Source organism: Heterodontus francisci, chromosome 4 (genome assembly GCF_036365525.1).
Source record: "Heterodontus francisci isolate sHetFra1 chromosome 4, sHetFra1.hap1, whole genome shotgun sequence".
NCBI lineage: Eukaryota > Metazoa > Chordata > Chondrichthyes > Heterodontiformes > Heterodontidae > Heterodontus > Heterodontus francisci.
The window spans coordinates 3,361,979-3,814,478 of NC_090374.1; the positions used below are offsets into that span (position 1 = coordinate 3,361,979).

The following is a 452,500-nucleotide window of genomic DNA, read 5'->3' on the forward strand; positions in this document are numbered from 1 at the left end:
TCACAAAACCATGCTGTCTCTCGCTAATAAATTCGTTTGTTTCCAAATGGGAGTAAATCCTGTCCCGAAGAATCCTCTCTAATAATTTCCCAACCACTGATGTAAGGCTCACCAGCCTATAATTTCCTGGATTATCCTTGCTACCCTTCTTAAACAAAGGAACAACATTGGCTATTCTCCAGTCCTCTGGGACCTCACCTGTAGCCAATGAGGATGCAAAGATTTCTGTCAAGGCCCCAGCAATTTCTTCCCTTGCCTCCCTCAGTATTCTGGGGTAGATCCCATCAGGCCCTGGGGACTTATCTACCTTAATGCTTTGCAAGACACCAGGGAGTCCTGGGAGTGTTTGATAAGGACAGTGCAGAGGGAGCTTTACTCTGTATCTAACCCCCCGTTTTTTTTTCCAAGGTGGGCTTTATACCTCAGGCCCCTTTTTTATATTTTATGTCGAGGGTGCCTTTATTCCTCAGGCTCCCTTTATACACACACTTATATTTTTTAAAATAAGTTTATTAATAACAGAAATAAACAAAAACTCAAATTAAAATGCCATTCTCGGCGTCGACGATGCACTCCAGTCCCTGCGGTGCCCACCGGTCGCGGAAGGCCTCAAGCGTACCGGGGGACACCGCATGCTCCTTTTCCAGGGACACCCGGGCGCGAACGTAACCGCGGAAGAGGGGCAGGTAATCGGGGAGGACGGACCCCCCGACGGCCCGCAACCTGGACCTGTGAATTGCCACCTTGGCCAGGCCCAGGAGAAGACCGACGAGGAGATCCTCCTCCCGGCCCAAGCCCCTCCGCTCCGAGTGCCCAAAGATCAGGAGCGTGGGTCTGAAGTGCAGCCAGAATTTGAGGAGCAGCCCCTTCAGATACTCAAAGAGGGGCGGCAACCTCGCACACTCCATATAAATGTGGAACACGGACTCGTCCAGGCCGCAGAAAGTACAGCTGGCCTGGGAGTCCGTGAACCTACTTAAAAGTCTATTGCACGGGACTGCTCTGTGCAGCACCCTCCACCCCAGGTCCCCGATGTAAAGGGGGAAGACTCCCGCGTAGAGAGACCTCCATCGGGGTTTCCCCTCGCCGCCAGATGGCAACGCGGACCGCCAGGGCGTGTCCAGCCGGCTGACGAGGGCGAGGAAGTGGAGAGTGTGCAGGAGCAGCCCGTACAGGAAACCCCCCCGCGCCGATTGGAATGGCACGGAGGGCATTCCCGAGAGGCGGCTCGGGTTGTGCGGGACCGGCTCCCGAGGAGGGTTTCGGGGCCTGGGTTCGATGAGCAGTTCTGGCCGAGCGGGGGTCAGCTCCGCCGGGATCGCTCCACACTCCCGAGCCCCCTCGCCACCCGCAGTGAGGGGCGTCCCGGGGGTTTCGGCTACTCCTCCGCCCGCCGGACTGTCCCCGGAGTCGGCCGCCCGGACAGTCGAGGCGCTCTCCTCCGCCGGCGGGGGAGCGCCCTGACTGGAGGCGACCATGTTCCAGACTTGGAATAGATCCCGGTAAAAGACAGGCAACTCCCTCAGAGAGGCGCGGCTAAAGGACTCCACCCGGAGCTGCGTGTCGTCTTGAAGGCAGTGACACTGGCGGAAAAAATACGTCGCCAGCGCACACCATCTGGGAGGACGCTCGATGTACAGGTATCTCTGCAGGGTCCGAAGGCGGAGAGTCGCAGCCTGGGTGCGGACGCACACCAGCGACTGACCGCCCTCCTCGATCGGGAGACTCAGGACCGCGGCAGAGACCCAGTGTTTCCTCTTGCCCCAGAAGAAATCGACGAGTTTTTTCTGGATCTTGTTGGCAAATACAGGGGGCGGGGCCAAAGTGACCAACTGGTACCACAACATGGAGGCCACCAGTTGGTTTATGACCAACGCTCGGCCCCTGTAGGAAAGCACTCGGAGCAGTCCTGTCCAGCGCCCCAGCGAGCGGTGACTTTCGCCTCCAACTCCTGCCAGTTTGCCGGCCAGGCTTCCTCAGCGGGGCTAAGGTGGACTCCCAGATAGAGGAGGTGCGTGGTGCTCCACGCAAAAGGTGTCATCTCCTCCGGCAGGGAGTCCACCCGGCACTGACCAACCAGGAGTCCGGAACATTTCTCCCAATTGATCCTCGCGGAGGATGCGGCAGAAAAGGTCTGCTGGTAGTCGCGCATCCTCCGCAAGTCAACGGGATCTGTGATTGCGAGGAGCACGTCGTCGGCGTAAGCCGAGAGGACGACCCGCATGGCCGGCTCGCGCAGAGCCAATCCCGTCAACCTCCTGCGAAGCAGGCACAGGAAGGGCTCCACGCAGATGGTATACAATTGGCCGGACATGGGGCACCCCTGACGCACTCCTCTCCCAAATCGAAGGGGCGCCGTCAAGGACCCGTTAACTTTGACTAGACACTCTGCGGCGGCGTATAAAAGTTGGACCCGGGCCACAAAATGCGGCCCGAGTCCGAAAGCGCGCAGAGTCCCGAAAAGGTAATCGTGATCCACCCTGTCGAACGCCTTCTCCTGATCGAGGGAGAGAAAGGCGACCGACTGACCAGTCCTCTGGGAAAGATGGATCAGGTCCCGGACCAGGTGGATGTTGTCCTGGATGGACCGGCCCGGGACCGTGTAGGACTGGTCGGGGTGGATCATGTGGGCCAGCACGGAGCCCAGGCGGGTAGACATAGCCCGGGCAAAGATCTTATAATCCGTGCTGAGGAGGGAGACCGGACGCCAGTTTTTAAGCAGGCGGAGATCGCCCCTCTTCGGCAGCAGGACGATGACTGCCCTGCGCCACGAGAGGGGCATCTCCCCGGTCGCCAGGCTTTCCCCCAGGACTCGCGCGTAATCTTCCCCCAAGACGTCCCAGAACGCTCTGAGGAACTCCACGGTCAACCTATCCAGCCCTGGGGATTTGCCCCTCGAGAGCTGGTGGAGGGCGCCAGTCAGCTCCGCCAACGTGAGCGGAGCCTCCAATCCTTCGGTGCCCTCCGGGCTGACCTGCGGCAGGTCCTCCCACAAAACTCTGCGCGCATCCTCGCTGGACGGATCCGGAGCGAACAACGCACTGTAATACGTCCGGACCAGGAGGCCCATTCCCTCCGGATCCGTGATGGAGGATCCGTCGTCGGCCAGCAGCTCGACGAGCTGCTTACGGACCACCCGCCATTTTTCCAGCGAGTAGAAGAAGGGTGAGGCGCGGTCCAAAGCTTCCAGGATCTGGATCCGCGACCTCACGTACGCGCCTCGGGACCCTATGAGCTGCAGGTCCCTCAGCGCGCCCTTCTTCTCTTTGTACGCCTGCCACAGGGCCGGGTCCGCGACGGCATGACCGAGGCGGGACTCCAAGTCGAGCACCTCCCTCTCAAGGCGCCCGATCTCGGCTTCCCGCCTCTTGGTCGACCCCTTCGCGTACTCCTGACAGAAGACGCGGATGTGAGTCTTGCCCACATCCCACCATAGCCTCAAGGAGGGGAAGCCCCCCTGCTTCCTTCTCCAGTCGGCCCAGAATCGACAGAACGAGTCCCGAAATCGCACGTCCTCCAGCAGCCGGTTGTTAAAGTGCCAGTATGCGGACCCCGCCCGCGTGCGGAGCGGAGTGAACTCCACCCACACCAGGCGGTGGTCCGAGCACGGCACCAGCCGCATGGAGGCCGCCGAGACGCGGGAGACGTACGCCTGCGAAATGTGGAGGCGGTCGATTCGCGACCCCCCTCCTCCAGACCTCCACGTGAAGGCGCTGGAGTCGGGATGGAGATTCCGCCAGACGTCCACCAAGTTAAGGGAGCTGATCAGTCCCCTCAACTTCTCCACTGACGCTTGGCCGCGCTGGGGACCGGAGCGATCCCCCACCTCGAGGGTGCTGTTAAAATCCCCCCCGAGGATGATGCACTCGCCGCTATCGATGGAGCTCAAGAGAGTGGACACTTCTTCAAAGAAGCGCGCTTGCAACGCGCCGGGCCTGGGCGCGTACACGTTCACAAAGTGGAGCGGCACGCTACCCAGGCGAACGGCGAGGTGGAGCAAGCGGCCCGGCACTAGCTCCTTGACCCCCAAGATCTCCGGCTGAAAAGTCGGGGCCAACAAGATAGCCACCCCACTAGAAATAGGGGTGAGGTGACTCATGTAGACCCCACCCTGCCACTCCAGGAGCCAGGTGGCTTCGTCTCCCGGAACGGTGTGGGTTTCCTGCAGAAAGCTCACCGCGTATCTCCCTTCCCTAAGGACCGAGAGATTGTGAAATCTCTGTGAGACCCCCTGCTGCCGTTGATGTTGAGGCTGGCTATGGTTATCTTCATGTCAAAGGTACTTAAAAACCGTCACAAACACCTCACTGTGAGGAGGGAGTGGAAGTGCACCTGGCCCTCCACTCCCCCAGCAACCCATTGAGGAACACATTAAAACGGCGCCTCTCAACCAGTTTCACGTCCGCGCGCTTGCCCGCTATCTTAAGGGCGGCACGGACGGACTGTATGATCAGCGCCAGATTCGACCAACGGTCGAGGGCCAGCTGAATTTTATTGCGGCAACCCCTGCAAGCCGCGAGGAAATCCCTGAGTTCCGCCGTGGGGATGAGAGGAGATTCGGTGGGAGGCACGAGGGACTCCACCACCTCACTGGCGATGGAATCAAGATCATCCTCCGTGCCCCACTCTGAATCCCCATCCTCCTCCGGGTCGTCACCGCCAGCGGCCAACACATCCACCACACACTGTGGGGCGGACGTCCCGGCCGCGCCAGCTGGTCCCGCCTCCGTCACGATCCCACCCCCAGGATCGATGGCGGAGGAGTCCTCTCTGGGTTCTATTGTGAAACTGGAGCCTGTAGGCACCAGCGGTTCAGGACCCCACTCCACCTCCGTCCCCAGGCCAATGAGTGGTCCAGGGGAGACAGAAGTTCCGGACTCCGGGAAACCAGCCGGAGCCGAGACTGGAGGCGGAGAGAGGAGGCCATCTCCCGCTCCGCCAGCACCCACAGGACCAGCAGATGGGGCAGCATTCTCAGTTATAACTGGGTCGGGTGTCTCCTGGTTGGTGGTGGACTCCGGCTGGGAGGCCCGACCCTCTGGGGCCTCGCCCTCCCCTTCATTCAGGGCACCCGACCCAGTAGCAGTGGCAGAATGGGCGGCGTCCCCAGGCTCCCCCACCACAAGCAGGGCCCCACTTACTCCTTCAGGAGGGGCCTCAAGTACCGGGGCCTTCCCCTCCCCTCCATCCTGAGGAATAGAGTGCTCCTGCCCGGACTTTGCAGCCTTGGTGGTGGCAGTAGGGGAAACCTGGGGACCCGAAACAGGAGACAGCTCCCCTCCAACAGATGGGCCCTGCGCCTCAGGGCCCCTTGTTACCTCTGTGGAGGGGTGCCTTCTCCTCTTTTTCCCACTCGGGCGCAGAGGCTCAGAGACCTCCATATCATCAGAGGCCTCCACCTCCACACTCTCCTTTTTTTTATTCACCCTGGGCCTGAGCCCAGCCCTGGGGCAAGTTGACTTCCCGAGATCGGGCTTTGTGCTGAACTCAGACTCGGGTAGTGTCACGGTGTCCAGGGGACGCGCCTCTCGATGTTTATTTCTCCTCCGCGCCTTCCTTCCACTTGGACGGTCACCCCCCTCCCTGCCGGAGGCCGTGAAAACCACAGCCTCCGGTACCGACTGAATGGTATCTGGTGGAGGTGTAGGGGGCGTGGGAGGAGGTGCAGCGTCGCCACCCTGGGCCGCCGAGTTGGAGTTGGCAGCCGGGAGGTCGGGGCAGTTCTTACGAACATGCCCCACCCCTTTACAGACATGGCACCGCACCCCGTCCAAGGTCCAGAAGACGCGGTAGGCCGTCCCCTGGAATTCTACATTAAAGTGGCCCTCTGTCACCTCCTCCCGTGCCAGCTGCATGAATAACTGGCGGCGGAAGGAGTACACGTGTCGGAGGCTGTTCTCCCGAAGACCGAGCGGGACTGGAGTGAGCCCCGTCTTTACCTCCCCCAGATGGTGCAGGTGGGGAAGGAGGAGCTCACCAGGGATGAAGGGTGGGACATTGGATAGAATGAGCCTTTGCGCAGTGGCCTCCAGGGGGTCCACTGGCAGAAAGGTCCCGCCCACGGTGAGCCCCTTGCTCAGAGCCAGGGACACCGCCCGCTCGGTCTTCAGGAATAACACTGCCTTCCCGTACATTTTAGAGGCTGCAACAATGACCGAAGGGCCGACAACCTCGGCCATTGCTTTCACGCATGCCTCTATAGTCATGTTCGGGTGGATGTAGCTCTTGACCCCATGCTTCGTTGTTAATAAAGCAAACGGTGACGGGGCAACAGGTGCAGTTGCAGCAGCTGCAGCAGCATATGTACGGGAAGGCCCCGCCACTGGTGAAGGAGGGCTTGCCATGGGGTCTAAGAGCCACGTCCACCCCCAAGAAACAAAACAAATTTACACAATTTTTTAAAAAGCAAACTTTAAACAAGGTGGAGTGGGAGTAGAGGAGGATGGGGTAGGATGGTAAAGGAAAAGGGGAGGATAGGTGACTGAGGCGACTAAGTGGAGGAAGGGAGAGAAAGGCTGAAAAGGATGTTTGATCCAGCTGCCAGTTGGAGCACCTTTATAACAATTAGTCCAAAACTGTTTGTTGTCTTCCAGTTGGGGGAGGCTTCTTCGCCCGGGACGGCTGGAGCCGCCTGGTACTCTCCTCTTCTGATTTTAACAAGACAGTCTTCACCCGGGCAACTCCAGCTGTCCCGAGCAGGCAGTTGGGGTGGGGAGGGAGCTCCCTGTGTGCAAACACCAATACAAATACAGGGGCCCCTACTGGATTTGGCTGCCCCACCCCTGAGTCTTCAGGCCTCTTCTCCCTCCCCCAAACAGTTTAAACTTAAGAGTCTTTCAGGTGCCCTGACACCCACCTCTCCAAAAAAATTGCAGCCTTCCTTGATGGTTTCCCTCCACTCTGTATTCACCTTTCTCCAGTCTCTCTCTCCAGTTGCTGCAGTTTCCACTCTCCACTCTGTATTCACCTTTCTCCACTCTCCACTCTGTATTCACCTTTCTCCACTCTCCACTCTGCAGTTGCTGCAACACAGGTACAGCTGCTCCCCCTGATTGCTGGCAGGAAGTGCTCCAAATTGCCCAGCCAATCCCCGTGCTGTACCTGTCCTGGGAGTGTTTGATGGGGACAGTGTAGAGGGAGCTTTACTCTGTATCTAACCCCGTACTGTACCTGTCCTGGGAGTGTTTGATGGGGACAGTGTAGAGGGAGCTTTACTCTGTATCTAACCCCGTACTGTACCTGTCCTGGGAGTGTTTGATGGGGACAGTGTAGAGGGAGCTTTACTCTGTATCTAACCCCAGTGATGTACCTGTCCTGGGAGTATTTGATGGGGACAGTGTAGAGGGAGCTTTACTCTGTATCTAACCCCCGTACTGTACCTGTCCTGGGAGTGTTTGATGGGGACAGTGTAGAGGGAGCTTTACTCTGTATCTAACCCCGTGCTGTACCTGTCCTGGGAGTGTTTGATGGGGACAGTGTAGAGGGAGCTTTACTCTGTATCTAACCCCATGCTGTACCTGTCCTGGGAGTATTTGATGGGGACAGTGTAGAGGGAGCTTTACTCTGTATCTAACCCCATGCTGTACCTGTCCTGGGAGTATTTGATGGGGACAGTGTAGAGGGAGCTTTACTCTGTATCTAACCCCATGCTGTACCTGTCCTGGGAGTATTTGATGGGGACAGTGTAGAGGGAGCTTTACTCTGTATCTAACCCTGACTTGGGTATTTCCACATCCCGATACTCCTCATTTCTCTAAGCACGCTCACTTTTTCTATGTTTCTCCAATGTGTAGATGTTCTAAGCCTCCAAAGAGAAGTGAGCAGGAACAGAAGGAAATTAGGGAATGGATGAAACGCAAGAGGCAGCAGAGAGTTGAAACATATCGGCAACATCGTGAAGAACTGAGGAGAAATGAGCGAGCACCTTACCTTCCCAAGGAGAAGCAGGTGAGCTGGTGGGAGCTTTACTGTTCTGCTCTTGTGGATACCCAGGTCCAGAGGTTACTTCGTAGTCAATTTGCTGATTTTTGTTTTCTCTAGTAACCATGTTTTCCTTTCGTCACAGAAAAAATTCACCAACAAAGAAATTAAAGAAACACAGAAGCAAAGTGAAATGAAGAAAAGGTACTTTTAAAATGTTTAAATCTTGCAGCTGCCACCTGTGGCCAGCTCACTAGGTGTATCGTAACCGAGTAACTATGTACCGTAACCGAGTGTATTGCAGCTATCACCAATTCACCATATACCTTAACCAAGTGACCAATTCACAGTGCGCTTTTTTTCATTCTTTCATCAGATGTGGGCATCACTGGCAAGGCCAGCATTTGTTGCCCATCGCTAAATGCCCTTGACAACTAAACACAAGAAATAGGAGAAGGAATAGACCATATGGCCCATCGAGTCAGCTCCACCATTCAATACGATCATGGCTGATCTTGGGATTCAATTCCACTTTCCTGCCCACTAGCAGCATAGCATTTCCCAATAGCTGTGTGTTTTAACCTGTCTTCTGTCCCTCCGAGCTGGCCCTCAGGGTCATGCTGTGCAAACTGGTGGTGTGTGTACGCTGTGGTTCAGCAAATAAGATTGTGATCGTGACAAACAAAAGCTGTAATGTTTGACTTTCCTAAGGCACTCGGTTGATATGGAATTGCTCAGATTGCAGGCACCTTCCCCATGCTGCTCAGTGTCTCACACAGTGTAGACGTTAGAACTAAGCCCCTGTTGATTGATTTCCAATACTCAGATAGTAACCTCAATGCACGGGACTGACACTTAACACCCATTCTCCTCACTCTCTCACACTCACATCATTGCACAGCATCAATAGGCTAAGCTTTACACTGTCACAAACAGGCTTCTCACTCTAAGTGAACCTGGGTGAATTTGCAGTTCCTGTATATACGGAACCAAAGGAAGTTGAGATAAAAGAAACTGACAGTAAAATGAAAGCAAAGTACTGCAGATGCTGTAAATCTGAAATAAAAGCAGAAAGTGCTGGAAATACCCAGCAGGTTAGGTAGCATCTGTGGAGGGAAAATCATTTCTGTAGCACCTGTTTTTCTTTCAATGGATGCTGCCAGATATGCTAGTATTTCCAGCACCTTCTGTTTATATTTCAGATTTCCAGCATCTGTAGTATTTTGCCTTTGCTTTTTTAACAGCTGCCTTAACTTGTCCTGCCCAATGGATTTTTCTGTGTGATGTAGGGTGTTCCGTATCATGGATGATGACAACAATCGGTCACTCGACTTTAAAGAGTTTGCAAAGGGTCTGAATGATTACGGTGTGCTGATGGAGAAGGAGGATGTGGAAGCATGTTTCAAATGTTTTGACAAGGATGCAAGTGGAACCATTGACTTTGATGAGTTCCTCATGGCACTGCGGGTGAGTGACGAGTATTGGCAGTGGTATTCCTTGAGTGGCCTGTAATGTTTGTGACTCTTGCAGGCAACTGAGTCCCTTTGACTTGTTGCACTGAGACAGTGGGTGGAATTTTATGCGCTCCCTCGCGGCGGGTTTGGAGGCGGTGAGAACATAAAATCGGGTGGGATGGTGGTGGGGGGGGGAATCCCGCCACCATCCAGCCTCCATCAAAATTTAGTCTCCACCCTGCAAGACCCCTCCTGCTTTGACCTACCTTAAGCCCTGTTCCAGCGCCAATCCTCGGTGTCTGGTCGCTACAGCTACAGAAGCAGCCACTGCCTGTAAATGGCCGACAGCTCTGCAAGGCCAGGGCTTCCGGCAGCAGGGTCCTAAATTGTACTGAAGCCACTGCTGTCCAGTTAAGTGATGGATTGGCACTAAATTTGGCGGACCTTCTGTAGAAGAGGGTCGCGGGGATCTCGGAATTGGTTTCCCTCGACGTTGAGACCCCCGCAGCTAGCACAAAATTCCACCAGTGTCTCAACTTGCATTTCTGTAGCACCTTTAATGTTGTAAAACAGCAACAACTTGTACAAAAACACAAGAAATAGGAGCAGAAGTAGACCATATAGCCCATCGAGCCTGCTCCGCCATTCAGTACGATCATGGCTGATCTTGGGCTTCAATTCCACTTTCCTGCCTGCTCCCATATGCCTTGATTCCCTGCAAGACCAAAAATCTATCTATCCCAGCCTTAAATGTATTCAGTGATGGAGGATCCACAACCCTCTGGGATAGAGAATTCCAAAGATTCACAACCCTTTGAGTGAAGTAATTTCTCCTCATCTCAGTCCTGAATGATTGACCCCTTATCCTGAGACTGTGTCCCCATGTTCTAGATCCCCTGACCAGTGGGAACAATCTCTCAGCTTCTAAGCCCTGTCAGAATCTTGTATGTCTCAATTAGATCACCTCTGATTCTTCTAAACTCCAGAGAATATAGGCCCAATTTACTCAGCCTCTCATCATAGGACAACCCCCTCACCACAGGGACCAATTTAGTAAATCTTTGCTGCACTGCCTCCAGTGCAAGTATATCCTTTCTTAAATGTGGAGACCAAAACTGCACACAGTATTCCAGGTGCGGTCTCAGCAAAGCCCTGTATATAATTTTAGTAAGACTTCTTTATCCCTGTACTCCAATCTCCTTGCAATAAAGGCCAACATGCCATTTGCCTTCCGAATAGCCTGCTGCACCTGCATGTTAACTTTGTGCGTTCCTTGTACGAGTACTCCCAACACTTAGCAGTTTCACACCTTTTAAAAAATATTCTGCTTTTCTATTTTTACAACCAAAGTGAACAACTTCACACTTCCCTAAATTATACTCCATTTACCATCTTGTTGCCGACTCACGTAACCTGTCTATATCTCTTTGCAGCCTCTCTACATCCTCCCCGCAGCTTACCTTTCCACCAAACTTTGTATCATCAGCAACCTTAGATACATCATTAATATAGAGTGTAAATAGCTGAGCCCCCAGCACTGATCCTTGTGGCACCCCACTATTCACTGCCTGCCAACTTGAAAATGCCCCATTTATGCCCACTCACTGCTTCCTGTCTGTTAACCAATCCTCTATCCATGCTAATATATTACCCCTAGCACCATGAGCCCTTATCTTGCCTATTAATCTTTTGTGTGGCACCTTATCGAATGCCTTTTGAAAATCCGGGTATACTACATCTACTGGTTCCCCTTTATCTACCCCACTCGCTACATCCTCAAAAAACTCTAATAAATTTGTCAAACAGGATCTCCCTTTAGTAAAACCATGCTGACTTGTTCTAAACATACTATGCTTTTCCAAGTGCAATGTTAAAACTTCTTTCATAATGGTTTCCAGCATCTTTCCAATGACTGATGATAGGCTAACTGGCCTGCAGTTCCCTGTTTTCTCTATACCTCCTTTCTTGAAAAGTATTTATATAAGCACTTTTAATGCAGTAAGATGTCCCAAAGCACTTAACTGGCGTGTTATCAAATAAAATTCAACGCCGAGCCACAAAAGGAGCTATTAGGGCAGATGACTGAAAGCTTAGTCAAAGAGGTAGCTTTTAACAGGTGTCTTAAAGGAGGGGAGAAGTGTACAGAGGGAATTCGAAAGCTGAGGACTCGGGCAGCTGAAGGCACGGCCACCAGTGGTGGAGCAATTAAATTGGGGAAACTCAAAATGCCAGAATTAAATGAGCACAGGTATAGAATCATAGAATGATTGCAGCACAGAAGGAGGCCATTTGGCCTGTCAAGTCTGTGCTACCTCTGTTAGAGAAACTCAGCTCGTCCCTTTCTCTGTATCCCTGCAATTTTTTCTGTTCAGGTGCTTATCCAACTCGCTGTTGAAAGGCTTGATTGAATCTGTCTCCAGCACCCTCTGAGGCAGTGCATTCCAGATCCTAACCACGCTGTATAAAAATGTTTTTCCTCATGTTGCCATTGGTTCTTTTACCAATCACTTTAAATCGGTGTCCTCTGGTTCTCGACCCTTCCACCAATGGAAACGCATTCTCTTCAACTACCCTGGCTAGGCCACTCACAATTTTGAACACATTTATCAAATCTCCTCGCAACCTTTTTAAAGAGAGTAACCCAATTCTCCAATCTACCCATGACTGAAGTCCATCATCCCTGGATCCATTCTCCTAAATCTTTTCTGCAACCTCTCTAAGGCCTTCACATCCTTCTTAAAGCATGGTGGCCAGAATTGGACAGACTATTCCAGTTGAGGCCAAACTAGTGTTTTGTAAAGGTTCATCATAACTTTCTTGCTTTTGTACTCTTATGCCTCTGTTTATAAAGCCCAGGATCCCATATACCTTTTTAACCACATTCTCAACCTGCTCTACCACCACCAATGATTTGTGCACATATACCCCCAGGTCGCTCTGCTCCTGCACCCCCTTTAGAATTGTACCCTTTATTTTATATTGCCTCCCCTCGTGCTTCCTACCCAAATAAATCGCTTCACACTTCTCTGCATTAAATTTCATCTGCTACATCTCCATTCATTCCACCACCTGTCTATGTCCTCTTGAGGTTTATCACTATCAAGAACGAACAAAGAACAGTACAGCACAGGAACAGGCCATCCGGCCCTCCAAGCCTGCGCTGATCTTGATGCCTGCCTAAACTAACACCTTCTGCACTTCCGGGGCCCATATCCCTCTATTCCCTATCCTCCTCATGGTTCACAATACTTCCAAGTTTTCTCTCATCTGCAAATTTTGAAAATGTGCCCTGCACACCCAAGTCTAGGTTATTAATCTTTCTTTCTTTCTTTCTTTGGCCTCCTTATCTCGAGAGACAATGGGTAAGTGCCTGGAGGTGGTCAGTGGTGTGTGAAGCAGTGCCTGGAGTGACTATAAAGGCCAATTCTAGAGTGACAGACTCTTCCACAGGTGCTGCAGAAAAATTTGTTTGTCGGGGCTGTTACACAGTTGGCTCTCCCCTTGCGCCTCTGTCTTTTTTCCTGCCAACTACTAAGTCTCTTCGACTCGCCACACTTTAGCCCCGCCTTTATGGCTGCCCGCCAGCTCTGGCGAACGCTGGCAACTGACTCCCACAACTTGTGATCAATGTCACGGGACTTCATGTCGCGTTTGCAGACGTCTTTAAAACGGAGACATGGACGGCCGGTGGGTCTGATACCAGTGGCGAGCTCGCTGTACAATGTGTCTTTGGGGATCCTGCCATCTTCCATGCGGCTCACATGGCCAAGCCATCTCAAGCGCCGCTGACTCAGTAGTGTGTATAAGCTGGGGATGTTGGCCGCCTCGAGGACTTCTGTGTTGGAGATACGGTCCTGCCACCTGATGCCAAGTATTCTCCGGAGGCAGCGAAGATGGAATGAATTGAGACTCCGCTCTTGGCTGACATACGTTGTCCAGGCCTCGCTGCCATAGAGCAAGGTACTGAGGACACAGGCTTGATACACTCGGACTTTTGTGTTCCGTGTCAGTGCGCCATTTTCCCACACTCTCTTGGCCAGTCTGGACATAGCAGTGGAAGCCTTTCCCATGCGCTTGTTGATTTCTGCATCTCAGGACAGGTTACTGGTGATAGTTGAGCTTAGGTAGGTGAACTCTTGAACCACTTCCAGAGTGTGGTCACCAATATTGATGGATGGAGCATTTCTGACGTCCTGCCCCATGATGTTCGTTTTCTTGAGGCTGATGGTTAGGCCAAATTCATTGCAGGCAACCGCAAACCTGTCGATGAGACTCTACAGACACTCTTCAGTGTGGGATGTTAAAGCAGCATTGTCAGCAAAGAGGAGTTCTCTGATGAGGACTTTCCGTACTTTGGACTTCGCTCTTAGATGGGCAAGGTTGAACAACCTGCCCCCTGATCTTGTGTGGAGGAAAATTCCTTCTTCTGAAGCCTTGAACGCATGTGAGAGCAGCAGGGAGAAAAAAATCCCAAACAGTGTGGGTGCGAGAACACAGCCCTGTTTCACGCCACTCAGGATAGGAAAGGGGTCTGATGAGGTGCCGCTATGCTGAATTGTGCCTTTCATATTGTCATGGAATGAGGTGATGATACTTAGTAGTTTTGGTGGGCATCCAATCTTTTCTAGTAGTCTGAAGAGACCACGTCTGCTGACGAGGTCAAAGGCTTTGGTGAGATCAATGAAAGCAAAGTAGAGGGGCATCTGTTGTATAATATATATTAAGAAAAGCAGTGGTTCTAATACTGACCTCTTGGGAACCCCACAATATGACCATCAGTCCAAAAAACAACCATTCACCACTAATATAAAAACAAAAAGTGCTGGAAATACTCAGATCTGGCAACATCTGTGGAGAGAGAAGCAAAGTTAAGGTTTCAGGTCTGTGACTTTTCATCAGAACTAGGTGAAACAGATTAAATGGAGAGAGATTGCAGAACCTGGTGGTACAGAGGGACTAAGGTGTCCTCGTATATGAATCACAAAAAAGTTAGCATGCAAGTACAGCAAGTACTTAGGATGGCAAATGGAATATTGGCATTAATTGCAAGGGAGATGGCGTATAAAAGTGGAGAAGTCTTGCTAGAACTGTCCAGGGCACTGGTGAGACCACCTCTACAGTCTTGTGTACAGTTTTGGTCTCCTCACTTGCATTGGAAGCAGTTCAGAGAACATATGAACATACTAATTAGGAGAAGTAGTAAGCCACTTGGCTCCGCCATTCAATAAGCTCCTGGCTGAACTGATTACTCCACATTTCCACCTACCCCCGATAACCTTCCACCCCCTTGCTTATCAAGAATCTATCTAACTCTGCCTTAATATTCAAAGACTCTGCTTCCACTGCCTTTTGAGGAAGAGAATTCCAAAGACTCACGACCCTCTGAGAGAAAACAATTTCTCCTCATCTCTGTCTTAAATGGGCAACCCCTTATTTTTAAACAGTGACCCCTAGATTCTCCCACAAGGGGAAACATCCTTTCCACATCCACCCTGTTAAGACTCCTCAGGATCTTACATGTTTCAATCAAGTCCCCTTACTCTTCTAAACTCCAGCGGATACAAGCCTAGCCTGTCCAATCTTTCCTCATAAGACAGTCCGCCCGTTCCAGGTATTAGTCTGGTAAACCTTCTCTGTACTGCCTCCAACACACTTACATCATTCCTTAAATAAGGAGACCAGTACACAGTACTCCAGATGTGGTCTCACCAATGCCCTGTATAGCTGAAGCATAACCTCCCTACTTTTGTATTCAATTCCCCTCACAATAAACAATAACATTCTGTTAGCTTTCCTAATTACTTGCTGCACCTGCATACTAACCTTTTGTGATTCATGCACTGGGACACCCAGATCCCTCTGCATCTCAGAGCTCTGCAATCTCTCACCATTTAGATAATATGCTTTTTTATTCTTCCTGCCAAAGTGGACAATTTCACATTTTCCCACATGATACTCCATTTGCCAGATCTTTGCCCACTCACTTAACCTATCTATAACCCTTTGTAGCCCCCTTATGTCCTCTTCACAACTTACTTTCCTACCTATCTTTGTGTCATCAGTAAATTTAGCAACCATACCTTTGGTCTCTTCATCCCAGTCATTTATATAAATTGTAAAAAAGTTGAGGCCCCAGCACAGATCCCTGTGACACACCACTCGTTACATCTTGCCAACCAGAAAATGACCCATTTATGCCGACTCTCTGTTTCCTGTTAGCTAACCAATCTTTTATCCATGTCAATATGTTACCCCCCCTACACCATGAGCTTTTATTTTCCGCAAAGATTTTTGATGTGGCACCTTATCAGATGTCTTCTGGAAATCTAAGTACAGTACATCCACTGGTTCCCCTTTATCCACAGCACATGTAACTCCCACAAAGAACTCCAATAAATTGGTTAAAAGTTATTTCCCGCTCACAAATCCATGTTGACTGCCTGATTACCTTGAATTGTTCTAAATGCCCTGCTGGAATGTATTTAATAATAGCTTCTAGCATTTTCTCTAAGACAGATGTTAAGCTAACTAGCCTGTAGTTTCCTGCTTTCTGTCTCCCTCCCTTTTTGAATAAAGGAGTTGGATTCGCAACTTTCCAATCTAACGGAACCTTGTATTACTTGTGTTACTTGTATCCTCAATAGTGAAGATCAGTGCAAAATATCTGTTCAATTCATCTGCCATCTCCTTATTATCCATTATTAATTTGCCGACTCACTTTCTATAGGACCAGCGCTCACTTTGTTAACTAGTGAAGATTCACTAGTTTGATTCCTGGGATGAAGGGGTTGTCTTATGAGGAAAGGTTCAGCAGGTTGGGCCTATACTCATTGCAGTTTAGAAGAATGAGAGGTGATCTTATTGAAACATATAAGATTCTGAAGGGGCTTGACAGAGTAGATGCTGAGAGGATGTTTCCCCCATGGGGGAGTTTAGAACTGGGAGCACAGTTTCAAAATAAGGGGTCACCCTTTTAAGATGGAGATGAGGAGGAATTTCTTCTCTCAGGGTCATTAATCTTTGGACTTCTCTTCCCCAGAGAGCAGTGGAGGCTGGGTCATTAAATATATTCAGGACTGAGTTAGACAGATTTTTGATCTACGAGGGAGTCAAGGGTTGTGGGGGCGGTGGGGGGAGGTGTGGTGCAGACAGGAAAGTGGAGATAAGGCCATAATCAGATAAGCCATGATATTAAATGATGGAGCAGGCTCGAGGGCCCGAATGGCCGACTCCTGCTCCTGTTTCTACGTATCCTGCAAAAAGGCAGGCATAGTTAAGACCCATGGGGACCCGTAGCAACCCAAATACACCTTTTATTTGGATTTAAAGGAGAAGTTGTTCAATGTGAGAACAGTTGAGCCAGGTAGAGGGGGGTGGTGGTGGATGGAGGCTGATTGGGTTTTCATTCAAGGAAGAAGTGGAGAGCCCTCAGTCCGTCCTGGTGAAGGATAGAGGTGTAGAAAGATTAGGCATCCATGTTGGATAGGAGACAGTTAGGCCAGAGAACTGGAAATTATTAAAGTGACAGAGGGCATCGGAAGAGTCACAGATGTAGGGCGGAAGAGACTGGACAGGGAGAAAAAATCAGTTCAGTGGGGCAGGGACTGGCTGAAATGTTAGATCTACCATCGAAATTCTATTTGTGGATCTTGGGAAGGAGTAGAAGCAAGGTGTTCGGGGTTGGGGGAGCTATGAGGTTGAAGGCTGTGGAGGGAAAATCCCCAGAGGAGATGAGGTCAGTCTTGGAAACAATGGCTTGATGTTCGCTGGTGAGGTCCTGGTCTAGGGGGAGGTAGGAGGAAGTGTTGGAGAGTTAGCATTTGACCTCTACAAGGTAGAGGTAATTTTGCCAGACAACAGCAGCACCACCGTTGTCAGAGGTTTGATGATGATAGGATTGGACCTGAGAGAGCGGAGTGCAGCAAGTTCAAAGGGAGACAGGTTAGAACGAGTGAGTGAGGGGGGCAGATGGCCAATGAAAAGATCGAGAGAGTAAGAGGCCAGAGGGAGGGGTCCAGGTGGAGGGAGAATACTGGAGACGAGTAAAAGGGTTTGCTGTATGGGGGAAAACTTCTGGCCAAAGAAGTTGGTGTGGAGGGGGAGGCGACAGAAGGAGAACTTGAAATTCATTGGGGTGGGGGTGTAAGGGGATGAAGCTGAAGCTTTGGCTAAGGGCAGATTGTTCAGTGTCAGAAGGGGGAAAACCCCTTTTACCCATCTCCGGTGAGTCCCACAGCTACCTCGACTACAGATCCTCACACCTTGCTTTCTGTAAGGACTCCATTCCGTTCTCCCAGTTTCTCTGTCTCTGTCGCATCTGTTCTGATGATGCAGTGCTCCATACCGGTGCTTCTGATTTGTCTTCCATTTTCCTTAACTGAAGACTTCCCCACCATGGTTGACAGGGCCCTAGACTGTGTCCGTCCCATTTTCCGCACTTCTGCTCTCATCCCTTCCCCTCCCTCTCAGAACCACAATAAGGTTCTCCTTGACCTCACCTTCCACCCAACCAGCATCGGTGTTCAACAAATCCTCTGCTGCCATTTCTGCCACCTCCAGTGTGATGCCACCACCAAACACATCTTCCCCTCCTCTTTCAGTATTCCAAAGGGATTATTCCATTCCTCAGTAGCACCCAACACCCCCTCTCCTTCCCATGGCACCTTTACATGCAAGCACAGGAGAAGCAACACTTGCCCTTTTACTTCTCTGACTGTCCAAGGCTTCAAACACACTTTCCAGGTGAAACAGTGATTTATGTGTACTTCTCTCAAGTTAGTATATTGTATTCACTGCTGACAATATGATCCATTTTACACTGGTCCAAATGCTGGTTGGGTGACTGCTTTGTGGAACACCTCCGTTCAGTCTGCAAGCATGACCCCAAGCATCCGGTTTTCTGTCATTTTAATTCTTCACCCTGCTCTAACACTGACCTCTTTGTCCTCGGTTTCCTGCAGTGTTCTAAAGAAGCTCAACATAAGCTCGAGGAACAGCACCTCGTCTTTCAATTAGGCACGTTACAGCCTTCCAGACTCAACATTGAGTTCAACAATGTGGGTTTGTTTTTCTGTATCTTCAAACTCTTTCCCTTGGAGAATAGTGTGGAGCATTGGAAGGATTCACACACTGATTAACAACCTGATAGGCTGTGTTGTGAACTCTCCTTCTGTGGCCATCAGGTCCTAGAGTTGGACTCGTGCCTGGAGCCTTCTGGCTCAGAGGCAGAGCTGGTACCAAGTAAGCCACAAAACACAGAGCTCAAGCTGCTCCACCTGATGGCACTTCCTGCGCATGTAGCTGTCCAGGGCATGAAAAGCAGCCTGGAGTTCAGATGTGCATCTGAAGGAACTGAGGTGCCCTGCCATGCCTTTATTTATTGGTCTACTAATTAAATTTATTTGAAATAAAACTTAAGACTTTAAAAACAAACAAGATTTAAGACCCCTAATAAATTATTCTAGTTCCTTATCTTAGATCCTTACCTCAATACTTACCCTCAATAGTGATCTTTGTTCCCTTAGGTTTTGCCGCACCTTCCTCTCTGCACTGGCTCTGACTTCACTCTTTACCTCACTCTTCCAATTTTTACCTGTGCTCCTTCTGGCCACAAGCCTGCTCTGCTGCTGTGCCTTTTATCCTGCTCTGCTCTTGCTGAGCTCCAACTCCTTCTGGTCTCCTTATGGGGTTGTAGGGCTAGAGGAGATTACAGAGATAGGGAGGCCATGGAGGGATTTGAAAACAAGGATAAGATTTTCAAAATCGAGGCATTACTTAACTGGGAGTCAGTGTAGGTCATTTAGCACAGGGGTGACGGGTGAATGGGTCTTGTTGTGAGTTCTGGATAAGATCAAGTTTACACAGTCGAGTGAGGAGGTTACAAAGATTTATGTAAAAGCAAAATACTGCGGATGCTGGAAGTCTGAAACAAAAACAAGAAATGCTGGAATCACTCAGCAGGTCTGGCAGCATCTGTGGAAAGAGAAGCAGAATTAACGTTTCGGGTCAGTGACCCTTCTTCGGAACCCGATGAAGGGTCACTGACCCGAAACGTTAACTCTGCTTCTCTTTCCACAGATGCTGCCAGACCTGCTGAGTGATTCCAGCATTTCTTGTTTTTGTGACAAAGATTTAGGTGATGGTTTCAGCAGCATGTAGCTGAGGTGGGGTATATTACAGGTGGAAGTAGGTGATTTTGGTAATGGTGCAGATATGTAGTCATTCACAACAACCGTGAGTATGCTGTCCCAAGGATTTGGGGATTGGGTACACATGTGTCCTGAAAGAGGCATAGAGTAATTTACAGCATAGGAGGAGGCCATTTGGCCCATTAAGTCCACGTGGGCTCTCCACATCTACGCAGTCAGTCCAACTCCCCGGCTCGATCCCCTGTAGCCTTGCAAGTCTGTGTTACTTGGTATTACACAGAGTGCAGGAGTCACACTGTTCCAGAACAAGTGATGCGGATTCATCTATCTTCCTTGTGTCCCTCTCTGTCTCTTTGCCTGCTCAGCCTCCAATGTCCAACGCAAGGAAAGAGATCATTGCACAGGCCTTCCGTAAACTGGACAAGACAGGGGATGGTGTGATAACCATTGAGGATCTACGAGGAGTGTACAATGTCCAGCACCACCCCAAATATCAAAATGGGGAGTGGACGGAGGAGCAGGTCTTCAGGATCTTCCTGGATAACTTTGACTCGCCCAATGATAAGGATGGAATTGTGAGTGAGTGAGGGAGAGAGGGAGCTGGTCGCTCAATAGCTGGAGCCCGTTTTGTCAGGGGATTACAGGCTGTGCGATCTTACTGTGGTGTGTTGGTAGTTGCTGTGCATAGTCTAGGAAATTGGTCCTGCTCCCACCACCCAGCCCCCCATGCCTGTGACGACGTGTATTTCCACCCATTGCTGGGAGACAGCGACCGAAGCCCAATGATGGCGGCACACTCATCCCCCAGCCCCGGTCTCCATCTATCCCTCCCCCACCCTCTCACTAATGGTAGGCTGGAGGTCAGATACCCAACCCAGTGGTGGTGACTGTTGCTTCAACAGTCTAGCATTAATATTTACATTAACGGTATTAATGTATAAATTGATGTGAGCTGACAAATACTTCTTTAACAGAGACGTTAACCCGTTTAACTGTTAACCTTTTCTTACAAATTTAGCTGTGCAATATTATCAAAGCTTCAGCTAACACTGCAAAGTTATAAAACTGGGTGCCTCTAATGGAGGAGAGTGTGTGAACATGCAAGGGTGTGTAGATCTGTCATAGCATTGTTCACAGTGAAATGTGACAAAGCACCGGCTGTACACACGACCTTAAGCATCTTACTAGACGGTGACTGCTGCTGGTGTTATTGGGGCCAAGTGTTGTCATCAGCTGAAGCGGGGGATAATTGGCAGTCGCGATATGCAATGCCACCACTGGTGGGAAAGTGTAATTACAACATGACACATTTACATGGGAAGTTACCATTATAAATCAACACAGGAATATTAATGTAAGAACATAAATAGGAGCAGGAGACAACCATTTGAGCCCTGGAGTCTGCTCCACCATTTGATAAGATCATGGCTGATCTGATTGTGGCCTTAACTCCACTTTCCTGCTGCCCTCCAATAACCCTCGACTCTCTTGTTGATCAAAAATCAGTCTAACTAAGCCTTGAATATATTCAATAACCCAGCCTCCACTACTCTCTGGGAAGCGAATTCCAAAGATTAATGGCCCTCTGAGAGAAGAAATTACTCCTCATCTCCGTCTTGACTGTGCTCCCTAGTTCTCGATTTCACCAAGAGGGGGGGCAACATCCTCTCAGCATCTACCCTGTCATGTCCTCTCAGAATCTTAGAGTCATAGAGAGATACAGCACTGAAATAGGCCCTTCAGCTCACCGAGTCTGTGCTGACCAACAACCACCCATTTATACTAATTCTACATTAATCCCACATTCCCCACCATTCTCCTACCACCTACCTATACTAGGGGCAATTTACAATGGCCAATTTACCTATCAACCTGTAAGTCTTTGGCTGTGGGAGGAAACCAGAGCACCCAGGGGAAACCCACGCGGTCACAGGGAGGACTGGAGAATTGCTAATGTTGTCCCCTTGTTTAAGAAGGGTAGCAGGGATAATCCAGGTAATTATAGACCGGTGAGCCTGACGTCAGTGGTAGGGAAGCTGCTGGAGAAGATACTGAGGGATAGGATCTATTCCCATTTGGAAGAAAATGGGCTTATCAGTGATAGGCAACATGGTTTTGTGCAGGGAAGGTCATGTCTTACCAACTTAATAGAATTCTTTGAGGAAGTGACAAAGTTGATTGATGAGGGAAGGGCTGTCGATGTCATATACATGGACTTCAGTAAGGCGTTTGATAAGGTTCCCCATGGCAGGCTGATGGGGAAAGTGAAGGCGCATGGGGTCCAAGGTGTACTAGCTAGATGGATAAAGAACTGGCTGGGCAACAGGAGACAGAGAGTAGCAGGAGAAGGGAGTTTCTCAAAATGGAGACGTGTGACCAGTGGTGTTCCACAGGGATCCGTGCTGGGACCACTGTTGTTTGTGATATACATTAATGATTTGGAGGAAAGTATAGGTGGACTGATTAGCAAGTTTGCAGACGACACTAAGATTGGTGGAGTAGCAGATAGTGAAAGGGACTGTCAGAGAATACAGCAGAATATAGATAGACTGGAGAGTTGGGCAGAGAAATGGCAGATGGAGTTCAATCAGGGCAAATGCGAGGTGATGCATTTTGGAAGATCCAATTCAAGAGTGAATTATACAGTAAATGGAAAAGTCCTGGGGAAAATTGATGTCCAGAGAGATTTGGGTGTTCAGGTCCACTGTTCCCTGAAGGTGGCAACGCAGGTCAATAGAGTGGTCAAGAAGGCATACGGCATGCTTTCCTTCATCGGACGGGGTATTGAGTACAAGAGTTGGCAGGTCATGTTACAGTTGTATAGGACTTTGGTTCGGCCACATTTGGAATACTGCGTGCAGTTCTGGTCGCCACATTACCAAAAGGATGTGGATGCTTTGGAGAGGGTGCAGAGGAGGTTCAAAGGGATGTTGCCTGGTATGGAGGGCGCTAGCTATGAAGAGAGGTTGAGCAGATTAGGATTATTTTCATTAGAAAGACGGAAGTTGAGGGGGGACCTGATTGAGGTGTACAAAATCATGAGAGGTACAGACAGGGTGGATAGCAAGAGGCTTTTTCCCAGAGTGGGGGATTCAATTACAGGAGGACACGAGTTCAAAGTGAAAGGGGAAAAGTTTAGGGGGGATTTGCGTGGAAAGTTCTTTACGCAGAGGGTGGTGGGTGCCTGGAACACGTTGCCAGCGGAGGTGGTAGATGCGGGCACGATGGCGTCTTTTAAGATGTATCTAGACAGATACATGAATGGGCAGGAAGAAATGAGATACAGACCCTTAGAAAATAGGCGACATGTTTAGATAGAGGATCTGGATCGGCGCAGGCTTGGAGGGCCGAAGGGCCTGTTCCTGTGCTGTAATTTTCTTTGTTCTTTGTTCTTCTTTGATAGTGAGATGCAGGAGGGAGAATCAGTCCCAGACAGATAGCGAGATGGAGGAGGGAGAATCAGTCCCAGACACACATAGTGAGATGGAGGAGGGAGAATCAGTCCCAGACACACATCGTGAGATGGAGGAGGGTGAATCAGTCCCAGACAGATAGTGAGATGGAGGATGGAGAATCTGTCCCAGACACACAAAGTGAGATGGAGGAGGGAGAATCTGTCCCAGACAGATAGTGAGATGGAGGAGGGAGAATCAGTCCCAGACAGAAATTGAGATGGAGGAGGGAGAGTCAGTCCCAGACAGATAGTGAGATGGAGGAGGGAGAATCAATCCCAGACAGATAGTGAGATGGAGGAGGGAGAATTCGTCCCAGACAGATAGTGAGATGGAGGAGGGAGAATCAGTCCCAGACACACATAGTGAGATGGAGGAGGGAGAATCAGTCCCAGACAGACAGTGAGATGGAGGAGGGAGAATCAGTCCCAGACAGATAGTGAGATGGAGGAGGGAGAATCAGTCCCAGACAGATAGTGAGATGGAGGAGGGGGAATCATTCCCAGACAGATAGTGAGACGGAGGATGGAGAATCAGACCCAGACACACATAGTGAGATGGAGGAGGGAGAATCAGTCCCAGACAGACAGTGAGATGGAGGAGGGAGAATCAGACCCAGACACACATAGTGAGATGGAGGAGGGAGAATCAGTCCCAGACAGACAGTGAGGAGGGAGAATCAATCCCAGACAGATAGTGAGATGGAGGAGGGGGAATCATTCCCAGACAGATAGTGAGACGGAGGATGGAGAATCAGACCCAGACACACATAGTGAGATGGAGGAGGGAGAATCAGTCCCAGACAGACAGTGAGATGGAGGAGGGAGAATCAGTCCCAGACAGACAGTGAGATGGAGGAGGGAGAATCAGACCCAGACACACATAGTGAGATGGAGGAGGGAGAATCAGTCCCAGACAGACAGTGAGATGGAGGAGGGAGAATCAATCCCAGACAGATAGTGAGATGGAGGAGGGAGAATTCGTCCCAGACAGATAGTGAGATGGAGGAGGGAGAATCAGTCCCAGACAGATAGTGAGATGGAGGAGGGAGAATCAGTCCCAGACAGATAGTGAGATGGAGGAGGGAGAATCAGTCCCAGACAGATCGTGAGACGGAGGATGGAGAATCAGACCCAGACACACATAGTGAGATGGAGGATGGAGAATCTGTCCCAGACACACAAAGTGAGATGGAGGAGGGAGAATCTGTCCCAGACAGATAGTGAGATGGAGGAGGGAGAATCAGTCCCAGACAGAAATTGAGATGGAGGAGGGAGAGTCAGTCCCAGACAGATAGTGAGATGGAGGAGGGAGAATCAATCCCAGACAGATAGTGAGATGGAGGAGGGAGAATTCGTCCCAGACAGATATTGAGATGGAGGAGGGAGAATCAGTCCCAGACAGATAGTGAGATGGAGGAGGGAGAATCAGTCCCAGACAGATAGTGAGATGGAGGAGGGGGAATCATTCCCAGACAGATAGTGAGACGGAGGATGGAGAATCAGACCCAGACACACATAGTGAGATGGAGGAGGGAGAATCAGTCCCAGACAGACAGTGAGATGGAGGAGGGAGAATCAGACCCAGACACACATAGTGAGATGGAGGAGGGAGAATCAGTCCCAGACAGACAGTGAGATGGAGGAGGGAGAATCAGTCCCAGACAGATAGTGAGATGGAGGAGGGAGAATCAGTCCCAGACAGATAGTGAGATGGAGGAGGGGGAATCATTCCCAGACAGATAGTGAGACGGAGGATGGAGAATCAGACCCAGACACACATAGTGAGATGGAGGAGGGAGAATCAGTCCCAGACAGACAGTGAGATGGAGGAGGGAGAATCAGACCCAGACACACATAGTGAGATGGAGGAGGGAGAATCAGTCCCAGACAGACAGTGAGATGGAGGAGGGAGAATCAATCCCAGACAGATAGTGAGATGGAGGAGGGGGAATCATTCCCAGACAGATAGTGAGACGGAGGATGGAGAATCAGACCCAGACACACATAGTGAGATGGAGGAGGGAGAATCAGTCCCAGACAGACAGTGAGATGGAGGAGGGAGAATCAGTCCCAGACAGACAGTGAGATGGAGGAGGGAGAATCAGACCCAGACACACATAGTGAGATGGAGGAGGGAGAATCAGTCCCAGACAGACAGTGAGATGGAGGAGGGAGAATCAATCCCAGACAGATAGTGAGATGGAGGAGGGAGAATTCGTCCCAGACAGATAGTGAGATGGAGGAGGGAGAATCAGTCCCAGACAGATAGTGAGATGGAGGAGGGAGAATCAGTCCCAGACAGATAGTGAGATGGAGGAGGGAGAATCAGTCCCAGACAGATCGTGAGACGGAGGATGGAGAATCAGACCCAGACACACATAGTGAGATGGAGGAGGGAGAATCAGTCCCAGACAGACAGTGAGATGGAGGAGGGAGAATCAGACCCAGACACACATAGTGAGATGGAGGAGGGAGAATCAGTCCCAGACAGACAGTGAGATGGAGGAGGGAGAATCAATCCCAGACAGATAGTGAGATGGAGGAGGGAGAATTCGTCCCAGACAGATAGTGAGATGGAGGAGGGAGAATCAGTCCCAGACAGATAGTGAGATGGAGGAGGGGGAATCATTCCCAGACAGATAGTGAGACGGAGGATGGAGAATCAGACCCAGACACACATAGTGAGATGGAGGAGGGAGAATCAGTCCCAGACAGACAGTGAGATGGAGGAGGGAGAATCAGACCCAGACACACATAGTGAGATGGAGGAGGGAGAATCAGTCCCAGACAGACAGTGAGATGGAGGAGGGAGAATCAGTCCCAGACAGACAGTGAGATGGAGGAGGGAGAATCAGTCCCAGACAGATAGTGAGATGGAGGATGGAGAATCAGTCCCAGACAGATAGTGAGATGGAGGAGGGAGAATCAGTCCCAGACAGATAGTGAGATGGAGGATGGAGAATCTGTCCCAGACACACAAAGTGAGATGGAGGAGGGAGAATCAGTCCCAGACAGATAGTGAGAAGGAGGAGGGGGAATCATTCCCAGACAGATAGTGAGATGGAGGATGGAGAATCAGTCCCAGACAGATAGTGAGATGGAGGAGGGAGAATCAGTCCCAGACAGATAGTGAGATGGAGGAGGGAGAATCAGTCCCAGACACACATTGTGAGATGGAGGATGGAGAATCAGTCCCAGACAGATAGTGAGATGGAGGAGGGAGAATCAGTCCCAGACAGATAGTGAGAAGGAGGAGGGGGAATCATTCCCAGACAGATAGTGAGATGGAGGATGGAGAATCAGTCCCAGACAGATAGTGAGATGGAGGAGGGAGAATCAGTCCCAGACAGATAGTGAGATGGAGGAGGGAGAATCAGTCCCAGACACACATTGTGAGATGGAGGATGGAGAATCAGTCCCAGACAGACAGTGAGATGGAGGAGGGAGAATCAGTCCCAGACAGATAGTGAGATGGAGGAGGGAGAATCAGTCCCAGACAGATAGTGAGATGGAGGAGGGAGAATCAGTCCCAGACAGACAGTGAGATGGAGGAGGGAGAATCAGTCCCAGACAGATAGTGAGATGGAGGAGGGAGAATCAGTCCCAGACAGATAGTGAGATGGAGGAGGGAGAATCAGTCCCAGACAGATCGTGAGATGGAGGAGGGAGAATCTGTCCCAGACAGATAGTGAGATGGAGGAGGGAGAATCAGTCCCAGACAGATAGTGAGATGGAGGAGGGAGAATCAGTCCCAGACAGATAGTGAGATGGAGGAGGGAGAATCAGTCCCAGACAGATAGTGAGAAGGAGGAGGGAGAATCAGTCCCAGACAGATAGTGAGATGGAGGAGGGAGAATCAGTCCCAGACAGATCGTGAGAAGGAGGAGGGAGAATCAGACCCAGACACACATTGTGAGATGGAGGATGGAGAATCAGTCCCAGACAGATAGTGAGATGGAGGAGGGAGAATCAGTCCCAGACAGATCGTGAGATGGAGGAGGGAGAATCAGTCCCAGACAGATCGTGAGAAGGAGGAGGGAGAATCTGTCCCAGACAGATAGTGAGATGGAGGATGGAGAATCTGTCCCAGACAGATAGTGAGAAGGAGGAGGGAGAATCAGTCCCAGACAGATCGTGAGATGGAGGAGGGAGAATCAGTCCCAGACAGATCGTGAGAAGGAGGATGGAGAATCAGTCCCAGACAGATAGTGAGATGGAGGAGGGAGAATCAGTCCCAGACAGATAGTGAGATGGAGGAGGGAGAATCAGTCCCAGACAGATAGTGAGATGGAGGAGGGAGAATCAGTCCCAGACAGATAGTGAGATGGAGGATGGAGAATCAGTCCCAGACAGATAGTGAGATGGAGGAGGGAGAATCAGTCCCAGACAGATAGTGAGAAGGAGGAGGGAGAATCAGTCCCAGACAGATAGTGAGAAGGAGGAGGGAGAATCAGTCCCAGACACACATAGTGAGATGGAGGAGGGAGAATCAGTCCCAGACAGATAGTGAGAAGGAGGAGGGAGAATCAGTCCCAGACAGATCGTGAGATGGAGGATGGAGAATCAGTCCCAGACACACATTGTGAGATGGAGGATGGAGAATCAGTCCCAGACAGACAGTGAGATGGAGGAGGGAGAATCAGTCCCAGACAGATAGTGAGATGGAGGAGGGAGAATCAGTCCCAGACAGACAGTGAGATGGAGGATGGAGAATCAGTCCCAGACAGATAGTGAGAAGGAGGAGGGAGAATCAGTCCCAGACAGAGAGTGAGATGGAGGATGGAGAATCAGTCCCAGACACACATTGTGAGATGGAGGATGGAGAATCAGTCCCAGACAGATAGTGAGATGGAGGAGGGAGAATCAGTCCCAGACAGATAGTGAGATGGAGGATGGAGAATCTGTCCCAGACAGATAGTGAGAAGGAGGAGGGAGAATCAGTCCCAGACAGATCGTGAGATGGAGGAGGGAGAATCAGTCCCAGACAGATAGTGAGATGGAGGATGGAGAATCAGTCCCAGACAGATAGTGAGATGGAGGAGGGAGAATCAGTCCCAGACAGACAGTGAGATGGAGGAGGGAGAATCAGTCCCAGACAGATAGTGAGATGGAGGAGGGAGAATCAGTCCCAGACAGATAGTGAGATGGAGGATGGAGAATCAGTCCCAGACAGATCGTGAGATGGAGGAGGGAGAATCAGTCCCAGACAGATAGTGAGATGGAGGATGGAGAATCAGTCCCAGACAGATAGTGAGATGGAGGAGGGAGAATCAGTCCCAGACAGATCGTGAGATGGAGGAGGGAGAATCAGTCCCAGACAGATCGTGAGATGGAGGAGGGAGAATCAGTCCCAGACAGATAGTGAGATGGAGGAGGGAGAATCAGTCCCAGACAGATAGTGAGATGGAGGAGGGAGAATCAGTCCCAGACAGATAGTGAGATGGAGGAGGGAGAATCAGTCCCAGACAGATAGTGAGATGGAGGAGGGAGAATCAGTCCCAGACAGATCGTGAGATGGAGGAGGGAGAATCAGTCCCAGACAGATAGTGAGATGGAGGAGGGAGAATCAGTCCCAGACAGATCGTGAGATGGAGGAGGGAGAATCAGTCCCAGACAGATAGTGAGATGGAGGATGGAGAATCAGTCCCAGACAGATCGTGAGATGGAGGATGGAGAATCAGTCCCAGACAGATCGTGAGATGGAGGAGGGAGAATCAGTCCCAGACAGATAGTGAGATGGAGGAGGGAGAATCAGTCCCAGACAGACAGTGAGATGGAGGAGGGAGAATCAGTCCCAGACAGATAGTGAGATGGAGGAGGGAGAATCAGTCCCAGACAGATAGTGAGATGGAGGAGGGAGAATCAGTCCCAGACAGATAGTGAGATGGAGGAGGGAGAATCAGCCCCAGACAGATCGTGAGATGGAGGTGGGGGAATCAGCCCCAGACAGATAGTGAGATGGAGGATGGAGAATCAGTCCCAGACAGATAGTGAGATGGAGGAGGGAGAATCAGTCCCAGACAGATAGTGAGAAGGAGGATGGAGAATCAGCCCCAGACAGATAGTGAGATGGAGGAGGGAGAATCAGTCCCAGACAGATAGTGAGATGGAGGAGGGAGAATCAGTCCCAGACAGATCGTGAGATGGAGGTGGGGGAATCAGCCCCAGACAGATAGTGAGATGGAGGAGGGAGAATCAGTCCCAGACAGATCGTGAGATGGAGGTGGGGGAATCAGCCCCAGACAGATAGTGAGATGGAGGATGGAGAATCAGTCCCAGACAGATAGTGAGATGGAGGAGGGAGAATCAGTCCCAGACAGAGTGAGATGGAGGAGGGAGAATCAGTCCCAGACAGATAGTGAGATGGAGGAGGGAGAATCAATCCCAGACAGATAGTGAGATGGAGGAGGGAGAATCAGTCCCAGACAGATAGTGAGATGGAGGAGGGAGAATCAGTCCCAGACAGAGTGAGATGGAGGAGGGAGATTCAGTCCCAGACAGATAGTGAGATGGAGGAGGGAGAATCAATCCCAGACAGATAGTGAGATGGAGGAGGGAGAATCAGCCCCAGACAGATAGTGAGATGGAGGAGGGAGATTCAGTCCCAGACAGATAGTGAGATGGAGGAGGGAGAATCAGTCCCAGACAGAGTGAGATGGAGGAGGGAGATTCAGTCCCAGACAGATAGTGAGATGGAGGAGGGAGAATCAATCCCAGACAGATAGTGAGATGGAGGAGGGAGAATCAGTCCCAGACAGATAGTGAGATGGAGGAGGGAGATTCAGTCCCAGACAGATAGTGAGATGGAGGAGGGAGAATCAGTCCCAGACAGAGTGAGATGGAGGAGGGAGATTCAGTCCCAGACAGATAGTGAGATGGAGGAGGGAGAATCAATCCCAGACAGATAGTGAGATGGAGGATGGAGAATCAGTCCCAGACAGAGTGAGATGGAGGAGGGAGATTCAGTCCCAGACAGATAGTGAGATGGAGGAGGGAGAATCAGTCCCAGACAGAGTGAGATGGAGGAGGGAGATTCAGTCCCAGACAGATAGTGAGATGGAGGAGGGAGAATCAATCCCAGACAGATAGTGAGATGGAGGAGGGAGAATCAGTCCCAGACAGATAGTGAGATGGAGGAGGGAGAATCAGTCCCAGACAGATAGTGAGATGGAGGAGGGAGAATCAGTCCCAGACAGACAGTGAGATGGAGGAGGGAGAATCAATCCCAGACAGACAGAGAGACGGAGGAGGGATAATCAGTCCCAGACAGAGTGAGATGGAGGAGGGAGAATCAGTCCCAGACAGACAGTGAAACAGAGGAGGGGGAGTCAGTCCCAGACGGGTAGAGGGAGATGGGAGAATCAGTCCCAGACAGGCAGAGTGAGATGGAGGAGGGAGAATCAGTCCCGGACGGGCAGTGAAACGGAGGAGGAGCAATCAGTCCCAGACAGGCAGTGAGACGGAGGAGGGAGAACCAGTCCCAAACGGACAGAGGGAGGAGGGAGGATTAGTCCCAGACGGGTAGAGGGAGATGGAAGAATCAGTCCCAGACAGACAGTGAGACAGAGGAGGGGGAATCAGTCCCAGACGGGTAGGGGGAGATGTAAGAATCAGTCCCAGACAGACAGTGAGACGGAGGAGGGGGAATCAGTCCCAGACGGGTAGGGGGAGATGTAAGAATCAGTCCCAGACAGACAGTGAGACGGAGGAGGGGGCATCAGTCCCAGAGGGGTAGAGGGAGATGGGAGAATCAGTCCCAGACAGACAGAGAAACAGAGGAGGGAGAATCAGTCCCAGACAGAGTGAGATGGAGGAGGGAGATTCAGTCCCAGACAGATAGTGAGATGGAGGAGGGAGAATCAATCCCAGACAGATAGTGAGATGGAGGATGGAGAATCAGTCCCAGACAGAGTGAGATGGAGGAGGGAGATTCAGTCCCAGACAGATAGTGAGATGGAGGAGGGAGAATCAGTCCCAGACAGAGTGAGATGGAGGAGGGAGATTCAGTCCCAGACAGATAGTGAGATGGAGGAGGGAGAATCAATCCCAGACAGATAGTGAGATGGAGGAGGGAGAATCAGTCCCAGACAGATAGTGAGATGGAGGAGGGAGAATCAGTCCCAGACAGATAGTGAGATGGAGGAGGGAGAATCAGTCCCAGACAGACAGTGAGATGGAGGAGGGAGAATCAATCCCAGACAGACAGAGAGACGGAGGAGGGATAATCAGTCCCAGACAGAGTGAGATGGAGGAGGGAGAATCAGTCCCAGACAGACAGTGAAACAGAGGAGGGGGAGTCAGTCCCAGACGGGTAGAGGGAGATGGGAGAATCAGTCCCAGACAGGCAGAGTGAGATGGAGGAGGGAGAATCAGTCCCGGACGGGCAGTGAAACGGAGGAGGAGCAATCAGTCCCAGACAGGCAGTGAGACGGAGGAGGGAGAACCAGTCCCAAACGGACAGAGGGAGGAGGGAGGATTAGTCCCAGACGGGTAGAGGGAGATGGAAGAATCAGTCCCAGACAGACAGTGAGACAGAGGAGGGGGAATCAGTCCCAGACGGGTAGGGGGAGATGTAAGAATCAGTCCCAGACAGACAGTGAGACGGAGGAGGGGGAATCAGTCCCAGACGGGTAGGGGGAGATGTAAGAATCAGTCCCAGACAGACAGTGAGACGGAGGAGGGGGCATCAGTCCCAGAGGGGTAGAGGGAGATGGGAGAATCAGTCCCAGACAGACAGAGAAACAGAGGAGGGGGAATCAGTCCCAGACGGGTAGAGGGAGATGGGAGAATCAGTCCCAGACAGACAGTGAGACGGAGGAGGGGGAATCAGTCCCAGACGGGTAGAGGGAGATGGGAGAATCAGTCCCAGACAGACAGTGAAACAGAGGAGGGGGAGTCAGTCCCAGACGGGTAGAGGGAGATGGGAGAATCAGTCCCAGACAGACAGTGAGACGGAGGAGGGGGAATCAGTCCCAGACAGAAAGTCTGCAAGCCTTCCAATCATCTGATCTCCCTCAGCCTCTGGAAACAGCTGTACTGAACTGGGTCAGTGGGTGTTCTTCTTCTTTTGGGCCTCCTTATCTCGAGAGACAATGGATACGCGCCTGGAGGTGGTCAGTGGTTTGTGAAGCAGCGCCTGGAGTGGCTATAAAGGCCAATTCTGGAGTGACAGGCTCTTCCACAGGTGCTGCAGAGAAATTTGTTTGTTGGGGCTGTTGCACAGTTGGCTCTCCCCTTGCGCCTCTGTCTTTTTTCCTGCCAACTACTAAGTCTCTTCGACTCGCCACAATTTAGCCCTGTCTTTATGGCTGCCCGCCAGCTCTGGCGAATGCTGGCAACTGACTCCCACGACTTGTGATCAATGTCACACGATTTCATGTCGCGTTTGCAGACGTCTTTATAACGGAGACATGGACGGCCGGTGGGTCTGATACCAGTGGCGAGTTCGCTGTACAATGTGTCTTTGGGGATCCTGCCATCTTCCATGCGGCTCACATGGCCAAGCCATCTCAAGCGCCGCTGACTCAGTAGTGTGTATAAGCTGGGGGTGTTGGCCGCTTCAAGGACTTCTGTGTTGGAGATATAGTCCTGCCACCTGATGCCAAGTATTCTCCGAAGGCAGCGAAGATGGAATGAATTGAGACGTCGCTCTTGGCTGGCATACGTTGTCCAGGCCTCGCTGCCATAGAGCAAGGTACTGAGGACACAGGCCTGATACACTCGGACTTTTGTGTTCCGTGTCAGTGCGCCATTTTCCCACACTCTCTTGGCCAGTCTGGACATAGCAGTGGAAGCCTTACCCATGCGCTTGTTGATTTCTGCATCTAGAGACAGGTTACTGGTGATAGTTGAGCCTAGGTAGGTGAACTCTTGAACCACTTCCAGAGCGTGGTCGCCAATATTGATGGATGGAGCATTTCTGACATCCTGCCCCATGATGTTCGTTTTCTTGAGGCTGATGGTTAGGCCAAATTCATTGCAGGCAGACGCAAACCTGTCGATGAGACTCTGCAGGCATTCTTCAGTGTGAGATGTTAAAGCAGCATCGTCAGCAAAGAGGAGTTCTCTGATGAGGACTTTCCATACTTTGGACTTCGCTCTTAGACGGGCAAGGTTGAACAACCTGCCCCCTGATCTTGTGTGGAGGAAAATTCCTTCTTCAGAGGATTTGAACGCATGTGAAAGCAGCAGGGAGAAGAAAATCCCAAAAAGTGTGGGTGCGAGAACACAGCCCTGTTTCACACCACTCAGGATAGGAAAGGGCTCTGATGAGGAGCCACCATGTTGAATTGTGCCTTTCATATTGTCATGGAATGAGGTGATGATACTTCGTAGCTTTGGTGGACATCCGATCTTTTCTAGTAGTCTGAAGAGACCACGTCTGCTGACGAGATCAAAGGCTTTGGTGAGATCAATGAAAGCAATGTAGAGGGGCATCTGTTGTTCACGGCATTTCTCCTGTATCTGACGAAGGGAGAACAGCATGTCAATAGTCGATCTCTCTGCACGAAAGCCACACTGTGCCTCAGGGTAGACGCACTCGGCCAGCTTCTGGAGCCTGTTCAGAGCGACTCGAGCAAAGACTTTCCCCACTATGCTGAGCAGGGAGATTCCACGGTAGTTGTTGCAGTCACCGCGGTCACCTTTGTTTTTATAGAGGGTGATGATGTTGGCATCGCGCATGTCCTGGGGTACTGCTCCCTCGTCCCAGCACAGGCATAGCAGTTCATGTAGTGCTGAGAGTATAGCAGGCTTGGCACTCTTGATTATTTCAGGGGTAATGCTGTCCTTCCCAGGGACTTTTCCGCTGGCTAGGGAATCAATGGCATCACTGAGTTCCGATTTGGTTGGCTGTATGTCCAGCTCATCCATGACTGGTAGAGGCTGGGCTGCATTGAGGGCAGTCTCAGTGACAGCATTCTCCCTGGAGTACAGTTCTAGGTAGTGCTCAACCCAGCGGTCCATCTGTTTGCGTTGGTCAGTGATTATGTCCCCCGATTTAGATTTGAGGGGGGTGATCTTCTTGATGGTTGGCCCAAGAGCTCTCTTCATGCCATCATACATTCCTCTGATGTTTCCGGTGTCTGAGGCCAGCTGAATATGACTGCATAGGTGTTGCCAGTAGTCGTTTGCGCAACGCCTAGCTGTTCTTTGTGCAGTACTTCTGGCTGCTTTAAGTGCTGCGGATGTTAAATCGCTGGGGGCTTTCTTGTAGTTCAAAAGTGCAATGCGCTTAGCGGCTATGACAGGTTCCAGCTCTTCATTATGAGATTGAAACCAGTCTGCATTTCTCTTCGCACTTTTGCCGTAGGTGGTCAAAGCTGACTCATAGATGGCGTCTCTGATGTGGGCCCACTTGGTCTCAGCATCCCCTGTGGGAGTGTTTTGAAGGGCTGTTACAAGTGAATTTAGAAATTTTTGTAACAGCTGTGGGTGAGAAATTCTGCTCGTGTTGATGCGCGGGTGGCCCTTCTGCTTGGAATGATGCAACTTCTTTGGTCTGAGTCTAACCTTGCTGCACACCAGGGAGTGGTCGGTGTCGCAGTCCGCACTGTGGAAGCTGCGTGTGATTTGAACACTGTTTAAGGCGGCTCGCCTTGTGACAATGAGGTCTAGCTGGTGCCAACGACGTGATCTTGGGCGCCTCCATGAAACCTGGTGACAGGGTTTAGTGTGAAAGAACGAGTTGGTGATGCAGAGGTTATGATAGGTACACAACTCAAGCAGTCTCTGCCCATTCTCATTCATCCTTCCAACGCCATAGCGCCCAAGGCAGGAGGGCCATGAGTCATGGTCGGCCCCAACCCTGGCATTAAAGTCCCCCAGCAGGAATAGGTGTTCGGTGTTGGGGATGCTACTAATGATGTTATGGAGTTGTTCATAGAACTGGTCTTTAGCTTCAGGTGCGGAGCAGAGTGTTGGAGCATAGATGCTGAGTAGGTGTACTGGACCAGAGGTGGTGAGCAGTCGGATGGACAGTATGCGTTCTGAGCCATTTGAGGGAGGCTCTATCATGCTGAGCAAAGAGTTTCTGATGGCGAAGCCCGCTCCATGCTGTCTTGGTTCTTCAGGATCCCTGCCCTGCCAGAAGAAGGTGTAGTCTTGCTCTGCTAGAGAGCCACTCGCGGGGAGGCGAGTCTCCTGAAGTGCTGCAATGTCCACATTGAATCTACTGAGCTCGTTGTTAATGATGGCGGTCTTCCGAGAATCGTTGATTTGTGTAAGGTCTTCCGACAGGCCAGGACACATAGTTCTGACGTTCCAGCTTGCAAAGCGAAGGGCTGGTACCTTCTTTCCTTTTTTCATGTTGTTTGGTGCGGTGTATCAGTCCACCTTTCGGGCAATGACCCTGAGCTCCAAGCACCCATTGAAGCAGGCAGACTGTGGCGGGACAGAACCTTATTGACCGGGGGCTGCCCGGTTTGAGGTGGGCGGTAGCTGTCCAGTGAGGTGCAATGACCTCTCCCACCGACAAAGGCAACCCGTGGCGCCCAGTTTCTACGCCAATTTATCTGGACTTATAACCCGTAACTGCTGCCTTCCGTGTTGTTTTAGTCGCTGTGAGGCAACTATGGAGTGACCTCTCCATGGCGCATGCCTGGGCAAATTTATGGAGGTTGAGAGTTGCCCAGTCGTCAAAACCCCCCTCTCGGCCTTTCTGGTGGGGTCCAAAGGAGTGCAGGACACAACGTTTGGCACCAGTATGGCTGCAGGAACTGCCGGAAACATGCCAAAGGTGACACATGACCGCCTACGGGGTTCCGCTCCGGATTTTCTGTTAGGGTTTACTCCCTTAGCCTTGGTCTCTCCCGAGACGCCCACAAGGCAGTAGGGTTGTTGGGGTCCCTACACAGGTGTAGGATGGTGCCGGTGGGAGGAGGGGATGCAAGGGGGAGGGGTAGAGGGAGGGGGTGGGGGGGGGTGCAGGGGAAGGGGGTGCGGGGTGAAGATGGTGCGGGGGGGGGCGGGCTGGGACGGGGTTGTGAGGGGGTGAGCTGAGAGGGTGGAGCAGGGAAGGGGACGGGGGTGGGGGGGGTGGAAGGGGGGTAAAGGGGGGTAGGGGGGGGTGGAATCTGGTGCAGGTAATAAGCCATTTCCTCAGTGCCCACCATCGACGTCCGGAAAGCTCATCTACGTCCTTCGGGAGGTGAAGCATCATTTGGCAGACTTAGAGGTGATTACATTTGCTAAGGGTTTTTTTTTTTCTGCAGTGGTTTAAATAAAGGCATGCAGCATTGCCGACAGTGCGCTGCAGATGCTCTCCGAGCCATCTCCCGCGGGCGCTTTGAAGTTTCGGCCGGGGGGGCCGTTCGTGGATGTTTTGGGTGTTCGGGGCACCTTTTCACAGGACTTCTCTCGGGTCCCGCAGCTCCTTCTTCACCTCAATGGACTTACCGCATGCCGTGGCTGCAGACACTCTGGACTGTGAAGACAGCAGGATCGGAGATTGAAGTATCGGCAGCTGTGCTCGTCAGTTTCATCCGGATCAATTTCATTGAGAAAACAAAGAGCAGGTGTGGCTGGGGGAGGGCAGTGGGCCCAGGTAACATACACTAAACTAACTGTTAACTTTTAGATAGGGCTAAAATGAACTGATTTAAAGAGCCAGGGGAATTTAAACAGTTTAAGAGGGCAGATTGGGGGAGAAAACGTTAGGGATGGGAGCAGATGGCCATGGATAGAGTTGAACAGCAAGGGAGCTTCCTAGGGAGCTTCCAGCCCAGGAGACATCTTGAATTGTCTGTTGGATTATTTTCACCAGAATGCTGCCTCCGCTGCAGCTCCTTTAAATCTGCTCCTGTGTCTGCTGCTCTGTGTTTTGTGCATTTATGTCTGTGTTTCGGCAGTCTCTGCATTTGTATCTATGTCTATGTTGAACAGGTAAGTTTCTGCAAAGTAAATCCTCTGTAATTGGGTTCTCAGCTCATGGTGTCTCTGTCATAGATTGCTCAGTGCCGTCCCCAAGATACAGTGCAGACTGTACAAAGCCAGTCAGGAGGAGGGACAATCAGCGAGTGTTAATTTGCCAAGAGCAACCAGGAGCACACCGCTTCATTATTCTCGTGGTCCCTCCCTTGTGGCCCCCATTGCAGCTCTCCCTTCTCCTGGCCTCCTCCCTCATAGCCTCCGCCTTGTGACCTACCCCCCTTGTGGTCCTTTGCCCTCGCAGCCCCCCACTTTGCGGAGGGCCACCTTTGCTGTCATACCTTTCGCAGCCCCCTCACTGCCAGCACCCTCCCTCTTCCCCCTCACCGTGCTCCCCCCCCACTCTGCGATTGTCCTTCCCCAGTCACTGGTGGTGTTGAATGAGAATTGTGTGTCTTTCTGAGCCTCTCTCCCTCTGCTCTGTAATTTCCACTAACCCATGTGTTTACAGAAAAAAATTACTTGCACGGTATGTGATTTGTTAAAGGTGCTTTGCCATCCCAGCACGCTGACCCACCCTGCACTGAGGCCAATTCTGATCTGGAGTTGATCTCTGTGAGCCTCTCACTGGAATTATACATATAGTTTATGTAAAATGATGCATCATTAAACCAAGCTGACATCCTGTGCCCATGTCCAGCACTCAAAGCAGCCACACCCTGTAGATTCCTAATCATTTCCTGATCTTTGTACCTGTCGTTCATGAAATAAAACCATGCTAGGTCGCCTTATAGGGTTCAAGGGGCATCGACCACCCATGATGCTGATCAACCCCAGGAGCTCTTTCCAAGTGACAGCTCAGCACCTTTAACATTGTAACGGAAGAGTGAATGATGCCAATGATGGATTGCAGGGACCTCACACTGATTCATGGGGTGATGTGTTGAACTTGACTTCACGTGTAGTGTCTCCCACCCACCCTCCTCCTCTAACCAAAAAAAGGACTCTGTTGTGTTGATAAGGTAAGCTTTTTATTTAAGAAGTTCTGTCCTTTGGATTGCTAACCTAACAAGTTCTGACATTTTTTTTTTGGTTTTTCAGTAGATTTGTTGGGAATTTAGAATAGTGGGAATGGAGGTAAAGGCAGTTGTATGTTCCTCCTGCAGAATGTGGGAGGTAGGGGTCGACAAGAGTGTCCCTGCTGACTGCATCTGCGGGAAGTTCACCCAACTCCAGCTCCTCGAGAACCGCGTTAGGGAACTGGAGCTGGAGCTGGATGAACTTCGGATCATTCGGGAGGCGGAGGGGATTATTGACAGGAGTTATAGGGAAGCAGTCACACCTCAGGTAAAAGAAGTAGGTAGATGGGTTACCGTCAGGGGAAGGAGAGGGAACCAGCAGGCAGTGCAGGGATCCCCTGTGGCCGTTTCCCTCAACAACAGGTATACCGTTTTGGATACTGTTGCGGGGGACGACTTACCAGGGGTAAGCAATGGGGTACAGATATCTGGCACAGAGTCTGTCCCTGTTGCTCAGAAGGGAAGGGGGAAGAGGAGTAGAACATTAGTCATTGGGGACTCCATAGTTAGGGGAACAGATAGGAGGTTCTGTGGGAACGAGAGAGACTCACGGTTGGTGTGTTGCCTCCCAGGTGCCAGGGTTCGTGATGTCTCGGATCGTGTTTTTGGGATCCTTAAGGGGGAGGGGGAGCAGCCACAAGTCGTGGTCCACATAGGCACCAACGACATAGGTAGGAAGAGAGATGGGGATTTAAGACAGAAATTCAGGGAGCGAGGGTGGAAGCTTAGAGCGAGAACAAACAGAGTTGTTATCTCTGGGTTGTTGCCCGTGCCACGTGATAGCGAAGCGAGGAATAGGGAGAGAGAGGAGTTGAACACGTGGCTGCAGGGATGGTGCAGGAGGGAGGGTTTTGGTTTCCTGGATAATTGGGGCTCTTTCTGGGGTAGGTGGGACCTCTACAAACAGGATGGTCTTCACCTGAACCAGAGGGGTACCAATATCCTGGGGGGGAGATTTGTTAGTGCTCTTCGGGGGGGTTTAAACTAAATCAGCAGGGGAATGGGAACCTAAATTGTAGTGCCAGTGTACAGGCTGTTGAGAGTAGTGAGGTCAGGGATAAGGTTACAAGGATGCAAGAGGGCACTGGCAAGCAAGAACCTGGTATAAAGTGTGTCTACTTCAACGCCAGGAGCATCCGGAATAAGGTGGGTGAGCTTGCAGCATGGGTTGGTACCTGGGATCCTGATGTTGTGGCCATTTCAGAGACATGGGTAGAGCAGGGACAGGAATGGATGTTGCAGGTTCCAGGATTTAGATGTTTCAGTAAGAACAGGGAAGATGGTAAAAGAGGGGGGTGTGGCAGTGTTAATCAAGGAGAGTATTACAGCGGCAGAAAGGATATTTGAGGACTCGTCTACTGAGGTAGTCTGGGCCGAGGTTAGAAACAGGAGAGGTGAGGTCACCCTGTTGGGAGTCTTTTATAGACCTCCGAATAGTTCCAGAGATGTAGAGGAAAGGATAGCGCAGATGATTCTGGACAGGGGCGAGAGTAACAGGGTAGTTGTTATGGGGGACTTTAACTTTCCAAATATTGACTGGAAATACCATAGTTCGAGTACTTTAGATGGGTCAGTTTTTGTCCAGTGTGTGCAGGAGGGTTTTCTGACACAGTATGTAGACAGGCCAACCAGGGGCGATGCCACATTGGATTTGGCACTGGGTAATGAACCCGGCCAGGTGTTAGATTTAGATGTAGGTGAGCACTTTGGTGATAGTGATCACAATTCGGTTAGGTTTACCTTAGCAATGGGCAGGGACAGGTATATACAGCAGTGCAAGAATTATAGCTGGGGGAAAGGAAATTATGATGCGATTAGGCAAGATTTAGGATGCGTAGGATGGGGAAGGAAACTGCAGGGGATGGGAACAATCGAAATGTGGAGCTTATTCAAGGAGCAGCTATTGCGTGTCCTTGATAAGTATGTACCTGTCAGGCAGGGAGGAAGTTGTCGAGCGAGGGAGCCGTGGTTTACTAAAGAAGTTGAAGCGCTTGTCAAAAGGAAGGAGGAGGCTTTTGTTAGGATGAGACGTGAAGGCTCAGTTAGGGCGCTTGAGAGTTACAAGCTAGCCAGGAAGGATCTAAAGGGAGAGCTAAGAAAAGCAAGGAGAGGACACGAGAAGTCATTGGCGGATAGGATCAGGGAAAACCCTAAGGCTTTCTATAGGTATATCAGGAATAAAAGAATGACTAGAGTTAGATTAGGGCCAATCAAGGATAGTAGTGGGAAGTTGTGTGTGGAATCAGAGGAGGTAGGGGAAGCGTTAAATGAATATTTTGCATCAGTATTTACAGTAGAGAAAGAAAATGTTGTCGAGGAGAATACTGAGATTCAGGCTTCTTGGCTAGATGGGATTGAGGTTCACAAGGAGGAGGTGTTAGCAATTTTGGAAAGTGTGAAAATAGATAAGTCCCCTGGGCCAGATGGGATTTATCCTAGGATTCTCTGGGAAGCCAGGGAGGAGATTGCAGAGCCTTTGTCCTTGATTTTTATGTCGTCATTGTCGACAGGAATAGTGCCGGAAGACTGGAGGATAGCAAATGTTGTCCCCTTGTTCAAGAAGGGGAGCAGAGACAGCCCTGGTAATTATAGACCTGTGAGCCTTACTTCGGTTGTGGGTAAAATGTTGGAAAAGGTTATAAGAGACAGGATTTATAATCATCTTGAAAAGAATAAGTTCATTAGAGATAGTCAGCACAGTTTTGTGACGGGTAGGTCGTGCCTCACAAACCTTATTGAGTTTTTCGAGAAGGTGACCAAACAGGTGGATGAGGGTAAAGCAGTGGATGTGGTGTATATGGATTTCAGTAAGGCATTTGATAAGGTTCCCCATGGTAGGCTATTGCAGAAAATACAGAAGTATGGGGTTGAAGGTGATTTAGAGCTTTGGATCAGAAATTGGCTAGCTGAAAGAAGACAGAGGGTGGTGGTTGATGGCAAATGTTCATCCTGGAGTTTAGTTACTAGTGGTGTACCACAAGGATCTGTTTTGGAGCCACTGCTGTTTGTCATTTTTATAAATGACCTGGAAGAGGGTGTGGAAGGGTGGGTTAGTAAATTTGCGGATGACACTAAGGTCGGTGGAGTTGTGGATAGTGCCGAAGGATGTTGTAGGGTACAGAGGGACATAGATAGGCTGCAGAGCTGGGCTGAGAGATGGCAAATGGAGTTTAATGCAGAAAAGTGTGAGGTGATTCACTTTGGAAGGAGTAACAGCAATGCAGAGTACTGGGCTAATGGGAAGATTCTTGGTAGTGTAGATGAGCAGAGAGATCTTGGTGTCCAGGTACATAAATCCCTGAAAGTTGCTACCCAGGTTAATAGGGCTGTTAAGAAGGCATATGGTGTGTTAGCTTTTATTAGTAGGGGGATCGAGTTTCGGAGCCACGAAGTCATGCTGCAGCTGTACAAAACTCTGGTGAGACCGCACCTGGAGTATTGCGTGCAGTTCTGGTCACCGCATTATAGGAAGGATGTGGAAGCTTTGGAAAGGGTGCAGAGGAAATTTACTAGGATGTTGCCTGGTATGGAGGGAAGGTCTTACGAGGAAAGGCTGAGGGACTTGAGGTTGTTTTCGTTGGAGAGAAGGAGGAGGAGAGGTGACTTAATAGAGACATATAAGATAATCAGAGGGTTGGATAGGGTGGATAGTGAGAGCCTTTTTCCTCGGATGGTGATGACAAACACGAGGGGACATAGCTTTAAGTTGAGGGGTGATAGATATAGGACAGATGTCAGAGGTAGTTTCTTTACTCAGAGAGTAGTAGGGGCGTGGAACGCCCTGCCTGCAACAGTAGTAGACTCGCCAACTTTAAGGGCATTTAAGTGATCATTGGATAGACATATAGATGAAAATGGAAGAGTGTAGGACAGATGGTTTCACAGGTCGGCGCAACATCGAGGGCCGAAGGGCCTGTACTGCGCTGTAATGTTCTAATTCTAATTCTAATTCTGAATCCATCATTGTGATTCACTGATACCTCAGCATGTCTCCTTTCAATTCTCAGCCAATCAGGGTGCATCCCCTTATGAGGTATCATTGAATGTTTTGTTTCAATGCCAATGATTGGCGTTTGAAATTATTCCTAACCCAGGATTAACTGTCATAGTTCTGTCTGATTCTTCCTAACTGCACTGTTACACATGCATGTACCAGCACCAGACAGATACTCAACACCAGCACTGAGAGATACTAATGCACATATTCCCTCAGAAACACTATACCATTGAGACCAACGCACTCACACACTCTCGCACACAGGCATTCACACGTACAAATACTCAATACCGGCATCAAGGGACACACGTTGTCTCCCCCTCTCACTCTCACTCTCACTCGCTCTCATGCTCTTGCTCTCTCTCTCTCTTTCTCTTGCTCTCTCTCTTTCTCTTGCTTTCTCTCTTTCTCTTGCTCTCTCTCATTCTCTCTTTCGCTCTCACTTTCTCTGTCTCTCTCACTTTTTCTCTCACTCACTGTTTCTTTTGCACTTGCCCGCGTGCGCTCTCTTGCTCTCTCTCCCTCTTTTGCGCACTCTCTCACATGCTCTTGCTCTCTCTCACTCACTGAGTGTGTGTTCTCTAATGGTGTTGATGAGTGTGTGTGTGTTTTCCAATTGATGCCAGCTCCTTTTGTCTCTCTTGTCTGCAGGTCACCAAAGTTGAATTTTTAAATTACTACTCAGGAGTAAGTGCCTCTATTGACAATGATGCCTATTTCATCCTAATGATGAAGAGCTCTTGGCGATTATGATGAACCCTAATTTTTAGATTTTACTATTCGGAGAAGTGCTGACTGTGAACAAAGCAGATAAAGATTGGATAACCTCATCCAGTTTCCGAGATTCTGACTGGGAATGACTTGTATTTACTGTCATTAATTTGAGGCTAATTTTTTTCCCTCTTTTTGTAATCACTGATGTGTAATGTTTGTGTGTTCCTGCATTCAGTGACTCTATTGCTTATGCGACTGCAGATTCTAGTCCCGGAAACAATCTGGTGCTGGTGGTTTGCAGACCTCAGGATGGATGGAATCTTAATTAATCTGTTCTGAATAACTTCTCCTGCCCCAGTGTTCCGTGGCTGAAAGGTGAAGTGAGCGTTTTGCATTACCACGTCTGTAGGAGACTGAGGGGAAAAGCTCAGCTCCCTCCCTTTGATAAGTGTCCTGTGGCAGAGAGTCCCAGTTCAGCCGAGAGACTGTGTCCTATCACTCTGACAGTGCCAATTCCTGGAGTTGCAGCTGAAGTAACCAACCTGTGCTGGTGTCTCCAGTCCAAGCGTCAGAGCTGAAGCCTGGCTTCACTGCGTATCAGCACATCAAGTCCCTCAGTGGACAATGATGCAGATTAGCTTACTGGCAAGAGAGTAAATGGAATCTACAAGATCAGCCAGTACAGTGCATTGCAACAATGGCCTGTCCCTCAATGTGCCCCACAGGAGTTATGCTAAAGTCTCACTAATCACTGGTTGGGTCTCAGTGGGAGTATTCTGTCCAATTCCGGGCATAACATTTTAGGAATGCTGCCAAAACTTCAGAGAGAGTGCAGAAGAGATTTAGGAGAATGTACTAGGGATGAGGGACCAATTTTGTGGAGAGACTGGAGAAGTTGGGATTGTTCTCCTTGGAGCAGAGAAGGTTAAGGGGAGATTTAATTGACGTTCAAAATTATGAGGGGTTTTGATTGCACAAATAATGAGAAACTGCTTCCACTAGTAAGAAGGTCGGTAATCCGGTGGACACAGATTTAAGGTAGAGAGATTTACTCTGTATCTAACTTGTGCTGTACCTGCCCTGGGAGTGTTTGATGGGACACCTTTTTGAGCATCTTCCTGGTTTTTTTGGTCAGAAGGCACTCAAAGTCCCAGGTTTAACTTTTTAATACATTAGATACTGATCCTGTTTTCACTCTGGGTTCACTGCTGAACTTGTATCTTTCTTTAGTTTCTCTCCTCTCTCCCCTCATGCGCTCTCCCAGCTCATCTTACCCATGAGACCCATATCCTATTCCCTCGACCCTATTTCCACCAAACCTCTGACCACCCAATTCCTTTCCTGCTCACCATGTTAGCTGATATTGGTAATGGTTCTCTCTCCTCAGGTGCTGTCCCCCTCCTTCAAATCTGCCATCTTCACCCCTCTCTTCAAAAAAACAATCCTTGTGCCCTCTGTCCTTGCAAACTACAGCCCCATCTCCAACCTCCCTTTCCTTTCCAAAGAAATTGAACGTGTTGTTGCCTCCCAAATCTGCGCCCACCTTTCCTGGAACTTCATGTTTGAATCCCTCCAATCAGGTTTCCACCCTTGCCACTGTACCAAAACGGCTCTTATCAAAGTCACAAATGATGTCCTATGTGACTGTGACAATGGTAAACTATCCCTCCTCATCCTTCTCAACCTGTCTGTAGCCTTTGACACGGTTGACCACACCATCCTCCTCCAGCACCTCTCTATTGTCATCCATCTGGGTGGGCAGATGTCATCTGGTTCCATTCTTCCTTATCCAGTCATAGCCAGAGAATCACTTCCAGTGTCTTCTCTTCCTGCTCCTGCATGCTTACCTCTGGTGTCCCTAAGGATCATTCCTTGGCTGTGTCCGATTTCTCATCCTTGTTTTCACATCCCTGTATGTCTTCGACCCTCCCTATCTCTGTCATATCCTCCAGCCCTACAACCTTGCAAGAACTCTTTGCTCTCCTAACCTCTTGAGCATCCCCAATTTTAATCTCTCCACCATTGGCGACCATGCATTCAGCTGTCTGGGCCCTAAGCTCTGGGATTCCCTCCCTAAATCTCTTGACCTCTCTCTCCTCCTTTAAGACACTCCTTAAAACCTACCTCTTTGATCAAGCTTTTAGTCACCTGCCCTAATATCATCTTATGTGGCTTGGTGTCAAATTTGTTTTAAGAAATATTCCAAAATTTTCAATGTTCACCATTGTTCATTTACTGTCATCCTTCTAATGTCCCAATCTACTATGTACGCCACTCCCAAATTCAGTGAAGTTCTATCATATTATGATGATCATTCTTTCCCAGAGGATCACTTACTCTGACGTTACACATTTGCCCTGTCTCATTACTCAAAACATGATCTAAAATAGCCCCTTCCCTGGTTGGATCACGACATATTGTTCTAAGAAACTCCCAAATGCATTCCTTGAACTCTTCCTCCAAACTACTTTTGTCAATTTGATTTGTCCCGTCTGTAATGAAAATTACATCCCTCCACGAATATTGCATAGCCATTGTTACAAGCTCCTCTTTCTTGATTAGCTATACTCTTGGACGGAGTTTTATTAAGAGAGGCTATGAACTACTTCCACCAGTATTTTCTGACCTTTGTTATTTCTTTTCTCCACCCATACAGGTTCTACTTTCTGCTATTCCGAGGCAAAATCTTTTCTCACTACTATCCTTATGTCAACGTTTATTATCAGGGCTATTTGATAAAATAGGAAGATAGGGAATAGGAGCAGGAGTAGGCCATTCGACCCCTTGAGCCTGCTCTGCCTTTTAACTGCATCATGGCTGATCTACCTCAACATCATTTTCCTGCACTATCCCCATATCCCTTTAATATCTAAAAATCTATCAATCTTTGTCTTGAACATACTCAATGACTAAGGGTCAACAGCTGTCTGGGGTAGAGAATTTCAAAGATTCACCATCCTCTGAGTGAAGAAATTCCTCCTTATCTCAGTCCTAAATGGCCAACCCTTTATTCTGAGACTGTGTCCCCTGGTTCTACACACCCCAGCCAGGGGAAACATCCTTTCTGTATCAACCCTGTCGAGCCCTATAAGAATTTTGTATGTTTCAATGAGATCACCTCTCATTCTTCTAAACTGCAGAGAAAACAGGCCCAGCCTCCTGAATCTCTCGGAATCAGAATTGTTACAGCGCAGAAGGCGGTCATTCGGCCCATCGTGTTGGCACCGGCTCTCCGAAAGAGCAATTCATCTAATGCCATTCCCCTCCGTTCACCCCGTAACTCTGCACATTCTTCCTTTTCAGATAACATTCTAATGTCCTTTTGAATACTTCAATTGAATCTGCCTCCACCACACTCTTAGGCAGTGCATTTCAGATCCTAACCACTCGCAGTCTGAAAATGTTTTTCCTCATGTCGCTTTTGCTTCTTTTGCCAATCACTTTAAATCTGTGCCCTCTCGTTCTCGATCTTTCACAAGTGGGAACTCTCTGTCTACTCCTGTCCAGACCCCCTCATGATTTTGAATTCCTCTATCGAATCTTCTCTCAGCTTTCTCTTTTCCAAGGAAAACAGTCCTAACATCTTCAAATATCTTCATAACTGAGGTTCCCTATCACAGAATCACAGAATAATACAGCGCAGGAGAGGCCCTTTGGCCCTTATCGCTGGAACCATTCTCGTGAATCTTTTCTGTACTCTCTCCAATGCCATCACATCTTTGCTAAAGTGCGGCGCCCAGAACTGGACGCAATACACCAGCTGAGACCAAACTAGTGTCTTATGCAAATTCAACATAATCTCCTTGCTCTTGTACGCTATGCCCATATTAATAAAGCCTAGGATACTGTATGCTTTATTAACTGCTCTCTCAAGCTGTCCTGCCACCTTCAATGACTTATGCACATATACCCCCATCCGCGATGCTGAGAAGTCGTGGATAGCACATTTAGTGAGGTGGTCACACTGCAGGTAATGGCTGCACAGGCAGAAAAGGGATGGGTGACCACCAGGCGGAGTAGTAGCCGCAGGCAGGTAGTGCAGGAGTCTCCTGTGGCCATCCCCCTCTCAAACAGATATACCGCTTTGGGTACTGTTGCGAGGAGATGGCCTCCCAGGGGAAGCAGCAACAGCCAAGTTTGTGACACCACGGATGGCTCTGCTGCACAGCAGGGAAGGGAAAGGAGTGGAAGAGCTATAGTGATAGGGGATTCTATTGTAAAGCTTACAGATAGGCGTTTCTGTGGCCGCAAATGTGACTCCAGGATGGTACGTTGCCTCCCTGGTGCTAGGGTCAAGGATGTCATGGAGCAATGAAGAGTGCAGGAGGGCATGCCAGGAGCAGCACCAGACATACCTCAAAATGAGGTGTCACCCTGCTGAAGCTACAACACAGGACTATCTGCGTGCCAAACTGCGTAAGCAGCATGTGATAGAGCTAAGCAATCCCATAACCAACGGATCAGATCTAAGCTCCGCAGTCCTGCCACATCCAGCCGTGAATGATGGTGGACAATTAAACAACTAACTGGAGAAGGTGGCTCCACAGATATCCCCATCCTCAATGATGGGGGAGCCCAGCACGTCAGTGCAAAAGATAAGGCTGAAGCATTTGCAACAATCTTCAGCCAGAAGTTGATGATCTTTCTCGGCCTCCTCTTGAAGTCCCCAGCATCACAGATGCCAGACGTCAGCCAATTCGATTCACTCCGCGTGATATCAAGAAACGACTGAAGGCACTGGACACTGCAAAAGCTATGGGCCCTGACAATATGCCGGCAATAGTACTGAAGACCTGTTCTCCAGAACTTGCCTCACCCCGAGCCAAGCTGTTCCAGTACAGCGACAACACTGGCATCCACCCTGCAATGTGGAAAATTGCCCAGGTATGTCCTGTACACAAAAAGCAGGACAAGTCCAGCCCGGCCAATTACCGTCCCATCAGCCTACTCTCAATCATCAGTAAAGTGATGGAAGGTGTCATCAACAGTGCTATCAAGCGGCACTTGCTTAGCAATAACCTGCTCAGTGACGCTTAGTTTGGGTTCCGCCAGGGCCACTCAGCTCCAGACCTCATTACAGTCTTGGTTCAAACATGGACAAAAGAGCTGAACTCAGAGGTGAGGTGAGAGTGACTGCCCTTGACATCAAGGCAGCATTGACTGAGTATGGCATCAAGGGGCCCTAGCAAAACTGAGGTCAATGGGAATCAGGGGGAAAACACTCCGCTGGCTGGAGTCATACCTCGCGCAAAGGAAGATAGTTGTGGTTGTTGGAGGTCAATCATCTGAGCTCCAGGACATCACTGCAGGAGTTCCTCAGGGTAGTGTCCTAGGCCCAACCATCTTCAGCTGCTTCATCAACGACCTTCCTTCAATCATAAGGTCAGAAGTGGGGATGTTTGCTGATGATTGCACAATGTTCAGCACCATTCGTGACTCCTCAGATACTGAAGCAGTCCAAATTGAACTGCAGCAAGACCTGGACAATATCCAGGCTTGGGCTGAGAAGTGGCAAGTAACATTCACGCCACACAAGTGCCAGGCAATGACCATCTCCAACAAGAGAGAATCTAACCATCTCCCCTGACATTCAACGACATTACCATCGCTGAATCCCCCACTATCAACATGCTAGGGGCTACTATTGACCAGAAACTGAACTGGAATAGCCATATAAATACCGTGGCTACAAGAGCAGGTCAGAGGCTAGGAATCCTGCAGCGAGTAACTCACCTCCTGACTTCCCAAAGCCTGTCCACCATCTACAAGGCACAAGTCAGGAGTGTGATGGAATACTCTCCACTTGCCTGGATGTGTGCAGCTCCAACAGCACTCAAGAAGCTCGACACCATCCAGGACAAAGTAGCCCGCTTGATTGGCACCCCATCTACAAACATTCACTCCCTCCATCACCGACGCACAGTGGCAGCAGTGTGTACCATCTGCAAGATGCAATGCACCAAGGTTCCTTAGACAGCACCTTCCAAATCCACGACCTCTACCAACAAGAAGGACAAGGGCAGCAAATACATGGGAACACCCCCACCTGCAAGTTCCCCTCCAAGTCACACACCATCCTGATTTCGAACTATATCACCGTTCCTTCACTGTCGCTGGGTCAAAATCCTGGAACTCCCTTCCTAATAGCACTGTGGGTGTACCTACCCCAAATGGACTGCAGCGGTTCAAGAAGGCAGCTCACCACCTTCTCAAGGGCAATTAGGGATGGGCAATAAATGCTGGCCTGGCCAGTGACGCCCACATCCCATGAATGAATAAAAAAAAGAGGATTGGATCAGGAAAAAAACGAGGCTCATGGCAGATCCGGAGTGCTGAAAACAGCGGAGGCACTGGAGGGGTGTAGAAAGTGTAGGGGGTACTTAAAACTGGAATTAGGAGAGCGAAGAGGGGACACGAAAAAACATTGGAGGGCAAGATAAAGGAAAATCTTAAGGCGTTTAATAAGTATGTTACGGGCAAGAGCAAAACCAGGGAAAGAGTGGGGCCCATTTGGGACCAAAGTGGCAATCTGTGTCTGGAGCCGGAGGATATAGGTGAGGTTTTAAATGATTACTTTGCATCTGTGTTCACTATGGAGAAGGACGATGTAGGTGTAGAGATCAGGGAGGGGGATTGTGATATATTTGAACATATTAGCATTGAAAGGGAGGAAGTATTAGCTCTTTTAGTGGGCTTAAAAGTGGATAAATCCCCAGGCCCAGATGAGATGTATCCCAGGCTGTTACATGAGACAAGGTTGGAGATAGCAGGGGCTTTGACACAAATTTTTAAATCCTCTCTGGCCACAGGAGAGGACTGGAGGACAGCAAATGTGGTACCATTATTCAAGAAGGGTAGCGGGGATAAGCCAGGTAATTACAGGCTGGTGAGTCTAACATCAGTGGTTGGGAAAATATTGGAAAAAGTTCTGAGGGACGGGATTAATCTCCACTTGGAGAGGCAGGGATTAATCAAGGATAATCAGCATGGCTTTGTCAGGGAGAGATCATGTCTAACTAACTTGATTGAATTTTTTGAGGAGGTGACTAGATGTGTAGATGAGGGTAAAGCAGTTGATGTAGTCTACATGGGATTCAGTAAGACTTTTGATAAGGTCCTGCATGGGAGATTGGTTAAGAACATGGGATCCAGGGCAATTTGGCAAAGTGGATCCAAAATTGGCTTAGTGGCAGGAGGCAGAGGGTGATGGTCGAGGGGTGTTTTTGCAAGTGGAAGCCTGTGACCAGTGGTGTACCGCAGGGATCGATGCTGGGACCCTTGCTGTTTGTAGTGTACATTAATGATTTAGATTTGAATATAGAAGGTATGATGAGTAAGTTTGCAGATGACACGAAAATTGGTAGTGTTGTAAATAGTGAAGAGGAAAGCCTTAGATTACAGGATGATATAGATGTGTGAGGTGATGCATTTTGGGAGGACTAACAAGGCAAGGCAATATACAATGGATGGTAGGACCTGAGGAAGTACAGAAGGTCAGAGAGATCTTGGTGTACTTGTCCATAGATCACTGAAGGCAGCAACACAGGCAGATAAGGTGTTTAGGAAGGCATGTGGGATACTTGCCTTTATCAGCCGAGGCATAGAATATAGGAGCAGGGAGGTTATGATGGAGCTGTATAAAACGCTAGTTAGGCCACAGCTGGAGTACTGTGTACAGTTCTGGGCACCACACTATAGGAAGGATGTGATTGCACTGGAGAGGGTGCAGAGGAGATTCACCAGGATGTTGCCTGGGCTGCAGCATTTCAGCTATGAAGAGAGTCTGGATAGGCTAGGGTTGTTCTCCTTAGAGCAGAGAAGGCTGAGGGGGGACATGATTGAGGTATACAAAATTATGAGGGGCATTGATAGGTGAGATAGGAAGAAACTTTTTCCCTGAGGAAATAACCAGGGGGCATAGATTTAAGGTAAGGGGCAGGAGGTTTAGAGGGGTTTTGAGGAAAATTATTTTCACCCAGAGGCTGGTTGTAATCTGGAACGCACTGCCTGAAGAGGTGGTAGAGGCAGGAACCCTCACAACATTTAAGAAGCATTTAGATGAGCACTTGAACCGCCATAGCATACAAGGCTATGGGCCAAGTGCTGGAAAATGGGATTAGAATAGTTAGGTGCTTGATGGCTGGCACGGACACAATGGGCCGAAGGGCCTGTTTCTATGCTGTATAACTCTGACTCTATGACCCTCTGCTCCTGCACCCCCTTTAGAATTGTACTCTTTATTTTATATTCTCTCTCCATGTTCTTCCTACCAAAATGAATCACTTCACATTTCTCCGTATTGAACTTCATCTGCTCCTTGTCCATCCATTCCATCAACTTGTCTATGTCCTTTTGAAGTTCTACACTATCCTCCTCAGAGTTCACATTGCTTCCAGGTTTTGTTCGCAGATTTTGAAATTGTGCCCTGTACACCAAGGTCTAGGTTATTAAGATATATCAGGCAGAGCAAGGGTCCCAACACTGATCCTGGGGAACTCCACTATAAACCTTCCTCCAGCCTGAAAACATCCATTAACCACTACTCTCTGTTTCCTGTCACTCAGCTAATTCCATATCCATGTTGCTACTGTCCCTTTTATTCCATGAGCTATAATTTTGCTTACAAATCTGTTGTGTGGCAATTTATCAAATGCCTTTTGGAAGTCCCTCCTCATAGGACAATCACGCCCTATCAGGAATTAGTCTGGTGAACCTTTGTCGCACTCCCTCTATGGCAAGTATATCCTTCCTTTGGTAAGGAGACCAAAACTGTACACAACACTCCAGGTGCAGTCTAACTAAGGTTCTGTACATTTGCAGCAAGACATCTTTACTCCTGTGTTCAATCCTCTTGCAATAAAGTCCAAGATACCAATTACTTGCTGCACCTGCATGTTAGCTTACAGTAACTCATGAACAAGGACACCCAGGTCCCTTTGGATATCAACACTTCCCAATCTCTCACCATTTAAGAAATTCCATCTGCCATGTTCTTGCTTACTCACTTAGTCTGTCTAAATCCCCTTGAAGTCTCTTTGCATCATCCTCACAATTCACGTTCCCACCTAGTTTTGTGTCATCAGCGACTTGAGTGAAGTGTCTTGGGATATTTTATTACATTAAAGTGCTATATAAATGCAGGTTGTTTTTGTAACCTGGGGTCCTGCTACAGAGTGACACGTTCCCCAGTAGAGAATGAGTCTGTCGTGTAGGCTATGAATGGGAGCTAGGTAATTCTGGCAGTACAGTACGTGACCTGGACATGTGGATATCATCATGCAGAAACCCCTACAGCTCTCATTCTCTGGAGTGCAGACAGTGAAAGAGAGAGCCTGTGCGGGGAGGGAGCAGCTGCATAAATAACAAAGTTCACTCAGCAACTCAGTCTCAGGCTCACTGAGTGTTTGTAGCCTTTGCCCCAGTTATCTGCCTCAGTGAGCCTGGACTGTCCCATTTAACAGAAATCCCTGGTTCCTGAAATTTCTTGGTGTTTCCTTCCCATTGTTGGATGTGAGGCTGGAGCAGGGAGATCGGCCACACACACACACATTGCCCTGTACAGAAAGCAAAACACTGTGGATGCTGAAAGTCTGAAATAAAAACAGAAAATGTTAAAAATACTCAGCAGATCTGGGATCATCTGTGGAGAAAGAAACAGTTAATGTTTCAGATCTGTGACCTTTCATCAGAACTGAAAATATTTAGAGATGTAACAAGTTTTAAGCAAGTGCAGAGGTGGGTGAAGGGGGAAAGAACAAAAGGGAAGGTCTGTGATGAGGTGGGAGGCAAGAGAGGTGAAATGATGAAATGCGAAGCAAAAGGAGACAGTAATGGGACAAGTGAAGAAACAAACATAGGTGTGAAGAGATGCAAATAACATCAGCCGAAGCATTAGCAGCACATGTCAGAGTACTGAGTTTAACTATTACCATCTCTTTACGTCTTGTGTCATTATCCCTTTTGTCATTTATCTCTCCTGCCTCCCACCTTATCTGGACCTTCCCTTATGTTCTTCCCCTCCCCCTTTCCCTGCCTCCATAAGAGCATCAAACCTATTACTTCTAACTTTTCCAGTTGTGATGAAAGGCCATCGAACTGAAAGTTAATTCAGTTTCTTCCTGCATAACTGCTGCCTGACCTGCTGAGTATTTCTAGAATTCTCTACTCACCCCTGTACTGGTACATGTGCCTCACATTACAAGTTCAAATTGATGGATTTAAGGCAGTCTGAGAAATGGTATGGTATGCAGCACCAAACTGACTCAGGAAACAGCGATATCAGACCTCTGGTCAAAATGTCATTGGATGCCAGAATTAATGTTATGTGTAACACACTGGGTGTTGTGACTCAGCTTTCTTCCAGCACTTTCTACCAGGGAGAGGCAGTGTCAGAGTGGTAATGTCACTGAATTAGTAATCCAGAGGCCCAGGCTACTGTTCTGGCCGCTGGTGGAATTTTAATTTAATCGACTAATAAAAATCTGCAATTGAAAGCTAGTCTCAGTGATGGTGTCATGAAACTATCATCGATTGTTGTAAAAACCCATCTAGTTCACTTATGTCCTTTAGGGAAGGAAATCTGCTGTCCTTACCTGGTTTGGTCAACTTGTGACTCCAGATCCAGAGCAATGTTGTTGACTCTTAACTGCCCTCTGAAATGGCCACTCAGTTTTCAAGGGCAATTAGGGATGAGCAACAAGTGCTGGCCTTGCCAGAAACACCCACATCCTATGAAAAAAATTAAAAATAAATTTCTAGAGGCACCAAAACACAGGGGGGCTAAGCCAGGACTAATTTCATCATTCAGCCTTTGCTACAGACTCAGCCACTGTGGAGATTCAGAATTCGTGTCATCCTTTGCTTTGCACAAATCTTCTCTTCCTTCAATTGTTATAGGCTACGGTAAAATGAACATTAAAGTGCCTTTTGATTACATGCTATGCCAACTGTGTTCTGTCACTATCAAATTTTATTTGGTAATGACCTTATGTGGGGTGATAATGGGATTTGACTCTTAATGAGATTTAGAGATCATGAAATGATACAGCACGGAAGGAAGCAATTCAGTCCATTGTGTCTGTGCTGGCTCTTTGAAGAAGCTAACCAATTAATCCCATTTCCTTACTCTTTCTCCATAGCCCTGTGAATTTTTCCACTTCAAGGAACTTAAGTAACAGAAAGGGCAGATGAGGCTAATTTAGTGGACGTAATATATTTGGATTTCTGAAAAACCCTTCGGTAAGGTGCTGCGTGGTAGACTCAAGATTGAGATCAGAACATGTGGAGTTCGAGAGCAAGGAGCACAATGGATAGCAAGCTGTCTACAAATAGAAGACAAAGTATGAGGTTGAATGTAGTTACTCAGATTGGCAAAAGGTAGGAAGTGGTTTTCTTCAGGAATCAGTGCAAGGATAACTTGTTCACCATTCACATAAACAATTTGGAATCGGAAATACAATTTCAAAATTTCTGGAGAATGCCAAATTGCGGATATAGTTAATACAGAGGAGGACTGCAACAAAACACAGGAATACATTAATAAACTTACAGAAAGGGAGTGTAATCGGCAAATAAACTTCAATATAGAAAAATGTGAACAAGTCCAGGTGGGAAAAATAAGAAGACCACATGCTGCTTGGAAAATACGAGTCTTAAGGGTGGCACAGTGGTTAGCAGCGCAGCCTCACAGCTCCAATGACCTGGGTTCAGTTCTGGGTACTGCCTGTGTGGAGTTTGCAAGTTCTCCCTGTGTCTGCGTGGGTTTTCTCCGGGTGCTCCGGTTTCCTCCCACAGCCAAAGACTTGCAGGTTGATAGGTAAATTGGCCATTATGAATTGTCCCTAGTGTAGGTAGGTGGTAGGAGAATGGTGGGGATGTGGTAGAGAATATGGGGTTCATGTAGGATTAGTATAAATGGGTGGTTGTTGGTCGGCACAGACTCAGTGGGCCGAAGGGACTGTTTCAGTGCTGTATCTCTAAATAAATAAATAATTTAAGTGGGATAGAGGAGCAAAGGGATCTGCACAAATCACTAAATGTAGCAACACAGGTTAATAACATAAAAAAGCAAACAGGTGTTCATTTTAGAAAGGTAGAATTGAAAAGTAGCGAAGTTGTGGATTAAAGATAGGCAGCAAAGGCAACTCAACATTCCTGGTTGCAGGGTTTTCAGACAGGATAGAGAGGAGGATAATAAAAGGAGTGGGGGGAGGTGTTGCAATATTGATTAAACAATCACAGCCGTGAGGAGGATCCTGGATATGTCGGAAGGAGCATCAAATAAGGCCATATGGGTTGAACTGAGGCACCAAAAAGGGGCAATCATACTGCCGGGAGTATACTTTAGACCCCCAAACAATCAGAGGGAGATCGAAAAGCAAATACGTAGGCAATTGCAGAGGCAGAAACAATAGGGCAGTAATAGTAGGGGATTTCAAATACTCTGCTGGGATAAAATCAGTGTAAAGTGTATAGAAGACGCAGAATTCTTAAAATACATTCAGGAGAACGTTCTTAGCCAGTACGTAGCAAGCCTGGAATGCAGAGATTAAAACCCATCGCCTTCTGTTCTCTAACCATCTTCAAACCATCTTCTTAAACCCCTCTCCCTTGTCTCCTCACCTCCAACAAGTTCGAGGAGCTCATGGACTTGTCACTTAGCTTCAAACATCCTCCAAGGGTCCCCCTGCTCTTGCTTTGAACTAGCATGTTTCTCTAGTTTCTCTCCTATCTCCCCTCATGCCGTCTCCAAGCTCAGATTGCTCATGACACAAACCTCCTGCTCTCTTGACACTAATCCAGCTAAACCGCTGATCACCCAACTTCTGTTCCTGGCTCTCATGTTAGCTGATATTGGTAATGGGTCTATTTCCTCAGGTACTTTCCCCCTCTCCAAATCTGCTGTCGTCACCCCCACTTCTCAAACAAATAACAAATCATGACCCCTCCGTCCTCGTAAACTATTACCCAATGAGACAGGTGGCAGGGATAAGAAAGCAGTGGCAGAGAGCGAGAGCACAGTGAGACCAGCAGCAGGGATAAGAAAGCAGCGACAGAGAGTGAGAGCACAGTGAGACCAGCAGCAGGGATAAGAAAGCAGCGACAGAGAGTAAGAGCACAGTGAGACCAGCAGCAGGGATAAGAAAGCAGCGACAGACAGCATAGCGGGACAAGCGGCAGGGATAAAAGAGCTCGGGGGTTCAGAGCAAACTGGCTTGCTGAAAAAAAATCAAAGTGTGATATCACAGAAAAGCAGGTAAGTGATTTAGTTGATGAGTATTCCTCTTTTCCTCGCAAAACAAGGGCATTCGTTCAAATTTTGAGCTGGGAAATTAAACATTTTAATCTAGATAAGTATAACAGTAATTATTAACACAGAACAGGTCTAGAGGCATTAATTAAATTAATGGTTACAACAAGCCACTAGCTAGATTATAAAAGAGGGAATAGAGATTATTTTTTAGATCAGGATGGGCACTGTGACCTGTTGCTTGCAATTCCTGTGCATTTGGGAACTCCAGGACACTTCACGTGTCTTGGGCGACCATGTGTGTAGGAAGTGTCTCCAGCTGCTTCAGCTTGAGCTCAGGATTTCTGAGTTTGAGGGGCAGCTGGAGTCACTGCAGAGCATCAGGGAGCAGGAGACTTTCCTTGACCATACTTTCCAGGAGGTGGTCAATCCACAGGCAGTGAGAGTTCAGGATAGTAGATGGGTAGCCATCTAGAAGAGTAGGAAGAGGCAGGAGGTACAGGAGTCTACGGGGTGTGTGCCACTCTCAACAGTTACTCAGCTTTGGAAAATGCTGGGAGTGACAACACCTTGAAGGAGTGCAATCCAGACCATGGCATCAATGAGCAAGGGACTGTACAGGAGGGAGCAGCAAAAAATAGAATACAGTTATCCATAGTCAGTGGGTCAGACAGGCATTTCTGTAACCGTCATTGTGAGTCCCGCATGGTGTGTTGCCTCCCTGGTGCCACGGTAAAGGACATCACAGAGAGGGTGCAGAATATTCTGCAGGGGGAAGGGAGTGAGCCAGAAGTTGTGGTACACAATGGTACCAACACATAGCAAGGGCAGGTATTGAAGTCCTACTGTTAGATTTTCAGGAGCTAGGGAAGAAGTTAAAAAGTAGGACCTCAAAGGTTGTAATCTCTGGATTAATCCCAATGCCACACCCTAACAAGAGTAGAAATAAGAATATAGGAAGGATCAATGCATGGCTTGAAGCATGGTGCAGGAGGGAGAGCTTCAGATTCTCGGGGCATTGGGACAAGTTCTGGGGCAGAAGGTACCTATTCAAAAGGGACAGGACGCACCTCAACAGGACTGGGACTAATATCCTCACGGGGAGGTTCACTAGTGTGGTTGGGTAGGATTTAAACCAAATTGGCAAGGGAATGGGCACCAGCATACAGAAGTAGAAAAGAGGAATACATTGCATAATGTGAGAGTGTTGGATAGTACCAGAGAAGGGTTTAGTACCATAATGGAGAGGAACAGGTTAAGATGGACTACATGGAAGACAAAGACAGGTTTACAATGCATATATGTATGATAGAATGGTTACACAACTGAAGGAGGCTATTCAGCCCATCATGTCTGTGCCGGCTCTCTACAAGAGCAACTCACCTCGTTCCATTCCCCAGCCTGTTCCCCATAGCCCTGCAAATTCTTTTGAAGGCCTCGATTTTTGAGACCACTCGCTGCGTAAAAAAGCTTTTCCTCATGTCACCTCTGGTTCTTTTGCCAATTACCTTAAATTGGTGTCCTCTGGTTCTGGATCCTTCAGCCAATGGGAACAGTTTCTCCCTATCTACTCTGTCCAGACCCCTCATGATTATGAATACCTCTATCAAATTCCCTCCGTAATATTACCTGTTTCTTTGATATGTGAACTATTGTAAGATTCACAGGACTACAAGCAATATTCAAAGAATATGTGGGTTTTTATTTTATATATATGTTTAACACTCTCTAAAACGTAGTGGGGGGTTTGCTTATTCATCCTGATCTGGTTATTGTAAACCTCTTCCCAGAGCTGAGCTCATCTTGATGACTCCTCTGAGACTCCAGTAACTCAGAACTCTGGTCAGCATGTTCTTCCTCTCTGCTCGTAGCCTTTGTACATTCATCTTCGCACTTTGTCTTTGAATGGGTCCACAATGCCACAGGGTGTTCACATGTAATGTTCACATGTACATCTCTCTAAGTTGACATCGGTTCTGTCTGAAAATCTGGATCCCGTGTGATCTGGGCTGTTCGCATATAGGAACACAGGAGCAGGAGTATCAAGCCCATCAAGCTTGCTCCGCATTCAATACGATGATGGCCGATCACCCACTTCAATGCCTTTTTCTCACACCATCCTCATATCCCTTTATGTCATTGGTATTTAGAAATCTGTCAATCTCTGCTTTAAACATACTCAATGACTGAGCTTCCACCGCCCTCTGGGGTAGAGAATTCCAAAGATTCACAACCCTCTGAGTAAAGACATTTCTCCTCATCTCTGTCCTAAGTGGCTTCTCCCTTATTTTGAAACTGCATTCCCTGATTCTAGACTCCCAACCAGGGGAAACATCTTAGCTGCATCTACCCTGTCTATCCCTTTAAGTATTTTGTAGGTTTCAATGAGATCACCTCTCATTCTTTGAAACACTAGAGAAAATTGGCACAGTTACCCCAATCTCTCTTCATAGGATAGTCCCGCCATCCCGGGAACAAGTCTGGTGAACCTTCATTGCACTTCCTCTATGGCAAGGTAAGGAGACCAAAACTGCACACAGTACTCCAGGTGCTGTCTAAGCAAGGTTCTGTACAATTGAAACAAGACTTCACTACTCCTGTACTCAAATCCTCTTGCAATAAAGGTGAACATACCATTAGCCTTCTTAATTGCTTGCTGCACCTGCATGTCAGCTTTCAGTGACTTATTGACAAGGACACACAGGTCCCTTTGTACATTTACACTTTCTAAACTCTTAGCATTTAAGAAATACTCTGCACATCTATTCCTCCTACCAAAGTGGATAACCTCACATTTTTCCACATTATATTCCATCTGCCACGTTCTTGCCCACTCACTAAGTCTGTCCAAATCCCCTTGAAGCCACTTTGCATTTTCCTCACAACATACATTCCCACCTAGTTTTGTGTCATCTGCAAACTTGGAAATACTACATTTGGTCCCCACATCCAAATCATTGATACATATGTGAACATCTGGGGCCCAAGCACTGATCCGTGCAGTACCCCACTAGTCACAACCTGAAAACGCGAGAATGACACGTTTATTCCTACTCTCTGCTTTCTGTCTGTTAACCAATCCTTAATCCACGCCAGTATATTACCTCCTATCCCATGTGCTTTAATTTTGCTAACCAACCTCCTGTGGGGGACTTTATCAAAAGCCTTCTGAAAATCCAAGTATACCACATCCACCGACTCCCCTTTGTCAATTCTGTTAGTAACATCCTCAAAAAACTCCAACAGGTTCATCAAACATGATTTCCCATTCATAAATCCATGTTGACTATACCCAATCAGATCATTATTATCCAAGTGTCCACTTATCACATCCTTTAGAATAGATTCTAGCATTTTCAAAACGACTGATATAAGGCTAACAGGTCTGTAATTCCCTGTTTTCTCTCTCCCTCCCTTCATAAATGGTATGACATTTGTGACCTTCTAATCTGCAGGAACCATTCCAGAATCTATAGAATTTTGGAAGATGATCACCAATGCATCCACTATCTCTATAGCTACCTCTTTCAACGCTCTGGGATGTAGAATATCAGGTCCCGGGGACTTATCAACATTCAGCCCCATTAATTTCACCAATACTTCTTACTAATACTAATTTCCTTCAATTCCTCATGCTCTCTAATCCCTTAGATCTCTAATCCTGGAGATTTCTTGTATCTTCCTCAGTGAAGACAGCTGCAAAGTAATCATTCAGCTTTTCTACCATTTCTCTATTCCCCATTATAAATTCTCCTGACTTTGCCTGTAATGGACCCACATTTGTCTTAGCCAAACATTTTCTTTTTACATACCTATAGAAGCTTTTACAGGCCGTTTTTATATTTTTTGCTAGCTTATATTCATATTCTATTCTCCCTTTCTTTATCAGTTTCTTCATCCTCCTTTGCTGTATTCGAAAATCCTCCCAATCCTCAGGTTGTTTACTACTTCTGGCAACTTTGTAGGCCTTTTCTTTCAATCTTATACAATCTTTAACTTCTTTGTTATCCACGGTTGACTGCCTTTACTTTGGGGGGTTTTGTGCATTGAAGGATTGTATATTTGCTGTAAATTATGTAATACTTCTTTAAAGACTATCCATTGCCTATGTACTGTCATACTTTTAAATGTATTTTCCCAATCTACCTCAATGAATTTGGCGCTCATAATTTAGATTAGATTAGAGATACAGCACTGAAACAGGCCCTTCGGCCCACCGAGTCTGTGCCGAACATCAACCACCCATTTATACTAATCCTACATTAATCCGGACGTCGATGGTGGGCACTGAGGAAATGGCTTATTACCTGCACCAGATTCCACCCCCCCTCCCCCCCCCTTTACCCCCCTTCCACCCCCCCCCCACCCCCGTCCCCTTCCCTGCTCCACCCTCTCAGCTCACCCCCTCACAACCCCGTCCCAGCCCGCCCCCCCCTCGCACCATCTTCACCCCGCACCCCCTTCCCCTGCACCGCCCCCCCACCCCCTCCCTCTACCCCTCCCCCTTGCATCCCCTCCTCCCACCGGCACCATCCTACACCTGTGTAGGGGCCCCAACAACCCCACTGCCTTGTGGGCGTCTCGGGAGAGACCAAGGCTAAGGGAGTAAACCCTAACAGAAAATCCGGAGCGGAACCCCGTAGGCGGTCATGTGTCACCTTTGGCATGTTTCCGGCAGTTCCTGCAGCCATACTGGTGCCAAACGTCGTGTCCTGCACTCCTTTGGACCCCACCAGAAAGGCCGAGAGGGGGGTTTTGACGACTGGGCAACTCTCAACCTCCATAAATTTGCCCAGGCATGCGCCATGGAGAGGTCACTCCATAGTTGCCTCACAGCGACTGAAACAACACGGAAGGCAGCAATTACGGGTTATAAGTCCAGATAAATTGGCGTAGAAACTGGGCGCCACGGGTTGCCTTTGTCGGTGGGAGAGGTCATTGCACCTCACTGGACAGCTACCGCCCGCCTCAAACCGGGCAGCCCCCGGTCAATAAGGTTCTGTCCCGCCACAGTCTGCCTGCTTCAATGGGTGCTTGGAGCTCAGGGTCATTGCCCGAAAGGTGGACTGATACACCGCACCAAACAACATGAAAAAAGGAAAGAAGGTACCAGCCCTTCGCTTTGCAAGCTGGAACGTCAGAACTATGTGTCCTGGCCTGTCGGAAGACCTTACACAAATCAACGATTCTCGGAAGACCGCCATCATTAACAACGAGCTCAGTAGACTCAATGTGGACATTGCAGCACTTCAGGAGACTCGCCTCCCCGCGAGTGGCTCTCTAGCAGAGCAAGACTACACCTTCTTCTGGCAGGGCAGGGATCCTGAAGAACCAAGACAGCATGGAGTGGGCTTCGCCATCAGAAACTCCTTGCTCAGCATGATACAGCCTCCCTCAAATGGCTCGGAACGCATACTGTCCATCCGACTGCTCACCACCTCTGGTCCAGTACACCTACTCAGCATCTATGCTCCAACACTCTGTTCCGCACCTGAAGCTAAAGACCAGTTCTATGAACAACTCCATAACATCATTAGCAGCATCCCCAACACCGAACACCTATTCCTGCTGGGGGACTTTAATGCCAGGGTTGGGGCCGACCATGACTCATGGCCCTCCTGCCTTGGGCGCTATGGCGTTGGAAGGATGAATGAGAACGGGCAGAGACTGCTTGAGTTGTGTACCTATCATAACCTCTGCATCACCAACTCGTTCTTTCACACTAAACCCTGTCACCAGGTTTCATGGAGGCACCCAAGATCACGTCGTTGGCACCAGCTAGACCTCATTGTGACAAGGCGAGCCGCCTTAAACAGTGTTCAAATCACACGCAGCTTCCACAGTGCGGACTGCGACACCGACCACTCCCTGGTGTGCAGCAAGGTTAGACTCAGACCAAAGAAGTTGCATCATTCCAAGCAGAAGGGCCACCCGCGCATCAACACGAGCAGAATTTCTCACCCACAGCTGTTACAAAAATTTCTAAATTCACTTGTAACAGCCCTTCAAAACACTCCCACAGGGGATGCTGAGACCAAGTGGGCCCACATCAGAGACGCCATCTATGAGTCAGCTTTGACCACCTACGGCAAAAGTGCGAAGAGAAATGCAGACTGGTTTCAATCTCATAATGAAGAGCTGGAACCTGTCATAGCCGCTAAGCGCATTGCACTTTTGAACTACAAGAAAGCCCCCAGCGATTTAACATCCGCAGCACTTAAAGCAGCCAGAAGTACTGCACAAAGAACAGCTAGGCGTTGCGCAAACGACTACTGGCAACACCTATGCAGTCATATTCAGCTGGCCTCAGACACCGGAAACATCAGAGGAATGTATGATGGCATGAAGAGAGCTCTTGGGCCAACCATCAAGAAGATCACCCCCCTCAAATCTAAATCGGGGGACATAATCACTGACCAACGCAAACAGATGGACCGCTGGCTTGAGCACTACCTAGAACTGTACTCCAGGGAGAATGCTGTCACTGAGACTGCCCTCAATGCAGCCCAGCCTCTACCAGTCATGGATGAGCTGGACATACAGCCAACCAAATCGGAACTCAGTGATGCCATTGATTCCCTAGCCAGCGGAAAAGCCCCTGGAAAGGACAGCATTACCCCTGAAATAATCAAGAGTGCCAAGCCTGCTATACTCTCAGCACTACATGAACTGCTATGCCTGTGCTGGGACGAGGGAGCAGTACCCCAGGACATGCGCGATGCCAACATCATCACCCTCTATAAAAACAAAGGTGACCGCGGTGACTGCAACAACTACCGTGGAATCTCCCTGCTCAGCATAGTGGGGAAAGTCTTTGCTCGAGTCGCTCTGAACAGGCTCCAGAAGCTGGCCGAGCGCGTCTACCCTGAGGCACAGTGTGGCTTTCGTGCAGAGAGATCGACTATTGACATGCTGTTCTCCCTTCGTCAGATACAGGAGAAATGCCGTGAACAACAGATGCCCCTCTACATTGCTTTCATTGATCTCACCAAAGCCTTTGACCTCGTCAGCAGACGTGGTCTCTTCAGACTACTAGAAAAGATCGGATGTCCACCAAAGCTACTAAGTATCATCACCTCATTCCATGACAATATGAAAGGCACAATTCAACATGGTGGCTCCTCATCAGAGCCCTTTCCTATCCTGAGTGGTGTGAAACAGGGCTGTGTTCTCGCACCCACACTTTTTGGGATTTTCTTCTCCCTGCTGCTTTCACATGCGTTCAAATCCTCTGAAGAAGGAATTTTCCTCCACACAAGATCAGGGGGCAGGTTGTTCAACCTTGCCCGTCTAAGAGCGAAGTCCAAAGTACGGAAAGTCCTCATCAGAGAACTCCTCTTTGCTGACGATGCTGCTTTAACATCTCACACTGAAGAATGCCTGCAGAGTCTCATCGACGGGTTTGCGTCTGCCTGCAATGAATTTGGCCTAACCATCAGCCTCAAGAAAACGAACATCATGGGGCAGGATGTCAGAAATGCTCCATCCATCAATATTGGCGACCACGCTCTGGAAGTGGTTCAAGAGTTCACCTACCTAGGCTCAACTATCACCAGTAACCTGTCTCTAGATGCAGAAATCAACAAGCGCATGGGTAAGGCTTCCACTGCTATGTTCAGACTGGCCAAGAGAGTGTGGGAAAATGGCGCACTGACACGGAACACAAAAGTCCAAGTGTATCAGGCCTGTGTCCTCAGTACCTTGCTCTACGGCAGCGAGGCCTGGACAACGTATGCCAGCCAAGAGCGACGTCTCAATTCATTCCATCTTCGCTGCCTTCGGAGAATACTTGGCATCAGGTGGCAGGACTATATCTCCAACACAGAAGTCCTTGAAGCGGCCAACATCCCCAGCTTATACACACTACTGAGTCAGCGGCGCTTGAGATGGCTTGGCCATGTGAGCCGCATGGAAGATGGCAGGATCCCCAAAGACACATTGTACAGCGAGCTCGCCACTGGTATCAGACCCACCGGCCATCCATGTCTCCGTTATAAAGACGTCTGCAAACGCGACATGAAATCGTGTGACATTGATCACAAGTCGTGGGAGTCAGTTGCCAGCATTCGCCAGAGCTGGCGGGCAGCCATAAAGACAGGGCTAAATTGTGGCGAGTCGAAGAGACTTAGTAGTTGGCAGGAAAAAAGACAGAGGCGCAAGGGGAGAGCCAACTGTCCAACAGCCCCAACAAACAAATTTCTCTGCAGCACCTGTGGAAGAGCCTGTCACTCCAGAATTGGCCTTTATAGCCACTCCAGGCGCTGCTTCACAAACCACTGACCACCTCCAGGCGCGTATCCATTGTCTCTCGAGATAAGGAGGCCCAAAAGAAAGAACATTAATCCCATATTCCTACCAAACATCCCCACCTATCCCTATATTTCCCTACCACCTACCTATACTAGTGACAATTTATAATGGCCAATTTACCTATCAACCTGCAAGTCTTTTGGCTTGTGGGAGGAAACCGGAGCACCCGGAGAAAACCCACGCAGACACAGGGAGAACTTGCAAACTCCACACAGGCAGTACCCGGAATCGAACCCGGGTCCCTGGAGCTGTGAGGCTGCGGTGCTAACCACTGCACCACTGTGCCGCCCTCCTTAGCTTCTCTGCCATTTCTCTATTCCCATTATAAATTCTCCTGACTATGCCTGTAATAGCCAAATGCTAATTTCCTTTGTTCAAATTTAACACCCTGATTGAACTACCTCACTTTCAAACACAATGTAAAATTCTATCATATTTTGGCTACCCATCCCTAAAGGTTCTTTTACAACAAGATTATTAATTTGCCCTTTCTCATTACATAATATTAGATCTAAAATAGCCTGTTCTCTAGTCGGCTCCTCAACATACTGCTCTAGAAAACCATCCCTCACACATTCCAGAAACTCGTCCTCCACAACATTCGTGCTGATTAGGTTTACCCAGTCTATATGCAGATTGAATCACCCATAATTACTGTATTACCCAGGCTACATGCTTCTTTAATTGCCTGATTAATACCATGCCCCACACTCCCACTACTGTTTGGTGGCCTATAAACAATTCCTACCAATGTTTGCTGCCCCTTGCTGTTTCTTAGCTCCACCCAAACAGATTCCACATTTTGTTCTTCCATTCTGAGATCCTCCCTTACTAATGTATTGATCCCATCCCTTATTATCAGCTCAACACCACCTCCTTTTCCTTTTTGCCTGTCCTTCCTAAATCTTGAATATCCTTGAATATTCAGTTCCCAGTCTTGGTCCCCCTGTAGCCACGTTTCTGTTATGGCAATTAGATCATACCCATTTACCTCTATTTGGGCCTTAAATCATCTACCTTGTTGCAAATGCTGCGTGCATTCAGGTAGGGTGCCCTTAACCTTGTCTTCTTGACATTCTGCATTCTAAGCCTAGTTGATGCTCACCTTTGTTTCACCTGCCTTCTAATGTCACTTGCTACTTTTCTACCTCCTGTTATCAGTTTTACTTCCTTCCAATTTGAGCTACCCCTCAGGTTCCCATCCCCCTGACAAGCTAGTTTAAAACCTCCCCAACAGCATTAGCAAATCTCCTTGTGAGGTCCTGTTAAGGTGTAGCCCATCTATCTTGTACAGGTCTCACCTGCCCCAGAACCAGTATCAATGCCTCAGAAATCTGATGCCCTCCCTTCTGCACCAATTCTCCAGGCATGTGTTCAATCGATCAATCCTCCTATTCCTCTGCTCACTAGCACGTGGCATTGGGAGTAATCCTGAGATTACTGCTTTGGAGATCCTTTCTGCTTTTTAATATCCTTCCTAACTCCCTAAAATCTGCTTTCAGGACGTCATCCCTCTATGTCATTGGTACCAATGTGGGCCATGACCTCTGGCTGTTCACCCTCCCCAAGAAGGATGTCCTGCAGCTGCTCCATGACATCCTCGACCCTGGCACCAGGGAGGCAACATACCATGCTAGAGTCACGTTTACTGCCGCAGAAATGCCTGTCTGATTCCCTGACTATCGAATCCCCTATCAATATTGCTGTTCCACTCTTCTTCCTCTCTTCCTTTGCAGCTGAGCCACCCGTGGTGCCATGGACTTTGCTCTGGCTGCACTCCCCCAAGGAACCATCGCTCTCACCAGTATCCAAAATGGAAAACCGATTTGCAAGCAAGATAGACTCAAGGGTCTCCTGCACTGACTGGGATTCACTTAGTGTTAGAGGTCTAGATGGAGCAGAATTTGTAAGGAGCATCCAGGAGGGTTTTCTAGAGCAGTATGTAAATAGTCCAACTCGGGAAGGGGCCATACTGGACCTGGTGTTGGGGAATGAGCCCGGCCAGGTGGTTGACGTTTCAGTAGGGGACTACTTTGGGAATAGTGATCACAATTCCGTAAGTTTTAGAATACTCATGGACAAAGACGAGAGTGGTCCCAAAGGAAGAGTGCTAAATTGGGGGAAGGCCAACTATACCAAAATTCGGCAGGAGCTGGGGAATGTAGATTGGGAGCAGCTGTTTGAAGATAAATCCACATTTGATATGTGGGAGGCTTTTAAAGAGAGGTTGATTAGCGTGCAGGAGAGACATGTTCCTGTGAAAATGAGGGATAGAAATGGCAAGATTAGGGAACCATGGATGACAGGTGAAATTGTGAAACTAGCTAAGAGGAAAAAGGAAGCATACATAAGGTTTAGGCAGCTGAAGAAAGACAAAGCTTTGGAAGAATATCGGGAATGTAGGACCAATCTGAAACGAGGAATTAAGAGGGCTAAAAGGGGTCATGAAATATCTTTAGCAAACAGGGTTAAGGAAAATCCCAAAGCCTTTTATTCATATATAAGGAGAAAGAGGGTAACTAGAGAAAGGATTGGCCCACTCAAGGACAAAGGAGGAATGTTATGCATGGAGTCAGAGAAAATGGGTGAGATTCTAAACGAGTACTTTGCATCGGTATTCACCGAGGAGAGGGACATGACGGATGTTGAGGTTAGGGACAGATGTTTGATTACTCTAGGTCAAGTCGGCAGAAGGAGGGAGGAAGTGTTGGGTATTCTAAAAGGCATTAAGGTGGACAAGTCCCCAGGTCCGGATGGGATCTATCCCAGGTTACTGAGGGAAGCGAGAGAGGAAATAGCTGGGGCCTTAACAGATATCTTTGCAACATCCTTAAACACGGGTGAGGTCCCGGAGGACTGGAGAATTGCTAATGTTGTCCCCTTGTTTAAGAAGGGTAGCAGGGATAATCCAGGTAATTATAGACCGGTGAGCCTGACGTCAGTGGTAGGGAAGCTGCTGGAGAAGATACTGAGGGATTGGATCTATTCCCATTTGGAAGAAAATGGGCTTATCAGTGATAGGCAACATGGTTTTGTGCAGGGAAGGTCATGTCTTACCAACTTAATAGAATTCTTTGAGGAAGTGACAAAGTTGATTGATGAGGGAAGGGCTGTAGATCTCATATACATGGACTTCAGTAAGGCGTTTGATAAGGTTCCCCATGGTAGGTTGATGGAGAAAGTGAAGTTGCATGGGGTCCAGGGTGTACTAGCTAGATGGATAAAGAACTGGCTGAGCAACAGGAGACAGAGAGTAGTAGTGGAAGGGAGTTTCTCAAAATGGAGACGTGTGACCAGTGGTGTTCCACAGGGATCCGTGCTGGGACCACTGTTGTTTGTGATATACATTAATGATTTGGAGGAAAGTATAGGTGGACTGATTAGCAAGTTTGCAGACGACACTAAGATTGGTGGAGTAGCAGATAGTGAAGGGGACTGTCAGAGAATACAGCAGAATATAGATAGATTGGAGAGTTGGGCAGAGAAATGGCAGATGGAGTTCAATCCGGGCAAATGCGAGGTGATGCATTTTGGAAGATCCAATTCAAGAGTGAACTATACAGTAAATGGAAAAGTCCTGGGGAAAATTGATGTCCAGAGAGATTTGGGTGTTCAGGTCCACTGTTCCCTGATCGTGGCAACGCAGGTCAATAGAGTGGTCAAGAAGGCATACGGCATGCTTTCCTTCATCGGACGGGGCATTGAGTACAAGGGTTGGCAGGTCATGTTACAGTTGTATAAGACTTTGGTTCGGCCACCTTTGGAATACTGCGTGCAGTTCTGGTCGCCACATTACCAAAAGGATGTGGATGCTTTGGAGAGGGTGCAGAGGAGGTTCACCAGGATGTTGCCTGGTATGGAGGGCGCTAGCTATGAAGAGAGGTTGAGTAGATTAGGATTATTTTCATTAGAAAGACGGAGGTTGAGGGGGGACCTGATTGAGGTGTACAAAATCATGAGAGGTATAGACAGGGTGGATAGCAAGAAGCTTTTTCCCAGATTCAATTACTAGGGGTCATGAGTTCAACGTGAGAGGGGCAAAGTTTAGGGGGGATATGCGTGGAAAGTTCTTTACGCAGAGGGTGGTGGGTGCCTGGAACGCGTTGCCAGCGGAGGTGGTCGACGCGGGCACGATAGCGTCTTTTAAGATGTATCTAGACAGATACATGAATGGGCAGGAAGCAAAGAGATACAGACCCTTAGAAAATAGGCTACAGGTTTAGATAGAGGATCTGGATCGGCGCAGGTTTGGAGGGCCGAAGGGCCTGTTCCTGTGCTGTAATTTTCTTTGTTCTTTGTTCTTCTTTGTTCTTGTTCTTGAGTTTTTTCTTGGCACCTCGCAACAAAATGGTCAATGGACTCATCTTGCCTTTGCTGGTAGGTCATAAGCTCAAGTCTATGTACTCGGAAATTGACCTTTACCTTGAGTTGCAGCTCCAGGAATATCCATTGCTTTCCCGGGTCCTTCTGATCCTCAGCTAATAATCCTGATGCGTTGGTCTGTTGCAGGCCCTTGATTATTATAGCTTGTTTCGCTGGTTCACTGTGTAAAAAAGTTGTTCCTCATATTCCCCCTGCATCTCTCACCCAAAGCATTCAATCTGAGTCCCCTAGCCTTTGTACCATTAGTTAACGGAAACAGTTTTTCCTTGACTAATTTATCTAAGCCTGTCATATCTTGTACACCTCTATCAAATCTCCCCTCAACCTGCTTTATTCTAAGGACAACAACTCCAGCTTTTCCAACTTAACCTTGTAACTAAAATCCTCCATCCCTGGAACCATTCTGGTAAATCTCCTGTGCACCCTCACTTCCTTCCTAAAGTGTGGTGAACAGAACTGGACGCAATACTCCAGTTGGGGCCTAACGAGAACTTAAGAAAGGTTCAGCATAACTTCCCTGCTTTTGTACTCAATGCCTCTATTTATGAATCCCAAGATCCCATATGCTTTACTGATCACTCTCCCAACATGTCCTGCCACCTTCAAAGATCAATGCACATGCGCTCTGTCACAGTCACAAGAAGTGCAGCGATGAAAATACAAAAAATAAACTGAACAGTTAAAAAATTTAAACTATTTTAAACGGCTGGTACATTTGCTTTCAATAAGATGGAGGACATAGTCACATGACAAATACCAGCTCCTGCACTAAAATACACATCCATGTCTACCAGCAACAAAACCAATTAATCCTGTCTACATGGAAATAAAACAGTTTATTACACATGGATGTGAGCTGTATACAAAACAAGCTAAAACAAAGACACTCCCAGACTCTACATCTCCTCTTTCACTTTACCACCAGAGAGTGTGAACAGCCCTCATATTATCAACATGGGGCCATCAAAAGCTATTGTAATAAAAGCAAAATACGGCAGATGCTGGAATAAAAACAAGAAACGCTGGAAATACACAACAGGTCTGGCAGCATCTGTGGAGAGAGAAGCAAAGTTAATGTTTCAGGTCAGTGACCCTTCATCAGAACAGTCCATTAGGAACTGAAGCCTAAAGTCACATGACAAAACTAACATTTAATGAGTCTACCATTAAAGTTAATCATTTTGAACTGTTATGAACAGGTAGTTAATTTTTTTTTCTGAACAAATTTCCCTGTTTTCCAACCATCTGTCCGTAAAGAGCTTAGTGATTGAATTTCTTTCCCTCCCTTAAACCCTGATAATAATTGATTGCAATAACAAAACGGTTGTTAGATTTAAAACAAAGAATTAGGGTTTATGTACACACTCTTAAACTCAGGAAATGGTTTAACTTTGACACGCATGCTTACAAACATACAAGGAAAGGTTGAAAGGCATAAAAAGGCAAAGGCATTTACTGAATAGAACAGTGGTGCAGTGGTTGGCACTGCAGCCTCACAGCTCCAGGGACCCGGGTTTGATTCTGGGTACTGCCACTGCGGAGTTTGCAAGTTCTCCCTGTGTCTGCGTGGGTTTTTGCCAGGTGCTGTGGTTTCCTCCCACATCCAAAAGCCTTGCAGATGATAGGTAAATTGGCTGTGGTAAATTGCCCCTAGTATAGATAGGGAATATGGGATTACTGTAGGGTTAGTTGAGAGTTTGACCTCGTCAGCAGACATGGTCACTTCAGACTACTAGAAAAGATCGGATGTCCACCAAAGCTACTAAGTCTCATCACCTCATTCCATGACAATATGAAAGGCACAATTCAACATGGTGGCTCCTCATCAGAGCCCTTTCCTATCCTGAGTGGTGTGAAACAGGGCTGTGTTCTCGCACCCACACTTTTTGGGATTTTCTTCTCCCTGCTGCTTTCACATGCGTTCAAATCCTCTGAAGAAGGAATTTTCCTCCACACAAGATCAGGGGGCAGGTTGTTCAACCTTGCCCGTCTAAGAGCGAAGTCCAAAGTACGGAAAGTCCTCATCAGAGAACTCCTCTTTGCTGACGATGCTGCTTTAACATCTCACACTGAAGAATGCCTGCAGAGTCTCATCGACAGGTTTGCGGCTGCCTGCAATGAATTTGGCCGAACCATCAGCCTCAAGAAAACGAACATCATGGGGCAGGACGTCAGAAATGCTCCATCCATCAATATTGGCGACCACGCTCTGGAAGTGGTTCAAGAGTTCACCTACCTAGGCTCAACTATCACCAGTAACTTGTCTCTAGATGCAGAAATCAACAAGCGCATGGGTAAGGCTTCCACTGCTATGTCCAGACTGGCCAAGAGAGTGTGGGAAAATGGCGCACTGACACGGAACACAAAAGTTCGAGTGTATCAGGCCTGTGTCCTCAGTACCTTGCTCTATGGCAGCGAGGCCTGGACAACGTATGCCAGCCAAGAGCGACGTCTCAATTCATTCCATCTTCGCTGCCTTTGGAGAATACTTGGCATCAGGTGGCAGGACTATATCTCCAACACAGAAGTCCTTGAAGCGGCCAACACCCCCAGCTTAAACACACTACTGAGTCAGCGGCGCTTGAGATGGCTTGGCCATGTGAGCCGCATGGAAGATGGCAGGATCCCCAAAGACACATTGTACAGCGAGCTCGCCACTGGTATCAGACCCACCGGCCGTCCATGTCTCCGCTATAAAGACGTCTGCAAACGCGACATGAAATCGTGTGACATTGATCACAAGTCGTGGGAGTCAGTTGCCAGCATTCGCCAGAGCTGGCGGGCAGTCATAAAGACAGGGCTAAAATGTGGCGAGTCAAAGAGACATAGCAGTTGGCAGGAAAAAAGACAGAGGCGCAAGGGGAGAGCCAACTGTGTAACAGCCCCAACAAACAAATTTCTCTGCAGCACCTGTGGAAGAGCCTGTCACTCCAGAATTGGCCTTTATAGCCACTCCAGGCGCTGCTTCACAAACCACTGACCACCTCCAGGCGCGTATCCATTGCCTCTCGAGATAAGGAGGCCAAAGAAGTAGGGTTAGTATAAATGGGTGGTTGTTGGTCGGCACAGACTCGGTGGGCCGAAGGGCCTGTTTCAGTGCTGTATCTCTAAATAAAATAAAATAAACTAATACGAATTTCAGTTAAAACTAATGTCCGTTTCAATAGTCAAAAATTGTAAATCACTGACCGTAAATGCTGAATTGGTGGAGGAGCTGTTGGAAATATCTCCCTTTACAAATTTCTTCTTCTTTTCACTCTCAAAGGTAAATGGAGGTAGCTTGATTTGGCTGAAGTCACCTTTTTCTTAGATGGAGAGGAAGTGAGCAGAAAGCAGGTTTTCTTGCTGTTTTTGCAGTTTGTGTCTTTAATTTTGTTTGCTGTTTGCAGTCTGTATCTTTCTTAACTGTCTGGCTTCTTGCAGGCTGTGCCTTATAGAGAGGTGTGTAGCTTCAGGCAGCTGTGGCTAATCTGACCCAAAGGCAACTGTGGAAATGAAGGCAGGCTTACTCTCAAACTGTTACAGTTACAAGTCCAGGCAGGTTCAATAGGGGTTTCATGGGTTCTAAAACTAGACCCTTTTCAAGTTGCTGTTCCACCTGACCTCTCACCTCCATTTTGACAATCAGAACATAGAAGTAAAAACTTAAATATGATGTGCAAAAAATGGCGGTTGACATTAATACTCAAAACACAATTTACAGGGGGTTCTCATCTATTCGTGACAGAACAACAAAGGAGTCTTTCCAGCTCAGCCATCAAATCATTAATATTCAGTCTCTCTCTAAGCACATGATCAACATCGAAGGCTATCTTGAATTTCAGCACACTGTGAGAGATATAGAGAGACCAGTTCCAGCTAACATTTGAACCCTGCTGAGACAAGTTGAAAGTCAACTACAGCAGAAAACAGAGTGCCTTTGGAACAACACCTCAACCTATGAAAACTGAACTAAGAACATCAGCACCATCTTCACACTGAAATGAACCACTAGAAGTCTTCAGCAACTCAACAAATACAAGACAACCAGCAAACAGGCCTGAAACTTTAAAACTCACCTTCCGAGAGGATCCCACAAGTTTTTCTGAAACAACAGATTTTTACGCCTTGAGCTCTTAACACCTCTTACCCTTTACCTTTTATCTGCTCTTGTGTGTGCCTGAGAGAGTGAATGTGTGTGTGGGTGGTGTTGCAAACATTTCAAGTGATGAATATTGTTTAGTAAATATTTAATCTTCTGTTTCAATCTTCAAGAAAACCTTTTGCTGTCTGTTTATTTGGCATACAAAACACAGGGGTGAAACATTAATTTAAACAAAAACACTGTGTTCAGTTGGGAGGTGAACAGTGGAAACCAACCACGCCATCATTCACCTGGCCATAACAATTTCCAGGTCCCTCTGTTCCTGCACACTCTTTAGAACTGTGTCATAAGTTGTCCCTATTCCTTCTGCCAAAATGCATCATCTCACACTCGTTAGTATTAAATCCCATCTGCCGCTGTCTGCCCATTCTGCTAGCCTATCTACGTCCTGTTGCCGGTAACTCACATCATCCTCACTGTTTGCCACAACTCTACGTTTGGTGTCACTGGCAAATTGTACTCCATTCCAAGATCCAAGTCATTTACATAGTCATTTAGAGTCATAGAATTATTTGCGGCACAGAAGGAGGCCATTCAGCCCATTGAGTCCATGCATACATAGCCAAAACAAAAGTGGTCCCAGCACTGCCACTTTGGGAAAAACCATGATCAGCCATCCTCCAGTCTGAAAAACAACCAGTTATTACGACTTGCTGTTTTCTGACCTTAAGACAGTTCTTTATCCAATTGGACACTGGCCCTACTCCATGAGCCTCAATTTTATTTACCACCTTTTGTGTGGCACTTTATCAAATGCTTTATTGAAATCCATAAAAACAACATCCACTGCATTCCCTTCATCAACCTTCTCTGTTACTTCATCAAAAAATTCAATTAGATTAGTCAAGCATGATCTGCCTTTTACAAATCTGTGCTGGCGATCCTTAATTAACTCAAAGCACTCAAAGGGTCTGTTGATTTTTCCCTGATTATCGTTTCTAAAACCTTACCCATCATAGAAGCATCGAAAAGTTACGGCACAGAAAGAGGCCATTCAGCCCATCGTGTCTGTGCCGGCTGAAAAAACTAGCTGCCCAATCTAATCCCACCTTCCAGCATCTGGTCCATAGCCTTGCAGGTTCCAGCACTTCAGGTGCATGTCCAGGTACCTTTTAAAAGAATTGAGGGTTTCTGCCTCCACCATTGATCCGGGCAGTGAATGCCAGGCACCCACACCCTCTGAGTGAAAACGTTTTTCCTCATGACCCCTCTCATCTTTCTACCAATCACCTTAAATCTGTGCCCCTTGATAATTGACCACTCCACTAGAGGAAACAGGTCCTTCCTGCCTACTCTATCTAGGCCCTCCATAATTTTGTCCATCTCAATTAACTCACCCCTCATCCTCCTCTGTTCTGTAAGAAAAACAACCTCAGCCAATCCAATCTCTCCTCGTAGCTGCAACTTTCAAGCCCTGGCAACATTCTTGTAAATCTCCTCTGTCCTCTCTCCAGAGCAATTATGTCCTTCCTGTAATGTGGTGACCAGAACTGTACACAATACTCCAGCTGTGGCCTAACCAGCATTTTATACAGTTCCAGCATTACACCCCTACTTTTGTATTCTATACCTTGGCAATAAAGGAAAGCATTCCATATGCCTTCTTCACCACTCTACCTACCTGTCCTGCCACCTACAGGGACCTGTGGACATGCACTCCAAGGTCTCTCACTACTTCTACCCCTCTCAATGTCCTCCCATTTATTGTGTATTCCTTTGCTTTATTTGCCGTCCCCAAATGCATTACCTCACACTTCTCTGGATTGAATTCCATTTGCCACTTTCCTGCCCACTCAACCAAACCATTGATATCATTCTGCAGTCTACAGCTATCCTCTTCACTATCAACTACACAGTCAATTTTTGTGTCATCAGCAGATTTCCCATTCATCCCTCCCACATTTAAGTCCAAATCATTTATATATACCACAAACAGAAAGGGACCCAATACTGAGCCCTGTGAAATGCCACTGGAAACTGCCTTTCATTCACAAAAACATCCCTTACCCTTTGTTTGCTGTCACTGAGCCAATTTTTGATCCAACTTGCCACATTCCCCTGTATCCCATCGGCTTTTATTTTTCTGACCAGTCTGCCATATGGGACCTTGTCAAATGCCTTACTAAAATCAATGTAGACCACATCCAATACGCTACCCTCATCAATCCTCTTTGTTACTTCCTCAAAAAATTCAATTAAGTTAGTAAGATACTACTTTCCCTTAACAAATCCATGCTGACTATCCCTGATTAATCTGTGCTTTCCTAAGTGGCAGTTTATCCTATCTCTCAGAATTGATTCTAACAATTTTCCCACCACCAAGGTCAGACTGACTGGCCTATAATTATTTGGCCTATCCCTCACACCCTTTTTAAACAATGGTACAACGTTCGCTGACCTCCAATCCTCTGATACCTCACCTGTATCTAGTGAGGAGTTGAAGATGATCCTCAGAGCATCTGATATTTCCTCCCTGGCTTCCTTTAACAACCTGGGATAGAATCCATCTGGCCCTGGTGACTTATCCACTTTCAAGGATGTCAGACCCTCTAATACTTCCTCTCTCATTATGCTAATCATATCTAATATTTCACTCTCCTCTTTAACTACAATGTCTACATCAACCCTCTCCTTTGTGCTGACAGAGACAAAAAACTCATTAAGAACCCTGCCCACATCTTCTGCATCCATGCATAAGTTCCCTGGTACATTTCTGATAGTTCCTGCCCTTTCCTTCATTATCCTCTTGCTTTTAATGTACTGATAAAACATCTTTGGGTTTTCCTTGATATTGCTTGCCAATAATTTTTCATGTCCTCTCTTTGCTTTTCTAATTGCCTTTTTTTCTTCGCCACTGCACTTTCTATACGCCTCTAGGCTTTCTAAAGTATTAAGTTTTTTTGTGACCATCATAGGCTTTCCTTTTCTGCTTTATCTTACCTCTGTATGCTTCTAGATAACCAGGGGCCTCTAGATTTGGCTGTACCACCTTTTTGTTTTGGGGGGGTGGGGGAACATGTCTACACTGTGCCTGTAGAATCTCGCTTTTAAATGCCTCCCAATGGTTTGCCACTGATTTTCCTTCAAGTAGCCGTATTCTCCCAATTTAGGACTATTGCTCCTGTTCTTTGCCCTTTTCCATGATTATGCTAATATTGTTATGCACTGATATTAAATTAACTGGCCTGTAGTTGCTAGGACTGTCCTTACACCCTTTCTTGAATAAGGGTGTCATATTTGCCACTCTTCAATCCTCTGACAGCTCCTCCATATCCAGCAAAGATTTGATCCAGGAAACACAGTTCCATCCACTGGTGAAGCAGTTTAAATTCAGATGTTATGTCTGACCCCTTCTGATCCATAGTTGGATACTTGAAAGCTATTGCTGGATGTGCCTTTTTTGAAATATAAATTTAGGACTTCTCACAGGCACTCTTCTTTCACAGGCTCTCCGCTTTACATTTCTTCTGATTTACAGCTTTTTTGTGTGTTTCGACAGGTTCGTTTTCTGCAGGCCTGCCCCTTTAAGAGTGAGAGGACAGCTGCTTTGTTCATTTACACAGCTTGCCTTTTTTAACTATGAAATGACAGCTTTCTTTATTTTCACAGGCTTTTTATTTATACTGAGAGAAGAGCATTTTTCTCTCTCTGCAGAGCTGCAGCTTGCAGTATCAGCAGCTGCCCAGCCAGCCTTTTATTTATACTGAGAGAAGAGCATTTTTCTCTCTCTGCAGAGCTGCAGCTTGCAGTATCAGCAGCTGCCCAGCCAGCCTTTTATTTATACTGAGAGAAGAGCATTTTTCTCTCTCTGCAGAGCTGCAGCTTGCAGTATCAGCAGCTGCCCAGCCAGCCTTTTATTTATACTGAGAGAAGAGCATTTTTCTCTCTCTGCAGAGCTGCAGCTTGCAGTATCAGCAGCTGCCCAGCCAGCCTTTTATTTATACTGAGAGAAGAGCATTTTTCTCTCTCTGCAGAGCTGCAGCTTGCAGTATCAGCAGCTGCCCAGCCAGCCTTTTATTTATACTGAGAGAAGAGCATTTTTCTCTCTCTGCAGAGCTGCAGCTTGCAGTATCAGCAGCTGCCCAGCCAGCCTTTTATTTATACTGAGAGAAGAGCATTTTTCTCTCTCTGCAGAGCTGCAGCTTGCAGTATCAGCAGCTGCCCAGCCAGCCTTTTATTTATACTGAGAGAAGAGCATTTTTCTCTCTCTGCAGAGCTGCAGCTTGCAGTATCAGCAGCTGCCCAGCCAGCCTTTTATTTATACTGAGAGAAGAGCATTTTTCTCTCTCTGCAGAGCTGCAGCTTGCAGTATCAGCAGCTGCCCAGCCAGCCTTTTATTTATACTGAGAGAAGAGCATTTTTCTCTCTCTGCAGAGCTGCAGCTTGCAGTATCAGCAGCTGCCCAGCCAGCCTTTTACTTTGTGCCAGACATCCAGTGGCACTGTTGACCTCTTCCTGCTCTTTTTGGCTTAGGCCCCGCCCATGAAGCAAAAACCAAGGAACACTGAAGCAGTAATGGCTTCAGATAGGCTACTTCTTTTTTGACCCACTGCCAGATTAGGTGACAGCTCCAATCTCCCGGCAAATTGCCAACTGTACTCGCAGAGTTTCAACATCTCCCGGGCTCCTGTCTGCAGTCCTAGTTCACTGCACTATTGTGGGATCTTCTGCCAACTGCACTCCTGAAGGATCTTCAGCCACTCCAGGTAAACATTCGGCTGCTCCACGTTCTCACTTGATGTGTTCTTCAGAAAAGATCAAACTTTGCTGCGATGTAATATTTGGTGCTTTTCTGAAAAATATATCTCACCACTGCCGCCATATCATATTACCTGCTCGTCTGGTATGTGAACGACTGTAAGATTCACAGAACCACAAAGATTAAGTGTGTTTTTAGTATAACTTAAACGTGAACATATATATTTATATATACAGAAACATAGCAACACTCGTCTCACTCTGTCAGACTACGCCCACAACTCTCTGGTGATATGTGATGTGACATCACTTCCTCCTGTCATGCAAACCACACCTGCAAAAATGAGACATTTTAATTTCATCATATGGAACATTAATTTTAAACTGTTACCGGACTGAAAAAAATAACTTTTTTAAAGAGACCACAGCAGTGGCTGGAAACATGGCTGCACATTTGCATTCTAAAAGGACAATGGCTGGAAACATGGATGCACATTTGCATTCTAAAAGGACAATGGCTGGAAACATGGCTGCTCATTTGCATTCTAAAAGATGGTCGAAAGAGAGAGACAATGGAACTGCTCACTGATTCAATTAACAAAGATTGGTCTGGGGAACAGTGATGATCCACATCTTGTCTGTGTAAAAGACAGCACTACACCGCCCCCCCACCCCCACCCACACTGAGAGCTTTGAAATCAACAGACCACAGGAAAGGCTATTCCAAATAAGGAACTAGTCACATGACTAACCTGCTGACCAACTTGGAGTTGTTTGAATTGTGCTCACAGAACAGTTAGAGAAAAGACTGCAGTTTGAAGATAACAGAGAAGGAAGGTCTCTCCCTGGCTCCCTCTCTCTCTTTCATGAAGTTCTAGGGATCCACGGAAGCCACTAAAACCTCAAAATGAGAAGACTGCAGCTAAACAAGTTTGAAAGTGTGCACTGGGCCCTAATGAGAACTGCGAGACAACTGCAATCAAAGACTTTACATCAAACCCAAAAGCCAGTAACTGAACTCCAGTTATTATTTTAAACCTTTCCCTTTCTTTCTCCTCCTCCTCTGTCTCTATTTGCGTGTGTGTTTATCGCAGATGAGAAAGAGGGTAACTAGAGAAAGGATTGGCCCACTAAAGGACAAAGGAGGAATGTTATGCTTGGACTCAGAGAAAATGGGTGAGATTCTAAACGAGTACTTTGCATCGGTATTCACCGAGGAGAGGGACATGACGGATGTTGAGGTTAGGAACAGATGTTTGATTACTCTAGGTCAAGTCGGCATAAGGAGGGAGGAAGTGTTGGGTATTCTAAAGGGCATTAAGGTGGACAAGCCCCAGGTCCGGATGGGATCTATCCCAGGTTACTGAGGGAAGCGAGAGAGGAAATAGCTGGGGCCTTAACAGATATCTTTGCAACATCCTTAAACACGGGTGAGGTCCCGGAGGACTGGAGAATTGCTAATGTTGTCCCCTTGTTTAAGAAGGGTAGCAGGGATAATCCAGGTAATTATAGACCGGTGAGCCTGACGTCAGTGGTAGGGAAGCTGCTGGAGAAGATACTGAGGGATAGGATCTATTCCCATTTGGAAGAAAATGGGCTCATCAGTGATAGGCAACATGGTTTTGTGCAGGGAAGGTCATGTCTTACCAACTTAATAGAATTCTTTGAGGAAGTGACAAAGTTGATTGATGAGGGAAGGGCTGTCGATGTCATATACATGGACTTCAGTAAGGCGTTTGATAAGGTTCCCCATGGCAGGCTGATGGAGAAAGTGAAGGCGCTTGGGGTCCAAGGTGTACTAGCTAGATGGATAAAGAACTGGCTGGGCAACAGGAGACAGAGAGTAGCAGTAGAAGGGAGTTTCTCAAAATGGAGACGTGTGACCAGTGGTGTTCCACAGGGATCCGTGCTGGGACCACTGTTGTTTGTGATATACATTAATGATTTGGAGGAAAGTATAGGTGGACTGATTAGCAAATTTGCAGACGACACTAAGATTGGTGGAGTAGCAGATAGTGAAGGGGACTGTCAGAGAATACAGCAGAATATAGATAGATTGGAGAGTTGGGCAGAGAAATGGCAGATGGAGTTCAATCAGGGCAAATGCGAGGTGATGCATTTTGGAAGATCCAATTCAAGAGTGAACTATACAGTAAATGGAAAAGTCCTGGGGAAAATTGATGTCCAGAGAGATTTGGGTGTTCAGGTCCACTGTTCCCTGAAGGTGGCAACGCAGGTAAATAGAGTGGTCAAGAAGGCATACGGCATGCTTTCCTTCATCGGACGGGGCATTGAGTACAAGAGTTGGCAGGTCATGTTACAGTTGTATAGGACTTTGGTTCGGCCACATTTGGAATACTGCGTACAGTTCTGGTCGCCACATTACCAAAAGGATGTGGATGCTTTGGAGAGGGTGCAGAGGAGGTTCACAAGGATGTTGCCTGGTATGGAGGGCGCTAGCTATGAAGAGAGGTTGAGCAGATTAGGATTATTTTCATTAGAAAGACGGAGGTTGAGGGGGGACCTGATTGAGGTGTACAAAATCATGAGAGGTATAGACAGGGTGGATAGCAAGAGGCTTTTTCCCAGAGTGGGGGTTTCAATTACTAGAGGACACGAGTTCAAAGTGAAAGGGGAAAAGTTTAGGGGGGATATGCGTGGAAAGTTCTTTACGCAGAGGGTGGTGGGCACCTGGAACGCATTGCCAGCGGAGGTGGTAGATGCGGGCACGATGGATTCTTTTAAGATGTATCTAGACAGATACATGAATGGGCAGGAAGAAAAGAGATACAGAACCTTAGAAAATAGGCGACATGTTTAGAGAGAGGATCTGGATCGGCGCAGGCTTGGAGGGCCGAAGGGCCTGTTCCTGTGCTGTAATTATCTTTGTTCTTTGTTTGGCAAAAAATACTATCCTCTGGGCATATGAGCGAGTACCGGAAGCATAGCTCCAGAAGTTCCGAATCCTCAGGAAGCAGGCTGATCAAACTTATTTGGAGTTTGAGAGAAGTAAGCAGATGGCATTTGACCAGGGGTTGAGGACTCTTAAAGTGCAGCCCAGCTATGAAAACCTCAGAAAGGTAATTCTCCTCGAAGAATTTAAAAACTCTCTCTTACTCTCCATAAAGACCCATGTGGAGGAACAAAAAGTACACAGAATGAGGCAAGCTGCAGTTCTGGCTGAGTTTGCTCTAATATACAAGTTCATTCCCCAGGGGAAAACCTTTCCTAGTCACCTCCACAAATCTGAAAATGACAAAGGGTGGGAAAGGTGATAGGACCCCAAGCGGTCCTAGGAGAGAAAGAAAAGCAGAAGACACAGGGGGTCCTCCTGCAGCCAAAAAGGATAGTGCTGTAAGTAGGAGTGAGAGCTGGAGACCTGTGTGCTTGTGGACAGGGTTGGCCTGCTCCTAGGTAATGATCTGGCAGGAGCAAAGCTGGTAGCTTCCCCAGTAATGAAAGAGAGACCGCAGGAGGTCAGAGAGACAGGGCAGTGGCAGGAGACGGTCCTCTGCAGTTTCCATGAATGTGTAGTGAATGAGGCCATGATCAAACCAGCTCCCCAGAGGAGACTGAATTGGCACTGCAGGAAGATGACCATGAGGTCTGCCTGTCTGAAACTTTCTTTGAGAAGTTAGAGGACCCAGGGAATGGATTAAATGGATCTTCCCTAGCTGAGGGTTCAGCAAGCCGACCCAGGACTGAGAGAGTTAGCACAGGCTGGCCAGACTGAAATTGAAGTAATTTTTACTATTTGAAGAATGAGGTACTGATGAGGAAGTGGAGTTCTCCTCACAGACCTGAGGACAAAGAGTGGACAGTAGTTCACCAGGTAGTGGTGCCGCAGAGGTACCAGAGAGAAATATTAAGAATGGCCCATGTGTTTACAGTGGCTGGACATGTCGGTATTCGAAAAACCAATGCCCGCATAAGACAGCAGTTTGTCTGGCCAAAACTCCACAGAGATGTGGTGGAGCCACATGTGCCAGGTTGAGGGGAAACCACAACGTGCAGTGAAATCTGCACCCCTAATTACTGTATCGGCATTTGGAGGACCCTCCAGCAGAGGGCTGGTGAACTGTAAGGCACCCCCACCCCCCCATCGAGAAGAAAAGGGGACAGACAGTCACAAGACTGGCAAAAGGTTAGAAAGGAAAGGAGAAAAAGGGACAAAGGGGACAGGTTAAAGGAGCTCCGAGAGGATTCCCAAATGAAAACCCCTACTGTCCGGTCAGCCAACCCTGAAATGTTGGAAAAATTAGACCCTACATTCTCCCATGTAAATGCAGACACCAGAAGCACCCACCAGGGTTGCTAACAGCATTTACAGAAACCTGCAGAGACAAAGAAAGTCCTCAAGAGGGCAGAGAAACTGTGAGGGTGATGCCTCACCTAGTCGAAGTACCACAGGGAAATGCAGTAGAATCTGGACAAATACCTGCAAACAGGAGTGTCCCAGAGGACAAAGAGAAGATTAGCAAAGAATCCACCCCCACAATCAGGAGAAAAGAGAACCAACCATCCCCTGAAGTAAGCAGCACTTAGATGACTCACCAGAACACTGTAGGCGACGTTAGAATGCATCCCCCACTGCCGATTCCCATAATCAGAGCTCCAACCCTGAGCTAATGAAATCTAACCATTGCCCTGCAGACTCCAACAGGAACAAAGGAACAGACAATCATGGAAATGTGTAAACTTTAAACCTCCCTAAAAACCACATGTTTATTGGGATGCCATTCCCAATCTATTGCAGGCTGATAGTGAAGAAACTTTAAACCCCTTGGGCAACATATAACTTCCTCAGATCCACTCAAGGACAATGGGGCAGTCTAAAGCAGCACTGCTACAAGGGAAAGACAGTCTGTAACAATTTTAAGGTTTCAGAATAAATGAGAGAAATGCATGTGTGTTTTCCTGAACTTTCTCTTCTTACTAATTTATAATGAAATGCTCTCCTAACATTGCATTTCATTTGGCCAGAGGTGGAGGTATGGCATAAACCACACCTGCCAAATGGAAACATATTAATTTTGTCACATGGAACACTATTTGAACTTTTACTGGACATTGAACATAACTTGTTTAAAAAGACCACAGAGCTTTATGGCTGAAAACAAGGCTGCACATTTGCATTCTGAAAGACAGTTGCATAGAGAGACAATGGGAGTGCTCCCTGATTCAATTCGTCAAATGGGTTTCATCAATAGTGATGACCAGAAGACATTGAGAGTTATTGGCTGTAAAAGAACCAGCACTCCACCCCCCTTCCCACTGACTATGTCTAATAAGCTTTGAAGAATCAACAACTCTCGCAACTGATGCTGTCTCAAAGAGCTGGTCACATGACTAACATGCTGGCCAACCTGGAAATTGATTGAATTGTGCATCACAGTAAAGTTTTGAGACAGACTGCAATTTTGAAGAGCAAAGAGAAACAAGGTCTCTCTCTCTCTCCCCCTCTCTGTCTCTGTCTGTCTCTCTCTCACGCAAAGTTTCAAGGACCCACGGAAGGAACTTAAGCCTCAAGACAGAAGACCCTGCAGCCTTCTGTTCCCAGCGAAACAAGTTGAAAGTGTGCACTGGGCCCCAATGAGAACGGCAAGACTTAACTCCAATCAAGGTGTTTACATCCAAACTAAAAACAGTAACTGAATTCCATCTACTACTCCAAACCTCCCCCTTTAATTCTTTCTCCTCCTTTGTATCTATTTATGTGTGTGTTTATCGCGTATGCATGCTAGCATGGTTGCCTTGCATATTTTTAGTAATTTTAACTGAGTTAGAGTGTTAAGGTTAATAAACTTATACCTTTCCTGTTTAAACCTGAGAAAGCCTGTCTGATTGGTTCGTGTACAATTACAATTAGAAAGCAGTGAGCAAGGACTCACTAATCTGAAGCTAAAGACACTGTGTTTTTCAAAAGTTAAACCTTGTTATGGCCAAACCAGGAAAGGGGCGAGAGGGGAGCCTGAGACCCCTTCCTCAGCTGGCCGTAACAATTCTCTTTGCCAAGGAGAACAGGCCCAGCCTCTCCAACCTATCTGTGTCAGTGAAGTTCCTCATCCCTAGAACCATTCTCATTAAAATTTTCTGCACCCTCTGTAATGCCTTCACATCTTTCCTAAAGTGTGATGCCCAGAACTGAACACAATACTCTAGTAGGACACGTGGCAGATGATATTTAATGCAGAATCATGTGAAGTGATTCATTTTGGTAAGGAAACAAGGAGAGAGAATATAAATTAAAGGATACAATTCGAAAGGAGATGCAGGAGCAGATGGACCTAGGGCTATACGTGAACACAAGAAATAGGAGCAGGACCATATAGCCCATTGAGCCTGTCCCGCCATTCAAAACAATCATGGCTGATCTTAAGATTCAATTCCACTTTCCCCCCCTGCTCGCCATATCCCTCGATTCCCTGAGACCAAAAATCTGTCAATCCCAGCTTTAAACATATTCAGCGATGGAGCATCCACAACCCTCTGGGGTAGAGAATTCCAAAGATTCACAACCCTCTGGGGTAGAGAATTCCAAAGATTCACAACCCTCTGGGGTAGAGAATTCCAAAGATTCACAACCCTCTGGGGTAGAGAATTCCAAAGATCCACAACCCTCTGGGGTAGAGAATTCCAAAGATTCACAACCCTCTGGGGTAGAGAATTCCAAAGATTCACAACCCTTTAAGTGAAGTAATTTCTCCTCATCTCAGTCCTAAATGATTGGCCCCTTATCCTGAGACTGTGCCTCCGTGTTTTAGATTCCCGGACCAGTGAAAATAATTTGTCAGTGTCTACCCTATACAGCCGCTTCAGAATCTTATATGTTTCAATGAGTATAAATAATTGAAAGTAGCAGGGCAGGTTGAGAAAGTGGTTAATAAAGCATACGGGATACTGAGATATATAAATAGGGGCATAGAGTACAAGAACAAGAACTGTTGAACTACAAGAAAGCCCCCAGCGAGTTAACATCCATAGCACAGAAAGTAGCCAGAAGCGCTGCACAAAGAACAGCCAAGCGCTGCGCAAATGACTTCTGGCAACACCTATGCACTTGTATTCAGCTGGCCTCCGACACCGGAAACATCAGAGGAATGTATGATGGCATTAAGAGAGCTTTTGGGCCAACCATCAAGAAGATTGCCCCCCTCAAGTCTAAATCAGGGGAAACTATAACTGACCAACGCAAGCAAATGGACCGTTGGGTGGAGCACTACCTAGAACTGTACTCCAGGGAGAATGCTGTCACTGATACCGCCCTCAATACAGCCCAGTCTCTGCCAGTCATGGACGAGCTGGATGAACAGCCAACAAAATCGGAACTCAATGATGCCATTGATTCTCTAGCCAGTGGGAAAGCCCCTGGAAAGGACGGCATTATCCCTGAAATAATCAAGAGTGCCAAGCCCGCTATACTCTCAGCACTCCATGAACTGCTTTGCCTGTGCTGGGACGAGGGAGCAGTACCTCAGGACATGCTCGATGCCAATATCATCACCCTCTTTAAGAACAACGGTGACCGCGGTGACTGCAACAACTACCGTGGAATCTCCCTGCTCAGCATAGTGGGGAAAGTCTTCGCTTGAGTCGTTTTAAACAGACTCCAGAAGCTGGCTGAGTGTGTCTACCCTGAGGCACAGCGTGGCTTTCGTGCAGAGAGATCGACCATTGACATGCTGTTCTCCCTTCGTCAGATACATGAGAAATGCCGTGAACAACAGATGCCCCTCTACATTGCTTTCATAGATCTCACCAAAGCCTTTGACCTCGTCAGCAGACGTGGTCTCTTCAGACTACTAGAAAAGATCGGATGTCCAGCAAAGGGTTCGAATCCCACTATGGCAGATGATGAATCATAGAAAGTTTAAGGCACATAAAGAGGCCACTTGGCCCATCATGCCGGCCGAAAAACTATCCACTTATTCTAATCCCACCTTCGAGCATTTGGTCCGTAGCCCTGCAGATTACGGCACTTGAGGTGCATATCCAGACTCCTTTTGAATGATGAGTTGAGGGTCTCTGCCTCACCTACCCTTTCAGGCAGCGAGTTCCAGATCTTCACCACCCTCTGGGCGAAAAATGTTTTCCTCATATCCCCTCTAATTTTTCTACCAATCAATTTAAATCTATGCCCCCTCATCACTGACCCTTCTGCTAAGGTGAATATACCCTTCACCTCCACTCTATCCAGACCCCTCAACATTTTGTACAATTCAATCAAATCTCCCCTCAGCCTTCTCTGTTCCAAGGAGAACAACCCCAGCCAATCCAATCTTTCCTCATAGCTGCATTTTTCCAATCCTGGCAACATCCTCGTAAATCTCCTCTGTACCCTCTCTAGTGCAATTACATCCTTTCTGTAATGAGGTGACCAGAACTGCACACAGTACTCAAGTTGTGGCCTAACCAATGAGTTATACAGTTCCAGCATAACCTCCCTGCTCTTATATTCTATACCTCGGCTAATAAAGGAAAGGATTCCATATGCCTTCTTAACCACCTTATCGACCTGACCTGCTACCTTCAGGATCTGTGGACATTCACTCCAAGGTCCCTCACTTCCTGTACACTTCTCAGTATTTTCCCATTAATTGTGTATTACTTTGCTGTTTTTGACCTCCCCAAATGCATCACCTCACACTTCTCCAAGTTGAATTCCATTTGCCACTTTTCTGCGCATCTGACCAGACCATCAATATCTTCCTGCAGCCTACAGCTATCCTTCTCGCTATCTACCACACGGCCAATCTTTGTGTCATCTGCAAACCTCTTGATCATACCCCTTCATTTACGTCCAAATCATTAATATATATCACAAAAAGCAGGGGACCCAGTACTGAGCCCTGCGGAACACCACTGGAAACAACCCTCCAGTCGCTAAAATACCCGTCAACAATTACCCTTTGTTTCCTGCAACTGAGTCAATTTTGTATCCACCTTGCTGCATTTCCCTGGATCCCATGAGATTTTATTTTTTTAACCAGTCTGCCATGTGGGACCTTGTCAAAGCCTTGCTAAAATCCATGTAGACCACAACAACTGCACTATCCTCATCTATCTTCCTTGTTTAGTCTTCAAAATATTCGATCAAGTTGGTCAAATGAGATGTTTAGTTTAGTTTAGAGATGCAGCACTGAAACAGGCCCTTCGGCCCATCGAGTCTGTGCCGACCATCAACCACCCATTTATACTAATCCTACACTAATCCCATATTCCTACCACATCCCCACCTGTCCCTATATTTCCCTACCACCTACCTATACTGGTGGCAATTTATAATGGCCAATTTACCTACCAACCTGCAAGTTTAGATAGAGGATTTGGATCGGCGTAGGCTTGGAGGGCCGAAGGGCCTGTTCCTGTGCTGTAATTTTCTTTGTTCTTTGTTCTTCTTTTGGTCAAATGAGATCTTCCCTTAACAAATTCATGCTGACTATCCTTGATTAGCCCGTGCCTTTCTAATTGACAGTTTATCCTGTCTCTCAGAATAGATTCCAATAATTTTCCCACTACTGAGGTTAGACTGACTGGCCTGTAATTATTCAGTCTACCCCTTGCTTCCTTTTTAAACAGAGGTACAATGTTAGCAGTTTTCCAATCCTCCGGCACCACACCTGTATCCAGTGAGGACTGGAAAATGATGGTCAGACCTTCTGCTATTTCCTCTCTTGCTTCTTTTAACAGCCTGGGGTACATTTCATCCGGCCCTGGTGATTTATCAACTTTCAAGGATGCTAATCCCATTAATACTTCCTCTCTTGCTATGTTTATCACATCCAATACTTCACACTCTTCCTCCTTAACTACAATATCTGCATCGTCCCCCTCTTTTGTGAAGACAGACGCAAAATATTCATTAAGAACCATAGCAATATCTTCCGCCTCTACACATAGGATACCTTTTTGGTATTTTATGGGCCCTACTCTCTCCTTAGCTATCCTCTTCCTCTTCCTCTTAATGTATTGATAAGACATCTTTGGGTTCACCTTGATTTTGTTTGCCAATATTCTTTCATGCCCTCCCTTTACTTTCCTAATTTCCTTTTCACCCCTCCTCTTTCTATACTCCTCTCTGCTTTCTGTAGTATTGAGTTCTTGGTGTCGGACATAAGCTTTCCTTTTCTGCCTGATCTTACTCCGTAAGCTCCTTGGCATCCATGGGGCTCTAGATTTGGCTGCCTCACCCATTTGCTTTGTGGGAATATTTTTACTCTGAACCCCTTGAATCTCCCCTTTGAATGCCTTCCACTGTTCTGAAACTGATTTACCTTCAAGTAGCTGTTTCCAGTCCCCTTTCGCTCATCAGTTTAGTAAAATTGGCCTTGCCCCAATTGAGAACTCTAACTCCTGTTTTATCTCTGTCCTTTTCCATAATTATGTTAAAACTGACTGAATTATGATCACTACCACCAAAATGCTCTCCCACTGCCACTCCTTCCACCTGTCCATCTTCATTTCCTAAAACTAAGTCTACAACTGCACCCTCTCTTGTTGGACTTGCTACATACTGGGCAAAAAAGGTCTCCTGAATGCACCTCAAGAATTCTGCCCCCTCAATTTCTTTCACACTAAAACTATAAAACAATAGTTAAAATCCCCTAGTACTGCCCTATTGTTTTTGCATTTCTCAGAGATTTGTCTACATATCTGCTCTTCTATCTCCCTCTGACTGTTTGGGGGTCTATAATACACTCCCAGCAGTGTGATTGCCCCTCTTTTATTCCTTAGCTCAATCCATATGGCCTCATTTGATGAACCTTCCAACATATCATCCCTCCTCACAGCTGTAATAGTTTCCTTAACCAAAATTGCCACTCCCACTCCTTTCTTATTCCCCTCCCTATCGCGTCTGAAAATCCTGTAACCAGGAACTTTGAGCTGCCATTTCTGTCCCTCCTTAAGCCATGTTTCTGTAATAGCTATGATATCATACTGCCATGTGTCTCTGTTCCCTCAGCTCATCTGCTTTATTTGCTATACTCCTTGCATTGAAATAGATACACTTGAGCACTGCCAAACTTTTTTATTTTCTAACTTTTGTTTCCTCTGTCTTCCAGACTCATCCATTAATTTTCTGCCTTCCGTTTTCATTTCTGATTTTGTTCCAACTGAGTCTACCCTCGGGTCCCCATTCCCCTGCCAAACTAGTTCAGATTTTCACCTACAGCACAAGCAAAACATCTTGCAAAGGAACTCAGTCCTGGCTCTGTTCAGGTGCAACCCGTCCAGCCTGTACAGGTCCCATATCCCCCAGAGCAGGTTCCAATGTCCCAGGAATCTAAAGCTCTCCTTCCTGCACCATCTTTCCAGCCATGCATTCATCTGTATTATCCTTCTCTTTCTACACTCACTTGCGCGTGTCGCTGGCAGTAATCCGGAGATGACTACTTTTGAGGTCCTGCTTGCTAATTTCTTACCTAGCTCCTAAATTCTGAGTGCAGGACCACATCCCTCTTTCTACCTATGTCTTTGGTTCCGATGTGGACCATGATTGCTGGCTGTTCACCCTCGCCCTTCAGGATGCCCTGCAGCCGCTCAGTGACACCCTTGACCCTGGCACCAGGGAGGCAACGCACCACCCTGAATTCACATCTGCGGCCACAGAAACGCCTGTCTGTTCCCCTGACTATCACTATGACTCTTCCAGTCTTCCCTGTACCCTGCATTTGAGCCATAAATGAAATTTGAATTCAATTAATAAAAATCTGGATTTAAAAGCTAGTTAATGATGACCATGAAACCATTGTCGATTGTTGTTCAAAACGCATCTGATTCACGAACGGCCTTGAGGGAAGGAAATCTGCTGTCCTTACCTGGTCTGGCCTACATGTGACTCCAGACCCACAGCAAAGCGCTTGACTCTTAAATGGCCTGGGAAATTAGGGATGGGCAATAAATGCTGGCCTAGCCTGCGATGCGCACAACCCATGAACGAATAATAAAAAAGTTTTGTGTCATCTGCAAACTTTGAAATTGTGCCCTGTACACCCAAGTCTATGTCATTAATAGACATCAAGAAAAGCAGGTGTCCGAGCACAGACCCCTGAGGAACCCCACTGTATCCCTTCCTCCAGTCTGAAAATCGACAATTCATCACTATTCTCTGTTTGTTGTCACTTAGCAATTTCATAGAAACATAGAAAATAGGAGCAAAAGTAGGCCATTCGGCCCTTCGAGCCTGCTCCGCCATTCATTATGATCATGGTTGATCATCCAACTCAGTAACCTGTTACTGCTTTCATGGTGCCATTGTCCCTTTTATTCCATGGACTTCAACTTTGTTCACAAGCCTGTTATGTGGCACTTTATCAAACATTTTTGGAAGTCCATGTAAACCACATTACCCTCATCAACCCTCTCTGTTACCACATCAAAAGATTCAAGCAAATTAGTTAAACTTGTAAACAGAAAAAGTGTGGTAAATAAGGTTGGTGGAGCTACAAGCACAAATAGTCATGTAGGAATATGATGTAGTGGCAATAATGGAAAGGTATGGTGAGGATTTAATATTCAAGAATACAAAGTGTTGAGAAAAGATACGGAAGGAAAAAAGGGAGGTGGGGGTGGCAGTACTGATTAGCGAAGACATTGTCGTGTTAGAAAGGGAGGATGTTCTTGAGATGGAAAAGAAAGAATCAATTTGGTTAGAGTTGAGAAGCAAATAGGGTATGATCACACTATTGGGGGCATTCTATAAGCCTCCAAAAGTAACATAAAGCCTGAAAAAGTAAAACGGGAAAGGTAGACAAACCATGGCTTACAAGGGAAATTTGAGATAGCATTAGATCCAAGGAAGAGGCATATAAATTTGTCAGGAAAAACAACAGACCTGAGGATTGGGAGCAGTTTAGAATTCAGCAAAGGAGGACCATGGGATTGATTAAGAAGGAGAAAATAGAGTCTAGAGCAAGCTTGCAGGGAACATAAAAACTGACTGTAAAAGTTTCTATAGGTATGTGAAGAGAAAAAGATTGGTGAAGACAAATGTAGGTCCGTTAAAGTCAAAAACGGGAATTTATTATGGGGAATAAAGAAATGGCTGACCAACTAAATGCATACTTTGGTTCTGTCTTCACAAAGGAGGACACAAATATCATAACAGAAATGTTGGGGAACACAGGGCTTAGTGAGAGAGAGGAACTGAAAGAAATCAGTATTAGTAGAGAAATGGTGTTGGGGAAATTGATGGGATTGAAGGCCGATAAATCCCCAGGGCCTGATAATCTACATCCCAGAGTACTTAAGTAAGTGGCCCTAGAAATAGTGGATGCATTGGTGGTCATCTTCCAAGATTCTATAGACTTTGGAACAGTTCTAACAGATTGAGGTAGCTAATGTAACCCCACTATTTAAAAAGGGAGGTAGAGAGAAAACAGGGATTTATAGACCAGTCAGCCTGATGTCGGTAGTGGGGAAAATTCTAGAGTCCATTATCAAAGATTTTATAGCAGAGCACTTAGAGAACAGTGGTAGAATCAGGCAGAGTCAGCATGGATTTATGAAAGGGAAATCATGCTTGACAAATCGACTCGAATTCTTCGAGGATGTAACTAGTAGAGTTGATGAGGGGGATTCTGTGGATGTGGTTTATTTGGACTTTCAGAAGGCTTTCGACAAAGTCCCACATAAGAGATTAGCGTGTAAAATTAAAGTGCATGGGATTGGGGGTAGTGTATTGCAATGGTTAGAAAATTGGTTGGCAGACGGGAAACAAAGAATAGGGATAAATGGGTCTTTTTCCAAATGGCAGGCAGTGTCTAGTGGGGTACCGCAGGGATCGGTGCTAGGACCCCAGCTGTTCACAATATATATTAATGATTTAGACGAGGGAACTAAATGTTAAATCTCCAAATTTGCAGATGACACAAAACTGGGTGGGAGGGTGAGTTGTGAGGAGGATGCAGAGAGGCTTCAGGGTGATTTGGACAAGTTGAGTGAGTGGGCTAATGCATGGCAGATGCAGTATAATGTGGATAAATGTGAGGTTATCCACTTTGGTAGCAAAAACAGGAAGGCAGATTATTATCTGAATGGCTATAAACTGAGAGAGGGGAATATGTAACGAGACCTGGGTGTTCTCGTACACCAGTCACTGAAGGTAAGCATGCAGGTGCAACAGGCGGTAAAAAAGGCAAATGGTATGTTGGCCTTCATAGCGAGAGGATTCGAGTACAGGAGCAGGGATGTCTTGCTGCAATTATACAGGGCCTTGGTGAGGCTACACCTGGAATATTGTGTGCAGTTTTGGTCTCCTTATCTGAGGAAGGATGTTCTTGCTGTAGAGGGAGTGCAGCGAAGGTTTACCAGACTGATTCCTGGGATGGTGGGACTGACGTATGAGGAGAGATTGAGTTGGTTAGGATTATATTCGCTGGAGTTCAGAAGAGTGAGGGGGGATCTCATAGAAACCTATAAAATTCTAACAGGACTTGACAGGGTAGATGCAGGAAGGATGTTCCCGATGGTGGGGGAGTCCAGAACCAGGGGTCATAGTCTAAGGATACAGGGTAAACCTTTCAGGACTGATATGAGGAGAAATTTCTTCACCCAGAGTGTGGTGAGCCTGTGGAAATTGCTACCACAGAAAGCAGTTGAGGCCAAAACATTGTATGTTTTCAAGAAGGAGTTAGATATAGCTCTTGGGTCTAAAGGGATCAAAGGGTACGGGGCGAAAGCGGGAACAGGTTACTGAGTTGGATGATCAGCCTTGATCATAATGAATGGCGGAGCAGGATTGAAGGGCCGAATGGCCTACTCCTGCTCCTATTTTCTATGTCTTTGTTTCTATGTTTCTAGATACTGTGAGAGAGAGATAGAGGAGCACATCTGCAGGGAAATGACAGAGAAGTGCAGAACTATAGAGTAGTGATATTGGGGGATTTTAATGATCTAAATATTGATTTGTATAATTTTAGAGTAAAGGACAAGTTGTTGCGATCCCGTTAGAGAGCAGTAACTTTTTAAAAAGAAATTCAAACTCCCAATTATAACTGAAGGAATTACGCCACAAGATTTCACTTTTTTTAAACAAAAAGCTTTACTGTACAAGAGTTAAACAAAGTTTGCATTACTAACAATGCTACAATTTGAAATCACTTTTTCTTTAAACTTAAAAGCTAATAGAACATGAAGACGTATATTTTAAACTCTAAATCTTTACAGAATGCTCCCCATTTGACTTTTACTTCCACCCAAGAGTTCCCCCATACTTTACAGGCTCTTGGTAGTTTATTCACTTCTCCTGGGACCAATCCAAAGTGAACCACAGCTCTTAGGAATTCACTTCGATTTTCTTTAGTTTCTCAGCTATCTTCTGAGATTTGAGATTTCCTGGGGATTCCCATAGAAACATAGAAAATAGGAGCAGGAGTAGGCCATTCGGCCCTTCGAGCCTGCTCTGCCATTCATTATGATCATGGCTGATCATTCAACTCAGTAACCTGTTCCCGCTTTCTCCCCATACCCTTTGATCCCTTTAGACCCAAGAGCTATATCTAACTCCTTCTTGAAAACATACAATGTTTTGGCCTCAACTGCTTTCTGTGATAGTGAATTCCACAGGTTCACCACACTCTGGGTGAAGAAATTTCTCCTCATCTCAGTCCTGAAAGGTTTACCCTGTATCCTTTGACTATGACCCCTGGTTCTGGATTCCCCCACCATCGGGAACATCCTTCCTGCATCTACCCTGTCAAGTCCTGTTAGAATTTTATAGGTTTCTATGAGATCCCCCCTCACTCTTCTGAACTCCAGCAAATATAATCCTAAATGACTCAATCTCTCCTCATACGTCAGTCCGACCATCCCAGGAATCAGTCTGGTAAACCTTCGCTGCACTCACTCTAGTATTCGGCTATACAAACCCTCCATCTCCTTCGATGCCTCATGAACCTGGATATCCCCAGCATGAGCATGGATCTCACTCAAATCAGAAACACCCCAGTCCCTGATGGCCTCTCTGCTCCTGAGCCCAGTTGCCTTTCTGTGAGCAAACCAAAGAGATAAAAACACCTGACCAACAGGCCTCTCCCTGCATCATCTATCTCCAAAGCAAATGGTACATCTGGGGTGTCCCAGATGGCAATTTAAACGAATTATCTCCAACTCCAAATCATCTCTGATTTCAAATACCCATATGAATAATTTATACTCCAACAAAGACAGGGCAATTCTTGATAGACAGACTGGCTTCTGTCCCCTAACCAAATGAGCCCACCTACTGTTTTATGGTTCTCACCTCTCTCTAAATCTGTCTCTGTAAGTACACATGGGAAGATCTTTGAAAGTTAAATCTCTAGGGTGATCCTGCAACCTTTAGAATTCCAGAATTTCAATTATCTTACATCTATACATTAAATTTCCTGAAAACTAAAAGTGACCTCTAAAATATTAATACAAACTATGAACTAGATAATCGTAACAGTAAGGAGAGGGAGGAATTTCTGAAATGTATTCAAGGGAACTTCCTTGACTAGTATGTTCTCAGTCCAACTAGGAAGGAGGTATTGCTGGATCTGGTGCCGGGAAATGAGGTGGGCCAAGTGGACTAAGTGTCTGTGGGGAGCACTTGGTTAAAAGTGATCATAAGGTTTAGACTAGAGCAAAGAACAATCTGAAGTAGAAAACCTAAATTGGAAGAGGCTAACTTCAATGGGATGAGAAGGGATCTAACCAGGATAAAATGGGACCAAAAGATCTCAGGAAAATCTGTTATGGAATCAATGAGTGTCCTTTTTTGGAAAGATGTAAAGGTAACAGGGTTGTGGTGGTGGGTGATTTTAACTTCCCCTATATTGACTGGGACTCACTTAGTGCAAGGGGCTTAGATGGGGCAGAATTTGTAAGGAGCATCCAGGAGGGCTTCTTGAAACAATATGTAGATAGTCCAACTAGGGATGGGGCCGTACTAGACCTGGTATTGGGGAATGAGCCCGGCCAGGTGGTCGAAGTTTCAGTAAGGGAGCATTTCGGGAGCAGTGACCATAATTCCGTAAGTTTTAAGGTACTTGTGGATAAGGATAAGAGTAGTCCTCGGGTGAAGGTGCTAAATTGGGGGAAGGCTAATTCTAACAATATTAGGCAGGAACTGAAGAATTTAGATTGGGGGCAGCTGTTTGAGGGTAAATCAACATCTGACATGTGGGAGTCTTTCAAACGTCAGTTGATTAGAATCCAGGACCAGCATGTTCCTGTGAGGAAGAAGGATAAATTTGGGAAGTTTCAGGAACCTTGGATAACGCGGGATATTGTGAGCCTAGTCAAAAAGTAAAAGGAAGCATTTGTAAGGGCTGGAAGGCTAGGAATAGATGAATCCCTTGAGGAATATAAAGACAGTAGGAAGGAACTTAAGCAAGGAGTCAGGAGGGCTAAAAGGGGTCATGAAAAGTCATTGGCAAACAGGATTAATGAAAATCCCAAGGCTTTTTACACATATATAAAGAGCAAGAGGGTAACCAGGGAAAGGGTTGCCCACTCAAGGACAGAGAAGTGAATCTATGTGTGGAGCCAGAGGAAATGGGCGAGGTACTAAATGAATACTTTGCATCAGTATTCACCAAAGAGAAGGACTTGGTGGATGATGAGTCGAGGGAAGGGAGTGTAGATAGTCTCGGTCATCTCATTATCAAGAAGGAGGAGGTGTTGGGCGTCTTGCAAAGCATTAAGGTAGATATGTCCCCAGGTCCTGATGGGATCTACCCCAGAATACTGAGGGAGGCAAGGGAAGAAATTGCTGGGGCCTTGACAGAAATCTTTGCATCCTCATTGGCTACAGGTGAGGTCCCAGAGGACTGGAGAATAGCCAATGTTGTTCCTTTGTTTAAGAAGGGTAGCAAGGATAATCCAGGAAATTATAGGCTGGTGAGCCTTACGTCAGTTGTAGGGAAATTATTAGAGAGGATTCTTCGGGACAGGATTTACTCCCATTTGGAAACAAACAAACTTATTAGCGAGAGGCAGCATGGTTTTGTGAAGGGGAGGTCGTGTCTCACTAATTTGATTGAGTTTTTTGAGGAAGTGACAAAGATGATTGATGAAGGAAGGGCAGTGGATGTTATCTACATGGACTTCAGTAAAGCCTTTGACAAGGTCCCTCATGACAGACTGGTACAAAAAGTGAAGTCACACAGGATCAGAGGTGAGCTGGCAAGATGGATACAGAACTGGCTCGGTCATAGAAGACAGAGGGTAACAGTGGATGGGTGTTTTTCTGAATGGAGGGATGTGACTAGTGGTGTTCTGCAGGGATCAGTGCTGGGACCTTTGCTGTTTGTAGTATATATAAATGATTTGGAGGAAAATGTAGCTGGTCTGATTAGTAAGTTTGCGGACGACACAAAGGTTGGTGGAGTTGCGGATAGTGATGAGGATTGTCAGAGGATACAGCAGGATATAGATCGGTTGGAGACTTGGGCGGAGAAATGGCAGATGGAGTTTAATCCGGACAAATGTGAGGTAATGCATTTTGGAAGGTCTAATGCAGGTGGGAAGTATACAGTAAATGGCAGAACCCTTAGGAGTATTGACAGGCAGAGAGATCTGGGTGTACAGGTCCACAGGTCACTGAAAGTGGCAATGCAGGTGGATAAGGTAGTCAAGAAGGCATACGGCATGCTTGCCTTCATTGGTCGGGGCATAGAGTATAAAAATTGGCAAGTCATGTACAGAACTTTAGTTAGGCCACACTTAGAATATTGTATGCAATTCTGGTCGCCACATTACCAGAAGGACGTGGATGCTTTGGAGAGGGTACAGAAGAGGTTTACCAGGATGTTGCCTGGTCTGGAGGGCATTAGCTATGAGGAGAGGTTGGATAAACTCGGATTGTTTTCACTGGAATGACGGAGGTGGAGGGGCGACATGATAGAGGTTTACAAAGTTATGAGCGGCATGGACAGAGTGGATAGTCAGAAGCTTTTTCCCAGGGTGTAAGAGTCAGTTACTAGGGGACATAGGTTTAATGTGAGAGGGGCAAAGTTTAGAGGGGATGTGCGAGGCAGGTTCTTTACACAGAGGGTGGTGAGTGCCTGGAACTTGCTGCCGGGGGAGGTGGTGGAAGCAGGTACGATAGCGACGTTTAAGAGGCATCTTGACAAATACATGAATAGGAAGGGAATAGAGGGATACGGTCCCCGGAAGTGCAGAAGGTTTTAGTTTAGGCAGGCATCAAGTCGGCGCAGGCTTGGACGGCCGAATGGCCTGTTCCTGTGCTGTACTGTTCTTTGTTCTTTTAAGGAGGAGATGTTTCAGGTACAGGCTATGTATATTCCAACAGGGGTGAAAGGTATGGGAACCAAAGCCAGGGCTCCTTGGTTGATGATGGAATAGAGAATATGATGCAACGAGAAGAGGGTGTATGATGCATGTCAGGTGAATTCTTCAAGTGAGAACCAGGTCAAATGCAATACATACGAATATACGAACTAGGAGCAGGAGGAGGCCACTCAGCCCTTCGAGCCTGCTCTGCCATTCAATAAGTTCATGGCTGAACTGATTATTCCACATTTCCACCTACCCCCGATAACCATCCACCCCCTTTCTTATCAAGAATCTATCTCCCTCTGCCTTAAAAATATTCAAAGACTCTGCTTCCACCACCTTTTGAGGAGGAGAATTCCAAAGACTCACGACCCTCTGTGAGAAGAAATTTTTCCTCATCTCTGTCTTAAATGGGCAACTCCTTATTTTTAAACAGTGACCCCTAGTTCTAGATTCTCCCACAAGGGGAAACACCCTTTCCACATCCACCCTATCAAGACCCCTCAGGATCTTATATGTTTCAATCAAGTCATCTCTTACTCTTCTAAATTCCAACGGATACAAGCCTAGTCTGTCCAATCTTTCCTCATAAGACAACCCGCCCATTCCAGGTATTAGTCTAGTAAACCTTCTCTGTACTGCCTCCAACGAATTTACATAAGTTGAGAGGGGAAATGAAGAGGAAAATAAGACTGACAAAGAGAAAATAGGAGAATAGCAGTCAACACAAAAGGGAACCCAAAAATCTTCTACCAGCACTTACCTTCCGGGACAGCAACAGAGAGGAGTCGGCCTATGGGAGGTACACGGAGAGGGGAGCAGTTAAATAAAGCCCAAAGATCGCAGCCTACATCACTTACCTTCCAGGAGAGCAGTGGAGCAGAGTCGAGCTGCGCCTGAGTTTGAAAAAAACACGTGAACAGTGACATTACAGGAAAGCTGCAAGGTGATTGGTTGGTGAGTAACTGCTGTTAGGGAATATCTATAAATAGCTGGGTTTGTACACTACTGTTACGGTGCTTGTGTAAATAGCTGAATTACTGTTTTTCAACAACTGGCAAAGTAAAAACTAGTAAAAAATTAAATATGAATAATAAGAAACAAGTGAGGAGCTGGTGAGTATTACGTTTTTTGAGTAAGGTTTATTTTAACGAGTGAACTGTATTGATTATTCGTAAGATTTATCAGGACTAGTAAGGTTTTACTAATAAATTCTATGGTGTTGTAGTATGAGTAAGCTCTCTTTTTTTTAGCAGTAGCAAAGGGGCAACTAATAAATAAAGGAATGGCAGGGGTGCTTCAACCTCGAAAGTGCATCTCTGTGCTATGTGGGAGCTCCTGGATGCTTCCCGTATCCTGGAGAACCATTTGTGCAGAAAGTGTTGTCAATTGCAGCAGCTTGAGCTCCAGGTTTTGGAACTTGAGCGGCAGCTGGTGACACTGCAGTACATTCGTGAGGATGAGAGCTAGGTGGATAGCACGTTTATAGATGTGGTCACCCCACAGCTTAAGAGTATACAGGAAGAGAGGGCATGGGTGACCACCAGGCAGTCAAAAAGGATCAGGCAGGTAGTGGAGGAGACCCCTGGGGGCGCGGGCCAGGGTGGGAGGGAGGGAGGGGGGGCGCAGGCCGGGGAGGGAGGGAGGGAGGGGGGGCACGGGCCGGGGAGGGGGAGCGCGGGCCAGGGAGGGAGGGAGGGAGGCGTGGGCCGGGGAGGGAGGGGGGCGCGGGCCGGGGAGGGAGGGAGGGAGGGAGAGGGGGCGCGGGATGGGGAGGGGTGGGGTCACGGGCCAGGGAGGGAGGGAGGGAGAGGGGGCACGGACCGGGGAGGGAGGGAGGCAGGGGGGCGTGGGCCGGGGAGGGTGGGGGGAGCGGAGCGGGCCTGGTAGGAGCGGAGCGGTCGGCGAGTGGGCGAGCGAACGGCCCAGTGACGGAGGGAAGCGGAGCGGCCGGAGACAACAGCGTGAGGGGGAGGGGGTGCGTTTTTCTACACATGTGCCATAAATTTGCAACGGCAAAAGACTTCGCAAACTTACCTGCACCCGGCGACACCAAGGTCTTCGGCCACTTGCTCCCCGCGGCTCTCTACGGCCTCTTGCTTCCGGCCCTCTTCATCCAGCCGTTCTCTCCAGCTGCAGATCCCCCATCCAGCCGCTTTCTCCCCTACATCTCAACTGTACTTCAGGCATTGCAGCTCTCTGGTCCCTGCCTTTTGCATCCCTCTCTTCAGGAGCTTCTGAATTTAACTCCCTCCCACGACCCCCCCACCCCCCCTCTCTACCTCCCCCCACCTCCCCACCCTTCCCCCCCCTCCCCCCCACTCCTTCACAACCCCCTCCCTCTTCCCCCTCACAACGCCCCCCCCCCCACCCGCCCCAAGGACCACACCACAGTTGAATATCTGGTGCAGTTGCAAAGTCGGGAAAATAACATCAAAAACCTCAACAATTCCAGGTTTAATTATTGAGAAATTTTATTAAGTACATTAAACATTCGAGACACTGCTGTGCATGGATACATGAATGTTGTGTCCAGCATTCCCGTTAGACAGACAGGCTGAGTCTCTGCTATGCACAGCTAAAGAGATTGTTCCTGGAGAGCCATGTGGTGAATGAATGCTTGGCTCTCTATTCCACTACTGTATTGTCCATGTGAAGAAGGCAAAGTCACAAGATTCTGAGCTCAGTCTATTCTTGGTGAATGTTCCCCAAACGCATCCCAATGTGCATTCCCAATTCATCCATAAATGCAATGTTCCTTTCCACATCGTGACGAGCTCCGCAGCATGATCTAGTTGCCTTCATTGCTTGAATGCTGACCTTAAGTCTCAAGGATTGTTTTCTCGACAGCATGTTTTACATGAAAAGAAATAAGGAAAGAACATGAGTGTCAGAGCTTCCCTCCAATGAAATTACTGTTGAGAATGCTTTATGTTCTGCGGTAAAGGCATGTACTGATAACACAGCCAATGAATCACTTAGTACCCACCTCAGCTGTCGGAGTCAGGATGATGTAACTGCCCCTATCTCGTGATGGTTCAATGCTGCTCTCAGGGAAAACATGAATGATGTGAGGGTGCTGGAAAAGAAGCACATTTCTTTTGGACTATGAACATAAAGCTGGCCATTTAGCCCAGCTGTTCCCTGCTAGCGGTTATGTTACTCGTGCGCATAAAGTCAGAAACAGGAAAGGAGCAGTCACTTTATTGGGAGTTTTCTATAGACCCCCCAATAGCAACAGAGACACGGAGGAACAGATTGGGAGGAAGATTTTGGAAAGGTGCAGAAGTAACAGGGGTGTTGTCATGGGTGACTTCAACTTCCCTAATATTGATTTGGAACCTCCTTAGTGCAAATAGTTTGGATGGAGCAGATTTTGTCAGGTGTGTCCAGGAAGGTTTCCTGACTCAATATGTAGATAGGCCGACTAGAGCGGAGGCTATGTTGGATTTGGTGCTTGGCAACGAACCAGGCCAGGTGGCAGATCTATCGATGGGAGAGCATTTTGGTGATAGTGATCACAACTCCCTGACCTTTACTATAGTCATGGAGAGGGATAGGAGCAGACGGGATGGGAAAATATTTAATTGGGGGAGGGGAAATTACAATGCTATTAGGCAGGAACTGGGGAGCATAAATTGGGAACAGATGTTCTCAGGGAAATGCACGACAGAAATGTGGAGGTTGTTTAGGGAGCACTTGCTGCGACTGCTGGATAGGTTTGTCCCGATGAGGCAAGGAAGGGATGGTAGGGTGAAGGAACCTTGGATGACAAGAGATGTGAAACAGCTAGTCAAGAGGAAGAAGGAAGCTTACCGAAGGTTGAGGAAGCAAGGATCAGACAGGGCTCTAGAGGGTTACAAGGTAGCCAGGAAGGAACTGAAGAATGGACTTAGGAGAGCTGGAAGGGGACATGAAAAAGTCTTGGTGGGTAGGATTAAGGAAAATCCTAAGGCGTTCTACACTTATGTGAGGAACAAGAGGATGGCCAGAGTGAGAGTAGGGCCGATCAGGGATAGTGGAGGGAACTTGTGCCTGGAGTCGGAGGAGGTAGGGGAGGTCCTAAATGAATACTTTGCTTCAGTATTCACTAGTGAGAGGGACCTGGTCGTTTGTGAGGACAGTGTGAAACAGGCTGATATGCTCGAACAGGTTGATGTTAAGAAGGAGGATGTGCTGGAAATTTTGAAAGACATGAGGATAGATAAGTCCCCGGGGCCAGATGGGATATACCAAAGGATATTATGGGAAGGGAGGGAAGAGATTGCCGTGCCTTTGGCAATGATCTTTGCGCCCTCACTGTCCACTGCAGTAGTACCAGATGATTGGAGGGTGGCAAATGTTATTCCCTTGTTCAAGAAAGGGAATAGGGATAACCCTGGGAATTATAGACCAGTCGAGTCTTATGTCGGTAGCGGGCAAACTATTGGAGAGGATTCTGAGAGACAGGATTTATGATTATTTGGAAAAGCATAGTTTAATTAGAGATAGTCAGCATGGCTTTGTGAGGGGCAGGTCATGCCTCACAAGCCTTATTGAATTCTTTGAAGATATGACAAAACACATTGATGAAGGAAGAGCAGTGGATGTGGTGTATATGGATTTTAGCAAGGCGCTTGATAAGGTTCCCCATGGTAGGCTCATTCAGAAAGTAAGGAGGTGTGGTTTACAGGGAAAGTTGGCTGTCTGGATACAGAATTGGCTGGCCCATAGAAGACAGAGGGTGGTAGTAGATGGAAAGTATTCAGCCTGGAGCTCGGTGACCAGTGGTGTTCCGCAGGGATCTGTTCTGGGACCTCTGCTCTTTGTGATTTTTATAAATGACTTGGATGAGGAAGTGGAAGGCTGGGTTAGCAAGTTTGCCGATGACACGAAGGTTGCTGGAGTTGTGGATAGTGTGGAAGGCTGTTGTAGGTTGCAACGGGACATTGACAGGATGCAGAGCTGGGCTGAGAAGTGGCAGATGGATTTCAACCTGGAAAAGTGTGAAGTGATTCATTTTGGAAGGTCGAATTTGAATGCAGAATACAGGCTTAAAGACAGGATTCTTGGTAGTGTGGAGGAACAGAGGGATCCTGGGGTCCATGTCCATAGATCGCTCAAAGTTGCCACCCAAGTTGATAGGGTTGTTAAGAAGGCGTATGGTGTGTTGGTTTTCATTAACAGGGGGATTGAGTTTAAGAGCCGCGAGGTTATGCTGCAGCTCTATAAGGCCCTGGTTCGACCACACTTGGAATATTGTGTTCAGTTCTGGTCGCCTCATTATAGGAAGGATGTGGAAGCTTTAGAGAGGGTGCAGAGGAGATTTACCAGGATGCTGCCTGGACTGGAGGGCATGTCCTACGAAGAAAGGTTGAGGGAGCTGGGGCTTTTCTCATTGGAGCGAAGAAAGATGAGAGGTGACTTGATAGAGGGGTACAAGATGATGAGAGGCATAGATAGAGTGGATAGTCAGAGACTTTTTCCCAGGGTGGAAAGGGCTATCACCAGGGGGCATAATTTTAAGGTGATTGGAGGAAGGTTTCGGGGAGATGTCAGAGGTAGGTTCTTTACACAGAGAGTGGTGGGTGTGTGGAATGCACTGCCAGCGGTGGTAGTAGAAGCAGCTACATTCGGGACATTTAAGCGACTCTTGGATAGGTACATGCATGATAGTAGAATGAAGGGTATGTAGGTAGTTTGATCCTAGAGTAGGTTAAAGGTTCGGCACAACATCGTGGGCCGAAGGGCCTGTACTGTGCTGTACTGTTCTCTGTTCTATGCTCTATGTTCCCACCCACTCCCATTTAATCCTGGCTACTACTATCAGCATCACCTTCCATTTCTTTCGCTCTTATCTACCTTTGCCTTCAAGAAACACTGAGGATGGAGAACGGTGTGGCTGCACTCCCACCTCACCAGTTGTGTACTCAGCAAGAGCATTCACACGGCATGCTTGTTTCTTTCTGTGCTCAGTTTCTTCTTTCTGAATGTTCCCCAAGTGCTTGACCGCTTTGGATGCCCTCTCTGCTTGACAGGCAGCAGCTGGCAATTGCGGAGTCTCACAAGGCTCTGCATGGTTGTTTCAAGGGCGGATGGGGAAACATGTGGCTGTGTGTCCATGTGCACAGCTCTGATGGGTGCAGGAACAGAGCAACTTACAACAGGGACTGAAGCACATGTACTGCCTGCACACAGTCCCAGACAATGGAAAGGGTTTTAGTGCAGTGCAGTGGACTGGAGCACATGCCGTGTCCCAGACAATGGAAATGTTTTCAGAGCAACTTACAATAGCAGAGCAACTTACCTTGGAGCAATCTCCTCTGTCTTATAAAAATGAAGCAGACTGAAATCTCCAAAAGGACTAAATAATTGCGATAAAATGCCCAACGAAACCTCTTCTCCTTCCACTTTCAGAAACTTGCGCCGAAGCTTTGACGCATGTGTGAATACCCGTTGGCGTTGCAGAAAGTGCATGCGCAGAGGCCGACCAGGCGCGTTGCCCGAAGAAGCACACGTCACGCAATGACGTCATCGGCACATGCGCTAACCAGTCCTGGCAAGCTGGAACGCAGCGCGTGCGCAGAGAGCAGGAGACCGTCTGTGCATGTGCGCACCGCGGCGCAGCCTGATGACGTCAGTGGCAGGCAGCGTTGTCAGGAATCACTGTTAATTCAGTACCCTGTTCCCACTTTCTCCCCATATCCCTTGATCCCTTTGGCATTAAGAAATATATCTGTCTCCTTCTTGAATATATTTAATGACTTGGCCTCCACTGCCTTCTGCGGTGGAGAATTCCACAGGTTCACCACCCTCTGAGTGAAGAAATTTCTCCTCATCTCGGTTCTAAATGGCATACCCCGTATCCTGAGACAGTGACTGCTGGTTCTGGTCTCCCCCGCCATCGGGAACATCCTTCCTGCATCTAGCCTGTCTAGTCCTGTTAGAATTGTATAGGTTTCTATGAGATCCCCTCTCATTCTTCTAAACTCTGGTGGATATAGGCCTAGTCGACCCAATCTCTCCTCGTACGTCAATCCTGCCATCCCAGGAATCAGCCTAGTAAATCTTCTTTGCACTCCCTCCATGGCAAGAACATCCTTCCTCAGATAAGGAGACCAAAATTACACACAATATTCCAGATGTGGTCTCACCAAGGCCCTGTATAGCTGCAGTAAGGCATCCTTGCTCCTGTACTCAAATCCTCTTGCAATGAAGGCCAACATACCATTCGCCTTCCTAACTGTTTGCTGCACCTGAATGCTTGCTTTCAGCTACTGGTGTACAAGGACACCCAGGTCTCGTTGCACCTCCACCTTTCCCAATCTATCACCATTCAGATAATCTGCCTTCCTGTTTTTGCTACCAAAGTGGATAACCTCACATTTATCCACATTATACTGCATCTGCCATGCATTTGCCCACTCACTCAACTTGTCCAAATCACATTGGAGCCTCTTTGCATCCTCCTCACAGCTCACATTCCGCCCCAGCTTTGTGTCGTCTGCAAACTTGGAAATGAAATATTTAGTTCCCTCACCCAAGTCATTAATATATATTGTGAATAGCTGGAGCCCAAGCACTGATCCCTGTGGTACCCCACTAGTCGCTGCCTGCCACCCAGAAAAAGACACGTTAATTCCTAACAGCACAGAAACAGGCCCTTTGGCCCATCATGTCTATGCTGGCCATCAAGTACCTAACTATTCTAATCCCATTTTCCAGCACTTGGCCCATAGCCTTGTATGCTATGGCGTTTCAAGTGCTCATCTAAATACTGCTTAAATGTTGTGAGGGTTCCTGCCTCTACCACCCCTTCAGGCAGTGTTTTCCAGATTCCAACCACCCTCTGGGTGAACATTTTTTTCTTCAAATCCCCTCTAAACCTCCTGCCCCTTGCCTTAAATCTATGCCCCTTGGTTATTGACCCCTCCGCTAAGGGAAAAAGTTTCTTCCTATCTAACCTATCAATGCCCCTCATAATTTTGTATACCTCAATCAGGTCCCCCCTCAGCCTTCTCTGTTCTAAGGAAAACAACCCCAGCCTTTTCAGTCTCTCTTCACAACTGAAATGCTCCAGCCCAGGCAACATCCTGGTGAATCTCCTCTGCATTCTCTCTAGTGCAATCACATCCTTCCTATAGTGTGGAGCCCAGAACTGTACACAGTACTCCAGCTGTGGTCTAACTAGCATTTTGTACAGCTCCATCATAACCTCCCTGCTCTTATATTCTATGCCTCGGCTAATAAAGGCAAGTATCCCATATGCCTTCCTAACCACCTTATCTACCTGTGCTGCTGCCTTCAGTGATCTATGGACAAATACACCAAGGTCCCTCTGTCCTTCTGTACTTCCTAGGGTCCTACCATCCATTGTATATTTCCTTGCTTTGTTAGTCCTCCAACCTCACAATTCTCAGGATTAAACTCCATTTGCCACTGCTCTGCCCATCTTACCAGCCCATCTATATTGTTCTGTAATCTTAGGCTTTCCTCTTCACTATTTACGACACCACCAATTTTTGTGTCATCTGTGAACTTACTGATCATACCTCCTATATTCACGTCTAAATTATTAAAGTACACTACAAACAGCAAGGGTCCCAGCACCGATCCCTGTGGTACACCACTGGTCACAGGCTTCCAATCGCGAAAACAACCCACGAACATCACCCTCTGCCTCCTGCCACTGAGCCAATTTTGGATCCAATTTGTCAAATTGCCCTGGATCCCATGGGCTCTTACCTTCTTAACCAACCTCCCATGCGGGACCTTATGAAAAGCCTGACTGAAGTCCATGTAGATTACATCAACTTTACCCTCATCTACACATCTAGTCACCTCGAATAATTCAATCAAGGTTGTGAGACATGATGTCCCTCTGGCAAAGCCATGCTGACTATCCTTGGTTAATCCCTGCCTCTCCAAGTGTCCCTCAGAATTCTTTCCAAATAGTTTCCCTACCACTAATGTTAGACTCACCGGCCTGTAATTACCTGGCTTATCCCTACTACCCTTTTTGAATAATGGTACCATATTTGCTGTCCTCCAATCCTCTGGTACCTCTCCTGTGGCCACAGAGGATTTGAAATTTTTTTTTTTATTCATTCAGGGATGTGGGCGTCGCTGGCTAGGCCAGCTTTATTGCCCATCCCTAATTGCCCTTGAGAAGGTAGCAGTGAGCTGCCTTCTTGAACCGCTGCAGTCTATTTGGGGTAGGTACACCCACAGTGCTGTTAGGAAGGGAGTTCCAGGATTTTGACCCAGCGACAGTGAAGGAACGGCGATATAGTTCCAAGTCAGGATGGTGTGTGACTTGGAGGGGAACTTGCAGGTGGTGGAGTTCCCACACGTCTGCTGCCCTTGTCCTTCTAGTTGGTAGAGGTCGCAGGTTTGGAAGGTGCTGTCGAAGGAGCCTTGGTGCATTGCTGCAGTGCATCTTGTAGATGGTACACACTGCTGCCACTGTGCGTCGGTGGTGGAGGGAGTGAATGTTTGTAGATGGGGTGCCAATCAAGCGGGCTGCTTTGTCCTGGATGGTGTCGAGCTTCTTGAGTGTTGTTGGAGCTGCACCCATCCAGGCAAGTGGAGAGTATTCCATCACACTCCTGACTTGTGCCTTGTAGATGGTGGACAGGCTTTGGGGAGTCAGGAGGTGAGTTACTCGCTGCAGGATTCCCAGCCTCTGACCTGCTCTTGTAGCCAAGGTATTTATATAGCTACTCCAGTTAGTTTCTGGTCAATGATAGCCCCTAGGATGTTGATAGTGGGGGATTCAGCGATGGTAATGCCATTGAATGTCAAGGGGAGATGGTTAGATTCTCTCTTGTTGGAGATGGTCATTGCCTGGCACTTGTGTGGCGCGAATGTTACTTGCCACTTATCAGCCCAAGCCTGGATATTGTCCAGGTCTTGCTGCATTTCTACATGGACTGCTTCAGTATCTGAGGAGTCACGAATGGTGCTAAACATTGTGCAATCATCAGCGAACATCCCCACTTCTGACCTTATGATTGAAGGAAGATCATTGATGAAGCAGCTGAAGATGGTTGGGCCTAGAACACTACCCTGAGGAACACCTGCAGTGATGTCCTGGAGCTCAGATGATTGACCTCCAACAACCACAACCATCTTCCTTTGCGCTAGGTATGACTCCAGCCAGGGGAGGGTTTTCCCCCTGATTCCCATTGACCTCAGTTTTGCTAGGGCTCCTTGATGCCATACTCGGTCAAATGCTGCCTTGATGTCAAGGGCAGTCACTTGCACTCACCTCTTGAGTTCAGCTCTTTTGTCCATGTTTGAACCAAGGCTATAATGAGGTCAGGAGCTGAGTGGCCCTGGCGGAACCCAAACTGAGCGTCACTGAGCAGGTTATTGCGAAGCAAGTGCCACTTGATGGCACTGTTGATGACACCTTCCATCACTTTACTGATGATTGAGAGTAGACTGATAGGGCGGTAATTGGCTGGGTTGGATTTGTCCTGCTCTTTTGTGTACAGGACATACCTGGGCAATTTTCCACATTGTAGGGTAGATGCCAGTGTTGTAGCTGTACTGGAACAGCTTGGCTAGGGGCGCGGCAGGTTCTGGAGAACAGGTCTTCAGTACTATTGCCGGAATATTGTCAGGGCCCATAGCTTTTGCAGTGTCCAGTGCCTTCAGTCGTTTCTTGATATCACGCAGAGTGAATCAAATTGGCTGAAGTCTGGCATCTGTGATGCTGGGGACTTCAGGAGGAGGCCGAGATGGATCATCAACTCGGCACTTCTGGCTGAAGATTGTTGCAAATGCTTCAGCCTTATCTTTCACACTGATGTGCTGGGCTCCCCCATCATTGAGGATGGGGATATTTGTGGAGCCACCTCCTCCAGTTAGTTGTTTAATTGTCCACTACCATTCACGGCTGGATGTGGCAGGACTGCAGAGCTTAGATCTGATCCGTTGGTTATGGGATCGCTTAGCTCTGTCTGTCGCATGCTGTTTACCCAGTTTGGCACGCAGATAGTCCTGTGTTGTAGCTTCACCAGGTTGACACCTCATTTTGAGGTATGACTGGTGCTGCTCCTGGCATGCCCTCCTGCACTCTTCATTGAACCAGGGTTGGTCTCCTGGCTTGATGGTAATGGTAGAGTGGGGGATATGCCGGGCCATGAGGTTACAGATTGTGGTTGAGTACAATTCTGCTGCTGCTGATGGCCCACAGCGCCTCATGGATGCCCAGTTTTGCATTGCTAGATCCGTTCGAAATCTATCCCATTTAGCACGGTGGTAGTGCCACACAACACGATGGACGGTATCCTCAGTGTGAAGGTGGGACTTCGTCTCCACAAGGACTGTGCGGTGGTCACAACTACCAATACAGTCATGGACAGAAGCATCTGCGACAGGCAGATTGGTGAGGACGAGGTCAAGTGTGCTTTTCCCTCGTGTTGGTTCCCCCAACACCTGCTGCAGACCCAGTCTAGCAGATATGTCCTTTTGGACTCGGCCAGCTCGGTCAGTAGTGGTGCTACCGAGCCACTCTTGGTGATGGACATTGAAGTCCCCCACCCAGAGTACATTTTGTGCCCTTGCCACCCTCAGTGCTTCCTCCAAGTTGTGTTCAACATGGAGGTGTACTGACTCATCAGCTGAGGGAGGGCGGTAGGTTGTAATCAGTAGGAGGTTACCATGCCCATGTTTGACCTGATGCCATGAGACTTCATGGGGTCCAGAGTCGATGTTGAGGGCTCCCAGGGCAACTCCCTCACTGTCAGAACCCCTGCTATCTCCTCCCTTGCGTCACATAGCAGCCAAGGATACATCTCATCTGGGTCTGGGGATTTATCCACTTTTAAGCCCGCTAAAACAGCTAATACCTCCTCCTTGTCAATGCTAATTTGTTCACGCATATCACAATACCCCTCCCTGATCTCTACACCTACATTGTCCTTCTCCATAGTGAACACAGATGCAAAGTAATCATTTAAAACCTCACCTATGTCCTCCGGCTCCACACACACACATTGCCACTTTGGTCCCTAATGGGCCCCACTCTTTCCCTGGTTATCCTCTTGCCCTTAATATACTTATAAAACGCCTGAGGATTTTCCTTTATCTTGCCTGCCAGTGTTTTTCCATGTCCCCTCTTCGCTCTCCTAATTACTTTTTTAAGTACCCCCCTACACTTTCTATACTCCTCTCGTGCCTCCACTGTATTCAATGTTCCGAATCTGCCATAAGCCTTCATTTTTTCCCCTTATCCAATCCTCTATATCCTTTGAAATCCAGGGTTCCCTGGACTTGTTGATCCTACCCTTCACCTTAATGGGTACATGTTGGCTCTGAATTCTCACTATTTCCTTTTTGAATGACTCCCACTGGACAGATGTCGACTTTTCTACAAGTAGCTGCTCCCAGTCCACTTTGGCCAGATTCTGTTTTATCATATTGAAATCGGCCTTCCCCCAATTCAGTACCTTTATTTCTGGTCCATCTTTATCCTTTTTCATAACCTTAAATCTTACAGAGTTATGATCACTATCCCCAAAATGCTTCCCCCACTAACACTTCTACCACTTGTCCAGCTTCATTCCCTGGGATTAGGTCCAGTACTGCCCCTTCTCTTGTAGGACTTTCTACGTACTGGCTCAAAAAGCTCTCCTGATACACTTTAAGAATTCCACCCCCTTTAAGCCTTTTGCACTAAGACTATCCCAGTTGATATTGGGGAAGTTGAAATCCCCTACTATTATTACCCGATTATATTTACACCTCTCTGAGATTTTCCTGCATATCTGCTCCTCTATCTCTCCCTGACTGTTTGGAGGCCTGTAGTACACTCCCAGCCAAGTGATTGCCCCCCTTTTGTTTTTAAGCTCTACCCATATGGCCTCATTTGAGGAACCTTCTAAGCTATCATCCCTCCTTACTGCATTAATTGACTCCTTGATCAACAGTGCAATGCCACCTCCCTCCACCCCCGTCACACCTGAAGATTCTATACCCTGGAATATTGAGCTGCCAGTCCTGTCCCTTCCCTCAACCATGTCTCTGTGATAGTAATAATATCATAATCCCATGTGCTAATCAATGCCCTCAATTCATCTGCCTTACTAGTAAGACTCCTTGCATTAAAATAGATGCAATCCAACCTTGCATTTTTCACTTGTGCCTTAACAGGTCTTAGAATTTAGAATTTAGAACATTACAGCGCAGTACAGGCCCTTCGGCCCTCGATGTTGCGCCGACCTGTGAAACCATCTGACCTACACTATTCCATTTTCATCCATATGTCTATCCAATGTCCACTTAAATGCCCTTAAAGTTGGCGAATCTACTACTGCTGCAGGCAGGGCGTTCCACGCCCTTACTACTCTCTGAGTAAAGAAACTACCTCTCACATCTGTCCGATATCTATCACCCCTCAACTTGAAGCTATGTCCCCTCGTGTTTGCCATCACCATCCGAGGAAAAAGACTCTCACTATCCACCCTATCTATCCCTTTGATTATCTTATATGTCTCTATTAAGTCACCTCTCCTCCTCCTTCTCTCCAACGAAAACAACCTCAAGTCCCTCAGCCTTTCCTCGTAAGACCTTCCCTCCATACCAGGCAACATCCTAGTAAATCACCTCTGCACCCTTTCCATAGCTTCCACATCCTTCCTATAATGCGGTGACCAGAACTGCACGCAATACTCCAGGTGCGGTCTCACCAGAGTTTTGTACAGCTGCAGCATGACCTCGTGGCTCCGAAACTCGACCCCCGTACTAATAAAAGCTAACACACCATATGCCTTCTTAACAGCCCTATTAACCTGGTTAGCAACCTTCAGGGATTTATGCACCTGGACACCAAGATCTCTCTGTTCATCTACAGTACCAAGAATCCTCCCATTAGCCCAGTACTCTGCATTCCTGTTACTCCTTCCAAAGTGAATCACCTCACACTTTTCCGCATTAAACTCCATTTGCCATCTCTCAGCCCAGCTCTGCAGCCTATCTATGTCTCTCTGTACCCGACAACATCCTTCGGCACTATCCACAACTCCACCGACCTTAGTGTCATCTGCAAATTTACTAACCCACCCTTCTACACCCTCTTCCAGGTCATTTATAAAAATGACAAACAGCAGTGGCCCCAAAACAGATCCTTGCGGTACACCACTAGTAACTAAACTCCAGGATGAACATTTGCCATCAACCACCACCCTCTGTCTTCTTTCAGCTAGCCAATTTCTGATCCAAAGCTCTAAATCACCTTCAACCCCATACTTGCGTATTTTCTGCAATAGCCTACTGTGGGGAACCTTATCAAACGCCTTACTGAAATCCATATACACCACATCCACTGCTTTACCCTCATCCACCTGTTTGGTCACCTTCTCGAAAAACTCAATAAGGTTTGTGAGGCACGACCTACCCGTCACAAAACCGTGCTGACTATCTCTAATGTACTTATTCTTTTCAAGATGATTATAAATCCTGTCTCTCATAACCTTTTCCAACATTTTACCCACAACCGAAGTAAGGCTCACAGGTCTATAATTACCAGGGCTGTCTCTACTCCCCTTCTTGAACAAGGGGACAACATTTGCAATCCTCCAGTCTTCCGGCACTATTCCTGTCGACAATGACGACATAAAGATCAAGGACAAAGGCTCTGCAATCTCCTCCCTAGCTTCCCAGAGAATCCTAGGATAAATCCCATCTGGCCCAGGGGACTTATCTATTTTCACACTTTCCAAAATTGCTAACACCTCCTCCTTGTGAACCTCAATCCCATCTAGCCTCGTAGCCTGAATCTCAGTATTCTCCTCGACAACATTTTCTTTCTCTACTGTAAATACTGACGCAAAATATTCATTGAACACTTCCCCTATCTCCTCTGATTCCACACACAACTTCCCACTACTATCCTTGATTGGCCCTAATCTAACTCTAGTCATTCTTTTATTCCTGATATACCTATAGAAAGCCTTAGGGTTTTCCCTGATCCGATCCACCAATGACTTCTCGTGTCCTCTCCTTGCTTTTCTTAGCTCTCCCTTTAGATCCTTCCTGGCTAGCTTGTAACTCTCAAGCGCCCTAACTGAGCCTTCACGTCTCATCCTAACATAAGCCTTCTTCTTCCTCTTGACAAGCGCTTCAACTTCTTTAGTAAACCACGGCTCCCTCGCTCGACAACTTCCTCCCTGTCCGACAGGTACATACTTATCAAGGACACGCAGTAGCTGCTCCTTGAATAAGCTCCACATTTCGATTGTGCCCATCCCCTGCAGTTTCCTTCCCCATCCTACGCATCCTAAATCTTGCCTAATCGCATCATAATTTCCTTTCCCCCAGTTATAATTCTTGCCCTGCGGTATATACCTGTCCCTGCCCATCGCTAAGGTAAACCTAACCGAATTGTGATCACTATCGCCAAAGTGCTCACCTACATCTAAATCTAACACCTGGCCGGGTTCATTACCCAGTACCAAATCCAATGTGGCATCGTCCCTGGTTGGCCTGTCTACATACTGTGTCAGAAAACCCTCCTGCACACACTTGACAAAAACTGACCCATCTAAAGTACTCGAACTATAGTATTTCCAGTCGATATTTGGAAAGTTAAAGTCCCCCATAACAACTACCCTGTTACTCTCACCCCTGTCGAGAATCATCTTCACTATCCTTTCCTCTACATCTCTGGAACTATTCGGAGGTCTATAAAAGACTCCCAACAGGGTAACCTCACCTCTCCTGTTTCTAACCTCAGCCCATACTACCTCAGTAGCCGAGTCCTCAAACGTCCTTTCTGTCGCTGTAATACTCTCCTTGATTAACAATGCCACACCCCCCCTCTTTTACCATCTTCTCTGTTCTTACTGAAACATCTAAATCCCGGAATCTGCAACATCCATTCCTGCCCCTGCTCTACCCATGTCTCCGAAATGGCCACTTACATCGAGATTCCAGGTACCAACCCATGCTGCAAGCTCACCCACCTTATTCCGGATGCTCCTGGCGTTGAAATAGACACACTTTAAACCAGGTTCTTGCTTGCCAGTGCCCTCTTGCGTCCTTGTAACCATATCCCTGACCTCACTACTCTCAACATCCTGTACACTGGCACTACAATTTAGGTTCCCATTCCCCTGCTGAATTAGTTTAAACCCCCCCGAAGAGCACTAGCAAACCTCCCCCCCAGGATATTGGTACCCCTCTGGTTCAGGTGAAGACCATCCTGTTTGTAGAGGTCCCACCTACCCCAGAAAGAGCCCCAATTATCCAGGAAACCAAAACCCTCCCTCCTACACCATCCCTGCAGCCACGTGTTCAACTCCTCTCTCTCCCTATTCCTCGCTTCGCTAGCACGTGGCACGGGCAACAACCCAGAGATAACAACTCTGTTTGTTCTCGCTCTAAGCTTCCACCCTAGCTCCCTGAATTTCTGTCTTAAATCCCCATCTCTCTTCCTACCTATGTCGTTGGTGCCTATGTGGACCACGACTTGGGGCTGCTCCCCCTCCCCATTAAGATCCCAAAAACACGATCCGAGACATCACGAACCCTGGCACCTGGGAGGCAACACACCAACCGTGAGTGTCTCTCGTTCCCACAGAACCTCCTATCTGTTCCCCTAACTATGGAGTCCCCAATGACTAATGTTCTACTCCTCTTCCCCCTTCCCTTCTGAGCAACAGGGACAGACTCTGTGCCAGAGACCTGTACCCCATTGCTTACCCCTGGTAAGTCGTCCCCCGCAACAGTATCCAAAACGGTATACCTGTTGTTGAGGGAAACGGCCACAGGGGATCCCTGCACTGCCTGCTGGTTCCCTCTCCTTCCTCTGACGGTAACCCATCTACCTACTTATTTTACCTGAGGTGTGACTACCTCCCTATAACTCCTCTCAATAACCTCCTCCGCCTCCCGAATGATCCGAAGTTCATCCAGCTCCAGCTCCAGTTCCCTAATGCGGTTCTCGAGGAGCTGGAGTTGGGTGCACTTCCCACAGATGCAGTCAGCAGGGACACTCTTGGCGACCCTTACCTCCCACATTCTGCAGGAGGAACATGCAACTGCCTTAACCTCCATTCCCACTATTCTAAATTCCCAACAAATCTACTGAAAAACCAAAAAAAACAAAAAGTCAAAACTTGTTAGGTTAGCAATCCAACGGACAGAACTTCCTAAATAAAAAGCTTACCTTATCAACACACCAGAGTCCTTTTTTTATGGTTAGAGGAGGAGGGTGGGTGGGAGACACTACACGTGTAGTGTCTCGGGTACAGCCACCACACAAATATATACCCTTTTACTTACCCAGCAGTCCCCTGGTCCTCCGAAAACAAAAGGGAATTCACTTTTAAACTTACGCTGAAATTGACTTCACAGCTGTAAGCCCGTTCACGCACCTCCGTTGCTATCCAAGCTGCAGTCACCGAAACTAAAAGCTCTGTCTTCCAGACTGATTTAGTTTGTCTTCTAAATTTGGCTGTGCATCACCCCCTACTGTACCTCCATTCTTTATCCCATCCCCCTGCCAAATTAGCTTAGTCCACACCCCCCCACCCCCCCATCCCCTTCAACAGTACGAGCAAACCTCCCTGCAAGGATGTTGGTCCATGTTGAAAGGTGTGTTGCCTCCCTGGTGCCAGGGTCAAGGATGTCACTGATCGGCTGCAGAGCATCCTGAAGCGGGAGGGTGAACAGCCAGCAGTCGTGGTCCACATTGGAACCAACGATATAGGTAGAAAGAGGGATGTGGCCCTGCAATCAAAATTTAGGGAGCTAGGGAAGAAATTAGCAAGCAGGACCTCAAAAGTAGCCATCTCCGGATTACTCCCAGTGCCACGCACAAGTGAGTATAGAAATGGAAGGATAAAACAGACGAATGCATGGCTGGAAAGATGGTGCAGGAGGGAGGGCTTTAGATTCCTGGGACATTGGGACGGCTCTGGGGGATATGGGACCTGTACAGGCTGGGCGGGATGCACCTGAACAGAGCCAGGACTGAGTTCCTTGTGGGACGTTTTGCTAGTGCTATTGAGGAGGGTTTAAACTAGTTTGGAAGGGGGATGGGGACCTGAGGGTAGACTCAGCTGGGACAAAATCAGAAGTTAATGGATGAGTCTGGAAGACAGAGGAAACAAAGTTTAGAAAATAAAAGAGAGAGTTTGGTAGTGCTCAAGTGTATCTATTTCAATGCAAGGAGTACAGCAAATAAAGCAGATGAGCTGAGGGCACAGATAGACACATGGCAGGATGATATCATAGCTATTACAGAAACATGGCTTAAGGAGGGACAGGAATGGCAGCTCAATTCCTGGTTACAGGATTTTCAGACGCGATAGGGAGGGGGATAAGAAAGGAGTGGGAGTGGCAATTTTGGTTAAGGAAACTATTACAGCTGTGAGGAGGGATGATATGTTGGAAGGTTCATCAAATGAGGCCGTATGGATTGAGCCAAGGAACAAAAAAGGGGTAATCACACTGCTGGGAGTGTATTATAGACCCCCAAACAGTCAGAGGGAGATAGAAGAGCAGATATGCAGGAAAATCTCTGAGAAGTGCAAAAACAATAGGGCAGTAATAGGGGATTTTAACTACCACAATATTAACTGGGATAGTTTTAGTGTGAAATGAATTGAGGAAGCAGAATTCTTGAGGTGCATTCAGGAGAACCATTTCATAAAATCATAAGAACTAGGAGCAGGAGTAGGCCGTCCGGCCCCTCGAGCCTGCTCCGCCATTCAATAAGATCATGGCTGATCTTTTCGTGGACTCAGATCCACTTACCCGCGCTCCCACAGTCTCCCTTAATTCCTTTATTGTTCAAAAAGATATCTACCTTAGCTTTAAAAACGTTTACTGAAGAAGCGTCAACTACTTCACTGGGCAAGGAATTCCATAGATTAACAACCCTCTGGGTGAAGAAGTTCCTTCTTAATTCAGTCCTAAATCTGCTCCCTCTAATCTTGAGGCTATGCCCTCTTGTCCTCGCTTCACCTGCCAGTGGAAACATCCTCTCTACTTGTATCTTATCTATTCCCTTCATGATTTTATATGTTTCTATAAGATCCCCCCTCATTCTTCTGAACTCCAATGAATATAATCCCAATCTACTCAGTCTCTCCTCATAAGCCAACCCCCTCAACTCCGGAATCAACCTAGTGAACCTCCTCTGCACCCTCTCCAGTGCCAGTATATCCTTTCTCAAGTGAGGAGACCAAAACTGCACACAGTACTCCAGGTGCGGCCTCACCAGTACCTTATACAGCTGCAACATAACCTCTCTTTTAAACTCAATCCCTTTAGCAATGAAGGACAAAATTCCATTTGCCTTCCTAATTACTTGCTGTACCTGCAGACCAACCTTCTGCGATTCATGCACAAGGACACCTAGGTCCCTCTGCATAGCAGCATGCTGCAACTTTTTACCATTCAAGTAATAATCCTTTTTCCTGTTACTCCTACCGAAATGAATGACTTCACATTTATTAACATTGTATTCCATCTGCCAGACCTTTGCCCACTCACTCAATGTATCTATGTTCCTCTGCAAAGTTTCACAGTCATCTGCACACTTTGCTCTGCCACTCATCTTAGTGTCATCTGCAAACTTTGACACCCTACACGTGGTCCCCAACTCCAAATCATCTATATAAATTGTAAATAATTGCGGTCCCAACACCGATCCCTGAGGCACACCACTAGTGACTGATTGCCACCAGTAGGGCGGCACAGTGGCGCAGTGGTTAGCACCGCAGCCTTACAGCTCCAGTGACCCGGGTTCAATTCCGGGTACTGCCTGTGTGGAGTTTGCAAGTTCTCCCTGTGTCTGCGTGGGTTTCCTCCCACAAGACAAAAGACTTGCAGGTTGATAGGTAAATTGGCCATTATAAATTGTCACTAGTCTAGGTAGGTGATAGGGACAGGTGGGGATGTTTGGTAGGAATATGGGATTAGTGTAGGATTAGTATAAATGGGTGGTTGATGTTCGGCACAGACTCGGTGGGCCGAAGGGCCTGTTTCAGTGCTGTATCTCTAATCTAATCTAATAGCACTCATTTATCCCCACTCTCTGCTTCCTGTTAGTCAACCAATCCTCTATCCATGCTAATATTTTACCCCTAACGCCATGCCTCCTTATTTTATGCAGCAGCCTCTTGTGCGGCACCTTGTCAAAGGCCTTTTGGAAATCTAGGTACACCACATCCACTGGGTCCCCATTGTCCACCTTGCTCGTAATGTCATCATAGAATTCCAAAAGATTTGTCAAGCATGACCTGCCCTTCATGAACCCATGCTGCGTCTGCCCAATGGGCCAATTTCTATCGAGATGCCCTGCTATTTCTTCCTTGATAATAGACTCAAGCATCTTCCCCACTACAGAGGTTCAGCTAACTGGTTTATAATTCCCATCTTTTGTCTACCTCCCTTTTTAAACAGTGGCGTCACATCTGCTGTTTTCCAATCTGCTGGGACTACCCCAGAGTCCAGTGAATTTTGGAAAATTACCGCCAGTGCACCTGCTATTTCACCCGCCATCTCTTTTAGAACTCTGGGATGCATTCCATCAGGGCCAGGAGACTTATCAATCCTTAGCTCCATTAGCTTGCCCAACACTACCTCTTCCGTAATAATGATTGTGCCCAGGTCCTCACCTACGTTCGTCTCTTTGTCAATTACTGGCATGTTATTAATGTCCTCCACTGTGAAGACCGATACAAAATACCTGTTCAATGCCTCGGCCATTTCATCATATCCCATAACTAAATTCCCCTTCTCATCCTCTAAAGGACCAACGTTTACTTTAGCCACTCTTTTTCGTTTTATATATTTATAGAAACTTTTGCTATCTGTCTTTATATTCTGTGCTAGTTTTTTCTCATGTTCTATCTTACTTTTCTTTATAGCTCTTTTTGTAGCTTTCTGTTGACCTTTAAAGTTTTCCCAATCTTCTAGTTTCATGCTGTTTTTGGCCACTTTGTATGCCTTCTCTTTCAATTTGATAGCCTCCCTTATTTCCTTAGACACCCATGGCAGATTACCCCTTTTCTTCGAGTCCTTCCTTTTCACTGGAATATACTTTTGCTGAGCACTTTGAAAAATTGCTTTGAAAGTCCTCCACTGCTCGTCAACTGTCCCACCGTAAAATCTTTGTTTCCAGTTCACTTTAGCCAAGTCCTCCCTCATTCTATTGTAGTCCCCCTTGTTCAAGCACAGGACCCTGGTATTGGATTTTATCTTCACACTCTCCATCTGTATTCTAAATTCAACCATATTGTGATCACTCCTTCCAAGAGGATCCCTAACTATGAGGTCATTAATTATTCCTGTCTCATTACACAGTACTAGATCTAGGATAGCTTGCTCCCTCGTCGGTTCCATTACATACTGTTCAAGAAAACTATCACGGATACACTCAACGAATTCCTCCTCAAGGCTACCCTGACTGAGCTGGTTCGACCAATCTACATGTAGATTAAAATCCCCCATGATAATTGCTGTACCATTTTGCCCAGTAGGTAGCAAGTCCAGCAAGAGAGGGTGCAGTTTTAGTCTTAGTTTTCGGAAATGAAGATTGGCAGGTGGGAGAGTATTTTGGTGGTATTTATCATAATTCAGTCAGTTTTAACATAATTATGGAAAAGGACACAGATAGAACAGGAATTAGAGTTCTCAATTGGGGCAAGGCCAATTTTACTAAACTGATGAGCGAAAGGGGACTGGAAACAGCTACTTGAAGGTAAATCAGTTTCAGAACAGTGCGAGACATTCAAAGGGGAGATTCAAGGGGTTCAAAGTAAACATGTTCCCACAAAGAAAAAGGGTGAGGCAGCCAAATCCCGAGCCCCATGGATGTCAAAGAGCTCACAGGGTAAGATAAGGCAGAAAAGGAAAGCTTATGTCTGACACTGACAACTCAATACGACAGAAAGCCGAGAGGAGTATAGAAAGAGGAGGGGTGAAATCAAAAAGGAAATTAGGAAAGCAAAGAGAGGGCATGAAGGAATATTAGCAAGCAAAATCAAGGTGAACCCAAAGATGTTTTATCAACACATTAAGAGTAAGAGGATAACTAAGGAGAGAGTAGGGCCCATAAAAGACCAAGAAGGCAACCTATGTGCAGGGACGGAAGATGTTGGTATTGTTCTTAATGAATACTTTTGCCCACAGAGGGAGGCGATGCAGATATTGTAGTTAAGGAGGAAGAGTGTGAATTATTGGATGTGATAAACATAGGGAGAGAGGAAGTATGAATGGGATTAGCATCCTTGAAAGTTGATAAATCACCAGGGCCAGATAAAATGTACCCCGGGCTGTTAGAAGAAGCAAGAGATGAAATAGCAGAACATCTGACCATCATTTTCCAGTCCTCACTGGATACGGGTGTGGTTCCGGAGGATTGGAGAATTGCTAACGCTGTACCTCTGTTTAAAAAGGGAGCGAAGGATAGACCGAATAATTACAGGCCAGTCAGTCTAACCTCAGTAGTGCGCAAATTATTGGAATCTATTCCGAGAGACAGGATAAACTGTCACTTAGAAAGTCACAGATTAATCAAGGATCGTCAGCATGGACTTGTTAAGGGAAGATCTTGTTTGACCAACTTGATCAAATTTTTTGAGGAAGTAACAAGGAAGATTGATGAGGGTAGTGCAGTTGATGTGGTCTACATGGATTTTAGCAAGGCTTTTGGCAAGGTCCCACATGGCAGACTGGTTAAAAAAAATCCCATGGGATCCAGGGAAATGCAGCAAGGTGGATACAAAATTGGCTCAGTGGCAGAAAACAAAGGGTAATTGTTGATGAGTGTTTTTGTGACTGGAGGGCTGTTTCCAGTGGCGTTCCGCAGGGCTCAGCACTGGGTCCCCTGCTTTTTGTGGTATATATTAACGATTTGGACGTAAATGAAGGGGGCATGATCAAGAAGTTTGTAGACGACAGTAAGATTGACCATCTGGTGGATCATGAGGAGGATACCTGCAGGCTGCAGGAAGATATTAATGGTCTGGTCAGATCAGATGGGCAGAAAAGTGGCAAATGGAATTCAACTTGGAGAAGTGTGAGGTGATGCATTTGGGGAGGTCAAACAAGGCAAAGGAATACACAATTAATGGGAAAATACTGAGAAGTGTAGGGGAAGTGAGGGACCTTGGAGTGAATGTCCACAGATCCCTGAAGGTAGCAGGACAGGTTGATAAGGTGGTTAAGAAGGCATATGGAATCCTTTCCTTTATTAGCCGAGGTATAGAATAAAAGAGCAGGGAGGTTATGCTGGAACTGTATAACTGATTGGTTAGGCCACAACTTGAGTACTGTGTGCAGTTCTGGTCACCTCATTACAGAAAGGATGTAATTGCACTAGAGAGGATACAGAGGAGATTTACGAGGATGTTGCCAGGACTGGAAAAATGCAGCTATGAGGAAAGATTGGATAGGCTGGGGTTGTTCTCCTTGGAACAGAGAAGGCTGAGGGGAGATTTTATTGAATTGTACAAAATTTTGAGGGGCCTGGATAGAGTGGAGGTGAAGGGTCTATTCACCTTAGCAGAGAGATCACTGACTAGGAGGCATAGATTTAAAGTGATTGGTAGAAAAATTAGAGGGGAGATGAGGAAAATGTTTTCAACCAGAGGGTGGTGATGGTCTGGAACTCATTGCCTGAAAGGGTAGTCGAGGCAGAAACCCTCAACCCATTCAAATGGGGTCTGGATTTGCACCTCAAATGCTGTAATCTGCAGGGGTACGGACCAAATGCTGAAAGGTGGGATTAGAATGGGTGGATCGTTTTTCGGGCAGCAGAGACATGATGGGCCAAGTGGCCTCTTTCTGTGCCTTAAACTTTCTATGATTCTTTTCTTTGAAATAGGAAAGTGGGTAGTAAGAGTTGGAGGGCTTATCAGCGTCAAAGAGGGCGATTTATACTTAAAGACACAAGAGTTAATGAGTACTTTGTTTTGATGTTTACTAAGGAAGAGGATACTAACAAAACATCAGTCGAAATGGAGATGGTAGAGGTAATGGTTGGGGTGAAAATTGAGAGGCAGGAGATACTGGAAAGACTGTCTATGCTTAGAGTGAATAAGTCACCTGGCCCAGCTGGTTTGCATCCCAGGTTGCTAAAGGAAGTGGGGCTGGAGATAGCAGAACGACATACCATAATTTTTCAATCTTCCCTACATATGGGGGAGGTGCCAGAGGATTGGTGAGTGGTTAATTTACCATTAGTGGTGGGTAAGGTTTTAGAAAGAACAATCATGGAAAAAATCAACACACACTTGGAGAGGTTTGAGTTAATTAAGGAGAGCCAGCATGGATTTGTAAAATGCAGATCATGCTTGACAAATCGAATTGAATTTTTTGTTGAAGTAACAGGGAAGGTTGATGAAGGGAAAGCAATGGATGTTGTTTATTTAGGTTTTAAGAAAGCATTTGCCAAAGTACCACATAAAAGGCTGGTTACCAAAATTGAGACTCATGGAATAGGAGGGTCAGTGTCAGCTTGGATAGAAAATTGGCTTAAGGACAGAAAACAGTGAATCATGGTAAATGGTTATTTTTCATACTGGAGGATGGTAGATGGTGGTGTTCCCCAGGGATCAGTGCCAGGAGCGCTGCTTTTTTTGATCTATATAAATGACTTGGATATTGGAATGGAGAGTAACATTTCAATATTTTCAGATGATACCAAACTTGGAGGAGTGGCAAACAGTGAGGATGATACCAATCGCTTACAACAAGACATAGATAGACTAACAGAATGGACCAGAGTGGCAATAGAATTTAATAAGGAGCAGTATGTGGGGGTTGGTTAGCTCAGTTGGCTTGAGTGTGATGCAGAAATTGCCAACAACACAGGTTCAATCCCTGTACTGACTGTGGTAGTTCACGGAGACCTGCTTCCTTGCCTTGCTCCACACTTGTGGAGTGGTGTCCCTCAAACTATATATTACCAACAGTCTTTCTCCAATAGAGAGATGGCTGTGGTCCTTTGAGACTATGGCTACAACAACAAGAGAAGTGTGAGGTGATGCATTTTGCAGAAGGAATAGGAAGAGGCAATATAGACTTAATGGCACAGTTCTAAAGTGTGTGCAGGAACAGAGAGACCTGGGGGGTGCATGTGCATCGATCGTTGAAGGTGGCAGGACATATTGAGAGAGCAGTTAGCAAAGCGTATAGGATCTTGGGCTTCATAAATGGAAGTATTGAGTACAAAAGCAGGGAGGTTATGCTGAACCTTTATAAAGTTCTGGTTAGGTCTCAACTAGAGTATTGCATCCAGTTCTGGTCACCACACTTTAGGAAGGATGTGAGGGTCCTTGAGAGGGTGCAGAAGAAATTTACTAGAATGATTCCAGGGATGAGGGATTTTAGTTAGAAGGTTAGATTAGAGAATCTGGGGTTGTTCTACTTGGAGCAAAGGAGATTGAGGGGAGATTTGATAGAAGTGTACAAGAGTATGACAGATTTAGATAAGGTAGACAAAGAAAAACTGTTCCCATTAGATAATGGTACAATGAATAGAGGACACAAACTAAAGGTTTTGGCAAGTGATGCGGGGGGCGTGGGGAATAAGAGGAAGAACATTTTTACAGAGTGATAATGATTTCAAAAGGAAGTTGGGCTGACTGGATTCCTCTAGAGAGCTGGCAGGGACTTGATGGGCAGAATGGCCTCCTCTGTGCTGTACTCACTGTATGACTTCCTCCTCATCCTGACTGCAGCCTTTGACAGGATTTACCACACCATCCTCCTGTAACGCCTCTCCACCATTGTCTGCTCTCACCTAGTTCCATTCTTATTCCTCTTATGGTAGCCATGGTATCATCTGCAATAGTTTATCTTCCCATTTCTGCACCATTATCTCTGGTGTCACCGAGGATCTATCTTTGGCCCTCTCATATTTTTCATCTACATGCTGACCCTCAGTGACATCATCTGAAAGCAGTTAGTTTTCACATGGAGATTGATGACACCCACCTCGAACTTACCACCTCCTCACTCAGCCCCTCCATGGTCTCGAAGACTGGATGAGCAGAAATTTCCTCCAATTAAATATTGGGAAGACCAAAGCCATTTTCTTTGGTCTCTGTGATGAATTCCGTTCCCTAGCCACCACCTCCATCCTGCTCCCTGACAACTAAGGCTAAACCAGACTGTTCACAACCTTGGTGTCTTATTTGACCGAGATGAGCTTCCAACCACATATCTGCGGTATCACCAAGCCTGTCCATTTCCACCTCAATAACATTGCCCAACTCTGCCCCTGTCTTAGCTCAACTGTTGCTGAAACCCCCACCTCTGTTTTTGTTGCCTCTTGACTTAATTATTCCAGCACACTCCTGGTCGGTCTCCCATATTCTACTCTCTGCAAACTTCAGTTCATCCAAAACTCTGCTGCCCATGTCTTTCATCTGTTCATCTTACACCCCTGTGCTTGTTGACATACATTGGCTTCCAGTTATGTAATGCCTCAATTTTAAAATTTTGCTCTTTGTTTTCAAGTCCTTCCTTAGCCTCACCACTCCCCATCTCTAACCTTCTCCAGCCCCACAACGCTCCAAGAGATCGGTGCTCATATAATTCTGGCCTCTTGAGCATCCCCGATTTTAATCAATGCACTGTTGGTGGCTGCACCTTCAGTTGCCTAAGCCCTGAGCTCAGGAATTCCCTCCCTTGACCTTTTCGCCTCACTCTCCTCAAAGAATCACAGAATAATACAGCGCAGAAGAGGCCCTTCGGCCCATCGAGTCTGCACCAATGCATTAAAGACACCTGACCTGTCTACCTAATCCCATTTGCCAGCACTTGGCCCATAGCCTTGAATGTTATGATGTGCCAAGTGCTCATCCAGGTACTTTTTAAAGGATGTGAGGCAACCCGCCTCAACCACCCTCCCGGGCAGTGCATTCCAGACCATCACCACCCTCTGGGTAAAAGAGTTCTTCCTCAAATCCCCCTTAAACCTCCTGCTCCTCACCTTAAACTTGTGTCCCCTCGTAACTGACCCTTCAACTAAGGGGAACAGCTGCTCCCTATCCACCCTGTCCATGCCCCTCATAATCTTGTACACCTCGATCAGATCAACCCTCAGTCTTCTCTGCTCCAGCGAAAACAACCCAAGCCTATCTAACCTCTCTTCATAGCTTAAATGTTCCATCCCAGGCACTATCCTGGTGAATCGCCTCTGCACCCCCTCCAGTGCAATCACATCCTTCCTATTATGTGGCGACCAGAATTGCACACAGTACTCCAGCTGTGGCCTTACCAAAGTTCCACACAACTCCAACATGACCTCCCTGCTTTTGTAATCTGGGCCTCGATTGATAAAGGCAAGTGTCCCATATGCCTTTTTCACCACCCTATTAACCTGCCCTTCTGCCTTCAGAGATTTAGACACTCTGTATAACCTATCTTTTTTGACCAAGCTTTTGGTCATCTGCCCCAATAGCTCATGTGGCTCAATGTTAAGGTGTGTTTGATAATCCTCCTGTAAAGTTAAAGGTGCTATATAAATACAAGTTGCTATTGCTAAAAAGATTGGATTGGCTGGGGTTGTTCTCCTTGGAACAGAGAGGCTGAGGGGAGATTTGATTGAAATGTACAAAATTTTGAGGGGCCTGGATAGAGTGGAGGTGAAGGGTCTATTCACCTTAGCAGAGAGATCACTGACTAGGAGGCATAGATTTAAAGTGATTGGTAGAAAAATTAGAGGGGAGATGAGGAAAATGTTTTCAACCAGAGGGTGGTGATGGTCTGGAACTGATTGCCTGAAAGGGTAGTCGAGGCAGAAACCCTCAACCCATTCAAATGGGGTCTGGATTTGCACCTCAAATGCTGTAATCTGCAGGGGTACGGACCAAATGCTGAAAGGTGGGATTAGAATGGGTGGATCGTTTTTCGGGCAGCAGAGACATGATGGGCCAAGTGGCCTCTTTCTGTGCCTTAAACTTTCTATGATTCTTTTCTTTGAAATAGGAAAGTGGGTAGTAAGAGTTGGAGGGCTTATCAGCGTCAAAGAGGGCGATTTATACTTAAAGACACAAGAGTTAATGAGTACTTTGTTTTGATGTTTACTAAGGAAGAGGATACTAACAAAACATCAGTCGAAATGGAGATGGTAGAGGTAATGGTTGGGGTGAAAATTGAGAGGCAGGAGATACTGGAAAGACTGTCTATGCTTAGAGTGAATAAGTCACCTGGCCCAGCTGGTTTGCATCCCAGGTTGCTAAAGGAAGTGGGGCTGGAGATAGCAGAACGACATACCATAATTTTTCAATCTTCCCTACATATGGGGGAGGTGCCAGAGGATTGGTGAGTGGTTAATTTACCATTAGTGGTGGGTAAGGTTTTAGAAAGAACAATCATGGAAAAAATCAACACACACTTGGAGAGGTTTGAGTTAATTAAGGAGAGCCAGCATGGATTTGTAAAATGCAGATCATGCTTGACAAATCGAATTGAATTTTTTGTTGAAGTAACAGGGAAGGTTGATGAAGGGAAAGCAATGGATGTTGTTTATTTAGGTTTTAAGAAAGCATTTGCCAAAGTACCACATAAAAGGCTGGTTACCAAAATTGAGACTCATGGAATAGGAGGGTCAGTGTCAGCTTGGATAGAAAATTGGCTTAAGGACAGAAAACAGTGAATCATGGTAAATGGTTATTTTTCATACTGGAGGATGGTAGACGGTGGTGTTCCCCAGGGATCAGTGCCAGGAGCGCTGCTTTTTTTGATCTATATAAATGACTTGGATATTGGAATGGAGAGTAACATTTCAATATTTTCAGATGATACCAAACTTGGAGGAGTGGCAAACAGTGAGGATGATACCAATCGCTTACAACAAGACATAGATAGACTAACAGAATGGACCAGAGTGGCAATAGAATTTAATAAGGAGCAGTATGTGGGGGTTGGTTAGCTCAGTTGGCTTGAGTGTGATGCAGAAATTGCCAACAACACAGGTTCAATCCCTGTACTGACTGTGGTAGTTCACGGAGACCTGCTTCCTTGCCTTGCTCCACACTTGTGGAGTGGTGTCCCTCAAACTATATATTACCAACAGTCTTTCTCCAATAGAGAGATGGCTGTGGTCCTTTGAGACTATGGCTACAACAACAAGAGAAGTGTGAGGTGATGCATTTTGCAGAAGGAATAGGAAGAGGCAATATAGACTTAATGGCACAGTTCTAAAGAGTGTGCAGGAACAGAGGGACCTGGGGGTGCATGTGCATCGATCTTTGAAGGTGGCAGGACATATTGAGAGAGCAGTTAGCAAAGCGTATAGGATCTTGGGCTTCATAAATGGAAGTATTGAGTACAAAAGCAGGGAGGTTATGCTGAACCTTTATAAAGTTCTGGTTAGGTCTCAACTAGAGTATTGCATCCAGTTCTGGTCACCACACTTTAGGAAGGATGTGAGGGTCCTTGAGAGGGTGCAGAAGAAATTTACTAGAATGATTCCAGGGATGAGGGATTTTAGTTAGAAGGTTAGATTAGAGAATCTGGGGTTGTTCTACTTGGAGCAAAGGAGATTGAGGGGAGATTTGATAGAAGTGTACAAGAGTATGACAGATTTAGATAAGGTAGACAAAGAAAAACTGTTCCCATTAGATAATGGTACAATGAATAGAGGACACAAACTAAAGGTTTTGGCAAGTGATGCGGGGGGCGTGGGGAATAAGAGGAAGAACATTTTTACAGAGTGATAATGATTTCAAAAGGAAGTTGGGCTGACTGGATTCCTCTAGAGAGCTGGCAGGGACTTGATGGGCAGAATGGCCTCCTCTGTGCTGTACTCACTGTATGACTTCCTCCTCATCCTGACTGCAGCCTTTGACAGGATTTACCACACCATCCTCCTGTAACGCCTCTCCACCATTGTCTGCTCTCACCTAGTTCCATTCTTATTCCTCTTATGGTAGCCATGGTATCATCTGCAATAGTTTATCTTCCCATTTCTGCACCATTATCTCTGGTGTCACCGAGGATCTATCTTTGGCCCTCTCATATTTTTCATCTACATGCTGACCCTCAGTGACATCATCTGAAAGCAGTTAGTTTTCACATGGAGATTGATGACACCCACCTCGAACTTACCACCTCCTCACTCAGCCCCTCCATGGTCTCGAAGACTGGATGAGCAGAAATTTCCTCCAATTAAATATTGGGAAGACCAAAGCCATTTTCTTTGGTCTCTGTGATGAATTCCGTTCCCTGGCCACCACCTCCATCCTGCTCCCTGACAACTAAGGCTAAACCAGACTGTTCACAACCTTGGTGTCTTATTTGACCGAGATGAGCTTCCAACCACATATCTGCGGTATCACCAAGCCTGTCCATTTCCACCTCAATAACATTGCCCAACTCTGCCCCTGTCTTAGCTCAACTGTTGCTGAAACCCCCACCTCTGTTTTTGTTGCCTCTTGACTTAATTATTCCAGCACACTCCTGGTCGGTCTCCCATATTCTACTCTCTGCAAACTTCAGTTCATCCAAAACTCTGCTGCCCATGTCTTTCATCTGTTCATCTTACACCCCTGTGCTTGTTGACATACATTGGCTTCCAGTTATGTAATGCCTCAATTTTAAAATTTTGCTCTTTGTTTTCAAGTCCTTCCTTAGCCTCACCACTCCCCATCTCTAACCTTCTCCAGCCCCACAACGCTCCAAGAGATCGGTGCTCATATAATTCTGGCCTCTTGAGCATCCCCGATTTTAATCAATGCACTGTTGGTGGCTGCACCTTCAGTTGCCTAAGCCCTGAGCTCAGGAATTCCCTCCCTTGACCTTTTCGCCTCACTCTCCTCAAAGAATCACAGAATAATACAGCGCAGAAGAGGCCCTTCGGCCCATCGAGTCTGCACCAATGCATTAAAGACACCTGACCTGTCTACCTAATCCCATTTGCCAGCACTTGGCCCATAGCCTTGAATGTTATGATGTGCCAAGTGCTCATCCAGGTACTTTTTAAAGGATGTGAGGCAACCCGCCTCAACCACCCTCCCGGGCAGTGCATTCCAGACCATCACCACCCTCTGGGTAAAAGAGTTCTTCCTCAAATCCCCCTTAAACCTCCTGCTCCTCACCTTAAACTTGTGTCCCCTCGTAACTGACCCTTCAACTAAGGGGAACAGCTGCTCCCTATCCACCCTGTCCATGCCCCTCATAATCTTGTACACCTCGATCAGATCAACCCTCAGTCTTCTCTGCTCCAGCGAAAACAACCCAAGCCTATCTAACCTCTCTTCATAGCTTAAATGTTCCATCCCAGGCACTATCCTGGTGAATCGCCTCTGCACCCCCTCCAGTGCAATCACATCCTTCCTATTATGTGGCGACCAGAATTGCACACAGTACTCCAGCTGTGGCCTTACCAAAGTTCCACACAACTCCAACATGACCTCCCTGCTTTTGTAATCTGGGCCTCGATTGATAAAGGCAAGTGTCCCATATGCCTTTTTCACCACCCTATTAACCTGCCCTTCTGCCTTCAGAGATTTAGACACTCTGTATAACCTATCTTTTTTGACCAAGCTTTTGGTCATCTGCCCCAATAGCTCATGTGGCTCAATGTTAAGGTGTGTTTGATAATCCTCCTGTAAAGTTAAAGGTGCTATATAAATACAAGTTGCTATTGCTAAAAAGATTGGATTGGCTGGGGTTGTTCTCCTTGGAACAGAGAGGCTGAGGGGAGATTTGATTGAAATGTACAAAATTTTGAGGGGCCTGGATAGAGTGGAGGTGAAGGGTCTATTCACCTTAGCAGAGAGATCACTGACTAGGAGGCATAGATTTAAAGTGATTGGTAGAAAAATTAGAGGGGAGATGAGGAAAATGTTTTCAACCAGAGGGTGGTGATGGTCTGGAACTGATTGCCTGAAAGGGTAGTCGAGGCAGAAACCCTCAACCCATTCAAATGGGGTCTGGATTTGCACCTCAAATGCTGTAATCTGCAGGGGTACGGACCAAATGCTGAAAGGTGGGATTAGAATGGGTGGATCGTTTTTCGGGCAGCAGAGACATGATGGGCCAAGTGGCCTCTTTCTGTGCCTTAAACTTTCTATGATTCTTTTCTTTGAAATAGGAAAGTGGGTAGTAAGAGTTGGAGGGCTTATCAGCGTCAAAGAGGGCGATTTATACTTAAAGACACAAGAGTTAATGAGTACTTTGTTTTGATGTTTACTAAGGAAGAGGATACTAACAAAACATCAGTCGAAATGGAGATGGTAGAGGTAATGGTTGGGGTGAAAATTGAGAGGCAGGAGATACTGGAAAGACTGTCTATGCTTAGAGTGAATAAGTCACCTGGCCCAGCTGGTTTGCATCCCAGGTTGCTAAAGGAAGTGGGGCTGGAGATAGCAGAACGACATACCATAATTTTTCAATCTTCCCTACATATGGGGGAGGTGCCAGAGGATTGGTGAGTGGTTAATTTACCATTAGTGGTGGGTAAGGTTTTAGAAAGAACAATCATGGAAAAAATCAACACACACTTGGAGAGGTTTGAGTTAATTAAGGAGAGCCAGCATGGATTTGTAAAATGCAGATCATGCTTGACAAATCGAATTGAATTTTTTGTTGAAGTAACAGGGAAGGTTGATGAAGGGAAAGCAATGGATGTTGTTTATTTAGGTTTTAAGAAAGCATTTGCCAAAGTACCACATAAAAGGCTGGTTACCAAAATTGAGACTCATGGAATAGGAGGGTCAGTGTCAGCTTGGATAGAAAATTGGCTTAAGGACAGAAAACAGTGAATCATGGTAAATGGTTATTTTTCATACTGGAGGATGGTAGACGGTGGTGTTCCCCAGGGATCAGTGCCAGGAGCGCTGCTTTTTTTGATCTATATAAATGACTTGGATATTGGAATGGAGAGTAACATTTCAATATTTTCAGATGATACCAAACTTGGAGGAGTGGCAAACAGTGAGGATGATACCAATCGCTTACAACAAGACATAGATAGACTAACAGAATGGACCAGAGTGGCAATAGAATTTAATAAGGAGCAGTATGTGGGGGTTGGTTAGCTCAGTTGGCTTGAGTGTGATGCAGAAATTGCCAACAACACAGGTTCAATCCCTGTACTGACTGTGGTAGTTCACGGAGACCTGCTTCCTTGCCTTGCTCCACACTTGTGGAGTGGTGTCCCTCAAACTATATATTACCAACAGTCTTTCTCCAATAGAGAGATGGCTGTGGTCCTTTGAGACTATGGCTACAACAACAAGAGAAGTGTGAGGTGATGCATTTTGCAGAAGGAATAGGAAGAGGCAATATAGACTTAATGGCACAGTTCTAAAGAGTGTGCAGGAACAGAGGGACCTGGGGGTGCATGTGCATCGATCGTTGAAGGTGGCAGGACATATTGAGAGAGCAGTTAGCAAAGCGTATAGGATCTTGGGCTTCATAAATGGAAGTATTGAGTACAAAAGCAGGGAGGTTATGCTGAACCTTTATAAAGTTCTGGTTAGGTCTCAACTAGAGTATTGCATCCAGTTCTGGTCACCACACTTTAGGAAGGATGTGAGGGTCCTTGAGAGGGTGCAGAAGAAATTTACTAGAATGATTCCAGGGATGAGGGATTTTAGTTAGAAGGTTAGATTAGAGAATCTGGGGTTGTTCTACTTGGAGCAAAGGAGATTGAGGGGAGATTTGATAGAAGTGTACAAGAGTATGACAGATTTAGATAAGGTAGACAAAGAAAAACTGTTCCCATTAGATAATGGTACAATGAATAGAGGACACAAACTAAAGGTTTTGGCAAGTGATGCGGGGGGCGTGGGGAATAAGAGGAAGAACATTTTTACAGAGTGATAATGATTTCAAAAGGAAGTTGGGCTGACTGGATTCCTCTAGAGAGCTGGCAGGGACTTGATGGGCGGAATGGCCTCCTCTGTGCTGTACTCACTGTATGACTTCCTCCTCATCCTGACTGCAGCCTTTGACAGGATTTACCACACCATCCTCCTGTAACGCCTCTCCACCATTGTCTGCTCTCACCTGGTTCCATTCTTATTCCTCTTATGGTAGCCATGGTATCATCTGCAATAGTTTATCTTCCCATTTCTGCACCATTATCTCTGGTGTCACCGAGGATCTATCTTTGGCCCTCTCATATTTTTCATCTACATGCTGACCCTCAGTGACATCATCTGAAAGCAGTTAGTTTTCACATGGAGATTGATGACACCCACCTCGAACTTACCACCTCCTCACTCAGCCCTCCATGGTCTCGAAGACTGGATGAGCAGAAATTTCCTCCAATTAAATATTGGGAAGACCAAAGCCATTTTCTTTGGTCTCTGTGATGAATTCCGTTCCCTAGCCACCACCTCCATCCTGCTCCCTGACAACTAAGGCTAAACCAGACTGTTCACAACCTTGGTGTCTTATTTGACCGAGATGAGCTTCCAACCACATATCTGTGGTATCACCAAGCCTGTCCATTTCCACCTCAATAACATTGCCCAACTCTGCCCCTGTCTTAGCTCAACTGTTGCTGAAACCCCCACCTCTGTTTTTGTTGCCTCTTGACTTAATTATTCCAGCACACTCCTGGTCGGTCTCCCATATTCTACTCTCTGCAAACTTCAGTTCATCCAAAACTCTGCTGCCCATGTCTTTCATCTGTTCATCTTACACCCCTGTGCTTGTTGACATACATTGGCTTCCAGTTATGTAATGCCTCAATTTTAAAATTTTGCTCTTTGTTTTCAAGTCCTTCCTTAGCCTCACCACTCCCCATCTCTAACCTTCTCCAGCCCCACAACGCTCCAAGAGATCGGTGCTCATATAATTCTGGCCTCTTGAGCATCCCCGATTTTAATCAATGCACTGTTGGTGGCTGCACCTTCAGTTGCCTAAGCCCTGAGCTCAGGAATTCCCTCCCTTGACCTTTTCGCCTCACTCTCCTCAAAGAATCACAGAATAATACAGCGCAGAAGAGGCCCTTCGGCCCATCGAGTCTGCACCAATGCATTAAAGACACCTGACCTGTCTACCTAATCCCATTTGCCAGCACTTGGCCCATAGCCTTGAACGTTATGATGTGCCAAGCGCTCATCCAGGTACTTTTTAAAGGATGTGAGGCAACCCGCCTCAACCACCCTCCCGGGCAGTGCATTCCAGACCATCACCACCCTCTGGGTAAAAGAGTTCTTCCTCAAATCCCCCTTAAACCTCCTGTTCCTCACCTTAAACTTGTGTCCCCTCGTAACTGACCCTTCAACTAAGGGGAACAGCTGCTCCCTATCCACCCTGTCCATGCCCCTCATAATCTTGTACACCTCGATCAGATCAACCCTCAGTCTTCTCTGCTCCAGCGAAAACAACCCAAGCCTATCTAACCTCTCTTCATAGCTTAAATGTTCCATCCCAGGCACTATCCTGGTGAATCGCCTCTGCACCCCCTCCAGTGCAATCACATCCTTCCTATTATGTGGCGACCAGAATTGCACACAGTACTCCAGCTGTGGCCTTACCAAAGTTCCACACAACTCCAACATGACCTCCCTGCTTTTGTAATCTGGGCCTCGATTGATAAAGGCAAGTGTCCCATATGCCTTTTTCACCACCCTATTAACCTGCCCTTCTGCCTTCAGAGATTTAGACACTCTGTATAACCTATCTTTTTTGACCAAGCTTTTGGTCATCTGCCCCAATAGCTCATGTGGCTCAATGTTAAGGTGTGTTTGATAATCCTCCTGTAAAGTTAAAGGTGCTATATAAATACAAGTTGCTATTGCTAAAAAGATTGGATTGGCTGGGGTTGTTCTCCTTGGAACAGAGAGGCTGAGGGGAGATTTGATTGAAATGTACAAAATTTTGAGGGGCCTGGATAGAGTGGAGGTGAAGGGTCTATTCACCTTAGCAGAGAGATCACTGACTAGGAGGCATAGATTTAAAGTGATTGGTAGAAAAATTAGAGGGGAGATGAGGAAAATGTTTTCAACCAGAGGGTGGTGATGGTCTGGAACTGATTGCCTGAAAGGGTAGTCGAGGCAGAAACCCTCAACCCATTCAAATGGGGTCTGGATTTGCACCTCAAATGCTGTAATCTGCAGGGGTACGGACCAAATGCTGAAAGGTGGGATTAGAATGGGTGGATCGTTTTTCGGGCAGCAGAGACATGATGGGCCAAGTGGCCTCTTTCTGTGCCTTAAACTTTCTATGATTCTTTTCTTTGAAATAGGAAAGTGGGTCGTAAGAGTTGGAGGGCTTATCAGCGTCAAAGAGGGCGATTTATACTTAAAGACACAAGAGTTAATGAGTACTTTGTTTTGATGTTTACTAAGGAAGAGGATACTAACAAAACATCAGTCGAAATGGAGATGGTAGAGGTAATGGTTGGGGTGAAAATTGAGAGGCAGGAGATACTGGAAAGACTGTCTATGCTTAGAGTGAATAAGTCACCTGGCCCAGCTGGTTTGCATCCCAGGTTGCTAAAGGAAGTGGGGCTGGAGATAGCAGAACGACATACCATAATTTTTCAATCTTCCCTACATATGGGGGAGGTGCCAGAGGATTGGTGAGTGGTTAGTTTACCATTAGTGGTGGGTAAGGTTTTAGAAAGAACAATCATGGAAAAAATCAACACACACTTGGAGAGGTTTGAGTTAATTAAGGAGAGCCAGCATGGATTTGTAAAATGCAGATCATGCTTGACAAATCAAATTGAATTTTTTGTTGAAGTAACAGGGAAGGTTGATGAAGGGAAAGCAATGGATGTTGTTTATTTAGGTTTTAAGAAAGCATTTGCCAAAGTACCACATAAAAGGCTGGTTACCAAAATTGAGACTCATGGAATAGGAGGGTCAGTGTCAGCTTGGATAGAAAATTGGCTTAAGGACAGAAAACAGTGAATCATGGTAAATGGTTATTTTTCATACTGGAGGATGGTAGACGGTGGTGTTCCCCAGGGATCAGTGCCAGGAGCTCTGCTTTTTTTGATCTATATAAATGACTTGGATATTGGAATGGAGAGTAACATTTCAATATTTTCAGATGATACCAAACTTGGAGGAGTGGCAAACAGTGAGGATGATACCAATCGCTTACAACAAGACATAGATAGACTAACAGAATGGACCAGAGTGGCAATAGAATTTAATAAGGAGCAGTATGTGGGGGTTGGTTAGCTCAGTTGGCTTGAGTGTGATGCAGAAATTGCCAACAACACAGGTTCAATCCCTGTACTGACTGTGGTAGTTCACGGAGACCTGCTTCCTTGCCTTGCTCCACACTTGTGGAGTGGTGTCCCTCAAACTATATATTACCAACAGTCTTTCTCCAATAGAGAGATGGCTGTGGTCCTTTGAGACTATGGCTACAACAACAAGAGAAGTGTGAGGTGATGCATTTTGCAGAAGGAATAGGAAGAGGCAATATAGACTTAATGGCACAGTTCTAAAGAGTGTGCAGGAACAGAGGGACCTGGGGGTGCATGTGCATCGATCTTTGAAGGTGGCAGGACATATTGAGAGAGCAGTTAGCAAAGCGTATAGGATCTTGGGCTTCATAAATGGAAGTATTGAGTACAAAAGCAGGGAGGTTATGCTGAACCTTTATAAAGTTCTGGTTAGGTCTCAACTAGAGTATTGCATCCAGTTCTGGTCACCACACTTTAGGAAGGATGTGAGGGTCCTTGAGAGGGTGCAGAAGAAATTTACTAGAATGATTCCAGGGATGAGGGATTTTAGTTAGAAGGTTAGATTGGAGAATCTGGGGTTGTTCTACTTGGAGCAAAGGAGATTGAGGGGAGATTTGATAGAAGTGTACAAGAGTATGACAGATTTAGATAAGGTAGACAAAGAAAAACTGTTCCCATTAGATAATGGTACAATGAATAGAGGACACAAACTAAAGGTTTTGGCAAGTGATGCGGGGGGCGTGGGGAATAAGAGGAAGAACATTTTTACAGAGTGATAATGATTTCAAAAGGAAGTTGGGCTGACTGGATTCCTCTAGAGAGCTGGCAGGGACTTGATGGGCAGAATGGCCTCCTCTGTGCTGTACTCACTGTATGACTTCCTCCTCATCCTGACTGCAGCCTTTGACAGGATTTACCACACCATCCTCCTGTAACGCCTCTCCACCATTGTCTGCTCTCACCTGGTTCCATTCTTATTCCTCTTATGGTAGCCATGGTATCATCTGCAATAGTTTATCTTCCCATTTCTGCACCATTATCTCTGGTGTCACCGAGGATCTATCTTTGGCCCTCTCATATTTTTCATCTACATGCTGACCCTCAGTGACATCATCTGAAAGCAGTTAGTTTTCACATGGAGATTGATGACACCCACCTCGAACTTACCACCTCCTCACTCAGCCCTCCATGGTCTCGAAGACTGGATGAGCAGAAATTTCCTCCAATTAAATATTGGGAAGACCAAAGCCATTTTCTTTGGTCTCTGTGATGAATTCCGTTCCCTAGCCACCACCTCCATCCTGCTCCCTGACAACTAAGGCTAAACCAGACTGTTCACAACCTTGGTGTCTTATTTGACCGAGATGAGCTTCCAACCACATATCTGTGGTATCACCAAGCCTGTCCATTTCCACCTCAATAACATTGCCCAACTCTGCCCCTGTCTTAGCTCAACTGTTGCTGAAACCCCCACCTCTGTTTTTGTTGCCTCTTGACTTAATTATTCCAGCACACTCCTGGTCGGTCTCCCATATTCTACTCTCTGCAAACTTCAGTTCATCCAAAACTCTGCTGCCCATGTCTTTCATCTGTTCATCTTACACCCCTGTGCTTGTTGACATACATTGGCTTCCAGTTATGTAATGCCTCAATTTTAAAATTTTGCTCTTTGTTTTCAAGTCCTTCCTTAGCCTCACCACTCCCCATCTCTAACCTTCTCCAGCCCCACAACGCTCCAAGAGATCGGTGCTCATATAATTCTGGCCTCTTGAGCATCCCCGATTTTAATCAATGCACTGTTGGTGGCTGCACCTTCAGTTGCCTAAGCCCTGAGCTCAGGAATTCCCTCCCTTGACCTTTTCGCCTCACTCTCCTCAAAGAATCACAGAATAATACAGCGCAGAAGAGGCCCTTCGGCCCATCGAGTCTGCACCAATGCATTAAAGACACCTGACCTGTCTACCTAATCCCATTTGCCAGCACTTGGCCCATAGCCTTGAACGTTATGATGTGCCAAGCGCTCATCCAGGTACTTTTTAAAGGATGTGAGGCAACCCGCCTCAACCACCCTCCCGGGCAGTGCATTCCAGACCATCACCACCCTCTGGGTAAAAGAGTTCTTCCTCAAATCCCCCTTAAACCTCCTGTTCCTCACCTTAAACTTGTGTCCCCTCGTAACTGACCCTTCAACTAAGGGGAACAGCTGCTCCCTATCCACCCTGTCCATGCCCCTCATAATCTTGTACACCTCGATCAGATCAACCCTCAGTCTTCTCTGCTCCAGCGAAAACAACCCAAGCCTATCTAACCTCTCTTCATAGCTTAAATGTTCCATCCCAGGCACTATCCTGGTGAATCGCCTCTGCACCCCCTCCAGTGCAATCACATCCTTCCTATTATGTGGCGACCAGAATTGCACACAGTACTCCAGCTGTGGCCTTACCAAAGTTCCACACAACTCCAACATGACCTCCCTGCTTTTGTAATCTGGGCCTCGATTGATAAAGGCAAGTGTCCCATATGCCTTTTTCACCACCCTATTAACCTGCCCTTCTGCCTTCAGAGATTTAGACACTCTGTATAACCTATCTTTTTTGACCAAGCTTTTGGTCATCTGCCCCAATAGCTCATGTGGCTCAATGTTAAGGTGTGTTTGATAATCCTCCTGTAAAGTTAAAGGTGCTATATAAATACAAGTTGCTATTGCTAAAAAGATTGGATTGGCTGGGGTTGTTCTCCTTGGAACAGAGAGGCTGAGGGGAGATTTGATTGAAATGTACAAAATTTTGAGGGGCCTGGATAGAGTGGAGGTGAAGGGTCTATTCACCTTAGCAGAGAGATCACTGACTAGGAGGCATAGATTTAAAGTGATTGGTAGAAAAATTAGAGGGGAGATGAGGAAAATGTTTTCAACCAGAGGGTGGTGATGGTCTGGAACTGATTGCCTGAAAGGGTAGTCGAGGCAGAAACCCTCAACCCATTCAAATGGGGTCTGGATTTGCACCTCAAATGCTGTAATCTGCAGGGGTACGGACCAAATGCTGAAAGGTGGGATTAGAATGGGTGGATCGTTTTTCGGGCAGCAGAGACATGATGGGCCAAGTGGCCTCTTTCTGTGCCTTAAACTTTCTATGATTCTTTTCTTTGAAATAGGAAAGTGGGTCGTAAGAGTTTGAGGGCTTATCAGCGTCAAAGAGGGCGATTTATACTTAAAGACACAAGAGTTAATGAGTACTTTGTTTTGATGTTTACTAAGGAAGAGGATACTAACAAAACATCAGTCGAAATGGAGATGGTAGAGGTAATGGTTGGGGTGAAAATTGAGAGGCAGGAGATACTGGAAAGACTGTCTATGCTTAGAGTGAATAAGTCACCTGGCCCAGCTGGTTTGCATCCCAGGTTGCTAAAGGAAGTGGGGCTGGAGATAGCAGAACGACATACCATAATTTTTCAATCTTCCCTACATATGGGGGAGGTGCCAGAGGATTGGTGAGTGGTTAGTTTACCATTAGTGGTGGGTAAGGTTTTAGAAAGAACAATCATGGAAAAAATCAACACACACTTGGAGAGGTTTGAGTTAATTAAGGAGAGCCAGCATGGATTTGTAAAATGCAGATCATGCTTGACAAATCAAATTGAATTTTTTGTTGAAGTAACAGGGAAGGTTGATGAAGGGAAAGCAATGGATGTTGTTTATTTAGGTTTTAAGAAAGCATTTGCCAAAGTACCACATAAAAGGCTGGTTACCAAAATTGAGACTCATGGAATAGGAGGGTCAGTGTCAGCTTGGATAGAAAATTGGCTTAAGGACAGAAAACAGTGAATCATGGTAAATGGTTATTTTTCATACTGGAGGATGGTAGACGGTGGTGTTCCCCAGGGATCAGTGCCAGGAGCGCTGCTTTTTTTGATCTATATAAATGACTTGGATATTGGAATGGAGAGTAACATTTCAATATTTTCAGATGATACCAAACTTGGAGGAGTGGCAAACAGTGAGGATGATACCAATCGCTTACAACAAGACATAGATAGACTAACAGAATGGACCAGAGTGGCAATAGAATTTAATAAGGAGCAGTATGTGGGGGTTGGTTAGCTCAGTTGGCTTGAGTGTGATGCAGAAATTGCCAACAACACAGGTTCAATCCCTGTACTGACTGTGGTAGTTCACGGAGACCTGCTTCCTTGCCTTGCTCCACACTTGTGGAGTGGTGTCCCTCAAACTATATATTACCAACAGTCTTTCTCCAATAGAGAGATGGCTGTGGTCCTTTGAGACTATGGCTACAACAACAAGAGAAGTGTGAGGTGATGCATTTTGCAGAAGGAATAGGAAGAGGCAATATAGACTTAATGGCACAGTTCTAAAGAGTGTGCAGGAACAGAGGGACCTGGGGGTGCATGTGCATCGATCTTTGAAGGTGGCAGGACATATTGAGAGAGCAGTTAGCAAAGCGTATAGGATCTTGGGCTTCATAAATGGAAGTATTGAGTACAAAAGCAGGGAGGTTATGCTGAACCTTTATAAAGTTCTGGTTAGGTCTCAACTAGAGTATTGCATCCAGTTCTGGTCACCACACTTTAGGAAGGATGTGAGGGTCCTTGAGAGGGTGCAGAAGAAATTTACTAGAATGATTCCAGGGATGAGGGATTTTAGTTAGAAGGTTAGATTGGAGAATCTGGGGTTGTTCTACTTGGAGCAAAGGAGATTGAGGGGAGATTTGATAGAAGTGTACAAGAGTATGACAGATTTAGATAAGGTAGACAAAGAAAAACTGTTCCCATTAGATAATGGTACAATGAATAGAGGACACAAACTAAAGGTTTTGGCAAGTGATGCGGGGGGCGTGGGGAATAAGAGGAAGAACATTTTTACAGAGTGATAATGATTTCAAAAGGAAGTTGGGCTGACTGGATTCCTCTAGAGAGCTGGCAGGGACTTGATGGGCGGAATGGCCTCCTCTGTGCTGTACTCACTGTATGACTTCCTCCTCATCCTGACTGCAGCCTTTGACAGGATTTACCACACCATCCTCCTGTAACGCCTCTCCACCATTGTCTGCTCTCACCTGGTTCCATTCTTATTCCTCTTATGGTAGCCATGGTATCATCTGCAATAGTTTATCTTCCCATTTCTGCACCATTATCTCTGGTGTCACCGAGGATCTATCTTTGGCCCTCTCATATTTTTCATCTACATGCTGACCCTCAGTGACATCATCTGAAAGCAGTTAGTTTTCACATGGAGATTGATGACACCCACCTCGAACTTACCACCTCCTCACTCAGCCCTCCATGGTCTCGAAGACTGGATGAGCAGAAATTTCCTCCAATTAAATATTGGGAAGACCAAAGCCATTTTCTTTGGTCTCTGTGATGAATTCCGTTCCCTAGCCACCACCTCCATCCTGCTCCCTGACAACTAAGGCTAAACCAGACTGTTCACAACCTTGGTGTCTTATTTGACCGAGATGAGCTTCCAACCACATATCTGTGGTATCACCAAGCCTGTCCATTTCCACCTCAATAACATTGCCCAACTCTGCCCCTGTCTTAGCTCAACTGTTGCTGAAACCCCCACCTCTGTTTTTGTTGCCTCTTGACTTAATTATTCCAGCACACTCCTGGTCGGTCTCCCATATTCTACTCTCTGCAAACTTCAGTTCATCCAAAACTCTGCTGCCCATGTCTTTCATCTGTTCATCTTACACCCCTGTGCTTGTTGACATACATTGGCTTCCAGTTATGTAATGCCTCAATTTTAAAATTTTGCTCTTTGTTTTCAAGTCCTTCCTTAGCCTCACCACTCCCCATCTCTAACCTTCTCCAGCCCCACAACGCTCCAAGAGATCGGTGCTCATATAATTCTGGCCTCTTGAGCATCCCCGATTTTAATCAATGCACTGTTGGTGGCTGCACCTTCAGTTGCCTAAGCCCTGAGCTCAGGAATTCCCTCCCTTGACCTTTTCGCCTCACTCTCCTCAAAGAATCACAGAATAATACAGCGCAGAAGAGGCCCTTCGGCCCATCGAGTCTGCACCAATGCATTAAAGACACCTGACCTGTCTACCTAATCCCATTTGCCAGCACTTGGCCCATAGCCTTGAACGTTATGATGTGCCAAACGCTCATCCAGGTACTTTTTAAAGGATGTGAGGCAACCCGCCTCAACCACCCTCCCGGGCAGTGCATTCCAGACCATCACCACCCTCTGGGTAAAAGAGTTCTTCCTCAAATCCCCCTTAAACCTCCTGCTCCTCACCTTAAACTTGTGTCCCCTCGTAACTGACCCTTCAACTAAGGGGAACAGCTGCTCCCTATCCACCCTGTCCATGCCCCTCATAATCTTGTACACCTCGATCAGATCACCCCTCAGTCTTCTCTGCTCCAGCGAAAACAACCCAAGCCTATCCAACCTCTCTTCATAGCTTAAATGTTCCATCCCAGGCACTATCCTGGTGAATCGCCTCTGCACCCCCTCCAGTGCAATCACATCCTTCCTATTATGTGGCGACCAGAATTGCACACAGTACTCCAGCTGTGGCCTTACCAAAGTTCCACACAACTCCAACATGACCTCCCTGCTTTTGTAATCTGGGCCTCGATTGATAAAGGCAAGTGTCCCATATGCCTTTTTCACCACCCTATTAACCTGCCCTTCTGCCTTCAGAGATTTAGACACTCTGTATAACCTATCTTTTTTGACCAAGCTTTTGGTCATCTGCCCCAATAGCTCATGTGGCTCAATGTTAAGGTGTGTTTGATAATCCTCCTGTAAAGTTAAAGGTGCTATATAAATACAAGTTGTTATTGCTAAATGTGTATCTATTTACATTGATATGTCTCATATGCTATATATGTATGATTTTAGGTTAGAATCCCACTATTGTTTTACTGTTTATGCACCAGATTTTAAAAATAGAATTCAGATCCTTTAAAAAAAGAGATGCTGGAAATACTCAGCAGGTCTGGCAGTATCTGTGGAGTGAGAAACAGAGTTAACGTTTCAGGTCAGTGACCCTTCATCAGAACTGGTAGATATTAGAAATGTAAAAGCTTTTAAGCAAATAAAGCCAGGGTGGGGCAAGAGATACCAAAAGAGGTGTTGATAGGACAAGGTCACAGAGAATAGACGTTCACTGAGGAAGATGTGGCTGTGAAAACGAGTTTTGGTAGACACTTTATCAAACACCAGGAGGGAAACAGAAAGCAATGAAGGTGAACAAGGTAAAAGAGACAAACGGAAATCCCATCGTAGAGAACAGCAGAACTTCTTCAAGGTAGGCATTCCTGGAAGAGAAGTGGTAGTGAATTAAACACAGAAGTAAAAGCAAAATACTGCAGATGCTGGAAATCTGAAATTTAAACAAGAAATGCTGGAAATACTCAGCAGGTCTGGTAGCACCTGTTTAGAGAGAAACAGAGTTAACATCTACCTTGAAGAGGTTCTGCTCTTCTTGCTGCCAGGTTTTTCATTTGCCTCTTTTACCTTGTTCACCTTCATTGCTTTCCATCTCCCTCCTGTTGTTTGATAAAGTGTCTACCAAAACTCCTTTTCACAGCCACATCTCCTTCCTCTGTGACCTTGTCCTATCAACACCTGGATGCATTTTGGGAGAACTAACAAGGCAAGGGAATATACAACAGATGGTAGGACCCTCGGAAGTACAGATGGTCAGAGGGACCTTGGTGTACTTGTCCATTGATCACTGAAGGCAGCACCACAGGTAGGAAAGTGGTTTGGAAGGCATATGGGATACTTGCCTTTATTAGCCGAGGCATAGAATATAAGAGCAGGGAGGTTATGATGGAGCTGAATAAAACACTAGTTAGGCCACAGCTGGAGTACTGTGTACAGTTCTGGTCACCACACTATAGGAAGGATGTGATTGCAATGGAGAGGGTGCAGAGGAGATTCACCAGGATGTTGCCTGGGCTGAAGCATTTCAGCTATGAAGAGAGACTGGATAGGCTAGGGTTGTTTTCCTTAGAGCAGAGAAGGTTGTGGGGGGGGGGGGGGGGGGGTGGTGGGGGGGCCCTGATTGAGGTATACAAAATTATGAGGGGCATTGATAGGATAGGTAGGAAGAAACTTTTCCCCTTAGAAGAGGGGTCAATAACCATGGGGCATAGATTTAAGGTAAGGGGCACAAGGTTTAGAGGGGATTTGAGGGAAAAAAAATTTCACCCAGAGGCTGGTTAGAATCTGGAACACACTGCCTGAAGGGGTGGTAGAGGAAGGAACCCTCACAACATTTAAGAAGTATTTAGATCAGCACTTGAAACGCCATAGCATACAAGGCTATGGGCCAAGTGCTGGAAAATGGGATTAGAATAGATAGGTGCTTGATGGCCAGCACAGATGAGATGGGCCAAAGGGCCTGTTTCTGTGCTGTATAACTCTATGACCTTCGCTTCGGTTATCTCTTGCCCCACCCCTGCTTTATTTACTTAAAACCTGTTACATTTCCTCATATTTGCGAGTTCTGATGAAGGGTCAGTGACCTGAAACGTTAACTCTGTTTCTCTCTCCCCAGATGCTGCCAGACCTGCTGAGGATTTCCAGCATTTCTTGTTTTTATTTCAGTATTTTATTTTTATTTCAGATCGTTTTAATGTTGGTATCCAGTTAGTTTTAATGTTATCCTCTTCGATTCATTTAATTATCCCTTTTTAAAAATATATTTACTTATTTACTGTCACACCTTGGTTTAAATTACTTAGTACCTCCTTGTCCTCCTCACCCAATTCCTGTTACCACTCTGTTCAGCAGATTTGCGACTCCTTAGGTACTGAAGCAGTCTGTGTAGAAATGCAGCAAGACCTGGACAACATCCAGGCATGGGCTGATAAGTGGCAAGTAACATTTGCGCCACACAAGTGTCAGGCAATGACCATCTCCAACAAGAGAGAATCTAAACATCTTGGCATAATGTTCAAAGGCATTACCATCGCTGAATCCCGCACAATCAACATCCTAGGGGCTACCATTGACCAGAAACTGAACTGGAGTAGCCATATAAATACCGTGGCTACAAGAGCAGGTCAGAGGCTAGAAATTCTGTGGTGAGTAACTCACCTCCTGACTCCCCAAAGCCTCTCCATCATCTACAAGGCACAAGTCAGGAGTGTGATGGAATACTCTCCACTTGCCTGGATGGGTGCAGCTCCAACAACACTCAAGAAGCTCAACACCATCCAGGACAAAGCAGCCTGCTTGATTGGCACTCCATCTACAAACATTCACTCCCTCCACCACTGATGCACAGTGGCAGCAGTGTGTACCATCTACAAGATGCACTGCAGCAACGCACCAAGGCTCCTTCTACAGCACCTTCCAAACCCACAACCTCTACCAACTAGGAGGGCAAAGGCAGAAAATGCATGGGAACACCACCAACTGCAAGTTCCCCTCCAAGTCACACACCATCCTGACTTGGAACTATATCACCGTTCCTTCACTGTCGCTGGGTCAAAATCCTGGAACTCCCTTCCTAACAGCACTGTGGGTGTACCTACCCCACAAGGACTGCAGCGGTTCAGGAAGGCAGCTCACCACCATCTTCTCAAGGGCAATTAGGGATGGGGAATCAATGCTGGTCTGGCCAGTGACGTCCACATTACATGAATGAATAATAAAAAAAATCACCCATCTCTCACCAAGCTCTGTGCTTTTACAGATATCCCTCTAATATTCAGAATCAAACACCCAGCCACAATAACTAATGCCCAAAGATAATGAGACTGAAGATAATGATGCACGGTGATAAAGAGAGTCATATGGGAGAGAATCAGCCTTGATGGGTTGAATGGCCTCTTCTCATGTTCTGTATTTGTACATCAGATGGGTAAGCTCATTGGATACTTCTTTGCTGGGAGAGATCTCAATGACCATGTAAACTCTCTTCTGCAACAGCAGTATCTCTGTGATTCACAGCCAAACAGGCACCAGTGCTGGTGATGGTAACAACGTGCAGTTACATACGGTGTTAAATGTGATTCCCAGTGGAATGTAAAACTTTATTTAAAAATGAAACAGTCACTTTATTCAGGGTAAGGGTCCCATACAAACAGAGTAAAAATTGTACAAATAAATATTTCTCAGGTTGCAGTCAAATTCAGATTAATAGTGCCCTAGATAGGAGTAATATCAGAAATAGAGATTGAAATTCCATTCATTTAAATGCCAGACCCCAAATATATATACAGTGGGCTGTAGAACCGGGACCTGGTCCTGTGGAGTGAACAGTACCCAACACCCAGCCCAAGTGACATTTGTGCTTATTCAGGTTCAGGATCACTCACTGTGGAACTGTACAGTCATTGTTTATTCAGGGTAAGAGTCACACACTGTAACTGTACACTGTTACTTTGACTGCTCCTTCACTGGAGCTTGCCCATACTCAGTCACACTAATATGAGACTGGGGTTTGGATGGTGTACAATGATGTTAAGGCTGAGTGTTTCCCTCTTCATGGATGCTCCAAACTGGCTATCATTTTGTTTACCGCATTCCAGTCCAGATTACTGAGGATACTGCTGGTGCTGTCAGACTGAATATCAGATAGCTCTGAATCTACCCCATCAGCCTTGGCCTGGGTGGAAAAAAAAATAGAAATGAGTGAGTGCAAACTACTGTATTCTGAAAGTGCTTCCCTTTTTTGTTAAATATGAGTTCTCAAAAATATTGAAAGTGTGGAAATGGATTCATTTTGGAAGACTGAAGATTTCATAGATGCTGGACTTTGCTTTTTTGTTGAAAGTTCACTGAAAGGACACAGAAGTCTTGTATGAAAACAACACTTACTGGATATCACATGCCTAAAGTTCAATAAACAACAGAAACCTTGGTGACTTGGGGGATGTTTACAGAGAAGTGACATGTCAAGATTTATGAGGGTCAGGAGGTGATTTTGCTTCTGAGATATTGTTTTGGTTCAGTTGCAGTGTGGACAGTGTTGAAAAACAGTTGGCTTTGTAGCCTGCTGAAAAGAAACCCCCAGCTCATGTTTCCTGCACCTCCAAGAGACCCTGACAAATCCAGTGTGTCAGCTACTCTTTCTTAGAATCACAGAACTGTTACAGTGCAGATGGAGGTCATTTGGCCCATTGTGTCTGCACTGGCTCTCCGGAAGAGCAATTCCCTCAGTTCCATTCCCCTGCCTTCTCCCCATAACCCTGCACATTCTTCCTTTTCATATAACTGTCTAATTTCCTTTTCAATGCTTCAATTGAACCTGCCTCCACCACGTTCTCAGGCAATGCATTCCAGACCTTAACCACTCGCTGTGTGAAAAAGTTTTTCCTCATGTCACTTTTGCTTCTCTTACCAAATACTTTAAATCTGTGCCCTCTCGTTCTCGATTCTCTCTCTCGAGTGGGAACAGTTTCTCTCTATCTACTCTGTCCAGACCCCTCATGATTTTGAATACCTCTATCAAATCACCTCTCAGCCTTCTCTTCTCCAAGGAAATCAGTCCTAACTTCTCCAATCTTTTAGTTTAGACATACAGCACTGAAACAGGCCCTTCGGCCCACCAAGTCTGTGCCGACCATCAACCACCCATTTATACTAATCCTACACTAATCCCATATTCCTACCACATCCCCACCTGTCCCTATATTTCCCTACCACCTACCTATACTGGGGGCAATTTATAATGGCCAATTTACCTACCAACCTGCAAGTCTTTTGGCTGTGGGAGGAAACCGGAGCACCCGGAGAAAACCCACGCAGACACAGGGAGAACTTGCAAACTCCACACAGGCAGTACCCAGAATTGAACCTGGGTCGCTGGAGCTGTGAGGCTGCGGTGCTAACCACTGCGCCGCCCCCATAACTGAAATTCCTCATCCCTGGAACCATTCTCGTGAATCTTTTCTGTACTCACTCCAATGGTCTCACCTCTTTCCTAAAGTGCGGTGCCCAGAACTAGACGCAATACTCCAGCTGAGGCCGAACTAGTGTCTTATACAAGTTCAACATAACTTCCTTGCTCTTCTACTCTACTCCCCTATTAATAAAGCCCAGGATACTGTATTCTTTATTGACTGTTCTCTCAACCTGTCCTGCTACCTTCAATGACTTATGCATATATACACCCAGGTACCTCTACTCCTGCACTCCCTGTAGAATTGTACCCTTTATTCTATATTGTCTCTCCATGTTCTTCCTACCAAAATGACTCACTTCACATTTTTCTGCATTGAACTTCATCTGCCACCTGTCTACCCATTCCACCAACTTGTCTATGTCCTTTTGAAGTTCTATACTATCCTCCTCACAGTTCACAATACCTCCAAGTTTCTCTACCTCTTTGAAAAAACACTACGAATCCAGAGTGTGATTACTGAAACCCGATACCACATTTCTCCTGGAAAGACTACCAGCCTAATTCTCAACATCTCCAGAACGAAACGCTTCTGTAAAGATCTTAGTGACCCGTCTCTGTATTACCCAGACGCCAGACCAAAAGGGACAACTGACATCCTTACATATCTTCTCATTTTTTTTTCAAGAATTAGCAAGTATTTGGCCAAAGTTTTTTTTTTGTTGTAAAAGGCCTTGCCGAGAGAATTTATTTTTTTCAGTGTGTGTGTGGGTTATTTAAAAAGGGAACATTCATATTTCATACTGTGTGTTTATGCTTTGCTTCATTACTGGTTAGTCTTGTTTTCTAATAAACTGATGATTTTATTGTTTATTAAAGAAACCTAGTTGGTGTATTTTAGTCTGGGATAAAGTGTAAAGTATATGATTGACCGCATCGGTAACTGGGTAAACACTGAAATATATGTTGTGACCTGTGGAGAAGTGGAATCAGAGAAGACATCGCTCTCCTCCCACCTTGGTCATAACAACAGTTACACAGTCTCACCTGTCAAGCATAGCCTGATCACAAGAACACAAGAAATAGGAGAAGTAGACCATTCGGCCCATCGAGCCTGCTCCGCCATTCAATACGATCATGGCTGACCTTGGGCTTCAATTCCACTTTCCTGCCCACTCCCCATATCCTTCGATTCCCTGAGAGACCAAAAATCTGTCTATCCCAGCCTTAAATATGGTCAATGATGGAAGATCCACAACCCTCTGGTGTAGAGAATTCCAAAGATTCACAACCCTTTGAGTGAAGTAATTTCTCCTCATCTCAGTCCTGAATGATTGACCCCTTATCCTGAGACTGTGTCCCCACATTCTAGATTCCCCGACCAGCGGAAACAATCTCTTGGCTTCTACCTCATCAAGCCCTTTCAGAATCTCAACTAGATCGCCTCTTATGCTTCTAAATTTCAGATCTAACCTACTCCTCTCCAGGCCCATGGCCTCCTACCCCTCCAGGCTCCCAACCTCGCCCCATCACAGCCAGCTCCATCCTCTCCTGGCCTTGCCCACATGACCCAGTCCCACTCACACTTCCAGAGCACGCCCACATGACCCAACTCCACCCACACCTCCAGAGCACGCCCACATGACAGCCCTACCCACACCTCCAGAGCACACCCACATGATCCAGCCCCACCCACACCTCCAGAGCACGCCCACATGACAGCCCTACCCACACCTCCAGAGCACACCCACATGACCCAGCCCCACCCACACCTCCAGAGCACGCCCACATGACAGCCCTACCCACACCTCCAGAGCACGCCCACATGACCCAGCCCCACCCACACCTCCAGAGCACACCCACATGACCCAACCTCACCCACACCTCCAGAGCACATCCACATGACACAACCCCACCCACACTTCCAGAGCAAACCCACATGATCCAGCCCCACCCACATTTCCAGAGCACACCCACATGACCCAACCACACCTACACTTCCAGAGCACACCCACGTGACCCAGCCTCACCCACACTTCCAGAGCACACCCACATGACCCAGTCATCATCCACACTTCCAGAGCATGCCCACGTGACCCAGCCTCACCCACACTTCCAGAGCACGCCCACGTGACCCAACCCCACCCACACCTCCAGAGCACACCCACGTGACCCAGCCCCACCCACACTTCCAGAGCACACCCACATGACCCAGCCCCACCCACACCTCCAGAGCACACCATGACCCAGCCCCACCCACACCTCCAGAGCACACCCACGTGACCCAGCCCCACCCACACCTCCAGAGCACACCCACGTGACCCAGCCCCACCCACACTTCCAGAGCACACCCACGTGACCCAGCCTCACCCACACTTCCAGAGCACACCCACATGACCCAGCCCCACCCACACCTCCAGAGCACGCCATGACCCAGCCCCACCCACACCTCCAGAGCACACCCACATGACCCAGCCCCACCCAAACCTCCAGAGCACACCCACATGGCCCAGCCCCACCCACACCTCCAGAGCACACCATGGCCCAGCCCCACCTACACCTGCAGAGCACACCCACATGACCCAGGCCCACCTACACCTCCAGAGCACGCCCACGTGACCCAGCCCCACCCACACCGCCACAGCACACTCACATGACCCAGCCCCACCCACACCTCCAGAGCACACCATGGCCCAGCCCCACCCACACCTCCAGAGCACACCCACATGGCCCAGCCCCACCCACACCTCCAGAGCACGCCCACATGACAGCCCCACCAACACCTCCAGAGCACACCATAACCCAACCCCACCCACACCTCCAGAGCACACCCACATGACCCAAACCCACCCACACTTCCAGAGCACACCCACACCTCCAGAGCACGCCCACATGATCCGGGCCCACCTACACCTGCACAGCACGCCCACGTGACCCAGCCCCACCCACACCTGCACAGCACACCCACATGACCCAGCCCCACCCACACCTCCACAGCACACCCACATGACCCAGCCCCACCCACACCTCCAGAGCACACCCACATGACCCAGCCCCACCCACACCTCCACAGCACACCCACATGACCCAGCCCCACCCACACCTCCAGAGCACACCCACATAACCCAGCCCCACCCACACCTCCAGAGCACACCCACATGACCCAGCCCCACCCACACCTCCAGAGCACACCCACATGGCCCAAACCCACCCACACGACCCAGCCCCACCCACACCTCCAGAGCACAACCACATGACCCAGCCCCACCCACACCTCCAGAGCACACCCACATGACCCAGCCCCACCCGCTCCTGCAGAGCATGCCATGACCCAGCCCCACCTACACCTGCACAGCACACCCACATGGCCCAGCCCCAACTGCACCTGCAGAGCACGCTATGAACCAGCTCCACCCACACCTCCAGAGCACGCCCACATGACCCAGCCCCACCCACACCTGCACCGCACACCCACATGACCAGCCCCACCCACATCTCTAGAGTCGCCCACAAGGCCCAGCTGCACCCACACTTCACCTGCACCGAGTGTGAAGAAGGGAGCTTGGTAAGTGACTGAATTTTAATGGTTAATCTCTAAAGACTAGTTTTTGTTTTGTTTTGATTACATCGAGCAAATAATTGAAATTCCTGTTTCAATTAAGAGGCAAGTTAGGTTTCTTGCAGTTTTAAGCTGCGGTATACAAACACTCAGAATAGCTGTAGTGAGTTAATTAGGTAGTTAGCTTAAACTAGTTTCTGAGCTGCAGCAGAGGTCTAGTAGAGCTGACACAGCATTGTTTTCAGAGTATAAATTCAGGGGACTCTCAGTGCTGCTTGTCTACATTGAGTGCTGCTGGACGGCACAGAGTTTGAAGGGGGAGTTTTGTAATGGAGGGAGTTCGGGAAGGAGGGGAACTATAAATTAAGAAAAAAAAATTTGAGTGCATAAAGTGAGAGTTTGGTGCGTGAGGGAGGGGCTCCTTTCTTGCTTTCTTCTACCTTCTTTCAGCCTCCAGTAGCTGTCTCATTCTTCAGTCAGGGGACGAAGTTGATTGGTGAGTAACTGGTAAGTTATTTTACTTCTCATTGTAATACAAAGTTTTTAAAGTTATGTTATGGCAGGTCAGCTTGGCCAAGTGGAATGTACGTCCTGCGGCATGTGGGAAGTCATGGACGCACCATGTGTCCGAGATGAACACAACTGCAGGAAGTGTCACTAACTGCAGAAGCTTGAGCTCTGGGTTTCAGAACTCGAGCAGTGGCTGGAGTCACTGTTGTGCATCTGTGAGGCAGATGACTATGTGGATAGCACGTTTAGGGAGCTGATCACACCACAGGTTAGGAGCATGCAGGCGGAGAGGGAATGGGTGACTGCCAGGCAGTCTAAGAGAACCAGGCAGGCAGTGTAGCTGTTCCCCGAGTCTAACTTGCTTGCTAATCGATTTTCCATTTTGGGGACTGGTGACAGCGATGGTTCCCCGGGGAAGTGCAGCCACAGCAAAGTCCATGGCACCATGGGCAGCTCAGCTGCACAAGAGGGGAAGAAGAAGAGTGGAAGAACAACTGAGATAGGGGATCGATAGTCAGTGGATCAGACAGGCATTTCTGTGGCAGTAAAGATAACTCCAGGATGGTGTGTTGTCTCCCTGGTGCCTGGGTAAAGAATGCCACAGAGCAGCTGCAGGACATCCTTCTGGGGGAGGATGACCAGCCAGAGGTCATGGTCCACATTGGTATCAATGACATAGGCATGAAGAGGGATGAGGTCCCGAAAGTAGATTTTAGGGAGTTAGGAAACAAATTAAAAAGCAGAACCTCCAAAGCAGTAATCTCAGGATTACTCCCACTGCCACGTGTGAGTGAGCATAGGAATAGGAGGATTGATCGACTGAACAAGTGGCTGAAAATTGGTGCAGGAGGGACTTGTACAAGATGAACGGGCTACACTTAACAGGACTGGAATGAACATCCTCGCAGGGAGATTTGTCTGTGCTTTTGGGGAGGGTTTAAACTGGCGTGTCAGGGGGATGGAACCTGAGGCGTAGCTCAAATTGGAAGGAAGTAAAGCTGGTAACAGGAAGTAGAAAAGTAACAAGTGACATTAGAAGGCGAGTATCAACTAGGCTTAGAATTTAGAACATTACAGCGCAGTACAGGCCCTTCGGCCCTCGATGTTGCGCCGACCTGTGAAACCATCTGACCTACACTATTCCATTTTCATCCATATGTCTATCCAATGACCACTTAAATGCCCTTAAAGTTGGTGAGTCTACTACTGTTGCAGGCAGGGCGTTCCACGCCCCTACTACTCTCTGAGTAAAGAAACTACCTCTGACATCTGTCCTATATCTATCACCCCTCAACTTAAAGCTCTGTCCCCTCGTGTTTGCCATCACCATCCGAGGAAAAAGACTCTCACTATCCACCCTATCTAACCCTCTGATTATCTTATATGTCTCTATTAAGTCACCTCTCCTCCTCCTTCTCTCTAACGAAAACAACCTCAAGTCCCTCAGCCTTTCCTCGTAAGACCTTCCCTCCATACCAGGCAACATCCTAGTAAATCTCCTCTGCACCCTTTCCAAAGCTTCCACATCCTTCCTATAATGCGGTGACCAGAACTGCACGCAATACTCAAGGTGCGGCCTCACCAGAGTTTTGTACAGCTGCAGCATGACCTCGTGGCTCCGAAACTCGATCCCCCTACTAATAAAAGCTAACACACCATATGCCTTCTTAACAGCCCTATTAACCTGGGTGGCAACTTTCAGGGATTTATGTACCTGGACACCAAGATCTCTCTGCTCATCTACACTACCAAGAATCTTCCCATTAGCCCAGTATTCTGCGTTCCTGTTACTCCTTCCAAAGTGAATCACCTCACACTTTTCCGCATTAAACTCCATTTGCCATCTCTCAGCCCAGCTCTGCAGCCTATCTATGTCCCTCTGTACCCTAAAACATCCTTCGGCACTATCTACAACTCCACCGACCTTAGTGTCATCCGCAAATTTACTAACCCACCCTTCTACACCCTCTTCCAGGTCATTTATAAAAATGACAAACAGCAGTGGCCCCAAAACAGATCCTTGCGGTACACCACTAGTAACTAAACTCCAGGATGAACATTTGCCATCAACCACCTCCCTCTGTCTTCTTTCAGCTAGCCAATTTCTGATCCAAAGCTCTAAATCACCTTCAACCTCATACTTCCGTATTTTCTGCAATAGCCTACCGTGGGGAACCTTATCAAACGCCTTACTGAAATCCATATACACCACATCCACTGCTTTACCCTCATCCATTCTGCTTAGAATGCAGAATGTCAAGACCACCAGGTTAAGGGCACTCTACCTGAATGCATGCAACATTCACAACAAGGCAGATGATTTAAAGGCCCAAATAGAGGTAAATGGGTATGATCTAATTGCCATAACGGAAACGTGGCTACAGGGTGACCAAGCCTGGGAACTGAATATTCAAGGATATTCAAGACTTAGGAAGGACAGGCAAAAAGGAAAAGAAGGTGGTGTTGTGCTGAGAATAAGGGACAGGATCAGTACATTAGTAAGGGAGGATCTCAGATCGGAAAAACAAACGTGGAATCTGTTTGGGAGGAGCAACGGAACAGCAAGAGGCAGCAAACATTGGTAGGAGCTGTTTATAGGCCACCAAATAGTAGTGGTAGTGTGGGGCATGGTATTAATCAGGAGATTAGAGAAGCATGTAGTATGGGTAATACAGTAATCATGGGTGACCTCAATCTGCATATAGACTGGGTAAACCTAATGAGCACTAATGCTGTGGAGGACGAGTTTCTGAAGTATGTTCAGGATGGTTTTCTAGAGCAGTATGTTGAGGAACCGACTGGAGAACATGCTATTTTAGATCTAGTTTTATGTAATGATAAGGGGTTAATTGATAATCTTGTTGTTAAAGAAATTTTCGGGGCGAGTGACCATAAAATGTTGAATTTGACATTATGTTTGAAAATGAGGTAGTTCAATCTGAAGCCAGGGTGTTAAATTTGAACAAAGGAAATTATGAAGGTATGAGGGGCAAATTGGCTGAGGTGGATTGGGAAAATACATTAAAAGGTTTGACAGTACATAGACAATGGATAGTCTTTAAAGAAATATTACATAGTTTACAGCAACTATACATTTCTTCATGGCACAAAAACCCCAAAATAAAGGCAGTCAACCATGGATAACAAAGAAAATTAAGGATTGTATAAGATTGAAAGAAAAGGCCTATAAAGTTGCCCAGAAATAGTTGTAAACCTGAGGATTGAGAGGATTTTAGAATACAGCAAAGGAGGATGAAGAAACTGATAAAGGAAGAATAGAATATAAATGTAAGCTCGCAAAAAATAAAAAGAAACTGTAAAAGTTTTTACATGTACATAAAAAGGAAACATTTGGCTAAGACAAATGTGGGTCCATTACAGGCAGAGTCAGGAGAATTTATAATGGGGAATAGAGAAATGGCAGAGAAGCTAAATGATTACTTTGTGTCTGTCTTCACTGAGGAAGATACAAGAAATCTCCCAGAATTAGAGATCCAAGGGATTACGGAGAATGAGGAATTGAAGGAAATTAGTATTCGTACGAAGGTTGTATTGGAGAAATTAATGGGGCTGAATGTTGATAAGTCCCCAGGACCTGATATTCTACATCCCAGAGTGTTGAAAGAGGTAGCTATGGAGATTGTGGATGCATTGATGATCATCTTCCAAAATTCTATAGATTCTGGAGCAGTTCCTGCAGATTGGAAGGTAGCAAATGTCACCTCCCTATTTAAGAAGGGAGGGAGAGAGAAAACAGGGAATTACAGACCTGTTAGCCTTACAACAGTAATAAAAACAAGAAATGCTGGAACCACTCAGCAGGTCAGGCAGCATCTGTGGAAAGAGAAGCAGAGTTAACGTTTCGGGTCTTCTGAAGAAGGGTCACTGACCCGAAACGTTAACTCTGCTTCTCTTTCCACAGATGCTGCCAGACCTGCTCAGTGCTTCCAACATTTCTTGTTTTTATTTCAGATTTCCAGCATCTGCAGTATTTTGCTTTTATTTTAGCCTTACAACAGTGTTGGGAAAATGCTAGAATCTATTCTAAAGGATGTGCTAAATGGACACTTGGATAATAATGATTTGATTGAGCATAGTCAACATGGATTTGACAAACCTGATGTAGTATTTTTGAGGATGTTACTCACAGAATTGATAAGAGGGAGTTGGTGGATGTGGTATACTTGGATTTTCAGAAGGCTTTTGATAAAGTCCCCCACAGGAGGTTGGTTAGCAAAACTGAAGTACATGATAGGAGGTAATATAGAGGCATGGATTAAGGATTGTTAACAGGCAGAAAGCGGAGAGTAGGAATAAACGGGTCTTTCATGCAGTGGCAGGCTGTGAGTCGTGGGGTACCGCAGGGATCAGTGCTTGGGCCCCTGCTGTTCACAATATTTATCAGTGATTTGGATGTGGGGACAAAATGTAGTATTTCCAAGTTCGCGGATGACACAAAACTAGTTGGGAATGTGTGTTGTGAGGAAGATGCAAAGTGGCTTCAAAGGGATTTGGACAGACTTAGTGAGTGGGCAAGAACGTGGCAGATGGAATGTCATATGGAAAAATGTGAGGTTATCCACTTTGGTATCCCAGGCTGTTAAAGGAAGCCAGGGAGGTATTAGCAGATGCTCTGAGAATGATCTTCAAATCGTCACGAGATACTGGCGAGGTACCAGATGATTGGAGATCTATGAACGTTGCACCATTGTTTAAAAAGGGTGCGAGGGATAGGGCACATAATTATAGGTCAGTCAGTCTGACCTCGGTGGTGGGTAAATTGTTTTTGTGAATGATGCGGGAACTAAATGTAATATCTCCAAATTTGCAGATGACACAAAACTGGGGGGGAGGGTGAGTTGTGAGGAGGATGCAGAGAGGCTTCAGGGTGATTTGGACAAGTTGAGTGAGTGGGCAAATGCATGGCAGATGCAGTATAATGTGGATAATTGTGAAGTTATCTACTTTGGTAGCAAAAACAGGAAGGCAGATTATCTGAACGGCTATAAACTGAGAGAGGGGAATGTGCAGTGAGACCTGGGTGTTCTCGTACACCAGTCACTGAAGTTAAGCATGCAGGAGCAACAGGCGGTAAAAAAGGCAAAGGGTATGTTGGCCTTCATAGCGAGGGATGTCTTGCTGCAATTATACAGGGCCTTGGTGAGGCCACACCTGGAATATTGTGTGCAGTTTTGGTCTCCTTATCTGAGGAAAGATGTTCTTGTTATAGAGGGAGTGCAGCGAAGGTTTACCAGACTGATTCCTGGGATGGTGGGACTGACGTATGAGGAGAGACTGAGTCAGTTAGGATTATATTCGCTGGAGTTCAGAAGAGTGAGGCAGGATCTCATAGAAACCTATAAAATTCTAATAGGACTTGACAGGGTAGAAGCAGGAAGGATCTTCCTGATGGTGGGGGAATCCAGAACCAGGGGTCATAGTCTAAGGATACGGGGTAAACCTTTCAGGACTGATATGAGGAGAAATTTTCTTCACCCAGAGAGTGGTGAGCCTGTGGAATTTGCTACCACGGAAAATAGTTGAGGCCAAAACATGGTATGTTTTCAAGAAGGAGTTAGATATAGCTCTTGGGTCTAAAGGGATCAAAGGGTATGGGGAGAAAGCGGGAACAGGTTACTGAGTTGGATGATCAGCCATGATCATAATGAATGCTGCAGCAGGCTCGAAGTGCTGAATGGCCTACTCCTGCTCCTATTTTCTATGTTGCTATGAATGGAAGACTGTTTCCAGTGGTGTTCCACAGGGCTCAGTGTTGGGTCCCTTGCTTTTTGTGGTATATATTAATGATTTGGACTTAAATGTGGGAGACATGATTGAGAAATTTGCTAATAACACAAAAATTGGCCGTGTAGTTGATAGTGAAGATTCCAGAATGATATCAATGGTTTGGTTGAGCGGGTGGAAAAGTAGCAAATGGAATTCAATCCTGAAAAGTGTGAGGTAAAGCATTTGGGGACGGCAAATAAAGCGAGAGAATACATAATAAATGGGAGGATATTGAGAGGCGTAGAATCGTGAGAGACCTTGGAGTGCATGTCCACAGGTCCCTGAAGGTGGCAGGACAGGTAGATGGAGTGGTGAAGAAGGCATATGGAATGCTTTCCTTTATTGCCAAGGTATAGAATACAAAAGCAGGGATGTAATGCTGGAACTGTATAAAACGCTGGTTAGGCCACAGCTGGAATATTGCGTACAGTTCTGGTCACCACATTACAGGAAGGACATAATTGCTCTGGAGAGAGTACAGAGGAGATTTACAAGAATGTTGCCAGGCTTGAAAGTTGCAGCCAAGAGGAAAGATTGGATTGACTAGGGTTATTTTCCTCAGAACAGAGGAGGCTGAGGGGTGACTTAATTGAGGTGTACAAAATTATGAGGGGCCGAGATAGAGTAGACAGGAAGGACCTGTTTCCCCTAGAGGAGAGGTCAGTTCCCAGGGGGCACAGATTTAAGATGATTGGTAGAAGGATTAGAGGGTGCATGAGGAGAAACCTTTTCACCCAGAGGGTGGTGGGTGTCTGGAATTCACTGCCAGCAATGGTGGTGTAGGCAGAAACCCTCAACTCATTTAAAAAGGTACCTGGACATGCACCTGAAGTGTTGTAACCGGCAAGGCTATGGACATGGTGCTGGAAGGTGGGATTAGATTGGGCGGCTAGTTTCTTCAGCCGACATGGACACGATGGGCTGAATGGCCTCCTTCTGTGCCATAATTGTTCTATGGTAGGAGGAATAGATGTGAAGAGTATTTCTTATATGATAAGAGATTAGAAAGTGTAGATGTACAAAAGGATCTGCGTGTCCTTGTCAATAAGTCACTGAAAGCTAACATGCAGGTGCAGCAAGCAATTAGGAAGGCTAATGATATGTTAGCCTTTATTGCAAGAGGATTTGAGTACAGGAGTAGTGAAGTCTTGTTTCAATTGTATAGAACTTTGGTTAGACCAAAGTGGTCTAACCAAAGTAGGGCGGCACAGTGGCGCAGTGGTTAGCACCGCAGCCTCACAGCTCCAGGGACCCGGGTTCGATTCCGGGTACTGCCTGTGTGGAGTTTGCAAGTTCTCCCTGTGTCTGCGTGGGTTTTCTCCGGGTGCTCCGGTTTCCTCCCACAAGCCAAAAGACTTGCAGGTTGATAGGTAAATTGGCCATTATAAATTGTCACTAGTATAGGTAGGTGGTAGGGAAATATAGGGACAGGTGGGGATGTTTGGTAGGAATATGGGATTAGTGTAGGATTAGTATAAATGGGTGGCTGATGTTCGGCACAGACTCGGTGGGCCGAAGGGCCTGTTTCAGTGCTGTATATCTAATCTAATCTAAAAAACCGCACCTGTGTGCAGTTTTGGTCTCCTTACCTTAGGAAGGATATTATTGCCAGAGAGGGAGTGCAACGAAGGTTCACCAGACTTGTTCCCAGGATGGCGGGACTGTCCAATGAAGAGAAAGTGGGCCTGTATTCTCTGGAGTTTTGAAGAATGAGAGGTGATCTCATTGAAACCTACAAAATACTTAAAGGGATAGACAGGGTAGATGCAGGTAAGATGTTTCCCCTGGTTGGGAGTCTAGAATCAGGGAATGCAGTTTCAAAATAAGGGAGAAGCCACTTAGGACAGAGATGAGGAGAAATGTCTTTACTCAGAGGGTTGTGAATCTTTGGAATTCTCTACCCCAGAGGGTGGTGGAAGCTCAGTCATTGAGTATGTTTAAAGCAGAGATTGACAGATTTCTAAATACCAATGACATAAAGGGATATGAGGATGGTGTGAGAAAAAGGCATTGAAGTGGATGATCGGCCATCATCGTATTGAATGGCGGAGCAAGCTTGATGGGCTGAATGGCCTACTCCTGCTCCTATATTCCTATGTTGCTACCTCCGGAGCATGCCCACATGACTCAGCCCAACTCATCATAGGGACTGACTCCCAGGTCTCCAGTTACCTGCAGGAAGGGGTCCTCCTTACAGCCCAGAATTTGCTGGATCTGTTCCGGGGGACTCCAGCGGGTCAGGGAATCAAATTCGGAGTCGGATCCATCTTCTGCCAGATGTGGGGTGTGGAGTCGGAAGGGAGGCCTGAGTGAGGACTGATGACAGGCTAGAGAAGGGGGAATGCAGCCAATTACAATCACATCATAGAGAACACTGAGACTCCAGGCCTGGGCTGGCCCCATGCCCCTTCGGGCCCCGAAGCTGGCCCCCCTCCCCCTCGGGCCCCGATGCTGGCCCTGTGCCCCCTCGGCCCCCAAGGCAGATGAAGCATTGGGAGCAGACACAGCATAGCAGACATACAAACTGAAGCCAGTGGACATTTCAATATAGACTTTTAGCTGTGGGCTTTGGAAGAATGAAAAGGACAGACTGAAAATACTGGAATTGGGTCCAAGTTGACAAATGTCAGACGACAATGATGCTCTTTGCCAGTTACCCATTATATTTGTTAGATGTGTTTGGGCAGCATTCAGCTACCATTCACTGTGCCTGGTCAGGCGTGCAAGAGTGAGCATGGGTGCATGCAGAGTGAGGGCGAGAGAGCGAGAGAGAGAGGCCGAGAGAGAGAGAAAAAGAGGGGAGGGCGGGGTGGGGGTGGCGCGAGAGAGGGGGGAGCGGCGCGACAGAGAGAGAGAGGGGGGCGGCGCGACAGAGAGAGAGAGGGGGGCGGCGCGACAGAGAGAGAGAGGGGGGCGGCGCGACAGAGAGAGAGAGGGGGGCGGCGCGACAGAGAGAGAGAGGGGGGCGGCGCGACAGAGAGAGAGAGGGGGGCGGCGCGACAGAGAGAGAGAGGGGGGCGGCGCGACAGAGAGAGAGAGGGGGGCCGCGCGACAGAGAGAGAGGGGGGGGCCGCGCGACAGAGAGAGAGGGGGGGGCCGCGCGACAGAGAGAGAGGGGGGGGCCGCGCGACAGAGAGAGAGGGGGGGGGGCCGCGCGACAGAGAGAGAGAGGGGGGCCGCGCGACAGAGAGAGAGAGGGGGGCCGCGCGACAGAGAGAGAGAGGGGGGCCGCGCAAGACAGTATATGAACGTATGTATTAGGAGCTGGAGTAGGCCCCTTGAGCCTTATCCGCCATTCTATGTTCATGGCTGAACTGATTATTCCACATTTACACCTACCCCCGATGACCTTCCAACCCCTTTCTTACCAAGAATCTATCTACCTCTGCCTTAAAAATATTCAAAGACTCTGCTTCCACTGCCTTTTGAGGAAGAGAATTCCAAAGACTCACGATCCTCTGAGAAAAAATTTCTCCTCATCTCTGTCTTAAATGGGCGACCCCTTATTTTTAAACAGTGACCCCTAGTTCTAGATTCTCCGACAAGGGGAAACATCCTTTCCACATTCACCCTGTCAAGACCCCTCAGGATCTTGTGTTTCAATCAAGTCGCTTCTTACTCTTCTAAATTCCAGCGGATACAAGACTAGCCTGTCCAATCTTTCCTCACAAGACAACCCGCCCATTCCAGGTATTAGTCTAGTAAACCTTCTCTGTACTACCTCCAACCCATTTACATCATTCCTTAAATAAAGAGACCAATACTGTACACTGTACTCCAGATGTGGTCTCACCAATGCCCTGTATAACTGAAGCATAACCTCCCTACTTTTGTATTCAATTCCCCTTGCAATAAACTATAACATTCTATTCGCTTTCCTAATTATGTGCTTTACCTGCATACTAACCTTTTGTGATTCATGCACTAGGACACCCAGATTCCTCTGCATCTCACAGCTCTGCAATCTCTCACCATTTAAATATGCTTCTTTTTTATTCTTCCTGCCAAAATGGACAATTTCACACTTTCCCACATTATACGCAATTTGCTAGGTCTTTGCCCACTCACTTAACCTATCTATATATATCCCTATCTCTATCCCTTTGTAGCCCCCTTATGTCCTCTTCACAACTTACTTTCCTACCTATCTTTGTGTCATCAGCAAATTTAGCAACAGAGGGGCGGAGAGGGAGAGTGTGAGAGGGAGAGTGTGTGAGAGAGAGCATGAGAGAGAGAGCGTCTGAGTGTGAGTGAGTGAGATAGAGCGTCTGAGAGAGAGAATGAAGGAGAGCAAGAGAGATTGTGGGAAACAGCAAAGTTACTGATCTGTGAAGTTACCGAGCTGTGCTGAATCTCCGAGACTGATCATGGCCCTTGATTGCCAGTTGTTCTCTGGGACAAGATGATGAAAATAAGTATCTGGCAAACTCTCAATATTGATGTAAAGAGAGTTATTTTAAAAGGTATTTCGGGCTCCTGTGATTTTTGCCTCTTGTTCCCGGAATAGTTGGAAAACTTTGTCAGTTTCTCTTCCAACACTCCCATCTTTTTTTAGCTTAGGATATGCCTATCCCCAACCTACACCATATGGACTGCAGTGGCTCATTCTCAAGGGCAATAAATGCTGGCCTGGACAGTGACACCCACATCCCCCAAACAAATAAAAAAAGTGCCAGTTTCAGGTTAAACTGGAAAGGGAACAGGATCGAGGCACATAGCACAAGGAAGGCCGAGCCTCCATCCTCAGCCTCTCCTGAGTTACTGATCTCACCCAGTGTGGTACTGAGCTCCATGGAGCAGGAAGGGCCGGGGATCTAAGAGATTGTGAAGTACTTACCAGCCCTGGCCTGCTTGTGCTGCACCACCTCATAGCGTGTGCTCCCAGTCACTGGGCAAGGTCTCCTCTGGGCTGCTTGTCTCAAGATTCCTAAACAGAAACACAACAGTGGTGCTGGATTATTAAGTGTGGGCAGCACAGTGATCCTGTACAGTTTGAGACAGAAGGTGAAGGTGAGAGACATTCAGACAGCTGCTGCTCAAACCATCAACAGTTTCACACAACGCCAACCAGATACATTAGACAAGGTGAAAAAGTGACTGCCCCCACCTGCTTGCAGAGTCCGCCCAGGAGAAGAGGAGACTGATCGCCCTCGCCTGACCATCGAGTCAGTGCTCGAGAGATTTCGCCCAGCCCGACAGGCAGAAAGACTTCGGGTTGCTGCACTCCTCCTGCAACACAACCAAGAATCATCACACGTACCTCGCTCACGCTCACCCAGAGCGCGCGCATCTCGCTCACGCTCACCCAGAGCGCGCGCATCTCGCTCACGCTCACCCAGAGCGCGCGCATCTCGCTCACACTCACCCAGAGCGCGCGCATCTCGCTCACCCAGAGCGCGCGCATCTCGCTCACGCTCACCCAGAGCGCGCGCATCTCGCTCACACTCACCCAGAGCGCGCGCATCTCGCTCACCCAGAGCGCGCGAATCTCGCTCACGCTCACCCAGAGCGCGCGCATCTCGCTCACACTCACCCAGAGCGCGTGCATCTCGCTCACCCAGAGCGCGCGCATCTCGCTCACCCAGAGCGCGCGCATCTCGCTCACGCTCACCCAGAGCGCGCGCATCTCGCTCACGCTCACCCAGAGCGTGCGCATCTTGCTCACGCTCACCCAGAGCGCGCGCATCTCGCTCACGCTCACCCAGAGCGCGTGCATCTCGCTCACACTCACCCAGAGCGCGCGCATCTCGCTCACCCAGAGCGCGCGCATCTCGCTCACGCTCACCCAGAGCGCGCGCATCTCGCTCACGCTCACCCAGAGCGCGCGCATCTCGCTCACGCTCACCCAGAGCGCGCGCATCTTGCTCACGCTCACCCAGAATGCGTGCAACTCGCTCACGCTCACCCAGAGCGCGCGCATCTCGCTCACGCTCACCCAGAGCGCGCGCATCTCGCTCACGCTCACCCAGAGCGCGCGCACCTTGCTCACGCTCACCCAGAGCGCGCGCATCTTGCTCACGCTCACCCAGAATGCGTGCAACTCGCTCACGCTCACCCAGAATGCGTGCAACTCGCTCACGCTCACCCAGAGCGCGCGCATCTCGCTCACGCTCACCCAGAGCGCGCGCATCTCGCTCACACTCACCCAGAGCGCGCGCACCTTGCTCACACTCACCCAGAGCGCGCGCACCTTGCTCACACTCACCCAGAGCGCGCGCATCTGGCTCACTCTCACCCAGAGCGTGCGCACCTCGCTCACGCTCACCCAGAGCGCGCGCATCTGGCTCACGCTCACCCAGAGCGTGCGCACCTCGCTCACGCTCACGCAGAGCGCGCGCATCTGGCTCACGCTCACCCAGAGCGCGCGCATCTGGCTCACGCTCACCCAGAGCGCGCGCATCTGGCTCACGCTCACCCAGAGCGCGCGCATCTCGCTCATGCTCACCCAGAGCGCGCGCGTCTGGCTCACGCTCACCCAGAGCGCGCGCATCTCGCTCATGCTCACCCAGAGCGCGCGCACCGCGCTCACGCTCACCCAGAGCGCGCGCATCTCGCTCAGGCTCACCCAGAGCGCGCGCATCTCGCTCACACTCACCCAGAGCGCGCGCACCTTGCTCACGCTCACCCAGAGCGCGCGCACCTTGCTCACGCTCACCCAGAGCGCGCGCATCTGGCTCACGCTCACCCAGAGCGCGCGCACCTCGCTCACGCTCACCCAGAGCGCGCGCATCTCGCTCACGCTCACCCAGAGCGCGCGCATCTCGCTCACGCTCACCCAGAGCGCGCGCATCTCGCTCACGCTCACCCAGAGCGCGCGCATCTCGCTCACGCTCACCCAGAGCGCGCGCATCTCGCTCAGGCCCACCCAGAGCGCGCGCATCTCGCTCACGCTCACCCAGAGCGCGCGCATCTCGCTCAGGCTCACCCAGAGCGCGCGCATCTCGCTCACGCTCACCCAGAGCGCGCGCGCGCCTCGCTCACGCTCACCCAGAGCGCGTGCATCTCGCTCACGCTCACCCAGAGCGCGCGCATCTCGCTCACACTCACCCAGAGCGCGCGCACCTTGCTCACACTCACCCAGAGCGCGCGCACCTTGCTCACGCTCACCCAGAGCGCGCGCATCTGGCTCACGCTCACCCAGAGCGCGCGCACCTTGCTCACGCTCACCCAGAGCGCGCGCACCTTGCTCACGCTCACCCAGAGCGCGCGCATCTGGCTCACGCTCACCCAGAGCGCGCGCGCGCCTCGCTCACGCTCACCCAGAGCGCGCGCATCTCGCTCACGCTCACCCAGAGCGCGCGCACCGCGCTCACGCTCACCCAGAGCGCGCGCATCTCGCTCAGGCTCACCCAGAGCGCGCGCATCTCGCTCAGGCTCACCCAGAGCGCGCGCATCTCGCTCAGGCTCACCCAGAGCGCGCGCATCTCGCTCACGCTCACCCAGAGCGCGCGCATCTCGCTCACGCTCACCCAGAGCGCGCGCACCTCGCTCACGCTCACCCAGAGCGCGCGCGCGCCTCGCTCACGCTCACCCAGAGCGCGCGCCTCGCTCACGCTCACCCAGAGCGCGCGCATCTCGCTCAGGCTCACCCAGAGCGTACGGACCTCGCTCACACTCAGAGCGCGCGCGCACACACAGACGGCACATATCTTCACATTGTAGAAACGGAACACAGCGGTGGGTAATTAGAATAGTGAGAAAGCATTAACCAGGCCGCACACCTTGATGGGAGCAGCAAAGTTAATGCCAGGGAGATGTAGGTTCGTATTGCTGTCAGTAACAGCTGGCATTAATACTGTGCTCGAGGATCAAGAGATGAGGGAGAAGTGACAGTTCATATTCATGGGCTTCAGATGGAGTCGGACTAATGAGCTGAATGGCCTTTCTCACCAAATTCTAAGAAAGCGCTTGACAAAGTATCACATAAAAGACTGGTTAACAAAATTGAGGTTCATGGAATACGAAGGTGCAACTAGATAAAATAAAATTGGCTTAAGGACAGAAAACAGCTAGTCGTAGTAAATGGTTGTTTTTCAGACTGGAGGATGGTAGACAATGGTGTTCCCCAGGGTTCAGTGCTGGGACCACTGCTTTTTTTTTGCTATATATACATAAAAATGACTTCCATATTGAAATAGAGTTGAAAATTTCAAAATTTTCCTATGATACCATACATTGAGAGAATGTTTAGCAAAGCATATAGGATCTTGGGCTTCATAAACAGAGGCACCGAATACAAAAGCAGGGAAGTTAGGCTGAGCCTTTATAAAGCTATGTTTTGGCCCCAGTTGAAATAGTGTGTCCAGTTCTGGTCGCCACACAATAGGAAGGACGTGAGAGTCCTTCACAGGGTGCAGAGAAGATTTACCAGAATGGTTACAGGGATGGGGGGTTTTAGCTACAAGGTTAGGTTGGAGAAACTGGGGTTGTCCTCCTTGGAGCAAAGGACATTAACAGGAGATTTGATAGAGGTGTACAAACATACGAGTTAGCAGCAGGAGTAGGTCACTCGGCCCCTCAAGCCTGCTCCGCCATTCAACAAGATCATGAATGATCGGATTGTAACCTCAACTCCACATTCCCACCTACCCCCGATAACCTTTCACCTCCTAGCTTAGCAAGAATCTATCTACTTCTGCCTTAAAAATATTTAAAGTAACTGCTTCCATTCATTGCCTTTTGAGGAACAGAGTTCCAAAGACTCATGACCCTCAGAGAAAAAAATTCTCATCTCTGTCTTAAATGGGTGACCCCTCGTTCCAGATTCTCCCACAAGAGGAAACATCCTTTCCACATCCTGTCAAGAATCCTCAGGATCTTATATGTTTCAATCAAGTTACCGCTTACTCTTCTAAACTCCAGCGGATACAATCCTAGCCTGTCCAACCTTTACTCATAAGACAACCCGCCTTTCCAAGTATTAGTCTAGTAAACCTTCTCTGAACTGCTTCCAATGCATTTGCATTCTTCCTTAAATAAGGAGACCAATACTGTACACAATACTCCAGATGTGGTCTCACCAATACCCTGTATAACTGAAGCATAACATCCCTACTTTTGTATTCAATTCCCCTTGCAATAAACTATAACATTCTATTCGCTTTCCTAATTATGTGCTTTACCTGCATACTACCCTTTTGCGATTCATGCACTAGGACACCCAGATCCCTCTGTATCTCAGAGCTCTGCAATCTCTCACCATTTAGATAATATGCTTCATTTTTATTCTTCCTGCCAAAATGGACAATTTCACATTTTCCCACATTATACTCCATTTGCCAGATCTTTGCCCACTCACTTAACCTATCTATATCCCTTTGTAACCTCATGTCCTCTTCACAATTTACTTTCCTACCTATCTTTGTGTCATCAGCATACCTTCAGACCCTTCATCCAAGTCATTTATATAAACTGTAAAAAGTTGAGGTCCCAGCACAGATCCCTGTGGCACACCACTCGTTACATCTTGCCAACCAGAAAATGACCCATTTATGCCTACTCTCTATTTCCTGTTAGCCAGCCAATATGTTACTCCTTACACCATGAGCTTTTATTTTCCGCAAGAAGCTTTGATGTGGCACCTTATCAAATCGAAGTACAGTACATCCACTGGTTCCCCTTTATCCACAGCACATGTTACTTCTTCAGAGAACTCCAATAAATTTGTTAAAAATGATTTCCCTTTCACAAAACCATGTTGACTCTGCCTGATTACCTTGAATTTTTCTAAGTGCCTTGCTATAATGTCTTTAATAATAGCTTCTAACATTTTCCCTAAGACAGATGTTAAGCTAACCCACCTGTAGTTTCCTGCTTTCTGTTTCCCTCTCTTTGTGAATAAAGGAGTTACATTGGCTATTTTCCAATCTAATGGAAGTTACCCCAAATCTAGGGAATTTTGGAAAATTAAAACCAACGCATCAACTATCTCACTAGCCACTTCTTTTAAGACCCCAGGATGAAGTCCATCAGGACCCGGGGACTTGTCAGCCTGCAGCTCCAACAATTTGTTCAGTACCACTTCCCTGGGATGATTGCAATTTTGTCAAGTTCCTCCCTCCTTCCATTTTCTGATTTACAGCTATTTCTGGAATGTTACTTGTTTCCTCTATAGTGAAGACCAATCCAAAATACCTATTCAATTCATCTGCCATCTCCTTATTTTCCATTATTAATTCCCCAGACTCACTTTCTATAGGACGAACGCTCACTTTGTTAACTTTTCTTTTTAAAATATCAATACTCTATCTGTTTTTATATTTCTAGCTGGCTTACTCTCGTATTCTAATGTTTCCCTCATTAATCTTTTAGTCATTCCTTTCTGCTTTTTATATTGTCAGCAAACCCCCACCTGCCAAGACTGATGCACACATTATTTCACCACATGAACATTAAAACTTAAAAATTGCAAGCCCCTGACCGGAAACACATTTTCATAGTAACAGATAGTGTTGAAACAATGGGAACCCAGTCGTTGCTTCCCCAATACATAGAAGAAGTGTTCAGACCAGTTTTAGTCACATGACTGTCTATTGCAGAGGTTTGAACTGAGAGTTTTAAATTGGAGAAAACAGTACTTGAAATCAGAAAGCACTTTTCTCCTGGATTCAGAAGACCTCTCTCCTGCCTGCTCATCTTCAGGGAACTGAATCTTGTGAAAACATGTGCACCTCAAAGAGAGAAAAGTCTCCTATGTGAACAAGGTTTAAACATATTACTGGGCACCAATGAAACGCAAGAATTACCTACAAAAGGGCTATACTGTGAGCTCGAAGCACAGTAACAAGATATTGCCTCAAACTGTTCCACTTTACCTTTTCTTCTCTTTTCTGTCCCAATCTGGTGTGTATATTGCATGTGCATGCTAGTGTGGGTGCATCGTATATCCGTAGACGTTAAATGCATTAGAGTTTAAGTTCAAGTTTTAATAAACTTCACTTTTCTCCTTTAAACCTGAGAAAACCTGGTGTGCTGGGTTCTTTGCCTTATAATTGGAAAGCTGTGAACAAGGATTCACCAAAAGGGTGAGCTCAAAACACTAAAATAAAAGCAAAATATTGCGGATGCTGGAAATCTGAAATAAAAACAAGGAAGTGCTGGAAATACTCAGCAGGTCTGGCAGCATCTGTGGAGAGAGAAGCAGAGTTAACGTTTCAGGTCAGTGACCCTTCTTCAGCTCAAAACACAGTGTGTTTAAAAATTAAACCCTGTTACAATAAGACCAGGTGAAGATAGTAACAGGGCGGCACAGTGGTTAGCACCGCAGCCTCACAGCTCCAGGGACCCGGGTTCGATTCTGGGTACTGCCTGTGCGGAGTTTGCAAGTTCTCCCTGTGTCTGCGTGGGTTTCCTCCGGGAGCTCCGGTTTCCTCCCACATGCCAAAGACTTGCAGGTTGATAGGTTAATTGGCCATTATAAATTGCCCCTAGTATAGGTAGGTGGTAGTGAAATATATAGGAACAGGTGGGGATGTGATAGGAATATGGGATTAGTGTAGGATTAGTATAAATGGGTGGTTGATGGTCGGCACAGACTCGGTGGGCCGAAGGGCCTGTTTCAGTGCTGTATCTCTAAACATCCCTAGAAAACTTTCTCACCTGGTCCTAACAATATTCTGTCCAATCTTCTAACCTGTCACCTATCTTTGCGCAATTATTTGCTTTTTCTTTAAGCTCGATACTATCTTTAACATTTTTAGTTAAATATTGCTGAAAATAGAGACATGTTTTCGAAGCTTTTCGTCTTGCACTCATCAGGACAATTGTAAGAATTACCAATGTAAGGGAAAACAACAACTTATACTGCATGAGAAGAGTGCTGATTGGTTGGCAAGTGAACACTGATTGGTAGAGGTATTGCCATGGAGAATGCACCAGTTTATAGTGACTGACAGTTAACTGCCAAGCTTTGTTTGAAATTTAAACTAGGCAGCTTGACTCTGATTGGTCAAGGCATTGCCCTGAGGAAGGAAGCAGGAAATGGCTAAAACAGGTGCAATGTTTGTACATATTTATTTATTTAGAGACACAGCACTGAAACAGGCCCTTCGGCCCACCGAATCTGTGCCGACCATCAACCACCCATTTATACTAATCCTACATTAATCCCATTGACCACTGACCACCTCCAGGCGCGTATCCATTGTCTCTCGAGATAAGGAGGCCCAAAAGAAAAAGAACATTAATCCCATTACCCTCTCACATCCCCACCTTCCCTCAATTCCCCTACCACCCACCTATACTAGGGGCAATTTATAATGGCCAATTTACCTATCAACCTGCAAGTCTTTGGCTGTGGGAGGAAACCGGAGCACGCGGAGGAAACCCACGCGGTCCCAGGGAGAACTTGCAAACTCTGCACAGGCAGTACCCAGAATCGAACCCGGGTCGCTGGAGCTCTGACGCTGCGGTGCTAACCACTGCGCCACCCATATTCTTTCTGTCTGCAAAGAACAGGGCCCTGTGTACTAACATATGTAGCTACCAGTACCCGCAGATGCGCCACAGTGAGAGCCCTACTGACAACCTTAAATTAGTTGTCACGGTAATTCTTAGCACACTGAGGATTATTTAGCAAATGTTGTCCAACCGCGGAATCACATCTAGTGTTGGACACTTTGTTTTGAGTTTTGCAAACACGGGCTGGTTGGGTACGGTCTGTATCTTGCCCATTGCCAATAGCGGAAGGGATATGTTGTTTGACACGATCCGTCAGTCTTTGGGACGTACGGCCTATATACCTAGCATCACACTGGCACTGAAATTCATATATCACATTACTCATTGTGTGATAGGCAGAACATCCTTTTGGCTCAACGGCAGCATCCTGTTAGTGGTGAACACCACACGTGATCCAACTGCATAGTAGCAGCGTGAAACAGCTAGCTTCACCTGTTGCTCATATTTTTGGGATACATTACCCTTCCAGAGTAATTTGAGGTAGAATGGGCACTTTTCAGCACCGAAAATGACGGCCTTAGGCCCGTTCATAAGTTTGCGCGATATAGAGCGAGAAATGATCTGATCAGGATAGTCATTGTCACGCAGGATGTCTTTGATTTGCCCTATTTCAGCATCAAGCTTGCATGGTGAGCAAATGCCTCAGACCCTACTTATGAGGTTGCCGATAAGACCAATCTTATAGAGCATGGAACTGTAAGAATCCCAACGCGTGTATTGACCAGTGAAGGTAGGATTGTGATAGACCATGGTAGAGAACCCCTTAACAGATTTCTCAACTATTACATCAAGGAAAGGGAGCTCATTTGACTGCTCCATTTCAAGGTGAATTTGAGTGCAGGATGGAGCCCATTAAGATGTGTAAGGAAATTATTACATGCAGCTGCGGATTCAAATATAGAAAACGTATCATCGACATATCGAAAATATGCAAGAGGTAGGAGGTTGGGTGTCATTCCCTCAAAGACAAGTTTCTCATGGAACCCAACAAAGATATTTGAGAGAGCTGGGCCTAGAGGGGATCCCATGGCAATGCCATCTATTTGGGCTACATAGTGTCGTGAAAACTGAACTCAACTGCGTGAGTTTCCGAATTCATAAGTTCAATGAATACTGATTCACGCAATGGTGGTGGGTCTAGATTGCCATGATATAGTGCTGCAGCGCATATATCTATGGCTTCCTTAAGTGGTACATTGGTGATTAGGCCAGCAATGTCAAATGAGCACATGGACACGGCATTGCTATTGAAATGCAAGACCTGTATGGTCTTCGCAAATGTGAAGGAATCCTTCACTGTGTATATGGAGAACTTGTTCAAAACTGGATATAACAATTCGCCCAACCATTTTGTCAATTCTTGTTGTACAAATAAGATAGGGTGTAGAGGGACATCACTTTTGTGTGTCTTGGGCAGCCCATACATACGCAGACTCAGCAAGCCATGAGGACAAACCCTGTCATATATATCACCCGGCAACTCATTGCTCTTACACAAGTCCAACGAGCGTTTTTTTTTAGCTTACTTTTGAGCAAGGCTGTCTGGTCATGTTGAGTGGCATCTCCAATGGATACAAATTTGGACCCGTCATTAAGAATGGCGTGCGTTTTGTTGATATAATCACGCTTGTTAAGGATGACAATTCCCATCCCTTTGTCAGGTTTACTGATGTCTATGTCTAGGTTGATCTTAAGGCCTCACAACGCTGTTAGGCATTCACGTTGCATGTGGAAATCAGTCCTGCTTTCGGACTGAGTGGAGGTGTTCCGCAAAGCGGTCACCCCACCAGCCTCCACAACCAAAGGATCATCCTCCGCCATTTCCAGTGTGATGCCACTACCAAATGCATCTTCCCCTCCCCTTCTGTCAGCATTCTGAAGGGATTGTTCCCTCCATGACACCCTGGACCACTCCTCCATTACCCCCAACACCTCATCCCCTTCCCACGGTACCTTCCCATGCAACCGCAGGAGGTGTACCACCTGCCCTTTTACCTCAACTCTCCTCACTATTCAAGGCCCCAAACACTCCTTTCAGGTGAAACAGTGATTTACTTGTACTTCTTTCAATGTAGTATACTGTATTCGCTGCTCACAATGTGATCTCCTCCACATTGGGGAGGCTAAACACAGATTGGGTGACCGCTTTGCGGAACACCTCCACTCAGTCCGATTTTATTTGTTTATTTCATTTAATTTGTTTCATCATTCATTTTTTTTTACCATGTGCCTACCCACTTTTTTTCATGTTTGTGCTTTGGGCCAGGGCTGTTCATTTTTCTGTCAATTAACACCCTCTCTGCATAAATGCGTTGTCTTTGACTACACCATTAACATACCGTTTGCCTTTGCCTCATGACCTTCTGGTCAGTTATTCTCTGTGACCCTCTGTCCCATCAACACCTTGCCCTTTGTTATCTCTTGCCCCACCCCCGCTTTATTTGCTGAAAACCGATTACATTTCTAACATTTGCCAGTTCTGATGAAGGGTCACTGACCTGAAACGTTATCTCTGCTTCTCTCTCCACAGATACTGCCAGACCTGCTGAGTAGTTCCAGCATTTCTTGTTTGTATTGCATCACCTCACACCTGTCTGTATAAAATTCCATCTGCCACTTGTCTGCTCATTCTGCTAGTCCATCTATGTCCTGTTCCAGGCAGTTTGTAACATCCTTACTGTTTGCCACTCCTCCAACTTTGGTATCATCAGTAAATTTTGAAATTCTACTCTGTATTCCGAGAGTCAAGGAACTTATGTATAGCAAAGAAATCAGTGTTCCCAGCACTAAGCCTTGGGGAATACCACTGTCTACTATCCTCCAGTCTGAAAAACAATAATTTACCACGACTCGCTGTTTTTGTTCTTAAGCCTATTCGTTTTATCCAATTGTACACTGACTGTTGTATTCCACGAGAACAATTTTGTTAACCAGTCTTTTCTGTGGTAATTTATCAAATACTTTTGTTAAATCCATAGACAACATCCACTGCATTCCCTTCATCAACCTTCTCTGTTAATTCAAAAATTTCAATTAGAGTAGGCAAGCATGATCTGCCTTTTGCAAATCCATGCTGACTATTCTTAATTAACTCAAACCTCTCCAAATGTCTGTTGATGTTTTTTCCTCCTGATTATTGTTTCCAAAATCTTACCCATCACTGATATTAAACCAACTGGCCTGTAGTTGCTAGGACTATCCTTACACCCTTTCTTGAATAAGGGTGTCACATTTGCCACTCTCCAATCGCCTGGCACCTGCCCCATATCGAGGGAAGATTGGAAGATTATGGCAAGCCCTTCCACTATCTCCACCCCCACTTCCTTTAGCAACCTGGGATGCAAGCCACCTGGACCAGGTAACTAACACCATAAGCACAACCAAATTTTCCAAGTACCCCCTCACTCTCAATTTTTACCCTATCCATTGCCTCTACTCTCTGCGCTTCTACTGATATTTTGTCAGATTCCTCTTCCTTCGTAAACACCGATACAATGTATTCATGAAGAATTCTAGCCTTGCCCTGTGTCTCCAAGCATATATTATCCTCTTCATTCCTACTAGGCCCCACTCCAACTCTTACTACTCACTTACTATTTACATGCTGGTAGAAGATCTTTGGGTTCCCTTTTATGTTGATCGCCATTCTAGTCTCATATTCTTTCTTTGCCAGTCTTATTTTCCTCTTCTACTCCTCTCTCAACTTATTGTATTTGGCCTGGTTCTCACTTGAAGAATTCATCTGACATGGATCATACACCCTCATTTTTGGTTCATCAGAATCTCTGTCCCCCTTGTCATCCAAGGAGCCCTGTTTTTGGTCCACCAACCTTTCACTCCTGTTGGAATGTACCTAGCCTGTACCTGAAGCATCTTTGCCTTAAAGATAACCCATTGTTCTGTTACAGTTTTCCTGTCAGTCTTTGGTTCCATTTTATCCTGGTTAGATCCCTTCTCATCCCATTAAAATGAGTCCTCTTCCAATCTAGCTGTTCTACCTTACATTGTTCCTTGCTCGTCTCCATTACTAATCTAAACCTTATGATACAATGACCACTCTTACCCAAGTGCTCCCCCACAGACACTTGGTCCACTCTTACCCACCTCATTTCCCAGCACCAGATCCAGCAATGTCTCCTTTCTAGTTGGGTCGAGAACATACTGGTCAAGGAAGTTCTCCTGAACACAATCCAGAATGGAGGAAGAACTTGTGAGGAAGAAGTTTTTAGGCAGCGAGTGGTAATGATCTGGAACTCACTGCCTACGAGGATGATTTCAAAAGGAAATTGGATGGGCATTTGAAGGAAATCAACTTGCAGAACTACAGGGATAGAGCAGGGGAATGGAACTGATTGGACTGCTCGACAGAGAGCTGGCATGGACTCAACTGACCGAATGGCCTCTTTCTGTGTCATAAATGACGCTAAATGGAGTAGGAACAGTCAGTATTGACCAGGAGTTTGTCACTTCACTACATAACCCTTGGTGGTGGTCAGTACTGACAGAGTGTCTCTCACTCCTCTATTTAATCCAAGGCAGTGGTTTGCATGCACTGTGTCGGTCACTCCTGTACTTACCCCCTGGGAGTGCTGCAGTGGTGATTGAGTGTCGGTCACTCCCATACTTACCCCCTGGGAGTGCTGCAGTATTGATTGAGTGTCGGTCACTCCCATACTTACCCCCTGGGAGTGCTGCAGTGGTGACGGAGTGCTGGTCACTCCCATACTTATCCCCTGGGAGTGCTGCAGTATTGATTGAGTGTCGGTCACTCCTGTACTTATCCCCTGGGAGTGCTGCAGTGGTGATTGAGTGTCGGTCACTCCTGTACTTACCCCCTGGGAGTGCTGCAGTGGCGACTGAGTGCTGGTCACTCCTGTACTTATCCCCTGGGAGTGCTGCAGTATTGATTGAGTGTCGGTCACTCCTGTACTTACCCCCTGGGAGTGCTGCAGTGGTGATTGAGTGTCGGTCACTCCTGTACTTATCCCCTGGGAGTGCTGCAGTGGTGATTGAGTGCTGGTCACTCCTGTACTTACCCCCTGGGAGTGCTGCAGTGGTGATTGAGTGTCGGTCACTCCTGTACTTACCCCCTGGGAGTGCTGCAGTATTGATTGAGTGTCGGTCACTCCTGTACTTACCCCCTGGGAGTGCTGCAGTATTGATTGAGTGTCGGTCACTCCTGTACTTACCCCCTGGGAGTGCTGCAGTATTGATTGAGTGTCGGTCACTCCTGTACTTACCCCCTGGGAGTGCTGCAGTATTGATTGAGTGTCGGTCACTCCTGTACTTACCCCTTGGGAGTGCTGCAGTGGTGATTGAGTGTCGGTCACTCCTGTACTTACCCCCTGGGAGTGCTGCAGTGGTGACGGAGTGCAGGTCACTCCCATACTTACCCCCTGGGAGTGCTGCAGTGGTGATTCTGAGTGTCGGTCACTCCCATACTTACCCCCTGGGAGTGCTGCAGTGGTGATTCTGAGTGTCGGTCACTCCCATACTTACCCCCTGGGAGTGCTGCAGTGGTGACGGAGTGCTGGTCACTCCCATACTTACCCCCTGGGAGTGCTGCAGTATTGACTGAGTGTCGGTCGCTCTTGTACTTACCCCATGGGAGTGCTGCAGTGGCGATTCTGAGTGCTGGTCACTCCTGTACTTACCCCCTGGGAGTGCTGCAGTGGCGATTCTGAGTGTCGGTCACTCCTGTACTTACCCCATGGGAGTGCTGCAGTGGCGATTCTGAGTGTCGGTCACTCCTGTACTTACCCCCTGGGAGTGCTGCAGTATTGATTGAGTGTCGGTCACTCCTGTACTTACCCCCTGGGAGTGCTGCAGTGGTGATTCTGAGTGTCGGTCACTCCTGTACTTACCCCCTGGGAGTGCTGCAGTATTGATTGAGTGTCGGTCACTCCTGTACTTACCCCCTGGGAGTGCTGCAGTGGTGATTCTGAGTGTCGGTCACTCCTGTACTTACCCCCGGGGAGTGCTGCAGTGGTGATTCTGAGAAGTCTGAGTTGATTTTCCTGGCCTTTCTCCTCGTGGTCCGAGCCGAGCGTTTGGCAGCTGGATGGTGTCACACAACATCTCGTTCATCAAGCTGAGGGCTGCCCGTGTTCGCTGTTCACGGTTCTCAGCCAAAGTTACCCTGGAAAGAGAAGGAAAAAATTAGAACAGAGAGAGTAAGGGCCAAAGAGAACACTGGAAACACACAACCTAAACTTAACCTAGGCATTGCTTTAGCACATAATTTACACACACAATAGTTTTCACCCATCACAGTTCATCCAGAAACAAACACTCAAGGTTACGGGGAGATGCTCACGTCCTGGTAATGTCACTTAACTAGTAATCCAGAGGCCCAGGCTAATATCATGCGAACACTGGTTCAAATCCCACTCCGGCAGCTGGGGAATTTAAATTCAATTAATTAATCAAAATCTGAAATTGAAAGCCAGTCTCAGTAATAAAACCATCATCGATTGTCATAAAAACCCATCTAGTTTACAGAAGGCAATCTGCCATCCTTACCTGGTCTGGCGTACATGTGACTCCAGACCCACAGCAATGTGGGCTGACTCTTAACTGCCCCCTGAAATGGCCTAGCAAGCCACTCAATTAGAACAAGTCAGCATGGTTTTACGAAATCGAGACCCTGTTTGACTATTAGAACTTTTTGAGGATATAACCCAGTAGGGTAGATAAAGGGGAACCAGTAGATGTAGTACACCTGGATTTCCAAAAGGCATTCGATAAGGTGCCACTTAAAAGATTGATAGGCAAGAAAAGAGCTCATGGTGTTGGGGGTAATATATTAGCATGGATAGAAGGATTGGTTAACAGACAGTGGACATAAATGGGGCATTTTCAAGTTGGCAGGCAGTGAATACTGGGGTGCCACAAGGATCAGTGCTGGGGCCTCAGCTATTTACACTCTATATTAATGACTTAGATGAAGAGAGAGAGTAATGTATCTAAGTTTGCGGATGACACAAAGCTCAGTAGAAAGGTAAGCTGTGGGAAGGACACAGAGAGGCTGCAAAGACATATAGACAGGTTAAGTGAGTGGGCAACAAGATGGCAAATGGAGTATAATGTAGGGAAGTGTGAAGTTGTTCATAATAATTAAAGCAAAATACTGCAGATGCTGGAAATCTGAAATAAAAACAAGAAATGCTGGAAATACTCAGCAGGTCTGGCAGCATCTGTGGAGAGAGAAGCAAAGTTAATGTTTCAGGTCAGTGAAATAATAAATAATAAAAAAGAAAAAATAACTGAAAATAAAAAGGGGGACCTGTCATGCTCTGAAATGACTGAACTTAGCGTTCAGTCTGGCAAGCTGTCATCTGCCTAATCGGTAAATGAGATGCTGTTCCTCGAGCTTGCGTTGATGTTCACTGGAACACCGCAGCAATCCCAGTGGGCATGAGAGCAGGGGGGGTGTGTTGAAATGGCAAGCAAACGGAAGCTCAGAGTCATGCTTTCAGACTGAGCGGAGATGTTCTGCGAAGCAGTCACCCAATCTGTGTTTAGTCTCCCCAATGTAGAGGAGATCACATTGTGAGCAGCGAATACAGTATACTACATTGAAAGAAGTATACCTGAAAGGGGTATTTGGGACCTTGGATAATGAGGAGAGAGGAAGTAAAAGGGCAGGTGTTACACCTCCTGCGATTTTTAAAAATTCATTCATGGGATGTGGGTGTCACTGGCTATGCCAGCATTTATTGCCCATCCCTAATTGCCCTCGAGAAGGTGGTGGTGATTGCATGGGAAGGGGACGAGGTGTTGATTGTAATGGAGGAGTGGACCAGAGTGTCGTGGAGGGAACGATCCCTTTGGAATGCTGACAGGGGAGGGGAAGGGAAGATGCGTTTGGTAGTGGCATCATGCTGGACGTGGCAGAAATAGCGCAGGATGATCCTTTGGATGTGAAGGCTGGTGGGGTGGAAAATGAGGACAAGGGGAACCCTGACGTGGTTCTTGGAGGGAGGGGAAGGGGTGAGGGTAGAGGTGCGGGAAATGGGGGGGGGAATCCTCGGTTGAGGAAAAAGGAAGACATATCAGAAGTACTGTCGTGGAAGGTTGCATCATCAGAGCAGATGCATCGGAGACGGAGAAAATGGGAGAATGGAATGGAGTCCTTACAGGAGGCAGGGTCTGAAGAAGTGTAGTCGAGGTAGCTGTGGGAGTTGGTGGGCTTATGATGAATATTAGTAAACAACCTATCCCCAGAGATGGAGACAGTGAAGTCGAGGAAGGGAAGGGAAGTGTCAGAGATGGACCATGTGAAGGTGAGAGAAGGGTGGAAATTAGAAGCAAAGTTGATAAAGTTTTCCAGTTCTGGGCAGGAGCAGGAAACGGCACCGATACAGTCATCAATGTACCGGAAAAAGAGTTGGGGGAGGGGGTCTGAGCAGGACTGGAACAAGGAATGTTCGACATATCCCACAAAAAGACAGGCATAACTAGGTCCCATGCAGGTACCCATAGCAACACCTTTTACTTAAAGGAAGTGTGTGGAGTTGAAGGAGAAGTTGTTCAATGTGAGAACAAGTTCAGCCAGGCGGAGGAGGGTGGTGGCGGATGGGGACTGGTTGGGCCTCTGTTCAAGGAAGAAGTGGAGAGCCCTCAAACCACCCTGGTCGGGGATGGAGGTGTAGAGAGATTGGACGTCCATAGTGAAGAGGAGATGGTTAGGGCCAGGAAACTGGAAATTGTCAAAATGACACAGGGCGTCAGAAGAGTCACGGATGTAGGTGGGAAGAGACTGGACCAGGTGAGAAAAGGTAGAGTCAAGATAGGAAGAAATAAGTTCAGTGGGGCAGGAACAGGCTGAAACTATGGGTCTGCCGGGACAGTCCTGTTTGTGTATTTTAGGAAGTAGCTAGAAGCGGGCTGTCCAGGGTTGCGGGACTATGAGGTTGGAAGGTTGTCGAGGGAAGTTCTCCAGAGTTGTTCACATTAATTGTAAAAATAGAAAAGCATAATTTTTTTTTTAAAAGGTGTGAAACTGGTAAGTGTTGATGTTGAGACCCTTTTTAGTTCATTCATGGGATGTGGGCATCGCTGGCCAGGCCAGCATTTATTGCCCATCTCTAATTGCCCTTGAGAAGGTGGTGGTGAGCTGCCTTCTTGAACCGCTGCAGTCCATGTGAGGTCGGTACACCCACAGTGCTGTTAGGAAGGGAGTTCCAGGATTGTGACCCAGCGACAGTGAAGGAACGGCGATATAGAGCCAAGTCAGGATGGTGTGTGACTTGGAGGGGAACTTGCAGGTGGTGGGGTTCCCATGCATCTGCTGCCCTTGTCCTTCTAGGTGGTAGAGGTCGCGGGTTTGGAAGGTGCTGTCTAAGGAGCCTTGGTGCGTTGCTGCAGTGCATCTTGTAGATGGTACACACTGCTGCCACTGTGCGTCGGTGGTGGAGGGAGTGAATGTCTGTGGATGGGGTGACAATCAAGCGGGTTGCTTTGTCCTGGATGGTGTCGAGCTTCTTGAGTGTTGTTGGAGCTGCACCCATCCAGGCAAGTGGAGAGTATTCCATCACACTCCTGACTTGTGCCTTGTAAATGCTGGACAGGCTTTGGGGAGTCAGAAGGTGAGTTACTCACCATAGGATTCCTAGCCTCTGACCTGCTCTTGTAGCCACAGTATTTATATGGCTACTCCAGTTCAGTTTCTGGTCAATGGTAGCCCCTAGGATGTTTACAGGAGCAGAAGTAGACTTGGGTGTACTCGTACGAGGAACGCACAAAGTTAACATGCAGGTACAGCAGGCTACTAGGAAGGCAAACAGCATGTTAGCCTTTATTGCAAGGGGTTTAAGAGTAGAGGAATAAAGAAGTCTAACTAAAGCTGAACAGGGCTTTGGTGAGACCACACCTGGAATACTGTGTGCGGTTTTGGTCTCTGCATTTAAGAAAGAATATACTTGCACTGGAGGCAGTGCAGCGAATATTTACTAAATTGGTCCCTGGGGTAAGGGGAGTGTCCTGCGATGAGAGGCTGAGTAAATTGGGCCGATATTCTCTGGAGTTTAGAAGAATGAGAGGCGATCTAATTGAGACATACAAGATTCTGAAAGGGCTTGATAGGGTAGAAGACCGGCGGCAGCAGCCATAAAACAGCGGGAGAGAGGAGGACCCAGAGACCGGCAGCACCGGACATAAAAGAGCGGGAGAGAGGAGGACCCAGAGACCGGCGGCACCGGACATAAAACAGCGGGAGAGAGGAGGACCCAGAGACCGGCGGCACCGGACATAAAAGAGCGGGAGAGAGGAGGACCCAGAGACCGGCGGCACCGGACATAAAAGAGCGGGAGAGAGGAGGACCCAGAGACCGGCGGCACCGGACATAAAAGAGCGGGAGAGAGGAGGACTCAGACGCGGAATTCCCAGTGACGTCAGGATTCAAAAAGTGACGTGGGGGCAGGGAAGCAGATGATTGGCAAGTCGATTCAGGTGGGTTTCTCTACTTTTTCTACTATTTATACTACTGCATTAGCTTCAAAAGTAAAGGGAAGGACTTTGGATTGTAGCGGGTAGTGTTTGGAGTAGAACAAGGTCCCTAGTGTAATTAGTATTTTTTAATTAAAGGGAGAACTAAGTAATCTAAAGCTAAGTCATGACAGGAGAGCTGAACCCCGTGATCTGATCCTCCTGCGCTATGTGGGAAATCAGGGATGTTTCCAGAGTCTCTGATGACCATGTGTGCAGGAAGTGTATCCACCTGCAGCTACTGGTTACCCGCATTACAGAGCTGGAGCTGCGGGTGGATTCACTGTGGAGCATATGCGATGCTGAGATCATCGTGAATAGCACGTTTAGCGAGGTGGTCACACTGCAGGCAAATGCTGCCAAGGCAGAAAGGGAATTGGTGACCACCACGCAGAGTACAGGAAGGCAGGTACTGCAGGAGTCATCTCCCTCTCTAACAGATATACCGCTTTGGATACTGTTGGGGGAGATGACTCAGGGGAAAGCAGCAAGAGCCAAGTTCATGGCACCATGGGTGGCTCTGCTGCACAGGAGGGGCGGAAAAAGAGTGGCAGGGCTATAATGATAGGGGATTCAATCGTAAGGGGAACAGAAGAGACTCCAGGATAGTGTGTTGCCTCCCTGATGCTTGGGTCAAGGATGTCTCTGAGCGGCTGCAGGGCATTCTGAGGCGGGAGGGCAAGCAGACAATTGTCGAGGTACATATCGGTACCAACGAAATAGGTTAAAAAAAAGGGATGAGGTCCTACAAACTGAATATAGGGAGTTAGGACGTAAATTAAAAAGTAGGACCTCAAAGGTAATAATCTCAGGATTACTACCAGTGCCACATGCTAGCGAGAGCAGATATAGCAGATGAATGAGTGTCTGGAGAAATGGTGTAGCGGGAAGGGATTCTGATTCCTGGGACATTGGGACCAGTTCTGGGGAAGGTGGGACCAGTACAAGCTGGACGGGTTGCATCTGGGCAGGACCAGAAACAGGACCAATTTCCTCAAGGGGGTAGGGGGGGGGGGGGGGTTTGGTTTGCTAATGCTGTTGGCGAGGGTTTAAACTGGAATGGCAGGGGGATGGGAAATTGAGCAGGGAGACAGAGAGGGAAACAAGGATAGCAATGAAAGACAGAAAGGTAAGAAGCAAAAGTGGAAGGCAGAGAAAACAAGGGCGAGAAACAAATGGGCCCATAGTGCAAAATAAAGGAAAGATGACTAACAATGTTAAAAAGACAAGTCGAAAGTCATTGTGTCTTAATGTGCAGAGCATTCGCAATAAGGTAGATGAATTAACAGCACAAATAGATATGAACGGTTATGATATAGTTGCGATTACAGACACATGGCTGCAGGGTGACCAAGGATGGGATCTGAACATCCAGGGGTATTCAATATTTAGGAAGGACAAGCAAAAAGGGACAGGAAGTGGGGTAACATTGCTAGTAAAGGAGGAAATCAATACAATAGTGAGGAAGGATATTGGCTCAGAAAATCATGATGTGGAATCTGTATGGGTGGAGCTAAGAAACACCAGGGGGCAGAAAACATTGGTGGGGGCTGTATATAGACCCCCAAACAGTAGTGGAGATGTAAGGGATGACACTGAACACAAAATTAGAGACACATGCAATAAGGGTACAACTGTAATCATGGGTTATTTTAATCTACATATAGATTGGTCAAACCAAATTAGCAATAATACTGTGGAGGAGGATTTCCTGGAGTGTGTACGTGATGGTTTTTTAGACCAATATGTTGAGGAACCAACTAGAGAACAGGTTTTCCTGGACTGGGTATTGTGCAATGAGAAAGGATTAATTAACAATCTTGTTGTGTGGGGTCACCTGGGGAGGAGACCATAACATGACAGAATTCTTCATTAAGATGGAGAGCGAAGTTGTTGAATCCGAAACTTAGGTCCTGAATCTAAATAAAGGAAACTGTGAAAGTATGAGGCGCGAGTTGACTGGTAGATTGGGGAACTTTACTAAAAGCATTGACAGCGGATAGGCAATGGATAATATTTGAAGAAAGTGTGCATGAATTACAAGAAGTATTCATTCCTGTCTGGCGCAAAAATAATACCGGAAAGGTGGCTCAACCGTGACTTACAAAAGAAATTAGTATTAGATCCAAAGAGGAGGCATATAAAATTGCCAGAAAAAGCAGCAAGTCTGAGGATTGGGAGCAGTTTAGAATTCAGCAAAGGAGGACAAAGAGGTTGATTAAGCAGGGGAGAATCGAATACGAGAGTAAAATTGCGGGGAACACAAAATCTGACTGTAAAAGCTTCTATAAATGTGTGAAGAGAAAAAGATTACTGAAGACAAATGTAGGTCCCTTACAGTCAGAAACGGGGGAAATTATAATGAGGAACCAAGAAATGGCAGAACAATTAAACACATACTTTTGTTCAGTCTTCACAAAGGAGGACACAAATAACCTCTCAGAAATGTTAGGGAACCAAGGATCTAATGAGAGGGAGGAACTGAAGGAAATCAGTGTTAGTAAAAAAAAAAAATGTGCTAGGGAAATTAGGTTAAAGGCTGTCAAAGAAGTGGCCCTGGGAATAGTGGATGCACTGGTGGTCATCTTCCAAAATTCGATAGACTCTGGAGCATTTCCTACTGATTGGAGGGTGGCAAATTTAACCCCACTATTTAAAAGAGGGAGAGAAAATACAGAGAATTACAGTCCAGTTAGCTGTACATCAATAGTGGGGAAAATGCTGGAGTCTATTATAAAGGATGTGATAGCAGAACATCTGGAAAGCATAAACATGATTGGCAAAGTCAGCATGGGTTTACGAAAGGGAAATCATGCTTAACAAATCTACTGGAGATTTTTGAGGATGTAACTAGTAGAATAGATCAGGGAGAACCAGTAAATGTGGTGTATTTGAATTTTCAGAAGGCTTTTGACAAGGTCCCACATGAGAGGTTAGTGTGCAAAATTAAAGCACATGGGATTGGGGGTAATATGCTGACATGGTTGAGAATTGATTGACAGACAGAAAACAGAGAGTAGGAATAAACAGGTCTTTTTCCGGGTGGTAGGCAGTGACTAGTGGGGTACCGCAGGGATCAGTGCTAGGGCCCCAGCTATTCACAATATATATTAATGACTTGGGTAAAGGAACTAAATGTAACATTTCCAAGTTTACAGATGACACAAAGCTGGGGGTGGGGAGGGGGGGGGGGAATGTAAGCTGTGAGGAGGATGCAAAGAGGCTCCAATGTGATTTGGACAAGTTGGGTGAGTGGGCAAATGCATGGCAGATGCAGTACAACATGGATAAATGTGAGGTTATCCACTTTGGTTGTAAAAACACAAAGGCAGATTATCTGAATGGTGATAGATTGGGAAAGGGGGAGGTGCAATGAGACCTGGGTGTCCTTGTACACCAGTCACTGAAAGCAAGCATTCAGGTGCAGCAAACAGTTAGGAAGGCGAATGGTATGTCGGCCTTCATTGCAAGAGGATTTCAGTACAGGAGCGAGGATGTCTTACTGCAGTTATACAGGGCCTTGGTGAGACCACATCTGGAGTATTGTGCACAGTTTTGGTCTCTTTATCTGAGAAAGGATATTCTTGCCATGGAGGGAGTGCAAAGAAGATTTTCTAGGCTGATTCCTGGGATGGCAGGATTGACGTACGAGGAGAGATTGGGTCAATTAGGCCTATATTCACTAGAGTTTAGAAGAATGAGAGGGGATCACATAGAAACCTATAAAATTCTAACAGGACTAGACAGGCTAGATGCAGGGAGGATGTTCCCGATAGTGGGGGAGTCCAGAACCAGCAGTCACAGTCTCAGGATACGGGGTATGCCATTTAGAACCGAGATGAGGAGAAATTTCTTCACTCAGAGGGTGGTAAACCTGTGGAATTCTCTACCGCAGAAGGCAGTGAAGGCCAAGTCATTAAATATATTCAAGAAGGAGATAGATATATTTCTTAATGCCAAAGGGATCAAGGGATATGGGGAGAAAGTGGGAACAGGGCACAGAATTAGACGATCAGTCATGATCTTTTTTGAATGGCAAAGCAGGCTCGAAGGGCCGAATGGCCTACTGCTCCTATTTTTCTTTGTTTCTAGAAGTTGAGAGATTGTTTCCGCTGGTCGGGGAATCTAGAACACGGGGACACAGTCTCAGAATAAGGGGTCAATCATTCAGGACTGAGATGAGTAGAAATTACTTCACTCAAAGGTTTGTGAATCTTTTGCATTCTCTATTCCAGAGGGTTGTGGATTATCCATCGTGGAAAACATTTAAGGCTGGGATAGATAGATTTTTGGTCTTGCAGGGAATCAAGGGATATGTTGAGCTGGCAGGAAAGTGGAATTGAATCCCAAGATCAGCCATGATCGTATTGAATGGTGGAGCTGACTCGATGGGGCATATGGTCTATTCCTTCTCCTATTTCTTGTGTTTAGTTGTCAAGGGCATTTAGCGATGGGCAACAAATGCTGGCCTTGCCAGTGATGCCCACATCTGATGAAAGAATGAAAAAAAGCGCACTGTGAATTGGTCACTTGGTTAAGGTATATGGTGAATTGGTGACTGCTGCGATACACTCGGTTACGGTACATAGTTACTCGGTTACGATACACCTAGTGAGCTGGCCACAGGTGGCAGCTGCAAGATTTAAACATTTTAAAAATACCTTTTCTTCATTTCACTTTGCTTCTGTGTTTCTTTAATTTCTTTGTTGGTGAATTTTTTCTGTGACGAAAGGAAAACATGGTTACTAGAGAAAACAAAAATCAGCAAATTGACTACGAAGTAACCTCTGGACCTGGGTATCCACAAGAGCAGAACAGTAAAGCTCCCACCAGCTCACCTGCTTCTCCTTGGGAAGGTAAGGTGCTCGCTCATTTCTCCTCAGTTCTTCACGATGTTGCCGATATGTTTCAACTCTCTGCTGCCTCTTGCGTTTCATCCATTCCCTAATTTCCTTCTGTTCCTGCTCACTTCTCTTTGGAGGCTTAGAACATCTACACATTGGAGAAACATAGAAAAAGTGAGCGTGCTTAGAGAAATGAGGAGTATCGGGATGTGGAAATACCCAAGTCAGGGTTAGATACAGAGTAAAGCTCCCTCTACACTGTCCCCATCAAATACTCCCAGGACAGGTACAGCATGGGGTTAGATACAGAGTAAAGCTCCCTCTACACTGTCCCCATCAAATACTCCCAGGACAGGTACAGCATGGGGTTAGATACAGAGTAAAGCTCCCTCTACACTGTCCCCATCAAACACTCCCAGGGCAGGTACAACACTGGGGTTAGATACAGAGTAAAGCTCCCTCTACACTGTCCCCATCAAATACTCCCAGGACAGGTACATCACTGGGGTTAGATACAGAGTAAAGCTCCCTCTACACTGTCCCCATCAAATACTCCCAGGACAGGTACAACACTGGGGTTAGATACAGAGTAAAGCTCCCTCTACACTGTCCCCATCAAACACTCCCAGGACAGGTACAGCACGGGGTTAGATACAGAGTAAAGCTCCTTCTACACTGTCCCATCAAACACTCCCAGGACAGGTACAGCACGGGGTTAGATAAAGAGTACTGTCCCATCAAACACTCCCAGGACAGGTACAGCACGGGGTTAGATAAAGAGTAAAGCTCCCTCTACACTGTCCCCATCAAACACTCTCACTGTGAACAGACCTAAAATGGCTGACTGATGGATATCCACAGATGTTCTGAGAGAGGAGGAAGAGAGAGACAGACAGAGAGACAAAGAGGGAGACACAGACCGAGAATGGTTTTAGACTATGTTAAAAAAAAAAACGGGGTTAGTTACAGAGTAAAGCTCCCTCTACACTGTCCCCATCAAACACTCCCAGGGTGGTACACCATGGTGAGGTACAGTAGAAAGCCCCACTGCACAAGTGGGGTGATTTGTTTGATAACCCACGTATCCCTCTGCCTCTGAGGGTGTCAATTTGAGGGTAGGATTTGAATTGCAGCACTGTTGGCCCCCATTACCTGGAGAGCTTCTTAATTTGTTCCTCCGACAGGCCTAAGCCTTTAGTGGACAATTTGCCCTCATTAAACAGGTCAGCGATGATATCACTGATGCCACTCAATCCGCTCAGGTGAAGGCACTCATCTGTGGAGCTGGAAAAATGGAAGTTAGAAACACACAAACAGGCAGCCTGGGACTTTGCTGACCGGTGCCTTGGCTGCATCAAAGGCAACAGTCATATTACTATCCTTCAGCCAGGGAAAATACAAAACTGACAAATGTGAGTCATGTCCCTGCGGGATAGACACACCCCGACCCGTGTCCCTGCGGGTTAGATGCGCCCCGTCCTGTGTCCCTGCGCGATAGACACGCCCCGACCCGTGTCCCTGCGGGTTAGACGCGCCCCGACCCGTGTCCCTGCGGGTTAGATGCGCCCTGCGGGATAGACGCGCCCCGTCCCGTGTCGCTGCGGGATAGACGCGCCCCGTCCCGTGTCCCTGCGGGATAGACGCGCCCCGACCCGTGTCCCTGCGGTATAGACGGACCCAGACCCGTGTCCCTGCGGGATAGACGGGCCCCGACCCGTGTCACTGTGGGATAGACGGACCCAGACCCGTGTCCCTGCGGGATAGACGGGCCCCGACCCGTGTCCCTGCGGGTTAGATGCGCCCCGTCCTGTGTCCCTGCGCGATAGACACGCCCCGACCCGTGTCCCTGCGGGTTAGACGCGCCCCGTCCCGTGTCCCTGCGGGTTAGATGCGCCCCGTCCTGTGTCCCTGCGCGATAGACACGCCCCGACCCGTGTCCCTGCGGGTTAGACGCGCCCCGACCCGTGTCCCTGCGGGTTAGATGCGCCCTGCGGGATAGACGCGCCCCGTCCCGTGTCGCTGCGGGATAGACGCGCCCCGTCCCGTGTCCCTGCGGGATAGACGCGCCCCGACCCGTGTCCCTGCGGTATAGACGGACCCAGACCCGTGTCCCTGCGGGATAGACGGGCCCCGACCCGTGTCACTGTGGGATAGACGGACCCAGACCCGTGTCCCTGCGGGATAGACGGGCCCCGACCCGTGTCCCTGCGGGATAGACGGACCCAGACCCGTGTCCCTGCGGGATAGACGGGCCCCGACCCGTGTCACTGTGGGATAGACGGACCCAGACCCGTGTCCCTGCGGGATAGACGGGCCCCGACCCGTGTCCCTGCGGGATAGACGGACCCAGACCCGTGTCCCTGCGGGATAGACGGGCCCCGACCCGTGTCACTGTGGGATAGACGGACCCAGACCCGTGTCCCTGCGGGATAGACGGGCCCCGACCCGTGTCACTGTGGGATAGACGGACCCCGACCCGTGTCCCTGCGGGATAGACGGGCCCCGACCCGTGTCCCTGCGGGATAGACGGACCCAGACCCGTGTCCCTGCGGGATAGACGGGCCCCGACCCGTGTCACTGTGGGATAGACGGACCCAGACCCGTGTCCCTGCGGGATAGACACACCCCGACCAGTGTCCCTGTGGTCGTTCTGTGATCCTGTGGGATAAACAGAGATATTGGATTAATACTAACCTTGCCATTTCTGAGCTCAGTTGATTGCGATCTGTGAAAGAAGGCAAAAACACATGAGGAACAGCATTCCACTAAGGATTCAGAAATAAAATCCATCAAACTGTCACAGTCTCTGGTCTAAAGCACGACAGCAATCGGTTTATAGCAATTAACTAACTTGCTGGAGTTTTTTGATGAGGTAACGGGAGAGGGTTGATGAGGGCAATGCTGTTGATGTGGTGTACATGGACTTTCTCAAGGCGTTTGATACAGTGCCACACAACAGACTTGTGAGCAAACTTGTAGCTCAAAGAATAAATGAGACAGTAGCAACGTGGATACGGAATTGGCTGAGTAGTGGTTAATGGATGTTTTTTGGGCTGGTTTGTAGTGGAGTTCCCCAGGGGTCAGTGTTGGGACCCTTACTTTTCCTGATATAGGACTGAATTTTACATGACTGGTCCACCTGCGTAGACTGCTCATCATGTGACATTAAACGCGGCGGCTCACTTAAATGAGTTCCGGGGCGAATCACGCACTTCCAATGGCGTGGAGGGGTGGGAGGTCCGTCCCCAGCAACGGTGTCAGAGGGTCTGAAAAATTCGCCCCTTAATGACCTAGACCTTGGTGTCCAGGGCACAATTCCAAAGTTTGTGGACAATACGAAACTTGGAAGCTTTGTGAACTGGGAGGAGAGTATAGAACTTCACAAGGACATAGACAAGTTGATGGAGTGGGTGGACAGGTGGCAGATGAAATTTAATGCCGTGAAGTGATACATTTTGGTAGGAAAAATATGGAGAGACAATATAAAATAAAGGGTACGATTCTAAAAGGGATGCAGGAGGAGAGGGACCTGGGTGTATATGTGCATAAATCATTGAAGGTGGCAGGACAGGTTGAGAGAGCGGTTAATAAAGCATACAAAGAACAAAGAACAGTACAGCACAGGAACAGGCCATTCGGCCCTCCAAGCCTGCGCCGATCTTGCTGCCTGCCTAAAATAACACCTTCTGCACTTCCGGGGCCCATATCCCTCTATTCCCATCCTATTCATGTATTTGTCAAGATGTCTCTTAAACATCGCTATCGTACGGGCTTCCACCACCTCCCCCGGCAGCAAGTTCCAGGCACTCACCACTCTCTGTGTAAAGAACTTGCCTCGCACATCCCCTCTAAACTTTGCCCCTCTCACCTTAAACCTATGTCCCCTAGTAACTGACTCTTCCACCCTGGGAAAAAGCTTCTGACTATCCACTCTGTCCATGCCGCTCATAACTTTGTAAACCTCTATCATGTCGCCCCTCCACCTCCGTCGTTCCAGTGAAAACAATCTGAGTTTTTCCAACCTCTCCTCATAGCTAATGCCCTCCAGACCAGGCAACATCCTGGTAAACCTCTTCTGTACCCTCTCCAAAGCTTCCACGTCCTTCTGGTAGTGTGGCGACCAGAATTGCACGCAATATTCTAAGTGTGGCCTAACTAAGGTTCTGTACAGCTGCAGCATGACTTGCCGATTTTTATACTCTATGCCCCGACCGATGAAGGTAAGCATGCCGTATGCCTTCTTGACTACCTTATCCACCTGCGTTGCCACATTCAGTGACCTGTGGACCTATACACCCAGATCTCTCTGCCTGTCAATACTCCTAAGGGTTCTGCCATTTACTGTATACCTCCCACCTGCATTAGACCTTCCAAAATGCATTACCTCACATTTGTCCGGATTAAACTCCATCTGCCTTTTCTTCTCCCAAGTCTCCAACTGATCTATATCCTGCTGTATCCTCTGACAATCCTCATCATTATCCGCAACTCCACCAACCTTTGTGTCGTCCGCAAACTTACTAATCAGACCAGCTACATTTTCCTCCAAATCATTTATATATACTACAAACAGCAAAGGTCCCAGCACTGATCCCTGCGGAACACCACTAGTCACATCCCTCCATTCAGAAAAATACCCATCCACTAATACCCTCTATCTTCTATGACCGAGCCAGTTCTGTATCCATCTTGCCAGCTCACCTCTGATCCCGCGTGACTTCACCTTTTGTACCAGTCTGCCATGCAGGACCTTGTCAAAGGCTTTACTAAAGTCCATATAGATAACATCCACTGCCCTTCCTTCATTAATCATCTTCATCACTTCCTTAAAAAACTCAAATCAAATTAGTAAGACACGACCTCCCCTTCACAAAACCATGCTGTCTCTCGCTAATAAGTTCGTTTATTTCCAAATGGGAGTAAATCCTGTCCCGAATAATCCTCTCTAATAGTTTCCCTACCACTGACGTAAGGCTCACCGGCCTATAATTTCCTGGATTATCCTTGCCACCCTTCTTAAACAAAGGAACAACATTGGCTATTCTCCAGTCCTCTGGGACCTCACCTGTAGCCAATGAGGATACAAAGATTTCTGTCAAGGCCCCAGCAATTTCTTCCCTTGCCTCCCTCAGTATTCTGGGGTAGATCCCATCAGGCCCTGGGGACTTATCTACCTTAATGCTTTGCAAGACACCCAACACCTCCTCCTTTTTGATAGTGAGATGACTGAGACTATCTTCACTCCCTTCCCTCGGCTCATCATCCACCAAGTCCTTCTCTTTGGTGAATACTGATGCAAAGTACTCATTTAGTACCTCGCCCATTTCCTCTGGCTCCACACATAGATTCCCTTCTCTGTCCTTGAGTGGGCCAACGCTTTCCCTGGTTACCCTCTTGCTCTTTATATACGTATAAAAAGCCTTGGGATTTTCCTTAATCCTGTTTGCCAATGACTTTTTATGACCCCTTTTAGCCCTCCTAACTCCTTGTTTAAGTTCCTTCCTACTGTCTTTATATTCCTCAAGTGCTTCGTCTGTTCCTAGCCTTCCAGCCCTTACAAATGCTTCCTTTTTCTTTTTGACTAGGCTCACAATATCCCGCGTTATCCAAGCTTCCCGAAACTTGCCAAACTTGTCTTTCTTCCTCACAGGAACATGCTGGTCCTGGATTCTAATCAGCTGACGTTTGAAAGACTCCCACATGTCAGATGTTGATTTACCCTCAAACAGCCGCCCCCAATCTAAATTCTTCAGTTCCTGCCTAATATTGTTATAATTAGCCTTCCCCCAATTTAGCACCTTCACCCGAGGACTACTCTTATCCTTATCCACAAGTACCTTAAAACTTACGGAATTATGGTCACTGTTCCCGAAATGCTCCCCCACTGAAACTTTGACCACCTGGCCGGGCTCATTCCCCAATACTAGGTCCAGAATGGCCCCATCCCTAGTTGGAATATCTACATATTGTTTCAAGAAGCCCTCCTGGATGCTCCTCACAAATTCTGCCCCATCCAAGCCCCTAGCACTAAGTGAGTCCCAGTCAATGTAGGGGAAGTTAAAATCACCCACCACTACAACCCTGTTACCTTTACATCTTTCCAAAATCTGTCAACATCTCTGCTCCTCTACCTCCCGCTGGCTGTTGGGAGGCCTGTAGTAAACCCCCAACATCGTGACTGCACCCTCCCTATTCCTGAGCTCCACCCATATTGCCTCGCTGCATGACCCCTCCGAGGTGTCCTCCCGCAGTACAGCTGTGATATTCTCCTTAACCAGTAATGCAACTCCCCCACCCCTTTTACATCCCCCTCTATCCCGCCTGAAGCTTCTAAAACCTGGAACATTTAGCTGCCAAACCTGCCCTTCCCTCAGCCAAGTCTCTGTAATACAGTATCCTGGGCTTTATTAATAAGGGAATAGAGTACAAGAGCAAGGAAGTTATGTTGAACTTGTATAAGACACTAGTTCGGCCTCAGCTGGAGTATTGTGTCCAGTTCTGAGCACCGCACTTTAGGAAAGATGTGAGGGCATTAGAGAGAGTACAGAAAACATTCACGAGAATGGTTCCAGGGATGAAGAATTTCAGTTATGAAGATAGATTGGAGAAGTTAGGACTGTTTTCCTTGGGGAAGAGAAGGCTGAGAGGTGATTTGATAGAGGTATTCAAAATCATGAGGGTTCTGGACAGAGTAGATAGAGAGAAACTGTTCCCACTCATGAAAGGATCAAGAACGAGAGGGCACAGATTTAAAGTGATTGGTAATAAAAGTACAAGGAAAATCTTTTTCACGGAGAGTGGTTAAGGTTTGAAATGCACTGCATGAGAGTGTGGTGAAGGCATGTTCAAATGAAGCATTCAATTGAGAATGCGGGAGAAGGCGGGGGAGGGGTACTGGGTGAAATGTTCATTAGGAGAGCCAGTGCAGACACAATGGACCAAATGGCCTCCTTCTGTGCTGTAACAATTCTGTGATTCTGAGTTTGCATACACCAAGCTAAGTGTACTGAGCAAAGTACAGGTTAGACACTCTGTCTGACCCTGTTAGGAGGGATTGTGGACTGTGTTCTCACAGCTGTTATCAGTGGAGCAATCGACAGGCAGGGCCTGGGAGCACACCTCTCCTTACTCTAACCCGAGACGTCACCAGTCGCTCCCTTTAATAGCTCAGTCGAGCCTGTGACTGGTTTGATGCAGATTAAAAGGGCTGAGAGTGCACGTTATCCTTGATGTCCTATGTGACTGTGATAAAGGGAAACTTTCCCTCGTTGTCCTTCTCGACCTGTCTGCAGCCTTTGATACAGTTGACCACACCATCCTCCTCCAATGCCTCGCCATCGTCGTCTACCTGTTGGAACTGCTCTCACCTGCTTCCATTCTGATCTATCTAATCGTAGTCGGAGAATGACTTGCAATGGCTTCTCTTCCTGCTCCTGCACCGTTACCTCTGGTGTCCTCTCCTATTTCTCATCTACGTTCTACCCCTCAGAGACATCATCTGAAAACACACCATTAGTTTTCACATGTATGCTGATGAAACCCAGCTCTACCTCACCACCACCTCTCTCGATTCCTCCACTATTGCTAAATTATCAGACTGCTTATCTGACATCCAGTACTGGATGAGCAGAAATTTACTCCATTAAATATTGGGAAGACAGAAGCCATTGTTTTCAGTCCCCACTCCAAACTCAATTCCTTAGCTATTGACTCCATCCCTCTCCTTAGAAACAGTCTGGGATTAAACCAGTCTGTTCCCAACAGTTGCATTTGACCCCAAGATGAACTTCTGACCACGTATTCGTATTATCACTAAAACTGCCTATTTCCACCCCTGACTTCATCCTGTATCAGCTCATCTGCTGCTGAAACCCTCATTCATGCCTTCATAACCTCTAGACTTGACTCTTCTAACGCATGTGGTCCCCCCACATTCTACTCTGGAAACTAGAGGTCATCCAAAACTCTGCTGCCCATGTCTTACCTTGCACCAAGTCCTGTTCACCTGTGCTCACTGACATACATTGGCTCCCAGTCAAGTGAGAGGGGAAGTGGTGGCATAGTGCTAATGTCACGGGACCGCTAATCCAGAGGCCCAGGCTAATGCAGTGGGGACATGAGTTTGAATCCCACCATGGTAGTTGTTGAAATGTGAATTCAATTAATAAATCTGGAATTAAAAAAGCTAGTCTAATGATGACCATGAAACCATTGTCAATTGTTGTAAAAACCCATCTGGTTCACTAATGTCCTTTTGGGAAGGAAATATGCTGTCCTTACCTGGTCTGACCTACATGTGACTCCAGACCCACAGCAATGTGGTTGACTTTTAAATGCCCTCTGAAATGGCCTAGCAAGCCACTCAGTTTCCCAAGGGCAATTAGGGATGGACAAAAAATGCCGGCCTAGTCAGCAACACCCACATCCCATGAACAAATAAAGTGATGTTTTGATTTTAAAATTCTCATCCTTGTTTTCTAATTGCTCCATGGCCTCACTTCTCCCCATCTCTAATCTCCTCCAACCCCATAACCCTCTGAGATATCTGCGCTCAGCTAATTCTGGCTTCTTGTGCATCTCTGACTTTAATCACTCCACCACTGATGGCTGCGCTTTCAGTTGCTGAGGCCCCAAGCTCTGGAATACCCTCCCTACACCTCTCCCCTTTAAGGCACTCCTTAAAACCTACCTCTTTGACCAAGCCTTTGGTCACCTATCTTAATATCGCCTTATGTGGCTTGGTGTCATAATTTATTTTATAATGCTCCTTGGGATGTTTTATTATGTTAAAGGAGCTATATAAATAAAACATTTTTAAAAAATTATTTGATGGGGTGTGGGTGACGCTGACAAGGCCAGCATTTATTGCCCATCCCTAATTTCCCTCGTCAGGCCATTTCAGAGGGCAGTTAAGAGTCAACCACATTGCTGTGGGTTTGAAGTCAGATGTCGGCCAGGTAAGGACGGCCGATTTCCTTCCCTATAGGACATTAGTGAACCAGACGAATTTTTACAATAATTGATGATAGTTTCAAGGCACCATTATTGAGACTAGCTTTCAATTCCAGATTTTCATTAATTAATTGAATTTAAATTCCACCACCTGATGTGATGGGATTTGAACCCCTGTGCCCCAAGACATTGGAGTGCACATCTGGACTACTCATTCAGCTGTGTGGCACTATCACCGTGCTAAAGGGGATAGATTTCGAACAGATCTAGCAATGCAAACCTGAGCATCCATGAGGCGCTGTGGGCCATCAGCAGCAGCAGAATTGTACTCAACCACAATCTGTAACCTCATAGTCCGGTATATCCCCCACTCTACCATTACCATCAAGATGGGGGATTAACCCTGGTTCAATGAAGAGTGCAGGAGGGCATGCCAGGAGCAGCACCAGGCATACCTCAAAATGAGGTGTCAACCTGGTGAAGCTACAACCCAGGACTATCTGCGTGCCAAACAGCCTAAGCAGCATGCGACAGACAGAGCTAAGCGATCCCATAACCAACGGATCAGATCTAGGCTCTGCAGTCCTGCCACATCCAGCCATAAATGGTGGTGGACAATAAAACATCTAACAGGAGGAGATGGCTCCACAAATATCCCGATCCAAAATGATGGGGGAGCCCAGCACATCAGTGCGAAAGATAAGGCTGAAGCATTTGAAACAATCTTCAGCCTGAAGTGCCGAGTGGATGATCCATCTCGGCCTCCTCCTGAAGTCCCCAGCATCACAGATGCCAGTCTTCAGCCAATTCGATTCACTCCACGTGATATCAAGAAACGACTGAAGGCACTGGATACTGCAAAAGCTATGGGCCCTGACAATATTCCAGCAATAGTACTGAAGACCTGTGCTCCAGAACTTGCCGCACCCCTAGCCAAACTGTTCCAGTACAGCTACAACACTGGCATCTACCCGTCAATGTGGAAAATTGCCCAGGTATGTCCTGTACACAAAAAGCAGGACAAATCCAACCCGGCCAATTACCGCCCCATCAGTCTACTCTCGATCATCAGTAAATTGATAGAAGTTGTCATTGACACTGCTCTCAAGTGGCACTTGCTTAGCAATAACCTGCTCAGTGACGCTCAGTTTGGGTTCCGCCAGGGCCACTCAGCTCCTGACCTCATTACAGCCTTGGTTCAAACATGAACAAAAGAGCTGAACTCAAGAGGTGAGGTGAGAGCCTGCCTTGTCAGTGCCAGTTGCAGACTCGCCTGTGGATCCTGATGGTCAGACTGTCAACACATCAGATCTTGTTAGAAACATGCTCCAAGATGAAATGTTTAAACTGGTTCAGGTAAAATGAATAATGGCTGCTTGCTCTGTCCGTTTGATAACCCAGTTATTTGCTCACAATTCCAGCTACTCCAAGTCTGTCTTTCCCTGGAGTTGTGGTTGGTCTCTGTCGGTCAGTCTATCTTTCTCGTGCTCTCTTTCTCATCTCTGTTTTTGTCCCTTTCTCAATATGACAGAACTCTTCATCAAGATGGAGAGTGATGTAGTTGAGACTGAGAAAAGGGTCCTGAATCTTAGTAAAGGAAACTACGGAGGTATGAGGTGCGAGTTGGCCATAACGGATTGGGAAACATTACTTAAAGGGATGACGGTGGATAGGCAATGGCAAACACTTAAAGAGCGCATGGATGAACTGCAACAATTGTTTATCCCTGTCTGGCGCAAAAGTAAAACGGGAAAGGGAGCCAAACCTTGGCTTACAAGGGAAATTAGAGATAGCATTAGACCCAAGGAAGAGACATATAAATTTGCCAGGAAAAACAACAGACCTGTGTATAGGGAGCAGTTTAGAATTCAGCAAAGGAGGACCAAGGGATTGATTAAGGAGGAGAAAATAGAGTACGAGAGAAAGCTTGTGGGGAACATAAAAACTGAATAGTTTCTATCGGTATGCGAAGAAAAAAAGATTAGTGAAGACAAATGTAGGTCCCTTACAGTCAGAAAATAGGGAATTTATTATGGGAACAAAGAAATGGCTGACCTCTCAACATTTAAGAAGTAATTAGATGAGCACGTGAAACGCCATAGCACACAAGGCTAGGGGCCAAGTGCTGGAAAATGGGATTAGAATAGTTAGGTGTTTGATGGCTGGCACAGACACGGTGGGCCGAAGGGCCTGTTTCTGTGCTGTATAACTCTATGACTATGACATCAAGGCAGCATTTGACAGAGTATGGCATCAAGGAGCTCCAGCAAAACTGGAGTCAATGGGAGTCAGGGGGAAATCTCTCCGCTGGTTAGAGTCATACCTAGCGCAAAGGAAGATGGCTGTGGTTGTTGGACGTCAATCTCCTCAGCTCCAGGACATCACTGCAGGAGTTCCTCAGGGTAGTGTCCTAGGCCCAACCATCTTCAGCTGCTTCATCAATGACTTCCTTCAATCATAAGGTCAGAAGTGGGGATGTTCGCTGATGATTGCACAATGTTCAGCACCATTTGCAACTCCTCAGATACTGAAGCAGTCCGTGTAGAAATGCAGCAAGACCTGGACAAAATTCAGGCTTCGGCTGATAAGTGGCAAGTTACATACATGCCACACAAGTGCCAGGCAATGACCATCTCCAACAAGAGGGAAACTAACCATCTCCCCTTGACATTCAATGGCATTACGATTGCTGAAACCCCACTATCGACATCATGGGGGCTACCATTGAACAAAGAACAGTACAGCACAGGAACAGGCCATTCGGCCCTCCAAACCTGCGCCGATCTTGATGTCTGTCTAAACTAAAACCTTCTGCCCTTCCGGGACCGTATCCCTCTATTCCCATCCTATTCATTGACCAGAAACTGAACTGGAGTAGCCAAATAAATACTGTGACAACAAGAGCAAATCAGAGGCAAGGAATCCTGCGGTGAGTAACTCACCTCTTGACTCACCAAAGCCTGACCGCTGTCTACAAGGCACAAGTCAGGAGTGTGATGGAATACTCTCCACTTGCCTGGATGAGTGCAGCTCCAACAACACTCAAGAAGCTCAACACCATCCAGGACAAAGCAGCCTGCTTGATTGGCACCCCATCTACAAACATTCACTCCCTCCACCACCGACGCACAGTGGCAGCAGTGTCTCCCATCTACAAGATGCACTGCAGCAATGCACCAAAGCTCCATAGACAGGACCTTCTAAACCCGTGACCTCTACCAACTAGAAGGACAAGGGCAGCAGATGCATGGGAACACCACCACCTGCAAGTTCCCCTCCAAGTCACACACCAAGCTGACTTGGAACTATATCGCCGTTCCTTCACCGTCGCTAGGTCACAATCCTGGAACTCCCTTCCAAACAGCACTGTGGGTGTATCTCCCCCATATGGACTGCAGTAGTTCAAGAAGACAGCTCACCAGCACCTTCTCAAGGGCAATTAGGGAAGGGCAATGATTGCTGGCCTGGCCAGTGACATCCACATCCCATGAATGAATAAAAAAAAATTACCACTCCATCACCGTCTCCATTCTTCTTGTTGGATGCAGTCTGTGCTTCCCTCAGTTGGTTAAAATTTGTCTCACTACACAGTAACTGAACACTCTATCTTGCCCAATCCATCGATAGTTTTAGAAAACTCCCCCTTTCCCTTACTATCATCTTTATTCCCCATTCAGAATTCATTATGAGTGACTGAAGGTCGAGGACCCACTGGGTGTTATCAGCCAGTCCCAAAGTCAAATTCCTTCTCCCTTAATATCCCATATGCCCGACATATTTTCCCACACTACCTGACCCCAGCACCTCCATTCCACATGTTCACCTTGCCCCTCTCACCACCACCCCACCCCTCTCGCTGCCCCTGCCTGGCTCACCCTTTCCCAGCCACTCTCACTGCTCCTGCCCAGCTCACACACATCACACACCGTGCCCTTCCTCAGGAGCTTTCCGCCCCCCCCACCCTGTGGGTTTGTGGAAATCTCAAACACTTTATCATGGTTCTACTCCTCCATTCACTTGAGAATGTTGAACTGTTGAACAGTACCTGAGCCTTCTCTCTATAGCCCCCTCCCAACATTCCCACAGACAACTCAGGTGTTGAGAACAGGTGTTGCAGCAGTTACCAGCAGACAGGTGGAAGTCCTCGGCAATGGCAGGGGAAGAGTGATGGTTACAGTTTGCACACACGGAAGATCCAGTCAGAGCCTCGGCCCTGAGGTAACTCCTGTCCTCAGCTCTCTCCTCAGCAATGGCAGGGGAAGAGTGATGGTTACAGTTTGCACACACGGAAGATCCAGTCAGAGCCTCGGCCCTGAGGTAACACCTGTCCTCAGCTCTCTCCTCAGCGGTGGCAGGGGAAGAGTGATGGTTACAGTTTGCACACACGGAAGATCCAGTCAGAGCCTCGGCCCTGAGGTAACTCCTGTCCTCAGCTCTCTCCTCAGCGGTGGCAGGGGAAGAGTGATGGTTACAGTTTGCACACACGGAAGATCCAGTCAGAGCCTCGGCCCTGAGGTAACTCCTGTCCTCAGCTCTCTTCTCAGCAGCGGCAGGGGAAGAGTGATGGCGACAGTCTACACACACGGAAGATCCAGTCGGAGCCTCTGCCTTGAGGTAACACCTGTCCTCAGCTCTCTCCTCGGCAATGGCAGGGGAAGAGTGATGGTTACAGTTTGCACACACGGAAGATCCAGTCAGAGCCTCGGCCCTGAGGTAACTCCTGTCCTCAGCTCTCTTCTCAGCAGCGGCAGGGGAAGAGTGATGGCGACAGTCTACACACACGGAAGATCCAGTCGGAGCCTCTGCCTTGAGGTAACACCTGTCCTCAGCTCTCTTCTCAGCAGCGGCAAGGGAAGAGTGATGGTGACAGTCTACACACACGGAAGATCCAGTCGGAGCCTCTGCCTTGAGGTAACTCCTGCCCTCAGCTCTCTTCTCAGCAGCGGCAGGGGAAGAGTGATGGCGACAGTCTACACACACGGAAGATCCAGTCGGAGCCTCTGCCTTCAGGTAACACCTGTCCTCAGCTCTCTCCTCAGCAGCGGCAGATGATAGGTGAAGAGCTGCTCCTACGTTAAAAAAGACAGAACGAAAAAGGAGATCATCAGTGAAGGCAGCTGAGCATAGGCTGGAGAGAGAGAGAAAGAGAGAGAGAGAGCAGTGACATGTGGGTCCAAGGCATTTCTTCGAGGATAGAGTGGCTGCTATGAATGTCCATTCCAATGTGCTGGGAGCCTGGACATCAGGAATCGAGTATGAGCTGAGTGAGTTCACCACAACCAACCAGTGCATTACAAATGTCAACCACCAAGGGTAGGAGACTGGAGGTGGCAAAGACCCATGGCACAGCAGAACTCGGCAAGCTTCCTAGCAACTGGGAGATTTGTTGACAGTATTCCATGCTACAAAATGAGCAAACAGAATGGAGAATAGCTGGGAAGGGATGGCTCAGTGGGTTAGGCACCAATCTTTCATCTCTGAAGTCTGATTCTTGATTTAGCCTTGATCATTGAGACAAAAGCTCCCTGTCTTCAGGCTAAATCCATCCAGTGAAGTAAAGAGCTGTAACCTCCATCCAGTCACTGATTGCCATGGACCGGCAAATTTCACAATAGAGGCTTAAAGACTGGGAAAATGTCACATAGGGACAGAGGGGCTGAGAGAGGAAGCTACCCTGGGAGTGTTTGTTGTGACAGTGCAGAGGGAGCTTTACTCTGTATCTAACCCCGTTTTTTTTTTTTCTTTGTGGCCTTTATACCCCAGGCCCCTTTTATATATTTTATGTCGAGGGGGCCTTTATTCCTCAGGCCCCCTTTATATACACACTTATATTTTTAAAATAACTTTATTAAAAACAGAAATAAACAAAAACTCAAATTAAAATGCCATTCTCGGCGTCAACGATGCACTCCAGTCCCTGCGGTGCCCACCGGTCGCGGAAGGCCTCAAGCGTACCAGCGGACATCGCATGCTCCTTCTCCAGGGCCACCCGGGTGAGAACGTAACCGCGGAAGAGGGGCAGGCAGTCGGGGAGGACGGAACCCCCGACGGCCCGCAACCTGGACCTGTGAATTGCCACCTTGGCCAGGCCCAGGAGCAGACCGACGAGGAGATCCTCCTCCCGGCCCAAGCCCCTCCGCACCGGGTGCCCAAAGATCAGGAGCGTGGGACTGAAGTGCAGCCAGAATTTGAGGAGCAGCCCCTTCAGATACTCAAAGAGGGGCTGCAACCTCGCACACTCCGTATAAATGTGGAACACGGACTCGTCCAGGCCGCAGAAAGTACAGGAGGCCTGGGAGTCCGTGAACCTACTTAAAAGTCTATTGCACGGGACTGCTCTGTGCAGCACCCTCCATCCCAGGTCCCCGATGTAAAGGGGGAAGACTCCCGCGCAGAGAGACCTCCATCGGGGTTTCCCCTCGCCGCCAGATGGCAACGCAGGCCGCCAGGGCGTGTCCGGCCGGCTGACGAGGGCGAGGAAGTGGAGAGTGTGCAGGAGCAGCCCGTACAGGAAACCCCTCCGCACCGATTGGAATGGCACGGAGGGCATTTCAGAGAGGCGGCTCGGGTTGTGCGGGACCGGCTCCCGAGGAGGGTTTCGGGGCTTGGGTCCGATGAGCAGTTCCGGCCGAGCGGTGGTCAGCTCGGCCGGGATCGCTTCGCACTCCCGAGCCCCCTCGCCACCCGCAGTGAGGGGCGTCCCGGGGGTTTCGGCTACTCCTCCGCCCGCCGGACCGTCCCCGGAGTCGGCCGCCCGGACAGCCGAGGCGCTCTCCTCCGCCGGCAGGGGAGCGCCCTGACTGGAGGCGACCATGTTACAGACTCGGAATAGATCCCGGTAAAAGACAGGCAACTCCCTCAGAGAGGCGCGGCTAACGGACTCCACCGGGAGCTGCGTGTCGTCTTGAAGGCAGTGACACTGGCGGAAAAAATACGTCGCCAGCGCACACCATCTGGGAGGACGCTCGACGTACAGGTATCTCTGCAGGGTCCGAAGGCGGAGAGTCGCAGCCTGGGTGCGGACGCACACCAGCGACTGACCGCCCTCCTCGATCGGGAGACTCAGGACCGCAGCAGAGACCCAGTGTTTCCTCTTGCCCCAGAAGAAATCGACGAGTTTTTTCTGGATCTTGGTGGCAAATACAGGGGGCGGGGTCAAAGTGACCAACCGGTACCACAACATGGAGGCCACCAGTTGGTTTATGACCAACGCTCGGCCCCTGTAGGAAAGCACTCGGAGCAGTCCTGTCCAGCGCCCCAGCCGAGCGGTGACTTTCGTCTCCAACTCCTGCCAGTTTGCCGGCCAGGCTTCCTCAGCGGGGCTAAGGTGGACTCCCAGATAGAGGAGGTGCGTGGTGCTCCACGCAAAAGGTGTCATCTCCTCCGGCAGGGAGTCCACCCGCCACTGACCAACCAGGAGTCCGGAACATTTCTCCCATTTGATCCTCGCGGAGGACGCGGCAGAAAAGGTCTGCTGGCAGTCGCGCATCCTCCGCAAGTCAACGGGATCTGTGATTGCGAGGAGCACGTCGTCGGCATAAGCCGAGAGCACGACCCGCATGGCCGGCTCGCGCAGAGCCAATCCCGTCAACCTCCTGCGAAGCAGGCACAGGAAGGGCTCCACGCAGATGGTATACAATTGGCCGGACATGGGGCATCTCTGACGCACTCCTCTCCCAAAGCGAAGGGGCGCCGTCAAGGACCCGTTAACTTTGACGAGACACTCTGCGGCGGGGTATAAAAGTCGGACCCGGGCCACGAAATGCAGCCCGAGACCGAAAGCGCGCAGAGTCCCGAAAAGGTATTCGTGATCCACCCTGTCGAACGCCTTCTCCTGATCGAGGGAGAGAAAGGCGACCGACTGACCAGTACTCTGGGAAAGATGAATCAGGTCCCGGACCAGGTGGATGTTGTCCTGGATGGACCGGCCAGGGACCGTGCAGGACTGGTCGGTGTGGATCATGTGGGCCAGCACGGAGCCCAGGCGGGTAGACATAGCCCGGGCAAAGAGCTTATAATCCGTGCTGAGGAGGGAGACCGGACACCAGTTTTAAGCAGGCGGAGATCGCCCCTCTTCGGCAGCAGGATGATGACCGCCCTGCGCCACGAGAGGGGCATCTGCCTGGTCGCCAGGCTTTCCCCCAGGACCCGCGCGTAATCATCCCCCAGGACGTCCCAGAACGCCCTGAGGAACTCCACGGTCACCCCATCCAGCCCTGGGGATTTGCCCCTTGAGAGCTGGTGGAGGGCGCCAGTCAGCTCCGCCAACGTGAGCGGAGCCTCCAAAACTGCGGCGCCCTCCGGCTGACCTGCGGCAAGTCCTCCCACAAAACTCTGCGCGCATCCTCGCTGGACGGATCCGGAGAGAACAAAGCACTGTAATAAGTATGGACCAGGAGGTCCATTCCCTACGGATCCGTGATGGAGGATCCATCGTCGGCCAGCAGCTCAACGAGCTGCTTACGGACCTCCCGCCATTTTTCCAGCGAGTAGAAGAAGGGTGAGGCGCGGTCGAAATCTTCCAGGATCTGGATCCGCGACCTCACGTACGTGCTTCGGGACCCTATGAGCTGCAGGTCCCTCAGCGCGCCCTTCTTCTCTTTGTACGCCTGCCACAGGGCTGGGTCCACGACGGCATGACCGAGGCGGGGCTCCAAGTCGAGCACCTCCCTCTCTAGGGTCCCGATCTCGGCCTCCCGGTCGACCCCTTCGCGCACTCCTGACAGAAGACACGGATGTGAGTCTTGCCCACATCCCACCATAGCCTCAAGGAGGGGAAGCCCCCCTGCTTCCTTCTCCAGTCGGCCCAGAATCGACAGAACGAGTCCCGAAATCGCTCGTCCTCCAGCAGCCGGTTGTTAAAGTGCCATAACGCGGACCCCACCCGCGTGCGGAGCGGAGTAAACTCCGCCCACACCAGGCGGTGGTCTGAGCACGGCACCAGCCGCATAGAGGCCGCCGAGACGCGGGAGACGTACGCCTGCGAAAAGTAGAGGCGGTCGATTCGCGACCCCCCTCCACCAGACCTCCACGTGAAGGCGCTGGAGTCGGGATGGAGATTCCGCCAGACGTCCACCAAGTTAAGGGAGCTGATCAGTCCCCTCAACTTCTCCACCGACGCTTGGACACGCTGGGGACCGGAACGATCCCCCACCTCGAGGGTGCAGTTAAAATCCCCCCCAAGGATGATGCACTCGCCGCTATCGATAGACCTCAAGAGAGCGGACACTTCTTCAAAGAAACGCGCTTGCAACGCGCCGGGCCTGGGCGCGTACACGTTCACAAAGTGGAGCGGCACGCTACCCAGGCGAACGGCGAGGTGGAGCAAGCGGCCCGGCACTAGCTCCTTGACCCCCAAGATCTCCGGCTGAAAAGTCGGGGCCAACAAGATAGCCACCCCACTAGAAATAGGGGTGAGGTGACTCATGTAGACCCCACCCTGCCACTCCAGGAGCCAGTGGCTTCGTCTCCCGGAACGGTGTGGGTTTCCTGCAGAAAGCTCACCGCGTATCTCCCTTCCCTAAGGACTGAGAGATTGTGAAATCTGCGGTGAGCCCCTCTGCTGCCGTTGATGTTGAGGCTGGCTATGGTTATCTTCATGTCAAAGGTACTTAAAAACCGTCACAAACACCTCACTGTGAGGAGGGAGTGGAAGTGCACCTGGCCCTCCACTCCCCCAGCAACCTATTGAGGAACACATTAAAACGGCGCCTCTCAACCAGTTTCACGCCCGCGCGCTTGCCCGCTTTCTTAAGGGCGGCACAGACGGACTGGATGATCAGCGCCAGATTCGACCAACGGTCGAGGGCCAGCTGAACTTTATTGCGGCAACCCCAGCAAACCGCGAGGAAATCCCGGAGTTCCACCGTGGGGATGAGGGGAGATTCGGTGGGAGGCATGAGGGACTCCACCACCTCACTGGCGATGAAATCAAGGTCATCCTCCGTGCCCCCCACTGAATCACCATCCTCCTCCGGTTTGTCACCGCCAGCGGCCGACACATCCACCACACACTGTGGGGCGGACGTCCTGGCCGCGCCAGCTGGTCCCGCCTCCGTCACGATCCCACCCCCAGGATCGATGGCGGAGGAGTCCTCTCTGGGTTCTATTGTGAAATTGGAGCCTGTGGGCGCCAGCAGTTCAGGACCCCCCTCCACTTCCGTCCCCAGGCCAATGAGTGGTCCAGGGGAGACAGAAGTTCCCGACTTTGGAAATCCAGCCGGAGCCGAGACCGGAGGCGGAGAGAGGAGGCCATCTCCCGCTCCGCCACCACCCACAGGCCCAGCAGATGGGGCAGCATTCTCAGTTATAACCGCGTCGGGTGTCGCCTGGTTGGTGGTGGACTCCGGCTGGGAGGGCCGACCCTCTGGGGCCTCACCCTCCCCTCTACTCAGGGCACCCGACCCAGTGGCAGTGGCAGAATGGGCGGCGTCCTCAGGCTCCCCCACCACAAGCAGGGCCCCACTTACTCCTTCAGGAGGGGCCTCATGTACCGGGGCCTTCCCCTCCCCTCCATCCGGAGGAATAGGGAGCTCCTGCCCGGACTTTGTAGCCTTGGTGGTGGCGGTAGGGGAAACCTGGGGACCCGAAACAGGAGACGGGGACCCGAAACAGGAGACAGCTCCCCTCCATCAGATGGGCCCTGCGCCTCAGGGCCCCTCATTACCTCTGTGGAGGGGTGCCTTCTCCTCTTTTTCCCACCAGGGCGCAGAGACCTCCATGTCATCAGAGGCCTCCACACCCTCCTTTTTTTTAAGTCACCCTGGGCCTGAGCCCAGCCCTGGGACAGGTGGATTCCGTGAGAACGGGCTTTGGGCTGAGCTCAGGCTCGGGTTGTTTCAATGTGTCCAGGGGATGCGCCTCTTGATGTTTCTTTTGCCTCCGCGTCTTCCTTCCACTTGGACGGGCACTCCCCTCCCCGTTGGAGGCTGTGAAAACCACAGCCTCCGGAACCGACTGAGCGGTGTCTGTTGGATGTGTGGACAGAGTGGGAGGAGGTGCTGTGGAACCAACCTGGGCCGCCGAGGTGGAGCTGGCGGCTGGGAGGTTGGGGCAGTTCTTACGAACATGCCCTACTCCCTTGCAGACGTGGCACCGCGCCCCGTCCGAGGTCCAAAAGACGCGGTAGGCCGTCCCCTGGAACTCCACATTAAATTGGCCATCCGAGTCCTCCTCCCGCGCCAGCTGCATAAATAACTGGCGGCGGAAGGAGTAGACATGTTGGAGGCTGTGCTCCCGAAGACCAAGCCGGACTGGGGTGATCCCCGACCTCACGTCCCCCAGATGGTGCAGGTGGGGAAGGAGGAGCTCACTGGGAATGAAGGGTGGGACGTTTGATGACATTATCCACTGCGCAGTGGCCCTTAGAGGGTCCACCGGCAGGAAAGTCCCACCCACAGTGAGCCCTTTATTCAGGGCCAGGGACACAGCCCGCTCGGTCTTCAGGAAGAACACAGCCTTCCCGTACATTTTTGAGGCTGCCACAATGGCCGAGGGGCCGAAAACCTCGGCCATTGCCTTTACACAGGCCTCTATAGACATATTGGGGTGGGGATAGCTCTTTACCCCATGGTTTGAAGTAATTAATTTAAAAGGTGACGGGGTCACACGGGCGGCCACAGAGGCTACAGCCGCATAGGTATGAGAAGGCCCCACCACCGGTGATGATGGGCTTGCCATGGCTCAAGAGCCAAACCCATCCCCAAATTGCATGCAAGCAAACAAACAAACAAACAAAAACAAACTGACAAACAAAGAAACCAACTCGGAGGTTTGGACAGAGGCTGAGGGTATACAGGAAAGGGGAAAGACAGGCTGCAAGCGATGACTTTGCTTTTTTTTCTCCTTAAAGTGTGGTAGTCAGTGCACTTTAAACACTCCTGGTCGTGGGAGGGGTCTTCTCCTGGGTCAGCTTCAGCTTCAGCTGACCCAGGCTGGGCAATTCGGGTGGGGAGGGAGCTTCCTTGTGTATTCAGTGCAATTGCACAGCTCCCTATAGAATTGTACAGCCCCCACCCCTTGTTGTTCCGGCCTCTTCCACCTCCCACAACAGTCCAAATGAAATGAAAGTTTGGTGCTCGACACCCACCAGCCTTTTTGTCAAAGTCTTTCCTCCTCTGCAGCAAAAGTTTTTCAGAGTTTTGCAGTCTGTCCTCAGCACTCCTTCTCCAGCAGCACCTCCAGCAACCGACTGCAGCATTGTCAGCTGCACCTTGTTGATGCACTCTGGAGTCCCAATTAGGAAGGAGCCAACCCCCGTGCTGTCCCTGTCCTGGGAGTGTTTGATGTGAACAGTGTAGAGGGAGCTTTACTCTGTATCTCACCCCGTTTTTTTTTTGTTTTGTTTTTATTTTTTTTTACTCTGCATCTAACCCCGTGTTGTACCTGCCCTGGGAGTGTTTGATGTGGACAGTGTAGAGGGAGCTTTACTCTGTATCTCACCCCGTTTTTTTTTTGTTTTGTTTTTCTTTTTTTTTTACTCTGCATCTAACCCCGTGTTGTACCTGCCCTGGGAGTGTTTGATGTGGACAGTGTAGAGGGAGCTTTATTCTCTATCTAACCTGTGCTTACTGCAACATATTTCAGTTCTGCTCAATGCTAACACTCTTATGTGACTCGATGGTTATGGGTTCAAGACCCTTTCTAGAATTTAAGCACACAAATAAATGCTTACACCTCAGTGCATGTACTGAGGAAGAGCTGCACTGCTTGAGATGCCGCGTTGTGGTGACATTTTAAACTAAAGCCTACCTGCCTGTTCAGGTGGCTGTTAAAGGTCTCATGTCACTATTGGAAGAGGAGCAGGGACAGCTACTGGTGCAGTGAGCAACAGTCATCGCTCAACCCACACATGAACTGCTTGTAAACTAAGCTGCTGTTTGTAGGATCTTGAAGTGCACCAATCTGCTGACAGAGGTAAATTAAACTTCAAAAGTAATGCTCAATTCGCAAAAACACAAAGTCATGGGATGATCTGGAAATAAAATGGTTTCCCTCCTCTGTCCATTCATTTATCAGATAGTAACACCAAGGAAAGGTTCTCTCTGATTTGCTTACATGCCAATACACAGCTGATTTTAAAAGTTGGTTGCTCAGCAGTTGATCTAAGAATAATGAAACCCCCATCATACCTGCATCCAGTGTAGAAAAGCCCCAGGTTCTGGAGCATTCCATTGACCCATGAGGATCGATGGCACAGTGCAAGTGTTCAATGGTGTTTAGTAGCTGTTGGAAAGACAGGTCCTGGGTTAGTCTGGGCAATGTGAAGGACTAAACAGTTCAGACTTATCTATGACTTGGGTATCAGACGAGCAATCATGGAGTCAGGAATGGAGGTGAAGGAGGAGTAGCGTTCAGGGTCATAATCATGGAATGGTTATAGCACAGAAGGAGGCCATTCAGCACATCATGCCCATGCCAGCTCTCTGCAAGATCAACTCACCTTGTCCCACTCCCCCACCTTTTCCCCGCAGCCCTACAAATGTTTTCTCTTCAAATAATTGTCCAATCCCTTTTGAAAGCCATGATAGACTTTGCCTCCACCACACTCTCGGGCAGTGCATTCCAGATCCAAACCACTCACTGCGCAAAAAAGTTTTCCCTCATGTCGCCTTTGCTTCTGTCTCATTGTGCTACAGCACTTTAAATTGGTGTCTTCTGGTTCTCGATCTTTCCGCCAACAGGAACAGTTTCTCCCCATCTACTCTATCCAGACCTCTCCTGATTTTGAACACCTCTATCAAGACAGCTCTCAATCTTCTCTTCTCCATGGAGAACTGCCCCAGTTTCTCCAATCTATCCATGGAACTGAACCTCCTCATCCCCGGAATCATTCTCATAAATCTTTTCTGCACCCTCTGAGGCCTTCACATCCTTCCTCAAGTGTGGTTCCCAGAATTGGACACAATACTCCAGTTGAGGCTGAACCAGTGTTTAATAAAGATTCACCATAAGTTTCTTGCTTTTGTACTGTTTGCCTTATAAAGCCCAGGATCCCGTATGCCTTGTTAACCACTTTCTCAACCTGCCCTGCCATCCTCACCGATTTGTGCACATATACCCCCAGGTCCCTCTGCTCCTGCACCCCCTTTAAATTGTACCCTTAATTTATATTGCCTTTCCTTGTTCTTATTACCAGAATGTATCACTTCACACTTCTCTGCAATAAATTTCATCTTCCACATGTCCACCTATTCCACCAGCCTGTCTATGACCTTTTGAAGTCTATCACTATCCTCCTCACAGTTCACAGTACTTCCAGTTTTGTTTCATCTGCAATTTTTGAAATTGTGCCCTGTACACCCAAGTCTAGGTCATTAATATATATCAAAAAAGCAGTGCTCCTAATACTGACCCCTGGGGGACCTCACTATATACCTTCCTCCAGTCCAAAAAACAACCGTTCACAACTACTCGGTTTCCTGTGACTTAGCCAACTTTGTATCCATGCTGCCGCTGTCCCTTTTTATTTCATGAGTTCAACTTTGCTGACAAGTCTGTTATGTGGCACTTTGTCAAAAGCCTTTTGGAAGTCCATGTACATCACATCAACCCTCTGTGTTACTTCATCAAAAAAATCAAATTAAACACGATTTGCCCTTTCCCTTAATTAATCCGCATTTGTTCCAAGTGACTGTTAATTTTGTCCTGGATTATTCTTTCTAAAAGCTTTCCTACCACCGAGGTTAATCTGACTGTCCTCTAGTTGCTGGGCTTATCCTGACACCTTTTTTTGAACAAGGATGTAACATTTGCAATTCTCCAGTCTTCTGGCTCCACCTCTGTATCGAAGGAGAAGTGGAAGATTATGGCCAATGATTCCGCAATTTCCACCCTTACTTCCATCATCCTCGGATGCATCTGGTCTGGTCCTGGTGGCTCATCAGCACATGGAAACACTCACTCCATGCTGACATAACTGAACAAGAGGGGGTTTACTATCTGACCCTGAGCTGTGTTTGATGCCATATCTTCTTCAGCACTAAGACCACCTACTTTCACCTCCATAATATCGCCCATCTCTGCCCCTGCCTCAGTCTATCGGCTGCTGAAACCCTCATCCATGCCTTTGTTACCTACAGATTGACTATTCCACTGCTCTCCTGGCTGACCACCCCCACCGCACCCCTCCCCCCCACCCTCCATCTGCCTGTAAGCCATCCCACAACAAGACTCACTCACTTTTCAGCCCTTTCCACACTGACCTACACTAAGCCCTGGTCCACAACATGCCAAAATGAAGATTTCCTACCTCCCTACCTATCTCTGCAAGCTCCTTCATCCCTAAAATGTGCCCCTCCCCCCATACTCTTTAAACTCTGGCCTCATGTCCAGCCCCCACCATCATTGGCAACTGCGCCTTCAGCCATCAACACCCTGGCTTTTGGTCATCACGTCAAATATCTCACTTGCAGTGTAAGTGAGGGGATTTTTATAAATGGTATCACTGCCTTTTGTTAATCTATTAATACAAGATTGAGAGGATGGGCTATTAATTGTCAGGCTGCACTGTGTTTACAGTCCCTTCTCCCCTGGTGCAGGGTTAGTTGAGATTATTGCGGTGATTTAGAAGGCTGTGAGCCCTTACCATCTTGCTGTTAGCGAAGTCCTGCTCCATGTTCACTGCCATGTCCTGCAGGGCACTGAGCTGGTGCTCCATTTCACTGAGCTGTGCCCTGACCTGCCTAGTGCCCACAGTGTGGGTGGAAGCTCGGGGAGGTATACATACAGGGCTACCATCCTGCTGCAACAGTCTTTGTGTTAGATCATCTCCGGCCAGCTGCTGCTCCCAATCTCTACTCCTGGGCTGGACTGGGCCGAAGGACGGGCTCTCTGAAAACAAAATGACATAAATTTGAAGTAGACAGAAAGCTCTGCTGCTTAGGCCTCGAGTCAACTCAATGCCTGCGAGGAACTGGCTGCAGTTCACAGTGGCTCAATTGTTAACAGAAATACACATAACTTCCAACACAATTCTGCAAACAGGCTATTCAGCCTCACCAGTCTGTGTTGGTACAACAGCAAATAGTTCCAATCAGATACTCCCACCCTGTTCCCAAAACCATTCATCACCTTTCCCTCCATCCGCCTCTCCAATCTAATCCTGAATATTGATGCAGTTTTTGCTGAAAACACTAATGCTGGTAGTGAATTCCACAACCTCAAGTCTGTGTTCAATGCTTTCTCCTGCTCTACTCTAAATCTTACATTTAATATCATATTTCTATTTTAACAGGGTTTCACAGTCCTTGGTCACGGAGACTAATCAGAGAAAGGTCAATACTGAGAAATGGATCACAATCTCACTTTCAGTTGAGGTCAGAATACAAACAAGTTTAATATTAAGGAAAAAGGAAAGTACAAAGGAAGATGGCTGAGGTTGTTGGAGGCCAATCGTCTCAGTCCAGATGACTGCAGGAGTTCCTCAGGGTAGGGTCCTAGGCCCAATCATCTTCAGCTGTTTCATCAATGACCTTCCCGCCATTAGAAGGTCAAAATTGGGGATGTTCGCTGATGATTGCACAATGTTCAGCACCATTCGACCCCTCAGATACTGAAGCAGTCTGTGTAGAAATGCAGCAAGACCTGGACAATATCTGGGCTTGGGCTGATAAGCGGCAAGTAACATTCGCACCACACAAGTGCCAGGCAATGACCATCTCCAACAAGAGAGAATTTAACTATCTCCCCTTGACATTCAATGGCATTACCATCGCTGAATCCCCCACCATCAACATCCTGGGGACTACCATTGACCAGAAACTGAACTGGAGTAGCCATGTAAATACCATGGCTACAACAGCAGGTCAGAGGCTGGGAATTCTGTGGCGCGTAACTCGCCTATCTCCCCAGTGCCTGTTCACCATCTACTAGGCACAAGTCAGGAGTGTGATGGAATACTCTCCACTTGCCTGGATGGGTGTAGCTCCAACAACACTTGAGAAGCTCGACACCATCCAGGACAAAGCAGCCGCCTTGACCAGCAACCCATCCACCACATTTAATATTCACTCCCTTCACCACTGACGCACAGTGGCAGCAGTGTGTACCATCTACACGAGAGTAGGGAACAGTACTTTATTAGGTGGGTTCAGAGTGAGGGTTAATGTGTATGTATGTGAATGCACGGAATGTAGTTAATAAGACTGGTGAGGTACATGCGCAGATTGCTATGGGGAAATATGATGCTGTGGCTATAACAGAGACCTGGTTCAAAGAATGACAGGACTGGGTGTTAAATATTCCTTGATAGTTGTTGTTCAGGAAAGGGGAAAAAACAGGGGGGGGGGGGCTGCGGAGTGGCGGTATTGATTAAGGAGAGCATTGCAGTGCTGGAGAAAAGGATCTCCGAGGGGTTGAGGACAGAATCTATTTGGCTAGAGCTAAGGAATTCAAAAAGTGCAGTTACATTGCTCAGTGTTGTCTATAGGCCACCAGCTAGTTGGAAGGAGTGGAGGAACAAATTTGCAAGGAAATTACAGAGAAGTGCAAAAATTATAGGGTAGTTTTAATGGGGGACTTTAATTATCCAAATATAGACTGGGATAATAATAGTGTAAAGGGCAGTGAAGGGCAAGATTTCCTAGAGTTTATTCAGGAAAATTTTCTGTAACAGTATGTTGCTAGTCCAACAAGAAAAGAGGCACTGCTGGACCTGGTTCTTGGGAATGAGGTGGGCCGAGTGGATCAAGTATCAGTAGGAGAGCATTTCGGGGATAGTGATCATTGTATCATAAGGTTTAGGCTGACTATGGGAAAGGACAAAGAGCAATCCAGGGTAAGAATAATTAACTGGGGGAAAGCCAACTTCAATGGGGTAAGAATGGAGCTGGGTGAATAAATTGGAGTCAAAACTGGTAGGAAAACCGGCTACCTTCAAAGAAGAGATAGTTCGGGCACAGTCGAGGTATGTTCCCGTGAAGGGGAAAAGTAAACAAATACAGAGCTCCCTGGATGACAAAAGAGTTAGAGATTAAGATAAAGAAGAAAAGGTGTGCTTATGACAGATGCCAGGTAGAAAATACTATTGAGAACCAGGCTGAATATAGACGGTCCAGAGGGGAAGTGAAAAAGCAAATAAGAGAGAGCATGAGAAGAGACTGGCAGCTAGCATTAAAGGAAATCCCAAAGTTTTCGATAGGCATATATAATTGTAAAAGGGTGGTAAAAGGAGGAGTGGGGCCAATTAGAGACCAGACACGGAGGCAGAGGGCATAGCTGAGGTATTAAATCAATACTTTGCATCTGTCTTTACCAAGGAAGATGATGCAACCCAGGTAATGTTGAAAGAGGAGGTATGTCAGACACAAGAGGGGTTTAAAATTGTAAAGAGGAAGTATTAGATAAGCTGTCTGAACTTAAAAGTGGATAAAGCAGATGAGATGCTGAGGGACGTGAGGGTGAAAATCGCAGAGGCGCTGGCCATAATTTTTCAGTCTTCCTTAGGCTTGGGGTGATGTCAGAGGACTGGAGAATTGCAAACGTTACACCCTTGTTCAAAAAAGGGTGTAATGATAAGCCCAGCAACTACAGGCCAGTCAGTTTAACTTCAGTGGTGGGAAAACTTCTAGAAAGAATAATTATGGAAAAATCAATAATCACATGGACAAATGAGTTAATTAAGGAAAGCCAGCATGGATTTCTTAAGGGAAAATCATATTTAACCAACTTCCTGCACTTTTTTGAGGAGGTAACAGAGAGGGTTGATGAGGGCAATGTTGTTGATGTGGTGTACATGGACTTTCAAAAGGCGTTTGATACAGTGCCACACAACAGATTTGTGAGCAAACCTGTAGCTCATGGAATAAAAGGGACAGTAGCAACATGGATATGAAACTGGCTGAGTGACAGGAAACAAAGAGTAGTGGTTAATGGATGTTTTTCGGGTTGGAGGAAGGTTTGTAGTGGAGTTTCCCAGGGATCAGTGTTGGGTCGCCTGCTTTTCCTGATATATATTAATGACCTAGACCTTGGTGTACAGGGCACAATTTCAAAGTTTGCAGACGATACAAAACTTGGAAGCATTGTGAACTGTGAGGAGGATCGTGTAGAATTTCAAAAGGACATAGTTGGTGGAATGGGCAGACAGGTGGCAGATGAAGTTCAATGCAGAGAAATGTGAGTTGATTAATTTTGATTCGAAGAACATGGAGCGACAATATAAAATAAAGGGCACAATTCTAAAGGGGGTGCAGGAGCAGAGGGACCTGGGCATATATGTGCATAAATCATTAAAGGTGGCAGGACAGGTTGAGAGAGCAGTTAATAAAGCATACAGTATCCTGGGCTTTATTAATAAGGGAATAGAGTACAAGAGCAAGGAAGTTATGTTGAACTTGTATAAGACACTATTTCAGCCTCAGCTGGAGTATTGCGTCCAGTTCTGGGCACCGCAATTTAGGAAAGATGTGACGGCATTAGAGAGAGTACAGAAAACATTCACGAGAATGGTTCCAGGGATAAGGAATTTCAGTTCTGAAGATAGATTGGAGAAGTTGGCACTGTTTTCCTTGGAGAAGAGAAGGCTGAGAGGTGATTTGATAGAGGTATTCAAAATCATGAGGGGTCTGGACAGAGTAGATAGAGAGAAACTGTTCCCACTCGTGAAAGGATCGAGACCGAGAGGGCACAGATTTAAAGTGATTGGTAAGAGAAGCAAAAGTGACATGAGGAAAAACTTTTTCACACAGTGAGTGGTTAAGGTCTGGAATGCGCTGCCTGAGAACGTGGTGGAGGCAGGTTCAATTGAAGCATTGAAAAGGGAATTAGACAGTTATATGAAAAGGAAGAATGTGCAGGGTTATGGGGAGAAGGCAGGGGAATGGAACCGAGGGAATTTCTCTTCCAGAGTGCCAGTGTGGACACGATGGGTTAACGGCCTTCTTCTGCATTGTAACAATTCTGTGATTGTGATCTGCAAGATGCACCGCAACAACTCACCAAGGCTCCTTCAACAGCAACTTTCCAACCCATAACCTCTACTACCTCGAAGAACAAGGGCAGCAGATATATGGGAACACCACCACGTGCAAGTTCTCCTCCAAGCTACACACCATCCTGACTTGGAACTATATCACCGTTCCCTCACTGTCGCTGGGTCAAAATCCTGTTACTCCCTCCCTAACAGCATTGTGGGTGTACCTACCCCACATGGACTGCAACGGTTCAAGAAGGCAGCTCACCACCACCATCTCAAAGGCAATTAGAGATGGGCAATAAATGCTGGCCTCGCCATCCCATGAACGAAGAAAAGAAAACAGCCACATCAATACTGTGGCTACAAGAGCAGGTCAGAGAGGGAATTCAGTGGAAAGTAACTCACTCCTGACGCCCCAGAGCCTGTCCATCATCTGCAAGACACAAGTCAGGAGTGTGATGGACTTGCCTGGATAAGTGCAGCTCCAACAAAAAGCTCGATACCATCCAAGACAAAGCAGCTGCTTCATCTGCACCCCATCCATCATGTTACGGCCAGGTGAAGAGGGGGTCTCAGGCTCCCCTCTCGCCCTCCCTCTTATTTGACCGTACAACCATTTATTCCTTTTTTCATCAGTGGTTGTGCTTAACACCTCAGTGAGTGTTTTACCTTTTTCCTTTAATCTGATTGTGAACCAATTGGACAGGTTTTCTTGAGTTTAAACAAGAGGTAAGTTTATTGTACTTAACACTCTAACCCAGATTTAATAATGCAAAACAATACGCACATTCACACAAGAATCACACACACAGGTAGATTACAGAGGGAAAATAGATTTGGTGGTTGGATTAAAGCCCAGAATAAATGGAACTCAAATACACAGTCTGTGAAGTGGATGATCCGGTAGTCCTCGGCTGAAGCAGTACTCTTGAAGTCCTCACTGGTCAAAGTGCACTTTGGCTGGCTTGCTTTGCTCAGGGTTTTCCTGAAGGCAGAATCTGTAGTTAGCTCTCTTCCCCTGGTCACTGGCTGTAGTAGTCTGTAGGCTTGGAGGGTCCCCCAGCCGCAGACAGTTTTGAAACTTGATGTTTTCTGGGGAGAGAGACAGAGAGAAAGGGAGGCCTGCAGCCTTCTCTGCTGCTGCCCACTCAGTCACTGCTTGTCTCTTTGTCTGTGTAAGAACTCCTCCGAGATGGACAGATTGTCACATAATTGCTTCAAGTTTTTCTGGAACCTTCTAATGAAATTCAAAGTTCCACAGGCCCCAGGATGTCAATTTACACCTGGGAGGGGGATTTGCTCTTTCAAAGTCAATATGTGAGATTGCCTTGACTGCCGTCATAATTAAGCCATTTTAGGTCATTCAATGACTTACAGCAAGCCATTGTCCTGGCTGGGATTCTTGTTAGAATTTTTGTCTCCTGTTCAATCTCCTGGTATTTCAGATGCAAATTGCAGAAACCATCTTGGCTGCTAGTTTTATTCACAAGTTACAGTAGGATTTTTCCCATTAAAAGTCTAATCTAAGTTTCCAACCGAAGAAATTAATATTTCTCATTTAGCATATAGGGTTTTCTTGACAACCACCTTAAACATTGACTCCCTGCAACACTGATGCAGTGGCAGCAGTGTGTACCATTTACAAGATGCACTGCAGCAACTCTCTAAAGCTCCTTTGACAACACCTTCCAAACCCGCTACCTCTACAACCTAGAAGATCAAGGGCAGCAGATGCATGGGAACACCACCACCTGCAAATTCCCCTCCAAGTCACACACCATCTTGACTTGGAATGTTATATTGCCCTAGCTGGACTGTCACTGGGTCAAAATCCTGTAACTACTTCTCTAACAGCACTGGGTGTACTGACACAATGTGGACTGCAGCAGTTGTGCATTACCTTCTCAAAGGCAACTAAGGGGAGGTGGTGGCATAGTGGTAATGTCACTGAACTAGTAATCCAGAAGCCAAGGCTAGTACCCTGGAGACAGGTTCAAATGCCACCACAGCAGCTGCTGGAATTTAAAGTTCAATTAATTAATAAAAATCTGGAATTGAAAACTAATCTCAGTAACTGCGTCATGAAATAATCATCAATTTCCGGAAATACCCATCTGGTTCACTAATGGCGTTTAGGAAAGGAAATCTGCTGTCCTTCCCTGGTCTGGCCTACACGTGACTCCAGACCCACAGCAATGTGGTTGGCTCTTAACTGCCCTCTGAAATGGTTTAGCATGCCACTTAGTTGTCAAGGGCATTAAGAATGTGCAACAAATGCTGGCCTTGTCAGCAACACCCACATTTCATTAAAGACTTAAAGAAGTACTCCCATAGTTCGATACAGAGTAAAGCTCCCTCAGTACTATTCCCATTAAACTCGTCCAGGACAGGCACAGCACGAGTTCGATACACAGTAAAGCGCCCTCTAAACTGCCCCATACCACTTGTGCTGAGTCTGACGAGAATGGGAAAAGTTATTTAAGGTGAGTCTGAACAGATCCCTGTACAGTTTGATCACCTCCTCTAAGTTCTGCAACACTTTATATTTGCATGCCTTAAGTTCCAACGCTCACAACTGCCCAACAACACCCCACCTACCCAAAACGGAAGAGAAATTGACCTCCAAGGAAATTCATTAGGTTTAGAGTCATAGAGTTATACAGCACAGAAACAGGCCCTTCGGCCCACTGTGTCTGTGCCAGCCATCAAGCACCTAACTATTCTAATCCCATTTTCCAGCACTTGGCCCCTAGCCTTGTATGTTATGGCATTTCACGTGCTCATCTAAATACTTCTTAAATGTTGTGAGGGTTCCTGCCTCTACCACCTCTTCAGACAGTGTGTTCCAGATTCCAACCACCCTCTGGGTGAAAAGTTTTTTCCTCAAATCCCCTTTAAACCTCCTGCCCCTTACCTTAAATCTATGCTCCCTGGTTATTGACCCCTCTGCTAAGGGAAAAAGTTTCTTCCTATCTAACCTATCAATGCCCCTCATAATTTTATATATCTCAATCAGGTCCCCCATCAGCCTTCTCTGCTCTAAGGAAAACAACCCTAGCCTTTTCAGACTCTCTTCATAGCTGAAATGCTCCAGCCCAGGAAACATCCTGGTGAATCTCCTCTGCACCCTCTCCAGTGCAATCACATCCTTCCTGTAGTGTGATGCCCAGAACTGTACACAGTACTCCAGCTGTGGCCTAACTAGCGTTTTATACAGCTCCATCATAACCTCCCTGCTCTTATATTCTATGCCTTGGCTAATAAAGGCAAGTATCCCGCATGCCTTCCTAACCACCTTATCTACCTGTGCTGCTGCCTTCAGTGATCTATGGACAAGTACACCAAGGTCCCTCTGACCCTCTGTACTTCCTAGGGTCCTACCATCCATTGTATATTCCCTTGCCTTGTTAATCCTCCCAAAATGCATCACCTCACACTTCTCGGGATTAAATTCCATTTGCCACTGCTCCGCCCAACTTACCAGCCCATCTATATCGTCCTGTAATCTAAGGCTTTCCTCCTCACTATTTACGACACCACCAATTTTTGTGTCATCTGCGAACTTACTGATCATACTTCCTATATTCACATCTAAATCATTAATGTACACTACAAATAGCAAGGGTCCCAGCACCGACCCCTGTGGTACACCCATGGTCACAGACTTCCACTCACAAAAACAACCCTCGACCATCACCCTCTCCCTCCTGCCACTAAGCCAATTTTAGATCCAATTTGCCAAATTGCCCTGGATCCCATGGGCTCTTACCTTTTTAACCAATCTCCCATGCGGGACCTGATCAAAAGCCTTACTGAAGTCCATGTAGACTACATCAACTGCTTTACCCTCATCTACACCTCCAGTCACCTCCTCGAAAAATTCAATCAAATTAATTAGACATAATCTCCCCCTGACAAAGCCATGCTGACTATCCCTGATTAATCCCTGCCTCTCCAAGTGGAGATTAATCCTGTCTCTCAGACTTTTTTCAATAGTTTCCCAACCACTGATATTAGACTCACCGGCCTGTAATTACCTGGTTAATCCCTGCTACCCTTCTTGAATAATGGTACCACATTTGCTGTCCTCCAATCCTCTGGCACCTCTCCTGTAGCCAGAGAGGATTTGAAAATTTGTGTCAGAGCCCCTGCTATCTCCTCTCTTGCCTCACATAACAGCCTAGGATGCATCGCATCTGGGGATTTATCCACTTTTAAGCCAGCTAAAACTGTTAATACTTCCTCCCTTTCAATGTTAATATGTTCAAGTATATCACAATCCCCCTCCCTGATCTCTACACCTACATTGTCCTTCTCCATAGTGAACACAGATGAAAAGTAATCATTTAAAACCTCAGCTGTGTCCTCTGGCACCACACGCAGATTGCCACTTTGGTCCCTAATGGGACCTACTCTTTCCCTGGTTATCCTCTTGCCCTTAATATACTTAGAAAACACCTTAGGATTTTCCTTTATCTTGCCCTCTAGTATTTTTTCATGTCCCCTCTTCATTCTCCTAATTACTTTTTTTAGTACCCCCCCTATACTTTCTATACTCCTCTAGTGCCTCCACTGTTTTCAGTGCTCTGAACCTTTCCTAAGCCTCCTTTGTTTTCCTTATCCAATCCTCTATATCCCTTGACATCCAGGGTTCTCTGGACTTGTTGGTCCTACCCTTCACCTTAACGGGTACATGTTGGCCCTGAATTCTCACTATTTCCTCTTTGAATGACTCCCACTGGACAGATGTAGACTTTTCGACAAGTAGCTGCTCCCAGTCCACTTTGGCCAGATCCTGTTTTATCAAATTGAAATCGGCCTTCCCCCAATTCAGTACCTTTATTTCCGGTCCATCTTTGTCCTTTTTCATAACTACCTTAAATCTTACAGAGTTATGGTCACTATCCCCGAAATGCTCCCCCACTGACACTTCTATCACTTGTCCGGCTTCATTCCCTAGGATTAGGTCCAGTACTGCCCCTTCTCTTGTGGGACTTTCTACATACTGGCTCAAAAAGCTCTCCTGTATGCATTTTAAGAATTCTGCCCCCTTCAAGCCTTTTGCACTAAGACTGTCCCAGTTGATATTGGGGAAGTTGAAATCCCCTACTATTATTACCCGATTTTTTTACACCTCTCTGAGATTTGCCAACATATCTGCTCTTCTATCTCTCCCTGACTGTTTGGAGGCCTGTAGTACCCTGAACCCCTACCTCACTTTAAACCACTTACCAATTTTCCTCTCTATCTGCCTCTTCATATGTGTGTATATACGTGCATGTGTGAGTGGGTGCGGTTGTAACAATTTCTGGATAAGGCATATTGCTCAATCATTAACTGATCTACTTTAAACCTACAAAAAAAACCTGTTTCTGTCTGTTTATTTGACAAACAAAACACAAAGGGGTTAAACTCCAATAACACAAACATTTGCTGTGGTCAGCTGGGAGTTTAACAGTGGGAACTTACCCACACCCCTCACCATGTGGCTACAACAAAGGTCTTACTGATCTTCGCCCATAACTGTTACAGCACTATTCATTGTTCCTTATCATGTACATTTGTCCGCACAGGAACACAAGAAATAGGAGCAGGAATAGACCATTCGGCCCATCGAGCCTGCTCCGCCGTTCAACACGATCATGGCTGATCTTGGACTAGACTCCACTTTCCCGCCCGCTCCTCGTATCCCTTGATTCTGAGAGACCAAAAATCTGTCTATCCCAGCCTTAAATATATTCAGTGATGCAGCATTCGCAAACCTCTGGGATAGAGAATTCCTAAGATGCACAATCCTTTGAGTGAGGAAATTTCACGTCCTCTCAGTCCTAAATGATCGGCCCCTTATGCTGAACGGACCCCCATGTTTTAGATTCCCTGACCAGCGGAAACAATCTGTGTGTCTACCCTATCTAGCCCCTTTAGAATCTTGTATATTTCAATTAGATTGCCTCTCATTCTTCTAAACTCCAGAGGATATATGCCCAATTTACTCAGCCTCTCATCATAAGACAACCCCCTCATCCCAGGGACCTATCGAGTGAACCGTCGCTGTACCGCCTCCAATGCAAATATATCCTTTCTTAAATGTGGAGACCAAAACTACACACAGTGTTCCAGATGTGGTCTCAGCAAAACCCTGTACAATTGTAGCAATACTTCCTTATTCCTGTACTCCAATCCCCTTGCAATAAAGGCCAACATGTCAGTTGCCTTCCTAATTGCGTGCTGTATTTGCATTCCTTGTACAAGCTCACCTTTTAAAAAAAATTCTGCTTTTCTATTCTTTGACCAAAGTGAATAACTTCACACTTCCCTACATTATACTCCATCTGCCATATAGTTGCCCAATCACTTAACCTGTCTATGTCTCTTTGCAGCCTCTGTGTCCTCCCCACAGCTTACCTTTTCAGCTATCTTTGTATCATCAGCAAACTTAGATAAGTTACTCTCTGTAATTAATTATTTACTCACAATTCTAGCTATTACTCTTGCGCTGCTTGTATTATTTCTATCACAAAGGGAGGGACCTGATTTATTACTTTGCAATAATTGCTGTCACCTCACAGAGATCCAGTACTCACCCTGCAGCCGGCAGACATCTGGAGGCACAGCATTAGTGACGGAGGCAGCCATGAGATGCAGTCCAGGTATGGACATGTGTTCTCTTTCTGGTGAAGGCATCAGCTCAGTAGCAGTTGTGCTGACTGGAAGGTCGTTCAGCAGTTCCCCAGCATCAATATCAATAACATTGAGGAACTTGTGACCAGACACAGCCTGTGAAGACCAAGGAACAAGGTAGGAGTTATTAGAAAAAGGGGACAGTACACAGAGACCTGCCACCTTTCCATACCCACCCGCCTGCCTCCCTCCCATACCCCTCCCCCCACCTTCCCTCCCATACCCCTCCCCCCACCTTCCCTCCCATACCCCTCCCCCCCCACCTTCCCTCCCATACCCCTCCCCCCCACCTTCCCTCCCATACCCCACCCCCCACCTTCCCTCCCATACCCCTCCCCCCCACCTTCCCTCCCATACCCCACCTTCCCTCCCATACCCCGCCTCCCTCCCATACCCCTCCCCCCGCCTCCCTCCCATACCCCTCTCCCCCATACCCCTCCCTCCCATACCCCTCCCCCCACCTTCCCTCCCATACCCCTCCCCCCACCTTCCCTCCCATACCCCGCCTCCCTCCCATACCCCTCCCCCCGCCTCCCTCCGATACCCCTCCCCCCACCTTCCCTCCCATACCCCTCCCCCCCACCTTCCCTCCCATACCCCGCCTCCCTCCCATACCCCTCCCCCCGCCTCCCTCCCATACCCCTCCCTCCCATACCCCTCCCCCCACCTCCCTCCCATACCCCTCCTCCTGCCCCCTCCGTCCCCCCCATCCCCCCACTCCATCCTCCTCCCCCATACCCCTCCAATCTTGCCCCGATTTTGCTGAACACTGCTTATGAAGAGTGACACATAATTGCATGTACACATTACAATTTCTTATGCGCACAAGTACAGGATGAGCTGGGACTTGAGGTTTTAATCTAACACTTGAAGCTTTAGTGAGTTTGAACCTGAATATAGGCTGTAATCCTGAGCACATATGACAGGATGACCCCACATTCAGACCCGTCCATTGTTCGCCAGTTCTTCCAATGCACTAAATTTATTCAACCGGCTGATCCAGGCTTTCTACATTGCTGATATCATGAACTACAAGAGGTCCTCTGTCAGGGCTTACTCATATCTCACTAGGGCTGCACACTTGCATTTGCTGTGGATCTTGCAGTGTGATGCAGCACTGAAATTCAAGGAGAGACATGGCACTGGGACAAGCGGGTGCTAAATGGCATGTTCCCCCCCATCCCGTGTATGAACATTGCACTGAAACTAAGCATTAATCAAAATTAAACTGTGCTTTACACTTACCTGGTTAGGTGCTACATGAGTTGTCGGTGTGAGGAGAGCCTTCTGACACACATCACTTGGGAACTGAAGGTTCATGAACACATCTGGAGGTACAACCTGAATCTGAGGGGCACTGACTGGTGTACTTTGTACTGTCAACAAGCACAGCAAATTATCAGACATTTATTAGAGTGCAGACAGTCCTATAGCAACTATCCACCAATGGTGACCAGTCTTACAGCTACTGCTCACCAACAGAAGATGGTTTTACAGGAATAGTCTACCAATGGTAGCCAGTCTTACATTATTTAATTTACCAATGGCCCACTGTTCACCAATGGGAGCCACCTTTTTAGTAATTGTCCACCAACTGGAGCCAGTTCTGCATCATTCAATCCACCAATGATATACTGCTCACCAACAGCAGCCAGTCCTAAAACAACCAGCGCACAGTAGCAGCGGTGTGTACCATCTACAAGATGAACTGTAGCAACTCACCAAGGCTCCTTCAACAGCACCTTCCAAACCCGCACCTCTACCACCACTCGGTCCGGCCCAGGGCCTGAGCTGCTACCGCTCTCCAACCAGTCCATGTTAATCGGAGGTCACTTACTTGCTGTCACAATGCAATGTCTCCCAAGCATTAGCTGAACACAAGCTTTTTCTGTCACAAACACTGCAAACGCAGCAAGAGACAGCAGAACAAGGTCTCCAGAGTCAAGTCTCACACAGGCCCTCCTCAGCAAGTCTGATTCAAAATGCACGTAAAATAACTCAGACTACAGGTGTATTTCACATCTGTGGGTCTGCTACAAAATGGGCAGTCTTTGAATTATTAATCCTCTGCATTATTTAAGGGAACAGGAGAGAGGAGGGAACAGAGAGGTAGAAAAGCTTAGAAAGACAGAGAGAATCACAGAATTGTTACAGCACAGGAGGCCGCCATTCGGCCCATCGTGTCCACACTGGCTCTCTGAAAGAGCAACTCCCTCAGTTCCATTCCCCAGCCTTCTCCCCATAACCCTGCACATTCTTCCTTTTCATATAACTGTCTAATTCCCTTTTGAATTCTTCAATTGAACCTGCCTCCACCACGTTCTCAGGCAGCGCATTCCAGACCTTAACCACTTGCTGCGTGAAAAAGTTTTTCCTCATGTCACTTTTGCTTCTCTTACCAAATACTTTAAATCTGTGCTCTCTCGTTCTCGATCCTTTCATGAGTGGGAACGGTTTCTCTCTATCTACTCTGTCCAGACCCCTCATGATTTTGAATACCTCTATCAAATCACCTCTCAGCCTTCTCTTCTCTAATGAAAACAGTCCCAACTTCTCCAATCTATCTTCAGAATTGAAATTCCTCATCCCTGGAACCATTCTTTTGCATATCTTCCGTACTCTCTCCAATGCCTCACGTCTTTCCGAAAGTACAGTGCCAGAACTGGACGTAATATTCCAGCTGAGGCCGAACTAGTGTCCTATATAAGTTCAACATAACTTCCTTGCTCTTGTACGCTATGCCCCTATTAATAAAGCCCAGGATACTGTATGCTTTATTAACTCCTCTCTCAACCTGTCCTGTCACCTTCAATGACTTATGCACAGTGGCGCAGTGGTTAGCACCGCAGCCTCACAGCTCCAGGGACCCGGGTTCGATTCTGGGTACTGCCTGTGTGGAGTTTGCAAGTTCTCCCTGTGTCTGCGTGGGTTTTCTCCGGGTGCTCCGGTTTCCTCCCACAAGCCAAAAGACTTGCAGGTTAATAGGTAAATTGTCCATTATAAATTGTCACTAGTATAGGTAGGTGGTAGAGAAATATAGGGACAGGTGGGGATATTTGGTAGGAATATGGGATTAGTGTAGGATTAGTATAAATGGGTGTTTGATGTTCGGCGCAGACTCGGTGGGCCGAAGGGCCTGTTTCAGTGCTGTATCTCTAAACTAATATATACACCCAGGTCCCTCTGCTCCTGTACCCCCTTTAGAATTGTGCCCTTTATTCTATATTGTGTCTTCATGTTCTTCCTACCTCATATTTCTCTGCATTGAACTTCATCTGCCACCTGTCTGCCCATTCCACCAATTTGTCTATGTCCCTTTGAAGTTCTGCACTATCCTCCTCACAATTCACAATGCTTCCAAGTTTCATGTCATCTGCAAACTTTGAAATTATGCCTTGTACACCAAGGTTCAGGTCATTAATATATATCAGGAAAAACAGCATCAAAAGAAAAAGAGTTAGACAGAGCAGAGAAGGAACAGGAAAAGAGATATAGAATTAGAGGGAGACATAGAGAGGAGAAAGAAAGGAGAAAGCTTGAGGGAGAGGAGAGTGTGCAAGCGAGGGTTGACATAGATACACACATCCCACTTCCAGAATACAGGGATAGAGCAGGCAGCCAAGTGAATCACACACTGGAAATACCAACAGTAGCCAGTCACCAGCCTCTGACTGATGCTAATATTGTCCTAATTTAGTGGTTCCATACACAAATGTATAATTAAATGAATGATAGTCATTGTCATTATTGTACAGAATGAGGCCATTCAGCCCATCAACTATGGGTGAGTATGTGCGTTTCTCTGATGGATTGCGACTCCACCTCTCCTTCCTGTCCCGGTGCAGAGTCAGTAGATTGTGTTAGTAAGGCCATGGTAGATGCACAGGCACCAGTTTTAGCTGCAAATGTCCTGGGTCATGGGCTATACTTGCTGAGGTATACTGTCTGCATGAGGTTTCACTCACCTATTGATAACTGAACCACAAATCAACACAAAGCAAGTGTAAAGGTCAGACCTGCAGCAGCAGCGATTGGCTGGTAGTTCTCGATCTCAGAGCAGGTGAGGCTCCCAGCGTCCGTATAGGATTTAGCAGCTTCAGAAAGGCAAAAAGGAAGCACAGCATCAGTGAAACAGCCATCACCATGGGAGGGAGAACAGAGAATCTCAATATCCAAACACCCAGACACTGTGAGTAAAAGCACCAGGGGCCAGATAGAGAGAGAGTGAGCAGCAAAGTGAGCTCCGTGAGGGGTGTGTCTAATGTGTGAAGCTGGAGAACCCAGGGAAGGCATTTCTGAAGTTTCTCAAGTGGGGGAGGGGCTTATTATCACAATCCGAGCACTTCTAATTTTCAATTTTTCTTTAAACTGAATTGAATGGTGGAATTTGAACTCTTGCTCTCTGGGTTTCTAGTCCAATAACAGAACCACAATACTCCTATAACAGTACTAAATCCTGAATGACTGTTTTCTATGTAACTTGGCTGACCAACAACCAGTGCCACTCAATGGAGCAGCAGAGCTGAGATTGCTTCTTGCTCCTGTGTGCAGTGACAACCTGCCCTTCAACTGCAGCATGAAACCAGATTAAGGCTTTTGTATTCTTTCACTGTGAATTAGAAATCGGCCTTTCAAACCCTCACCCACCACCTCATTAAATTTATCTAATTCAATTTCACCACAGGTTGTGGTGGGATTTGAACTTGTGGACCCTAGGTGGCTCATCCAATATCATAATCACTAGGCTTCTGTAACCTTCTCTCTATATTCCATCTTGTATCTATACCTTTTAGGACCCCTCCCACCAGAAGCAATCTGATTTATGTATTCTGTCCCATCCTTTGTAATTTTAAATCCCCTCCATGAAATCACCCATAATCTCCTCTGTTCTACGGAGGACAACTGTAACCTTTCCAATTGCAGAGTTTTTACCAGCTCCATACACGTCAGGGCTGATATCCGTCCCTGAAGGATGAGTCAGAGAAAGAGACCACTCAGCCCATCGACTGCATGCCAGCTCTCCGTGGAGCAAGCCAGTCAGTCCCAATTCTCCACTTGATCACCATAGCCCTGCAAGTTTAGGTAGTTCAAGTGTGCATCCAATTTCCTTTTGAAATCATTGTCGCCGTTTCTACTACTCTCATGGGCAGCGAGTTCCAGTTCATTACCAGTCGCTGCATAAAAAAGTTCTTCCTCATATTCCCCTTACATCTCTTGCCAAAAACCTTCAATCTGTGTCCTCAAGTCCTTGTACCATCAGTTAATGAGAACAGTTTTTCCTTGTCGACCTTATCTGGGTCTGTCAATCTCCTTTGCTCCAGGGAGAACACCATCGGTTTTTCCAACCTAACCTTGTAACTAAAATCCCCCATCCCTGGAACCATTCTGGTAAATCTCCTCTGCACCCTCTCACGGACCCTCACATCCTTCCTGAAGTGTGGTGACTAGAACTGGATGCAATACTCCAGTTGTGGCCTAACCAGAGTTTTACAAAGTTTCAGTATAATTTGCCGCTTTTGTACTCTATGCCTCTATTTATGAAGCCGAAGCTCCTATATGCTTTGCTAACCACTCTCTCAATATGTCCCGCCAGTTTCAAAGACCGATGCACATGCACGCCCCAGGACCCCCCTGTTCCTGCAGACTCTTTACAATTGTGCCATTAAGTCTATATTGCCTCACCCTAGCTCTTCTGCCAAAATGCATCACCTCCCACTTGTTGGTATTAAATTTCATCTGCAGTCAATTGATATCATCCTCACTTGTTTACCACACCTTCAAGTTTGATATCATCGGCAAATTTTGAAATTCTACTCCAATAGCAAAAAAGTCAGTGGTTCCAGCACTGAGCCTTGGGGAACACCACTGTCTACCATTCTCCGGTCTGAAAAACAATTATTTACCATGGATGAATAAGAGATCTCATAGTTAAGGATCCTTTAGGGGGAAGCGATCATAACATGGTAGAATTTCAAATTCAGTTTGAGGGCGGGCAACTCGGGTCTCAAACCAGTGTCTTCAAATTAAACAAGGGCAATTATAGAGGTATGACGGAAGAGTTGTCGAAAGCGAGCTGGGAAGAGAGACTACAGGAGAAGTCATTAGATGAGCAGTTGCAGACTTTTAAGCAGATATTTCATAACACTCAGCAAACGTTTATTCCAGTCAGAAGGAAGGACTTGAAGAGAACTATGAACCACCCGTGGATAACACGGGTGGCGGCGCAGTGGTTAGCACCGCAGCCTCACAGCTCCAGGGACCCGGGTTCGATTCCGGGTACTGCCTGTGCGGAGTTTGCAAGTTCTCCCTGTGACCGCGTGGATTTTCGCCGGGTGCTCCAGTTTCCTCCCACATGCCAAAGACTTGCAGGTTGATAGGTAAATTGGCCATTATAAATTGCCCCTAGTGTAGGTAGGTGGTAGGGGAATATAGGGACAGGTGGGGATGTGGTAGGAATATGGGATTAGTGTAGGATTAGTATAAATGGGTGGTTGATGGTTGGCACAGACTCAGTGGGCCGAAGGGCCTGTTTCAGTGCTGTATCTCTAAACTAAACTAAAAGGAAGAGAGTAGCTAAAGTAAGTATGGGCCCCTTAGAGGATGAGACTGGGGAATTAATAACAGAAAACAGGGAAATGGCAGATAATTTAAACCAATATTTTACATTGGTCTTCACGGTGGAGGACACTTTCAACATCCTAACAATAATAGATGAGTAAGGTGTAAATGGGGTGGGGGGGGGGGGGGTGGGGGGGGAGGACCTTGTAACAATCTCTATCATGAGGGAAAAGGTGCTGGACAAACTGATGGGACTAAAGGCAGACAAGTCACCAGGACCTGATGGCCTGCACCCAAGGGTTTTAAAGGAAGTGGTTGCAGAGATAGTGGAGGCATTGGTCATAATATACCAAAACTCACTGGATTCTGGTAGGGTACCAGCGGATTGGAAAACCGCTAATGTGACACCCCTATTCAAGAAAGGAGGGAGACAGAAAGCAGGAAACTATAAACCAGTTAGCTGAACATCAGTCACTGGGAAAATGTTAGAATCCATTATTAAGGAAGAAATAGCAGAACATTTAGAAAAACATAATGCAATCAAACAGAGTCAACATGGTTTTTATGAAAGGGAAATCATGTTTGACAAATTTGTTTGAGTTCTTTGAGGATATAACAAGCAGAGTGGATAAAGGGGAACCAAGATGTTGTGTATTTGGATTTTCAGAAGGTGTTTGATAAGGTGCCACATAAAAGGCTATTGCATAAAATAGGAGCTCAGGGTATTGGGGGTAATGTGTTGGCATGGATTGAGGATGGGCTAACACTCAGAAGGCAGTGAGTTGGGATCAATGGGTCTTTTTCAGGTTGGAAAGCCGTAACTAGTAGGGTGCCACAAGGATCAGTCCTAGGACCTCAACTATTTACTATCTATATTAATGACTCAGAGGAAGGGACAGAGTGTAGTGTATCCAAATTTGCTGACGATACAAAAATAGGTGGGATGGCATGTTGTGATGAGGACACAAAGAATCTGCAAAGGGATATAGATAGGTTAAGTAAGTGAGCAAAAACTTGGCAGATGGAGTTCAATGTGGGAAAGTGTGAGGTCATCCACTTTGGTAGGAAGAATAAAAAGGCAGATTATTATTTAGATGGAGAAAGACTATAAAATGCTGCAGTACAGAGGGATCTGGGTGTTCTTGTACATGAAACACAAAAAGTTAGCATGCAGGTGCAGCAAGTAATTAGGAAGGCAAATGGAATTTTGGCCTTTATTGCTAGGGGGTTGAGTTTAAAAATAGGGAAGTCTTGTTACAACTGTACAGGGTGTTGGTGAGGCCACACCTGGAGCACTGCGTACAGTTTTGATCCCCGTATTTAAAGAAGGATATACTGGCATTGGAGGCACTTCAGAAAAGATTCACTAGGCTGATTCCTGGATGAAGGGGTTGTCTTATCAAGAACGGCTAAACAAGTTAGGCCTTTATTCATTGGAGTTTAGAAGAATGAGAGGTGATCTTATAGAAACATATAAGATTTTAAGGGGGCTTGACAGGGTAGATGTTGAGAAGATGTTTCCACTAGTGGAAGAATCTCGAACTAGGGGACACAATTACAGAATAAGGGGGAACTCATTTAAAACTGAGATACGAAGGAATTTCTTCTCTCAGAGGGTGGTGAATCTCTGGAATTCTCTGCCTCAGAGAATTATGGAGGCTTGGTCCATAAATGTATTTAAGGAGGAGGTAGATAGATTTTTGAAATCTCGGGGAGTCGAGGGTTAGGCGGAGCAGGCCCGAAAGAGGAGTTGAGGCCTGGGACAGATCAGCCATGATCTTATTGAATGGCGGGGCAGGCTTGAGGGACTGAATGGCCTACTCCTGCTCCTATTTCTTATGTTCTTATGACTCACTGTTTTCAGTCCTTAAGCCAATTTTTTATTCAACTGGACACTGACCCTCCTATTCCACGAGCCTAAATTTTGTTAACCAGCCTTTTACATGGTACTTTATCAAACGCTTTCTTAAAATCCATATAGACAACATCTACCATATTCCCTTCATCAACCTTCTCCGTTACTTCATCAAAAAATACAATTAGATTAGTCAAGCATGATCTGCCTTTAACAAGTCCGTGCTAGCTATCCTTAATTAACCCAAACCTCTCTAAGTGCCTGTTGATTTCTTCGCCTTATCAGGCAACTCCCCACCTGCCAAGACTGAGGCACACATTATTTCACCACATGACCATTAAAACTTAAAAACTGCAAGCCCCTGACTGGAAAGAGATTTGCAAAGTAACAGACAATGTTCGAACAATGGGGACCCATCATTGCTTCCCCAATACACAGAAGTGGTGGTGAGGCCAGTTTTAGTCACATGACTAACTGGCTGTTGCAGAGGTTTGAACTGAGAGTTTTAAATTGGAGAAAACAGTGTTTGAGGTCGAAAAGCTGTTTTCTCCTGGACTGAGAACACCTCCCTTCTGTCTGCTCTCATATCGCTGTCACCAGCTTCAGAAACCATTGAAGACATATGAACATCAAGAAAGAAAAGTCTCCTACAATGAACAAGGTTTAAGAAGAATACTGGACCCCAACAAAAATTAAGAGCTGTCTACAAACAAGGATTCTACGGCAAGCTGGAACCACAGAAACAGTAACAAGAACCCCCCTTTAGATACTGCCTGAGACCTCTCCATTTTATTTTTCTTCTGTCCCTATTTGTATGTGTATATTGCGTGTGCATGCTCGTGTGGGCGCATCGTATATCAGGCGTTAACTGTATTAGAGTTTAAGTTTAAGGGTTAATAAATTTCACTTTTCTTCTTTAAACCCAAGAAGCCCTGTTTGTGCACATTTCTTCGCCTTATAATTGAAAAGCTGTGAACAAGGATTCAAACGGGGAGCTCAAAACACAGTGCGTTTAAAATTAAACCCTGTTAAACAATAAGACCAGGTGAAGATAGTAAAAAACCTAGATACGTTTCTCGCCTGGCGGTAACATCCTGATTATTGTTTCTAAAACGTTACCCATCACTAATGTTAAATTAATTGGCCTGTAGTTACTAGGACTGTATTTACACCCTTTCTTGAATAAGGGTGCCACATTTGCTACTCTCCAATCCTCTGGTACCTCCCCCGTATAAAAGGAAGATTGGAAGATTATGGCAAGCCCTTCAGCTATCTCCACCCCCACTTATTTTAGCAACCTGGGATGCAAGCTATCTGGATCAGATGACTTATCTACCCTAAGCATAGTCAACCTTTCCAGCAGCTTCTCACTCTCGATTTTCACCCTATCCATTGTCTCTACTCTCTGCTTCTACCAATATTTTGTCAGATTCCTCTTCCTTAGTAAACACCGATACAAAGTACTCATTAAGTATTCCGAACTTGCCCTGTGTCTCCAAGCATATATTACCTCCTTTGTCCCTAATAGGCCCCACTCCATCTCTGACTACCCGCTTACAGTTTAAATTTTTTTTTAAAATCTGTTTCATGGGATGTGGGTGTCGCTGGCCAGGCCAGCATTTATTGCCCATCCCTAATTGCTCTTGAGAAGGTGGTGGTGAGCTGCCTTCTTGAACCACTGCAGTCCATGTGGGGTAGTTACACCCACAGTGCTGTTAGGAAGGGAGTTCCAGGATCTTGACTCAGCGACAGTGAAGGAACGGCGGTGATATATTTCCAAATCAGGATGGTGTGTGACTTGGAGGGGAACTTGCAGGTGGTGGTGTTTCCATGTATTTGCTGCCCTTGTCCTTCTAGGCGGTAGAGGCCATGGGTTTGGAAGCTGCTGCCTGAGTAGCCTTGGTGTGTTGCTGCAGTGCATCTTGTAGATGGTACACACAAGCCGGTAGAAGATTTTTGAATTCCTTTTATGTTGACTGCCATTCTATTCTCATATTCTCTCTTTGCCAATCTTATTTACCTCTTCTCCTCCCCTCTCAATTTATTGTATTTGGCCTGGTTCTCACTTGAAGAATTCACCTGCCATGTATCATACACCCTCATTTTTCTGTTTCATCATAATCTTTATCTCCTTCATCATCCAAGGAGCCCTGTTTTTGGTTCTCCTACCTTTCGTACTTGTTGAAATGTACCCAGCCTGTGACCTGAAGCATCTTTTCGTTAAAGAGAACCCATTGTTCCATTACAGTTTTTCCCGCCAGTCTTTGGTTCCATTTTATCCTGGCTAGATCCTTCCTTATTGCGTTGAAATAGCCCTCTTGCAATCTAGCTTTTCTGACTTGTATCGTTCCTTGTTTTTCTGCATTACGGGTCTAAGTGTTATGATACGATGATCACTCTTACCCAAATGCACCCCACACTTGGTCCACCTCATTTTCCAGCACCAGATCCAGCAATGCCTCCTTTCTAGTTGGGCTGAGAATACATTGATCAAGGAAGTTCTCCTGAACACATTTCAGAAATTCCTCCCCCTCATTTCTCTTTACTCTAAAATTATTTCAATTGATATTTGGATAATTAAAGTCCCCCAATATCATCACTCTATAGTTCTTACATATCTCTGTAATTTCCTTGCAGATTTGCTCCTCTATCTCTCTCTCACTATTTGAAGGCCTATAGAATAGCCCTCGTCGCGGGACGATATCCTTCTCAACTCAATGGATTCTGTCTGCCCCCTCAAGGACATCCCCACTTTCCAACACTATAATGTCTTCCCTATTCAGTACTGCCATCCCGCCTCCCTTTTATCCTTCCCTATCTTTTTTGCACACTTCCTGTCCTTATATATTAAGCACCGAGTGTTCACCATTTTTAAGCCACGTTTCTGTTACTGCCACTATATCATATTGCCATACTGCTATTTGTGCTTGTAGCTCACCTAATTCCTCTACTTCTATATGCTGGTGCCCATCCCCTTGCCAATTTGGTTTAAATCCTACCCAACCACACTAGTGAACCTCCCCGTGAGGATATTGATCCAAGTCCTTTTGAGGTGTGTCCTGTCTCTTTTGAATAGGTACCTCCTGCCTCAGAAAGTGGTCCTTCTGCCAAGAATCTGAAAGCCCTCTCTCCTACACCATGCCTCAAGCTATGCATTGATCCTCTATATTTTCCTATTTCTACTCTTGCTAGCATGTGGCCCTGGGTGTAACGCAGAGATTACTACCCTCGAGGTCCTACTCTTTAACTTCCTCCCTAGCTCCTGAAAACCAGACCATAGGACCTCAATACCTGCCCTTGCTGTGTTATTGGTACCAACGTGTACCACAACTTCTGGCTCACTCCCTTCCCCTGCAGAATATCCTGCACCCTCTCCGTGATGTCCTCTACTCTGGCACCAAGAAGGCAACACACCATGCGGGACTCACGATGACAGTTACAGAAATGCCTGTCTGTCCCTCTGACTATGGAATCTATAATAACTGCATTTCGGCTCTTTGTTGCTCCCTCCTGTACAGTCCCATGTCCAGTGGTGCCAGGGTCTGGACTGCACCCCTTCAGGGTGCTGTCACTGCCAGCACTCTCCAAAGCTGAGTATCTATTTGAGAGTGGCACACACCACGAAGACTCCTGCACCTCCAGCCTCTTCCTAGTATCCTGAACTCTTACTTCCTGTGGAAAGTACGTCCCAAGAAACTCTCCTGTTCCCTGATGTTCTGCAGTGGCACTTGCTGCCCCTCAAGCTCGGAAATCCTGAGCTCGAGCTGATGCAGCTGGAGACATTTCCTACTCATGTAGTTGCCCAAGACACATGACGTGGTGCAGGAATTGCAAGTAACAGGTCGCAGCTGCCCATCCATGATCTTAGAAAAAAATCCCGATTCCTCTTTTAGAATCTAATTGGCATTTTGTTGAAACAATTAATTTGAGAGGAAGCCATTTCCCCCTCTTTGCCCTCCTGCTATCTCATACCTATAGTAATGCTGGGAGACTCTTGGTATCATCGAACCCCGCTCACCTTCTCTTCTCAATGTGAGCCTGGCTTTCTCCATTTAAACATGGGAGGAATGTTCTCCCGGGCTCAGCCAGCAGAGACAGGTCACAGCTGAACCACAAGGATGCAGATAGCTTCATCTCCATGTCTGTGGTAAGCCATCTGACCCAAGCCAGGCTAGCAGTGAAGGACCATTAGAATCAGTCTCTGATTCCTTGGGTTAGGGTGGGAGATTAATCAGGGATCCTGCTCCTGAAAACTCTGACGCACCAGATGAGGACAGAGTCAGGCTGAGCTGCGATGCCTCCCAAAGGAGAATAGCTTGCTAATAACCCACAGCCCAGGCTCACTTTTGTTTATTTGGGTGGGGATCTGGTGTACCTCAGAAAGGAGCCCATGGCTTCAGCACAGCAGGGTAGGGAATTCAGGGAGAAAAGAGAGAGGCGGTGGACTACCTGCAGGTGGCTGGAGGTGGGGCTCAGGACCCTGCTCCGTATTGGTGCTGGCATCCTTCCTTTCCTCAGCATTCTTCCTGGTGGAGGCCCAACAATGCAACTCTGCGGCTGTTGCAAACGAGCAAGTTTGATCTGCCAGTGGAGCACCACATGAACCTACACAGAATTCAAAGTGTTAGTCATATCTTCAGAAACAAGTAAAAGGCTGGGAAAGGGGGCAGGGGGAATACGGGAGAGGGGAGGGTTGGGAGTACAGCAGAGCAGAGGGGAATGTACAGCAGGGAGTTGGGAGAAAGGGGAAAGGAGGGGGTAGCGTGGACACGCCGCAGGGCCCAGTGCTGTGATGCAGTTATAGATGGAAGGGAGAAAGTAAACTAGATTGGCAGGGAGATGGGAACCTAAGCGTAGTCTTAGATAGGACAATTTCAGGGCAGGGAACAGGACACAGAAAATTAGCAAAATTGGCGAGTGACTCTAAAAGACAGAAGAAGAAAAGGTTAAAAAGTGTGCAACACAGGAATTTGGCAGCGTTAAAGGGTATTTATTTAAATGCAACCAATATAGTAAATAAAGCTGTTGACATCACAGATAGACACATGGCAACATGATATCGTTGCTGTAATGGAAACTTGGCTTAAGGAGGGGCAAGAATGACAGCTCAAGATCCCTGGATTTAGAGTATTCAGGCATGATATAGTGGGAGATAACAAAGGCAGGGGTGATGCAGCAGTATTAGTCAAGGAATCAATAATAGATTTGAGGAGGGATGATATGCTAAATTATTCATCAGACGAGACCATATGGGTGGAGCTCAGAAATAAAAAGAGGCATCCATATCACTGGGAGTGTATTCAGCATAGCGGTGCCTCATCAGACCCCTTTCCTATCCTGAGTGGCGTGAAACAGGGCTGTGTTCTCGCACCCACACTGTTTGGGATCTTCTTCTCACTGCTGCTCTCACATGCATTCAAGACTTCAGAGGAAGGAATTTTCCTCCACACAAGATCAGATGGCAGGTTGTTCAACTTTGCCCGTCTTAGAGCGAAGACCAAAGTGCGGAAGGTCCTCATCAGGGAACTCCTCTTTGCTGACGATGCTGCATTAACATCCCACACTGAAGAGTGTCTGCAGAGACTCATCGACAGGATAGCAGCTGCCTGCAACGAATTTGGCCTAACCATCAGCCTCAAGAAAACGATCATGGGACAGGATGTCAGAAATGCTCCATCCATCAATATCGGCGACCACGCTCTGGAAGTGGTTCAAGAGTTCACCTACCTAGGCTCAAATATCACCAGTAACCTGTCTCTCGATGCAGAAATGCAGAAATCAACAAGCGCATGGGAAAGGCATCCGCTGCTTTGTCCAGACTGGCCAAGAGAGTGTGGGAAAATGGCGCACTGACACGGAACACAAAAAATATGAGCGTATCAAGCCTGTGTCCTCAGTACCTTGCTCTACGGCAGCGAGGGCTGGACAGTGTATGTCAGCCAAGAGCAATGTCTCAACTCATTCCATCTTCGTTGCCTCCAGAGAATCCTTGGCACCAGGTGGCAGGACTGTATCTCCAACGCAGAAGTCCTCGAGGCGGCCAACATCCCCAGCATATACTCTACTGAGCCAGCGGCGCTTGAGATGGCTTACCCATGTGAGCCGCATGGAAGATGGCAGGATCCCCAAGGACGTATCGTACAGCGAGCTCGTCCCTGGTATCAGACCCACTGGCCGTCCATGTCTCCACTTTAAAGACATCAGCAAACGCGACATGAAGTCCTTTGACGTTGACCACAAGTCGTGGGAGTCAGTTGCCAGTGATCGCCAGAGCTGGCGGACAGCCATAAAGGTGGGGCTAAAGAGTGGCGAGTCGAAGAGTCTTAGCAGTTGGCAGGAAAAAAGAAAGTAGTGCAAGGAGAGAGCCAACTGTGTAACAGCCCCGACAACCAATTTTATCTGCAGTGCCTGTGGAAGAGTCTGTCACTCTAGAATTTACCTTTATAGCCACTCCAGGCGCTACTCCACAAACCACTGACCACCTATAGGCACTTACCCATTGTCTCTCAAGACAAGGAGGCCAAAGAAAGGGAAAGAAAGACTTATAGACCCCCAAATAATGAGAGGCAGATAGAGGAACAAATATGTAGGCAAATTTCTGAGTGCAGTAACTTTAAGGCGGTGATGATTGGGGATTTCTACTACCCCAATATTGACTGGGGTACAAACAGTGTGAAGGGCACAGAGGGGGCAAAATTCCTGAACTGCATTCAAGAGAACTTTTTTAGCCAGAACGTAACAAGCCCAACGAGAGGGGGCGCAATTCTTGATTTAGTTTTCAGTAATGAAGCTGGGCAAGTGGATGAAGTAACAGTGGGTGACCATTTTGGAGACAGTGACCATAATACAGTTAGTTTCAGCATAATCATGGAAAAGGACAAAGATAAAACAGGAGCAAAGGTTCTAAACTGGGGGAAGGCAAATTTTACGAAACTGAGAGGTGACCCAGCGGAGGTGGACTGGATACAGCTACTTGAAGGAAAATCAGTGGCAAACCAGTGGGAGGCATTCAACAGCAAGATACTACAGGCACAGTGTAGGCATGTCTCTACAAAGATAAAGGGTGGTATTGCCAAATTTAGAGCTCGCTGGTTAGCTGGAAGCTTACAGGGTAAGTTAAAGCAAAAAAAGAAATATTCTATGATCACAAATATCTTAATACTTTAAAAAGCTGAGAGGAGTATACAAAGTGCAGGAGTGAAGTAAAAAAGAAAATTAGAAAAGCAAAGAGAGGACATGAAAAATTATTGGCAGGTAAAATCAAGGAAAACCCGAAGATGTTTTATCAGTACATTAAGAGCAAGAGGATAACTAAGGAAAGTGTAGGGCCTATCAGAGATGTACAGGGAAACTTATGCTTGGATGCAGAAGATGTGGGCAGGGTTCTTAATGAGATTTTTGTCTCTGTCTTCACAAAGGAGAGGGTTGATGTAGACATTGTAGTTAAAGAGGAGTGTGAAATATTAGATATGATTAGCACAATGAGAGAGGAAGTATTAGAGGGTCTGACATCCTTGAAAGTGGATAAATTGCCAAGACCAGATGTTCTGCATCCCAGGCTGGTAAAGGAAGCCAGGGAGGAAATAGCGCATTTTCTGAGGATCATCTTCAAATCCTCACTAGATACAGGTGAGAAAGCAGATGATTGGAGGTGTGCGAATGTTGTACCATTGTTTAAAAAGGGTGCGATGGATAAGCTAGGTAATTATAGGCCTGTCAGTTTGACCTCGATGGTGGGTAAATTGTTTTAATCTATTCTGAGGGACAGGATAAACTGTCACCAAGAAAGGCACGGATTAATCTGGGATAGTCAGCATGAATTTCTTAAGGGACGGTCTTACTAACATAATTGAGTTTTTTGAGGAAGTAACAAGGGGGATTGATGAGGGTAATGCAGTGGATGTGGTCTACATGGATTTTAGTAAGGCATTTGACAAGGTCCCACATGGCAGACTGGTCAGAAAAATAAAAGCCCATGGGATATAGGGCAATGTAGCAGGTTGGATCCAAAATTGGCTCAGTGACAGGGAACAAAGGGTAGTAGTCGATGGATGTTTTTGTGAATGGAAAGCTGTTTCCAGTGGTGTTCCACAGGGCTCAGTGTTGGGTCCCTTGCTGTTTGTAACATATATTAATGATTGGGACTTAAATGTGGGAGGCATGATGGGATATTTGCTGATGACACAAAAATTGGCCATGTAGTTAATAGTGAGGGGGAGAGTCGTGGACTCCAGAACAATATCAATGGTTTTGTTGAGTGGGCAGAAAAGTAGCAAATGGAATTCAATCCTGAGAGGTGTGAGGTAATGCATTTGGGGAGGGCAGATAAAACGAGAGAATACACAATAAACGGGAGGATATTGAGAGAGGCAGAAGAAGTGAGAGACCTTGGAGTGCATGTCCACCAGGTCCCTGACGGTGGCAGGACAGGTAGGTAGAGTGGTGAAGAAGACATATGGATTGTTTTCCTTTATTGGCCAAGATACAGAATACAAAAGCAGGGATGTGACGCTGGAATTGTATAAAACGCTGGTTAAGCAGCAGCTGAAGTATTGCATGAAGTTCTGGTCACCACATTACACGAAGGACATAATTGCTCTGGAGAGAGTGCAGAGGGGCTTTACAAGAATGTTGCCAGGGCTTTAGGGTTGCAGTTATGAGGAAAGATTGGATAGGCTAGGGTCGTTTTCCCTGGAATTGAGGAGCTGAGGGGTGACTTGATTGAGGTTTACGAAATTATGAATGGCCTAGATAGAATAGACAGAAATGTCCTGTTTTCCCTGGCGGAGAGGTCAATTACCAGGGGGCACAGATTTAAGGTGATTGGGAGAGGGATTAGAGGGGACAAAAGGGGATAAGGCAAAAGCATTTGCAACAATCTTCAGCCAGAAATGCGAAGTTGAAGATCCATCTCGGCCTCCTCCCGAAGTCCCCAGCATCATAGATGCCAGTCTTCAGCCAATTCAATTCACTCCACGTGATATCAAGAAACGACTGAAGGCACTGGATACTGCAAAAGCTATGGGCCCTGACAATATTCTGACAATAGTACTGAAGACCTGTGCTCCAGAACTTGCCTCGCCCCTAGCCAAGCTGTGCCAGTACAGCTATAACACTGGCATCTACCCAGCAATGTGGAAAATTGCCCAGGTATCCCCTGCCCACAAAAAAGGACAAGTCCAACCGGCCAATTACTGCCCCATCAGTCTACTCTCAATCATCAGCAAAGTGATGGAAGGTGTCATCAACAGTGCCATCAAGCAGCACATGCTTAGCAATAACCTGCTCAGTGATACCCAGCTTGGGTTCTGCCAGGGCCACTCAGCTCCAGACCTCATTACAGCCTTGGTTCAAACATGGACAAAAGAGCTGAACTCAAGAGGTGAGGTGAGAGTGACTGCCCTTGACATCAAGGCAGCATTTAACCAAGTATGGCATCAAGGAGCCCTAGCAAAACTGGAGTCAACGGGAATCAGGGGGAAAACTCTCTGCTGGTTAGAGTCATACCTAGTGCAAAGGAAGATGGTTGTGGCTGTTGGAGGTCAATCATCTGAGCTCCAGGACATCACTGCAGGAGTTCCTCAGGGTAGTGGCCTAGGCCCAACCATCTTCAGCTACTTCATCAATGACCTTCCTTCTATCATAAGGTCAGAAGTGGGGATGTTCGCTGATGATTGCACAATGCTCAGCACCATTCGTGACTCCTCAGATACTGAAGCAGTCCATGTAGAAATGCAGCAAGACTGGACAATATCCAGGCTTGGGCTCATAAGTGGCAAGTAACATTCGCGCCACACAAGTGTCAGGCAATGACCATCTCCAACAAGAGAGAATCTAACCATCTCCCCTTGACATTCAATGGCGTTACTATCGCTGAATCCCCCACTATCAACATCCTAGGGGCTACCATTGACCAGAAACTGAACTGGAGTAGCCATATAAATACCGTGGCTACAAGAGCAGGTCAGAGGCTATGAATCCTGCAGTGTGCAACTCACCTCCTGACTCCCCAAAGCCTGTCCACCAGCTACAAGGCACAAGTCAGGAATGAAATGGAATATTCTCCACTTGCCTGGGTGGGTGCAGCTCCAACAACACTCAAGAAGCTCGACACCATCCAGGACAAAGCAGCCCGCTTGATTAGCACACCAACCACAAACATTCACTCCCTCCACCACCAACACACAGTGGCAGCAGTGTGTACCATCTACAAGATGCACTGCAGCAACGCACCAAGGCTCCTTAGACAGCACCTTCCAAACCCGCGACCTCTACCACCTCGAAGGACAAGAGCAACAAATGCATGGGAACACCACCACCTGCAAGTTCCCCTCCAAGTCACACACCATCCTGACTTGGAACTATATCGCCGTTCCTTCACTGTCGTTGGGTCAAAATCCTGGAACTCCCTTCCTAACAGCACTGTGGGTGTACCTACCTCACATGGACTGCAGCAGTTCAAGAAGTCAGCTCACCACCACCTTCTCAAGGGCAATTAGGGATGGACAATAAATGCTGGCCTGGCCAGTGACACCCACATCCCGTGAATGAATTTTAAAAAATGAGGAAAAACTTTTTCACCCAGGGGGTGGTGGGTGTCTGGAATCCACTGCCAGAATCGGTGGTGGAGGCAGAGACCCTCAATTTTATTAAAAGGTACCTGGACATGTACCTAAGGTGCTGTAGCCTGTGGGGCTTTGGACCAAGTGCTGGAAGATAGGATTAGTTTGGATGGATAGCTTAAGCGGCTGGTGTGGATACGATGGGCTGAATGGCTTCCTTCTGTGTTGTATTTTGTTCTATGTTCTAAAGAGTGATTAGTACTAGAACAACTACTTATATTTATGTGGCACCAGTAATAGAACATCCAAAGGTACTTCACAGGAGTATTATGACACTAAGTATGATACTGAGCTACAAAAGGAAATATTAGATCAGATGACCAACAGCTTGGTCAAAGGGTAGGTTTTAAGGAGTGTCTTAAAGGAGGAAGGCAGGGTGGAGAGGTGGAGAGATGTAGGGAGGGTGGTCCTGAGCTTGTGGCCGAGACAACTGAAGGCACGGCCACCAATGGTGGAGCGATTAAAATCAGGGATGCACAAAAGGCCCAAATTAGAGGAGCACAGATATCTCAGAGGGTTGTGAGGCTGGAGATTACAGAGATAGGGAGGGGTGAGGCCATGGAGGCATTTAAAAACAAGGATGAGAATTTTAAAATCAAGACGATGCTTGAACAGGAGCCAATGTAGGTCAGCCAGCACAGTGGTGATGGGGGAACGAGACTTGGTGAGAGTTAAGACACAAGCAGCAGAGTTTTGGATGACCTCAAGTTCACTGAGGATAGAATGTGGAAGATCAGCTAGGAGTGCACTGGAATAATCAAGTCTGGAGGTAATGAAGTAGATGGTGGTTCAGGTCGTCAGACAGAAGGATAGAGAAGCTGCAGTTTGATCGCTGGTTTTTTGATTTCTTACAACACACAAGTTACAACAGCAAACTTGGAGGAGCAGTTTCCTCATTCTCACTCACCCAGTGGGAGGGTAAAACATCCTGAGGTTTCGGGCACTGGTGGAACTTCTCTCGGCTCCTGGTATTAAACACAACTGTTACACACCCCGTATCTGCCAGACACCCATCATTTCCCCATATCCCCCAGCCCCACCTAATCACCTCCCCATACCCTAAACTCAACCTACACTACTGCCCATGTCTCCTGTAACGTTCAGCTGTCTGAAATAAGTACAGGCAGCCTAAAAGCTGCTGTACTGCTGGCTCTGCTTTCCCTTGGTCCTGGGGATTCTGTCCAGCACTAACGGACTGCTAACTGTGATAACGGATATTGATACTCATCCAATAACCCAGCTGTGACTACTTCCTCTCTCCCAGGGCTCTCAACACTCTTAATTAAAAGCAAAATAGTGCAGATGCTGGAAATCTGAAATAAAAACAAGAAATGCTGGAAACACTCAGCAGATCTGGCAGCATCTGTGGAGAGAGAAGCAGAGTTAACGTTTCAGGTCAGTGAGTTCTGATGAAGGGTCACTGACCTGAAACGTTAACTCTGCTTCTCTCTTCACAGATGCTGCCAGACCTGCTGAGTGCTTCCAGCATTTCTTGTTTTTATCTCTCAACACTCTTACTCCTTCAACAGCACCTTCCAAACTCGCAACCTCTACAACTTAGAAAGAAAAGGGCAGCAGATGCATGGGAACACCAGCACCTGCAAATTCCCCTCCAAGTCACACACCATCTTGACTTGGAACTATATCGCCGTCCCTTCACTGTGGCTGGGTCAACTCCCTTCCTAACAGCACTGTGGGTGTACCAACCCCACATGGACTGCAGGGGCTCACCACCACCTTCTCAAAGGTGGGCGAGTGGGACGAGCTGAGTTGCTGTTGCAGAGAACTGGCATGGACACAAGGGGCCAATTAGCTTCCTTCTATGCTGTAAATATTCTATGATTCTAATTAGGGATGGGCAATAAATGCTGATCCTGCCAGCGAAGCCCACAATGGAATAAAATAAGTGCCTCTGGGTTTTCATCACTAACACCCCCTGGCAGGACACTGCTGTTCCATCCGTTTTGGTCTTAAAATAAAAAGCTAAAGGCTTGTCACTGGGAGAGTATCCATTACAGCTGGTGAAAGGGCTCTGGTCAAACAGTTCTTCTCTCCATGCCTGGTCTCCCCCTGCAGTGCTAGACTAAAGTCAGAAGCAGGCTACCTGGGCTATGGAAGTTGCAGGGACCCTCCTGTCATTCCACAGGGCAGATATGGTGAGTTAGCACGTCAAGGGGTATGACCATCATGCGGAATATGGGAGGACTGTCCCTAGTTACAGCATACATTCCGACCCTACCCCATTTATTAGCTACCTCCTCTCAACCTCCCAGAAAGTGTAGGAGGACAGACCCAAGGATTTTACATACAGACTATGTGTCTAACCTCCTGAGTATCTGGTGGATCAGGGGGGCCCATTCGTTGGTCTGACTGGGGCAGTTTGCAGACTGTCCTCTCTGCTCTTCTTCTATCACAACGCCGCTTTAACCTGGGGAATGAAAAACAAATCAGGTCTCTGGAAAAAGCACGTCATAATATGACACATCATCCTTCAACCCCACCTCCACACCCAACATCCCTTCTCTATCTCCACCCCACATCCCGCCCCTCACCACATTCTCCCCACACCCCTCCGCTCCCCTCTCCACCTTCTCTCCACATGCCTCCCCTCCCCATCTCCACCCCACATCCCTCCCCTCCTCACATTATCCCCACTTCCTCCCCACATCCCTCCCCTCCCCATCTCCTTCCCATATCCCTCCCCTCATCACCTTCTCCCCACTTCCTCCCCTCTCCATCTCCTCACCAGCCCACATCCCTTCCCTCCCCACCCCACCCCACATCTCTCCCCACTCCACCTTCTTCCCACTTCCTCCTCACATCCCTCCCCTCTCCAACTTCTCCCCATCTCCGCCCTACATCCCTCCCCTCATCCCACCATCATCACGATTACTTTCAGTCCTAATCATGGGTTCAAATGATCTGTTTTCTAATTTATCTGGCTTAACAGCAACAAATTTTTTTTTTTTGAGTATTTCTTGCTTGAGCTGTGGGGTCAGTGGAGCTTAGTTGGGTCCAGTAACTGCAACTGGCCTGCTTGCCATTGACCACCCTCAACACCACCCTCTCACCCACCCACCTCCTGTCGCCACTTAACCCCACATTCTTCTCCTAGCCTACCCTAATCCCCACCGCACACATCCCAGCCCAGGTCCAACCCTCCCCAACCATTTCTCCACCCCATCCCCACAACCCGGTTAATACATCCCTGCTTGGATGGCCTAGCCCTGACCTGTCTGGTCTCAGGCCCAGTTTGTCTGTTCTGTTGATTTGCTGTCATTGATTGGGATGATGAAAACAGGCTCTAACTCAGAGACTAAATAAAGCCACCTTGCAGATTCCCACCTCTTCTTACTGTCACAACTGGTCCTGGGCTCAAATGCCTCGATGTTCACCTTCAGAAGGCGAAAGGCTTCAGCCTGTGGTTCTCTCGAAGGTTGGTGAGATTTACATAGCTGGCCTTGCTCAAAAGCAATGAGGTCCTGAGCTGGAATGAGTCTTGGAGGATGGACCACTGACACCTAGAATGAAGGATAACACCAAAGTAGTCTTTCAGGAAGGAGTAATGGTGGGCATGAGAGACGTTTAATTTGAACTGCGACCAACACCCAGCACTGGTCTTCTAAATTTGACCTGTGCCTGGAGACAGCATTTTGAGCTGCACAGCACTAAGGTAAACCATTATCAATGATAACTTAGGACCATCACTCAAACAGCATTATATAATTAAAGCCTGTTGGTTAAAATACAATTTATCTTGTAGCAAACCAGCACTGAATAATCTCAGCCCAGATACTCACAGTACCTATAAACAGGCTATCTGAGGGGTACACTGTTACTATGGAGTACTGGTAATAATGTGGTAGAGAACATGGAAAAGGAGACAGTCACAAGTATCTAGAAACAATAGTCTCTATTCCTCAAAGCGGCAGAACCACCCTTCCCTCCCTTGGCAAGGCTGAGACACCCCCTTGCCTCCTTCAGCAAGGCTGAGAATCCCTCCCCTCGACGCTGACTCCAAGCTTACCTGGGTTGCTGGACAGAAGATGCGATATTGCTGCTGGCCTCTGGGACACTGAACTGCGGCGGCTGAGAACATCCATGGCCGCCCAGGCTCTACCTGAGTGTTAGGCGGCTGCCTTGTACTCGGAGGAAAGACAGACATGGGGGTGGGCTGGGGGAGATGGAGGAGAGGCAACTCGAACACCTGGGAGCAGCCTCCATGTGAGGTGGGGCGCTGGAATTCCCTCTGGAATCTCTCACCAGAGGGGGGAGGGCCACTCGCTGGAGGGTCAGTGCAGTGAGAAGCTGACGGCTGCTGATACTGATCCAGGTTCAGGTGTTTGGGTGGACCTCTGCTCAACAATTCTTCCTTCCTCTCTTTTTCCTCAGCAGCTTTCCGGAGAGCCTCAGGATCATATGCTGATGAGATCATGTGGGCGGGGAAGCCAACATGTGGCCTGTGACTGGGCTCTAGGCAGGGTACCCAGGCCTCTCGTCGGGTGGGCTGCAGTAGAGGGATGGAGCATGGCGGCTTGATGCGAGCCACTGGAGGAGCCCTCAGCTCATACCGAGGCTGGAGTCGGAGCAGCGGGAGGCAGGGTGTTGCACTTCTCCCAGGAGTAACCTGGCAAAGCGTTACAGGAGGCTGAGCCCCAGGGCCCAGCAGGAGGTGAGGTCGGATAGGAACGCAGCCTGTGGTCAGCACACTCTGGGAATCAGGGATCCGTTGCAGTCTGCACACTTGATCAGCTTCAAGCGTTGGACGAAGATACAACTTCTCTGGGTTCTAAGAAATAAAAAAGAACATCAGTGCACGGTTCAAAGGGCCACTTGCATTTAAGTGCATCAAAGATTATTTCCAATATTAGGATATCATTTAAGGCAAACATAATTGAGGAAAATACTTTTATTTTAATATCTTGATGAGAAGACACTTAAAACTAAATGGAAGAGTTAATTTGAAAGTTTATGCAAATCTTTGGGGATAGAGTGGAACAGTGAGATTAGTTTGGGATTGATACAGGGCTATGAGAAGAGAGTGGGGCAGTGGGATTAGTTTGGGGAATGATACAGGGCTATGGGGGGAGAGTGGGGCAGTGGGATTAGTTTGGAGCTTGTTACTGATCTATGGGAGAGAGTGGGGCAGTGGGATTAGTTTGGAGCTTGTTACTGATCTATGGGAGACAGTGGGGCAGTGGGATTGGTTTGGGGATTGTAACAGGGCTGTGGGGAGAGAGTGGGGCAGTGGGAATAGTTTGGAGCTTGTTACTGATCTATAGGGAGAGAGTGGGGTAGTGGGATTAGTTTGGAGCTTGTTACTGATCTATGGGAGAGAGTGGGGTAGTGGGATTAGTTTGGAGCTTGTTACTGATCTATGGGAGAGAGTGGGGCAGTGGGATTAGTTTGGAGCTTGTTACTGATCTATGGGAGAGAGTGGGGCAGTGGGATTAGTTTGGAGCTTGTTACTGATCTATGGGAGAGAGTGGGGCAGTGGGATTAGTTTGGGGATTGTTACTGAATATGGGAGAGAGTGGGGCAGTGGGATTAGTTTGGGGATTGTTACTGATCTATGGGAGAGAGTGGGGCAGTGGGATTAGTTTGGGGATTGTTACTGATCTATGGGAGAGAGTGGGGCAGTGGGAATAGTTTGGAGCTTGTAACTGATCTATGGGAGAGAGTGGGGCAGTGGGATTAGTTTGGGGATTGTTACAGGGATATGGGGAAAGAGTGAGGCAGTGGGATTAGTTTGGAGCATGTTACTGATCTATGGGGGAGAGTGGGGCAGTGGGATTAGTTTGGGGATTGTTACTGATCTATGGGGGAGAGTGGGGCAGTGGGATTAGTTTGGAGCTTGTTACTGATCTATGGGAGAGAGTGGGGCAGTGGGATTAGTTTGGAGCTAGTTACTGATCTATGGGAGAGAGTGGGGCAGTGGGATTAGTTTGGAGCTTGTTACTGATCTATGGGAGAGAGTGGGGCAGTGGGATTAGTTTGGAGCTTGTTACTGATCTATGGGAGAGAGTGGGGCAGTGGGATTAGTTTGGAGCTTGTTACTGATCTATGGGAGAGAGTGGGGCAGTGGGATTAGTTTGGAGCTTGTTACTGATCTATGGGAGAGAGTGGGGCAGTGGGATTAGTTTGGAGCTTGTTACTGATCTATGGGAGAGAGTGGGGCAGTGGGATTAGTTTGGAGCTTGTTACTGATCTATGGGAGAGAGTGGGGCAGTGGGATTAGTTTGGAGCTTGTTACTGATCTATGGGAGAGAGTGGGGCAGTGGGAATAGTTTGGAGCTTGTTACTGATCTATGGGAGAGAGTGGGGCAGTGGGATTAGTTTGGGGATTGTTCCTGATCTATGGGAGAGAGTGGGGCAGTGGGATTAGTTTGGGGATTGTTACAGGGATATGGGGAAAGAGTGAGGCAGTGGGATTAGTTTGGAGCATGTTACTGATCCATGGGAGAGAGTGGGGCAGTGGGAATAGTTTGGAGCTTGTTACTGATCTATGGGAGAGAGTGGGGCAGTGGGATTAGTTTGGGGATTGTTACTGATCTATGGGGGAGAGTGGGGCAGTGGGATTAGTTTGGGGATTGTTACAGGGATATGGGGAAAGAGTGAGGCAGTGGGATTAGTTTGGAGCATGTTACTGATCCATGGGAGAGAGTGGGGCAGTGGGATTAGTTTGGAGCTTGTTACTGATCCATGGGAGAGAGTGGGGCAGTGGGATTAGTTTGGGATTGATGCAGGGCTATGGGGAGAGAGTGGGGCAGTGGGAATAGTTTGGAGCTTGTTACTGATCTATGGGAGAGAGTGGGGCAGTGGGAATAGTTTGGAGCTTGTTACAGATCTGTGGGAGAGAGTGGGGCAGTGGGATTAGTTTGGGGATTGTTACTGATCTGTGGGAGAGAGTGGGGCAGTGGGATTAGTTTGGAGCTTGTTACTGATCTGTGGGAGAGAGTGGGGCAGTGGGAATAGTTTGGGGATTGTTACTGATCTGTGGGAGAGAGTGGGGCAGTGGGATTAGTTTGGAGCTTGTTACTGATCTATGGGAGAGAGTGGGGCAGTGGGATTAGTTTGGAGCTTGTTACTGATCTATGGGAGAGAGTGGGGCAGTGGGATTAGTTTGGAGCTTGTTACTGATCTATGGGGGAGAGTGGGGCAGTGGGAATAGTTTGGAGCTTGTTACTGATCTATGGGGGAGAGTGGGGCAGTGGGATTAGTTTGGGGATTGTTACAGGTCTATGGGAGAGAGTGGGGCAGTGGGATTAGTTTGGAGCTTGTTACTGATCTATGGGAGAGAGTGGGGCAGTGGGAATAGTTTGGAGCTTGTTACTGATCTATGGGGGAGAGTGGGGCAGTGGAATTAGTTTGGGGATTGTTACAGGTCTATGGGAGAGAGTGGGGCAGTGGGATTAGTTTGGGATTGATGCAGGGCTATGGGGAGAGAGTGGGGCAGTGGGATTAGTTTGGAGCTTGTTACTGATCGATGGGAGAGAGTGGGGCAGTGGGATTAGTTTGCGGATTGTTACAGGGATATGGGGAAAGAGTGGGGCAGTGGAATTAGTTTGGGGATTGTTACAGGTCTATGGGAGAGAGTGGGGCAGTGGGATTAGTTTGGGATTGATGCAGGGCTATGGGGAGAGCGTGGGGCAGTGGGATTAGTTTTTGGATCACTCCAGCAAAGAGGCAGCCAAACAGCTTCCTCCTGTGCCTAAACCTGGTTAAGTGTTGAATGGTGATGGCCTGGATTAGGGGATGGATGCACAGAGTCCAGGAAACCGATGCTCCTTCACCACAGTGAACCACACCACCTTTCAACCTTGGCCTGCTCCAGGGTCATTGCTCCCATGGAGGCCAAACAGCAACAGGAAGCAAACTGGTAAACAAAAATAATCGTCTTGCTGCCCCAACCCTGCTAGTAACTCAAGTTGTGCAGATCAATGGAACAATTTGATGAGTATTTGATGCTCAGACTCCGACCTCACACCCTCCCACAATCCAGCTCCCTTTTCCCTTATATTAGCTTTACTCAGGATCCCCGTCCATGCCATTCGTGGTCACTTCCCTCCACTTTGTTCCCTTCTTCATTTAAATCCCATTGAACATAGGAGCAGGACTAGACCATTTAGCCCCTTGAGCCTGTTGCACCACTCAGTGAGATTATGCCTGACCTGGGACTTGACTCCATGTACCACTTTTGCACCATTCCCTTCATACCTGTGGTTAACAAAATCTATCAATCTCAAATTCAAAATGAACAATTCACTCCACTCTTTAGTGCTATTATTTTCTTTATTACTGTTAATTTGCTAATGTTAATTTTGGTGAGTTCCTGTCCGTATTTCAATATTGGGATGTCTAGCATGCTGACTTCTTCCTCTATTACAAAGACTGATGCAAAGAAATTATTCATCTCTACTTTTTAATTTGTTGAAAGTCTTTTTCTACACTCTAACTTCCACTAAGCACTAAAATACTGGACAAAAATTGTAAATACTTCCTGTCTCAAGTTTACACGAATGACTACAAATATTGAAGACAAAAATCAGCACCTCCTTCACCCTTGACACTGAATTCCCAACTTTCACACTGTTTGCAAAGCTCTCTGTTCTGTGATCATTCTATCGCAACCACAGCGCTGTATAAACCTTGACAGAAAACCCAGCCTCTGCCAGAACCTGTTACATTTGCTATCATTGAGCTACACTCCACTGTGCAAAGGAGGAGACAATCCACTATGTAGGTGCAAATCACCATCCAGTCACATCAATTGGATGGACTGGGCTCGCTGTGACGCTCCTGATGATTAAATTGCATCTGTTGGACAATATATCCCAGTCCCAGTACTGGGAGCTGGTGGCCTGGGAGATTCAGCACTTGCAGTGGACAAGAGGAGTAAGCTTGCTAAAACTAATCAACCACACTCACACAGTGACTGCCAGTTTTGTGGCTTGAATACTGCCCAACATGCATGATCGACAGCCTTCACTTCATCCCTTACCTGTGCTATGTTTTCATCTGGCACACTGCTTGACTTCTGAACCGGGAGGTTGCTTTCCATAACTGGGCTCTCGCACTCTGTCTCTCCAGGGGCAGGCACCTGACAGCTTGAATTTCGATTTGTGGTGAGGTTCGGTGTTGTAGGGGCCTGGTTTTGGCTGGGAGCGGGCCGCAGCTGCTGCTGAATGCTGGGAAGGCCCGTCAACGACGATCCAACCACCTGCATTAAACTCATGAAGTTGATTTGCTGGAGCTGTTGCGGGAGGAAGAGGAGGTGGAAAACAGGAAAGTGAGTTCCAGGGAGTGAGTGACAGAGCATGAGCGAGCGAGAGACAAGGGGAGTGCAATACAGAACATGTGTGCAGACGAGTGAAAACAGGGCAGTAAGAGTGAGAGATAGTGAACGCAAGAAAGAGAGCAAGAAACATAGAAAATAGGAGGAGGAGTAAGCCATTCGGCCTTTCGAGCCTGCTCCACCATTCATTATGATCATGGCTGATCATCCAACTCAGTAACCTGTTCCCCCTTTTGCCTCATACCCTTTGATCCCTTTGGACCCAAGAGCTATATCTAACTCCTTCTTGAAAACATACAATGTTTTGGCCTCAACTACTTTCTGTGGTAGCGAATTCCACAGGCTCACCACTCCCTGGGTGAAGAAATTTCTCCTCATCTCAGTCCTGAAAGATTTACCCTGGATCCTTAGACTATGATTCCTGGTTCTGGACTCCCGCACCATCGGGAACATCCTTCCGGCATCTACCCTGTCAAGTCCTGTCAGAATTTTATAGGTTTCTATGAGATACTCCCTCACTCTTCTGAACTCCAGTGAATATAATCCTAACAGACTCAATCTCTCATACATCAGTCCCACCATCCCAGGAATCAGTCTACTAAACCTTCGCTGCACTCTCTCTCCACAGCAAGAACATCCTCCCTCGGATAAGGAGACCAAAACTGCAAACAATATTCCAGGTGTGGCCTCACCAACGCCCTGTATAGCTGCAGCAAGACATCCCTGCTCCTGTACTCGAATCCTCTCGCTATGAAGGCCAACATACCATTTGCCTTTTTTACCGCCTGTTGCACCTGCATGCTTACCTTCAGCGACTGGTGTACGAGAACACCCAGGTTTCGTTGCATATTCCCATCTCTCAGTTTATAGCTGTTCAGATAATCTGCCTTCCTGTTTTTGCAAGCAAAGTGGATAACCTCACATTTAGTTTCGGTGACTGCAGCTTTGATAGTAACGGAGGTGCGGGAGCGGACTTACAGCTGTGAAGTCAATTTCAGTGTAAGTTTAAAAGTGAATTCCCTTTTGTTTTCGGAGGACCAGGGGACTGCTGGGTAAGTAAAAAGTATATATTTGTGTGGTGGCTGTACCCAAGACACTACACGTGTAGTGTCTCCCACCCACCCTCCTCCTCTAACCAAAAAAAAGGACTCTGGTGTGTTGATAAGGTAAGCTTTGTATTTAAGAAGTTCTGTCCGTTGGATTGCTAACCTAACAAGTTTTGACTTTTTGTTTTTGGTTTTTCAGTAGATTTGTTGGGAATTTAGAATAGTGGGAATGGAGGTAAAGGCAGTTGTATGTTCCTCCTGCAGAATGTGGGAGGTAAGGGTCGCCAAGAGTGTCCCTGCTGACTGCATCTGTGGGAAGTGCACCCAACTCCAGCTCCTCGCAGACCGCGTTAGGGAACTGGAGCTGGAGCTGGATGAACTTCGGATCATTCAGGAGGCGGAGGAGGTTATTGAGAGGAGTTATAGGGAGGTAGTCACACCTCAGGTAAAATAAGTAGGTAGATGGGTTACCGTCAGAGGAAGGAGAGGGAACCAGCAGGCAGTGCAGGGATCCCCTGTGGCCGTTTCCCTCAACAACAGGTATACCGTTTTGGATACTGTTGCGGGGGACGACTTACCAGGGGTAAGCAATGGGGTACAGGTCTCTGGCACAGAGTCTGTCCCTGTTGCTCAGAAGGGAAGGGGGAAGAGGAGTAGAACATTAGTCATTGGGGACTCCATAGTTAGGGGAACAGATAGGAGGTTCTGTGGGAACGAGAGACACTCACGGTTGGTGTGTTGCCTCCCAGGTGCCAGGGTTCGTGATGTCTCGGATCGTGTTTTTGGGATCCTTAAGGGGGAGGGGGAGCAGCCCCAAGTCGTGGTCCACATAGGCACCAACGACATAGGTAGGAAGAGAGATGGGGATTTAAGACAGAAATTCAGGGAGCTAGGGTGGAAGCTTAGAGCGAGAACAAACAGAGTTGTTATCTCTGGGTTGTTGCCCGTGCCACGTGATAGTGAAGCGAGGAATAGGGAGAGAGAGGAGTTGAACACGTGGCTGCAGGGATGGTGTAGGAGGGAGGGTTTTGGTTTCCTGGATAATTGGGGCTCTTTCTGGGGTAGGTGGGACCTCTACAAACAGGATGGTCTTCACCTGAACCAGAGAGGTACCAATATCCTGGGGGAGAGATTTGCTAGTGCTCTTCGGGGGGGTTTAAACTAATTCAGCAGGGGAATGGGAACCTAAACTGTAGTTCCAGTATACAGGATGTTGAGAGTAGTGAGGTCAGGGATATGGTTACAAGGACGCAAGAGGGCACTGGCAAGCAAGAACCTGGTATAAAGTGTGTCTATTTCAACGCCAGGAGCATCCGGAATAAGGTGGGTGAGCTTGCAGCATGGGTTGGTACCTGGGATCTCGATGTAGTAGCCATTTCGGAGACATGGGTAGAGCAGGGGCAGGAATGGATGTTGCAGATTCCGGGATTTAGATGTTTCAGTAAGAACAGAGAAGATGGTAAAAGGGGGGGGGGTGAGGCATTGTTAATCAAGGAGAGTATTACAGCGACAGAAAGGACGTTTGAGGACTCGTCTACTGAGGTAGTATGGGCCGAGGTTAGAAACAGGAGAGGTGAGGTTACCCTGTTGGGAGTCTTTTATAGACCTCCGAATAGTTCCAGAGATGTAGAGGAAAGGATAGCGAAGATGATTCTCGACAGGGGCGAGAGTAACAGGGTAGTTGTTATGGGGGACTTTAACTTTCCAAATATCGACTGGAAATACTATAGTTCGAGTACTTTAGATGGGTCAGTTTTTGTCCAGTGTGTGGAGGGTTTTCTGACACAGTATGTAGACAGGCCAACCAGGTGTGATGCCACATTGGATTTGGTACTGGGAAATGAACCCGGCCAGGTGTTAGATTCAGATGTAGGTGAGCACTTTGGTGATTGTGATCACAATTTGGTTAGGTTTACCTTAGCGATGGGCAGGGACAGGTATATACCGCAGGGCAAGAATTATGCTGGGGGAAAGGAAATTATGATGCGATTAGGCAAGATTTAGGATGCGTAGGATGGGGAAGGAAACTGCAGGGGATGGGAACAATCGAAATGTGGAGCTTATTCAAGGAGCAGCTACTGTGTGTCCTTGATAAGTATGTACCTGTGAGGCAGGGAGGAAGTTGTCGAGCGAGGGAGCCGTGGTTTACTAAAGAAGTTGAAGCGCTTGTCAAGAGGAAGAAGAAGGCTTATGTTCGGATGAGACGTGAAGGCTCAGTTAGGGCGCTTGAGAGCTACAAGCTAGCCAGGAAGGATCTAAAGGGAGAGCTAAGAAGAGCAAGGAGAGGACACGAGAAGTCATTGGCGGATAGGATCAGGGAAAACCCTAAGGCTTTCTATAGGTATATCAGGAATAAAAGAATGACTAGAGTTAGATTAGGGCCAATCAAGGATAGTAGTGGGAAGTTGTGTGTGGAATCAGAGGAGATAGGGGAAGCGTTAAATGAATATTTTGCGTCAGTATTTACAGTAGAGAAAGAAAATGTTGTTGAGAATACTGAGATTCAGGCTACTAGGCTAGATGGGATTGAGGTTCACAAGGAGGAGGTGTTATCAATTTTGGAAAGTGTGAAAATAGATAAGTCCCCTGGGCCAGATGGGATTTATCCTAGGATTCTCTGGGAAGCTAGGGAGGAGATTGCAGAGCCTTTGTCCTTGATCTTTATGGCGTCATTGTCGACAGGAATAGTGCCGGAAGACTGGAGGATAGCAAATGTTGTCCCCTTGTTCAAGAAGGGGAGTAGAGACAGCCCTGGTAATTATAGACCTGTGAGCCTTACTTCGGTTGTGGGTAAAATGTTGGAAAAGGTTACAAGAGACAGGATTTATAATCATCTTGAAAAGAATAAGTTCATTAGAGATAGTCAGCATGGTTTTGTGACGGGTAGGTCGTGCCTCACAAACCTTATTGAGTTTTTCGAGAAGGTGACCAAACAGGTGGATGAGGGTAAAGCAGTGGATGTGGTGTATATGGATTTCAGTAAGGCGTTTGATAAGGTTCCCCACGGTAGGCTATTGCAGAAAATACGGAAGTATGGGGTTGAAGGTGATTTAGAGCTTTGGATCAGAAATTGGCTAGCTGAAAGAAGACAGAGGGTGGTGGTTGATGGCAAATGTTCATCCTGGAGTTTAGTTACTAGTGGTGTACCGCAAGGATCTGTTTTGGGGCCACTGCTGTTTGTCATTTTTATAAATGACCTGGAAGAGGGTGTAGAAAGGTGGGTTAGTAAATTTGCAAATGACACTAAGGTCGGTGGAGTTGTGGATAGTGACGAAGGATGTTGTAGGATACAGAAGGACATAGATAGGCTGCAGAGCTGGGCTGAGAGATGGCAATTGCAGTTTAATGCGGAAAAGTGTGAGGTGATTCACTTTGGAAGGAGTAACAGGAATGCAGAGTACTGGGCTAATGGGAAGATTCTTGGTAGTGTAGATGAACAGAGAGATCTTGGTGTCCAGGTGCATAAATCCCTGAAGGTTGCTACCCAGGTTAATAGGGCTGTTAAGAAGGCATATGGTGTGTTCGCTTTTATTAGTAGGGGGATCGAGTTTCGGAGCCACGAGGTCATGCTGCAGCTGTACAAAACTCTGGTGAGACCGCACCTGGAGTATTGCGTGCAGTTCTGGTCACCGCATTATAGGAAGGATGTGGAAGCTATGGAAAGGGTGCAGAGGAGATTTACTAGGATGTTGCCTGGTATGGAGGGAAGGTCTTACGAGGAAAGGCTGAGGGACTTGAGGTTGTTTTCGTTGGAGAGAAGGAGGAGGAGAGGTGACTTAATAGAGACATATAAGATAATCAGAGGGTTAGATAGGGTGGATAGTGAGCGTCTTTTTCCTCGGATGGTGATGGCAAACACGAGGGGACATAGCTTCAAGTTGAGGGGCGATAGATATAGGACAGATGTGAGAGGTAGTTTCTTTACTCAGAGAGTAGTAAGGGCGTGGAATGCCCTGCCTGCAGCAGTAGTAGATTCGCCAACTTTAAGGGCATTTAAGTGGTCATTGGATAGACATATGGATGAAAATGGAATAGTGTAGGTCAGATGGTTTCACAGGTCGGCGCAACATCGAGGGCCGAAGGGCCTGTACTGCGCTGTAATGTTCTAGTTCTAATTTATCCACATTATACTGCATCTGCCATGCATTAGCCCACTCACTCAACTTGTCCAAATCATCCTGAAGCCTCTCTGCATCCTCCTCACAACTCACCCTCCCACCCAGTTTTGTGTCATCTGCAAATTTGGAGATTTGACATTTAGTTCCCTCATCGAAATCATTAATGTATATCGTGAATAGCTGGTGTCCCAGCACTGATCCCTGCTGTACCCCACTAGTCACTGCCTGTCATTCGGAAAAAGACCCAGTTATCCCTACTCTTTGTTGCCTGTCTGCCAACCAATTTTCTATCCATTGCAATACACTACCCCCAATCCCATGTGCTTTAATTTTACACTCAAATCTCTTATGTGGGACTTATGAAGGGTCACTGACCCGAAACGTTAACTCTGCTTCTCTTTTCACAGATGCTGCCAGACCTGCTGAGTGGTTCCAGCATTTCTTGTTTTTATTTCAGATTTCCAGCATCCGCAGTATTTTGCTTTTATTAAGATGGATACTGAACTGGCTCGGTCATAGAAGACAGAGGGTAGCAGTGGAAGAGTGCTTTTCTGAATGGAGGGATGTGACTAGTGGTGTTCCGCAGGGATCAGTGCTGGGACCTTTGCTGTTTATAGTGTATATAAATGATTTGGAGGAAAATGTAGCTGGTCTGATTAGTAAGTTTGCGGACGACACAAAGGTTGGTGGAGTTGCGGACAGTGATGAGGATCGTCAGAGGATACAGCAGGATATAGATCGGTTGGAGACTTGGGCGGAGAAATGGCAGATGGAGTTTAATTCAGACAAATGTGAGGTAATGCATTTTGGAAGGTCTAATGCAGGTGGGAAGTATACAGTAAATGGCAGAATCCTGAGGAGTATTGACAGGCAGAGAGATCTGGGCGTACAGGTCCACAGGTCACTGAAAGTGGCAATGCAGGTGGATAAGGTAGTCAAGAAGGCATACGGCATGCTTGCCTTCATCGGTCCGGGCATAGAGTATAAAAATTGGCAAGTCATGCTGCAGCTGTACAGAACCTTAGTTCGGCCACACTTAGAATATTGCGTGCAATTCTGGTCGCCACACTACCAGAAGGACGTGGAGGCTTTGGGGAGGGTACAGAAGAGGTTTACCAGGATGTTGCCTGGTCTGGAGGGCATTAGCTATGAGGAGAGGTTGGATAAACTCGGATTGTTTTCACTGGAACGACGGAGGTGGAGGGGCGACATGATAGAGGTTTACAAAGTTATAAGCGGCATGGACAGAGTGGATAGTCAGAAGCGTTTTCCCAGGGTGGAAGAGTCAGTTACTCGGGGACATAGGTTTAAGGTGAGAGGGGCAAAGTTTAGAGGGGATGTGCAAGGCAAGTTCTTTACACAGAGGGTGGTGAGTGCATGGAACTTGTTGCCGGGGGAGGTGGTGGAAGCAGATCCGATAGAGACGTTTAAGAGGCATTTTGACAAATACATGAATAGGATGTGAATAGAGAGATACGGACCCCGGAAGTGCAGAAGGTTTTAGTTTAGGCAGGCATCAAGATCGGCGCAGGCTTGGAGGGCTGAATGGCCTGTTCCTGTGCTGTACTGTTCTTTGTTCTCACTAAGTCCTGTGTTCCCAACATTTCTGTTATGATATTTGTGTCCTCCTTTGTGAAGACAGAACCAAAGTATGCATTTAGTTGAGTCATAGAGTCATAGAGTTATACAGCACAGAAACAGGCCCTTCGGCCCACCGTGTCTGTGCCAGCCATCAAACACCTAACTATTCTAATCCCATTTTCCAGCACTTGGCCCCTAGCCTTGTGTGCTATGGCGTTTCACGTGCTCATCTAATTACTTCTTAAATGTTGAGAGGTCAGCCATTTCTTTGTTCCCATAATAAATTCCCCCATTTCTGACTGTAAGTGACCTACATTTGTCTTCACCAATCTTTTTCTCTTCACATACCGATAGAAACTTTTACAGTCAGTTTTTATGTTCCCCGCAAGCTTTCTCTCGTACTCTATTTTCTCCTTCTTAATGAATCCCTTTGCTGAATTCTAAACTGCTCCCAATCCTCAGGTCTGTTGTTTTTCTTGGCAAATTTATATACCTCTTCCTTGGATCTAATGCTATCTCTAATTTCCCTTGCAAGCCAAGGTTTGGCTCCCTTTCCTGGTTTACTTTTGCGCCAGACAGGGATAAACAATTGTTGCAGTTCATCCATGTGCTCTTTAAATGTTTGCCATTGCCTATCCACCGTCATCCCTTTAAGTAATGTTTCCCAATCCGTCATTGCCAACTCGCGCCTCATACCTTCGTAGTTTCCTTTACTGAGATTCAGGAACCTTTTCTCAGTCTCAACTACATCACTCTCCATCTTGATGAAGAGTTCTATCATATTGAGAAAGGGACAAAAACAGAGATGAGAAAGCCAGTGTGCAAGAAAAAGAGCACGAGAAAGATAGACTGACCGACAGAGACCAACCACAACTCCAGGGAAAGACAGACTTGGAGTAGCTGGAATTGTGAGCAAATAACTGGGTTATCAAACGGACAGAGCAAGCAGCTATTATTCATTTTACCTGAACCAGTTTAAACATCTCATCTTGCAGCATGTTTCTAACAAGATCTGATGTGTTGACAGTCTGACCATCAGGATCCACAGGCGAGTCTGTAACTGGCACTGACAAGGCAGGTGCCGGGGGACTGGACACAGATTGACAATTCAGCACAGGCTGGGCTTGGGACGAAGGAGTCAGGTGAGAGTGTAGTCCAGGGCTGAGGAGGGAAAGAAAAGAAAACTAGACTGGTAAAGTAAACCCATTAGCTTCACGTCAAAGTCAGGTTCAGTCAGCGGGCACTCACAGCAGCCACACAGCAGAAATCACAGAGCTCAATCAGCAAAAAGAAAAAGAAAATTACAGACCAGAGTTCCAACCGACAAAGCAACGGAGCATGAAAAATAAATTATCCTGCTGGCAAACACCCATCAAAGACAACGGTGCAGGTAGCAGCCTCATACTGAATACCACTCCCTCAACCTGCAGTTACTGAATACTCACTCCCCAACCCAGTTACTGAATACTCACTCCCCAACCCAGTTACTGAATACTCACTCCCCAACCCAGTTACTGAATACTCACTCCCCAACCCAGTTACTGAATACTCACTCCCCAACCCAGTTACTGAATACTCACTCCCCAACCCAGTTACTGAATACCACTCCCTCAACCTGCAGTTACTGAATACTCACTCCCCAACCCAGTTACTGAATACTCACTCCCCAACCCAGTTACTGAATACTCACTCCCCAACCCAGTTACTGAATACCACTCCCTCAACCTGCAGTTACTGAATACTCACTCCCCAACCCAGTTACTGAATACTCACTCCCTCTACCTGCAGTTACTGAATACTCACTCCCCAACCCAGTTACTGAATACTCACTCCCCAACCCAGTTACTGAACACTCACTCCCCAACCCAGTTACTGAATACCACTCCCTCAACCTGCAGTTACTGAATACTCACTCCCCAACCCAGTTACTGAATACTCACTCCCTCTACCTGCAGTTACTGAATACTCACTCCCCAACCCAGTTACTGAATACTCACTCCCCAACCCAGTTACTGAATACCAATCCCTCAACCTGCAGTTACTGAATACTCACTTCCCAACCCAGTTACTGAATACTCACTCCCTCTACCTGCAGTTACTGAATACTCACTCCCCAACCCAGTTACTGAATACTCACTCCCCAACCCAGTTACTGAATACCACTCCCTCAACCTGCAGTTACTGAATACTCACTCCCCAACCCAGTTACTGAATACTCACTCCCTCTACCTGCAGTTACTGAATACTCACTCCCCAACCCAGTTACTGAATACTCACTCCCTCTACCTGCAGTTACTGAATACTCACTCCCCAACCCAGTTACTGAATACTCACTCCCCAACCCAGTTACTGAATACTCACTCCCCAACCCAGTTACTGAATACCACTCCCTCAACCTGCAGTTACTGAATACTCACTCCCCAACCCAGTTACTGAATACTCACTCCCTCTACCTGCAGTTACTGAATACTCACTCCCCAACCCAGTTACTGAATACCAATCCCTCAACCTGCAGTTACTGAATACTCACTCCCCAACCCAGTTACTGAATACTCACTCCCCAACCCAGTTACTGAATACTCACTCCCTCTACCTGCAGTTACTGAATACTCACTCCCCAACCCAGTTACTGAATACTCACTCCCCAACCCAGTTACTGAATACCACTCCCTCAACCTGCAGTTACTGAATACTCACTCCCCAACCCAGTTACTGAATACTCACTCCCTCTACCTGCAGTTACTGAATACTCACTCCCCAACCCAGTTACTGAATACTCACTCCCCAACCCAGTTACTGAATACTCACTCCCCAACCCAGTTACTGAATACTCACTCCCCAACCCAGTTACTGAATACTCACTCCCCAACCCAGTTACTGAGTACCACTCCCCAACCCAGTTACTGAATACTCACTCCCCAACCCAGTTACTGAATACTCACTCCCCAACCCAGTTACTGAGTACCACTCCCCAACCCAGTTACTGAATACCACTCCCTCAACCTGCAGTTACTGAATACTCACTCCCCAACCCAGTTACTGAATACCACTCCCTCAACCTGCAGTTACTGAATACTCACTCCCCAAACCAGTTACTGAATACTCACTCCCTCAACCTGCAGTTACTGAATACTCACTCCCCAAACCAGTTACTGAATACTCACTCCCCAACCCAGTTACTGAATACCACTCCCTCAACCTGCAGTTACTGAATACTCACTCCCCAACCCAGTTACTGAATACTCACTCCCCAACCCAGTTACTGAATACTCACTCCCCAACCCAGTTACTGAATACTCACTCCCTCAACCTGCAGTTACTGAATACTCACTCCCCAACCCAGTTACTGAATACTCACTCCCCAACCCAGTTACTGAATACTCACTCCCTCAACCTGCAGTTACTGAATACTCACTCCCCAACCCAGTTACTGAATACTCACTCCCCAACCCAGTTACTGAATACTCACTCCCTCTACCTGCAGTTACTGAATACTCACTCCCCAACCCAGTTACTGAATACTCACTCCCCAACCCAGTTACTGAATACTCACTCCCTCAACCTGCAGTTACTGAATACTCACTCCCCAACCCAGTTACTGAATACTCACTCCCCAACCCAGTTACTGAATACCACTCCCTCAACCTGCAGTTACTGAATACTCACTCCCCAACCCAGTTACTGAATACTCACTCCCCAACCCAGTTACTGAATACGCACTCCCCAACCCAGTTACTGAATACGCACTCCCCAACCCAGTTACTGAATACTCACTTCCCAACCCAGTTACTGAATACTCACTCCCTCAACCTGCAGTTACTGAATACTCACTCCCCAACCCAGTTACTGAATACTCACTCCCCAACCCAGTTACTGAATACCACTCCCTCAACCTGCAGTTACTGAATACTCACTCCCCAACCCAGTTACTGAATACTCACTCCCCAACCCAGTTACTGAATACGCACTCCCCAACCCAGTTACTGAATACTCACTCCCCAACCCAGTTACTGAATACTCACTCCCCAACCCAGTTACTGAATACTCACTCCCCAACCCAGTTACTGAATACTCACTCCCCAACCCAGTTACTGAATACTCACTCCCCAACCCAGTTACTGAATACGCACTCCCCAACCCAGTTACTGAATACTCACTCCCCAACCCAGTTACTGAATACTCACTCCCCAACCCAGTTACTGAATACGCACTCCCCAACCCAGTTACCGAATACTCACTCCCCAACCCAGTTACTGAATACTCACTCCCCAACCCAGTTACTGAATACTCACTCCCCAAACCAGTTACTGAATACTCACTCCCCAACCCAGTTACTGAATACTCACTCCCTCAACCTGCAGTTACTGAATACTCACTCCCCAACCCAGTTACTGAATACTCACTCCCTCAACCTGCAGTTACTGAATACGCACTCCCCAACCCAGTTACTGAATACTCACTCCCCAACCCAGTTACTGAATACTCACTCCCCAACCCAGTTACTGAATACTCACTCCCTCAACCTGCAGTTACTGAATACTCACTCCCCAACCCAGTTACTGAATACTCACTCCCTCAACCTGCAGTTACTGAATACTCACTCCCCAACCCAGTTACTGAATACTCACTCCCCAACCCAGTTACTGAATACTCACTCCCCAACCCAGTTACTGAATAGTCACTCCTTCAACCTGCAGTTACTGAATACTCACTCCCCAACCCAGTTACTGAATACTCACTCCCCAACCCTGTTACTGAATACTCACTCCTTCAACCTGCAGTTACTGAATACTCACTCCCCAACCCAGTTACTGAATACTCACTCCCCAACCCAGTTACTGAATACTCACTCCCTCAACCTGCAGTTACTGAATACCACTCCCCAACCCAGTTACTGAATACTCACTCCCCAACCCAGTTACTGAATACTCACTCCCCAACCCAGTTACTGAATACTCACTCCTTCAACCTGCAGTTACTGAATACTCACTCCCCAACCCAGTTACTGAATACTCACTCCTTCAACCTGCAGTTACTGAATACTCACTCCCCAACCCAGTTACTGAATACTCACTCCCCAACCCAGTTACTGAATACTCACTCCCTCAACCTGCAGTTACTGAATACTCACTCCCCAACCCAGTTACTGAATACTCACTCCCTCAACCTGCAGTTACTGAATACTCACTCCCTCAACCTGCAGTTACTGAATACTCACTCCCCAACCCAGTTACTGAATACTCACTCCCTCAACCTGCAGTTACTGAATACTCACTCCCCAACCCAGTTACTGAATACTCACTCCCCAACCCAGTTACTGAATACTCACTCCCTCAACCTGCAGTTACTAAATATCACACCCTCAACCTGAAGTTACTGAATACTCACTCCCCAACCCAGTTACTGAATACTCACTCCCCAACCCAGTTACTGAATACTCACTCCCCAACCCAGTTACTGAATACTCACTCCCTCAACCTGCAGTTACTCAATACTCACTCCCTCAACCTGCAGTTACTGAATACTCACTCCCCAACCCAGTTACTGAATACTCACTCCCTCAACCTGCAGTTACTGAATACTCACTCCCTCAACCTGCAGTTACTGAATACTCACTCCCCAACCCAGTTACTGAATACTCACTCCCTCAACCTGCAGTTACTGAATACCACTCCCCAACCCAGTTACTGAATACTCACTCCCCAACCCAGTTACTGAATACTCACTCCCTCAACCTGCAGTTACTGAATACTCACTCCCTCAACCTGCAGTTACTGAATACTCACTCCCCAACCCAGTTACTGAATACTCACTCCCTCAACCTGCAGTTACTGAATACCACTCCCCAACCCAGTTACTGAATACTCACTCCCCAACCCAGTTACTGAATACTCACTCCCTCAACCTGCAGTTACTGAATACTCACTCCCCAACCCAGTTACCGAATACTCACTCCCTCAACCTGCAGTTACTGAATACTCACTCCCCAACCCAGTTACCGAATACTCACTCCCCAACCCAGTTACTGAATACTCACTCCCTCAACCTGCAGTTACTGAATACCACTCCCTCAACCTGCAGTTACTGAATACTCACTCCCCAACCCAGTTACTGAATACTCACTCCCTCAACCTGCAGTTACTGAACACCACTCCCTCAACCTGCAGTTACTGAATACTCACTCCCCAACCCAGTTACTGAATACTCACTCCCTCAACCTGCAGTTACTGAATACTCACTCCCCAACCCAGTTACTGAATACTCACTCCCCAACCCAGTTACTGAATACTCACTCCCTCAACCTACAGTTACTGAATACTCACTCCCCAACCCAGTTACTGAATACTCACTCCCCAACCCAGTTACTGAATACTCACTCCCCAACCCAGTTACCGAATACTCACTCCCCAACCCAGTTACCGAATACTCACTCCCCAACCCAGTTACTGAATACTCACTCCCCAACCCAGTTACTGAATACTCACTCCCCAACCCAGTTACTGAATACTCACTCCCTCAACCTGCAGTTACTGAATACTCACTCCCCAACCCAGTTACTGAATACTCACTCCCTCAACCTGCAGTTACTGAATACTCACTCCCCAACCCAGTTACTGAATACTCACTCCCCAACCCAGTTACTGAATACTCACTCCCCAACCCAGTTACTGAATACTCACTCCCCAACCCAGTTACTGAATACTCACTCCCTCAACCTGCAGTTACTGAATACTCACTCCCTCAACCTGCAGTTACTGAATGCTCACTCCCCAACCCAGTTACTGAATACTCACTCCCCAACCCCGTTACTGAATACTCACTCCCCAACCCCGTTACTGAATACTCACTCCCCAACCCAGTTACTGAATACTCACTCCCCAACCCAGTTACTGAATACTCACTCCCCAACCCAGTTACTGAATAATCACTCCCCAACCCAGTTACTGAAACAAAAACAAGAAATGCTGGAATCACTCAGCAGGTCTGCCAGCATCTGTGGAAAGAGAAGCAGAGTTAACGTTTCGGGTCAGCGACCCTTCTTCGGAACTGACAAATATTAGAAAAGTCACAGATTATAAACAAGTGAGGTGGGGGTTGGGCAAGAGATAACAAAGGAGAAGGTGCAGATTGGACCAGGCCACATAGCTGACCAAAAGGTCACGGAGCAAAGGCAAACAATATTTTAATGGTGTGTTGAAAGACAAAGCATTAGTACAGATTAGGTGTGAATATACTGAATATTGAACAGCAGCAAGTGCAAACCTGAAGAAAAACAACCTGAAAAAAACAGTGGGTAAGCAAACTGAACAAACTAAGATGAAATGAAATAGATGCAAAAAAAGATTGTAAAAAATGTAAAAAGGAATGTAAAAAAAAAAGGAAGAAAAAATAACTAAAAATGACTAAAAATGAAAGTAAAGTGGGGGGCTGTCATGCTCTGAAATTATTGAACTCAATGTTCAGTCCGGCAGGCTGTAGTGTGCCTAATCGGTAGATGAGATGCTGTTCCTTGAGCTTGCGTTGATGTTCACTGGAACACTGCAGCAATCCCAGGACAGAGATGTGAGCATGAGAGCAGGGAGGAGTGTTGAAATGGCAAGCAACCGGAAGCTCAGGGTCCTGCTTGCGGACTGAGCGGAGATGTTCCACAAAGCGGTCACCCAGTCTGCGCTTGGTCTCCCCAATGTAGAGGAGACCACACTGTGAGCAGCGAATACAGTATACTACATTGAAAGAAGTACAAGTAAATCGCTGCTTCACCTGAAAGGAGTGTTTGGGGCCTGGGATAGTGAGGAGAGAGGAGGTAAATGGGCAGGTATTACACCTCCTGCAATTGCAAGGGAAGGTGCCCTGGGATGGGGACGAGGTGGTGGGGGTAATGGAGGAGTGGACCAGGGTGTCGCGGAGGGAACGATCCCTTCGGAATGCTGACAGGGGAAGGGAGGGGAAGATGTGACTGGTAGTGGCATCACACTGGAGGTGGCGAAAATGGCGGAGGATGATCCTTTGGATATGGAGGCTGGTGGGGTGAAAAGTGAGGACAAGGGGAACCCTGTCACGGTTCTGGGAGGGAGGGGAAGGGGTGAGGGTAGAGGTGCGGGGAATGGGTCGGACACGGTTGAGGGCCCTGTCAACAACAGTGGGGGTGAATCCTCGGTTGAGGAAAAAGGAGGTCATATCAGAAGCACCGTCATGGAAGGTAGCATCATCAGAGCAGATGCGTCGGAGACGGAGAAACTGGGAGAATGGAATGGAGTCCTTACAGGAGGTAGGGTGTGAAGAAGTGTAGTCGAGGTAGCTGTGGGAGTCAGTGGGCTTATAATGGATATTGGTAGACAACCTATCCCCAGAGATGGAGACAGAGAAGTCGAGGAAGGGAAGGGAAGTGTCAGAGATGGACCATGTAAAGGTGAGAGAAGGGAGAGAAGCAGTTACTGAATACTCACTCCCCAACCCAGTTACTGAATACCACTCCCTCAACCTGCAGTTACTGAATACTCACTCCCCAAACCTGCAGTTACTGAATGCTCACTCCCTCAACCTGCAGTTACTGAATAGTCACTCCCTCAACCTGCAGTTACTGAATGCTCACACCCTCAACCTGCAGTTACTGAATGCTCACTCCCCAACCCAGTTACTGAATACTCACTCCCCAACCCAGTTACTGAATATTCACTCCCTCAACCTGCAGTTACTGAATAGTCACTCCCCAACCCAGTTACTGAATACTCACTCCCCAACCCAGTTACTGAATACTCACTCCCCAACCCAGTTACTGAATACTCACTCCCCAACCCAGTTACTGAATACTCACTCCCCAACCCAGTTACTGAATACTCACTCCCTCTACCTGCTCCTTCCTCCCGGCTCCCTCATCCCCCCATGCTCCCTCTCCTCATTCCCTCCTCCCTCTCCAGGCTCCCTCCTACACCCATGCTCCCTCCTCCCTCTCCTCATTCCCTCCTCCCCCCATGCTCCCTCTCCTCATTCCCTCCTCCCCCCATGCTCCCTCCTCCCTCCATGCTCCCACTCCAGGTTCCCTCCTCCCCCCATGCTCTCTCTCCAGGCTCCGTCCTCCCTCTCCTCATTCCCACCTCCCCCCATGCTCTCTCTCCTCATTCCCTCCTCCCTCCATGCTCCCTTCTCCCGGCTCATACCTCCCCCCATGCTCCCTTCTCCCGGCTCCCTCCTCCTCCCATGCTCCCTCTCCTCATTCCCTCCTCCCCCCATGCTCTCTCTCCTCATTCCCTCCTCCCCCCATGCTCCCTCCTCCCTCCATGCTCCCTCTCCAGGCTCCGTCCTCCCTCTCCTCATTCCCTCCTCCCCCCATGCTCTCTCTCCTCATTCCCTCCTCCCCCCATGCTCCCTCCTCCCTCCATGCTCCCTTCTCCTGGCTCCCTCCTCCCTCCATGCTCCCTTCTCCCGGCTCCCACCTCCCCCCATGCTCCCTTCTCCCGGCTCCCTACTCCCCCCATGCACCCTCTCCTCATTCCCTCCTCCCCCCATGCTCTCTCTCTTCATTCCCTCCTCCCCCCATGCTCTCTCTCTTCATTCCCTCCTCCCCGCATGCTCCCTTCTCCCTCCTCCCCCCCATGCTCCCTTCTCCCGGCTCCCTCCTCCCCCCTCCCACCATGCTCCCTCCTCATTCCCTCCTCCCACCCATGCTCCCTTCTCCCGGCTCCCTCCTCCCCCGATGCTCCCTCTCCAGGCTCCCTCCTTGCTCCCTCTCCTCATTCCCTCCTCCCCCCATGCTCCCACTCCTCCCCCCATGCTCCCTTCTCCTGGCTCCCTCCACCCCCCATGCGCCCTCCTCCCTCCATACTCCCTCTCCAAGTTCCCTCCTCCCCCGATGCTCCCTCTCCAGGATCCCTCCTCCCCCCATGCTCCCTCTCCAGGCTCCATGCTCCCTCTCCTCATTCCCTCCTCCCCCCATGCTCCCTCTCCTCACTCCCTCCTCCCCCCATGCTCTCTCTCCTCATTCCCTCCTCCCCCCATGCTCCCATCTACCGGCTCCCTCCTTCCCCCATCCTCCCTCTCCTCATTCCCTCCTCCCCCCATGCTCCCTCTCCAAGTTCCCTCTCCAGGCTCCCTCCTCCCCCCATGCTCCCTCTCCAGGCTCCATGCTCCCTCTCCTCATTCCCTCCTCCCCCCATGCTCTCTCTCCTCATTCCCTCCTCCCCCCATGCTCCCTCTCCAGGCTCCCTCCTCCCTCTCCTCATTCCCTCCTCCCCCCATGCTCCCTCTCCGAGCTCCCTCCTCCCCCCATGCTCCCTCTCCAGGCTCCCTCCTACACCCATGCTCCCTCCTCCCTCTCCTCATTCCCTCCTCCCCACTGCTACCTCTCCTGGCTCCCTCCTCCCCCCAGGCTCCCTCTCCTCATTCCCTCCTCCCCCCATGCTCCCTCTCCTCATTCCCTCCTTCCCCCCATGCTCCCGCCTCCCTCCATGCTCCCTCTCCAGGTTCCCTCCTCCCCCCATGCTCCCTCTCCAAGTTCCCTCTGCAGGCTCCCTCCTCCCCCCATGCTCCCTCTCCAGGCTCCATGCTCCCTCTCCTCATTCCCTCCTCCCCCCATGCTCTCTCTCCTCATTCCCTCCTCCCCCCATGCTCCCTCTCCTCATTCCCTCCTCCCCCCATGCTCCCTCTCCAGGCTCCCTCCTCCCTCTCCTCATTCCCTCCTCCCCCCATGCTCCCTCTCCGAGCTCCCTCCTCCCCCCATGCTCCCTCTCCAGGCTCCCTCCTACACCCATGCTCCCTCCTCCCTCTCCTCATTCCCTCCTCCCCACTGCTACCTCTCCTGGCTCCCTCCTCCCCCCAGGCTCCCTCTCCTCATTCCCTCCTCCCCCCATGCTCCCTCTCCTCATTCCCTCCTTCCCCCCATGCTCCCGCCTCCCTCCATGCTCCCTCTCCAGGTTCCCTCCTCCCCCCATGCTCCCTCTCCAAGTTCCCTCTGCAGGCTCCCTCCTCCCCCCATGCTCCCTCTCCAGGCTCCATGCTCCCTCTCCTCATTCCCTCCTCCCCCCATGCTCTCTCTCCTCATTCCCTCCTCCCCCCATGCTCCCTCTCCTCATTCCCTCCTCCCCCCATGCTCCCTCTCCAGGCTCCCTCCTCCCTCTCCTCATTCCCTCCTCCCCCCATGCTCCCTCTCCGATCTCCCTCCTCCCCCCATGCTCCCTCTCCAGGCTCCCTCCTACACCCATGCTCCCTCCTCCCTCTCCTCATTCCCTCCTCCCCACTGCTACCTCTCCTGGCTCCCTCCTCCCCCCAGGCTCCCTCTCCTCATTCCCTCCTCCCCCCATGCTCCCTCTCCTCATTCCCTCCTTCCCCCCATGCTCCCGCCTCCCTCCATGCTCCCTCTCCAGGTTCCCTCCTCCCCCCATGCTCTCTCTCCTCATTCCCTCCTCCCCCCATGCTCCCTTCTGCTGGCTCCCTTCTCCCGGCTCCCACCTCCCCCCATGCTCCCTTCTCCCGGCTCCCTCCTCCCCCCATGCTCCCTCTCCTCATTCCCTCCTCCCCCCCATGCTCTCTCTCCTCATTCCCTCCTCCCTCCATGCTCCCTTCCCCCAGCTCCCACCTCCCCCCACCCCCCCATGTTCCCTTCTCCCGGCTCCCTCCTCCCCCCATGCTCCCTCTCCTCATTCCCTCCTCCCCCCATGCTCTCTCTCATCATTCCCTCCTCCCCCCATGCTCCCTCTCCTCCCCCCATGCACCCTTCTCCTGGCTCCCTCCTCCCTTCCTCTCCAGGCTCCCTCCTCCCTCTCCTCATTCCCTCCTCCCCCCATGCTCCCTCTCCTCAATCCCTCCTCCTCCCATGCTCTCTGTCCTCATTCCCTCCTCCCCCCATGCTCCCTTCTCCCGGCTCCCTCCTTCCCCCATCCTCCCTCTCCTCAATCCCTCCTTCCCCCATGCTCCCTTCTCCCTCCTCCCCCCATGCTCCCTTCTCCCGGCTCCCTCCTCCCCCCATGCTCCCTCTCCTCATTCCCTCCTCCCCCCATGCTCCCACTCCTCCCCCCATGCTCCCTTCTCCTGGCTCCCTCCTCCCCCCATGCTCCCTCCCACTCCATGCTCCCTCTCCAAGTTCCCTCCTCCCCCGATGCTCCCTCTCCAGGCTCCCTCCTCCCCCCATGCTCCCTCTCCAGGCTCCATACTCCCTCTCCTCATTATCTCCTCCCCCCATGCTCCCTCCCCTCACTCCCTCCTCCCCCCATGCTCTCTCTCCTCATTCCCTCCTCCCCCCATGCTCCCTTCCCCCTGCTCCCTCCTTCCCCCATCCTCCCATGCTCCCTTCTCCCTCCATGCTCCCTCTCCAAGTTCCCTCCTCCCCCGATGCTCCCTCTCCAGGCTCCCTCCTCCCCCCATGCTCCCTCTCCAGGCTCCATGCTCCCTCTCCTCATTCCCTCCTCCCCCCATGCTCTCTCTCCTCATTCCCTCCTCCCCCCATGCTCCCTCTCCTCATTCCCTCCTCCCCCCATGCTCCCTCTCCTCATTCCCTCCTCCCCCCATGCTCTCTCTCCTCATTCCCTCCTCCCCCCATGCTCCCTCTCCTCATTCCCTCCTCCCCCCATGCTCCCTCTCCTCATTCCCTCCTCCCCCCATGCTCCCTCTCCTCATTCCCTCCTCCCCCCATGCTCCCTCTCCTCATTCCCTCCTCCCCCCATGCTCCCTCTCCTCATTCCCTCCTCCCCCCATGCTCCCTCCTCCCTCTCCTCATTCCCTCCTCCCCCCATGCTCCCTTCTCCTGGCTCCCTCCTCCCTCTCCAGGTTTCCTCCTCCCCCCATGCTCCCTCTCCAGGTTTCCTCCTCCCCCCATGCTCCCTCTCCTGGCTCCCTCCTCCCCCCATGCTCCCTTCTCCTGGCTCCCTCCTCCCCCCATGCTCCATGCTCCCTCTCCAGGTTTCCTCCTCTCCCCATGTTCCCTCTCCTGACTCCCTCCTCCTCCCAGCTCCCTCTCCTGGCTCCCTCCTCCCCCCATGCTCCCTCTCTTGCTTCACCTCCCCACCCTGCCAAACTGTGCTCCCTCTCCCTGCGGGTTACGGCTTATAATTTCCTAGGGAATACTGTACATTCGCCAGAGCTGGCGGGCAGCCATAAAGACAGGGCTAAATTGTGGCGAGTCGAAGAGACTTAGTAGTTGGCAGGAAAAAAGACAGAGGCGCAAGGGGAGAGCCAACTGTGCAACAGCCCCAACAAACAAATTTCTCTGCAGCACCTGTGGAAGAGCCTGTCACTCCAGAATTGGCCTTTATAGCCACTCCAGGCGCTGCTTCACAAACCACTGACCACCTCCAGGCGCGTATCCATTGTCTCTCGAGATAAGGAGGCCCAAAAGAAGACTGTACTGATAAAGCTTCTTCTAAGAATCCTAGAAACTTACGGGTGATCATTCAGCTCATCTGCCTGTGCAACTCTTTGGTAGTGCTAGACTATTAATCTGACTCCCCTTCTCCCCTCCCCCATTCTCAGCAAAAGAGACAAAATGGAATCTACAGGAGAACATGATCAGATTGGTGCCACTCACCAGGTTCATGCAGGTGTTAACTGGTTGCTATTACACACACCTCCCTAACCATTCCAAGTGTTTATTCTCTTCAGGCTCCTCTTAGTCTCCATGTTGAAACTCAGCATGCTTGATTACAGGAAGACAATACTGCACCATAGCAACTGGCATTGCTCAGCTGCCTGCATCTCTGTGCCAACTATGTGAAGGTGTAATACATGTGGCAACTTGCCATTTATTTACGCATCATTAAGCTTGTTTACCGAGCCTGAAAACTGATCAGAGACCTGTGCAGTCTCAGAGGCCGAGATCCACGCAGTCCCAGAGATTAAGACCTGCACACACAGGGGCAGGGGCAGTAACCTGGACTAATAATCTGCAGATAAAAGCAAAATACTGCAGATGCTGGAAATCTGAAAAGAAACAAGAAATGCTGGCAATACTCAGCAGGTCTGGCAGCATCTGTGGCGAGAGAAGCAGAGTTAACGTTTCAGGTCAGTGACCCTTCATCAGAACTAATCTGGAGACATGAGTTCAAATCTCACCATGGCAGCTGGGGAATTTAAACTAGATTAACAGTTTATAAAAACTGGTATTGGTAACGGTGACCATGAAACTACTGATAGTGCAAAAAAAAAACATCTGGTTCACTTATCTCCTTTAGGGAAGGAAATCTACTGTCCTTAGCCAGTCTGGCCTATATAGAATCACACAAGGTTCATGGCACAGAAAGAGGCCACTTGGCCCATTGTGTCTGTGCCAGCCAAAAAACGATCCACTCGGTCTAATCCGACCTTCCAACATTTGGTCCGTAGCCCTGCAGATTACAGCACTTGAGGTGCATATCCAAACTCCTTTTAAATGTGTTGAGGGTTTCTGCCTCAACTAGCCTTTCAGACAGTGCGTTCCAGACCCCCACCACTCTCTGGGTGAAAAAATTATTCCTCAACTCCCCTCTAATCCTTCTACCAATCACTTTAAATCTATGCCTCCTAGTCACTGACCTCTCTGCTAAGGTGAACAGACCCTTCACCTCCACTCTATCCAGGCCCCTCAAAACTTTGTACATTTCAATCAGATCTCCCCTCAGCCTTCTCTGTTCCAAGAAGGACAACATCCAATAAAATAAAAGCAAAATACTGCGGATGCTGGAAATCTGAAATAAAAACAAGAAATGCTGGAACCACTCATCAGCAGGTCTGGCAGCATCTGTGAAAAGAGAAACAGAGTTAACGTTTCGGGTCAGTGACCCTTTCCGAAGAAGGGTCACTGACCCGAAACGTTAACTCTGTTTCTCTTTCCACAGATGCTGCCAGACCTGCTGAATGGTTCCAGCATTTCTTGTTTTTATACCAGCCTATCCAATCTTTCCTCATAGCTGCATTTTCCCAGTCCTGGCAACATCCTGGTAAATCTCCTCTGTACCCTCTCTAGTGCAATTACATCCTTTCTGTAATGAGGTGACCAGAACTGCACACAGTACTCGAGTTGTGGCCGAACCAATGAGTTATACAATTCCAGCATAACCTCCCTGCTCTTATATTCTATACCTTGGCTTCTTAACCACCTTATCGACCTGTCCTGCTACTTTCAGGGATTTGTGGATATTCACTCCAAGGTCTCTCACTGCCTCTACACTTCTCAGTATTTTCCCATTAATTGTGCATTCCTTTGCCTAGGTGGCACAGTGGTTAGCACCGCAGCCTCACAGCTCCAGCAACCCGGGTTCAGTTCTGGGTACAGCCTGTGCGGAGTTTGCAAGTTCTCCCTGTGACCTCCTGGGTTTCCTCCGGGTGCTCTGGTTTCCTCCCACAGCCAAAGACTTGCAGGTTGATAGGTAAATTGGCAATTGTAAATTGCCCCTAGTGTAGGTAGGTGGTAGGAGGGTTGAGGGAAGGTGGGGATGTGGTAGGGAATATGGGATTAACGTAGGATCAGTATAAATGGGTGGTTGATGGTTGGCACAGACTCGGTGGGCCGAAGGGCCTGTTTCAGTGCTGTATCTCTCTATGACCTCCCCAAATGCATCACCTAACACTTCTCTGAATTCCATTTGCCACTTTTCTGCTCATCTGACCAGACCATCAATATCTTCCTGCAGCCTACAACTATCCTCCTCGAAATCAAACACACAGCCAATCTTTGTGTTGTCTGCAAACTTCTTGATCATGTCCCTACATTTACGTCCAAATCATTAATATATACCACAAAAAGCAGGAGACCCACTACTGAGCTCTGTGGAACGCCACTGGAAACAGCCCTCCAGTTGCAAAAACAAATGTCAACAATTATCCTTTGTTCCCTGCCACTGAGCCAATTTTGAATCCACCTTGCTGTATTTCCCTGGATCCCATGAGCTTTTATTTTTTTTAACCAGTCTGCCATGTGGGACCTTGTCAAAAGCCTCGCTAAAAATCCTTGTAGACCACATCAACTGCACCACCCTCATCTATCTTCCTTGTTACGTCTTCATAAAATTCATTCAATTTGGTTAGACAAAATCTTCCTTTAACAAATCCATGCTGACTATCCTTGATTAACCTGTGCCTTTCTAAGTTACAGTTTATCCTGTCTCTCAGAATTGATTCCAATAATTTGCCCACGACTGAGGTTAGACTGACTGGTCTGTAATTATTCGGTCTATCCTTCACTCCCTTTTTAAACAGAGGTACAACATTAGCAATTCTCCAATCCTCTGGCACCACACCTGTATCCAGTGAGGACTGGGAAATGATGGTTAGACCTTCCACTATTTCCTCCCTGGCCTTTTTTAACAGCCTGGGTGCATTTCATCTGGCCCTGGTGATTTAACAATTTTCAATGATGCGAATCCCATTCACACTTCCTCTCTCCTTATGTTTATCACATCCAAAACGTCACACCTCTTCCTTAACTACAATATCTGCATTGTTCCCCTTTTATGAAGACAGACACCAAGTATTCATTAAAAACAATACCAATATCTTCCGCTCTTACACATAGGATAATGGTAGTACAGTGGTAATGTTACTGCACTAGTAAACCAGAGGCTTAGACTAATGCTCAAGAGGGTTGAGTTCAAATCCCACCACAGCAGCTGGGGACTTTAAATTCAATTTATTAAATGAAAAGCGAATTTTTTTAAAAAAGGTGTCAGTAATGGTGACCACAAATTTACCGGATTGTTATAAAAACCCATCAGGTTCACTAATGTCCTTTGGGAAAGGAAATCTGCCGTCCTTACCCAGTCCGGCCTACATGTGACACCAGATCCACAGCAATGTGGTTGACAATTATCTGTCCCATGAAATGGCCTAGCAAGCCACTCAGTTCTGATGAAAGATCACAGACCTGAAACGTTAACTCTGTTTCTCTCTCCACAGATGCTGCCCGACCTGCTGTGTATTTCCAGCACTTTCTGCTTTTATTGTAGCAAGCCACTCAGTTGTTTCAAACCACTCAGATAAGTTGAAGAATAAAACCAGACAGATCAGCTGGCAGTGACCTAGGCACCAGACATAACACAGTCACACCCTGCCCAGTCAACTCTACAAAGTCCTTTTCACTAACATTCGGGGAGAACTGTCCCACAGACTGGTCAAGCAACAGCCTGACAGTCATGGAATCATGGGAGAGGCAGTGGCAGATGGTGAAATCTGAATTCAATTAATCTGGGAATTAAAAAGCTAGTCTAATGGTGACTATGAAACCATTGTAAAAACCCATCTGGTTCACTAATGTCCTTTAGGGAAGGAACTCAGTTTAAGAGCAATTAGGCAATTAGCCACATCCCACAAAAAACATATTTAAAAAATCATACAATACAGCCAATATCCCAGACTCCTCATCACCATCCCTGGGTATGTCCTGTGTCACAAGCAGGACAGATACACCAGAGATGACAGCGCTATGATATACAGTCAGGAGGGAGTGACCCTGGGGGAGTTCTCAACATTGACTCTGGACCCATAAAGTCTCATGGCAGCAGGTTGTACATGGTTACCAGCTACTGACCTCCCACAATCAATGACGTCAAAAGGAAGTTGGATGGTCACTTGACGGAAATAGACTTGCAGGACTACGGGGATCGAGCGGGACTGACTGAACAGCTCCATGGAGAGCCGGCATGTACTCGATGGGCCGAATGGTCTCCTTCTGTGCCATAAATGACTCTATGACTCTCTATGATTCTACGTGCAGGAAATGTTTCCAGCTACAGGAGCTCGAGCAGCAGACAGAATCACTATAGGGCGCCCACGAGGCTGAGAGTTTCATGGATAGCACGTTTCTGGAGATGGTCACCCCACAGCTTCAAAATGTGCTGGCAGGAAGGCAACAGTAACAGCCAGAAGGACAAGGAGGACCAGGCAGACAGGACAGGGACCCCATGAGTGGATCGCCAACCGGTATTCAGCTCTAAATAAGAGAGAGAGTGATGGTTTCTCTGGGGAATGTGGGCAGAGCCAAATCCACGGCACCATGGGTGGCTCAGTTGCATGGGGTGTTGGGGCAGGGCAAGAGTGGAAGAGCAATTGCAGTTGAGCATTCGATAGTGAGGGGAACAGGCAGGCACTTCTGCGGCTGCAAACATGACTCCTGGATGGGATGTTGCCTCCCTGGTGCCAGGGTCAAGAATGTCACTGAGCGACTATAAGATATTCTGATGGGGGAGGGTGAACATCCAGAAATCGTGGTTCCTATCAACACCAATGACATACGCAGAAAGAGGGATGAGATCCTGCAGGCAGAGTTTTGGGAGCTAGGAGAAGCAGGCCCTCAAAAGGTAGTAATCTCCAGGTTACTCCCAGTGCTACGTGCGAGTGAGTATTGTGTTACGTGAGCACTTTTATTTTCTTTTACAATATGTTTTAAGAAATTATAGTTGGATTGTGGACACTGATTTATCTGGAATGTTGAAGAAGCTGAACTTTGTGATTGTTTTTTTTAAAAAAAGGAAGGTCAGTAGAAGCTTCCTGGTTTTGGCTAGTAAACAAGTACTGGAAAGCATCTGATTTCAAGTAAACACAGCAGGGGCTTCGGTTTTGACCTGAAGAGCCAGATGTTTACAAGGAAATGACAGACCACGATTTATAGATGTCACAGGATTGCTGAACAGTTTTAGTTTCATTTTGAACTGTTAAAAAGCCAGTTGGTGTTTGGCCTGAAAAATAAAAACAGAAAGGAGCCTGCCAGGAGAAGACAGCTGATATCTCTCTCTCTTTGAAGATTCCCTGCATCAAGTTGTACTGTTGCCTCTTGTATTTGAAGAAATCCTGGATGTTTGCAGAAACCTTGCATCTTTGAAGGAGCTTTGCATCGCATGTGTGAGAAATGAAACCTCTGTGGCTGCACACCTGATGTAAGACCTATGTGAAGCCTTCTGTAGCTGCATTTCTTTGAAAGCCTACCCAATCTGATCTTCAACATCGCCTGGAAAGAACTGTTCTAGAAAGATTCCGTTGACAGCCGCCTATTTGCGTTTGGGACACCTCGCCAAAACAAAGGACTAACTTCCATACCTTCTTTTCAGCCCAAATGTTTTTTTTATTCCTTCTATTTCTTTGTAACAACTGTGAATAAAAAATTCCTTTTTTTCTTTCCGGTTAACTGGTTTTGTGTGTATGTGTGTGTGCGTGAGGACGAGGATAAAAAAGGGGTTTTAATATTTCAATTCGCGTGTCTGTTTACTTTCTTATTGGTTAAGACTTGGTTTACAATAAATGGACAGTTCATTAAGTAAACCTGGTTGGTGTGCTTTATTCTGGGGAAAAGTAGAGTATTTGATTGATTGTTTAGGAAAATTTAAATATATGTTGTGACCCATGAGAAGTGGGACTGAATTAACAGTGCACTCCTTCTGCCTTGGTCATAACAATTGGAAGACAGACTGATGAGTGCGTGGTTGGAGAGATGGTGTAGGAGGGAGGGCTTTAGTTCCTGAGGCATTGGGACTGCTGCTAGGGGAGGTGGGACCTGTACAAGCTGGACGGGTTGCACCTCAACAGGCTGGAACCAATATCCCGCAGGGGGTTTTACTAGTGCTGTTGGGGAGGGCTTAAACTAATGTGGAAGGGGTGTGGGAACCACCAGGAGGTAATATTAGAGAGGAAAACCAAGGTGCACAGAGAATTGGGAGAGACAGATAGCACTAGAGTAGGAAATAGTAAGGCATTAGGTAGGGTCAGAGTAAGAGGGAATGTCATAAGATCCAAGTCAGATTTATTGTGAATATATGTGAACACATGGAGTGTGCTAAATAGGCTGCAGGTGCAGATAGCAACCTGGAGATATGTTGTTGTGGCCTGGCTCAAAAAAGGGCAGGACGGGGTACTCAATATTCCTGGATATAAGGTGCTCAGGAAAGATAGGCAAGGAAAGAAAGGAGGAGGGGTAGCAGTGTGGATTAACAACATTACAGTGCTGGAGAGAGAGGATATCCTAGAGGAGTCAAGGGCAGAATCTATTTGGTTAGAATGAAGAAACAATAGAGGTACTATTACATTGGGTGTATTCTATAGTCCACCAACTAGTAGGAAAGATATAGAGGAACAGATTTTCAAGGAAATTACAGACAGCTGCAAGAATTATAGTAAAAGCAAAATACTGCGGATGCTGGAAATCTGAAATAAAAACAAGAAATGCTGGAATCACTCAGCAGGTCTGGCAGCATCTGTGGAAAGAGAAGCAGAGGTAACGTTTCGGGTCAGTGACCCTTCTTCGGAACCCGATGAAGGGTCACTGACCCGAAACGTTAACTCTGCTTCTCTTTCCACAGATGCTGCCAGACCTGCTGAGTGATTCCAGCATTTCTTGTTTTTATTATGCAAGAATTATAGGGTAGTGATAATGGGGAACTTTAATTGTCTTAATAAAGACAATGTTATGAAAGTGCTTCAATTTTTTAATATTTTGTGAGGACTCGTGTTTGAAAATTGTGGAAATGGATTCCTTTGGAGAACTGAAATGATTCCATAGCTGCTGGACTTTGTTTTTGTTTTTAAAAAGGTCACTGGAAGGATTTCAGCTTTCTGTTTCAAGACAATCCTTACTGGATGTCACATGCCTTAAGCTAAATAGTCAACAGGAGCCTAGGTGACTACAGGGAGTCGTTTACAGAGAAATGACATGTAAAGGTGGTCAAGAGTTGGTTTCGTTTTGTATATTGCTTTGAGTCAGTTGGGAGTCAGTCTGCTGAGAGAAGCACCCAGCTCATCTTTTCTCTACTTCTGGAGATTCCAGTGTGAGATAGCTGAAACTCCTGATGAGGCATTTCGCCTGGAAAGCCTGTCAGACTAATCCTTGATGTCGCTTGAAGAGAACTGCTCCATAAAAAAGACCCTAGTGACAGCCGTCTATGCATACTTGGGATGCCAGAAAAGGAACAACTGATATAATTCAATATCTTATCCTTTTCCTTCAAAGATTAACAAGTATTTGGCCAAAGTTTATCTTTTTTGTCTTTTTTTTTATAAAGCGAACTCTGCAGAAAGTTCTGATGAAAGGTCACAGACCTAAAACTTGAACTCTGCTTCTTTCTCCGCAGATACTGCCTGACCTGCTGAGTATTTCCAGCACTGTCTGTTTTTATTTGTATATGGCACATGCCAGGTGGATAATACCAATTGAGAACCAGGCTGAATATAGAAGGTTCAGAGGGGAAGTGAAAAAATAAGTGAAAGAGTATGTGAAGAGACAGGTAGCCAAAGTACAGAACTGCAAAAGGACATAGGCAAGTTGGTGGAATGGGCAGACAGGTGGCAGATGAAATTTAATGCAGAGAAATGTGAAGTGATTCATTTTGATAGGAAGAACATGGAGAGACAATATAAAGAGTACAGTTCTAAAGGGGGTGCAGGAGCAGAGGGACCTGGGTGAATATGTTTATAAGTGATTGAAGGCGGCAGGACAGGTCGACAGCATGGTTAATAAAGCATACAGTATCCTGGGCTTTATTAATAGGGGCATAGAGTACAAGAGCAAGGAAATTATGATGAACTGATATAACACACTAGTTTGATCTCAGCTGCAGTGTTGCACTCAGTTCTTCTTTTTTATTCGTTCGGGGGATGTGGACGTCGCTGGCTGAGCCAGCATTTATTGCCCTCGAGAAGGTGGTAGTGAGCTGCCTACTCCTTGGGGTGCAGTTACACCAACAGTGCTGTTAGGAAGGGAGTTTCAGGATTTTGACCAAGCGACAGTGAAGGAACGGCGATATAGTTCCAAGTCAGGATGGTGTGTGGTTTGGAGGGGAACTTGCAGCTGATGGTGTTCCCATTCATCTGCTGCAATTGTCTTTCAAAGTGATGGAGAGCACGGGTTTGGAAGGTGCTGTCGAAGGATCCTTGGTGAGCTGCTGCAGCGCATCTTGTAGATGGTACACATGGCTGCCACTATGCGTTGGTGGTGCAGGGAGTGAGTGTTGAAGCTGGCGGATGGGGTGCCAATCAAGCCGGCTCCTTTGTCCTGGATGGTGTGGAGCTTCTTGAGTGTTGTTGGAGCTGCACCCATCCAGGCAAGTGGAGAGTATTCCATCACACTCCTGACTTGTGCCTTGTGGTGGACAGGCTTTGGGGAGTCAGGTGGTGAGTTACTCACCGCAGGATTCCTAGCCTCTGACATGCTCTTGCGGCCACGGTATTTATATGGCTACTCCAGTTCAGTTTCTGGTCAAGGTAGCCCCGAGGATGTTGATAGTGGGGGATTCAGCAATGGTAATGCCATTGCACGTCAAGGGGAGATGGTTAGATTCTCTCTTGTTGGAGATGGTCATTGCCTGGCACTTGTGTGGCACGAATGTTACTTGCCACTTATCAGCCCAAGCCTGGATATTGTCCAGGTCTTGCTGCATTTCTACACAGACTGCTTCAGTATCTGAGGAGTCACGAATGGTGCTGAACATTGTGCAATCATCAGTGAACATCCCCACTTCTGACCTTATGATTGAAGGAAGGTCATTGATGAAGCAGCTGAAGATGGTTGGGCCTAGGACACTACCCTGAGGAACTCCTGCAGCCATGTCCTGAAGCTCAGATGATTGACCTCCAACCACCACAACCATCTTCCTTCGCACAAGGTATGACTCCAGCCAGCGGAGGGTTTTCCCCCTGATTCTCATTGACCTCAGTTTTGCTAGGGCTCCTTGATGCCATACTTGGTCAAATGCTGCCTTGATGTCAAGGGCAGTCACTCTCACCTCACTTCTTCAGTTCAGCTCTTTTGTCCATGTTTGAACCAAGACTGTACTGAGGTCAGGAGCTGAGTGGCCCTGGCAGAACCCAAACTGAGCATCACTGAGCAGGTTATTCCTAAGCAAGTGCCGCTTGATGGCACTGTTGATGACAACTTCCATCACTTTACTGATGATTGAGAGTAGGCTAATGGGGCGGTAATTGGCCGGGTTGGATTTGTCCTGCTTTTTGTGTACAGGACATACCTGGGCAATTTTCCACATTGCAGGGTAGATGCCAGTGTTGGAGCTGTACTGGAACAGCTTGGCTAGGGGCGCGGCAAGTTCTGGAGCTGGAATATTGCTGGAATATTGTCAGGGCCCATAGCCTTTGCAGTATCCAGTGCCTTCAGTCATTTCTTGATATCACGCAGAGTGAATCGAATTGGCTGAAGTCTGGCATCTGTGATGCTGGGGACTTCAGGAGGAGGCCGAGACGGATCATGAACTCGGCACTTCTGGCTGAGGATTGTTGCAAATGCTTCAGCCTTCTCTTTCGCACTGAAGTGCTGGGCTCCCCCATCATTGAGGATGGGGATATTTGTGGAGCCACCTCCTCCAGTTAGTTGTTTAATTGTCCACCACCATTCACGGCTGGATGTAACAAAACTGCAGAGCTTAGGTCTGATCCGTTGGTTATGGGATCGCTTAGCTCTGTCTATTGCATGCTGCTTACGCAGTTTGGCACACAGATAGTTCTGTGTTGTGGCTTCACCAAGTTGACACCCGGTGCTGCTCCTGGCATGCCCTCCTGCACTCTTCATTGAACCAGGGTTGGTCTCCTGGCTCGATGGTAATGGTAGAGTGGGGCATATGCCGGGCCATGAGGTTACAGATTGTGGTTGAGTACAATTCTGCTGCTGTTGATGGCCCACAGCGCCTCATGGGTGCCCAGTTTTTCATTGCTAGATCTGTTTGAAATCTATCCCATTTAGCACGGTGGTAGTGCCACACAACACGATGGAGGGTATCCTCAATGTGAAGGCGGGACTTCGTCTCCACAACAACTGTGCGGTAGTTACTCCTACCAATACTGTCATGCACAGATGCATCTGCGGCAGGCAGATTGGTGAGGACGAGGTCAAGTATGTTTTCCCCTCTTGTTGGTTCCCTCACCACCTGCCGCATACCCAATCTAGCAGATATGTCCTTTAGGACTCGGTCAGCTCGGTCAGTAGTGGTGCTACCGAGCCACTCTTGGTGATGGACATTGAAGTCCCCCACCCAGAGAACATTTTGTGCCCTTGCCACCCTCAGTGCTTCCTCCAAGTGCTGTTCAACATGGAGGAATACTGACTCATCAGCTGAGCGAGGGCGGTAGGTGGTAATCAGCAGGAGGTTTCCTTGTCCATGTTTGTCCTGATGTCATGAGACTTCATGGGGTCCAGAGTTGGTGTTGAGGACTCCCAGGGCAACTCCTTCCCGACTGTATGCCACTGTGCCCCCACCTCTGCTGGGTCTGTCCTGCCGGTGGGACAGGACATACCCGGGGATGGTGATGGCAGTGTCTGGGACATTGTCAGGTATGATTCCGTGAGTATGACTATGTCAGGCTGTTGCTTGACTAGTCTGTGGGACAGCTCTCCCAACTTTGGCACAAGCCCCCAGATGTAAGTAAGGAGGACTTTGCAGGGTCGACAGGGCTGGGTTTGCCGTTGTTGCTTCCAGTGTTTAGGTCAATGCTGGGTGGCCCGTCCGGTTTCATTCCTTTTTATTGACTTTGTAGTGGTTTGGTACAACTGAGTGGCTTGCTAGGCCATTTCAGAGGGCATGTAAGAGTCAACCACATTGCTGTGGGTCTGGAGTCACATGCAGGCCAGACCAGGTAAAGACAGCAGATTTCCTTCCCTAAAGGACATTAGTGAACAGATGGGTTTTTACAACCATCGACAATGGTTTCATGGCCTTCATTAGATTACCTTTTTAATCCCAGATTTATGAATTGAATTCAAGTTCCACCTTCTGCTGTGGTGGGATTTGAACCCATGCCCCCAAAGAAATACCCTGGGTCTCTGGGTTACTAGTCCAGTGACAATGCTACTACGCCACCGCCTCCCTGGATGACACAAAACTAGGTGGGAATGTGTGTTGTGAGGAAAATGCAAAGCGGCTTCAAGGGGATTTGGACAGACCTAGTGAGTGAGCATGAACATGGCAGATGGATTATAATGTGGAAGCATTTGAAGTTATCCATTTTGGTAGGATGAATAGATGTGCAGAGTATTTCTTAAATGGCAAGAGATTAGAAAGTGTAGATGTACAAATGAACCTGGGTGTTATCATCAATAAGTCAATGAAAGCTAACATGCAAGTGCAGCAAGCAGTTAGGAAGGCTAATGGTATGTTAGCCTTTATCGCAAGAGGATTTGAGTACAGGAGTAGTGAAGTCTTGCTCCAAATGTATAGAACTTTGGTTAGACCGCACCTGGACAACTGAGTGCAGTTTTTGTCCCCTTGCCTTAGGAAGGATATTATTGCCATTGAGGGAGTGCAACAGAAGTTCACCAGACTTGTTCCCAGAATGGCGGGACTATCCTATGAAGAGAGATTGGGGAATCTGGGCCTGTATTCTCTGGAGTTTTGAAGAATGAGAGGTGATCTCATTGAAACCTACAAAATACTTAAAGGGATAGACAGGGTAGATGCAGCTAAGATGTTTCCCCTGGTTCGTGAGTCTAGAACCAAGATACACAATTTCAAAATAAGAGGGAAGCCACTTAGCACGGAGATGAGGAGTAATTTCTTTACTCAGAGGGTTGTGAATCTTTGGAATTCTCTCAGTCATTGAGTATGCTTAAAGCAGAGATTGACAGATTTATAAATACCAGTGATATAAAGACACAGAGTCAGAGAGTTATGACCGTGTCTGTGCCGGCCATCAAGCACCTATCTATTCTAATCCCATTTTCCAGCACTTGGCCCATAGCTTTGTATGCTATGGCATTTCAAGTGCTCATCTAAATACTTCTTAAATGTTGTGAGGGTTCCTGCCTCTACCACCTCTTCAGGCAGTGCATTCCAGATTTCAACCACCCTCTGGGTGAAAAATCTTGCCTCAAATCCACTCTAAACCTCCTGCCCCTTACCTTAAGTCTATGCCCCCAGGTTATTGACACTTTTTTTATTTTTTATTTTATTTAGAGATACAGCACTAAAACAGGCCCTTTGGCCCACCGAGTCTGTGCTGACCAACAACCACCCATTTATACTAATCCTACATTAACCCCATATTCTCTACCACATCCCCACCATTCTCCTACCACCTATCTACACTAGGGGCAATTTACAATGGCCAATTTACCTATCAACCTGCAAGTTTTTGGCTGTGGGAGGAAACTGGAGCAACCGGAGGAAACCCACGCAGACACAGGGAGAACTTGCAAACTCTGCACAGGCAGTACCCAGAATCGAACCCGGGTCCCTGGAGCTGTGAGGCTGTGGTGCTAACCAGTGCGCCACTCTGCTGCCCACTTCCGCCATGGGAAAAAGTTTCTTCCTATCTACCCCCCTCATAATTTAGTATACCTCAATCAGGTCCCCCCTCAGCCTTCTCTGCTCTAAGGAAAACGACCCTAGCCTATCCAGTCTCTCTTCATTGCTGAAATGCTCCAGCCCAGGCAACACCCTGGTGAATCTCCTCTGCACCCTCTCCAGTGCAATCACATCCTTCCTATAGTGTGGCGATGGGGATAATGTGGGAAAAAGGCATTGAAGTGGATGAACAGCCATGATTGTATTGAATGGCAGAGCAGGCTCAATTGGCTGAATGGCCTACTTCTGCTCCTATGTTCCTAAATCAGAGTTTTGCAGGGGTGGGGGGGTGGCCAAGCAAGCCAAGACAGAGGGGAGGGAGAGCGAAACAGAGCGAGAGCAGAACAGCGAATGAGCGAGAAAGTTTGAGACAGAGCGGGGAAGGTGAGGGAGCCACACAGCAGGACCCAGACACAGAGAGAGAAAGAGCGTGCCCAATGCGAGCACACTGCTGCCCTCCAGCACTGTTACTCACTGATACAGAAATCATTGCTCTTTCCTCAGCCTCTCCACCTCTAAAACACAGTGCCCTTCATAATCAGGATCCATCCCTCACACTCTCTTACCCTTCCGTCTGCTCTTCCCGATCTCCAGGTTCACTGCTGATGGGCTCATTCATCTGATCTCCAGGTTCCCTGCTGATTGGCTCATCCCGGGGACTCTCCACATCCAAGCTGCATTCCATCTGAAATCACAAAGCAGAGGCACGATTCAACAGGAGAGAAACTAAATGACTGAGTTTAAACTCAATCTGGTCAACGAGACATCATGTGTATGACCCCCTCCCGAAATTCTCAAAACTGCTCAAAGAGCCATCATCAGTCGACTCAGCTCAGGTCAGGCTCTGTCCTACCAAAACAATGGGACCCTTCTAGAATGTACTCTGCATTCCAGAGCACAGTGGGAAGCCAGCAAGAGACAGGATGCCAGGTCTGGGCTCACAACACCCCCTCAGCAGATGTAGTTAATTGCAGAGTGCTCACCAGGAATTTAACTGAAACTTCAAGAAGGTGGTTCTGGGTCATCATATTTCACTTGGACACAGTTACTTGACAAATCCTATCCTATAGCTCACTCTGAGAGATCTATTATTCTATGTATAAACCTCTTGAACTCTTCAATTAGATTGCCTGCACAAATGTTGGGCCAGTGTTGGGGGTGGTGGGTACAGTTCCCTGTATATAAATATCAGTGGGGGTATGGGTACAACTCCCAGTACATAAAAGTACTACTCCTGAAGTCCTCAGCATCACAGATGCCAGTCTTTAGCTAATCCGAATCACTCCACATATATCAAGAAACGGTTGAAAACACTGGATACTGCAAAGGCTACAGACCCTGACAATATTCCGGCAATAGCACTGAAGACTTGTGCTCCAGAACTTGCCGCACCCCTAGCCAAGCTGTTCAAGTACAGCAACAACACTGGCATTTACCCGGCAATGTAGAGATTGGCCCAGGTATGTCCTGTACACAAAAAGCAGGACAAATTCAACCTGGCCAATTACCGCCCCATCAGTCTACTCTCAATCATCAGTAAAGTGATGGAAGGGGTTGTCGACAGTGCCATCAAGCGACACATGCTCAGCAATAACCTGCTCAGTGATGCTCAGTTTGGGTTCCGCCAGGGCCACTCAGCTCCTGACCTCATTACAGCCTTGGTTCAAACATGGACAAAAGAGCTGAACTCAAGAAGTGAGGTGAGAGTGATTGCCCTTGACATCAAGGCAGCATTTGACCGAGTATGGCATCAAGGAGCATGAGCAAAACTGGAGTCAATGGGAATCAGGAGGAAAACTCTCTGCTGGTTGGAGTCATACCTAGCACAAAGGAAGACGGTTGTGGTTGGAGTCATACCTAGCACAATGGAAGACGGTTGTGGTTGTTGGAGGTGAATATTCTCAGTCCCAGGACATCATTGCAGGAGTACCTCATGGTAGTGTCCTAGGCCCAACCATCTTTAGCTGCTTCATTAATGACCTTCCCTCCATCATAAGGTCAGAAGTGGGGATGTTCACTGATGATTGCTCAATATTCAGCATGATTCGCGACTCCTCAGATACTGAAGCAGTCCGTGTAGAAATGCAGCAAGACTTGGACAATATCCAGGCTTGGGCTGATAAGTGGCAAGTAACATTCGTGCCACACAAGTGCCAGGCAATGACCATCTCCAACAAGAGAGAATCTAACCATCTCCCCTTGACGTGCAATGGCATTATCATCACTGAATCCCCCACTATCAACATCTTAGGGCTACCTTGACCAGAAACTGAACTGGAGTCGCCATATAAATACCGTGGCCGCAAGAGCAGGTCAGAGGCTAGGAATCCTGCGGCGAGTAACTCACCTCCTAACTCCCCAAAGCCTGTCCACCATCTACAAGGCACAAATCAGGAGTGTGATGGAATACTCTCCACTTGCCTGGATGGGACACCATCTAGAACAAAGCAGCCCGCTTGATTGGCACCCCATCTACAAACATTCACTCCCTCCATCACCAAAGCACAGCGGCAGCAGTGTGTACCATCTACAAGATGCATTGCAGCAATGCACCAAGGCTCTTTCGACAGCACCTTCCAAACCAGTGAGCTCTATCACCTAGAAGGACAAGGGCAGCAGATGCACAGGAACACCACCACCTGCAAGTTCCCCTCCAAGCCACACGCCATCCTGACTTGTAACTATATTGCCATTCCTTCACTGTCGCTGGGTCAAAATCTGTTCCTAACAGCACTGTGGGTGTACCTACACCCCAAGGACTGCAGCGGTTCAAGAAGGCAGCTCACCACCACCTTCTCAAGGGCAATTAGGGATGGGCAATAAATGCTGGTCTAGCCAATGATACCCTCATCCCATGAGTGAATTAAAAACAAATGTCATTTGTGGGGGGTTGTGGTAAAGTTCCCGTATATAAATGTAAATATAAACGGGGTGGGGGGGGGGGGGGCGCAGGGATTACAGTTCCCTGTACAAATCGTAAGAGTTCATGGTGAGAGATACAGCATGGACCAGAGAGGCCCTACAATGATTCAAAAACACAGCTCACCACGATCTGCTCAAGAGCAATTCGGGATGGGCAATAAATGCTGGCCTTTTCAGCGACGCTCGCATCCCAAGAACGATTAAACAAAACCAGTGAAACTCACTACTGAGAATGGGGACGGTAAGTTGGATATAAACATAGAACATTCTCCCCTTTGCCCCATCATCCACAGCCCCAGGCTGCAGCTCTGCTCACCATTACCTCCTGGTTTACTCACCTTTTCCCCAACTGAATCTGTCCTGAACCTTGGGCCTCTGCACTCCCACATTCTCAGGTATCTTATGCTTACCATTACTTTGTCTCTGATCCTTGTTCTGGGCTTGGGCTTGGGCTTGATGCTGATCGATATACAGGGGCTGATGGGTGTGCAGGGTTCAGCATCTTCCTCCACCTTGTATACACTCACACTTGCTTTACTGAGTTCTCCACTTGGATTACCTACAAAGTAACAAAGATTCCGAGTTAGTGCACTCTAGAGGCAACAATGGAAATTCCTTATGGGTACTGTGACACCCAGTTCGACTTCATTACCACCAGTCTCAATCCCCCAACCAACTCTGTCAGACTGCCAGACAAACAAAGGTTGTGATAGCTGTGTTGCCTGCCCACGGCTGGAGATGGACGGCTTGGAGTGTGAGGGGGAGGATTCCGTTTTCATGGTCCATGTAGGAACAAAGGACATAGGAATGATGTTCTGCTGAGAGAGTTTGAGGAGTTAAAGTCCAAATTAAAATGCAGTACCTCAATGGTAACACTCTCCCGATTGTTAGCTGAGTCACGTGCCAACTGGCATAGGGTCCAGCAGATTACAGAATTAGACACGTGGCTCAAAGAGTGGTGTTGGAAGAAGGGGTTTCAATTTATGGGGCATTGGCACCGGTACTGGGAAAAAAGGGAGCTGCTCGGTTTAGTTGGGCTCCATTTAAACAGGGCTGGAATTAGTGTCTTGGTGAATCGTATAACTAGGGCTGAAGATAGGGCTTTAAACTAAAAGAAAGAGTGGGGGGAGGGGTCAGATGAAGAAATCCATTGAGAAGTCAGGCAATGGAAGAGTGCAGAGATTTGGGCAAAGACAAGCAGAGTGGGTGAGGAAGGAAGAGAGAGATTAACAGTAATAGTGCATCAGCGACTAAGGTCCATACAAAGAATAGCGGTAAAAAAAATTAAAGGCTCTTTATCTGAAGGCACAATGCATTAGTAATGATGTCAGAGTCAGTATCATTTGGGCACTGATGGTGGCCATTCGGCCCACCGAGTCCATGCCGGCTCTCTGTAGAGCGATCCAATCAGTCCCATTTCCCTGGAGCCCCACAAGTTTATTTCCTTCAAGTGCCCATCCAATTTCCTTTTGAGATCATTCATCATCTCTACTTCCACCACTCTTGAGGGAAGCAAGTTCCAGGTCATTACCATTTGTTGTGTATTAAAGTTCTTCCTCATATCCCTGTGCATCTCTTGCCCAAAGCCATAAATTTGTGACCCCTGGTCTTTGTACCATTAGCTAATGGTATCAGCTTTTCTTGACTACCTTATCTAAACCCCCTTGGCACCCTCTCAAGGACCCTCACATCCTTCTTAAAGCATGGTGATCAGAATTGGACGCAATATTTTAGTTGTGGCCTAACTTCCCTGCTTTTGAACTCAATCCCTCCATTTATGAAGCCCAAGACCCCCAATAAGCTGCGCTAATTACTCTCTCAATATGTCCTGCCACTTGCAAATAACCATGCACATGAACCTCTGTCCCTGAAATAAAAACAAGAAATGCTGGAAATACTCAGCAGGTCTGTCGGAATCTGGTGAGAGAGAAGCAGAGTTAACGTTTCAGGTCAGTGACCTTTCATCAGAACTGGCAAAGGTTAGAAATGTAATAGGCTTTAAGCAAATAAAGTGGGGATGGGGCAAGAGATAACAAAAGGGAAGGTGTTGACATGTCAGGGTCATGGAGAATAACTGACCAGAAGATCATGGAGCAAAGGCAAACGCTATGTTAATGGTGTGCTGAGAGGGTGTTTAGTTTAGTTTAGTTTAGAGACACAGCACTGAAACAGGCCCTTCGGCCCACCGAGTCTGTGCCGACCGTCAACCACCCATTTATACTAATCCTACACTAATTCCATATTCCTACCACATCCCCACCTGTCCCTATATTTCCCTACCACCTACCTATACTAGGGGCAATTTATAATGGCCAATTTACCTACCAACCTGCAAGTCTTTTTGGCTGTGGGAGGAAACCGGAGCACCCGGAGGAAACCCACACCGACACAGGGAGAACTTGCAAACTCCACACAGGCAGTACCCAGAATTGAACCCGGGTTGCTGGAGCTGTGAGGCTGCGGTGCTAACCACTGCACCGCCCATTAATTGACAGAAAAATGAACAGCCGTGGCCCAAAGCACAAACGTGAAAAAAAGTGGGCAGACACATGTTAAAAAAAATGATGAAACAAACTAACATAAGATAAAAAATATGCTCTGAAATTATTGAACTCAATGTTCAGTCGAGCAGCCTGTAGCATGCCTAATCGGTAAATGAGATAGGTGAAGAGAAAAAGATTAGTGAAGACAAATGTCTTACAGTCAAAAATGGGGGAATTTATAATGGCAGACCAATTAAATACATACTTTGGTTCTGTCTTCACAAAGGAGGACACAAATTACCTCCCAGAAATGTTGGGGAACATAGGGTCTAGTGAGAAGGAGGAACTGTATGAAATCAGATTTGGTAGATTAGATTAGATTAGAGATACAGCACTGAAACAGGCCCTTCGGCCCACCGAGTCTGTGCCGAACATCAACCACCCTTTTATACTAATCCTACACTAATCCCATATTCCTACCAAACATCCCCACCTGTCCCTATCACCTACCTCTACTAGTGACAATTTATAATGTCCAATTTACCTATCAACCTGCAAGTCTTTTGGCTTGTGGGAGGAAACCGGAGCACCCGGAGAAAACCCACGCAGACACAGGGAGAACTTGCAAACTCCACACAGGCAGTACCCGGAATCGAACCCGGGTCCCTGGAGCTGTGAGGCTGCGGTGCTAACCACTGCGCCACTGGTGTTAGGGAAATTGATGGGATTAAAGGTCGATAAATCCCCAGGGCCTGATAATCTACATCCCAGAGTACTTAAGGAAGTGGCCCTAGAAATAGTGGATGCATTGGTGGTCATTTTTCAAAATTCTATAGACTCTGGAACAGTTCCAATGGATTGGAGGGTAGCTAATGTAACCCCACTATTTAAAAAAGGAGGTAGAGAGAAAACAGGGAATTATAGACCGGTTAGCCTGACATCAGTAGTGGGGAAATGCTACAGTCCATTATAAAAGATGCAATAGCAGAGCACTTGGAAAACAATGACATGATCGGACAAAGTCAACATGGATTTACGAAAGAGAAATCATGCTTGACCAATCTACTGGAATTCTTTGAGGATGTAACTAGTTGAATAGATAAGGGAGAACCAGTGGATGTGGTGTATTTAGACTTTCAGAAGGCTTTTGATAGTGTCCCACATAAGAGACTAGCGTGCAAAATTAAGGGGTAAGGTACTGACATAGATAGAGAACTGGTTGGCAGATAGGAAACAAAGAGTAGGAATAAACAGGTCTTTTTCCGAGTGGCAGGCAGCGACTAGTGGAGTACCGCAGGTTTCAGAGCTAGGACCCCAGTTATTCACAATAGATATTAATGATATAGATGAGGGAATTAAATGTAATATATGCAAGTTTGCAGATGACACAAAGCTGGGTGGGAGTGTGAGCTGTCAGGAGGATACAGAGAAGCTCCAGTGTGATTTGGACAGGTTGAGCGAGTGGGCAAATACATGGCAGATGCAGTATAATGTGGATAAATGTGAGGTTATCCACTTTGGTGGCAAAAACATAAAGGCAGATTATCTGAACGGTGATAGATTGGGAAAGGGGGAGGTGCAGTGAGACCTGGGTGCCCTTGTACACCAGTTGCTGAAAGTAAGCATGCAGGTGCAGTAGGCAGTTAAGAAGACAAATGGTATGTTGGCCTTCATAGCGAGAGGATTCAAGTACAGGAACAAGGATGTCTTGCTGCAATTATACAAGGCCTTGGTGAGACCACATCTGGAGTATTGTGTGCAGTTTTGGTCTTCTTATCTGAGGAAGGATGTTCTTGCTATGGAGGGAGTGCAGCGAAGGTTCACCAGACTGATTGCTGGGATGGCAGGACTGAAGTATGAAGAGAGATTGGGTTAGTTAGGCTTGTATTCACTAGAGTTTAGAAGAATGAGAGGGGATCTCATAGAAACCTATAAAATCCTAACAGGACTGGACAGACTAGATGCAGGAAGGATGTTCCCGATGGTGGGGGAGTCCAGGACCAGGGGTCACAGTCTAAGGATAAGGGGTAAGCCATTTAGGACGAAGATGAGGAGAGAGTTCTTCACCCAGAGAGTGGTGAACCTGTGGAATTCTCTACCACGGAAAGCAGTTGAGGCCGAATCATTAAATATATTCAAAAAGGAGTTAGATATAGTTCTGAGGGCTAATTGGATCAAGGAATACAGGGAGAAAGCAGGAACAGGGGACTGAGTTTGGACGATCAGTCATAATTGTATTGAACGGCGGAGCAGACTTGAAGGGTTGAATGGCCTACTCCTGCTCCTATTTTTATGTTTCTATGTTCCTCAAGCTTGCGTTAATGTTCTCTGCAGCATTGCAGCAAGCCCAGGACAGATATATGGGCATGAGAGCAGGGGGGTGTGTTGAAATGACCAGCAACCGGAAGCTCGGGGTCATGATTTCGGACTGAGCGAAGGTGTTCCGCACAGCAGTCAACCTAACCTGCGTTTGCTCTTCCCAATGTTGAGGAGACCACATTGTGAGCAGCGAATACAGTATACTACATTGAAAAAAGTACTAGTAAATTGCTGCTTCACCTGAAAGGAATGTTTGGGGCCTTGAATAGTGAGGAGAGAGGAGGTAAATGGGCAGGTATTACACCTCCTGCAATTGCGTGGGAAGGAGATGAGGTGCCGGGGTAATGGAGGAGTGGACCAGGGTGTCGCGGAGGGAACGATCCCTTTGGAATGCTGACAGGGGAGGGGAAGGGAAGATGCGACTGGTAGTGGCATCACGCTGGACGTGGCAGAAATGGCGGAGGATGATCCTTTGGATGTGGAGGCTGCTGGGGTGGAAAGTGAGGACAAGGGGAACCCTGTCGCAGTTCTGGGAGGGAGGGGAAGGGGTGAGGGAAGAGGTGCAGGAAATGGGCCGGACACGGTTGAGGGCCCAGTCAACCACAGTAGTAGGGAATCCTCGGTTGAGGAAAAAGGAAGACATACCAGAAGCACCGTCATGGAAGGTAGCATCATCAGAGCAGATGCATCGGAGACAGAGAAACTGGGAGAATGGAATGGAGTCCTTACAGGAGGCAGGGTGTGAAGAAGTGTAGTCGAGGTAGCTGTGGGAGTTGGTGGGCTTATAATGAATCTTAGTAGACAGCCTATCCCCAGAGATGGAGACAGAGAAGTCGAGGAAGGGAAGGGAAGTGTCGGAAATGGTCCATGTAAAGGTGAGAGAAGGGTGGAAATTAGAAGCAAAGTTGATAAAGTTTTCCCGTTCAGGGCGGGAGCAGGAAACGGCACCGATAGTCATCAATGTACTGGAAAAAAAGTTGGGGGCGGAGGCCTGAGTAGGACTGGAACAAGGAATGTACGACATATCCCACAAAAAGACAGGCATAACTAGGACCCATGTGGGCACCCATAACAACATCTTTTACTTGAAGGACATGAATGGGGTTGAATGAGAAGTTGTTCAATGTGAGAACAAGTTCAGCCAGGCGGAGGAGGGTGGTGGTGGATGGGGACTGGTTGGGCCTCTGTTCAAGGAAGAAGTGGAGAGCCCTCAAACCCTCCTGGTGGGGGATGGAGGTGTAGAGAGATTGGACGTCCATAGTGAAGAGGAGGCGGTTAGGGCCAGGAAACGGGAAATTGTCAAAATGACATAGGGTGTCGGAAGACTCACGGATGTAGGTGGGAAGAGACTGGACCAGGGGAAAAAAGATAGAGTCAAGATAGGAAGAAATAAGTTCAGTGGGGCAAGAGCAGGCTGAAACAATGGGACTGCCAGGACTTGTGGATTTTGGGAAGGAGGTAAAAACGGGCTGTCTGGGGTTGTGGGACTATGAGGTTGGAAGTTGTAGAGGGAAGATCTCCAGCAGAGATGAGGTCAGTGACAGTCCTGTGGACAGTAGCTTGATGTTTGGTGGTGGGGGTATGGTCCAGGGGGAGGTAGGAAGAAGTATCTGAGCCTCTGCAAGGTAAAGGTCGGTATGCCAGACAACAACAGCACCACCCTTTTCTGCAGGTTTGATGACCATGTCGGGGTTAGACCTGAGAGAACAGAGTGCGGCAAGTTCAGAGAGGGACAGGTTAGAGTGAGTGAGGGGGGGCAGAGAAATTGAGACGACCAATGTCTCGCCGACAGTTTTCAACGAAAAGATCAAGAGTGGGTAAGAGGCTAGAGGGAGGGGTCCAGGTAGAGGGAGAATGCTGGAGGGGGATGAATGGGTCTGCTGATCGGGGGGAGGACTCCTGGTCAAAGAAGTGAGCACGGAGGTGAAGTCGATGGAAGAAGAGCTCAACGTCATGCCGAGAGTGAAATTCATTGAGGTGGGGTCGTAACGGGATAAAACTGAGACCTTTGCTGAGTACAGAACGTTCAGCATCAGAGAAGGGAAGGTTGGAGGGTATAGTGAATACACGGCAAGGGGTCAGATCGTATCCTGGAGAACCATTTGTACAGGAAGCGTTATCAATTGTGGGATCTTGAGCTCCGGGTTTTGGAACTTGAATGGCAGCTGGCGACAATGCAGTGCATTCGTGAGGATGCACGTTTACAGATGTGGTCACCCCACAGCTAAAGAGTATGTAGGGAGAGAGGGAATGGGTGACTGTCAGGCAGTCAAAAAGAAACAGTCAGGTAGTGCAGGAGACCCCTGAATACATCTCACTCTCCAACGGTATAGAAAAATGATGCTTCACCTGGGGAATGTAGTCCGGGTCCATGGCACCACGGGTGGCTCAGCTGCACAGGGGGGTACAGGGAAGACTGGAAGAGCCATAATGATAGGTGATTCAACAGTCAGGGGATCAGACAGGCGTTTCTGTGGCCACAGACGTGAATCTAGGATGGTGTGTTGCCTCCCCAGTGCCAAGGTCAAGGATGTCACTGAGCAGTTGCAGAGCATCCTGAAGGGGGAGGGTGAACAGTCAGCAGTCGTGGTCCGCATTGCAATCAACGACATAGATAGAAAGAGTGATGTGGTCCTGCAGTCGCAATTTAGGGAGCTAGTTAAGAAGTTAGCAAGCAGGACCTCAAAAGTAGTCATCTCCAGATTACTCACAGTGCCACGTGTGAGTATAGAAATAGAAGGATAAGACAGATGAATGTGTGACTGGAAAGATGAGGCAGGAGGGAGGGCTTTAGATTCCTGGGACATTGGGACGGCTCTGGGGGATATGGGACCTGTACAGGCTGGGCGGGATGTACCTGAACAGAGCCAGGACTGAGTTCCTTGTGGGACGTTTTGCTTGTGCTGTTGGGCAGGGTTTAAACTAGTTTGGCAGGGGAATGGGAACCTGAGGGTAGACTCAGTTGGGACAAAATCAGAAATTAAAATGGAAGGCAGAAAACTATTGGATGAGTCTGGAAGACAGAGGAAACAGAGGTTAGAAAATTTAAGAAAAAAGTTTGGTAGTGCTCAAAGGTACCTATTTCAAAGCAAGGAGTATAGCAAATAAAGCAGATGAGCCGAGAGCAAAGATAGACACATGAAAGTATGATATCATAACTATTACAGAAACATGGCTTAAGGAGGGACAAGAATGGCAGCTCAATGTTCCTGGTTACAGGGTTTTCAGATGCGATAGGGAACGGGATAAGAAAGGAGGGGGAGTGGCAATTTTGGTCAAGGAAACTATTACAGCTGTCAGCAGGAATGAAATGTTGGAAGATTCATCAAATGAGGCCATATGGATTGAGCTAAGGAACAAAAAAGGGGCAATCACACTGCTGACAGTGTACTATAGACCCCCAAACAGTCAGAGATAGAAGAGCAGATATAGAAGCAAATCTCTGAGAAGTGCAAAAACAATAGGGCAGTAATAGTAGGGGATTTGAACTACTCCAATAGTAACTGGGATAGTTTTAGCGCGAAAGGAATTGAAGGAGCAGAATTCTTGAGGTGCATTCAGGAGAACCTTTTTGCCCAGTATGTAGCAAGTCCAACAAGAGAAGGAAGATAGGAGCAGGAGTAGCCCATCGAGCCTGCCCCACCATTCAGTACAATGATGGCTGATCACCCACTTCAATGCCTTTTTCCCACACTATCCCCATATCCCCTTATGTCATTGGTATTTAGAAATCTGTCAATCTCTGCTTTAAACATACTCAATGACTGAGCTTCCACAGCCCTCTGGGGTAGAGAATTCTAAAGATTCACAACCTTCTGAGTAAAGACATTTCTCCTCATTTCTGTCCTAAGTGGCTTCCTCCCTTATTTTGAAATTATGTTCCCTGGTTCGAGACTCCCAACCAGGGGAAACATCTTAGCTGCATCTACCCTGTCTATCCCTTTAAGTATTTTGTAGGTTTCAATTTGATCACCTCTCATTCTTCGAAACTCTAGAGAATACAGGCCCAGTTTCCCCAATCTCTCGTCATAGGACAGTCCCGCCATCCAGAGATCAAGTCTGGTGAACCTTCATTGCACTCCCTCTATGGCAATAATATCCTGCCTAAGGTAAGGGGACCAAAACTGCACACAGTACTCCAGGTGTGATCTAACCAAAGTTCTATACAATTAAAACAAGACTTTACTATTCCTGTACTCAAATCCTCTTGGGATAAAGGCTAACATACCATTAGCCTTCTTAATGCTGGCTCACCTGCACGTTAGCTTTCAGTGACCTATTGACAAGGACACCCAGGTCCCTTTGTACATCTACACTTTCTAATCTCTTACCATTTAAGAAATGCTCTGCACATCTATTTCTGCTAACAAAATGGATAACCGCACATTTTTCCACATTGTATTCCATCTGCCATGTTCTTGCCCACTCGCTAAGACTGTCCAAATCCCCTTGAAACTGCTTTTTTTTAAAAAAAGAGATACAGCACTGAAACAGGCCCTTCGGCCCACCGAGTCTGTGCCGACCAACAACCACCCATTTATACTAACCCTGCAGTAACCCCATATCACCTACCTATACTAGGGGCAATTTACAATGGCCAATTTACCTATCAACCTGCAAGTCTTTGGCTGTGGGAGGAAACAGGAGCACCCAGCGAAAACCCACGCGGTCACAGGGAGAACTTGCAAACTCCGCACAGGCAATACCCAGAATCGAACCTGGGTCCCTGGAGCTGTGAGGCTGCAGTGCTAACCACTGTGCCGCTTTGCATCTTCCTCACAACACACATTTCCACCTAGTTTTGTATCATCCGTGAACTTGGAAATATTACATTTGGTCCCATATCCAAATCATTGATATATATTGTGAACAGCTGGGGCCCAAGCACTGATCCCTGCGGTACCCCACTGGTCACAGCCTGCCAATGCGATAATGATCTGTTTATTCCTACTCTCTGCTTTCTGCCTGTTAACCAATTCTTAATCCATGTCAGTATATTACCTCCTATCCCATGTGCTTTAATTTTGCTAACCAACCTCCTATGGAGGACTTTATCAAAATCCTTCTGAAAATCCAAGCATACCACATCCACCAACTTCCCTTTATCAATTCTGTTAGTAAATCAAACATGATTTCCCATTCATAAATCCATGTTGACTATGCCCAATCAGATCATTATCATTCATGTGTCCATTTATCACATCCTTTACAATAGGTTCTAGCATTTTCCCATCGACTGGTGTGAGGCTAACAGGTCCTCGTTTTCTCTCTCCCCTCCTTCTCAAACAGTGGGATGACATTTGCGACCTTCCAATCTGCAGGAGCCGTTCCAGAATCTAGAATTTTGGAATATGATCACAAATGCATCCACTATCTCCATAACTAACTCTTTCAACACTCGTGGATATCGAACATCAGGTCCTGGGGACTTAATCAACCTTCAGCCCCATTAATTTCTCCAATACAACCTTATAACTAATTTCCTTCAATTCCTCATTCCCCTTAATCCCTTGGATCTCTAATTCTGGGAGATTTATTGTACCTTCCTCAGTTAAGACAGACACAAAGTAATCATTTAGCTCCTCTGCCATTTCTCTAATCCCATTATAAATTCTCCTGACTGCTTGTACTGGACCCACATTTGTCTTAGCCAAATATTTCCTTTTTACGTACCTGGATAAGCTTTTACAGTCCCTTTTCATATTTTTTGCTAGCTTACATTCACATTCTATTCTCTCTTTCTTTATCAGTTTCTTTGCTGTATTCTAAAATCCGCCCAATCCTCAGGTTTACTACTATTTCTGGTAACTTTATAGGCCTTTTCTTTTAATCTTACACAATCGTTAAATTCCTTTGTTATCCACGATTGATTGCCTTTACTTTTGGGGTTTTTGGGCCTTGAAGGAATGTAGTTGCTGTAAACTATGTAATATTTGTTTAAAGACTATCCATTCCCTTTGTACTGTCATACCTTTTAATATATTTTCCCAATCCATCTCAGCCAATTTGCCCCTTTGTTCAAATTTAACACCCTAGCTTCAGATTTGAACTACTTCACTTTCAAGCATAATGCAAAATTCAATCATATTATGGTCACTCATCCCTAAAGGTTCTTTTGCAACAAGATTATTAATTAGCCCTTTCTCATTACATAAAACTAGATCTAAAATAGCCTGTTGTCTAGTCAGTTCCTCAACATACTGTTCTAGAAAACCATCCCTAACTCACTCCAGAAACTCGTCCTCCACAGCATTAGTGCTCATCAGGTTTACCCAGTCTATATGCAGATTGAAGTCATCCATGATTACTGTATTACCCAGGCTACATGCTTCTCTAATCTCCTGATTAACACCATGCCCCACACTACCACTACTGTTTGGTGGCCTATAAACAACTCCTACCAATGTTTGCTGCCCCTTGCTGTTTCTTAGCTCCAACCAAACAGATTCACATTTTGTTTTCCGATCAAAGATCCTCCCTTACTAAAGGGAGAGTTAGACATAGTTCTTAGGGCTAAAGGGATCAAGGGATACGGGGAGAAAGCGGGAACAGGGTACTGAGTTTGATGATCAGCCATGATCGTATTGAATGGCGGTGCAGGCTCGAAGGGCCGAATGGCCTATTCCTGCTCCTATTTTCCTGTTTCTAATACTGTACTGATCCCATCCCTTATTATCAGCGCAACACCACCTCCTTTTCCTTTTTGCCTGTTCTTCCTAAATGTCTAATATCCTTGAATATTCAGTTCCCAGTCTTGGTCACCCTGTAGCCACGATTCTGTTATGGCAATTAGAGGGGCGGCACAGTGGCAAGCACTGCAGCCTCACAGCTCCAGCGACCCGGGTTTAATTCTGGGTACTGCCTGTGTGGAGTTTGCAAGTTCTCCCTGTGTCTGCGTGGGTTTCCTCCCACAGCCAAAAGACTTGCAGGTTGACAGGTAAATTGGCCATTATAAATTGCCCCTAGTATAGGTAGGTGGTAGGGGAATATAGGGACAGGTGGGGATGTGGTAGGAATATGGGATTACTGTAGGATTAGTATAAATGGGTGGTTAATGGTCGGCACAGACCGAAGGGCCTGTTTCAGTGCTGTATCTCTAAATCTAAATCTAAAATAGATCATACCCATTTACCTCTATTTGGGCCTTTGAATCATCTACCTTGTTGTGAATGCTGTGTGCATTCAGGTAGAGTGTCCTTAACCTTGTCTTCTTGACATTCTGCATTCTAAGCCTAGTTGATGCTCGCCTTGGTTTCCCTACCTTCTAATGTCAGTTGCTACTTTTCTACCTCCTGTTACCAGTTTTACTTCCTTCCAATTTGAGCTACCCCTCAGGTTCCCATCCCCCTGACAAGCTAGTTTAAACCCTCAATAGCACCAGCAAATCTCCCTGCGAGGATATCAGTTCTGGTCCTGTTAAAGTGCAGCCCGTCCATCTTGTCCAGGTCCCACCTGCCCCAGAACCAGTCCCAATGCCTCAGAAATCTGATGCCCTCCCTCCGACACCAATTCTCCAGGCATGTGTTCAATCGATCAATCCTCCTATTCCTATGCTCACTCACACGTGACACTGGGAGTAATCCTGAGATTACTGCTTTGGAGGTCCTGCTTTTTAATTTCTTTCCTAACTCTCTGAAATCTGCCTTCAGAACCTCATCTCTCTTCCTACCTATGTCATTGGTATCAATGTGGACCATGACCTCTGGCTGTTTACCCTCTGCTAGAAGGACATCAGGCAGCCGCTCCATGACATCCTTGACCTTGGCACTCGGGAGGCAACATACCATCCTGGAGTCACGTTTACTGCCGCAGAAATGTCTGTCTGATCCCCTGACCATCAAATCCCCTATCACTATTACTGTTCCGCTCTTCTTCCTCCCCTCCTCTGCAGATGAGCCACACATGGTGCCACGGACTTTGGTCTGGCTGCACTCCCCCGGGGAACCATCGATCTCACCAGTATCTGAAATGGAAAACCAATTAGCAAGCAAGATAAACTCAGGGGACTCCTGCACTGGTTCTCTTAGACTCCCTGGCAATCACCCATTCCCTCTCTGCCTGCATGCTCCTAAACCTGCGGTGTGACCACCTCCCTAAACGTGCTATCCATGTAGTCCTATGTCTAGCGGATGCACAACAGTGACTCCAGCTGCCCCTCGAGTTCCGAAACCCGGAGCTCAAGCTTCCACTTTCTCCACCCCCACTTCTTTTAGCAACCTGGGATGCAAGCCATCCTGACCAGGTGAGCTACCCACTCTAAACAAAGCCAGCCTTTCCAGCACATCCTTGCTATCAATTTTCACACCGTCCACTACCTCTACCATGTTTGCTCTACCGATATTTTGTCAGATTCCTCTCCCTTCGTAAAAACCGATACCAAGTACTTGTTAAGTATTCTAGCCTTGCCCTGCGCCTTTAAGCATATATTACCCTCTTTGTCCCTAATAGGCCCCACTCCACCTCTTATTATTCACTTACTATTTACATGCCAGTAGTAGATTTTGGGGTTCACTTTTATGTTAACTGCCATTCTATTCTCATTCTATCTTTGCCAGTCTTATTTTCCTCTTCTCCTCCCCTCTCAACTTATTGTATTTGTCCTGATTCTCGCTTGAAGAATTCATCTGACATGTATCATAATCTCTGCCTTGCTCGTCATCCAAGGAGCCCCGGCTTTGGTTCCTTTACCTTCTGCCCTTGTTAGATTGTATCTAGCCTGTACCTGAAGCATCTCCTCCGTAAAGATCAACCATTGTTCCGTTACAGTTTTTTACCCGTCAGTCTTTCGTAGTGAGATACAGCACTGAAACAAGCCCTTCGGCCCACCGAGTCTGTGCCGACCAACAACCATCCATTTATACTAATCCTACATTAATCCCATATTCCCTACCACATCCCCACCATTCTCCTACCACCTACCTACACTAGGGGCAATTTACAATGACCAATTTACCTATCAACCTGCAAATCTTTGGCTGTGGGAGGAAACCGGAGCACCCGGAGAAAACCCACGCAGACACAGGGAGAACTTGCAAACTCTGCACAGGAAGTACCCAGTACTGAACCCAGGTCTCTGGAGTTGTGAGGCTGCGGTGCTAACCACTGCGCCGCCCCTTTGGTTCCATTTTACCCAGGCTGGATCCTCTCTCATTATATTGAAGATAGCCCTCTTCCAATTTAGAAGCTCTACGTTTTAAATTGTTTTTTTGCTCTTCTTCATTACTTTATAAAACTTATACAATGATCACTCTTAGCCAGGTGTTCCCCCACAGACCCACCTCATTCCCCAACAGATGAAATAGCAGCACAAATAGAGGTAAGTGTTTTTGATCCGTGGACAGACACGGTTACAGATCAGAGACAAGTCAATGACGGAATGTAGCTTGGATGTGGAGAGTCCCCAGGATGAGCCAATTAGCAAGGAACCTGGAGATCAGGTGAATGAGCCAATCAGCAGGGAACCTGGAGATCAGATGAATGAGCCAATCAGCAGGGAACCTGGAGATCAGATGAATGAGCCAATCAGCAGGGAACCTGGAGATCAGATGAATGAGCCAATCAGCAGGGAACCTGGAGATCAGGTGAATGAGCCAATCAGCAGGGAACCTGGAGATCAGGTGAATGAGCCAATCAGCAGGAAACCTGGAGAACACGAAGAGCAGACGGAAGGGTAAGAGAGTGTGAGGGATGGATCCTGATTATGAAGGGCACTGTGTTTTAGAGGTGGAGTGGCTGAGGAAAGAGCAATGATTTCTGTATCAGTGAGTAACAGTGCTGGAGGGCAGCAGTGTGCTCGCATTGGGCACGCTCTTTCTCTCTCTGTGTCTGGGTCCTGCTGTCTGGCTCCCTCGCCTTCCCGCTCTGTTTCAAACTCACTCGCCCGTTCGCGGTCCTGCTCTCGTTATGTTTCGCTCTCCCCCTCCTCTGCGTCAGCTCGCTTGGCCACCCCCCCACCCCCACCTCCACCTCCAACTCCAAAACTCTGATTTAGGAACATAGGAGAAGTAGGCTGTTCAGCCCATTGAGCCTGCTCCGCCATTCAATACAATCATGATTGATCATGCACTTCAATACTATTTTCCCACATTATCCCCATCGTCACACTATAGGAAGGATGTGATTGCACTGGAGAGGGTGCAGACGAGATTCAGCAGGATGTTTCCTGGGCTGGAGCATTTCAGCTATGGAGAGAGATTGAAAAGGCTAGGGTTATTTTCCTTAGAGCAGAGATGGCTGAGGGGGGACCTGATTGAGGGACACAGATAAGGTAGATAGGAAGAAATTTTTTCCCTTGGTGGTGGGGGGCGGGGGGGAGGGGAGTCAATAACCAGGGGCATAGATTTAAGGTAAGGGGCAAGAGGTTTAGAGGGGATTTGAGGAGGAATTTTGTTACCCAGAGAGTGGTTGGAATCTGGAACGCACTGCCTGAAGAGGTGGTAGAGGCAGGAACCCTCACAACATTTAAGAAGTATTTAGATGAGCACTTGAAATGCCATAGCATACAAGGCTACGGGCCAAGTGCTGGAAAATGGGATTAGAATAGATAGGTGCTTGATGGCCGGTGCGGACACAGTGGGCCGGTTTCTGTGCTGTATAACTTTATGACTCTAAGGTGACTAAGGTTGGGGAAGTAAATATTCCAGGGTACACAACATTTTGAAAAGAAAGGCAGAATGGAAAAGGACCCATCCTGATAGTAAAGGATGACATAAGGACATTCGTGAGAAAGGATATTGCTCAGAAGATCAGAAAGTAGAATCCTTAAGGGTGGAGATAAGAAATAAAAAGTGTCAGAAAAAGCTGGTAGAAGTAGTTTATAAGCCCCCTTAACAGTTCTTGTACCACTGGACAGACCACAAAGCAAGAAATAATTGGAACTTGTAACAAAGGCAATGCAATAATCGTGAGGGAGTTTAATATTCAGATAGACTAGACAAATCAAATTGGCAAAGGTAGTCTGGAAGAATGCTTTTGCAACAGTTTCTTCGAACAATATGTGGTAAAACCAACTCGGTTTCAAAGCGACATATTCCAGTCCCAAACAAAAATCTTAAACTTAGACAAAGCCAAATAAACAGGTATGAAAGGGAGACTGGCTAAGACTGATTGGATAAACAGACTAAAAGGTATGGCGGTAAATAAGCAGTGGGCAACCTTGAAAGAAACGATTCAAAATGTTCAATAAAAATACATTCCATTGAAAAATGAAAACAGAGCAAGAAAGATATATATAATGTTGCAAAGAATAGTAGTAAACCTGAGGATTGAGTGTGTTTTAGGAACCAGGAAAGTGCGACCAAAAAGTTGGTAAAAAGGGAAATAATAGAATGAGAGTAAACTAGGCAGGAATATAAAAACAGATTGTAAGAGTTTTTACAAGTATATAAAAAGGACTGTACCTAAATTAAACGTTCATCCCTTCGATGCAGAGACAGGAGAAATTATTATAGGGAATGAGGAAATGACAGACGTTGAACAAATATTTTGTGTCTGTCTTCACAGTAGAAGACACAAATTACATACTACATTTAAAAAGTACTTGGATATCTACTTGAAGAGTTGTAACCTGAACGGCTATGGACCTAGTGAAGTAAGGTGGGATTAGACTGGGTAGCTATCATCTCTGCTTTTCAATTCTATTCCTCCATATCATCTTTGTCGATCTCAATGGACATAATGGGCTGAATGGCCTCTTTCTGTGTCATAAATTTTCCATGTGTTTTGCCAGAAATGGAGGGTAACCAAGGGGCTAATAAGAGTGAGGAACTTAAAGTAATTAATACCAGCACAGAAAAAGTACTGGAGCAACTTAAAGGACTAAAAACTGACAAATCCCCAGATCACGATGGCCTGCATCCTCAGGTTCTATAAGAGGTAGCTGTAGGAATAGTGGGTGCATAGGATTTCCCAAAATTCCCTAGATTCTAGAATGGTCCCAGCAGATTGGAAGTTAGAAAATGTAACTCTGCTATTCAAGAAAGGAGGGAGACGCAAAAACAGGGAATTATTGGCCAGTTAGTCCGACATCAGTGGTCAGCAAAATGCTGGAATCTATTATTAAGGAAGTCTTAACAATGCACTTCGAAAGTCATAGCATCAGACAAAGTCAGCATACATAGTATACGTGGATTTTGAAAAAACGATAAGGTGCCACACAAAAGGTTAATACGCAAGGGCTCATGGATGGAGGATTAGTTAAAGGGCAGAAAGCAGAGTAGGGATAAACATGGCATTTGGCAGGCTGGGACTAGTGGACTGCTGCAAAGATCAGTATTCTATATTAATGACTTAGACGAAGAGACCAAGAGTAATTTTTTTAATTCTTTCATGGGATGTGGCCGGCACTGGCAAGGCCAACATTTGTTGCCCATCCCAACTGAGTGGCTTAAGAGTAAGAGCTGGTAAGAGTCAACCACATTGCTGTGGGTCTGGAGTCACATGTAGGCCAGACCAGGTAAGGATGGTAGATTTCCTTCCCTAAAGGACATTAGTGAATCAGATGGGTTTTTACAACATCAATAATTTCATCGCAACATTACTGAAACTAGCTTTCAATTTCAGATTTTTATTAATTAATCGAATTTACATTCCACCAGCTGCCGTGGTGGGATTTGAACCCATGCCCCAGGGCATTAGCCCTGGCCTCTGGATTACTCATCCAGAGACATTACCACTATGCCACCATCTCCCCATACAAAGTTAAGTGGGAATGTAAGCTGTGGGGTAGACACAAAAAGGCTGCAATATATCGACAGATTAAGTGAGTGGGCAACAAGGTGGAAGATGGAATATATAGTAGGGAAGTGTGAGGTTATTCACTCTGGTATGAAGAATAAAAAAACAGAGAATTTTTTTTTAAAAGGCATGAAACTTGTAAATGTTGATGTTCAGAGAGATTTAGGTGTATTCAAACAAGTAACAATAGCATGCAGGAACGGGAATCAACTGGAAAGGCAAATGGCATGTTGGCATTTATTGCAACGGGACTGGAGAACAAGAATAAGCATGTCTTGCTACAATTTCACTGAGCTTTGGTGAGACCACAGCTGGAGCATTCTGCATAGTTTTGATCTCCTAATCTAAGAAAGGATATACTTGCCTTGGAGGCAATACAGCAAAGGGTCACTAAACTGGTTCCTGGGATGAAAGGGTTATCCTTTGATGAGAGGCTGAGTACATTGGGCTTATATTCCCTGAAGTTTAGCAGAATGAGAGGTGATCTCATTGAAACATACGAGATTCTGAAGGGGCTAGATATGGTTGACGCTGAGAGATTGTTTCCCCTGGCTGGGGAAACTAGAACAGAGGGCCAGTGCCTCAGGATAAGGGGTTGATCATTTAGAACTGAGACCAGGAGAAATTTGTTCACTCAGAGGGTTGTGAATCTTTGAAATTCTCTATCCCAGAAGGTTGCGGACACTCCATTGTTAAGTATATTCAAAACTGACATTGATAGATTTTTGATCTCTCAGGGAATCAAGGGATATGGAGAGTGGGCAGGAAAATGGAGTTCAGATAGATCAACCATGATCATATTGAATGGTGGAGCAGGCTCGAGGGGCCGAATGATCTACTCCTGCTCCTACTGCTAATGTTTTTAACTTGCCAATCAGTCACAACTACCTTCAATTGACCATCAGGAAGGCCAAAGCCATCATTATTGACATTACTTCCTGAAGAATGGTATGTTGGACATCACTGAAACTTACAGCAGAGAAAGAGGGCATTCAGCCTTTGCTGGCTCTATAAAAGTACATTTTTTTAAATTCATTGATGGGATGTGGGCATCACTGGCCAGGCCAGCATTTATTGCCCATCCCTAATTGCCCTTGAGAAGGTGGTGGTGAGATACCTTCCTGAACCACTGCAGTCCTTGTGGTGTAGGTACACCCACAGTGCTGTTAGGAAGGGAGTCCCAGGATTTTGACCCAGCAACAGTGAAGAAATGGCGATATAGTTCCAAGTCAGGATGGTGTGCGACTTGGAGGGGAACTTGCAGGTGGTGGTGTTTGCATACATCTGCTGCCCTTGTCCTTCTAGGTGGTAGAAGTCACGGGTTTTGAAGGTGTTGTTGAAGGAGCCTTGGTGCATTGCTGGTATAAGGACTAGGGGATACAGATTGAAGGTTTTGGGAAAGTAATGCAAAGAGGATGTGAGGAAGAATTTTTTTTACACAGCGAGTGGTAATGAGCAGGAACCCAATGCCCACGAGGGTGATGGAAGCACAGACATCAATGATTGGATAGGCACTTGAAGGAAATAAACTTGCAGGGCTACGGGGATCGAGCAGGGGAGCAGGAGTGACTGGATCGCTCTGCAGAGAGCTGGCATGGACTTAATGGGCCAATTTGCTTCCTTCAGTGGTGTAAATGACTACAACTCAAACACCCACCCACCCTCCAGGGGAGCCAGCTTCTCTCTCACCCTCGAGGGGATCTGGGCTCAGACTGTCACACGCCAACCCTCCAGGAGACACGGGAGCTGGGCATGCATTCATACCCACCCACCCTTGAGGAGAGCTGGGTTAGCACTCATGCCCACCCTCGAAGGATGCTGGGCTCATACTCTCGCTCACCCGCGAGGGGAGCTGGGCTCACATCTCACGCCCACCCTCGAGCAGAACCAGGCTGACATTCTCACACCCTCCCTTGAGGGGAGCTGGGTTAGCACTCATGCCTACCCTCGAAGGGAGCTGGGCTCACACTCTCATGCCCTCCTTCAAGGGGAGCTGGGCTCACATTCACCCTCAAGGGGGAGATGGGAGCTGGGCTCACACTCACACACTTTGGGGTAAATGGGAGCACTCTCACATTCCCTCACTGGGCTCACACACTCTCATTCACATACACCCACCCTGTTTCTGATGGGAGGATCCCTGGCCATCTGCTGACTCCTCTTCATCAGTTCTGCTGTCAGAGTCTGATGTCAGCTCCTGTGGAGGGTTGTGATTGATGTGACTCATGTCCTGCTTCTGAAGATCCTCTGCATCGTCTGACCTGTCAGTGACAAGGCACAGGTTAAAGTAGCACATTGTCTATTTCCCCCATTAGACGAAACCCCTCCCAGTATGGTACTGAACCACACATCCAGGAAGGTAGCAGCTTCTATACCCACACAAAAACAAAATCCTGCAGATGCTAAAAATTTGAAACAAAAATGCTGGAAATACTCAGCTGGTCAGGCAGTCTGTGGAGAGAATAACAAAGTTTACATTTCAGGTTTGTGACCTTTCACCAGAACTGGCAAGGGGAACCCCACAACATACTGCCCTCAAGTCCAAAAAACAACCATTCACTACTACTCTCTGCTTTCTGTCACTCAGTCAATTTCATATCCATGCTGCTAATGTCCTTTTTATTCCATGGGCTGTAACTTTCCTGACAAGCTTGTTATGAGGCATTTTATCAAAAGCCTTTTGGAAGTCCACGTACACCACATCAACTACACTACCCTCATCAACCCTCTCTGTTAGCTCATCAAAAAACTCAATCAAGTTAGTTAAACATGATTGGCCCTCAACAAATCCATGCTTGACTTTCCTTAATTAACCCACATTTGTCCAAGTGACTGTCAATTTTGTCCTGAATTACTGTTTCAAGATTTTCCACCAAGGTTAAACTGACTGGCTTGCAGTTGCTGGACTCATCCTTACACCCTTTCTTGAAATTCTCCAGTCTCTAGCACCACCCCTGTATCTAAAGAGGACTGGAGGATTATTGCTAGTACCTCCACAATTTCCACACTCACTTCCTTCAGTATCCTTGGATGCATCTCATCCAGTCCTGGTTACTTATCAACTTTAAGTACAGCCAGCCTATCTAATATCTCCTCTATCAATTTTTAGCCCATCCAGTGTCTCAGCTCCTCCTCTTACACTATGACTTGGACAGCATCTTCTTCATTGGTAAAGACAGATGCAAAGTATTCATTTAGTAGCTTAGCCATGCCACCTGCCTCCATGCATAAATCATCGTTTTGGTTCTTAATCAGCCTCACTTCTCCTTTTACCACCCTTTACTATTTATATGCCTATAGAAGAATTTTGGATTCCTTGGCTGCCAGTCTCTTCTCTGGGTTGGGGCAAGGAGGTCATTGCCTTTTCTTAACTTGTGAACTATGTCAGGTCCTAAACGAGTTTGAGAATCCCAGCAGTGGCAGGTGTTCCCTGTGCAGTTTGTCAGGCTGGGAATGTTCTCAAGTTCAGCTTCATTTGCTCAATTGCAGTTCTTGTCACCGCATTACAGGACGGATGAGATCGCACTACAAGGTACAAAGATTTACGAGGATGTTGCCAGCCAGGAATGGAGAGGCTAGGGGGAAAGATTGGCTTGGCTGGGGTTGTTTTCTTTGGAACAAAGGAGGTTATGGGAGATTTAATTCAGAAGTATAAAATTATGAGGGACCTAAACAAAGCCTGTCCTGCCCTTTGAATCTTGTCATAGGGAAGCAGCCATCCCTCAGAGGAACTAAAGAACAGGTTTAGAAGCATGGAGTTCTGCTAAACTGAGTGTTACTAGGCAAACGCTTAACTTGGGAATTTGGTAAGTTTGGGAATTCAGTACAATGAAGGAGGTGGTGCTGTGTGGTCTTATACAGAACAAGGAGTGATCCAAGAGAGGAAGCAAGAGACAAGCACACCTGAGAGCTGAAACACAGAGGCATTAATTAGGTGAGCTGGTAGGTGATTGGATGGTGAGTGTTAAAGTTTTTTTTTTACCCTGGGGTAGTTGTTTAAACTGGTACTGGGGAGATATAGTATATTGAATTTGTAGCTTAACTAGTTAAACTACTTAATATACCTACAAACATACGAATTAGGAGGAGTAGGCCACTCGACCCCTCCAGCCTGCTCTGCCATTCAATAAGCTCAAGGCTGAACTGATTACTCCACATTTCCACGTACCCCCGATAACCTTCCACCCCCTTGCTCATCAAGAATCTATCTGCCTCTGCCTTAAAAATATTCAAAGACTCTGCTTCCACTGCCTTTTGAGGAAGAGAATTCTAAAGACTCACGACCCTTTGAGAGAAAAAATTTCTCCTCATCTCTGTCTTAAATAGGCAACCCCTTATTTTTAAACTGTGACCCCTAGTTTGAGATTCTCCCACAAGGGGAAACACCCTTTCCACATCCACCCTGTCAAGACCCCTCAGACTCTCATATGTTTCAATCAAGTCGCTTCTTACTCTTCTAAATTCCAGCGGATACAAGTCTAGCCCGTCCAATCTTTCCATGCAAGAAAGCCCACCCATTCCAGGTATTCGTCCAGTAAACCTTCTCTGTACTGCCTCCAACGCATTTACATCCTTCCTTAAATGAATACTCCAGATGTGGTCTCACCAATGCACTGTATAGCTGAAGCATAACCTCCCTACTTTTGTATTCAATTCCCCTCGCGATAAACGACAACATTCTATTAGCTTCCTTAATTACGTGCTGTACCTGCATACAAACCTTTTACGATTCATGCACTAGGACACCCAGATCCCTCTGCATCTCAAAGCTCTGCAATCTCTCACCATTTAGATAATATGCTTCTTTTTTATTCTTCCTGCTAAAGTAGACAATTTCACACTGTCCCACATTATACTCCATTTGCCAGGTCTTTGCCCACTCACTTTATTTTTTTATTTAGAGATACAGCACTGAAACAGGCCCTTCAGCCCACCGAGTCTGTGCCGACCATCAACCACCCATTTATACTAACCCTACAGTATTCCCTACCTACACTAGGGGCAATTTACAATGGCCAATTTACCTATCAACCTGCAAGTCTTTGGCTGTGGGAGGAAACCGGAGCACCCGGCGGAAACCCACACGGTCACAGGGAGAACTTGCAAACTCCACACAGGCATTACCCAGAATCGAACCCGGGTCCCTGGAGCTGTGAGGCTGTGGTGCTAACCACTGCGCCGCCCACTTAACCTACCTATATCCCTTTGCAAGCTCCTTATGTCCTCTTTACAACTTACTTTCCTACCTATCTTTGTGTCATCAGCAAATTTAGCCACCATACCTTCGGTCTCTTCATCCAAGTCATTTATATAAATTGTAAAAAGTTGAGGTCCCAGCACTGATCCCTGTGTTACACCACTCGTTACATCTTGCCAACCAGAAAATTACCTATTTATGCCTACTCTGTTTCCTGCTAGCTAACCAATCTTCTATCCCTGCCAATATGTTACCCCCTACGCCATGAGCTTTTATTTTCTGCAATAACCTTTGACGTGGCACCTTATCAAATGCCTTCTCCAAATCTAAGTACAATACATCCACCAGTTCCCCTTTATCCACAGCATGTGTAACTCCCTCAAGGAACTCCAATAAATTGGTTAAACATGATTTTCCTTTCACAAAACCACAAAAAATTATCAGTGATATTTCTAAACTTGAAAGCTAATTAAACAAAACACAATAAAGATGGCAGGACAGGTGATGTACAGGCAGCTGTAGTATGTGGGAGCTGGTGACACCAGTATGATCCACTGCAACCACATCTGCAGTAAATGTCTGCAGCTCGAGGAGCTTCAGCTCAGACTTGATGAGCTGGAGCCCGAGATTCGGACACTGCGATGCATCAGGGAGAAAGTTACCCGAACACTTTATTCCAGGAGGCAGGCACACCCCTTAGGCTAGGTACTTCAGGTTTGGTCTGTTCCCAGGGACAGGAGGGTGTGAAGACGAGTAAGGCAGGTTTGGGGATCCACAAGGTAGCAATGAAGGAGCCTTTGCACTTGTCTAAAAGGTTCGAAGTTCTTGCCGCTTGTGTAGACAAGGGTGCAGGGGGCAATTCAAATGGGGGGAGTAAAAAGGAATGTCGTCGTACTAGGGGACAGTATAGTTAGAGGGATAGATACTGTTCTCTGCATTCGAGAGTGAGAGTCTTGAAGGCTGTGTTGCCTGCGTGGTGCCAGGGTTAAGGACATCTCCTCAGGCTTGGAGAGAAACTTGGAGTGGGAGGGGAAGGATCCAGTTGGTGTGGTCTATGTGGGTACCAACAACATAGGTAGGATGAGGAAAGAGGTCTACTAAGGGAGTATGAGCAGCTATGAACACCAAGGCAGTAATCTCTTGATGCAAATTGGCATAGGGTAAATAATATCAGAGTTGAATGTGTGGCTTGAAGATTGGTGTGGGAGAAATGGGTTTTGATTCATGGGGCACTGGCACCAGTATCGGGAAAGAGGGAGCTGTACAATTGGGATGGCCTTCACCTGAACGGCGCTTACCAGTGTCCTGGCGAATTGTATAACTAGGGTTGCAGAGAGGTCTTTAAACTAAATAATGGGGAGGAGGGTTCAGGTGAGGGGAAATTTAAAACGTTAACGAGAAAGGACAGGGCAATAGTGCAGGGAATAATAACCAGTAAGGGTCAGAGCATATAAACATAGTGTACCAGCAAATAGGGTCAGAGTGGGGAAAAATGGTAAAAAGACAGAATTAAAGGCTCTATATCTGAAAGCACACAACATTTGAAACAAGATGGATGACTTGATAGCACCAATAGAAATAAATAGGTATGATACGATAGCCATTACAGAAACATGGTTGCAAGGTGACTAAGGCTGGGAACTAAATATTCAAGGGTATTTGACATTTTGGAAGAATAGGTTGAAAGGAAAAGGAGGTGAGGTAGCTCTGTTCATGAAGGATGAGATCAGCACAGCAGTGAGAAATGATCTTGGCTCAGTCGATCAAAATGTAGAATCAGTTTAAGTGGAGATAAGAAATAGCAAAGAAAAGTCACTGGTGGGAATAGTTTATAGGCCCCCTAACAGTAGCTGCAGAACAGAATATAAATCAAGAAATAATGGGAGCTTGCTTTTTTTTATTCATTCATGGGATGTGGGCGTCACTGGCTATGCCAGCATTTATTGCCCATTCCTAATTGCCCTTGAGAAGGTGGTGGTGAGCTGCCTTCTTGAACCGCTGCAGTCCATTTGGGGTAGGTATACCCACAGTGCTGTTAGGAAGGGAGTTCCAGGATTCTGACCCAGCGACAGTGAAGCAAGGGCGATATAGTTCCAAGTCAGGATGGTGTGTGACTTGGAGGGGAACTTGCAGGTGGTGGTGTTCCCATGCATCTGCTGCCCTTCTCCTTCTAGTTGGTAGAGATCGCGGGTTTGGAAGGTGCTGTCTAAGGAGCCTTGGTGCATTGCTGCAGTGCATCTTGTAGATGGTACACACTGCTGCCACTGTGTGTTGGTTGTGGAGGGGGTGAATGTTTGTAGATGGGGTGCCAATCAAGCGGGCTGCTTTGTTCTGGATGGTGTCGAGCTTCTTGAGTGTTGTTGGAGCTGCGCCCATCCAGGCAAGTGGAGAGTATTCCATCACACTCCTGACTTGTGCCTTGTAGATGGTGGACAGGCTTTGGGGAGTCAGGAGGTGAGTTACTCACCTCAGGATTCCTAGCCTCTGACCTGCTCTTGTAGCCACGGTATTGATATGGCTACTCCAGTTCAGTTTCTGGTCAATGGTAGCCCCTAAGATGTTGATAGTGGGGGATTCAGCAATGGTAATGCCGTTGAATGTCAAGGGGAGATGGTTAGATTCTCTCTTGTTGGAGATGGTCATTGCCTGGCACTTGTGTGGCACGAATGTTACTTGCCACTTATCAGCCCAAGCTTGGATATTGTCCAGGTCTTGCTGCATTTCTACAGACTGCTTCAGTATCCGAGGAGTCACGAATGGTGCTGAACATTGTGCAATCATCAGCGAACATCCCCACTTCTGACATTATGATTGAAGGAAGGTCATTGATAAAGCAGCTGAAGATGGTTGGGCCTAGGACACTATCCTGAGGAACTCCTGCAGTCATGTCCTGGAGCTGAAATGATTGACTTCCAGCAACCACAACCATCTTCCTTTGCACTAGGTATGACTCCAGCCAGCGGATGGTTCCCATTGACCTCAGTTTTTCTAGGGCTCCTTGATGCCATACTCGGTCAATTGCTGCCTTGATGTCAAGGGCAGTCACTCTCACCTCACTTCTTGAGTTCAGCTCTTTTGTCCATGTTTGAACCAAGGCTGTAATGAGGTCAGGAGCCGAGTGGCCCTGGCAGAACCCAAACTGAGCGTCACTGAGCAGGTTATTGCTAAGCAAGTGCCGTTTGATGGCACTGTTGATAACACCTTCCATCACTTTACTGATGATTGAGAGTAGGTTGATGGGGTGGTAATTGGCCGGGTTGGACTTGTCCTGCTTTTTGTGTACAGGACATACCTGGGCAATTTTCCACATTGCAGGGTAGATGCCAGTGTTGGAGCTATAGAACAGCTTGGCTCGGGGAGCAGCAAGTTCTGGAGCACAGGTCTTCTGTACTATTGCTGGAATATTGTCAGGGCCCATCGCCTTTGCAGTATCCAGTGCCTTCAGTCGTTTCTTGATATCACGCAGAGTGAATCGAATCGGCTGAAGTCTGGCATCTGTGATGCTGGGGACTTCAGGAGGAGGCCGAGATGGATCATCAACTCGGCACTTCTGGCTGAGGATTGTTGCAAATGCTTCAGCTTTATCTTTCGCACTGATGTGCTGGGCTCCCCCATCATTGAGGATGGAGATATTTGTGAAGCCACCTCCTCCAGTTGGTTGTTTAATTGTCCACCACCATTCACGGCTGGATGTGGCAGGAATTTAACCCTGAAAAGTGTGAGATGATGCACTTTGGAAGGAGTAATGTGACACGGAAGTATTCAATGAATGGCCTGACACTGGGAAGTTGCGAGGAACAAAGGGACCTTGGCGTGTTTGTCCATAGATCTCTGAAGGCAGAAGGGCAGGTTAATAGGGTGGTGAAAAAGGCATATGGGACACTTGCCTTTATCAATAGAAGCATAGATTACAAAAGCAGGGAGGTTATGTTGGAGTTATATAGAACTTTGATAAGGCCACAGCTGGAGTAGTGTGTGCAATTCTGGTCGTCACATTATAAGAAGGATGTGATTGCACTGGAGGGGGTGCACAGGCGATTCACCAGGATGTTGCCTGGGATGGAACATTTAAGCTATGAAGAGAGGTTGGATAGGCTTGGGTTATTTTCGCTGGAGCAGAGAAGACTGAGGGGTGACCTGATCGAGGTGTACAAGATTATGAGGGGCATGGACAGGGTGGATAGCGAGCAGCTGTTCCCCTTCGTTGAAGGGTCAGTTACGAGGGGACACAAGTTTAAGCTGAGGGGCAGGAGGTTTCAGGGGGATTTGAGGAAGAACTTTTTTACCCAGAGGGTGGTAACGGTCTGGAATGCACTGCCTGGGAGGGTGGTCGAGGCGGGTTGCCTCACATCCTTTAAAAAGTACCTGGATGAGCCCTTAGCACGTCATTACATTCAAGGCTATGGGCCAAGTGCTGGCAAATGGGATTAGGTAGACAAGTCAGGTGTCTTTAATGCATCGGTGCAGACTCGATGGACCGAAGGACCTCTTCTGCACTGTATTATTCCGTGATTCTGTGATTGCGGAGCTTAAATCTGATCCGTTGGTTATGGGATCGCTTAGCTCTGTCTATCACATGCTGCTTACGCAGTTTGGCACACAGATCGGCGTGTGTTGTAGCTTCACCAAGTTGACACATCATTTTGAGGTATGCCTGGTGCTGCTCCTGGCATGCCCTCCTGCACTCTTCATTGAACCAGGGTTGGTCTCCTGGCTTGATGGTAATGGTAGAGTGGCGGATATGCCGGGCCATGAGGTTACAGATTGTGGTTGAGTACAATTCTGCTGCTGCTGATGGCCCACAGCGCCTCATGGATGCCCAGTTTTGCTAGATCTGTTCGAAATCTATCCCATTTAGCACGGTGATAGTACCACACAACACAAAGGAGGGTATCCTCAATGAGAAGGAGGGACTTCGTCTCCACAAGGACTGTGCGGTGGTCACTCCTACCAATACTGTCATGGACAGATGCATCTGCGGCAGGCAGATTGGTGCGGACGAGGTCATGTATGTTTTCCCCTCTTGTTGGTTCCCTCACCACCTGCCGCATACCCAATCTAGCAGATATGTCCTTTAGGACTCGGCCAGCTCGGTCAGTAGTGGTGCTACTGAGCCACTCTTGGTGATGGACATTGAAGTCCCCCACCCAGAGTACATTTTGTGCCCTCGCCACCCTCAGTGCTTCCAAGTGCTGTTCAACATGAAGGAGTACTGAGTCATCAGCTGAGGGAAGGCGGTAGGTGGTAATCAGCAGGAGGTTTCCTTGTCCATGTTTGACCTGATGTCATGAGACGGCATGGGATCCAAAGTCGATATTGAGGACTCCCAGGGCAACTCCCTCCTGACTGTATACCACTGTGCCACCACCTCTTCTGGGTCTGTCCTGCCGGTGGGACAGGACATACCTGGAGATGGTGATGTCAGTGTCTGGGACATTGTCTGTAAGGTATGATTCCGTGAGTATGACTATGTCAGGCTGTTGCTTGACTAGTCTGTGGGACAGCTCTCCCAACTTTGGCACAAGCCCCCAGCTGTTAGTAAGGAGGACTTTGCAGGGTCGACAGGGCTGGGTTTGCCGTTGTAGTTTCCGGTACCTAGGTCGATGCCGGGTGGTCCATCCGGTTTCATTCCTTTTTATTGACTTTGTAGTGATTAGGTGCAACTGAGTGGCTTGCTAGGCCATTTCAGAGGGCATGTAAGAGTCAAACACATTGCTGTGGGTCTGGAGTCACATGTAGGCCAGACCAGGTAAGGACAGCAGATTTCCTTCCCTAAAGGACATTAGTGAACCAGATGGGTTTTTACAACAATCGACAATGGTTTCATGGCCATCAGTAGACCAGCTTTTAATTCCAGATTTATGAATTGAATTCAAATTCCACCTTCTGCTGTGGTGGGATTTGAACCCATGTCCCCAGAGCAATACCCTGGTCTCTGGGTTACTAGTCCAGTGACAATACCACTACGTCACCGCCTCCCCTTGTAGGAAAGGTACTGCAACAATCATGGGCAATTTTAATCTTCATATCCATTGGATGAATCCAAGTGGCAAAGGTAGTCTGTAGGATGAGTTCATAAAGTATATTAGGGACAGTTTCTTAAAATACATTCTGGAACCAACCCGGGAGCAGTCTATTTTAGACCTGCTAATGTGTAATGTGACAGGATTAATAAATGATCTCATAGTAAAGGCAAGACTGATCATAACATTATAATTTTACATTCAGTTTGAGGGTGAGAAGTTTGGGTCTGAAACTAGTGTCTTAAACTTAACCAAAGACAATTACAAGGTCATGAAGTCAGAGTTCGCTAAAGTGGACTGGGAAAATAAGTTGAAAGGTAAGACAGTAGAGAAGCAGTGGCAGACATTTAAGGAGATATTTCATAACTTTCAACGAAGATACATACTATTGAGAAAGAAAGACTCTTTGAAAAGGATGCAACATCTGTGGCCAACTAAGGAAGTTAAGGATGGTATCAACAGGAGAGGAAAGGTATACAAAGCTGCACATATTAGCGATAGGCCAGAAGAATAGGAAAGTTTTAGAAACCAGCAGAGGATGACCAAAAAAAAGTAAAAAGGGATAAATTAGTGTGAGAGTAAACTAGCAAGAAATAAAAACAAACAGTTAAAGCTTCTACAAATATATAATATGGAAGACAGTTGCTAAAGTAAGTGCTGGTTCCTTAGAGGATGAGACTGGGAATTAATAATGGGAAACAAGGAAATTGCAGAGACTTTGGACAAGTATTTTGTAACTGTCTTCACAGTAGAAGACACAAAAAAACACCCCATGAATAGAAAATCAAGAGGCAAAAGGGAGGGAAAAACTTAAAACAATCACTATCACCAGAGAAAAGGAATGGGAAAATTAATGGAACTAAAGGCTGACAAGTCCCCTGGACCTGATGGCCTGTAACGTTGGGTCTTAAAGGAAGTGGCTACAGAGATAGTGGATGCATTGGTTGTAATCTTGCAAAATTCCCTAGATTCTGGAAAGGTCCCAGCAGATGGGAAAACTGCAAATGTTACACCTCTATTCAAGAAAAGAAGGGGGAAGGGGGAACACGGCAGAAAGAAGGAAACTATAGACCAGTTAGCTCAACACGTCATTAGGAAAATGCTAGAATCTGTATTAAGGAAATCGTAACAGGGCATTTAGAAAATCATAATACATTCAGGCAGAGTCAACATGGTTTCATGAAAGGGAAATCAGGTTTGACAAATTTATTACAATTCTTTGACGACGTAACAAGCAGGGTGGATAAAGGGGAACCAGTAGATGTAGTGTATTTGGAATACCAAAAGGCATTTGATAGGTTCCACATAAAAGGTTACTACACAACAACCCCTGGTGTTGGGGGTAATATATTAGCATGGATAGAGGATTGGCTAACTAACAGGAAACAGAGTGTGGGTAAATGGGGCATTTTCAGGTTGACAAACTGTAACTAGTGGAGTACCACAGGGATCAGTGATGAGGCCTCAACTATTTACAATTTATATTAATGACTTGGATGAAGGGAGTGAGTGTATTGAAACCACATTCACGGATAATACAAAGATAGGTAGGAAAGCAAGTTATAAGGAGGACACAAAGTGTCAGCAAAGTGATTTAGATAGGTTGGCAGATGGAGTATAATGGGGGAAAATGTGAAGTTGTCCACTTTGGCAGGAAGAATAAAAAAGCAGAATATTATTTACATGGAGAGAGACTGCAGAATACGTGAAAGAGGGATCTGGGTGTCCTCGGACATGAAGCACAAAATGTTAGCATGCAGGTACAGCAAGTACTTAGGTAATGCCATGAATGTGCTTCCATTATTAATACTTTTGAGGACTTGAGTTCAAAAGACCTCGTAAATTACCTGAGGAGATGCTGGACTTGCTTTTTTTTTAAAGGGGCACTGGAAGGACACTTGGGACTTTGTTTAAAAACCAACACTTACTGGAAGTCACATGTCTTAAGCAAAGCAAACAGCAGGAGCCTTGCTGGCTATTGGAGTTGTTTAGAGAAGTCACCTGTCTAGATTTATGGTGATCAGGAGTTGGTTTTGATTCTGAACTGTTTGAATGGGCAGTTGGTGTGCATCCTGCGAACAGAGAAGTCACCCAACTCATCCTTTGCCACCTGTGTTGAAAAATCTTCTCAGAATCCAGTGATAGCTGATCCCACTGATGCTGTAATTCTCCCAAATAGCCTGCAAGACTACTCAGCATCTCCTGAACAGAACTGTTCCAGGAAGATCCCAGTGATAACCGCATGTGTCTAGTGACACCCGTCTACATGTACCAGGGTGCCAGACTGAACATCATCTGACACATTTCATAATTTATCCTTTTTTCTTCAAGAATTACAATTTTTTTTTGTAACGTTGATCTTCTTTATTTTTTCTTTAACCGGTGTGTGTGTGTTTGTGTTTGTCTGTGTTGGGTTATTTAGAAGGGAATATATTTATACTTTCATATTTCAGCTTGTGTGTTGATAAACTTTTAAACTTTGCATCTTTATTGAATAAGTCTTCTTTTATAACAAATTTATAATTCTGTTGTTGATTAAAGAAACCTAGTTGGTGGATTTCTATTCTGAAACTAATATAGATAAAGTATATAATTGGCGGTATTGGTAACTGGGTAAAACATTTAAATATATGTTGTGACCCATGGAGAAGTGGAACTAGAGAAAGACAGTGCACTTCTCCAACCTCGGTCGTAACAGAAGGCAAATGGATCGTTTGCATTTACTGCAAGTGGGATGGAGTATAAATGTAGGGAAATCTTGCTATAACTGTACAGGACATCGGTTAGTCCACGCCTACAGTACTGCAGTGTTGTTCTCCTTACTTAAGGAGGGATATTCTTGCATTGGAAGCATTTCAGAGAAGGTTCACTAGGTTGCTTCCTGGATCAAGGGGTTGTCTTATGAGGAGAGGTTGAGCAGGTTGGGCCTATACACATTGGAGTTTATAAGATTCTGAGGAGCTGAAAGGGTTGGATACTGAGAATACATTTTCTCTCAGGAGGATGGAATCCAGAACCAGGCGCCACATATTCAAAATAAGTGGTCTCTTTTAAGACGGTGATGAAGAGGAATTTCTTCTCTCTGGAGGCTGTTAGTCTATGAAATTCTCTTCCCCAGACAGCAGTGAAGGCTGAGTTATTAGAAACATAGAAAATAGGTGCAGGAGTAGGCCATTCGGCCCTTCGAGCCTGCACCGCCATTCAATACAATCATGGCTGATCGTCCAAACTCAGTACCCTGTTGCTGCTTTCTCCCCGTATTCCTTGATTCCTTTAGCCTTAAGAACAAAATCTAACTCTTTCTTGAATATATTTAATGATTTGGCCTCAACTTTATTCTGTGGTAGAGAATTCCACAGGTTCACCACTCTCTGGGTGAAGAAATCTCTCCTCATCTCAGTCCTGAAAGGTTTACCCCTTATCCTTAGACTGTGATCCCTGGTCCTGGACTCCCCCACCATCGGGAACATCCTTCCTGCATCTAGTCTGTCCAGTCCTGTTAGAATTTTGTAGGTTTCTATGAGATCTCCTCTCATTCTTCTAAACTCTAGTGAATACAAGCCTAGTCGACACAATCTCTCTTCATACGTCAGTCCTGCCATCTCAGGAATCAGTCTGGTGAACCTTTGCTGCACTCCCTCCATAGCAAGAACATCCTTCTTCAGATAAGGAGACCAAAACTGCACACAATAAACCAGATGTGGTCTCACCAAGACCTTGTACAATTGCAGAAAGACATCCTTGCTCCTGTACTTGAATCCTCTCGCTATGAAGGCCAACATACCATTTGCTTTCTTAACTGCCTGCTGCACCTGCAAGCTTACTTTCAGCGACTGGTGCACAAGGACACCCAGGTCTCGCTGCACCTCCCCCTTTCACAATCTATCACCGTTCAGATAATAATCTGCCTCTGTTTTTGCCACCAAAGTGGATAACCTCACATTTATCCACATTATACTGCATCTGCCATGTATTTGCCCACTCACTCAACTTGTCCAAATCACACTGCAGCTTCTCTGCATCCTCCTCACAGCTCACACTCCCCCCCAGCTTTGTGTCATCTGTAAACTTGGATATATTACATTTAATTCCCTCATCTATATCATTAATTTATATTGTGAATAACTGGGGTCCTAGCACTGATCCCTGCAGTACCCCACTAGTCACTGCCTGCCACTCTGAAAAAGACCCGTTTATTCCTACTCTTTTGTTTCCTGTCTGCCAACCAATTCTCAATCCATGTCAGTACCTTACCCCGAATCCCATTTAATTTTGCACACTAATCTCTTATGTGGGACCTTATCGAAAGCCTTCTAAAAGTCCAAATACACCACATCCACCGCTTCTGCCTTATCTATTCTACTAGTTACATCCTCAAAAGATTCCAGTAGATTTGTCAAGCATGATTTCCCTTTCTTAAATCCATGTTGACTTTGTCCGATCCTGTCATTGTTTTCCAAGTGCTCTGCTGTTACATTTTTTATAATGGACTCTAGCATTTTCCCCACTACTGATGTCAGGCTGACTGGTCTATAATTCCCTGTTTTCTCTCTACCTCCTTTTTTAAATAGTGGGGTTACATTAGCTACCCTCCAATCTGTTGGAACTGTTCCAGAGTCTATAGAATTTTGAAAAATGACCAGCAATGCATCTACCATTTCAAGGGCCACTTCCTTAAGTACTCTGCGATGTAGACTATCAGGCCCTGGGGATTTATCAGCCTTCAATCCCATCAATTTCCCTAACACCATTTCTCTACTAATACTGATTTCATGCAGTTCCTCCTGTTTCCTCCTTTGTGAAGACAGAACCAAAGTATGTATTTAATTGCTCTGCCATTTCTTTGTTCCCCATTATAAATTCCCCATTTCTGACTGTAAGGGACTCACATCTGACTTCACTAATCTTTTTCTCTTCACATATCTATAGAAACTATTACAGTCAGTTTTTATGTTCTCTGCAAGCTTACTCTCATACTCTATTTTCCTCTTCTTAATCAATCCTTTGTCCTCCTTTGTTGAATTCTAAACTGCTCCCAATCCTCAGGTTTGCTGCTTGTTCTGGCCATTTTATATTTCTCCTCCTTGGATCTAATACTATTCCTAATTTCTTTCGTAAGCCACAGTTGAGATACCCTTCCTGTTTTATTTTTACGGCAGACAGGAATGAACAATTGTTGTAATTCATCCATGTGCTCTTTAAATGCTAGACATTGCCTATCCACTGTCAACCCTTTAAGTAATGTTCCCCAATCTATCATAGCCAACTGGTACCTCATACCTTCATAGATTCCTTTATTTAGATTCTGGACCCTAGTCTCGGGATTAACTCTCTCACTCTCCATCTTACTAAAGAATTTTATCATGTTATGGTCTTCCCCAAGGGACCCCATACAACAAGATTGTTAACTAATCCTTTCTCATTACACAATACCCAGTCTAGGATGGCCTGTTCTCCAGTTGGTTCCTCACCGTATTGGTCCAAAAAACCATCACGTACGCACTCAAGGAACTCCTCCTCCACAGTATTATTGCTAATTTGGTTTGCCCAATCTATAGGTAGATTAAACGCAGCCATAATTACAGTTGCACCCTTATTGCATGCATCTCTAATTTCCTGTTTAATGCCATCCTCTACATCACCACTGCTGTTCGGGGGTCTGTATACAACCCCCACCAATGTTTTCTGCCCCTTGGTGTTAAAAAAAAACGGGAATTGGCTGCTCTCTGATTTGGGAGCCTGAGTGAATCAACGAGGTGCAGCTGACTGTGGCTGTGTGCAGAGGTTGGAGGCTGCAGGCTGTGTGACTGCTGCAAGAGGGAGATTCAAACTGAAACAGAAGTTTTTTGGTGTTTCTTAGCTCCACCCATACAGATTCCACATCAGGATTCACTGAGCTAATATCCTTCCTCACTATTGTATTGATTTTCTCTTTTACTAGCAATGTTACTCCACCTCCTTTCCTTTTTTCCCTGTCCTTCCTAAATATTGAATACCCCTGGATGTTCGTTTCCCATCCTTGGTCACCCTGCAGCCATGTCTCCGTAATCGCAACTATATCTATCCATTTACATCTATTTGCATGGTTAATTCGCCCACCTTATTGCGAATACTCCGCGCATTGAGACACAATGCCTTTAGGCTTGTCTTTTTAATATTCTTTGTCATCTTAGCATTATTTCGCACTATGGCCCTATTTGTTTCTTGCCCTTGATTTCTATGCCTTCCACTTTTGTCTTTTTGTTTCCAGTCTTTCGTTTCTATCCTTGTTTCCTCTTCCTCAGTTTCGCTGCTCAGGTTCCCATCCCCCTGCCGTTCTAGTTTAAATCCTCCCGAACAGCACTAGCAAACGCCCCTGCGAGGACATTGGTTCCGGTCCTGCCTGGGTGTAACCCGTCCCGCTTGTACAGGTCCCAACTTCCCCACAACCGGTCCCGATGTCCCAGGAATCTAAATCCCTCCTTCCCGCACCATTTCTCCAGCCACGCATTCATCTGGTCTATTCTCCTGTTCCTATACTCGCTATCACGTGGCACAGGAAGTAATCCTGAGACTACGACCTTTGAGGTCCTGCTTTTTAATTTAGCTCCTGACTCCTTAAATCCATCTTGCAGGACCTCATCCCTTTTTCTACCTATGTCGTTGGTACCGACATGTACCACGACCACTGGCTGTTCACCCTTCCCCTTCAGAATGTGCTGCAGCCGCTCTGTGACATCCTTGAGCCTAGCACCAGAGAGCAACATACCATCCTGGAATCTCGTTTGCGGCCACAGAAATGCCTCTCTGTTCCCCTTACGATCGAATCCCCTATCACTGAATATATTCAAGGCCGAGTTAGACAGAATTTTGATCTACAAGGGCCTGAATGGCCTACTCTGCTCCTATTTCTAATGTTCTTTTATTTGAATGGGATAAGCATCAAGGACACTTCCTCCACCATCAGTGTTCTTTAACACAAATGGCTCCAAGTTCCTCTATGTTAGGCCGGTTAGCTCAGTTGGCTAGAAGGCTAGCATGTGGCTCAAAGTAACAAACAGCACAGGTTCAATTCCCACTCCGGCTGAGGTAGACTTGGGAACATGCCTCTTCACCCTGTCCATGTTGCTAGTCTGTGACACAACTAAAGCAGAAGCAGAAGTTACAGATGTCACATTCTGTTCATAACTGTTCATGGACTCAATCACCACAGCACTTAAATGTTCAAGGCCCTCAGCCTTGCTTCTGGAGGGTTCATTGGACCCTCCTTAAGATCAGTAACTCTGCCACATTTGTGATAATCGTCTAGACTTACTGTATGAAAGGTCCAACATGTCCTTCAATACTAGGCTCCAAACCCAAGACAGGGGTCCCCAAAGATCCAGGGTAGCCTGTATCCACACTGCTCTCCCTGTCCAAATTCAGCCTGGGCTGCTCGGGCTGGTACACAGTGCCCACAATGAACTGTCTCTCAGAATCCTGCAAACAAGACATTACAATAATTCAATAAAGCATAGCTCAGAATGAGAAAAAGAGACTTTCATTTATATAGTGCCTTTCACGAGCACAGGACATCCTAAAGCACTTTCCAGCCATTGGATTCTGTTTTTAAGTGTAGTCACTGCTGGAATGAAGGAAACAGGGCAGACAATTTGCACACAGGAAGCTCCCACAGACAGGAATGTTTTTGTGATGTTGATTGAGGGATAAATATTGGTCAGGACACCGAGAAGAACTCCCCTGCTCTTCTTCAAAATTGTGGGATTGTGAGGGCGGCACAGTGGCACAGTGGTTAGCACCGCAGCCTCACAGCTCCAGCGACCCGGGTTCAATTCTGGGTACTGCCTGTGTGGAGTTTGCAAGTTCTCCCTGTGTCTGCGTGGGTTTTCCCCGGGTGCTCCGGTTTCCTCCCACAGCCAAAGACTTGCAGGTGATAGGTAAATTGGCCATTATAAATTGCCCCTAGTGTCGGTAGGTGATAGGGAATAAGGGATTACTGCAGGGTTAGTATAAATGGGTGGTTGTTGGTCGGCACAGACTCGGTGGGCCGAAGGGCCTGTTTCAGTGCTGTATCTCTAAATAACTAAATAAATTTACTCCACCTGAAAGGGCAAACGGGGCCTCAATTAACCATCTCATTCAAAAGATAACACCTCTGATAGCATTCCCCCAGTACTGCACTGGAGTGTCAGCCTTGATTTCTGTGCTAAGAGTGCTACCAAGTGAGCCACAGCTGACATCAACTGAGCATCACAAGGCTCCCCTTCTGCCCTGACAGTTATAAAATTAACAGGCTTAAGGAGTGCCCGCCAACTTCCCTCAGCAAGATGCTGGCCTTGCTCATATCCTGGGAATAAAGGAAATCTGCAGTGACAGCAGTGCATGGGCCTCAGTGACAGCACTACTGGGCCTCAGCAGCCTTCAGAGCCACAAAATTGCAGGCTGATATTCTACTGAGCTGAATGGTCTAAAGGTCAGTGTCTAAAGTTAGAGTGAATGGGAGGAGAGAAATGAACAGGTAGAAGTAGAATCAGTGTGACAAAGAGGAAGGATTCAGAGAATAGACAAGAGGGCGAGGGAAGGGGGGGAGGGGAAGGGAGCACCCACTGTGATGCTATGTACTGCGGACCAGTAAATGCCAGGTTGTATACCAAGTCTGTGCTGGTCTAAACAGGTGGCCAGTGTTCCTGATGACTATCCTGATGAGGGCAATGCAGTTGATGTGTTTTTTTTCCTATTCTTTCATGGGATGTGGGCGTCACCTGCAAGTCCAGCATTTGTTGCCCATCCCGAATTGCCCTTGACAACTGAGTGGCTTGCTAAGCCATTTCAGAGGGCATTTAAGAGTCAACCACATTGCTGTGGGTCTGGAGTCACATGTAGGCCAGACCAGGTAAGGACAGCAGATTTCCTTCCCTAACCAGACTGATTTTTATAACAATCGACAATGGTTTCATGGTCTCCATTAGACTAGCTTTTAATTCCAGATTTTTATTAATTGAATTCAAATTTCACCATCTGTCATGGTGGGATTCAAACCCATGTCCCCAGAGCATTAGCCTGGGCTGTGGATTACTAGTCCAGGACATTACCACGAGACCATCGCCTCCCGCATGGACATGGACTTCCAAAAGACATTTGATACAGTGACACACAACAGACTTGTGAGAAAACTTATTAGCTCATGGAATAAAAGGGACAGTAGCAAGATGAATACGGAATTGGTTGAGTGACAGGAAACAAAAAGTAATGATTAATGGATATTTTTCAGGCTGGAGGAACCCCTCCATCGCCTTTGTTCGGCAGAGAGTTTCATCTGTTGACTTTTTAAAATTAAAATAAAACCACCCAGTTTGTATATTTGATTAATGGCTGTTTTTCAGGCTGGAGGAAAGTTTGTAGTGGAGTTCCCCAGGGGTCAGTGTTGGGACTTTGCTTTTCCTGATATATATTAATAACCTAGACCTTGATGTACAGGGCACAATTTCAAAGTTTGCGCATGATACAAAACTTGGAAGCATTGTGAACTGTGAGGAGGATAGTGTAGAACTTCAAAAGGACAGAGACAAGTTGGTGGAATGTGCAGACAGGTGGCAGATGAAGTTCAATGCCGAGAAATGTGAAGGGATTCATTTTGGTAAGAAGAACATGGAGCGACAATATAGAATAAAGGGTACAATTCTAAAGGGGGTGCAGGAGCAGAGGGACCTGGGTGTATATGTGCATAAGTCACTGAAGATGGCAGGACAGGTTGAGAGAGCGGTTAATAAAGCATACAGTATCCTGGGCTTTAGTAATAGGGACATAGAGTACAAGAGCAAGGAGGTTATGTTGAACTTGTATAAAACACTAGTTTGGCCTCAGCTGGAGTATTGTGTCCAGTTCTGGATGTCGGACTTTAGGAAAGACATGAGGGGAGGGTGCAGAAAAAATTCAGGAGAATGGTTCCAGGGATGAGGAACTTCAGTTCTGAAGATAGATTGGAGAAGCTGGGACTGTTTTCCTTGGAGAAGAGAAGGCTGAGAGGTGATCTGCTAGAGGTATTCAAAATAATGAGGGGTCTGGACAGAGTAGGTAGGGAGAAAATGTTCCCATTCATGAAAGGATCGAGAACGAGAGGTCACAGATTTAAAGTAATTGGTAGAAAAAGCAAAAGCAACATGAGGAAAACCCTTTTCATATAGGGAGGAGTTAAGGTCTGGAATGCACTGCCTGCAAGTATGGTGGAAGCAGGTTCAATTGAAGCATTCAAAAGGGAATTAGACAGTTATATGAAAAGGAAGAATGTGCAGGAATATGGGGAGAATGGCACTAGGTGAAATGTTCATTAGGAGAGCTGGTGCAGTCACCATGGGCTGAATGGCCTCCTTCTGCACTGTAACAATTCTGTGATTCTATCCATTGACACCGCTTTTTGTCTGAACATGGGGAGAAAGACAATGGTGATCTCCGTGGGTGATTATCCTGCCAATGCTCGGAGTCTAGGCTCACACAGCAAGGAAATTTATCTGGGTGACATACTGAAGGATGTCTGGAACCCATCCCTGCAAAAGCCAGTCCTTCAAGACAGTAGGGGAGAAATCAGGAGGGGAAAGCCATACAGTAACATACCCTGTAGTTGCAGCTATCCAGTGTGTTGGCCCCCAGGTCCCTGTCCAGTAGCCATAGGGAGCGGAGGATGGCAGGCACTGAAGTCTTGACCCGTATGGCGGTGCCGTGGTCCACTAACGTTTCCACTTTTTGAGGGCCACAGAGCAGCCTCCTTTCAGACCATCGGATCATCCACTCCAGGAGTTTGGCTGTGCCCTGGAATCTGACTTCCAGCTCAGGGGTGAGGTCCTCTCCTGACAGAGTGAGCGCTGACAGGTAGGGGCTGTGGTCTGCCCTTGCAGGCCCCTCGGTGGAACAGGCAGGGTCAGGGGTAGCTGACCAGTGCCGGACCACATTTAATTGACTGGGCAAAGAGTGCAGTTTTAACCCAAACAAGCCTCTGCCCCTCGCCCTGCCCCGAGTTCCAACAGCAGGAAAATAACTGTAGATATTGTTTTCATTTGGCAACACTTCGGAGTGGACAGAGGAGTGGAACACCCCTTGAGTGAGTGAGGAGACTGGGGGATTCGATCCTCGCCCACAGCCCAGCTTCACGTTCCGATCCGTCTCACACATTAAGCGAGAACAGCTCTTTGCTCTGAAGACACCTGCGGCAGTTCTCGTCCTGCTCTGCCGTCGCTTTAGAGTGGTGTGAACCTGGAACGCCAATGAATTCAGCTCCTGTTCCATCAGGTAGCCCGAGCAGCAGGTCAGGAGTGGGACACCAGGGACTTCATTCACTATCTGGTCTCTCTCCAACAGGTAGCTCAGGAATAGCTCTAGGAACTTCACATACTCCTCGTCATCACGCTCAAACTCCCACGAGGCAACCACAGGCAGGCAAGGTGCGGCAAGCTCTGACCCCCCATTCTTTCCTGGCTTCCCGGCTTTCCGGTAGTCTGGACCATTGTCCCTGCTGGCTGAGTTCCTGTGGGGACTGGACTGTGCGACCCTGCAAATACAGAATAAAACTCCTGCTGCACTCAGTTACACATTTTTTGAGCATACAATGAATGATAGAGCTCAGAAGAAGGCCATTCAGCCCACTGGGCCTGTGCTGGCTTTTTAGTAGAGCGATCCAATTCAACTGCTCTTTCCCCATGTCAATGATTTCCCTTCATGTATTTATTCAATTCCCTTTTGAAAGTTATTATTGAAACTGTTTTCCAGATCACAACAACTTAACAATGCTAAAAAGTTTCCTCCTAATTACCTCTGCTTCTTTTGCCAATCACCTTCAATCTGTGTCCTTTGGTTATCAACCTTTCACGATGAAAGGTCAGACATGAAACATTAACGCAGTGGTGCTGCTTGACCTGCTGAACATTTCCAGATTTCCAGCATCTGCACTATTTTACTTTTGTTCCTCATGTACCATTCTAGTAAATCTTCTCTGCACCCTCTCCAAGGCCTTGACATCATTCCTAAAGTGCGATGCACAGAATTGAACACAACACTCCAGCTGGGACCTAACCAGTGTTTTCTAAAGGTTTAGCATAACTTCCTTGCTTTTGTACTCTGTGCCTCTATTTATAAAGCCAAGGATCCAATTTTTAAAAATCTTTTTGTATTCATTCATGAGATGTGGGCATCGCGGGCAAGGTTGGCATTTATTGCCCATCCCGAATTGCCCTCGAGAAGGTGCTGCCTTCTTTAACCGCTGCAGTCCATCTGGTGTAGGTACACCCAACTGTGCTGTTAGGGCAGGATTTTGAACCAGTGACAGAGAAGGAACAGCGATATAGTTTTAAACCAGGATGGTGTGTGATTTGGTCAGGGAACTTGCAGGTGGTCGTGTTCCTATGTGTCTGCTGCCCCTGTTCTACTAAGTGGTAGAGGCTGCAGGTTTGGAAGGTGCTGTCCAAGGAGCCTCGGTGAGGTGTTGCTGCAGTGCACTGTAGATAGTACACACTGCAACCACTGTGCACTGCTGGTGGAGGGAGTGAATGTTTAAGGTGGTGGTTGGGTCCCGATCAAGTGGGCTGCTTTGTCCTGAAAGATGTCAAGCCTCTTGTTGGAGCTGCACTCATCCAGGCAAGTGGAGAGTATTCCATCATACTCCTGACTTGTGCCCTGCAGATGGTGGAAAAGATTTGGGAAGTCAGGAGGTGAGTTACTCACTATGAAATTCCCAGTCGTGGACCTGCTCTTGTAGCCACAGTATTTATGTGGCTGCTCCAGTTCACTTTCTGGTCCATGGTAACCCCCAGGATGTTGATGGTGGGCGATTCAGCAATGGTAATGCTGTTGAATAGCAAGTCAAGATAGTTCAATTCTCTCTCTTGTTGGAGATAGTCATTTCCTGGCACTTGTGTGGAGCAAATGCTGCTTGCCACTTACCAGCCCAACTTCGCTAATGCAGGCTCTCTAAAATCCCTTGTCTCCTGAGACTGCTCACTGACTCTCAGTTTGGGTTCCGCCAGGGCCACTCAGCTCCTGACCTCATTACAGCCTTGGTCCCAACATGAACAAAAGAGCTGAACTCCAGAGGTGAGGTGAGAGTGACTGCCCTTGATATCAAGGCAGCATTTGACCGAGTATGGCATCAAAGAGCCCTAGCAAATGCAGCAAGACCTGGACAATATCCAGACTTGGGCTGATAAGTGGCAAGTAACATTCGTGCCACACAAGTGCCAGGCAATGACCATCTCCAACAAGAAAGAATTTAACCATCTCCCCTTGACATTCAATGGTATTACCATCCCTGCATCCCCCATTATCAATATCCTGGGGGTTACCATTGACCAGAAACTGAACTGGACCAGCCACATAAATACTGTGGCTACAAGAGCAGGTCAGAGGCTGGGAATCCTGCGGCGAGTAACTCACCTCCTGACTCCCCAATGCCTGTCCACCATCTACAAGGCACAAGTCAGGAGTGTGATTGAATACTCTCCACTTGTCTGGATGGGTGCAGCTCCAACAACACTCAAGAAGCTCAACACCATCCAGGACAAAGCAGCCCGCTTGACTGGCACCCCATTTACCACCATCATCATTCACTCCCTCCACCACCGATGCACAGTGGCAGCAGTGTGTACCATCTACAAGATGCACTGCAGCAACACACCAAAGCTCCTTAGACAGCACCTTCTAAACCTGCAACCTCTACCCCCTAGAAGGACAAGGGCAGCAGATGCATGGGAACACCACCACCTGCAAGTACCCCTCCAAGTCGCACACCATCCTGACTTGGAACTATATCGCCATTTCTTCACTGTCGCTGGGTCAAAAACCTGGAACTTCCTTCCTAACAGCACTGTTGAAGTACCTACACCCCAAGGACTGCAGCAGTTCAAGAAGGCAGCTCACCACCACCATCACAAGGGCAATTAGGGACGGGCAATAAATGTTATCTTAGCCAGCAATGCCACATCCCATGAATGAGTAAAATACTCAGCTCTGTGCTCCTCTCTGCACACACACACTGATCCACTTTTTGCCGTTATCCTCAACCCCACCTACCCAAACCCCATCTTTCCATCTTCTGCCCATATCACCAACCCCACTAACCTACCTTCCCCTCAATTCCACCGACTCCCCAGATTCCTCAATCACCTACCCACCTTCTCCCCACATCCCCCAACCGCCCACCCTCTGCCCATTTTTCTCAACCGCACCTTCTCCCCCTATCCCTCAATTCCACCGACCCATCTCCCTCCCTTTCCTGGTAATTTATTCCATTACTTGATTACCATTTGAGTACAAAGGTTTCCCTGACATCCATTCTTAGTTGGGAATTCTCATTTGTTAACTGGGTATCCCAGGTATCCTCCATCCCCACATTAGCATGGCCCACATGTACTACCTGTGACTGGTGCCCATCTGCTGCTGAATTTTATCCTGCTGTTCGCTCAGATCCTGGAATTCCACCGACATATCGTCTGTTGTGTCCCCATCACCCTGGTTCTGGCCTCTGCTGGTGTCTGTCAAAGAGCTTCTACTCAGACTCATCCCCAAGGAGAACCAATCATACGGCTGGTCCTGCTGGTCCCTCAAACCCTCTTCATTCCGTTCCCAAATGTGCTGTTCAGTGGGACCAATATTCTGCACTGTCCGCTTCAGCACTTTTATTCTCTGTCGATACAGCTCGTGCAGCAAGACCGACATCATCTCCTCTCCATCAGGGCCTGTGAAACAAAACAAAGGCTTCAGTATTCACCAAGAACACTTACTTCCACCTATGTAACACCACCCAACTCCAAGCCTGCCTCAGCTCATCTACTACTGAAACCCTAATCTACTTGATTTTTTTGTTACCTCTAGGCTTGACTATTCCAACGCACCCCTGGCCGGCTTTCCATCTTCGACCCTGCATAAATTGAGGTCATCCAAAAGTCTGCTGCTCATGTCCTAACTTGCATTCACCCTTAACCCCTGTGCTCATTGACCTACATTGGATCCCGCTCCGCTAAGGGGCAAAAAACGTTAGTGGGGTTGTATATAGACCCCCAAACTGTAGTGCTGATCTTGGGAATGGTATTAAACAGGAAATTAGAGATGCATGCGATAAAGGGACATCTGTAATTATGGGTGATTTTAACCTGCATATAGATTGGGCAAATCAAATTAGTTACAATACCATAGAGGAGGAATTCTTGGAGTGTATACGGGATGGTTTTCTGGACTAATACGTTGAGGAACCAACTAGAAAACAGGCCATCCTAGACTGGGTAATGTGTAATGAGAGGGGAATAATTGACAATCTAGTGGTGCGAGACCCTTGGGTACGAGCAACCATAATATGATAGAATTCTTCATCAAGATGGAGAGTGACGTAGTTGAGAAAAGGGTCCTGAATCTTAGTAAAGGAAACTACGAAGGTATGAGGCGCGAGTTGGCCATGACGGATTGGGAAACGTTACTTAAAGGGATGACGGTGGATAGGCAATGGCAAACATTAAAGAGCGCATAGATAAACTGCAAGAATTGTTTATCCCTGTCTGGCGCAAAAGTCAAACGGGAAAGGGAGCCAAACCATGGCTTACAAGGGAAATTAGAGATAGCATTAGATCCAAGGAAGAGGTATATAAATTTGCCAGAAAAAACAACAGACCTGAGGATTGGGAGCAGTTTAGAATTCAGCAAAGGAGGACCAAGGGATTGATTAAGAAGGAGAAAATAGAGTACGAGAGTAAGCTTGCAGGGAACATAAAAACTGACTGTAAAAGTTTCGATAGGTATGTGAAGAGAAAAAGATTGCTGAAGCCAAATGTAGGTCCCTTACAGTCAGAAACAGGGGAATTTATTATGGAGAACAAAGAAATGGCTGACCAACTAAATGCATACTTTGGTTCTGTCTTCACAAAGGAGGACACAAATATCATACCAGAAATGTTGGGGAACACAGGGCTTAGTGAGAGAGAGGAACTGAAAGAAATCAGTATTAGTAGAGAAATGGTGTTGGGAAAATTGATGGGATTGAAGGCCGATAAATCCCCAGGGCCTGATGGACTGCATCCCAGAGTATTTAAGGAAGTGACCCTAGAAAAAATGGATGCATTGGTGGTCATTTTCCAAGATACTATAGACTCTGGAACAGTTCCTACAGATTGGACGGTAGCTAATGTAACCCCACTATTTAAAAAGGGAGGTAGAGAGAAAGCAGGGAATTATAGACCAGTCAGACTGATGTCAGTTGTGGGGAAAATTCTTGGGTCCATTATCAAAGATTTTATAGCAGAGAACAGTGGTAGAATCGGGCAGAGTCAGCATGGATTTATGAAAGGGAAATCATGCTTGACAAATCTACTAGAATTCTTCGAGGATGGAACTAGTAGAGTCGATGAGGGGGAACCTCATCAAAAGGCTTTCGACAAAGTCCCATTTAAGAGATTAGTGTGTAAAATTAAAGTGCCGGGGACTGGGGGTAGTGTATTGCGATGGATAGAAAATTGGTTGGCGGACAGGAAACAAAGAGTAGGGATAAATGGGTATTTTCCTGAATGGCAGGCAGTGACTAGTGGGGTACCGCAGGTATTGCTGCTGGGACCCCAGCTATTCACAATATACATTAATGATTTAGATGAGGGAACAAAATGTAATATCTCCAAATTTGCAGGTGACACAAAACTGGGGGGGGAGGGTGAGTTGTGAGGAGGATGCAGAGAGGCTTCAGGGTGATTTGGACAAGTTGAGTGAGTGGGCTAATGTATGGCAGATGCAGTATAATGTGGATAAATGTGAGGTTATCCACTTTGGTAGCAAAAACAGGAAGGCAGATTATTATCTGGCTATAAACGGAGAGAGCGGAATATGCAGCGAGAACTGGGTGTTCTCGTACACCAGTCGCTGAAGGTAAGCATGCAGGAGCAACAGGCGGTAAAAAAGGCAAATGGTATGTTGGCCTTCACAGCGAGAGGATTCGAGTACAGGAGCAGGGATGTCTTGCTGCAATTATACAGGGCCTTGGTGAGGCCACACCTGGAATATTGTGTGCAGTTTTGGTCTCCTTATCTGAGGAAGGATGCTCTTGCTATAGAGGGAGTGCAGCGAAGGTTTACCAGACTGATTCCTGGGATGGTGGGACTGACGTATGAGGAGAGATTGAGTCGGTTAGGATTATATTCGCTGGAGTTCAGAAGAGTGAGGGGGGGGATCTCATAGAAACCTATAAAATTCTAACAGGACTTGACAGGGTAGATGCAGGAAGGATGTTCCCGATGGTGGGGGTGTCCAGAACCAGGGGTCATAGTCTAAGGATACGGGGTAAACCTTTCAGGACTGAGATGAGGAGAAATCTCTTCACCCAGAGAGTAGTGAATCTGTGGAATTCGCTACCACAGAAAGCAGTTGAGGCCAAAACATTGTATGTTTTCAAAAAGGATCTAGTTATAGCTCTTGGGTCTAAAGTGATCAAAGGATATGGGGGGAAAGCAGGAACAGGTTATTGAGTTGGATGATCAGCCGTGATCATAATGAATAGCGGAGCAGGCTCAAAGGGCCGAATGGCCTACTCCTGCTCCTATTTTCAAATTCTCATCCTCGATTTTAAATTCCTCCATGGCCTGCCCCTCCCTATCTCTGTAATCTCCTCTAGTCCTACAACCCTCCGAGAACAGTGGCGCAGTGGTTAGCACTGCAGCCTCACAGCTCCAGCAACCCGGAATCGATACTGGGTACTGCCTGTGTGGAGTTTGCAAGTTCTCCCTGTGACCGCGTGGGTTTTCGCCGGGTGCTCCGGTTTCCTCCCACAGCCAAAGACTTGCAGGTTGATAGGTAAATTGGCCATTATAAATTGCCCCTAGTGTAGGTAGGTGGTAGGGGAAGTGAGGGAAGGTGGGGATGTGGTCGCAATATGGGATTAATGTAGGATTAGTATAAATGGGTGGTTGATGGTCAGCACAGACTCGGTGGGCCGAAGGGCCTGTTTCAGTGCTGTATATCTAAATAAAAATAAAATAAACTCTGTGTTCCTCCAATTCTGGTTTCTTACTCACCTCGGATTTTAATTGCTCCATCAGCAGCAGCCGTGCTGTCAGCTGCTTGGACCCTGAGCTCTGGAATTCCCTCTCTAAACCTCGCTGCCTCTCTACCTCTCTGTCCTCCTCTTAGACGTTCCTTAAAACAAGCTTCTTTGACCAAGCTCGTGGTCATCTGTCCTAATATTTCATGTGAATTGGGACCAAATTGCATTTGATACTTCTCCTATGCAGCACCTTGGAATGTTTTATTGAGTAAAAGAGGCCAAATAAACGTAACTTGTTCTTCCTCAGTCCAGCTCAAAGATCCATCATAGAATCACACCCCGAGAGTTATTACTCACCCCATCTGCACTGCCGAGTAAAGGGGGATAACCCCATAGGAGGAGGCTGACTGCTCAAGCGGTAACAGTAAGCTGGATTGCCTTACCTTGCACTGTGCTGTGACGTAGGCGTTGCTGCAGTGCGTGATGTTTGTCCCTCAGAGGCACCCGAACGTCTTCGACATCAGGAAAGGCCCTGACTAGGATTTCAGCTACCTACATCCAACAGGAAGCAGGCATGTCAGGCAGAAAGAAAAGTGTGCTGCAACATATTCCCACAATACAAGCCTCCTGCCTTCCTCCCCACTGTGCCACTGCCTCATGCTCTCTGCACCCACCCTCAGGGGCTGGCTCTCTCCCCCAACCCCAAGGGTCTCTCTCTCTCTCCCCCCATGTGCTCCTCCCCACAGGGTCTCTTCCTCCCTGTGTTTCTGCCCCCACCCCAAACATCCGCAGGGTCTCTCTCTCTCCATGTGCCTCTGTCCCCTGCAACCCCCACCACCCCACTCAACCCCTTCGTCGCACTCTCCCTGTGCTTTCTTGTGGCCCCAACAACCCCCAGGGTTGTACACTCCCTCTGCTTACCCCCCACCCCCACCCCAATCCCAGGGTCGCACACTCCCTGTGCTTCCCCCTACCAGTCTCTTTCTGCCTGTACCTCTCCCAAGGTATCTTTCTCTCCCGACCCCCTACACCCTGGCAACATCCCTACTAAATTTTGTCCATTGTGGACAGCCTGTTCATTTCAATGCAAGGTTCCTTTGCAGTTTTTTTGCGCTGCCAGGCACACGCAGTATCTTAAAGGGGACATGTGAGTGGTACGTTCCGGGTTGCCACACATCCTTGCAGGTGCAGAGCTTACAGGAAACATTGCCCCCATGGCCCAGCTTACTCCCCAGGATCGGGATCTCACTCTCGCTCTCCCCTCTCCCCCAGAGTATCTCTCTTCCCCTACACTCCCCTAAGGGTGTGTGCGTCTCTCTCTCTCACCTCCACCCAGGCTGTCTCTCTTTTTTATTCATTCACGGGATGTGAGTGATGGTGGCTAGGCCAGCATTTGTTGTCCCATCCCTAATTGCCCTTGAGAAGGTGGTGGTGGTGAGCCATCTTCTTGAACCGCTGTAGTCCTTGTGGAGCAGGTAAACCCACTGTGCTGTTAGAGAAGGAGTTCTAGAGCTTTGACCTAATGACAGTAAAGGAACAGTGATATAGTTCCAAGTCAGGATGCTGTGTGGCTTGGAGGGGAACTTGCAGGTGGTGGTGTTCCTATGCATCTGCTGCCCTTGTCCTTCTGGGCAGTAGAAGTTTGCGTGTTTGGAAAGTGCTGTTGAAGGAGCCTTGGTGAGTTGCTGCAGTGCATCTTGAAGATGGTACACACTGCTGCATCAGTGGTGGAGGGAGTGAATGTTGAAGGTGGTGGATGGGGTGAAAATCAAGCGGGCTGCTTTGTTCTGGGTGGAGTTGAGCTTCTTGAGTGTTGTTGGAGCTGCACCCATCCAGGCAAGTGGAGAATATTCCATCACACTCCTGACTTGTGCCTTGCAGATGGTGGATAGGCTTTGGGGAGTCAGGTGGTGAGTTACTCACCGCAAAATTCCCAGCCTCTGACCTGCTCTTGTAGCCATAGTATTTATGCGGCTGGTCCAGTTCAGTTTCTGGCCAATGATAAACCCAGTATGTTGAAGCAATGGTAATGCCGTTAGAACATTACGGAGAGATGGTTAGATTCTCTCTTGTTTGAGATGGTCATTGCCTGGCACTTGTGTGATGCTAATGCTGCTTGCCACTTATCAGCCCAAGCCTGAATGTTGTCCATATCTGGCTACATGCAGGAATGGACTGCTTCATTCTATGAAGAGTTACAAATGGACTGTGCAATCATTAACAAACATCCCCACTTCTGACATTATGATGAATTGATGAAGCAGCTGTAGATCTTTGGGCCTAAGACACCCTCTGAAGGCCTCTTGCTGCAATGTCCTGCCCGCTCTGCCTTCCCCCCAGGGTGTCCCACTCTCTCACTCTGCCCTCCCCCAGTGACCCACAGTACACTCATCACATTTTGTTCAGATGCATGCTCCTACCTTTCTGATTGGAGGCAGCTCACTAACCAAGCTGAGGATGAGGTCTTGTATAAGCTCTTCTACATTCATGAACCTAGCGAAGGGCAGCAGTCGACAGGCCCAGTCCAGGGAAGTCAGGCAATGGTCAACCACAGCAGCATCATACTCTGCTGCCACCTCATAATCCTGAGAAGACATCAAACTCAGCAGTATAAATGTAACTGACATCAGTAGCTAAGTCCATTGTCTACCTAGTTAGTAGCACCTAACTAGACACACCATTTTATATAAAGGAACTTTGTCACGTGTTCCTCATTTTTCAAAATACATTAGAAACCCTTCTTTTTCCTTCATTTGTTCATGAGATGTGGGTGCAGCTGGTAAGGCCAGCATTTATTGTCCATCCATAATTGCCCTCAAGGCAGTGACCAACAAACTGACTGGTGGAAATGTACTGTCCAAGAATGAAATGCCATTAACTGTTATGAAAATACCAGGCTATCAGGACACAGTTATATTAAACACTCTCCACCAGCTAGCACTCTGGCGTAGGCAGTTCCCAGGGGCTTGGAATTCAGCTGTGGCCAGAGGTTACTGCTCAATGGCAACTGGGAAAATGACCCACTAGGTTCTGCAAGCATCGACCCAACCAGCAGGTCTGTCAAGGAGGGGATTGTAATCTACCACAGATAAAAAGAGGAAATTGTGATCCACTGGGGGCTGGGGCCAGGTGGCGATCCACTGGGGGCCGGGGCCAGGTGGCGATCCACTGGGGGCCGGGGCCAGGTGGCGATCCACTGGGGGCCGGGGCCAGGTGGCGATCCACTGGGGGCCGGGGCCAGGTGGCGATCCACTGGGGGCCGGGGCCAGGTGGCGATCCACTGGGGGCCGGGGCCAGGTGGCGATCCACTGGGGGCCGGGGCCAGGTGGCGATCCACTGGGGGCCGGGGCCAGGTGGCGATCCACTGGGGGCTGGGGCCAGGTGGCGATCCACTGGGGCAAAAGGAAGGGGAGCCACATCTACTGGTGAACCATGTTGACCCAGCTGAGTCTGTCAGGGCAGCTTAGTGAACATAAAGGTGGGATTGGGGGGGGTGGGGGGTGCAGGCAAAGGAATTGCATTAAATATTACAAAGTGGCTCACAAAGATAACAACTGCTGCCCCCTCAAGCGTCCTGCAGCACAGACAGGGAGCCACTGGGAGCTCCCAATGTGAATATGTGCTCATAGACTTGGACCGTTTGTTTCCTTCCCTTCAATCAGTATCTGCCCTATTCAGTGCAGTGTGAACCTGCTCTGTATCACCTCAGTGAAAGTCAGAAAACATTAAGCCAACCTTTTGTGCTGCATCTCCATGGCTTAATGTATCTGTTGACACTCTGCTGCACTGAACACACTGGGGATGTCTCTGTCAGTGTGACTGAGCTGTTTCTGCGTTCCTTCACACAGGATTGAACTGACAGCTACAAGAACACAACGCAGCGTTGTGATAAACTAACCGTCACTAGGCTTTCCAAATTTGGGTACTTATATTTGCCCAGTGCAAGTGGCAGGGTGAGTACCTGGGAAGATCTAGTGTTGTCTCTGGCTGTTTGGTACTTGCGGCAACTCTCACTCAGCTGCTCACGGACATGGAACATCCAGCATAATCCACAGAGGTCACGAAAAGAGCCTGTCAATAAAACACATGATGAGTTTTACACAGTCAGCCTCCAGCCAGAACCACAACAGCTCAGCACAGCTCAAAACAGTCAGAATGTTGGTGTTAATAATCTCCAGCTGGCACAGATTGGGGTCAGGGGCTGTTTACACATAACGTTCTGTGTCCCACCTCTCCGCAGAACCCTCATCCATCTCTTGCCCCACACCCTCCTCTCACTGTCCCACTCTCCCATTTTTCTACCATCCCCATCCTACCCTTCTCCCAGTTTCATCCTACTCCACTCCTCCCTTCAATCACCCGGTGTGCTCCTTGATTACTTCCCTCTTGTTCCTCAAACTTACCCATTATTCTAGTGTCTGTAACTGGGAGGCTGCACAGTGGGAACACTATCCCTGTGGACTTGAGACAAGTTCGCTAGTTCAGGACTGATGTGGTGTATATAGACTTCCAAAAGGCAGTCAATAAAGTGCCATAAAACAAGCTTGTCAGCAAAGCTGAAGCCCATGGCATAAAAAGGGACAGTGGCAGCATGGATACAAAGTTGGCTGAGTGACAGGAAACAGAGAGTAGTGGTTGTTTATCAGTCTGGAGTAAGGTATAGAATGGCGTTTCACAGGGTGTGGGGGGGCCGGGGGAATGAAAAAAAACGCAGTATTAGGACCACTGCTTTACGCTTTTCTTGATATATATTAATGACTTATACGTGGGTATATAATGTATGATGATATTGAGAGAGCTTTTGGGCCAACCATCAAGAAGATCGCCCCCCTCAAATCTAAATCAGGGGACACAATCACTGACCAACGCAAGCAAATGGACCGCTGGGTTGAGCACTACCTAGAACTGTACTCCAGGGAGAATGTTGTCACTGAGACCGCCCTCAATGCAGCCCAGCCTCTACCAGTCATGGATGAGCTGGACGTACAGCCAACAAAATCGGAACTCAGTGATGCCATTGATTCTCTAGCCAGCGGAAAAGCCACTGGGAAGGACGGCATTACCCCTGAAATAATCAAGAGTGCCAAGCCTGCTATACTCTCAGCACTACATGAACTGCTTTGCCTGTGCTGGGACGAGGGAGCAGTACCTCAGGACATGCACGATGCCAATATCATCACCCTCTATAAAAACAAAGGTGACCGCGGTGACTGCAACAACTACCGTGGAATCTCCCTGCTCAGCATAGTGAGGAAAGTCTTTGCTCGAGTCGCTTTAAACAGGCTCCAGAAGCTGGCCGAGCGCATCTACCCTGAGGCACAGTGTGGCTTTCGAGCAGAAAGATCGACCGTTGACATGCTGTTCTCCCTTCGTCAGATACAGGAGAAATGCCGTGAACAACAGATGCCCCCCTACATTGCTTTCATTGATCTCACCAAAGCCTTTGACCTCGTCAGCAGACGTGATCTCTTCAGACTACAAGATCGGATGTCCACCAAAGCTACTAAGTATCATCACCTCATTCCATGACAATATGAAAGGCACAATTCAACATAGCGGCACCTCATCAGACCCCTTTCCTATCCTGAGTGACGTGAAACAGGGCTGTGTTCTCGCACCTGCACTGTTTGGGATTTTCTTCTCCCTGCTGCTCTCACATGCGTTCAAATCTTAAGAAGGAATTTTCCTCCACACAAGATCAGGGGGCAGGTTGTTCAACCTTGCCCGTCTAAGAGCGAAGTCCAAAGTACGGAAAGTCCTCATCAGGGAACTCCTCTTTGCTGACGATGCTGCTTTAACATCTCACACTGAAGAGTGTCTGCAGAGTCTCATCGACAGGTTTGCGGCTGCCTGCAACGAATTTGACCTAACCATCAGCCTCAAAAAAACGAACATCATGGGACAGGACGTCAGAAATGCTCCATCCATCAATATCGGCGACCACGCTCTGGAAGTGGTTCAAGAGTTCACCTACCTAGGCTCAACTATCAATAACTGTCTCCAGATGCAGAAATCAACAAGCGCATGGGAAAGGCTTCCACTGCTATGTCCAGACTGGCCAAGAGAGCGTGGGAAAATGGCGCACTGACACGGAACACCAAAGTCCGAGTGTATCAAGCCTGTGTCCTCAGTACCTTGCTCTATGACAGCGAGGCCTGGACAACGTATGTCAGCCAAGAGCGACGTCTCAATTCATTCCATCTTCGCTGCCTCCGGAGAATACTTGGCATCAGGTGGCAGGACCGTATCTCCAACACAGAAGTCCTCAAGGCGGCCAACACCCCCAGCTTATACACACTACTGAGTCAGCGGCGCTTGAGATGGCTTGGCCATGTGAGCCGCATGGAAGATGGCAGGATCCCCAAAAACACATTGTACAGCGAGCTCGCCACTGGTATCAGACCCACCGGCCGTCCATGTCTCCGCTTTAAAGACGTCCGCAAACGCGACATGAAGTCCTGTGACATTGCTCACAAGTCGTGGGAGTCAGTTGCCAGCGATCGCCAGAGCTGGCGGGCAGTCATAAAGGTGGGGCTAAAGAGAGGCGAGTCGAAGAGACTTAGCAGTTGGCAGGAAAAAAGACAGAAGCGCAAGGGAAGAGCCAACTGTGTAACAGCCCCGACAACCAATTTTAACTGCAGCGCCTGTGGAAGAGTCTGTCACTCTAAAATTAGCCTTTATAGCCACTCCAGGCGCTGCTCCACACACCACTGACCACCTCCAGGCGCTTACCCATTGTCTCTCGAGACAAGGAGGCTAAAGAAGAAAGATAGGGCACAATTTCAAAACAAGATAGGCTGGGAGAATGGATGGACATGTGGCAGATGAAACTTAATGCAGAGAAATGTGAAGTGATAGATTTTGATATTATGAACGAGGAAAGGCAATATAAACTAAAGGGTACAATTCTAAAATGGGTGCAGGCAGAGAGATCTGGGGGTATACGTGCACAAATCATTGGCGGTGGTGGTAGGGCAGTTTGAGAAAGCAGTTAAAAATACATACCGGATCCTGGGTTTTATAAATAGGGTCATGGAGTACAAAAGCAAGGAAGTTATAATGAACCTTTATACAACACTAGTTCAGCCACAACTGGAGTATTGTGTCTAATTCTGGGCACAGGAAAGATGTGAAGGTTTCAGAAACAGTGCAGAAAAGATTTATGAGAATGATTCCAGTGATAACTAATTTCAGTTATGAAGATAGACTGGCGAAACTGGGGTTATTGAGATTTGATAGAAATCATGAGGGGTTTAAAAATAGTGGATAGGGAGAAACTGTTTCCACTGGTATAAGGGTTGAGGACCAGAGCTTTCTAAAGGTTCAGCTTAACGTCCCTGCTTTTGTACTCAGGACCTCTTTATAAAGCCCAAAATGCCGTATGCTTTGCTAACTACTCTCTAGATATGTCCTGCCACCTTCAAAGATCGATGCACATGAACCCCCAGGTGCCTCTGTCCCTTCTATCCTCCCTGCAGCTGCCAGAGCTTCCTGGCTGGGTGTTTGGCTCCCAGTCCACATTCCCAGCACCACTACAGGCCAATTTTTGTCCTGGAGGTTCTGCCTTAGTCTGCTTCTCCAATCTGAGCCCTGCTCTTCCAGGTAGAAATGGTGAAAATAAAACAGCTCAAATTTCAAAAGGTCAGTGGCTAAATACACTGCTCCGAACAGAACCACAAGCCAGGAGGGACTACGGGTTTCATTCCCAGTCTGTGTTAAGTTGCAGTCCATGTTGTGACTCTGTTACTGGGTTAAGAATACAGAGAGACACAAATTTTAAAACCTAGCATTTTCTAGTTTAAGAACTGGAATTCTGTTGAATAAATCTAGAAATAAACAACAGTGAAAGTGACCATGAAACTGTAGGAATGCTGTAAAATCCCAACGGATGTCCTTCTGGGAAAGAAACCTGCCGTCCTTACCCAGTCTGGCCTACATGCAATTTCAGCCCAACATCAATGTGGTCACTGGTCTCTGAGATGACCCTGGCAAGACAGACACTCACTTGTATCAAACGCAAAATACTATGGAAGCGGGAAATCTGAAATAAAATCAGAAAATGCTGGAATACTCAGCAGGTCAGTCAGCATCTGTGGAGAGAGACAGAAAGAGTTAGCAGGCTGAATTTTAACATCCCATGATGGCAGTCTTGGAGGTGGAGAGGGCCGGTAAAATAGCAGGATCCGTGCCGAGATGGCTTCCTGCCACTGGAATCCAGATTGGAGGCAGGCCACCAAGTTAAATAATTAAGTCACCTAATAAGGGTGATTTTCCAGCCTCGTCAGTGTTTGCTGGCGACGGGGTGACATCCCCTGTGTCACCCCAGGGGGTAGGGGCTATTGGAGCCAGAGGCACCATGCCCAGAGAGCGGCCTTGGGGAGGAAAGGCAGCACCTGCAGCCTCATTGGGCCATCCAGAGGGGTTTCCTCTCCAATCGGAGCACCCGCCTGCTTGGCAGTCCCCCTTCTCATTATTTTATTTGCATTTAACCTCTCGGTCCCCAACCTCTGCCAATGGGATTGCCAAGGCTTCTGAGCTGTCAGCCCACTGATTGCTGCCACCATTCGTAATTGGACAGTGGTTCCAGAGGTGGCCATTTAGCCAACTTCCTCCAGGAAAATTGCTGAGCTGGTCCTGCTGCCAGCAAGTGCGAGCTCAAGACCCCCATTCGCTCCTGATGTCGAGGTCCAAAGCCTGCAATAAAATTCAGCCCAACGTCTCAGGTCAATAACCTTTCATTAGTTCTGATGAAAGGTCATCAACCTGAAACGTTAACTGTTGCTTTCCCCACAGATGCTGTCTGACCTGCTGAATTTATTCAGTTGTATCAAATCAGGAAAACTAGGGATGGGCAACAAAAGCCATCTTGCCAGCAATGTCCACATCCCGAGAATAAATAATAAAAGGCAGATCTCAGGCATGCTGGCAGTAGGTGAGATTCTGCGGTCTTGGTTTAGAAATGGGAGAAAGTCCCAGCTCCTGACCATGCTCCAACCATCTCTGCTGGAGCTGTCAGATGAAGATGCATTGGGCCAAGGCCCGGCTGCAGATCCCTCATGATTAAATATCCTGTTGACACTCCTATTTAGGCTCAGTCGGAGAGTACCACAGTGTTGCTGGTGTCCATGGATCCCACATCCCATCAAGGGTCAGTGTCTTCAGGAGAGGAGAAGTGGGGGAACCAAGGGCACCATTCGAGGCACTTGAGCTGATTTACTCACCGATTACCCGAAAGGAAATCGCATCAGAAGTTCTGTCACCCCCAGCTCCTGGTCTGAAGAAGCTGCTCCGAGCTTTACAGTAACGCAGCAGTGAGTCAGGGAATGGACGGAGTGGAGGGAGACCAGCCTTCCCTCTGATCTAACAGCAAGGAAAGTACAAATATATCAGACAAGCAAGCTGCTGATGCATCAAATGTGTAAAACATCAGCCCTCAAACTCACAGCTCACCCAATGTATAAGAAATATAGAGTTGCTGAGCCTCTCCGCCATCCCAAAGTGGCTGAGTTAGCAGCTTCAGTCCCTCTGCCAAACCCTACCCTCAGCACGCGCCCATCCCACCCCCTCACACCACAGTTAACACAAGGCATAGCCCATAGTGAGAAGTAGAACTCCTTCAGGAAAATTGGCTGAACCAAGAACTAAGGGACAGCGTGGCAAGAATGGCTATCAAGCAAATGGTAATCGAGTAATGGAATAAGTTGCCAGGGAAAGATATCAAAGTGTGGAGTATAAAGAGGTGGGGGGGGGGAAACAGGGAGAGAGACAGAATCGAGGCATTCCATGAGAAGATGGGAGAGGGTGGGGGAGAGGGACATGAGGAGAGAGTGGGGTATCTAAAAGGTACAGTTTTGTTGGCCTAATGACCTCTTCCTCCTAAAAAAAACCCATTTAATTTGATCAGATACTGATGAAGACAAGAGCAGAGACAGGAACTGTACATCTCTTGTTTGAAGAAATCCCTAGCAGACTGATTACCTTATTCATGATCTTTTGACCATATCGGAGCTTGCTGATATACCAACGCGCTGCCGGGAGGGAGCAGCGGGCAGCCCTGAAGAGCATAAGGACCCGCTGAAGGACCGCAGACACCTTTTGCCGAGCAGCTCTCTCTGCGGATAACCCAGGGTCTGCTCCACTATTCTGAAGATGTAACAGACCAGCCATTAATTCTGTAACTGGGTAAACATTAATTATAAATAACAAAACCACAGTGAGTCTCAGCAGGATAGCACATCACACACTGAGGTTTCTCCTAAATGTCTCACTTTCCTACGTGCTCAACCTCTTCCCTGCATCCTGCCAGTCTTTGAACCCAAACTCTTCTATTGCAGAATATTCTTTCCGACATGTGAGCACTCTGGCACTCCTGGCTTCTGTAGTATCATGTAATATAGGGTTGTTACTGGGCAGAATATGTAAATTGTCGGAGAGTGTCATCGCAGGAAGTAATGTAACAGAACCTCATATAGAGTGAAAGTGGAAGCCATAGATGTCAGACGTATGTAAATAAACTCCTGTTCCTGTAACTGTCAATCTCTTAGATATTCTGTTCTAAGCCTTAATAGCATCAGAATATTACAGCTTCCAGAGTCTCCCTCTTGCTCCGACCATTCTTCCCCAGCTCCTATGGACTTTTGAAACCTAAGCTTGATGTGACTTGAATCTTCTTCTTCTTTGGCCTCCTTATCTCAAGAGACAATGGGTAAGCGCCTGGAGGTGGTCAGTGGTGTGTGGAGCAGCGCCTGGAGTGGCTATAAAGGCCAATTCTAGAGTGACAGGCTCTTCCACTGCAGAAAAATTTGATTGTCGGGGCTGTTACACAGTTGGCTCTTCCCTTGCGCCTCTGTCTTTTTTCCTGCCTTACTTGAATATGATTTATAAAAACATAAGAAATAGGAGGAGAGGGCCATATGGCTCCTTAAGCCTGCTCCATCATTACGATGAGTAAGCCTCAAGCCCCGAGGGCCTATTGATAAATATCAGCATGTTCCTTGATTCTTTGGAGCCAGGTACTGTGACATCATTCTGCAATGCAGTCATAAAATCGCTTAACACACTGTTACACATGCCCATCAGTATCGGTGTTCCCTGGAATCTCAGGCTCTGCATCTACTGGTTCTCCCATCACAGCAACGCTCCTCACTAATATTTAAAACTGGGACAACTAGAGATTCTGCTGCCAGCACTGCCATGACACTACAGAAACTGGTGATGCAGACAGCAAACCAAGAATGATCCAGTAACACAAAGTGTGCTTATTAAACAAAAACTTCATCAAGTCGTTTGGTATTACAGAACTTGAGAATTGCTGAAAATAGAGACATGTTGTCGAAGCTTTTCATCTTGCACTCATCAGGACAATCACAAGAATAACCAATGTAAGGGAAAACAACAACTTATACTGCATGAGAAGAGAGTGCTGATTGGCTGGCAAGTGAACTCTGATTGGTAGAGACGTTGCCATGGCGAATGCACCAGCTGATGGTGACTGACAGTTAACTGCCAAGCTTTGTTTAAAATTTAAATCAGGCAGCTTGACTCTGATTGGTCAAGGCATTGCCCTGAGGAACGAAAATGAGAAATGAAAACATCATCCTGCCACAGCCTGTATCCCTCAGTGTACCTGTGGTTGTTCATTGTTCCCTACCCTTACTTCACTATCAGTGGCTGGCTGAGGACAATACAACGGAGGTGCAGGCAGGTATAGACCATCGGGCACTAGCCCAGGCAGGCAGGCACCAAGGTCCTTTGCAGTCTGCACCAAAAGTTCAAAGGTCTCTGTAAGAACATCGGCATCTGCCATCACAGCTGCTTTCAAGATCTCCTGCACTGAGCCAAACAGCACATCGGCATCCTCCTCCTCAATGGAATCTGCAAAGTAAGAGAAAGAAAAATATAGAAACAGCAAAATCCATGGGCCATCCTATTTCCCACTCCATGATGGGACCAGACTATACACTTTACAGACAATATTCTGGGAAGATCATGCACTGAGGTCCAGACACTGCCCAAAGTGGCCCCAGGACAAACAGCACACCACAGACTCTACGACAAACTGTGCTGCCCACACAACCTGAAGCAAACTCTGCCTTCCGCAGACCCTGGTCAACTGAGCAAACTGCGCTAAGACAACGATCCATAAAGGACCATAAAGGTGACACATCATGCATCAATACACGAGTTACTCAGGTGCTGAACAGTCCATGTTCATTGTCCCCTCTCAGATTCTACCCACTAATTTAATCCCTTTCCATTGCCCATGTATACTCTCCCCAATCATAGACTATTCCATTCGTGTCTGTGGGCGGGGGGGGGGGGGGGGGGGGGGGGAAAAGAAAAAGAGGATGGTGATGTAGTGGTAATGTCACTGGACTAGTAAACCAAAGGTGCAGGCTAATGCCCTGGGGACATGGATTCGAAACCCACCATGGCAGCTGGTGGAATTTAAATTCAATTAATTAATTTTTAAAAAATCTGGAATTGAAAGCTAGTCTCAGTAATGGTGCCATGAAACTATCTTTTGGGGCCTCCTTATCTCGAGAGACAATGGATACGCGCCTGGAGGTGGTCAGTGGTTTGTGAAGCAGCGCCTGGAGTGGCTATAAAGGCCAATTCTGGAGTGACAGGCTCTTCCACAGGTGCTGCAGAGAAATTTGTTTGTCGGGGCTGTTGCACAGTTGGCTCTCCCCTTGCGCCTCTGTCTTTTTTCCTGCCAACTACTAAGTCTCTTCGACTCGCCACAATTTAGCCCTGTCTTTATGGCTGCCCGCCAGCTCTGGCGAATGCTGGCAACTGACTCCCACGACTTGTGATCAATGTCACACGATTTCATGTCGCGTTTGCAGACGTCTTTATAACGGAGACATGGACGGCCGGTGGGTCTGATACCAGTGGCGAGCTCGCTGTACAATGTGTCTTTGGGGATCCTGCCATCTTCCATGCGGCTCACATGGCCAAGCCATCTCAAGCGCCGCTGACTCAGTAGTGTGTATAAGCTGGGGGTGTTGGCCGCTTCAAGGACTTCTGTGTTGGAGATATAGTCCTGCCACCTGATGCCAAGTATTCTCCGAAGGCAGCGAAGATGGAATGAATTGAGACGTCGCTCTTGGCTGGCATACGTTGTCCAGGCCTCGCTGCCGTAGAGCAAGGTACTGAGGACACAGGCCTGATACACTCGGACTTTTGTGTTCCGTGTCAGTGCGCCATTTTCCCACACTCTCTTGGCCAGTCTGGACATAGCAGTGGAAGCCTTACCCATGCGCTTGTTGATTTCTGCATCTAGAGACAGGTTACTGGTGATAGTTGAGCCTAGGTAGGTGAACTCTTGAACCACTTCCAGAGCGTGGTCGCCAATATTGATGGATGGAGCATTTCTGACATCCTGCCCCATGATGTTCGTTTTCTTGAGGCTGATGGTTAGGCCAAATTCATTGCAGGCAGACGCAAACCTGTCGATGAGACTCTGCAGGCATTCTTCAGTGTGAGATGTTAAAGCAGCATCGTCAGCAAAGAGGAGTTCTCTGATGAGGACTTTCCGTACTTTGGACTTCGCTCTTAGACGGGCAAGGTTGAACAACCTGCCCCCTGATCTTGTGTGGAGGAAAATTCCTTCTTCAGAGGATTTGAACGCATGTGAAAGCAGCAGGGAGAAGAAAATCCCAAAAAGTGTGGGTGCGAGAACACAGCCCTGTTTCACACCACTCAGGATAGGAAAGGGCTCTGATGAGGAGCCACCATGTTGAATTGTGCCTTTCATATTGTCATGGAATGAGGTGATGATACTTAGTAGCTTTGGTGGACATCCGATCTTTTCTAGTAGTCTGAAGAGACCACGTCTGCTGACGAGGTCAAAGGCTTTGGTGAGATCAATGAAAGCAATGTAGAGGGGCATCTGTTGTTCACGGCATTTCTCCTGTATCTGACGAAGGGAGAACAGCATGTCAATAGTCGATCTCTCTGCACGAAAGCCACACTGTGCCTCAGGGTAGACGCGCTCGGCCAGCTTCTGGAGCCTGTTCAGAGCGACTCGAGCAAAGACTTTCCCCACTATGCTGAGCAGGGAGATTCCACGGTAGTTGTTGCAGTCACCGCGGTCACCTTTGTTTTTATAGAGGGTGATGATGTTGGCATCGCGCATGTCCTGGGGTACTGCTCCCTCGTCCCAGCACAGGCATAGCAGTTCATGTAGTGCTGAGAGTATAGCAGGCTTGGCACTCTTGATTATTTCAGGGGTAATGCTGTCCTTCCCAGGGGCTTTTCCGCTGGCTAGGGAATCAATGGCATCACTGAGTTCCGATTTGGTTGGCTGTATGTCCAGCTCATCCATGACTGGTAGGGGCTGGGCTGCATTGAGGGCAGTCTCAGTGACAGCATTCTCCCTGGAGTACAGTTCTAGGTAGTGCTCAACCCAGCGGTCCATCTGTTTGCGTTGGTCAGTGATTATGTCCCCCGATTTAGATTTGAGGGGGGTGATCTTCTTGATGGTTGGCCCAAGAGCTCTCTTCATGCCATCATACATTCCTCTGATGTTTCCGGTGTCTGAGGCCAGCTGAATATGACTGCATAGGTGTTGCCAGTAGTCGTTTGCGCAACGCCTAGCTGTTCTTTGTGCAGTACTTCTGGCTGCTTTAAGTGCTGCGGATGTTAAATCGCTGGGGGCTTTCTTGTAGTTCAAAAGTGCAATGCGTGAAACTATCAATTGTTGTAAAAACCCATCTCGTTCACTAATGTCCTTTAGGGAAGGAAATCTGCTGTTCTTACCTGGTCTGGCCTACATTTGACTCCAGACCCACAGCAATGTGGTTGACTCCTAACTGCCCTCTGAAAATGGCCTAGCAAGCCACTCAGTTCAAGGGCAATTAGGGATGGGCAATAATGGCTGGCCTTGCAGCAACTTCCACATTCCCCTATCATAGACTGCACCCATCCATTTAATCCCCTCCCACAGCCCATGTATACTCCCCTATCACAGACTCTACCCACCAATTTAATGTCCTCAGGGAAAGTTATCTTAAATATTCCAAGATATATATCAGTTCTGCCATCTGCACTATTGAAGCTTTTGCTCTAACATTCAGACTGCACAGAGAACAGGCACTGCATTCAGCTCACCTGTGAACTGTTTGGAGTCACTGCCTGTGCTCATTGTAGTGTTTACCGTGAGATCTCCCAAAGACATCGTCACCTTCACTGGGCACCCCAGCAGTGCCTGCAGTTTATGCTGGAAGATCTGGGAAGGGTGAAGGTGTGGGGGTAGATACAGCGATCTCCAACGCTTCCTGTAACCATTAAATCAAAACTAAAACAAACCAGACCTGTAATCCCCACTGTCCCACCCCTCAAACAGAACTGTAATCCCCATTTACCCCAAACCAGACCCATAATCCCCAATATCTCACCCCTCAAACCAGGCCCGTAATTCCCACTTCCCCCACCCTTCAAACAGGCCTGTAAAGCCCATTTACCCAAAACTAGGTCCATAATCCCCACTCCCCCACCTTCCCAAACCAGGCCCGTAACCCCCATTTTCCCATCCCAAACCTGGCCGGTAATCCCCATCTCCCACTCCCAAAGCAATCCTGTAATCCCCATCTCCCACTCCCAAAGCAATCCTGTAATCCCCATTTCCCTCCTCCCAAACCAATCCTGTAATCCCCATTTCCCTCCTCCCAAACCAGGCCTGTAATCCCCATTCCCATCGCCCCAAACCAGGATCGTAATACCCACTCCTCCACCTCCCAAACCTGGCCTGTAATCCCCGTTCCTCCCAAATCAAGCCTGTAAACCCCATCCCAACCTTCCAAACCAGGCCAGTAATCCCCATTTTTCCCATCCCAAACCTGGCCGGTAATCCCCATTTTCCCCCTCCCAAAGCAATCCTGTAATCCCCATCTCCCCCTCCCAAAGCAATCCTGTAATCCCCATCTCCCCCTCCCAAAGCAATCCTGTAATCCCCATTTCCCTCCTCCCAAACCAATCCTGTAATCCCCATTTCCCTCCTCCCAAACCAGGCCTGTAATCCCCATTCCCACCACCCCCCCAAACCAGGCCTGTAATCCCCATTCCCACCCCACCAAACCAGGTCTGTAATCCCCATTCCCAGCCCACCAAACCAGGTCTGTAATCCCCATTCCCCACCCCCCAAACCAGGCCTGTAATTCCCATTCTCCACCCCCCCCACCGCAAACCAGGCCTGTAATCCCCATTCCCACCCCACCAAACCAGGCCTGTAATCCCCATTCCCACCCCACCAAACCAGGTCTGTAATCCCCATTCCCCACCCCCAAACCAGGTCTGTAATCCCCATTCCCCACCCCCAAAACAGGCCTGTAATTCATGTAGTGATAAAACCAGTTCTGCAGAAACCCAGTGACTGGGGAGAATTTGGAACTTGCTACCAGGGAGTGGTTGAGGCGAGTAGTATAGACATATCCAAGGGGATGCCAGATAAACACCTGAGGGACAAAGGAATAGAAGGATATGTGGATGATGTTAAATGATTTCGTAGGAGGTTACTGCGGAACATAAAACACCAGTATAGAACTGTTGGATTGAATGGCCTGTTTTTACGCTGTACATTCCACTTAATACGAATAGATGGAGAGCAGCGATTCAAAAAGGTAGCTCACCACCACCTTCTCGAGGGCATTAGGGATGGGTAACATGTTGGTGAACGTTTTCTCTTTTTCTCTTATCTAAACCAAGGAATTTTATTTGGGGTTAGCATAACATTAATTGGAATATTATGAATAAGAATCTTCTGAGTCTCTGGTTAATTTATTAGTCACATTTTATTAGTTGTAGTAAGGTTTATAAGCAGTGGTAAAGGTTGTTAGTAGTGGGGCTTAGAAGTAGTGGAGTTTATTAATTATAGTTTAGTTTAGTTTTTAGTTTAGTTTAGAGATACAGCACTGAAACAGGCCCTTCGGCCCACCGAGTCTGTGCCAACCATCAACCACCCATTTATACTAATCCTACACTAATCCCATATTCCTATCACATCCCCACCTGTCCCTATATTCCCCTACCACCTACCGATACTAGGGGCAATTTATAATGGCCAATTAACCTATCAACCTGCAAGTCTTTGGCATGTGGGAGGAAACCGGAGCACCCGGAGGAAACCCACGCAGACACAGGGAGAACTTGCAAACTCCGCACAGGCAGTACCCGGAATCGAACCCGGGTCCCTGGAGCTGTGAGGCTGCGGTGCTAACCCCTGCGCCACTGTGCCGCCCTAAATTAACCAACACATAATAAAGATGGCAGGCAGGTGATGTCTTGTGGCTGCTGTATGTGGGAGCTGGTGGATGCTAGTGTGATCCATGGCAAACACATCTACAGTAAGTGTCTTCCCTCCCTTCAACTGTCAGCATTCCGAAGGGATCGTTCCCTCCGCAACACCCTGGTCCACTCCTCCATTACCTCCACCACCTCGTCCCCTTCCCACAGCACCTTTCCCTGCAATCACAGGAGGTGTATTACCTCCTCTTTTACCTCCTCTCTCCTCACTATCCCAGGCCCCAAACACTCCTTTCAGGTGAAGCAGCGATTTACTTGTACTTCTTTCAATGCAGTATACTGTATTCGCTGCTCACAATGTGGTCTCCTCTGCATTGGGGAGACCAAATGCAGACTGGGTGACCGCATTGCGAAACACCTCCGCTCAGTCCACAAGCAGGACCCCGAGCTTCCGGTTGCTTGCCATTTCAACACTCCCCCCTGCTCTCATCTCTGTCCTGGGATTGCTGCAGTGTTCCAGTGAACATCAACGTAAGCTCGAGGAACAGCATCTCATTTACTGATTAGGCGTACTACAGCCTACCAGACAGAACACTGAGTTCAATAATTTCAGAGCATGATGGGCCCCCCATTTTACTTTTATTTTTAGTTATTTTTTCTTTTTTCTTTTTTATATTTTTGTGTGCTTATTTTGTTTTATTTTATCTTAGTTTGTTCAGTTTTCTTATCCACTTTTTTTTCCTGTTTGTACTTGCAGCTGTTCAGTTTTCAGTCTGTTAACACCCTATCTGTATTAATGCTTTATCTTTCAACACACCATTAACATATTGTTTGCCTTTGTTCCATGACCTTCTGGTCAGTTATTCTCTTAATAGTAGGGTAAATAAGATTAGAGAGTTAAATGGGTGGCTCAAAGATGGGTGTGGGAGAAATGGGTTTTGATGCATGGGGTACTGGGGAAAGTGGGAACTGTACCGTTGGGATGGTCTTCACCTGAACCATGTTGGGACCAGTGTTCTGGTGAGTCATATGACTAGGGTGGTAGAGAGGGCTTTAAACTAAATAGTGGGGGAGAGGGATCAAGTGAGGGAAGATGTGATAATTTAGAGAGAGGAGAAGGCGAGAGAGCAAGATAGCAATCAGGGAATTGATAATCTGAGTGTGGCAGCAAGGGAAGATTGGAGGGAAGCAAAACTGGTCGCAGGCAGTAGAAAAATAATAAATGAAATTAGAAATAAAAACAGAAAGTGCAGGAAAAACTCAACAGGTCTGGCAGCATCTGTGGAGAGAGAAGAGGAGTTAACGTTTCAGGTCTGTTCTGATGAAAGGTCACTGACCTGAAACGTTAACTCTGTTTCTCTCTCCACAAATGCTGCCAGACCTAAGTTTTTCCAGCACTTTCTGTTTTTATTTCAGATTTCCAGCATTCGCAGTATTTTGCTTTTATTTAAGTGAAATTAGAAGACAAACAAAGCCAAGGCAAGCATCAAATAGAATCAGAATGCGGAATAATGTTCAAAAGACAAAGTTAAGGGCACTCTATCTGAATGCATGGAACATTCGCAGCAAGGTCGGTGATTTGAAGGCACAAACAGAAGTAAATGGGTACGATTTAATTGCCATTACAGAGATGCAGTTACAGGGTGACCAAGACTGGGAACTGAATATTCAAGTATATTTGTCATTTAGGAAGGATAGGCAAAAAAGAAACAGAGGTGGGGTAGCGCTCTTAATAAGGGATGAAATCGATGCATTAGTGAGAGAGGATCTTAGATCAAAGGATCAAAATGTAGAATTAATTTGGTGCAGCTAAGAAACAGCAAGGGGAAGCAAACATTGGTGAGAGTTGTCTATAGACCAAACAGTGGTGATATTGTTGTGCACGGTATAAATCAGGAAATTAGAAGTGCACGCAGCATGGGAAATTAGTGATGCATGTAACACAGGTAATACAATAATAATGGGTGACTTCAAGTTTCATAAACCTAATCAGCATTAATGCTGTGGAGGATAAATTCCTGGAGTGTCTGCAATATGGGTTTCTGGAGCAATACGTTGAAACACCAACCATTTGGCCATTTCAGATTTGGTCTTACGTAATGAGAAAGGGCTAATTAATAATTTGTTAATTTGTTTTAATGTAAGAAGTGTAGTAGGTAAGGCAGATGAACTTAGGGCTTGGATTAGTACCTGGGAGTATGATGTTATTGCTATTACTGAGACTTAGTTGAGGGAAGGGCATGATTGGCAACTAAATATCCCAGGATATCGATGCTTCAGGCGGGATAGAGAGGGAGGTAAAAGGGGTGGAGGAGTTGCATTACTGGTCAAAGAGGATATCACAGCTGTGCTGAAGGAGGGCACTATGGAGGACTCGAGCAGTGAGGCAATATGGGCAGAACTCAGAAATAGGAAGGGTGCGGTAACAATGTTGGGGCTGTACTACAGGCCTCCCAACAGCGAGCGTGAGATAGAGGTACAAATATGTAAACAGATTATGGAAAGATGTAGGAGCAACAGGGTGGTGGTGATAGGAGATTTTAATTTTCCCAACATTGACTGGGATTCACTTAGTGTTAGAGGTCTAGATGGAGCAGAATTTGTAAGGAGCATCCAGGAGGGTTTTCTAGAGCAGTATGTAAATAGTCCAACTCGGGAAGGGGCCATACTGGACCTGGTGTTGGGGAATGAGCCCGGCCAGGTTGTTGAAGTTTCAGTAGGGGACTACTTTGGGAATAGTGATCACAATTCCGTAAGTTTTAGAATACTCATGGACAAAGACGAGAGTGGTCCTAAAGGAAGAGTGCTAAATTGGGGGACGGCCAACTATACCAAAATTCGGCAGGAAGCTGGGGAATGCAGACTGGGAGCAGCTGTTTGAAGGTAAATCCACATTTGATATGTGGGAGGCTTTTAAAGAGAGGTTGATTAGCGTGCAGGAGAGACATGTTCCTGTGAAAATGAGGGATAGAAATGGCAAGATTAGGGAACCATGGATGACAGGTGAAATTGTGAGACTAGCTAAGAGGAAAAAGGAAGCATACATAAGGTCTAGGAGGCTGAAGAAAGACGAAGCTTTGAAAGAATATCGGGAATGTAGGACCAATCTGAAATGAGGAATTAAGAGGGCTAAAAGGGGTCATGAAATATCTTTAGCAAACAGGGTTAAGGAAAATCCCAAAGCCTTTTATTCATATATAAGGAGCAAGAGGGTAACTAGAGAAAGGATTGGCCCACTCAAGGACAAAGGAGGAAAGTTATGCGTGGAGTCAGAGAAAATGGGTGAGATTCTAAACGAGTACTTTGCATCGGTATTCACCGAGGAGAGGGACATGACGGATGTTGAGGTTAGGGACAGATGTTTGATTACTCCATGTCAAGTCGGCATAAGGAGGGAGGAAGTGTTGGGTATTCTAAAAGGCATTAAGGTGGACAAGTCCCCAGGTCCGGATGGGATCTATCCCAGGTTACTGAGGGAAGCGAGAGAGGAAATAGCTGGGGCCTTAACAGATATCTTTGCAGCATCCTTAAACACGGGTGAGGTCCCGGAGGACTGGAGAATTGCTAATGTTGTCCCCTTGTTTAAGAAGGGTAGCAGGGAAAATCCAGGTAATTATAGACCGGTGAGCCTGACATCGGTGGTAGGGAAGCTGCTGGAGAAGATACTGAGGGATAGGATCTATTCCCATTTGGAAGAAAATGGGCTTATCAGTGATAGGCAACATGGTTTTGTGCAGGGAAGGTCATGTCTTACCAACTTAATAGAATTCTTTGAGGAAGTGACAAAGTTGATTGATGAGGGAAGGGCTGTAGATGTCATATACATGGACTTTAGTAAGGCGTTTGATAAGGTTCCCCATGGTAGGCTGATGGAGAAAGTGAAGTCGCATGGGGTCCAGGGTGTACTAGCTAGATGGATAAAGAACTGGCTGGGAAACAGGAGACAGAGAGTAGCAGTGGAAGGGAGTTTCTCAAAATGGAGACGTGTGACCAGTGGTGTTCCACAGGGATCCGTGCTGGGACCACTGTTGTTTGTGATATACATAAATGATTTGGAGGAAAGTATAGGTGGTCTGATTAGCAAGTTTGCAGACGACACTAAGATTGGTGGAGTAGCAGATAGTGAAGGGGACTGTCAGAGAATACAGCAGAATATAGATAGATTGGAGAGTTGGGCAGAGAAATGGCAGATGGAGTTCAATCAGGGCAAATGTGAGGTGATGCATTTTGGAAGATCCAATTCAAGAGTGAACTAAACAGTAAATGGAAAAGTCCTGGGGAAAATTGATGTACAGAGAGATTTGGGTGTTCAGGTCCATTGTTCCCTGAAGGTGGAAACGCAGGTCAATAGAGTGGTCAAGAAGGCATACGGCATGCTTTCCTTCATCAGACGGGGTATTGAGTACAAGGGTTGGCAGGTCATGTTACAGTTGTATAAGACTTTGGTTCGGCCACATTTGGAATACTGCGTGCAGTTCTGGTCGCCACATTACCAAAAGGATGTGGATGCTTTGGAGAGGGTGCAGAGGAGGTTCACCAGGATGTTGCCTGGTATGGAGGGCGCTAGCTATGAAGAGAGGTTGAGTAGATTAGGATTATTTTTCATTAGAAAGACGGAGGTTGAGGGGGGACCTGATTGAGGTGTACAAAATCATGAGAGGTATAGACAGGGTGGATAGCAAGAAGCTTTTTCCCCCAGAGTGGGGGATTCAATTACTGGGGGTCACGAGTTCAAAGTGAGGGAAACGTTTAGGGGGGATATGCGTGGAAAGTTCTTTACACAGAGGGTGGTGGGTGCCTGGAACGCGTTGCCAGTGGAGGTGGTAGACGCGGGCACGATAGCGTCTTTTAAGATGTATCTAGACAGATACATGAATGGGCAGGAAGCAAAGAGATACAGACCCTTAGAAAATAGGTGACATGTTTAGATAGAGGATCTGGATCGGCGCAGGCTTGGAGGGCCGAAGGGCCTGTTCCTGTGCTGTAATTTTCTTTGTTCTTTGTTCTTGTTCTAATAACCTACCTGTAAAGGAGGCTTTGGGAAATAGTGACCATAATATGATAGAATTTTACATTAAGTTTGAAAGTGATATGGTTTATCCTGAAACTAGGGTCTTAAATCTGAACAAAGGAAGCTATGAAAGTATGAGGAGCAAGTTGGCGATGGTGGATTGGGAAAATACACTGAAAGATTTGACAGTCGACAGGCAATGGCTTGTATTTAAAGAGCTATTACATTGTCTACAACAAATATACATTTCTCTAGGACGCAAAACCCCAACAGGAAAGATTAATCAACTGTGGCTACAAAAGAAGTTAAAGATTGCATTAGATCAAAGGGTCACACCAACGTGCTTAGTTGAATGATAATTTTCTTTAATCCACTGACTGGAAATCTGAATTTAAATTTTTTTAAAGAGATTGAAAAATGAACAGATAAAAGATGACTTTGCTAGCAGCTTAAGATGACCACCTAATTTGCAAAAGTGTATCCTACATTGCAAGGCCTGTCGTTACGAGTGCTTCCATTTCTTTGCTAAATTTTGAGGATTTGTGTTCGAAAAGTGAAAAGGAGTCCTTGGGTTTTTTTTTACAAGGGTCACTGAGAGGTCTGGATTGTAACAGTTACTGGAAGAATCAAGGAGTGCTAAAAACAAGACCTTACTGGAAGGCACTTTTCAAATGTTTATCTAGCAGGGTTGTTTTTGACTTTTTTTTAATTCATTCTTTCATGGGATGTGGGCATTGCTGGCTTGGACAACATGTATTGCCCATCCCTAATTGCCCTTGGGGAAAGATGTTTACAAAGAAGTGATGGGGAGGGATTTGTAGGGGTCAGGAGGCTTGATTCTTGTGACATTGTTTTTGGTTTCACTTTGGACAGTGAGCTGGGGGTGTGGACAGCGTTACAAAAGACAGTTCGAGAAAACTTGCCAAGGGAGCAAACCCAACCTCAGTCTGGTCCAGCTCTTCGAAAAAGCCTGCCAGCTTACCAGCTCTTGAGAAACTGAGAAGCAAGTGTAAGAAACTGCCTGAAACCCCTGATGCTGCATTTTGTTCCTGGAAAGCCTGCCCAAACTGATCTTCAATGTCACCTGACAAGAACTGTTCAATGAAGATCCCAGTGACATCCATCTACACCTATTTGGGACGCCAAACAAAAAAAGGACATCGGACATCTTTTCATATCTTCTCTTTTTCCTTCAAGAGTTAACAAGTATTTTGGCCAACGTATTTTTTTTGTACTAGAGCTCTAAAGAGTAAATCTCTTTTTTTTCGTTAACCAGTGTATGTGTGTGTGTGAGAGAGTGGGGCTGAGGTGAAAAGGGAACCTTAATATTTCAATCTGTGTGTTAGTGCTTTGCTTCGTTACTGGTTAAGACTTGTTTTATAATAAACTGATAATTTTGTTGTTCATTAAAGAAACCTGGTTGGTGTGTTTTATTCTGGAATAAAGATAGAGTTTATGATTGACCGTATTGGTAAGTGGGAAAAAATTTAAATATACGTTGTGACCTGTGGAGTAGTGGAGTTCGAATAAACAGTACACTCCTCCTGCCTCGGTCATGACACTGTGAGGTAGAGATGGAATGTCTGCTCATTCCAAAAAGAAACAAGACCCAGGAGGTTTAAGGTTCTTTTCAGCAAGAAGAAATACACTGCTAAGTACCATATTTGAATTGCTGGGTGACTGTCATGTGACAAGCCGCACCCCACCCCCATGGTTTTAAGCTGGTGTTTCTCTGCAGCAGGTTGAGAAGCAACTGGAATCTGGCACTTGCAGACTCATGTGAGGGTCTCTCACTCTCTCCATTCAGCTTGCAAGTTTCAAATCCTGCTTGCTGACTGACCACCTCTGCATACTTGATCTACAATCAGAAACCCCTTTGGAGGAAATCATCTGCATTACTGTCTCCAAGAGACCCACCTACCTCTTCAAACTAAAAGCCTCAGGACCACCAAATTCAGCTAGAAGCCAGCCGAATCACCAAACTCTACAGATTATATATTTTGTATGGATTTTAACTCGACCAATCTACCCTTCCCAACTCTGTAACCTATTTGTGGATATGTGTGTGTATGTGTTTAAGTTGGAGCGTTGTTTAATACTTTCGTTAGTTCGGTTTTAGTACAATAAAAGTTAACCTCTTTCTTTGTTAAACTCACGAAAACCTATCCAATTGGTTCTTGTTACGATCACAGCACGTAAGCAATCAAACACCTACTGAACTGGCCAGTACATTAACCTTAAAAAAGTATTAAATCTGTTGTGGTCAATTAAGGAGAGGGAAAAGAGGGAAGCCCTTCGACTCTCCCCCCCTCACCTGACCGTAACAAAAGGAAGTGGCTTATAAGGTTGCCAAAAAAAAGTGGCAAACCCGAGGAGTCAGAGCAATTTAGAATCCAACAAATCCAACCAAGAAACTGATAAAAGGAAAAGAGAATATGAATACAAGTTAGCAAGAAACATAAAGGCAGACTGTAAAAGCTTCTTTCGGTATGTGAAGAGGAACAGAATAGCAAGGACAAATGCATGTCCATTACAGGTGGAGAATGCAGAATTTATAATGGAGAATAGGGAAATGGCAGAGAAACTAAACAATTACTTTGTGTGACAAAAACAAGAAATGCTGGATTCACTCAGCAGGTCTGGCAGCATCTGTGGAAAGAGAAGCAGAGTTAACGTTTCGGATCAGTGACCCTTCTTCGGAACTGACAAATATTAGAAAAGTCACAGATTATAAACAAGTGAGGTGGGGGTTGGGCAAGAGATAACAAAGGAGAAGGTGCAGATTGGACCAGGCCACATAGCTGACCAAAAGGTCACGGAGCAAAGGCAAACAATATGTCAATGGTGTGTTGAAAGACAAAGCATTAGTACAGATTAGGTGTGAATATACTGAATATTGAACATCAGCAAGTGCAAACCTGAAGAAAAACAACCTGAAAAAAACAGTGGGTGAGCAAACTGAACAAACTAAGATGAACTGAAATAAATACAAAAAAAGATTGTAAAAAATGTAAAAAGGAATGCCAAAAAAAAAAGGAAGAAAAAATAACTAAAAATGACTAAAAATGAAAGTAAAGTGGGGGGCTGTCATGCTCTGAAATTATTGAACTCAATGTTCAGACCGGCAGGCTGTAGTGTGCCTAATCGGTAGATGAGATGCTGTTCCTCGAGCTTGCGTTGATGTTCACTGGAACACTGCAGCAATCCCAGGACAGAGATGTGAGCATGAGAGCAGGGGGGAGTGTTGAAATGGCAAGCAACCGGAAGCTCAGGGTCCTGCTTGCGGACTGAGCGGAGATGTTCCGCAAAGCGGTCACCCAGTCTGCGCTTGGTCTCCCCAACGTAGAGGAGACCACACTGTGAGCAGCGAATACAGTATACTACATTGAAAGAAGTACAAGTAAATCGCTGCTTCACCTGAAAGGAGTGTTTGGGGCCTGGGATAGTGAGGAGAGAGGAGGTAAAGGGACAGGTATTACACCTCCTGCGATTGCAAGGGAAGGTGCCCTGGGATGGGGACGAGGTGGTGGGGGTAATGGAGGAGTGGACCAGGGTGTCGCGGAGGGAACGATCCCTTCGGAATGCTGACAGGGGAAGGGAGGGGAAGATGCGACTGGTAGTGGCATCACGCTGGAGGTGGCGAAAATGGCGGAGGATGATCCTTTGGATATGGAGGCTGGTGGGATGAAAAGTGAGGACAAGGGGAACCCTGTCACGGTTCTGGGAGGGAGGGGAAGAGGTGAGGGTAGAGGTGCGGGGAATGGGTCGGACACGGTTGAGGGCCCTGTCAACCACAGTGGGGGGAAATCCTCGGTTGAGGAAAAAGGAGGTCATATCAGAAGCACCGTCATGGAAGGTAGCATCATCAGAGCAGATGCGTCGGAGACGGAGAAACTGGGAGAATGGAATGGAGTCCTTACAGGAGGTAGGGTGTGAAGAAGTGTAGTCGAGGTAGCTGTGGGAGTCAGTGGGCTTATAATGGATATTGGTAGACAACCTATCCCCAGAGATGGAGACAGAGAAGTCGAGGAAGGGAAGGGAAGTGTCAGAGATGGACCATGTAAAGGTGAGAGAAGGGTGGAAATTGGAAGCAAAGTTGATAAAGTTTTCTAGTTCGGGGCGGGAGCAGGAAACGGCACCGATACAGTCATCAATGTACCGGAAAAAGAGTTGGGGGAGGGGGCCTGAGTAGGACTGGAACAAAGAATGCTCGACATATTCCACAAAAAGACAGGCATCTAGGACCCATGCGGGTACCCATAGCAACACCTTTTACTTGAAGGAAATGCATGGAGTTGAAGGAGAAGTTGTTCAATGTGAGAACAAGTTCAGCCAGGCGGAGGAGGGTGTTGGTGGATGGGGACTGGTTGGGCCTCTGTTCCAGGAAGAAGCGGAGAGCCCTCAAACCATCCTGGTGGGGGATGGAGGTGTAGAGCGATTGGACGTCCATAGTGAAGAGGAGGCGGTTGGGACCAGGAAACTGGAAATTGTCAAAATGACGTAGGGCGTCAGAAGAGTCACGGATGTAGGTGGGAAGAGACTGGACCAGCGGAGAAAAGATAGAGTCTAGATAGGAAGAAATAAGTTCAGTTGGGCAGGAGCAGGCTGACACAATGGGTCTGCCAGGACAGTCCCGTTTGTGGATTTTGGGAAGGAGGTAGAAGCGGGCTGTCCGGGGTTGCGGGACTATGAGGTTGGAAGCTGTAGAGGGAAGATCTCCAGAGGAGATGAGGTCAGTGACAGTCCTTTGGACGGTGGCTTGATGTTCGGTGGTGGGGTCATGGTCCAGAGGGAGGTAGGAAGAGGTGTCTGTGAGTTGGCGTTGAGCTTCTGCAAGGTAGAGGTCAGTACGCCATACAACAACAGCACCACCCTTGTCTGCAGGTTTGATGACCATGTCGGGGTTAGACCTGAGAGAACGGAGTGCCTCAAGTTCAGAGGGGGACAGGTTAGAGTGAGTGAGGGGGGGCAGAGAAATTGAGACGACCAATGTCTCGCCGACAGTTTTCAATGAAAAGATCAAGAGCGGGTAAGAGGCCAGGGTGAGGGGTCCAGGTAGAGGGAGAATGCTGGAGGCGGGTGAATGGGTCTGCTGGTCGGGGGGAGGACTCCTGGTCGAAGAAGTGAGCCCGGAGGCGGAGGCGACGGAAGAAGAGCTCAACGTCATGCCGAGCGCGAATTACTTTGTGTGTCTTTTCACGGAGGAAGATACGGAAAATCTCCCAGAAATACGAGGGACTTGTGAAAATGAGGAACTGAAAGAAATTAGTATTAATAAAGAGGTAGTACTCGAAAGATTAACTGGATTGAAGGTTGATAAATCCCCCGGACTAGATGAGCTACATCCCAGAGGTTGAAGGAGGTGGCCGAAGAGATAGTGGATATATTGATGGTTATCTTTCAAAATTCTATAGATTCTGGAAAGGTTCCTGCAGACTGGAAAGTAGCAAATGTAACCCCACTATTTAAGAAAGGAAGGAGAGAGAAAACGGGGAACTACAGATCTGTTAGTTTGATATCAGTAGCAGGGTAAATGTTAGAATCTATTATCATCTTCTTCTTTCTTCTTTGGCCTCCTTGTTTCCAGAGACAATGATTAAGCGCCTGGAGGTGGTCAGTGGTTTGTGGAGCAGCGCCTGGAGTGGTTATAAAGGCCAATTCTAGAGTGACAGACTCTTCCACAGGTGCTGCAGTTAAAATTGGTTGTCGGGGCTGTTAAACAGTTGGCTCTCCCCTTGCACATCTGTCTTTTTTCCTGCCAACTGCTAAGTCTCTTCGACTCGCCACTTTTTAGTCCCTCCTTTATGGCTGTCTGCCAGCTCTGGCGATCACTGGTAACTGTGGTCAATGTCACAAGACTTCATGTCGCGTTTGCAGACGTCTTTAAAGTGGAGACATGGACGGCCGTCGGGTCTAATACCAGTGACAAGCTCGCTGTACAATGTGTCCTTGGGGATCCTGCCATCTCAAGCGCCACTGGCTCAGTCGGGTGTATATGCTGAGGATGTTGGCCGCCTTGAGGACTTCTGTGTAGGAGATACAGTCCTGCCACCTGATGCCAAGGATTCTCCGGAGGCAGCGAAGATGGAATGAGTTGAGACGTCACCCTTGGCTGACATACGTTGTCCAGGCCTCGCTGCCGTAGAGCAAGGTACTGAGGATGTGATAACTATACACTTAGAAAATAATGGTAGGATTGGGCAGTGTCAACATGTTTGACAAACCTGTTGCAGTTTTTTTGAGGATATTACTTATAGCATAGAAAAAGGAGAACCAGTGGATGTGGTGTATTTGAATTTTCAAAAGGCTTTTGGTAAGGTCCCACACAGGAAGTTAGTAAACAAAATTAGAGCATATGGGATTGGGGGTAATATACTGCAGTGGTTTGAGAATTGGTGAATAGACAGAAAACAGAGAGTAGGAATAAACGGGTCATTCTCAGGATGGCAGGCTGTTACTAGTGGGGTACCGCAAGGATCAGTGCCTGGGCCACAGCTGTTCACAATATATATATAAATTATTTGGATATGGGACCAAATGTAATATTTCCAAATTTGCTGATGACACAAAGCTAGGTGGGAATGTAAGTTGTGAGGAGAATGCACGGAGGTTTCAAGGGGATTTGGACAGGCTAAGTGAATGGGCAAGAACATGAAAGATGGAATATAATGTGAATAAGTGTAAAGTTATCCACTTTGGTAGAAAAACAGAAATGCAGAGCATTTCTTAAATGGTGACAGATTGAGAAGTGTTGATGTCCAAAGGGACTTGGGTGTCCCTGTTCATGAGTTGCTAAAAGCTAGCATGCAGATGCAGCAAGCAATTAGGAAAGCAAATGGTATGTTGGCCTCCATCACAAGGGTATTTAAGTTCAGGAATAAAAACATCTTGCTCCAATTGTATAAAGCTATGGTGAGACCACACTTGGAGTATTGTGTACAGTTTTTATTTTTTTTGTATTTAGAGATACAGCACTGAAACAGGCCCTCCGGCCCACCGAGTCTGTGCTGACCATCAACCACCCATTTATACTAATCCTACACTAATTCCATATTCCTACCACATCCCCACCTGTCCCTATATTCCCCTACCACCTACCTATACTAGGGGCAATTTATAATGGCCAATTTACCTATCAACCTGCAAGTCTTTGGCATGTGGGAGGAAACCGGAGCACCCGGAGAAAACCCACGCAGACACAGGGAGAACTTGCAAACTCCACACAGGCAGTACCCAGAATTGAACCCGGGTCGCTGGAGCTGTGAGGCTGCGGTGCTAACCACTGCGCCACTGTGCCGCCCCTTATCTAAGGAAGGATATACTTGCCATAGAGGGAGTGCAACGGAGGTTCACCAGACTAATCCCTGGGATGGTGGGATTGTCTTATGAGGACAGATTGGGGAAACTGGGCCTGTATTCTCTAGAGGTTCAAAGAATGACAAGTGATCTCATTGAAACTTACAAAATTCTTACAGGCATGACAGGATAGATGGAGATAGGATGTTTCCCCTAGCTGAATAAGGGGACACAGTCTCAGAATAAGGAGTAGGCCATTTAAAAGTGAGACAAGGAGGTATTTCTTCAGAGGGTGGTGAGTCTTGGAATTCTCTGCCCCAGAAGGCTGTGGAAGAGCAATCATAGAGTATGTTCAAGACAGAAATTTTTAGATATCTGGATACTCATAACATCAAGGGATATGAGGATAATGCAGGAAAGTGGCATTGAGATAGATGATCAGCCATGGTCTAATTGAATGGTGCAGCAGGCTCGATGGGCTGAATGGCCTACACCTGTTCTTATGGTGACACATGCTGGCTTTGCCAGCGACGCCCACATCCTATGAGACAAATAAAAAGTAACCTGCACTCAAAGTGCTGGAAGAGCCAGACAGATGCTATTCCCAAGGGAGATAAAGAACATTAATCCAGCCAAGTGCAAACACAGTACAGATAAAATACTGCAATTATTTAAAAATATTGCACCTGATATGGTAGTGTTTTTTTAAAATTCATTCATGGGATGTGGGCATCGCTGGCTTTGCCAGCATTCATTGCCCATCTCTAATTGCCCTTGAACTGTGCGGGGCTTGGGGAAAAGCCTGTCGACCAGAGATGCCCCTCTCGTAGTGCAGGGCGGTCATCGTCGTGTTGCCGAAGAGGGATGATCACCGCCTGCTTAAGAACTGGCGTCTGGTCTCCCACCTCAGCACGGATTATAAGAGCTTTGCCCGGGCTACGTCTTCCTGCCTGGGCTCTGTGCTGGCCCACATGATCCACCCCGACCAATCCTACACATTCCCGGGCCAGTCCATCCAGGACAACATCCACCTGATCCGGGACCTGATCCATCTTTCCCAGAGGACTGGTCGCCTTTCTTGCCCTCGATCACCAATATCTTTTCAGAACTCTGCACATGTTCGGACTCAGCCACATTTTGCACACTGCCAGAGGTTTTTTTTATTGGTTTGTGGGATGTGGACGTTGCTGGCTGAGCCAGCATTTATTGAGCATCCCTAACTGCCCTTGAACTGAGTGGCTTGCTAGGCCATTTCAGAGGGCAGTGCAGAGTCAACCACATTGTTGTGGGTCTGGAGTCACATGTAGGCCAGACCAGGTAACAACAGCAGGTTTCCTTCCCTCAAGGACATTAGTGAACCAGATGAGTTTTTACAACAATTGACAATGTTTCATGGTCATCATTAGACCAGCTTTTTAATTCCAGTTTTATTAATTGAATTCAAATTTCACCATCTGCAGTGGTAGGGTTACTTCAGTTACATTACCACTACACCACTGCCTCCCCATATGTACCCGTTCAGTCTGTGTCCCGTGCTCAGTTAGCAGACCCCTGCTCGAATGATGGAAGAGAGGGAAAAACAGCCAGGGTTTCAGCTCCAGATGGCGATTCAGAGATTGCTGCTGGTCAGTATGTGCATGCCGAGCTGGGCTGCCTGTATGCGATGCCTGTATTTTAATGCCAGCCAGGCACAAAGACGAACCCCAAGGAGTGTTTAACCATGTACTTACCTGGGAGACTCAGGGATGCTCCGACTGTGCAGGTTGAAAGCTAGGCCCAACACCACGGCAGTCTTCCAGTCCCCAAGACCGAAAGCCAACCACACCGCTTCAGGAATTAGCTTGCCAATGAGCATCAGGTCGACTGTGTACTTCACACTCCACACGGCAGACAGGTGCTGTTCTCGCACTGCAGCCGCAACACGGGACTGCTGCAACGGGACGACTCGAGGAAGGCAACCTGTTATCAAATTCAAAACATAATTGGGATTAGTTACAACACCAATAGTAGGCACTCTGCCCCGCACAGCTCCATACCAGTCCGTATCGCCCCACATTGCCCATCTCCCCCCTTGGCACATCTCCAACACCCCTACCCCCCGCACTGCCCCCACCTTCCCCCCCCCCCCCCAGCCCCCCCGGCCCATTAGCATTGAAAGGGAGGAAGTATCAGCTGTTTTCGTGGGCTTCAAAGTGGATAAATCCCCAGGCCCAGATGAAATTTATCCCAGGCTATTATGTTTATTTATTTATTTTTTATTTAGAAATACAGCACTGAAACAGGCCCTTCAGCCCACCGAGTCTGTGCCGACCATCAACCACCCATTTATACTAATCCGACATTAATCCAATATTTCTACCACCTACCTACACCAGGGGCAATTTACAACGGCCAATTTACCTATCAACCTGCAAGTCTTTGGCTGTGGGAGGAAACCGGAGCACCCGGAGAAAACCCACGCAGACACAGGGAGAACTTGCAAACTCCACACAGACAGTACCCAGAATTGAACCCGGGTCGCTGGAGCGATGAGGCTGCGGTGCTAACAACCGCGCCACTGTGCCACCCTGTGTAGGCAAGGGAGGAGATAGCAGGGGCTCTGACACGTATTTTCAAATCCTCTCTGGCCACAGGAGAGATGCCAGAGGACTGAAGGACAGCGAATGTGGTACCATTATTCAAGAAGGGTAGCAGGGATAAACCAGGTAATTACAGGCCGGTGAGTCTCGCAGCAATGGTAGGGAAACTACTGGAAAATATTCAGAGGGACAGGATTAATCTCCACTTGGAGAGGCAGGGATTAATCAGGGATAGTCAGCATGGCTTTGTCAGGGTAAGATTGTGTCTAACTAACTTGATTGTTAGTGAGGATGTGCGGCACAGTGGTTAGCACCGCAGCCTCACAGCTCCAGCGACCCGGGTTCAATTCTGGGTACTGCCTGTGTGGAGTTTGCAAGTTCTCCCTGTGACTGTGTGTGTTTTCGTCGGGTGCTCCAGTTTCCTCCCACAGCCAAAGACTTGCAGGTTGATAAGTAAATTGGCCATTATAAATTGCCCCAAGTATAGGTAGGTGGTAGGGGAATATAGGGAAGGTGGGGATGTGGTAGGAATATGGGATTAGTGTTGGATTAGTATAAATGGGTGGTTGATGGTCAGCACAGACTTGGTGGGCCGAAGGGCCTGTTTCAGTGCTGTATCTCTAAACAAAATTTTTTAAAATGTGACTAGATGTGTAGATGAGGGTAAAGCAGTTGATGTAGTCTACATGGATTTCAGTAAGGCTTTTGAGAAGGTCCCACATGGGAGATTGGTTAAGAAAGTAAGAGCCCATGGGATCCAGGGCAATTTGGCAAACTGGATCCAAAATTGCCTTAGTGGCGGGAGGCAGAGGGTGATGGTCGAGGGCTGTTTTTGCAAGTGGAAGCCTGTGACCAGTGGTGTACAGTAAACGGTCTGCAAATGAAACCCAACCTGAGCCCAACAGATCCACATCCAACCCCGAGCCCAACCCGGGCCGTGTCCTTTCACTTTTTCCCGCACCCGACCCGACCCGACCATCTGTTAACCTACCTTCCATTTTTCACTTTGTTGCTTATCTGCACAAGCTTAAAAAAAACTGTAACAACACTACCATTCAAGTCCAAAAAGTACATTAACATTGGAGCCACTTACCATAAGTGGTGACAGAGCGTATCTGACCTGGCCCAACCTGACCTGAGCCCGAATGCCGGACCCGCAAGTGCGAACTGACCCCGGCACGTCGTCGGGTCCCATCAGGTTCGGGTCGGGCAGCCATGCTCTGGTCTACCGCAGGGATCGGTGCTGGGACCCTTGCTGTTTGTAGTGTACATTAATGATTTAGATGTGAATATAGGAGGTATGATCAGTAAGTTCGCAGATGACACGAAAATTGGTGGTTACCTGAGCCACATGCAAATTGGCATAGGGCAAATAAGATTAGAGAAATGAATGTGTGGCTCAAAGACTGGGGTGGTAGAAGTGGGTTCCGATTCATGGAGCACTGGCAACAGTACTGGGGAAACTGGGAGCTGGTCCGTTGGGACTGTCTGCACCTGAACCATGCTGGTGCTCTAGCGAGCTGCATAACTAGGGAAACTGAGGGTTTTCAACTAAATAGTGGGGCAAGGGATCAAATTTGGGAAGATGTGGTAAATCGAAGAGTAGAGACAAGGCAAGAGAGAAAGCTATTAATATTGGAAAAGATAAATAGACCATGACAGGAAAGGATAGAGATTATAAATCTAAGAGTAAATCAGCATATTTTGTTTACAAAATTCTGAGGGGCATTGAGAGGTTAGATAGGAAGAAACTTTTTCCATTAATGGAGTGGTCAATAACCAGGGGCATAGATTTACGGTAAGGGGCAGGAGGTTTAGAGGGGACTTGAGGAAAAGCTTTTTCACTCAGAGGGTGGTTGGAATCTGGAACGCACTGCCTAAAGGGGTGGTCGAGGCAGGAACCCTCACAACATTTAAGAAGTATTTATATGAACACTTGAAATGCGATAGCATACAAGACTACAGGCCAAGTGCTGGAAAATGGGTTTAGAATAGTTAGGCGCTTGATGGCCAGCATGGACACGATGGGCTGAAGGGCCTGTTTCTGTGCAGTATAACTCTACGACTCGATGACTAAGGCTAGACATTACAAAAATAATAAAAGGACAAAACTAAAGGCTCTGTATCTGAATGCACGTAGCATTGGATAGCGCAAACAGAAATAAATAAGTACGATCCGATAGCCATTACAGAAACTTGGTTGCAGAATGATATAAATTGGGACCTGAATATTGAAGGGTATATTACATTTAGGAAGGACAGGAAGCTAGGAAAAGGTGTCTCTGTTAATTAATGATGGTATTAGCACGATACAGAGGCATGACCAAACTTCAGGAAACCAGGATGCAGAAGCAGTTTGGGTAGAGATGAGAAATCATAAAGGCAAGAAGTCACTTGTGGGAGTGGTGTACAGGCCACCTAATAGTAACCATACAGTTGAACGCGGTATAAAGGAAGAAATAATGGGAGCTTGTCAGAAAGGTACGGCGATAATCATGGAGCATTTTAATCTACATATAGACTGGAAAAATCACATGGGCAAAGGTAACCCAGATGAGGAGTTCATGTTTTCGGGAGAGTTTCTGGAGCCAACCAGAGAGCAGGCTCAACTAGACCTGGTATTGTGCAACGAGATAGGATTAATTTTTGTTTCGTTTGTGGGATGTGGGCGTCACTGACATGGCCAGCAGTTATTGCCCATCCTTAATTGCCCTTGAACTGATTGGCTTGCTAGGCCAATTCAGAGGGCATTTAAGAGTCAACCACATTGCTGTGGATCTGGAGTCACATAGAAACATAGAAAATAGGAGCAGCAGTAGGCCATTCGGCCCTTCGAGCCTGCTCTGCCATTCATTATGATCATGGCTGATCATCCAACTCAGTAACCTGTTCCTGCTTTCGCCCCATACCCTTTGCTCCCTTTAGACCCAAGAGTTATATAGAGTCATAGAGCTGTACAGCATAGAAACAGGCCCTTCGGCCCACCGCGTCCATGCCAACCATAATGCCTATTTATACTAATCCCACCTGCCTGCATTAATTCCATATCCCTCTATGCCTTGCTTAATCAAGTACCTGTCCAGATGCCTCTTAAATGTCGCTACTGTTCCTGGCTCCACCACCTCCTCAGGCAGCTCATTCCAGATACCCACTATTCTTTGTGTGAAAAATTTACCCCTTTGATCCCCTTTAAACCTCCTCCCTCTCACCTTAAATCTATGCCCTCTAGTTTTGGTCACCCCTACCATGAGAAACTGACTCTGGCTATCTGCCCTACCTATGCCTCTCATAATTTTATATACCTCTATCATGTCCCCTCTCAGCCTCCTTTGCTCCAGGGAAAACAGACCCAGCCTATCCAATCTCTCTTTATAACTCAAGCCCTCCAAACCAGGCAACATCCTTGTGAATCTTTTCTGCACCCTCGCTAGCTTAATCACATCTTTCCTGTAGTGCGGCGACCAGAACTGCACACAGTACTCCAAATGCGGCCTAACCAACGTTGTGTACAACTGTAACATGACGTCCCAACAATACTCAATGCCTCGGCCAATGAAGGCAAGCATGCCATATGCCTTCTTCACCACCCTGTCTACCTGTATTGCCACTTTCAGGGAACTATGTACTTGCACCCCAAGGTCCCTCCGCTCAACAACACTCCCCAGGGCCCTGCCATTCACTGTATATGTCCTGCCCTGGTTTCAATTCCCAAAATGCATCACTTCGCACTTGTCTGCATTAAATTCCATTTGCCACTCCCTTGCCCACTTTCCCAGTCGATCTATATCCTGTTATAACCTTAGACAACATTCTTCACTGTCCACTATACCACCAATTTTGGTGTCATCTGCAAACTTACTAATCATGCCCCCTACATTCACACCCAAATCATTAATATATATGACAAAGAACAGAGGGCCCAGCACTGATCCCTGCGGCACACCACTGGTCACCGGCCTCCAATCTGAAAAACAACCCTCCACTACCACCCTCTGCCTCCCATCACCAAGCCAATTTTGTATCCAATTGGCTAGCTCATCCTGGATCCCATGTGTTTGAATCTTCTGGACCAGCCTACCATGCGGGACCTTGTCAAAGGCCTTGCTAAAGTCCATGTAGACAACGTCCATCACCCTGCCCTCATCAATCCTCTTGGTCACCTCCTCGAAAAACTCAATCAAATTCATGAGACATGATTTCCCACGCACAAAGCCATGCTGACTATCCCTAATCAGACCATGCCTTTCCAAATGCATATAAATCCTGTCTCTCAGAATCCCTTCCAATAACTTTCCCACCACTGATGTAAGGCTCACCGGCCTGTAGCTCCCTGGCTTATCCCTGCTGCCCTCCTTAAATAAAGGCACAACATTAGCTATCCTCCAGTCTTCCGGTACCTCACCCATGGCTAACGATGATACAAAAATCTCTGCCAGGGCCCCAGCAATCTCCTCCCTTGCTTCCCATAGCATCCTAGGATACACCTGGTCAGGCCCTAGGGATTTATCCACCTTCATGCGCTTCAAAACCTCCAACACCTCCTCCTTTGTAATGTTGATATGCTCCAGGATATCGCTGTTCCCTCCCTTGAACTCACTAGCTTCCATGACCTTCTCCACAGTATATACAGACAAGAAGTATCCATTCAAGACCTTGCCCATTTCCAGTGGCTCCACACATAGATTACCACACTGATCCTTAAGGGGACCTACTCTCTCCCTAGCTACCCTTTTACTCTTCATATACTTTAGAAAATCTTTTAGGATTCTCCTTTATCTTATCTGCCAGAGAAATCTCATGGCCCCTTTTCACCCTCCTAATTTCCTTCTTAAGTGTACTCCTACATCCACTATACTCCTCAAGGGACTCGCTCGATCCCAGCTGCCTATACCTGACATATGCCTCCTTCTTTGTCCTGACCAGACCCTCAATATCCCTCGTCAACCAAGGTTCCCTAAACTTGCCAGCCTTGCCCTTCCATCTAACAGGAACATGCTGGCCCTGAACTCTTCCTATCTCACTTTTAAAAGCCTCCCACTTGCCAGACACACCTTTACCTGTAAACAGCCTCTCCCATTCAACTTTGAGAGTTCCTGTCTGATGCCATCGAAATTAGCCTTCCCCCAATTTAGGACTTCAACCTGAGGACCAGTCCTATCCTTTTCCATAACTATCATGAAGCTAATAGAGTTATGGTCACTGGTCCCAAAGTGCTCCCCCACTGACACATCAACCACCTGCCCAGCCTCATTTCCTAAGAGGAGGTCGAGTGTAGCCCCTTCTCTAGTCGGGCCATCCACATACTGCTTCAGAAAACTATCCTGGACACACTTAACAAATTCTTCCCCATCTGATCCCTTAGCACTAAGGCAGTCCCAGTCAATATTAGGGAAGTTAAAATCACCTACTATTACAACCCTATAATTCCTACACCTATCTGTGATTTCTCTACATATCTGCTCCTCCACTTCCCTCTGACTATTGGGGGGCCTATAGTATAATCCCATCAAAGTGATCACCCCTTGCTTATTTCTAAGTTCTACCCATATGGCCTCGCTGGACGTTCCCCCCGGGATATCCTCTCTAATCAATAGTCCAACTCCCCCTCTTCTCTTACCTCCACCTCTGTCACGCCGGAAGCATTGGTACCCTGTAACATTGAGCTGCCAGTCCTGCCCATCCCTCAACCACATTTCCGTAATAGCTATAATATCACAATCCCATGTACCGATCCATGCTCTGAGTTCATCTGCTTTACCTGTAAGGCTTCTTGCATTAAAGTAAATGCAGTTTAGCCTACCAGACCTTCCAGGCTCCCTGTCCTGCCCCTGCCTGCTGGACTTGCTTGCTTTAACCTCTACATTTGCCTCAACTATCTCATCGGAGAAACTACTACTTTGGGTTCCACCCCCCTGCAAGACTCGTTTAAACCCTCCCGAGTAGCGCTAGCAAACCTCCCCTTAAGGATAAAAGCAAAATACTGCGGATGCTGGAAATCTGAAACAAAAACAAGAAATGCTGGATTCACTCAGTTAAAAGCTGAGTGAATCCAGCTCCCCTTAAGGATATTGGTCCCCTTCCAGTTCACATGCAACCCGTCCTTCTTGTACAGGTCACCTCTGCACCAGAAGAGATCCCAATGATCCAAGTAGCTGAAGCCCTCCCGCCTACAACAGCTTTTCAGCCACGCATTCATTTGCCTTATCCTCCTCATATTATCCTCCTTATATTCCTACCCTCACTAGCACGTGGCACAGCCAACTCCTTCTTGAAAACATTCAATGTTTTGGCCTCAACTGCTTTCTGTGGTAGTGAATTCCACAGACTTGCCACTAGCTGGGTGAAGAAATGTCTCCTCATCTCAGTCCTGAAAGGTTTACCCCGTATCCTTACACTATGACCCCTGGTTCTGGACTCCCCCACCATCAGGAACATCCTTCCTGCATCTACCCTGTCAAGTCCTGTTAGAATTTTATAGGTTTCTATGAGATTCCCCCTCACTCTTCTGAACTCCAGCAAATATAATCCTAACCGACTCAATCTCTCCTCATACGTCAGTCCCGCCATCCCAGGAATCAGTCACATGTAGGCCAAACCAGGTAAGGACAGCAGATTTCCTTCCCGAAAGGGCATTGGAGAACCAAATGGGTTTTTACAACAATCGGCACTCACCACTAGATTCGCTTTTTTTTCAAAATTGCGGATTTATTAATTGAATTCAAATTTCACCATCTGCCATGGTGGGATTCAAACCCATGTCCCCAGGACATTAGCCTGGGCTCTGGATTACTAGTCCAGTGACATTACCATTACGCCACCACCTTAATTGATGACCTCATAGCGATTGAATTTTACATTCAGTTTGAGGGAGAGAAGAATGGGTCCATAACTAGTATTTTTAAACTTCACCAGAGGCAATTGTGAGGGCATGAAAGCAGAGCTAGCAAAAGTGAACTGGCAAATTAGGTTAAGGGATAGGTCAATAGAGATGCACTGGTAGACATTTAAGAGGTTAATTCAGAATACACAGAATAGATGCATTTCAATGAGAATGAAAAATTCTAAGGGGAGCACCCACTATCTGTGGTTCACTAAAACAGTTAAAGATAGCATCAAACTTAAAGAAAAAGCATATAATTGCGCAAAGACGGGAGGCAGGTCAGATGATTGGACAGAATATAAAGAGGAGTAAAGAATGACTAGAAGATTGATGAGGGGAAAATTAGAATACGAGAGAAAGCTAGCTACAAATATAAAGATAGATAATAAGTTTCTCTAGATACTTAAAAAAAAAATCAAACAAGAGTTAACAAACTGAGCGTTGGTCCGATTGAAAGTGAGTCTGGAAATTAATAATGGATAATAAGGAGATGGCAGATGAATTGAACAGATATTTTGCATTGGTCTTCACCACAGAGGATACAACCAACATCCCAGTATTAGCTGTAAATCAGGAAATGGAAGGGAGGGAGGAACTCAAGAAAATTACAATCACCGGGGAAGTGGAACTGATCAAATTGTTGGAGCTGTGGGCTGACAAGTCCTCGGGTGCTGATCGACTTCATACTAGGGTGTTAAAAGAAGTGGCGAGTGAGATAGCTACTGCACTGGTTTTAATATTCCAAAATTCCCTAGATTCGGGGAAGGTTCCATTAAGTTGGAAAATAGCCAATGTACCTCCGTTATTCAAAAAGGTACATATCGGTACCAACGACATAGGTAAAAACAGGGTCTGAGGGCCTACAAGTTGAAGATAGGGAGTTAGGACGTAAATTAAAAAGTAGGACCTCAAAGGTAGTAATTTCAGGATTACTACCAGTGCCACGTGCTAGCAAGAGCAGAAATAGCTGGATATATCAGATGAATACATGGCTGGAGAAATGGTGTGGGGGGGAAGGATTCATATTCCTGGGACATTGAGACCAGTTCTGGGGAAGTTGGGACCAGTACCAGCTGGACGGGTTGCATCTGAGCAGGACCAGGACCAATTTCCTCGGGGGGGTGGGGGGGGGTTTGGTTTGCTAGTGCTGTCGGGGAGGGTTTAAACTAGAATGGCAGGGGGATGGGAATCTGAGCAGGGAGAGAGAGGAGGGGGAAACAAGGATAGAAATGAAAGACAGAAATGTAAGAAGCAAAAGTGAAAGGCAGAGAAAACAGGGACGAGAAACAAATGGGGCCATAGCGCAAAATAAAGCTAAGATGACTAACAATGTTAAAAAGACAAGTCTAAAGGCATTGTGTCTTAATGTGCGGAGCATTCGCAATCAGGTAGATGAATTAACAGCACAAATAGATATGAACGGTTATGATATAGTTGCGATTACGGAGACATGGCTGCAGGATGACCAAGGATGGGAAGTGAACATCCAGGGGTATTCAATATTTAGGAAGGAGAGGCAAGAAGGGATAGGAGGTGGGGTAGCATTGTTAGTAAAGGAGGAAATCAATGCAATAGTGACAAAGGATATTAGCTTAGAGAATCCTGATGTGGAATCTGTATGGGTGGAGCTAAGAAACACCAGGGGGCAGAAAACGTTGGTGGGGGCTGTATATAGACCCCCCAAACAGTAGTGGAGATGTAAGGGACAGCATTAAACAGGAAATTAGAGACACATGCAATAAAGGTACAATTGTAATCATGGGTTATTTTAATCTACATATAGATTGGTCAAACCAAATTAGCAATAATACTGTGGAGGAGGATTTCCTGGAGCGTGTATGTGATGGTTTTTTAGACCAATACGTTGAGGAACCAACTAGAGAACAGGTTTTCCTGGACTGGGTATTGTGCAATGAGAAAGGATTAATTAACAATCTTGTGCAGGGTCCCTTGGGGAGGAGCGACCATAACATGATAAGAATTCTTCATCAAGATGGAAAGTGAAGTAGTTGAATCCGAATCTAGGGTCCTGAATCTAAATAATGGAAACTACGAAGGTACAAGGCGCAAGTTGGCTATGGTAGCTTGGGGAACTTTACGAAAAGCATTGACGGTGGATAGGCAATGGATAATATTTGAAGAATGTGTGCATGAATTACAACAATTATTCATTCCTGTCTGGCGCAAAAAAAAACCGGAAAGGTGGCTCAACCGTGGCTTACAAAAGAAATTAGGGATAGTATTAGATCCAAAGCGGAGACATATAAAATTGCCAGAAAAAGCAGCAAGTCTGAGGATTGGGAGCAGTTTAGAATTCAGCAATGGAGAACAAGGAGGTTGATTAAGCAGGGGAAAATAGACTGAGAATAAACTTGCGGCGAACATAAAAACTGATTGTAAAAGCTTCTATAAATCTGTGAAGAGAGAAAGATTAGAGAAGACAAATGTAGGTCCCTTACAGTCAGAAATGGGGGAAATTATAATGTGGCACAAAGAAATGGCAGAACAATTAAACACATACTTTGGATCTGTCTTCACAAAGGAGGACACAAATAACCTCCCAGAAATGTTAGGGAACCAAGGGTTTAATGAGGGAGAGGAACTGAAGGAAATCAGTATTAGTAAAAAAAAAAGTGCTAGGGAAATTAATGGGGTGAAAGGCTGACAAATCCCCAGGGCCTGATAATCTACATCCCAGAGTACTAAAGGAAGTGGCCCTGGAAATAGTGGATGCACTGGTGGTCATCTTCCAAAATTCTATAGACTCTGGAGCATTTCCTACTGATTGGAGGGTGGCAAATGTAACCCCACTATTTAAAAAAGGAGGGAGAGAAAAAAAAACAGGGAATTACAGACCAGTTAGCCTTACATCAGTCATGGGGAAAATGCTTCGCGTCTAATATAAAGGATGTGATAGCAGAACACCTGGAAAGCATAAACGGGATTGGACAAAGTCAGCATGGGTTTACAAAAGGGAAATCATGCTTAACAAATCTACTGGAGTTTTTTGAGGATCTGACTAGTCAAATAGATAAGGGAGAACCAGTGGATGTGGTATATTTGGATTTTGTGAAGGCTCTTGATAAGGTCCCACATTTTTTTTAAATTTATTTGGAGATACAGCACTGAAACAGGCCCTTCAGGCCACCGAGTCTGTGCCGAACAACAACCACCCATTTATACTAATCCTACATTAACCCCATATTCTCTACCACATCCCCACCATTCTCTTACCACCTACCTACACTAGGGGCAATTTACAATGGCCAATTTACATATCAACCTGCAAGTCTTTGGCTGTGGGAGGAAACCGGAGCACCCGGCGGAAACCCACACAGACACAGGGAGAACTTGCAAACTCCGCACAGGCAGTACCCAGAACCGAACCTGGGTCGCTGGAGCTGTGAGGCTGCGGTGCTAACCACTGCGCCACCCAAATTAGAGGTTAGTGTGCAAAATTAAAGCACATGGGATTGGGGGTAATATACTGGCATGGATTGAGAATTGGTTGACAGACAAAAAACAGAGAGTAGGAGTAAATGGGGCTTTTTCCAGGTGGCAGACAGTGACTAGTGGGGTACCGCAGGGATCAGTGCTTGGGTCCCAGCTATTCACAATATATATTAATGACTTGGGTGAGGGAACTAAATATAACAAGTTTGCAGACGACACAATGCTGGGGGGGGAGGAAATGTGAGCTGTGAGGAGGATGCAAAGAGGCTCCAATGTGATTTGGACAAGTTGAGTGAGTGGGCAAATGCATGGCAGATGCAGTATAATGTGGATAAATGTGAGGTTATCCACTTTGGTTGTATAAACAGATAGGCAGATTATCTGAATGGTGATAGATTGGGAAACGGGGAGGTGCAACGAGACCTGGGTGTCCTTGTACACCAGTCGCTGAAAGCAAGCATTCAAGTGCAGCAAGCAGTTAGGAAGGCGAATGGTATGTTGGCCTTCATTGCAAGAGGATTTGAGTACAGGAGCAAGGATGCCTTACTGCAGCTATACAGGGCCTTGGTGAGACCACATCTGGAATATTGTGTGCAGTTTTGGTCTCCTTATCTGAGGAAGGATATTCTTGCCATGGAGGGAGTGCAGCGAAGATTTACTAGGCTGATTCCTGGGATGGCAGGATTGACGTACGAGGAGAGATTGGGTCGACTAGGCCTATATTCACTAGAGTTTAGAAGAATGAGAGAGGATCTCATAGAAACCTATACAATTCTAACAGGACTAGACAGGCTAGATGCAGGGAGGATGTTCCCGATGGCGGGGGAGACCAGAACCAGCAGTCACTGTCTCAGGATACGGGGTATGCCATTTAGAACCGAGATGAGGAGAAGTTTCTTCACTCAGAGGGTGGTGAACCTGTGGAATTCTCCACCGCAGAAGGCAGTGGAGGCCAAATCATTAAATATATTCAAGAAGGCGATAGATATATTTCTTAATGCCAAAGGGATCAAGGGAGATGGGGAAAAAGCAACAACAAGGTACTGAATTAGAAGATCAGCCTTGAAGATATATTTCTTAATGCCAAAGGGGTCAAGGGATATGGGGGAAAAGCGGGAACAGGGTGCAGAATTAGACGATTAGCCATGATCTTTTTTGAATGGCGGAGCAGGCCCAAAGGGTCTACTCCTGCTCCTATTTTCTATGCGTCTATGAGACAGAAAGCAGGAAACTACAGGCCAGTTAGCTTAACATCTGTCTTGAGGAAAATGTTACAAGCTATTATTAAAGATGTTATAGCTGGGCATTTAGAAAAATACAAGGTAATCAGGCAGAGTCAACATGGTTTTGTGAAAGAGAAATCATGTTTAACCAACTTATTGGAGTTCTTTGAAGTAGTAATATGTTCTATGGATAAAGGCGAATTGGTGGACGTACTGTACTTAGATTTCCAGAAGTCTTTTGATCAGGTGCCACATCAAAGGTTACTGCAGAAAACCAAAGCTCATGGTGTAGAGGGTAACATATTGGCATGGATAGAAGATTGGCTAGCTAACAGAAAACAGAGTTGGCATAAATGGGTCATTTTCTGGTTGGCAAGATGTAACAAGAGGTGTGCCACAGGGATTTGTGCTGGGACCTCAGCTTTTCACAATTTATATAAATGACTTGGATGACTGGACTGAAGGTATGGTTGCTAAATTTGCTCATGACATAAAGATTGGTAGGAAAGTAACTTGTGAAGATGAAATAAGGGGACTACAAAGGGATATAGATAGGTTGAGTGGGCAAAGATCTGGCAAATAATGTGGGAAAGTGGGAAATTGTCCACTTTGGCAGGAAGAATAAAAAAGCATATTATCTAAATGGTGAGAGACTGCAGAGCTGTGAGATGCAGAGGGATCTGGGTGTCCTAGTGCATGAATCACAAAAGGTTAGTATGCAGGTACAGCAAGTAATTAGGAAAGCTAATAGAATGTTATTGTTTATTGCAAGGGGAATTGAATACAAAAGTGGGAAGGTTATGCTTCAGTTATACAGAGTATTGGTGAGACCACATCTGGAGTACAGTGTACAGTATTGCTCTCCTTATTTAAGGAAGGATGTAAATGCGTTGGAAGCAGTTCAGAGAAGGTTTACTAAACTAATACCTGGAATGGGCAGGTTGTCTTAAGAGGAATGATTGGACAGGCTAGGCTTGTATGTGCTGGAGTTTAGTAGAGTAAGAGGCGACTCGATTGAAATGTAAAAGATCCTGAGGGATCTTGGCAAGTTGGATGTGGAAAGGATGTTTCCCCTTATGGGAGAACCTAGAACTAGGAGACACATTTTAAAAATGAGGGGTCGCCCTTTTAAGACAGAGATGAGGAGAAATTTTTTCTCTCATAGGGTCGTGAGTCTTTGAAACTCTGCTTCCACTGCCTTTTGAGAAAGAGAGTCAGAGGTAGAGGTAGATAGATTCTTGGTAAGAAAGGGGGTGAAAGGTTATTGGGGGTAGGCGGGAATGAGCGTTGAGGTTACAATCAGATAAGTCATGATCTTACTGAATGGTGAAGCAGGCCGAGGGGCCTACTCCTGCTCTTAATTCGTACTTACGTATATTCGTATGCATCTCCCACCCACAGCCCATGTCTCTCTCACTGCCCATCTTCCCTCCTACCCAGTCTCTGCCCCACACAGCTCTGCTCCATCCTGCACAGCACTACATACCAACACTCTGCTTTACTCATTAAATACCCCACTCTCAGAGCACACATCAGTATTAAAGGTGGCCAGGGAGAACTACAAACACCCTCACCACTGATCCCTGGGACCAGGAAGGCCCCACACACTGTTGTTTCCTCACCCACACACCCAGAAATGACCCATAAAGAGTCCCCACAGGGACCAGAGGGACCTACAAAGTACCTCCTCACCTCACCACCCACCACCGTGGATCGAGTACTCCCCACTTCAGTGATCAGAGACGTCATGCCACAAAGAGTGTTACCTTTAATTTCCATAACTTTACTGGTTTATTGCTGCAATTCACCTGACCCTCAGATTGGAAGACTGCAGCACAGAATAGATGCAGATTACAGTCAGACTCAGTATCTGATTCAGTGGCTCTTTTTTTGCTTTACATTCCCCATTCCTCACACTGAGGTCGGGTACCCTGCTCCAGCTCACCAGCATAGACTGAGAATTCAGGATACACGTGGGATACTCCTCATTCTGCCCTCTACACATTAGTTTAGTTTAGTTTAGAGATACAGCACTGAAACAGGCCCTTCGGCCCACCGAGTCTGTGCCGACCATCAACCACCCATTTATACTAATCCTACACTAATTGCATATCCCTACCACATCCCCACCTGTCCCTATATTTCCCTACCACCTACCTCTACTAGGGGCAATTGCTAATGGCCAATTGTCCCATTGGGAACTCAACTAGAACAGTGTCAGCCCTCCTGGGTCCTCGACTCCCAATGCAGCCTGTTATGGCCATCTTGCTCTCACAGGACTAGCACAAGGACATCAAAGATGAGCTTTGGACTGCAGAAAAGTCAGAATGCACTCCTACCTGGTTTGAAGTGCAGAGGAGGCAGGATATCTATGTGGTGAGGTGGGAGCACGAACAGGGGCTGGTTAGTGAAATAGAGAGCCATGAAGCGGGCTAGCGACTGAACCACAGCCAGGACAGCATCCTCCCCAACATCCAGCAGGGTCGACTTATCCAATCCCAGGCCATCGGTCCCTGAACACAGAGCGACAGCACAATTAGTACTCCAAAAAGACACGATGCAGAGAGCAATACCCCACACTGATATACCCCACACCCCTCATTGTAACACACTGATATACCCCAAACCCCTCACTGTAACACACTGATATACCCCACACCCCTCATTGTAACACACTGATATACCCCAAACCCCTCACTGTAACACACTGATATACCCCACACCCCTCATTGTAACACACTGATATACCCCAAACCCCTCACTGTAACACACTGATATACCCCACACCCCTCACTGTAACACACCGATATACCCCAAACCCCTCACTGTAACACACTGATATACCCCACACCCCTCATTGTAACACACTGATATACCCCAAACCCCTCACTGTAACACACTGATATACCCCACACCCCTCACTGTAACACACTGATATACCCCAAACCCCTCACTGTAACACACTGATATACCCCACACCCCTCACTGTAACACACTGATATACCCCAAACCCCTCACTGTAACACACTGATATACCCCACACCCCTCATTGTAACACACTGATATACCCCAAACCCCTCACTGTAACACACTGATATACCCCACACCCCTCACTGTAACACACCGATATACCCCAAACCCCTCATTGTAACACACCGATATATCCCACACCCCTCACTGTAACACACAGATATACCTCACAGCCCTCACTGTAACACACCGATATATCCCACACCCCTCACTGTAACACACTGATCTACCCCAAACCCCTCACTGTAACACACTGATATACCCCACACCCCTCACTGTAACACACCGATATACCCCAAACCCCTCATTGTAACACACTGATCTACCCCAAACCCCTCATTGTAACACACCAATATATCCCACACCCCTCACTGTAACACACAGATATACCTCACAGCCCTCATTGTAACACAGCGATATACCCCAAACCCCTCATTGTAACACACTGATCTACCCCAAACCCCTCATTGTAACACACCGATATACCCCAAACCCCTCATTGTAACACACCGATATATCCCACACCCCTCACTGTAACACACAGATATACCTCACAGCCCTCACTGTAACACACCGATATATCCCACACCCCTCACTGTAACACACTGATCTACCCCAAACCCCTCACTGTAACACACTGATATACCCCACACTGTAACACACCGATATACCCCAAACCCCTCATTGTAACACACTGATCTACCCCAAACCCCTCACTGTAACACACTGATATACCCCACACCCCTCACTGTAACACACCGATATACCCCAAACCCCTCATTGTAACACACTGATCTACCCCAAACCCCTCACTGTAACACACTGATATACCCCACACCACTCACTGTAACACACCGATATACCCCAAACCCCTCATTGTAACACACTGATCTACCCCAAACCCCTCACTGTAACAAACTGATATACCCCACACCCCTCACTGTAACACACCGATATACCCCACACCCCTCATTGTAACACACTGATCTACCCCAAACCCCTCATTGTAACACACTGATCTACCCCAAACCCCTCATTGTAACACACTGATATACCCCAAACCCCTCATTGTAACACACCGATATATCCCACAGCCCTCATTGTAACACACTGATATACCCCAAACCCCTCACTGTAACACACTGATCTACCCCAAACCCCTCATTGTAACACACTGATATACCCCACACCCCTCATTGTAACACACCGATATATCCCACACCGCTCACTGTTTCTTTTGGGCCTCCTTATCTCGAGAGACAATGGATACGCGCCTGGAGGTGGTCAGTGGTTTGTGAAGCAGCGCCTGGAGTGGCTATAAAGGCCAATTCTGGAGTGACAGGCTCTTCCACAGGTGCTGCAGAGAAATTTGTTTGTTGGGGCTGTTGCACAGTTGGCTCTCCCCTTGCGCCTCTGTCTTTTTTCCTGCCAACTACTAAGTCTCTTCGACTCGCCACAATTTAGCCCTGTCTTTATGGCTGCCCGCCAGCTCTGGCGAATGCTGGCAACTGACTCCCACGACTTGTGATCAATGTCACACGATTTCATGTCGCGTTTGCAGACGTCTTTATAACGGAGACATGGACGGCCGGTGGGTCTGATACCAGTGGCGAGCTCGCTGTACAATGTGTCTTTGGGGATCCTGCCATCTTCCATGCGGCTCACATGGCCAAGCCATCTCAAGCGCCGCTGACTCAGTAGTGTGTATAAGCTGGGGGTGTTGGCCGCTTCAAGGACTTCTGTGTTGGAGATATAGTCCTGCCACCTGATGCCAAGTATTCTCCGAAGGCAGCGAAGATGGAATGAATTGAGACGTCGCTCTTGGCTGGCATACGTTGTCCAGGCCTCGCTGCCGTAGAGCAAGGTACTGAGGACACAGGCCTGATACACTCGGACTTTTGTGTTCCGTGTCAGTGCGCCATTTTCCCACACTCTCTTGGCCAGTCTGAACATAGCAGTGGAAGCCTTACCCATGCGCTTGTTGATTTCTGCATCTAGAGACAGGTTACTGGTGATAGTTGAGCCTAGGTAGGTGAACTCTTGAACCACTTCCAGAGCGTGGTCGCCAATATTGATGGATGGAGCATTTCTGACATCCTGCCCCATGATGTTCGTTTTCTTGAGGCTGATGGTTAGGCCAAATTCATTGCAGGCAGACGCAAACCTGTCGATGAGACTCTGCAGGCATTCTTCAGTGTGAGATGTTAAAGCAGCATCGTCAGCAAAGAGGAGTTCTCTGATGAGGACTTTCCGTACTTTGGACTTCGCTCTTAGACGGGCAAGGTTGAACAACCTGCCCCCTGATCTTGTGTGGAGGAAAATTCCTTCTTCAGAGGATTTGAACGCATGTGAAAGCAGCAGGGAGAAGAAAATCCCAAAAAGTGTGGGTGCGAGAACACAGCCCTGTTTCACACCACTCAGGATAGGAAAGGGCTCTGATGAGGAGCCACCATGTTGAATTGTGCCTTTCATATTGTCATGGAATGAGGTGATGATACTTAGTAGCTTTGGTGGACATCCGATCTTTTCTAGTAGTCTGAAGAGACCACGTCTGCTGACGAGGTCAAAGGCTTTGGTGAGATCAATGAAAGCAATGTAGAGGGGCATCTGTTGTTCACGGCATTTCTCCTGTATCTGACGAAGGGAGAACAGCATGTCAATAGTCGATCTCTCTGCACGAAAGCCACACTGTGCCTCAGGGTAGACGCGCTCGGCCAGCTTCTGGAGCCTGTTCAGAGCGACTCGAGCAAAGACTTTCCCCACTATGCTGAGCAGGGAGATTCCACGGTAGTTGTTGCAGTCACCGCGGTCACCTTTGTTTTTATAGAGGGTGATGATGTTGGCATCGCGCATGTCCTGGGGTACTGCTCCCTCGTCCCAGCACAGGCATAGCAGTTCATGTAGTGCTGAGAGTATAGCAGGCTTGGCACTCTTGATTATTTCAGGGGTAATGCTGTCCTTCCCAGGGGCTTTTCCGCTGGCTAGGGAATCAATGGCATCACTGAGTTCCGATTTGGTTGGCTGTATGTCCAGCTCATCCATGACTGGTAGAGGCTGGGCTGCATTGAGGGCAGTCTCAGTGACAGCATTCTCCCTGGAGTACAGTTCTAGGTAGTGCTCAACCCAGCGGTCCATCTGTTTGCGTTGGTCAGTGATTATGTCCCCCGATTTAGATTTGAGGGGGGTGATCTTCTTGATGGTTGGCCCAAGAGCTCTCTTCATGCCATCATACATTCCTCTGATGTTTCCGGTGTCTGAGGCCAGCTGAATATGACTGCATAGGTGTTGCCAGTAGTCGTTTGCGCAACGCCTAGCTGTTCTTTGTGCAGTACTTCTGGCTGCTTTAAGTGCTGCGGATGTTAAATCGCTGGGGGCTTTCTTGTAGTTCAAAAGTGCAATGCGCTTAGCGGCTATGACAGGTTCCAGCTCTTCATTATGAGATTGAAACCAGTCTGCATTTCTCTTCGCACTTTTGCCATAGGTGGTCAAAGCTGACTCATAGATGGCGTCTCTGATGTGGGCCCACTTGGTCTCAGCATCCCCTGTGGGAGTGTTTTGAAGGGCTGTTACAAGTGAATTTAGAAATTTTTGTAACAGCTGTGGGTGAGAAATTCTGCTCGTGTTGATGCGCGGGTGGCCCTTCTGCTTGGAATGATGCAACTTCTTTGGTCTGAGTCTAACCTTGCTGCACACCAGGGAGTGGTCGGTGTCGCAGTCCGCACTGTGGAAGCTGCGTGTGATTTGAACACTGTTTAAGGCGGCTCGCCTTGTGACAATGAGGTCTAGCTGGTGCCAACGACGTGATCTTGGGTGCCTCCATGAAACCTGGTGACAGGGTTTAGTGTGAAAGAACGAGTTGGTGATGCAGAGGTTATGATAGGTACACAACTCAAGCAGTCTCTGCCCGTTCTCATTCATCCTTCCAACGCCATAGCGCCCAAGGCAGGAGGGCCATGAGTCATGGTCGGCCCCAACCCTGGCATTAAAGTCCCCCAGCAGGAATAGGTGTTCGGTGTTGGGGATGCTGCTAATGATGTTATGGAGTTGTTCATAGAACTGGTCTTTAGCTTCAGGTGCGGAACAGAGTGTTGGAGCATAGATGCTGAGTAGGTGTACTGGACCAGAGGTGGTGAGCAGTCGGATGGACAGTATGCATTCCGAGCCATTTGAGGGAGGCTCTATCATGCTGAGCAAGGAGTTTCTGATGGCGAAGCCCACTCCATGCTGTCTTGGTTCTTCAGGATCCCTGCCCTGCCAGAAGAAGGTGTAGTCTTGCTCTGCTAGAGAGCCACTCGCGGGGAGGCGAGTCTGTAACACACAGATATACCCCAAACCCCTCATTGTAACACACCGATATACCCCAAACCCCTCATTGTAACACACTGATCTACCCCAAACCCCTCATTGTAACACACTGATCTACCCCAAACCCCTCATTGTAACACACCGATATACCCCAAACCCCTCATTGTAACACACTGATCTACCCTAAACCCCTCATTGTAACACACTGATCTACCCCAAACCCCTCATTGTAACACACCGATATATCCCACACCGCTCACTGTAACACACAGATATACCCCAAACCCCTCATTGTAACACACCGATATATCCCACACCCCTCACTGTAACACACCGATATATCCCACACCCCTCACTGTAACACACAGATATACCCCAAACCCCTCATTGTAACACACTGATATACCCCAAACCCCTCATTGTAACACACTGATCTACCCCAAACCCCTCATTGTAACACACCGATATATCCCACACCGCTCACTGTAACACACAGATATACCCCAAACCCCTCATTGTAACACACTGATCTACCCCAAACCCCTCACTGTAACACACTGATATACCCCACACCCCTCATTGTAACACACTGATACATCCCACAGCCCTCACTGTAACATACTGATATACCCCTCACTGTAACACACTGATGTACCCCGCAACCCTCACAGTAACACAGATCTATCCCACACCCCTCACTGTAACACACTGATATACCCCACACCCCTCACTGTAACACACTGATGTACCCCGCAACCCTCACAGTAACACAGATCTATCCCACACCCCTCACTGTAACACACTGATAAACCCCACACCCCTCACAGTAACACAGATCTATCCCACACCCCTCACTGTAACACACTGATACATCCCACAGCCCTCACTGTAACACACTGATATACGCCAGACCCCTCACTGTAACACACTGATGTACCCCACACCCCTCACTGTAACACACTGATACATCCCACAGCCCTCACTGTAACACACTGATATACGCCAGACCCCTCACTGTAACACACCGATATATCCCACACCCCTCACTGTAACACACTGATACATCCCACAGCCCTCACTGTAACACACTGATATACCCCACACCCCTCACTATAACACACTGATATAACTCACACCCCTCACTGTAACAAACTGATGTACCCCGCACCCCTCACTGTAACACACTGATACATCCCACAGCCCTCACTGTAACACACTGATATACCCCAAACCCCTCACTGTAACACACTGATATACCCCACACCCCTCACTGTAACAAACTGATACATCCCACAGCCCTCACTGTAACACACTGATATACCCCACACCCCTCACTGTAACAAACTGATGTACCCCGCACCCCTCACTGTAACACACTGATATACCCCACACCCCTCACTGTAACACACTGATACATCCCACAGCCCTCACTGTAACACACTGATATACCCCACACCCCTCACTGTAACAAACTGATGTACCCCACACCCCTCACTGTAACACACTGATACATCCCACAGCCCTCACTATAACACTCTGATATAACCCACACCCCTCAGTGTAACATACTGATATAACCCACACCACTCACTGTAACACACTGAAAAACCCCACACCCCTAATTGCAACACACTGATATACCCCACACCCCTCACTGTAACACATTGATACACCCCACACCCCTCGCTGTAACACACTGATACACCCCACACCCCTCATTGTAACATACTGATATACCCCACACCCCTCGCTGTAACACACTGATATACCCCACACCCCTCGCTGTAACACACTGATATACCCCACACCCCTCTCTGTAACACACTGATACACCCCACACCCCTCGCTGTAACACACTGATACACCCCACACCCCTCATTGTAACATACTGATATACCCCACACCCCTCGCTGTAACACACTGATACACCCCGCACCCCTCATTGTAACATACTGATATACCCCACACCCCTCGCTGTAACACACTGATACACCCCACACCCCTCGCTGTAACACACTGATACACCCCACACCCCTCGCTGTAACACACTGATACACCCCACACCCCTCGCTGTAACACACTGATACACCCCCCACCCCTCGCTGTAACACACTGATACACCCCACACTCCTCACTACAACACACTGATATACCCCACACCCCTCACTGTAACAAACTGATATAACCCAAGCCCCTCGCTGTAACACACTGATATACTCCACATTCCTCACTGTAACACACTGATGTACTCTACTGGGAATCTTGGCCTCTCACCTGTGGAGAACACAGACCCCTCTTGGTTCAATATCCGTCTCACAAGCTGTTCACAAAGATCCTGGGCAGCACTGAGATTGTAGAGGTAGAGGTGAGTGTAGAGAATGGCCAGGCTGTATCGAATCTGCAGGTAAGTCACTCTCCCCCCATCTGTAATCAATAGAATCAATGACAACAGCACAAGGTTAGGCTCCATCCACTGCCCAAACCTCAGTGCAGCCACGCAGCAACACAAAGAGAACAGCGCGGAAAGAAAAATGGAAGAGGAAGATAAGGTGGGTGGCTGGGGGAGCAGAGAGGGAGGATGAGGTGAGGTGGGTGGGTGGGAAAAGGGGAAATGAAACTCAAGCATTTTAGACATCCCAGGCAAGAATCAACAAAATGCCTCTACAATATCAAAACAGGAGAGGTGGCGCTGCAGCAGCTGTTCACATGTGTCCTCTTACCTTTGCCCACCTCCTCCTGAACTGCAGCCCTCCAGATCTGCACAGACTCCAGGTACGAGCCAAGCAGGAAGTGCTCCTCACCTGCAAACAAGAGACAAGAGTGCAGTAAAAAGATAGCCTTTATTTTCCATTATCATTTTGAGCAGAATGGTGGGCCACATTCATGAGCTGTTGCAGGAATTCCTAGTTTGATATTCGCCCACTTCAGAGGGTGGTGAAGGTGTGGGACTGGAGTTACATATAAGCCAGACTGCATAAGGGTGAAAAGTTACCATCCGTAAAGGACATGAATGAATCCTTTGGGTTTTTAAAACAATTCGACAGATTCATAGAGTCAGAGAGGCATTACGGTACAGAAGGAAGATTAATCAAGGGATAGTCAGCAGGGCTTTGTCAGGGGGAGATCATGTCTAACAAACTTGATTGAATTTTTCAAGGAGGTGATTAGGTGTGTAGATGAGGGTAAACCAGTCGATGTAGTATACATGGACTTCAGTAAGGCTTTTCATAAGGTCCAACATGGGAAATTGGTCAAGAAGGTAAGAGCCCATGGGATCCAGGGCAACTGGGATAACTGGATCCAAAACTGGCTTTATGGCAGGAGGCAGAGGGTGATGGTCAAGGGTTGTTTTTGCGATTGGAAACCTGTGACCAGTGGTGTACCACAGGGATCGGTGCTGGGACCCTTGCTGTTTGTAGTGTACGTTAATGATTTAGACGTGAATATAGGAGGTATGATCAGTAAGTTCGCAGATGACACGAAACTTGGTGGTGTCGTAAATAGTGAGGAGGAAAGCCTTAGATTACAGGATGATATAGATAGGATGCTAAGATGGGCAGAGCTGTGGCAAATGGAATTTAATCATGAAAAGTGTGAAGTAATACATTTTGGGAGGACTAACAAGGCAAGGCAATATACAATGGATGGTAGGACCTGAGGAAGTACAGAAGGTCAGAGAGATCTTGGTGTACTTGTCCATAGATCACTGAAGGCATCAACACAGGCAGATAAGGTGTTTCGGAAGGCATGTGGGATACTTGCCTTTATCAGCCGAGGCATAGAATATAGGAGCAGGGAGGTTATGATGGAGCTGTATAAAACACTAGTTAGGCCACAGCTGGAGAACTGTGTACAGTTCTGGGCACCACACTATCGGAAGGATGTGATTGCACTAGAGAGGGTGAAAAGGAGATTCACCAGGATGTTGCCTGGGCTGGAGCATTTCAGCTATGAAGAGAGACTGGATAGGCTAGGTTTGTTTTCCTTAGAGCAGAGGGGGGACATGATTAAGGTATACTGAATTATGAGGGGCATAGATTGAGTAGATAGGAAGAAACTTTTTCCCTTAGCGGAGGTGTCAATAACCAGGGGGCACAGATTTATGGTAAGGGGCAGGAGGTTTAGAGGGAATTTGAGGCAACATTTTTTCACCCAGAGGGTGGTTGGAATCTGGAACACACTGCCTGAAGGGGTGGTAGAGGCAGGAACCCTCACAACATTTAAGTAGTATTTAGATGAGCACTTGAAACGCCACAGCAGACAAGGCTATAGGCCAAGAGCTGGTAAATGGGATTAGAATAGATAGTTTGGTGGCCAGCACGGACACGATGGGCCGAAGGGCCTGTTTCTGTGCTGTATAATTCTATGACTCTAAACACTCCCAGAGCAGGTACAGTTAAGAATCAGCATTTTTTACTTTGTTACTGATGTTCGTTTAATCTCTTACCTGCAAGAGGTTTGAGCTGCCGGTTTGGTCCCAGTCTCTCTCCCATGATCTGCACGGCTGCCTGAATCTGGGACAGTAATGACGTTAGCATTGCCTCTTCCCATTGAAGCTTCTTCCTGGTTTTGCCTCTGTTCAGTTGTTGTCGGAGATGCGAATGGTACTGCAGTGCATGCTGGTACAACAGTCGCCAGGTGAAGGCCAGTCTGCACCAATGAGACACAACCCATTATAAGAATCACATCAACAACCTCATCACCCAAACAAATCTACTCTCCTTTCCGGCAATACTGCCCTGTCCCTCATCAAACCATTCCCCACACCAAAACTGTCCCCCAGCAAACCCATTCCCCACACCAAAACTGTCCCTCAGCAAACCATTCCCCACACCAAAACTGTCCCCCAGCAAACCCATTCCCCACACCAAAACTGTCCCTCAGCAAACCATTCCCCACACCAAAACTGTCCCTCAGCAAACCATTCCCTACACCAAAACTGTCCCTCATCAAACCAATCCCCTTCAACCCCGTGAAACAGTCCTGTTACAAACCATTCGCCCACTGAAACTGTCCCTCAAGTGAGGTGAGAGTGACTGCCCTTGACATCAAGGCAGCATTTGACCGAGTATGGCATCAAGGAGTCCTAGCAAAACTGGACTCAATGGGAATCAGGGGGAAAGCCCTCCGCTGGCTGGAGTCATACCTAGCGCAAAGGAAGATGGTTTTGGTAGTTGGAGGCCAATCATCTGAGCTCCAGGACATCACTGCAGGAGTTCCTCAGGGTAGTGTCCTAGGCCCAACCATCTTCAGCTGCTTCATCAATGACCTTCATTCAATCATAAGGTCAGAAGTGGGGATGTTCACTGATGATTGCACAATGTTCAGCACCATTCAGATACTGAAGCAGTCTGTGTAGAAATGCAGCAAGACCTGGACAATATCCAGGCTTGGGCTGATAAGTGGCAAGTAACATTCGCGCCACACAAGTGTCAGGCAATGACCATCTCCAACAAGAGAGAATCTAACCATCTCCCCTTGATATTCAGTGGCATTACCATCGCTGAATTCCCCACTATCAACATCCTAGGGGCTACCATTGACCGAAAACTGAACTGGAGTAGCCATATAAATACTGTGGCTACAAGAGCAGGTCAGAGGCTAGGAATCCTGCGGCGAGTAACTCACCTCCTGAGTCCCCAAACTTGTTCACAATCTACAAGGCACAAGTCAGGAGTGTGATGGAATACTCTCCACTTGCCTGGATGGGTGCAGCTCCAACAACACTCAAGAAGCTCGACACCATCCAGGACAAAACAGCCCGCTTGATTGGCACCCCATCCACCACCTTCAACATTCACTCCCTCCACCATCAACGCACAGTGTGTACCATCGACACGATGCACTGTAAGGCCTCACCAAGGCTAGTTAGACAGCACCTTCCAAATCTGTGACCTCTACCACCTAGAAGGACAAGGACAGCAGATGCATGGGAACACCATCACCTGCAAGTTCCCCTCCCAGCCACACACCATCCTGACTTGGAACTATATCGCCGTTCCTTCACTGTTGCTGGGTCAAGACCTTGGAACTCCCTTCCTAACAGCACTGTGGGTGTACCTACACCCCAAGGACTGCAGTGGTTCAAGAAGGCAGCTCACCACCACCTTCTGAAGGGCAATTAAGGATGGGTAATAAATGCTGGCCTAGCCAGCGACACCCACTTCCCATGAACAAATAATAAAATAAACAAACCATTCCCCCAATCCCCCACTTAAACTGTCCCTCATCAGACCACTCTCCCAATCCCCCTCTTTAATTGTCACTCGCTTTTGAAGAAGGTGTAGGACTGTACTGGATGAAATCTAATGTTTTGATACCTGAATCCAGTTCCTGTGAGATAATTGTCTATTTGGATTACTGAGTTTTGCTCCTACCTGTGTGATGGCTGTCGAATGGTTTGCACGGTTTGATTTGGCAGCTCCAGTAGCATGAGGGCAGAACACTTCTCCCTGGGATCAACTGGATAGGACATAGGCATTAGGAGAGAGTTGGGCACCATATCCCCTTGGAGATCCAAGGAGACCTCAGATTGGAGGGAGTACACTGCGTCCAGATGCACAGATGCCAGCTTAAGTACCAAGAGACTGCTGAGGAATGACTGTGAAAACGAGGTTGGCCCTAATTTTTGAGAGAGAATTAACTTCACAATCTCCGCCGAGAGCCTTACCGCGGGTACCAGTGAATGCTTGTGCACCGTGTCCCAGTACAGGACAGACAGACAGTAGCGCAAGAGCTGCAACATCCTATAGGTCCCAGGGCTCCTCCTCAGAGCTTTTTGCACCAGTTTATTCTTCCTATTTATGACCGAGCTTGGGAGAGTGGCTGGGGCAAATGGAAGCAGGCGAGCAAACTGTAGAAAGGCCTGAACCGTGTACTGAAGCAGCAGGTCCCTGCCCTCTATCCTCTTCATAGAAACTCCTAAGCTCCAGGCTGTCAACAAGCTGTTCTGGATCCGTCTGAATATGGCCTCAAGATGGTCTGATTGTCCCCCTTGCTTGGCGTGCAGGGTGTCGAACATGGAGGCGAACTCCAAGTGGCCCTGCTCCATGGTGCTGGGATCGGAGTTCTGGGACCTGGCATAATCAGTAGGGCATGGAGCGGCGTCACCAGAATCATCATCTTCATCAGTCTGCAAAATGAAAGCAGATAAAAATACAGCAAGGAGGAAAATACAGCAGCTCTGTCAGGACCTGGGAGGGCCTCAGCACATGGTCTACGCTGGAATTCCAGTGCAGTACATGATCAGAGGTGCTGTGCTTTGGCTAAGATGTTAAAGGAAGATTCTACTTGCCTGTTCCTGTGGTTATTAAAGATCCCACTGCACTACTAGAACAGCAGGAATTTTTCCCAATGTCCTGACCAATATTCCTCCCTCAACCAATACCATCATAAAACTGTTCATTCATCTCCTAGCTGTGCACAAAAACGTCTGCCTCATTTACCTCCAACAGTCACGGCACTTTCAAGTCAGTAATTCTGCAGGAAATTCTTGGAAATGTTTGAGAACCATACGAAGAACATAAGAGTCAAAATTTTACAGCACAGAAACAGGCCCTTCAGCCCAACATACCTGCATCGACCATCAAGTACCCGTCCAAAACTAATCCCACTTCGCAGCACTTGGCCCGTAGCTTTGTATGCTATGGCGTTTCAAGTGCTCATCTAAATACTTCTTAAATGTTGTGAGGGTCCCTGCCTCAACCACCTCTTCAAGCAGTGTGTTCCAGATTCCAACCACCCTCTGGGTGAAAAAATGTTTCCTCAAATTCCCTCTAAACATCCTGCCCCTTACCTTAAATCTATGGCCCCCAGTTAATTCAGCTCTCCGCTAAGGGAAAAAGTTTCTTCCTATCTATCCTATCAATGCCCCTCATAATTTTGTATACCTTAATCAGGCCCGCTCTCAGCCTTCTCCGCTCTAAGGAAAACGACCCTAGCCTACCTGTGTCTGTGTGGGTTTTCTCCGGGTGCTCCGGTTTCCTCCCACAAGCCAAAAGACTTGCAGGTTGATAGGTAAATTGGCCATTATAAATTGTCACTAGTATAGGTGGGTGGTAGGGAAATATAGGGACAGGTGGGGATGTTTGGTAGGAATATGGGATTAGTGTAGGATTAGTATAAATGGGTGGTTGATGTTCGGCACAGACTCGGTGGGCCGAAGGGCCTGTTTCAGTGCTGTATCTCTAATCTAATCTAATCTATCCAGTCTCTCTTTATAACTGAAATGCTCCAGCCCAGGCAACATCCTGGTGAATCTCCTCTGCACCCTCTCCAGTTCAATCACATCCTTCCTATAGTGTGGTGCCCAGAACTGTACACAGTACTCCGCTGCAGCCTAACCAGCATTTTATACAGCTCCATCATAACCTCCCTGCTCTTATATTCTATGCCTCGGCTAATAAAGGCAAGTATCCATATGCCTTCCTAACTACCTTATCTACCTGTGCTGCTGCCTTCAGTGATCTATGGACAAGTACACCAAGATCCCTCTGACCTTCTGTACTTCCTCGGGTCCTGCCATCCATTGTATATTCCCTTGCCTTGTTAGTCCTTCCAAAATGCATCACCTCACACTTCTCAGGATTAAACTCCATTTGCCACTGCTCTGCCCATCTTACCAGCCCATCTACATCGTCCTGTAATCTCAGGCTTTCCTCCTCACTGTTTACGACACCATCAATTTTCATGTCATCTGTGAACTTACTGATCATATCTCCTATATTCACATCTAAATCATTAATGTACACTACAAACAGCAAGGGTCCCAGCACCGATCCCTGTGGTACCCCACAGGTCACAGGCCTCCATTCGCAAAAACAACCCTCTACCATCACCCTCTGCCTCCTTCCACTAAGCCAATTTTGAATCCAATTTACCAAATTGCCCTGGATCCCATGGGCTCTTACTTTCTTAACCAATCTCCCATGCGGGACCTTATCAAAAGCCTTACTTAAGTTCATGTAGACTACATCAACTGTTTTACCCTCATATACACATCTAGTCACCACCTCGAAAAATTCAATCAAGTTAGTTAGACACAATCTCCCCCTGACAAAGCCAGGCTGACTATCCCTGATTAATCCCTGCCTCTCCAAGTGGAGATTAATCCTGTCTCTCAGAATTTTTTCCAATAGTTTCCCAACCACTGATGTTAGACTCACCAGCCTGTAATTACCTGGCTTATCCCCGCTACCCTTCTTGAATAATGGTACCACATTCGCTGTCCTCCAGTCCTCTGGCACCTCTCCTGTGGCCAGATAGGATCTGAAAATTTGTGTCAGAGCCCCTGCTATCTCCTCCCTTGCCTCACATAACAGCCTGGGATACATCTCATCTGGGCCTGGGGATTTATTCACCTTTAAGCCCGCTAAAACATCTAATACTTCCTTCTTTACAATGCTAATTTGTTCAAGTATATCACAATACCCCCCCACCACCCCACCTATATTGTCCTTCTCCACAGTGAACACAGATGAAAAGTAATCGTTCAAAACCTCACCTCTGCCCTCCGGTTCCACACACAGATTGCCTCTTTGATCCCTACTGGGCCCCACTTTTTCCCTAGTTATCCTCTTGCCCCTAACATACTTATAAAACGCCTTAGGATTTTCCTTTATCTTGTCTGCCAGTGATTTTTCATGTCCCTCTTCGCTCTCTTAATTACTTTTTTAAGTACCCTTCTACACTTTCGATACTCCTCTAGGGCCTCCGCTGTTTTCAGCACTCCGAATCTGCCATACGCCTCCTTTTTTTCCCTTATCCAATCCTCTATATCCCTTGGCATCCAGGGTTCCCTGGACTTGTTGGTCCTACTCTTCACCTTTACAGGAACATGCTGCACCTGAACTCTCACAATTTCCCTTCTAAATAACTCCCACTGGTCTGATGTAGCCTTTCCTATAAGAAGCTGCTCCTGGTTCACTTTGGCCAGATCCTGTTTTATCATATTGAAATCTGCCTTCCCTCAATTCGGTACTCGTATTTCTGGTCCCTCTCTGTCCTTTTCCATAACAACCTTAAATCTTACAGAGTTATGGTCATTATCCCCGAAATGCTCCCCCACTGCCACTTCTACCACTTGTCCGGCTTCATTCCCTAGGATTAAGTCCAGTACCGCTCCTCCACTTGTCGGACTCTCTACGTGCTGGCTCAAAAAAGCTCTCCTGAATGCACTTGAAGAATTCCGCCCCTTTTAAGCTTTTTGCACTAAGACTATCCCCTCTAATATAGGGGAAGTTGAAATCTCCTACTATTATTACCCTATTATTTTTGCACCTTTCTGAGATTTGCCTACATATCTGCTCCTCTATCACTGCCTGACTGTTTGGAGACCTGTAGTACACTCCCAGCCTTTCAACTTCCTCGGGATGTCGCAAAGTGCTTCACAGCTGAGGAATTACATGTGAAGTGTAATCATGGTTGTTTTGTAGAAAAACACTGCAGTCTATTTGCACACAGCAAATTACAAAGAACAGAAATCAGCTACAAGACCAGATAAGTGGCCAGATTTTTCACCCAGCCCTGCTCATGTTTGAGTAGACTTGAGGAGAGTAAAGGTTGGGATACACTCTGCCCATGTGGACAGAGTGAAGATGGAAATGGATGAGACTAAGGGAAGCACTGCCTCAGGTCCCAGTACACAGTGCTGGTTAACCAGCCGAGGGTGTTCTTTGGGAAGTGCACTGTGTAAACAGTCATATAGGTCCCATCAGTGAAGCTTTGATTTCATTGGCAAGCAACTCATGTTTGTCCTTTTGCTGCCACAGGCACCCTCCCCACAAATGTGCCCCCTCATCCCCAGAGCATTAGGTCTTCCCCTCAGAAGGGCAGAGAGCCCAACGCCTGCATAGCAAATCTCCTAAGGCTGGAAATGCAGCTGTGATCAGCGTGATCGTCAGGTGAGCAGGAGTCCCATGCCACTGAAGACGCAGTATAGCACAGGCCAGTGTTTTGTGGTGGCACTAGCCTGGATTGAGAATCTAGAGAATATGAGTTCAAATTCCACCATTAGTTTGAGAATTTGAATTCAGTTTATGCAAATATGGAAATAATAAATGATGATAAAGCTGTCAGATTGTCGTAAAACCCCATCTGGTTCACTAAGTCCTTTAGGGAAAGAAATCTGCCGTCCTTACCCAATCTGGACCTATATGTGACTCCAGTCCCACACCAACAGCTAACAATGCTTGTCATTTCTTAACGTGAGAATGTCGTCAGAGCTCACTTCCACCTCCTGTATCAGAGATAGGTTGACAAGGCATGATCTCCTCCTCCCTAGTCACAAAAACCCACACAAACTCTCTGGTGAAGCACAGAGCAAACTACAGTGCTGCAATACCCATGCTGTGCCACCAGAAACACTGCTGCATGAGCTCACTGGGCCCTCTAATGACAGCAAGTAGTAGCCAATCACTAACATCTGCTCAAACTCTCTGTAGTGATTTTAACTATATAAGAGCTAGCACGTAGGTAAAATCTTGTCAATGGACAGCAAACGTTGCACTGATGTGAGCTTTACCTGACCGCCTGCTGGTGTCGCATCCTGTAAGAATGAAGGGGACGTCCACGTTCCAGACCCTTGTGTACCCAGCCCCTGCAGGACACTTCTTTTTAGGGAAGACATGGGCTGTAAACAGCAGTTCACATCTTTGTGCTGCAAATAGAACATACAGATTGTACCAGAGAATCAGCATGGATTAGTGAAGGCAGGTCATGTCTGAGTAGTCCAGTTATATTTCTTGAAGAGGTCACTTGCATGGTGGATAGTGGTGGGGGTTGCCTATACATGTTTCTATATGGATTTCCAAAAGACATTTGATACTGTTCCATACAAGAGATTATCAATAAAAATCAAAGCGCAGGGAATTAAAGGGACAGGATAAAATATCTCGATAATTGGTTTGGGAAGTTGAAGACAAAGAGACAGGATAAAGGGTTTGTTCTTTTGAGTGGCAATTGTGACAAGTGATGTTCCCTGGGAATTTGTACTGGGGCCTCAGCTTTTCACCGTATATATTAATGATTTGGATGAGGAAATAGAGTATTGTATCGTCAGGTTTGCAGATGGCACTAAGTTAAGAGATGTGTAAATGAGAGGAGGGAATTACAAAGAGACATAGACAGACTGAGTGTGTAAAACTATGGCAGATGGAGTTCAATGTGTGAGGTCTTGGTCACTTTGGATCTGAGAGTGGCAAATTGGAATGTTTTCTTCATGGTGACAGTCTAGAAGGTTGTGGAGGAGAAAATAGATGTAGGTGTCCATGAACACAAATCACTAAAAGCTAGTGCACTGCCACAAAAAGGTGAATGGAATGTTGGTCTTTAATTCAAGGAGGATTGAATTCAAAAGTGAGGAACTGATGTTTCAATTTTATAGAAACTTGGTCAGATCTCATCTGGAGCACTGTATCATATATAATTGTTACAGCACACAAGGAGGCCAATCTGCCCCTCATGTCAGTCCTGGCTCTTTGCAAAAGCAACTCAGCTATCCCACTCCCGCGCCTTTTCACTGCAGCCCTGCAAATCTTTTTTCTTCAGATAATTATCCAATTCCCTTTTGAAAGCCACGATTGAATTTGTCTCCAGAACACTGTCAGGCAATGCGTTCCAGGTCCTAACCAATCGATTGGTTAAAAAAGTTTTTCCTCATGTCGCAGTTGGTTCTTTTGCCATTCGCCTTAAATGTGTCTCCTCTGGTTCTCAACCCTTCCGCCAATGGGAACCGTTTCTGTCTATCTACTGTGTCTAGACTCATGATTTTGAAAACTTCTATCAAATCTCCTCTCGTAGAATCATAGGAAATAGCAGCAATAGGCCATTCGGCCCGTCGAGCCTGCTCCACCATTCTAACAGATCATGGTTGATCATCTACCTCTACGCCATTTTTCCCCACTGTTCCCATATCCCTCGATGTCAACATTCTCATCTCCAAGGAGAACAACCCCAGTTTCTCCACAATAAAAACAAGAAATGCTGAAAATACTCAGCAGGTCGGGCAGCATTTGTGGAGAGAGAAGCAGAGTTGAAACAGTCTACTTCTCTCTCCACAGATGCTGCCAGACCTGCTGAGTATTTCCAGCATTTCTTGTTTTTATTTCAGATTTCCAGCATCCGCAGTATTTTGCTTTTAACCCAGTTTCTCCAATCTACCTCCCTCAACCCTGGACTCATTCTCATAAATCTTTTCTGCACCCTCTCTAAAGCATTCAGATTCATCCTAAGTGCAATGCCCAGAACTGAACACAATACTCCGGTTGAAGCTGAGCCAATGTTTTATACCTGCATTCAATTCTGGGCAACAAACCTCAGGAAAGATAAACTGACCTTGAAGTGGGTTTTTCTTTCAGTCATTCAGGGGATGAGGGCATCGCTGGCAAGGCCAGCATTTATTGCCCATTCCTAATTGCCCTTGAGAAGGTGGTGGTGAACCACTGCATGTGCTGTAGGTTCACCTTCAGTGCTGTAGGGAGGGAGTTCCAGAAATTTGACCCAGCGACAGCACAGGAACAGCGATATAGTTTCCAAGTCAGGATGGTGTGTGATTAGGAGGGGAACTTGCAGGTTATGGGTGTTGTCGGATCACTTTAAGAGACTGTAAGTAGAGAGTCACCATGTGATGTCGTGTCACACATGACTAGCGAGCTGTGGGTGTACACTAACAGAGTAACGGCACTGTAGGTATGCTCCTGTATTAGTTGTGAATATATATGTTCCAGTATTCTTAGTATATTATTTGTACTCCAGTGAATCTTATAATAATTTATGCACTAAAGGACGGCATTACCCCTGCAATAATCAAGAGTGCCAAGCCTGCTATACTCTCAGCACTACATGAACTGCTTTGCCTGTGCTGGGACGAGGGAGCAGTACCACAGGACATGCGCGATACCAATAGCATTACCCTCTATAAAAACAAAGGTGACCACGGTGACTGCAACAACTACCGTGGAATCTCCCTGCTCAGCATAGTGAGGAAAGTCTTTGCTCGAGTCGCTTTAAACAGGCTCCAGAAGCTGGCCGAGCACGTCTACCCTGAGGCACAGTGTGGCTTTGTGCAGAGAGATCGACCATTGACGTGCTGTTCTCCCTTCTTCAGATACAGGAGAAATGCTGCGAACAACAGATGCCCCTCTACCTTGCTTTCATTGATCTCACCAAAGCCTTTGACCTCGTCAGCAGACGTGATCTCTTCAGACTACTAGAAAAGATCGGATGTCCACCAAAGCTACTAAGTATCATCACCTCATTCCATGACAATATTTAGGGCGGCACAGTGGCGCAGTGGTTAGCACCGCAGCCTCACAGCTCCAGGGACCCGGGTTCGATTCCAGGTACTGCCTGTGTGGAGTTTGCAAGTTCTCCCTGTGTCTGCGTGGGTTTTCTCCGGGTGCTCCGGTTTCCTCCCACAAGCCAAAAGACTTGCAGGTTGATAGGTAAATTGGCCATTATAAATTGTCACTAGTGTAGGTAGGTGGTAGGGAAATGTAGGGACAGGTGGGGATGTTTGGTAGGAATATGGGATTTGTGTAGGATTAGTATAAATGGGTGGTTGATGTTCGGCACAGACTCGGTGGGCCGAAGGGCCTGTTTCAGTGCTGTATCTCTAATCTAAAAAAAATATGAAAGGCACAATTCAGCATAGCGGCACCTCATCAGACCCCTTTCCTATCCTGAGTGGCGTGAAACAGGGCTGTGTTCTCGCACCCACACTGTTTGGGATTTTCTTCTCCCTGCTGCTCTCACATGCGTTCAAGGCTTCAGAAGAAGGAATTTTCCTCCACTCAAGATCAGGGGTAGGTTGTTCAACCTTGCCCGTCTAAGAGCGAAGACCAAAGTACGGAAAGTCCTCATCAGGGAACTCCTCTTTGCTGACGATGCTGCTTTAACATCTCAAACTGAAGAGTGCCTGCAGAGTCTCATTGACAGGTTTGCGGCTGCCTCTAACGAATTTGGCCTAACCATCAGCCTCAAGAAAACGAACATCATGGGACAGGACGTCAGAAATGCTCCATCCATCAATATTGGCGACCACGCTCTGGAAGTGGTTCAAGAGTTCACCTACCTAGGCTCAACTATCACCAGTAACCTGTCTCTAGATGCAGAAATCAACAAGCGCATGGGAAAGGCTTCCACTGCTATGTCCAGACTGGCCAAGAGAGTGTGGGAAAATGGCGCACTGACACGGAACACAAAAGTCCGAGTGTATCAAGCCTGTGTCCTCAGTACCTTGCTCTATGGCAGCGAGGCCTGGACAACGTATGTCAGCCAAGAGCGGAGTCTCAATTCATTCCATCTTCGCTGCCTCCGGAGAATACTTGGCATCAGGTGGCAGGACTGTATCTCCAACACAGAAGTCCTCGAGGCAGGCAACATCCCCAGCTTATACACACTACTGAGTCAGCGGCGCTTAAGATGGCTTGGCCATGTGAGCTGCATGGAAGATGGCAGAACCCCCAAAGACACATTGTACAGCGAGCTCGCCACTGGTGTCAGACCCACCGGCCGTCCATGTCTCCGCTTTAAAGACGTCTGCAAACGCGACATGAAGTCCTGTGACATTGATCACAAGTCGTGGGAGTCAGTTGCCAGCGATCGCCAGAGCTGGCGGGCAGCCATAAAGGCAGGGCTAAAGTGTGGCGAGTCGAAGAGACTTAGCAGTTGGCAAGAAAAAAAGACAGAAGCGCAAGGGGAGAGCCAACTGTGTAACAGCCCCAACAAACAAATTTTTCTGCAGCGCCTGTGGAAGAGTCTGTCACTCTAGAATTGGCCTTTATAGCCACTCCAGGCGCTGCTCCACAACCCACTGACCACCTCCAGGCGCTTACCCATTGTCTCTCGAGACAAGGAGGCCAAAGAAGAAATAAGAGATATGCTCCTGTATTAGTTGTGAATATATATGTTCCAGTATTCTTAGTATATTATTTGTACTCCAGTGAATCTTAGAATAATTTATGCACTAAAGGAACAAATAGAATATGGTGGCAGAGTTTGGGATTTTCTATAGAACACCAAGTGTAGCATGTTGACAGCACTGAAGAAATTTTCAAAACACACCAAGTACAGGTGATTGACAGCGTCTTGGAACTTCTGAACCACACCAAAAAAGAACAAAGTGGCAGCAGATTGCTTACCAGGAGTGGCTGAAAATTCCTCAGAAGACCCCACACAGTGCATAGAGCTGGGATTGCAGACAAGACCCAGATGATGTTAAAACTCTATGAGTAAAGGACAATCGCCATGGGATCGGAGCTTTCAACTAATCTGGCAGTGGGCCAGAAATCGAGAGAGAAAGCAGCGCAGTCATTACTGCATCAGCTTTCTCGCGCTGACAGCTTTGTGGGCAGGGCTTAAGCTAAAAGAGCGGGAAGAGCTCAATGCGTCACTGGAGAGTCCCAGCACAGAGTAAAAGGCTGGCTGTGGCAGCTGCCGATAATGCAAGGGAGGCTGTACGTAGTGGTAGTGTCACTGGACTAGTAATCTAGACCCCCAAGCTAATGTTCATCCCACCACATCCGATGGTGAAATTTGAATTCAATTAATGAATCTGGAATTAAAAAGCAAGTCTAATGGTGACCATGAAACCATTGTCGATTGTTGTAAAAACCCATCTGGTTCACTAATGTCCTTCCGGGAAGGAAATCTGCTGTCCTTACCCAGTCCAACCTACATGTGATTCTAGACCCACAGCAATGTCATTGCCCTCTGAAATGGCCTAGATAGCCACTCAGTTCAAAGGCAATTAGGGATGGGCAATAAATGCTGGCCTTGCCAGCTACACCCACATCCCATGAATGAATAAAAAAAAAAATGCACGCTGCGCAGAGAGAAAGATATGTTAAGAAAAAACAGGCCTGTGAAAAAACTATGCCTGGCAAAAGGAAAACCTGTGAAAAAGCCTATATTCGTAAAAAAGCAAGATCATCAAGAAAATTGCATTCAAGTGTCCAATCACGGATTGGAAGGCATCAGACATAGTGTCTGAGTTCAAACTGTTTCGCCAATGAATGGAATGGTTTCCTGGATCAAGTGAGAAACAAGCTGTAAAAATCAAGAATTCATTTAGAAAGTCAAAATATACTCGAGCAGAGTTAATATGGTTTTGTGAAAGGGAAATCGTGTTTGACAAATTGATTCGAGTTCTTTGAGGATGTAACAAGCAGGGTGGATAAAGGGGAGCCAGCAGATGTAGTGTATTTGGATTTCCAAAAGGCATTTGCTAAGGTACCACATAAAAGGTTACTACACAAGATAAGAGCGCATGGTGTTGGGGGTGTCAGGCAAACCCCCCACCTGCCAAGACTGAGGTACACATTATTTCGCCACAGGAACATTAAAACTTAAAAATTGCAAGCCCCTGACTGGAAAGAGATTTGCATAGTACCAAACAATGTGAAAATAAAGTGAGCCAGTCCCTGCCTTCCACTAGAGAGAGAGAGACCTGGTCAAACCAGTCAGTCATGTGACCACCTGCTGGCCAACTAGGGGAGTTTTAAACTGGAAAAACAGATTTTGAACTCAGAACTCCGTGAGCACATGGACTGAAAACATCTCCTCTCCTCTCTGCCTGCCTCCATCTCTTTCCTACGGAACTGAATCTTGTGAAGACACGTAAACTCAAAGAGAGAACAGTCTCCTACATGAACAAGGTTTAAGCCGAATACTGAGCCCCAATGAAATGCAAGACCATATCTTCAATTGAGTTCGAGAAACAGTAACAAGATATTGCCTCAAACTGTTCTACTTATCTTCTGCTGTTTTCTGTCCCTACTTGCATGTGTGTATCGCGTGTGCATGCTAGCGTTGGCACGTCGTATACCCGTAGGCGTTAACCTCATTAGAGTTTAAAGTTTAATAAATTTCATCTTCACAGTGGCGCAGTGGTTAGCACCGCAGCCTCACAGCTCCAGCGACCCGGGTTCAATTCTGGGTACTGCCTGTGTGGAGTTTGCAAGTTCTCCCTGTGTCTGCGTGGGTTTTCTCCGGGTGCTCCGGTTTCCTCCCACATGCCAAAAGACTTGCAGGTTGATAGGTAAATTGGCCATTATAAATTGCCCCTAGTATAGGTAGGTGGCAGGGAAATATAGGGACAGGTGGGGATGTGGTAGGAATATGGGATTAGTGTAGTATTAGTATAAATGGGTGGTTGATGGCCGGCACAGACTCGGTGGGCCGAAGGGCCTGTTTCAGTGCTGTATCTCTAAACTAAACCACAGAAAGCCTGTTTGTACTCATTTCATTGCCTTAGAATTGGAAAGTTGTGAACAAGGATTCACAAAGGGGGAGCTCAAAACAGTGCGTTTAAAATTAAACCCTGTTATAATAAAACCAAGTGAAGATAGTAACAAACCCCTTGACACCTTTCGCACCAGGTCGTAACGGGGGTAATGTATTAGTATGGATAGCGGATTGGCTAACTAACAGGAAACAGAGAGTGGGGATAAATGGGGCATTATCAGGTTGGCAAACTAACTAGTGGAGTACCACAGGGATCAGTGCTGGAGCCTGAACTATTTACAATATATATCAATGACTTGGATGAAGGGACTGCGTGTATTGCAGCCAAATTTGCTGACGATACAAAGATAGGTAGGAACGTGCCTGTAAAGGAATACAGATAGGTTATGCGAGAGGATAAAAATTTGGCAGATGGAGTATAATGTGGGAAAATGTGAGGTTATCCATTTTGGCAGGAATAGAAAAGCAGATTACTTAAATGGAAAGAGACTGCAGAATGATGCGATACAGAGGGATCTGGGTGTTCTGTACATGAATTACAAAATGTGAGTATGCAGGTACAGCAAGTAATTAGGAAGGAAAATGCAAGGGAGATGGAGTATAAAAGTAGGAAAATTTCATTACAACTGTACAGGGCTTTGGTGAGACCACACCGAAAGTACTGTGTAGAGTTTTAGTTCGGATAGTGTGTGGCTTGGAGGGGAACTTGCAGGTGCTGTTGTTCCTATGCATCTGCCGCCCTTTGTCCTTCTAAGTAGTAGAGGTCCTGGGTTTGGAAGGAGCCTTGATGTGCTGCTGCAGTGTATCTTGTAGATGGTACACACTGCTGCCACTGTGCGTCGGTGGTGGAGGGAGTGAATGTTTGTGGATGGTGTGCCAATCAAGAGGGCTGGTTTGTCCTGGATGGTGTCGAGCTTCTTGAGTGTTGTTGGAGCTGCACCCATCCGGGCAAATGGAGAGTATTCCATCACACTCCTGACTTGTGCCTTGTAGATGGTGGACAGGCTTTTCAGAGTCAGGAGGTGAGTTACTTGCCACTGGCTTTCTAGCAGCCTCTGACCTGCTCTTGTAGCCACGGTATTTATTTGGCTATTCCCGTTCAGTTTCTGGTCAATGGTAACCCCTAGGATGTTGATAGTTGGGGATTCAGTGATGGTAATGCCACTGAATGTCAAGGGGAGATGGTTAGAATCTCTCTTGTTGGAGATGGTCATTGCTGGCACTTGTGTGGTGTGAATGTTACTTACCACATATCAGCCCAAGCCTGGATATTGTCCAGGTCTTGCTGCATTTCTACATGGACTGCTTCAGTATCTGAGGAGTCACGAATGATGCTGAACATTGTGCAATCATCAGTGAACATCCCCACTTCTGACCTTATGATTGAAGGAAGGTCATTGATGAAGCAGCTGAAGATGGTTGGGCCTCGGACACTACCCTGAGGAATTCCTGCAGTCATGTCCTGAAGCTCAGATGATTGACCTCCAACAACCACAATCATCCTGGAACTCCCTTCCTAACAGCACTGTGGATGTACCTACACCACAAGAACTGCAGCGGTTCAAGAACACGGCTCACCACTACCTTCTTAAGGGCAATTAGGGATGGGCAATAAATGCTGGCCTTGCCAGTGATGCTCACATTTCATGAACGAATAAAAGAAACTACCTCAGTATTTAAGGAGACACACTGGTCTGTATTTAAGGTTGCCGCTCGTTATGTACCTCAGAGCTCATCAGTAAGTGTCGTACATCATCCAGACCCTGGGTCACATCCAGCAGCAGGGTCTTCAGAACAGATGAAGCAGAATAATTCTCCGCAAAACGCAGCACAGTAAACATGTAACCATCGGATACGATGAGGTAGGGGAGGCGGGGGTGAGCTGCCAGGGAGAACCGCTGTCTCATTGGGTCATTTTCAGAGGTAGAAGAGTCAGCAGAATGGTTATGTTCGGCGCTCAAGAGCAGGGACTGAGGTTGTCTGAAAAAGAGGACAATATTAAATTAAAAAATATATACTGTCCCATCAAACACTCCCAGGACAGGTACATCACGGGGGTTAGACACAGAGTAAAGCTCCCTCTACACTGTCCCATCAAACATTCCCAGGACAGGTACATCACGGGGGTTAGACACAGAGTAAAGCTCCCTCTACACTGTCCCATCAAACATTCCCAGGACAGGTACATCACGGGGGTTAGACACAGAGTAAAGCTCCCTCTACACTGTCCCATCAAACATTCCCAGGACAGGTACATCACGGGGGTTAGACACAGAGTAAAGCTCCCTCTACACTGTCCCATCAAACACTCCCAGGACAGGTACAGCACTGGGATTGGCTGCTCTCTGATTTGGGAGCCTGAGTGCATCAACGAGGTGCAGCTGACTGTGGCTGTGTGCAGAGGTTGGAGGCTGCAGGCTGTGTGACTGCTGCAAGAGGGAGAGACTCAAACTGAAACAAAAGGTTTTTCCAAATTTCAACAAAGGAAGGAAGGCAGAGAACTGGAAGCTCTTTTTGTGAGTTTGCTTGGTACTGAAAGTCTTTTTCATTGATTGTTGGGGGTGGGGAAAGAAGAGACCTGAAGACCTTGGGTGGGGCTGTATTGTTCAATAGGGAGCTCCTGTGTTTAACATCTTTGGATAGGGAGCTCCCTCCCCACCCCAACTATTAAGCCTGGGACAGCTGGAGCTGCCCAGGTGAAGAGACTTATTATCTGAACATCGAAGGAGGCGTGTGCCTGGGCAGCTTACAGCTGACCCAGGTGAAGACATCACCCCACCCTCCCAACTGGAAGACCAGCTACAAGACTTGTGCAATACTAACAAAGACTGATTCCTCTTGGCCTTCCTCTCCCTCAGCCTCTTCCCCTGTGCTACATCCTTTAAGTGTTACATTTTTGATTTATTGTATTTGCTCTTTTCTTTTTTTTTCTCTCAGCAAAGTGCCTGTAACTCTTCCACCCCATGACTTCTCAGTCCTCTCCGGTGGCGGGGCCCTCCTATGCTGCAGCAGCTGCGACAGCTGCTCCTGTGGCCCCGTCACAATTTAAAATCTTAACATCAAAGCATGGGGTGAAGAGTTACACCCATCCTAATATGACTATTGAGGCTTGTGTTAAGGCAATGGCCGTGGTTGTCGGCCCCTCGGCCATTGTTGCAGCCTCAAAGATGTATGGGAAGGCTGTGTTCTTCCTGAAGACCGAGCGGGCTGTGTCCCTCGCCCTAAGTACGGGGCTCACAGTGCGTGGGATTTTCCTGCCAGTGGACCCTCTGGGGGCCACTGCACATCGGGTAACCTTGTCGAACGTCCCACCCTTTATTCCTGATGAGCTCCTCCTCCCCCATCTACACTTTCTGGGGGAGGTGAGGTCAGGGATCACCCCAGTCCCGCTCGGTCTTCGGGAGCACAGCCTCCGACATGTCTACTCCTTCCGCCGCCAGCTATTCATGCAGCTGGCGCGGGAGGAGGTCTTGGAGGGCCACTTCGGTATAGAGTTTCAGGGGACGGCCTACCGCGTCTTCTGGACCTCGGATGGAGCGTGGTGCCACGTCTGCAAGGGGGTGGGGCATGTTCGTAAGAACTGCCCCAAACTCCCGGCCGCCAGCTCCACCTCAGCGGCCCAGAGTGGTTCCACAGCACCTCCTCCCACTCCCCCCGCAGATCCAACAGACACCGCACAGTCGGTTCCGGAGGCTGTGGTTTTCACAGCCTCTGGCGGGGAGGGGAGCGTCCGTCCGAGCGGAAGGAAGACGCGGGGAAAAAAGAAACATCGTGAGGCGCGTCCCCTGGACACTTTGACTCAACCCGAGCCTGAGCTCAGCCCAAAGCCCATTCCCATGGAATCCACCTGTCCCAGGGCTGGGCTCAGGCCCAGGGTGACTAAAAAAGGAAAAAAGGGTGCGGAGGCGGAGGCCTCTGATGACATGGAGGTCTCTGAGTCTCCGCGCCCAAGTGCGAAAAAGAGGAGAAGGCACCCCTCCACAGAAATAACACAGGGCCCTGAGGTGCAGGGCCCATCTGTTGGAGGGGAGCTGCCTCCTGTTTCTGGTCCTCAGGTGCCCCCTACCGCCACCACCAAGGCTGCAAAGTCCGGGCAGGTGCTCCCTATTCCTCAGGATGGAGGGGAGGGGATGGCCCCGGTACGTGAGGCCCCTCCTGAAGGAGTAAGTGGGGCCCTGCTTGTGGTGGGGGAGCCTGGGGAAACCGCCCATTCCGCCACTGCGACTGGGTCGGGTGTCCTGAATGAAGGGGAGGGCGAGGCCCCAGAGGGTCGGGCCTCCCAGCCGGAGTCCACCACCAACCAGGAGACACCCGACCCAGTTATAACTGAGAATGCTGCCCCATCTGCTGGGCCTGTGGGTGCTGGCGGAGCGGGAGATGGCCTCCTCTCGCCGCCTCCAGTCTCGGCTCCGGCTGGTTTCCCGGAGTCCGGAACTTCTGTCTCCCCTGGACCAGTCATTGGCCTGGGGATGGAGGTGGAGGGGGGTCCTGAACCGCTGGTGCCTACAGGCTCCAGTTTCACAATAGAACCCAGAGAGGACTCCTCCGCCATCGATCCTGGGGGTGGGATCGTGACGGAGGCGGGACCAGCTGGCGCGGCCGGGACGTCCGCCCCACAGTGTGTGGTGGATGTGTTGGCCGCTGGCGGTGACGACCCGGAGGAGGATGGGGATTCGGTGCGGGGCACGGAGGATGATCTTGATTCCATCGCCAGTGAGGTGGTGGAGTCCCTCGTGCCTCCCACCGAATCTCCTCTCATCCCCACGGCGGAACTCCGGGATTTCCTCGCGGCTTGCAGGGGTTGCCGCAATAAAGTTCAGCTGGCCCTCGACCGTTGGTCGAATCTGGCGCTGATCATCCAGTCCGTCCGTGCCGCCCTTAAGATAGCGGGCAAGCGCGCGGACGTGAAACTGGTTGAGAGGCGCCGTTTTAATGTGTTCCTCAATGGGTTGCTGGGGGAGTGGAGGGCCAGGTGCACTTCCACTCCCTCCTCACAGTGAGCTGTTGGTGACGGGTTTTAAGTACCTTTGACATGAAGATAACCATAGCCAGCCTCAACATCAACGGCAGCAGAGGGGCTCACCGCAGATTTCACAATCTCTCAGTCCTTAGGGAAGGGAGATACGCGGTGAGCTTTCTGCAGGAAACCCACACCGTTCCGGGAGACGAAGCCACCTGGCTCCTGGAGTGGCAGGGTGGGGTCTACATGAGTCACCTCACCCCTATTTCTAGTGGGGTGGCTATCTTGTTGGCCCCGACTTTTCAGCCGGAGATCTTGGGGGTCAAGGAGCTAGTGCCGGGCCGCTTGCTCCACCTCGCCGTTCGCCTGGGTAGCGTGCCGCTCCACTTTGTGAACGTGTACGCGCCCAGGCCCGGCGCTTTGCAAGCGCGCTTCTTTGAAGAAGTGTCCGCTCTCTTGAGCTCCATCGATAGCGGCGAGTGCATCATCCTCGGGGGGGATTTTAACTGCACCCTCGAGGTGGGGGATCGCTCCGGTCCCCAGCGCGGCCAAGCGTCGGTGGAGAAGTTGAGGGGACTGATCAGCTCCCTTAACTTGGTGGACGTCTGGCGGAATCTCCATCCCGACTCCAGCGCCTTCACATGGAGGTCTGGAGGAGGGGGGTCGCGAATCGACCGCCTCTACATTTCGCAGGCGTACGTCTCCCGCGTTTCGGCGGCCTCCATGCGGCTGGTGCCGTGCTCGGACCACCGCCTGGTGTGGGCGGAGTTCACTCCGCTCCGCACGCGGGCGGGGTCCGCGTACTGGCACTTTAACAACCGGCTGCTGGAGGACGTGCGATTTCGGGACTCGTTCTGTCGATTCTGGGCCGACTGGAGAAGGAAGCAGGGGGGCTTCCCCTCCTTGAGGCTATGGTGGGATGTGGGCAAGACTCACATCCGCGTCTTCTGTCAGGAGTACGCGAAGGGGTCGACCAAGAGGCGGGAAGCCGAGATCGGGCGCCTTGAGAGGGAGGTGCTCTACTTGGAATCCCGCCTCGGTCATGCCGTCGCGGACCCGGCCCTGTGGCAGGCGTACAAAGAGAAGAAGGGCGCGCTGAGGAACCTGCAGCTCATAGGGTCCCGAGGCGCGTACGTGAGGTCGCGGATCCAGATCCTGGAAGATTTGGACCGCGCCTCACCCTTCTTCTACTCGCTGGAAAAATGGCGGGGGGTCCGTAAGCAGCTCGTCGAGCTGCTGGCCGACGACGGATCCTCCATCACGGATCCGGAGGGAATGGGCCTCCTGGTCCGGACGTATTACAGTGCGTTGTTCTCTCCGGATCCGTCCAGCGAGGATGCGCGCAGAGTTTTGTGGGAGGACCTGCCGCAGGTCAGACCGGAGGGCGCCGAAGGATTGGAGGCTCCGCTCACGTTGGCGGAGCTGACTGGCGCCCTCCACCAGCTCTCGAGGGGCAAATCCCCAGGGCTGGATGGGTTGACCGTGGAGTTCCTCAGGGCGTTCTGGGACGTCCTGGGGGACGATTACGCGCGGGTCCTGGGGGAAAGCCTGGCGACCGGGGAGATGCCCCTCTCGTGGCGCAGGGCGGTCATCGTCCTGCTGCCGAAGAGGGGCGATCTCCGCCTGCTTAAAAACTGGCGTCCGGTCTCCCTCCTCAGCACGGATTATAAGATCTTTGCCCGGGCTATGTCTACCCGCCTGGGCTCCGTGCTGGCCCACATGATCCACCCCGACCAGTCCTACACGGTCCCGGGCCGGTCCATCCAGGACAACATCCACCTGGTCCGGGACCTGATCCATCTTTCCCAGAGGACTGGTCAGTCGGTCGCCTTTCTCTCCCTCGATCAGGAGAAGGCGTTCGACAGGGTGGATCACGATTACCTTTTCGGGACTCTGCGCGCTTTCGGACTCGGGCCGCATTTTGTGTCCCGGGTCCGACTTTTATACGCCGCCGCAGAGTGTCTAGTCAAAGTTAACGGGTCCTTGACGGCGCCCCTTCGATTTGGGAGAGGAGTGCGTCAGGGGTGCCCCATGTCCGGCCAATTGTATACCATCTGCGTGGAGCCCTTCCTGTGCCTGCTTCGCAGGAGGTTGACGGGATTGGCTCTGCGCGAGCCGGCCATGCGGGTCGTCCTCTCGGCTTACGCCGACGACGTGCTCCTCGCAATCACAGATCCCGTTGACTTGCGGAGGATGCGCGACTGCCAGCAGACCTTTTCTGCCGCGTCCTCCGCGAGGATCAATTGGGAGAAATGTTCCGGACTCCTGGTTGGTCAGTGGCGGGTGGACTCCCTGCCGGAGGAGATGACACCTTTTGCGTGGAGCACCACGCACCTCCTCTATCTGGGAGTCCACCTTAGTCCCGCTGAGGAAGCCTGGCCGGCAAACTGGCAGGAGTTGGAGGCGAAAGTCACCGCTCGGCTGGGGCGCTGGACAGGACTGCTCCGAGTGCTTTCCTACAGGGGCCGAGCGTTGGTCATAAACCAACTGGTGGCCTCCATGCTGTGGTACCGGTTGGTCACTTTGGCCCCGCCCCCTGTATTTGCCACCAAGATCCAGAAGAAACTCGTCGATTTCTTCTGGGGCAAGAGGAAACACTGGGTCTCTGCCGCGGTCCTGAGTCTCCCGATCGAGGAGGGCGGTCAGTCGCTGGTGTGCGTCCGCACCCAGGCTGCGACTCTCCGCCTTCGGACCCTGCAGAGATACCTGTACGTCGAGCGTCCTCCCAGATGGTGTGCGCTGGCGACGTATTTTTTCCGCCAGTGTCACTGCCTTCAAGACGACACGCAGCTCCCGGTGGAGTCCGTTAGCCGCGCCTCTCTGAGGGAGTTGCCTGTCTTTTACCGGGATCTTTTCCGAGTCTGGAACATGGTCGCCTCCAGTCAGGGCGCTCCCCCGCCGGCGGAGGAGAGCGCCTCGGCTGTCCGGGCGGCCGACTCCGGGGACGGTCCGGCGGGCGGAGGAGTAGCCGAAACCCCCGGGACGCCCCTCACTGCGGGTGGCGAGGGGGCTCGGGAGTGCGGAGCGATCCCGGCCGAGCTGACCCCCGCTGGGCCGGAACTGCTCATCGGACCCAGGCCCCGAAACCCTCCTCGGGAGCCGGTCCCGCACAACCCGAGCCGCCTCTCGGGAATGCCCTCCGTGCCATTCCAATCGGCGCGGAGGGGTTTCCTGTACGGGCTGCTCCTGCACACTTTCCACTTCCTCGCCCTCGTCAGCCGGCCGGACACGCCCTGGCGGTCCGCGTTGCCATCTGGCGGCGAGGGGAAACCCCGATGGAGGTCTCTCTACGCGGGAGTCTTCCCCCTTTACATCGGGGACCTGGGGTGGAGGGTGCTGCACAGAGCAGTCCCGTGCAATAGGCTTTTAAGTAGGTTCACGGACTCCCAGGCCAGCTGTACTTTCTGCGGCCTGGACGAGTCCGTGTTCCACATTTATACGGAGTGTGCGAGGTTGCAGCCCCTATTTGAGTATCTGAAGGGGCTGCTCCTCAAATTCTGGCTGCACTTCAGTCCCACGCTCCTGATCTTTGGGCACCCGGTGCGGAGGGGCTTGGGCCGGGAGGAGGATCTCCTCGTCGGTCTGCTCCTGGGCCTGGCCAAGGTGGCAATTCACAGGTCCAGGTTGCGGGCCGTCGGGGGTTCCGTCCTCCCCGATTGCCTGCCCCTCTTCCGCGGTTATGTTCGCGCCCGGGTGTCCCTGGAAAAGGAGCATGCGGTGTCCGCCGGTACGCTTGAGGCCTTCCGCGACCGGTGGGCACCGCAGGGACTGGAGTGCATCGTCGACGCCGAGAATGGCATTTTAATTTGAGTTTTTTGTTTATTTATCTGTTTTAATAAAGTTATTTTAAAACTGTAAATATGTACATAAAGGGGGCCTGAGGGATAAAGGCCCCCTCGATGTGAAAAATATAAAAGGGGCCTGGGGTATAAAGGTCACCTTGTAAAAAAAAAAACGGGGGTTAGCTCCAGAGTAAAGCTCCCTCTACACTACAAAAAAAAAAAAACGGTGTTAGATACGGAGTAAAGCTCCCTCTACACTGTCCCCCATCAAACACTCCCAAAAAAAAAAAAAAAAAAAAAAAAACGGGGGTTAGACACAGAGTAAAGCTCCCTCTACACTGTCCCATCAAACACTCCCAGGACAGGTACAGCACTGGGATTGGCTGCTCTCTGATTTGGGAGCCTGAGTGCATCAACGAGGTGCAGCTGACTGTGGCTGTGTGCAGAGGTTGGAGGCTGCAGGCTGTGTGACTGCTGCAAGAGGGAGAGACTCAAACTGAAACAAAAGGTTTTTCCAAATTTCAACAAAGGAAGGAAGGCAGAGAACTGGAAGCTCTTTTTGTGAGTTTGCTTGGTACTGAAAGTCTTTTTCATTGATTGTTGGGGGTGGGGAAAGAAGAGACCTGAAGACCTTGGGTGGGGCTGTATTGTTCAATAGGGAGCTCCTGTGTTTAACATCTTTGGATAGGGAGCTCCCTCCCCACCCCAACTATTAAGCCTGGGACAGCTGGAGCTGCCCAGGTGAAGAGACTTATTATCTGAACATCGAAGGAGGCGTGTGCCTGGGCAGCTTACAGCTGACCCAGGTGAAGACATCACCCCACCCTCCCAACTGGAAGACCAGCTACAAGACTTGTGCAATACTAACAAAGACTGATTCCTCTTGGCCTTCCTCTCCCTCAGCCTCTTCCCCTGTGCTACATCCTTTAAGTGTTACATTTTTGATTTATTGTATTTGCTCTTTTCTTTTTTTTTCTCTCAGCAAAGTGCCTGTAACTCTTCCACCCCATGACTTCTCAGTCCTCTCCGGTGGCGGGGCCCTCCTATGCTGCAGCAGCTGCGACAGCTGCTCCTGTGGCCCCGTCACAATTTAAAATCTTAACATCAAAGCATGGGGTGAAGAGTTACACCCATCCTAATATGACTATTGAGGCTTGTGTTAAGGCAATGGCCGTGGTTGTCGGCCCCTCGGCCATTGTTGCAGCCTCAAAGATGTATGGGAAGGCTGTGTTCTTCCTGAAGACCGAGCGGGCTGTGTCCCTCGCCCTAAGTACGGGGCTCACAGTGCGTGGGATTTTCCTGCCAGTGGACCCTCTGGGGGCCACTGCACATCGGGTAACCTTGTCGAACGTCCCACCCTTTATTCCTGATGAGCTCCTCCTCCCCCATCTACACTTTCTGGGGGAGGTGAGGTCAGGGATCACCCCAGTCCCGCTCGGTCTTCGGGAGCACAGCCTCCGACATGTCTACTCCTTCCGCCGCCAGCTATTCATGCAGCTGGCGCGGGAGGAGGTCTTGGAGGGCCACTTCGGTATAGAGTTTCAGGGGACGGCCTACCGCGTCTTCTGGACCTCGGATGGAGCGTGGTGCCACGTCTGCAAGGGGGTGGGGCATGTTCGTAAGAACTGCCCCAAACTCCCGGCCGCCAGCTCCACCTCAGCGGCCCAGAGTGGTTCCACAGCACCTCCTCCCACTCCCCCCGCAGATCCAACAGACACCGCACAGTCGGTTCCGGAGGCTGTGGTTTTCACAGCCTCTGGCGGGGAGGGGAGCGTCCGTCCGAGCGGAAGGAAGACGCGGGGAAAAAAGAAACATCGTGAGGCGCGTCCCCTGGACACTTTGACTCAACCCGAGCCTGAGCTCAGCCCAAAGCCCATTCCCATGGAATCCACCTGTCCCAGGGCTGGGCTCAGGCCCAGGGTGACTAAAAAAGGAAAAAAGGGTGCGGAGGCGGAGGCCTCTGATGACATGGAGGTCTCTGAGTCTCCGCGCCCAAGTGCGAAAAAGAGGAGAAGGCACCCCTCCACAGAAATAACACAGGGCCCTGAGGTGCAGGGCCCATCTGTTGGAGGGGAGCTGCCTCCTGTTTCTGGTCCTCAGGTTCCCCCTACCGCCACCACCAAGGCTGCAAAGTCCGGGCAGGAGCACTCTATTCCTCAGGATGGAGGGGAGGGGATGGCCCCGGTACGTGAGGCCCCTCCTAAAGGAGTAAGTGGGGCCCTGCTTGTGGTGGGGGAGCCTGGGGAAACCGCCCATTCCGCCACTGCTACTGGGTCGGGTGCCCTGAATGAAGGGGAGGGCGAGGCCCCGGAGGGTCGGGCCTCCCAGCCGGAGTCCACCACCAACCAGGAGACACCCGACCCAGTTATAACTGAGAATGCTGCCCCATCTGCTGGGCCTGTGGGTGCTGGCGGAGCGGGAGATGGCCTCCTCTCGCCGCCTCCAGTCTCGGCTCCGGCTGGTTTCCCGGAGTCCGGAACTTCTGTCTCCCCTGGACCACTCATTGGCCTGGGGATGGAGGTGGAGGGGGGTCCTGAACCGCTGGTGCCTACAGGCTCCAGTTTCACAATAGAACCCAGAGAGGACTCCTCCGCCATCGATCCTGGGGGTGGGATCGTGACGGAGGCGGGACCAGCTGGCGCGGCCGGGACGTCCGCCCCACAGTGTGTGGTGGATGTGTCGGCCGCTGGCGGTGACGACCCGGAGGAGGATGGGGATTCGGTGCGGGGCACGGAGGATGATCTTGATTCCATCGCCAGTGAGGTGGTGGAGTCCCTCGTGCCTCCCACCGAATCTCCTCTCATCCCCACGGCGGAACTCCGGGATTTCCTCGCGGCTTGCAGAGGTTGCCGCAATAAAGTTCAGCTGACCCTCGACCGTTGGTCGAATCTGGCGCTGATCATCCAGTCCGTCCGTGCCGCCCTTAAGATAGCGGGCAAGCGCGCGGACGTGAAACTGGTTGAGAGGCGCCGTTTTAATGTGTTCCTCAATGGGTTGCTGGGGGAGTGGAGGGCCAGGTGCACTTCCACTCCCTCCTCACAGTGAGGTGTTGGTGACGGGTTTTAAGTACCTTTGACATGAAGATAACCATAGCCAGCCTCAACATCAACGGCAGCAGAGGGGCTCACCGCAGATTTCACAATCTCTCAGTCCTTAGGGAAGGGAGATATGCGGTGAGCTTTCTGCAGGAAACCCACACCGTTCCGGGAGACGAAGCCACCTGGCTCCTGGAGTGGCAGGGTGGGGTCTACATGAGTCACCTCACCCCTATTTCTAGTGGGGTGGCTATCTTGTTGGCCCCGACTTTTCAGCCGGAGATCTTGGGGGTCAAGGAGCTAGTGCCGGGCCGCTTGCTCCACCTCGCCGTTCGCCTGGGTAGCGTGCCGCTCCACTTTGTGAACGTGTACGCGCCCAGGCCCGGCGCTTTGCAAGCGCGCTTCTTTGAAGAAGTGTCCGCTCTCTTGAGCTCCATCGATAGCGGCGAGTGCATCATCCTCGGGGGGGATTTTAACTGCACCCTCGAGGTGGGGGATCGCTCCGGTCCCCAGCGCGGCCAAGCGTCGGTGGAGAAGTTGAGGGGACTGATCAGCTCCCTTAACTTGGTGGACGTCTGGCAGAATCTCCATCCCGACTCCAGCGCCTTCACGTGGAGGTCTGGAGGAGGGGGGTCGCGAATCGACCGCCTCTACATTTCGCAGGCGTACGTCTCCCGCGTTTCGGCGGCCTCCATGCGGCTGGTGCCGTGCTCGGACCACCGCCTGGTGTGGGCGGAGTTCACTCCGCTCCGCACGCGGGCGGGGTCCGCGTACTGGCACTTTAACAACCGGCTGCTGGAGGACGTGCGATTTCGGGACTCGTTCTGTCGATTCTGGGCCGACTGGAGAAGGAAGCAGGGGGGCTTCCCCTCCTTGAGGCTATGGTGGGATGTGGGCAAGACTCACATCCGCGTCTTCTGTCAGGAGTACGCGAAGGGGTCGACCAAGAGGCGGGAAGCCGAGGTCGGGCGCCTTGAGAGGGAGGTGCTCGACTTGGAATCCCGCCTCGGTCATGCCGTCGCGGACCCGGCCCTGTGGCAGGTGTACAAAGAGAAGAAGGGCGCGCTGAGGAACCTGCAGCTCATAGGGTCCCGAGGCGCGTACGTGAGGTCGCGGATCCAGATCCTGGAAGATTTGGACCGCGCCTCACCCTTCTTCTACTCGCTGGAAAAATGGCGGGGGGTCCGTAAGCAGCTCGTCGAGCTGCTGGCCGACGACGGGTCCTCCATCACGGATCCGGAGGGAATGGGCCTCCTGGTCCGGACGTATTACAGTGCGTTGTTCTCTCCGGATCCGTCCAGCGAGGATGCGCGCAGAGTTTTGTGGGAGGACCTGCCGCAGGTCAGCCCGGAGGGCGCCGAAGGATTGGAGGCTCCGCTCACGTTGGCGGAGCTGACTGGCGCCCTCCACCAGCTCTCGAGGGGCAAATCCCCAGGGCTGGATGGGTTGACCGTGGAGTTCCTCAGGGCGTTCTGGGACTTCCTGGGGGACGATTACGCGCGGGTCCTGGGGGAAAGCCTGGCGACCGGGGAGATGCCCCTCTCGTGGCGCAGGGCGGTCATCGTCCTGCTGCCGAAGAGGGGCGATCTCCGCCTGCTTAAAAACTGGCGTCCGGTCTCCCTCCTCAGCACGGATTATAAGATCTTTGCCTGGGCTATGTCTACCCGCCTGGGCTCCGTGCTGGCCCACATGATCCACCCCGACCAGTCCTACACGGTCCCGGGCCGGTCCATCCAGGACAACATCCACCTGGTCCGGGACCTGATCTATCTTTCCCAGAGGACTGGTCAGTCGGTCGCCTTTCTCTCCCTCGATCAGGAGAAGGCGTTCGACAGGGTGGATCACGATTACCTTTTCGGGACTCTGCGCGCTTTCGGACTCGGGCCGCATTTCGTGGCCCGGGTCCGACTTTTATACACCGCCGCAGAGTGTCTAGTCAAAGTTAACGGGTCCTTGACGGCGCCCCTTCGATTTGGGAGAGGAGTGCGTCAGGGGTGCCCCATGTCCGGCCAATTGTATACCATCTGCGTGGAGCCCTTCCTGTGCCTGCTGCGCAGGAGGTTGACGGGATTGGCTCTGCGCGAGCCGGCCATGCGGGTCGTCCTCTCGGCTTACGCCGACGACGTGCTCCTCGCAATCACAGATCCCGTTGACTTGCGGAGGATGCGCGACTGCCAGCAGACCTTTTCTGCCGCGTCCTCCGCGAGGATCAATTGGGAGAAATGTTCCGGACTCCTGGTTGGTCAGTGGCGGGTGGACTCCCTGCCGGAGGAGATGACACCTTTTGCGTGGAGCACCACGCACCTCCTCTATCTGGGAGTCCACCTTAGCCCCGCTGAGGAAGCCTGGCCGGCAAACTGGCAGGAGTTGGAGACGAAAGTCACCGCTCGGCTGGGGCGCTGGACAGGACTGCTCCGAGTGCTTTCCTACAGGGGCCGAGCGTTGGTCATAAACCAACTGGTGGCCTCCATGCTGTGGTACCGGTTGGTCACTTTGGCCCCGCCCCGCCCCCTGTATTTGCCACCAAGATCCAGAAGAAACTCGTCGATTTCTTCTGGGGCAAGAGGAAACACTGGGTCTCTGCCGCGGTCCTGAGTCTCCCGATCGAGGAGGGCGGTCAGTCGCTGGTGTGCGTCCGCACCCAGGCTGCGACTCTCCGCCTTCGGACCCTGCAGAGATACCTGTACGTCGAGCGTCCTCCCAGATGGTGTGCGCTGGCGACGTATTTTTTCCGCCAGTGTCACTGCCTTCAAGACGACACGCAGCTCCCGGTGGAGTCCGTTAGCCGCGCCTCTCTGAGGGAGTTGCCTGTCTTTTACCGGGATCTTTTCCGAGTCTGGAACATGGTCGCCTCCAGTCAGGGCGCTCCCCCGCCGGCGGAGGAGAGCGCCTCGGCTGTCCGGGCGGCCGACTCCGGGGACGGTCCGGCGGGCGGAGGAGTAGCCGAAACCCCCGGGACGCCCCTCACTGCGGGTGGCGAGGGGGCTCGGGAGTGCGGAGCGATCCCGGCCAAGCTGACTCCCGCTCGGCCGGAACTGCTCATCGGACCCAGGCCCCGAAACCCTCCTCGGGAGCCGGTCCCGCACAACCCGAGCCGCCTCTCGGAAATGCCCTCCGTGCCATTCCAATCGGCGCGGAGGGGTTTCCTGTACGGGCTGCTCCTGCACACTCTCCACTTCCTCGCCCTCGTCAGCCGGCCGGACACGCCCTGGCGGTCCGCATTGCCATCTGGCGGCGAGGGGAAACCCCGATGGAGGTCTCTCTACGCGGGAGTCTTCCCCCTTTACATCGGGGACCTGGGGTGGAGGGTGCTGCACAGAGCTGTCCCGTGCAATAGGCTTTTAAGTAGGTTCACGGACTCCCAGGCCAGCTGTACTTTCTGCGGCCTGGACGAGTCCGTGTTCCACATTTATATGGAGTGTGCGAGGTTGCAGCCCCTATTTGAGTATCTGAAGGGGCTGCTCCTCAAATTCTGGCTGCACTTCAGTCCCACGCTCCTGATCTTTGGGCAACCGGTGCGGAGGGGCTTGGGCCGGGAGGAGAATCTCCTCGTCGGTCTGCTCCTGGGCCTGGCCAAGGTGGCAATTCACAGGTCCAGGTTGCGGGCCGTCGGGGGGTCCGTCCTCCCCGATTGCCTGCCCCTCTTCCGCGGTTACGTTCGCGCCCGGGTGTCCCTGGAAAAGGAGCATGCGGTGTCCGCCGGTACACTTGAGGCCTTCCGCGACCGGTGGGCACCGCAGGGACTGGAGTGCATCGTCGACGCCGAGAATGGCATTTTAATTTGAGTTTTTTGTTTATTTATCTGGTTTTAATAAAGTTATTTTAAAAATATAAGTATGTATATAAAGGGGGCCTGAGGAATAAAGGCCCCCTCGACATATAAAATATATATAAAAGGGGCCTGAGGAATAAAGGCCCCCTCGACATACAAAATATATATAAAAGGGGCCTGAGGAATAAAGGCCCCCTCGACATATAAAATATATATAAAAGGGGCCTAAGGTATAAAGGTCACCTTAAAAAAAAAGAAAAAAAAAAGAAAAAAAAACAAAACGGGGGTTAGATACAGAGTAAAGCTCCCTCTGCACAAAAAAAAAATGGGTTCGATACACAGTAAAATCCTCTCTCCCATGAAGCAATCACAGGGCAGAAATGAAAGTAAATCTAGCATTTATATATTTTATTCATTCACGGGATGAGGGTGTTGCTGAAAAGGCCAGCATTTATTGCGCATCCCCCACTGTGACAACGGAGTAGTTTGCTAGGCCATTTCAGGTGGCAGTTAAAAGTCAACCCCATTGCTGTGGGTCTGGATTCAGTACACTCCCTCAGTACTGCCCCCGCTACAGTGCAGCGCTCCCTCAGTACTGCCCCTGCTACAGTGCAGCGCTCCCTCAGTACTGCCCCTGCTACAGTGCAGCGCTCCCTCAGTACTGCCCCCGCTACAGTGCAGCGCTCCCTCATTACTGCCCCTGTTACAGTGCAGCGCTCCCTCAGTACTGCCCCTGCGACAGTGCAGCGCTCCCTCAGTACTGCCCCTGCTACAGTGCAGCGCTCCCTCAGTACTGCCTCTCCTACAGTGCAGCGCTCCCTCATTACTGCCCCTGCTACAGTGCAGCGCTCCCTCAGTACTGCCTCTCCGACAGTGCAGCGCTCCCTCAGTACTGCCCCTGCTACAGTGCAGCGCTCCCTCAGTACTGCCCCTGCTACAGTGCAGCGCTCCCTCAGTACTGCCCCTGCTACAGTGCAGCGCTCCCTCAGTACTGCCTCTCCTACAGTGCAGTGCTCCCTCATTTCTGCCCCTGCTACAGTGCAGCGCTCCCTCATTACTGACCCTCCTGCAGTGCAGCGCTCCCTCAGTACTGCCCCTGCTACAGTGCAGCGCTCCCTCATTACTGACCCTCCTGCAGTGCAGCGCTCCCTCAGTACTGCCCCTGCGACAGTGCAGCGCTCCCTCAGTACTGCCCCTGCTACAGTGCAGCACTCCCTCACCTACAGTGCAGCACTCCCTCAGTACTGCCTCTCCGACAGTGCAGCACTCCCTCAATACTGACCCTCCTACAGTGCAGCGCTCCGTCAGTACTGCCTCTCCGACAGTGCAGCACACCCTCAGTACAGCTCTCCCTCAATACTGACCCTCCTACAGTGCAGCGCTCCCTCAGTACTGCCCCTGCTACAGTGCAGCGCTCCCTCAGTACTGACCTTCCTACAGTGCAGCGCTCCCTCAGTACTGACCCTCCTACAGTGCAGTGCTCCCACAGTACCTCCCCTCCAACAGTGCAACGCTCCCTCGGTACTGCCTCTCCTACAGTGCAGCACTCACTCGGCACTGACCCTCCTACAGTGCAGCGCTCCCTCGGTACTGCCTCTCCTGCAGTGCAGCGCTCCCTCGGTCCTGACCCTCCGACAGTGCAGCGCTCCCTCGGTACTGACACTCCGACAGTGCAGCGCTCCCTCATTACTGACACTCCGACAGTGCAGCGCTCCCTCAGTCCTGACCCTCCTACAGTGCAGCGCTCCCTCAGTACTGACCCTCCTACAGTGCAGCGCTCCCTCAGTCCTGACCCTCCTACAGTGCAGCGCTCCCTGAGTACTGACCCTCCTACAGTGCAGCTCTCCCTCAATACTGACCCTCCTACAGTGCAGCGCTCCCTCAGTCCTGACCCTCCTACAGTACAGCGCTCCCTCAGTCCTGACCCTCCTACAGTGCAGCTCTCCCTCAATACTGACCCTCCTGCAGTGCAGCTCTCCCTGAGTACTGACCCTCCTGCAGTGCAGCGCTCCCTCGGTCCTGACCCTCCGGCAGTGCAGCGCTCCCTCGGTACTGACCCTCCGACAGTGCAGCGCTCCCTCGGTCCTGACCCTCCGAAAGTGCAGCGCTCCCTTGGTACTGCCTCTCCTGCAGTGCAGCGCTCCCTCGGTCCTGACCCTCCGACAGTGCAGCGCTCCCTCAGTCCTGACCCTCCTACAGTGCAGCGCTCCCTGAGTACTGACCCTCCTACAGTGCAGCTCTCCCTCAATACTGACCCTCCTACTGTGCAGCGCTCCCTCAGTCCTGACCCTCCTACAGTGCAGCTCTGCCTCAATACTGACCCTCCTACAGTACAGCGCTCTCTCAGTACTGACCCTCCTACAGTGCAGCTCTGCCTCAATACTGACCCTCCTACAGTGCAGCGCTCCCTCGGTACTGACCCTCCGACAGTGCAGCGCTCCCTCGGTCCTGTCACTCCAGCACTCCCTCGGTCCTGTCACTCCAGCACTCCCTCGGTCCTGTCACTCCAGCACTCCCTCGGTCCTGTCACTCCAGCACTCCCTCGGTCCTGCCACTCCAGCACTCCCTCGGTCCTGCCACTCCAGCACTCCCTCGGTCCTGCCACTCCAGCACTCCCTCGGTCCTGCCACTCCAGCACTCCCTCGGTCCTGCCACTCCAGCACTCCCTCGGTACTGCCACTCCAGCACTCCCTCGGTACTGCCACTCCAGCACTCCCTCGGTACTGCCACTCCAGCACTCCCTCGGTACTGCCACTCCAGCACTCCCTCGGTACTGCCACTCCAGCACTCCCTCGGTACTGCCACTCCAGCACTCCCTCGGTACTGCCACTCCAGCACTCCCTCGGTACTGCCACTCCAGCACTCCCTCGGTACTGCCACTCCAGCACTCCCTCGGTACTGCCACTCCAGCACTCCCTCGGTACTGCCACTCCAGCACTCCCTCGGTACTGCCACTCCAGCACTCCCTCGGTACTGCCACTCCAGCACTCCCTCGGTACTGCCACTCCAGCACTCCCTCGGTACTGCCACTCCAGCACTCCCTCGGTACTGCCACTCCAGCACTCCCTCGGTACTGCCACTCCAGCACTCCCTCGGTACTGCCACTCCAGCACTCCCTCGGTACTGCCACTCCAGCACTCCCTCGGTACTGCCACTCCAGCACTCCCTCGGTACTGCCACTCCAGCACTCCCTCGGTACTGTCACTCCAGCACTCCCTCGGTACTGTCACTCCAGCACTCCCTCGGTACTGCCACTCCAGCACTCCCTCGGTACTGCCACTCCAGCACTCCCTCAGTACTGCCACTCCAGCACTCCCTCAGTACTGCCACTCCAGCACTCCCTCAGTACTGCCACTCCAGCACTCCCTCAGTACTGCCACTCCAGCACTCCCTCAGTACTGCCACTCCAGCACTCCCTCAGTACTGCCACTCCAGCACTCCCTCAGTACTGCCACTCCAGCACTCCCTCAGTACTGCCACTCCAGCACTCCCTCAGTACTGCCACTCCAGCACTCCCTCAGTACTGCCACTCCAGCACTCCCTCAGTACTGCCACTCCAGCACTCCCTCAGTACTGCCACTCCAGCACTCCCTCAGTACTGCCACTCCAGCACTCCCTCAGTACTGCCACTCCAGCACTCCCTCAGTACTGCCACTCCAGCACTCCCTCAGTACTGCCACTCCAGCACTCCCTCAGTACTGTCACTCCAGCACTCCCTCAGTACTGTCACTCCAGCACTCCCTCAGTACTGTCACTCCAGCACTCCCTCAGTACTGTCACTCCAGCACTCCCTCAGTACTGTCACTCCAGCACTCCCTCAGTACTGTCACTCCAGCACTCCCTCAGTACTGTCACTCCAGCACTCCCTCAGTACTGTCACTCCAGCACTCCCTCAGTACTGTCACTCCAGCACTCCCTCAGTACTGTCACTCCAGCACTCCCTCAGTACTGTCACTCCAGCACTCCCTCAGTACTGTCACTCCAGCACTCCCTCAGTACTGTCACTCCAGCACTCCCTCAGTACTGTCACTCCAGCACTCCCTCAGTACTGTCACTCCAGCACTCCCTCAGTACTGTCACTCCAGCACTCCCTCAGTACTGTCACTCCAGCACTCCCTCAGTACTGTCACTCCAGCACTCCCTCAGTACTGTCACTCCAGCACTCCCTCAGTACTGTCACTCCAGCACTCCCTCAGTACTGTCACTCCAGCACTCCCTCAGTACTGTCACTCCAGCACTCCCTCAGTACTGTCACTCCAGCACTCCCTCAGTACTGTCACTCCAGCACTCCCTCAGTACTGTCACTCCAGCACTCCCTCAGTACTGTCACTCCAGCACTCCCTCAGTACTGTCACTCCAGCACTCCCTCAGTACTGTCACTCCAGCACTCCCTCAGTACTGTCACTCCAGCACTCCCTCAGTACTGTCACTCCAGCACTCCCTCAGTACTGTCACTCCAGCACTCCCTCAGTACTGTCACTCCAGCACTCCCTCAGTACTGTCACTCCAGCACTCCCTCAGTACTGTCACTCCAGCACTCCCTCAGTACTGTCACTCCAGCACTCCCTCAGTACTGTCACTCCAGCACTCCCTCAGTACTGTCACTCCAGCACTCCCTCAGTACTGTCACTCCAGCACTCCCTCAGTACTGTCACTCCAGCACTCCCTCAGTACTGTCACTCCAGCACTCCCTCAGTACTGTCACTCCAGCACTCCCTCAGTACTGTCACTCCAGCACTCCCTCAGTACTGTCACTCCAGCACTCCCTCAGTACTGTCACTCCAGCACTCCCTCAGTACTGTCACTCCAGCACTCCCTCAGTACTGTCACTCCAGCACTCCCTCAGTACTGACCGTCCTACACTGCAGTGCTTCCTCAGTACTGACCCTCTGACAGTACAGCGCTCCCTCAGCACTAGCCCTTCAGCAGTGTAGCACTCCTTCATTCAGATGCAGCAAGCAGTTAGGAAGGCGAATGGTATGTTGGCCTTCATTGCAAGAGGATTTGAGTACAGGAGCAAGGATGTCTTACTGCAGTTATACAGGGCCTTGGTGAGACCACATTTGGAGTATTGTGTGCAGTTTTGGTCTCCTTATCTGAGGAAGGATGTTCTTGCCATGGAGGGAGTGCAAAGAAGATTTAATAGGCTGATTCCTGGGATGGCAGGATTGACATGTGAGGAGAGATTGGGTCGACTAGGCCTATATCCACTAGAGTTTAGAAGAATGAGAGGGGATCTCATAGAAACCTATAAAATTCTAACAGGACTAGACAGGCTGGATGCAGGGAGGATGTTCCCGATAGTGGGGGAGTCCAGAACCAGGGGTCACAGTCTCAGGATACGGGGTATGCCATTTAGAACCGAGATGAGGAGAAATGTCTTCACTCAGAGGGTGGTGAACCTGTGGAATTCTCTACTGCAGAAGGCAGTGGAGGCCAAATCATTAAATATATTCAAGAAGGAGATAGATATATTTCTTAATGCCAAAGGGATCAAGGAATATGGGGAAAAAGTGGGAACAGGGGACTGAATTAGACGATCAACCATGATCTTTTTTGAATGGCGGAGCAGGCCCAAAGGGCCGAATGGCCCTCTCCTGCTCCTATTTTCTATGTTTCTATGTAATGACCCTCTAACAGTGCAGCACTCCCTCAGTACTGCATTGGCAGTCTCGGTCTGGATTTTGTGTATCTGGAGTGGAACTTGAACCAACGATCTTCTGCCTCAGATGCAAGAGTGCTACCCACTTTTCCACAGCTAACACTGGTCAGATACAGACTAAAGCCTCTACAGAGATCCCCCATTGCATTTTTCGTGCAAGTGCCTGTGACCTGTTCCTTTAAAGAGATTAGTTGTACTGTCGGCCCTGCTGGAGATCCAGCTGCAGGCTGTACCTGTAGGTGATTAATGGATGGAGCGGGATGAACTCTGCTGGCCCAAACTCCACGGAGCAGCCAAATGTGGTGATGGTAACCAGCTCCCCGAGACGGGACAGTAGCAGCAGAGCCCCACGTTTCAGCATACAGGCCAAGAAGAGACTATCATGTGTCCAGCTCACCGCACCCACCCAGTACGACCTGAGAAAGCAAAATGCACACAACTCACTTTCAACATTGCATCTAGCCAAGGTCCCCTTTACAGCACAGGTTAGGGCACCATGACCCCCTGGTTAGGGGCCGAGTGACCCCCTGGTTGAGGCAAGTTGCGATATCGAATTCAGTGATTTCTGACCAGTCCGATCCTATACATTCCACTCTTAATACAACCAGGGATGATCAATAAAAAGGGTCCTGCCAGAGCAGGTCACAGTCCTGCTCACTTGATAAGTAGATGCAGCACTCTGTGTGGTTCTGAGTCACACAGTTCAAGATCAAAGGTTAACCCATCTTCCCCAGAACAGTGGTAGGAATGGGGTGGCATTTGAACTAATTTTTATAACCTTACAATATACCAAAGTGTTTCATAGCCAATTAACTATTTCTGAAGTGTAATCAATCTTGTAAGATACTTTGCAGCCAATTTGCACATAGAAACTCCCACTAATGAGCAATGTGATAATGATCAAATTATCTGTTTTACTGATATTGGTTCAGGGATAAATATTGGTCCCAGTACTGTTTCTGGGGAGAAGGCAGGGGAATGGAACTCAAGGAGTTGCTCTTTCAGACAGCCGGTGTAGACATGATGGGCCGAATGGCCTCCTCCTGCACTGTAACGATTTGGTGATTCAGGACAGCAGGGAGAACTCCACTGCTCTTCTCCAATAGTGGCAGCAGGGCCTCAGTTTGGGTTGGCGAGGCAAGGGGGCAATTGGCAAGGAACAGCGTGCCTCCCCACCTCCAGTCACCAGTTGCACTGAGACAGCACACAAGCAACTTGTTTGCAGGGTTCTGGGTCAGGTACTGGCACATTGACGAGTGCTGCAGTGTGACACACCATCTGATCCCATACCACGAAACCTCATTACCACATGACTAACACAGTCACCTACCTGATAAATCTGGCTGACACAGGGCGCCCATTACTGCCACAGCCTCGGAAGCTGCTTGACACCGTCACACAATTCAACGGGTTCACAAACAGCACCTGAGTAGCCTGCAACCAACAAGAGACAAAACAGGCAGTGGATGAGCAGCCACTCAGCAGGACGCGCACGCTTAACACAAACACGAGCTTATACTCAAACACATGCACACATAAACACATGCACAGGCACATACACACACGTAGGCAAGGATAAATATCGATTCCCAAACCGCTGACCCATCAGCTGCTGTATGCCCTGCACTTTTAGACACTTCCCATTTTATCTCATCCCAAGGGAAATAGTTAACAGAAGAAACACTTTCCCCTGTTCCCCACCACCTCTCTGCTGAAGGATAGAGGCTAATGGTGGGGAGTTTAACCAGTATGCGCATGCTTGTGTACATGTACATGTGTGCTTTTGTGAACATGCTGTGCGTGTGCACTTGCACATGTACACTTGTTCATGTGTGCAGAGAGTGAGTGAGATGAGAACAGCATTTTACTCAGCTGCTGTACGCACTCCACATTCCAATTGGAGCAGTGAAGAACAGTGTGGAACCATTAGCCAGCACAGTGAAAGACTGCAAAAGTAACCTTTGGATCATTCTGATTGATGATGACAGCAAGCACCAGTCCATCCGTGGAGAAAGCTGCCAGAAGCGCTCCTCTCGATTTCACTGGATCACAGGTAGGGATCAGATTGCCCAACGGATGGGTCTGCGTTGCCCATTGTACACAGAACGGGACAGCACTGCAAGGAAAGTGTCAGATGTGAACCTCAGGAGCACACAATAATGCACAGACTAGCATATTCACATACACTCCATGTATAAAAGAGTACACACACACGTATTAACATGCACATGTGCCCATTGAATCACATGTGCATACACACTAACATACACACCAACTCACATTAACGTGACAGTAATGTACACACGCTAGCATGTGTAAAGGTAAATATTTGCTGTCATGCAGGCCGCCACCTGTCAAGAATGAGGCACATTCATTTCACCACATGGACATTAAATTTCAAATTGTTGCTGGGAAGAACAGAAGGCCTGTGACAACGGGCTGCCAGGCCCCTGGCTGGAAAGACATTTTTGCGTATAAACAGACAGTGCTTGGAACAAAGGAGCTCTGCCCTGCTCCAATACAATCCACAAACAGACGTGGGCAGATGAGTTAGTCACATGACTAACCTGCTTGGCAGTCTGGTTTTTTTCTGAATTGTACACTGTTTGAACTGAGAAAGCTGTTTGCTGCTGGACTGAGAAGATCTCTCTCCTGTCTGCTCCCATCTCTTTCTCACAAGCCTCTGAATCCACATGAATCTCGAGAGAAAATTCTCCAACAGCGAACAAGGTTTAAGAAGAATACTGGGCCCCAACAAAAAGCAAGATCTACGTACAATCAAGGACTCTACAGTGAGCTGGAAGAACTGTAACAAAAACTAAGATATTGCCTCAAACCTTTCCACTTTATTTTTCTTGTGCTCTTTTCTGTCTCTATTTGCATGTGTGCATCGTGCATGCATGCTAGCGTGGATGTGTCATGTATCCTTAGGCGTCAACCGAATTAGGGTTTGAGTTTAATAAATTTCAACCTTTCTTCTTCAAACTGGTTTCTTTGCCTTAAAATTGGAAAGCAGTGAACAGGGATTCACCAAGGAGGAGCTCAAAACACAGTGTGTTTAAAATCAAACCCTGTTACAGTAAGACCAGGTGAAGGCTGAAAGGGAACCCTAGACCTCTTTCTCACCTGGTCATAACATCGCACACACCAAAACATAAACACTATCACTTTCATATACATGCACACCTACACACATGCTCACTCTTTACTGGGCAGCTAGCACTAGGACCTACCTGATGCACTGTTCCACCTGCTCAAACCACTTCAATTCCAATGTGGTTAGCACCAGAGCCTCTCCAGATGTAAAGACAAAGGAACAGAAGCAGCAGTCACCCAGCACCTACGTACAAACACATGGACCGCAGTGGATCAGTACACTATCATCTAGTGTCAGTGTGGTGTCACAACACCTTGCACTTATAGAGCACCTTGAACATGGCACACCCTCCCCTCTCACCAAGGTTCTTGTGGTGGACAGGGAGATATGATACATTGCAAGTCAGGGGGAGGAGGTGGTGCAGTGGTCATGTCTCTGGACTAGTAATCCAGAGCCCAGGCTAATGCTCTGGGGATATGGGTTCGAATCCCAGCACAGCAGATGGTGAAATTTGAATTCAACTAATCTGGAATTAAAAGCTAATCTAATGATGACCAGGACACCATTGTCAATTGTTGTAAAAACCCATCTGGTCCTTTAATGTCCTTTAGGGAGAGAAATCTGCTGTCCTACCTGGTCTGGCCTACATGTGACTCCAAACCACAGCAATGTGGTTGTCTCTTAAAAAATGCCCTCTGAAATGGCCTAGCAAGCCACTCAGTTCAAGGGCAATTAGGGATGGGCAATAAATGCTGGCCTAGTCCCACATTCCACAAATGAATAAAAAAAAGTCATAACAGAATCTTCTGTGAGTCATGGCTGTTCACTTCCTGATGGGAGAGAATACTCAGCACTGTCTAACTGTCTTCAAACACTAATGATTTCCGCTACATGAAGAAATGGAGAGCTATTTGCCAAATTGTTACACGGTCACTCTGCATTGTTTACATGGCTGCAGAAGATCGGGGGTTAATCAGTGGTCCTTATAGTAAGGCTGTCACAGCTTGGCTCTGTCCTGGGTTTCTGATAAGGACTCCTCAGGTAAAAGCCTGCTACCTGACTCGGTGGGACCCGACATGTGTTTGGTCAAGTTGCACTTCCGGGTCCGGCATTCGGGCTCGGGTTGGGTCCGGCCGGATTGGACACGCTCTACCACCACCTCAGATAAGTGACTCTAATGTTAATTTACTTTTAGGACTTTAAAGGTGGTTTTGTTACAGTTGTTTTAAGCGTGTGCAGGTAAGGAACAAAGTAAAAAACAGAAGGCAATTTAACTGATGGTCGGGTTGGGTCAGGCGCAGGAAAAAATGGAAGGACTCGGGCCGGGTCGGATGAGGTTCTGTCGGGCTCTGGTCCGGTCTCATTTGCAGACCCGAGCACGCCCTTATCCTCAGGTACCTGTTAAAGTTCACTTTGACTGGGAGCTGATAATTGTGGGTAGAAGTGTGACAGGTTTCTCTGAGTTACTATGTTTAACAATGTGGGCACTGATCCAGGTTTACTTCCACAAGGAGAGTTGGAAATTCAAGGTGGTGTAAGTTAACTGATCAGCTATTGAGTGAAATCTGCTCTGCTACTTTTCCATTACTCTCTACTTTCTCCACAGAATGGAGATTGAAATATGAGACATCACGCTAATAGTAATTCACTGGTCTTGAAGTGTTGTGGGACTTGGTAAGGTGCGAGATAAACGAATCATGCCATGCCAAGGAGAACCAACACGGAGCCCTGAAGTCTGCCTTCTGAAGTGTGTGTATAGGTGGCAATGGACTCACCTCATCAGTGTGAAAGACAGCATGTATGGTACTGTCCTTATCCTCAGCCTGGGGAAGTTTGGCTTGCTCATCCGCCATTACTTGGGCCCACCTGCCGCTGAGCCGAGTCCCAGGAACAGTCGGCAAGTCTCGCTTCTCACTACTTTCCCAGAGGAACACTGCACCAGTCTGACTGACCAGGAGCACTCTCTTTCCATCCCTCGACACAAAGAGGAACAGCTTAGTAGCAGCCTCTGAGGGGAGAGGAAAGAACAGAGACACACAGGGGAAAAAACAGAAACAACTTAATGTCACAGTATACAGCTATTGGGATATGATGAAGTAGCCAGCAGTTCAAGTGTGTCAGCCAAGCAGCAATATTGACCCTTAACCAAGGATATGGTGTTGAGTGTTAGGCCCCGTTATAGGCAGATAATTACACCATATAACTACTAAACCCTCCTGTTTAGTTCAGTCTGTGCAGTAGTTCAACGCGAAGGTCCACTACCACCACCACTAACTGGCAATAACACCCATAGTCTCAGAACAAATCCCTCAAACACACTGTGGCATGAGAGGAAGGCCACATCTTGAAGCTTGAGGGAGCTGATGTTCATATACAGTGAAATCTCATTGATGGGTGTTATAATTGGCCTCAGTGATCAGAGGCTGGGAAGAGGAACTCAGCAGCACGAGCTGCTGCTCCTGACCACTCTGTGACCCTCAGTGATCCCAGGCTGGGAAGAGGAACTCAGCAGCACGAGCTGGTGCTCCTGACCACTCTCAGTGACACTCAGTGATCAGAGGCTGGGAAGAGGAACTCACCAGCACGAGCTGGTGCTCCTGACCACTCTCAGTGACACTCAGTGATCGGAGGCTGGGAAGAGGAACTCACCAGCACGAGCTGGTGCTCCTGACCACTCTCAGTGACACTCAGTGATCAGAGGCTGGGAAGAGGAACTCACCAGCACGAGCTGGTGCTCCTGACCACTCTCAGTGACACTCAGTGATCGGAGGCTGGGAAGAGGAACTCACCAGCACGAGCTGGTGCTCCTGACCACTCTCAGTGACACTCAGTGATCGGAGGCTGGGAAGAGGAACTCAGCAGCACGAGCTGCTGCTCCTGACCACTCTCAGTGACACTCAGTGATCGGAGGCTGGGAAGAGGAACTCACCAGCACGAGCTGGTGCTCCTGACCACTCTCAGTGACACTCAGTGATCGGAGGCTGGGAAGAGGAACTCAGCAGCACGAGCTGCTGCTCCTGACCACTCTCAGTGACACTCAGTGATCAGAGGCTGGGAAGAGGAACTCAGCAGCACGAGCTGCTGCTCCTGACCACTCTCAGTGACACTCAGTGATCGGAGGCTGGGAAGAGGAACTCAGCAGCACGAGCTGGTGCTCCTGACCACTCTCAGTGACACTCAGTGATCAGAGGCTGGGAAGAGGAACTCACCAGCATGAGCTGCTGCTCCTGACCACTCTCAGTGACACTCAGTGATCAGAGGCTGGGAAGAGGAACTCAGCAGCACGAGCTGCTGCTCCTGACCACTCTCAGTGACACTCAGTGATCAGAGGCTGGGAAGAGGAACTCACCAGCACGAGCTGGTGCTCCTGACCACTCTCAGTGACACTCAGTGATCGGAGGCTGGGAAGAGGAACTCACCAGCACGAGCTGGTGCTCCTGACCACTCTCAGTGACACTCAGTGATCGGAGGCTGGGAAGAGGAACTCAGCAGCACGAGCTGGTGCTCCTGACCACTCTCAGTGACACTCAGTGATCGGAGGCTGGGAAGAGGAACTCACCAGCACGAGCTGCTGCTCCTGACCACTCTCAGTGACACTCAGTGATCAGAGGCTGGGAAGAGGAACTCAGCAGCACGAGCTGCTGCTCCTGACCACTCTCAGTGACACTCAGTGATCAGAGGCTGGGAAGAGGAACTCACCAGCACGAGCTGGTGCTCCTGACCACTCTCAGTGACACTCAGTGATCAGAGGCTGGGAAGAGGAACTCACCAGCACGAGCTGGTGCTCCTGACCACTCTCAGTGACACTCAGTGATCGGAGGCTGGGAAGAGGAACTCACCAGCACGAGCTGGTGCTCCTGACCACTCTCAGTGACACTCAGTGATCGGAGGCTGGGAAGAGGAACTCACCAGCACGAGCTGGTGCTCCTGACCACTCTCAGTGACACTCAGTGATCAGAGGCTGGGAAGAGGAACTCACCAGCACGAGCTGGTGCTCCTGACCACTCTCAGTGACACTCAGTGATCGGAGGCTGGGAAGAGGAACTCACCAGCACGAGCTGGTGCTCCTGACCACTCTCAGTGACACTCAGTGATCGGAGGCTGGGAAGAGGAACTCACCAGCACGAGCTGGTGCTCCTGACCACACTCAGTGACAATTCATGGGAATGAAGACTAATTCGCACTTGGTTGTCATGACCACCCAGTTGAATATTACACCCAAAAAGAATAGTCAAATAGAGGGTAGCAAAAGCCTGTGGGACCATATCCCAGCAGCAGCTAGCACCTTCAGGGGAGGACATGGTTTTGTCCCTCTCAACCCTTCCAATCCCCAAAACCCCAGCAACAAACAATGCAAGCTTCCTACCACAGGCAGTTGCTGCCATTGCACACACGCCTGCCACCGCCGCAACAGTTTTCAAACAGTTTCCATCTTTCTTCCACAGGAAGAGTTCGCCTGTACTCAGCACTCCTGCTAACCAGGCACCTGCACAAACACAAAGAGAGCAGCAGTGAGAGACTTCTGTCACAGCCCCTCACACATAGGTGTACTTAAAGTATGAGCTCAAAAACGCAAATGCATGCACAATGCACACACACAGACACAACACATGCACACACTGTGATGATCAGATGAGGAAGGGTCGAAGGGCTCCCCTCTTCTCCCTCTCCTTGTTTGGCCATAACAGGCTTATTTCTTTTTGAAGTGAATATACTTGCCAATTCAATGAGTGTTTAACTGTTTATGTGCCGTGATCATAAAAAGAACCAATCGGACAGGATTTCTTGAGTTTAACAAAGAAAGATGTGAGCTTTATTGTACTTAAACCGATCTAAGTAAAATAATACGCTCCAACTCACACACACACAAATAGGTTACAGAGTGGGGAAGGATAGACTGGTCGAATTAGAGTCCAGAGAAATAAAAGTGGTATACAGTCTGTGGTGTTTGGTGACTCAGTTGGCTTCAGGCTGAATTCAGTGGTCACACAATTTACTTTGTTGGTCCTAAGGCTTCCGGTTTGAAGATGTAGACAGCTGATTTGGTGGATCTCCAGGAAACTGAAATATGGCTGATTTACTTCCAGGGGTCTCTGTCTGCAGCAGGGATATACCTAGGTGGTCACGGTCAACAGGCAGGGTTCGAAGCTGGCAAGGTGGATTGGGGAGAGAGAGAGGAAGGAGGGTTCCTACTTGGGTCTTCTCTCGTCGGTGTCTAGCTGCTTGTCTGGTTGCTGCAGAGAAAGCACCAGCTTAAGCACACAGATGGTGGGCCTGTCACATGACCGTCACCCAGTGATTCAAGCATGGTGGTTACCAGTGTGTGTTCCCTCTTGCAACTTAATCAGTCCATGTCCAGGAATTCCCTTCTCACAACCAAAGTCCCATCGTTCAAGTGATTAGATCTGAGTGGTTCGTCTCTACCTGTTTAATATTCAGATGATGGCCTTAATACCTTGCGAATGCGGACAGGATAGGTAGTTCACTCAGATTTCCCAGGTTATTGTTCTTGATGGGTCTGTGCAGACAATCCATCTCCACCTCAATGCACTGGAATGTGGAGTATAGTGATACAAATTAGGGTGGCCATCTTTAGCTGCTAGCATAGTCGCCTTTTAACTGTTTTTTTTGTTAAAATTTAATTTAGGTTTCCAGCAGGTGCATTAAAAAATCATCATTCAACATAGCATGTTATCGCAGCACTGCTACACCATGTGAAATAAAATGCGATGGTAGGAGCATTTCATTTTAAGGTTGTAAATAAAAAAAATTGCACACACACATTCATCCTCAAAACCCACTTATCAATATCACACTGCCATAGCTATGCTCTGGTTTAGTTGTGCTGAGTTAGACACTGGATAAAGCGCCAGCTATCACATTGTTTTTTCCTGAAATGTGGGTAATCTTTAGGTGATAAGGTTGCAAAAGCAGGCTCCATCAAAATAGCCTCGCATTCTAGGTTTTGAATTTCTCCACAAATGTCAAAGGATTGTGGTTGGTATAAGCTAAGGTCTCTCCATATCCATTTCAATGTGCTGGAGAGCCAGTAACAATCCCAGAGTGGCAGGGCAATGGCACTAGATGAACTGCTCATTTGGAGAGCTGGTACAGACACAATGGGCTGAATGGCCTCCTTCTGCGCTGCAACAATTCTGTGATTCTGAGTTTCCTTCTCCCCAGTACAATATCTCATTTGATGTCTGTTTAATTTTTTTGGAGAAATACCTAACTGGTCTCTCATACGAACATACAAATTAGGAGCAGGAATAGGCCACTTGGCCCCTTCAGCCTGCTCCGCCATTCAATAAGTTAATGGCTGAAATTATTATTCCACATTTCCACCCACACCTGATAGCCTTTCACCCCCTTGCTTATCAAGAATCTAACTACCTCTGCCTTAAAAATATTCAAAGACTCTGCTTCGACCGCCTTTTGAGGACGAGAATTCCAAAGACTCATGACCCTCTGAGAGAAAGAATTTCTCTTCATCTCTGTCTTAAATGGGCGACGGCTTAGTTTTAAACCACGACCCCTTGTTCTACATTCTCCCACAACGGGAAACATCCTTTCCACATTTTTTTTTAATTCATTCATAGGATGTGGGTGTCACTGGCGAGGCCAGCATTTATTGCCCATCCCTAATTGCCCTTGAGAAGGTGGTGGTGAGCTGTCTTCTTGAACCGCTGCAGTCCGTGTGGGGTAGGGACAACCACAGTGCTGTTAGGAAGGGAGTTCCAAAATTCTGACCCAGCAACAGTGAAGCAAGGGCGATATAGTTCCAAGTCAGGATGGTGTGAGACTTGGAGGGGAACTTGCAGGTGGTGGTGTTCTTATGCATTTGCTGCCCTTGTCTTTCTAGTTGGTAGAGGTCGCAGGTTTGGAAGGTGCTGTCTAAGGAGCCGTGGTGCGTTGCTGCAGTGCATCTTGTCGACGGTTCACACTGCTGCCACTGTGCGTCGGTGGTGGAGGGAGTGAATGTTTGAGGATGGGGTGCCAATCAAGCGGGCTGCTTCGTCCTGGATGGTGTCAAGCTTCTTGAGTGTTGTTGGAGCTGCACCCATCCAGGCAAGTGGAGAGTATTCCATCACACTCCTGACTTGTGCCTTGTAGATGATGGACAGGCTTTGGGGAGTCAGGAGATGAGTTACTCGCTGCAGGATTCCTAGCCTCTGACCTGCTCTTGTAGCCGTGGTATTTATATGGCTACTCCCGTTCAGTTTCTGGTCAATGGTAGCCCCCAGGATGTTGATAGTGGGGGATTCAGCGATGGAAATGCCATTGAATGTCAAGGGGAGATGGTTAGATTCTCTTTTGTTGGAGATGGTCATTGCCTGGCACTTGTGTGGCACGAATGTTACTTGCCACTTATCAGCCCAAGCCTGGATATTGTCCAGGTCTTGCTGCATTTCTACACGGACTGCTTCAGCATCTGAGGGGTCACGAATGGTGCTGAACATTGTGCAATCATTAGCGAACATCCCCATTTCTGACCTTATAATGGAGGGAAGGTCATTGATGAAACAGCTGAAGATTGTGGGCCTCAGACACTACCCTGAGGAACTCCTGCAGTGATGTCCTGGAGCTCAGATGATTGACCTCCAACAACCACAACCATCTTCCTTTGCGTTAGGTAAGACTAGCCAGCGGAGGGTTTTCCCCCTGATTCCCATTGATCTCAGTTTTGCTCGGGCTCCTTGATGTCATACTCGGTCAAATGCTGCCTTGATGTCAAGGGCCGTCACTCTCACCTCACCTCTTGAGTTCAGCTCTTTTGTCCATGTTTGAACCCAGGTTGTGATGAGGTCAGGAGCTGAGTGGCCCTGGCAGAACCCAAACTGGGCATCACTGAGCAGGTTATTGCTAAGCAAGTGCCGCTTGATGGCACTGTTGATGACACTTTTCATGACTTTACTGATGACTTTTTTTTTAGAATTAGAACATTACAGCGCAGTACAGGCCCTTCGGCCCTCGATGTTGCGCCGACCTGTGAAACCATCTGACCTACACTATTCCATTTTCATCCATATGTCTATCCAATGACCACTTAAATGCCCTTAAAGTTGGCGAATCTACTACTGCTGCAGGCAGGGCATTCCACGCCCTTACTACTCTCTGAGTAAAGAAACTACCTCTGACATCTGTCCTATATCTATCACCCCTCAACTTGAAGTTATGTCCCCTCGTGTTTGCCATCACCATCCGAGGAAAAAGACTCTCACTATCCACCCTATCTAACCCTCTGATTATCTTATATGCCTCTATTAAGTCACCTCTCCTCCTCCTCCTCTCCAACGAAAACAACCTCAAGTCCCTCAGCCTTTCCTCTTAAGACCTTCCCTCCATACCAGGCAACATCCTAGTAAATCTCCTCTGCACCCTTTCCATAGCTTCCACATCCTTCCTATAATGCGGTGACCAGAACTGCACGCAATACTCCAGGTGCGGTCTCACCAGAGTTTTGTACAGCTGCAGCATGACCTCGTGGCTCCGAAACTCGATCCCCCTACTAATAAAAGCTAACACACCATATGCCTTCTTAACAGCCCTATTAACCTGGGTAGCAACTTTCAGGGATTTATGTACCTGGACACCAAGATCTCTCTGCTCATCTACACTACCAAGAATCTTCCCATTAGCCCAGTACTCTGCATTCCTGTTACTCCTTCCAAAGTGAATCACCTCACACTTTTCCGCAGTAAACTCCATTTGCCATCTCTCAGCCCAGCTCTGCAGCCTATCTATGTCCCTCTGTACCCTACAACATCCTTCGGCACCATCCACAACTCCACCGACCTTAGTGTCATCTGCAAATTTACTAACCCACCCTTCTACACCCTCATCCAGGTCGTTTATAAAAATGACAAACAGCAGTGGACGGATATTCATCTTTAAATGCCCCTAGCGAAACTCCTTTACTCTTCAATGGATTGGGCTTTTAAACTGTCCCAAGTTACTTCATTTTGTTCTAGGAAAGTACTGGCCTCAAATGTGGACATTTTAGTAATCTAGCACTGAAAACCACAAGAAGACCTGTATTGACGTTTTAAAAATTATTGCTAGGGATCAATTTGGTTTCCCGCTTCCAATTTCTCGTTTGTCTTTGGATTGGATCTCGAACGTAGAGCACCAAAATTTATATTACAATCTGGTGAGGTGGTCTCCTTGTTTGACCACAACTTTCTTTTTGAAGTGAATATACTTGCCAATTCAGTGAGTGTTTAACTGTTTACGCGCCGTGATCATAAAAAGAACCAATCGGACAGGTTTTCTTGAGTTGAATAAAGGAAGAGGTTCGCTTTATCGTACTTAAACCAATCTAAGAAAAATAATAAACTAGGCTCCAACTTTCTCACACAGACACAGTCAAAGTTCACACACAGACACACACACACACAATAGGTTACTGGGTGGGGAAGGATAGATTGGTCGAATTAGAGTCCAGAGAAATAAAAGGAGTATACAGCCTGTGGTTGATGACTCGGCTGACTTCAGGCTGAATTCGGTGGGCAAGCGACTTTCCTTTGTTGGTCCTGAGGCTTCCAGTTTGAAGACGTGGACGGCTGTTTCAGTAGCTCTCCAGGAGACAGCAATACAGTTGATTTCCTTCAAGTGGTCTCTGTCCGCAGCAGGGATATGCCTAGTTGGTCATGGTCAGCAGGCAGGGTTCGAAGTTTGTAAGTTGGATTGGGGGAAGAGAGAGAGGAAGGAGGGACCCCACTTGGGTCTTCTCAGTGTCTAAAAAAAAATCATTTGATATAGCACGTTTTTGTGACAACACACAATCTATGCGCACTCACAGAAGCACCGTCTGCAGTGGCGCCAGAGGCAGAATTTAAAGGAAGACAGGAACAGATTGGGGAATATGGGGAATCAGGCAGTTTGGACAGGCAAGAGATAGAGGTAGAAGGATGAGAACAGCAGTTAGTATTTAACACATCCGCAGCAAGTCTGAATGCCCTTTACAATGAATGAATTATTTCTAAAATATAATCACAGTTCCTCTGTAGTGAAAAGCAATCATCAATTGCACATAAACACCAAATAAGAGAAATGACTAGTTAATTTGGGAGTATTTTGCTAGTTGCAATTGAGGGAGAAATGTCAGACTGGCAACACTAGGGCTTTGCCTGAACACGAAAAACAGTCTCAACTAAAAGGAAAAGAAGGCACTCCCTCTTGAGAGCTAGCCTCGATTGTGCATTAAAGGTCAGGAATGGGGATGGAACCGACCACATTTGGACTCAGTGTGGAGAGCCAGGCTGACAATGATACAGACCATACAGGTATCTAGAAAGGTGCAGTCATAGAAGGGGGAGGGGGACACAAATGGGTCCAGTTACAACAGAGAACCATTAGAGACAATGCCGGGTTATAGGGCAGGCAGAATTCTGGCAGACAGGGAGCTGAGAGAGACAGGACGGAGTTACAGAGGAGGCTGAATCCCAGTGTACAGGGACCTGGGAGAGACAGGACTGAGTTACAGAGGAGGCTGAATCCCAGTGTACACGGAGCTGGGAGACAGGACTGAGTTACAGAGGAGGCTGAATCCCAGTGTGCAGGGACCTGGGAGAGACAGGACTGAGTTACAGAGGAGGCTGAATCCCAGTGTACAGGGAGCTGGGAGAGACAGGACTGAGTTACAGAGGAGGCTGAATCCCAGTGTACAGGGAGCTGGGAGACAGGACTGAGTTACACAGGAGGCTGAATCCCAGTGTACAGGGAACTGGGAGAGACAGGACTGAGTTACAGAGGAGGCTGAATCCCGGTGTACAGGGAGCTGGGAGACAGGACTGAGTTACACAGGAGGCTGAATCCCAGTGTACAGGGAACTGGGAGAGACAGGACTGAGTTACAGAGGAGGCTGAATCCCGGTGTACAGGGAGCTGGGAGACAGGACTGAGTTACAGAGGAGGCTGAATCCCAGTGTACAGGGAACTGGGAGAGACAGGACTGAGTTACAAAGGAGGCTGAATCCCAGTGTACAGGGTGCTGGGAGAGACAGGACCGAGTTACAGAGGAGGCTGAATCCCAGTGTACAGGGACCTGGGAGAGACAGGACTGAGTTACAGAGGAGGCTGAATCCCAGTGTACAGGGACCTGGGAGAGACAGGACCGAGTTACAGAGGAGGCTGAATCCCAGTGTACAGGGACCTGGGAGAGACAGGACCGAGTTACAGAGGAGGCTGAATCCCAGTGTACAGGGAACTGGGAGAGACAGGACCGAGTTACAGAGGAGGCTGAATCCCAGTGTACAGGGACCTGGGAGAGACAGGACCGAGTTACAGAGGAGGCTGAATCCCAGTGTACAGGGACCTGGGAGAGACAGGGCCGAGTTACAGAGGAGGCTGAATCCCAGAGTACAGGGAGCTGGGAGAGACAGGGCTGAGTTACAGAGGAGGCTGAATCCCAGTGTACAGGGACATGGGAGAGACAGGACTGAGTTACAGAGGAGGCTGAATCCCACTGTACAGGGAGCTGGGAGAGACAGGGCTGAGTTACACAGGAGGCTGAATCCCAGTGTACAGGGAGCTGGGAGAGGCAGGACTGAGTTACACAGGAGGCTGAATCCCTGTGTACAGGGAGCTGGGAGACAGGACTGAGTTACACAGGAGGCTGAATCCCAGTGTACAGGGAGCTGGGAGACAGGACTGAGTTACAGAGGAGGCTGAATCTCAGTGTACAGGGAACTGGGAGAGACAGGACTGAGTTACAGAGGAGGCTCAATCCCAGTGTACAGGGAGCTGGGAGACAGAACTGAGTTACAGAGGAGGCTGAATCCCAGTGTACAGGGAGCTGGGAGAGACAGGACTGAGTTACACAGGAGGCTGAATCGCAGTGTACAGGGAGCTGGGAGACAGGACTGAGTTACAGAGGAGGCTGAATCCCAGTGTACAGGGAGCTGGGAGACAGGACTGAGTTACAGAGGAGGCTGAATCTCAGTGTACATGGAACTGGGAGAGACAGGACTGAGTTACAGAGGAGGCTGAATCCCAGTGTACAGGGAGCTGGGAGAGACAGGGCTGAGTTACACAGGAGGCTGAATCGCAGTTCACAGGGACCTGGGAGAGACAGGGCTGAGTTACAGAGGAGGCTGAATCTCAGTGCACAGGGACCTGGGAGAGACAGGACTGAGTTACAGAGGAGGCTGAATCTCAGTGTACAGGGAGCTGGGAGAGACAGAGCTGAGTTACACAGGAGGCTGAATCCCAAAGTACAGGGAGCTGGGAGAGAAAGGGCTGAGTTACAGAGGAGGCTGAATCTCAGTGTACAGGGAGCTGGGAGAGACAGAGCTGAGTTACACAGGAGGCTGAATCCCAAAGTACAGGGAGCTGGGAGAGAAAGGGCTGAGTTACACAGGAGGCTGAATCCCAGAGTACAGGGAGCGTATAGAAACAATGCTGAGTTACAGGGGGTGACTGAATCCCAGCACGTCAATGGCTCAGCATCTGTTATTGATCTGGAATGTGCAATGTGAGAGACGAATACAAAGAAGCCCTGGCTTTGATCATCTCAGGGGCCCACTGCTGCCTCAAAAATACCATTAGCTGAGGTGGTAACATTCAGCACATTCTTCAGAAGTGGCTGCAGTTTAGGGATCCTCCTCTGTGTCTTCCCTGTTGATAGAGTGAGCACGCTCAATCGTCGGTCATCAGATAGCAGAATGGCCTCTTTCTCCTAAAGACAAACAACAATTGAAAGCAATGCAATGGTAAGGGACAGGATGATGCAGCCCCATTACAGTGGCATAGTGGAATGTCACTTGACTAGTAATCCATAGGTCCAGGCTAATTTACTGGGGACACAGATTCAAATCCCACCTAGGCAGCTGGTGAAATTTAAATGTACTTAATAATAATCTGGAATTGAAAGCTAGTCTAAGTAATGGTGCCATGAAACTACCACTGATTGTTGTAAAAACCCATCTGGTTCATTCATGACCTTTAGGGAAGCAAATCTGCCGTCCTTACCCGGTCTGGCCTACATGTGACTCCACACCCACAGCAATGTGACTGACTCTTAACTGCCCTCTGAAATGGCCTAGCAAGCCACTCAATTCAAGGGCAATTAGAGATGGGCAACAAATTCTGCCCCAGCCAGCGACATCCACGTCCCATGAAAGAATAGCATTAAAAAATTTTAAAAGATAGAGACAAAGAGAGACAGAGCACGAGAAAACCAGATCATGCAAAAGAGTACGAGCTGTAAGAGACAGTGATGGAAACACAGAGAAGCAGAGATTTAAAAGTGCAAGAGAGGCAGCGTGCATAAGAGTAAAGAACCATTTTATGTGTCACCTATTTATTTTTCCATGGGAGAGAAGGTGCCCACACAGTTTACCTGTCCAATCCAGTGGAGTTGAGGCCAAGGTTTCTTGTGCTTGATGCTGGTGGACAACAGCACCTCCAGTTTAAGGTTCATGTTGAGCGGGAGGGCTCCGTCAATTAGGGGTTAGAATCAACAGTTTCTGATGAAAGGCGACAGATCTGAAACGTTAACTCTGTTTATCTCTCCACAGATGCTGAGCGTTTCCTGCATTTTCTGTTTTTATTTTATGTTAGAACCAGCAAGGCCTGAAACAGCAACACAAACAAAGTCACATATCCTGCTGTTAGAAAACAATCAAAATTAGCCCTTCTACCCTAACCCCAAACTCACAGAAGGGGTGCAGGCTGCTCTCGAGATGCTCACTACACCAGAGAGCTCTGCGCTCTCAGTGACACACACAGGGTGATGTGTGCCTCTATAAAGCGAGGAACAGGCTCGTACAATGACATGCTGTCCACGGGAGTTCAGAAAGTGTGGCAACAACAACTTCTAACAGAGCCAGGTGAGAAAGGTGTCTTGGAGTCCCTTTCAGCCTTCACCTGGTCTTACTGTAACAGGATTTAATTTTAAACACACTGTGTTTTGAGCTCCCCCTTGGTGAATCCTTGTTCACCGCTTTCCAATTATAAGGCAAAGAAATGAGCACAAACAGGCTTCATTAGGTTTAAAGATGAAAAGTGAAATTTATTAAAACTTAAACTCAAACTCTAGTTAGATTAACGCCTACGGATACACGCCGCGCCCCACGCTAGCAAGCATATGTGATACACATATGCAAATAGAGAAAGAAAAGAGAAGAAAAATAAAGTGGAGAGGTTTGAGGCAATCTCTGAAGGGGGTTTGTTACTATGCTTTGAGCTCACTGTAGAGGCCTTGTTTGTAGGTGGATCTTGCTTCTCGTTGGGGCCCAGTATTCTTCCTAAACCTTGCTCACCATAAGAACTTGTCTCTCTTGGGATTCATGTGTCTTCAATAGGTCTTGGAGTTCCATGAAAAAGAGGTGGAAGCAGACAGGAGGAGCTGCGGCGAGCCAGCCAGGAGAGGTTTTTTCAGTCCAGCAGCAAACAGCTGACTGAGTTCAACACTCTGTGGCAAGTTCAAATTTAAAAAACGCAGGAGGCCCAGCAGGTTAGTCATGTGACTAGCTGGTGTGACCTCGTTCGTTTGTGTATTCGGCCATCATAGCAGTTAACCTGGAATGCGAGCTCCTCCACCCTCAACGTCTGGTAATCAAAAGTCCATTGTGGATTAAATTGGAGCAGGGGTAGTCTCTTTGTCCTTTCCAAATACTGTCTGTTAATATGCAAAAAATGTCTCTCCAACCAAGGATCCATTGTGGGTTTTTTAACCAGTTCACTCCAGTAACCATTTAAAATTAATGTTCATGTGGCAAAATTAATATTCCTCATTCTCAGCAGGTGGAGGCTGCATGACACTCCAAAGAACAAACTCTTACACGGGTATGGTGGTTCCATGGTATTGGTAGGGGACATGTAATCCAGGATCCAGAGAATGAGAGTTCAAATCCCACAATAGTTATTTGAGATTTTAAATTCAGTTTAAAAAATCTGATTAAGATGTCATAAAATCCCAGTTTGTTCACTCATGCCCTTTAGGGCAGGAAACCTGCCGTCCTTACCCAGTCTAAACATGACTCCAGTCCCACACCAATGTTGTGACTCTTAACTGGCCTCTGAAGTGGCCTAGAATTACTGAGAAGATACAGCACAGAAACAGGCCATTCTGTCCAACTAGTCCATGCTGGTATAAAAGCAAAATACTGCAGATGCTGGAAATCTGGACTAAAAACAAGAAATGCTGGAAATACTCAACAGGTCTGGCAGCATCTGTGGAGAGAGAAACAGAGTTAACGTTTCAGGTCATGACCTCCCATCAGAACTTAAAAACCACCTTCTGATGAAAGCTGCTTGCTGTTTTTATTAACTCTGTTTCTCTCTCCACAGATACTGCCTGACCTGCTGAGTATTTCCAGCACTCGCTGTTTTTATTAACTCTGTTTCTCTCTCCACAGATACTGCCTGACCTGCTGAGTATTTCCAGCACTTGCTGTTTTTATTAACTCTGTTTCTCTCTCCACAGATACTGCCCGACCTGCTGAGTATTTCCAGCACTTGCTGTTTTTATAAAAAGAACAAAGAACAAAGATAATTACAGCACAGGAACAGGCCCTTCGGCCCTCCAAGCCTGCGCCGATCCAGATCCTCTCTCTAAACATGTCGCCTATTTTCTAAGCTTCTGTATCTCTTTTCTTCCTGCCCATTCATGTATCTGTCTAGATACATCTTAAAAGACTCCATCGTGCCCGCATCTACCACCTCCGCTGGCAATGCGTTCCAGGTGCCCACCACCCTCTGCGTAAAGAACTTTCCACGCATATCCCCCCTAAACTTTTCCCCTTTCACTTTGAACTCGTGTCCTCTAGTAATTGAAACCCCCACTCTGGGAAAAAGCTTCTTGCTATCCACCCTGTCTATACCTCTCATGATTTTGTACACCTCAATCAGGTCCCCCCTCAACCTCCGTCTTTCTAATGAAAATAATCCTAATCTACTCAACCTCTCTTCATAGCTAGCGCCCTCCATACCAGGCAACATCCTGGTGAACCTCCTCTGCACCCTTTCCAAAGCATCCACATCCTTTTGATAATGTGGCGACCAGAACTGTACGCAGTATTCCAAATGTGGCCGAACCAAAGTCCTATACAACTGTAACATGACCTGCCAACTCTTGTACTCAATGCCCCGTCCGATGAAGGAAAGCATGCCGTATGCCTTCTTGACCACTCTATTTACCTGCGTTGCCACCTTCAGGGAACAGTGGACCTGAACACCCAAATCTCTCTGGACATCAATTTTCCCCAGGACTTTTCCATTTACTGTATAGTTCACTCTTGAATTGGATCTTCCAAAATGCATCACCTCGCATTTGCCCTGATTGAACTCCATCTGCCATTTCTCTGCCCAACTCTCCAATCTATCTATATTCTGCTGTATTCTCTGACAGTCCCCTTCACTATCTGCTACTCCACCAATCTTAGTGTCGTCTGCAAATTTGCTAATCAGTCCACCTATACTTTCCTCCAAATCATTAATGTATATCACAAACAACAGTGGTCCCAGCACGGATCCCTGTGGAACACCACTGGTCACACGTCTCCATTTTGAGAAACTCCCTTAACTCTGTTTCTCTCTCCACAGATACTGCCTGACCTGCTGAGTATTTCCAGCACTCGCTGTTTTTATTAACTCTGTTTCTCTCTCCACAGATACTGCCTGACCTGCTGAGTATTTCCAGCACTCGCTGTTTTTATTAACTCTGTTTCTCTCTCCACAGATACTGCCTGACCTGCTGAGTGTTTACAGCATTTTCTGTTTTTGTTTCAGATTTCCAGCATCCTCAATATTTTGCTTTTGTATTCCAGGGATGAAGTCGGTGGCTAAGGAATGGAGTTTGTGGCGGGGGCTGGTGGGCACAGAATGGTTATAATGAGAGTGCATTGCAAATAGAGTGCAAAAGTTAGGAATTTTGTGCAAGTGGGAATCTTTGGTAAGTAGCAGGGAGTTAGCAGTGTCAAACTGAAATTTAGTTTAATATTTTATATTTAACTCGGAACTTTAAAACCTGCAAAAGAAACTGTAAGTTAGCTAACATTTAACAAAAACTGCCAGTAGCAGTTAACTATCAATCACCTGCAAGTGATTGAATACATGCTAATTGCTGTGAACAGGAAGCTCAGTCAGCACTTGTAACTTCGCTCAAAAAGATGTGTAAAAGTCAACATCTGATGATACACAGTGTGTTCGAAAACAGAGAGCATCACAGTGTAACGTTGAGAATTTGGTGCCAAGGGAGAAGGAGGTGCTCAATACTTGTAGTAGTTCGTTTTTCAGGAAAATATCTAATGCACCTGTAACTTAAACTTACGACATATAGGAGGATGTTCTGCACATCCTACAGAGACAGAAAAACTGAAGGGGAAGTGCTGGAAATGGCTGGAGAAAAGAGGAAATTAGTGTGTAACATCAAAGAGAGAAAGTAACAATATTTTAGAATTAGAACATTACAGCGCAGTACAGGCCCTTCGGCCCTCGATGTTGTGCCGACCTGTGAAACCATCTGACCTACACTATTCCATTTTCATTCATATGTCTATCCAATGACCACTTAAATGCCCTTAAAGTTGGCGCGTCTACTACTGTTGCAGGCAGGGCGTTCCACGCCCTTCCTACTCTCTGTGTAAAGAAACTACCTCTGACATCTGTCCTAAATCTATCACCCCTCAACTTGAAGCTATGTCCCCTCGTGTTTGCCATCACCATCCGAGGAAAAAGACTCTCACTATCCACCCTATCCAACCCTCTGATTATCTTATATGTCTCTATTAAGTCACCTCTCCTCCTCCTTCTCTCTAACGAAAACAACCTCAAGTCCCTCAGCCTTTCCTCATAAGACCTTCCCTCCATACCAGGCAACATCCTAGTAAATCTCCTCTGCACCTTTTCTAAAGCTTCCACATCCTTCCTATAATGCGGTGACCAGAACTGCACGCAATACTCAAGGTGCGGTCTCACCAGAGTTCTGTACAGCTGCAGCATGACCTCGTGGCTCCGAAACTCGATCCCCTTACTAATAAAAGCTAACACACCATATGCCTTCTTAACAGCTCTATGAACCTGGGTGGCAACTTTCAGGGATTTATGTACCTGGACACCAAGATCTCTCTGCTCATCTACACTACCAAGAATCTTCCCATTAGCCCAGTACTCTGCATTGCTGTTACTCCTTCCAAAGTGAATCACCTCACACTTTTCCGCATTAAACTCCATTTGCCATCTCTCAGCCCAGCTCTGCAGCCTATCTATGTCCCTCTGTAACCTACAACATCCTTCGGCACTATCCACAACTCCACCAACCTTCGTGTCATCCGCAAATTTACTAACCCACCCTTCTACACCCTCATCCAGGTCATTTATAAAAATGACAAACAGCAGTGGCCCCAAAACAGATCCTTGCGGTACACCACTAGTAACTAAACTCCAGGATGAACATTTGCCATCAACCACCACCCTCTGTCTTCTTTCAGCTAGCCAATTTCTGATCCAAAGCACTAAATCACCTTCAATCCCATACTTCCGTATTTTCTGCAATAGCCTACCGTGGGGAACCTTATCAAACGCCTTACTGAAATCCATATACACCACATCCACGGCTTTACCCTCATCCACCTGTTTGGTCACCTTCTCAAAAAACTCAATAAGGTTTGTGAGGCACGACCTACCCTTCACAAAACCGTGCTGACTATCGCTAATGAACTTATTCTTTTCAAGATGATTATAAATCCTATCTCTTATAACCTTTTCCAACATTTTACCCACAACCGAAGTAAGGCTCACAGGTCTATAATTACCAGGGCTGTCTCTACTCCCCTTCTTGAACAAGGGGACAACATTTGCTATCCTCCAGTCTTCCGGCACTATTCCTGTCGACAATGACGACATAAAGATCAAGGACAAAGGCTCTGCAATCTCCTCCCTGGCTTCCCAGAGAATCCTAGGATAAATCCCATCTGGCCCAGGGGACTTATCTATTTTCACACTTTCCAAAATTGCTAACACCTCCTCCTTGTGAACCTCAATCCCATCTAGCCTAGTAGTCTGAATCTCAGTATTCTCCTCGACAACATTTTCTTTCTCTACTGTAAATACTGACGAAAAATATTCATTTAACGCTTCCCCTAACTTTGATCAAATTATTAGAGCAGAAGGTAGACAGAGACTATTATTGGATAGAAAGATCAACAGAAAACAAAGGCGTGCGAAGCAGAGGAGAAAATGGCAGCTGACCGATGCAGAATGTGTAAGGGTATCGCAGGGCAGACCGAGACGGAGATCCATGACAGTTAACTTCCAGGAAGATGATGAAACCAATGGACCAACAAACTTAAACTAGATCAAGTAATTTGTTGAAAGACAAAGAACTATAAGCTAATTATTTTTATTTGTTTATGGAATGTGGGTGTCACTGGCAAGGCCAGCATTTATTGCCCATTCCTAATTGCCCGAGAACGAGTGATGGTGAGCTGCCTTCTTGAATCACTGCAGTCCGTGTTGGGTAAGTAAAAAAAAACATTGCTGTTAGGAAGGGAGTTCCAGGATTTTGACCCAGCGACGGTGAAAGAACTGCATTATAGCGTGACTTGGAGGGGAACTTGCAGGTGATGGTGTTCCCATGCATCCACTGCCCTCGTCCTTCCAGGTGTTAGAGGTCGCGGGTTTGAAGGGAGCTGTCTAAGGACGTTTGGTGACTTGCTGCAGTGTATCTTGTATATGGTACACACAGCTGTCACTGTGCGTCGGTGGTGAAGGGAAGGTATGTTGAAGGTGGTGATTGGGGTGTTAGTCAAGTGGGCTGCTTTGTCCTGGATGGTGCCGAGCTTGAGTTTTATTGGAGCTGCACCCATCCAGTCAAGTCCAGAGTGTTCTATCACACTCCTGACTTGTGCCTTGTAGATGGTGGACAGGCTTTGGGGAGTCAGGAGGTGAGTTACTCGCTGCAGGATTCCCAGCCTCTGACCTGCTCTTGTAGCCACAGTACTTATGTGGCTGGGCCAGTTCAGTTTCTGGTCAATGGTAACCCCCAGGATGTTGATAGTGGGGGATTCAGCAATAGCAATGCCATGAACATCAAGGGGAGATGGTTAGTTTCTCTCTTGTTTGAGATGGTCATTGCCTACCGCAAATGTTATTTGCTACTGATCAGCCCAAGTCTGAATGTCGTCCAGGTCTTGCTGCATCTGGTCACAAGCTTCAGTATCTGAGGAGTCGCGAATGGTGCTGAACATTGTGCAACCATCAGCGAACATCCCCACTTCTGACCTTATGATGGAGGGAATGAAGTGATGAAGCAGCTGAAGATGGTTGGGCCTGGGATATTACCCTGAGGAATTCCTGCAGTGAAGAAATAATGGGTATTTGTCTGAAACTTATGGTGATAATCATGGGGGAATTTTAATCTACATATAGACTGGAAAATCAGATGGGCAAAGGTAGCCTAGATGAGGAGTTCACAGAATGTTTTCAGGATAGTTTCTCAGAACAACACGTTCTGGAGCCAACCAGAGAGCAGGCTATACTAGACCTGGTATTGTGCAACAAGATAGTGTTAATTAATGACCTCATAGTGAAGGTGCCCCTAGGCAGCAGCGATCATAATATGATTGAATTTTACATTCAGTTTGAGGGAGAGAAGAGTGGGTCCAAGACTAGTATTTTAAACTTAAGAACAATTATGAGGGCATGAAAGCAGAGCTAGCAAAATTGAACTGGCAAATTAGGTTAAGGGATAGGTCAATAGAAATGCAGTGGCAGACATTTAAAGGGATATTTCAGAATCCACAGAATAGATACATTCCAATGAGAAAGAAAAATTCCAAGGGGACGACCCGCCATCCGTGGTTAACTAATACAGTTAAAGATAGTATCAAACTTAAAGATAAAGCATATAATTGCACAAAGATGGGTGGCAGGCCAGAAAATTGAATAGAATATAAAAAGTAGCAAAGAATGACTACAAGATTAAGACAGAGGGAAAAATTAGACTACAAGAGAAAGTGAGCTAGCAACATAAAAACAGATAGTAAGTTTCCACAGATATTTTTAAAAGTTAACAAAGGGAGCGTTGGTCCAAAAGAAAGTGAGTCTGAGGAATTAATAAGGGAAAATAAGGAGATGGCAGAAATAATTGTAAATTTGGAAATGGAAGGGTGGGGGCAACTCAAGAAAATTACAATCACCATTGTCACGAATAAACGAGAACCCCCTGTAAATTGTGTTTTGTGTATTTAAGTATTAATGTCAACCACCATTTTTTACAGCATGCTAAGTTTTAGCTGGCCTCCACTTGTTAAAATGGAGATCATGGGACAGCAACTTGAAAAGATCTAGTTTTAGTACCCAGGAAACCCATATCCAACTGCCTGGATTTAAAATTGTAACAGTTCGAGGGTACAGCCGATTTTCAATCCACGGCTGCCTTTGGCTGAGACTTGGGTTGAAAAAAAACAGAGACATTTGTTCAGAAAAAAAAGATTAACCACCTGTTCGTAACACCAGGAAAGTGGTACTGAGCAAATTATTGGAGCTGCAAGCTGACAAGTCCCCGGGTCCTGATGGACTTCATCCTAAGGTCTTAAAAGTAGTGCCTAGTGAGATAGTTGATGAATCAGTTTTGATTTTCCAAACTTCCCTAGATTTGGGGAAGGCTCCATTAGATTGGAAAATAGCGAATAGTAACTCCTTTATTCAAAAAGGGAGGCAGAAGGCAGGAAACTACAGGCCAGTTAGCTTAACATCTGTCACAGGGAAAATGTTAGAAGCTATTATTAAAGACATTATAGCAGGACATTTAGAAAAATTCAAGGTAATCAGGCAGAGTCAACATGGTTTTGTTGAAGGGAAATCATGTTTAACTAATTTATTGGAGTTCTTTGAAGAAGTAAAGTGCTGTGGATGAAGGGGAACCGGTGGATGGACCGTACTTAGATTTTCAGAAGGCATTTGATAAGGCACCCACATCAAAGGTTATTGCAGAAAATAAAAGCTCATGGTATAGAGGGTAACATATTGGCATGGGGAGAAGATTGACTAGCTAACAGAAAACAGTGGGTAGGCATAATTTTCTGGTTTGCAAGATGTAATGAGTGTTGTGCCACAGGGATCAGTGCTGGAGCCTCAACTTTTTACAATTTATATAAATGTCTTGGATGAAGAGACCGAAGGTATGGTTGCTAAATTTGCTGATGACACAAAGATAGGTAGGAAAGTAAGTTGTGAAGAGGACATAAGGGGGCAACAAAGGGATATAGATAGGTTAAGTGAGTGGGCAAAGACCTGGCAAATGGAGTATCATGTGGGGAAATGGGGAAATGTGAAATTGTCCATTTTGGCAGGAAGAATAAAAAAGCATATTATCTAAATGGTGAGAGCTCTGAGGTGCAGACGGATCTGGGTGTCCAAGTGCATGAATCGTAAAAGGTTAGTATGGAGGTACAGCAAGTAATAAAGAAAGCTAATAGAATGTTATCATTTATCGTGAGGGGAATTGAATACAAATGTAGGGAGGTTATGCTTCAGTTATACAGGGCATTGGTGAGACCACATCTGGAGTACTGTGTACAGTATTGGTCTCCTTATTTAAGGAAGGATGTAAATGCGTTGAAAGCAGTTCAGAGAAGGTTTACTAGATGAATATCTGGAATGGGCAGGTTGTCTTATGAGGAAAGATTGGACAGGCTAGGCTTGTATCTGCTGGAGTTTCGAAGAGTAAGAGGCGACTTGATTGAAACATATAAGATTCTGAGGGTCTTGACAGGGTGGATGTGGAAAGGATGTTTCCTCGTGGGAGAATCTAGAACCAGGGGTCATTGTTTAAAAATAAGGGGTCACCCATTTAAGACAGAGATGAGGAGATTTTGTTTCTCTCAGAGGGTCGTGAGTCTTTGGAATTCTCTTCCTCAAAATGCAGTGGAAGCAGAGTCTTTGAATATTTTTAATGCAGAGGTAGATAGATTCTTGGTAAGCAAGGGGGTGGGTTATTGGGGGTAGGCAGGGGACAAAGGTTATTGGGGGTAGGTGGGAATGTGGAGTTTAGGTTACAATCAGATCAGCCATGATCTTGTTGAATGGTGGAGAAGGCTCAAGGGGCCAAGTGGCCTACTCCTGCTCCTAATTCATATGTAAGTATGTTTGTATGTCCTGGGACTGAGATGATTGACCTCCAACAACCACTTTCCTTTGTGCTAGGTATGACCCCAACCAGTAGAGTATTTCCCCCCCCCCCCGATTCCCATTGACTTCAGTTTTACTAGGGCTCCTTGATGCCAGACTTGGTCAAATGCTGCCTTCATGTCAAAGGCAGTCACTCTAACCTTACCACTGGAGTTCACCTCTTTTGTCTATGTTTGGGCAAAGATTATAATGAGGTCAGGAGCTGAGTGGCCCTGGTGGAATCTAAACTGAGTGTCAGCGAGCAGGTCATTGGGGAGCACTGTCGATGACACCATCCATCACTTTGATGAACGAGAGTAGACTGATAGCGTAATTGGCTGGGTTGGATTTGTCCTGCTGTTTGTGGGCACGACATATCTGGACAATTTTCCACATTGCTGGGAAGATGTTAGTGTTGTAGCTGTATTGGAACAGTTGGGCTAGAGATGCAGCAAATTCTGCAGCACAAGTTCTCAGTACTACTAACCTCTTGCGTGGGACATTCTCAAGAGCCTTCTGAAAATCCAAATACACCACATCCACTGGATTCCCCTTATCTATTCTGCAAGTTACATCTTCAAAAAACTCCAACAGGTTTGTCAAACATGATTTCATTTTCATAAATCCATGTTGACTCTGCCCAATCCTACTATTATTTTCCAAGTGTGCAGTTATCACATCCTTTACAATAGATTCCAGCATTTTCCCGACTCCTGATGTTAGGCCACCAGGTCTGTAGTTTTCTCTCCCTCCTTTCTTAAATAGTAGGGTTACATTTGCGACCTTTCAATCTTCAGAAACCACCCCAAAATCTATAGAATTTTGGAAAATCATCACCAATGCATTCACCATCACTACAGCCACCTCTTTCAACACTCTGGGATGTAGAACATCAATTTTCAATCTCATTAATTTCTCCAGTACTACCTTTTATTTTAACTAGTACTAATTTCTTTCAGTTTTCCATTCGTGCCAGTCCCTTGGTTCTCTGGTATTTGAGAGTTATTTTGTTCTTTGTTTAGTTTAGTTTCTCTTTCATTTCCTTGTTCAGTAAGGCGTTTGATAAGGTTCCCCATGGTAGGCTGATGGAGAAAGTGAAGGCGCATGGGGTGCAAGGTGTACTAGCTAGATGGATAAAGAACTGGCTGGGCAACAGGAGACAGAGAGTAGCAGTGGAAGGGAGTTTCTCAAAATGGAGACGTGTGACCAGTGGTGTTCCACAGGGATCCGTGCTGGGACCACTGTTGTTTGTGATATACATAAATGATTTGGAGGAAAGTATAGGTGGTCTGATTAGCAAGTTTGCAGACGACACTAAGATTGGTGGAGGAGCAGATAGTGAAGGGGACTGTCAGAGAATACAGCAGAATATAGATAGACTGGAGAGTTGGGCAGAGAAATGGCAGATGGAGTTCAATCCGGGCAAATGCGAAGTGATGCATTTTGGAAGATCCAATTCAAGAGTGAACTATACAATAAATGGAAAAGTCCTGGGGAAAATTGATGTTCAGAGAGATTTGGGTGTTCAGGTCCATTGTTCCGGGAAGGTGGCAACGCAGGTCAATAGAGTGGTCAAGAAGGCATACGGCATGCTTTCCTTCATCGGACGGGGTATTGAGTACAAGAGTTGGCAGGTCACGTTACAGTTGAATAAGACTTTGGTTCGGCCACATTTGGAATACTGCGTGCAGTTCTGGTCGCCACATTACCAAAAGGATGTAGATGCTTTGGAGAGGGTGCAGAGGAGGTTCACCAGGATGTTGCCTGGTATGGAGGGCACTAGCTATGATGAGAGGTTGAGTAGATTAGGATTATTTTCATTAGAAAGACGGAGGTTGAGGGGGGACCTGATTGAGGTGTACAAAATCATGAGAGGTATAGACAAGGTGGATAGCAGTGGGGTTTCAATTACTAGGGGTCACGAGTTCAAAGTGAGAGGGGAAAAGTTTAGGGGTGATATGCGTGGAAAGTTCTTTACACAGAGGGTGGTGGGTGCCTGGAACGCGTTGCCAGCGGAGGTGGTAGACGCGGGCACGATAGCATCTTTTAAGATGTATCTAGACGGATACATGAATGGGCAGGAAGTAAAGAGATACAGACCCTTAGAAAATAGGCGACATGTTTAGATAGAGGATCTGGATCGGCGCAGGCTTGGAGGGCCGAAGGGCCTGTTCCTGTGCTGTAATTTTCTTTGTTCCCATTATAAATTCCCCTGTCTCTGCCTGTCCACATAAGTCTTTGCTAATCTATTCTTTTTTTTAATTCATTCACGGGATGTGGGTGCCACTGGCCAGGCCAGCATTTATTGCCCATCCCTAATTGCCCTTGAGAAGGTGTTGGTGAGCTGCCTTCTTGAACCGCTGCAGTCCATGTGGGGTAGGTACACCCACAGTGCTGTTAGGAAGGGAGTTCCAGGATTCTGACCCAGCGACAGTGAAGGAATGGCGATACAGTTCCAAGTCAGGATGGTGTGTGACTTGGAGGGGAAATGGCAGGTGGTGATGTTCCACGCATTTGATGCCCTTGTTCTTCTAGGTGGCAGAGGTCGCGGGTTTAGAAGGTGCTGACGAAAGAGCCTTGGTGCATTGCTGCAGTGCATCTTGTAGATGGCACAGTGACAGCAGTGTGTACGTCGGTGGTGGAGGCAGTGAATGTTTGTGGATGGGGCGCCAATCAAGCGGGTTTTGTCCGAGATGTTGTCGAGCTTCTTGAGTGTTGTTGGAGCTGCACCCATCCAGGAAAGTGGAGAGTATTCCATCACACTCCTTAGTCTAGATACATCTTAAAAGATGCTATCGTGATGGTGGACAGGCTTTGAGGGGGAGTGGGGGGCGGGGAATGTCAGGAGGTGACTTACTAGCTGCAAGATTCCTAGCCTCTGACCTGCTCTTGTAGCCACGGTATTTATATGGCTACTCCAGTTCAGTTTCTGGTCAATAGTAGCCCCCAGAATGTTGACAGTGGGGGATTCAGCGATGGTAATGCTACAGAATGTCAAGGGGAGATGGTTAGATTCTCTCTTGTTGGAGATGGTCATTGCCTGGCACTTGTGTGGCGTGAATGTTACTAGCCACTTATCAGCCCAAGCCTGGATATTGTCCAGGTCTTGCTGCATTTCTACACGGACTGCTTCAGTATCTGAGGAGTCACGAATGATGCTGAACATTGTGCAATCATCAGCAAACATCCCCACTTCTGACCTTATGATTGAAGGAAGGTCATTGATGAAGCAGCTGAAGATGTTTGGGCCTCGGACACGACCCTGAGGAACTCCTGCAGTGATATCCTGGATCTGAGATGATTGACCTCCAACTACCACAACCATCTTGCTTTGCGCTAGGTATGACTCCAACCAGCGGAGTGATTTCCCCCGATTCCCATTGACTCCAATTTTGCGAGGGCACACCTGGGCAATTTTCCTCATTGCCGGATAGATGCCAGTATTGTACTTGGGGGTTGGGGGGGGGGGGCGGGGGGAGAAGAGAGTTGGGGGGGGGGGGGGGAGAAGAGAGTGGGGGGGGGGGGGGGGAGAAGAGAGTGGGGGTGGGGGGGGGGGAGAAGAGAGTGGGGGTGGGGGGGGGGGGGAAGAAGAGAGTGGTGGGGGGGGGAAGAAGAGAGTGGTGGGGGGGGGGAAGAGAGTGGTGGGGGGGGGGGAAGAGAGTGGTGGGGGGGGGGGAAGAGAGTGGTGGGGGGGGGGGAAGAGAGTGGTGGGGGGGGGGGGAAGAGAGTGGTGGGGGGGGGGGGAAGAGAGTGGTGGGGGGGGGGGAAGAGAGTGGTGGGGGGGGGGGAAGAGAGTGGTGGGGGGGGGGGAAGAGAGTGGTGGGGGGGGGGGAGAGAGTGGTGGGGGGGGGGAAGAGAGTGGTGGGGGGGGGGGAAGAGAGTGGTGGGGGGGGGGAAGAGAGTGGTGGGGGGGGGAAGAGAGTGGTGGGGGGGGGGAAGAGAGTGGTGGGGGGGGGGGAAGAGAGTGGTGGGGGGGGGGGAAGAGAGTGGTGGGGGGGGGGAAGAGAGTGGTGGGGGGGGGGGAAGAGAGTGGTGGGGGGGGGGAAGAGAGTGGTGGGGGGGGGGAAGAGAGTGGTGGGGGGGGGGGGGGGGGGGGGACTGCCTGAGAGCGCCTGCAGGAGGCCGCGAACCTGCGACTCATTCCCGGTTCCCACCCGCGCCGCCGCCTCTTACCAGCCCCAGGCCTCTCGCCGCGAACCGGCCGTTTGAATCATCGTCCGGACCCGCCGCCAGGCAACCGACAACAAGCCGACAAAGCAAGAGCGGCCTGTCAACCAAATAGAGAGAGAGAGAGAGAGAGAGTGGGAGGACCAAATAGAGAGAGAGAGAGAGAGAGAGTGGGAGGACCAAATAGAGAGAGAGAGAGAGAGAGAGAGTGGGAGGACCAAATAGAGAGAGAGAGAGAGAGAGAGAGTGGGAGGACCAAATAGAGAGAGAGAGAGAGAGAGTGGGAGGACCAAATAGAGAGAGAGAGAGAGAGAGAGAGTGGGAGGACCAAATAGAGAGAGAGAGAGAGTGGGAGGACCAAATAGAGAGAGAGAGAGAGTGGGAGGACCAAATAGAGAGAGAGAGAGAGAGAGAGTGGGAGGACCAAATAGAGAGAGAGAGAGAGAGAGAGTGGGAGGACCAAATAGAGAGAGAGAGAGAGAGAGAGAGTGGGAGGACCAAATAGAGAGAGAGAGAGAGAGAGAGAGTGGGAGGACCAAATAGAGAGAGAGAGAGAGAGAGAGAGTGGGAGGACCAAATAGAGAGAGAGAGAGAGAGAGAGAGAGAGTGGGAGGACCAAATAGAGAGAGAGAGAGAGAGAGTGGGAGGACCAAATAGAGAGAGAGAGAGAGAGAGAGAGTGGGAGGACCAAATAGAGAGAGAGAGAGAGTGGGAGGACCAAATAGAGAGAGAGAGAGAGTGGGAGGACCAAATAGAGAGAGAGAGAGAGTGGGAGGACCAGATAGAGAGAGAGAGAGAGAGAGAGAGTGGGAGGACCAAATAGAGAGAGAGAGAGAGAGAGAGTGGGAGGACCAAATAGAGAGAGAGAGAGAGAGAGAGTGGGAGGACCAAATAGAGAGAGAGAGAGAGTGGGAGGACCAAATAGAGAGAGAGAGAGAGAGAGTGGGAGGACCAAATAGAGAGAGAGAGAGAGAGAGAGAGTGGGAGGACCAAATAGAGAGAGAGAGAGAGAGAGAGAGTGGGAGGACCAAATAGAGAGAGAGAGAGAGAGAGTGGGAGGACCAAATAGAGAGAGAGAGAGAGAGAGAGAGTGGGAGGACCAAATAGAGAGAGAGAGAGAGTGGGAGGACCAGATAGAGAGAGAGAGAGAGAGAGAGAGTGGGAGGACCAAATAGAGAGAGAGAGAGAGAGAGTGGGAGGACCAAATAGAGAGAGAGAGAGAGAGAGAGTGGGAGGACCAAATAGAGAGAGAGAGAGAGAGAGAGTGGGAGGACCAAATAGAGAGAGAGAGAGAGAGAGTGGGAGGACCAAATAGAGAGAGAGAGAGAGAGTGGGAGGACCAAATAGAGAGAGAGAGAGAGAGAGAGAGTGGGAGGACCAAATAGAGAGAGAGAGAGAGAGAGTGGGAGGACCAAATAGAGAGAGAGAGAGAGTGGGAGGACCAGATAGAGAGAGAGAGAGAGAGAGAGTGGGAGGACCAAATAGAGAGAGAGAGAGAGAGAGAGTGGGAGGACCAAATAGAGAGAGAGAGAGAGAGAGAGTGGGAGGACCAAATAGAGAGAGAGAGAGAGAGAGAGTGGGAGGACCAAATAGAGAGAGAGAGAGAGAGAGTGGGAGGACCAAATAGAGAGAGAGAGAGAGAGAGAGAGTGGGAGGACCAAATAGAGAGAGAGAGAGAGAGAGAGAGTGGGAGGACCAAATAGAGAGAGAGAGAGAGAGAGTGGGAGGACCAAATAGAGAGAGAGAGAGAGTGGGAGGACCAGATAGAGAGAGAGAGAGAGAGAGAGAGTGGGAGGACCAAATAGAGAGAGAGAGAGAGAGTGGGAGGACCAAATAGAGAGAGAGAGAGAGAGAGAGTGG

The 452,500-nt window shown here is 47.8% G+C and overlaps 3 protein-coding genes across 11 annotated transcripts; 2 read left to right on the top strand and 1 right to left on the bottom strand.

Moving 5' to 3' along the window:
- Window positions 1-9,213: 9,213 nt before the first annotated feature.
- LOC137368868 (calcyphosin-like protein) lies at window positions 9,214-72,776 on the top strand. 2 transcript variants are annotated; one of them, XM_068029083.1, is made up of 3 exons: window positions 9,214-9,387; window positions 19,888-20,097; window positions 72,278-72,776. In XM_068029083.1, the coding sequence occupies exons 1-3, from the start codon at window positions 9,223-9,225 to the stop codon at window positions 72,296-72,298; spliced, it is 396 nt and encodes a 131-aa protein (XP_067885184.1). In that variant the 5' UTR covers window positions 9,214-9,222; the 3' UTR covers window positions 72,299-72,776. The 2 variants fall into 2 exon arrangements, with proteins under 2 accessions (XP_067885184.1, XP_067885183.1); XM_068029082.1 differs by lacking the exon at window positions 72,278-72,776 and adding an exon at window positions 53,771-53,837.
- A 71,029-nt stretch (window positions 72,777-143,805) lies between these two features.
- On the bottom strand, window positions 143,806-450,783 carry cplane1 (ciliogenesis and planar polarity effector 1). 8 transcript variants are annotated; one of them, XM_068029085.1, is made up of 53 exons: window positions 450,647-450,783; window positions 436,701-436,933; window positions 435,902-436,037; window positions 427,726-427,845; window positions 425,135-425,367; window positions 423,496-423,602; window positions 422,222-422,378; window positions 421,593-421,696; window positions 420,496-420,678; window positions 400,776-401,031; window positions 392,330-392,464; window positions 387,186-387,940; window positions 385,256-385,458; window positions 383,529-383,609; window positions 383,083-383,232; window positions 375,813-375,986; window positions 361,069-361,297; window positions 344,902-345,068; window positions 341,444-341,661; window positions 339,766-339,930; window positions 339,009-339,147; window positions 333,749-333,858; window positions 332,208-332,372; window positions 330,231-330,339; window positions 326,188-326,509; window positions 322,401-323,331; window positions 319,105-319,268; window positions 302,709-302,851; window positions 295,570-295,818; window positions 283,464-283,612; window positions 280,698-280,816; window positions 254,866-255,061; window positions 246,862-247,113; window positions 241,888-242,649; window positions 241,206-241,381; window positions 240,186-240,288; window positions 238,768-238,825; window positions 231,688-231,843; window positions 222,842-222,919; window positions 220,071-220,201; window positions 218,729-218,921; window positions 207,816-208,060; window positions 205,360-205,453; window positions 196,354-197,298; window positions 185,972-186,002; window positions 184,430-184,561; window positions 183,272-183,425; window positions 183,095-183,153; window positions 173,914-174,084; window positions 160,594-160,715; window positions 160,324-160,413; window positions 157,659-157,813; window positions 143,806-144,394 (listed from the first exon to the last, which is right to left on the bottom strand). In XM_068029085.1, exons 2-53 carry the CDS (start codon window positions 436,779-436,781, stop codon window positions 144,272-144,274), a joined length of 10,680 nt encoding a protein of 3,559 aa, XP_067885186.1. In that variant the 5' UTR covers window positions 436,782-436,933; window positions 450,647-450,783; the 3' UTR covers window positions 143,806-144,271. The 8 variants fall into 8 exon arrangements, with proteins under 8 accessions (XP_067885186.1, XP_067885185.1, XP_067885187.1 ...); XM_068029084.1 differs by having other exon boundaries at window positions 341,438-341,661; XM_068029086.1 differs by lacking the exon at window positions 450,647-450,783 and adding an exon at window positions 428,815-428,909 and having other exon boundaries at window positions 341,438-341,661; window positions 425,135-425,333; window positions 436,658-436,726.
- Window positions 161,367-168,092, top strand: LOC137368591 (putative uncharacterized protein ENSP00000383309). Its single transcript, XM_068028739.1, has 4 exons — window positions 161,367-161,552; window positions 161,726-162,045; window positions 162,146-163,082; window positions 168,042-168,092. Exons 1-4 carry the CDS (start codon window positions 161,367-161,369, stop codon window positions 168,090-168,092), a joined length of 1,494 nt encoding a protein of 497 aa, XP_067884840.1.
- Window positions 450,784-452,500: the final 1,717 nt, after the last annotated feature.

What these genes read in the sequence shown, in the direction of transcription:
- LOC137368868 (XM_068029082.1), top strand. Translation starts at nt 9,223, where the DNA reads ATGGATGATGACAACAATCGGTCACTCGACTTTAAAGAGTTTGCAAAG. An exon ending in AGTTCCTCATGGCACTGCGG is followed by an intron (nt 9,388 to 19,887) that starts GTGAGTGACGAG and finishes TTGCCTGCTCAG; the next exon opens with CCTCCAATGTCCAACGCAAG. An exon ending in CCAATGATAAGGATGGAATT is followed by an intron (nt 20,098 to 53,770) that starts GTGAGTGAGTGA and finishes CTTTCTCCATAG; the next exon opens with CCCTGTGAATTTTTCCACTT.
- LOC137368591 (XM_068028739.1), top strand. Translation starts at nt 161,367, where the DNA reads ATGCGTGCAACTCGCTCACGCTCACCCAGAGCGCGCGCATCTCGCTCA. An exon ending in CACGCTCACCCAGAATGCGT is followed by an intron (nt 161,553 to 161,725) that starts GCAACTCGCTCA and finishes ACTCTCACCCAG; the next exon opens with AGCGTGCGCACCTCGCTCAC. An exon ending in AGCGCGCGCATCTCGCTCAG is followed by an intron (nt 162,046 to 162,145) that starts GCTCACCCAGAG and finishes ACGCTCACCCAG; the next exon opens with AGCGCGCGCATCTGGCTCAC.
- cplane1 (XM_068029084.1), bottom strand. Translation starts at nt 436,781, where the DNA reads ATGAACCTTAAACTGGAGGTGCTGTTGTCCACCAGCATCAAGCACAAG. An exon ending in CTTTTCTACACTGGATGCAG is followed by an intron (nt 197,299 to 205,359) that starts GTATGATGGGGG and finishes TTTTTAACGTAG; the next exon opens with GAGCAGCTCTTCACCTATCA. An exon ending in CAAAGTGAAATGAAGAAAAG is followed by an intron (nt 174,085 to 183,094) that starts GTATTTTTAAAA and finishes TTCTCTTTCCAG; the next exon opens with GGTAACTTTGGCTGAGAACC.